The 576,716-nt window shown below is 36.3% G+C and overlaps 2 protein-coding genes and 2 pseudogenes across 2 annotated transcripts; 3 read left to right on the top strand and 1 right to left on the bottom strand.

The window, feature by feature from the left end:
• Positions 1–135,920: 135,920 nt before the first annotated feature.
• Positions 135,921–551,383, top strand: GUCY1A2 (guanylate cyclase 1 soluble subunit alpha 2). Its single transcript, XM_036861930.1, has 8 exons — positions 135,921–136,727; positions 170,703–170,764; positions 177,888–178,009; positions 225,577–226,295; positions 350,798–351,283; positions 417,525–417,668; positions 501,399–501,553; positions 550,413–551,383. Exons 1-8 carry the CDS (start codon positions 136,443–136,445, stop codon positions 550,618–550,620), a joined length of 2,181 nt encoding a protein of 726 aa, XP_036717825.1. The 5' UTR covers positions 135,921–136,442; the 3' UTR covers positions 550,621–551,383.
• On the bottom strand, positions 163,292–164,144 carry LOC118899908 (60S ribosomal protein L7-like 1). The gene is given in 2 exon segments (XM_036861932.1): positions 163,292–163,796; positions 163,799–164,144. Coding segments are annotated over 2 exon segments (741 nt in total). The 5' UTR covers positions 164,142–164,144; the 3' UTR covers positions 163,292–163,398.
• LOC118898964 lies at positions 198,381–199,367 on the top strand (annotated as a pseudogene).
• On the top strand, positions 531,254–532,298 carry LOC118898963 (annotated as a pseudogene).
• Positions 551,384–576,716: the final 25,333 nt, after the last annotated feature.

Raw genomic sequence — 576,716 nt, 5'->3', positions numbered from 1 at the left:
CTGTGTGGAAGGGCTTATATGCCTTCTTTTGGAGACAGATAAGATTGCACATTTCATTTCATTTTGTGCAGGCATCCCAGTGGGGCTAGAGTTCCAATTACTAGTTAGTGAAATGATTCTATAGGGCCTGATGGAACCTGATTTTAGAGAAAGGAAATTGCTTCTCTTCTATTAACAGTTTTTAATAATCTAGCAATTGGGAAGACCTGAATTTCTCAAGTGCCTGACTGTTATACATTGAAGAAATGCCAGTCTTCTGTTCTTTTGATGTGGTGGTGATTCTACACAAAATGAGAGTCAGCGAGATAACTTGGAGCATGCTTATCAAAATAGAACAGAAAGTCATGTTTACCAGTAAAATAACAGAGAAGAAAAATTCCAGTTGGTTTGGTGCCATATTCAAGAAGAAAACTGGCATTCTTCCAACTCTCCCTGGATAACATTTTTTTTAACTTGTAAGAAATGGTATGAAAAAGTAACTTATCACACACAGAGAAATAGAAAAGGCAAGTAAAATACCATTTAACAAAACAACATACTACATCGGCTTATGTTAACTTTACCTGGTTCACGTTGGCAGGAGCCATCAGCTACACTTCTGCCACCTGTTATTGCTGTTTGAATTCAAACCCTGGCTAGTGGTAACATTATAAAACGAACAATAGCCAGACAATCTGGTCAGTTATATTTTTTTGAATACACAGAGAATTGCACAATCACTTGGGCTTGCAGAGGTGCTACTCATACTTGAAGGGCTCCTTTTTGCTGATCTAAGCTCCATAGGAGGCAAGACTTTTAACATTTTGGCTTCAGCCAGAGCAGCTCTCATTTTTTGTCTGTTTTATATATTAAGATCCTATAAAATATTTGGTTTGAAGGAAAAGTTTCTGCTCTTAAAACAAACATGTATCCCACTGATTTAGGAATGAACATATATTTTAAAATAACATGTAAGTTAATTTGTTTTCTGAAAATCAAACACTTAAATTCTGAAAGGAAGCTCATTATTTCAAGATAACTTCTTTATTTTATTCTTCTGAGAAGCAGAATACTTTTAAAACCTTATGATGATTGTTAATTGTTTTCCCTGAAAATCCAGGTCTTTCTTTATATGTTAAATTTGCCTAAAGGAGAATATGTCTGTAAAGATGTAAAAGAGCAATCATATCCAGCTTTCTTCCCTCCCCCCCTATCTCCACCTTTGTCTACAGCTTTATGCCTTTGCTTTGCTTCATGTTTTTCTGCTTTTTTGAAATGCTGACCTGCCTCCTCTGTCTTTTCACACCCACCATTTCTGCAAGGTCCAGCTAGAAATCCACTTCTTAATTAATATCTGCCACAGATTCACAATTTGTTTTCTTCTTTTCTGTTATAGTATGTGTGCTTGAGCTCTTATTTGTGGCTTCTAGTATACTGTGTTGTTATTTATTACTCAACATCTACACCCACACAGAAAAGAGAGTGGAATTAGTTTCAGAGAGAAAGGAATTAGTCATCAGTGAGTACCTACTTAGCTCTCAGCAGTGTGTTTGATGCTTGCCTGTGTGTTATCTCATGGTGTAGTGGTTACATTCATGTACTCTGGAGTTAGAGGTTCTGAGTTTAAAACTAGCTCCTTGAAAACTATAATTCAAAAAGATACATGCACCCCAATGTTCATAGCAGCACTATTTACAATAACCAAGACATGGAAGCAACCTAAATGTCTATCAACAGATGAATGGAAAAAGAAATGTAATATATATATATATTCCGTTTATGGAATACACACACACACACACACACACAAACACACACACACACAATGGAATACTACTCAGCCATAAAAGGAATGAAATAATGCAATTTGCAGCAACATGGATGGATCTAGAGATCATCATACTCAGTGAAGTAAGTCATAAAGAGAAAGACATATATATCACTTATATGACAAAAATGAACTTATTTACAAAACAGAAACAGACTCACAGATATAGAAAACAAACTTATGGTTACCAAAGGGGAAAGAGGGTGGGAGAGGGATAAATTAGGAGTTCGGGATTAGCAAATACAAACTACTATGTATAAAATAGATTTTTAAAAAGGTCCTACTGTATAGCACAGGGAACTATATTCAATATCTTGTAATAAAACATAATAGAAAAGAATATGAAAATGAATATATATACAAATAACTGATTTGCTTTGCTGTGCAGCAGAAACTAACACAACATTGTAAATCAACCGTACTTCAATAAAAAAACTAGCTCATTTGCCTACCAGCTGTGTGGCTTTGGACAAGTTTCTCTATGTTTCAGTTATTATTTTATATGTAAATTGGAGCTAATAATAACCTTATTTTGTTGTTGTAAGGATTAAGTTAGATTATACATGTAGAAGACTTAGAGTACCTGGCCTATTTCGAGCCCTCAATATATGTTAAATATTATTATTAGCCCAAAGAATCACCCTATGATGTAGACATTCTCTCTATCTTGCTGGTGAAAAAACCTGAGTCTGATAGGTTACAGAGGCAAGGAATGTTGAATTATAAAAGGATAGTAGATCAGTGGTTTTCAAATATTTTTCTAATATTTTTAGTCATGTCCTTTTTTTGTCATATTAAAACTTTCCTATAAGTCCAACCAATAATAAAATAAGCCAAGGTGAAGTTTTTCTGGTTGGAGCTGGATGGAGGGATCACATTATCTCTGGGTTAGGTTACTTCCTTCATCCCTTGAGGCACCTCCTCAGGACCTTAGATGACTTCAAAATACAATCTTACTCGTTATTTTTTACTGTGAAGTAAATGGGGCTAGAGAGGTGAAGTTATTGGTCCAAGATCATAGGTACAAACTCAATAACTTTATTCTTTCCACTCTGCCATTCTGCTTCAAGGAGACATGTGGTCACCTCTTCTACTTTGCCTTGCCTAGATTCTTGTGACTATTTCTGACAATTGCCATAATGGAGAACAAAAGTTACCTCTCTCATATCCCAGTAAGAGAATACAAATGCAACCACACACATGTCAGAAGCTGAGTGCTTTGAATTGTTTGGAGGCAGTGAATTACCAATGTAAAAGTTTTCAAAGGAGACAAAGTTTTGAAAGTCTTTCATTTGAATGATTTTATGAAAAAAAAGAATAAAATGAATATTTGAATGAATTTTTTCCTTTTAAATGACATCATGCATTTCAAAATTTTAAGCTTAAGCTGACAGAAATAATAAGGAAGGTGACTGAAGAATCTCAGCTCTTTAGTGGTCTAATGCTAAGGATTTTACTTCACATCAATTGGCTCTCCTTGGTGTCACTACTGTAGAAATTTGAGGGAGACAATATTTTTTAAAAATATTTATTTATTTACTTGGTTGTGTCAGGCGGGCTCCTTAGTTGTGGTATGCATGTGGGATCTAGTTCCCTGAGCAGGGATCGAACCCAGGCCCCCTGCATTGAGAACCCAGAGTCTTCACCACTGTGCCACCAGGGAAGTCCCAGGAGACAATATTTTTAAGGGAAAATATAATATATGAAATAAAGCCCCAGGCTATAAAACACTAGAAAGCAATTTAAGACAATTCAATAAATTGGGATTCATTCAATGAGATCAAGAAATGAAGATTTCATGTCCTACAAGGTTAGTATGGGAAGTCATATAAATGCATAAAACCATAATGGCATATATTCAACAAACATATTAAAAAATCTACCAAGAGCCTAGCACTGTGGATTTAAAGATGAATAAAATAATGGTTCCTGTACCCAAAGAGCTCAGTCTCTGATAATACATGTGCTAATCCTCAACTTTTGTACACTGGATATTAGGTGTAGATGTGTGGCTTGAGCTGACACTAAGGAGGCAGGTGCATGTTTTGAAGAGAGTATGTTTGTGGACTTGCATGGTGTTGGTGGAGGAAAATGTGGAAATTTATGTGAGAAGAGCATAGGATCTTCAATCAGAGAACTGTGCTCCTCCCTTATTGATTGCCTGACTTTGGACAACATGCCTAGCACCTCTGAGCCTTAGTTTCCTTGCCTGTAAAATGGAACTAATGCTAATACCATTTTTATAAGTGACTGTGGATTCTAATTAGATTATGAATAAGAAAGTGCCTTATAAGCCATTTAAATCTAGACATCAGTTGAGACTTTTTCAACCTTGCTTCTCAATGGCTCTTCTAAGTGCTCCTCCAAGCAGTAGTAATCACTCAGATCTGTAATGAAATGTCTTTGTGAATTTCTCCCCAAAGAATTTACTAGCATCATCAATTCATATGGTCATGGGGAAGGGTCAGATCATGTCTTAATCAACCATTGTACTGTTTTTTTATCTCTCTGTCCTGGATTTCTTCCAGGACCTCCAACTCCTTTGCATTCTGTTATACAAATTAACTTTCCTCGTTTTGGGAAGCATTGGTGCCAAGCCAACACTAAGGTCCTGGAGGTTCAGCTTCCCTCCCAAGTGCTTTTCAGAATATTTTTTCCAACAATATATCTTTCTTCCTCAGATAAAGTCAGCCTGTAACACTATAAAGTATTAAAACAAATTTTAGTGTTTTAGGCTACTACCATTTTTATTGTGGTAAAAAACACATAGCATGAAATTTACCATCTTTACCCCTTTCAACAGTACAGATTATAGTAATATTGAGTATATTCCCATTATTGTGAAACAGATCTCTAGAACTTTTCATCTTGTAGAACTGAAAATCTATATCCATTATGCTACAACTCTCCTTTTCCACAGCCCTATTACAATGATTTAAAACAGAGGTCCCCAACCCCCAGGCCACAGACTGGTATTGGTCCGTGGCCTGTTAGGAACTGGGACACACAGCAGGAGGTGAGCAGTGGTCAAGCAAGGGAAGCTTCATCTGTATTTACAACCACTCCCCATCTCTTGCATTACTGCCTGAGCTCCACCTCCTGTCAGATCAGCGGCAGCGTTAGATTCTCATAGGTGAGCTAACCCTACTGTGAACTGCGCATGTGAGGGATCTAGATAACGCACTCCTTATGAGAATATAATGCCTGATGATCTGAGGTGGAGCTGAGGCGGTGACGTTAGCACTGGGGAGTGGCTGCAAATACAGATTATCATTAGCAGAGAGGTTTGACTGAACAGAGACCATAATAAATCAGTTCCTTGCAGACTCATATCGATACCCTATCAGTGAGTGGCAAGTGACAATTAAGCTGAATCTGGTGGCAGGCTTTATAGTGGCAAGTGAGTTGATATACTTCAGTTGTACAGCTGCATCTGGTGGCAGGCTTTAAGTCAGAATCTGACACTTATTTTAGTCCACGTGTGGCCCGCCCATTATTTTATTTACCACTTCCATCCACACCTCTTTCCTGCACTTGTCTCAGTCACAATTTTGGTAAGCCCACAAGCTAACCCTGGCCAAAATGAGTGAAAAGACAAATGTCGCTGGAGAGCTTCTTTGAGAAGGGGAAGAGACCAAATGATGAGGCAGCAGGAGGCTCTAAGACTGGCAACAAAAAGAAGCTGCATTTAAAAGAAAATACGAAGAGTCCTACTTAAATTACGGGTTCATTACAACAGGTGATTCACATTCTCCAGGCCCGCTTTGTATTATATGTGGCAACCTGCTATCCAACAAAGCCATGAAACCTTCAAAAGTGCTTTGCCACATGGGGACAAAGCACCCTGCATTAAAAGACAAGGCTTTGGTGTTTTTCAAAATAAAAAAACGTGAACACGAAGAACAGAAGCAATTATTGAAGACCACCACTTCATTAAAAGTGTCTGCACTGAGAACATCATTCTTAGTGGCTAATCACATTGCTAAAGCTAAGAAGCCCTTTACTATTGGTGAAGAATTGATCCTACCTGCTGCTAAGTACATTTGTCGTGAACTTTTAGGAGAGGCTACAGTTCAAAATGTGGCACGTGTTCCTCTTTTGGCTAGCACCATAGCTAGATGAATTGCTGAAATAGCAGAGGATACTGAGGCACAATTGTTAGAGAGGTTAATGAGTCACTGTGGTACACAACCAGGTTGATGAGTCTACTGATGTTGACAACAAGGCAACAACGCTTGTTTTTGTGTGATATATTTTTCAGGAGGATGTGCATGAGGATATGTTATGTGCACTTTTGTTGCCAACCAACGCCACATCTGCAGAACTATTCAAGTCTTTGAATGATTACATATCAGGAAAACTGAATTGGTCATTTTGTGTTGGTATATGCATGGATGGAGTGGCTACCATGACTGGACTGCTTTCTGGTTTCACTACTTGGGTCAAAGAAGTCTTTTCTGAATGTGAGTCTACGCACTGTGTCATCCATAGAGAAATGCTAGCTAGCCGAAAAATGTCACCTGAACTTAACAACGTTTTGCAGGATGTGATTAAAATTATCAACAACAATAGAGTACATGCCCTTAACTCACATCTGTTCACACAGCTCTGTGAGGAGATGGATGCAGAGCACACACGTCTTCTCTTATACACAGAAGTGAGATGGCCTTCTAAAGGTAGATCACTGGCCAGAGTTTTTGAGTTACTAGAGCTGCTCCAGATTTCTTTTAGAAAAACTGTCACCACTGGCAGCACATTTCAGTGACACAGAATAGGTCACAAAACTTGCTTACTTGTGTGACATATTCAACCTGCTCAACGAACTCAATCTCTCACTTCAGGGGAGAACAACTGTGTCTCAGACAGCAGATAAGGTGGCTGCATTCAAAGTCAAACTGGAATATGGGGGCGATGAGTGAACATTGGGATTTTCAACATGTTTCAAACTTTAGCAGAGATTTTGAAAGAGATTGAGCCAGGGACTTTTTTCTCCCAGCTGGTGCATGATCACTTATCTAAGCTTTCAAAAGAGTTTGAGCATTACTTCCCAACCACAAAAGACCCCGAACTGGGAAGGAATAGATCCAATACCTATTTGTGAATAAGCCAGCTGAATTGACTTTGTCTGTGCTAGAAGAGGATCAACTGCTTGAGATGGCAAATGACTGTGACCTTAAAAGTGTTTTTGAGACAACTTCAAATCTCCATACGTTGTGGATTAAAGTCAGGTGGAATATCCTGAGATTTCCGCAAAAGCACTGAAAAGCCTGCTTCCATTTCCAACATCCTATCTTTGTGAAGGAGGCTTTTCTGCAGTGACAGCAACCAAAACAAGATTACAGAGTAGATGGGACATACGTAACACACTTCGGGTGTCACTCTCTCCCATCACCCCCACATAGGACCATCTAGTGCAGGAAAACAAGCTCATTATGGTGAGTTGTATAATTGTTTCATTATATATTACAATGTAATAATAATAGAAATAAAGTGCACAATAAAGGTAATATGCTTGAATCATCCTGAAACCATCATTTTAGAAGGTGATGATAATGATTTTATTATTACCTATAAATTTGAGATTTTTACTTCAAATATAAAGGGGCAAGTTTCTTTTTTTGTCCATGATTATATTTTTTCCATAATTTTATTAAAAAAAATTTTTAGGGGCTTCCCTGGTGGCGCAGTGGTTGAGAATCTGCCTGCCAATGCAGGGGACATGGGTTCGAGCCCTGGTCTGACAAGATCCCACATGCCACGGAGCAACTAGGCCCGTGAGCCACAACTACTGAGCCTGCGCGTCTGGAGCCTGTGCTCCGCAACAAGAGAGGCCGCGATAGTGAGAGGCCCGCGCACCACGATGAAGAGTGGCCCCCGCTTGCCACAACTAGAGAAAGCCCTCGCACAGAAACGAAGACCCAACCACAGCCAAAAATAAATTAATTAATTAAAATTTTTTTTTTTTACTGGTGTATGGTTGATTTACAATGTTGTGTTAGTTTCTGCTGTACAGCAAAGTGAATCAGTTATACATATTTCCACTCTTTTTAAAATTCTTTCCCCATATAGATCATTTTTAAAAATTAATTTTTATTGTAGTATAGATGATTTGCAATGTTGGGTTAGTTTCTACTGTAAAGCAAAGGGAATCAGTTACACATATACATATTTCCACTCTTTTTTAGATTCTTTTCCCATATAGGTGATTACAGTATTGACTAGACTTCCTTGTGCTATACAGTAAGTCCTCATTAGTTACCTATATTATGTATTGTAGTGTGTATATACAATCAAAATCTTCCAATTTATCCCTCCCTCCCCTTTCCCACTGGTAACCATAGGTTTATTTTCTACATCTGTGACTCTATTTCTGTTTTGTAAATAACTTCATTTGTACGATTGTTTTTAGATTCCACATATAAGCAATATCATAGAAAATTTGTGTTTCTCCATCTGACTTACTTCACTCAGTATGACAATCTCTAGATCCATCCATGTTGCTGCAAATGGCATTATTTCATTCTTTTTATGGTTGAGTAATATACCATTTTATACATATACCACAGCTTTTTTATCCACTACTCTGTCAATGGACATTTATGTTCCTTCCATTTCCTGGCTATTGTAAATAGTGCTGCTATGAACATTGGGGGTGCATGTATCTTTTTGAATTATGGTTTTCTCTGGATATATACCCAGCATTGGGATTGCTTGTTCATATGGTAGTTCTATTTTTAGTTTTCTAAGGAATCTCCATAGTGTTCTCCATAGTGGCTGTACCAATTTACATTCCTATCAACAGTGTAGGAGGGTTCCCTTTTCTCCACACCCTCTCCAACATTTATTATTTGTAGAATTTTTGATGGTGGCCATTCTGACTGGTGAGGTGATATGTCATTGTAGTTTTGATTTGCATTTCTCTAATAATTAGTGATGTTGAGCATCTTTTCATGTGCTTTTTGGCTATCTGTATGTCTTCTTTGGAGAAATGTCTACTTAGATCTTCTGCCCATTTTTTCATTGGGTTGTTTGTTCTTTTATATTGAGCTGCATGAGCTGTTTGTACATTGTGGAGATGAATCCCTTGTTGGTTGCTTCATTTGCAAATATTTTCACCCATTCTGTGGGTTGCCTTTTCATTTTGCTTATGGTTTCTTTTGCTGTGCAGAAGATTTTAAGTTTAATTAGGTTCCATTTGTTTATTTTTGTTTTCATTTCCATGACTTTAGGAAGTGGATCAAATAAGATTTTGCTGCTATTTATGTCAAAGCATGTTCTGCCCATGTTTTCCTCTAAGAGTTTTATAATATCTGACCTTATATTTAGGTCTTTAATCCTTTTTGATTTTCTTTTTGTATATGGTGTTAGGGAGTGTTCTAATTTTGTTCTTTTACATGTAGCTGTCCAGTCTTCCCAGCATCACTTATTGAAGAGGCTGTCTTTTCTCCACTGTATATTCTTGCTTCCTTTGTCAAAGATAAGGTGACCATATGTGCATGGGTTTATCTCTGGACTTTCTATCCTTTTCCATTGATCTTTATTTCTATGTTTGTGCCAGTACCATACTGTTTTGATGATTGTAGCTTTGTAGTATAGTATGAAGTCAGAGAGCCTGATACCTCTAGCTCCGTTATTTGGGGTCTTTTGTCTCTCTATACAACTTGTAAAATTTTTTGTTCTAATTATGTGAAAAATGCTATTGGTAATTTGATAGGGATTTCATTGAATGTGTAGATTACTTTGGGTAGTATAGTCATTTTGACAATATTGATTCCTCCACTCCAAGGGCATGGTATATGTCTCCATCTGTTTGTGTCACCTGATTTTTTTCATCAGTATCTTATAGTTTTCTGAGTACAGGTCTTTTTCTTCCTTAGATAGCTGTATTCATATGTCTGTTATTATTTTTGTTGCAATGGTAAATGAGATTGTTTCCTTAATTTCTCTTTCCGATCTTTCATTGTTAGTGTGTAGGAATGCAAGAGATTTCTGTGTATTGATTTTGTATCCTGCAACTGTACCAAATTTACTAATGAGCTCTAGAAGTTTTCTGGTAGCATCTTAAGGATTTTCTATGTATTGTGTCATGTCATCTGCAAACTGTGACAGTTTTCCTTCTTCTTTTCCAATTTGGATTCGTTTAACTTCTTTTTCTTTTCTGATTGCTGTGGCTAGAACTTTCTAAACTTGTTGAACAAAAGTGGAGAGAGTGGACATCCCTGTCATGTTCCTGATCTTTGAGGAAATGTTTTGTTTTTCACTGTTGAGAATGATGTTTGCTGTGGTTTTGTCATATATGGCCTTTATTATGTTGAGTTAGGTTCCCTCTTTGCCCACTTTCTGGAGAGTTTTTATCAAAAATTAGTGTTGAGTTTTGTCAGACGGTTTTTCTGCATCTACTGAGATGATCACATGGCTTTTTATTCTTCAGTTGGTTAATGCAGTGTATCACATTGATTGATATGTGCATATTGAAGAATCCTTGCATCCCTGGGATAAATCACACTTGATCATGGTGTATGAGCCTTTTAATGTGTTGTTGGATTCTGTTTGCTAGTATTTTGTTGAGGATTTTTGTGTCTATGTTCATCAGTGATATTGACCTGCAATTTCCTTTTTTGTGGTATCTTTGTCTGGTTTTGATATCAGGGTGATGATGGCCTCATAGAATGAGCTTGGGAGTGTTGCTTACCCTGCAATATTTTAGAAGAGTTTGAGAAGGACAGGTGCTAGATCTTCTCTAAATGTTTGATAGAATTTGCCTGTGAAGCCATCTGCTCCTGGACTTTTGTTTGTTGGAAGATTTTTAATTACAGTTTCAAGTTCAGTACTCGTGATTTGTCTGTTCATATTTTATATATCTTCCTGGTTCATTCTTGGAAGGTTTTACCTTTCTAAGAATTTGTCCACTTCTTCCAGGTTTTCCATTTTATTGGCATATAGTTACTTTTAGTAGTCTCTTATGATCCTTTGTATTTCTGTTGTGTTAGTTGTAACATTTCCTTTTTCATTTCAAATTTTATTGAGTCCTCTTCTTTTTTTTCTTGATGAGTCTGGCTAAAAGTTTATCAATTTTGTTTATCTTCTCAAAGAACCAGCCTTTAGTTTCATTGATCTTTGCTTTTGTTTTTGTTTGTTTGTTTGTTTGTTTGTTGCCTCTATTTTATATATTTCTGCTCTGATCTTTATGATTTCTTTCCTTCTAGTTAGTGTTGGTTTTGTTTTTTCTTCTTTCTTTAGTTGATTTAGATGTAACATTAGATTGTTTATTTGAGATTTTTCTTGTTTATGAGGTAAGATTGTATTGTTATTAACTTCCCTCTTAGAACTGCTTTTGCTGTGTCCCATAGGTTTTGGATTGTTGTGCTTTCATTCTCATTTGTCTCTAGGTATTTTTTGATTTCCTCTTTGATTTCTTCAGTGATCCATTAGTCGTTTAGTAACATATTGTTTAGCCTCCATATGTTTGTGCTTTTTTTACAATTGTTTTCTTGTAATTGATTTCTAATCCAAGCACAATGCTAGCATTGTCAGAATAGATGCTTGATATGATTTCAATTTTCTTAAATTTACCGAGGCTTGATTTGTGGCCCAAGATATGATCAATCCTGGAGAATGTTCCATGTGCTCTTGAGAAGAAAGTGTATTCTGCTACTTTTGCATGGAATGTACTATAAATATCAAATAAGTCTATCTGGTCTAATGTGTCTTTTAAGGACTGTGCTATCTTATTGATATTCTTTCTGGATGATCTATCCGTTGGTGTAAGTGGGGTGTTAATGTCCTGACTATTGTTATGTTACTGTTGATTTCCCCTTTTATGGCTGTTAACATTTGCCCTGTATACTGAGATGTTCCTATGTTGGGTGCATGTAAATTTACAGTTGTTATATCTTCTTTTTGGATTGATCCCTTGATCATTATGTAGTGTCCTTCTTTGTCTTTTCTAACAGTCTTTATTTGTCTTATATGAGTATTGCTATTGCAGCTTTCTTTTGATTTTCATTTACATGGAATATCTTTTTCCATCCCCTCACTTTCATTCTGTATGTGGCCCCAGGTCTGAAGTGGGTCTCTTGTAGTCATCCTATATATGGGTCTTGTTTTTCTATCCATTCAGCCAGTCTGTGTCTTTTGGTTGGAGCATTTAATCCATTTATATTTAAGGTAGTTATCGATATATCTGTTCCTATTGCCATTTTCTTAATTGTTTTGGGTTTGTTTTTGTAGTTGTTTTTTTCTTCTTTTCCTCATTTGTTTTCATCTCTTGTGGTTTGATGACCATCTTAGTGTTGTGTTTGGGTTGCTCTTTCTTTTTTTATGTGCATCTATCATAGTTTTTTTGGTTTGCATTTCCATGAGGTTCTGGTATAGCAATCTATATCTGTACAATGTTGTTTTAAAGTGCTGGTTTCTTAATATCAAATGCAAGTCTCATTTGCTGCATTTGTGCTCTCCTCTTTTCACATTTGCTGGTTTTGATATTATATTTGTGTGTGAATGTTTTCCTACTTTTACTGTATGTTTGCCTTTACTGGTGAGCTTTCCAATTTATGATTTTCTTGTTTCTAGTTGTGGCCTCTTCCCACACACCCTCCCCCCTGCCCCCCACTTATTGAAGTTCCTTTAGCATTTATTTCAAAGCTGGTTTGGTGGTGTTGAATTCTCTTAGCTTTTGCTTGTCTGTAAAGCCTTTGATATCTCTATCTAATCTGAATGAGAGCCTTGCTTGGTAGAGTATTCTTGGTTGTAGGTTTTTCCCTTTCATCACTTTAAATATATTGTGCCACTCCCTTCTTTCCTGCAGAGTTTCTGCTGAAAAATTAGCTGATAACCTTATGGGGATTCCCTTGTATGTTATTTATTGCTGTTCCCTTTTAGTTTTTAATATATATTATTTGTATTTAATTATTGTTGGTTTGATTAATATGTGTCTTGTTGTATCCCACCTCGGGTTTGTCCTGCATTGGACTCTCTGTGCTTCTTGGACTTGATTAACTATTTCTTTTCCCATGTTAGGAAGTTTTCAACTATAATCTCGTCAAATATTTCCTCAGGTGCTTTCTCTGTCTTTTCTTCTTCTGGGACCCCTATAATGTGCATGCCATGTTTAGTGCTGTCCCAGAAGTCTCTGAGACTGTCCTCATTTCTTTTCATTCTTTTTTCTTTATTCTGTCTGTGGCACTGATTTCCACAACTCTGTTTTCCAGCTCACTTATTTGTTCTTCTGCCTTAGTTATTGTGCTATTGATTCCTTCTAGTGTATTTTTCATTTCAGTTATTTTGTTTTTCATCTCTTTGTTTGTTCTTTAAATCTTCTATCTCTTTGTTAAACATTTCTTTTATCTTCTCGATCTGTGCCTCCATTCTTTTTCTGATATTTTGGATCATCTTTGCTCTCATTACTATGAATTCTTTTCCATGTAGATTGCCTGCCTCCTCTTCATTTAGCTGGTCTTATAGGTTTTAATCTTGCTCCTTTGTCTGCAACATATTTTTTATCATCTTATTTTGTCAGACTTACTGTGTTTGCAGTTTCCTTTCCACAGGCTGCAGGATCATAGTTCCTCTTGCTTCTGGTGTCTGTCCCCTGGTGTGTGAGTTTGGTCCAGGGGCTTATGCAGGCTTCCTTGTGGGAGGGAACAGTGCCTGCCCTATGTTGGGTGGAGCTGAGTCTTGTCCCTCTGGGGGGCAGGTCCATGTCAAGGGGTGCATTTTGGGGTGGCTGTGAACTTAGTAAGACTTTAGGCAGCCTGTCTGTTGATGGGTGTTGCTGTGTTCCTGTCTTGCTTCTTGTTTGGCCTGAGGAATTCAGGCACTGGAGCCTCAGGCTCTTGGGAGGGGATGGGTCTTGTTGCCAAAATGGAGACATCCAGGAGCGCTCACACCTATTAATTTTCCCTGGGGTCTCTGCTACTTGTGTCCTTGCCCCCACATTTAGCTACAGCCAACCCCTGCCTCCCCAGGAGACACTCCAAGAACCTATATAGGTCCAGCCCAGGTTCCTATGGAAGTACTGCTTTGTGCTTTTGTCCCAGTGCATGTGAGACCTTGTGTGCAACCAGCAAGAGTGCAGTCTGTTTCCTTCAGCCCTGTGACTGAAGGAAACAGACTGCACTCTTGCTGGTTGCACACAAGATTGAACTCAAACCCACTGGCCTTCAAGGTTAAATGCCCTGGGGGTTCTTCCTCCTGATTCCAGACCCTCAGACTGCCTTGGGGTGCTATTTTATGTGAGAATGCCCATTTGTAGCCTGCATGAGTTTAATATATATTATTTTTTGGTGCAACGGCTATTTTTAATATGGATGACTGCCACCTCTTTCCTCAGTGTATGTTGGCCATTATCTCCTTGATAGTGGGTTTGACTGGTGTTGTGGTGACAAGATCCTGCCCTGGATATTGAGCAGGGCCTCTCCTTTGCTCCATGGTTATCACTGCCCTGTCAGGGGCAGGGTCTGCTCCCTAGTTGTTGGAGTAGAGTTCCCCAGATCTATTTCTTAGCTGTGTTTCTGATCTTCCATGAGATGTAGGTGGTATTGGAGAACTTCCACTGGGAAAGAACCCACTGAGTATTCCTCCTCTGTAGCTGTTCACCTGTGAGTCTACTCTGTTGTGTCACCTTTCCCCTGTTGTCTGAGTTCACAAAGTACACTGCTGTTGGCGCTGCTCTCTGTCCCACCTGAACAGTGGGTATGCCAACAATTGGCCCTGCTGACTCTTAGGAGTTGTTTTCACCAGGCCACCAGCACAGATCCACTGAAGTCAGGTCCCCAGACTGCAGAAGTCATGCACCTGGACTCACTGTGGAATGAGTGCTATGGATGCAGCCCAGACTCTGGTCTGACCCAGTCCCTGTGTGTATGTGCCCATGAAACCCACCGCTGCTAAACCCAGACCTGTTTTAGATGCAGGAGCACTCGTTGTCCATTTGGATGCTCCTCAGGCACTGAATTTATGAAGCCATCAGCAGAAGTGTAAATCCGTGGTTCGTGCAGCCATGAGGAGAGATTTCAGCTCTTTTGCCTTACTCACATGCCCCTTGGGGCTCAGCTGTGATTTCTGCCCCACCTATGTGTGTGGGCCACCCACTGGCAGCTGCTCTTGAGGCTGCTGGAACATGTGAGCCCACCCAGGTAGGAGGCGGCCATGGAGGTGATCAGGCCAAGAAGCCCACCCAGGCAGGATGATGCTGGTGAGTCAATTGGGTTGTGCAAGCCCATCAGGTGGGAGGAGGTCGGGGTGGCGATCAGGGAGAGTGGGCTGCCCAGGAAGGTAGGGGGGTGAGGAGCCAGCGGTCAAGGGCATGTGAGCCTGCTCTGGTGGGAGCCCTCCCTACACCCATGGAGGCAGGGGCCAGCACGAGTAGAGAAGCTGCAATGGTGGCCCCATCCTTTGCATGTCACTCAACAATGGCGCTTCACTTTTATGGAGGTCTGGGCTTCCTCCATTAACATTCCTGGTTGCAGAGCTCCTCACTCCTATCCCCTTAGGGCTGTCTCCTCGCAGTTAATAGCATTCCCCTCCCTGGGTCTGCTTTCCAAAGCCCACATTCTAGCACCCAGCCCCCGTCCACAACAGTGGACAAACGTCTTGGGCTGGGGCACACAGGGCTGTGGAAAGAACCAACTGTGTAGTTCTCACTCTGTCCTGCCTGCCACAGACTGATTGCTGGGCTCTCCTCCAAGTCCCTGAAGCTCCCCTTCTGTCCCAGCTGATCTCCCCACCAGAGAGTGGGCTTCCCGGATGTGGGAACCTCTCCTCTCCTTCAGCTCCCACACATGGGCACAGGTCTCATCCCGTTTCCTCTTCTTTTCCTTTTCCCTTCTTCTTTGTTTCATACTACCTGGTTATGTGGGGATTTTTCTTGTCCTTTTAGGTGTCTGAGGTCCTCTACTAGTGTTCAGCAGGTACTCTGTGAGAATTGTTCCATTTGTAGATGTATTCTTGATGTGTTTGGGGGAGAAATGAACTCCACATCCTCCTACCCCTCCACCAGCTTGACCTTGGCAATGTTTCTTTGAATTGGGACTCTCTGGTTTCATAGTGCCTATCTCAAAAGAGGTTTTAGTATGGCATATTATCTCTTAAGTCATCTGCACTAATGAGAGAGATATTATAGATTTGTTTTTCGCTCTAGCCACATCCTGAAAAACTTTCTAAAATATCCCCTAAGTCCTCCCAACCAGGCCCAGGGTGACTTGAGGTCCAGTAATTGTTACCCCTCACACCTGCCCCAAATCCAGTTACTTGGACAGTGGGAGCTTCAGCAGATGTGTTAAATTGGCCCAGGTTAGGTTTTCACCTCTGTGCTTATTGATTGTGCTTTGTATTGTCAGGCCTGACTCTGATAACTAAATTCAGCTCTACAGTTCCTTCTGTTCCAGAGGGCCCATTAAAAATTCAAGATTGGTCACCTGAGGAACCAATTAATTAAATTTGGAGCTCCAAGTTTCTCAGGCTATTTACATGCAGTTTCATCTAAAGCAGAGTGGTTGTGAGCTTCTTCCAGCTGCCCGGATACAGACCTGGGAAAATAAGCTTTGGTAGAAAGGATGACAGGACATTGTGTATATTTGTAATGGTGAGTGGAAGAATATATTCATTGGGTATAATCAGGCACAATCACAAAGATAACATGTACAGAGATTTTCACTGAGATATTGCTTTTAACAGTCAAAGATTGGAAACAATTTAAATTTCCAATGATAGAGTATTGGTTAAGTAAATTATGGTAGTATTCATGCAACAAAATCATTAAAATACTTAAGTAAAAATTTAAAATGAAGGAGTAGATATATGTTTAAATACATATCAATATAAAATATATAATTTAGTTATCGATCATTCATTAACATAAATTGTTAATAAGAGGACATGTATAATACAACTTCATTTTTATAAAAATAAATGGGTTACAGAGATCTTCAAGATAGTGGAGGAGTAAGACGTGGAGATCACCTTACTCCACACAACTACATCAAAAATACATCTACATGTGGGACAACTCTTACAGAACACCTACTGAGTGCTGGCAGAAGACCTCAGACTTCCCAAAAGGCAAGAAACTCCCCATGTACCTGGGTAGGGAAAAAGAAAAAAGAAAAAACAGAGACAAAAGAATAGAGACGGGACCTGCACCATTGGGAGGGAGATGTGAAGGAGGAAAGGTTTCCACAGACTAGGAAGCCCCTTCACTGGTGGAGATGGGGGGTGGCAGGGGGGAAGATTTGGAGCCACAAAGGAGAGCACAGCAACAGGGGTGCAGACGGCAAAGTGGAGAGATTCCTGCAGAGAGGATCAGTGCCAACCAGCGCTCACCAGCCTGAGAGGCTTCTCTGCTAACCCGCTGGGGCAGGCGGGGGCTGGGAGCTGAGGATCCAGCTTCGGAGGTCAGCTTCCAGGGAGAGGACAGGGGTTGGTTGTGTGAACACAGCCTGAAGAGGGCTAGTGCACCACAGCTAGCCGGGAGGGAGTCCAGGAAAAAGTCTGGAACTGCCTAAGAGGCAAGAGACCATTGTTTTGGGGTGTGCAAGGAGAGGGGATTCAGAGCACCACCTAAACAAGTTCCAGAGATGGGCGTGAGCTGGGGCTATCAGCGCAGACCCTAGAGACGGGTGTGAAATGCTAAGGTTGCTGCTGCAGTCACCAAGAAGCCTGTTTGCAAGCAGTATACACACCTCCCTTCGCGGGAACCTGTGCAGCCCGCCACTGCCTGGGTCCCGTGATCCAGGGACAACTTCCCTGGGAGAACACATGGTGTGCCTCAGGCTGTTGCAACATCACGCTAGCCTCTGCCGCTGCAGGCTGGCCCCACATTCCGTACCCCTCCCTCCCCCCAGCCTGAGTGAGCCAGAGCCCCCTAATCAGCTGCTACTTTAACCCTGTCCTGTCTGAGCGAAGAACAGACACCCTCAGGTGACCTACACGCAGAGCCGGGGCCGAATCCAAAGCTGAACCCCAAGACCTATGTGAACAAAGAAGAGAAAGGGAAATCTCACCTAGCAGCCTCAGGAGCAGCGTATTAAATCTCCACAATCAACTTGATGTATCCTGCATCTGGATAGACAATGACTCATCCCAAATGGAGGTAGTGGACTTTGGGAGCAAAGGTAGACTTGGGGTTTGCTTTCTGCATCTAATGTGTTTCTGGTTTTATGTTTATCTTAGTTTAGTATTTAGAGTCTATTATCACTGGTAGATTTGTTTATTGATTTGGTTGCTCCCTTCCTTTTTTTTAATATATAGATACATATATTTTTTTCCTTTTTCTCTTTTTGTGAGTGTGTATGTGTATGCTTCTTTGTGTGATTTTGTCTGTATAGCTTTGCTTTTACAATTTGTCCTGGGGTTCTCTGTGTCCTTTTTTTTTTTAGTATAGTTTTTAGCGCTTGTTATCATTGGTGGATTTGCTTTTTGGTTTGATTGCTCTCTTCTTTCTTTCTTTTTTTCCCTTTTTCTTTTACTTTTTAATTTTTTAAAATTTATAAAAATTTAAAAAATATTTTAATAACTTTATTTTATTTTATTTTTTCTATCTTTCCTTCTTTTTTTCTCCCATTTCTTCTGAGCCATGTATCTGACATGGTCTTGGTGCTCTGGCCAGGTGTCAGGCTTGTGCCTCTGAGGTGGGAGAGCAGAGTTCAGGACATTGGTCCACCAGAGACATCCTGGCTTCACGTACTATCAAACAGCAAAACCTCTCCCAGAGATCTCCAGCTCCACTCAGCAACCAGCAAGCTACAGTGCTGGAAACCCTATGCCAAACAACTAGCAAGGGAGGAACACAAACCCACCCATTAGCAGAGAGGCTGCCTAAAATCATAATAATGTCACAGAAACCCCAAAACACACCACTGGATGTGGTTCTGTCCACCAGAAAGGAAAGATCCAGCCTCATTCACCAGAAAACAAACACCAGTTCCCTCCACCAGGAAGCCTACACAACCCACTGAACCAACATTAGCCTCTGGGGGCAGACACCAAAAACAATGGGAACTATGAACCTGCAGCCTGTGAAAAGGAGACCCCAAACACAGTAAGGTAAGCAAAGTGAGAAGACAGAAAAACACACAGATGAAGGAGCAAGGCAAAAACCCACCAGACCAAACAAATAAAGAGGAAATAGGCAGTCTACCTGAAAAAGGAGTCACAATAATGATAGTAAAAATGATCCAAAATCTCAAAAATAGAATGAAGAAAATACAAGAAAGGTTTAACAAGGACCTAGAAGACCTAAAGAGCAAACAAATAATGATGAACAACAGAATAAGTGAAATTAAAAATTCTCTAGAAGGAATCAATAGCAGAATAACTGAGGCAAAAGAAGAGATAAGTGACCTGGAAGGTAAACTAGTGGAAATAACTACCACAGTATAGAATAAAGAAAAAGAAAGAAAAGAGTTGAGGACAGTCTCAGAGACCTTTGAGACAACATTAAAGGCACCAACATTTGAATTACATGGGTATCAGAAGAAAAAGAGAAAAAGACAGGGACTGAGAAAATATTTGAAGAGATTATAGTTGAAAACTTCCTTAATATGGGAAAGGAAATAGTCAATCCAATCCAGGAAGCACAGAGAGTCCCATACATGTAAATCCAAGGAGAAACACACTAAGACACTTATTAATGAAACTATCAAAAATTAAATACAAAGAAAAAATATTAAAAGCAGCAAGGGAAAAACAACAAATAACATGCAAGGGAATCTCCATAAGGTTGACAGCTGACCTTTCAGCAGAAAGTCTGCAAGCCAGAAGGGAGTGGCAGGGCATATTTAAAGTGATGAAAAGGAAGAACCTACAACCAAGATTACTCTACTCAGCAAGGATCTCATTCAGATTTGACAGAGAAATTAAAACCTTTACAGACAAGCAAAAGCTAAGAGAATTCAGCACCACCAAACCAGCTATACAACAAATGTTAAAGGAACTTCTCTAGGCAGGAAACACAAGAGAAGGAAAAGACCTAAATTAACAAACCAAAAACAATTAAGAAAATCGTAATTGGAACATACATATTGATAACTAACTTAAATGTAAATGGATTAAATGTTCCAACCAAAAGACATAGACTGGCTGAATGGATACAGAAGTAAGGCCCTTATATGCTGTCTACAAGAGACCCACTTCAGACCTAGGGACACATACAGACTGAAAGTGAGGGGATGGAAAAGATATTCCATGAAAATGGAAGTCAAAAGAAAGCTGGAGTGGCAATTCTCATATCAGAAAAAATAGACTTTAAAATAAAGACTATTACAAGAGACAAAGAAGGACACCACATAATGATCAAGGGATCAATCCAAGAAGAAGATATAACAATTGTAAATATTTATGCACCCAACACAGTAGCACATCAATACATAAGGCAAATGCTAACGGCCAAAAAAGGGGAAATCAACAGTAACACAATCATAGTAGGAGACTTTAACACCCCACTTTCACCAATGGACAGATCATCCAAAATGAAAATAAATAAGGAAACACAAACTTTAAATGATACATTAAACAAGATGGACTTAATTGATATATATAGTATATTCCATACAAAAACAACATAATACACTTTCCTCTCAAGTGCTCATGGAATGTTCTCCAGGATAGATCATATCTTGGTTCACAAATCAAGCCTTGGTAAATTTCAGAAAATTTAAATCGTATCAAGTATCTTTTCTCACCACAACACTATGAAACTAGATATCAATTACAGGAAAAAAAACTGTAAAAAATACAAACACATGGGGGCTAAACAATACACTGCTAAATAACCAAGAGATCACTGAGGAAATCAAAGAGGAAAGCAAAGAATACCTAGAAACAAATAACAATGGAAATACGACAACCCCAAACCTGTGGGATGCAGCAAAAGCAGTTTTAAGAGGGAAGTTTATAGCAATAAAATCCTACCTCAAGAAACAAGAAACATCTCAAATAAACAACCTAAACTTACAACTAAAGCAATTAGAAAAAGAAGAACAAAAAAACCCCAAAGTTAGCAGAAGGAAAGAAATCATAAAGATCAGATCAAAAATAAATGAAAAATAAATGAAGGAAACAAAAGCAAAGATCAATAAAACTAAAAGCTGGTTCTTTGAGAAGATTAACAAAATTGATAAACCATTAGACAGACTCATCAGCAAAGAAAGGGGAGAAGACCCAAATCAATAGAATTAGAAAAGAAAAACGAGCAGTAACAACTGACATTGCAGAAATACAAAGTATCATGGGATATTACTACAAGCAACTATATGCCAAAAAAAATGGACAACCTGGAAGAAATGGACAAAGTCTTAGAAAAGCACACCCTTCCAAGAATGAACCAGGAAGAAATAGAAAATATAAACAGACTAATCACAAGCACTGAAATGGAGACTGTGATTAAAAATCTTCCAACAAACAAAAGCACAGGACCACGTGGCTTCACAGGCGAATTCTATCAAACATTTAGAGAAGAGCTAACACCTAGCCTTCTCAAACCTTCCCAAATATAGCAGAGGGAGGAATACTCTCAAACTCATTCTAAGAGGCCACCATCACCCTGATACCAAAACCAGACAAAGATGTCACATAGAAAGAAAACTATAGGCCAATATCACTGATGAACATAGATGCAAAACTCCTCAACAAAACACTAGAAAACAGAATCCAACAGCACATTAAAAGGATCATACCTGATGATCAAGTGGGGTTTATCCCAGGAATGCAAGCTTTCTTCAATATACATAAATCACCATATTACAAATTGAAGGAGAAAAACCATATGATCATCTCAATAGATGAAGTAGAGAAAGCTTTTGACTAAATTCAACTCCCATTTATGATAATAGCCCTACAGAAAGTGGGCATAGAGCGAACTTACCTCAACATAATAAAGGACATATATGATAAACCCACAGCCAACATCGTTCTCAAGGGTGAAAAACCGAAACCATTTCCGAAACCATTTCCTCTAAGATCAGGAATAAGACAAGGTTATCCACTCTCACCACTATTATTCAACATAGTTTTCGAAGTTTTAGCCACAGTAATCAGAGAAGAAAACGGAATGAAAGGAATCCAAATTGGAAAAGAAGAAGTAATGCTGTCACTGTTTGCAGATGACATGATACTATACATAGAGAATGTTAAAGATGCTACCAGTAAACTACTAGAACTAATCAATGAATTTGGTAAAGTAACAGGATACAAAATTTATGCACAAAAATCTCTTGGATTCCTATACACTAATGATGAAAAATCCGAAAGAGAAATGAAGGAAGCACTCCCATTTACCATTGCAACAAAAAGAATAAGATACCTAGGAATAAACCTACCTAAAGAGACAAAAGACCTGTATGCAGAAAACTATGACACTGATGAAAGGAATTAAAGATGATACAAGCAGATGGAGAGATATACCATGTTCTTGGATTGGAAGAATCAACATGGTGAAAATGACTATACTACCCAATGCAATCTACAGATTTAATGCAATCCCTATCAAACTACCAATGGAATTTTTCCAGAACTAGAACAAAAAATTTCACAATTTGTATGGAAACACAGAAGACCCTGAATAGCCAAAACAATCTTGAGAAAGAAAAACAGAGCTGGAGGAATCAGGCTCCCTGACTTCAGACTATAATACAAAGCTACAGTAATCAAGACAGTGTGATACTGGCACAAAAACAGAAATATAAATCAATGGAACAGGATAGAAAACCCAGAGATAAACCCACACACATATGGTCACCTTATTTTTGATAACGGAGGCAAGAATATACAATGGAGAAAAGACAGCCTCTTCAATAAGTGGTACTGTGAAAACGGGACAGCTACATGTAAAAGAATGAAATTAGAATACTGCCTAACACCATACACAAAAATAAACTCAAAATGGATTAAAGACCTAAATGTAAATCCAGACACTATAAAACAGAGGAAAACTTAGGCTGAACACTCTATGGCATAAATCACAGCAAGATCCTTTTTGACCCATCTCCTAGAGAAATGGAAATAAAAACAAAAATAAACAATGGGACCTAATGAAACTTAAAAGCTTTTGCACAGTAAAGGAAACCATAAACAAGACAAAAAGAGAACCCTCACGATGGGAGAAAATATTTGCAAATGAAACAACTGACACTGGATTAATCTTCAAAATTTACAAGCATCTCAATATCAAAATAACAAACAGCCCAATCCAAAAATGGGCAGAAGATCTAAATAGACATTTCTCCAAAGAAGACATACAGATTGCCAACAAACACATGAAAGGATGCTCAACATCATTAATCATTAGAGAAATGCAAATGAAAACTACAATGAGGTATCACCTCACACCAGTAAGAATGGTCATCATCAAAAATCTACAAACATTAAATGCCGGAGAGGGTGTGGAGAAAAGGGAACACTCTTGCACTGTTGGTGGGAATGTAAATTGATACAGCAGCTATGGAATAGAGTATGGAGGTTTGTTAAAAAACTAAAAATAGAATTACCATTCGACCCATCAATCCCACTACTTGGCATATACCCTGAGAAAACCATAATTCAAAAAGAGTCATGTACCAAAATGTTCATTGCAGCTCTATTAACAATAGCCAGGACATGGAAGCAACCTAAGTGTCCATCATCGGATGAATGGATAAAGAAGATGTGGCACATATATACTATGGAATATTACTCAGCCATAAAAAGAAATGAAATGGAGTTATTTATAGTGAGGTGGATGGACCTAGAGTCTGTCATACAGAGTGAAGTAAGTCAGAAAGAGAAAAGCAAATACCGTATGTTAACACATATATATGGAATCTAAAAAAAAAAAAAAAAGTTTCTGTAGAACCTAGGGGCAGGACAGGAATAAAACTGCAGACATATAAAATGAACTTGAGGACACGGGGAGGGCGAAGGGTAAGCCGGGATGAAGTGAGAGTGGCATGGACATATATACAGTACCAAAAATAAAATAGATAGCTAGTGGGAAGAAGCCACATAGTACAGGGAGATCAGCTCGGTTCTTTGTGACCACCTAGCAGGGTGGGATAGTGAGGTTGGGAGGTAGACGTAAGAGGGAGGATTTATGGGGATATAGGTATATGTATAGCTGATTCCCTTTGTTATACAGCAGAAACTAACACACCATTGTAAAGCAATTATACTCCAATAAAGACGTTAAAAAATTTTAAGTAAATAAATTGCTTTATTTGCATAAGTTGTTAAAGGTAAGAGGTGAGAATTTTGTACTGCTGTGATCGTTTTATGGTCAGAGATGCAGGGATGCCAAGTTTCTGCCATGTTGATTAGATGTGTGTTTCTCAGGTATTGCCAACCAAGAAAGTGATACTCAAGCAACAATAGGAGATTTTATTGTTTGTTAACAACTGGATAAGCATCTAGTTCACCCTGGGAACTCTAGGTTAAAAGTTCATTGGAGAACATACTTAAATCCAGGGATGTTTAAGTGAGGCCTTCTGGATCAAAGATGACTAGGTCTGTAGTCCCTGTCCCAGCTTCTATTTAGTTATAGATACAAAGTAGATGGGACACACACACACACACACAGACACAAGACATTTGCAGTCTTTGGTTTTCTTGTTACAGAGTCATAGAAAGAAGTGAATAGAGGGAGAGAGCTTGGGTCTTTAAGGCATAGTAATAAATTGGTCCATTGGTTAAATATGGTTCTGTGGCCATTCTGAACTCTGGCTAATCAAATGACAAATTGTCCCTTCCTAGGAGATGTTTGAGTGGAGATATGTGTGGAGTTAGTAAGATGAAAAGAAGTGTAGATGTATTTTTATACCAGAACACTCATGTATAGAAGAAAGGCTGGAAGAATTTACACTAAAATGTCATAGTGCTTTTGTTCTGGGCAGAACAAAACTAATTAAGATTTTTATAAATTAATGATTGCTTTTACTTCCTGGATTACATAGATTTCTTGTGTAATAAAAAGTCATACATGAAACTTCTGCTTTAATGTCATTTTAAATAAACACCCCTAGCTCTTCCAAACACTCATGTTCTAATCAGCAGGACATTTGGCTTCTAATCATCTAGGCATTTTGAAGAAATAAGCTTTTTTCTTTTTCAGCCTTAGGTTGCTCATTAGCTGGCCCATTTTTCAGATAAGGCATAAGTGAATTCTCACGAGATCTGATCAGAAACTTCACTGAATGTCCATAGCATTAGAAGACCTGAAAGTGCCTGAGATGTAAGCACATGCAAGAAAGATTAAAATTTGACTGGAAACTTCATGGAAGGACATTGGAGGTCTGAAAACCAATAATAATAAATGTGGTAATATAAATTACCACTGAAGTAGGGTTTGCTGTGTACCAGGGATTGCTAAAGCTTTACTTAACAAATTTGATCCCTACAACTTCATTAATTAGAAATTATTGTAATTTTCATTTTACAAATAAAGCCTCAAGGGGTCAAATGATTTGCCAAAGCTCACCCATATAATGACTGGCAGAGCTGGCATCTAAACCTAAGTAGTCTAGCACCAGGGTCCAGATATCAACCACTCTGCAGTATGTTTGTGGCTACAGGTGGCTTACCCTATTCCATGGCAAATTACTATTTGTTCGTCAGGCTAACTATGATCCCATTGATTCAGCTAGACATTTCCCAAATTTTATTCACCATGTCTGAAGCACTTGTCACACTAAATTCTAAAATTTTTTTTATAGTCTATTCCCGGTCTTAGACTGTGAGATCCTCAAAGATAGGGGTTATATCTTCTGGTTGTCTCCCTGTCAATTACTATATTGCCTGACTCATAGAAAGTGCTCAATTGATATTATGTGAATATTTAATTGGCTAGGTATGGTGGACACATCAGTTCCACAAATTGCAAAGTTCCATTTTCTCATAAGTAGGAGCTAAAAATATACCCAACAGATAGACTAGTTTCTTTCACTGTATAGGCAAAGTGTCCTCCTCAAGAACTGGCTCAGTAAGTTACCCATATGCATGGTCCTGAGCTTAGTTAGATGGAGAAATAATTAGGTATAACCTCTATTTTTAAAGGACTTATAGTCTAGGGAGCCAGATGTGAAAATTACCATCATATATTGTCTATAGAGGAAAGAACAGTTTTGTTCTGGGTTGAATATCATGCTTGGCATTTCTTGAGGACTAAAGAAAGAAATAAAAGAACATAGCTACAACGTTAAAAAAATTAATTAAAAAATTATGCATCCATTGTTTTGCTTTTTTCTTTTAAGTTCACTGAATTTTACAAAAATAATTTTGTGATTACAACAATACTGATTATAGTTAGCATTTTTTGTCATTTTATTAATTTATTTTGTTCATTTTATTTAAGTGCATTATATATCTTGACTTTGTCTTCACAATAACACTCTGAAGCAGATATTATTATTATCCCCATGTTACAGATGTGACTCTAGATTTTTCCAAAGAACACAATTCAACTTATTTATTTTAATCATTTTAACTAACAAAATAATAAAATTTATTTCAGAATTTGGTGCAAAATATAGGATAAAATACCTCTGTTTCAAACACAACATAGTAACATACTACTACCAAGTAATTTACTCAGTTTTGTTTTTTAGAGCCAAACAGTGTGATTTTGTTGCTAAGAACATGAGGAGTTCAGAAGGGGACATTTCTTGGAGTAGATGATTTCAAGTTAATCCTTGAAAGATTGAAAAAAAGACAAGTTTAATATTTCTTAAAAGACATTTGATTTTCAACTTTAAAAAGTCTATAATTTGTACTTAGTTGTTCCTCATCACTGACTAGTTTGCAGATGGGCAGAGGATTCTGTGTAAAATGGCTGATTTCTGCATAAGCTGTAACATTTATTATTTCCCAGAGGTTGTCCTCCATCACTGAGAATCAGGATGTCAATTTCATATATAGGGGTCTCTCTCATGAATCTTCCCTAATTCTTGGTATTACATATCTAAACTTAAAGGCAAAACAGGTAGGAAATTTGTATGTAGTGACTGTCAGTAAGAGGAAGTTAAAAATGTGGAAACATATCAATGCTATTACAAGTGATTACCGGAAATTCTGAGGCAATGTGGTGGAATGTTCTCTTCTCAAGATTTCCCTTTAAAAATCCTTGAAGATATGCAAATATCTTTTGACAGCATTTGAAATGACTGATGAGTATTGTAGGCCAGCATTTGAGGTAAGTTTCAACTAAATTAAAAATTTATCAGATTCAATTGAGAAGTTCTTCCCTAGATTATGCATGCTGACCCTTTTCATGAGAAGGTTTTCACTCATTTTCTCTAACTCAGGAACAAAAGGGGTATACACTAATCAGGCAGGTCATCCTCATATTGCACAGGAAATATTTTCTGAAACAGTAAAGGTCTTATACCATTGCCCCAGTATTCCACCTCCTACTCGAACCCAAACAAATAAATAATCACTTTCTACATCAATTTTATACTACAGCTTCCAGAACACAACATCAGGGGAGAGGAAGATGTGCATTAATTCCTTGCATCCTGGGATATATATTTTATTACTTAACACTGAGAGTTCAACAACAAAGGAGAATATTGCAGTAGAGCTGCAAGGGATAAACCCTTGTTATACACCGTAAATTGGATTAGGGATATACTTGTTATTATGTTTCTAAGTTTAGATCTGAGGTAAGTCACCTAAAGCCACAAATGCCCAATGAAAGGATGCTTGAGGACATACAGTTTACTATGTCTGTCAGCAACATTAGAGTTGGACACACCCCAACTCAGTCAACTATGAGTATAAATAAATAAAGGAAAGCAAAAGAATTAGGTCTACGAAATATTCTACAACACTAAGAAAAAGTGATGTTAACTTGAGGGCTCAAAGGGAGAGTACACCTCTAAAAATTATAATAAAAAAATAGAAGAACATCTAGATAATCTACTTAGTGTTCTCAATGAAAGTTTTGAAGGTATGACCTTTATGAAGCATGAGTAACTAACAATAGAAAGAAAATCGTCCGGGATATAGAACAACACGAAATGAAAGGTAGTTGTTATGAGGAAAAGAATGCAAGGATTTTCAATACATATGAGTAGAACCAAATTATCTGTTAGAAACAGAATTGACATTCTAGAAAATTTAATCACTGAGGTGAAGAAAAACTTTCAAACTTCATAGACTAAAGTAGAAAAAGAAATATAAAGAGATAGAAAACAAAGCAATAACAAAAGTTGATAAATGGAGAGTACACATTTCAAGTGATCCTAACTAAGATCAAGATATATAGATCACCAGTATTAATATACACTAAAATAGATATAGAGTTTCCAGTTGTCTATAAAGCATATGAGGTTACTGTTTTCTAGGTAATATTAATGGTAATACATCTATAACTAGCAATCATAGAAGATATTTTAAATTTCAAGAGCAATGAAAAAACTCCATGACTATCAAGGTGGAAAATAAAATCCAGTTTTTGTTCAAAAGAATATGAAGTAGGTTGACTTTATACATTCAAAATACTACATGTCATTTAAAAAAATGAGGCAATGTAAACAAAGTGCCCAGTAGAGCTGCAATTCATGATCATATATTAAGGTAAGAGACAGATTTTTTTTTTTAATGCAGTCAAAGCTTTAGAAAATGCCAGTTCTGTAAAGTGCATGAAAAATAATTACTCAAAGGCATTCTTTGATTGAGAGGTTCTTTTAATTGAGAGATGAGCTATTCAAACCAAAAATTTTTTAAATCAAAAAGTGATTAGGTGAATCTGAAACAGTAAAATATAGAGGTCAGAATAAAAAATATTTTGAGTGATGAAATAAAATCCAAATGTTTAAAAATTCTTAAGAAGAATAATTATAGGAATAAACAATATTATAATACTATCATGAAATTTGAACATCTGATTGCAGGCATTTTTGGTTCCAGTCACAATGAAGTGGCTGGTAGTAGATTTAACCTCCTGTACTAAGAACTATCAACTCAAAAATACATACGAAACATCATCTTCAGGCATTACACAGTAGACAGCATGGAGCTACAATCTTTGACAGAAAGGAAGTGATAAGGTAAGATCTACCTTTACTCGTGTTTTTTCTCAGGGAGTATTTTCCAAAATGTAGCAGTGAAGTAGAGCCCAAGCAAAGAACATTAGCCTCTCTGGGCAGAGGGATCAGACACTGGAGTCTGTGGTTTCTAAAGAAGGTTAATTCAAAGGACAGTGTACCAGAAAGGAAAAAGCTGCAAAAGAGAATATTCAGAAATTTTTGTCGGGGTTTATCTTGGGTTCTTGCCAAATGCTAAGTGGCTAATAGCCAAGACAAGACTATGCAGGGCTAGCAGAGAACAGCTGCTGGGGCAGAAGAGAACTCATACAGTGCTGAGGAGATATTGGTGATCTGATGCAGTCAGAGTATAGAGATCTTGGAGTACCTCCTGACCATATTTAAAAACTCAGAAGGGTCCTGCTTTAGGAGTAGATTTCACATTCTAGGAATAAGGGCTATTTTAGTTTTGAACTTAGTCCTAGATATCTAGGACTAAGTTAAAAAGTAAAATAGACCAACACTGACAAAAATTAAATATCTATAGTAATTTATAAATTTATATAAGTATCACCAGTAATTTATTGTCAGCCAGACAAAATATAGCCTTTATTGAAGGCAAATAACACACCCAAGAGTCTCTATAGTGTTTTATTCATAATGTCCATCATACAAATAAAAAATCACTAGATATGCAAAAAGAAGGAAACTGTGGCCCATAAACAAGTGAAAAATCAGACAGTATAAGAAAGTCCAGAGATGACTGAGATGTTGAAATTTGCAAACACTTTAAAATTACCATTATAGAAACATGATTTATATAAATATAATTTAGAAGAAATAATACATATAGTTGAAAAGATGTGGCATTTTAGCAGGGAAATGGAGACTCTAAAAATAATTAAATGGAAACTTTAGAACTAAAAAGTATAATATCTAGAGCAAGCACAAAACACAAAACAAAGTATCTGGGACATGTTTCACAATATCAAATGGTTTAATATATGTGTATTTAGAACCACATTAGGAGAGAAATGAGAGGATGTGGAAGAATAAGTGGATACAATTTTTCTGAAAGACCTCAACCCCCAAATGTATATTCAAAGCAGGATAAATACAAAGAAGGCCATACCCATCGTATTCTAGATAAACTGCTAAAAACCAAAGATAAAGAGAAATTATAAAAGCAGCCAGAAGAATAAAAGACACATTGTATTTAATAAGACAAGTAACTTCTCATTAAAAAACAAAAAGGAAGCTAGAAGAGCAACATGTGATTTTTATAATCTTAAGAGAAAAAAATACCACCTGGAATTCTACATTAAGTAAAAATGTCCATTAAAAGTGAAGATAAAATGCTTTAAAATTTCAGATAAACAAAAAACTGGGACAACTTGTTGCTATCAGAAACAAACCATAAGAAATAGGAAGGAAATTTTTTAGGCTGGAGAGAAATGATCCCAGAGGAAAGTAGAGCTCTAGATATGGTAAATATGTGCCTTAAAATGTCCATTAAAAGATTATTGATTATTTAAAGTAGAAATAATGAAAATGTATGGTAAGATTTATACTATGTTTGGAGGTAAAATATGTATGGCAAAAATGACACAAAGGGCAAGGAAAGCAAAAATGAATGTTATTATTAGAAGTTCTTATATTTTATGTGAAGTGGAATGACATTAATTCAATGTAGACTGTGATTGTGAAAGGTTAACAATTCATATTATAATCTTTAGAGCAATTATCAAGGAAATCACAAAGAAGTATAGATAAAAGGCCAATAAAATAGTAGCATACTAAAAGTACTCAATCAACCTACCAATAACAGTAATTACTTTAAATGTATCTGCACTAACACTCTAATTAAAAGACAGATATTGTCAGATTGTATATTAATAAAACAAATATAACTATATTCTGTTTATAAGAGATACCATCTTAAATAAAAGGACTCAGATAAAATGAACATGAAAAAATGAAAACTATGTATCATACAGATAATTTTAAGATAGGTAATGTGCCTTTATTATTTTCAGAAAAACAGATTTCAAGACAAAAATTATTATCAGACATAATGAGGGATTTTTCATAATAGTAATATATTGAGTTTTGTCTAAAATATATAAAATTTCAAACATCTGACTTTAAAAATGTAGCTTCAAAATTCATGAAGCATAAAATGACAGAACTAAAAGAATAGACAAATAAACAAAAATCATTGGATATTTAAAAACTCCTCTCCATAATTATCTGAACAAGCAGACAAAGAAAATTCTTAAGAACATAAATTTGGATACTATGAACCACCTTGACTTAATTGACCATTATGGAATATTATACAGTAGTCTCCCCTTATCTGCAATTTTGCTTTCTGTGGTTTCAGCTACATATGGTCAACCATGGTCTGAAAATATTAAATAGAAAATTTCAGAAGTAAACAATTTATAAGTTTTAGATTGCACACTGGTTTGAATAGTGTGATGAAATCTCAAGCCATCCCACCCTGTCCTGCCAAGGACGTGAATCCTCCCTTTGTCCAGTGTGTACTGCCCATTAGTCACTTAGTAAACTTTCTGGTTATCAGATCGACTGTCACAGTGTCACCACAGTGCTTGTGTTCAAGACATTCTTGTTATTATTCTTAATAATTGTTCCAAAGCACAAGACAGGCTGGCAATTCAGATATGCTAAAGAGAAGCAATAAAGTACTTCTTTTAATTGAGAAGGTAAAAGTTCTCGATTTAATAAGGAAATAACCAAAACTGTATGCCAAGTTGCTAAGATCTACAATAAGGACAAATCTTCTATCCATGAAGTTGTGAAGAAGGAAAAAGAAATTCATGATAGTTTTGCTGTGACCTCTCAAAATACAAAAGTTACAGCCACAGTGCATGATAAGGGCTTAGTTAAGACGGAAAAGGCATTAAATATGTAAGTGGAAGACATGAACAGAAATTAGGGTTTGGTATTATCCAGTTTCAGGTATCCACTGGGGAGTCTTGGAATAGATACCCTTGAGCTGTATACCCAATAATTATACATTATACATTTTTTCCAGTACACATAGAATATTCACCAAAATATGGTTCATATGCTGGGGCATAAATAAACCTTAACAAATGTCAAAGGATGAAAATTATACTGTGTATGTTCACTAACAACAATGGTATTTTCTAGAAATCAATATTTTTTAAGGTGACTAGAAAACCTTCAAATATTTGGAAATTTAGCAACATACTTCTAAATGACCCATGAAAAGTAGAAAATATTTTGACTCTAAACAATAATGTGGGTACATTTCTAATTTTGTGGGATGTAGCTAAATCTCTATCAGAAGGGAAATTTAGAGCTTTAATTGAACATATTACAAAGGAAAGAAAGATTTAAAATCAGTGGTGTAAGCTTTTACTTCAAGAAATTAGGAAAAAATAGCAATTAAATAGAAAGAGAAGAACGAATCAAAAGAAAGGGCAGAAATCAAACAATAGGGAAAATTAACAAAGCCCAAAATTTCATTTTTAAAAAGACTTATAAAATTAAAAGAGAAAGAGAGGAAATACAAATCAGTAATGAAAACAAACATTGTTACAGATTCTACAGCCTTTATAAGGATACAAGTATTCTATGAACAACTTTCAAGCCAATAATTTCAACACTTTAAGAAATAGACACATTTCATAAAAGACACAGTTTTCCAAAAGTGACACAACTACAAATATAAATTATGAACACTTATAAATCTGTTAAGGAAATTGAATTTCTAATTAAAAACCTTCTCTAATCCCAGATTACGTTACTGGTGAATTCTACCAAATATTTAATAAAAGTGTAATACCAATCACACAAAATCTTTCAAAGTAAAGAATGTGAATGAATGCTTCCCAATTCATTATATGGGATCAACACAATATTGCTTCAATAATCTGACAAGAAACCAAATTACAAAACCACTATCCTTTATGAATACAAATGCAAACACCTTTACAAAACGTATATATATGTACATTTATACTTATACTATTGATTCTCATTATGCATGATAATTATGTTCTATAAAGTCACTTCAAGCACTGAACTAGCTAAAATTCTGAGTTATTGCTCCCAGTGGACATACAGGTTTAGGTTGCTGTAGGTCACTGGTCACATTATTTTTATCAACCAATAAATACATAACTTTCTTTTATATGTTTTCTCGTTAAAAACACACAAATAGTGTTTATATACACACAAATGGTGTTTTTAAAGAGAAGCACATGTATATCTGCACATAAATATATATACACAAATATATGTATATACATATACATACATTCATTAAAATTGAACTCAGAGCCAACAGCATTATAACTCATGCTTGAACAAAGCTTATCTAACAATTGTATTTCCTTTATAAGGCACATCACAGCCTTCTTAGCTATGAGTTTGTCATAAATGACCTTAATCATGTTGAGGCGTGTTCCCTCTATACCCATTTTGTTGAGAGTTTTTACCATAAATGGATGTTGAATTTTTGTCAAAAGCTTTTTCTGCATCTATTGAGAATATCATATGATTTTTATTCTTCACTTTGTTAGTATGATGTATCATGTTAATTGATTTGTAGCTATTGAATCATCCTTGCATTCCTGGGATAAATCCCACTTGATCATGATGTATGATCCTTTTAATGTTTTGTTGGATTTGGTTTTCTTATATTTTGTTGAGGATTTTTGCATTTATGTTTATCAGGGATATTGGCCTGTAATTTGGTATCAGATTAATGTTGGCCTTATAGAATGAGTCTGGAAGCATTCCTTCTTCTTCAATATTTTGGAAGAGTTTGAGATGGATAGTTGTTAACTCTCCTTTAAATGCTTGGTAGAATTTGCCTCTGAAACTGTCTGGTCTTGGACTTTTGTTTCTTTGGAGTTTTTTGATTACTAATTCAATTTTATTACTATTAATTGATCTGTTAAGATTTTCTGTTTCTTCCTGATTCAGTATTGGGAGATTGTACCTTTTTAGGGATTTATCCATTTCTTCTAGGTTTTCCAGTTTGTAGGTGTATAATTGTTCATAGTATTCTCTTATAATCCTTTCTATTCCTGTAGTGTCAGTTTTAACTTCTCCTTTTTCATTTCTACTTTTCTTGATTTGGGTTCTTTCCCTTTTTTTCTTGATGAATCTGGTTAAAGGTTGATCAATTTTGTTTATCTTTTCAAAGAACCAGCTCTTAGTTTCATTGATCTTTTCTATTTTTTTGGTCTGTATTTCATTTATTTCAACACTGATCTTTATTGTTTCCTTTTTCTACTAACTTTGGATTGTCTGTTCTCCTTTTTCTAGTTCTTTTAGGTGTAAAGTTAGATATTTATTTGAGATTTTTCTTGTTTCCTGAGGTAGGCCTGTATCATCTTAAACTTCCCTGTTAGAACTGCTTTTGCTGTCTCCTATAGATTTCAGAACATTTTGTTTCTATTTTCATTTGTCTTAAGGTATTTTTTATTTCCTATTGATTTCTTCAATAACCCATTTTTTGTTTAGTAGCATGTTGTTTAGAGTCTATCTGTGTTTTTCCCAGAATTTTTTGTAGTTGATTTCTAGTCTCATATTGTGGTCAGAAAGGATGCTTGATATGATTTCAAGCTTCTTAAATTTATTTAGACTCATGTGTGGCCTAACATGTGATCTACCCTAGAGAATGTTCCATATGTACTTGCAAAGAATGAAAAAGGATAGGTACATGTATATGTATAACTGAACCACTTTGCTGTACATCTGAAACTAAAAACATTGTTAATCAACTATACTCCAATATAAAATAAAAAGTTAAAAAAAATTTTAAATGTGGATGAAATGTTCTTTATATATCTATTAAGTCTATCTAATCTAAGATGTAATTTAAGGCCAGTGTTTCCCTATTGATTTTTTTCTGGTTCATATATTTATTATTGTAAGTGGGATGTTAAAGTCTTCTACTATTATTGTATTACTGTCAGTTTCTCCCTTTATGTCTTTTACTATTTTATACATGTATTTAGGTCCTTTTATGTTGGGTGCATATGTATTTACAATTGTTATATCTTCTTGTTGATTCGATCCCTTTATCATTATCTAATATAATGTTCATCTTTGTTTCTTGTTATAATTTTTGTTTTAAGGTCTAGTTTGTCTGATAAGTATTGCTACCCTGTCTTTTTTCTGTTGTTTGTTTCCATTTGCATGAAATATCTCTTTCTATCCCCTAACTTTTAGGCTGTGTGTGTCTTTAACTCTGAAGTGAGTCTCTTATAGGCAGCATATAAATTGGTCTCTCTCTTTTTTTTTTTTTGAGCACTTAGTTCTTTTACATTTAATATAATTGTTGATAAGTATCTACTTATTGCCATTTTGTTAATTGTCTTCTGATTGCTTTTGTATTTCTTTGTTCCTTTCTTCTTCTCTTGCTCTCTTGTCTTCTGATTTTATTACTGTCTTCAGTGTAATGTTTGGATTCCTTTCCCTTTATTTTTTGTGTAATCTTTTATATAGTTTTTGATCTGTAGTTACTATGAAGTTCATATATAAAACATATATATATATATATATATATATATATATATATATATAAAGTTGGTAATCTCTTAAGGTAGAATGCATCCTAAAAGCCCTATATTTTTTACTTCTACATCCCATATTTTATGTTTTTGACATCATATATTACATCTTTTTATTTTGTGTATCTCTTAACTGCTTACTGTACATATAGATGATTTTACCACTTTTGTCTTTTACTAGTTTTATAAGTGGTTGATCAAATACCTTTACTATAAGTTTGCCTTTACCAGTGAATTTTTAAAAATAATTTTAATATTTAGTTGTGGGCTTTTCTTTCCTACTTATAGAAGTTCCTGTAACATTTTTGTAAGGCTGGTTTAGTGCTGATGAACTCTTCATTTTGCTTGTCTGTAAATCTCTTTATCTCTTCTTCAATTCTGATGAGAACCTTGCTTGGTATTGTAATCTTGGTTGTGGGTTTTTTCAGCACTTTGAATATATTGTGCCACTCCCTTCTGACCTGCAAAGTTTCACTGAAAAGTCAGTTGATGGTCTTATGGGAATTCCCTTTACCTAACTAGGGGCTTTTCTCTTGCTGCTTTTAAGATTCACTCTTTATCATTAATTTTTGACATTTTAATTATATTATGTCTTGTTGTGAACTTCTTTGAGTTCATCTTGTTTGGATCTCTGTGCTTCCTGAACCTGATGTCTATTTCTTCCCGCAGGTTAGGGAAGTTTTCAGGTATTATTTCTTCAGATAAGTTCTCTGCCCCTTTCTCTGTCTCTTCTCCTTCTTGGACCCCTAGAATGCAAAAGTTAGTATGACTGATGTTGCTCCAGAAGTCCCATAAACTAACCTCATTTAAAAAAATCCTTTTTCTCCTTTTCCTTTCCAGCTTGGGTATTTTCCACTACTCTTTGTCTTTCAAGTTGCTGATCTGTTCTTCTGTATAATGTAATCTAGCACAAATTCCTCCAGTATGTTTTTCATTTCAATTATTGTATTTTTCTGCTCTCTTTCATTCTTTTCTGTATTTTCTAACTCTTTGTTGAAGTTCTAACTGTGTTCATCCATTCTTCTTCAAATTTCAGTGAGCATCTTTATGATCACTACCTTGAACTCTTTTGGGGGTGACTGCTTATCTCCATTTCATTTATTTCTTTTCCTGAGGTTTTGTCTTATTCCTTCATTTGGAGCATATTCCTCAGTTTCCTCATTTTGCTTAATTCTCTGTGTTTATTTCTATGTATTTTGTCAGTCCCTTATGTGACCTTATATAAGAGGTGTACTATAGGTCCAAGAGCATGCTCCCCTATAGACACCAATGCTAGATGCTACAGAAGTGTCCACCTTTATGTTGTGGCAGGGACCACTATTATAGGTGTGCTGGTAGGTTGGGTTGGCCCCCACCCCTGCTGGGTGCAAGACAATGCCTTGTATGGAGCTGTGGCTTCTCTGATATGTGAGGCAGCCCCCTAGCATGGCTGTTTTCAAGACTATATAGTACATTTTAAAAGGATTGCCCCAAAATTACACAAACACAAAGAATAATATGTCACAGACAGCATGTGACCCAGAAAGTTTACAGTGTTTATTACTTTGTCTTTTATTTTTAAAAAGGGTACATCTTCCTGCTATAAACAATTGAAACCAACCAAAACACGCTTTTAACAAAAGTCCCTTACTGAGGAAAGCACTCAGAAGTTAGAATCCAAACTGAGCTGAAGAACAATAGGAACAAAAACAAAAGAAGGTCTAGACAAGATTAAAGGAGGAAAACAGAGCCTGCAGGTCTTTGAAAATGTAAATACATATTTATTTTTCAACACTTTTGAAAAACAGCAAAGAGGAGAGATCTGGAACCAAGAATCTAATAAATTTATTCTGGCCTACTCTCTCACATTAAGAATGTAGGAAATTTATCACACTTAAATATGAGATTAAGAAGTAGTACTTTTGTTACTATTTAAAAGCATAAAATTATTACAAGTAAAAAATGAAAGTGAGGAGCATAATAAAATTCTTAGAGACAGTGCTCATAAAAATAAATGAAAATTTGTTATTTAATGTTTCAAAATAAGCTTCTTAAGAAACAATGAAAACTAAAAAGAGCAATAAGAACAAAATGATAATTAATAAAACTCAAGAATGAAATTGTTGGAGAAAGAAAAGATATGAAAATAGAGATGATACAACCAGAAAAGACCTAGAAATAAAAGTTTTTAAAAATTCCAAAACTAAGACTAATTAGAAGAAACAAAGGGTAAATATACACAATGCATAATGTCTAAAAAGCAATATAAGGTTAAAAAGGGGAATTTTTAAATAAATTAGAAATAAAGAAAGAGATTAAATGTGTTTGAGATGAAGTAATATATACAGAAGACAGGCAAAGATGATCCAACATAACTATAATCAAAACCCTCAGGCTTCCCTGGTGGCACAGTGGTTGAGAATCTGCCTGCCAATGCAAGGGACATGGTTTCGAGCCCTGGTCTGGGAGGATCCCGCATGCCGCGGAGCAACTAGGCCCATGAGCCACAACTACTGAGCCTGTGTGACTGGAGCCTGTGCTCCCCAACAAGAGAGGTTGCGATAGTGAGAGGCCCGTGCACCGTGATGAAGAGTGGCCCCTGCTCGCCTCAACTAGAGAAAGCCCTTGCACAGAAACAAAGACCCAACACAGCCAAAAATAAATAAATAAAAATTTTTTAAAAAGTAGATATGAAAGTTTATTTAAAAAAAAAAACAACCCAAGAAAACAGCCAAAGGAATGAAACAGAAAGAAAAATGTGTGTGTCCATGTATGTATGATTATAATAATAATTCAATAAAATTTTTCTTAAATAAAAGATTTTAAAAATTGGCAAAAGAAAGAAGGGGAAAGCACACATACTCAAAATTAGAAATAGAACAAAATTAGAAACAAGAGTAAATTACAACCATTAGTAGGTGAAATTACAAAAACAATGAGACTATCTCATGTAAGTAAACTAAAAACAGAGAAATTGATACTTTTCTAAAAATATACAGCTGAACAAAATTAACCGTACTTGAGGTTAGTACATGAAATAAGCTAATTATCCTATAAGAAAATGATATAGTATTAACTTACTACACACACAAATATACCAGGCCAAATATTTTCACAGAGAAATTCTAACAATCTTTAAAGAGCAAATAATCCCAATGCTTCATTAACTCTACCATAACATGGAAGATGAAGGAAATATTCCAAATTCATATACAAAGCAGGTATAATATTAATTCCCAAACCTGTCAGAGATTGTACCAAAAGACAACCAAGTACAGACCAATCTCACTTTTGAAAATCAATGCAAATATCTTGAATAAATATTAGCAAAGAGAATCAAAAGCATATTAAAAGATACTACACCATGGTCAAGTGGATTTTTCCAGGAATGCAAGGTTGATTCAATATTAAGAAATCCGTTAATTATAATCCATAATATAAATGAAGCTCAGCAAAAAAGTCATAGATTATTGCTATAGATACAGAAAAGCCATCTAAGCAAAATAGGAAATGTTCCTTCCTTAACATGGTAAAATATATACCTTAACTCAAAAGCCTGAATTGCATTGGGGGAAATATTAGAGGGTTCCTTGATAAACTCAAAAGCAAGACAATAATATCCATTATCTACTACTTTACTTTTAACATTTTGTTGGAGTTATAATGCAAATAGATAAGAGAAAGTAATTAGAAATGCAAGAACAGGAAAGAAGTGATAAAAATTATCTTCTTATACGTACACAATATGATATGTGATTGGACAGCTAAGAAGGATCAAAATAAAAATTACTCTAAACAATAGAAGACCCTTAAAAGCAGCAGGTTATACAATTAACATAGAAAAACCCATAGCTTTCATAAATATAGAGTTACTGAGGAAATATAAGGGAAGAGAAAACATCAAAGAAAATACAATACTTAGGCATAAACAAGATGGCCAAAATTTATTTGTGAGAACTATAAACACTACTGGAAGACAAGAAAAGCAGACTTGAACAAATTTAAAGACATACCATTTTCCTGGATAAAGCAATACAATGTCATAAAGTGGTCAACTCTCCCTAAATTTATTTAGAAATTTAATGTAATGTTTATAAAAATGATATCAGAGTTTTTAGTTTCTTACCTGGCAAATTGATTATGACATACACTTGGAAGAACAAACAAGTGAGAATATTCAGGAAATTAGTGAAAAAAAGAGGAGCAATTTGTGGACATAACCCTATTAAGTATTAATGCCTTCATAAATGAGACAGAATGTTATAGGTGTATTAATAGACAGGCTAATAGAACAGAATAGAAAAATCCAGAAATAGACTTAATTACATGCAAAACCATATGATAAAGCTGACACTTCAAATAATAGGGAATTATGGACATTGCAATGAATAGTGATATGATAACTGAATTGTCACATAGAGAAATATAAAATTTGATCTATTCCTCAGATTATAACCAGGATAACTTTTAAATTCCAGTGGATCAGGGATTTAAATGTAATACCTAAAACCATATAAGAATAACACGTGAATTCTTCTATTAGCTAGAAGTAAGGAAAATATTCCTAAATAAGACATAAAATCCAGATGCAATGTGAAAAAATTGATAAATTTGAAACCAAAGAAGTAATTTTTAAATCCAAGCATGAAAAAAAATACCATAAGCAAAATTTTTAACAGCCAATAAATTGGAGGATATATTTGCAAGTATGTAAAAACTAAGGATTAATATCCATAATGTATAAAAATGTCCTACAGTTAGAGAAGAAAATGGTGAACAGTCATATGGAAAATTGAGCTAGAATAAAGAACAAACAGTTCATAGAAGAAGAAATGCAAATGGTTCTTACTCATGAAAATATGATCAAATTGATCATAATAAGAAAAATGCAAACTAAGTTTCTCTGTGATTGCATTTCTCAACTATTAGATTGGAAAAATTCAGAAGTTTGACAACTTATTCTGATAGTGGGGCTTTGGGGAAATAGGTATTGTATAAATTGCTGGTGGTAATGTAAAACAGTAGAACCATTATGGAGTAAAGTTGATGATACCTAGTAACATTATGTATGAATTTACCTTTGACCCAGCAATTCTACTTAAGATTCTATTCAAAGGGTCACATACAAAGTTATATACAAAGGTATATAAACAAAGCTATCCATTGCAGGTGCTATTTATAATAGATAAAGTTTGGAAAGAACTGAAATATTTATCATAAGGTACAGTAAACTATAAAACATTCATATAATGGAACACTAAGCACCTAAAAAAGGGAAAGAGGAATTTCTTTATTTACTACTATGGAATGATATTTAGAATCATTTAAATAAAACAGAGGCTGAAAATATGTGTTGTGTCTGATCTAAGAAAGGTGACAAATACACACAAATACAGGGGCTTAAATTAAAAAATGGAAAGACAAACTGTAAAGTTTTAATGAATAGTTATGAATGAGAGAAGGCAGATTTGGGGGATGGAACCTAGATTTCTTTGATGAGAACATTTTTTAAGATCTCAGTTGAGGCCATGTAAGTGTTTTCTACAGTTAAAAAACAGTTAAATTTAAAAAGCAACTTTAATAATAAAAACAAAATGAAATAGAACTTAACTTTGTACTTCATTGGTGGCATAACGAAACAGAAAGGAGCTATCAAGTGTCTTTAGAACCCAGTAATTTGTACATTCTTAGAGGAATGTACTTCAACATAAAGAGAAATAAAAATGTCTAAATTTTTGTCAATAACTGTATTGATAACACAGGTTGTGTGTGGCTTGTATGACAAAGCAAATGGACAATTATGTTAGCATTGTGGTGAGCCAAGATTTCTGCTACTGTTGAAAATACGTGCAGATTAATTGTTGATACAGTGAAGTAAAAACCTTGTTACTCTGTAATGAATTAGAAATGGAAGTGTAAATTTTGTATTATGATGTATTTTATCTTAAAAATATGTACCTTCTAGATTTTTCCAATATCAACAAGCTCACCAGCACCTGGGTTATTTTTTTTTTAACATCTTTATTGGAATATAATTGCTTTACAATGGTGTGTTAGTTTCTGCTTTATAACAAACTGAGTCAGTTATACATATACATATGATCTCATATCTCTTCCCTCTTGCATCTCCCTCCCTCCCACCCTCCCTATCCCACACCTCTAGGTGGTCACAAAGCACCGAGCTGATCTCCCTGTGCTATGCGGCTGCTTCCCACTAGCTATCTATTTTACGTTTCGTAGTGTATATTTGTCCATGACACTCTCTCACTTTGTCACAGCTTACCCTTCCCCCTCCCCATATCCTCAAGTCCATTCTCTACTAGGTCTGTGTCTTTATTTCTGTCTTGCCACTAGGTTCTTCGTGACCTTTTTTTTTTCCCATTAGATTCCATATATGTGTGTTAGCATACTGTATTTCTCTTTCTCTTTCTGACTTACTTCACTCTGTATGACACACTCTAACTCCATCCATCTCACAACAAATAACTCAATTTCGTTTCTTTTTATGGCTGAGTAATATTCCATTGTATATATGTGCCACATCTTCTTTATCCATTCATCCGATGATGGACACTTAGGTTGCTTCCATGTCCTGGCTATTGTAAATAGAACTGCAATGAACATTTTGGCACATGATTCTTTATGAATTATGGTTTTCTCAGGGTATATACCCAGTAGTGGGATTGCTGGGTCGTATGGTAGTTCTATTTTTAGTGTTTTTTTTTTAAACATCTTTATTGAAGTATAATTGCCTTACAATGGTGTGTTAGCTTCTGCTTTATAACAAAGTGAATCAGTTATACATATACAATATGTTCCCATTTCTCTTCCCTCTTGCATCTCCCTCCCTCCCACCCTCCCCATCCCACCCCTCTAGGTGGTCACAAAGCACTGAGCTGATCTTCCTGTGCTATGCGGCTGCTTCCCACTAGCTATCTATTTTACATTTGGTAGTGTATATATGTCCATGACACTCTCTTACCCTGTCACATCTCACCCCACCCCCTCCCCATATCCTCAAGTCCATTCTCTAGTAGGTCTGTGTCTTTATTCCCGTCTTGCCACTAGGTTCTTCATGGCCTTTTTTTTTTTTTTTTCCACAGATTCCGTATATATGTGTTAGCATACTGTATTTGTTTTTCTCTTTCTGACTTACTTCACTCTGTATGACAGACTCTAACTCCATCCACCTCATTACAAATACCTCCATTTCATTTCTTTTTATGGCTGAGTAATATTCCATTGTATATATGTGCCACATCTTCTTTATCCATTCATCTGTCGATGGACATTTAGGTTGCTTCCATGTCCTGGCTATTGTAAATAGAGCTGCAATGAACATTGTGGTACATGACACTTTTTGACCTATGTTTTTCTCAGGGTATATGCCCAGTAGTGGGATTGCTGGGGCGTATGGTAGTTCTCTTTTTAGTTTTTTAAGGAACCTCCATACTGTTCTCCATAGTGGCTGTATCAATTTACATTCCCACCAACAGTGCAAGAGGGTTCCCTTTTCTCCACACCCTCTCCAGCATTTATTGCTTCTAGATTTTTTGATGATGGCCATTCTGACCGGTGTGAGATGATATCTCATTGTAGTTTTGATTTGCATTTCTCTAATGATTAATGATGTTGAGCATTCTTTCATGTGTTTGTTGGCAATCTATATATCTTCTTTGGAGAAATGTCTATTTAGGTCTTCTGCCCATTTTTGGATTGGGTTGTTCGTTTTATTGTTATTGAGCTGCATGAGCTGCTTGTAAATTTTGGAGATTAATCCTTTGTCAGTGGCTTCATTTGCAAATATTTTCTCCCATTCTGAGGCTTGTCTTTTGGTCTTGTTTATGGTTTCCTTTGCTGTGCAAAAGATTTCAAGTTTCATTAGGTCCCATTTGTTTATTTGTGTTTTTATTTCCATTTCTCTAGGAGCTGGGTCAAAAAGGATCTTGCTGTGATTTATGTCATAGAGTGTTCTGCCTATGTTTTCCTCTAAGAGTTTGATAGTGTCTGGCCTTACATTTAGGTCTTTAAACCATTTTGAGTTTATCTTTGTGTATGGTGTTAGGGAGTGTTCTAATTTCATACTTTTACATGTACCTGTCCAGTTTTCCCAGCACGACTTATTGAAGAGGCTGTCTTTTCTCCACTGTATATTCTTGCCTCCTTTATCAAAGATAAGGTGACCATATGTGCATGGGTTTATCTCTGGGCTTTCTATCCTGTTCCATTGATCTATATTTCTGTTTTTGTGCTAGTACCATACTGTCTTGATTACCGTAGCTTTGTAGTATAGTCTGAAGTCAGGGAGCCTGATTCCTCCATTTCCATTTTTCATTCTCAAGATTGCTTTGGCTGTTCGGGGTCTTTTGTGTTTCCATACAAATTGTGAAATTTTTTGTTCTACTTCTATGAAAAATGCCAGTGGTAGTTTGATAGTGATTGTATTGAATCTGTAGATTGCTTTGGGTAGTAGGGTCATTTTGAAATTGTTTATTCTTCCAATCCAAGAACATGGTATATCTCTCCATCTATTTGTATCATCTTTAATTTCTTTCATCAGTGTCTTATAATTTTCTGCATACAGGTCTTTTGTCTCCTTAGGTAGGTTTATTCCTAGATATTCTATTCTTTTTGTTGCAATGGTAAACGGGAGTGTTTTCTTAATTTCACTTTCAGATTTTTCATCATTAGTGTATAAGAATGCAAGAGATTTCTGTGCATTAATTTTGTATCCTGCTACTTTACCAAATTCATTGATTAGCTCTAGTAGTTTTCTGGTAGCATCTTTAGGATTCTCTATGTATAGTAGCATGTCATCTGCAAACAGTGACAGCTTTACTTCTTCTTTTCTGATTTGGATTCCTTTATTTCTTTTTCTTCTCTGATTGCTGTGGCTAAAACTTCCAAAACTATGTTGAATGATAGTGGTGGGAGTGGGCAACCTTGTCTTGTTCCTGATCTTAGTGGAAATGGTTTCAGTTTTTCACCATTGAGGACGATGTTGGCTGTGGGTTTGTCATATATGGCCTTTATTATGTTGAGGAAAGTTCCCTCTATGCCTACTTTCTGTAGGGCTTTTATCATAAATGGGTGTTGAATTTCGTCGAAAGCTTTCTCTGCATCTATTGAGATGATCATATGGTTTTTCTCCTTCAATTTGTTAATTTGGTGTATCACGTTGATTGATTTGTGTATATTGAAGAATCCTTGCATTCCTGGGATAAACCCCACTTGATCATGGTGTATGATCCTTTTAATGTGCTGTTGGATTCTGTTTGCTAGTATTCTGTTGAAGATTTTTGCATCTATGTTCATCAGTGATATTGGCCTGTAGTTTTCTTTCTTTGTGACATCTTTGTCTGGTTTTGGTATCAGGGTGATGGTGGCCTCGTAGAATGAGCTCGGGAGTGTTCCTCCCTCTGCAATATTTTGGAAGAGTTTGAGAAGGATAGGTGTTAGCTCTTCTTTAAATGTTTGATAGGATTCACCTGTGAAGCCATCTGGTCCTGGGCTTTTGTTTGTTGGAAGATTTTTAATCACAGTTTCAATTTCAGTGCTTGTGATTGGTCTGTTCATATTTTCTATTTCTTCCTGGTTCCGTCTTGGCAGGTTGTGCATTTCTAAGACTTTGTCCATTTCTTCCAGGTTTTCCATTTTATTGGCATAGAGTTGCTTGTAGTAATCTCTCGCGATCATTTGTATTTCTGCAGTGGCAGTTGTTACTTCTCCTTTTTCATTTCTAATTCTATTGATTTGAATCTTCTCCATTTTTTTCTTGATTAGTCTGGCTAATGGTTTATCAATTTTGTTTATCTTCTCAAAGAACTAGCTTTTAGTTTTATTGACCTTTCCTATCGTTTCCTTCATTTCTTTTTCATTTATTTCTGATCTGATCTTTATGATTTCTTTCCTTCTGCTAACTTTGGGGTTATTTTGTTCTTCTTTCTCTAATTGCTTTAGGTGCAAGGTTAGGTTGTTTATTTGAGATGTTTCCTGTTTCTTAAGGTAGGATTGTATTGCTATAAACTTCCCTCTTAGAACTGCTTTTGCTGCATCCCATAGGTTTTGGGTCGTCGTGTTTCCGTTGTCATTTTTTTCTAGGTATTTTTTGATTTCCTCTTTGATTTCTCCAGTGATCTCTTGGTTATTAAGAAGGGTATTGTTTAGCCTCCATGTGTTTGTATTTTTTACAGATTTTTTCCTGTAATTGATATCTAGTCTCATAGGGTTGTTGTTGGAAAAGTTACTTGATACGATTTCAATTTTCTTAAATTTACCAAGGCTTGATTTGTGACCCAAGATATGATCTCTCCTGGAGAATGCTCCATGAGCACTTGAGAAGAATGTGTATTCTGTTGTTTTTGGATGGAATGTCCTATAAATAACAATTAAGGCCAACTTGTTTAATGTATCCTTTAAACCTTGTGTTTCCTTATTTATTTTCATTTTGGATGATCTGTCCATTGGTGAAAGTGGGGTGTTAAAGTCCCCTACTATGATTTTGTTACTGTCGATTTCCCCTTTTAGGGCTGTTTGTATTTGCCTTATGTATTGAGGTGCCCCTATGTTGGGTGCATAAATATTTACAATTGTTATATCTTCTTCTTGGATCGATCCCTTGAGCATTATGTAGTGTCTTTCGTTGTCTCTTGTAATAGTCTTTATTTTAAAGTTTATTTTGTCTGATATGAGAATTGCTCCTCCAGCTTTCTTTTGATTTCCATTTGCATGGAATATCTTTTTCCATCCCCTCACTTTCAGTCTGTATGTGTCACTAGGTCTGGAATGGGTCTCTTGTAGAGGGCATATATATGGGTCTTGTTTTTGTATCCATTCAGCCAGTCTATGGTTTTTGGTTGGAGCATGTAATCCATTTACTTTTACGGTAATTATCAATATGTATGTTCCTATTACTATTTTCTTAATTGTTTTGGGTTTGTTATTGTAGGTCTTTCCCTTTTCTTGTGTTTCTTGCCTAGAGAAGTTCCTTTAGCATTTGTTGTAAAGCTGGTTTGGTGGTGCTGAACTCTTTCAGCTTTTGCTTGTCTGTAAAGGTTTTAATTTCTCCATCACATCTGAATGAGATCCTTGCTGGGTAGAGTAACCTTGGTTGTAGGTTTTTCTCCTTCATGACTTTAAGTATATCCTGCCACTCCCTTCTGGCTTGCAGAGTTTCTGCTGCAAGATCAGCTGTTAACCTTATGGGGATTCCCTTGTGTGTTATTTGTTGTTTTTCCCTTGCTGCTTTTAATATGTTTTCTTTATATTTAATTTTTGATAGTTTGATTAATATGTGTCTTGGCGTGTTTCTCCTTGGATTTATCCTGTATGGGACTCTCTGTGCTTCCAGGACTTGATTAACTATTTCCTTTCCCATATTAGGGAAATTTTCAACTATAATCTCTTCAAATATTTTCTCAGTCCCTTTCTTTTTCTCTTCTTCTTCTGGGACCCTTATAATTCGAATGTTGGTGTGTTTAATGTTGTCCCAGAGGTCTCTGAGACTGTCCTCAATTTTTTCCATTCTTTTTTCTTTATTCTGCTGTGCAGTAGTTATTTCCACTAGTTTATCTTCCAGGTCACTTATCCGTTCTTCTGCCTCAGTTATTCTGCTATTGATCCTGTCTAGAGTATTTTTAATTTCATTTATTGTGTTGTTCATCATTGCTTGTCTACTCTTTATTTCTTCTAGGTCCTTGTTAAATGTTTCTTGCATTTTGTCTATTCTATTTCCAAGATTTTGGATCATCTTTACTATCATTATTCTGAACTCTTTTTCAGGTAGACTGCCTATTTCCTCTTCATTTGTTAGGTCTGGTGTGTTTTGACCTTGCTCCTTCATCTGCTGTGTGTTTTTCTGTCTTCTCATTTTGCTTACCTTACTGTATTTGGGGTCTCCTTTTCACAGGCTGCAGGTTCGTAGTTCCCGTTGTTTTTGGTGTCTGTCCCCAGTGGCTAAGGTTGGTTCAGTGGGTTGTGTAGGCTTCCTGGTGGAGGGGACTAGTGCCTGTGTTCTGGTGGATGAGGCTGGATCTTGTCTTTCTGGCGGGCAGGTCCACGTCTGGTGGTGTGTTTTGGGGTGTCTGTGGCCTTATTATGATTTTAGGCAGCCTCTCTGCTAATGGATGGGGCTGTGTTCCTGTCTTGCTAGTTGTTTGGCATAGGGTGTCCAGCACTGTAGCTTGCTGGTCTTTGAGTGAAGCTGGGTCTTGGTGTTGAGATGGAGATCTCTGGGAGATTTTCATCGTTTGGTATTACATGTAGCTGGGAGGTCTCTTGTGGACCAGTGTCCTGAAGTTGGCTCTCCCACGTCAGAGGCATAGCACTGACTCCTGGCTGGAGCACCAATAGTCTTTCATCCACACGGAGCAGAATAAAAGGGAGAAAAAAATAGAAGGAAAGAAAGAAAGAAGATAAAATAAAATAAAGTAAAATAAAATAAAGTTATTAAAATTAAAAAGTAAAAATAATTATTAAGAAAAAAAGTTTTTTAAGTGAAAAAAAAAACCCAAAAATGGACATGCAGAAACCCTAGGACAAATGGTAAAAGCAAAGCTATACAGACAGAATCACACACAGAAGCATACACATACACACTCATGAAAGGAGAAAAAGGGGGAAAAAATATATATCTTTGCTCCCAAAGTCCACCTCCTCAATTTGGGATGATTCGTTGTCTATTCAGGTATTCCACAGATGCAGGGTACATCAGGTTGATTGTGGAGATTTAATCCACTGCTCCTGAGGCTGCTGGGTGAAATTTCCCTTTCTCTTCTTTGTTCACACAGCTCCTGGGGTTCAGCTTTGGATTTGGACCCGCCTCTGCACGTAGGTTGCCTGAAGCCATCTGTTTTTCTCTCAGACAGGACGGAGTTAAAGGAGCCGCTGATTCTGGGGCTGTAGCTCACTCAGGCCGGGGGGAAGGGAGGGGTACGGATGCGGGGCAAGCCTGCAGCAGCAGAGACCAGTGTGACATTGCAGCAGCCTGAGGAGTGCCGTGCGTTCTCCTGGGGAAGTTGTCCCTGGATCACGGGACCCTGGCAGTGGTGGGCTGCACAGGCTCCCGGGAGGGGAGGTATGGATAGTGACCTGTGCTTGCACACAGGCTTCTTGGTGGCTGCAGCAGCAGCCTCAGCATTTCACGCCCGTCTCTGGGATCCGCCCTGATAGCCGCAGCTCGCGCCCGTCTCTGGAGCTCCTTTAAGCGGCGCTCTTAATCCCCTCTCCTCACGCACCGGGAAACAAAGAGGGAAGAAAAAGTCTCTTGCCTCTTTGGCAGGTCCAGACTTTTTCCCGGACTCCCTCCCGGCTAGCTGTGGCACACTAGCCCCATCAGGCTGTGTTCACGCAGCCAACCCCAGTCCTCTCCCTGCGATCCGACCAAAGCCCGAGCCTTAGCCCCCAGACCCCGCCCGCCCTGGCGGGTGAGCAGACAAGCCTCTCGGGCTGGTGAGTGCTGGTCAGCACTGTTCTCTGTGCGGGAATCTCTCTGCTTTGCCCTCCGCACCCCCGTTGCTGTGCTCTCCTCTGTGGCTCCGAAGCTTCCCCCCTCCGCCACCCCCAGTCTCCGCCCATGAAGGGGCTTCCTAGTGTGTGGAAATCTTTCCTCCTTCACAGCTCCCTCCCACTGGTGCAGGTCCCATCCCTATTCTTTTGTCTCTGTTTTTTTCTTTTTTCTTTTGACCTACCCAGGTACGTGGGGAGTTTCTTGCCTTTTGGGAGGTCTGAGGTCTTCTGCCAGCATTCAGTAGGTGTTCTGTAGGAGTTGTTCCACATATAGATGTATTTCTGATGTATTTGTGGGGAGGAAGGTGATCTCCATGTCTTAGTCTTCTGCCATCTTGAAGCTTCTCTCCCTAAGGTAATTATTGATACATATGTGTTTATTGCCACTTCAAACCTTGATTTCCAATTGATTCTTTGTTTCTTTCTTTTTCTTTTTCTTTTTGTGGTTTGATGATTTACTTTTATTTTAAGCTTTTATTCTCTTCTTTTAGCTTTTTGTGAATCTATTGTATGTTTTTGATTTGTGGTTGCCCTCTTTTTCAAGTATGTTAGCCCTTCCTATATCTGCTTGCTTTAGAGTGATAGTCATATAAGGTCAAACACATTCTAAAAAAGAGAAAGCATCTGCATTTTCTTATGCTCCTTTCCAGCTTTTATTATTTTGATGTCCCTTTTTACATCTTCATGTTTATTCTTTTCTGTTCCTTGTGTTTATCATTGCTTTCACAAATAGTTTTGTTTTGTTCTGTTTTGTTTTGATCTGTATACTGGCTAATTTAAGTGATTTACTTTCCAATTATGATTTCCTCCTTCCTGTTTCTTCTTTCTTCTTTTCTATCTAAAGATGACCTTTCAATATTTCTTTTAGGATAGGTTTAGTATTACTGTATTCTTTTAGTTTTTGCTTGTCTGAGAAATCATTTCTCTTATTCTAAATGATCATCTTTCTGGGTAGAGTATTCTAGGTTTCAGATTTTTCTCTTTCAAGACTTTGAATATATTTTGCCACTCTCTTCTTGCCTGCAGTGTTTCTGTATAGAAATCAGCTGATATCCTTATGGGGGCTCCCTTGTAAAGAGTTTTTTGGTTTATTCTTGCTGCCTTTAGGATTCTCTCTTTAACTTTTGCTACATTGATTATGTCTTGGTGTAGGTCTGTTTGGGTTCAACTTGTTTGGGACCCTCTGTGCTTCCTTTATCTGTATATCTGTTTCCTTCTTTATGTTTCAGAAAATTTCAGCCATAATTTCTTCAAATACATTTTCAATCCTCTTTTCCTTCTTCTTCTGGAATCCCTTTTATGCACAGATTGGCTCACTTTATGTTATCCCATAGGTCTCTTATATTGCTTTCATTTTTTTTAATTTGGCTTTCTGTCTGCTTTTCTGATTGGGTGATATACATTATTCTCTCTTCCAGATCACTTATTCATTCTTCTGCATTATTCATTCTACTACTCATTGCCTTGAGCTCAGCTTTCATCTCAGCAAATGAATTTTCTACTTTTTCTTGGATCCTCCTTATAGTTTCTCTTTACAGTAATCTGTATTTCTGTCAATAGCCTTTCTTAATTCTTTCAGTTTTTTCTTTACTTCCTTTTTGAACTTGGTGTCTATTAGACTGAAGAGGTCTGTTTCATTGTTTGTTCCTTCAGGGGAATTTTCTTGGTGTTTTAACTGAAAACGGGTCCTCTGTTTCTTCATTTTGCTTGTATTTCTCTTAGTCTGTGAGTTTAGGAGATACAATTATCTACTATAATCTTGGAGAGTTATTTATATGTGGGAGGGTCCCTATGTAGTTTATGTGGGTTTAATATTTTTTGGCATAAGGGCTGTTTTTGGTTTGGATGCTTGCCATCTCTTTCCTTAGCATGTGCTGGCAGTTATCCCCTTGATAGGGAGTGTGCAGTTGCACAGGTGCATGGCTTGCACAGACTCTCAGGAAGGTGGGGACAGCGGTTGGCTCCAGGCCTTGGTCCCTCTGCAGTGGCTGCAGCAGTTCATGCACCCATAGGGAGGTGGGGGCAGTGGTTTGCACGGGTTCACAGGGCCCTTGGCAGCAGCAGGGGGCTGAGCATGCTCCTGGGATAGTTGATCACAGGGCCCTCATTGGTGGTGGGCTATGTCAGAGGGTCCTGGAAAGGTGGGGGCAGGGACCTGCACCCACTCACAGGATCCTCAGTGGCAGCAGCGGTAGCAGTCAGCACCCACCTCTGGAGTCTAAGATGGCAGTCATGGAACATGCTGCCTCTGGAACTCTTGTAGGCAGTGCCCTGCCACCTGTGAGCATCTGGAGAAAGATGCTCCTATGGCGGGCCCACCCCTCTCCTCATGTGACCCCCAACAATGTTGCCTTGCCTCTCTGGTGTGCCCAGGTTTCTTTCTGGACTCCCTCAGTTGTGACACACTACACCCTAGCCTCCTCGAACTGTCTTCGTTCAGCCAACCCCAGTCCTCTCCCCAAGGTTTGACCTTGGAAGCCCTAGCCCTACTACCGAGCCCTGGCTCACCCCAGTGGGTGAGCAGACAAGTGTCTCAGGCTCAGGAGTGCCAGTCAGCACTGACCTTCTGTGCAGGTCTCTCTGTATAGCCCTCCACACACCTGTTGCTGTTATCCAAAACTCCCCCTCTGTCCCTGCCAGTGAGTAGAGTTTCCAGTGTGTGAAACATTTCCTCTTTCACAGCTCCCTCCCAGAGGTGCAGGTCCTGTCCCAATTCCTTTCTCTCTTTTTATTCTCTTTTCTTTTGCCCTACACAATTATGTGGAGATTTTCTTGCCCTTTTGGAAGTCTGAGATCTTCTGCAGCTTTCAGTAGATGTTCTGTGAGAGTTGTTCCACATGTAGATGTATTTTTGATGTATCTGTGGGGAGAAGATGAGCTCCACTTCCTACGCCTCTGCCATCTTGACCTGATCCCCTGGTTTTTTTCTTCTTTGATGTCTTCTGATTAAGAAGAATTTTCAGTTGGGCCCACCTGAACTCCTTTCTAGCTAACCTGCAATTGCCTTGACCCCTAGACTAGACGTTGCTTAACTGGATGGTATGTCATTTAAAATGTTTTGCTTACTCTCTTGCAAATTATTTGAAAATAAAACCAATTAAGCAAACAAACCTATGACCCCCTGCTATTGCTATTAGAAAATACAACTGCTAAAGGAAGCACATGGGTTCCCAGATATACCATTTGCACAGTTGCATTAAACAGTGTATTTCACTGCTGTAGCTGGGACAAGTCAGGCATGAGGAAGCTTGACTGTCAGGGATTCAGAGGTTATAGGCTGGCTGAGAAGCAGAAAAATGCTCCGCATACCAGGAGACTGTATGCAGCTGTAGTTAACACATGCCAGATAAGATATCACACTTTCAGAATCATTGGAGAGACATTTAACTCAGACCAAATGTCTGCTGTGTGAACTAGCTTTCCCCAATCTATGTGTCTGTGGTGAGAGCTGAATTTATAAAATGCCACAGTGGGGCTGGCAGGTTGAAAGCCATTGGGAATTGGAAAGAGAAGATGATATTGTCTGTGATAGTGAGAACTGAAACTTTCCTTCTCTTGAGTGTACAGGAAACCAGAACTTCAGTTGTTGGTATAGTCTGATTCCCATTCTAGCCTTTATATTAGAATTTGATGAATACTTTAGATACATTTTTTGTTAGACATCCAGATGACCAGAAGATATATGATGGTAATGTTTCACCACTATATATCATAAAACAGAAGTAGCTGGTAAGCAGAATAAAATTTTTAAAAAAGGAACAAGTGAGCCCAAGGGGATGGAAATTGTTATCAGTCAGTCCTGAATTCTTCAGGTTTCACTCTTATTTTGAACTAGCCAGAGAGGGTAGAGTGCAGAGAACTGGCTCTGCTTTGAAAAGTCTGGCTGAGTACCTGTGGCAGGAAGAGATGTGATCCTCTCTGGGCCTATGGGCTTCTGTCGTGACAAAATATATGACGAGATCCCGTTTCTAGAGTCAAGAAGATATACAAGAGGCTCCAGGGTAGGTGGAGGGATGCTCATTCTTTTTGTCCATGTGGGTTGTGGTAGCAAGGTGGTAGATGATGGTAGGGAGTGGTAATGATTGATCAGACTGTGCTTGTGTTGCTCTCTTAGTTCTCAGAATCAGATCACATCTCATTTTGTAAATTAAAACCACGATGACTGAATATGGAATGAGTCCAATCAACCAACTGGAATGTTCACAATCTCATTGAGAGTTAATTTTTTTTCCCTCAGCCAACTACTTTCAAATTATTAGGCTCCATTTCTGTACCTTGTTTTGCCTCCTATATTAGTTAAATTCCCAAAGACTTCTGGGACCATCTCTATTTCATTTGAAGCCTATATTATGATAAACATACTGTTTATTGAATGTTCAGCATATACTGAGTGTTGTGCTAGGTGTTTTCATTCATCCTCTAACTTAAGTCTTGTAAAGAACATATTGCCCTTCTAGAGATAAAGAAACTAAGGCTCAGAGAAGTTAAGAAAGTTGTCTGAAGGTCTACCCAGCCAATGAGGGGCAGAGCCAAGATTTTAACCCCAGATTCTCTGAATCCAAAGCCATTCTTTGACTTTTGCCATTTTCAGTATTGGAGGAGTTGTAATTGCTGGGGTCTTCCATGACCCCAATGTGATTTAGACAAATATTTGCCAATGTTGAAAAGGATGAGAATAAATTTTATGAAAGATTATGTAACCCTCAGAGGATTCAGAGAGTGGGCAATGGCTTGAATTTTGCATCTTTGGCAGGGGAGACTCAGGGTAGCACTGGTTTAGTCCTCCTAGAAGTTTGGCCTCGGAGGACAATAGGGCAGTGACCATGGCCTACCTGGAGTACATTCTTTGACTTGAGTTCTGAAGCTATTTGGGGAAACTTACTGCCAAACCTCCAACTCCTATATGCTCTGGAAGACATTTTATTCTCCTCCAAAACTTTTTAAAAACATGAGGTGAGTGGTCCTAAAGAGGGAGGTGCAACAATCATTTTTTTGAAAGGAATGAAGGTTTTTAACATCCACTGACAAAAATTTGCTCCACTAAGCAGCTGAAATAAATAAAACTCTCAGCTGATTTCTTTATAAATTGTCCAAGACAGTGCTGCCAACCTGTTCCTCCTCATCTAAAGGTCCAGACAAGCAGCTATGGTTCATTTCCTTAGCTCCTAGTTCTTCCTGGGAGAGATTATCAGACTTGGTCATGAAGGAGACAAGAGAAAGAGTCCTACTATCCCAAACCCTGTTTATAAAGTTCAGGTTTAGCCCTATACTCTCTGTCTTTTCTGCTACTTTGAGAATAAATTATCCTGCTGGCAATGTCTGATATGCTTTTTCCATTCATACAAGTGGTCACAGGGCTTTGTTCCTGGTAAAGGTCCAGTTTCCTCCAATGATTAATCTCTCACACTTTTCTACTGCTATTTATCTAAATGCTTCCAAACACACTATTTCATTAAATCTTCACATTAACTCTATGGGTAGATATTATTATACTTAGATGATGAAATGAAGGCTCAAAGTCATAGAACTTGTAAGACACAGAGCTGGAATGCATACTCAGGGTGGTCTGACCCCAAAACCTATGCTTTTTTTTAAAAAAAATTTAAAATGTGTTTTAGTATAGTTGAGTTACAATAGTATCTTAGTTTTAGGGGTACAACATAGTGATTTGATATTTTTATGGATTACACACCATAAAAGTTATAAAATATTGACTATATTCCATGTGCTGTATATTACATCCTGGGGCTTATTTTATTTAATAATTACTAGTGTGTACCTTTTAATCTCCTTTACCTATTGTACGTCTCCCTCCATCCCTCTTCCCTCTGGTAACCACTAGTTTGTTCTCTGTATCTGTGAGTCTGTTTCTGTTTTGTTATATTTGTTCATTTGTTTTGTTTTATAGCTTCCACATAAAAATGAAAACATACAGTATTTGTCTTTCTCTAGCTAACTTAATACTATGTTTCTTAACCATTACACGACACTGCCTTTACAGATATGGAAATGAGGGCTTGGAAAGGTGAGGCAGCCTGCTTGACACAGAACCAGTAATGGGACAAATATTTTATCATTACAACTCATTGCTTTTGGATCTTAAAAAAGTGGCATCATTTATTTATTTATTTATTTATTCATTCTTTTTAAAAATAAACTTTACTTCTTAGAAAAAAGTTTTAGATATACAGAAAAATGTTGGAGATGGTATGGAGTGTTCCCATATACTTCTTACGCAGTTTCCCCCATTATTAACATTTTACATTAGTAAGGCACATTTGTTATGATTGATGAACAAATATTCATGCATTATTAACTAATGTCTATGTTTTATTCAGATTTCCTTAGTTTTTATGTAATGTCCTTTTTTTCTAGTCTATGATTCCCATCCAAAATGCCACATTACCTTCAGTTGTCGTGTCTCTGTCTCTGTAGACTCTTCTTGGCTGTGGCAATTTCTCAGACTCTCCTTGGTTTTGATGACCTTGACAGTTTCAAGGAACCCTGGTGCCATTTTTATCATATCATATCAAAGACACATACTATTAAAATAAATTACTGCTGTTGATATTGACTTTGATCACTTGGTTGAGGTAGTTTATGTCAGGTTTCTCCACAGTAAAGTAATTCTTTTTTCTCTCCTTTAATATTGTACTCTTTGGAAGGAAGTCACTGCTAAGCCCATGTTTAAGGAATGAGGAGTTAAGCTCTATTTCTTCAAGGGCAGAATATCTACATAAATAATTTGGATTTTTCTGCACAGGAGATTTTTCTCTTCTTCCCATTTATTTATTTATTCATTCATTTACTTATACAAGGATACATTTGTGGATATTTATTTATTTTTTACATTAAAGATTATTTAATCTACTACAGCAATAAGAAAGTAGGTTAGCAGTGCCCCATCTTGTTCTAGTTACGTAGTAACATTTTCTGTTTATTCTGACGAGGTAGTGGTATATCTAAAGGGCATAGTCTCTCTGTGGGCTATTTATTGACTCATGTTGGTACTGGGAAATATCACTGTTCTCATTTACTATACTGATGAGGAAATATAGTGCAGCTATTATGACACCACTGGCCCAGTTCATTTCTCACTTGCTCCATCCCTCCTTATTGCCTGCACCTGGCCAAGTACCAAGGGAGCCCAGTAACTTCTCTATGACTTAGAGAACTGTGTTCATTCTTGACCTGAATAAGACAAACAGCTTACACCTCATGGTGCCCAACCTCAACTAGGTTGCTCTCATCCTTGCAACACAGTGAGTACCAGCAAGCCACACTCTTTCCTTTTAAGGCACAGAGGGAAGGGCCAAGTAATCTTTAATGCCCTGAAGCTCCTTCAAGAATGAGAAGGATATAGTATTTTTGTTTTTCCTTAAGCACCTATTATGTTGTGTATGACCCATTTTGGCAAGAAGAGCCAAATATATCTGAGAAGGAAACTTCAGTGTCATTTGTGCAGATTTTCAAAACGAAATGATTAAACCATAGGATTTGCAGTAGTCCAGCATGGGAGAAACCAATTAGTAAACCTTGGAAGCAAGAATGAAATCTTATCCACCATTATGTTGTCCATAATAATGATCTGTGTCACATAGTGTCCTGAATGAAGTTCTCCTCAGCCTGCCATGACACTTGCCAGTGCAGGATGGAGTGTAACCTTACTTTCCCTCCTTTCCATGGCTCTGGTAAAGAAAAATAGCTTACATGAAGAAACAGAGATCTGCTGCCTCTCATTTGGAAAAATTCTCATACACATCTAATTCTTATAAGGATAGTCTTGGCTTTCAAGTATTATCATTTGGGTAAGATCACCCTGCTGATTTGGAACCTCCCCAAGATCTCAAGGTTACCACCATTTTTCCTTTCTTGTCTGGTGCTGCTCCAAGATTGAAATTGTTTTGTATCTCTATTTCAATGATGTAATCTACCTTTCTGAGACATATAAAGTGTAATCTAGTTTAGTGATACAGACAGTCTTGCAGATGCAGAAAGCTGCCAAATACTACTTGAGCTGTTGGTGAAAGGCTGACCTTCAAAGAGTGATATGGGGTTACCTCAGTCAACCTGCACATGGGAAGCAGAGGATTCTATCTGACAATACTGTCAGGCAATGTAGACTAATGGGGGGTGGAAACAATGACATAGAAATAAGAGAAATTTGAGGTGTAATCCTGCTCTATCCCCTATTAACCAAGTGACCTTGGGCAGTTACTTAACCTCTATGAATCTCTTTTTTGAAATACCAACTCTTATGTGATTTCTATAAGGATTAAATGAGACAAGATATATAAAGAGATTGGAGCATAAGAGGGGATCCATAAAAATAGTGCTTATCATTCTCATCATCAAAATGTTGATGTTATATTCTTTATTATTACAACTCCAAGATTCTGAAATCCACATGGTACATACCAACTTCTCTCACTTTGGGCTTGGCTCCAATAAGAATTACTGCCCTTCACAAAGGAAAATGTTTCTTCTGACCCACCATCTCTACAGTATCACTTTGAGTTATTTTCCATTGTAGGTTAATTTGTTCAGAAGCACTATCTCTCTTTCTCTCCTGATTTTATGTTCAGGCCCTGGATGTGGTGTACTCTACGTACTCACAGTGGGTATCGTTACACAGAGATTGAAACCAGGATTGTGAACTCATAACTTTAAGCAGAGCTAAGTTATCACAGCAGATCTTGGCACGTTCTGGCAGAATGTCTCTGAGTCTTCAGGTGGCTCACTTGCTCTCAATATTTTGGGGTGGTTCCTTTTCCTCTGTCACCCCATAGGCAAAAAAATACACCCTTATTGATGTATAATCTCTGTTGGACAGAGATTAAAACTGCTTTCAGTTGTTACCTGATACATAACCACTGACACTCAAGGCTGGAGGAAACCTCACTAGTCTTTCAGTCTTCAAGGCTGGAGGAGACCTCACTAGTCTTTCAGTCTTAACAACCCTTATAAAAATTTGAGAACCACTTGTGGCACCTGGGGTATGTTTTTACTTTTCTGTTGGGTTGGACTAAAGGAATATAAGCGTCCACTTGCTGTTAAAATGTTTTTGACTTTCACCTAACACAACATTTCTTAGCAACCTCTCCATGTTCCTGGCTGGGCTTTCATGTTATTACACTATTTATACCTTTACTTTGACCTCCAGACTTCTCAAGAGAGTAGACACTCTGCTTGTTCACTCAATATTTCATTTACACTCTGCCTCTTGTCTCCACCACAATTCTGAAACTGCTCCTTGGAGGGCCACATTCTTGGTAGTCTCACAGTGGTCTATCAAATTACCTTTCTTCAATCCCATCTTCTTTCCTTCCTTCCTTCCTGTCTGACACTCTGCATCATCCATCACCCTTCTTTTTCTGCAACTGCTTCCGTGACTTTTAATATTTTATACTACTTGGATTCTCCTGCTACTTGTCAGATTATTCATCGATTAAGCTGATTTTTCTTTCTTCACCCACCTTAGAAATGTAGGCATTCCCGAATCCTATTCTTATCTGTATTCTTTCATCTTCCTGCCAACTCATTTTCTCACTCATCTCATCCATTCCATGGCTTCAAATACCACCTTCTTACCAATGGCTCCCAAATCTTTATCCAGATCTGTGGATTGGATCTCTCCCAATCTCTGTTCTCCCCATTCAGTTGCTTGCTGGACCTTTTCACCTGTGGATTTGTTGGTACATCAAAAACAATATATTTAAGTCTCAATTTATAATTCATCTCAAGTGTTTTCAAATTGTGGTTTCCAGATCCCTATGGCTCATGAAAAATCCTCAGATGCTAATTAGGGATGGGGTTAGTAGCTGTGAGAATGAGGGCCCCAGCCCTCCAATTCAGTTAACAGGAGCACCTTTGTTTTTGTTTTATATGTGGGACCTCCAAGTAAGGTTTCATTTTTTCAATGATTGTGATGCTAAAAAAATATTTGGAATTTACTGAGTCACCCAAATTTGTTCAGAACTAGTTCCATCTACTCTTGACTTTTTAATTTCAGTTTTCATTATAGGAATTACAAATTCAAATACCTGCAGGGCTAAAATAGGAAATGTAAATCAGTGAAATTCCCTGAATCTAAGATAGAAGAGAGTAGTGGCAATTGTGGTATACTGACGATAACATACCACCTCTAACGGCCTTCAAATAAAAAAAATTAACTCAGTATGTGAGTCATAAATCCATATCTGTAAGCTTAATCTTCTCAAGAGTTATAAATTTGCAATCTTTGGGTAGGAATATTATCCTAATTACCCAGGCTGGACACCTTGGAGTGATTTCTGTCCTTCCTTTTTCTTCTCTGATTAGTTTTCTTCCTTGTCATTTCAATCATGATTAAGTATAAGGCTTCTACCGTCTCATTTGTTCCCTCATGTCTCCTTTTTACCCGATTCTTATTGATCCTGGTTTAGACTCCTTGTCAGCTTGTTCATGGACTTTTTCTTTGCCCCTCCCTCTGAGCTCTTCTGCACACTTTATTCAAAATTTGTTCACATTGTCTATGATGAGAAAACAATGATCTCAGCTTGATTTTCAAGGCTATTCAACTTTCTGCCTTATTTTTGCATTTCCACAGAACCTAATTATAATCACCCTCTGATATTTACTACATTCTATATGTTCTACCTTCTGTATCTTCTATCTTATAGTTATTTGTATACGTCTCATTCATCCTACTAGACTGTGAACTTCTACTGTTTCATGTAATGTAGTTATGCATTTTTTAGTAACTATCATGTCAAACAAGTACTGTTTTAGGTGCTCTGGACATAATCTTTATCCTCAAATAGGTCACAGGTGGACCATGAAGACAGTCATTCAAACAAATAATCAAAACATTAAATAATGAAGACTTATACTAAAGATGTATACAAAATGCTATGGGAATACAGAAAGGGAAGTAATTAATTCTGAATAGGTTGGAGGGTGGATGAAGGATGAAGGAAGGTGACACATGCTGGACCTTGAAAGAGGTCCCCTTGGTATAGGATTTCACCAGGATGTAACAAAAAGAAGGAAAAGTAATTGTAGGAATTCCAGATAGTTGAAATGGGATCTTAGAAATAATGTTTTATAGGCAAATGTGGAAGGTATTGGGGCTGTTTGTCTGAAGAACAGATAGTGTATTTGAAGAGGAAATGGATTCTTCCCTAGGTAATAATAGGACTAAAATATAGAATTTGCAGAGGGAAATTTTGGTTTCAGGATGTTAAAGATCTTTTTGCCTAACTAAAAACTCTGTTCTTGGGCATGGATTTGCCCAGTAGTGAACTCTCTTTCAGGAGGACACTGAATGAGCATCAGAAACTATAAACAGTGGATTTCAAAATGGAAAATTTAACCATAAAATACTTTAAGCATAATTTTTAAGGGTGTTTCTGTATCAGCCACTGCGATTATTTTAGCCAAATTGATTAGAGCATTATTAGATTAATTAAATGTGTTGGTTTTATCTATACTGTTTAGCACAGAAAAGGTTCTCTGTAATTGTGGAATGGAATCCAAGTGGATGAATAAACTGTCTGTGATCATTAGACTGGTTTCTAAATAGAAGCTTTGTACAATATTTTCAATTACTTTGAAAAACTCTGCAGGGAATTGAGAAATGGGTACTTTTATCTCCTGCTGGTGGGAGTATAAATTGGTGCAACTTTTGTGAAGTGAGATTTGGCTTTATATAAAGCTTCAGCATACTTATATCTTTTGACTTTGTAATTCTATGTGCAGTAACTTCTCCTGAGGCAATTATTATAGACTGTCAAAATTTTATTTATAAAGATACTCATCACAGAAGTGCTAATATGAAAAATTGGAAACAATCTAAATGTCCATCAGTATGTAACTGACTAAATAAATTATGGTACATCTGTACAATGAAATATTTTTCAGTCACTAAAAATAACATTACACAGAACACTTAATGTGGGCAACATGTTCACAACCTATTGTTAACTTTGAAAAGCAAATTTCTCAAGTACTATAATTCTACTTTTATCCTATATATGCATTGATTTCTAAGTCATGTAATTAAGGAAGATTTAAATTTTCTCCTTTTACTTATTTGTAGTAAATGCTTGTCTACAATAAACATATAATACCTTGTAATAATTTTAAAGACTATTTTAAAAAACTTGTCTGCGTTGCTGTTCCTGCTTCCTTGGAGTTAGAGCCACTACATCTACCATATGGAAGCTACAAAAGTGTGCAACCCAGAAACCAGGCTAAGCTGGAAGGGACAGAGAGGTCCTAAAGGTGAGTTCATATTCTTTGGTCAGGAGTACATCCTCTCTCTTTGGCAAAAGGGCTGTCTTCCTCTTTTGCACTCTATTGACCATGGATTCATATTAGGAATTTTCCTTTCTTTTTAATTTCCCCCCAAATGACCTCTCATTTGCACTTCCTAAAGCCTTTCTGTGGTTTTCCTCTTCTACCTTCTCCCCTTCATTCAAGTTCTGATTCTCTCACTGCATCCAGCGAACTAGTGCTAGATGATACCTGTGGATGCACAGACCTTTAGGGTAGGTGCTTTCATGGAGTGAACGTAGAGAATAATTCATATACTTCCTTGGGTGGGGACTTGTACTTCTGCTGCTAAGTTCTTTTCTCCTTATTAGAAACAGCAGTCATACTCAATATAAACCACTCTATTTTAACATTAACTTAACACTATATTTAAGGAGAAGCATTTCTTTGTATTTGCCCTACCCAAAGAGAGAAACTCTCAGTTGTGGGATCAAATTCATTTTATTTTATTTTTTTAAAATTTATTTTAAGTATGAACCACAAAATGGACAGTAGTACTATGCTGGGGCAGCAGCAAAGAACCTTGGAGCTTACAGGAAATGAGCTATATAGCAGAGCTATATAGCAACTTTTCCTATGTTTATTCAATAAAAACTTATGCAAGCACTTTTGGGCCATGGGCACAAGAAGATAGAGTAATAATGCATGTCCTTAATTAGAGCAAATAGACTTTTCCAGATAATTCAAGATCATTACCGTCTATGTTAAGTGCAATGGCAGAGGAACGCACATAGGTTGGAGGAGTGTAAGGAGGGACTCCTTGGGTTCTGGTGCTGGGAGTGAGGATATTGTCTGGGGATTAAGTAAAACCTAAACTGAGTCTTAAAGGATGAAACGTGGTAGGAAAAGAAAAGGGAATGGGAGAGAAGATGTTCCAGACAAAAAGACAACATGAACAAAGGCATGAGGTATGAAAGTGCATGATATGTTCAGGAGATTAGAATGTGATGTCATACATGCTTAGGTAAGGAGATGAGGATGCAGAATTGGGCATAACCAGGCCTTGGAGGACCTTGTGTGTTTTATAAGCAAGTTTGGATTATCCTGTAGGCAGTGGGGAGCCATAATGGAGTTTTAAGCAGGAAAGCTACGTAAAGTCGTATTTGAGCTTGAGAAAGGTCATTAGGTTGAAATGGACTTGAATGGAAGGAAACTGGATTGAGGAGTCGGTTAAGAAGTAGTTGTTATAGCCAAAAGAAGGGATGCTAAATAAAAGCTTCAATGAAGACAAAGATGGTTAGCAGCTTGGAGAAATATTTAAGAGATAAAATTAACAGGATATATGTGTGTGAAAGCACTAAATTGGGAATCAAAGAAAAGATCCGGATTTCAGGGAATCTGAGTTGTGCATAACGAAAGTCATTTTTCTCTGGGTTCCAGTTTTCTGTGAGCAGTCGTTCCATTGTCAGATTTGTGGGTTTGGTCTATTTGACTCAGCATTAGGATAGATTAATTGAAGGTGTTTTCTTATTAAAAGAATGCAAAGTAAACATTTTTCATTTGAATTTTTTTTCTTTTGTTTTCAAAAATGAGGGTTGGTGGAAATTTTTAAAAAGAAAAAGAATTTTTTTTATGAAAAGAGATATATTTCTCTTAATTGAATTAATGGCCTCTTTGGTATCAAAGCATTAGGGATTAATGAGCCAAATCAGTATTAACTTTGGATGTCAAGATTTAAATGTTGACAAGCAATCTGTCTGTTATTCACAGTGTAATTTGAATGCCTAAATAGGTAATACCAAGATAGTTAATTAGGCTAAGTGCTGCTGGAAAAAGCTTTTCTTTGGAGTAATGCCAGGAAGGATGATTAGGATTTAGAAAAATTAATTTTGTATCCAGGAAAGGTGAAAGACATCCAACAATTCATTCAGTTGCTGTTAAAGACGTTTTGGCATCTGAGCTATAAAACAAAATGCTGTCTTTGTGTGACTTATGTTTTCCAAATGTTCCCTGGTGGATACTGCTAGACCCAGGGCTTGCCTGTCTTTCCACATGTTCTTTCAGTGGGAGGGAGGAGGGAATGTTGGGGAGAAGATTATGGATAAATGAGAAAAGATTGAGGAAGCTGTACTTATTTTAGAGACCTTTTAAAAGGGGGCACCCCTTAAATCGTAATGGTGCTCTACATCAGAGTATAATCATGTTCCTAAAATATATTCATCTTTCTCCTTTTTCCTTTTTCCTTTCTCTCATCTCATCTCTCCTCTCTCTTCCTTCTTCTTAAACCTCTTTCCCCTCTCTTTTCATAAATCCAAATACTGTCTAATGAACTCAAGATGTCAAGCAGTGCAAAAATCAATTTATTGTACAATTATGCATAGTAAAGGGGCACAATCAACCATTTTTGGCTCAAGAGCCCAGTGTTCTTAGCTATGAGCCTTTCAGCAAGGCATTTATTTTTTTCCTTTTAATCCAGGAAATACTGACAACAGTCTTTCACTATTAAACCCAAATGTCTGTGTGATTATGTTTGTTATATATTAACTTTAAAAAGATATTGAAAAGTACACTAGGGAGTGTACTCACACATAGCTTCTCTTCTAACTGTGAAAGTAGACAACATTTACCTATTCATGTTCTCAGGATTTCAGATTCTCTAAGCAAATGCAATTAGAAAATGATACATCATTTTGTCAACAGGACCATATGTCTTTGACTTTAAAAAAAACCTGCAGCAGCATGATGGTGTCAGTGTTCAGTTTAAAAACATGTCTCCTATGGCTCTAAATGCCAATTAGTATGAGGTAGAAATAGGGGTCTAAATGTCAGCATCATTAATTGTCTCTAGCTGTTAATTAGAAAGTAGCTGCATCACAAGAAAAACTCAGAATGTCCTAAGTCTGTTAATGAATATTAAATAAACTTTCATGTCCCCATTTTGATTCAGCAATGGAACTGTCAGTAAAAAGACACAATAGTACCTATGAACAGATTTGATTATTATGTTCTCTTTGGATACAATTGGATATTTTTTTTCTGGATTCATTTTTATTCATTTATTTAAAACTTTTCTGCCTTTTTTTATTGAAGCATAGTTGATTTACATTATATTGGTTTCAGGTGTACAACATAGTGATTTAGTATTTTTATTTTTTTTATATTATTATATTCCATTTAAAGTTATTATAAAATAATAGCTATATTTCCCTGTGTTGTACAATAGATCCTTGAAGTTTATTTATTTTATAGATAGTAGTTTGTAACTCTTAATAACCTATCCCTAATTTTCCCCTCCCCCCTTCCTTCTCCACTAGATTGTTCTCTGTATCTGTGGGTCTGTTTCTATTTTCTTATATTCACTTATATTCTTATATTCACTAGTTTGTTTTATATTTTAGGTTCCTCATATAAGTGGTAACATATAGTATTTGTCTTTCTCTGACTTATTTTACTAAGTGTAATATCCTCCAGGTCCCTCCATGTTGTTGCAAATGGCAGAATTTCATTCTTTTTGATGGCTGAATAATATTCCATTATATATCATATCTTCTTATCCATTTATCTGTTGACAGACACTACCATATTTTGGCTATTGCAGATAATGCTGCTGTGAACATTGTGGTGCATGTATCTTTTCAAATTAGTGTTTTCATTTTCTTTGGATATATACCCAGAAGTGGAATTGGGGATCATATCATAGTTCTATGTTTAGTTTTTTGAGGAACCTCCATACTGTTCTCAATAGTGGCTGCAAAATTTACATTCCCACCAACAGTGGAGGAGGGTTCTCTTTTTCCCATAACCTCAACAACATTTGTTATTTGAGAGCCATTCTGATGGGTGTGAAATAATATCTCAATGTGGTTTTGATTTGCATTTCTCTGATGATTAACGATGTTGAGCATCTTTTCATATGCTTGTTGGCCGTCTACATGTCTTTTTTGGAAAAATGTCTATTCAGGTCTTCTACCCATTTTTAATGGGTTGTTTGGTTTTTTGATATTGAGTTGTATAAGCTGTTTATATATGTTGGATATTAACCATCATTGGTCATATAATTTGCAAATATTTTCTCACATTTTGTGGGTTTTATTTTGTGGATGGTTTCCTTTACTGTACAAATGCTTTTAGTTTAATTAGGTCCCATATTTTAATTTTTGCTTTTGTTTCCTTTGCCTTAGGAGACAGATACAAAACAATATGGCTATGATTTATGTCAAAAAGTGCTCTGCCTATGTTTTCTTCTAAGAATTTTATGGTTTCTGTTCTTACATTTGTGTCTTTAAACTATGTTGAGTTTATTTTTGTATATGGTGTGAAAAATGTTCTAATTTCATTATTTTACATATATCTGTCCAATATTTCTCAGCATCACTTATTTTTTTATGACAATTTTTTTAATTTTATTTTTTATTGATGTATAGTTGAATTACAGTGTTGTGTTAATTACTGCTGTACAGGAAAGTGACTCAGTTATACATTTATATACGTTTTTTTCCATATTCTTTTCCATTACGGCTTATCACAGGATATTGAATATAGTTCCCTGTGCTATACTGTAGGACCTTTTTGGTTTTTTTAAAATACATCCACTTTTTAAAAAATAAATGTATTTATTTATTTTTTTATTTTTGGCTGCGTTGGGTCTTCTTTGCTGCACGTGGGCTTTCTCTAGTTGTGGTGAGGGGGGGCTGTTCTTTGTGGTGCGTGGGCTTCTCATGGTTGTGGCTTCTCTTGTTGCAGAGCACGGGCTCTAAGTGCATGGACTTCAGTAGTTGTGGCATCGAGCTTAGTTGCTCTGTGGCATGTGGGATCTTCCCGGACCAGAGCTCGAACCCGTGTCTCCTGCATTGGCAGGCATATTCTTAACCACTGCGCCACCAGGGAAGTCCCATGTAGGACCTTTTTGTTTAACCATCCTGTATATACACCAGTTTTCATCTGCTAATCCCAAACTCCCAATCCAACCTTCTCCCACCCTCTCCCCCTTGGCAACCACCAGTCTATGTCCCTGGTTCTGTTTATGTTCACAGATAGGCAGAACCCAGGCTCTTAATTAGTTTGTTATCCTGTTTCCTTGTTAAGAGAGGAAGGGTTTAAGGAAGGCACCGAGAGAGAAGCCAGTGAGCACTAGAAGTGCAAAAGAATGGGGCTATCAGAAAGCACACCTGTCTCCTTCCCCCGTTGTGAGCCGAATTTTTAAACGGCAGAGTATGTAAGAGTATGTGATGACACATCTCTGGATTAAATTATGTCTCCCTGGTAAAACATGCACAGATACGTCTTTAGTTCAACCAGACTGAAAGGTGAGATCAGAGAAAAGCTGGAGTGTCAGATTTCTTCTAGAAGGTCCTGCCTGATTGTTACTAAGAGGGCTACTACAGTACTAGTTAGTTCATTAGTCATGGATTGAGTGTTAGAGGAGTGAAACAATGAGCAAGATGTAGCGTTGGCCCTTTAACAGTGGAGTGAGAGGGGAAGACACACAGCAGATGTCTCATCCTGCACGTGACATGCTATGACGGGCATATTCAGGGCGTTTAGTCAGTGTTTGTGGAAGAAGAGGGGGAGCTGTGGGGCAAAGAAGAGTCATCTAAAGAGGCAATCCCTAAGCTAAGTCTTAAAGGACTCGTGAAAAACTGGTGAGTCAGCCAGTGAAGGGCAATGATACTCAAGGCAGAGAGGACAGCGCAAGTCCAGAGCCATGAGTGTGAGAGGGGTGTGTTACAGAGCCACAGGCACAGGCTCTGGAGAATTAGTGCAGTGTCACCAGGCAGTGGCAAGTGCCCCTGAGGGAGGCAGAGAGGAGGAGGAAAGGAGGTCTTAACCATCCATGTGCGTGGAGCTGGTTTCCTCAGAAAATAGCTAAGAATGGAAAGGGCAAGTTCAGGTGGCATTTTAGACCACTGACGTCAGTATGGATGAGGAATTTTAAGAAGCCTGGAGATAATTATGCCCCACTCTTCTGAGGAGCAGTGTTTTTTATTTTCAAGTGGGACTTTCACGCTGCCACCTCCTCTCCTGTCCCTACTGAAAGGATTATAGGCAGGCAGAAGGGAGAACCTGGCTTAAGTAAAGTTAATCGGGTTTCTTTACTGTACAGCTTCTCAGGGCTGCTGTAGGCTAATGTTCATTCTGGATCTTCACAGCAGGCGTATGGTACACAGCCATCCTCCAATCTATTTGACTGGAGTCCTTTCTTAATAGAAGTGTCTAACAACTGGTTTGACCAAACAGCAATTTGGTAACTTCTAGACCAGGTAATAGCAAGAAGAAAGGGGTCTGAAATAAGGTATAGATGAAGGGAGGAAATAAGTTCTAATTTTATTTAGGAAATTACAAGCAAGACTTGATCTTGGGAAGTAAGGAAGAAGTAGGTGGCGGAGGCTGAACCCCCATCTGCGTGACTAAGATTGGTGGTGGTATCATTGAGTTTGGAAATAGGGGATAAAGAACTGAATTGGGGAAAAGACTTTAGTTCTGGACATGTTGAATTTTAAAGCACCTGTAGAATTCAGGAGACAAACTGGTAGATAACTGGACATGCATGTGAAGACATGGAAAGATAAAAATTAGAATGTCATCAACACATATCAGCAGCCATTAAAATCATGAAAATGGATGAGATTTCAGAGAATTGTGAGTACTGACAACGTTTAAGTAATAAGCAGAGAAAGAATTCTGGGAAGGAGAGAGGTGATAGAGTTTCAAGAAGGAGGAAGTAGATGACAGTGTCATCCTTCGGAGAATGTAAGTGTCCATTGGATTTGGGCAGTTAGGTCCCCAGTGACCTTTGAGCAGTTCAGTGAAGTGGTGGACAAGAAAGCCAGATTGCAATAAATTGAGGGTCTAGGGCTGCCTGTGTGGGCCAGGAGGGGCTAGTGAAGACAGTGGGAATAGGCTACTCTGAAGGAGTTTGGATGAAAAGAGAAAATAATTAGTGAAAGAGAATTTTTTAGAGTGAGAAGGACTTATATTTTATATGTTGAAATAAAGGAACCTATAAAGGAGATCCTGAAGATGTAGATAATAATTTAGAGAATTGGGGAAACATGGATATATGAATAAGTAAAAAACCTTGCACAGTATATAAAAATCACTTGTATCCTTCGAGCTAGATGGATACTGGTAAGTTTAGGAGGAAATAAATGTAAGAAGAGATAAAAGTTACATGAGTTTATACTGATAGCCTCAGTTTTCTTTTTTTTATTGCCTTTTTTGTTTTTGTTGTAAATGGATGACCACAACAAAAGCAACAATCATTGCAATTACCAAACACGAAACACACTCATACTATGTCATAATATTGACATTCAGTCCAGTAATCCTCCACTGTAACAGGTCCTTCACTTTGCAGTGAAAATTGATTAGTATATTTTTTGACTCTGAGTCCTTGTGGGATTTTTTTTTTATTCAAACAGAAAGTCAAAAAATTTTAATCATCCTCATCAGTTCACTCAGTCCCATGTAATTAATTTTTTTTATCTTGATCTTTTCTTAACACTTTTATGAATTCATCAGTTTTCCACTAGAGTTCTGAAAACGCTTATTCATTCAGTTCAGCGGTATAGTCATTTACCAGAAACCTGTACTTGTCAGAGTCTTTTCCATGAATTCCTTGAAGATGAAATGCTTTTATAGGAACATTTTTGCAAAAGCATCAGAGTACACACAGAACTGTCTGTAAATGACAAAAGACTTAAAAATGACCACGTTTAAAGATTTGATGAAAGTTCATAATAATGCAATTGACAAGAAAATTTAGTTATTTCTGAGATATACATTTTAAAGTAATAACTAGAATTATGAAATAACATTATACCAGGACATATAAGATTTTTAGAAATTTCATGTAATGTCTGAAACATTTATATTAACATATTTCCATATAAATAACCCAAAGAAAGTTTAGTATTAGTTTTTTTTTTTATACTGCAGGTTCTTATTAGTCATCAATTTTATACACATCAGTGTATACATGTCAATCCCAATCGCCCGTTTCAGCACACCACCATACCCACCCCACCGCGGTTTTCCACCCTTGGAGTCCATACGTTTGTTCTCTACCTCTGTGTCTCAACTTCTGTTCTGCAAACCGGTTCATCTGTACCATTTTTCTAGGTTCCACATACATGCGTTAATATACGATATTTGTTTTTCTCTTTCTGACATACTTCACTCTGTATGACAGTCTCTAAGTCCATCCACGTCTCAACAAATGAATAAATTTCACTCCTTTTTATGGCTAATATTCCATTGTATATATGTACCACAACTTCTTTATCCATTCGTCTGTCGATGGACATTTAGGTTGTTTCCATGACGTGGCTATTGTAAATAGTGCTGCAATGAACATTGGGGTGCATGTGTCTTTTTGAATTATGGTTTTCTCTGGGTATATGCCCAGTAGTGGGATTGCTGGATCATATGGTAATTCTATTTTTAGTTTTTAAGGAACCTCCATAGTGGCTATATCAATTTACATTCCCACCAACAGTGCAAGAGGGTTCCCTTTTCTCCACACCCTCTCCAGCATTTGCTGTTTGTAGATTTTCTGATGATGCCCATTCTAGCTGGTGTGAGGTGATAGCTCATTGTAGTTTTGACTTCCATTTCTCTAATAATTAGTGATGTTGAGCAACTTTTCATGTGCTTCTTGGCCATCTGTATGTCTTCTTTGGAGAAATGTCTACTTAGGTCTTCTGCCCATTTTTGGATTGGGTTGTTTCTTTCTTTAATATTGAGCTGCATGAGCTGCTTATATATTTGGAGATTAATCCTTTGTCCATTGACTCGTTTGCAAATATTTTCTCCCATTCTGAGGGTTGTCTTTTCGTCTTGTTTATGGTTTCCCTTGCTGTACAAAAGCTTTGAAGTTTCATTAGGTCCCATTTGTTTATTTTTGTTTTTATTTCCATTACTCTAGGAGGTGGATCAAAAAAGATCTTGCTGTGATTTATGTCAAATAGTGTTCTTCCTATGTTTTCCTCTAAGAGTTTTATAGTGTCTGGTCTTACATTTAGGGATCTAATCCATTTTGAGTTTATTTTTGTGTATGGTGTTAGGGAGTATTCTAATTTTATTCTTTGACATGTAGCTGTCCAGTTTTCCCAGCACCACTTATTGAAGAGACTTTCATTTCTCCATTGTATATCTTTGCCTCCTTTGTCATAGATTAGTTGACCATTGGTGCGTGGGTTTACTTTGGGGCTTTCTATCTTGTTCCATTGGTCTATGTTTCTGTTTTTGTGCAAGTACCATATTGTCTTGATTACTGTAGCTTTGTAGTATAGTCTGAAGTCAGGGAGTCTGATTCCTCCAGCTCCCTTTTTTTCCCTCAAGACTGCTTTGGCTATTTGGGGTCTTTTGTGTCTCCATACAAATTTTAAGATGATTTGTTCTAGTTCCGTAAAAAATGCCATTGGTAACTTGATAGGGATTGCATTGAATCTGTAGATTGCTTTGGGTAGTATAGTCATTTTCACAATGTTGATTCTTCCAATCCAAGAACATGGTATATCTCTCCATCTGTTGGTATCATCTTTAATTACTTTCATCAGTGTCTTATAGTTTTCTGCATACAGGTCTTTTGTCTCCCTAGGTAGGTTTATTCCTAGGTATTTTTTTCTTTTTGTCGCAATGGTAAATGGGAGTGTTTCCATAATTTCTCTTTCAGATTTTTCATCATTATTTTATAGGAATGCAAGAGATTTCTGTGCATTACTTTTGTAGCCTGCTACTTTACCAAATTCACTGATTAGCTCTAGTAGTTTTCTGGTGGCAGTTTTAGGATTCTCTATGTATAGTATCATGTCATCTGCAAACAGTGACAGTTTTACTTCTTCTTTTCCAAATTGTATTCCTTTTATTTCTTTTTCTTCTCTGATTGCCATGGCTAGGACATCCAAAACTATGTTGAATAATAGTGGTGAGAGTGGGCATCCTTGTCTCGTTCCTGACCTTAGTGGAAATGGTTTCAGTTTTTCACCATTCAGAGTGATGTTTGCTGTGGGTTTGTCGTATATGGCCTTTATTATGTTGAGGTTGATTCCCTCTATGCCCACTTTCTAGAGAGTTTTTATCATAAATGGGTGCTGAATTTTGTCAAAAGCTTTTCCTGCATCTATTGAGATGATCATATGGTTTTTATTCTTCAATTTGTTAATATGGTGTATCACATTGATTGACATCAGTCTTTCACTACTAAAACCAAATGTCTGTATGATTATGTTTGGGAGCAAAGATATATTATTTTTTCCCTTTTTCTCTTTTTCTCAGTGTGTATGTGTATGCTTCTGTGTGTGATTTTGTCTGTATAGCTTTGCTTTCACTATTTGTCCTAGGGTTCTGTCCGTCCTTATTTTTAATTAAAAATATATATTTTCCTTAATAATTATTTTTTAATTTTTACTTTAATAACTTTAATTTATTTTATTTTACTATAATTTATTTTATGCTCTTTCTTTCTTTCTATTTCTATTTTTTTCTCCCTTTTATTCTGAGCCATGTGGATGAAAGGCTCTTGGTGCTCCAGCCAGGAGTCAGTGCTGTGCCTCTGAGGTGGGAGAGCCAAGTTCAGGACACTGGTCCACAAGAGACCTCCCAGCTACATGTAATACCAAACGATGAAAATCTCCCAGAGATCTCCATCTCAACACCAAGACCAAGCTTCACTCAAAGACCAGCAAGCTACAGTGCTGGACACCCTATGCCAAACAACTAGCAAGACAGGAACACAGCCCCATCCATTAGCAGAGAGGCTGCCTAAAATCATAATAAGGTCACAGACACACCAAAACACACCAACAGACGTGGACTTGCCCACCAGAAAGACAAGATCCAGCCTCATCCACCAGAACACAGGCACTAGTCCCCACCACTGGGAAGCCTACACAACCCACTGAACCAACCTTAGCCACTGGAGACAGACACCAAAAACAATGGGAACCATGAACCTGCAGTCTGTGAAAAGGAGACCCCAAAAAAAGAAAGTTAATCAAAACGAGAAGACAGAGAAACACACAGCAGATAAAGGAGCAAGGTAAAAATGCACCAGAACAAACAAATGAAGAGGAAATAGGCAGTCTACCTGAAAAAGAATTCAGAATAATGATAGTAAAGATGATCCAAAATCTTGGAAATAGAATGCAAAAATTAACAGAAACGTTTAACATGGAACTAGAAGAACTAAGGAGCAAACAAACAATGATGAACAATGCAATAAATAAAACCAAAAATTCTCTAGAAGGAATCAATAGCAGAATAACTGAGGCAGAAGAAGGGATAAGTGACCTGGAAGATAAAATAGTGAAAATAACTACTGCAGAGGAGAATAAAGAAAAAAGAATGAAAAGAATTGAGGATGGTCTCAGAGACCTCTGGGACAAAAATAAATGCACCAATATTCAAATTATAGCGGTCCGAGAAGAAGAAGAGAAAAAGAAAGGGACTGAGAAAATATTTGAAGAGATTATAGTTGAAAACTTCCCTAATATGGGAAAGGAAATAGTTAATCAAGTCCTGGAAGCACAGAGAGTCCCATACAGGATAAATCCAAGGAGAAACACTCCAAGACACATATTAATCAAACTATCGAAAATTAAATATAAAGAAAACATATTAAAAGCAGCAAGAGAAAAACAGCAAATAACACACAAGGGAATCCCCATAAGGTTAACAGCTGATCTTTCAGCAGAAAATCTGCAAGCGAGAAGGGAGTGGCGGGACATATTTAAAGTGATGAAGGAGAAAAACCTACAACCAAGATTACTCTACCCAGCAAGGATCTCATTCAGATTTGATGGAGAAATTAAAACCTTACAAACAAGCAAAAGGTAAGAGAATTCAGCACCACCAAACCAGCTTTACAACAAATGCTAAAGGAACTTCTCTAGGCAGGAAACAAAAGAGAAGGAAAAGACCTATAATAGCAAACCCAAAACAATTAAGAAAATGGGAATAGGAACATACATATCGATAATTATCTTAAATGTAAATGGAATAAATGCACCAATCGAAAGACATAGACTGGCTGAATGGATACAAAAAACAAGACCCATACATATGCTGTTTACAAGAGACCCACTTCAGATCTAGGGACACATACAAACTGAAAGTGAGGAGATGGAAAAAGATATTCCATGCAAATGGAAATTAAAAGAAAGCTGGTGTAGCAATTCTTATATCAGAAAATATAGACTTTAAAACAAAGACTATTATAAGAGACAAAGAAGGACACTACATAATGATCAAGGAATCAATCCAAGAAGATATAACAATTGTAAATATCTATGCACCCAACATAGGAGCACCTCAATACATAAGGCAAATGCTAACAGCCATAAAAGGGGATATCAACAATGACAAAATCATAGTAGGGGAATTTAACAACCCACTTTCGCCAATGGACAGATCATCCAAAATAAAAATAAATAAGGAAACACAAGCTTTACATGATACATTAAACAAGGTGGTCTTAATTGATATTTATAAGACATTCCATCCAAAAACAACAGAAAACACCTCCTTCTCAAGTGATCATGGAACACTCTCTAGGATAAATCATATCTTGGGTCACAAATCAAACCATGGTAAATATACGAAAATTGAAATTTTATCAAGTATCTTTTCCGACCACAACACTATGAGACTGGATACCAATTACAGGAAAAAATCTGTAAAAAATACAAACACATTGAGGCTAAACAATACACGACTTAATAACCAAGAGTTCACTGAAGAAATCAAAGAGTAAATGAAAAAATTACCTAGAAACAAATGACAATAAAAACTTGATGACCCAAAACCTATGGGATGGAGCAAAAGCAGTTCTAAGAGGGAAGTTTATACCAATACAATCCTACCTTAAGAAACAGGAAATATCTCAAATAAACAACCTAACCTTACACCTAAAGCAATTAGAGAAAGAAGAACACAAAACCCTAAAGTTAGCAGAAGGAAAGAAATCATAAAGATCAGATCAGAAATAAGTGAAAAAGAAATGAAGGAAATGATAGCAAAGATCAATAAAACTAAAAGCTGTTTCTTTGAGAAGATAAACAAAATTGATAAACCATTAGCCAGACTCATCAAGAGAAAAAGGGAGAAGACTCAAATCAATAGAATTAGAAATGAAAAAGGAGAAGTAACAACTGACACTGCAGAAATACAAACGATCATGAGAGGTTACTACAAGCAACTCTATGCCAATAAAATAGACAACCTGGAAGAAATGGACACATTCTTAGAAATGCACAACCATCTGAGACTGAACCAGGAAGAAATAGAAAATACGAACAGACCAATCACAAGCACTGAAACTGAAACTGTGATTAAAAATTTTCCAAGAGGGGCTTCCCTGGTGGCGCAGCGGTTGAGAATCTGCCTGCCAGTGCAGGGGACACGGGTTCGAGCCCTGGTCTGGGAAGATCCCACATGCCACGGAGCGGCTGGGCCCATGAGCCACAACTACTGAGCCTGCGCGTCTGGAGCCTGTGTTCCACAACAAGAGAGGCCGCAATGGTGAGAGGCCCGTGCACAGCGATGAAGAGTGGCCCCCGCTTGCTGCAACTAGAGAAAGCCCTCACACAGAAACGAAGACCCAACACAGCCATAAATAAATAAAATAAATAAATTTAAAAAATTAAAAAAAAATTTTTCCAAGAAACAAAAGCCCTGGACCGGATGGCTTTACAGGCGAATTCTATCAAACATTTAGAGAAGAGATAACACTTATGCTTCTCAAACTCTTCCAAAATATTACAGAGGGAGGAACACTCCCCAACCCATTCTACGAGGCCACCAACACCCTGATACCAAAATCAGACAAAGATGTCACAAAGAAAGAAAACTACAGGCCAATATCACTGATGAACATAGATGCAAAAATCCTCAACAAAATACTAGCAAACAGAATCCACAGCACATTAAAAGGATCATACACCATGATCGAGTGGGGTTTATTCCAGGATTACAAGGATTCTTCAATATACGCAAATCAATCACCGTGATACACCATATTAACAAATTGAAGGAGAAAAACCATATGATCATCTCAATAGATGCAGAGAAAGCTTTCAACAAAATTCAACACCCATTTATGATAAAAGCCCTGCAGAAAGTAGACAGAGAGGGAAGTTTCCTCAACAAAATAAAGGCCATATATGACAAACCCACAGCCAACATCGTCCTCAATGGTGAAAAACTGAAACCATTTCCACTAAGATCAGGAACAAGACAAGGTTGCCCACTCTCACCACTGTTATTCAACATAGTTTTGGAAGTTTTAGCCACAGCAATCAGAGAAGAAAAAGAAATAAAAGGAATCCAAATCGGAAAAGAAGAAGTAAAGCTGTCACTGTTTGCAGATGACATGATATGATACATAGAGAATCCTAAAGATGCTACCAGAAAATTATTAGAGCTAATCAATGAATTTGGTAAAGTAGCAGGATACAAAATTAATGCACAGAAATCTCTTGCATTCCTATACACTAATGATGAAAAATCTGAAAGTGAAATTAAGAAAACACTCCCGTTTACCATTGCAACAAAAAGAATAAAATATCTAGGAATAAACTTACCTAAGGAGACAAAAGACCTGTATGCAGAAAATTATAAGACACTGATGAAAGAAATTAAAGATGATACAAATAGATGGAGAGATATACCATGTTCTTGGACTGGAAGAATCAACATTGTGAAAATGACTCTACTACCCAAAACAATCTACAGATTCAATGCAATCCGTATCAAGCTACCACTGGCATTTTTTCCCAGAACTAGAACAAAAAATTTCACAATTTGTATGGAGACACAAAAGACCCCGAACAGCCAAAGCAATCTTGAGAATGAAAAATGGAGCTGGAGGAATCAGGCTCCTGGACTTCAGACTATACTACAAAGCTACAGTAATCAAGACAGTATGGTACTGGCACAAAAACAGAAACATAGATCAATGGAACAGGATAGAAAGCCCAGAGATAAAGCCATGCACATATGGTCACCTTATCTTTGATAAAGGAGGCAAGCATATACAGTGGAGAAAAGACAGCCTCTTCAATAAGTGGTGTTTGGAAAACTGGACAAGTACATGTAAAAGTATGAAATTAGAACACTCCCTAACACCATACACAAAGATAAACTCAAAATGGTTTAAAGACCTAAATGTAAGGCCAGACACTATCAAACTCTTAGAGGAAAACATAGGCAGAACACTCTATGACATAAATCACAGCAAGATCCTTTTTGACCCAGCTCCTAGAGAAATGGAAATATAAACAAAAATAAACAAATGGGACCTAATGAAACTTGAAATCTTTTGCACAGCAAAGGAAACCATAAACAAGACCAAAAGACAAGCCTCAGAATGGGAGAAAATATTTGCAAATGAAGCCACTGACAAAGGATTAATCTCCAAAATTTACAAGCAGCTCATGCAGCTCAATAACAATAAAACGAACAACCCAATCCAAAAATGGGCAGAAGACCTAAATAGACATTTCTCCAAAGAAGATATATAGATTGCCAACAAACCTATGAAAGAATGCTCAACATCATTAATCATTAGAGAAATGCAAGTCAGAACTACAATGAGATATCATCTCACACCTATCAGAATGGCCAACATCAAAAAATCTAGAAACAATAAATGCTGGAGAGGCTGTGGAGAAAAGGGAACCCTCTTGCACTGTTGGTGGGAATGTAAATTGATACAGCCACTATGGAGAACAGTATGGAGGTTCCTTAAAAAACTACAAATAGAACTACCATATGACCCAGCAATCCCACTACTGGGCATATACCCTGAGAAAACCATAATTCAAAAAGAGTCATGTACCAAAATGTTCATTGCAGCTCTATTTACAATAGCCAGGACATGGAAGCAACCTAAGTGTCCACCATTGGATGACTGGATAAAGAAGATTGGCACATATATACTATGGAATATTACTCAGCCATAAAAAGAAACGAAATGGAGTTATTTGTAGTGAGGTGGATGGACCTAGAGTCTGTCATACAGAGTGAAGTAAGTCAGAAAGAGGAAAACAAATACAGTATGCTAACACATATATATGGAATCTAAGGAAAAAAAAAAAAGGTCATGAAGAACCTAGTGGCAAGACGGGAATAAAGACACAGACTTACTAGAGAATGGACTTGAGGATATGGGGAGGGGGAAGGGTAAGCTGTGACAAAGTGAGAGAGTGGCATGGACATATATACACTAGCAAATGTAAAATAGATAGCTAGTGGGAAGCAACCACATAGCACAGGGAGATCAGCTCGGTGCTTTGTGACCACCTAGAGTGGTGAGATAGGGAGGGTGGGAGGGAGGGAGATGCAAGAGGGAAGAGATATGGGAACATATGTATATGTATAACTCATTTACTTTGTTATAAAGCAGAAACTAACACACCATTGTAAAGCAATTATACTCCAATAAAGATGTTAAAAAAATGAAATAATAGAAAATTAAAAATAATTTTGGCAACATTTTAGGTAGGAAAATGTAGGAAAACTTTTTCATGTTAATTCCTATGGTTCTAATCCGTATTATTCTAACAACATGGGTGTGTATATCTGTGTGTGATGGAGGATATGGCCTGTGGGTCGGTGGTATTTGTTAGGAACAGAATATACTTGTTACCATCCCTTATCCGAAATATCTCATAATACACTAATTAATATTTAAGAATTCATATGCTCCCCTGGGGGTAAAATTTTTTTAGTTATTCACAGCATACTTGCTTGGAGTGAGTAATTTGCCTAGCTGGAAGATGTGTGTGTTTGTGTGTGTGTGTGTGTGTGTGTGTGTGTGTGTGTGTGTTAGAACAGATATCGAAGCTTGCGTTCAGATCTTAAAACACTTCAGTGAGAGCAAATCTGGATGGAGCCCTAGAAAAGAGGTCTTGAAAATCATCATGAGATTAGCTGGTGGTGTTGGGGAATGCTGGTGAAGGGAGGTTCTAGCGTTTTGGATGTGGAGTAGAAGAAATGAAATTGAGATGTTTAATAAATATTTGTTGAAAAAATAGTTTTTGTCAATAAATGAATGAGTACTTGGAGGTTCTCTGAGTCCAGAGGGTGATACTAAAAATTATCTGACACATTCTGCAGGATGTCTATGGGCACATATTTCAGAGACCACTGGTAATCAAAGTGTCTCTTTTGGGGAATAAGCAGAGCATTTTTAAAAGAAGCAGTTTTACCTCCTTTTTTACCCTCAGATCTACAGACACCATTTTACCTGTCCTCATGTCTTTTCCCTTAAGAGAATTTCTCTTTAATGTATTAAACCTTTTCTTCCTTCTTAACTTGTAAGTCAAAGAGACCAGAAGACCTAGACCTAGTAATTTTAATTTGACTTCCTTGCAGGCAGTAGAGAAGAAAGTAAGATGACTTTAAAACCACCTTTCTCCCGGTTTTGAAAAGTTGTTTCTTGTCTTTACTAAAGGCAATTTGGTGTTCTGAGGCTATAATACAGAAAAAAACTTTAATATTCATTCCTTTCTTGATGTGGAAATGAAAAAAAGATACTTCTAATTAATATTTATCAACATAGACATTATTGTTGTTTTGTTCTCTTTCTCACCATGTATATATAATTTTTTTATCCTTTGTTCTTACATTAGTTTAGGTTGAAGGGATAAATTCTTAGGGTTTATGCCTGAAGTAAGCAAAAGCTAGGGCTTAGTTAAACCTGAGGTTTATCTTAGAATATTGATGAGGTTGCATCTGGTTATGACACTTTATTTGAAATAATTTGCAGATTCTGCTATGGGTAAAAATGAAGTAGAAGACTTGAACTTGAATAGAACTCTGTAAAATTCTGAAAAGTCTACCATCGTTCTATTCAGAGCTGAATATTTATGCATCCAGAATTTTATTGATTCCAGAATTGTGGCATTTTATTTCAGTCTTAGTAACTAACACAACTGCTTCTTACATGAGGCAGGTTTCAGTTAAGTTTGAGGAAGTTTAAATGTGTTTTAAAAAGCATCTTGAAGAAACGGTGTGTTAGTTAGGGTTCTCCAGAGAAATAGGATGTGTATAGTATATTTACATATATAAAGAGATTTATTATAAGAATTAGCTCATGCAATTATGGAAACTGACATGTCCCAAATTCTGCAGTTGGCAAGCTGAAGGCTCAAGAGAGCTGAAGTGGGCAGGTTCGAGACACAGGAAGAGCTGATGTTTCATTTCAAGTCCAAAGTCGTGGAAAAACAGTTTCCCAGCTCAAAGACGGTCACGCAGGAGGAATTCCCTTTTATTTGGGAGATGGTCAGCCTTTTGTTCTATTCAGGCCTTCACGTGATTGGATGAGGCCCACATTAAGGAGGGCAATATGCTTTACTTAGTCCACCAATTTAAATGTTAAACTCATCCAAAAACATCCTCACAGAAATACTCAGAAGAATGTTTAACCAAATATCTAGGCACCCCATGGCCTCAGCCAAGTTGACACATAACATTAACCACCACAAGTCCACTCCTTGTCAACTTGTCACCCATACACATCTCCTTAAACTGTACTTAATCTCCAAATGAAGATGATAGCAAGGTCATGATTCTGCTTAACATGATACAACAATCCTGTGCCTGGGTGGAATGTTATGGACTGAATTCTTTGTCCCCCCCAAATTCATATGTTGAAGCCCTGATTCTCAGTGTGGCTGTATTTGGAGATGGGACTTCTAAGGAAGTAATTAAGGTTAAATGAGATTGTAAGAGTGGGGCCCTGAACTGATAAGATTAGTGTCCCTATAAGAGACATTTGAGCATTATCTTGAGCTTTCTCTTGGCTTACATGAACCAAAAAAATGTCATGTGAGCACATAGTGAGAAGGCAGCCATCCACAAGCCAGGAAGGGGCCCTCACCAGAAATTCAAGAGGCCAGAACATTGATTTTGGATTTCTGGCCTCCAGAACTATGAGAAAATAAATTTCCTTTGTTTAAGCCACTCAGTCTATGGTATTTTGTTCTGGCAGCCTAAGCAGACTAAGACAAAGGGAAACCAGTGGAAAGAGAAAATCTAATCTTCAGGCTTCTTGGTATCAAAAATATTTTTAAGAACACATTCATTGCAGGTTTCAAGACACATCATTAAATAATAATAGTCATTAAAGAATAGCAAAGAGGAATAGAGAAATCTTTTTTGAGCAAGTGTTCTTATCTGCACGTTGAACAAAATAGTAAATTATAAACATTCTTGTATAAATAAGTGAATCTTTTAAAATGAATATTGAGCATTTATAAAGAAAATAATTCACAGAAAAATTTTAAAAGTTGTATTCACATATATATTTCTCACATCAGTCAAAATAAGAATACAATGGAAACAACCTTGATTATCTATCAGAAAAGGGGAGTTATATAATTTATGCTTCATCTATCCATGGAATCTTATATGATAATCAGATATGATAGTTATGAATGCCAATTAGAAAAATGTTTATCATATATTTTATATGAAAAATATAAAATACATTCTGCTATAATTATACTCACATAAAATTGTACATGCATATCAAGACCACTCTATTTGTTTTGCAGTAATTTTATATTAGTAAGTGCTTTTACAATAATGCTTAAAAGAATTAATGTTTATTTAATAACAAAAGGTGCCTATATCTATCATGCTGTGCAGCCTGAACTTTATCATCTTCACATGGGTTATGGATTCCTTTGCCTTGATGAGCCAGATGGCATGCATACATCAGAGAGATCTAAGCTTGATATCTATTTGAGTCACATTAAATGTATGTTTGGTTAAATATTTTTCAACTTTCTGTAAATCATTCTTATTTAGTATTTTCTCTAAAGAGCACAGCTTTCATTTTTTCCTCTGCAGAAGCACAATTTATATAGAAGGGAAAGGAATGAGGATTAAAATGGTTAAAGTATCCAGGTGGGAGAAAACTTTGAAAACTTAAACTATATTTGGAATCATAAACCTTGTTGTTAAAGGGACAATAGTCAACTTCAGCATTAGATTCATGGCAAAAAATTCTCCCACACTATTTTTGCACACTCATGCACAGATTTTTAAGTGCTTCTAAATGGCTCAATATATTCTTGGAGTTTATAGAAGTTTATAATATTTAAATGGGCATTAAATTTCTTTTATGGCCATTCTAGTTTCTTCTTACATGCCATTTATGATTGCTTGGAGCCTGGCATAGGCATCAGGTCATCAGTGTCACAGAGATCTTTAAGATGAAGAATAGGGATATGTGTTCTGGTCTGACTGGACATGGTGCTTGGGTTGGAGGGTTATGGAGGACATGACTAGACAGGTAGTGCAAATCCAGATAGTGAATATGCAAAGTACACATTAATTTTACAGTCTTTACTATCTGTTTAGGTACCAAAAATATTCTGTATCTCTAAAAAGAAAGCCAGGAAGTCCCTGAAGGAAAAGGATGAGAATTTTTGTCCTTACTGCCAAGAATTTTCATATTCATATAACCTATTTTTCATTTTCATAGGTTTTTAACCTAACTATTTCTTTAGCAAAATTTCCTCTTCAGGTACATTTCTTTTTAGATATTCTGACTTTTTTCTATCAGAAATTAAGGGGTTAGGGAAGGAAACTCCTTGATATCGTGCCTCCTGGACTTTTCAGGCATCATTCTAGGCCTTTGGCACATCCATTCAATCGATCATTCAGAGCATTCAACAAAATCCTTTACTACCCAGTTGCTAGGCAGTAATCTAGGACTGGAGAGAATAGACAAAAATCCCCCTTTGTGGAGTGTACGTTTTCATGGATTATGTAGGTTATTTTATTTAATCCTCATAATAGGCCTATGAAGTCATTATTATTATTATTATCTACTTTTAATAAAGGGAAACCAAGGCTATGAGGGATTAAGTAACTTCCAGCAAGGCCATGTAGTTGGAAAAGCCAGGATTCAATTCCCACTCTGCCTGATTCAGTGGTTAGAGGTCTTTTCTGTTCTTGGCTTGCACAAGTGTTTTCAGTGACTAAAAATGGTGAAGATCTGTATGGATGACTCCTCCAAAAGCAGGTTGTAGTGTAAAAAAAAATCAATGAGCTCATGCATTAATTCAACCAGTATTTAGTAAATTTCTATTATGTTTCAGACACTGTTCTAGAGCTGGGGACACAGTGCTGGGCATGACAGATAAGATCAGATTGAAGGGGGAATGCAAACAATAAACAAATAAACACATATGTTTTGATATAGTATGACAAAATTATGTGATCTAATTTCAGGTACTGATGAAGGCTATAAAACTTAAGCAAGGTGTGGACAAAGGTTGTCACCTGCCGTATCAGTGAACAAAGGATGTTGTGGCCATTAAGCCATCAGTCAGTGCAGAAGTGCATTCTGAGGGGATTCAGGATGGAGAAAAGAGGATATTGGCCCTAGATAGTTAAGGTGCATATTAAAGGAATGATTTCAATGAGTCCAGACTCTTGCATCTTCCCATACATAGAAAAGTGCTAAATTCATTAACTTGAGATGTCTGTTTTTTCTTGAATTAACAATAATCTTTTGATGTTCTGACTACCTGGTTTTTGTTTATTTGTTTTGTTTTGTTTGCAAAAACTCCTTTATATCCTGGCTCTTTCCTTACCTCTTTGGAAAAATCTCTCAGAGCTACCTGAGAGGCTGTCTCTTGGGTTTGAGTTCTCATTATGTCTGCCAAATGAAAAATAACTCTCAACTTTAAAGTTGTGTGTTTTTTTTTTTTTAGTCAACAAAGGTAAAGAGATGTTCACTGAGACAAGGATGGGATTACTTTTATGTATAGCGAAGTCAGAAGGCTTCTCTAAAAAGGACATATTTGGACGGAGACCTAGATGAATATGAAGTCAGCCTATAAAAATTCCTCAGGGAAAAGTGCACCAGGTAGAGGGATGAGGATCTGAGGTATGAACAAACTTTCAAATTTTAAGAACTAGCAAGGAGGTCAGAGTTGTTTGAGTGGAGTGAATGGGGATGCAGGGAGGACAGTAGAGGATAAAGTTAGAGAAGAAGGCAGGTAACACTTGTGTGACCTATGGATTAGGAGCTTGGGTTTATTCCAAGGGTAATGGGAAAACAAGATAGGGTTTTAAGCAGAAGAATTATGTTATTTTATTTATGGTTTTCAAAAGAAGTCTCTAACAAAGGAATTTTTCATCATGAAACTCTGACCAGCCCTGACTGGATCCTTGCTAGATAATTGAAACTGCTGAACCCTTTCCCAAACTGCTTCCTAAAATAATTTGGGGGTATGAAATCTGAAAAGATTTTTTGAGAGTTTAGAAGAAAGAAACAAGGCTAAAAGATTGAATAATAAGGCCTAAGAAGAAAGTTTAAAGACATAGATTTTTTAATCTAGCTTTACGGAGATATAATTGAGATATGACATTAGTGAGGTGGATGGAGTTAGAGTCTGTCATACAGAATGAAGTAAGTCAGAAAGAGAAAAACAATACAGTATGCTAACACATATATATGGAATCTAAGGAAAAAAAAAAGGTCATGAAGAATCTAGTGGCAAGACGGGAATAAAGACACAGACCTACTAGAGAATGGACTTGAGGATATGGGGAGGAGGAAGGGTAAGATGTGACAAAGTGAGAGAGTGGCATGGACATATATACACTACCAAACGTAAAATAGATAGCCAGTGGGAAGCAACCGCATAGCACAGGGAGATCAGCTTTGTGATTTGTGACCACCTGGTGGGGGGATAGGGATGGTGGGAGGGAGGGAGATGCAAGAGGGAAGAGATATGGGAACATATGTATATGTATAACTGATTCACTTTGTTATAAAGCAGAAACTAACACACCATTGTAAAGCAATTATACTCCAATAAAGATGTTAAAAATAAAAAAAGAGATATGGCATTGTGTAAGTTTAAGGTGTACATATTGATTTGATACACTTACATATTGCAAAATGATTACCACCTTACTGTTTGCTAACACATCACATAATTACCTTTTTTGTGTGTGATGGGAACATTTAAAATCTACTCTCATAGCACCTTTCAAGTATGTGAGTATTGTTAAACTATAATCACCATACTGCATATTAGATCCCCAGGACTTATTCATCTTATAACTAGAAGTTTATACCCTTTGACAAACATCTCCCCATTTCCCCCACCTCCTAACAGCTGTAACCACCATTCTACTCTGTTTCTCTGAGTTTGACTTTTAGATTCAATATATAAATGATATTCATATAGAATTTGTTTTTCTCTGTCTGACTTATATCACTTAGTATAACACCCTCAAGTTTCATCCATGTTGTTGCAAATGGCAGAATCTCTTCTTTCTTGTGGCCGAATAATATTACAATGTGTGTGTATATATGTGTGTATATATATATGTATATATCACATCTTCTTTATACATTCATCCATTGATAGACACTTAGATTGTTTCCATAAATGTCCATGAATAATGCTGCAAAGACATTAGATTTTTATTTCCTAATAAAAATGGAAGGAGGTTTCTATAGGAGCATCTGGAGATAGGCATGGTAGGGCAGCCAGAGTGGAATCTATTTCTTTGCCTGCTATGCTTGGCCCCATGGTCAGACTATGGTGAGAAAACTCCATGCAGATGCTATAGAAGCTCGTTTAGCAAAGGAATCTGTGAAACATGGGGATATAAGCTGTACTTCAGCCAGATGGGCAGTGTTAGTGCCTAGCTCTAGAGAACTTAATGAACACAGGTGTGAACACCTTGAGGGCACTTTCCAGAGGGCTAAGGTATTGCCAGAGTCAGTAGCGGCAACAGATGCCAGACTTTTCAATAATAATTTATTGATGTGCTTTCATCTGAAGGCAGACAGGTGGCTGAGACCTGGAAACAATTAAGAATAAGTCAGATGTTTCTTCAATTCTACTTTGCTGTCAGCTGTAAGATGTGCCTCTTACTGAAAAACAACTCCTTAGCAGGGTTGAGGGAGGGGCAAGGTAACACAGCTACAATAGATGTCCATATTAATTTTAAGAAACATCCTGATTCCAGAAACTTTAAAATGTTGGGGAAAATGTTTCTTAGAACCAAGGATATAAGGTATATAATATAGCATATATTATATGGTATACCAAATATAATGGTATATTTCACTAGTATCAACTCAACTGTATTACTTTTCAGAAAAAGCTTGGATGTCAAAGAGGCCTGGGTTTGTATTTTGGTTCTTTAACTGTTGTAAATTACTTAAAGCTTTATTTAGTTTACCTGCTCCTCATTTATTAAATGAGCATCATAAGAGATGATTTTTGTAAAGCACTTAGCATACTGAATGGCACAAGTAAGGGCTCTAAGATATTATGATTTATAATAAGAAATATGTATTTGTTTCTTTTTCCCATTTCTGGCATAGAGATCCTAAAGCCCTTAGAATTTCCTAAATGAAAAAATCAATAAAGGAAAATGGCTGAAGAGTAAGACATGGAGATCACCTTCCGCCCCACAAATAAATCAGAAATACATCTACATGTGGAACAACTCCTAAAGAACACCTACTGAAAGCTGGCAGAAGAACTCAGACCTCCCAAAAGCCATGTGGATGACACGGTCTTGGTGCTCCAGCAGGACGTCAGGCCTGTGCCTCTGAGGTGGGAGAGCCAAGTTCAGGAGACTTGTCCACCAGACACCTCCCAGCTACACATAATATCAAACGGGGAAAATCTCCCAGAGATCTCCATCTAAATCTCGAGACCCAGCTCCACCGAACTACCAGCAAGCTACAGTGCTGGACACCCTATGCCAACAACTAGCAAGACAGGAATACAACCCCATCCATTAGCAGAAAGGCTGCCTAAAATCATAATAAGGTCACAGACACCCCAAACACACCAACAGATGTGGACCTGCCCACCAGAAAGACAAGATCCAGCCTCATTCACCAGAACACAGGCACTAGTCCCCACCACCGGGAAGCCTACACAACCCACTGAACCAACCTTAGCCACTGGAGACAGACACCAAAAACAATGGGAACCATGAACCTGCAGTCTGTGAAAAGGAGACCCCAAAAAAAGAAAGTTAATCAAAACGAGAAGACAGAGAAACACACAGCAGATAAAGGAGCAAGGTAAAAATGCACCAGAACAAACAAATGAAGAGGAAATAGGCAGTCTACCTGAAAAAGAATTCAGAATAATGATAGTAAAGATGATCCAAAATCTTGGAAATAGAATGCAGAAATTAACAGAAATGTTTAACATGGACCTAGAAGAACTAAGGAGCAAACAAACAATGATGAACAATACAATAAATAAAACCAAAAATTCTCTAGAAAGAATCAATAGCAGAATAACTGAGGCAGAAGAAGGGATAAGTGACCTGGAAGATAAAATAGTGAAAATAACTACTGCAGAGGAGAATAAAGAAAAAAGAATGAAAAGAATTGAGGATGGTCTCAGAGACCTCTGGGACAAAAATAAATGCACCAATATTCAAATTATAGCGGTCCGAGAAGAAGAAGAGAAAAAGAAAGGGACTGAGAAAATATTTGAAGAGATTATAGTTGAAAACTTCCCTAATATGGGAAAGGAAATAGTTAATCAAGTCCTGGAAGCACAGAGAGTCCCATACAGGATAAATCCAAGGAGAAACACGCCAAGACACATATTAATCAAACTATCAAAAATTAAATATAAAGAAAACATATTAAAAGCAGCAAGAGAAAAACAGCAAATAACACACAAGGGAATCCCCATAAGGTTAACAGCTGATCTTTCAGCAGAAAATCTGCAAGCGAGAAGGGAGTGGCGGGACATATTTAAAGTGATGGAGAAAAACTTACAACCAAGATTACTCTACCCAGCAAGGATCTCATTCAGATTTGATGGAGAAATTAAAACCTTTACAGACAAGCAAAAGGTAAGAGAATTCAGCACCACCAAACCAGCTTTACAACAAATGCTAAAGGAACTTCTCTAGGCAGGAAACAAAAGAGAAGGAAAAGACCTACAATAGCAAACCCAAAACAATTAAGAAAATGGGAATAGGAACATACATATTGATAATTATCTTAAATGTAAATGGAATAAATGAACCAACCAAAAGACATAGACTGGCTGAATGGATACAAAAACAAGACCCATACATATGCTGTCTACAAGAGACCCACTTCAGACCTAGGGACACATACAAACTGAAAGTGAGGAGATGGAAAAAGATATTCCACGCAAATGGAAATTAAAAGAAAGCTGGTGTAGCAAGTCTTATATCAGAAAATATAGAGAGAGGTAGGGACAAGATGGCGGAAGAGTAAGACGCAGAGATCACCTTCCTTCCCACAGATACAGTAGAAATACATCTACACGTGGAACTGCTCCTACAGATCACCCACTGAACGCTGGCAGAAGACGTCAGACCTCCCAAAAGGCAAGAAAATCCCCACGTACTTGGGTAGGGTAAAACAAAAAAGAAATAACAGAGACAAAAGAATAGGGACGGGACCTGCACCAGTGGGAGGGAGCCGTGAAGGAGGAAAGGTTTCCAGGCATTAGGAAGCCCCTTCGCAGTCAGAGACTGTGGGTGGCAGAGGGGGGAGCTTCGGAGCCATGGAGGAGAGCGCAGCCACAGCGGTGCGGAGGGCAAAGTGGAGAGATTCCTGCACGGAGGATCGGTGCTGAGTAGCACTCGCCAGCCCGAGAGGCTTGTCTGCTCAGCCGCTGGGGCGGGGGGGCGCTGGGAGCTGAGGCTCGGGCTTCGGTGCTAGCCGGGAGGGAGTCTGGGAAAAAGTCTGCAGCTGCCGAAGAGGCAAGAGACTTCTTCTTGCCTCTTTGTTTCACGGCGGGCAAGGAGAGGGGATTCTGAGCACTGCCTAAACGAACTCCAGAGACGGGCGCGAGCCGTGGCTATCAGCGCGGATCCCGCAGCAACAGGGACGCAGAGGGAAAAACGGAGAGATTCCCACACAGAGGCTCAGCGCCGAGCAACACTCACCAGCCCGAGAGGCTTGTCTGCTCACCCGCCGGGGCGGGCGGGGGCTGGGAGCCGAGGCGTGGGCTTCAGTCGGATCGCAGGGAGAGGACTGGGGCTGGTGGCGTGAACACAGCCTGAAGGGGTTGGCGCACCGGGTAGCCGGGAGGGAACCTGAGAGGAGGTCTGCAGCCACCGAAGAGGCAAGAGACTTTTTCTTGCCTCTTTGTTTTGCGGCGCGCAAGGAGAGGGGATTCAGAGCGCCGCCTAGACGAACTCCAGAAACGGGCGCAAGCCACAGCTATCAGTGCGGACCCCAGAGGCGGGCGCGAGCCGCAGCTAACAGCACGGACCCAAGAGACAGGCGCGAGCCGCGGTTATCAGCGCGGACCCCAGAGACAGGCAGGAGACGCTAAGGCTGCTGCTGCCGTCAACAAGAAGCCTGTGTGCGAGCACAGGTCACTCTCCACACCGCCCCTCCCGGGAGCCGGTGCAGCTCGCCACTGCCAGGCTCCCATGATCCGGGGACAACTTCCCTGGGAGAACGCGTGGCACGCCTCAGGCTGCTGCAACGTCACGCTGGCCTCTGCCGCCGCAGGCAGGCTCGTCCCGCATACGTACCCCTCCCTCCCCCCGGCCTGAGTGAGCAAGACCCCCCGACGCAGCTGCTCCTTTAACTCCGTTCTGTCTGGGCGGGGAACGGGCGCCCTCAAGCGACCGACATGCAGAGGCGGGTCCAAATCCAAAGCTGAACCCCGGGAGCTGTACGAACAAAGAAGAGAAAGGGAAATCTCTCCCAGCAGCCTCAGAAGCAGCGGATTAAAGCTCCACAAACAACTTGATGTGCCTGCATCTGTTGAATACCTGAATAGACAACGAATCATCCCAAATTCAAGAGGTGGACTTTGGGAGCAGGATATATTAATTTTTCCCGTTTTCCTTTTTTTGTGAGTGTATATGTGTATGCTTCTGGGTGAGATTTTGTCTGTATAGCTTTGCTTTCACCATTAGTACTAGGGTTAGGTCCGTCCGTTTTTTTGTTTGTTTGTTTTTTTACTTAAAAAAATTATTTTTCCTAATATATGTTTTCTTAATAATTTTTTCCTTATTTTCTATTTTTAGAAATTAAAAACATTTTTAATAAGTTTTTTCATATTTTTTATTTTAAAAAATTAAAAACTTTTTTTCTTAATAAATTTTTTCTTAATAATTTTTTTCTTATTTTTTACTATAAAAAATTAATCTATTTTTAAAAATAAAAAAAAATTTTTTCTGAATACATTTACTCTTAATAATTTTTTTCTTATTTTTTATAATAATAACTTTATTTTATTTTCTTTTATCCTCTTTCTTTCTTTCTTTCTATTTTTTTCTCCCTTATATTCTGAGCTGTGTGGATGAAAGACTCTTGGTGCTCCAGCCAGGCATCAGGGCTGTGCCTCTGAGGTGGGAGAGCCAACTTCAGGACACTGGTCCACAAGAGACCTCCCAGCTCCACGTAATACCAAATGGCGAAAATCCCTCAGAGAGCTCCATCTCAACATCAAGACCCAGCTTCACTCAACGACCAGCAAGCTACAGTGCTGGACACCCTATGCCAAACAACTAGTAAGGCAGGAACACAGCCCCATCCATTAGCAGAAAGGCTGCCTAAAATCATAAGGCCACAGACACCTCAAAACACACCACCAGACGTGGACGTGCCCACCAGAAAGACAAGATCCAATCTCATCCACCAGAACACAGGCAATAGTCCCCTCCACAAGGAAGCCTACACAAACCACTGAACCAACCTTACCCACTGGGGACAGATACCAAAAACAATGGGAACTACGAACCTGCAGCCTGTGAAAAGGAGACCCCAAACACAGTAAGATAAGCAAAATGAGAAGACAAAAAAACACACAGCAGGTAAAGGAGCAGGGTCAAAACACACCAGACCTAACAAATGAAGAGGAAATAGGCAGTCTACCTGAAAAAGAATTCAGAATAATGAGAGTAAGGATGATCCAAAATCTTGGAAATAGAATAGACAAAATGCAAGAAATATTTAACAAGGATGTAGAAGAACTAAAGAGGAACCAAGCAATGATGAAAAACACAATAAATGAAATTAAAAATATTCTAGACGGGATAAATAGCAGAATAACTGAGGCAGAAGAACGGATAAGTGACCTGGAAGATAAAATAGTGGAAATAACTACTGCAGAGCAGAATAAAGAAAAAAGAATGAAAAGAACTGAGGACAGTCTCAGAGACATCTGGGACAACATTAAATGCACCAACATTCAAATTATAGGGGTCCCAGAAGAAGAGAAAAAGAAAGGGACTGAGAAAATATTTGAAGAGATTATAGTTGAAAACTTCCCTAATATGGGAAAGGAAATAGTTAATCAAGTCCTGGAAGCACAGAGAGTCCCATACAGGATAAATCCAAGGAGAAACACGCCAAGACACATATTAATCAAACTATCAAAAATTAAATATAAAGAAAACATATTAAAAGCAGCAAGGGAAAAACAACAAATAACACACAAGGGAATCCCCATAAGGTTAACAGCTGATCTTGCAGCAGAAACTCTGCAAGCCAGAAGGGAGTGGCAGGATATACTTAAAGTCATGAAGGAGAAAAACCTACAACCAAGGTTACTCTACCCAGCAAGGATCTCATTCAGATTTGATGGAGAAATTGAAACCTTTACAGACAAGCAAAAGCTGAGAGAGTTCAGTATCACCAAACCAGCTTTACAACGAATGCTAAAGGAACTTCTCTAGGCAAGAAACACAAGAGAAGGAAAACACCTACAATAACAAACCCAAAACATTTAAGAAAATGGGAATAGGAACATACATATCAATAATTACCTTAAATGTAAATGGATTAAATGCTCCCACCAAAAGACACAGACTGGCTGAATGGATACAAAAACAAGACCCATATATATGATGTCTAGAAGAGACCCACTTCAGACCTAGAGACACATACAGACTGAAAGTGAGGGGATGGAAAAAGATATTCCATGCAAATGGAAATCAAAAGAAAGCTGGAGTAGCAATTCTCATATCAGGCAAAATAGACTTTAAAATAAAGACTATTACAAGAGACAAAGAAGGACACTATATAATGATCAAGGGATCGATCCAAGAGGAAGGTATAGCAATTGTAAATATTTATGCACCCAACATAGGAACACCTCAATACATAAGGCAAATACTAACAGGTATAAAAGGGGAAATCGACAGTAACACATTCATAGTAGGGGACTTTAATACCCCACTTTCACCAATGGACAGATCATCCAAAATGAAAATAAATAAGGAAACACAAGCTTTAAATGATACATTAAACAAGATGGATTTAATTGATATTTATAGGACAGTCCACCCAAAAACAACAGAATACACATTTTTCTCAAGTGCTCATGGAACATTCTCCAGGATAAATCATATCTTGGGTCACAAATGAAGCCTTGCTAAATTTAAGAAAATTGAAATCGTATCAAGTATCTTTTCCGACCACAACGCTATGACACTAGATATAAATTACAGAAAAAGATATGTAAAAAATACAAACACATGGAGGCTACACAATACACTACTTAATAACAAAGTGATCACTGAAGAAATCAAAGGGGAAATCAAAAAATACCTAGAAACAAATGACAATGGAGACACGACGACCCAAAACCTATGGGATGCAGCAAAGGCAGTGCTAAGAGGGAAGTTTATAGCAATACAAGCCTACATCAAGAAACAGGAAACATCTCGAATAAACAACCTAACCTTGCACCTAAAGAAATTAGAGAAAGAAGAGCAAAAAAACCCCAAAGCTAGCAGAAGGAAAGAAATCATAACGATCAGATAAGAAATAAATGAAAAAGAAATGAAGGAAACAATAGCAAAAATCAATGAAACTAAAAGCTGGTTCTTAGAGAAGATAAACAAAATTGATAAACCATTAGCCAGACTCATCAAGAGAAAAAGGGAGAAGACTCAAATCAATAGAATTAGAAATGAAAAAGGAGAAGTAACCACTGACACTGCAGAAATACATACGATCATGAGAGATTACTACAAGCAACTCTATGTCAATAAAATGGACAACTTGGAAGAAATGGACAGATTCTTAGAAATGCACAACCTACCGAGACTGAACCAGGAAGAAATAGAAAATATGAACAGACCAATCACAAGCACTGAAATTGAAACTGTGATTAAAAATATTCCAACAAACAAAAGCCCAGGAGCAGATGGCTTCACTGGCTAATTCTATCAAACATTTAGAGAAGAGCTAACACCTATCCTTCTCAAACTCTTCCAAAATATTGCAGAGGGAGGAACACTCCCCAACTCATTCTACGAGGCCAGCATCACCCTGATACCAAAACCAGACAAAGATGTCACAAAGAAAGAAAACTACAGGCCAATATCACTGATGAACATAGATGCAAAAATCCTCAACAAAATACTAGCAAACAGAATCCAACAGCACAATAAAAGGATTATACACCACGATCAAGTGGGGTTTACTCCAGGAATGCAAGGATTCTTCAATATATGCAAATCAATCAACGTGATACACCATATTAACAAATTGAAGGAGAAAAACCATATGGTCATCTCAATAGATGCAGAGAAAGCTTGCGACAAAATTCAACACGCATTTATGATAAAAGCCCTGCAGAAAGTAGTCATAGAGGGAACTTTCCTCAACATAATAAAGGCCATATATGACAAACCCACAGCCAACATCATCCTCAATGGTGAAAAACTGAAACCATTTCCACTTAGATCAGGAACAAGACAAGGTTGCCCGCTCTCACCACTATTATTCAACATAGTTTTGGAAGTGTTAGCCACAGCAATCAGAGAAGAAAAAGAAATAAAAGGAATCCAAATCAGAAAAGAAGAAGTAAAGCTGTCACTGTTTGCAGATGACATGATACTATACATAGAGAATCCTAAAACTGCCACTAGAAAACTAGTAGAGCTAATGAATGAATTTGGTAAAGTAGCACTATACAAAATTAATGCACAGAAATCTCTTGCCTTCCTATATACTAATGATGAAAAATCTGAAAGTGAAATTAAGAAAACACTCCCGTTTCCATTGCAACAAAAAGAATAAAATATCTAGGAATAAACCTACCTGAGGAGACAAAAGACCTGTATGCAGAAAATTATAGGACACTGATGAAAGAAATTAAAGATGATACAAATAGATGGAGAGATATACCATGTTCTTGGATTGGAAGAATCAACATTGTGAAAATGACTCTAATACCCAAAGCAATCTACAGATTCAATGCAATCCCTATCAAACTACCACTGGCATTTTTCACAGAACTACAACAAAAAATTTCACAATTTGTATGGAAACACAAAAGACCCCGAATAGCCAAAGCAATCTTGAGAACGAAAAATGGAACTGGAGGAATCAGACTCCCTGACTTCAGACTATATTACAAAGCTACAGTAATCAAGACAGTTTGGTACTGGCACAAAAACAGAAATATAGATCAATGGAACAGGATAGAAAGCCCAGAGATAAACCCATGCACATATGATCACCTTATCTTTGATAAAGGAAGCAAGCATATACAGTGGAGAAAAGACAGTTTCTTCAATAAGTGGTGCTGGGAAAATTGGACAGGTACATGTAAAAGTATGAAATTAGAACACTCCCTGACACCATACACAAAAATAAACTCAAAATGGATTAAAGACCTAAGTGTAAAGCCAGACACTATCAAACTCTTAGAGGAAAACATAGGCAGAACACTCTATGACATAAATCACAGCAAGATCCTTTTTGACCCAGCTCCTAGAGAAATGGAAATAAGAACACAAATAAACAAATGGGACCTAATGAAACTTCAAAGCTTTTGCACAGCAAAGGAAACCATAAACAAGACCAGAAGACAACCCTCAGAATGGGAGAAAATATTTGCAAATGAAGCAACTGACAAAGGATTAATCTCCAAGATTTACAAGCAGCTCATGCAACTCAATAACAAAAAAACAAACAACCCAATCCAAAAATGGGCAGAAGACCTAAATAAACATTTCTCCAAAGAAGATATACAGATGGCCAACAGACACATGAAAGAATGCTCAACATCCTTAATCATTAGAGAAATGCAAATCAAAACTACACTGAGGTATCATCTCACACCAGTCAGAATGGCCATCATCAAAAAATCTAGAAGCAATAAATGCTGGAGAGGGTGTGGAGAAAAGGGAACCCTCTTGCACTGTTGGTGGGAATGTAAATTGATACAGCCACTATGGAGAACAGTATGGAGGTTCCTTAAAAAACTAAAAATAGAACTACCATACGACCCAGCAATCCCACTACTGGGCATATACCCTGAGAAAACCATAATTCAAAAAGAGTCATGTACCAAAATATTCATTGCAGCTCTATTTACAATAGCCAGGACATGGAAGCAACCAAAGTGTCCATCATCGGATGAATGGATAAAGAAGATGTGGCACACATATACAATGTAATATTACTCAGCCATAAAAAGAAATGAAATGGAGGTATTTGTAATGAGGTGGATGGAGTTAGAGTCTGTCATACAGAGTGAAGTAAGTCAGAGAGAGAAAAACAAATACAGTATGCTAACACATATATATGGAATCTAAGGAAATAAAAAAAAAAGTCATGAAGAACCTAGTGGCAAGATGGGAATAAAGACACAGACCTACTAAAGAATGGACTTGAGGATATGGGGAGGGGGAGTGGTGAGATGTGACAGGGTGAGAGAGTGTCATGGACATATATACACTACCAAATATAAAATAGATAGCTAGTGGGAAGCAGCCGCATAGCACAGGGAGATCAGCTCGGTGCTTTGTGACCACCTAGAGGGGTGGGATGGGGAGTGTGGGAGGGAGGGAGATGCAAGAGGGAAGAGATATGGGAACATATGTATATGTATAACTGATTCACTTTGTTTTAAAGCAGAAACTAACACACCATTGTAAAGCAATTATACTTCAATAAAGATGTAAAAAAAAAAAAGAAAATATAGACTTTAAAACAAAGACTATTATAAGAGACAAAGAAGGACACTACATAATGATCAAGGGATCAATCCAAGAAGATATAACAATTGTAAATATTTATGCACCCAACATAGGAGCACCTCAATACATAAGGCAAATGCTAACAGTCATAAAAGGGGATATTGACAATAACAAAATCATAGTAGGGGAATTTAACAACCCACTTTCACCAATGGACAGATCATCCAAAATAAAAATAAATAAGGAAACACAAGCTTTACATGATACATTAAACAAGATGGTCTTAATTGATATTTATAAGACATTCCATCCAAAAACAACAGAATACACCTCCTTCTCAAGTGCTCATGGAACATTCTCTAGGATAAATCATATCTTGGGTCACAAATCAAACCTTGGTAGATTTACAAAAATTAAAATTGTATCAAGTATCTTTTCCGACCACAACACTATGAGACTGGATATCAATTACAGGAAAAAATCTGTAAAAAATACAAACACATGGAGGCTAAACAATACACTACTTAATAACCAAGAGTTCACTGAAGAAATCAAAGAGTAAATGAAAAAATTACCTAGAAACAAATGACAATAAAAACACGACGACCCAAAACCTATGGGATGGAGCAAAAGCAGTTCTAAGAGGGAAGTTTATAGCAATACAATCCTACCTTAAGAAACTAGAAACATCTCAAATAAACAACCTAACCTTACACCTAAAGCAATTAGAGAAAGAAGAACAACAAACCCAAAAGATACCTGAAAGAAAGAAATCATAAAGGTCAGATTAGAAATAAATGAAAAAGAAATGAAGGAAACAATATCAGAGATTAAAAAAACTAAAAGATGATTCTTTGAGAAGATAAACAAAATTGATAAACCGTTAGCCAGACTCATCAAGAAAAAAAGGGAAAAGACTCAAATCAATAGAATTAGAAATGAAAAAGGAGAAGTAACAACTAACATTGCAGAAATACAAAGGATCATTAGAGATTATTACAAGCAATTATATGCCAATAAAATGGACAACCTGGAAGAAATGGACAAATTCTTAGAAATGCACAACCATCTGAGACTGAACCAGGAAGAAATAGAAAATAAAAACAGACCAATCATGAGCACTGAAATTGAAACTGTGATTAAAAATCTTCCAACAAACAAAGGCCCAGGACCAGATGGCTTCACAGGCGAATTCTGTCAAACATTTAGAGAAGAGCTAACACCTATCCTTCTCAAACTCTTCCAAAATATAGCAGAGGAAGGAGCACTCCCAAACTCATTCTACGAGGCCACCATCACCCTGATACCAAAACCAGACAAAGATGTCACAAAGAAGAAAAGCTACAGGCTAATATCACTGATGAACATAGATGCAAAAATCCTCAACAAATTTCTAGCCAACAGAATCCAACAGCACATTAAAAGGATCATACACCATGATCAAGTGGGATTTATTTCAGGAATGCAAGGATTCTTCAAAATACACAAATCAATAAATGTGACACACCATATTAACAAATTGAAGAAGAAAAACCATATGATCATCTCAATAGATGCAGAAAAAGCTTTAGACAAAATTCGACACTCATTTATGATAATAACCCTCTAGAAAGTAGGCATAGAGGTAACTTTCCTCAACATAATAAAGGCCATATATGGCAAACCCACAGCCAACATTGTCCTCAATGGTGAAAAACTGAAACCATTTCCACTAAGATCAGGAACAAGACAAGATTGCCCACTCTCACCACTATTATTCAACATAGTTTTGGAAGTGTTAGTCACAGCAATCAGAGAAGAAAAAGAAATAAAAAGAATCCAAATTGGAAAAGAAGAAGTAAAGCTGTCACTGTTTGCAGATGACATGATACTACACCTAGGGAATCCTAAAGATGCTACCAGAATGCTACTAGAGCTAATCAATGAATTTGGTAAAGTAGCAGGATACAAAATTAATGCACAGAAATCTCTGCATTCCTATACACTAATGATGAAAAATCTGAAAAAGAAATAGGAAACACTCCCATTTACCATTGCAACAAAAAGAATAAAGTACTTAGGAATAAACCTACCTAAGGAGACAAAGGCCTGTATGCAGAAAACTATAAGACACCAATGAAAGAAATTAAAGATGATGCAAACAGGTGGAGAGATATACAATGTTCTTGGATTGGAAGAATCAAAATTGTGAAAATGATTATATTACACAAAGCAATCTACAGATTCAATGAAATCCCTATCAAACTACCACTGGCATTTTTCGCAGAACTATAACAAAAAATTTCACAATTTGTATGGAAACACAAAAGACCCTGAATAGCCAAAGCAATCTCGAGAAACAAAAATGGAACTGGAGGAATCAGACTCCCTGACTTCATACTAAACTACAAAGCTACCGTAATCAAGACAGTATGGTACTGGCACAAAAACAGAAATATAGATCAATGGAACAGGATAGAAAGCCCAGAGATAAACCCAAGCACATATGATCACCTTATTTTTGACAAAGGAGGCAAGAGTATACAGTGGAGAAAAGACAGCCTCTTCAATAAGTGGTGCTGGGAAAACTGGACAGGTACATGTAAAAGTATGAAATTAGAACACTCCCTAACACCATACACAAAAATAAACTCAAAATGGATTAAAGACCTGAATGTAAGGCCAGACACTATCAAACTCTTAGAGGAAAACATAGGCAGAACACTCTATGACATAAATCACAGCAAGATCATTTTTCACCCTCCGAGAGAACTGGAAATATGAACAAAAATATACAAATGGGATCTAATGAAACTTAAAAGTTTTTGCACAGCAAAGGAAACCATAAACAAGATGAAAAGACAACCCTCATAATGGGAGAAAATGTTTGCCAATGAAGCAACTGAGAAAGGATTAATCTCCAAAATTTACAAGTCACTCATGCAGCTCAATCTCAAAAAAACAAACAACCCAATCCAAAAATGGGCAGAAACCTTAAACAGACATTTCTCCAAAGAAGATATACAGATTGCCAACAAACACATGAAAGGATGCTCATCATCACTAATCATTAGAGAAATGCAACTCAAAACTACAAGGAGGTATCACCTCACACCATTCAGAATGGTCATCATCAAAAAGTCTGCAAACAATAAATGCTGGAGAGGGTGCAGAGAAAAGGGAACACTCTTGCACTGTTGGTGGGAATGTAAATTGATACAGCCACTATGGAGAATACTATGGAGATTCCTTAAAAAACTAAAAGTAGAACTAAGAACTACCATAAGACCCAGCAATCCCACTACTGGGCATATACCCTGAGAAAATGATAATTCAAAAGGAGACATGTACCACAATGTTCATTGCAGCTCTATTTACAATAGCCAAGACATGGAAGCAACCTAAGTGTCCATCGACAGATGAATGGATAAAGAAGATGTGGTACATATATACAATGGAATATTACTCAGCCATAAAAAGAAATGAAATGGATTTATTTGTAGTGAGGTGGGTGGACATAGAGTCTGTCATACAGAGTGAAGTTAGTCAGAAAGAGAAAAACAAATACCATATGCTAACACATATGTATGGAATCTTAAAAAAAAAAAAACAAAGATTCTGAAGAATGTAGGAGCAGGACAGCAATAAAGATGAAGACCTAGAGAATGGACTTGAGGACATGGGGAGGGGGAAGGGTAAGCAGGGACGAAGTGAGAGAGTGGCCTGGACTTGTAAATACTACCAAATGTAAAATAGATAGCTAGTGGGAAGCAGGCACATAGCACAGGGAGATCAGTTGGGTGCTTTTTGACCACCTAGAGGGGTTCGATAGGGAGTATGTGAGGGAGACGTAAGAGGGAGGAGATATGAAGATATATGTATACGTATAGCTGATTCACTTTGTTATAAAGCAGAAACTTACACACCATTGTAAAGCATTTATACTCCATAAAGATATTTTAAAAAATTAATTCATGTGGAACAATTCTTATATAAAACTAAATGGAGCAAACAAAAGCTGCAAGAAAGATTTTCACATAACCCAGTAGAATGGGAAACAAAAAGCATAGAATCAGGACCTCCACCCCTGCGAAGGATCTGAAAGGAAGAGAAGATCCACACAGTTTGACCCTTGCCCTGGGGAGTAAGCAGGTCAAGCCACAGTATAGCTGTCCTCATCCTATGTTCCTACACAGAGGAGATAAGCCCCCTTGACTGCTGGGAGAAATGTTGGGACACATAGACGGGTTTAGTAGCCTAGACTCTACTCATGAAGAGTGCATAGGTACTGGTTTGCCAACAAAGAGTGGAAAGAGCTCTGCATTGGCAGTTGCCACTTTGCCATGCTCCCTGATAAAAGCAGGGCAAACACCTCAGCTCTGTTCATTCCACACCACAGCTTGGTTCAGGATCTGGACCAGCAAGGCCCTGGGAAACGACTTGGTCTAGCTACACAAAGACAGTGTGGGTGCCTGGGCTGTGGTCCAGGTGGGGCAGCAGTGGCCATTGTCAGTGTTTACTGAAGCCATGCCATTGGTACCATCCTGATCAATGTGCCTTGTCCCAGCTCTCAGCGAACACTCAGGCCCCACCCACTCCACACCACAACTTGACACTTGATTTGGGGCAGACAGGTCCTGGAGGAAGACTCAATCTGGGGATGCAGAGGAGGCTTAGTGCCCTGGAGTGTGGTCCAGTTGGGGCAGTGGCAGTCAGTGTTAGTTATGGGGTATATGAATATGTAGAGCTGATTCACTTTGTTATAAAGCAGAAACTAACACACCATTGTAAAGCAATTATACTCAATAAAGATGTTTTTTAAAAATCAATAAATGTGTCCTTTGTTATGTTAATGAGATGACTTTGGGGCCCCACGTAAGGAAGAGGGGTGGTTGCCAGGAGAACCAACTCTGTGATTAAAGGGCTGGAATTTTCAGTCCCACCCCTCTGACCTTGGGGGAGGGGAGAAGGGGTGGAGATTGAATCAACTGCCAATGGCCAATGATTTCATCAATCATGCCTAAATAATGAGGTCTCCATAAAACCCCAAAAGGACAGGGTTTGGAAAGCCTCCAGGTTGGAGGTGCTGAGATGGTGAAATGCTTGGAAAGAGTATGGAAGCTCTGCACCCTTTCCCAATACCTTGTCCTGTGCATCTCTTTCATCTGGCTGTTCCTGAATTATATCGTTTTGCAATAAACTGGTAATCTAGTAAGTAAAATATTGCTCTGAGTTCTGTGAGTTGCTCTAGCAAATTAATTGAACCCAAGGAAGGGGTCATTGGAACCTCTGATGTATAGCCAGTCAATCAGAAATATAGGTAACAACCTGAGCATGCGACTGGCATCTGAATTTAATCTTGTAGTGTTGAATCCCTGACCTCTGGAGTCTAATGCTATCTCTGGGTAGATAATGTCAGAATTGAGTTGAATTCTCAGGCACTCTGCTGATGTCCAAGAATTGTTTGTTGATGTGGTGGGAATTGGGTCCAGGAACCAAAAAGAGGGTCAAATTGATAGTTGTTATTATTATTTTGTTTTTGTGCAGTTGAAAATAAAATTTTACTAAATACCAAATCAAAATTTAAAAGGAACATTAACAATTAGGAGAAAGATATCCAGGTTGAGGAAGGATCAGTTAACCAAATTGTACAATTAATTGCTGGAAAAATGGGAATAATTTGCTGTGAACAAAGCAGGAAGCAGACTGGTAAAGAAAAAAAGCATACTTATTAGCTGGAAAGGTGAAGTTCTGTCATGTATATAAAATAGGGAATAGATTTATTGTGTGAAAACCTAGATTTTTAGAAGATAATCATTCTCATGCATTGATGACCAGAAATTTTAAAATGTGCAAAACTTTCTACTTTCATACTCAGACCAAGCTCTGTTGACCTAGATCTGCTCACTATTTTGGGTTTTTGTTTGTTTGTTTGTTTTTTACCACGCATACTGCTTCTCATTGCTGTTGCTCATTTTCAACTTTGATCTCATGGACTTCCTTAGGTCAGTGCCTTAGAAATTTGAAACAGTCAAAAGGTTAGTATGATTTGGTTCCTTGGTCATTTTAGTGGCTTTTTAAAAGCTTTTATTTTGTGTCTTTTATATAGTGATGGTATGGGAAGAGGCTGGGATGAAAAATTTGAACGGTGGCTGAGGCAGCCTTAGTTCTTATCCTGGTAATTACCATCAGCCTCTAGTACTACAAGCTCCTTATCTTAAGAAAGAAATGAATAAAGACAGTTGTTGTAACCTCACGTAAAAGGGCTGTTTTCATCTATGTTTTATCAGTTTGACTTCATGCTTGAATGGGTGACAGTGAAAGAACAAGATCTAGAGTTCATAGTATGAGTATCTTGATGCCAAGATTACTGATGCATTTACTATGGCTCTCAAAGTAGTATTATCACTTGTGGTTGACTATGAACACTGAATCTTATTCTTCAAATGTAAACCATGGGCCTGGCAGAGCCTATAGATGCTCTATGCCAGAGTTCTTATTTAGTGTGTCTGCTTAATAAACCTGACCCAAATGTGACATTAATAAAGTGCTCCATGTGAACTGACAGAAGAGTACTTAGTTTCCTAATAATCGTGTGTGATTGATTAACTAGTAAGTTGGTATGTAGGTGTTACATTCTTGGGAAGGGAACAGGTGGAAGTTTAAGGGTCTTCCAGAAAAAAAGGCAAGCACAAAAGCAAAGAAGATTTACCAACCTCATGCCTGGGACTGGGAAGCTTCATTGTAATCTGCTGCACTGCTCCTGTGTTTTCTGTCAAGCGAGTTTCATTGCTGTAGGCAAGTAGCTAGATCAATCTATTGGTGATGTTTGTTTCACTGTTTATCTGTCACATCTGCAAGAGTGTAAGGATGTATAATGTGGACAAGGAGCTGAGGGTAATTTTGTATGTGCCAGATGGGAGGGTGTGATATGGTCGCCCCTGACTTTGGCAGCAACTAGCTTAGAATGTTGTTCAGCTACAAAAGCATCTCTTCACTACTGTATACAATTAATTACATGACATCAGCTTACGGTTTGCTATAAATAGCCACTGATTTGTCTTCATTTACATTTTTGAGAACCTTTTTTTGGATATATACTCAGGAGTGGAATTGCTGGATCATAATGGTAGTTCTGTTTTTAGTTTTTTAAGGAACCTCTATACTGTTTTCCAAACTGCTCCACCAATTTACATTCCAACCAAAGTGTAGGAGTCTTCCCTTTTCTCCACACTTTCTCCAGCATTTATTATTTGTAGACTTTTTGATGATAGCCATTCTGGCTGGTGTGAGGTGTGGTTTTGATTGAATTTATCTGATGTAAGCAATGTAGAGCATTTTTTCATGTGCTGTTAGCCAACTATAGTCTTCTTCAGAAAAATATCTATTCAGGTCTTTTGCCCCTTTTTTGATTGGGTTGTTTGGTTACTTGGTATTGAGTTATATGAGTTATTTGGATATTTTGTATATTAACCCCTTGTCAGTTGCAGCATTTGTAAATATTTTCTCGCATCTATAGGTTGTCTTTTTGTTTTGTCGATGTTTTCCTTGGCTGTGCAAAAGCTTTTAAATTTGAATAGGTCCCATTTGTTTATTTTTGCTTTTATTTATTTTGCCTTAGAAAACTGATCTAAAAAAATATTTCTACAATTTATGTCAAAGAGTGTTGTGCCTATGTTCTCTTCTAGGATATTTATGGTGTCACGTCTTAAATTTATATCTTTAAACCATTTTCAGTTTATTTTTGTATATGGTATGAGGAAATGTTCTGATTTTATTGTTTCACATGAAGCTGTCCAGCTTTCCCAGCACCACTTCTTGAAGGGACTGTCTTTTATCCATGATATATGCTTGCTTCCTTTGTTGTAGATTAATTGGCCATAGGTATGTGGGTTTATTTCTGGGCTCTGTATTCCATTCCATCGATTTATGTGTCTGTTTTTTGTGCTAATACCACCCTGTTTTGATTACTGTAGCTTGGTAGTATAGTCTGAAGTGCGGGAGGGTTGCTTCCAGCTTTGTTCTTTTTTCTCAGGATTGCTTTGGCAATTTGGGGTTCCATATAAATTTCAGGATTATTTGTTCTAGTTCTGTGAAAATTGTTCTGGGTATTTTGATAGGGATTGAATTAAATCTACAAATTGCTTTGTGTAGTTTGCCTATTTTAATAATATTGATTCTTCCAATCTAATCCAAGGGCATGGGATATCTTTCCATTTCTTTGAATCATCTTCAGTTTTCTTTATCAATGCTTTATAGTTTTCAGCATACAGGTCTTTCACCTCCTTGGTTAAGTTTATTCCTAGGTATTTTTTTTCTGAGAAGGATAGGTATATATTCTTCTATATATGTTTGGAAGAATTCCTCTGTGAAGCTGTGTGGTCCTGAAATTTTGTTTGCAGGGAGTTTTTTAAATTACGGATTCAATTTCACTTTTAGTAATCAATCTGTTCAGATTGTCTGTTCCTCTTGACTCAGTTTTGGCAGACTGCATGTTAGTAGAAATTTGTCCATTTCTTATAAGTTGCCCTATTTGTTGGCATAGGACTGTTCATTGTATTCTCTTATAATTTTTTGTATATCTGTGGTATTAGTTGTTATTTCTCCTCTTTTGTTTCTATTTTGTTTGTTTGGGTCCTCTCTCATTTCTTCTTGGTGAGCCTGGCCAGATGTTTGTCAATTTTGCTTATCTTTTCAAAAAACCAACTCTTGGTTTCATTGATCTTTTCTATTTTTAAAAATCTCTACTTTATTTCCTCTCTGATATTTATTATTTCTTTCCTTCTGCTGACTTTGGGCTTTGTTTGTTCTTCTTCAAATTCTTTTAGGTGGTAGGTTAGGTTGTTTGAGTTTTTCTTGTTTCTTGAGGAAGGCCTGTATTGCTATGAACTTCCCTCTTAGAACTCCTTTTTCTACATCCCATAGATTTTGTAAAGTAGTGTTTTCATTGATTTTTTTTGAGATATTTTCTGATTTCCTCTGATTTCAACATTGGCCCAATGATTTTTTAGTAGCATGTTGTCTAATCTCCATGTGTTTGTTCTTTTCCCTTTTTTCTTTCTGTACAGTTTCATACAGTTGTGGTCAGGAACAATGCTTGATATATTTTCTACCCTCTTAAATTGTTGAGGCTTGCTTTGTGAGCTAGTATGTGGTCTATCCTGGAGAACATCCCATGCACACTTGAATAGAATGTGTATTCTGCTTTTTTTGGATGTAGTGTCTTGCAGATATCAAGTAAGTCCAACTGGTCTATTGTGTCATTGGCTCTTGTGAATCTATTTTATGTTTTTGATTTGTGGTTACCATGTTGTTCATGCATGTTGGTCCATAATGATACTTGCTTTAAACTGATAGTCATTTAAATTCAAACACATTCTAAAAGATCTACTTTTTCTACTCCCCTCCCCCACTTTTTGCATTTTTGATGTCATATTTTACAACTTCGGACTTATCCCTTTTCTGTTTAGTGTAATGATCTTTGCTTTTACAACTTTTTTTTTTTAATCTATGTACTTGCTTATTTAAGTGATCTTCAATCTTTACTATATATTTGTCTTTCCTAGTGGGATTTTCCCTTTTCTATAGATTCTTATTTATTTTACATTTAGAGAAGACCTTTCAATATTTCTTTTAGGGTAAGATTAGTATTGGTGAATTCTTTTAGTTTTTCTTGTCTGATAAATTCTCACCTTTTCTATTCTAAATGATAATATTGCTGGGTAGAGTATCCTAGGTTGTAGATTTTTCCCTTTCAGTACTTTGAATATATCATGCCACTTCCTTCTGGATTGCAAAGTTTCCACAGAGAAATCTTCTGCTAGCCTTAGGGAGGATCTTAGTATATGACTCTTTGTTTTTCTCTTGCTGTCTTTAGAATTCTCTATCTTTAATTTTTTTTTTTTTTTAATAATTTCCTCCTCCTTTTAGCTACTTTATTTTTATTTATTTATTTATTTTTGGTTGTGCTGGGTCTTCGGTTCGTGCGAGGGCTTTCTCTAGTTGCGGCAAGTGGGGGCCACTCTTCATCGCGGTGCGGGGACCGCTCTTCATCGCGGTGCGCGGGCCTTTCACTATCGCGGCCCCTCCCGTTGCGGGGCACAGGCTCCAGACGCGCAGGCTCAGTAGTTGTGGCTCACGGGCCCAGCCGCTCTGTGGCATGTGGGATCTTCCCAGACCAGGGCTCGAACCCGTGTCCCCTGCATTAGCAGGCAGATTCTCAACCACTGCGCCACCAGGGAAGCCCTCTATCTTTAATTTTTGTTATTTTAATTATGATGTGTTTTGTTGTAGGTCTGTTTGGATTCATCTTATTTGAGACCTTCTGTTCTTCCTGTACCTAGATACAATAAGTCCCCTACATATGAACTTTCAAATTGTGAACTTTCAAAGAGGCCAACATGTGTTCCATCAATGTCAGGTGTAAGTGAAATTGCAGCTTGCCCTCCATTTTCTATTGCTGATGATCCTTCACCTCTACCATCTCCCACCTCCTCTCTCTCCTCCAATCAGTAACTCTTCTTGCCTGTTCACTTGATGCCAACCCCTGAATACCAGCTGTTGTACTGTACTAATGTACTTTTCAAGGTACTGTACTGTAAGATTAAAAATGTTTTTTTTTATTTTTTGTGTTTGTTTTTTATGTATTATTTGTGTGAAAAGTATTGTAAACTTATTACAGTACATTACTATATAGGCGATTGTGTTAGTTGGGTACCCAGGCTAACTTTGTTGGACTTATGAACAAGTTGGACTTACGAATGTGCTCTCAGAATGGAACTCGTTTGTATGTAGGGGGCTTATTGTATCTGTTTCTTTCTTTAGGTTTAGGAAGTTTTCTTCAAATACATTTTAGATCCCTCCTCTCTCTTTTCTCATTCTGGAACACTTATTATGCCTAAGTTGGCACGTTTTATAGTATCCCATAGATCTCACATGTTGCCTTCATTTATTTTTTCATTTGTCTTTCTGGCTGCTGTTCTAATTGAGTGATTTCCATTATTCTATCTTCCAGATCACTTATTCCTTCTTCTGTCATTTAGTCTGCTATTTATTGGTTCTAGATTGGTTTATGTTTCAGCAATTGAATTGTCTATTTTTGGTCAGTTCATCTTTATAGTTTCTAGTTCATTGTTACAGTGATCTGCTTTTCTATCAATAACTTTTCTTGATTAAGTTAGTGTTTTTATTACCACCTTTTTGAACTCAGGGTCTGGTAGATTGGTGAGCTCTACTTCATTATTTGTTTTTTTAAGGGATATTTCTTGTTCTTTAAATTAGGAGTAGTCTCTCTGCCTTTTCATTTTACTTAATTTCTCTGTCTCTATGAATTTAGAAGAAACAGTTATCTTCTATGGTCTTGAAGGAGTGTTTTATGTCAGAGCATCCCTGTGTAGACTCTGGGTGTCCAATGTCTTTGGTATGAGAATGGTTTTGATGTGATGTCCAGTCAAATCTTTCCTCAGGGTGTGCTGGGAGCTGTCACCTTGATAGGGGGTGTTGGAGGATCTAAACGTTGTGCAGGATGTGAGGCAGGACTTCTTTTCTGCTCAGTATCTGTTACCACACAATATCAGAAGCAGGATCTTCTCCCTAGTTGTTGGAGCAGAAGGCTTGAGGGTCAAGCTCAAGCAGGCTCTGTTCCTCTTGAGTGTGTGCCCTGCCCCAAAGTAGGAAAGTGCTGCAGAAAGTGAGGGGGTCTTATCTTCCCGCTTAAGGTGGGAAATGAGCTGCAGACTGGAGTGGTGAGCAGCCTTGCTGAGCGTCAGAAGAGTGACCTAATAGAGCCAATCTGCAAGGACTGGAAAGTGAATTACAACAGGAGAAAATCAGACTTCTATGCAGTGGATGCTTGATGCATTTTTAGAAGCCCAAGGCTTGGAAAAATACAATTATATATTCCACTAAAGATACCATTTGCAGAGGAGCTTCAAGATGTTGGAAGAGTAAGACATGAAGATCAACTTCCTTCCCACAAATACATCAGAAATACATCTACATGTGAAACAACTCCTACAGAACACCTACTGAACGCTGGCAGAAGAACTCAAACCTCCCAAAAAGCAAGAAACTCCACACGTACCTGGGTAGGGCAAAAGAAAAAAGAAAAAACAGAGACAAAAGAATAGGGATGGGACCTGTACCATTGGGAGGGAGCTGTGAAGGAGGAAAGGTTTCCACACACTAGGAAGCCCCTTCGCAGACGGAGAATGCGGGTGGTGGAGGGGGAAACTTTGGAGCCATGGAGGAGAGCACAGCAACAGGGGTGCAGAGTGCAAAGTGGAGAGATTCCCACACAGAGGATCGGTGCCGACCAGCATTCACCAGCCCGAGAGGCTTGTCTGCTCACTTGCTGGGGTGGGCGGGGGCTGGGAGCTGAGGTTTGGGCTTCAGAGGTCAGACCCCAGGGAGAGGACTGGGGTTGGCTGTGTGAACACAGCCAGAAGGGGCTAGTGTGCCACAGCTAGCCGGGAGGCAGTCCGAGAAAAAGTCTGGAGCTTTTACCAAATGTAAAATAGCTACTGGGAAGCAGCTGCATAGCACAGGGAGATCGGCTCGGTGCTTTGTGACACCCTAGAGGGGTGGGATAGGGAGGGTGGAGGGAGGGAGACTCAAGAGGGAGGAGATATGGGGACATATGTATATGTATAACTGATTCACTTTGTTATAAAGCAGAAAATAACACACCATTGTAAAGCAATTATACTCCAATAAAGATGTTAAAAAGAAAAAAGGAAAAAAAAAAAAACAAAGCAAGGCCCATGCACTCACAAAGGTCTGATGCACCACCTCTGTAGACGTCTGTGGCTCTGCTCAGATGCAGACCAAGGTTGCATCACCTTCTTTGCTGTGGTCCTCCCAGATCTAGTGCAAGGCTGTGGCATGTAGTGCGTGGAGCTGGAGTGCTTGCTAGACTGTGCAGGCATAGTGGCTGCAGGATCTAAAGTGGCCATGCTGCCACCAGAGATCTGGGCTGCCCCTGTGGCACTGATTAAGCTAGTGCTGACACTGGCTGTGACTGCCCCAACTGGACCACACCCCAGTCCACTAAGCCTCCTCTGCATCCTCAGGTTGAGTCTTCCTCCAGGACCTGTCTGCCCCAAATCAAGTGTCAAGTTGTGGTGTGGAGTGGGTGGGGCCTGAGTGTTCGCTGAGAGCTGGGACAAGGCACACTGATCAGGATGGTACCAATGGCATGGCTTCAGTAAACACTGACAATGGCCACTGCTGCCTCACCTGGACCACAACCCAGGCACCCACACTGTCTTTGTGTAGCTAGACCAAGTCGTTTCCCAGGGCCTTGCTGGTCCAGATCCTGAACCAAGCTGTGGTGTGGAATGAACAGAGCTGAGGTGTTTGCCCTGCTTTTATCAGGGAGCATGGCAAAGTGGCAACTGCCAATGCAGAGCTCTTTCCACTCTTTGTTGGCAAACCAGTACCTATGCACTCTTCATGAGTAGAGTCTAGGCTACTAAACCCGTCTATGTGTCCCAACATTTCTCCCAGCAGTCACGGGGGCTTATCTCCTCTGTGTAGGAACATAGGATGAGGACAGCTATACTGTGGCTTGACCTGCTTACTCCCCAGGGCAAGGGTCAAACTGTGTGGATCTTCTCTTCCTTTCAGATCCTTCGCAGGGGTGGAGGTCCTGATTCTATGCTTTTTGTTTCCCATTCTACTGGGTTATGTGAAAATCTTTCTTGCAGCTTTTGTTTGCTCCATTTAGTTTTATATGAGAATTGTTCCACATGAATTTATTTTTTTAAACATCTTTATGGAGTATAATTGCTTTAAAATGGTGTGTAGTTACTGCTTTATCACAAAGTGAATCAGCTTTACATATACATATATCTTCATATCTCCTCCCTCTTGCGTCTCCCTCACATCCTCCCTATTCCACCCCTCTAGGTGGTCACAAAGCACCAAGGTGATCTCCCTGTGCTATGTGGCTGCTTCCCACTCATTATCTGTTTTACATTTGGTTAGTGTATATATGTCCATGCCACTCTCTCACTTTGTCCTGGCTTACCCTTCCCCCTCCCCATGTCCTCAAGTCCATTTGCTATGTCTGCGTCTTTATTCCTGTCCTGCCCATAGGTTTTTCAGAACCTTTTTTTTTTTTTAGATTACATATATATGTGTTAGCATACAGTATTTGTTTTTCTCTTTCTCACTTACTTCACTCTGCATGACAGACTCAAGATCGATCCACCTCACTACAAATAACTCAATTTCGTTTCTTTTTATGGCTGAGTAATATTCCATTGTATATATGTGCCACATCTTCTATATCCATTCATCTGTTGATGGACACTTCAGTTACTTCCATGTCTTGGCTAGTGTAAATAGAGCTGCAATGAATATTGTGGTACATGACTCCTTTAGAATTATGGTTTTCTCAGGCTATATGCCCAGTAGTGGGATTGCTGGGTTGTATGGTAGTTCTATTTTTCAGATTTTTAAGGAACTTCCATACTGTTCTCCCTAGTGGCTGTATCAATTTACATTCCCACCAACAGTGCAAGAGGGTTCCCTCTTCTCCACACCCTCTCCAGCATTTACTGTTTGTAGATTTTTTGATGATGGCCATTCTGACCGGTGTGAGGTGATACCTCATTGTAGTTTTGAGTTGCATTTCTCTAATGACGAGTGATGATCAGCATCCTTTCATGTGTTCGTTGACAAGCTGTATATCTTCTTTGGAGAAATGTCTGTTTAGGTCTTCTGCTCATTTTTGGATTGGGTTGTTTGTGTTTTTTGATATTGAGCTGCATGAGCGGCTTGTAAATTTTGGAGATTAACCCTTTGTCAGCTGCTTCATTTGCAAATATTTTCTCCCATTCTGAGGGTTGTCATTTCGTCTTGTTTATGGTTTCCTTTGCTGTGTAAAAGCTTTGTAGTTTCATTAGGTCCCATTTGTTTATTTTTGTTTTTATTTCCATTTCTCTAGGAGCTGGGTCAAAAAGGATCTTGCTGTGATTTATGTCATAGAGTGTTCTGCCTATGCTTTCTTCTAAGAGTTTGATAGTGCCTGGTCGTACATTTAGGTCTTTAATCCATTTTGAGTTTATTTTTGTGTATGGTGTCAGGGAGTGTTCTAATTTCATACTTTTACATGTAACTCTCCACTTTTCCTAGCACCACTTATTGAAGAGGCTGTCTTTTCTCCACTGTATATTCTTGCCTCCTTTATCAAAGATAAAGTGACCATATGTGTGTGGGTTTATCTCTGGGCTTTCTATCCTGTTCCATTGATCTGTGTTTCTGTTTTTGTGCCAGTACCATACTGTCTTGATTGCTGTAGCTTTGTAGTATAGTCTGAAGTCCAGGAGCCTGATTCCTCCAGCTCCATTTTTCGTTCTCAAGATTGCTTTGGCTATTCAGGGTCTTTTGTGTCTCCATACAAATTGTGAAATCTTTTGTTCTAGTTCTGTGAAAAATGCCAGTGGTAGTTTGATAGGGATTGCATTGAATCTGTAGATTGCTTTGGGTAGTAGAGTCATTTTCACAATGTTGATTCTTCCAATCCAAGAACATGGTATATCTCTCCATCTATTTGTAACATCTTTAATTTCTTTCATCAGTGTCCTATAATTTTCTGCATACAGGTCTTTTGTCTCCTTAGGTAGGTTTATTCCTAGATATTTTATTCTTTTTGTTGCAATGGTAAATGGGAGTGTTTTCTTAATTTCACTTTCAGATTTTCCATCGTTAGTGTATAGGAATGCCAGAGATTTCAAAAAGTGTCATGTACCAAAATGTTCATTGCAACTCTATTTACAATAGCCAGGACATGGAAGCAACCTAAGTGTCCATCAACAGATGAATAGATAAAGAAGATGTGACACATATATACAATGGAATATTACTCAGCCATAAAAAGAAAAGAAATTGAGTTATTTGTAGTGTGGTGGATGGACCTAGAGTCTGTCATACAGAATGAAGTAAGTCAGAAAGAGAAAAACAAATACCGTATGGTAACACATATAAGTGGAATCTAAGAAAAAAAAAAAAGGTCATGAAGAACCTAGGGGTAAGAAGGGTATAAAGACACAGACCTACTAGAGAATGGACTTGAGGATATGGGGAGGGGGAAGGGTAAGCTGTGACAAAGTGAGAGAGTGGCATGGACATATATACACTACCAAACGTAAAATAGATAGCTAGTGGGAAGCAGCCGCATAGCACAGGGAGATCAGCTCAGTGGTTTGTGACCACCTAGAGGGCTGGGATAAGGAGGGTGACTCAAGAGGGAAGAGATATGGGAATATATGTATATATATATATAGCTGATTCACTTTGTTATAAAGTAGAAACTAACACACCATTGTAAAGCAATTATACTCCAATAAAGATGTTAAAATAATAAGAAAAGAAGAAGGATCTTGCTCTGATTTATGTCAAAGAGTGTTCTGCCTATGTTTCCCTCTAAGAGTTTGATAGTGTCTGGCCTTATATTTAGCTCTATAATCCATTTTGAGTTTATTTTTGTGTATGGTGTTATGCAGTGTTCTAATTTCATTCTTTTACATGATGCTGTCCAGTTTTCCCAACACCACTTATTGAAGAGGCTGTCTTTTCTTCACTGTATATGCTTGCCTCCTTTATCAAACATACGGTGACCATATGTGCGTGGGTTTATCTCTGGGCTTTCTATCCTGTTCCATTGATCTATATTTCTGTTTTTGTGCCACTACCATACTGCCTTGATTACTGTAGCTTTGCAGTATAGTCTGAAGTCAGGGAGCCTGATTGCTCCAGCTCCTTTTTTCTTTCTCCATATTGCTTTGGCTATTTGAGGTATTTTGTGTTTCCATCCAAATTGTGAAATTTTTTGCTCCAACTCTGTGAAAAATGCCAGTGGTAGTTTGATAGGGATTGCATTGAATCTGTAGATTGCTTTGGGTAGTATAGTCAGTTTCACAGTGTCGATACTTCCAATCCAAGAACATGGTATATCTCTCCATCTATTTGTATCATCTTTAATTTCTTTCCTCAGTGTCTTATAATTTTCTGCATACAGGTCTTTTGTCTCTTTAGGTAGGTTTATTCTTAGGTATTTTATTCTTTTTGTTGCAATGGTAAACGGGAGTGTTTTCTTAATTTCACTTTCAGATTTTTCATCATTAGTGTATAGGAATGCCAGATATTTCTGTGCGTTAATTTTGTATCCTGCTACTTTACCAAATTCATTAATTAGCTCTAGTAGTTTTCTGGTAGCATCTTTAGGATTCTCTATGTATCGTATCATGTCATCTGCAAACAGTGACAGCTTTACTCCTTCTTTTCCGATTTGGATTCCTTTTCTTTCTTTTTCTTCTCTGATTGCTGTGGCTAAAACTTCCAAAACACTGTTGAATAAGAGTGGTGAGAGTGGACAGCCTTGTCTTGTTCCTGATCGTAGACGAAATGGTTTCAGTTTTTCACCATTGAGAATGAACTTGGCTGTGGGTTTGTCACATATAACTTTTATTATATTGAGGTAAGTTCCCTCTATGCCTACTTTCTGGAGGGTTTTTATCATAAGTGGGTGTTGAAGTTTGTCAAAAACTTTTTCTGCATACATTGAGGTGATCACATGGTTTTTCTTCTTCAATTTGTTAATATGGTTTATCACATTGATTGATTTGCATATATTGAAGAATCCTTGCATTCATGGGATAAACTCCACTTGATCATGGAGTATGATCCTTTTAATGTGCTGTTGGATTCTGTTTGCTAGTAGTCTGTTGAGGATTTTTGCATCTATGTTCATCAGTGATATTGGCCTGTAGCTTTCTTTCTTTGTGCCATCTTTGTCTGGTTTTGGTATCAGGGTGATGGTGGCCTCGTAGAATGAGTTTGCGACTGTTCCTCCCTCTGCTATATTTTGAAAGAGTTTGAGAAGGATAAGTGTTAGCTCTTCTCTCTATGTTTTTTATAGAATTCGCCTGTGAAGCCATTTGGTCCTGGGCTTTTGTTTTTTGGAAAATATTTAATCACGCTCTTAATTTCAGTACTTGTGATTGGTCTGTTTATATTTTCTATTTCTTCATGCTTCAGTCTTGGAAGGTTGTGCTTTTCTAAGAATTTGTCCATTTCTTCCAGGTTGTCCATTATATTGGCATATAGTTGCTTGTTGTAATCTCTCATGATGCTTTGTGTTTCTGCAATGTCAGTTGTTACTTTTCCTTTTTCATTTCTAATTGTATTGATTTGAGTCTTCTCCCCTTTTTTCTTGATGAGTGTGGCTCATGGTTTATCAAATTTTTTATCTTCCCAAAGAACCATCTTTTAGTTTTATTGATCTTTGTTATCATTTCCTTCATTTCTTTTTCATTTATTTCTGGTCTGATCTTTATGATTTCTTGCCTTCAGCTAACTTTGGGGTTTTTTGTTCTTTTTTCTCTAATTGCTTTAGGTGTAAGATTAGGTTGTTTATTTGAGATGTTTCTTGTTTCTTGAGGTAGCATTTTATTGGTATAAAATTCCCTCTTAGAGCTGCTTTTTCTGCATCCCATAGGTGTTGGGTGGTCGTGTTTTCATTGTCATTTGTTTCTAGGTATTTTTTGATTTCCTCTTTTATTTCTTTAGTGATCCCTTGGTTATTTAGTAGTGTATTGTTTAACCTCCATATGTTTGTATTTTTATCCTATAATTGATATCTAGTCTCATAGCATTGTGGTCGGAAAAGATACTTGATATGATTTCAATTTTCTTAAATTTTCAAAAACTTGATTTCTGACCCAAGATATGATCTATACTGAACAATGTTCCATGAGCACTTGAGAAGAAAGTGTATTCTGTTTTTTTGGATGGAATGTCCTATAAATATCAATTAAGTCTATGTTATTTAATGTGCCATGTAAAGCTTGTGTTTCCTTATTTAATTTCATTTTGGATGATATGTCCATTGGTGAAAGTGGGGTGTTAAAGTCCCCTACTATGATTGTGTTACTGTCAATTTCCCCTCTTACGGTTGTTAGCATTTGCCTTATGTATTGAGTTGATCCTATGTTGGGTGCATAAATATTTACAATTGTTATATCTTCTTCTTGGATTGATTCCTTGATCATTATGTAGTGTCCTTCTTTGTCTCTTGTAATAGTCTTTGTTTTAATGTCTATTTTTTCTGATATGAGAATTGTACTCCAGCTTTCCTTAGATTTCCATTTGCAAGGAACATCTTTTTCCAACCCCTCACTTTCAGTCTGTGTGTGTCCTTAGGTCTGAAGTGGGTGTCTTGTAGACATCATATATATGGGTCTTGTTTTTGTATCCATTCAGCCAGTCTATGTATTTTTGTTGGACCATTTAATCCATTTACATTTAAGGTAGTTATCGATATGTATGTTCCTATTACCATTTTTTTTATTGTTTTGAGTTTGTTATTGTAGGTCTTTTCCTTCTCTTGTCTTTCCTGCTTAGAGAAGTTCCTTTAGCGTTTGTTGTATAGCTGGTTTGGTGGTGTTGAATTCTGAGCTTTTCCTTGTCTGTAAAGGTTTTAATTTCTCCATCTAATTTGAATGAGATCCTTGCTGAGTAGAGTAATCTTGGTTGTAGGTTTTTCCCTTTCATCACTTTAAATATGTCCTGCCACTCCCTTCTGGCTTGAAGAGTTTCTGCTGAAAGATCAGCTCTTAACCTTATGGGAATTCCCTTGTATGTTATTTGTTGTTTTTCCCTTGCTGTTTTTAATATTTTTTCTTTGTATTTAATTTTTGATAAGATTAATTTTATGTCTTCCTGTGTTTCTCTTTGTATTTTTCCTGTATGGGACTCTATGTGCTTCTTGGACTTGATTGACTCTTTCCTTTCCCATATTAGGGAAGTTGTCAACTATAGTCTCTTCAAATATTTTCTCAGTCAGTTTCTTTTTCTCTTCTTCTTTTGGGACCCCTATAATTCGAATGTTGTTGCATTTAATGTTGTCCCAGAGGTCTCTGAGACTCTGCTCAATTGTTTTCATTCTTTTTTCTTTATTCTGCTCTTTGGAAGTTATTTCCACTATTTTATCTCCCATGACACTTATCCATTCTTCTGCCTCAGTTTTTCTGCTATTGATTCCTTCTAGAGAATTTTAAATTTCATTTATTGTGTTGTTCATCATTGTTTGTTCGCTCTTTAGTTCTTCCAAGTCTTTGTTAAACGTTTATTGTATATTTTCCATTCTATTTCCAAGATTTTGGATCGTATTTACTACCATTACTCTGAATTCTTTTTCAAGTAGACTGCCTATTTCCTCTTCATTTGTTTGATCTGGTGGGTTTTTGCCTTCCTCCTTCATCTGCTGAGTATTTCTCTGTCTTCTCATTTTGCTTAATTCTCTGTGTTTTGGGTCTCCTTTTTGCAGGCTGCAGGTTCATAGTTCCTGTTGTTTTTGGTGTCTGCCCCCAGTGGCTAAGGTTGGTTTAGTGGGTTTGTAGGTTTCCTGGAGGAGGGGACTGGTGCCTGTTTTCTGGTGGATGAGGCTGGCTCTTGTCTTTCTGGTGGGCAGGATCGTGTCTGGTGCTGGGGTTTGGGTGTCTGTGACCTTATTATGATTTTAGGCAGCCTCTCTGCTAATGAGTGTGGTTGTGCTCCTGTCTTGCTAGTTGTTTGGCAAATGGTGTCCTGCATTGCAACTTGCTGGTTGTTGAGTGGAGCTGGGTCTTAGAGTTGAGATGGAGATGTCTCAGAGAGCCTTCACCATTTGATAGTACGTGGAGCTGGGAGGTCTCTGATGGACCAACGTCCTGAACTCAGCTCTCCCACCTCTGAGGCACAGGCCTGACAACTGGCTGGAAGACGGAGACCCTGTCAGCCACACGGCTCAGAAGAAAAGGAAGGAAAAAGAAAGAAAGAAAGAAAAAAATAAAATAATGTTATTAAATTAAAAATAAATTATTAAGGATAAAAAAAATTTTAATTAAAAAAAAAAGAAAGAAAGAAGAGAGCAACCAACCCAAAAAACAATTCCTCCAATGATAACAAGCACTAAAACTATACAAGAAAAAAAAAAACGGACACACAAAACCCTAGGACAAATGGTAAGAGCAAAGTTATGCAGAGAAATTCACACAAAGAAGCATACACATAGACACTCACAAAAAGAGAAAAAGGAAAAAAATATATATCTATATATATATAAAAAAGGAAGAGAGCAACGAAATCATTAAAGAAAACTACCAATGATAATAAACTCTAAATACTAAACTAAGATAAACATAAGACCAGAAACAAATTAGGTGCAGAAAGCAAACACCAAAGTCCACCACTTCAATTTTGGGATGATTTGTTGTCATTCAGGTATCCCAGAGATGCAGGGTACATCTTTGGATTTAGCCCCGCTTCTGCATGTAGGTCCCCTGAAGGTGTCTGGTTTTCACTCAGACAGGACAGGGTTAAAGTAACAGCTGATTAGGGTGCCCTGGCTCACACAGGCCGGGGGGAGGGAGGGGTATGGAATGCAGGGTGACCCTGCAGCGGCAGAGACCGGCGTGAAGTTGCAACAGCATGAGGCACAATGTGTGTTCTCTCGGGGAAGTTGTGCCTGGATCATGGTACACTGGCAGTGGCGGGCTGTACAGGCTCCCAGGAGGAGAGGTGTGGTAGTCACCTGTGCTTGCACACAGGGTTCCTGCTGGCTGCAGCAGCAACCTTAGCATTTCATGTCCATCTCAGGTGTCTGCGCTGATAGCCACAGCTCATGCCAGGCTCTGGAGCTCATTTAGGAGATGCTGTGAATCCCCTCTCCTCGTGCACCCCGAAACAATGCTCTCTTGCCTCTTAGGCAGTTCCAGACTTTCCTCCGGACTCCCTTCCGGCTAGCTGTGTTGCACTGGCCCCTTTCAGGCTGTGTTCACACAGCCAACCCCAGTCCTCTCCCTGGGATTCAACTTCCGAAGCTGGATCCTCAGCCCCCAGCCCCCACCTGCCCTGGCGAGTGAGCAGACAAGCCTCTCAGGATGGTGAGTGCTGGTTGGCACTGATCTTCTGTGTGGGAATCTCTACTCTTTGCCCTCTGCACCCGTATTGCTGCGCTCTCCTCCATGGCTCCAAAGCTTCTCCCCCACCACCCCCCTCTCTCTGCCAGTGAAGTGGCTTCCTAGTGTTTGGAAACTTTTCCTCCTTCACAGCTCCCTCCCACTGGTGCAGGTCCTGTCCCTATTCTTTGTCTGTGTTTTTCTTTTGCCCTCCCCAGGTACGTGGGGAGTTCCTTGCCTTTTGGGAAGTCTGAGGTCTTCTGCCTGTGTTCAGTATGTGTTCTGTAAGAGCTGTTCCACGTGTACATGTATTTCTGATGTATTTGTGGGGAGGAAGGTGATCTCCACGTCTTACTCCTCTGCCACCTTGAAGGTCTCTCCCGCATGTATTTTTAATGTGCTTTTGTGAGGAGGTGAGCGCCATATCCGCCTACTGCATCATCATGTTCTGATCTCTGGACACTTCTTAAAATATGGATATCTTAGTACATTTATATGGGAACTTACTATCAGTTAGGAATAAAAATAAAATATCTGTGAAAATGTATGACTAAATATACTTTTATCTCAATGTGAAATTATTTCCCAACCTACAAAGGAATTGGATATGATATTTTAAGAGCTTCTTATATCACATCAAGGGAGCGTATGTCTCCTTCTCCCAAGTTTTTTCATTTATATTAGTTACATATCCTTCCTTTTAAAGTTAATTGGTAACATATGAAAGGGATTCTTGGACTGTTAGATATTATATCATCAATGCAGTAAATCAAGTACTGGGCAATATTACTTGAAGTGTGTTCATAATTCACATTTATCTTCAAAATTAAATTTGCAGGCCACCTGACAGAGTCCAAATAAAATTTTTTTGTGAATTACTAAGTATATAATTCAATCAAGTTCAGTTATGTGTCTAAGTAATTTTCATTTTGATAATTATATATGAGTAATCATTATATTCAGAATGATGCTATGGTTAACTATCTAAATTAGAAAGAAATTCTATTTTGGATTGCATAGAACAAGTTTCATTTAGCATTGAAAGATCAGGCTAAAGACACTTCTAAATGGCACTTCCAAAAACTACAGTGCTTTTATTGCCAAAAGACAGTAAAAATTTGCATTTTTCCACATAATTTTGAAGGTAAAAAATGGAAATCAAAGAAGTGAATTCCAACTTCATCTTTTAGCTGAATGTCACTGATCAGCATGAATCTTTGCTAAAACGCATTCCATAATAGCTTTGTAAACTCTCATTTGTTCCAAAATTATAATGTTTGTAGAGCTGGTAGAACAACATTATTCTGTTCTTTTTGAAGGGCTTAACTTTCCCTATCTAGTTCCCCAAAATGCCTTTTGAGCTTCTTTGCTTTTGGTTTGCTGACCCAGAAGTTACATGAAGATTTCCTTTATTTAGCACAGGTCTTCTATGAAAACCGTATACTGACAGAAGTGGGGTTTTTTTTCTTGGAATCTAAAGAAGTTCACAAACACCTTTGAATGTCTTTATTGGTATAGCTAAGAAGTAGGAAACCGTTCACTCATTGGCCACATCTTTCCCTTAGCCCATTTTCCTTTGACCTAAACATTACTAGGGATAGTATCATTTATGCCTATAGTTTCAAAAACACAATAATAAGACGTTGAGAGACTTTAGACACAGTTTCCTAGACTACCACAAGATGGGGCTAAGTTATAGTAGACAGTTAACTTTGTGGCCTATCAGAGTAACTAGTTACCTAATTTTATTTTTGCTGTTGTTGCTGCTGTTATGAGAGGGGAAATGAGTTTGTAACAATGTAAAACTTACAGACTTTAACTAGCAACAGAAATATTTTTAAAACAACTGTTGGAGAAGTATTTTTATTCCCAAATAATCTTAATTTCAATGGATGTATATAATTTTTTCTTGCCAAATAGTGAGTCTGAGTTTTTGCATTTACTACATAGGTATTCTGAATTATTATACTGATTGATTATGCATCTGCATGTATAACATAAAATGATACTTTTAAAGAAACTTTCTATAGCATTTCTTAGGATAAAATACCTCTTCCTAGCCTTTGGTTTTTTCCCCATCCCTTCTCCTCCTTCTTCTCCTTCCCCCTCCTCCTCCTTCTTTTTCTGTCTCCTTTTCCATCTGTCACACATTTTCACCAGATGACTAACATGCTAAGTATGTTTTTACACTTCCTATACCTCCTCCCAACACTGTGAATGGTAAGGCTGGGATAGAGTTGAGATAGAAACAATCTCAGATGCAACTGAAGGAATTTGCTGGGTTGGAAGGAGTGTATATCCAAATGATTTGGGATCTCATCTTATGTGCCAAATATTGATGAAAGTCAAAATATTTTGACAATGATTCATTAATCAACTATTCACTGAGCACTGACTATGACCTAGGTATTATACTCTATATTAAAATATTATCTATTAAGTATCATGTATAAATCAATTATAGGTATTAAGCATATATAAGTTAACAAGACAAACATGAGTTCTTTCCTAATCAAGTTTTTATAAATGCACAGATAATTTTTAGTTTGACAAGTTCTGACAAATATAATTAAGTATGTACCTAATATCCAAGTCAAGATATAAGTTATTTTAATCACCCTAGAGAGTCGCCTCTCGCCCCTTTAGTCCAAGTCAATTTGCCTGAGCACCCCCTATCTCCATTCTGATTTCTATCACTATAGATTAGTTTTGCCTCTTCTTGAACATCATATAAATAGAATGTGCTTTCATGTATGTCTTGTTTCACTCAGCATAGCATTTTTGAAGTTTATCCATGTTGTTGAGTGTATCAATACTAAGATTTTTTATTGTGAGTAATATTTTATTGTATAAATATACCACAAATTGCTCTTCCATTCTACGATTGATGATCACTTCAGTTGCTAACAGTATTTTATTATCATGAATAAAGATGTTATGAACATTCTTGTATACATTATTTGCAGACATAAGCCTTCGTTTCTTTTGGATATATACCTAAAAATAGAATTGTTGAATTCTAGTGAAGGTGTATTTTTAACTTTACAAGAAATTACCAAATAGTTTTCCAAAGTAGTTATACCATTTTATAATCTCAACGATAATATAGGAAGTTTCCAGTTGCTCCACATACTGGACAACATTTGGTATAGCCAGTCTTAATTTTAGCCATGCTAGTGGATATAAATGCTAGTACTTCATTGTGAAGATGTGCACCTAACTCAATTATTAACAACACTACCAATACCTTAGAGAGCATGGTGGGAAAATTTGGGAGGTCAAGAGTGAAAAGAGAAATCCTGGAGAGGAAAAACAAAGTAGCATCTGCATGAGACTGTGTGGTGAGAGTGAGGGTGATCGGAGACTTTCATTTTGAGCAGTTAAGAAAGAGAGGTGCAAGTTATTAAAAGTGTAGGTAGGAGCAAGGTGAGACCTCAGGTATGTGATGCATTTAGCTGTGTGAAGTCTAATTAATAGTTAGCTTAAACTTTACAAAATATTTACATGGTGGTGGAATGTTTGAACTATCATAGCCCAGAACCTCTTCTTGGCCTCATTCTTATGGTATCTTAAAATGATGGTCATGCTCTGTTAGAGTAATCAAATCTATGTATAGAAGACATTTCAACCTGAAGTGTACCCTTATATTAAAAATACCCTTCATGCTTTGCCCTTACCCAGAATCACTTATAAATGAGATATTCCAGTTTGAAACCTCTTTTTAATTATAGCTGGATAAGGGGGCTTTCTCTAGATCTTCTCATAGTAGTATGAAAAAAATCCCTACTAAAAGGAGAACATAGATTTTATTGTTACCATAGATCATTAAAACATTTTAGTACACTTTTATTGGTCATAGATATGATGCATATTTAGATCTTGGCATTTAAAAAATCACTCATCACTGTGGTTACATTTAATGATCTCAAATGTTAAATTCTGCATTTTAAAACTTGCCAACTAAGTTTTATTAAAAATGAACATTTTATTTTGGAATAATTTTAGATTTACAGAAAAGTTATGAAGATAATACAAAGATCCCATATACCCATCACCCAGATTCTCTTAATGTTAACAAGTTAATTACCATGGTGTATTTGTTAAAACTAAGAAATTAACATTGGTATGTTACTACCAACTAAACTTCAGATTTTATTTGTATTTCACCAGTTTTTCCACTAATGTGTTTTTCTATTCCAGGAGCCAGTCCATGATACCACACTGCATTTAGTTTTCATGTATCCTTAGTTTCCCGAGGTCTGTGTCAATTTCTTAGTCTTTTCTTGTTTTTCATGATCTTGATAGTATTGAAGATTCCTGGTCACATATTTTGTAGAACATCCCTCAATTTGGGTTGTCTGATGCTTTTCACATGATTAGACCGGCGTTATGGTTTTGGGGGACAGACACCACATAGGTAAAGTGCCCTTCTCTTCACATGATGTCAGAGATACATGATATCTACATGACATCACTGGTGATATTTGTATCTGTCAGATTTCTCCGTGTTGAGGTAACTATTTTTCCCTATTCATATTCCATTCTTTGGAACTGTGTCATTAAGTTCAGTCCATACTCAACACATGTGTGCCTGTGGTGGGGGTGGAGAAAGGATGGAAGTTAAAGATGGAGGGGGGAATATCTGCATACATTATTTGGAATTTTTTTGTAAGAAAGACATATCTTTTATTTATTTATTTATTTATTCAATAATTTATATCAGTATGAACTCATGAATATTTATTTTATACTTTGGGTTGTAGTTTAACAATACATTATTTATTCTTCAAATTCTTCCAGCTCTGACCATTGGAAACTCTTTTAGGTTGGCTCCAGTGTTCTTTTGACATACATACCCCTATTTGTTTATTTACTTTTCTTTTTAGTGCTTCTTTACTTCCTGGTACTAGAAGATCCTCTAAACTCATCTTGTATTTTCCCTGAACTAGCTCTAGAATTAACCATTTCTATAAGGATCTCTAGTTCCTTTATTGGAAACTTATATTTAGAATATCAAGATCTGAGTACTGGGTGTGCTTATTGCTAGTGGGATGTCATTGCCTCTATGCTTTCTCTGAGGACAGAGCTAGGACATGTGTATTTACACTAAAAATATATAAACACTTATCTATCTATCTATCTATCTATCTATCTATCTATCTATCTATCTATCTATCTATCTATCATCTCTCCTAAACATGAATTCATACAGATGTCTCTAAACAAGTACCACAGTGTTTACCCTAGACTTCTCCCTTGCTTATTTGTAATTAATTTCTCTGATAGTAAGAAACCTAGATCCAATTTACTTAGCATTTACTCTCTTATTTTTCAATCCTAGTAAACATAAAGTAGCTTCAGAGTTGTTAACTGGTACTCCTATAAGAACTAAATTTACTAACTAGCATACTGTGCTTACGTACAATTTTTTGGGGTTTTTTTTTGTCTTTAGTCAAAGCACCATTTTCCTAAGTGACTTAAGGAAACTCCTTTTTTTCTCCTACCATTTTCAGTGAGGTTATGTCACACATTTATATTACAAATAAATTCATTATGCCAATCATCTTTTGTTTAAAAATACTTATTTTTTCTCTCTGTTGCTATGTGTTGTAAGTTGTAATGATATATTGGGACACTTTATATTTTCAAGAGATTTTCATAGCCAAAATACAGTTTTCATGAATAGAGTAGTGAGACATAAATTTGAGGACTGACTCATATTTTAAATTCTCTATGAAATTTAAGTTATATTATGGAACTTTTTTTCAAGGAGTAGAATGTTTTACAACGGCTTGGAAAATACCTTGGCATGAAATACAGAAGGAAATACTAACATTATGGAAGTCAAAAGATGTGATAGAAAATGTGCACCCTGTGCCAGATATTCCTCCTATAGTGCTTCTTCTGGTAGATGTGGGTGCTAGGGGCTTGACAAATCATTGACAGAGCATCAGACTAATTTTTCAAGTGGCTGAATTATATATTGATGTTTATTTTTTCAAAACAAAATTCACTACTTTTAATCTCTCTTCCTCCTCCTTCAAGATTTTAATCTGAAAACTGTCTTTGTCACAGTTACTCTCTTAGTATTTTTTCCACTAATTCTTCAGGCTATTCCTATGATTATTTGCTATCTCTTTTTTAAGCTTCCATATTTGACTATTTTTTCTTTGCTTAATAAATCCTGATACTCCCATCACTTAAAAAAACCCAGAGAATAAAGCTATAAACAAAATCTTACATATATATACCCAAAGCTATTTTCCACTTTCCTTCAACTATCAATCTAGCTAGTTAAACCAGACTATGGTCCCCTGATCTTGCTCCAGTACTTTTTGCTTTACTCCAGTGATGTTTACTACTATTAATATTTTCAAGGCATTTATCTCTTTCCTCATTCTCTTTCATGGTTAAGTTTGGGTATCTGAAGGTGTTACTCTTTACCAAATTTTTGTTGTTGTTGCAGTTGTCTTAATGTCTCTTTCTATGCACCTGTCTATACTGCAGGGCTTTGTTATTTTTTTTTCCTCTTCTACAGATTCTTATTCTGCACATGTTCAAACTCTGCTGCTATTCTATAGTATTTGACTGGATACCCAGGAACTTTATTTTTTATTATCACAATTGATATTTATATTCTATATTTATATTATCTCCATATAAAATAGAGGTAAAATGTAAAATAATCAGTACTTAATATCTCCATTTCCTCCTTTTCATTTTGCTCAATTCATTGAAAACTAGTTTCTAAGTCTTTGCTGAAATTGCTCTAAGCTTTCCAAAGACTTCTTATTGCTAAATCCAGTGAATATTGTCCATTTAAAATAGTTTTTAGTAGACTATTCTGCCATGATTACCTATTTAGTCCTCCATTATTAAAATTCTTTGACATAAAAGTCTCCTACTTCTTCCTAGTCCTTGTCTGCCCTTTCTCTTTCTCCTCTGAGAGCTGTCCTTAGAATTTGGTGTCACTCAAGTATTTTTGCCTGTTTTCATTTTCACTATATTTTCTCTGTGCATTGGTTTCCTATTGCTGATATAATAAATTACCACAAACTTAGTGGCTTAAAACAACACAAATTTATTCTCTTACAGTTCTGGAGGTCAGAGTTCAAAATCAGTTTCACTGGAGTAAAGTCAAAGTGCCACAAGGGCTGGTTCCTTCTGGAGATTCTGAGAATACATTTCTTATCTTTTCCAGCTTCTAGTGGCAACCTGTATTCTTTGGCTTGTGGCCTCTTTATCCATCTTCAGAGTACATCACTCAAATCTATGATTCTGTTATCACTTCACCTCTTTCTCTAACTCTGGTTCCTCCTGCATTCTTCTTTTAAGGACCCTGTGATTACATTGGGTCTACCCAGATAATCCAAGATAATCTCCCCATCTCAAATTCCTTATCTTATTCACATCTACAAATTATTTTTTACCATATATGGTAACATATAAATTTCAGGGATTAAGGTGTAGAGATCTTTGGTGTGTGTGGGGGGTCATTGTTCAGCGTCATTATACTCTTGTTCTTCTCCTTTATTCTTATGGTTTTGATGAATACCTAAATGCTGATGATTTCCACATCTGCATCTCTTACCTAGCTTTCTCTCCTGTATTCAAGATCCATATATCTAACTTCTTGCTAGATATTTTCATCTGGATCTATTTCAGTTTCAATTATAAGAAATAGACCTTATCATTTTCACCTGACCATTTCCTCTTCTTGTGTTCTCAATATCAGTTGATAGTCTCCAAAACTGAAACATGGGGCCATTCTTAAATCTCACTCCTCTCTCAGTTCCCATATTAAATCCATTACCAAGCCCTGCTAACGTAACTTGTATATACTTGTCTGAAGTGTCCCCTCTAATTAATCTTTATTCCAGCTATCAGTTTCCTCATTTGCAAAATGGGATGATATTTTATAATTCTTGTAAGCATTATTATGCCAGCTTTACAGATAAAGAAATTGAAGCATAGGGCGATCAGGGCCTTGTGCAAAGTTACATAGAAGAGTTGGGATTTACACACAGCATCCAGCTGCTTCTACAGCTCTAGTTAAATCTCTCATACCTATTTTTGGGTTACTCAAACAGCCTCCTAACTGTTTTCCTCTTTTAAGAGTTTTGACTCTTCAAGTTTGTTCTTTACATAGTCACGTGATCTTTCTAATATGCAAACATGACTCCTCCATGAAATATCTCTGTGATCTGGGACCTGTCTTGCTTTATTCTGCTGAGCCTTGCTTTAACTCCACACTTTAGGAATTCTGAACTCCTCGTGTTTCTTGGTGCATATCTGTTGTTTCTCAATTTTGTGCCTTTACTCTAGCTAATCTGCTGCCTAGAATACCTTGTCCTTAACTCCTCTGTCTTCAAAGTTCTATTTATTTTTAAAACTCAGCTTAGGCATCTTTACCTCCAAGAAGACATTTTAAAGCTTCCTTTTTTCTAAGTTTGTATTTGGTGTCTCTCTGTACCCCATGTGTATCTCTATTATTAAACTTACCATTTAAAAATCTATATCAGTTTCTGTGTTTGTTTCTCCCAAGGTATTTTTTTAAACTCTATTGCTGGTCCTTGAAGAAAAAGACTATGTTTTATGCTCCTTTCTCTTCACAATACCTATTACTGTGCTTGCACAAAATACTACTGAATAAATGCTTTTTGGTTGAAGGAATGATTAATGTATATATGTTTGTTCTAATATTTTTCTTAATAAAACCGGACATTCTTTTTGTTTTTGGCATGAAGACATTATCTCTAAGTCTTTAGACAATAATCATAGCAGAGGTAATTACCATGTTGAAGAAAAGCAAACTAATTCCATCTGTGATATGGATTCTTGTTTTAATAAGCAATTGCTTTACACAAAATAACAAAAATAAAATAAATCATCAAATAATGTCTAATAGAAAGAAGAATGCTTTCATTACCCTTAAGAAAGCATTTTCTATTTTTTCCTCTTCAGTATAAATAAATGAAGGGATAAAGAAGAGAAAATGTAAAAAACCTTTATCTATACAATTTAAATGTCTCATAACTAATGATAGATGTGAAATCTTTCCTTGTTTGTATATGCATTCATTCAAGTTTGAAAGTACCAATAACTGGTTCCAAATTGTCAATTTACTCAACAGAAATATATCTATTTTGTATCTTAGGAACCAGGTACCAATAACTTGGGGGAAAAGATTTTTTTTTATTTGTGAAAAGAATGTATAGCTTTGTTTTAGAACATTGGAACTTGCCACAAGTTGATAGATTATCAATTTGGTATTGATTGCTGTATTCCAATGAATTTGAGTGACAGTCAAGTTTTGGCAATGTTCATGTTTACTTAATTCCCAAGTATATGAAAGATATCATAATCTATTTTATACATTTACCCTATTTTTTAGTGATTAATATTGGTCTTTAAAAAATCTAGTCAGATTGCCCAGAAATTATATTATGTCATTTGAATAATAGTAATAAGGTATTGGGTTTTTTGCTTATGGAAAACTGCCATCAAAAAGCAAACAGCAAAAAGCAGAGGTGTGCATTTTTGAAATAGGACATCAAAGAGAGCATGGAACAGCTGAGGAAAAAATTCTGTTAAAATAATTGGAAATCAAGAACACTGATAATCTATGACCTCATCAGCCTGCAGACAATTAATTTTATTATGGTTTGTTAAATAATCTCCTGAAAATACAAGCATCATGCAAACCAAGAGAAATGAAGGAGCAAATGAGAAGAACTATGGATTGAGAATAAGTTGAGTATTTTCCTTTGGTGACTTTAATGCTACTTTGATTTCAAAATAGTTTAGTTATCTTTTTAAAAAACATATTAGAACTATTTAATTGTTATATTTGAATGGGGCATTTGTATTTACATTCTTATCAAATTATTTGAAGTGTTTTTTGAGGTACTCTTAAAGTTGAAAATTGTGGCCACTACCTCATAAAAATGTACAGTGAGTATGAAAAATTTTGGAGATGATGATTTCAAAACCACTTTTCATTTGTTTTCTCATACACAATTAGTAAGCACTTTCAGTTGTGCTATCTCTAAACAAAGATCCCATTCGTTAAAATTTTCATTCTTCATGTTGTGTTCAGTTGGCAAACTTGTCTTGTATGCTTCAGTATCATTCCAACCTGTCCATTTCAAATACTGCATCCTCATTCCTGTTGAGCAGTCTTTGTTTTAGTATTGTATATATTTCTGACCACATGATATCTCCCCTGAATATCCTACAGCCATCTCTCTCTCTTTTTCTAATCTCCTCCTTGGCCTTAATATCTCCTGGACCTGGCTGACAATGTTTTCAAAGCGTATATTTGCTTTGGTCCACTAACTAACAAGAAGTTCCTGAAGGCCAATCTTCTCAATTTTCATGGATGAACTTTCTCTTTCAGTTGTTGGAAGCAAAGGTAGCAAATTAAAATATTTCTCTGGTAGAAAAAGGAAATGTATTAGATTGAATGTAAGAGCACAATATATTTGGTATGAGTCAGGGTGGGATGATTTTTCTTGACCAATCTGTTTTAGAATCTTCTTCACTGAGTCAACAAAGTGACTGTCTTAGGACACCAAATGAAGAATTTAGGGGTCTGTTTGTTAAGTACAAGACACACCACTGGTCCAAACACAGAGTGGCATTTATTGAATCTATTGGGAGTTCAATTTTAAAAAGTTTCTATAGAAGATATCTTTCTTCCTATCGGTTTAATGACTAATATGCTTTGAAAATTGGCCATTTTAGACAATAGGAAGCTGAAATAGGGAGGTGATATATTTTACTGACTTGGATTATATTCTTGGAAAACATCATAAGCATATAATATATAGCAAGTGTGCCCCCAATTTGAATGATAGAGAAAATGGTTGTGTGTGTGTCTGTGTGTGTGTGTAGAGGAGGAAATCATGAAGAGGCCATATACCTTAGTTTTAATGGTATGGAACAGATTTCTTGGACAACTGAGGCAGTCTGTACTGCTGGTTTATGTTCTTGGGAATAATAGACTGTATAGATGAATTTTATCTAGGTAGATTTTCTTGACCTATATAACACTCTCTTCAAGTCACTTTCCAGGTCAAAAAGTTAAAATAATTTTTTTTCAATGCCTGCCAGAGAAAGTCCATTGTAAGGCCTTGTCCAATCTGGTCTTTATTTTCTTATTCTACGTCTCATGATTCCTCCGTATTTGTTCTCTGATCCAGTTTGTATGCCATAAACAGTATTTCCAAACACAAGTTACTCTCTCTCTCCTCCATGTCCAATTCATTCATATTCATCTATTCAAATTTTACCCATTCTTCAAAGGCCAATTCAAGTCCCATTCCCTTCATAAGAAATAGAGTTCACCTTTATTTTTCTTTTAAAATATTATAACTTGTTTTCCATATGGCATCTAATCTGTTTCTATATTGTATGGCCATTTAATTTTTGATGTTATTTAACTTTTCCTTAGGCTTATTAGAGTGTAAATTTTCCAAAAGTAGGAATAATACCTTTATAATATCTGCTGTGCTTGGTTTAATACTAAACTTTTAGTTACTCAAATATGTGTTGTAATGAATGGATATGGATGAATTAACTTAGCCATGGTGGTCATGTGTAATTGGATTAATGCAAATCTATTCTTACTACCCGAGAAAACAACTCAAATGATATTCTTTATGAATAATGAGCTAGACATTTTTTTTTCCCTCCCAAAGGATTGTCATTTTTAGGTACTGTCTTCTACAGTAGAACTATGGAATGAGATTTTGCCATGCTAGGAGCTCTACTTGTAATTAACTACGTGCCACTGGACCATGGACAGTTCCCTTAATCTTGGATGCCTTTGTTTCTCCATCAGCAAAATGCAATGAAGTGCCTTCTTTCCTTTGCTATACAGTAGAAGTTATAGGGAATAATGAACCTTACCTTTGTCTTTCCTGTTCTTTTCAAACAAAGAATAGTTATCAAGATTTCGGGGTCAGATTTTGTTTGTTTGTTTTTGGTTTTGGTTTTATTGGCCTCACCGTGCGGCTTGCGGGATCTTAGTTCCCCGAACAGAGATTGAACCTGTGGCCCCTGCAGTGGAAGCACCGAGTCCTAACCACTAGACCACCAGGGAATTCCCCAAGGTCAGTTTTTAAAAGAAACAAATATTTTAAAATCTTTAAAAATTTTGCATGAAATAATATTGATTTCTATACTCTCAGCAAATACAACTCTTGGTAAAAAGATTATATGTATAAGAAATATCAAAAGCAAATATTTTATGTGTCTTTTCAAATTATTTTGTTTCTTATTATGTATTCAAAGCTTAGTTGATAGATGATTAATGAGTTAAAACATTATACAGATTTAAATTATAGAATAACGTACTACACATAAATTACACTTTAGGTAGTATTCTGTACACAAATTTATTATAACAGAAAATGACATTAAAATGCATAATTTTCATTTTACATTTGCAAGCTCTTATTGTCTATTTACTCAGAGTCTCTAATAAAGATAAAAGACTTGAGAACTTTTCAATAGCTGAACAACCAAGTTGTAGTTTCCAAACTGTGCACTAAGACTGTGCCTGGGACAATGTAATGAATGCACAGGAGTGAAGAGGTATATTTTAAAATTTTGAGGGAAACAAAGCAAAATTTAACATCTTTTGAAAACTGAGAAAACTGTTAGCTTGAGGTAGTTTATGCTTTAACAGTTGATTGTGCTACATTGTTTCAGTCAATTCATACACTTGCAAAGCTAGGTTTATTGAAGTTCCTGTTCAGTGTGGAACAGGAAATGAGGTGGCAATGTTCAATCTCATCTCAAGGTTTGAGAAGCTGTATAGTGCCCAACTGCAAAATAATTAATTAAATAACTACAATTATTTAAGAATGAAATTTTAAAATTCACTTTATAGATAGATGTATTTTTAAATGCTACTAAGTTGTTAGGACATAAATCCTTATTAAATTGTTTGGGTACAACTACCTTATACACTGAATTGTTAAGTATTTCTTTTGGTTTAGGGTGCTGTTAAAAATTACTTAGAAAACCTAAAAACCAAGAAAATTTGGATATTCTCTGAGATAGAAGTGCCAAGACCTTATTGGATTGGGCAAAAATAGGTCCAGCTTATGTCTACATAACCTGGAGGGAAACATAGAGTCACTTGTGGGGTCTTGGTGCAGAGGCTTTGGAATGACTGTCTATGCCGTTACATGCTGTTTATCTGGAAACAAGGATTCCTCTACTTAGGTGACCATAATAAGGCCCCAAGTGAATTAGAAAAATGGAACATTTTTATTTTAGTTCACTGTGGTGGTACAGATGTCTGTTCATTTTTGTATACCAAAAGAAGAATTAATGCTCATATTGTTCATTAAAAGGAGAATTGTCAGAAATGAGTAAACATGTTTTATTTTAAAATTTCATGTTTGGTGGAGAAATATTTTAGAATTATTTTAACACTAACTTTTTTTTTAGGCTTGAACTAATCTATTAATTAGTGAGGTCAGTCATTTCAATATCCACTCTGAAATGCTTTCCAGAAATGATTGTCACATAAGTGAGTGTAAATTGTGATTTGTTTCTTAATTTTAAACAGAAAATTTTTTCCTATTAATTACTTTAAGGAATCTAAGTACTTGCCACTTAATCATTATCAGTAACATTTTACTAATGTTTATTTCATATCTAGTGACAAGGGCATAACATTTCATTCTTAATGCTAATGCTTTTAAGAATTCTAGTATTTATATTAAAATTGGATTAAAATAGATTCATTAATTTAAAATAATGATTACATAACAGATTGCATACTCATGACAAATTGAACATATTTAAGTAAATGTCTGTTAACATTAACCAGATTCTATAAAGACACTCATTGATAATTCATACTAATTATTGTTAGCTGTCAAGCTTAATAAGTTGCAGACAGGAAGATATGATTCCTTTCTATAATATAATAAAGCAGACAGAAGAATTAGGTTATGAAAAGACAGAGAGATGGTGAATATCTAACCAAATAAAATTGAGTTGAAATTTTTCTTTTTTATCCATTTAATTCTGTGGACCATGTTCATGGCAGTTTCATATAAGAAGAAGATCTTAGACAGTTAAAGAAGGTATTTGCAGAGCAATTGCATTCTCAGAAAGGATGTGATAGGGAGGGAAAAGAGGAACTGACCTTATAATATGTGAAGGGAAATTTTTCTAGGCACAAGACATATCTGGAAAGAAAATGAGTAACTCCACAAATAGAAAAAAAATTATAAAAACTTGGGGATTGATGATACTCTGAAGATTTTACTCAACCCTTTTAATTTAGAGATGAGGGGTCTGTAACCCAGAGTGGTTAAGCAACTTCCTTTTGGGTCATTTGGCTAGTTATTAGCAGGACAGCTACTAGAAAGTAGAGCTTCTGCACAGATCAGTGCTTTTCCATGACATTGTGTTCCAGGGAATAATTCCAATGTGTAATATTTATTTGTTATGCAATAAACCACTTACATTGTGATTTTAATTCATCAGATTTGTTTTTCTCTGTGTTTTTAGGACATTTGAGGTCAATTACAAGAGGAAAGCAGGAAACAGGGTTCAATGGAAATATATGGGCTTATGAGTCAGGACTGGAATTCTGACTAATATTTATCAGTTCCATGACCTTGAGGAAAATATTTAAACTCTGTGCAAAATTTTCATATTTGTAAAACTGGGAAAATACTTCTTATTGTGACATTGTAAAAATTAAATGAAGCAACAAGTAAAAAGACCCTGGTCCATAGCAGGTTCTCAACAAATGTTAATTCATCTTTACTTAAATAGATTTGGAAGGCAAAGGTTTGGAAATAATTTGAAAGGCAAAAGGTTTGGGTACAATGTGGAAAGAAGTATTTAGGAAAATTATTAAAAGCTACACAGAGGACCACAGTTGAAACACTTAGCACAAAATATTGCTCTTATTAGATATGTAAGGACAATTCTGTGATTTCTAAAAATATGTAGAGAAAGACACAATAATCTTCCAATATAGTTTGCACTTAGTACCTGAAAAAGAATCCCAACTTAAATAAAGGATGTAGAGAGCTAATGATTCTGAAGACAAAATGGCTGGAGATTGTAGGAGACATTGACTTATAGGGTCTCTCCTCAGAGGAGGATAGATTTCTGCAGTGCATGATTGAGAGTGCAAAGCCATTTAAAGCCACTTAAGGAGGAGAGTGTTGTCTGTCTGAGGCACCAATAGACAATGATTACTTTCCCTTTTTCTTTCTTTCTTGGATATAGTGGCATCACAATGAGGCAGCCATCCCACTTATAACTCATAAGTATCTTTTTGGTACAAATCTACTAAGTGTTGCATTGACTTTATTTCCTCCCTTCCACACTTCTTCTTGTTTTGAGCAAGAAGTACTTCTTGATGGTGTTATGATGAAATACAACCATAGGATGGTGGGTTGCACTGTCTTCCATGTATCTCTTTATATATGAACAAAGCAGATGGTTCTTCTCATTTTGATATTTTCCTTAATATTTAGTTTTACTTATAAAATTATGCAAGAATATGACACATGATATCTCTGCTCTTATTTGTTCACAATCTTTCACTGAGAAAGTATGTTTTGACCTCTTATAAAAAAGAGATTATGAGAAAGTGGAAGAGGTAGACAGATCTCATTCAGGGAACATGTACATAGATAGGGTTAACCTGCAGGTGTGGAGTGTATGTGTGTATGTAATTTTCTAAGTTAGGGATACAGAAAAATTGTCCTAGTTAAGAATTCACCAGCTACTATATTTCTTTGAAGAACTTGCTTTAATATTACATGTACAGTTCCTGTGAGTTACCAGATTTATGTAAAGATTGACTACAGGGAGTGAGTTCCTCTGTCTTCTGATATCAAGCAAGAACTCTGTTCCATGGAACACTTATGCAGATAGATGTTGCAGGTTTTCTTGCCCAAGACTTAGATGGATGAAAAGAAATTAGGAAAGCGTTTGAAGTTCTGAAGTGCAAAGAATTTGGGGAGTAAGGACTGATGGCAGTTCTTTTTTGAACTTGACAGAGGTAATTTTTCTTTACTTCTCTGGACAGAGTGAAAATCAAATTAAATGAGACAATGTAAGTGAAAGGAGTTTATAAAATAGCAAAGCTGTATATGAAGGTAAGATATACACAACAAATTTTTTATGATTAAAGGGGAAATAGTCACCATCTAAATTAAGATGAGGAATTTTCTTTCTTAAAGAGTCCTTCCCAATGCTTGATCAATCTGAAGGGAGTCCTCAAGTGCTCTCACTGACTTCACAAACAAAGGAAGTACATTCCTGCATTTTCCTTTTCCAATAGGAGACTGCACTTTAAGGAATTTATTGAAACACAATGTATCCAGCAGGACCAAATTTGTGGGCATGAGACTATGCAAGTTTTTTTTCCTAAAATCAGAGCACAAATCTTTCATTTTCAGTGGACTACTCTTTTCCTAGAGTATCTGGATTCCTTTTACTAGCTCTAAGGTTTTAAATTTTTTGTTTCATGGAGCATAGGTTATGCTCTCTTCTAAAGATGTTAATTCAAACATAGAACACAGCATTCTTTGTACTGAGAACTTTTGAACCTTGCTCCTGTACAGAAATACAAAGGAAACCCTTTAAAGTAATGCAGATGATATACTGTCTATATCTGGGCCTCCATTTACTTATAGTTTAAAAATCAGTGGGAAAATCATGATCAACTTATACAGAAAATTGTAAGACCACTTCATCTGGCTAGATCCTATAAAGAGTTTGATTCAAATCATTCATACAAAGCAAAAATGTCCCATAGGTTCAGAATTCTTTCTGGCAATAAACTGCCAGTGTAAACAGGAAGATCACTGGGCCTCTTGTAAATTTTGGAAACCAATGATACTCATTGCTTTGCACTCAGTCATTTTGATTTTGAGACAAGAGTTTGAATGATTAGTAAACATTTTGGTTTTAAGTTCAATGCAAAGGTTATTTGCCATTACCAAAAAAGAACTTTTGTGTTGAGTGTGTGCCGCGGTAGTTATTAAAAGAATGCAAAGGGCATAGGCTATTTAGTATCCTTAATAGAAGCTCTAAAATTGTATGACTCTAAAGAACTTGACAGTTATATCATTATTACTAAAGAAGAGAACTAAAAATTCCAATTTATTATGCTATGATTGATACTGCACAAAAAGAATATTAAACAGTTTTCCCAATGTTGGAATAATGTAATTTGCAAAAAAAAAATTTAGGAAAAAAAAAAGGCCAGTGAAACCTTTTAGCAGAATTGATGACTATCCTTTTTGATAAAAAATATAATTTGTGTCTAATTTCCAGTGGAAACACATGTGTATAAAATTAAGTGAAGTAATGGGGAAATCAACAGTAGATACACCACAAAATCAAAATAATAACAACTACAAATATTAACTATTATTATTATTTTTAAAAAGAGGCCTGAATTTCCTCTGCTGAGAGGAGAAACTATGCAGTTAGCAATTTACGCAGCGGGCTGAGAAAGAATATATATGTGTATTTGAAGGGGTGTATGTGAGCGATAATATACACTTTTCATATCTTTAACACCTATTTCAAATCTGAGATTAAGGCATATCTCTGAAGCAATTTGAGTGCATTTTCCCAAAATGTAAATGGAATCTTCAAACAGCATTTATATTTATTTGGGTCCTCATAAACAATTGGGAAGATTTAGAGTTAAAAGCAAGTTGGGGTTGTGGTACAGCAAACGTTTTTTGCTTTGTCTGTTAAATTTAAAATAAATACAATCCAGAAACCTATCTCCCTTTACCTTAGAAGAACCTTTAAAAGAAAAACTGATTTTGCTTCTGTATCTCTGAGGAGCTAAAGCTCTGAACTTTTCTTTCCGGAGAAGGGGTGGGGAGCCTTCTCATCTGCTTTGCTGCAGGGGTATCACAGCCAGGGACCCTTATTTGCCTCCATCTCAATGTCAGAACAAATCCGAGGCTTTCCTGGAGCTAAAGCAAGCGCGGTGGGGACAGGCGCTAAGAGCGGCTGTTGGTTTGCCAAGAGGCAAGCTTTGGAATGAAGCAGTTCCACCGCAAACTTGCGAGGCTGTTCTAGGGCTTTGAAAAGCCTTTCTTCCACTCCCCTTAGCTTTCCGAGCAGCGTTTGTAGCCTAGTGCAAACAGATCGTATATTTGGCGCAAAGAGCCGGGAGAATGAAGGACAGGGGATCACTCCCCGGGTCCTAGGTAGTGGAGTCTGCAGAGGAACTGTCTCTGGGTCTGCAACGCCTGCAAACGCGGCTGCAGGTGGCAAACGGAGCTGTCCAGCACCAGTGCAGAGGCGGCGGGAGCCAGGACCCCGGCGCGCCCAGCCCGGCTGATGTTCAGCAACAGGGCTCTCCCCTGAAGAGACGCTGTCCTCATTCACTGCCTTCAGTCTCTGGGCTCGCTACGAGCCCACGCAGCCTCGACCGAGGCGGAGAACACTCGTCCTCACAAGCTGCTCCAGAAGGACGGGTGCCAACATGTTGACCCTTCCTTTCCCTTGTAAGCGACTCCTCCGGAATGGGCGGACTGGAATGCTCGGCCTTTCCCCTTGGCCTCAGAAATTCCTAAATAAACTCGGAGGGAAAGGTCAATTATGGACCCTAAACCCCCACTTCAACGCTCTGAGGCTTCCCCGAGGTGGCTCCAGAGGGAGGTCTTCCGTCCCCAGCCCCGCGCCCCTCTCCCTTCCAGCGCCCACCAGGGCCAGTCTGCGCCTCAGCTGCCTCTTCCGCGGACGAGGGGTAGGGCATTTGGGTCTGGGGCCCTTTGGTCTGATCCATGTCAACGTGCGATCCTCGGAGGAGGAGGGGACGGTGGGAGCTGGGGTGGCGCTCAGAGGACGGCGACGAAGTGTCCTTGCTGCTCCTGAAACGTGGCGACAAGCCAGGCAGACTCCCAATGAGTATGATGGCGACACATGATGCCGGCAGAGAGAGAGACCACGGAGGAGGGGGTGCTTAAAGGGAGAAGGAAGTAGGCGGGCAGCAATGGGAGAGAGGCGGGAGGAGAACGGCGGGAGGAGCTAGGGGAAGGGGGGCGAGATAGGCGCGCAGGCGGCAGAAGCCTTTGCCTCCGCGACTGTGCGGGCCGCAGCTTCCCCGCCCTGCCGCCCCCGGTCACACACTCGCAGCCTCCCCGCGAGCGGCAGACCGGCCACAGCGATGCGCCGAGGCGGGCGCTGAGGTGGCGTCGCGCTAGCAGCAGCAGAGGCGGCAGCCACCGCCAAACGCGGGCCTCAGGGTGCCGCGGCGCCCCAAGTTCCCGCCATGAGCAGTCGGCTCTGGAGGCTCCGCGGCTCCGGGGACTCACTCCCAGCCGAGCACGGCAGCAGCGCCCAGGGGCCCCAACGCTCCTAACGCCGCCGCCGCCGCCAGCCGCGTTCCCCCCGCCGCCGCTTCGGCCGCCGCAGAGCCGCCAGCAGCATGTCTCGAAGGAAGATTTCGTCGGAGTCCTTCAGCTCCCTGGGCTCCGACTACCTGGAGACCAGCCCCGAGGAGGAGGGGGAGTGCCCCTTGTCTAGGCTCTGCTGGAACGGCAGCCGGAGCCCGCCCGGGCCGCCCGAGCCCAGCGCGGCGGCCGCCGCCGCCCCGACCCCGGCAGCCGCCGGCGCCACCGCTGCCACGGCTGGGGCCAGGAGAGCGCAGCGCCGGAGGCGGGTCAACCTGGACTCTCTGGGCGAGAGCATCAGCCGCCTGACGGCGCCCTCGGTGAGCGGGGAGAGGAAGGAGGGCCGCTGCGCAGGAGAGAGGAAGGGGATCGGGCAAGTTGGCGCCACGCTAGCCCGGGCGTGTGCGAAGAGCCCCACCGCTGGGGGGCGGCCGGGCCTTGCTCCGCCCGGCCTACGGTTCCCAAAGGCCGGGGCAAGACCCGCACCTTGGGCTCTGGTGAAGGGGGCACTGGAGTACGGGAAAGGAGGAAGACTTCATTCCTCCGGGGTCTCCTGATTCAGAGGTCTGTCTGCCCACCTCCAGCCTTGAACCCTCCTTCGTCGCGGTCACCCTGACGGCCCTAGGTCCTCCTTCATGCCCACCTGTTTTCCTTCCCCCAAACTTTCCCAGGCACTGTGTTCCGCAGTTCCCATTTCCATGTTTTTCATCTCTGGTCTCCAGTATCCCAAAGGAACTCCTACTCCCTTCCAGGAAACTCTTCCTCTCTTTTCCCACACTCTCTTGCTCTTAGCATGACCTTCTCTGACATCTTTGAATTCTGCAGGCTAACTGCATTCTATGTTGCATTCCTTTCTTCAGATCTTTGGGAACTGGTTGTCAGATACTTTTTTGAGTTGTCTTCTGATGAAGAAACCTCTTATCTCTTGTTTTCTCACTACCTCATATACTTTTTTTCTTAGTCACTAGGCATTTATTGGCTCAACCTTCTTCTGTGAGTAACCCTAGTGTCTGGTTTTCTAAATCTCTCTGATATTTCTTGCACCCCTACCTCATCCTTCACTCTCTTTTCCCTGGATTCTTTAGTGCTTTCTCCCTCACTTTTTCATGGTTTCCTTTTATTAGGCCCTTCATAAATATCTGTTGAATGAATAAATGCCTTCCTAGCTCTCTCTAAACTTGTGCTCATTCAGGGGTGTCTGTTTCAGCACTTCCAGGTGTACTCTAGACTACCCCTGGTTCTAGGCATCTTTCCAGAGCACTTCTGCCTCATTCCTGCTCAGGCATTTCAGCTACTCTTGACTTTTACTCTTTGCAGTAATGCCAGACCTCTGTTTCGGTCTTTGACTGTATAAGCTCTGTTTTGAAGGAATTCACTCCATTGCACACAGAATCCTAGAGAGACTCAGTGTCAAACCACCATCCACCTTTTATTCTCACCTTGATTGGTTACAAAGACTTCAACTACTGACAGCACTTTTACCTATCCATCTCTGAGACTTTTACTTCTTTAAAGTTTCCAAAATGAATCGGAACATTGATCTTGTTTGCCTACTCTTGAGTCTCCCTTTTGAAAGTACTCTTATAGTTTATGGTAGGACGGACCTGAGAAAGAATGGGATCCAGAGAGACTGGGAATTTGTACCAGGCAATCCTACAAATATCCTGTGGCCATTGCATTAATGGAGTATGACCTTTTAGCAATGAAACTACTCTTCTGTCATCTTCCTTTTTTTGTGCATTTCCCCTTCAATTTACCTTTAGCCACTTCTTTCATTGATAACCTAGGAAACAAAACTCAGAATGGGTTAGCTACTGTTTGCTATTCTTTTTTTTTTTTTTTAATTTTATTTATTCATTTATTTATTTATGGCTGTGTTGGGTCTTCGTTTCTGTGCGAGGGCTTTCTCCAGTTGCAGCAAGCGGGGGCCACTCTTCATCGCGGTGCGCGGGCCTCTCACTATCGCGGCCTCTCTTGTTGCGGAGCACAGGCTCCAGATGCGCAGGCTCAGTAATTGTGGCTCACGGGCTTAGTTGCTCCGCGGCATGTGGGATCTTCCCAGACCAGGGCTCGAACCCGTGTCCCCTGCATTGGCAGGCAGATTCTCAACCACTGCGCCACCAGGGAAGCCCTGTTTGCTATTCTTAATGCAAATATTTACCAGGAAGCATAATCTTAGGAACTATTTGATGTTGCAAATTGTTGAACATAAGCCTTTATAAAAGGAGTCCAGTAATCCTGTGCATCTGTAGTTTTATGTCAGTACCCAAAGCAACGTTTGTACAATATACTAATTCTTCAGTATAACAGATTCATATCTAATATGATGATTTTACTAAAGATAATTATTAGTTTTTTGTGGGAATTGTTTTTATAATCCTGGAGTTTTCTTTTTGCCTAAGAATCAGAATTTACAAATTTCTAAAAAGTTGTGACACTGCCTCTAGCAATGCCACTTTAACATAAGACTATTCTCAGCAACTTATGTGAGGAGTAGATAAAATAAACTGAACTCAAGTATTTACTGCCAAAATAAGAGGTAGGAAATAGTTTCTGATTTTTACCTTTTATAAAGGTAAACTTTGAATGACTCTGACTCTTTGCTGGATAAAAAGCATGTAATCAGATAATGGTGTTCAGGATAAGAAGTTTGAAATTGAAAATAATTGCAATAATCAAAAATATGCAACAGCTGTATGTACTTTCCATGCTATAATTCTTTTCTATTTTGTTTCTTTTTTTAAATTTTATTTATTTATTTGGTTGCGCCAGGTCTTAGTTGCAGCAGGCAGCCTCCTTAGTTGCGGCTCGCCGGCTCCTTAGTTGTGGCATGCAAACTCTCAGTTGTGGCATGAATGTGGGATCTAGTTCCCTGACCAGGGATTGAACCCAGGCCCCCTACATTGGGAACGTGGAGTCTCATCCACTGCACCACCAGGGAAATCTTCTTTTCTATTTTGAAAAAGGTCTTTCAGCTGTTATGCTGAAAACATACATGTGAATATAGTGTAAACAATTCCAACTTCATAAGGCATGTATAAACAAATTCTCATTGGCTAACCATCATGTCACCAGTAGAACTGGTAACACAAAGAAAACAGAGAGTATGTTTCAAAGCAGCGGCTTATTTCTGTGTTCTCCACCCCCATTTTCTTTTGTTTGGCAAGCTAGAACACTGCTTCAAAAAGTTCCAGTAGATTCGTTCTGCTACATTGTCAGCATTCTAAACTTCTCTGAAAACACTTATGTGCTATCTAATGTCCTTTCATTAGAGCTAAACAACTTAAAACAAACAAACAAAACCCCAAAAACCTCTGAGAACAGCCATTAACAGAGCATTCTTAGATGGAAATTTCTAGTTGTTTTGAGTGTTGCAAACCTACTTGCATTGCTGTGGAAGCTCCTGTGTTCTTAGTGGTCTCATCGTGGAATATTGTCTCAATCATTGGAGATTTATTTGTTTTTTATTCAGGATAAGTTGCAAGTAGGGAAATGGAAGTGAATTTAATAAATACTAGGATATTGCCAAGTAATTCAGCTAGTAATTTGATCAATGGAATATTCAAACTCCGTTTTTTGATATTTTAAGAGTTACTTTTAGGTGCATTGATGTTGGCTATAAAGATTATAATACTTTCATACTATTTTAATAATAAAAGTAAATTGAATTCATAAAATTGAAAAAATTCTGGAATTCAGGGTACCACGTTCTCATTCATTGTGCCTTGGACAACTAAATACTTGTATATCACTGCGTATATTACTTTTACTGTCTAAGATCCTACTCATCTGTAAGTTATTATATTTAGGGTCCTTTCCTGTTCTGACAGTCTATGAAGACATATTGTATTGTCAAGCTTTCAATAAACTGTCACAATGGCATATGAAATAAAAAGCAAGGACATATTACTATGAGTTTTAAAACTGAGGAAAGTAAATTACTTTCTTAAGTAGGGGCATCAAAGTACTATTTATATTCCACCTAGTTGTTAAAAAATATTTGAGGATCTGCATTGTGGCAAGTATTGTGCAAAGCACTGGTGATACAAATGCCAAACAAAAATTTCCCGTTTTTTGACCTCATGGAACTTCTTTAATTATAGACTTTATTCTAAGGAAACTGTATTGAGGTAAAATATAAGAACTCCAATTGTTGAAGAGATGTCTAGGGGAAGTTTTATTTATCATCCACTTTGGTTAGTTTTGTTCACTATGAATCTCTGGGGTGCAACCGTAAAAATAAAAATAATCCTAAAAACCTGGCTGAAGATGCGTATATCACTTATTACGTTATTTATTTTGAAATAATTTACTTGGGAACACATATGGAAAAACAGTTGGAGATTTTACATCAAGGGTGAATTTAGGGTCTCATTTATTTCCATTTTATGTCTATAAATGAGAGTTGCTTAGACTCCTCTCATTTTGACATTGGTTTTGGGTTTGCTAATGTCAGCCTGTCAGTGGAGATATTCTAGGACACCAACCCAGGGGCAAGGCTTTCCTAGGTTTCTTGTCAGAGAACTACTAGCTGTTACAACATTACAGATGGCTTTGAAGACCTCAGAAGCTATAGAGAGCAGAATGGCAGGAAGAAAAGTAACAGAACTGGAAGGATGGCATATAAAGGGAGGAAAGCTACTTACATAGGGAATAGTCCAAGAAACAAAGAACAGTGAGGAAAGAAAAAGGAAGGGAAGCTTGAATTCAAGTAGCAAAAATCCAAAAACTGTTTCATTATTTTTGGAAAAGAAATTGTATTGATACATGCCTATGAAAAAGTGAAAGGACATAAAAAATACATATTTAGCCTCTCCTAGTATTAAATAAAATGAACTTTCTGATGTGTAAAGCCTTAAATAAAACCTTAGAAATTGTGAGTGTAACTAACATGTAAATAATGAAAAATATATAAAATATAGTTTTGAGGTTAGATATTTGTTAAATTTATGTGTTTTAATTGAAGTTTTAAAAATTTGGGGCTCAATATGGGTAATAAAGTTCTTAGCAATAGATTCATTAAAATTAAAAATCAAACAAAATGTATTCTAGTAGTTCAGTGTTTTCACTTTTGTAGAAATTAGATACTATAATCTGAAATCAGAATTTAATGGCCATCTATTGCTTTTTTCTAACTCATCCCTAGTCATCAGAAACAACACAGCAGAACTGAAAGAACAAAGATTTGAAGTTTGACAGAAAAATTGAATAACTCCCTGCTGAGCCCCTTGATATATGTAAGGCCCTGGGAAAGCCAACTCCTTCCTCCTCAGAGCCTTAGTTTTCTATTTTGTGAAGTAGGAATAATGACTACCTTATAATTTGTAGTGAAAGAGGAGCAATATTCCTTGTAAAATTTCTTGAACTCAGTAAATGATAGTTTCAAGTTGAGATCCATTAACTTCAATCAAATTTGAATGCCTCCAAATGATCGAAAATATTTCATTTTTTCTCAATAATTTACTTGCTAGTAACCTTATTAAAAGAGTTCATAGGTTAACTGATGTCATGTACCTAAAAAAAATTGATAAGGAGTTAATTTTGTTGGCATCGTCCAGTCAATCCATTAAAAAAATTAAAACTGGACTCCCTTTTTGGCTCCCTGGCTATGCCTCATGTGTGTACACAAGTATACGTAATCATTGTAGATTCAAACATTTCTATCAAACTGCTGACTATTATGTGGCAGTATGAGTACCACAACTATAAATTCTATAAAGATACTAGAACATATATATTTGGTAGAATATGGGTATTTCACAACAAATTACTTTTAAATTAGGAAAAAAATTAGGTGAAAGAGAAACTGCTTATTTCACTTGCCTGAGAATTTCAAGAGCTCCCCATCCATTGTGTTCAAACTAATCTGTACAAGTGTTCAAAGGTTTATGCTGTGAGATGCAAGAATTATCCAGCTAATGACTTCTGCATTTTGTGTATTGCACTCTATTCTTGCTTGGCTACAAGCTCAATTGTTAGCCCTTCATTTTAAAGATAAATTTTGACTATGGGAAATGACATCAGTGATTATTAGTCTGTAGGTAGAGGTGATGTGATTATATATTCCTTTTTAGTATATAATTTATCTACCTTGAAGTTTTCTGAGATGTGTGGGAAGAGTACCTGAGTGCTATTATGTGTTTTTCCCTTCTATATCATCATTGCTGTTTTCATTCACTTTTGTTTTATCTTGTTGCCTCTATCATAGGGAGCTGAAGGTAAAAGTTTACAAACTTACATGTTTTATTGAATATGATAGTAAAATAAGTGGGTGATCTCTAGATATAGACATTGGTAACTGTGAATTTCACACACATCTAGGAAGAAAAAAAATTAAGTGGCATAAGTAGGGAGAATGTTTACAAGGGCTGACTAGGTTTTCTTTTGCAGGCCCTTATTTGATGCATGAACCAGTGATTAGGTCAAAATTCAAAGTTCCTCTGTTTAATTTCTTACTCTAATCTTGATACTCTTATGTTTATCTTGTATTTAGCATGGTACCTGATAGTGGATTTTCAATAAAATGCTCAGAATAAATGAATGGATGTTCTTATTTAATTATCCAATTATATTATTTCTTTTTTTGTTTGATTTTTTTTCTGTGTTATATTTGGTTCAAATAAAATATTTAGATTTCGTACCCAGCCTGTAAGAGATACTTTCAAGTATGCAAACCTGTTTGAATTTTACTTACACCTGCCATCTGAAGCAAAACTTCAGAATGAAGTTGTGTTAAAAAGAGAGCAGATGGAAAAGTATTCTTCTACTGGAACTCCTTGAGTGGCCTATTTATATTTTAAGAGGTTAGGTAAATGTAACAACTCTCCTCCCATCTCCAGTATAAGTCTGCTTATATTTTCTGTCCAGTTCTCTCTCAGGTGAGAAATGTTTGTCTGCAAGTGGGCTACTGTCACCAAAAATGCACTGCTGGGTGATGGAATGAAAAAATCTTGCTCCTCAAATATCACTTCAGGACAGGATCTGAATATCTAGAATTATGAGCATCTCATAAAGTTGAAAATTCCAGCTTAGAGTAATTTAGGAAGTAGGGGAGCTGGAAGTCTCTTTGAAGGCTGGAGATTTGTTGCGGCTGTTGTGGGGAACTGAGAAAGAGTGAACATTCTTATAAATAGAACAGTGAGAAATCACTTCCTGTACAGGCTTTATTTGAGGCATATTAAACAGTTCTTCATCTGAGCTAGTGGTTATCAAACTTCAGTGAACATAAGAAATACCTAAAGGAAATCATTAGAATGTAGGTTCCTAGCATAGTTCACTGTGCTATACAGTAGGACCTTGTTATTTATCCATTCTATATATACTAGTTTGCATCTGCTAACCCCAAACTCCCCCTCCATCCCTCCCTCTCCCTCCCTCCTCCTTGGTAACCACATGTCTGTTCTCTATGTCTGTGAGTCAGCTTCTGTTTTGTAGATAAGTTCCTTTGTGTCATATTTTAGATTCCACATATAAGTGATATCATATGGTATTTGTCTTTCTCTTTCTGACTTACTTCACTTAGTATGATAATCTCTAGGTCCATCCATGTTGCTGCAAATGACACTATTTCATTCCTTTTTATGGCTGAGTAGTATTTCATTGTATATATGTACCACATCTTCTTTATCTGTTCATCTGCTGATGGACAGTTAGATTGTTTCCATGTCCTGGCTATTGTGAATAGTGCTGCTGTGAACATAAGGGTGCATGTATCTTTTTGAATTATAGTTGTTTTTTTTTTAATTATAGTTTTGTCTGGATATATGCCTGGGAGTGGGAATGATGGATCATATGGCAACTCTATTTTTAGTTTTTTGAAGAAACTCCATAGTGTTTTCCATAGTGGCTGCACCAACTTACATTCCTACCAACAGTGTAGGAAGGTTGCCTTTTCTCCACACCCTCTCCAGCATTTGTTATTTGTAGACATTTTTAATGATGGCCATTCTGACTGGTGTGAGGTGTTATCTCATTGGAGTTCTGATTTGCATTTCTCTAATAAATAGCGATGTTGAGCATCTTTTCATGTGCCTGTTGGTCATCTGTATGTCTTCTTTGGAGAAATGACTGTTTAGGTCTTCTGCCCATTTTTTGATTGGGTTATTTGTTTTTTTAATTGTTGAGTTGTATGAGCTGTTTGTATATTATGGAAATTAATCCCTTGTTGGTTGCATCTTTTGTGAATATTTTCTCCCATTCTGTAGATTGTCTTTTTGTTTTGTTTATGGTTTCCTTTGCTGTGCAAAAGCTTGTAAGTTTGATTAGGTCCCATTTGGGTTTTTTTTGCTTTTATTTCTATTGCCTTGGGAGACTCACCTAAGAAAACATTGGTACTATTTATGTCAGAAAATGTTTTGCCTATGTTGTCTTCTAGGAGTTGTATGGTGTCATGTCTTATTTTAAGTCTTTAAGCCATTTTGAGTTTATTTTTGTATATGGTGTGAGGGTGTGTTCTAACTTCATTTATTTACATGAAGCTAACTTTCCCAACACCACTTGCCGAAGAGACTGTCTTTTTCCCAGTGTATATTCTTGCCTCCTTTGTTGAAGATTAATTTACCATAGGTGTGTGGGTTTATTTCTGGGCTCTCTATTCGCTTGCATTGATCCATATGTCTGTTTTTGTGCCAATAATACACTGTTTTGATTCCTGTAGCTTAGTAGTACTGTCTGAAGTCTGGGAGGGTTATGCCTCCAGCTTTGTTTTTTTTTCCTCAGGATTGCTTTGACAATGATGGGTCTTTTATGGTTCCATACAAATTTTAGGATTATTTGTTCTAGTTCTGTACAGAATGTCATGGGTAATTTGATAAGGATCACATTAAATCTGTAGATTGCTTTGGATAGTATGACCATTTTAATAATAGTAATTCTTCTAATCCAAGAGCATCCAAGAGCATATCTTTCCATTTCTTCGAATCATCTTCAGTTTCCTTTATTAATGTTTTATAGTTCTCAGCAAGTCTTTCACCTCCTTGATCAGGTTTATTCCTAAGTATTTGATTTTTTGCATGCAAGTCTTAAAAAATATACATTTTTTTACATTCTTTTTCCAATATTTCATTGTTAGTGTAAAGGAATGCAGCCGATTTCTGTATGTTAATCTTGTATCCTGCTACCTTGCTGAATTCATTTGTCAGTTCTAGTAGTGTTTGTGTGGCGTCTTTATGGTTTTCTATATAGCGTATCATGTCATCTGCATATAATGACAATTTTACCTCTTCCCTTCAAATTTGGATACATTTTATTCCTTTTCCCTGTCTGATTGCTCTGTCTAGGACTTCCACTATGTTGAATAGAAGTGGTGAGAGTGTCATCCTTGTTTTGTTCCAGAATTTAGCAGGAAGGCTTCCAGCTTTTCAATGTTGAGTATTATTTTAGCTGTGGGTTTGTCATATGTGGTTTTATTATGCTGAGATATGTTCCCTCTGTACCCACTTTGGTGAGAGTTTTTATCATGAATAGATGTTGAATTTTATCAAATGCTTTTTCTGTATCTATTGAGATGGTCATGTGGTTTTTGTATTTTCTTTTGCTGATGTGGTATATCACATTAACTGATTTGTGTATGTTGAACCAACCTTGTGAAACTGGGATGAATCCAACTTGGTCGTGGTGTATGGTCGTTTATATGTCGTTTGATTTGGGTTGCTAATATTTTTTGAGAATTTTTTCATCTATACTCATCAAAGATATTGGCCTGTAATTTTCTTTTTTGGTAGTGTCTTTGTCTGGTTTTGGTATCAGGGTGATGGTGGCTTCATAGAATGTCTTTGGAGTGTTCCCTCCTCTTCAATGTTTTGGAAGAGTTTGAGAAGGATTGGTATAAGTTCTTCTTTGTGTGTTTCATAGAATTCACCTGTGAAGCCATCTGGTCCTGAACTTTTGTTTATAGGGAGTTTTTTAAATTATTATTATTACAGATTCTATTTCACGTCTAGTGATTGGTCTGTTCAAATTATCTATTTCTTCTTGATTCAATTTTGTTGGGCTGTATATTTCTAGAAACTTTTCCATTTCTTCTAGGTGTTCAAATTTGTTGGCATATAATTGTTCATAGTATTCTCTTATGGTTTTTTGTATTTCTGTGGTATTGGTTGTTATTTCTCCTTTTTCATTTCTTATTTTGTTTATTTGGGTCCTCTCTCTTTTCTTCTTGGTCAGTCTGGCCAGAGGTTTGTCATTTTTGTTTATACTTTCAAAGAACCAGGTCTTGGTTTTATTGATTTTTTTCTATTGTTTTTTTAATCTCCATTTTATTTATTTCCTCTCTGATCTTTATTATTTCCTTTCTTCTGCTGACTTTAGGCTTTGTTTGTTCTTTTTTTTTGAATTTTTTTAGGTGGTAAGTTATGTTGTTTATTTGAGATTTTTCTTGTTTTTTGAGGAAGGACTGTATTGCTATGAACTTCCCTGTAAGAATTACTTTTGCTGCATCCCATAGATTTTTGTATGGTTGTGTTCAGAGGGTCTAGTTTAATAACTCTAGGAAGAGGCCTGGACTCTGTATTTTAAACAAAAATCCAAGTGATTGCTAGGCCCACCAAAGTTGTGCTTAAAGGTTACTGAATTCCATACCTCCAGGATCATTGATCTAGGCTCAGTGAGCGCTGTAGACTCATTTTTTGGGTAGAATGATCCTGGAAGTGGCTCCTTTGGAATGATTGTATCCCAGGCAATTATTGTCTTAACAGGAACAGAATAGAGGAGGTGTCTTGGAGACACACTTTATTGCTGTATCCTTCGTGTTCAAAATAATTTTGTTAGCTCTGTGTTGGAAAATATTTGAGGTTTAACCATTTGTAGTTTTAATTATTTGTGGACTCTTCCCATTTTTCCTGAGGATTCTCCCCTAAGTTTATGTTTAGTAGGTCACAAGTCATTGCTGTATGTTTCCTGTGGCCTCTTTACTCAAAATAAAGAAACAGCTATTCAAAAATGTTGGGTCTGATAGAGAAGGGAGAAGAAGGGCTGTTGTGATGGTCAATCTGACATTATTATCCATATCTGTGTTTTTTAGAGCAAGATTGACATGACATTTCACAAATGTACCATCAAGTGGTTCATTTTGAAGCAATGACTTGTTCACGTGCCAATGAATTTTTTTTAAAAAGGTGAAGAGAGAAAGAAACATCTAGATGGAGAATTTTTTTGCTTACAAAGGAAGCAATAGGAGGTTCAGATATCAGATTATAGAACCACCTCTCAAACCCTACCAAAATATGACAAATATAACAATGGTTGCTAAACTCTACATCCTTAGCCAATTAGTCTTTCTCTCATTCAGTGGCTAAGGTGGGTACAGGTCTAGTTGAAGTCTCCAAATAAATGGTGATCCAACATTAGAAGAAATTTGAATTTGCAGAGAACTCTAGAACCAACCTATTATGAGAGGAGGCTGTCTGTGTGGAAGTCCTGAGGTAGGTTACCTTAGTTGCAAGTCCTTGAATCCACTTGACTCCTTTTCCATTCACCGTACTATATTTGTGACGTGTGAGTCTGCTGTGCCCAGTGGAGAAACTTAAAATGTTCTAAAAAAATGCTTCCATTCCTTGCTGCTTTATACCTCTGCTTCTTCATGCATGGACCCTTCAACTTAATATTGGGAGAGCATGGCTTTTCTGATTAGTTTTGTGCACACACAAACACAGACACACACATATCCAGACACATCTGTCCTGTTTTCTGTTGCTGCATATCTTCTCTATAGAATACTAAGTTATTGCTCAGACCTGAATAATGGGACTTACTGTGTTGACAGGTGATTTTGGTTTATTCTGCCTCCTTAAGACAGAGATCTATGTATGCCCATGCCTAGCAGAAAGTCTGATTTATAAAGGCACTCAATAAATGTTTGTTAAGATAATGAATAAATGATTGCATAAATTCTTGTGTAGATTATGGTGTATCTGGTAATGCTCTGCAGGCTACAGTGATTTTGTGCTGTCATATTTTAGTTGATTATTGTAACTGTTTTGTTTGTAGATATTTTTCAGACACAAATAAGTATAAAGACAGTTAAAGCATTTGTTTTAGAATGCTTTAAGATTAAAAAAAAAACTCCCTTATTGGGTATTTTATTGGAGCTTCACAATAATCGTTAGATTTTTTGCCAGTTATCTTTAACTTTGGTTATTATGATTATCAGATCATGCCCATAGACATAGTATCTATTTGGGGGAGCATATGTGCTGCCACTTATAAATGTTTTTATACTATGCAGAGACAGTATCTCTACCATGCTTTTCTGTTCATTATTATTTCAGTGTATAAGAAACCTTGTGTTACCAAACATTGTATTAAAAATCTCTACAAACCAGCACATCCACATATCTATCCTTCAGATATCATTATAGACATAATGATGTTACGGGAGGGTTAGAGTCCTTGAGAAAAGTGGTAAAGTTAGAAATTATTGATTTAAGGAATGGGGGAGAAAACTGAACAGGAACAGGTTAATGTATTATTGGGTATTTTTTGAGGGTCCAGCTGAGGGTGACAATAATGAATTTGTAGTCTAAACTGAGAGGATTAGTATGACTTGGAACATATTACTGGCTGTTTTTTGAGGGCCCAGCTGAGGTTGGAGATGATGAATTTGTAGCCTAAACTGAGAGGATGAGTATGACTTGGAGAGGTATAAAATGGTGAAAGTATTTATTGTATATTAAAAGGCCTATATGTCAGATCGAGTTTGAGCTGTTAGGGGGCAATTTAATGGAGGAGGGTTAGGGTTATGTCTTGGGAAATAATGAGAGTGAATGTCAAATGGGGGCAGATTGTAATACTCAAAGGCATTTCTAGCCTTCCTGTATTGGACAGAGATCTGATGTTAAGCTTATTTAATATATATCTGCGTCCTGTTCTTTCACTATTCTTTCTCATAGAATAGATGATTGGTACCGCAGGTCCCCATCTACCAGACTGATGACTGGTAACTAGTTGGTCTTTGAGAAACTCAGATCTAGCTTCTTGATTACTATATACATTATGTTTTAAAAGTTAGAACTAATACTTGAAAAATAAGAACATTCAGTTACATCATTCAATGCATTATTTATGGGCCCTAGTTGTTACACAATAAAGTTTCCATGGCTCAGACTTGGTACATTGCTTCTTGAGTATGAGAGCCTATGGGATTTAGAGTAATGGGTGGCTACCAAAACATTTCCTAATGTATTGGAGAACATAGCAGATTGTTTTTTTTATCTGAAAAGGTAAAAATTAGTTCCAGTGAATCAGTCTAAATAAACAGTCTAAATAAAACATATGCAGTATCAATTTGTGAGTAGGTGAAGTTCAATAAAGTACCCTTAAGAGTTAAACAATTTTCATTTTGTTAATCAGTCTTTGATAGTCCCAAAGACTCTCCTGTGTGTTTCAGTGCCTCAGTGCCATCATTATGAGTCAGTTATCACTGTGCTATAGATGTGTGGACATCCTGGTAACTGGAGTGATTGATTGATTGATTTTTTCATTATTTTTTCCTCCAGTTTTTTTGAGATATAATGGACATACAGCACTGTATAAGTTTAAGGTGTACAGCATAATGATTTAACTTATATACATCATGAAATTATTACCACAATAAGTTTAGTGAATATCCATCATCTCATATGGATACAAAATTAAAGAAATAGAAAAAAAATAATTTTTCCTTGCGATGAGAACTCTTAGGATTTACTCTCTTAACAACTTTCATATGTAACACACAGCAGTGCTAATTATATTTATCACGTTGTACATTACATCCCTAGTACTTGTTTCATAGTGATTCGATATTTCTATACATTTCAAAATGATCATCATGATAAGGCTAGTTACCATGTAAGTGGAGTGTTTTAGATAATCAAATGCTTTACAATATGAAATTTCCTCTACATAGGAGCACTAAGGAACTAAATGGTCCTTGCAGTCTGAAAGAGTTAATATGCGTGCTCAGTTTCTCCTCTTCCACCAGGGAGTCTCAGGCAATGGGAGGCAAATTAGGCATGATTTGAAAAAAAAGGTTTTTTTGTTTTTTTTTTTTAATACATTTGTTTATTTATTTATTTATTTTTGGCTGCGTTGGGTCTTCGTTTCTGTGCGAGGGCTTTCTCTAGTTGTGGCGAGCGGGGGCCACTCTTCATCGCGGTGCGCGGGCTTTTCACTATCGTGGCCCCTCCCGTTGCGGGGCACAGGCTCCAGACGCGCAGGCTCAGCAGTTGTGGCTCACGGGCCCAGTTGCTCCGCGGCATGTGGGATCTTCCCAGACCAGGGCTCGAACCCGTGTCCCCTGCATTGGCAGGCAGACTCTCAACCACTGCGCCACCAGGGAAGCCCAGTTTTGTTTTTTTTTAACTTTTAGAGTTCTGTGTATAATTTGGTTAATGTGCTTGTCTTGTTTTTTCTTGAAAAATGCCTGTTAGTGTATGTGTGTGTGCAGAATGGGTGGGGAGAAGGGCACTGGTGGACAGAGGCTACAACGTAATTAATGCTACCTTCTGTTTTTTGTTTTAATTTTACTTTGGGGAAATAACTCTTCTGGCTCTGTTTCCCATCTCTGAAATCATATGTAATAATACTAATTTCTCACCCAAGGGTAAATATGTAGTAAAATGTGAATAGTGAACTGAAGACAATGTGTCTGTTATTAATTGCTTCGTCATGCTGCTATGCTGATTGCTTGAGGACTAAGGCATTGGTTCAGATTCCTTCACTCTCTACATTCTGGGAAAAGAACAAGTTTTAGAGTCAGACACTAACCCTGGTCATTATATTGTGAATTCTTGGATAATCCTCTATAAGGCTCATTTTCTTATTTATAAAATGAAGGTAATAATTTATAGGATTATGAAGATTAAAAGTATAATGCGTACACAGTAATTGGAATACAGTAAATGATCAATTAATTTTGGTGGCTTTCATTAACTGCTTCTTATCAGCATCTTACTGACCTGCATATTGTAAATCACATCTCCTGGTAACTTGAGTTACCTCCAGCCACATCTTTTCTAAAACCTGTAGAAATTTCCTTCTTTATGGTTGTTGCTCAGCATTCTCCTGCTTTTTATGGGAAATATTTTTTAACTATCTTGGGTGCACATTTCAGAGTTATGAAATCTCCCAGAAATTCCCTCCCAGAAATCTTAAAAATAAATGTATTCTTACTGGTCACTTGTTTATTCACTCATTCCCTTACCCCTCACATTCATTCATTCAGACAGCATTTATTTAGCAAATGAGTACTTATTGATTCATTTAGAATGCACTCAATATGCATTAAACACACACAAGAAGTGGGGCATTCAGACAGAAATTTGATATGATCCATTTGGATTTAAAAAATGTAAAACTGGGCTTCCCTGGTGGCACAGTGGTTGAGAGTCTGCCTGGCAATGCAGGGCACACGGGTTTGAGCCCTGGTCTGGGAAGATCCCACATGCCGCGGAGCGGCTAGGCCTGTGAGCCGCAATTACTGAGCCTGCGCATCTGGAGCCTGTGCTCCGCAGCAAGAGAGGCCGCGATAGTGAGAGGCCCGCGCACCGCGATGAAGAGTGGCCCCCACTTGCCGCAACTAGAGAAAGCCCTCGAACAGAAACGAGACCCAACAAAGCCATAAATAAATAAATAAAATTTTTTAAAAAAATGTAAAACTGCTCTTTAAAAATTACCAAATAATGTGCATGACAGCTATTTCTGCCCCTCTTTTTCATCCTATCCCAACCTTTCCTTATTTGGCATATGGACATATGGAGGACATATGGACAAAGGAAGGGTCTGTATGTAAAAGATCAGTTGAAACTGTAATGAAGATGATGATACTAGTAATAATAACTGATGATTCACATTGTGCTGGGCACTGTACTAAATGCTCTACACATTTTATTCTATTTTCATACTCACAACGGTAATGCAGGAGTGATGCCTTACTATGGTCTACAAGTACCAAGAGACTACCTCTCTGACCTCACCTCATGAACTGTAATCTACACTTACGGTTCTATAGTACACTCCTTGAACATTCCAGGAAAGTATTATCTTGCCTCAGGACTTGTATTCTATACCCCTGTGTCAGAAATAACCCCTCAGTCCAGTTCTCCACATGATTGACCTTTTCTTGGCTTTCAGATTTCAGCTCAGTGTCACCTCATCAGACAGTAGCTCTCCCCCACCAACCATTCTCTTTAACATCATTGTTTATTTTGACCAGCACTCACTATCAGAAGTTATCTTTTTATTTACTTACTCACTTATGTATTGTCTTCCCTCACTGTAATTTAAGCTGTGCAAGGGCAGGAACCTTGTCTGAGTTGTTCGTAGTGGTCTTTGTAGTGCCTAGAATAGTCCTGGCTAAAGGCAGGTTCTCAGTACCTCTTTATTGACTGAATAAACGTCATTTTGATAGAAGTCTTAGTACCTAGAAAAGAAAGAGCATAGTTAAAAAAAAAACCTTACAGGGTAGAAGAAGAATTAACATGTGTTAGGCAACTACTGGGGATCCAGCATTAAGTGTTTTCATAATATGTATCATTGAATTTTCAAAATAATCTTATGAGAGATTGAGAGAAGTTGAGTGACTTGCCTGTGATCACAGTTAATTACTTACTGATGGAGAATAAGAGTAGAATCTTGGTCTGTTTAGCTCCAAACTCTATTTCTTCCACCATATTTGTATATTTCAACCCTCTGAGTGTGGTGGACATTGTGATGTACTGCCTAGATGCCCCTACTTTAGTAATGATGGACTTACTTCCCTAGATGCTAGGAGTGCTGCTGACAGTGACCCTCAGCTGTCAGTCTCCTATATGTATTGCCTGGACTGAAAAGAGATGCTTTGCCCAATGTCATTCCCCATTCCAGTGACTAATCAGCATATGGATATGAAGACTTGCCCCTTTTGACCTAATTCAGCCAACTTTGAAGGTAGAACTCCACGTAGGGTCAGCGGTGGTCTCCACTGCGACAGCATCACAGTCCAACTTCTTCCTCTTTCATGGGTATTGATCCCCAGAGTACCCCTTAATAAGCTTTCTGCATTCTAATCTTCTCAGAGTCTGCTTCCCAGGGAACCCTGCCTACAATAGTGTGTTTGAGAATTGTGATGACATTAATAAAAGTGCAAAAGTCAGCAATGGGAACGTGATATTTGGAAGGAATATAATGATAACCTTGGATTTGGATTTTTTGAATTTAGGTGCAAATGGTTGGCTCTGGACTGTGAGTTCTTTGTGAGCTTGGTGTTATTGGATCACCAGCCTCAGCACAGTGCCTGTCACATTGTAGGCAGAAGACTCAATAAATAGACTATTAAAGATTTAGCATTGGAGTTTGGGTGACAGTTCATGGAGGTAATAGCAAATATCTTGAAAATTGACAAGCTGTCTTATTGAAAGAGGAAAAATAAGAAGAGTAGAGAATTGAAAAGCAGTATAGAAAAGGGAAGCAGAAGAATGTAGGTGCTAGGATGCTTTTTTGTTTGTGTGGTGGGAGGTGACTGGAGAGCAGCTGGAAGCAAGTGTTGTAATGGTTGATATTTGAAAAATGATGTGAATTTAAGACTGGTACTTTCAAACCCAGTATGAATGAGGTTTCTGGTGGCCTTCAGAAGTGATGTCAGTCGTGCAACTGAGAAGGAAACCTGTTTAATGAGATTTAAAGAGAGAATATATGATGAGTAAACAAAGGATATCATGGGCATAAATTTGTCTTCCAAGACATTTGGCAATACAAGTAAAGAGAGGTAGTTGGCAGGACCTGTGAGGCCAAATCAAAGTTTATTAAAGAAATGGAAATTCATGTTTGAAGGTAACAAAGTAGTCAAAAAAGCTGTAGATGGATGAGATAAATAGGCTTTGGGAAAGGATAGCATTGATTTAGAGCCATTCTGTAGCTCCTTTGCCAAAAGTAAGGATACTTATTTCTCTGTACCCAAGGGGAATACAATATGGCATAGTAGGAGTACAGTGCAAAGACAGCTATCAGATTTTGGTTTTATTTACGCCTAATTTATCACAATCTTATCTTGATTTTATCACTATAACTCATTGGTCAGTAATTTTGTCAAATTTAAATTGCAGTTCTCTAGGTATACCTTAGCTGTGGCAGCTACACTGACCATGGGATGTCAAATGAGGTCTGAAATGTTAGTAATTCATTCTTCAGAAATTTTGTATTTAAACCATGAAGTGTACATTTTTGGGTATATTCCATTGTAAATCACTTTTTGAAAACTTCAGATTTACTCTTATTCTTCTAAAGATAAGACTTTGTAAATTGATTTATGCTTGTACTAGCTTGTTCTCTTTTAGTTTTAAAGGTAATTTGAGATACATATTTTATGTATAGAACCCATATTCTTACCATCTCTGTGTCTGATATGACTTTGTTTAGCATTGGACCTCTTTTTGACATTGATGAAAAGGTCACTAAAGGAAGGAATCTTGAAGTATTAGGAGCCAAATGAATAGGACTCTATTTTGTTATACTGAATATATTTTACACAGTTGAAAGGTGATGTGGAAGGCAAAATAAGGCCAAACAAGACGTACGCAATCAAACGGCGCTTCTTGGCCCTCTCCCTTTTCTTTTCTGGGGGAATTTTACTCAATTTCAGCAAGCAAGGATTTTTGTCTATTTTTATATACTTCCAAATCCCAAGTCTACTAGTGCCTGGCATGTGGTAGCTGATTAGTAAGTATTTGTTAAATGATTAAATTTAGAGTGAATATAAAGATATTTATTCTAACTATACTATACAACTATACTAACTATACTACACAAATAAGAAAGAAGTAGGGTGATAAATACAAATGCATTTTAGAAAAATAAAATCAGTAACAGGAACAACAAAATAGACAAAACATATACAAATGTAAATAATTATTATATCCTATTATCCTTTATTCCTTCATCATATATTTACTATATACCCTCTATACATGCTTGACTTTATTGTGTCCTGAGCCAAAATATAAGATCTATGGAGCACAAAATGGCTCTAGTCATCTGCAGGGTTAAAAAATAAAAAGTATTTTATTGGATTTTTATCCAGTATTTTACTGGATTTTCCTTAAATACTCTTGTAATATGCTACGCGAGTCAACTTACATTATATATTAGGAAGTAAGAATAAATTTTTTCTACATGATCTAAATATATATATTTTTAAAAATTAACATTAGTTTATTAAACAGATATTTGTTGTTGGCCTTTTCTGTGCCAGGAATTTGAGATGTCTCAATTATAGAAAATACTTATAATCTGTGCTCCCCACTGCCCCCGTCTCCTCCCTTACCATTTTTTCTTGTGATTCTGTTGCAAACATTTCAGGGATAAAATTTAAGAAAGATTTTATCTTTCTTCCAACCTCTTTTTTGTATAAAGTTTTCCCAAGGGAAAGCAAGAACTTTTGGAAGAAAAATTCATATTACACCAACAGCAAATTTAGGGAGTACCTGTTGCTGCACTAGTGAGAAGCCTGTCATCTCAATTTAGTAAGTTTCTGTAGATCTCAACAAAAGAAAAATATATCTCTTTTAATGCCTGTTGACCAAATTCTCAGTGCAGGGTTACTCTGAGCTTGTCTTCCAATTTCATTTTTTCCTTGTGTGATTGGTTTAATTTGCATATGGGAGATAATTTGATTTTTGAATGTTGTCTTACAAATATTTGGTTTCTAACTTAAGGAATTTATTTGTTTTCAGAAAGGAAAGAATGCAGAGACCCTTACAAATTGTATTTTTATCATATATTTACAGATATAACCCTGAGTTTACTTTAATAGCATTTTTGAAATCTATATGTTTATCTATCTATCGATCGATCTATCTCTCTATTATTGATTATATAGGTCAGAAAAGAAATGACTCTGTCTGATTCTGAATTTAAAAATTTAATTCAGTAGAAATCTGGAGTAGGTATACTTACTCTCATTGTGTCATTTTAAAAAAATTGCCACAGTAATGAAAATGTCTTTTGCCTCCTTAACAAAGAATCTGCCTCCAAAGGCATTTATTGTAAGCAGTGATAATGATGAGATGATTATGTTGTAATGGAACAGACTGAGGGAAAGAATACATTTTAGCTACATATTACTGTAATTCCATTTGAAACTTCAGGCAGATATGAGGAAGTTTCTAGTGTGGTTGCTGGTGAAGAATGATTTATTGTTTCCTCCTGATATAAAGATCAATAAACACTTTGTAGACATGACATCATTTGCAAGCTATAAAGCCTCCCTTTTTTTTTCCCTCTTATGTTAACTCATTGCCATTATAAACACATTTCAAAGAAAACCAATCTTTCCTTTTGTTCTGAATTAAGTTCTTTCTCCAAAAGCGTGCTTGCAAAGTACAAACCTAACTTTCCTGCTGAAAGAGAATGGGTGAGATTCTTCCACAGCTTGCAAGGGGCTAACTGTGAGAATTGTGGTGTGTGAGGCTGCTGCCTGCTGGTTCTTTAAGCACTTAGGCAGTTGTCTCCTTATTCAGCTGCATTCTTGGGATGGGAGTGGGGGAGGATGGAGGAAATAAAATACTACTTTAAGTTGTAACTGTAATTTTCCACCATTAACTTAGCATTCTTGACTACTGAGAAATATCTCAGTCTCAAATACATAGTTAACATAGATACCCAGTTATTTTGATTATAGCAATGGGATATATTAATCAATGGCATTAATGATGACTGTAATGAAATTAACAATTCCATTGGATATGTAGTTGGAAAAAGCATTTTACTACAAGTTACCCCAAGAGACATAATTTTTCAAAGAATACACTTTCATTTTTCAAAGAATACACTTGCAAATACAGGTCAATGAAAATGTTACAGTTATAAAACTATAAAATATGAATCTAAAAGTAAGATCAGAACAACAATTTTTAGCCATTAGATAAGGTATTCAGACACTTTATGTGATCTATAAGTCAAATCAAGATATGCCTGTCTAGAAACATCTTAAAAACCTAAAGTAACAAAGTTTATTATTTTGCTCTTCCAGAGTAACTAGTAGAAACAAAAGCAAAGTCATATCAATGTCAAGCATATCACAGTTTCTGCCTTGGCATTTTATACTCGTGTAAACTCTGATATATTATGAATTAAGTTTGAGAAAAAATTGTAAATTATTTACTTTTGGTAGTCCTTATTCTCAATCTCTCTCTCCCCCCTCCCCATCTCTATCTCTATCTCTATCTCTATCTCTTTCTCTATCTCTATCTCTATCTCTCTTGATTCCTATAGCAAAACCCCTTGCCACAAAAATCTGCTATGAGTCTCTCCCACCAGACAAATTGGACTATGTGCATTTTACATACCTTATGTTAAATTATTAATTGAAAAGTACTTCTTTTTATTTTAAGCGCCTTTGCAGGAGTGAAAAGTAAGTTTTGGAGAGAGCCTTGAGGGGATGGATAAGATGGGGATAGCTCTCTTGGTGCTCCTAAAATCAAATTTGGTGTCTGGCTCCACAATGCTCTGATATATATTGACGACTATATGGAAATGTGTATGTCTGGGCACTTCTTACACAGCTGTATGAAGATCTCTGTAGACACAGTAAATTATTTAATATTTTTGGTCTGTATGAATGATGTAGATATATTGGTGGACAAAAACAAAATAATAATATATAGCACCTTTGATTATGTGGCATTATACTTATTAATTTTATATCATAAACTATTTTCTGTTACTTTTAAGAACTATTACTGCTACTTCAGGGTTCATTTAAAAGAAGACCCATAGGACTAAATTGGGCTTATGTTGTCCTTATATTTTATAATGCCTAGAGATTCCAGAGACTTGTTACTTAAATGAATAATTTATGGATTAATATGTATTATGCCAATTATTGATGCCCCTGCACTAAATTTGCCTTGGAAATTCCAATTAAGAGCCCTTATGCATGCAAGGAAATTAAAATGATTTTTTAAGACTGAAAAATAGTGAATGATGTCTAATTAGTACCTTGTTCCTAAGCATCATATCATTAAAACTCTCTGTTGTTTGGTGTGAATATGTGTACATGATTTGTGTGGGTCAACATTTGATATTTGTATAGCTGAATGCCAGAGCAAGATATTTAAAACTCTTGTAGTATTCTAGAAAGAATTTGAGAAAAAAAATACTGTGCCAGAAACATTTCCCCTCTTCTGTAGGCAACTGTTCTTACATCATTTTACTCTCTGCCCCTTTTCCCCTAATCTTCTGTTAGGTAGTTAAGACAAACAAATGGCTAAGAAATACTACATAGATAAAAATTTGGTTCTAATGTGAGCAAGTTTAATGTTCTTTGCTGGAGGTCTTCTACAATGACCTCTATATCAATTCACATTATTATAACCAATTTTGTGATAAATGGCTTATTTTGATTAATTGGTTTTTAGTGTGAGCAGATTTGAAGAGAATTTTGAAAAACCAGGAGCTTTCACCAGATATATTTTTTAACATCTAAAAACACGAAACATTAGTGACATCATTTTTTTCTTCTTGATTTTCCTCACTTCAGGACTATGAGAGAATGATGTGCTAACCTATACTTTCCATACAGAAAAACCACAAGAAATAAGTGATATCTATTTAAAGCTTACAAAGCATGTTTTATAATACTCATTTTGTCACCGTAATTCACTCAGGAAATGTATGAAGTAAGGAGGTCCAATTTAAGGATGGGGAAACCGAAGCTCAGAGGGGAACAGTAACTTGCCTAAAGTCAAGAAGCTTGTAACCACCTATTTTAGTGCCTGGTTTTCCTGTTTCAGGTCCTAAGCTCTTTTCACCATGATGTGACTTTCAACATGTCCATGAATTGTTCAATAAAGCAATTTAGCAATATACAATATTGTTCACATAGATTCCTTATTTCCTATTTTGCTTCCCATATGTTTCATGTTTGTGACTTGCAAGTGGTGGCTGATAGCAATTTCCTGCTGGTTTTCTTGAACCTTACCTCCTGTCACCAACTGCTTAGTTCCTGACTGTGCTGTAAGTTCATATAATATAGACCTGTGTTAGAAATGACAAAGGGTTCTTTCTTCATCAGGGCTCTGTCTCTAGGCTGACCTAGTTTGCCTGTCCACTGTCATGTTTGTATGCTCCAGGCTCCCATGGGTGAGGCAGCTATGAACGGAGTGACAAAAGCTACCCTCACTGCCAACAGCTTAACTTATGCTGCAGAGTCTGGGGACAGCAAAGACATTACTAGTCATATGATTTCCGAATATGAAGGAAGTCATGCTTATCATAGAAATAGTTATGTTCGTAAGGGTATACATTTCTCTTCACAGATCATATATAATTATGCTGTAATTAAATAATTTACTAGAAGGAATGAGGAAGCAATACAATAGATATTATACAATGGAGTGATACATAGGTTAAAAAATGTGCTCAGGTAGAGTTAAATGAAAAAAAAATAAGACTTTTGATGTCATGAAGTATTAGTATTCTTTGACTTGCATATTTTTTCTGGAAAGAAGTGTGATTATTCTGTACCTCTAGCTTAGGAATGTAGTTCATCATAAACATTGATGACATGGCAGTCATTATCTGCCAAACATCTGCCTAGTAAGCAGATTTCATATCTGTTTGGATCATCAGATTATAGTCAACACTAGATCTGATTATATTTAGACCCTTGTTGAGTTTTATCTTCCAGGAGAGGTTGAAGCAGTAGAGCTGAGCAGGACAATCCCTGGGTAGTATTTTGATGGTTTCGGCATATTTCAGCGTCTGAAACTTTTAAACTCCAAGGACTTGGGCTTGTCTGAGTCCTGAAATCAGACTCTTAGCCATTGACTGGCTAAACAAAATGCCCATGGCACTTTGGTTGGCGTCTGAATGACAGTTTACTTTTTTAAAGTGAGCAATAACTGTGAAATGAAGCTTAGTACTGAAAGTCTGCATGGTCAGCACTTTTCTTACCTATTCAGGCTACATGAGGAGCCAAGTCATAACCAAAAGTTTGCTTTAATCCATGGAGAGCCAGAGCAAAATGAATTTCATGCCAAATTCTTTAATCCAGTTTAAGGGTCTATCTGGTTGTAGGGAAGGCCTTGACAATGAGACCTGATGATCCATATTCATTCATGAGACTCTCATTTTAGTTAAGATGGTTGAAGAATTTTCCTTACCTTAAGAATAATTTATCTCAATGTGATAGAGGACCAGTATGCCCTTGAACAGTATTAGAGGTAATGTTTCATAAACTATTCTCCTCCCTTCTCTTTCGTATGGGTTGCCCTCTCTAACTTCACCCACTTTCTATTGCTCAGTAGCCTACTTTGTCTGGAGCTATACCATGGCTGGTATTTGAAGGTAATTCCCATTCACCCATTTACAAACTATTGTTTAAGCTGGTGCATTTAGGGTTAACAAAACATTTCCCTGTTTTATGAGTTAGTTTTATAACTTAACTGTCAAACAGAAATATCACTTCCCTCATTTCCAGGCTCTTGTTGGGAAACACCTCACTGTAACTTCCAGGTACTGGAAACAATAGGGAATTCTTTGGAAATGCTCAAGTGGAGGCTGCAAAGATATTTTAAAAGGCTAGAAATTATTTCCTGACATGAAGGTCATTGCTAAACCTGAGTTGAAATGGCACTAATTAGCTTGGCAGCATATAATTGGCATCTTTGGGCTATGAGGCATGCCTGGCAACAGTCCTAGGCATTAGACATAGTCAGTTTAGTTCAATTTAATAATTTTTTGACTAGTTCCTCATCAACAGATTTTTGCATAGAATTAACATATAACACATATTTGTATACTACTTCATAGTTTTATTTCATTTGGTGCTTACACCAACCCTGAGAAACAGTTATGCTAGGAATTCCCCTATTTTATAATATAGGTAATAGAGGTTCAGAAAAATAAATGCTGTGTCCAAAATTATACAGTCTAGGGCTTCCCTGGTGGCGCAGTGGTTGAGAGTCTGCCTGCCAATGCAGGGGACACGGGTTCGAGCCCTGGTCTGGGAAGATCCCACATGCCACGGAGCAACTAAGCCCATGAGCCACAACTACTGAGCCTGCGCGTCTGGAGCCTGTGCTCCGCAACGGGAGAGGCCGCGACAGTGAGAGGCCTGCGCACTGCAGTGAAGAGTGGCCCCTGCTCGCCGCAACTGGAGAAGGCCCTCGCACAGAAACGAAGACCCAACACAGCCAAAAATAAATAAATAAATAAATAACAAAATTATACAGTCTAGCTAAGACTTAATTATCCCTTTCAACTGTAACCTTTTCTGCCTTGGTAAATATAGAACATTGTATTTCAGTTTAGAGGAGCAGATTAAAAGCTTGGCTTTTGGAGGCAGTCAGATATAGATCAGACACTTAATAGACTTAGATACTACCTAAGTGACTTCGGGCAAGTTTTTTTTTAACTTCTCAGGGTTCAATTTTCACATTTATAAAATTGGGGTAAGACTTCTTCTTCTCTTACAGGATTTTTGTGAGGATTAAATGAGTTGGGGCATGTAACGTGTTGGACCAATTGTTTGACACTTAGCACTCAACTTCTATTACAGTGTTGAATCCAGAAAGCTTACTCTTATTTCACTTTGTAGACTGAGTCAGCCCTGTGCCATCTGTGAGGTCCTGTTTGGTTTAAGGGTTTAGGGCTGAAGTCATGTTTCTCCAAAGGTCTGCAATAAAGCAATATCAATTTTCCTGAGATGTCTAGAAGCGGTACCATCTTGTCTCATAGTCAGGATTTTTATTCAGACAGCCAAGTTGGCCAAGATGGTGACCAGGAAAGCATGTTTCTCCTGAAGTTTCCCTATTAAGAAGTTAATGATCCTACCAGAACTATTTAAATAACAACATTTTCAAATTTGGGGAAACAATTTTCAACATCGTTTTCATATCTATTACAGAAAAAAATAAAAGGAAATAAGGGATTTCAGTTAGGTACATGGAATAACTTACTAATGGTCACCAAAGTGAGATAAATTAGCAATGGAGGCAGCAGCTTGTGGAAGAAATAGCATAGGAGACCTAAGTTCTTGTCTAGTTGATATCTCTTTCCAGCATGTAGCTGAGGCAAAACACTTTAACCTCTCTGAATCTCAGCATTTTCATCTGTAAAATGTGGATAATTATATCTGAGACTTACAAGGTTGTTGTGAATATATAATGAGATGAAGGAAAGAAAGTGATTTGTAAACTGTGAAGTGTTATACAAACTGAAGGTGGTGTTATTATTTTCTGGTGTTCGTTGAAAACAGAAATTCTTGGATTACTTAAATGTGCTCTTGCCTGAGGTGGAGAAGAACTAATAAATAGCCCTTTGAATCTGTTTCAGTTCAAAGAATATATGTTTTCAGATTAAATCAGTATTGATGGTGTTAGGTCTTGTCAAATTGAAATTCAATGGCTCATTTGGAAGGGCATTAAAAAATAACAAAGGGGAAGATATTTGTAAAGCAAAGATATTTTGTATAGAAAGACTTCATTATCACATTGAGTATATGTTAAATATATTCAGTTTAAAATCAATAATTAAATGGTAATGAACACTGTGCTCTGCTAATTAGTACTTTTTTTTTTTTTTTTCACAGCAGACAACCGAGCATTGCTTTTGTGCACTTCTTTCTAATTGTATTTCAAGTTCTTTCCAAAACAAGGCCCTTAGATACCCCAGGTTCAATATGCCCCTGGGCCTGGTCCTCTGCTGTCTTGTATTCATGTGTGGGTATTCGTTTGTTCACCAACATTAAATCCCAGGATAGGTGTGATAAAACAGGACTCCCTCCTCCATGGCTCAAGTCCTTTGCTGGTTTCAGAGGTGGATGGCGGTCTTTGCAGAAAACACACAGGAACTTTTTCTTGGAACTGAAGTGGGATGAAAAGTGCCTGCCCTGAACATCACCATCTTTTCCCTGACCCTTCCCCTCCAGTTTCTGCAGATACAGCAGAAAATAATCTGGCTTGAAGATACTGGGTAACAATTCCATAAAACAAAAACACATGATTCCAATGCACTGTGCTTTCCGATATGCTGGGTTTAGTTCAGCTGCCGGATGAGCTGATTGATGCGTTCACCTCGATAGCCAGGTGAGCCCACTTCCTTGAGGAAGCCCACTCTATTCTTGGTAGCGTGATGGGCCACTGAGAATTGGAAAGGGCGCAAGAACCCTGAGATCACCTGAAAATTCTTCCCCGGGAAGGCAATTTCGTCAATGAGGTCTTCCAAGCAAATGACACCAAACTTCCCCAGGTGCTCCTCAATCACTGTGTTGTCTGTCAAAGGGATGATTTTATTCTTGACCTTGGCTTGTCCACGTTTCAAGATGAGTTCCCGAACTGACTTCAAATTTGGAAATCCCCAGGTCACATCAGTTTCCACTATACGAAGCGTTTTTATGGTTTAAGGAGTTACTTGCATAAAGACACCACTGAAATCTTATTCAGGCGAAGTCTTGCAATGGTCCTCTGCACCAGTAAACTCACCCCATTAATCCTTTCGATGCATAAAACAAAGGCCAAGGAATGTTTATCCGGCACTTCCAAGCCGTGAGGTTTCACTTCTAGTCGTCTGAGTCGCACCCTGTCACGTAGTTGCCGCCAGGAATCATGTAGGAACCATTCTAGTCGCTTAAACTTGATCTCTTTTCCTTTCCTCTGCTCCTTCCTTTGCAAAAGCGCCTGCTTTGCCTGGGTGGCTTTCAGAGCTTGATAAGCCTTCCTCTTTTTCAGGAGATTTTCTGGAACCAAAGGAATCTTTTTTCTTGGCTCTTCCTCTGCCATCTTTCCAACTCTAGAATTTACTTCTAATAAGGCCAAGGTTATCAGTTTGAATCCCGTTGTGGGTCAATTAGCATAATGTCAGCCTTCACCCTAAGCTTTCATGAGGTCACTCAAATGTGTACCCATGTTCACAAGAAGAATAAAAGTGGAGATTGGACGAAATCATGCAGATTTTCAACCAGTATGTATAGAACTATATATTATAATGTATCTCCAACTTTTTTTTTTTCTTTTCGCATACTTATCATTTTTGTTTTTTGTAGTTAATTGTCTGGACTACCAATTTTGTTTAGGAAATTACTGGTGTAGTTCATAGATGATATTCCAAGTTTCCTGAAAGGTGGTTTAATCTCTGGTACATTCTAACCCTCTGTTTACAAGTGCTAACTTTGCAATGCTTTACTTCAAATGACCCTGAGAACTATGAACTTCTTATACGTGTTTTTTAGATGGGAAAATGGAGGCATTTTTTTTCCCAAGGATTTTTACTCCCAGGTGAAGAGATTTTGGCTAATTTTATAAAAAGGTCAGTAGCACAGCTGGGCTTGAAATACAGAGGTCCTGACTCAAAGTTCTATATTTAATTTGCAGTGTTTTTTTTCCTTTTTGGCTTATATATAGTAAGTTTAGTCAAAGGCTGGGAAAATTCATATTATGCCTGGATCTTTAGCAAGACTGACAATTACTACAATTACATGTCTTTCAGAAGTACCTATGTTGGTTATTTGATGTGACTTAATTTGATCCATTGGTGTCTACAGGCCTACCCATAAAGATAAGGTATCTAACATTATAATTTTGATCACTTTAAGTGAAGAAATTTGGCATATCATATCCTTATAAGCAAAATGCTCTTATGTTATGAAGAAAGTAGAGATCTTTGGATTGTGATTTGGAGGATGATGAAAAGGTTCCTTGCTCCCTAATTTATCTCTCACTCCTATTTACCAAAATACCACCTTTAGTGGTTCAGACCATCTTATATAAAGTAGGAAAGCCCAGTTATACCATCATTTACCTTAGTAAGGATTGAGGATCAAGTTTTTTAAGTAGGATTCCTCCTGAGTACCATCTGGGGTCAGGGTACTAAGAGGATTCCAAATTTTGATGAAGGAAGGAAAGAGAATATGCAATGATGATTTTTGGAGACCTATTCTGGGAGTTTAGATGATGGTGGTGGGGATTTGTCCTATCAGATGCAATGTAACTAAACTGGACTCTCAGAGGGTAGGGAAGAGGGTGAGGGAAAGCTAAGCATGGGAAAGTGAAAGTGTATCTAAGACAAGATATTCATGATTTTTACTTATGGTATTGTTTGTGTACATATGTTTAAAGAACATTAAGTGTGTTGTCAAGAACCAAACAATTAATTTGAATCCATGTGATTCTTCATTTTTATGCTGACATTAAAAAAATGCTTTCTTATTATGGAAGTTTCCTAGGGGAAAATACGCTCTTTTTGTAAAGGAGGGCTTCTAATCTCTCTAACTTTGATTCTTTTTTAGTCAAATGGTGATAATATCAATCTAACTATTTCATTGGATTGGTGCAAAGATCGATTGGGATAATATGCATTAAAAACATGAAATGTAAAGTGCTCAACCAAATACAGGGTGTTAAAAATTATGTGCAGTACAGGTTGGAGATTAAGTGCTTGGATTCTGGAACAGACTACCTGAGTTTCAACCCTGGCTTTGTCTCTTTTTACCTGTTTGACATAGGACAACTTAAACTTTCTGTGTCTCAGTTTTCTAATCTGTAAAATAATAACCTACCTCATAATGTTAATGTGAAGATCAAAGGAGTTAAGATACGTAATGGGCTTAAAGCAGTGCCTTGCATAGATTAAATGCAACATTCGTATTAACTGTTGCATTGTTATGTATGTGTCAGTACAAAATTGAATACTGACATAAGTGCATGGGAGTGAACTACTTGGAAATGCTTCAAGAATATAGTTCTCTGTTTACCTAACAAATCATACTTAACTATGAGCTATTAGTGGAACTGTGTTGATTTAGCAGTTATGTGTGAACATCTTTCAGAAGCTTGCTTCTTTTGATATTTGAGTAAAGAAACTACTCTCATTAATGCTGACTTATTCAGGTAACTTTTATAGAGTATTGGTCTTGATCATCATGTTTATATCTTACATGAAAGGTTTTCAACCCTGACTAACATTAGAAGCAAATGGGTCCCCCAGTTGTATTGGAAAGTTTGGGGGTGGCACTCAGGCATTGGTATTTTTTTAAAAGCTCCCCAGGGGATTTTAATTTGTAGGTAGAGTTGAAAATCACTGGCCTAGAGCAATAGTAATTAAATATATATCCATATCATTTAGTTTCTGACATTGAAATATAATTTTTTCATACTTAAATAAATAAAATGACATGGCTATTTATGGATGTTTCTTTAAAGGCAGACCTATTGTTTCCATTAATTCTGTAGCTTATGGTTTTGTGTTATAAAGCAGAAATGAGAAATGAGAAGTTTATTTTTAAATTATCTGTGGATTTTTGTTTGTTTGTTTTTGGCATGATGAAGGCTGTATACATTTAAAAAATATATAGGATCACAGAATAGTAAAGGTGAGAGGGACCCTCAAAGCATCTAGTAGAAAGATTGCACACTTTGAAGCCAGTCCTGGCTTGCAGTGACTGATTCACTTACGAGCTATATGATCTTGGGCTACTTACTTAATCAATCTGAGCCACGACTTCACCTCTGTAGAATTGAGATGTATGTGTACTTTGTACGATGACAACTGCATTTCATGTGATACACACACACACACACACACACACGCACACACACATCTTGACTCCTGACTCCTGCCTGAGCCCCATACCGTCTGGTGCAGATATCTAGAGCAGGGACTGTGTGGGAGCCTCTGCAGGGCTGTCTGAGCTTGAAGGGCAAGTTGCTGAGAACTGCTTCCTCCCACTACTCAGGGATCCTTTCTCTGGCTCTTTTTGGATTATTTCATGGCTGGCTGTTTGGATCCCATGACTTTTCATGAGCATAACATTTAGTCTGTGGGGGTCAGTCACTGCTAAGTAGAGTGAAGCTGTTAATGAGACTAGAGATGAAGATGGCTTCTTGTTGCCACATGATGGAAGCTTTGGGTACTTCCTCTTTGAGCCCTAGACAATACATGTTTGGGACACAGATGACTGCTTTCTCTTTCCAGCTGTCTTCCTGTCCATTGCTTCTTTGTGTTGAGTAGAGACAGTAGGAAGCCACTATCTCTTAGTTTGGGGGAAGGAGAGAAAAAATTAGACTTCTTTGATTTTCTTTTGTATGATAGGGACAGTGGATTTTGTCTCCTTCCCAACCCTTGTCTTTCAGATCCTGTAGCATATGGCTATAAACATATTAGATCATCCAGCTCTCCTGTTGCACATTCTTTATGTCATAAGAAGGAGGTTCATGGGTTGTTTCTAATTAGTTATAAAGCATAATGCCTGAAGTCTTCATCTTAGCTATGGTGCATCAATGTCCTTCCCACGTATAGGCCTGGATTTAGGTCTATTCTCAATCTTACTTCTGAGAATTCTGCTTTTGTCACCATCTCTCTGGAATGATCTGAAGGTTTCATTGGAAATATTTATAAATTCAGCTACCATTTTCCTATTTTTCCCTCAGCTGGAATAGGCACCATCTTCTCATTAGTATTAGTGGTAAGTCTATTGATTTTTTTTAGCTGATGAGGATCTTGAAACATTACACTTGTGGGGTGGGTGTTCTAACATAAACTTTGTACTCCTCCACTAGATTTTGAGACTCTTGAGGGTAGGAACCCACTGAACATAGTCATACTATCATTTATTATGCACCTACTATGTACTAGTGACTTTGATTTAATTATTTCAATTAATTCCCATAAAAATAATGTACACATAAGGAATCATTTCAGATAGCTTAAGTAAACTGCCCAAGGTCGTCTAGTTCGTGAGTAAGAGTTGGATTTTGAACTCAGTTTGATCTTAAATCCTCTGTTCTAAATCATCTTTCCAAACTCCTTCTTAAAGAAAAGGATAGATACAGATAAGAGGAATGGGATTTTGGCCTGCTGAAGGTTGGATGGAACTGGTATGGAGTTGCATTCTTAAAGAAAAGGAGAGAAGATTTGCAGATCTTCAGAGCCCTTGCTTTTCCCACTACTCTACACTGACTTGCATCACTGGCATACATGGACATTTAGTAAACGGACCCTACAACCCTCAAGGCAGAAGTCACCCCTTCAGAAGGCTTTGGCCCACGTGCAGGTGTCTTCACTTTGTGCTTTTTATTCATGTCAGAGAGGCTCAGATTATGTGAAGATGTCTCAGAATCAGGCAAACTCTGAAGAAGATTGGAGTGAATCCGTGGTGATAGTCCATGGTGAGGAGTCAGGTCTGTATTGAAGTCAGCCTTGGCTTTCTGAAGATCAGGGGATACTCTGCAGTCAGCCTCTATGCTTACAGTTCAGACCACCAGAATGTGCCCACTGGATCTGGCAAGCAGTAGGAAGTATATAAATCTTTATGAAGTTGAAGCTTTGTTGAATGTGCCCAGAGAACATTTTCCATTTAATGTATTTGGAAACTATAAATATCATTCCTGCTGGGGAGTAAAAGTAATTGCTTCAGAAAAGAAAAAAGTCAGTTCTTTAAATGGCTTAACTCCTTTCACAAACATTTGCTTTTTTTAATGACTGGGAAATTCCTGGTACAGGAAAATACAATGTCCTTTGGTACAAATGAGTTCATTCTGGTCTTAACTGACCCTATGCACTCTAGTTCCTGCTTTCTGTTCCATATTTTGTCACCAGAGGTTATTGGAAGGATAATCCCTCTGTGGATTTTCACTGCTTTTAGGGCATGTTGCCAAAGAGAAAGTTATCTTGGCTCAGAAACTGCCAAACCAGTTCAGAAGGCTCAGATCCCAGGGGTACTGAGCCAGTGACTGATAATGACTTGATTTAGGTTGGCCATGGGTTGGGTTTTTAAAGCACACTTTTCATGTGTGCTAGGTTTGCTGTGTCTGCTTCACCCTCTTCAGATTTTTCAACAGACTCATTGCTTCTTGGGTCAGGAATGATTTTCCTTTCCTAGGCATGCTATTCTACTTTGATTCTATTCTTATGAACAGAAACATCTGTACCAGTTTGGGACCTCATGTTCATCTTTTTAACCCAGTATAAAGGAAAAACAGCTGTTGAAAGAAGTTGCCCTGTATCTCTTTCTTTGAACACTTGGAGGCTGATTTCTCCTAAAATTAATTTCTGAAATGGCTTGTCTAAAGTGAAGAATATATCTGAGCTCTTAGATTTGCTCAGTGAAGATGTTCTCCTAAATGGTAGTGTAGAATTGTTCTCAGTGGATGCTCTTGATTTAATTGAAGCTCAGTTTCCTCAAGCTTTAAAATAGCCATTTCCTACCAAGGAGGATGTTGAAACTATTAGGTAGGGAGATTTTTACATCTATCCTGGACATTTTTCATAGAGAGGTATACATGGAAGAGGTTCAAGTGAACCCTGACAACAATCTCTGTAGTCTCCTTTAAATTACATATCTTTAAGACAATATTTTTGAAGGATTAGGGATGGGAAATAAACTGATATTTATTAACTGCTTCTTAGGTAGCAGCATTGTGCTAGATGCTTTCTGCAGATTACCTTTTTAGATTTATCTAGGTTTGTGTGGTTAATTAGTGGCAGCCCACAAGATTACCAAACTACCATGCTGCTCTTACATCTTGAAGGGTCTGTGTCAGAGTCATTATAACCCCCCAAAATTCATCCATGGCTATAATAGATCAATGTTTTGATAAGCTTTTTTTTTTCCTGCTTGATTAGAAGTTGTTATTATTTAAAAAATTCACACCCTTGCCACTGAAAATTTGGTTCTTATTATAATTTGTTAATAAAATCTGTGTTTTAAATCTTTGAGTCACTTTCATGCCTCCCTAAGTCTGAGACTCCAAGATGAGGCTCTGTTGCCTAAATAAGTCTAGAATAATTCTTGCTCTGGGATTAAGAAACTCTGTCTCTAGCTGTCATGGAGAGGAGAGGATTATAAAATTCAGTCATGAGCTGCTTAGGTATTTTCCGAAGATCCCATTTCTTTCCCCAAACACTGTGGCCCCTCTTGGACACTCTAGAACCCTTGCTTGAAATCTCTTGAGGAAGTCAGGCTTGACCTGGGCATTACTCATATTATTTAGTACACCCCTCTCCACTGCCCCCAGTGTCTAGGTTTATTGTAGGCAGCCAATGAGTATTTTGTTGAACTTAATAGCTAGTACAAAAGCATTGGGGAAAATATGGCTAGGAAATGCTATCATATTTGAAATTGGGAAATTCTGGGTAATTGCTGAGTGCCTCATATTATTAGTTCCTGTGGGGAAAATACATGGCAGAATTCATGATGGGTTTATATTGTAAAATGAAAACTCTTATGAGATGAATCAGAAGCTACATATCTGCTTATGATACTCAGAATGGGAATGACACTGATTTGCTGATAATGTATTATTATTATTATTATTATTATTATTATTATTATTATTATTCTGTAGCCCCAGATGATACAGCAAACTCTCAAGAGGACATTGCAGTATTATGAACACCAATTTACTGGGTAAGTAAAAATTGATTTTGGCTATTATTGGGGACAAATTAAAGATAATTACTACATAGAGAACAGACCTGTGGTTGCCAAGTGGCAGGGGATAGGGTTGGGGGAGGGATGGAGTGGGAGGTTGGGGTTAGCAGATGTAAGCTATTATATATAGAATGGATAAACAACAAGGTCCTACTGTATAGCACAGGGAACTATAGTCAATATCCTATGATAAACTATAATGGAAAAGAATATATATAAAAAGAATGTAGATATGTATAACTGAATCACTTTGCTGTACAGCAGAAATTAACACAACATTGTAAATCAACTATACTCCAATTTTAAAAAAGGAGTTACTCAAACATAGCTGTTGAACATGTAGGCAACCAAGTCAACATTATTGCATAGTGATTATGATCTCAGTGTGAAGTGGGAGCTCATAGGAGCCCCATGGAGTGATTTCCTTTAGTTTATTTATGTTGAATCCTTTTAAGTAAAATCCCTTTTGCTAGTGCTTTCCTTTTTCTTCCTTCTTGTGCTCCCACCCTCTCATTCTCATCCACTGAATCTCATATTTTGCCTTAGTAATATTATAAGATTTATTGGTACCAACCAAGAGGCTTTAAATGGGATTTTAGGATCCTTCAGTAAAGTTTAATCAAATTCACTACAAGCTTAACACAGTTCAGTGAGAAGTATTTGTTTAGTTAGAGTCACATGCTACATATTTCCTTTATTTATTCCCCATTTCCTGAAATGGTTGTGGTATGATGTAAAATAAGAAGATTTGAGGTCAAAAGACAGGCATTCAAGACCTCACCAGGACATAGAACTTTAAAGTAACTTTATCCCTTTTAAAGGGTGATGATGATGGTAACAACTAAATCAAGGATTATATGTCATTATTAAATGAGGTAATTTTAATGAAAGTATTTTGTAAACAGGAAGCTCCAAATAAGTGTAAGGTATATCCTTGATTGGCTACGGCAGAAAGCAGTTGGCAAATACAAAAGCCTAAATTCACTTTCTGATGCAGTCTAGCTATTTAAATTAAATGTACAATGTACTACAGCTATTTATCTTTGTAGAAGTTTAAGAAATTCTGAGGAGTCAAGTTTCAAACCCTGGTACCTCTTGAAATGTTCTGGGGAATCATTTAACATTTATGGGTAATAGTCATTACCATGGAGATCAAGAACATATTTTTGGCTATTAGGATGTAGTGTGATTTTTTTTTTTTTTATAAAACAAAAGGGAAGAAAACTTAGTGGAAAAATAATCTCAGTACCGAGTAGAATGCCATATACTTTAAGTGCTTGATGATTATGTTAACTGTCATTTCAAAAGGAATTGCTCTGAAACTTTGTCATATCAATCCTCAAGAGTACAGTACTAGAAAAAACATATTATTTAAACTCATGAGATGGTTTTTAATTTGAGGCTATTTGTAGTTTTAAATGGTTTATTTTAAGGGAGATAAATAATGTCAAGTTAATCTCTTCCCACATACTCTAAAATAAAACTTAATCACTCTCATTGGACTTGCTGCTTTCAAATATGGTGTTTGGATTAAACTAGTCAATGTATTTAGAACAATTCCTGGTATGTGGTAAGCACCACATGCTTGTTTACTCATATTTATTATCATCATTATTTTTAAGATTTTAATGACAATACCAGTAATGAAATGCAAATTATTTCTGGAATTATGAATGCCCTCTCCGTTTTGAAATCAAATAATGACTGATGAAATAGTCTTATTTGTGAACTAAATTATGTCTTCATGGCAAGTCAGAGTGGGAATCTTATAAATATGATCAAAATAGATAACTAAACTGTATTACTATAATCAGCAGAAAATTATTTTTTCCATTAGTAGGATGGAGTTCTCTTTCATCTAAATAACTGCCTCAACTCTCCTCTCAATCTCTGTAGACATAGCCTGTGGTATTTCTTTGTTCATTGCCTAAATAGTCTTTCCCTAGTTCTGTTTATTGCAGACACAGTATTAAAAAAACAGACAGGGTATAGGACTTTCATATAAAGAGATGTCTTCATGTCCTACTGGTTCTAAGACCTAGTAGCATATTTTTGCTTGGGTGTCGGCTACCTTCTGAGGACTTGAAGTACCTTTGCTCACTGTCTTTTTCTGTGCTCATGCTGATGAAGATAAAAAGGGCCATGGTTTCCCTGTCCAGTGTCCTCTTTGCCTTTTGGAGTCCATCTTTCTGCTTTCAATTTCTTTTTTCAATACTGAAAAAGGAGAGCATCTATGATCACTAACACTTGGATTAAAATGTATTCACTCATATGTGTTGTTCCTCTTAAGAAAACACAATTTTATCTCTAACTGTGAAAAGGAATGTGTTTCTTACAGTTAAAGGGATTTCAGGCAATTGTGAGCAAGTGCTGGAAAGTTTATTTTACATGTTTCTGGGGAGGTGAGGGTGGGAAAGAGGTGCTTTTCCTAATCCCTGAAATTGACCTTTGCCTAAAGCTTGTCTTGAAGTAATTCAGCTTTTAGGTGTCTTGGGTTGGATGATGAATCAGAATGGGTAACAGAGAGTAGGAGCTAGCCTTTTTCTTTTTAATTTCCTAATTCAGTCTCCAACAGCTAACCTTCCCATCTTCCCTTTCCTCTGTTTTCATACTCTGCCTTTGGATCTGCATTATTTATCAGAGCTCCAGGATTGTATAGTCTTGCTCCTTAATTAATTTTTATACCGGTAGCCCATAGAAACTCTCTGAGGCTTTTTTTAGTCTCCAAGACCTAGCCTTGAATGAAGTGAGCAGCTGTTCAAAGGATCAGACAGATGGAGGATTGGGAGGGAGTAGCCGATGGATCCTCTTGTTAGGAAGTAAGATAGCCTCTCTGTACTTCAGCAACTTTATCTTTAAACATTTATTCTGTTCCTTAACTTATCCATTCACTTGTTCATTTATTTATTCATAGAGATCATTCAAGTTGGGAAAATAAGTGCTTAAATAATTTATTCATGCGGTATGATAAATCTTCATCTCTTCATCTCCACTGTCACCATGATCTCTCAGATAGAGATTCCTATCTAGTTTTCTGGCTTCTACTCCTGTAGTTTCTGATAATGTATGTCTGGGTGAGGCTCAAGAATTGGCATTTCTAAGGAGTTCCCAGATACCGCTGATTCTACTGGTCCAGGGATCATGCTTTGAAATCCCTGTTTAAAACCATATAATAACTTACTGTGATAGAATAAAATCTGAGCTATTCCTGTGATCTGGCCTCTGCTTACCTCTCTGATTTCATCCTATTCCACTCCCCACTTTTCACTCCACTCCAGGCACTCCAGCCTTCTGTTGGTTTCTCAACTATACCAAAGCTTGCTTAGCCTCAAGGCTTTTGCACATACTATTTCATATACCTGGAATGCTCTGTCCCCAGATGTTTGCATGGATTATTCTTTTATACAGTTAAGTCTTTGTTTAAATGTCATATCCTCAGGAAGGTATGACACCACCTAAAGTAATCCTCAATCCCCTACCTTAATTTCCAACCGCAGTGATTTTCTACTACATTAGTCTCTATTATCTCTCTTCATAGTACTTATCATTAGCTTATATTATCTTGTTTATTTTCTTATTTGGTTATTTATCTTATTTACTCTTATATTATTGTGTCTTTGTAAATGCTTGGTACATAGGAGGAACTAACAGTTTTTTGTGGGGAGGGAGGAGTGTGAATAAATGAATACATTGTACCCTAGAGGTATGTACACAGAGGTATGTATATAGTGGATAAAAGAGTAAATTATGCCTCGGAAAGGGGTGTAAAATGAGTAATCTCTAGGGTCCATTATAGTTCTAAAATCTACAGTTCTAGTATCCAAAATCCTTCTTTTTATTGCATAGTTTTCCATTTATGCTTAATGTTCTGCTACAGTGTGTCAGATTGACTTTGTGGTAAATTTTGATTGCTGTGTAAACTCTGCATATGCAGTCTTCTTCCCTCAATCTAAAATGAGAAAAGAGGGCCCTGACTGTTCATCTTTATGTTAGCCTTTCTTTAACTCAAGCTTCTAGGGAATGGGCTAGCGTTGGGGGCAGTGTGGGGTGGGAAGAATAGTGAGAAGCAAAAGTGGTAAGTAGGAGACAGGCAGTGTTTACCTTAGGAATCAAAAGGAACTCAGGATTGAGGAAAATCTGGTTTATGGTGACAATTTTTTTCTGATGACATTCTTGTCATTATCTTGTGCCCTTCTGTCTGTGCAGCTTTATTGTGTAGTATAGAGCAAGGGACTGCGAAAATATGCTTTGGAAGTAGACATACCAGATTTACTAGATTTAAAGTCAGGTTGTGCCTTTGAATGATCATGGGCAGATTACTTAACCTCCCTGAGTCTCAATTTTCTCATTTTTAAACATGGGAATAATAGCACAGTAGGGGTGATGTTTAAATGAAATATTAATGATAATAATGTGGTAAGTCATATAATCAGCTTGGTATACATAGGTAATCAGTATGTTTGTTGAATTATAATTACCACTATTGTATCTGACTCTTTTGCACCTTAATTTTTGTTGATTGTCTTTCCCTTTATCCTCTTGCTGTATCCTTTACCTGTCCTCCTTGAGCCTTTAAAACTCTGCAATCATTTGTTTAGCATCAGGAGTTAAATATGCCCAGTTCATGTTCTAGCTACAGCTTTCTTCTTACAGAGAATTTGGATTTTTTAAAATCTAAATTTCTTCCTCCAGAGTGCCTAATCTAACTGCTCTCACTCATGTTTATACTACACCACTCCTACTGGTCTTTAGCTCACAAAAATGGATTGCTATGGTAGGGAAGATAAAGCAGAGATTTCTTTAAAACTATGATTGGAAAATAACATGATCATCTTTCTGAGATGTAATTTTAATTCATTATATATTTTAAACATCAAAGTATAGAAAAATATGTATTCAGTATCATGCCATTCATTTTATACTTTTTGCCAGAATGAGCATCGTTGTGCTAATATCACAGGTAGGACTGCTGCCAACCTCATATTGGTCTGGGACACCATTTCCTATAGTCATCTAAAGGTATATTATTACTCCATTTATCACTCTGGGCTCTATGTTTGTTTTATACAGCCAACCTCTGTTCTCTTTTTATTTTGACAGTTGAATAAGGATTAAGCTAGAATAATTTCAATAGGACGTTAGAAGTGAAATTAGGAGTGGGTTAACCCTGCTTATTCTGGGAAACAAGCTTCAATGATATTACTTATGTTGTCATGGTCAGATTTAGTGGCTGTAAATGATTTTATCTAAAAAATGATGTAGCTTTTTTTGGATATATTTACATATAATATCTATCTTACTGAATAAAAACAAGTTAGATAAAATCTAATATCTATTGATTGCTCTCTGTTTTTGAGGTAATATACTGGGTACTTCATATCTGTTATTTTATTTAATACTAACAATCTATTTCATAGGATCACTGTAGCACTGTTTTCCAAGTACTTTCAGGGAGTATAAAGTCCACTCTAGACCAATTCAAATCTTCAATCTCATATCCAATCTTATTCTCTGTCCCTCTCTGCCTGGGTTAGACCTTGGCCTGAGGAACTTGGAATGCAATGTAGAGGTGATATCATGTATTATTGACTCCTCTGCTTTAGGCCAATCCTTTCTGGTTCCTTTCTCTTCTGATGTGTTATATCAGGCATGAATAAAATGAGAAATAGTAGAAGCCTCATTTACTTCACTGGTGGTTGTAATAATCCTCTCTTGGCTGTGATGCCCTCAGCAAGGTGCATGTACAGGCTCTGCCTTTACTGCTTCAGATGCCTCAGCTCCTGGCTCTGTGGATTTCACTCCACAGTCTTGCTAGTGTAATCCCTGCTCCTGGCTGCAGCCTCTAGGTCGGGAAAGCAATAGGATGGGACACCCCCAGCTCACCTTTCTTTAGTGATATCTCCATATCACTAAATATGAATTTTCCCAGTGGAAACCCATAGTTTTTGCCTTGCCAAATGGTAGGACTGTAGGCCAGTTCCAATTTGGCTCTATTTATTTTCCCTGTTAATAACACTCCCTGGAATCTTCTTCCATTCAGTCAGGTATAGAGGGATGATCAGGAATTCCACCACCTCAGCAGATATTCACTGAGGAATGAGATACCTAAACCTCAGTCTCTATCAGAGTAGATCCCTCTTTCACCAACTGGTCCTCTGTAGGGAATATTCCCTTTCTCTCTTTTACTTGTGTTTGTGTGTGTGTGGATGGGGGGAGAGAACAACAGTACTCTCCTCCTAGGCCAATAGCTCATTCTTCTGATTATTTTCTTTCATATTTTTCCTATTCCTTGGCTTATGTATGCTGGTGGTGATGTGACAGTGGCAGTGACTATTTAGTCACTTCTTAAGTTCTGAAGGTGATGTCTGGTCTTCTTGGCTACTCTTTTGAAACATGGGAGCGTTTGACCCCTATTTTCTGCAGCTTTGGTGCCTTAGCTCTAATTCAGAGGAAACTGGAAAAGTTTCAGTCAACACAGGCATTTTATCAACACAGGCATTTTATCTTTAAGTCCTTGTAAGAACTCTAGGAGGTATCTCCATTTCATGAGGGAGGAAAGTTAGACTAACAGAGATTAGATTACTTGCCCAAAGTCTCACAGATAGAAAAAGGTAAGACCATGATTCAAATTCTGTCAGACACCAATTGCTTTATTTGCTTATTTGTTATCCATGCTAATTTCTTGACTGTAATAGAAGTTAAGATGTGTTTACTTTCAACACAGTTAGTGCCAACGCACCAAATTAGCACTGTTAATTATTCTTTTTCTAGGTAAATTCATTATAGAAACAAATTACCAGTAGTTATGAAGCACTCAAATAAAGAAACATTAGCTATACAAACTGATGTATTTTCTGGTTCTCATCATTTATTTTTTTCACACATTGCTTTCTTGTTAATGATTGCTTCCAGTTCCAGGTCCACATTGCTTATTCTGATGTTAGTGATGGGTTATGCCAGAAATTATGTCTTAAAGCTTCAGTTGTTTGAAAATGTCATTATGCTAAGAGCATAAACACATGCTTTTGTGTATGTATATGAGTGCATTTGCAGAGTCTTTTAAAAATTTCTCCATATACTAATTTTGTTTTCTTCTTAGTTATAGGGATGTAGAAAAGAATTTCTACAATATTTCTAACAGATGCTCCTATGCAGACCATTCCAACAAAGAAGACATTGAAGATGTCTCAGGAATTCTTCAGTGTACTGCTAATGTACTCGGTATAGTAACTATATATTTATAAGGTTGAGAGAGAATGAGTAAGGGGAAGGGGGAAAAGTAAAAAAGAGTAAATGTTTCATTTTCTATGAAAGAGAGATTTGGAGACTATGGTGAATTGAGACCAAGACCTTGTCTTCAAGTGACTTAGTTTCAATACTTCTGATGATATTTAAATGGAAATTACATGCATGCCATTTACTTGGAGACTGGAAAACATTACATTCCAGGCAAACTTTTCTAAATATTCATATCTGAGTATTATTAGCCTCCTGTAATCCATATTTCTCTGGCTCTTATTGTCAGTTAAAATTAGGGATCTTCCTCTTTTCTCAAAGTCCATGCTTTATTATTATTATTATTATTATTATTATTATTATTATCATCATTATTATTTATTCTACCATTTCTGGAATGCCTGGTTGGGGCTGGAGGGTGGCTCACATGTACTCAGAGTGGACTCTACAACTCAAAGGCAGTGAGGTAGGTCATCTATGGAAGTCTCTGCGCCCTGTTTATAGGGGGGCATCTACCTTGAAAATACTAGTATTTCTGACAAAGGGCTGTTTTTAGATATTCCCAACATGGTAAGGGATACTGTTATAAACTGCACTGAATCATGCAGCTATAAAGTACCATAAATGAGATGTCCTATCTTATGATCTGAAGTTCTTGGTGTGTGAGAGGTACATTGTATTATACACAAAGTCGATACCATAGCAGGAATATTTTTGCTCTAATGTCTTACATAGTTTTTTGGGAAAGATACCTCTTTCAATTTTTTTGGAATCTTCTTTTTGCCTTAGAACTCAGACAGAAATCCATGGAGTTCTGGGGAGTGGTGGGGGGGACAAGCAAATCTTAGTGACTGACTCCATACAAAACTCAGAATCACCTCTCTCAGAATCAGATTTTGGAGACTAGGAAAAACTTGTTTCCCTTTCTTTCCCTTTAGGGTAAGTACTTTCCCTGGAGACATCTGAGTCCCTCCTACAAACAGATTCCAGGTGACCTCAATGCATGAGTTTACCAGATTTTTCTAAACATATCTGACTCCCAGAGGCAGACCTGGCTTTAACACTCAAGCTGGGACTCCAGCTAGACATTGACTACATTTTCTTCCTAGGTAACTTTTGTAAGCATAAAATATTATAATAAGAACATGGACCTTTTGTGAGGGGAGGCATATAGATGTAAGTGGTTTGTCCAAGAAAATAATGGGCAGTGAAAAGATGTACTTACCTCAATCTCAGTACAACTCCATGGACGTCATACTACACAAGTCAACATTATTATTGGAGAAGATAAGGGGTGAGAGTAAAGGTGGGGTGGGGTTGGGCATTACCCAAGAACTGTTTATAGTTTTCTGATTTTGTATTTCTCAGGACTCTCTCATAAGTGATATCTATTTCTTTTGACACATTGTGATTTTTGAAAGGGTGAGGTGAGATGATGTTCCACTAAGAGGGATGTATCAGGATCTTGGCCAAGGGATTTTTAATATATTGAAAAACTTCTCTTTAATTACTAATTTTCTAAATGATTCCCTGCCCTTCCTTTCCTTTCCTTTCCTTATGCTGCCTACTTTGAGAATCGCTGAGTTAGAGGGAGTAAGAGGTGTACAAGATGATGAATATATAAGAAGTACTAAAGACTTTTTCTGAACTGTGACTTGGAAATAAGTGTACACAATTCCTACAAGAAACTCTAGGTCAGACAATTTGATATAGTAAACACCAGGTGATACTGTTGGCCCAGCATAGCTTAGTTGATAGATTAAGTTAGTGAGTGAAAAGAACAGCAGGCAGTATGCTACCTGATGGTATTAGGGAAAGAGTAGTTTTTAAATAAGTACTTATAATTTAGAAGAGGACTGTATAACAGGGTTTAGATTTCCATAAATATTAAATTTTTCTGGAAAACAGACATTAGGTCTAATATTTTTCCCTGTAAGTAATGATGGGTTGTTCTCAAAATGTAAAAAGCACAATCTTGTAAATGACTGCCTCCTGTTCACAAGACGCTGGCATGTATCCAACAGGTGATTATGTGCCTAAGACGTAGCTGTTCTCTTAACTTATGTCCTATCATAATTCTTGAAATATAGACTGAGGACAAAGATGACAGCTTTACTAGTCATATTCAATGTAAGCTTTATTTTTATTTTTAACAAGTCACGGAAGTATGATTAATCTTGGTTTGCTTAGCTCTCACCTTTTACAAAGAATTACATTTAAAGTCTTCTGTGCAATCATTTATGCAAATGCAAAAATTGATTAACTCACTGAAAAGAAAAACACCATAAAGAAAGAGGACCTGTTCTGAGTTGGGGAGTTTAGCATGGAGAAATAGAGTTTCAACGAGTTTAAGAAAAATGTTGATGCCTGGAAGCCCTCTCTGTGGATGCCAGAGGGCAGTTTTCCAACTCTATGATTTATATTTACCAGCTTTGGGTGGTGTGGTTAGAATACTAGTGGATTGGATTTGAGGGATACATATTTCTCTCACCTTCTTAACATATTACAAGGTTATAGTAAAGACTAGAATTGTGTTTGTTCACTCATCTGAATGTTATTTATATTTCACCTATCATCAAAAAACATTTAAAGCCATAGGTCAGAAAATATGATCAGAGTAACAAATTTTTCTCCTTTCAAAATGACCATCTCTATCTACTTAGTATAAACTCTAGGTAGTTTGATCATTTACCGGCTCTTCAGGTTGAAGTTTAAGTGGTTGGCATGGAATAAAAAGAGAAACCTGAAGAGAAGGAGAAAGCTTGTTGCAGAAGACCAGTCATGCTTCTGTCATGCATTTGTTCCATTGCCTCTTCCCTAGGACTCCCTGGAAACATGCACATTACAGAGTGGTTTATGCCCTCTGTAGTAATGGTAAAGTACTATTTCTAGACATCAACATTTTTGTCATTGATTTTCTTTTGTTGGCTTAGAAACCAGTTGTTATATTGTCTCATTATTTACAAATTAGGGATATTAAGTGCAGACTATTCCTTATTTTGGTGCTCTGGCATTCACTGTGATAATGCAGTACAGTACTCTAAGGAGGTTTTTAAACTCTGGAAAAAAGAATATACAAAGAGAGATAGTTGTGAACAATGCCCTCCCTACTGGAGGCTTTTAGTGTTAAACGTACTGCTTTATTTAGTACATCTTTTGCATACCAAAATGATCTTCTAATTTTAGTTGTTTGAAAAATGTAAGCCTTTTCCAGGCATAATCTGCAAAGCTCACTTTTAGCTCCAATTAAGTAAAAAAATGTGTTTATAGTCTTATGAGGTACAGCATTGAGTATTTTCTTGGAAATTGTAACAGTTGATTGGTACAATGAAGCATCTATGCTAAAGCATTAAAGGGTGTATACTGTGTTTTCTGCTGAAGTGTTGCCACCTGATCCTGTATCTTGGATTTAGGTAATGTTGGGGAAAGGAAGACAGAATTGAATAGGGAGACTTAAGGGAGAAGGATGATATATTGCTTAGCTCCCTTTGCGTAATACAATTTAAAATAAATGAGGATTATGAGGATTTCAGTTTTAACAGGTTTTGATACTGTTAAAGGGGTTGTGGGTGTTTCATCAAGAGCCATAAGATATAGATGGTGTAGGATAAAGTCATTCCACAGTAGGACAGAAATCATATAGAAATGAGAGATCTAAGGTAATTCCTCTACTGATGAATTATAGCAAACAGAGGTTTACTATTTTAATAAGCGTCAGTTATTTACTAAGTATTAACAAAGCATAGTTTTACACTGCCTTGGCTAAAGTGCATTTTCTCTCAAAATAATTGGTGAAGGACATGAATTGTGAAAGAATATTCATTAAAGTTTTTTTCTGTTTTAAAGGTCTTCTGTTAAAGTGGGGCTTTATTGTCTCCAAAAAGTCAGCATGTAAAGTCAGTGTCAGAGTAATGTTTTCATGAGATTATTTGTTGGGAAAATGCTAGTGAGGAGAATGGAGTGGATGAACTTTGGTGCATATACCTCACAATAATTTTGTGGTAGACGCTGAAATACTGTGAAACCTGAGCTCCCTATAAAGTGCCACTGATTCCAGAATCATTAGCTGGTATGGAACTTTCTGTTGCCACTTGTTTTTATATAAGCAATAGTTTATTGCTTACATGTTGACTTGTATGTACTTTTCTGGTTTTATTGTGATTTTGAATGTGCACTTGACAACGTTTTAATTGGCCATAAAACTGTGAAGAGTTAGTTAGCCTTATTTTAGGGTTAAGATTACATGACGGTTTCCTTAGGATAACTCTAAAACGTGTAATTGTTTAGTGAATTAGAATATATTTAACATATTTAGAATATTGGAGAACTAGTTGGTGCAAAAATCACTTATCATTTTTATAGATGAATTAATATTGATAGCAATAAATAAATTCTGCCAATATAGTTCTTTTTTGGGGGGACAAATGGTGTTTTATTTATTTTTTTATTGAAGTATAGTTGAGTTACAATGTTGTGTTCATTACTGCTGTGCAGCAAAGTGATTCAGTTATACATATACATATATTCTTTTTTTAATATTCTTTTCCATTATGGTTTTTTTTTTTAAACATCTTTATTGGAGTATAATTGCTTTACAATGGTGTGTTAGTTTCTGCTTTATAACAAAGTGAATCAGTGATACATATGTTCCCATATCTCTTCCCTCTTGCGTCTCCCTCCCTCCCACCATCCCTATCCCACCCCTCTAGGTGGTCACAAAGCACAGAGCTGATTTCCCTGTGCTATGTGATTGCTTCCCACTAGCTATCTATTTTACGTTTCGTAGTGTATATTTGTCCATGACACTCTCTCACTTTGTCACATCTTACCCTTCCCCCTCCCCATATCCTCAAGTCCATCTCTAGCAGGTCTGTGTCTTTATTCCCATCTTGCCACTAGGTTTTTCATGACCTTTTTTTTTTCCCCCTTGGATTCCATATATATGTGTTAGCATACTGTATTTGTTTTTCACTTTCTGACTTACTTCACTCTGTATGACAGACTCTAACTCCATCCTCCTCACTACAAATAACTCCATTTCACTTCTTTTTAAGGCTGAGTAATATTCCATTGTATATATGTGCCACATCTTCTTTATCCATTCATCCAATGATGGACACTTAGGTTGCTTCCATGTCCTGGCTATTGTAAATAGAACTGCAATGAACATTTTGGTACATGACTCTTTTTGAATTATGGTTTTCTCAGGGTATATGCCCAGTAGTGGGATTACTGGATCATATGGTAGTTCTATTTTTAGTTTTTTAAGGAAGCTCCATACTATTCTCCATAGTGGCTGTATCAATTTACATTCCCACCAACAGTGGAAGAGTGTTCCCTTTTCTCCACACCCTCTCCAGCATTTATTGTTTCTAGATTTTTTGATGATGGCCATTCTGACCAGTGTGAGATGATATCTCATTGTAGTTTTGATTTGCATTTCTCTAATGATTAAGGATGTTGAGCATTCTTTCATGTGTCTGTTGGCAATCTGTATATCTTCTTTGGAGAAATGTTTATTTAGGTCTTCTACCCATTTTTGGATTGGGTTTTTTGTTTTTTTGTTATTGAGCTGCATGAGCTGCTTGTAAATTTTGGAGATTAATCATTTTTCAGGGGCTTCATTTGCAAATATTTTCTCCCATTCTGAGGGTTGTCATTTTGTCTTGTTTATGGTTTCCTTTGCTGTGTAAAAGCTTTGTAGTTTCATTAGGTCCCATTTGTTTATTTTTGTTTTTATTTCCATTTCTCTAGGAGCTGGGTCAAAGAGGATCTTGCTGTGATTTATGTCATAGAGTGTTCTGCCTATGTTTTCCTCTAAGAGTTTGATAGTGTCTGGCCTTACATTTAGGTCTTTAATCCATTTTGAGTTTATTTTTGTGTATGGTGTTAGGGAGTGTTCTAATTTCATACTTTTACATGTACCTGTCCAGTTTTCCCAGCACCACTTATTGAAGAGGCTGTCTTTTCTCCACTGTATATGCTTGCCTCCTTTATCAAAGATAAGGTGACCATATGTACATGGGTTTATCTCTGGGCTTTCTATCTTGTTCCATTGATCTATGTTTCTGTTTTTGTGCCAGTACCATACTGTCTTGATTACTGTAGCTTTGTAGTATAGTCTGAAGTCAGGGAGCCTGATTCCTCTGCTTCATTTTTCGTTCTCAAGATTGCTTTGGCTTTTCAGGGTCTTTTGTGTTTCCATACAAATTGTGAAATCTTTTGTTCTAGTTCTGTGAAAAATGCCAGTGGTAGTTTGATAGGGATTGCATTGAATCTGTAGATTGCTTTGGGTAGTACAGTCATTTTCACAGTGTTGATTCTTCCAATCCAAGAACATGGTATATCTCTCCATCTACTTGTATCATCTTTAATTTCTTTCATCAGTGTCTTATAATTTTCTGCATACAGGTCTTTTGTCTACTTAGGTAGGTTTATTCCTAGATATTTTATTCTTTTTGTTGCAATGGTAAATAGGAGTGTTTTCTTAATTTCACTTTCAGATTTTTCATCATTAGTGTATAGAAATGCAAGAGATTTCTGTGCATTAATTTTGTATCCTGCTACTTTACCAAATTCATTGATTAGTTCTAGTAGTTTTCTGGTAGCATCTTTAGGATTCTCTGTGTATCGTATAATGTCATCTGCAAACAGTGACAGCTTTACTTCTTCTTTTCTGATTTGGATTCCTTTTATTTCTTTTTCTCCTCTGATTGCTGTGGCTAAAACTTCCAAAATTATGTTGAATAATAGTGGTGAGAATGGGCAACCTTGTCTTGTTCCTGATCTTAATGGAAATGGTTTCAGTTTTTCACAATTGAGGATGATGTTGGCTGTGGGTTTGTCATATATGGCCTTTATTATGTTGAGGAAAGTTCCCTCTATGACTACTTTCTGCAGGGCTTTTATCATAAATCGGTTTTGAATTTTGTTGAAAGCTTTCTCTGCATCTATTGAGATGATCATATGGTTTTTCTCCTTCAATTTGTTAATATGGTGTATCACATTGATTGATTTGCGTATATTGAAGAATCCTTGTATTTCTGGAATAAACCCCACTTGATCATGGTGTATGATCCTTTTAATGTGCTGTTGGATTCTGTTTGCTAGTATTTTGTTGAGGATTTTTGCATCTATGTTCATCAGTGATATTGGCCTGTAGTTTTCTTTCTTTGTGACATCTTTGTCTGGTTTTGGTATCAGGGTGATGGTGGCCTCGTAGAATGAGTTGGGGAGTGTTCCTCCCTCTGCAATATTTTGGAAGAGTTTGAGAAGGATAGGTGTTAGCTCTTCTCTAAATGTTTGATAGAATTCACCTGTGAAGCCATCTGGTCCTGAGCTTTTGTTTATTGGAAGATTTTTAATCACTGTTTCAATTTCAGTGCTTGTGATTGGTGTATTCATATTTTCTATTTCTTCCTGGTTCAGTCTCGGCAGTTTGTGCATTTCTAAGAATGTGTCCATTTCTTCCAGGTTGTCCATTTTATTGGCATAGAGTTGCTTGTAGTAATCTCTCATGATCCTTTGTATTTCTGCAGTGTCAGTTGTTACTTCTCCTTTTTCATTTCTAATTCTATTGATTATGGTCTTCTCCCTTTTTTTCTTGATAAGTCTGGCTAATGGTTTATTGATTTTGTTTATCTTCTCAAAGAACCAGCTTTTAGTTTTATTGATCTTTCCTATCGTTTCCTTCATTTCTTTTTCATTTATTTCTGATCTTATCTTTATGATTTCTTTCCTTCTGCTAACTTTGGGGGTTTTTTTGTTCTTCTTTCTCTAATTGCTTTATGTGCAAGGCTAGGTTGTTTATTCGAGGTGTTTCCTGTTTCTTGAGGTAGGCTTGTATTGCTATAAACTTCCCTCTTAGAACTGCTTTTGCTGCATCCCATTGGTTTTGGGTCGTCGTGTCTCCATTGTCATTTGTTTCTAGGTATTTTTTTATTTCCCCTTTGATTTCTTCAGTGATCACTTTGTTATTAAGTAGTGTATTGTGTAGCCTCCATGTGTTTGTAGTTTTTACAGATCTTTTCCTGTAATTGATATCTAGTCTCATAGCGTTGTTGTCGGAAAAGATACTTGATACGATTTCAATTTTCTTAAATTTACCAAGGCTTGATTTGTGACCCAAGATATGATTTATCCTGGAGAATGTTCCATGAGCACTTGAGAAAAATGTGTATTCTGTTGTTTTTGGATTGAATGTCCTATAAATATCGATTAAGTCCATCTTGTTTAATGTATCATTTAAAGCTTGTGTTTCCTTATTTATTTTCATTTTGGATGATCTGTCCATTGGTGAAAGTGGGGTATTAAAGTCCCCTACTATGAATGTGTTACTGTCGATTTCCCCTTTTATGGCTGTTAGTATTTGCCTTATGTATTGAGGTGCTCCTATGTTGGGTGCATAAATATTTACAATTGTTATACCTTCCTCTTGGATCGATCCCTTGATCATTATATAGTGTCCTTCTTTGTCTCTTGTAATAGTCTTTATTTTAAAGTCTATTTTGTCTGATATAAGAATTGCTACTCTAGTGTTTTTTCATTTCCATTTGCATGGAATATCTTTTTCCATCCCCTCACTTTCAGTCTGTATGTGTCCCTAGGTCTGAAGTGGGTCTCTTGTAGACAGCATATATACGGGTCTTGTTTTGGTATCCATTCAGCCAGTCTGTGTCTTGTGGTGGGAGTATTTAATCCATTTACATTTAAGGTAATTATTGATATGTATGTTTCTATTCCCATTTTCTTAAATATTTTGGGTTTGTTATTGTAGATGTTTTCCTTCTCCTGAGTTTCTTGCCTAGAGAAGTTCCTTTAGCATTTGTTGTAGAGCTGGTTTGGTGGTGCTGAACTCTCTCAGCTTTTGCTTGTCTGTCAAGGTGTTTATTTCTCCATCAAATCTGAATGAGATCCTTGCTGGGTAGAGTAATCTTGGTTGTAGGTTTTTCTCCCTCATCACTTTAAATAGGTCCTGCCACTCCCTTCTGGCTTGCAGAGTTTCTGCTGAAAGATCAGCTGTTAACCTTATGGGGATTCTCTTGTGTGTTATTTGTTTTTTTTCCCTTGCTGCTTTTAATATGTTTTCTTTGTATTTAATTTTTGATAGTTTGATTAATATGTGTCTTGGCGTGTTTCTCCTTGGATTTATCCTGTATGGGACTCTGTTCTTCCAGGACTTGATTAACTATTTCCTTTGCCATATTAGGGAAGTTTTCAACTATAATCTCTTCAAATATTTTCTCAGTCCCTTTCTTTTTCTCTTCTTCTGGGACCCCTATAATTCGAATGTTGGTGCATTTAATGTTGTCCCAGAGGTCTCTGAGACTGTCCTCAGTTCTTTTCATTCTTTTTTCTTTATTCTGCTCTGCAGTAGTTATTTCCACTATTTTATCTTCCAGGTCACTTATCCGTTCTTCTGCCTCAGTTATTCTGCTATTGATCCCGTCTAGAGTATTTTTACTTTTATTTATTGTGTTTTTCATTGTTGCTTGGTTCCTCTTTTTAGTTCTTCTAGGTCCTTGTTAAATGTTTCTTGCACTTTGTGTATTCTCTTTCCAAGATTTTGTATCATCTTTACTATCATTATTCTGAATTCTTTTTCAGGTAGACTGCCTATGTCCTCTTCATTTGTTAGGTCTGGTGTGTTTTTACCTTGCTCCTTCATTTGCTGTGTGTTTTTCTATCTTCTCATTTTGCTTATCTTACTGTGTTTGGGGTCTCCTTTTCACAGGTTGCAGGTTCGTAATTCCTGTTGTTTTTGGTATCTGTCCCCAGTGGCCAAGGTTGGTTCAGTGGGTTGTGTAGACTTCCTAGTGGAGGGGACTAGTACCTGTGTTCTGGTGGATGAGGCTGGATCTTATCTTTCTGGTGGGCAGGTCCACATCTGGTGGTGTGTTTTGGGGTGTCTGTGGCCTTATTATGATTTTAAGCAGCCTCTCTGCTAATGGATGGGGCTGTGTTCCTGTCCTGCTAGTTGTTTGACATAGGGTGTCCAGCACTATAGTTTGTTGGTCGTTGAGTGAAGCTGGGTCTTGGTGTTGAGATAGAGATCTCTGGGAGATTTTCATCGTTTGGTATTACATGTAGCTGGGAGGTCTCTTGTGGACCAGTGTCCTGAAGTTGGCTCTCCCACCTCAGAGGCACAGCCCTGATGCCTGTCTGGAGCACCAAGAGTCTTTCATCCACATGGCTCAGAATAAAATGGAGAAAAAATAGAAAGAGGATAAAATAAAATAAAGTAAGATAAAATAAAATAAAGTTATTAAAATAAAAAATAATTATTGAGAAAAAAATGTTTAAAGTAAAAAAAAAAACAAAAACGGACGGACAGAACCCTAGGACAAATGGTGAAAGCAAAGTTATATAGACAAAATCTCACACAGAAGAATACACATACACACTCACAAAAAGAGGAAAAGGGGAATAAATAATATATCTTGCTCCCAAAGTCCACCTCCTCAATTTGGGATGATTTGTTGTCTATTCAGGTATTCCACAGATGCAGGTACATCAAGTTGTTTGTGGAGTTTTAATCCCCTGCTTCTGAGGCTGCTGGGAGAAATTTCCCTTTCTCTTCTTTCTTTGCACAGCTCCCGGTTTTAGCTTTGGATTTGGCCCCTCCTTTCCATGTAGGTTGCCTGAGGGCGTTTGTTCCTGCCCAGACAGGACAGGGTTAAAGTAGCAGCTGATTTGGGGGCTCTGGCTCACTCAGGCCTGGGGGGAGGGAGGAGTACAGAATGCGTGGTGAGCCTGTGGTGGTGGAGGCTGGCGTGACGTTGCACCAGCCTGAGGCGCGCTGTGTGTCCTCCCGGGGAACTTGTCCCTGCATCACGGGACCCTGGCAGTGGGGGGCTGCACATGCTTCCAGGAGGGGAGGTGTGGATAGTGACCTGTGCTTGCACACAGGCTTCTTGGTGCCGGCAGCAGCAGCCTTAGCGTTTCATGCCGGTCTCGGGTCCACGCTCATAGCCGCAGCTCACTCCGGTCTCTGGATCTTGTTTAGGCGGCGCTCTGAATCCCCTCTCCTCGCGCACCAGGAAACAAAGAGGCACGAAAAAGTCTCTTGCCTGCTGGGCAGCTCCAGACCTTTTCCCGGACTCCCTCCCACTCGCTGCGGTGCGCTAACCCCTTCAGGCTGTGTTCACGCCGCCAACCCCAGTCCTCTCCCTGCGATCCGACTGAAGCCGTAGCCTCAGCTCCCAGCGCCCTCCCACCCAGGCGTGTGAGCAGACAAGCCTCTTGGGCTGGTGAGTGCTGGTCGGCACTGATCCTCTGTGCGGGAATCTCTCCGCTTTGCCCTCCGCACCCCTGTTGCTGCGCTCTCCTCCGTGGCTCCGAAGCGTCCCCCCTCCGCCACCCGCAGTCTCCGCCCACGAACGGGCTTCCTAGTGTGTGGAAACCTTTCCTCCTTCACAGCTCCCTCCCACTGGTGCAGGTCCCATCCCTATTCTTTTGTCTCTGTTGTTTCTTTTTTTCTTTTGCCCTACCCAGGTACGTGGGGGAGTTTCTTGCCTTTTGGGAGGTCTGACGTCTTCTGCCAGCGTTCAGTGGGTGTTCTATAGGGGCAGTTCCACGTGTAGATGTATTTCTGATGTATGTGTGGGGAGGAAGGTGATCTCTGTATCTTACTTTTCCTCCATCTTCTCCTCTCTCCTCCATTATGGTTTATCATAGGATATTGAACAGAGTTTTATATAGTTATTACTGTAACTTGGTAACTGATCAGTTTTCTCTTTCATTAAAAGTAAATTAAAAGTAAATAAAAAGTAAAAAGTGTCAGTATTTTAATGAGATGAATTGGAGTTAGGGTGGCTGGAAGGGAACTGCTTTATTAACTGATTTAATAATGATATTATAATGTAGTAATTTAGAGCAAAGACTAGAGCCAGATTACTTAGTTATGAAAACATACTTACTCGCTGTATGAACTGGAATAAGTTACTTAATCTTTCCATACTAAATATTTCTCATTGTAAAATGGGGATAATATAATTACATACCTCCTAGAGTTGTTAGGAAGATTAAATAAGTTAATTTATATACAGTACTTATAGCAGCCTGATAAATAACAAATGCCGAAGTGTTTGCTCGTATTATTGAATATTCACAAAATAATGTTTGCATCAGAACTGGGAGGTCAATATTCTCCCTTTTATAGTTGAGGAAACATATTTTGAGACGTTAACTTGTTGCTAAGTTCCTTTGTCAGTGCTGACAAGCCACAAAAGCAGGATTTAAACCCAGGTCAGTCTGATTCCAAACCTTTTCCTGCTTCATGCTGCCTTCAAGGGTCATTGGACTAAGATTGACTTTACATCACACCTCCAATGCTAATTACACAAGTCTTTCTAGTTCTCTGAATTATGAAAGTTGTCATTGTATTGCATTTTACTTAGTTCATTACTACTTGAAAGTGTACTAGGGATACTTGCTTGCATAAGGATAGTATCAAAAAAGTTTGGTTATTTATCATTAGTATTAAGGAGAATGCAGTTTCCTTGTAATTTGAATCATTTACAGGTTAGATTTTTTTTTAGATTTCAGGTGTTGACAGTGCAAATTAAGGGTGACAGTGTTTGGCTCATGACACAAACATGGTTTCATAGTGATGCTGTAGTAAACCCTATGCCAGTTCTGTTGGCCACAAGATTTCAAGCTGATTTGGTGACTTAATTTAATATGTTAGATGTCATTGGCCTAGCACAAACCTTGCAAAAGGCTGTATTTACAATGCCATTGATTTTTTTTTTAATGGTTAAGCTTAGGAATATTGTTAGAGTATCTCATTTAGGAATTTAATAATTTAGGCATTATTAAATTTAGGAATTTAATAATTATAAAATTATTAAAATTATTAAATTTAGGAATTTAATAATTCCTAGTAGAGAATTGAGTAGTGATTCTATGTAAATTAAAGATAACTTCTGTTTTCTGCTCTTTGCTTGAATACTTTTTTCTGAAATGATTAGATGTAGTAGGTAGGCCTGAAAAGGAATGAGATCGCTGAGTGTGAACACTGCCTCCAATATGTGTAAAATTATAAAACATTTAAATAAAAGCTGATCCTTAAATTATGCAGACCAGTTTTAGAAGATACAAGTATATTGAGAAGAAATGTAGAGAGCTTTCTTTACTCCCCTAGATATTTTTTTCTCTTGGGAGCATTTTCTTCTGAATCTTATGACAAGCCTTTTCCCAATTATCCTGCTAAATTTCTCCGCACTAAGCTTCTCTTCTTTACTGAAAAAACATGACAGTCATTTTTCTTTCTTATTTTTTAGATCTTCTTTGTTTATATCTAATGTGTTATTGCCTTATCACTAGCAGCTTTCTGTCTTGGACCTCTTCCTTATGTGGGAGAGCAACCTCTCACATCCTAAATTCTTCAGATTGTCTGTTGTTCTCTTTTCTGAATTTTTTAGTAGGTAGGTTTTTACTTTTCTTTTCCCTTTAAGTTTTTAAGAAATAAACTTTTAATTTTAGTATAGTTTCAGATTTACAGAAATGGTGTGAAGATAGTATAGAAGGTTCTCATACATTCCACACCTATTTCCCCTATTATTGACAGCTTACATTAATATGGTACTTTGGTCCCAATTAATGAACCAGTATTGTTACATTACTATTAAGTAAATTTCAAGCTTTATTTAGATATCTTTAGTTGTTACCTGTCCTTTTTCTGTTCCAGTATCCCACTCAGGATATATTACATTTAGTCGTTAGGTCTCCTTAGACTCCTCTTGGCTGTGACAGTTTTTCAGACTTTCCTTGTATTTGATGACCTTGATGGTTTTGAAGAGTACTAGTCAGCTTGCTTTCAGTTGTCTGCTGTGTACTTTGACGTACGTCCATCATTATTGTGTGTGTGTGTGTGTGTTTTGAGCACTTCCCTGCTATCTTGTATTATAAGATGCTCCAGACCCATTTTGTATATTTTCTGCCTCAGTCATTTCTCAAAGTCATTTCTTAAAGGAGTCTCAAAGGAGTCCTGACTCCTTTTGTTGGAGAATGGTGTTGGAAACCAAAATCTGGGTACTTGGTGTACTTCTTGCTATTGGGGTGTTGCTGCTTCTAGGCTCTCTCAGTTGACAGAGCAAGGAAATATATATGTGTATATTAACTGCTATATATATATATATGCCTGTCTATAAATATTTCTGTATTTCTATATTATGCTAAATATGAGTTAATACTGATGTCTTCAACTCTAACCCATTATCATGTGGATCATTCTAACCTTTCCCCCTTGCTTACTATAACCTCCTACTCCAGCAGTGAGAAACTTTGTTCTGTTTAGCCATTGGTCTACATAATTGTTCAATTGCACTGTAGGAGTATAGTTGTTTCAGAATTGTTATTACATGCTCCTATGGGAAATGATTTTATCAACTAGAGCACAGTGTTTGTGTGCAATTTCAGAGTATGGATTTACGTATGAAGTTTTACAGACTCCACTCATTTCCAAGGTTATTTAGGTCAGCACCTTTCTACTCTACTACCTTCAGTGAAGTTTTTTTTTGCACTTGTAATAAAGTTTGTAATACAGTTATATTCTTTGTGTGACTTGATAGCTAATTCCTTTTTTCATTCCATTCTGGGATCTTACGTTCCACTTCTGGGATATACATATGTATATATATATATACAAATATATATAAAAAATTTTTTTTTCTATATACATATTTAAAATTTGCATACTGTAAAGTTCACTTTTTGTGCTGTAAAACTCTATGGGCTTGATAAATGCATCGTGTCATGTATCCACCATTATAATATCCTATGAAATACTTTTACTGCCTTAAAATTCCTCTGTACTTCACCTTTTTAACCCTACCTCTTTCCCCCCAACAAATCCCTAGAAAATACTAATCTGTTTGCCACTCTATAGTTTTGCCTTTTCCAGAATGTTATATAAATGGAATTATAATAGCATGTAGCTTTTTCACATTTTTTCTGGTTTTTTTTGTTTGTTTGTTTTTTTGCTTAGCAGTGTGCATTTAGGTTTAGTACATATCTTTGTGCGGCTTGATAGCTCATTCCTTTTTTCTCTCTGAATAGTATTCCATCATAATAATGTACTACAGTTTGCTTATCCATTCACCTATTGAAAGACAGCTGGTTGCTTCTGTTTTTGGTGATTATGGATAAAACTGCTATAAACATACACCTGCAGGTTTTTATGTAGACATGTTTTTGAATCAGTTAGGTAAGCACCTAGGAGTGTGATTGCTGCACTTTGTTTAGCTTTGTAAGAAACTACCAAAGTGTCTTCCAAAATGGCTGTTATCACTTATTCCTCATCCTCTCCAGAAACTGGTTTGTCAGATTGTTTTGATTTTAGCCATTCTAATAGATGTGCCTTTTCCCTTGAAGTTTTAATAAACAAAAACAGCACCTGCTATCTCCTTATAATTTCAACATATACAAACTATAGTTAAGAATTTTGTTTTTCTGTTTTGTCATTATGAGTGCTTTTCCAAGATTTTATGACTGATTTAGAAACTGTTTAAAAAATTATTTCTGGTATGATTAAAAATCATACCAGAAATTATCCATGGTGCTAACAGGCAGAATCTTTCTCTTTGATTTGGTAAAAATAAGCCCCTGGAATGGAGTCAGCCACTGTTATATAGTAGAAAATGAAATATTTTATGTATTTAGGTGTAACTTCTAAGTGATATGACTTGTCATCCTATTTATTGAAGATGTTCAAAATATCAGTCTTTGCTAATATGCTTACGCTCCCCTCATCTTCAGGTTAATGTAGTTTGAATTCCTTTCAACACTATCAGTGGCTAGTGAGTCAAACTTGCTTAACGAAACCTTCTTTTACTCAGTTCATTTTCATAAGCAGGTTTTGTAAGCCTCTTAAACAATCTCCCACTGCTCTTTTCTCAGGAAATAGTATAATTTCCACTTAATATCTGCAAAATTCCTAACATGGAAAAATTACCTGTGACTTAGAAGAAATGAAAGCACACTTAGGTCAGCCTTTTTGCATGGGCTTGTGGGGAAGGCAGGAAGACTATGAGGCTGTGATGTAAGAGTCTGCTGCAATACTTATTGACCTCTCTACTGCTTCTATTACAAAAGAGTAAGTTTTAGTTTTTCTCTCAGTTAGCAAGAAGTTTATTCTTTCCTTACTATGGGAGAAAGATGATTGTGGGCCCATACCACTTCCTATGTGAAACTCATAGGTCATTTTTTTTACCATCTCTTGGAACAAATTCATAGTGATTTGGCATATGTACTTTTAAAATTTAAATACCATATGTTTGTGTTCACTCCTTTTGATTCTTTTAACTCAAATGAACACACCACCTTCTCTCTTCCCCTCTCTTTTCCCTTTTTATTTTATGCCTTTTATTCATTAAATTAATTATTTTTATCTTAGGTCTACTTTTTCTTTGTTTTTTGGCCCTTTATATTCTCTGATTTTATTGCTCTTTGCTACAAATCTCTAACTTTGACTGGGCTATAAATTTTAATAACTAGTTAATTATCTTGAAAATTAATGAAAATTTTAAGTAAGATTAGAGTTAAATTCAAATATCCTAGGTTCTATGCTAGATGAGTTTTCATTCTTATTAACCTTGAGTTTAGATGTTCAGTCAATTTTAAGTGTTTTGGCAGCATTTCTATCACCATTTATTTAAATTAATTTGATGAATGGAACTTTATGAGTCAGAATAAAGATGCTACTCAAATTAAGACTTGTTATATGATGTATTCCCTTTATTATCTCACAGTCAGTCTATTTTCAAAAACAAAAATATGAATCTTTTTATTTGCTTTTTATGATCCTGTTCTGTTAAAGATTCTCATATGTTTTATTTTCCATTTGGGGAGCTATGATTATGTATTGTGGATGATTTTTATAGGTGTTTTGGAGTTCTCTTTCCCTATTTCTGTTACCCATAATAGTAGGTAGTTAAAGTGAGATAAGAGATTCATTTCAAATGTAGTATGATTGAGCCCAAACTTCCAATTCCTGGCCTATCCTGCTTTTCCACCAAGTCTGATCTTAACTTTACAATAAGAAATGGTAATTTTCCTTTGTGAAGAAAGGAGATGTAGATTTGGAAATATTAGTCAGAATTTTTCCCTGTGATACATGTGAATTTTATTGTAGCATTTGTGGACAACTTCTATATTCTTATTCACCATTGTTGTGGTCCAGACTTGGTTGGAGTTGATCGTTGGGAGATAGAGAATGGTTGGAGATATGAAGGATTGAGCTTCACTTCCCATGTAGAAAAGAGGAGTCAGAAGAACCAGCTGTGAGTCCCCACAGAAGAGATGAATCATTGATGGTATGAGGTAGAATGTTACTTGATGTAAGGGGAGTGTTGTTGATAGATGTGAAAAGAAACCAATGGAGCACATATAGCATCCAGTTGAAGAGAAAAACACGTGTGATATTCATAAGCAAGGATGCTGAAATAATTCCTGGCTCGTACATACTGGTCAGGATTGAACATTTTCCAGAGCTAGATGAGGAAAAAAGGAAGAAAATCCAACTCTGAATATATGTATATTTATTTTAACATTTATGAATTTATGCTTTTGCCCTTCCTAGAGAGATATTTTTTGCATTATTACTTTGAATTCTAATCTCAGAAGTAATTGTCTCTACTCCAGACTCTAGAAGAGTAGATTCCACTAGTGATTGTACAGTAGGCTCATCAGGAGAAATTTTAAAAAAGAGGCTTGTAGACACTATATCCAAATATTCTGATTCATCATATCTAGAATGGGGACTGAAAACTTGTATGTTAAAGATAAGTTCCCCAGGGGGAATGACCGAGATCCTGAGCTCTCCTCCTTCCATGGGCATACCAAAATTACAACCACTTAATGAGACTATTGATAAGAAAGACCAGAAGACTAGTAGAAAAGATCTTCTACAATTAAAGATGTAAAGAAGGAACCACAACATGATGGGCAGGAGGGGCTGAGATGCAGTATAGACAAGACCCATACCCCCTGGTGGGTGACCCACAAGTGGGAGGATAATTACAGTTGTAAAGTTTCTTCCCAAAGACTGAGGGGGTCCTGTACCAGGAAGACAAGTCCCAGAATGTTTGGCTTTGAAGGCCAGCTGGGCTTACTTTCAGGAGACACACAAGGCTGTGGGAAATAGAGACTCCACTCTTAAATGGTGCACACAAAATCTCACATGCTCTGCGACCCAGGGCAGAAGCAGTTATTTGAAAGGAGCCTGGGTCAGACACACCTGCTGATCTTGGGGAACCTCCTGAAGAGGTAAGAGGAAACTGGAGCTCACCCTGGGGACATATTGACGTCAGCCATTTTGGAGAGCTTATTCTACCATGAGGACACTGGTGCTGGCAAGTGCCATTTTGGAATCCTTCCTGTAGATTATTAGCACTGGGAACTGGCCTTGCCCACTAGCCTGTCAGTGCCAGTACTGGGACCCTCAAGTTAAGTAACTACCTTGACAGGAACTCAGCCCCAGACTCCCTGCACCCACAGCCACCCTGGGACCTGGCCCTGTCCACTAAAGGGCCCAAGACCTGCCCCTGCATACCAGTGCACTGACACTAACCCTAAAGTAATCAATCACCAGTGGGCGGACACCAGCTTTGGGCTCCATGGACCCTACAGTCAGCTGTGTCAGGAATCAGCCCCACCCATCAGCAGGCTGACACTATATCTTGGAACCCTGTCCCCATAACCACCCTTGCCAGATGTGGCTCAGCCCACCAATTGACCAGCACCAGCCCTGGGACCACCTGGGGCTCTGTGGCCAGTCACCTTATGACCCAGCCTCACCTGCCAGTGGCCAGCAGCCTCTGTACAAGACAGGGCCTGGAGAACAACCCAACTGGGGGCTAGCCATGCCTACCAGACTTGCCCATAGTAGTCAGCCTGCTACAACAGAAGGACCTATGCAGCCAACATAGGGGATACCCTAGAACCTATAGCTCTGGTGACCAGGAAGGAGTGCACTGCTGGAATGCGTAGGACTTCTCCTGCAAAAGGTCACTTCTTCAAGGTCAGGAAATGTAACAACCTACCAAATACACAGAAATAAGAACAGCAAGTTAGGCAAAATAAGGCAATAGAGGAGTATGTTCCAAATGAAAGAATAAGATAAAACCTCAGAAGAGGAACTAAGTGAAGTGAAGTAAGCAATCTACCTGATAAAGATTTCAAGGTAATGATTGTAAAGATGCTCAAAGAATTCTGGAGAAGATTGGATGAACAGAATGAGAAGTTAGAAGTTTATAACAAAGTTAGAAAATATAAAGAACCAAGCAGAGCTGCAGAATACAATAACTGAAATAAAAAATACACTAGAAGGAATCAAGAATAGATTAGATGATACAGAGGAACAGATCAGCAAGCTGGAAGACAGAGTAGTAGAAATCACCGAAGCTGAACAGAAAAAAGAAAAAAAGAATACAAAGAAATGAGGAAGTTTGAGAGATTTCTGGGACTACATCAGTAGTACTATTTGCATTATAGGGGTCCCATAAAGAGAAGAGAGAGGGAAAGGGTCAGAGAACATATTTGAAGACACAATGGCTGAAAACTTCCCTAACCTGAGAAAGGAAAGATCCAGGCCCAGGAAGCACAGAGTGTCCCAAACTGGATCAACCCAAAAAGGGTTACAGCAAGTTAGGCAAAAAGAACATTTTAATTACAATGTGTCTTGGTGTGTTCCAAAAAGGAACACACCAAGACACGTAATTAAAATGGCAAAAATTAAAGATAATGAGAGAATATTAAAAGCATCAAGGGAAAACCAAAATGTTAGGTGTAAGGGAACTCTCATAAGGAAATCAACTGACTTTTCAACAGAAACTCTGCAGGCCAGAAAGGAGTAACTTGATATATTCAAAGGAATGAAAGAGAAACACCTCCAACCAAGAATACTCTACCTGTCAAGGCTTTCATTCAGATTTGATGGAGAGATCAAATGTTTTACAGATAAGCAAAAGCTAACATAATTCAGCACCATCAAATCAGCCTTACAAGAAATATTAAAGGGACTTCTCTACAATAAAAAAGAAAAGGCCAGCTCTCCAGGCTGGGCTCTGGCTCTCATGTGCGCTCGGTGGCAGCCTCCCTCTCACTAGCCCGTGGGACCCAGCTGAGCGGAGCTGTGGGCGGCTCTGGCCCGAACATGAGCACTGCTGTACAATGTGTCCCTGCCTCCGCTGCTACAGTTGATGTTGCCGCTGCCGCAGGCCTGGAGGAGTCAAGGTGCCAGGCGACCCCACCTGGGCCTCGCATTCTATCACATGGGACAGTATGCACCTTAAGATCCTGAAGAAAAGGCACAAAATGTTCAAGAAATGTTTAGAAATAAATTGTGAGGGAAACCATGCCATCATCAGGACACTGGCTCTGGGATGTCAGACATCATCCTCTCCTGACTGAAAATGACAACTACGACTTTTCATACTCCTCTAGTTCATCCGTGACAGCAGCGGCATGACATGCACCATCATGATGTGGCTTCTGATCATATATTTGGACTTCATGGTGATGTTAGTTTTGCTGCTGCCTTCCAGAGACTTCTGGTACTCTGTGGTCAATAGGGTCGTTTTTATCTGCCTGGTGATGCTTGCCCTGTCGTCTTACCTGAGGACCATGCTCACCAGCCCTGGGGCGTACCCAAAGGAAATGCTATTAAAGAATACATGGAGAGTTTGCAGCTGAAGCCTGCAAACTGAAGAGTTTGCAGAAGAAGTGATCTACGAGTACCCCAAGTGCTGCTGTATCAAGACTGAGCACACCCACAACTGCAATGTTTGCAAAAGATGTATTTGGAAAATGGATCTCCTTGCCATGGCTGAACAATTGTGTTGGAGAAAAGAATCAGATTTTTTTGTGCTCTTCACTATGTACTTCGCACTGGCGTTCATGCACACACTTGTCCTCTGAGGGCTGCAGTTCATCCCCTGCATCCAAGGGCAGTGGACTGAATGCAGTGATTGTTCATCTCTAGTCACTGTAATTCTGTTGATCTTCCTGTGCCTTGAGGGTCTGCTGTTTTTCGTTTCACTGCAGTGATGTTTGGCACTCAGATCCACTCCATATGCAATGATGAAATGGAGGTTGAGAGGCTGAAGAGTAAGAAGCCTGTGGGAGCAGAGGCTGCAGTGGGAAGAGATGAAGTCAGTCTTTGGGAGGCCCCCCCTTGCTGATCTGGATGAACCCCTTCGTTGGCTTCCGATTCAGGCAACTGCAGATAATATCCAGAAAAAGGGGCCCAAGTTCTCTACATGAGGCCCTCTCATCATGCTGCAACTTGTTAATGGACTTTATTTATTTGGGGTCAGAAATGGTATCAACAGCTCATTTGTGACCAATAGGGCAAATGGAACCTACACAAACCAGGTGTTACAGCAAGCAGAATTTATATATTTATTGTTACAGATGGGGATTTCCCACACTAGTAACTGGGTGGCACTCTGACCAGTGTCACCGTCCAGTAACGAAGGGATGTGGCCATATGAAGAAGCCAAACGTTATTATCTTCCTGTACAGTTAGGAGTTTTGTTAACATACTTGGCATTTTCTAAGAAGTTGTGTGGGGTATTACAAGGGTTATTAAAATTCTGTGTGCCAAAAAAAAAACAAAAAACAAACAAACAAACAAACAAACAAACAAAAATTCTGTGTGCCAGAAAAAACAAACAGTCAAACAAACAAAAAAAAAGGAAAAGAAAAGGCCACAACTAGAAACATGAATATTACAAAAGGACAAATCTAATTGGTAAAGGCAAATATACATAAAAGTAGTAAATCAACCATGTATAAAGCTAGTAGGAAGCTTAAAAGACAAAAGGAGTAAAATAATCTATATCCACAATAAGTGGTTAAGGGATAAACAAAATGAAATGATGTAAAATATGCTGTCCAAAACAGTAAATGTGGTAGTGGAGGGTAAAAATGCAGGGTTGTTAAAATAGACTTAAGAGATCAACAAAATAGAATTATCTATCTATCTATCATCTATCTATCTATCTATCTATCTATCTATCTATCTATCTATCTATCTATCTATCTATCTATCTATCATCTATCTATCTGTCTTATCTGTCTATCTATCTACCTATCATCTATCCCTATCTATCTATCTGTCTGTCTATCTATCTATCTATCTATCTATCTATCTATCTATCTATCTATCTATCATCTATCTATCTATATGTCTGTCTTTCTGTTTGTCTATCTATCTATCTCATGGTAACCACAAGCCAAAAATCTATAATAAATACACACAAAAAGGAGAAAGGAATCCAAACATAATATTAAAGATAGTCATCAAATCACAAGGGAAGTGAACAAAAGAAGAGGAAAGAAAGGAAAAATAACTATAAAAACAACCCCAAAACAATTAACCAAATGCAGTAACTACATACCTATCAATACTATTTCAAATGTAAATGGACTAAATGCTACAATTAAAAGAAAGAGTGGCTGAATGGATAAAAAACAAGACCCATCAATATGCTGCCTATAAGAGACTCATTTCAGAGCTAAAGAACACACTGAATGCAAGGGTATAGCAAAAGGTATTCCATGCAAATGAAAACAAATAATTAAAAATTTTGCATAGCAACACAAAAGACCCAGAATAGCCAAAACAAACTTGAGAAAGAAGAACAAAGCTACAGGTATCATACCCCCTGATTTCAAACTATACTACAAAGCTACAGTCATCAAAACAGTATGGTACTTGCACAAAACAGATACATAGATCAATGGAACATAATAGACAGCCCAGAAATGCACCCACACTTACATGAGCAATCAATTTATGACAAAGGAGGCAAAAATATACAATGAGAAAAAGACAGCCTCTTCAATAAATGGTGTTGGGAAAACTGGACAACTATGTTAAAAAAAATCAAACTGGACTACTCCCTCATACTGTGCACAAAAGTCAACTCATAATGGAATAAAGACTAAAATTTAAGGCTTAAAAACATAAAACTTCTAGAAGAAAACATAGGCAGTATGTGCTTTGACATCAGTCTTAATATTTTTTTGGATATGTCTCCTCAGGCAAGCGAAACAAAAGCATAAATAAATAAATGGGGCTACATCAAACAAAAAGCATTTTCACAGCAAAGGAAACTGTCAACAAAACAAAAAAACCACGTACTGAATGGGAAAAGATCTTTGCAAATGATATATCTGATAAGGGGTTAAAATCCAAAATATGCAAGGAACTTATACAATTCAACATCAAACAAACAGACAAACTTATTAAAAATGGGCAGAGGATATATATAGGCATTTTTCCAAAGAAGACATATAGATGGTCAACTGGCACATGAAAAGAGGCTCAACATCACTATCATCAGGGAAATGCAAATCCAAACAGCAATGAGATATCACCTCACACCTGTCAAAATGGCTATTTTCAAATAGACAACAAATAACAATTGTTGGTGAGGATGTGGAGGAAAGGGAACCCTTGTTCTCTATTGGTAGGAATGTAAACTCTTGTGGCCACTATGGAAAACAGTATGGAGAGTCCTCAAAAAATTAAAAACAGAACTACCATATGATCCAGCAATTCTACTCCTGGGAATATATCCAAAGAAAAAAAAACAAACAGTACTTAAAAATATATATGCACCCCTATATTTATTGAAGTATTCTCCACGATAGCCAAGATATGGAAGCAACCTTAGTGTCCATCAATAGATGAATAAAGATGCAAGATACACACATACACACACACACACACAAACACACAGTGGAATATTACTCAGCCATAAAGAAGAATGAAATCTTGCCATTTCCAATAACACGGATGGACCTAGGGGTATTATGCTAAGTGAAATGAGTCCGACAGAGAAAGATAAATAATGTATGATATCACTTATATGTGGAATCTGAAAAACAAAACAAACAAACATAAAATAAAAACAGAGTTATAGATACAGAGAACTAACAGATGGTTGCCAGAGATGGTGTGGGGAGGAAAGAAATAGATGAGGGAGATTGAGAGGTACAAATTTCTAGTTACAAAATAGATGTGTCATAGGTATGAAATATACAGTATGGGAAATATAGTTAATAACTATGTAATTCCTATGTATGGTGACATATCATAGCTAGATTTATTGCAGTGATCATTTTGAAATGTATAGAAATATTGAATCACTATCTTGCATAACAGAAACTAACATAGTGTTGTAGGTCAATTATATTTCTAAATCAAACAAACTCATAGGAAAAAAAGATCAGATTTGTGGATCAGACCAGAGGCGGGGGTTTGTAGGAGAGTGAGTTGGATGAAGATGGTAAAAAAGTACAAATTTCTAGTTATAAGATAAATAAGTACTAGGGATGTAATGTACAACATGATCATTGTAATTAACACTGCTATATGTTATACATGAAAGAATTCTCATCACAAGGAAAAATTTCTTTTCTCTGTATCTTTACTTTTGTATCTATGTGAGATAATGGATGTTCACTAAACTTATTGTGATAATCATTTCATGATGTATGTAAGTCAAATTATTATGCTGTACACCTTAAGCTTATACAGTGCTGTGTGTCAATTATATCTCAATAAAACTGGAAGAAAAAAAAGCTCCCCTGATAGTTCTGAACAATTGTGTTGGAGAAAAGAATCAGATTTTTTTATGCTCTTCACTATGTACTTCGCTGCAGCCATTACTTGACACCTTAACTCCAAGGCTAACCCTGCTCTTCGGCAAGGATGCCTAGTAAGCTCTAGTTTAATTCTTAAAGAATTTAGTACCAAGTTATACTTTCTGGTACTAGAGGTTCTAGAATCTGGGTTTATCTCTCGGTCTTATTTCTGAGAGGGGGTTGCTTCCTTGTACACCACTCAGTTCTTTTCACTTATTCTGTTTCTTTTCAGGACTTTTAGTTCTGCTTCTGATCTCTAAACAGGAACTGGAGCCCTGCTTCCACTCATTGCCCTTTGTCTTCTGGCTGCAGTTTTAATGCCTCCTGCTAGATGCCATGTGCTCTAGTGATGCCTTCCCCCCCCCCCACCGCCCCCCATCTCTTTATCTCTTTGCCAAGTCTCCTTAATGCTGAGGACTGCTGGCTTAGACTGCCACAGTCTGTGCCACACATTTATGATATCATATTTTTTTCTGATTTTCTCCTGTCTTTGCATAAGTGGGCATACTAGTTCTGGGTCAGTCCCTCACTTTCTTCATCCTATGTCATTAACTTTGCACAGATGTATGGTAGGTTGTTCTTCAGCAAATGTCAGAAAGAGTGGGTCACACATAGTTTTAGTAAAATGCTGGCTTTAGTAACATTTTTCTCTCCACCACTACTTGGACCAGAAATCCCATTAATCACCAGAGGACAAATTTAGCCTAGGTGGGGAAATATAAATAGAGTGGGCAATAGAGTGAGTTTGCAGCTGCTCTGGGAAAGGGAAGTTTTTACTTGTCTGTGAGCTTTAATAAAACAAAGTCATTTTAGGGTCTTTCAAAGGAGAGATCAAGAGGGATTTCAGCCAGACATCAAGCATAGCGGTGACAAATGAGCCTAATTTTTGTGAGTTACTCCACTGAGTGATTAGAGCACAAAAAAATTTTAACTGAAAATGCCTCTGATTGCTATCTTTTTTCTACTTTTTGTTCTGTTTTTCCTGATTCTTTGTACTTCCTACAACATTCTGACACCTCTTTCTCCTCTTCATTCACTTTTAGTATTTAGGACTGTTTTTCATTTACCTCTGTTTTTGTTTTCATACCCTTTCTTTTTCATTATTTGGATACTCAATCCTTCATATTAATAAAAAGGAAGATGCAAATCTGCCAAGCATTTAGAAGTTTGCTTCCTTTAATTTGTCATTAGTTTTCTGCTTTTGTGCTATATTTAAGCTTAATTTTTTAGATGGCAAAATTAGTAATCAAGAGACTCTACCTTGTTGCAAATCTATAAACTTCCTTAGTTTGTTTTAAATGATCACCAGGGCTTTAGCTGAGCTAAAGTTTATTGTTGTACTAACTACAGGAAAAGGTTTATTAATCCAGTGATATGTGTATATAATAATATAGAAAATGTTTACCTCATTAAAGAAGCAATTTTCAAGTACTTTGTTCCATCAATACAAATATTTATTGAGTAGCTACTTTTTTCAGTTATTGTTCTAGGTGCCGGTGACTAGCAGGGAGAAAAACAGAAAGTGGAGAGGCAGACAACAACAAAAAAACCCCACAAATAACAAAAATGATAACTTCAGAGTGATGTGCTATGAAGAAAATTAAGGCAATGGAATGTAAAAGAGAGTGGGGAAGGGCTTAAATAATTAATATGTTAATGATAATCATTCTTAATTCATTTACACAATTCTAATAGGATTTATACATGACTGTAGTGTTTATGCTGATTCAGAGTTCCAGGAATGAACTTTTTCTTTTTAAACACCATTTATCCTAATATGGAGGAGGTTGATGTAAGTTCTGGTTTCCCTGCTGTTGTCTGAGTAGCAACTACCTCTAGAAGGAGCCAGTGATGCTGTGTCATAGTATTTTGGGCTGGAAAATGTCTCAGCTGGTGTTCACCATTCCACAAATATTTGTTGGGTACCCTCTGTGTACCCAGGACTGTGTTGGTTCTAGAGACTTGACAGTGAGTAAGGGAAAGGGATAATCCCAGGCATGATCTCTGCCCTCTTAACACTGTCAGTTTAGAAGCTCATGGAAAGGCCACGTGACAGGAAGAATAGAACTTCTGTACTTAGTGGACAGAATGGAATGCTGCTTGTATGTGGCCACTGGAAGACAGCCATCCCAAGAGAAGTGGGAGGCCCACGCTCAAACTGAGAAATTTGGGATTCAGTACTCTTCTAAGTGGTGAGAGGGAGGACCCTGTCAGGAAAAAAATTCAAATCAAATACATCTTTAAGCTTTCTCTCACTGTCATTCTCTCTCTGTCTGTTCTCACGTGCACGTACATACACACATCCACCTATATACATCACTACATCTGTAGACGCACATATATATGTGTACATGCATATATACATGTATATATATATTACACAGTGCTTTACTTTTTATGAAAAAATTTCACATATGTTCTTTTGTTACTCGTTAAAGTCTATAGTTAACTATTGTTATCTGATTTTACAGATGAAATAATTAAGGCCCAGATTTTAAGTGACTTTCCTAAGATCACTTAGCTAATAAATGATTGAGGTTAGATTTGAATATAGCTTCTCCAACTTCAGAAAGGGAGCACAGTTCTTTTCACCATGTCCAATTTTTCTCTATTTCTGAAAATAAATGGAAATTGTAACACATCTTCCATTTAGAAGAAACATGCCTGTTTCTTAAAAAAAAGAAAAAACCACCCCCCTCCCCCACAAACCTCTGTGTGTGCATGTTTGTGTATGTATACGATTTTACTGCATACTGTTGTATAGTACTCTATATTACTTCAGATAACTCCTTGAATTAAAAGTTATTTTATAAATAACTTTTACCAATGATGATTCTGACTATAGAATTATTTTCCTGTTCCCAAATGGGAGATAGGAAAAAGATAAAGCAATGGTTTTGAGCTGATAAAAATGGGGAGACTCCAGCTTATACTTTCAAGATGTGCTTCCTATTGGTCTATATATCTTTCTCTTCGACTTGACTGTAGGTACCATGTGGTTAGGTGCCGTGTTCAATCTTTTGTAACCACACCAACAAGGAAAAGTGGCTGGAAGGGTAGGTATCTGAGAAATATTGTTTGAAAGACAAAGAAAGACTGAGGAATTGTTCTAGAGGAGGGAAAACGAAAGACACAAGACAAACAAATGCAATATTTGTTGATCCTTTATTGGATCAACAAATAGTGATCCTTTATTGGATCCTGGACTAGAAAAAAAAAGTAGCTGTAAAGAATATTATTGGGACAGTAAGGAAAACTTGAATTTGGACTGTGTTTTAGGTAATAGTATTGTACCAGTGTTAAATTTCCTCATCTTTATGATTTTACTGTGTTTTTGTAAGGGAGCATTCTTGTTCTAAGGAAATACACACTGAAGTATTTAGTAGTAAAGGGGCATGATGTCTGCTACTTACTCTTAAATGGTGTGTGTGTGTGTGTGCCCATGAGAGAGAGAGAGAGCGCATAATAAAGCAAATGGGGTAAATTTTTAACAAATTGGTGAATCTTGGTAAAAGAATATGGAAGCTTTTGAACTAATCTTGCAACTTTCCTCTAAGTTTAAAATTATATCAAAATAAAACATTTCTAAAAACTATTGAATAAAATTATACTTAAAATAGATCATTGATCCAAAGGGACCTTCTATTTCTATTTGGTTTTAGCACCAATTTAAAAAAATCCAAAACTAAACTAAAATAACAAACATAAATGAGTTGAAGAGCTTTTGTAGTCTATTTTTATACTTAAGTATATTTTGCTGTTCCTAATATCATCAATGAAAACATCAAATTCTATGTAATCAGTGTCCAAATTGGAGACCATCTATGGATATTATATTCCTCAAGTCTTGTGGCCTTATAACCTGACTTAGTGATAAAACTGCTGACTACTTCTACTGCTCAAGTTATCTATTTTATTTTTTGATACTACAGTGAGTGGCATCTATACTAGGACCTGTTCCTTTCTGCTTGTGATCCTCTTAATGTTATGACATTTTTGTCATAACAAAGATGTTATGACATCGTTGACATAATCTTTTCTATAGACTCTGATTTTCTTTTTTATTGCTTCCCTGACATTTTAAGTACCCAGAGTAAATTATTATTCACAGTCTGTCATCAGTCATTAGATAATATTGCAATGTTCTATAAAAGTGTTTCTATATTTAATAACAGTGCTTTCTGCATCTCTATATAACTGTTTGTACAATTAGTTAAATAGAATCTTCATCTGAAGCAAGATTTCACACCAAGTAGCTGTTTAGTTTTTTAAAGTGAGCTAATAGGAGTTTAAAGCAAACTATTTAGAAGATGATGGAAAACCCTGTGACTACAACTATATATGGTTAAAATTACTACCACGGCCCAGATTTTAAAATTAATAACAGGTCAGAGCATCCAGCACATACTAGATATTCACTTCCCCTCTTGTTGGAATAGGCAAAGTATTTTTTTAATGGTGTTCATTTTTGATACATATCTATTTGATTCTTTAAAACCTTAATTGTTATATAGAAATAATGGGATTTAAGTGAATTATACTCAAATTTCAAACTTATTGTGACCATAAGCAAACATATGAGGCACGTAGATGTCATCTCAGGTCTTACTTATGTCTAAGGTCTCCTTAACTTCCCTCCCCCCACCCCCTCAAGCCCTACACTCACTCACATACACACTTTCATGCTGTTATGAACCTCACAATCTTGATTTTGTGGTGACAAAATTTTTAATTAAATGATGGGATGAATCTAATTGCCAGTGGGAGGCAAACATCAAGTAACACTAGTATTCACAAACCAATGTCCCTGCTTTCACCTTAGTAGAAATGTTAGGCAAATCGGAGGGATTTGTGAGATAGAGCAAATCTTAGTATTGCCACATGGGAACTTGACTTCATGTGTCTTCATTCTTAGCTCATTTATATAAGTCCTTGGGTAGTTCTGATTTGTGAAACAGGGATATTAGTAGTAAGAGTTACTGTAGTATAGGTTCTGCAGACAGTGGAGTTTAAATTTGGCTCACTGTTTAAAAAGAAGATTGCCTACATCATAAGATGTGCACTTAGAGCAAGGTTAACATAGTCGCAAGGCTAAAAAAATCTCAAATGTGTATTTACCTTCTAGGTCACCAGGCCAACCATTTCACTGTTAGTTGGATAGACAAAACAAACTATGTTGACCTTTGACATTCTTCTGGAAGCTAGAAAGGAAATAGCAGCAATATTCTGGCAAGGCTTGGGAATGGCCTAAGAAGAGAAAAGTCAGCATGTTTTTTGACTTTTAATTTTGACTCTTTTCTGCAGTGTACTAAAGAAGTGCTTTGAAAAGAGTGTGGTGTTTATCACTGAGTGTGAATTCAAGATCTTACAACTTTGTAATATCTTTTTCCTGTCAAGTGCTGGATGTGGTTGACCTTTTGGATAATGTGTTTTTGTTTGCTTTCAGATGTTAAGAAAGATCTCCCATATAACCTTTGTTTTCTTTAGGACTTAAAGAGCGGTGGGGAAGTGATAAAAGTTTATGGGAAAAAGAAAAGCTCTAAATTCAGACATTTTTGTTTTATATCTCTTTTGGGTAAGTTAGCCCCAGGCTTACCTATTAATATCTCTATAAAAATAAACTAAGCCTTTGGTGCTTTCTCCTAATTCTGTTTTTTAGTATTCTTTGCCTCTACTGTGATGTACTTTTTCCTCCCTCTCCTTCCTAAGAAGTGGATTCCTCTCCTCTTTGTCCCCTTGTTTATGCCTGTCCAGTGAGGGATGCTCTCTTTTGGGGATTCCGGGAGAGGCACTGTGAGTGACAGGACACATGTTGGAATGAGCAAGGTGTACTCATGAATAATTGAAGAGACAGCCTGATTTGAGAAATGATTCTTGTTGAGGCATTTTAAGAGACAAGAACTGGGGATAAATCTTATGATATGTCTATAGGATTGCCAGTGCATCTCACGAGATATACCATGCCCTCGTTCCTCATCTACCCCAAATTTAAAATGTGAATTTCCATTAATATCTTCCAGTCTCTGACACTTCTTTCCATGAACTTGTGGCATGTGTCCTGGTGCAATAACAAACTTTGCTTACTGTTTTCTGGTTGACTCTGAGTACCTTTACTAGTTATAACTGTATTTTATTCCTCCTTAACTCTTCCATCTTAGTCCCTCTGCTAGCTTCTGCATACCACATATGCTATTACTGTTACCAACACCATCACTTTTGCTTTGGAATGGGAACAATTTAAGAACTTAAAGCTAAGGGCTTCTCAGTATCCTGTCCATATTTTCTACATTACATACATTTTCTACATTTCTACATTAATGAGCTTTCTTGAATTTCAATTAAAACTTAAAGCAACCTGAATATTTATTTATTCATTCATACATACATGTATTCAACAAATATTTATTGTATACTGGGTGCTAGCATTGTGTAGATTCAGATTTACTCAGCCAAGTATGGTATAATTAGCTGCAGAAGTTAATTATAGACCATTCTGTTCTCTTTTTCTCTTTGGGCCTCTCAAGCATCCTATTCTGAGTCTTGGGTTAAAGAAACAATAATATATAAAATAATCTGTCCCAATTCCTTAGTATTCTGGTGTTATATTTTGCTATTGGACTTATGTTTGCAATGCTATGATCTATAAATCCTTAATATCGATAGACTGACAACCTTCATATCTTTATCTTAATAATAGCCCATACTTCAGATTTTTTAAAGAAATAGTTTAAAACAACAAGAAGAAATGTCAAAAATGGCTTGATCCTGTTCTCTGAATGCTCTTTATACTGACAAAATATTGGCAACAACCAATAGTCCAACTATAAGGAAATGGTCCATTAAAATGTGATAATCTGCTTACAAGAACATTAAACAGCTGTTTCATTGAGAACTATGTGGAAAGATTATGCTACAGCATGGGAAAATGTTTATAATGTTATCATAGCTCTGTTTCCCCAGGAAACAGGCTCTGAGGTAGAGATCTGTTCTCAGGAATGCTACTGGATAGTGCTCTCAGGATCAATGACCCAACCAGGCAAACCACAGTAGGTTCCAAGGCCTGAGAATAGTCCTTTGTGGTTAATAGCTCCACTGTCTGAGTCATTCTTTTTCATGAAAGAAAGCCCGTGTTTGCAGCTTAGAAGTTTTATCAGACTATTGCCCTGTAAGGATGTGAAGAAAGTAGAATTAGAGAGAAGTTGAACTGCTATGCCTAGGTGCAGTCACAACAAATGTCTCAGCTGATCTCTCCAGAATTGCCCCCCACTGAGGCAAGGACGCCTTGCCTTTGTATTACAGCTCACCACCTCCCAAACTAACCTTTGGATTCAGGCTGCCCTGGGGCCTGAATCCTGCCATTGGGCCAGGCAGCTCTCTTCAGCTAAAAGCAGTTACCAGAGCAAGACTCAGCCTAGAGCTGATAGCTTCACACACTCCCAGCATCCACTAGAGATGAAATATTACACAAAAAGAAAAAAATCACAAATGTTTTGTGTACATTATTATATTATGAATTCAACTGTAATATATGTGTCGGTATGTACAAAAATTGGGAAGGGACAGAAAAATGAACTGTATTACAAAATGCTGTATTAGAAAAGTGAAAGAGGCAGTCCAGTGGTTAGGACTCCGCACTTTCACTGTGGGGGGCATGGGTTCCATCCTGGTCGGGGAACTAAAATCCTGCATGCCATGCAGCGTGGCCAAAAAAAAAAGTGAAAGAATTCATAAGAACATAACTTTTTATCAGATAAGCCATGAAACCAAAAATACTGTAGTTTCCATTACAATATTGGAAGAACTCAGGTGTATGTTGTCTCCTCTCCCAATTTTAAAAGATTACCATTTTTGTTAATTATTGCATATCTCAGGCTTTCCCTTGTGTTCTATTTGTGAAATATCTTCAGGTGTGGTATGACAAGCATAGCTCAGTGTTCCTGTCAGATTCACTTTAAGATAGTAACACATGAACCGTTGCTCTGCTTCGGGTGCTAGCTTCAACCATTCCTAGGGTGACCTCACCTATGAGGCAAAAGAAGCAGTGGTTAGGGGTTCAGTCCCTATGTATGCCATTGATACTTTTTTTCACAGCTTTAAATTACTTTCTTACTCAGCCCAATATCTTATATGTGTGATCAAAAGGGAATTGGTTATGAAAAATGTGATTGGAGCGGGACAAATAAACCAAATATGATATTAAAAACCAGTTTGAAGTTGTAAAAAAAATTCAGATTCCCATCAATTTTATTTATTTACAACAACACAACTTTTATTCCAAAAGTTAATCCTCTCTGTACAAATTGGATAGAGGCATAGCTTCCAAAACTGGGTTGGAGCGGTTGAGGAGGGTGGATCACAATTTAGTGATTGTAAAAAGCATAACAATTAAAGAGGCATTAGCAGTGATTAACAGCTCTGAGTAACCCTCTGAGGAGCCTTCCTTCTGGAAATTATGCTCTTCTTCTGCCACTTTTGTGGCCTCTGATTTAAACTGGGCCAGTTATCATCAGCAGAAACAGGAATCCATGCATTTGCATAGTAATTCTCTTCCTTAAATTCTTAACCAACATGTAAAAGACTGCTAAAAAGTGCAGGCATGAGAAATGATGAGAGTACATCTCTGTAGGGAGATTCCGAAGCCTGTGAGACATTGACACATTTTCATAATGTGGCAGATTGCATTTCAGAAGCAGGGGCCAAGTGTGGGTACAAGGCTGAGGCAGGTGCTCCTGCAGTTCCTCTTTTTAATTAGCTCATCTTTGTGCGTTCTTTGAATGTACCACACTGCTGTGGGGCTCTTGGCTTAGTGTCTTACACAGCAACATGTCAGGGTGCTGGGGAAGGAAGACTGGGAAATGGGATGAGCCCTTAGTCACCTGACAGGTGGGCAGCTTCTGATAGCAAGCATAGCACAGAGCCCTGATAGAACTGCCTGATTATACATGTGCTGCCCTGAGTCTGTCCATTTCTTAGTTCTCACCTGTGGCTATTTGTTGGCAAAGGAACAAGAATTTGTCAAATAGTAAGCATTCACACCTATTAAATTAGCCTTTTAGCATAACTAGCCCACTTGTGTAAAAAGACCTGCCAGTGAATATTGAAGGGCATGAAAAACAGCAATGGAAAAACTATACATATGCACCCATACAAGCATCTATTGATATATCCAGTGTAAGTATTATATAATATATACATTGTATATGATATATATATATTATACAGACATGTGGTCAGTCATACACAGCCATATTTATTTGTTCATTCATTAATTGATTGATTCTTTTATCTATCCATTCAAAAAATTTACTACAAACAGGCACTGTGCCAGGGATTAGGATTACAATAGTGGTCTTCATTTAGTTTCTCAAAAGCTTCATTTTAGTTTCTCTTCCAGGACTTTCGCATACATGTTCCTTTGGTCTGGAATGGCCTTTCTTTCCTCCTTCTTGGCTGCCTAGTTGACTTTTACTTATCTTTCATATGTAGATGAAAGATAAGTAAATAAGTAATAAAAAGTGATACATATCACTTTTTAAAGGAAGCTTTCTTTGACCCAGTAGATTACATTAGGTCCTTGTTATATGCTCTCATATCATTATACAATTTATCATTCTAGCACCTATCATCATATGGTTTCTATGTACAGTTGTTGGATTATGTGTACAACTACTGGATTAGGCTATCTTTCACATAGCTCAATAAGGGTAAAACCCACATCTATTCTGATCACGATAGTTTCCCTAGTGCTCAGCACTGAGACTGATACAGAGCAGGTATTCTCATTTTTAAAAAATAATAATTAAATGAATTGTGAAGATGATATAACCTTTGTTTTCAAAGAGATTAAGTCTGATTGAGGGGGTGGACAAGCCAGCAACTGTTGTGTGATAAATGCTAAGATGGGGGTATTCACAAAGTGCTTTGGAAACTGAAGAAGTAGAAGCATCCATCTTAGTCTTTGAGTGTCAAGGAATGTATTCTGGAGGAATTTAGGTGTAAGGATCTGCAAGATGAGTGTAAGCAGATAACTACCTAAGTGGGGTAGGCAGAAGAACAGAATTCTATTAAAACACAAAACAGAACAAAACAAAGCACAAAAGTAGCATGGACAGAAACCTGTCAGAGAGACATTGTTGAGCATGTTCAGGAAACTTCAAGTGGGTCATAATGGCTTATACAGAGATGTGAAGTGAGGAAATTGGGAGAGATGAGGTTGGGTCTGTAAGTAAGGGCTGGATCAAGCCCTGTTGAGTTTGGACTTTATTCTGAGGGCAAAAGATAATCATTGGAGGGCTTTAAATAGAGAAATTATATGATAAGATTTATGATATTGAAAAGACGCATATAGAATGGATTGCAGAGAGATTAGAAACCAGAGTAATTAGGAAGCTGTTGAAATAATTCTAGGTGGTTGATAATGGTGGTCTGAAACAAATTAGTTGTATTTAAGATAGAGAGGCTAGCAGAATGTCAGGGGAGACGCACCACACACACACTCACACACACACACATGCACACACACATACTTATATTTTACTAAAATAAAATTGTATTCTATATATTATTCTGACAGTTTTAGCTTAGCTTTTTATCATACAAAATCAAATATGTCTTTATGTCTTTTTGTATGTTTGTTTGCCAGTTTTGGTTAAGGCATACATAAAGTCCCCTAGATTTTCTTCTAAAATATTTATTGTTTTTTCTCTTACATTTTAAACTTTTAATTGATCTTGAATTTGATTTGTGTGTGTGTGTGTTGTGAGATGGGATTTAATTTTATTGTTTTCCAGATGGCTAGTGCCATGTATTAAATAAACCATTCTTTCCCCATTGAATAAAAATACTATTTTGTGGTACGTTAAAATTTATATACACAGATTTGATTCTGAATTCTCTATTCTGACCTAATAATCTCTTCGTTTGTTTCTATAGAAAACATTTTAATTACAGTGCATTTCATTTATTACAATATCTGGTTCTTCCTCAGTAGTCTTCTTATTCATGAATTTTTGGGCTATTCTAAGAATTTATTCTTCCATATGAATCTTAAAATTACAGTATTAATAAGAAAACATGTTGAGACTATAATTAGAAATGCATTAAACTCATTAATTTGGGAAGAATTGATATTTTTATAATGTAAGGTCTTTGCATCTTGAAATTTGGAACATTTTTCCATTTGTTCAGTTTCTGTTTTCTGTGTTAAGATTTAATAGTTTTCTTAATATAAGTTCTATGCCTTTCTTATTAGTGTATTCCTATGATTTTATAATTTTCATTGCTACTTTGAGTAGAATATTTCCCCATTTCTACTTCTTGATCCTTACTGCTAATATAGAGAAAAGCTATTGATTCTTTCTATGTTTATTTTATATTCAGTTATTTACAATGTTTTCTTATTAATTCTAGTAGGTATTTTTTTTCTGTAAAATAATGTTGTGTTTTGTGCACCAAAAAAAAAGCAAGAAAGAGCCTTGAAGTTAAAAGACTTTCTAGGTTTTCTAAGTGTACAGTCTTCATTAGCAAAAAGAGATAATTTTATTGTTCCTTATATCTCATACCATCAGCTAGAACCTCCAAGATAATATTGAATAACAATGGTGATAACAAGCTTATTTGCCTAATTTCTGATCTTAGTTGAAATGTTCTTAGTATTTTACCATTTAGAATAAGCTTTGCTTCTGGTTTTTGAAGAGCAAAATTTATTATGTTTGAGCAGCTTCTCTATATCCCTGTTTTGCTTAAAATTTTTATTAAAACTGTTCAATTTCAGACTTTTCAGAATCTACTGATAAAACAATATTATTTTCTCATTTAATTTTGTAAACGTCATACTTTGATAGATTTTCTACTATTGAACTACTTTTTCTTTTCTGACATAAACAGTACTTGGTCATGAAGTATTACTCTTTTATAAATTGCTAGACTCCATTTGCTACTATTTTAGCAAATACTCATAAGAGAAAATGGTCTTAGTATACTGTATCAAGTTTTGGCATTAAAGTTATGTGGGCTTAATACGAAGAATTGAGTAGTTTTAATTGTTTTCTATGGCCTGGAAATATTTAAATCACTTTGGAATTATCAATTTTCTTAAAGGCTATCCAAAACCCATTTCTTCTTGGGTCAATTTTTGTCATTTATGTTTTGATGAAAAATTATCCATTTATATTACATTTACACATTTGTTGGCAGAACGTTGTATGGTCCTATTTTGATTCCTCTATTTCTCTTTAATATATACTATATCTTCTTTCTCACTCCTAATTTAGTTCTAATCTACTAATTTCAGCTTTTATAGTTTAATTTTAAACTTAATTTTCCTAATTGAAAGTTTTTATTTACTTATTTTTTTGTTGCTGAAAGTACTTATGACATATATTTTTGTTTGAGTACAGTTTTTGTTGTGCCTCATAGGATTTTGAATGAATTAGTTTCCTTTTCATTGATTTCTAGAAGTTATAATTTCAATTTTTTCTTTTTAATACAAGGAAGGGTACTGTTTAACTTCCAAATAGATACAATTTTTGGTTACCTTTTTCTCACATATGTGTTTATTATTATTATTTTTTAACATCTTTATTGGAGTATAATTGCTTTACAATGGTGTGTTAGTTTTTGCTTTATAAAAAAGTGAATCAGCTATACATATACATATAACCCCATATCTCCTCCCTCTTGTGTCTCCCTCCCAACCTCCCTATCCCACCCCTCTAGGTGGTCACAAAGCACTGAGCTGATCTCCCTGTGCTATGCGATTGCTTTCCACTAGCTATCGATTTTACATTTGGTAGTATATATAAGTCCATGCCACCCTCTCACTTCATCTCAGCTTACCCTTCTCCCTCCCCGTGTCCTCAAGTCCATTCTCTACGCCTGCGTCTTTATTCCTGTCCTGCCCCTAGGTTCTTCAGAACCTTTTTTTTTTCAGACTCCATATATATGTGTTAGCATACGGTATTTGTTTTTCTCTTTCTGACTTACTTCACTCTGTATGACAGACTCTAGTTTCATCCACCTCACTACAAATAACTCAATTTCGTTTATTTTTATGGCTAATATTCCATTGTACATATGTGCCACATCTTCTTTATCCATTCATCTGCCGATGGACATTTAGGTTGCTTCCATGTCCTGGCTATTGTAAATAGAGCTGCAGTGAACATTGTGGTACATGACTCTTTTTGAATTATGGTTTTCTCAGAGTATATGTCCAGGAGTGGGATTGCTGGGTCATATGGTATTTTTATTTTTAGCTTTTTAAGGAACCTCCATACTGTTCTCCATAGTGGCTGTATCAATTTACATTCCCACCAACAGTGCAAGAGGGTTCCCTTTTCTCCACAGCCTCTCCAGCATTTATTGTTTGTAGGTCTTTTGATGATGGCCATTCTGACTGGTGTGAGGAGATACCTAATTGTGGTTTTGATTTGCATTTCTCTAATGATTAGTGATGTTGAGCATCCTTTCATGTCTTTGTTGGATACCTGTATATCTTCTTTGGAGAAATGTCTATTTAGGTCTTCTGCCCATTTTTGGACTGGGTTGTTTTTTGATATTGAGCTGCATGAGCTGCTTGTAAATTTTGGAGACTAATCCTTTGTCAGTGGCTTCATTTGCAAATATTTTCTCCCATTCTGAGGGTTATCTTTTCGTCTTGTTTATGGTTTCCTTTTCTGTGCAAAAGCTTTTAAGTTTCATTAGGTCCCATTTGTTTATTTTTGTTTTTATTTCCATTTCTCTAGGAGGTGGGTCAGAAAGGATCTTGCTGTGATTTATGTCATAGAGTGTTCTGCCTATGTTTTCCTCTAAGAGTTTTATTGTGTCTGGCTTTACATTTAGGTCTTTAATCCATTTTGAGTTTATTTTTGTGTATGGTGTTAGGGAGTGTTCTAATTTCATTCTTTTACATGTAGCTGTACTGTTATTATTATTTGTATTATTATTAGAAAATGTGATCTGCAAAATCTTTCCTTGAAAACATATTATGGGGCTTCCCTGGTGGTGCAGTGGTTGAGAATCTGCCTGCCAATGCAGGGGACACGGGTTTGAGCCCTGTTCTGGGAAGATCCCACATGCCGCAGAGCAGCTAGGCCCGTGAGCCACAATTACTGAGCCTGTGCACCTGCAGCCTGTGCTCTGCAACAAGAGAGGCCGTGATAGTGAGAGGCCCGTGCACTGCGATGCAGAGCGGCCCCCACTTGCCGCAACTAGAGAAAGCCCTCTCACAGAAACGAAGACCCAACACAGCCATAAGTAAATAAATAAATAAATAAATAATTTGAAAAAAACCAAAAAAATGAAAAAAAAACATATTATGGAAATTTTGTGGCGAGGTACTTAAGCAATTTTTGTAATATCTTCATATACTATAAACATGCATGCATGTGTATATACATACACACATGTGTACATTTATTGCTTTTGTTATTAAATTTTATTTAAATTTCATTTTTCCTCTGAATTTTTTATTTTTATTGTTGTTGAGATTTATTTAATTTATGACTTTGCTTTTTTAATCTTTGATCTTTTGATTCTGAAAAAGGCACATTAAAATTTACTAATGACATTTTATTTTTATTACATTTTTCTTTTGTTGATTGTTTTGTTGTATTTATTTTTATTTAATTTCTCTATGACTTTGCTTTTTTTGTCTGTCAGATCCATCTGATTCTGAGAGAGATATATTAAAGTTTCTCACTATAATCCTACTATAGTTTCCTCTATAATTGTCTAGAGTTTTTTCATTAGAGTAAAATTAGATTTTTTATTAGCTTTTAAAATGTGTAACGGGTATATTGAAACATAATTCACATACCATACAATCACCCATTTAAAGTGCATACCTCAGTGTGTTTTTAGAATACTCGTAAAGTTGTGCAACTATCACTATGATCAATTTTAGAACATTTTTTATCACTCCATAAAGAAATCCCTTGCTTATTAGCCATCAATTTCTAATTACTAATACTTTGTATATTTAGTTACAATGTTGCAGTTTCATGTCTCTTAGGTCTTCTTTGTAAATTGTGATTTTTTTTGTATAATGTCTCTCTTTATCCTGATTAGTGCTTTTAACCTTAATTCCATCTTGTTTGATATTAATACTACTCCTTCCTTGCTTTTTTTCTTCTTGTAGTTTCCTGGAAATTTTTGCCTAACATTTATTTTCAAACTTTTTTTAAAAATCACCTTTTATAAGTTGTTTTATAGATATGCAATTCTTATATATGGGGTGAGAATTTCTGACATTTGATGGTATTTATTTGTTTACACTTAAGGAAATGCATAATTTACTGACTTTCTTTCCTCCATCTTGATTTATGATAATTATTCATTTTACATTGTTTTTTCTTTTTCTTATTTTTGCTATTTTGATCATGGTGAATATAAAATTTTTTTAACCTTTGTAGTTTGAAAGTTATCTTCCGCTTTCCCATTTCATTATTGGTTAGCTTCCCTTTCTTGTTACTAAAATTAGATCCATGTGTTTTTTCATTATTTTAAAACAAAATGTCACTTATTTCCTTACTAAGAATGTATTTTTTTCTCTAATTACCATATCCCATTTGGAAGAGACCTTTAGAGTGCTGTTAGAACATTTTCTCCTTTCCCCCTCCCCACTGTTTCTCCCTAGCCTCCTAACTCTTGGGTTTTGCTGAGATTGTTTAGTTCCAGATTTTCAATAAAATTTACCTTGCAGTTGTCAATAGTTTCCCTTTCTCTCTATTTCAGTAATTTTAATTTACATTTATATTACAAATTTGCAAAAGAAATCTGTGATTGACACATACACACACACACACACACCTGTGTGTGTGTGTGTGTGTTGCAAGGTTCATTTCTCCTTGATGTTTTTACTTTTCCCATTTTCTCTTACCAGGACTCCTCTGTTTCATTTGTTGTTTGGTTAAAGTGTTTTCTCAATTATTTTCCTCAGGTGTTTCACTGAGTCATATTGTTTCTGAATCTGCCAGATATCTTGGCTGGGTAATGAATTCTTAGATTTAAATTCTCTCAGTATTCCACATATATTATTCCACCATCATCTAGCTTACAGAATTGCAAATAAGAAGAACATTTTATTTTAAGTTTTTTGAAAATTATTTGTTCTTTCCTGCAACTTAAAAGATTTTATCTCTTGTATTTCAGGAATTTAACCAGATGTGCTTAGGTTTTTGTATGTGTGTATGTGTGTGTGTTTTCTTACCAGTCTTGGCTGGAACTTGTGCCTTTTCTATCAGTTGATTCAAGATTTTCTACAGTTCAGGGAAATTTCTATTATTGTTTTAGTTATAGTCCTTCCTCCATTGGTTTCTTTTTCTCTTTCTAGATCACACTGTTTCTAGAGATCATACATTTCATGAGTTGTCCTACTAAATCTATTTATGGTCAACAGAAGGATCATAGACAAATATTTATAATACAAGGGGATATCTGGTATTTTATAAGAAAGGCATAAAGATGTGCTTTGCTATTTGAAAGCAAGGAGTACCAACTGATACTGTTGGAGTGTACTTTTATGATGCTCTGTTTTTTAGATATAGTTTCTGGGTGAAAAAGTACTCCCAGTACTCAGGGTTTGGCATCATCTCCATTATGCCATGTTTCTAACTTAAAATTTTTGCCCTATGTTTACTTTATTATTTTATTTTATTTATTTTTTTGTCCTGTGTATATTTTAAAGCATACCTTAGCATAGTCTCAAAATTACAAACTGTAAACTTAACCATCACAAATATTTTTGTGCCTGAAGCACTTACTACACTTACAATAATAAATATTCCTTTGGGTATTCAAGAATTAATCTTAAATATGTTAGAGGGTTTCCTCTAATGCTATGCTTAGCAAATTCTTTGTTAGCTCAAAGATGTTAAAACCCTGTTTTTAAAATCTGAATATGTGTCCTGCTATTTTTAATTATATAATAACATTTTTAAAATATTAAGGAAAATTTAATTTAGTTCACCTACACTTAAAAATAAATATATGACTTATGCTGTGTTCTTTTTTGGAGAGGGACAGGATGCCACAAATGCAATAAAAGGAGGAGAATTAAATGCCTCTAAAATGGTAGAAAATTGTAGTTTAACCCTTCATAGATTAAGAGCAAAATTGATAAGAATCTTTCTTTTTACTATTATCCCAACAGTTTTACATATTTAACTAAAGTACTCTAACGACAAACATTTCATCTCACCTCACCAAGATTCAAATGAGACTATATTGATAGCTCAGATTCAAAACAATTTCCCTTAAAATTACGATTTGGGCAGTGGGATTTCTTTCCAGCCTTTCTTCTTTGTTATTATTTAGACATATGTAATATTTACCCTTAAATCTCTGGAGGCAGAGACTAACTTTATTTATTTGTAGATTGGCATGGCACTAGAATTATATTCTTATAAAAGTGTCATCTGGGTTTCAAACATAGTTGAGAAACATCTTATGGTCTTGCTAGTTAAAATAATTTTTTCTTGACAAATACTGTATGCTGTCACTTATATGTGGAATCTGAAACAGCCAAACTCATAGAGAGTAGAATGGTGGTTACCTGGGGCTGGGGGAAATAGGGAAATGTTCTAACTTCCAGTTAGAAGATGACTAAGTTCTGGAGATCTAATGCACTGCCTTGTGATTATAGTTAACAATTGTGCATTATACTTTGAAAGTTAAGAGCAGATTTTGAATGTTCTCACCACAAAAAAAGAAATGGTAATTATGTGAAGTGATGGAGGTGTAAACTAATGGTACGATGCTAATCATTTTGCAATATTTAAGTGTATCAAATTAACACATTGTGTTCCTTAAACTTACACCATGTTATATCTCAATAAAGCTGGAAAAATAATTGTTTGTCTAAAAGGATAATTATTTACTTAAAATGTTGAAATCTTTTGAACTTGAGATACTGTTGTGATTGAGTTATATTACTTAGATATTAGGTTGATGAAACCTAAGTAATTAATCAAAAAATAATTATGGAGGTCCACAGTTCACAGAAGTGATAAGTTGGTAGGTATTCAGCTCCTTGGTTGAAGTTTAAGCAACTTGAAGAAATGCCTTCCGCTTTGGTATTTTCCCATGTTAGTGGAGACTGATACATTTGCTGGATGATAAGGATGGCCTCTGGACCTAGGAAGACACAAATTTCCCTCTTTTATTAATAAATCTTCCCCCAGAGGATCCAGGACCCCAGTCAGTGCTATATCTTTCATGTCATACCTTTCTCTATTCACTCAGTTCTCAATGAAGGCAACATTTCCCTTTCCAAGCATGGAGGCCAGATTTTTTTAAAAACAATTTTATAAAATAAGTAATTTTAGCCTTCCAATAATATTATTGATACAGCTGAAAATTAATATTCTGTTTCTTCATTTGTCCCACCCTCCTCAACACATTATACTCAGTCTTTTGCCTCCACCTCCCCACTGAAATTGCTCTGTCAAAGGTCCCCGAAGTTCTGACCAATCCAATTTAAAGTTTTCTTCCTTGACCTCTGTGGCATTTGATAGCCATTGACTGCTCCTTGTAGCTCCTTTCTATTGACTTCAATTATGCCTTAACTCACCCGACATCCAGCTATTATTTATTGAGCGCCCATAAATGTCAGGCAGAATGCTAGGCATTGATGATATTTCAATGGGCAAGACATGCATTTTTCACTCATGCAGATGTTTTACTCATTTAATACTGTGCACATTATCACACAGTATTTATTACACAAGATCTAGTTTTAGACAGACTTCACTTTGAGACCTGGCTCTGCTACCTACAATTGGGTGAACATGGGCAAATTTCTTAACATTCCTCACCTTTAAAATGGGTGCAATTAAAAATATCCACTTGATAGGAATTTTTAAAATGTTAAAGTAATATACGAAAATGTTTGACACACTGCTTGGCACTGATTTCTCCATTCTTACTGGAACTACCTAATTCAATCAATATAACCTTATAGAGACACTGCAGCATCTCTTTGGCTGTTATCTTTGACTCTGGTCTTGTCACACTTAAGTCCAACTTCTACATTGCTGATTGATTAGCAGCTCATCCCACCACCCCTGCTCCACAGCCATTATACACATTATACATTATACACTTACTACTTGCTCTTCTACTCTGCACTTACTACTCTGCTGGGCTCTTTCACCTCCCTGCTTTATTCATATTTCATTACTGTCCATCTGTTAGAGTGCTCCTTCCTTCCTTGTTGGCTTTTTGAATGCCTACTTTTTCTTCAAATTATCTTTCAAACTTTATCTCCCTGAGGAGAAAGTCAGACATTCTTTTTCCCATACTGTCATAGCTCCTGTATGCCTCTGTTATAGCCCAATCATTTGTAATTTAATTATCTGTGGGAGCCCATGAGAGAAAAGGATGTGTCTAGTTGTCTTGGTATCCTTTGATGTGACACAACTGTAGCTTTAAAAGCTTGATTCTAGATGAATGTTTAGTTTCTATGAATGAATACTTAGTCTCCATGTGCCAGGCATTATGCTAGTGATAGGTATGCAGACATATATGCCCTCAAGAGGTGCACAGTGTGAAGTTGGATAAGGGACAAAAGATTCATGTCATGAATGAACACACTATTTCATTTTCAGTTAAAGGATGAACTGAATGTCATGGATGTTAAAGGATGTCAGCTATTCATTTTTTTGAAGGGATGAATTAATAGTAATTTAAAATTCTTTTAATTTACCTGCTAATGAAAGCGGTTTTATTGTAAGTTTTGCCTCTTTAAGAAATGTATTTTTATATACCCAAATGTCAAGCTTCTTGTGATAAGAGCAGATGAGCATTGTTTCTATGTTTCAAGTGATTTACTGGAAGTAGGGGGTTTGCATCAATTATAAGTGGAACCTTGGGAGTGAGACTGAGCTAAACTACTTTCTCTGTGCTTTCTAAATTTTGAGATGTTTAAAGTGGAAGTCTTGGGTACTGATTCATAGCATATTTGCAAAAGTTGTAGTGATCATTCCCTAGTTCTAATTTTTCAAGCTCTAAGAATTTTTTCTTTTCTCAGCTTGCACAGTTTAACAATTGTGAGACCAAAAATATTTATTAGTTAATTGAATACTGTGGTGTATATAGAATTGCCATGTATAGTATTTGCATATAATATTAAAAATAATTTAGTTTTTCTTTATTGATACAAGTCACTTTAGCACCCTGGTAGGCTTTAGCATTAGCATTTGAGACTTAATAACCATTGTATCTTAGGTCCAGCAGTGCTTTTTAAAGCAGCAAGGATTTCTAGTTGATAGACTGCTGTACTCACAAGTAGTTTTAATTTTGTTGCCTCTGGTGAATTTACTTACTTGTTATTTTCTGGATGATTCTTTGGGATTATGACATTTGGAAATAGGACATAAGCTTACTGTATTATATCTGTGCTCTTAATAACTGTGAAGGCATTTTTAATGTTATGAAAAATGCGAGTTAGAAGAAATTCTCTTTTTCTCATCTGTGCATAAAGACCCTAAGTCCCTTAAGATACAACTCTTCAAAGTATAGAAGCAATCCATGGAATATTTTCAGTGGCACGTGGAATTTTGTTGTTCAGCAAATATAGTCAGATTATAGGAATTTTTATTTATTCTGAATTTAGTTTTTAATAAGAATTTCATAATTAAAAATTAATAGCCATAAAGAATATTGCCATTGAAGGGGCATAAGTTTAATTTGTATGTATTAGAAATTTTTAGTTACAGTATAGTGATGGCAATGTAAGGATTTTGTATAGGAAGAACTTTTAGTGAAGGGCTTTTCAGACAGCTAGTAATTAAACCAGGAGAGAATCGTTTATAATCCAAGAGAATAGCAATTTAGGAGGAAGAGTTGATGAACACTATCAAACTAAAGGAAAAAGAAAACAAGTTAAGTAATAAAATGACAAAACAGGATATATTGGTTTAAATAATTACAAAAGCAGTTTTAATGGAGCAGTTGGAACAGGAGCCAAATTGCAGTGGATATCATCTATCTTGTTTTCTCTCTTTCACACCAGGGAACTAGTTAGAAAACTGCTATTATAATCAATTCTGGCTGGCATTATTGTTAGTGAATGCAACATATGTTGAAGTTCAATCTTGTAACATTACAATGTGAGATGAGTAGTGATGTTTTTATCCTAGTAGGTGACTTTCTCAGCTTCTCTTGAACATCAGATCTATGAAACTAAAATTAATGTGAAATGCTTCTTAATAAAGGGACTGATTTTCACTTAAATTTTCTACTTCTCATTTCACATGGATTTTAAGAACTTCTTTGTCAAACTAACTTCTTAACTTGGCTTCCACAATATTTAGACTCTATGGTAAGCTCTCAAAAAATATTTGATGTGTTTGGACTCTATTTTAAAACAATATTATTGACTCTGTTTTATCCCCTCACTTCTGGATGGGGAGAACTCATAGGGAATAATAAAGTAGGAACAAACAACAAACAAATAGGCAGCCTAGACTACTTTGCATTCTAACAGGACACTAACAAAGTGACCTGTCTTTTCCTGTCTGATTTTCAGGACCTCCTTATAAGATGAGATAGATAATGAAATAAAATGTGAATATGTAAACTACATGTACTGATTTCAGCCAAAGTCAAAGGAGAAGCACTAGGGTGACTCTACATAGAAGCTTTCTTTAGGATACAGACTCAACTCTTTTATCTGTGCTGTATTCTTCCTCAAGGGTGGATCTAACTAGATTACGTGTGATCCTGCTTCTAATTACTATATAATGCATTGTGTGTGTTTGTTTATTTATTTATTTATTATTATAACCATTATTATAAGGTAGATTTCCTTTTGCCATGGCATCTGGGAATAAGTATGAACCGAGAAAACTTATAGACTTTTAACTCTGTCTGGTCAGATTCCTACTCTACTTTTGTCTGCTCTCATTTTTGTGAGTGAAAGAATGAATGCAAATCATTCCACAGTTTTAATTCCTTGTTTTGTCTCTCACTTTCTGGGGTCTAGCTGACCTGCATGATTTTCTCAGAGATTACTAATTTAAGCACTTCTGTTTATGCAAGATAACCTGATGCCTTTCTCTGCTCATGTACCATAGATTCCCTCTCTGGTTATATTTCCTACTTAACAAGTGAATTGTGATAAGTAAAATAGTAATATTGAATGGACGTAATAAACAACTTTATAATAGCCTCTTAAAATTCTTTAACGATGAGGGAAATTGTTAAGGAAAATATATTATTCATGATAATTACAGCAAATGGAGTATAGTATTGAAAAGAAAACAGAACAGCTAGATTAGCAGAATTTAAAAACTTCATGCTCCAGTGTTTGAGGGGAGGGAGGAATGAATAGGTGGCACACAGAGGATTTTTAGGGCAGCAAAACTACTCTGTATGATACTATAATGGTGGGCACATGTTACTATACATTTGTCAAAACTCAAGTATATACAACACCAAGAGTGAACCCTAATGTAAACTATGAACTTTGGGTGATAATGTTATGTCGGTGTAGGTTCATTGATTGTAACAAATGTACCACTGTAGTGCACAATATCAGTAGTTGCCAGGGGGGAGGGGGTTGTGTGTGTGGGGGGGCAGGGGGTACTTGGAAAATATCTTTATATTCTGCTCAGTTTTGCTATGAATCTAAAATTGTACTAATAAAGTCTATTTAAAAACAACAACAAAAAATTTATGCTCATTAACATCTTAGAAGTATCCAGGAAATGAACTGAAATTTACTTTCTTTAACTCAAAATGAATGACTTAACCTATTTGGGAAATTTGTGTACCCAAGGGAAATACCTCTCTTGCTTCTCTCACTAGTTGCCTATTCTGGTAAGCATTAAAAAAGCTGTGAATTCAATTATTTGTATTATACTTTATTAACATTTGCTTCCATTTACCTCTAGGTTTGAAGTTTGAGGAAATTCAAGAAAGATTTGGTGAGGAGTTCTTTAATATATGCTTTGATGAGAATGAGAGAGTCCTTCGAGCTGTAGGTGGCACGTTGCAGGACTTTTTTAATGGCTTTGATGCTTTGTTGGAACACATTAGAACTTCTTTTGGAAAACAGGCCACTCTGGAGTCACCATCATTCCTATGCAAAGAGCTCCCTGAAGGTAATCTTATGCTCCACTACTTCCACCCTCACCACATCGTGGGGTTTGCAATGCTTGGAATGATTAAGGCTGCAGGAAAGAAAATCTATCAGCTGGATGTAGAAGTGGACCAGGTTGCAAGTGAGAAACTGTGCTCTGATGGTTCAAACCCAGGCAATTGTAGTGGTCTTACTTTCCTTATCAAACAATGTGAAAATACTAATATCATGAAGAACCTTCCACAGGGAACCTCCCAAGTTCCTGCGGACCTCAGAATTAGCATCAACACCTTCTGCAGAGCCTTCCCTTTCCATTTGATGTTTGACCCCCACATGACAGTCCTTCAGCTGGGGGAAGGCCTAAGGAAGCAGCTCAGATGTGACACTCACAAAGTGCTCAGGTTTGAGGACTGCTTCGAGATTGTTTCTCCAAAGGTTAATGCCACCTTCGAAAGGGTTCTGCTGCGACTGTCCACGCCATTTGTGATTAGGACCAAGCCTGAGGCTTCTGGCACTGAGAATAAAGACAAGGTAAGTGGTTATGGACTTGATATGGGTGATGGAAACTAGGAGATTACATAATTATTTTAGTAAATTACATGATGGCAGTACTTGTCATTATTTAGGCAAGAGAGCCTAGAGTGTCATTTAGAAAATTACTGGTCCCTGGATATATGTAAAAAGATTTGGCCTTATTCCCAGCTATTTTGCATAGTGTCTGCCTCTTTCGTGAATTTATTTCATCATATAAAAAGAAGACATTTCTTAATACTAGCTATAGTAATTACAAAACTGGTAAAACTCACTAAAAACCAGATACTGTAAACCCATGACTATTTCCACTGTTTGAAGTCAAACTATGAGAGAAATAGTAAGACTGATTTCAACATTGTGGGGATTGCTTGCCTTATTCTTAAATATTGCATAAATATAGGTAAAAAGCTAGCTACATTCTGAATATGTTATGTTCTAAATTTCTTAATCTAGGAACATCTGGTTTACATCCTATTATTTTCTTAATATGCAGAATAATGTATCAAGTGACTATCTCAAGACTTCTCTTCTAATTAAATTTTAGTGTTGAAAAAGAGACATTTCTTTAGAACATGTTCACTTCTTGAGAGAAGACACTGGAATTATTCTATCTTTTAAATTTAGGGAATATTAAAGCTATTGGTTTTGATTAATAGAAGTACAATGTTTGGCTAGGAGTGTTTGAAGCATTTTTGGCCTTAGAATTGAAGTTAATATTATTGAAAATGTGGCTGAAGTAGAATATATTATTACCAATGTTGATTGCTTTATATATTTTGTAGATTTGACAACAATTAATTCAATTTAAAGTTACTGCTTCAGATTTTCCCCCCTATATTTCCTCTTGTATGTCTATTTAATTTGTATACCACAGTAAGAAATAGACATAGTGAAATGATGACTCAGATGTCAAGGCCCCCTGCCAGTTCCAATAATAAGGAACTGTGCTCATTGAGAAGATGCAATTATAATTTAAACATGTTAGTGGCAGTTTAAAAATAAAACAATAGGCAGAATTTTTAGTTAGAATAGGGATGACAATCCTCTCATTCTCTGTGCATTTCTGCTTATTCACCTGGGTTTGCCAGAATGGGACATTTGGGAGGCTACAGTTAGCCCAAATAAAGTTATAGTCAATAAAGTTATGGCATGGAATCTTAACCAGATGAGTAATATTTTTGAATTATTATGTTCCAAATTCCAAATTTATTGTTTCCTAAAACATGGAAAGAAGAAAATCAGGGTTAAAAATTATGATCCTGTTGATAAATTTGGCCTTGATATTCATTATTTTTCCCATAATTGCTGGTCTTGTTAATAACTCCATGTGTTATCTGAAGTTTCTAATTTTGTATTGGGCTTTGATAAGAAAGTTCTAATTTTCAATAATGTAAGATATTTATTCTTTAGTCTACAGTGAAGGCTTTCATCATAATTTAACTATTTTAGCTCTGCACTTAATACCAATGGACTACCACCCCTGCCATCAAAAAGAAAAACAACAAAAACAAGAGCTAATCATACAGCTGAATGATGGTAAATCATTCGCAGAGTGAACTGTAATGCTTTTGCTAAACCATGATCTTTGTCATTTTGTGTTGTCAATTAGTGTTAATTATACAACTAGAGGTAGAACACTCTTGTAAGCAATTTGGTGAGGTAGCCATCATCCTAGTTTCAAAGAATTTACATCTCGATTCTGCAGTAATGAGTTATAAAGACATAAGGGTTTGTTACCAGAAGCAAAAATATCAGTGAGAGGCATCTGATGCATTTTCAAAGAGAGGCAAAGGGGATCTGATTTTTCAACCATGAAAAGCTCATCCTATTATCAAGACTAAGTTAGAATAATTCTCTGACAAATTAGGCTGCCTACCTCGGAAAGTTATTTGTGAAGATAAAATGACACAATCCATGTAAAATTCTTATTATATCTTTGGCTTCAGTGTTAAGTGTTGAATAAATGTTCGTTATTGTTACTTCTACCACTATTATTATTATTATTGTTCCTTTCCCCTTGTAACATTCCTCCTATCCATTCTCCTCTCTTCTTGCCTTATGGAAGTTAGTACTGGAAATCAGTAGGTTGAATAATTTTAGAGAAATATCAACTCTACTTAACATCTTCACAAAATACGACTTGGGTTTGTCTTCTTAATAATGACTAGAAGACCATTTGTCACAAATCCTGTAGGGGTTTTGTTTGAATCTGCTTTTTTATTTATAGGCTATCATTGTTTTAAAACCGCTAGTCTCCTTTTCAGATTCACTAAAGTTTGGAATCAAGTTTTTATTACCTGTGCCTATTAATATATTTTATGTTCACTTGTTACAGCACTTTGTTGTGTCAGTGGCTTCCAAAATAAAATGGACTGGTTAGCTTAGGCAAAACCTGAAACAGCAATGGATTTGAGAATCAATAAATAATATGAGTTCCTTTAATATTTTTTTTTCCTTAGTAACAATGCTTCAAAGAACATTGTGGAAGGAGTCCAGCATTTGAAATACATCATCCCTACGATACAGCAATGACATGCTATTCATCTTCACTTTTGTTCTCAAGGTTAGAACTTAGGAAAGGCATAATAACAACAACACATTTCTTTTTCAATCCCCAGAAATATCATCACATTTGCCTTATTAATTAGAAGCTGCAAAACAAATATCAGGAGGTAATTTTAAAAGACTAAAGGAAGAATTAACCTCTGATTTTCTGTGGTCAAATCAGTTTCCACAATGCTCCTTTATCTTTTCTAGACATGTGCCCATCATTTTTCTGACATGGTGATTGAAAAGTTTAAAATATATTTATTAATCTTACCAATCCATGATGACGCTGTTGAGAGAAATTTCATCCAGTTGTTAAGAATACATTATTTGACTTCAACTTAAAATTAATTTGGGAAAATATGAGCATTCCTTCTCTGTTCAGATCATAATATTCTATTAGAGAATTTCAAATGTTGAACAATATTTTAGTGATGGACAAAATGACACTAGGACTTTTTCTATAAATGAGCACTATAGAACATAGATGTACAATAACTTCGATCAAAATTATCTGGAGTTTTCTTTGCTCTTATAATTATAAATGAGATATTTAACTTTAATTTTTATGTTTATTTTTCTCTAGAATTTCTCCCTGACCATAAACTACCTTTTAAAGTAGGTTAGACAAATTGAGATTTTTTTTTTTAATGGAAGTATAGTTGATTTACAGTATTATGTTGGTTTTAGGTGTACAGCATCGTGATTCAGTATTTTTACGATTATATGCCATTAAAAGTTATTACAAGATAATGGCTATAATTCCCTGTGCTATAAAATATATCCTTGGTGCTTATCTATTTTATACATAGTAGTTTTTATCTCTTAATCCTGTACCCCTAATTTGCCCCTCCCCTTTCCCTCTCCCATTTGGTAACCACTAGTTTCTTTTCCTTCTGTGTGAGTCTATTTTCATTTGCATATACATTTGTTTGTAGTATATTTAAGACTCCACATATAAGAGATATATAGTATTTGTCTTTCTTTGTCTGACTTATTTCACTAAGCATAATATTCTCTAGGTCCATCCACATTGCTGCAAATGGCAGAATTTTATTTTATTTTTAAATGGCTGAGTAATATTCCACTGTATATATCTTCTTTATCCATTCTTCTATTCATGGACACTTGAGCTGCTTCCATATCTTAGCTATTGTAAATTGTGCTGCTATGGACATTGGGGTGCATGTATCTGTTCAAATTAGTGTTTTCATTTTTATATACCCAGGAGTGGAATTGTGGATCATATGGTAATTCTATTTTTAGTTTTTTGAGCAACCGCCAGACTGTTTTCCATAGTGGTTGCACCAATTTACATTACCACCAATGGTTTACAATGGTTCCTTTTTCTCCACATCCTCTCCAAAATTTGTTATTTGTAGACTTTTTGATGATAGCCATTCTGATAGGTGTGAGGTGATATCTTGCTGTCATTTTAATTTGCATTTCTCTAATAAGTAGTGACGTTGAGAATCTTTTCATGTCCCGTTGGCCATCTGTATGTCTTCTCAGAAAAACATGTCTTTTCAGGTTTTCTGCCTATTTTTTCATTGGGCTGCTTGTTTTTTAGATACTGAGATGTATGAGCTGTCTATATATTTTAGATATTAACCCCTTGTTGGTCATATAATTTGCAAATATTTCCTCTAATTCCGTAGGTCGTATTTTCATTTTGTTGATGGTTTCCTTTGCTGTGCAAAAAATTTTAAGTTTTATTAGGTCCCATTTGTTTATTTTTGCTTTTATTTCTTTGGTCTTAGGGAACACATCCAGAAAAATATTGCTCGATTTATGTCAGTGTTCTGCCTATGTTTTCTTCTAGGAGTTTTATCGTTTCCAGTCTCACATTTAGGTCTTTAATTCATTTTTGGAGTTTATTTTTGTATATGGTATGAGGAAATGTTCTAATGTCATTGTTTTACATGTTTTTTCAACACCAACTTGTTGAAGAGTCTGTCTTTTCTCCATTGTATATTCTTACCTCCTTTGTCATGGATTAATTGACTGTCATAGTGTGGGTTTATTTCTGGGCTCTCTATTCTATTCAGTTGATCTATGTGTCTGTTTTTGTGCTAGTAGTATGCTGTTTTGACTACTGTAGCTTTGTAGTATAATCTGAAGTCTGGGAGGGTGATATCTCCAGGTCTGTTCTTTATTTCTCAAGATTGCCTTGGCAATTTGGAGTCTTTTTTGGTTCCACATGAATTTTAGAATCATTTGTTCTAATTCTGTGAAAATATCATAGGTATTTTGATAGGGATTATGTTAAATCTGTAGATTGCTTTGGGTAGTATGGCCATTTTAACAATATTAATTCTTCTAATCCAAGAGCATGGGATATCGTTGCACTTCTTTGTATCATCTTTAGTTTCCTTCATTAATGTTTTATAGTTTTCAGACTATAAGTTGTTCAGCTCCTTGGTTAAGTTTATTCCTAGCTATTTTATTCTTTTTGCTGCAATTTTAAGTGGGATTTTTTTTTTTTTTAACTTTCTCTTTCTGATCTTTCCTTGTTAGTGTATATAATGCAACAGATTTCAGTATGTTGCTCTTGTATCCTGTAACTTTGCTGAGTTTATTAGTTCTAATTGTTTTTAGGTGGAGTCTTAAGGGTGTTCTATGTAAAGAATCATATCATATGCAAATAGGGACAGTTTTAATTTTTTACCTTCTAATTTGCATTCCTTTTATTTCTTTTCCTTGTCTGATTGTGTCACTAGGACTTCTGATACTGTGTTAAATAGAAGTGGTCAGAGTGAGCCTCCTTGTCTTTTTCCTGAATTGTTCCCATAGGTTTTGAAGTGTTGTGTTTCCATTGTCCTTTGTCTTGAGCTATCTTTTTACTTCCTCTTAGATTTCTTCATTGACCTAGTAGCTTTTTAGTTACATGTTGTTTAATCTCTACATGTTTGTGTTTTTCCCATGTTTCTTCCTGTAGTTGATTTCTAGTTTCATACCTTTATGGTCAGAAAAAATTACTTGATATAATTTCTATTCTTAAATTTTTTGAGACTGGTTTTGTGGCCTAGCTTGTGATCTATCCTGGAGAACATTCCATGTTCACTTGAAAAGAGTGTGTATTCTGCTGTTTTTGGATGTAATGTCCTGTAGTTATCAAGTCCAAATGGTCTAGTGTGTCATTTAAGAACACTTTTTCCTTATTGATTTTCCATCTGGATGATCTGTCTATTGATATCAGTGGGGTGTTAAAGTCCCCTACTCTTATTGTATTATTGTCAATTTCTCCTTTTTATGCCTGTTAGTATTTGCTTTCTATATTTAGGTGTTCCTGTATTGGGTGCATATATGTTAATGAGTGTAATATCCTCTTTTTGCATCAATCCCATTATCATTATATAATGCACTTCTTTGTCTTTTATTATAGCCCTTGTTTTAAGTCTATTTTGTCTGCTATGAGTATTGCCATCCCTGCTGCCTTGTCATTTCCATTTACATGAAATAACTTTTTCCATCCTTTCACTTTCAGTTCAGTGTGTGTCTTTCACCCTGAAGTGTCTATTGTAGGCAGTATATTGAAGGGTCTTGTTTTCAATCCAGTCAGCCACCCTGTGTCTTTTGAATGGAGGTTTTAGTCCATTGATACATAAAGTAATTATTGATAGTATGTAATTATGGCTATTTTATTACTTGTTTTTTGGTTGTTTTTCTTCCTTGTTCATTTCTTCTGTTTGTTTCTTCCCTTGTGGTTTGATGATTTTTTTTAGCAACATGCTTGTGTTTCTTTTTGATTTTGGTGTATGTAACTGTAGGTTTTTAATTTGTTGTTATCATGGGATTCACGTATATTGACCAATAATTATATTTACTTGTTTTAAACTGGTAGTCATTTAAGCTCAAACACATTTTTAAAAATCTACATTTTTTTATTCCCTTCCCCCAATTTTGTGTTTTTGATGTCACATTTTACACCTTCATGCTTATCCCTTAACTGCTTATTGTAGTTATAGTTGCTTTCACAATTTTTTGTCTTTTAATCTAAATACTGGCTTATTTAAGTGGTTGATCTTCAATTTGTACAGTATATTTGTCTTTCCTAGTGGGATTTTCCCTTTCCTATAGATTCTTTCTTTTCCATTTAAGGAATACCCTTCAACTTTTTTTTAGGGTAAGTTTAGTATTGATGAATTCTTTTAGTTTTTGCTTTTATATGAAGTGGTTTTTTTTTTTTTTTTTTTTTTTTTCAATTTCTCCTATTCTAAATGATAATCTTGCTGGGTAGAGTATCCCAGGTTGCAGATTTTTCCCTTTCAGGACTTCAAATATATCCTGCTACACCTTATGGTCTGTAAAATTTCTGCAGAGAAATTAGCTGATACTTATGAGGGTTTCATTGTATATAATTCTTTGTTTTTCTCTTGCTGTGTTTGGAATTCTCTATCTTTAACTTTTGCTATTTTAATTATGATATGTCTTGGTGTAGGTCTCTTTGGGTTGAGCATGTTTGGAACTCTCTGTGATTCCTGTATCTAGATATCTGTTTCCTTCTTTAGATTTGGGAAGTTTTCAGCCATAATTTCTTCAAATACATTTTCAATCCCCTTCTCCCTCTTTTCCTTTTCTGGACACCTGTAATGTAAACTTTGGAATGCTTAGTGTTATTTTAAAGATCTCTTAAATTGATTTTTTTCCTTTTTGATTAGTTTTTCTCTCTGCTGTTCTCATTGGGTGATTTCTATTATTCTATTTTTCAGATCACTTATGTGTTCTTCTGTATCAATTAGTCTGCTATTCATTCTTGCAGTGTGTTTTTTATTTCAGCTATTGAATTATTCATTTCTGATTGGGTCTTTTTATATTTCCTAGTTCCTTGTTTAGAAAATTTCTTCTCCTTAATACAGTTAACATTTTTATTACCAATGTTTTGAATTTCTTATCGGTGAATTGTTTATTTCTGTTTCATTATTTATTTTTTCAATGGTTTTCTCTTGCTCTTTCAATTGAGAGTAGTTCTTCTGCCTTTTCATTTTAGTTAACTTTCTCTACTGCTATGAATTTAGTTGAAACAGTTACCTATTTCAGTCTTGAAGGGATTTTCTTATGTGGAATCATCTCTATGCAGACTATGTGTACCCAAGGCCTTTGATGGGAGGGCTGGACTTGACATGGACAACAATTACGTCTTTCCTCAGTGTGTGCTGGTGGCTATCACCTTGACAGTGGATGGCAATCCAAGTAGAGGGGCTAGAGCCAGCACTGGGCATGAGGTGGGACTTCTTCTCTGTTCAGTGGCCATCACTGCCCTGTCAGAGGTGGGGGTCTGGTCTCAAGTTCCTGCAGCAGAAGCCCTGAGGGTTGACCTTGAGCTGCCTCTGTTCCTTTTAAGTGTGTATTTTTTCCTTCTCTCTGCCCAGGGACTTCTGCCTCAGAGGAGCTGAAGTAGTAGGGTCCGGGGCCAGAGGTCTGATGCGCAGCATGTGTAGGTGTCTACAGCAGTACTGAGATGCAGCCTCTGCTGCAAGCCCCCTTTGTCACTCACAGGTGGTCATTGTCCTCTGCTTCCACCACCCCCATCCTGTGTGAAGCTTCTCTCCTGGGCTGATGGGTTCCTGGGTAGATTCCTGGTGTGTGTTGGAAGGTTAGCTGTGGTTGAGTGGAGGCCATCAGATACCTGGCCTTCTTATGAGGTGCTGCTTGAGTAAGTGCCAAAATGGCCACCTCTGCCCCACCTGAGCTCCCCCTGGGACTGGGTTGCCTCTATGTCCCATGGTCAAGTCTTCTCTGGTCCTTCCCACCCTAGATGCAGTGCCATGCCATGGCATGGAGTAAGTGGGGCTGGGTGTTCACTTGACTCATGCTGGGGCATGCTGAGAGGCAGTTGCAGGATCCCCAGCAGCTGCCAGAGCAGACCTGTCTCTGACCTGCCTCTGGGGCTAGCCAGCATATGTTCACTTTTCAGGAGCAGAGTCCAGTCTTTTCCCTACCCTTCTATTTGTTGCAGTGGACCTCCAACTATACAAGGGGGTGTGTCTTCTCCACATAGGCCCCAGGACTGGAACGCCCAGTCTGTGGCTCTGCCTGCTCACTCCCCAGGGTACTCACCTGAGTGTCTGTTCAAGTAATTGCATTTTCCTCTGAGTCCCCTCTCAAGGGCACAGGTCCCAACCCAATTGCTATTCTTCCCTTCCTACCCAATTACATATTTCTTGCTTACAGTCTTGGTTGAACAGGAGTCTTTCTGCTAGTTTCCAGTTAGTTTTCAGTGAGAATTGGTCCACATATATATTTACTTTTGATGTGTTTGTGGGGAGAAATGAACTCCACATCCTCTTACTCTGTCATCTTGATCTCACTGCTTCCAAATTGAGATTCTGATGCAGATATTACTGAGGTTCATGCTGGCTTTCTTTCTTGATTTTTTTAATGCCTGTAATATTAAAATTACTGTAGAGTAAGTGTTATGTTACTATACAGTTACTGTATTCTGTATATTTAAAGGACAGGGTAGATGATTACATGGTCAATAATATATTCCTTACAGTAATCCTCATGTTTAAAGTGTACATTTTGCCATGTTTTTATTTTTGTTAGCAGGAAAGACTGCACCTCTGAACTTACAAAAGAAAGTGACCCTACTGTAGATCAGACATTATTTAGTTCTAGTGTAGGTTCTGATGAGTGGGAAATTAGCCCCTTTCGTTAAAACTTGTTCAGAATCTTTCTTTAATTGTTCCTTTTGTATTTAACTTAGAATCATTTTGTTTTAGCTGGTAGCTTTCAGATTCAGTAAATTAAAATCTGAAGAGCTATTTTGAGTGTGTTGTCTACCTCCCAATTTTTAATGGTGCTCTCTTTATTTATATTAACATTTTTATAAGTAAACAGTGCAATTATTTTTAGTAAATGTATATAATTGTGCAACTATCACAACAATTCAGTTTTAGAACACTTTATCACCCCAAAGTATCCTGTACCCATTTGCAGTCAATCCCTGCTCTAACTCCCAACCACAGGCAACCACTGGTCTACTTTCATCTCTATAAGATATCATTTGGAATAAATGTAATCATACAAATATGTAGTCTTTTTTTGTCTGGCATAATGTTTTTGAGGTTTATTCATGTCGTAGCATGTATGAGCAATTTGTTCCTCTTTGGTACTGAACAGTGTTCCATTGCATAGATATACAACACTTTGTTTACCCACTTATTAGTTGACGGACACTGGATTGTTTTCACATTTTGGCTATTATGAACACTGTTGCAATGCATGCAAAAGTTTTTGTTCCATACATTTACATTCTCTTGGGACAATTCCTAGGAGAGTAATTACTATGTCATATGATAAGTATATGTTTAACTTTTTAAAGAAATTGCTACACTGTTTAACAAAGAGGCTGTGCCATTTCACATTTGAACAGCAATGTGTGGGGGTTTAAGTTTCTTCAAATCCTCACCAACTCTTCATATTGTCACTCTTTTTTTTTTTTTTTTTTTAATTTATTTATTTATGGCTGTGTTGGGTCTTCGTTTCTGTGCGAGGGCTTTCTCTAGTTGCGGCAAGTGGGGGCCACTCTTCATCGCGGTGCGCGGGCCTCTCACTATCGCGGCCTCTCTTGTTGCGGAGCACAGGCTCCAGACGTGCAGGCTCAGCAATTGTGGCTCACGGGCCTAGTTGCTCCGCGGCATGTGGGATCTTCCCAGACCAGGGCTCGAACCCGTGTCCCCTGCATTGGCAGGCAGATTCTCAACCACTGCGCCACCAGGGAAGCCCTGTCACTCTTTTTGATCATACCCATCCTAGTGGGTGCTGAGTGATGGGCATTTAATGTACATTTCCCCAATGACTAATGATGTTAAGCATCTTTTCTTGTGCTTATTAGCTAGTGGTATATTTTTTTTGTTGTTGTATGTCTAGTCAAATATTTTGTTCATTTTTAATTGTGGTTTTCGTCTCCCTATTATTGAATTGTAGTTTTTTTTTTGAGAGTGTACAATTTTATTTTATTTTATTTATTTTTTTGACATCTTTATTGGAGTATAACTGCGTTACATTGTTGTGTTAGTTGCTGCTGTATAACAAAATGAACCAGCTATACGTATACATATATACCCATATCCCCTCCCTCTGGCGTCTCCCTCCCACCCTCCCTATCCCACCCCTCTAGGTGGTCACAAAGCACTGAGCTGATCTCCCTGTGCTATGCGGCTGCTTCCCACTAGCTATCTATTTTATATTTGGTAGTGTATATATGTCAGTGCCACACTCTCACTTCATCTCAGCTTACCCTTCCCCCTCGCCATGTCCTCAAGTCCATTCTCTACATCTGCATCTTTATTCCTGTCCTGCCCCTAGGTTCATCAGAACCTGTTTTTTTTTTTTTAGATTCCATATATATGTGTTAGCATATGTATTTATTTTTCACTTTCTGACTTACTTCACTCTGTATGACCTACTCTAGGTCCATCCCTCACTACAAATAACTCAATTTCATTTCTTTTTATGGCTAAGTAATATTCCATTGTATATATGTCTTCTTTATCTATTCATCTGTCGATGAACACTTAGGTTGCTTCCATGACCTAACTATTGTAAATAGTGCTACAATGAACATTGTTGTACATGACTCTTTTTGAATTATGGTTTTCTCAGGTTATATGCCCAGTAGTGAGATTACTGGGTTGTGTGGTAGTTCTATTTTTCATTGTTTAAGGAACCTCCATAGTGTTCTCCATAGTGGCTGTATCAATTTACATTCCCACTAACAGTGCAAGAGGGTTCCATTTTCTCCACACCCTCTCCAGCATTTATTGTTTGCAGATTTTTTGATGATGGCCGTTCTGACTGGTGTGAGGTGATACCTCATTGTAGTTTGATTTGCATTTCTCTGATGATTAGTGATGTTGAACTTCCTTAATGTGTCTGTTGGCAATCTGTATATCTTCTTTGGAGAAATGTCTATTTAGGTCTGCCCATTTTTGTATTGGCTTTTTTTTTTTTTGATATTGAGCTTCATGAGTTGCTTGTAAATTTTGGAGATGAATCTTTTGTCAGTTGCTTCATTTGCAAATATTTTCTCCCATTCTGAGGGTTGTCTTTTCGTCTTGTTTATGGTTTCCTTTGCTGTGCAAAAGTTTTGGGTTTCATTAGGTCTCATTCGTTTATTTTTGTTTTTATTTCCATTTCTCTAGGAGGTGGGTCAAAAAGGATCTTGCGGTGATTTATGTGAAACAGTGTTCTGCCTATGTTTTCCTCTGAGAGTCTGATAGTGTCTAGCCTTACATTTAGGTCTATAATCCATTTTGAGTTTATTTTTGTGTATGGTGTTAGGGAGTGTCCCAATTTCATTCTTTTGCATGTAGCCATCCAGTTTTCACTGCACCACTTATTGAAGAGGCTGTCTTTTCTCCACTGTATATGCTTGCCTCCTTTATCAAATATAAGGTGACCATATGTGCATGTGTTTAACTCTGGGCTTTCTATCCTGTTCAATTGATCTGTATTTTCTGTTTTTGTGCCAGTACCATACTGTCTTCATTATTGTAGCTTTGTAGTATAGTCCGAAGTCAGGGAGCCTGATTCCTCCAACTCCATTTTTCTTTCTCAACATTGGTTTGACTATTCAGGGTCTTTTGTGTTTCCATACAAATTATGAAATTTTTTATTCTAGTTCTGTGAATAATACCATTGGTAGTTTGATAGGGACTGCATTGAATCTGTAGATTGCTTTGGGTAGTATAGTCATTTTCACAATGTTGATTTTTGCAATCCAAGAACATGGTATATCTCTCTGTCTGTATCATCTTTAATTTCTTTCGTCAGTGTTTTATAGTTTTCTGCATACAGGTCTTTTGTCTCTTTAGGTAGTTTTATCCCTGGGTATTATATTCTTTTTGTTGCAATGGTAAATGGGAGTGTTTCCTTATTTTCTCTTTCAGATTTTTCATCATTAAAGTATAAAAATGCAAGAGATTTCTGTGCATTAATTTTGTATCCTGCTACTTTTCCAAGTTCATTGATTAGCTCTAGTAGTTTTCTGGTAGCCTCTTTAGGATTCTGTATGTAAAGTATCATGTTATCTGCAAAGAGTGACAGTTATACTTCTTCTTTTCTGATTTGGTTTCCTTTTTTTTTCTGTTTATTCTCTGATTGCCATGGCTAAAACGTCCAAAACTATGTTGAATAATAGTGGTGAGAGTGGGCAATCTTGTCTTGTTCCTGACCTTAGTGGAAATGTTTTCAGTTTTTCACCATTGAGAACCATGTTGGCTGTGGGTTTGTCATATATGGCCTTTATAATGTTGAGGTAAGTTCCCTCTATGCCTACTTTCTGGAGGGTTTTTATCATAAATGGGTGTTTAATTTTGTCAAAAGCTTTTTCTTCATCTATTGAGCTTATAGTATGTTTTTTATCCTTCAATTTGTTAATATGGTGTATCCCATTGATTGATTTGCGTATATTGAAGAATCCTTGCATTCCTGGGATAAACCCCACTTGATCATTGTGTATGATCCTTTTAATGTGCTGTTGGATTCTGTTTGCTAGTATTCTGTTGAGGATTTTTGCCTCTAGGTTCATCAGTGATATTGTCCTGTAGTTTTCTCTTTTTTGTGACATCTTTGTCTGGTTTTGGTATCAGGGTGACGGTGGCCTCATAGGATAAGTTTGGGAGTGTTCCTCCTTGTGCTATATTTTGGAAGAGTTTGAGAAGGATAGGTGTTCAATCTTCTCTAAATGTTGATAGAATTCGCCTGTGAAGCCATCTGGTCCTGGGCTTTTGTTTGTTGGAAGATTTTTAATCACAGTCTCAATTTCAGTGCTTGTGATTGGTCTTTTTATATTTTCTACTTCTTCCTGATTCACTCTCGGAAGGTTGTGCTTTTCTAAGAATTTGTCCATTTCTTCCAGGTTGTCAATTTTATTGGCATATAGTTGCTTGCAGTAATCTCTCACAACCCTTTGTATTTCTGCAGTGTAAGTTGTTACTTCTCCCTTTTCATTTCTACTACTGTTGATTTGAGTCTTTTCCCTTTTTTTCTTGATGAGTCTGGCAAATGGTTTATGAATTTTGTTTATCTTCTCAAAGAACAAGCTTTTAGTTTTATTGATCTTCGCTATTGTTTCCTTCATTTCTTTTTCATTTATTTCTGACCTGATCTTTATGATTTCTTTCCTTCTTCTAACTTTGGGTTTTTTTGTTGTTCTTTCTCTAATGGCTTTACGTGTAAGGTTAGGTTGTTTATTTGAGATGTTTTCTATTTCTAAAGGTAGGATTGTATTGCCATTAACTTCCCTCTTAGAACTGCTTTTGCTCCATCCCATAGGTTTTAGGTTGTCGTGTTTTCACTGTCATTTCTTTCTAGGTATTTTTTCATTTAGTCTTTGATTTCTTCAGTGATCTCTTGGTTATTTCATAGCATATTGTTTAGGCTCCAGTGTTTGTATTTTTTACAGATTTTTTTCCTGTAATTGATATATAGTGTCATAGCGTTGTGGTCGGAAAAGATACTTGATACGATTTCAAGTTTCTTAAATTTACCAGGACATGATTTGTGATCCAAGATATGATTTATCCTGGAGAACGTTGCATGAGCACTTTAGAAGAAAGTGTATTCTGTTGTTTTTGGTTGGAATATCCTGTAAATATCAATTAAGTCCATTTTGTTTAATGTGTCATTTAAAGGTTGTGTTTTTGTATTTAGTTTCATTTTGGATGATCTGTCCATTGCTGAAAGTGGGTTGTTAAATTCTCCTACTATGATTGTGTTACTGTCGATTTCCCCTTTATGGTTGTTAGCATTTGTCTTATGTATTGAGGGGCTCCTATGTTGGGTGCATAAGTATTTACAATTGTTATATCTTCTTCCTGCATTGATCCCTTGTTCATTATGTAGTGTCCTTCTTTGTCTCTTTTAATAGTCATTATTTTAAAGTCTATTTTGTCTGATATGAGAATTACTACTCCAGCTTTCTTTTGATTTCCATTTGCATGGACTATCTTTTTCCATCCCCCCACTTTCAATCTGTATGTGTCCCTAGGTCTGAATTGGGTCTCTTGTAGAAAGCATATATATGGGTCTTGTTTTTGTATCCATTCAGCCAGTCTATGTTTTTTGGTTGGAGCATTTAACCATTTACATTAAGGTAATTATCAATATGTATGTTCCTATTACCATTTTCTTAATTGTTCTGAGTTTTTTATTGTAGGTCTTTTCCTTCTCTTGTGTTTCCGGTGTAGAGAAGTTCCTTTAGTATTTGTTTTAAAGCTGGTTTGGTGGTGCTGAATTCCCTTAGCTTTTGCTTGTCTGTAAAGGTTTTAATTTCTCCGTCGAATCTGAATGAGATCCTTGCTGGGTAGAGTAATCTTGGTTGTAAATTTTTCCCTTTCTTCACTTTAACTATGTCTTGCCACTCCCTTCTGGCTTGCAGAGTTTCTGCTGAAAGATCAGCTGTTAACCTTATGGGGATTCCCTTGTATGTTATTTGTTGCTTTTCCCTTGCTGCTTTTAATATTTTTTCTTTGTACTTAATTTTTGATTGTTTGATTAATATGTGTCTTGGCGTGTTTCTCCTTGGGTCTATCCCATCTGGGACTCTCTGTGTTTCCTGGACTTGACTATTTCCTTTCCCATATTAGGGAAGTTTTCAACTGTAATCTCTTCAAATATTTTCTCAGCCCCTTTCTTTTTCTCTTCTTCTTCTGTGACCCCTATAATTAGAATGTTGGTGCATTTAATGTTGTCCCAGAGGTCTCTGAGATTGTCCTCATTTCTTTTCATTCTTTTTTCTTTATTCTGCTCTGTGGTAGTTATTTCCACTATTTTGTCTTCCAGATCATTTATCCATTCTTCTTCCTCAGTTTTCTGCCATTGATTCCTTCTAGAGAATTTTAAATTTCGTATATTGTGTTGTTTGTCATTGTTTATTTGCTCTTTAGTTCTTCTCGGTCATTGTTAAACATTTCTTGTATTTTCTTCATTCTATTTTTGAGATTTTGGATCATCTTTACTATCATTACTGTGAATTCTTTTTCAGGTAGACTGCCTATTTCCTCTTCATTTGTTTGGTCTCATGGGTTTTTACTTTGCTCCTTCATCTGCTGTGTATATCTCTGTCTTCTCATTTTGCTTCACTTACTGTGTTTGGGGTCTCCTTTTCACAGGCTGCAGGTTCGCAGTTTCCATTGTTTTTGGTGTCTGCCCCCAGTGGGTATGGTTGGTTCAGTGGGTTGTGTGGGCTTCCTGGGGGAGGAGAGTGGTGCCTGTGTTCTGGTGGATGAGGCTGCATCTTGTCTTTGTGTCTGGCAGGACCATGTCCAGTGGTGTGTTTTGGGGTGTCTGTGAACTTATTATGATTTTTAGACAGCCTCTCTGCTAATGGGTGTGGTTGAGTTCCTGTCTTGCTGGTTGTTTGGCATGGGATGTCCAACACTGGGAGCTTGTTTGTCATTGAGTGAAGATGGGTCTTAATGTTGAGATGGAGATCTCTGGGAGAGCTCTCACCAATTGATGTTATGTGGGGCAGGTAGGTCTCTGGTGGTCCAAGGTGCTGAACTCGGCTCTCCCACCTCAGATGCTCTGGCCTGACACCGGCCGGAGCACCAAGACCATGTCAGCCACACGGCTTACATGTAAATGAGTTAAATTCTCCAATCCAAAGGCACAAGGTGGCCAGCCTTCTGCACTCTGCTCAGTCCTCCTGCCGGGCATTGTCCTCCAGTCCTGGTTGATATGGAGAGACTGCTTTGGATCCAGGTCCAGCTGCATTTCCTAGCATCTAGAAGTAGCAGCTGTTGCCCCCATCCTCCCCTTTCCTGCCACAACTCGTCAGGATCCTGGAGTGTCCGAGATTCCGCCCCTCATGCTGCTCGCAGTGCTGATCCCGTCTGTATTGATTTTTATCATAAGAATTCACCGTAATTTATTTAATCATTCTCTTATTGATGGAGTTGAAGATATTTCCATTTTTATTATTTTTCTGGTGAATAACTTTTATACATGGATCCGTGCCTACCTTTCTGTTTATTATCTTAGTAAACTTGGTGACTCAAGGGTATGGATATATTTAAGGTTCTTAATACATATTATTAATTTTATTTCAAAGAAGTCTTACCAATATACCTTCCCAATATCAGTAATAATTGTGCCAGATGACCCAGCATTTGCACTCTTGCATATTATCCCAGAGAAACAAAGAATTATCCTCATACAAACACATATACAGGAATTTTAATAGAAAATTTATTCATCGTAGCGAAAAACTGGAAATAAGCTAGGTGTCCTTTAATGGGCAAAAGTTTAAACAACCTGTGGTCTATCCATATCATGGAATAAAAAGGATGACACTGGTTATAAGTGCAAAACTTGGATGAATCGTCAAAGGATTATGCTGAGTGAAAATGACAACCCCAAAAGATAAAATGCTGCATGATTCCATTTATATGAATTTTTGAAGTGAGAAAAAAAAATGAATAGGTTAGTAGTTGCCTTGGTTTAAGGATAAGGGAGGGGCAAGCAGCGCCAAATATGGTTATAAAGGGGCCACACAAGGAATCCTTGTGAGGATGGAACTATTCTGCATCTTGACTGGTGGTGGATACACAAACCTATACATGTGATAAAATTGCATAGAACTAAATACACACATTGAATGCAAGTGTGGAGATCTTTAGTGCAAGATTGGTGGTGGATTGTATCAATGTCAGTATTTATTTTGTGATATTGTACTGTAATTTTGCAAGATGTTATCACTGGGGAAACTGCGTAAAGGACATTTGAGATCTCTATTATTTTTTAAAACTGAATATTAATCTACAATCATCTCAAAATAAAAAGTTTTATTAAAAATAATAATGTATGAAATTTATCATGTAGCTTTAGTACTTTTTATATAATAAAAGTTCTGTTCTTTGATGACTTTTCTAGAATGTAATTAGGAAATTGTCCCTTTCTTTCTACTATTACTAGCCAATAGTTATTCATTCAGTATACAGCTGAAACATTTCCTTGTTTCCCTGCCCCCGTATTCTTCTTTTATGTTTTAGTAATTTTTGCAGTGTAATATGTATAGCAATTACAAAAATATTTCTTTATCCTCTAGCCATTTTGTTTGGACATGATCAGACATCTTTCACTGATGTACCTCTATGGTACCTCTGACCTAAGCCTGATTTTTAAATTTTTGTTTTTGTTTTCTTCAAATATAGTGTAATTACCAAAGGACTTCTAGTTTAGCACTGGTTGTCTTAGTGCATAATGAACTGATTTATATGCTGGAGGTCAATAAGAAATACTGTTAAAAGTGTTCTCTTATCAAAAAAGATACTGATTTTACTTTTTTTTAAAATTATGGATGATTTTAATTTTCATCTTTATTGACATTTATTTATTTTTTAACATCTTTATTGGAGTATAATTGCTTTACAATGGTGTGTTACTTTCTGCTTTATAACAAAGTTAATCAGCTATACATATAAATATATACCCATATCTATTCCCTCTTGTGCTCCCTCCCTCCCACCCTCCCTATCCCACCCCTCTAGGTGGTCACAAAGCACTGAGCTGATCTCCCTGTGCTATGCGGCTACTTCCCACTAGCTATCTATTTTACAACTGGTAGTACATATAAGTCCATGCCACTCTCTCAGTTCTTCCCAGTTTACCCTTCCCCCTCCCCGTGTCCACAAGTCCATTCTCTAGTAGGTCTGCATCTTTATTCCCATCCTGCCCCTAGGTTCTTCATAAGCTTTTTCTTTTTTTTTTTTTTTTGATTCCATATATATGTGTTAGCATACTTTATTTGTTTTTCCCTTTAGGACTTACTTCACTCTGCATGACAGACTCTAGGTCCATCCACCTCACTACAAATAACTCAATTTCATTTCTTTTTATGGCTAATATTCCATTGCATATATGTGCCACATCTTCTTTACCCATTCATCTGTAGATGGACACTTAGGTTGCTTCCATGTCCTGGCTATTGTAAACAGCTGCAGTGAACATTGTGGTACATGACACTTTTTGAATTATGGTTTTCTCAGTGTATATGCCCAGTAGTGGGATTGCTGGGTCGTATGGTAGTTCTATTTTTACTTGTATAAGCAGCCTCCATACTGTTCTCCGTAATGGCTGTATCAATTTACATTACCACCAACAGTGCAAGAGGGTTCCCTCTTCTCCACACCCTCTCCAGCATTTATTGTTTGTAGATTTTAAAATTCTGACTGGTGTGAGGTGATACCTCATTGTAGTTTTGATTTGCATTTCTCTAATAATTAGTAATGTTGAACTTCCTTTCATGTGTTTGTTGGCAATCTGTATACCTTCTTTGGAGAAATGTCTGTTTAGGTCTTCTGCCCATTTTTGGATTGGGTTGTTTGTTTTTTTGATATTGAGCTGTATGAGCTGCTTGTAAATTTTGGAGATTAATCCTTTGTCAGTTGCTTAATTTGCAAATATTTTCTCCCATTCTGAGGGTTGTCTTTTCGTCTTGTTTATGGTTTCCTTTGCTGTGCAAAAGCTTTTAAGTTTCATTAGGTCCCATTTGTTTATTTTTGTTTTTATTTCCATTTCTCTAGGAGCTGGGTCAAAAAGGATCTTGCTGTGATTTATGCCATAGAGTGTTCTGCCTATGTTTTCCTCTAAGGGTTTGATAGTGTCTGGCCTTACATTTAGGTCTTTAATCCATTTTGACTTTATTTTTATGTATGGTATTAGGGAGTGTTCTAATTTCATTCTTTTACATGTAGGTGTCCCGTTTTCCCAGCACCACTTATTGAAGAGGCTGTCTTTTCTGCATTGTATATTCTTGCCTCCTTTATCAAAAATAAGGGGACCATATGTGCATGGGTTTCTCTCTGGGCTTTCTATCCTGTTCCATTGATCTATATTTCTTTTTCTGTGCCAGTACCATACTGTCTTGATTACTGTAGCCTTGTAGTTTAGTCTGAAGTCAGGAAGCCTGATTCCTCCAGCTTCATTTTTCTTTCTCAAGATTGCTTTGGCTATTCAGGGTCTTTTGTGTTTCCATACAAATTTTGAAATTTTTTGTTCTAGTTCTGTGATAAATGCCAGTAGTAGTTTGATAGGGATTTTATTCAATCTGTAGATTGCTTTAGGTAGTATAGTCTTTTTCACAGTGTTGATTCTTCCAATCCAAGAACATGGTATATCTGTCCAACTGTTTGTATCATCTTTAATTTCTTTCATCAGTGTCTTACAGTTTTCTGCATACAGGTCTTTTGTCTCCTTAGGTAGGTTTATTCCTAGGTATTTTATACTTTTTCTTGCAAGGGTAAATGGGAGTTTTTCCTTAACTTCTCTTTCAGATTTTTCATCATTAGTGTATAGGAATGCAAGAGATTTCTGTGCATTAATTTTACATCCTGCTACATTACCATATTCATTGATTACCTCTAGTATTTTTCTTGTACCATGTTTAGGATTCTCTGTGTATAATATCATGTCATCTGCAAACAGTGACAGCTTTGCTTCTTCTTTTCTGATTTGGATTCCTTTTATTTCCTTTTCTTCTCTGATTGCTGCGGCTAAAACTTCCAAAACAATGTTAAATAATAGTGGTGAGAGTGGGCAACCTTGCCTTCTTCCTCATCTTAGTGGAAATGGTTTCAGTGTTTCCCCATTGAGAATGATGTTGGCTGTGGGTTTGCCATATATGGCCTTTATTATGTTGATGTAAGTTCCCTCTATGCCTATTTCTGGAGGGTTTTTATCATGAATTGGTGTTGAATTTTGTTGAAAGCTTTTTCTGCATGTATTGAGATGATCATATGGTGTTTTGTTTTGGGTTTTTTTTTGAGTTTTATTTTATTTATTTTTTTATACAGCAGGTTCTTATTAGTCATCAATTTTTTACACATCAGTGTATACATGTCAATCCCAATCTCCCAACTCATCACACCCCCATCCCCACTCCCCCGCCACTTTCCCCCCTTGGTGTCCATATGTTTGTTCTCTACATCTGTGTCTCAATTTCTGCCCTGCACACTGGTTCATCTGTATGATTTTTCTAGGTTCCACATATATGCATTAATATACGATATTTGTTTTTCTTTTTCTGACTTACGTCACTCTGTTTGACAGACTCTAGATCCATTCACGTCTCAACAAATGACCCAATTTCGTTCCTTTTTATGGCTTAGTAATATTCCATTGTATAGATCATATGGTTTTTATTCTTCAATTTGTTAATATGGTGTATCACATTGATTGGTTTGCATATTTTGAAGAATCCTTGCATTCCTGGCATAAACCCCACTTGATTGTGGTTTATGATCCTTAATGTGCTTTTGGACTCTGCTTGCTAGTATTTTGTTGAGGATTTTTGCATCTATGTTCATCAGTGATATTGGCCTGTAGTTTTCTTTTTTTGTGAGAACTTTGTCTGGTTTTGGTGTCAGGGTGATGGTGGCCTCGTAGAATGAGTTTGGGAGTGTTCCTTCCTCTGCTACATTTTGGAAGAGTTTGAGAAGGCTAGGTGTTACCTCTTCTCTAAATATTTGATAGAATTTGCCTGTGGAGCCATCTGGTCCTGGGCTTTTGTTTGTTGGAAAGTTATAATCACAGTTTCAATTTCAGTGCTCTTGACTGGTCTGTTTATATTTTCTATTTCTTCCTGGTTCAGTCTCAGAAGGTTGTGCTTTTCTACTAATTTGTCCATTTCTTCCAGTTTGTCCATTTTATGGCATATAGTTTCTTGTAGCAATGTCTCATGATGCCTTGTATGTCAGCAGTGTCAGTTGTTACTTCTCATTTTTCATTTCTAATTGTATTGATTTGAGTCTTCTCCCTTTTTTTCTTGATGAGTCTGGCTAATGGTTTATCAATTTTGTTTATCTTCTCAAGGAACCAGCTTTTAGTTTTATTGATCTTTGCTATTGTTTCCTTCATTTCTTTTTCATTTATTTCTGATCGGATCTTTATGATTTCTTTCCTTCTGCTAACTTTGGGTTTTTTTATGTTCTTCTTTCTCTAATGCTTTAGGTGTAAGATAAGGTTGTTTATTTGAGATTTTTCTTGCTTCTTGAGGTAGGATTTTATTGCTATAAACTTCCCTCTTTGAATTGCTTTTGCTGCATCTCATAGGTTTTGGGTCATCGTTTTTTTTTGTTTTTTTTTTTAACATCTTTATTGGAGTATAATTGCTTTACAGTGGTGTGTTAGTTTCTGCTTTATAACAAAGTGAATCAGTTATACATATATATATGTTCCCATATCTCTTCCCTCTTGCATCTCCCTCCCTCCCACCATCCCTATCCCACCCCTCTAGGTGGTCACAAAGCACAGAGCTGATCTCCCTGTGCTATGCGGTTGCTTCACACTAGCTATCTATTTTACGTTTGGTAGTGTATATATGTCCATGCCACTCTCTCACTTTGTCACATCTTACCCTTCCCCCTCCCCATATCCTCAAGTCCATTCTCTAGTAGGTCTGTCTTTATTCCCGTCTTACCATTATGTTCTTCATGACCGTTTTTTTTCCCCTTAGATTCCATATATATGCGTTAGCATACTGTATTTGTTTTTCTCTTTCTGACTTACTTCACTCTGTATGACAGACTCTAACTCCGTCCACCTCACTACAAATAACTCCATTTCGTTTCTTTTAATGGCTGAGTAATATTCCATTGTATATATGTGCCACATCTTCTTTATCCATTCATCTGATGAGGAACACTTAGGTTGCTTCCATGTCCTGGTTATTGTAAATAGAGCTGCAATGAACATTTTGGTACATGACTCTTTTTGAATTATGGTTTTTTCAGGGTATATGCCCAGTAGTGGGATTGCTTTGTCATATGGTAGTTCTATTTGTAGTTTTTTAAGGAACTTCCATACTGTTCTCCATAGTGGCTGTATCAATTTACATTCCCACCAACAGTGCAAGAGGGTTCCCTTTTCTCCACACCCTCTCCAGCATTTATTCTTTCTAGAGTTCTTGATGATGGCCATTCTGACCAGTGTGAGATGATATCTCATTGTAGTTTTGATTTGCATTTCTCTAATGATTAATGATGTTGAGCATTCTTTCATGTGTTTGTTGGCAATCTATATATCTTCTTTGGAGAAATGTCTATTTCAGTCTTCTGCCCAGTTTTGGATTGGGTTGTTTGTTTTTTTGATATTGAGCTGCATGAGCTGCTTGTAAATTTTGGAGATGAATCCTTTGTCAGTGGCTTCATTTGCAAATATTTTCTCCCATTCTGAGGGTTGTCTTTTCGTCTTGTTTATGGTTTCCTTTGCTGTGCAAAAGCTTTTAAGTTTCATTAGGTCCCATTTGTTTATTTTTGTTTTTATTTCCATTTCTCTAGGTGCTGGGTCAAAAAGGATCCTGCTGTGATTTATGTCATAGAGTGTTCTACCTATGTTTTCCTCTAAGAGCTCAATAATGTCTGGCCTTACATTTAGGTCTTTAATCCATTTTGAGTTTATTTTTGTGTATGGTGTTAGGGAGTGTTCTAATTTCATACTTTTACATGTAGCTGTCCAGTTTTCCCAGCACCACTTATTGAAGAGGCTGTCTTTTCTCCACTGTATATGCTTGCCTCCTTTATCAAAGTTAAGGTGACCATATGTGTGTGGGTTTATCTCTGGGCTTTCTGTCCTGTTCCATTGATCTATATTTCTGTTTTTGTGTCAGTACCATACTGTCTTGATTACTGTAGCTTTGTAGTATAGTCTGAAGTCAGGGAGCCTGATTCCTCCAGCTCCATTTTTCGTTCTCAAGATTGCTTTGGCTATTCGGGGTCTTTTCCTTTTGTGGTTTTAACTGAGCATTTTATATGGGATTCCATTACTCTTTCTTTCTTAGTGTATCATTTATATTTATTTTAAAACTTTTTTAGTGGTTGCTCTAGCGTCTACAATATGCTTTTACAACAAACCTAAGTCCACTTTCAAATAACAGTATATTGCTTCAAGGTAGTATGAATACCTTATAATAACAAAGTATTCCTAATTCCTAATATTTTCCTCTCATCCCTTGTGTCATTGCTATTATTTATTTCACCTATACATAAGTATACAAAATTGGATACATTTTTGCTGTTATTATTTTGAACAAAGTGTTGTCTGATAGATAAATTAAGAATAAGAAACTTAAAGTTTCTATTTTCCCTTTACTTATTCCTTCTCCAAAGTTTGTGACCTATATTATTTGCCTTCTCTCTAAAGGATTTCTTTTAACGCTTCTTACAGGGCAGATCTACTAGCTACAAGTTCCCTCAGTTTTTGTCTGAGAGAAAGTCTCTATTTTTCCTTCACTTTTGAAGGATAATTTTGCAGGGCACGGAATCCTAGCTTAGTGGATTTTTTTCCTCTCAATGTTTTAAATATTTTTTTCTACTTTCTTCTTCCTTGCATGGTTTCTGAGAGAAGTCAGATATAATTTTTATCTTTGCTTCTTTATAGATAAAAAGTTTTTGCTCCACTGGCCTCTTTCAGGATTTTTTCTTTAATCTTTGTTTTTCTATAGTTTGAATATGATATGCCTAGGTGGTTTTTTGTTTTTTTTTTTGGCATTTATCCTTTTGGTGTTTTCTAAGCTTACTGCATCTGTGGCTTGATATAAATTCTCAGTCATTATTGTTTCAATATTTCTTCTGTTCCTTTCTCTCTTTCTTCCCCTTCTGGTATTCCAATTTCATGTATTTTACATTGTTTGTAGTTCCCCCTCAGATCTTGGATAAAGCTGGACAAAGCTATTAATAAGGCCAGCAAAGGCATTCTTTATTTATGTCACAGTGTTGTTGATCTAGCACTTCTTTTTCATTCTTCCTTGGAATTTCTATCTCTTCTTACATTGACCATCTGGTCTTGCATGACATCTACTTTATCCATTAGCACTCTTAGCATATTTATCATAGTTTTCTAAAATTCTTTGCTTGATGATTCCAAAATCCCTGCCATATCTGAATCTGGTTCTAATTCTTGCTTTGCATCTTCAAACCATGCTTTTTGCCTTTTAGCATGCCTTGTAATTTTTTCTTGAAAGCCAGACATGATATAGTGGGTAAAAGGAACCACTGTAAATAGACCTTAATAATGTGATGGCAAGGTATATGAGAGAGGAAGCATTCTATCTTCTTATGATTATGTCTGTCTTTTAGTGAGCCTGTGCCTCTGGATTGTAAACTTCACAAGTCTCAGTTTCTGTCTCCCACACGTTCCCCTTAGTGGGGACAGGATAGTTCAAGTGCACCGGAATTGAATATTCTCTTTTTCCACCTTGAAGGATAGAGCTGTCGCAAGTTGGGTATTTTCCTTCCCCTCAGGTCAGTTAGGCTGTGATAAAACCTTAGCTGGCTAGGCTAAGGTAAAACAATTTCTCCTGTGGGTCAGCCTTGTTAAGAAGAACAGAATGTTCTTGTGTATTTCAGAATGGTTCCTTTTCATCTTCCCAACTGAAAGCACCAGGGAATTTTCCCTTGATATTCACTGTGAGAACCTAGTAGAGCTTCAGGATGTAAAACTCACAAAGGTGTGCCCCCTGCCCATGACTGGATCAGCCCTCCCCCCCCCGCCATAGTTCTTAATCTCTCAGACTTGAATGCATTGAGTCTCTAGCAATTTGTCAAGTACAGTTCAGATTTTCCTACCCTGGCACTGGTTATTGTGGAGGTTTCTATCTATGAGTTTCTGCTCTGGTTTGTTGTCATTCTGTTGTATTTAGCTGTCTCTGGAATTTTGGTAACAGCAATTTGGCCCTGTGATGTCATGTCTCTTATGGATCTAAGAAGAGTTGTTGATTTTTCATTTTGTTCAGCATTTTGCTTGTTGTCAGGGAAGAGTGGCAACTTCCAAGTACCTTATATTCTGCACCAGAAACATTAAGTCACCACCATATATTTTTAAAGTATATATCTCATGTTGTAATTTACAATTTTGTATTTCAGTATAGATGTCACTTACATTTGGCTTAGAGCTTAGGGATATTATGTGATACAAATAATAAAACAAAGAGAATTTGTTGGAATCTTCCCCCAGATATTGAAGAAGGTTTGTGTTTTTTTTTTAAACACCAAACACTTTGTTTTTTATTCTGTGAGACTTTGTAAATTTTGAGTTCAGCCAAAAGGCTTTTAGCCAACATACGTATGTCATATGTGTGATGCTAGTTCCCTGGCTCTACAGAGAACATCAGCAATGATCTTTAAAGATTATGTATTTGGTTTTGGTTTGTATACTTGAGATTCCAAAAAGAAAAAAATCACCTTAAAGCTCCCCTTAAATATTTTTCCTGGTATTTTCTGGAAAGAAGCATTTGATAAGTGAGTATGCTTGGGAAAGCCCAATTCAAAAAAATTAAAAAAGAAAAAAAGATTCTGTAATTTCAGTATTTAGTTGGCAATTCTGAAAGCAAGAAATGATTATAAAAGTTTAATTTAATGTAGCTAGGATGCTGACTGCAAATATATTAACAGCCCAGAGAGATAGAATTAGTATTGGGAAAATATCCCTAAATTTTTAGTTGTTATTTATTGTGTCACCATGGACAAGTCTATATGTTACCAGCAAACCATTGAAAAGTGAAAATAAATAACAATAAATAAGTAGGTGCCAGTCTCCTCAAATTGATCTATAGGTTCAATGCATCCCAATCAAAATCCAGCTACTTTTTGTAGAAGATGATTCTAAAATTTTGTGAAAATGCAGAATGCCTGGAATAGCCAAGAGTGAAGAAAAAGAGCAAAGTTGGAGAACATGCCAGACTCAAGACATTATAAAGTGGCAGTAGTTTGTACAATCTGGCAAAGGCATTATAAATAAATAGATAAATAGGTCAATGAAACAGAATTTAGAGTTCAGAAATAGCCCCAAAAATATATTGGATTCCTGATAAAGACACCAGAGCAATTTAATAAGTAGAAGAACTTTAAATAAAATGGTATTGCAGTGACTGGATATTTATGTGGGAAAAAAATGAATCTTGACATTCATCTCATATATAAACAAAAATTCAAGGTGGATCATAAACATAAATATAAAAGCTAAAATTGTAAAACTTCTAGAACAAATCACAAAACATCTTTATAATGTTAAGGAAGGTAAAATTTTCTTAAATAGGGAACAGTAAGCACTAACAATAACAAAAATCAATTTAAATTGAATTCCATTAAAATTAAAATCTTTTCTCATCAAAGGGCAGAAAGTAAAAAGGACATCCATAGACAGGGAATAAATACATCTGACAAAGAACTTATATATAAAGAATTCATGTATCTCAGTAAAAAAAACAACTCAAAATATGGACAGAAGTCCTGCTGAAACATTTTTGCAAATGGACAAAAAGTATAGGAAAAAATACTTAGCATTGTCATCAGGGAAATGTAAATTAAAACCACAATGGCATACCAAGAATGAATCTTATTAGAAAGACTAACAATACTGAATGTCAGCAAGGATGAGGAGCAAACAGAACTGTCATACCTTGCTGGTGGAAATGTATTTGGTACAACAACTTTGCAAAATTGTTTGGCGATCACTAATAACGTTAAACGTACCTCTATCATATGACCTAACAATTTCATTACTGGGAATATACCCAAAGGAAATGAGTGCAAAGTTCATAAAAACATTTGCACAGGAATGTTTCTAGTAGCTTTGTTAGTAACTGCCCAAACCTGGAAACCACCCAAATGTTCTTTAATATATACAGTGGTAGATTTAATGGCAATGGAGGTCAGGTGACAATTTATTATTACTTAATCGGGATGATTACAAATAGAAGAGGCAGTCTGGGGCAGGTGAAATTAATGAATTAGGTGACAATGTGTAGAGTATACTATACAATGGAAACAATAGTGGCACACAATTGGAGATGTATCCAATAGCAGTGAGAGTCTAAGAGATTAAGAGATTTTTATTTATGTAAGATATGCTTTTAGTATGAAAGTTTCTGCAAGCTTGTATTTTTTGGTAACTGCTTTTCTACTGGAAATTTTAAAATCTTCATTAAAGAACCTCTGAAGATAATAAATTGCATAATGGCAAAAATTAATATTCTTTGTCACACTGAAGAAACTTTCGTTGTAATACAGCCTTCTGTTTCTTTTGATGCTTTTCAGCAAATATGTAAAATCACATGTACAAGATGTCATTTACTGATACTGTGAAGTGACTGGAATTTTATTGGACAGCAGGAGCCAAGAAGTAACAATAGGTTTGCAGACATGTGAAGAGATTACAATTTTTTTTTAAGTATTAGCACTTGCGTAAAATAAAATCATATGTTTCATCTTTGGTCTAAAATTTCTTCAGGTTTCAAAGGTCCTGTAATAAATGTGTTAGTACTGGATTTTTCCTTGTTGCAGAAGTGGGCTGTGAGACAGTAGAAATAGATTTTGAAATGCTTGAGACTTGAGAAGTTGGAGTTTGCCATATGGGTTGGATTTAGGCAGATCCAAGACTAGGAAGCCAAGATTCTATCTATACCTCTTTAGAAGTTTATGAGAATCTGTTATAACTAAGTAATTTATTTTCTGTCATTTGACTTTCTGACTGACTTGTCCTTCTTTTGGGGCCTTCTCATCTCTCTGGGTCTTTTTGAACACATGGAAACTCATCCTGGAGAAAACAAAAAATAAAGATACTAAAAATACTGTGTCTAACTGTCCATGAAATGTATAATGTAATTACCTTCTGAGAGGCAGGAGTTAAATTACATTTTATCCTGGGAATATTGTTAAATGACTTTAAATTATCGAAAAGAATGAGACAGAAAATGCAAACCCAGAAGTATGGCAATAAAAAGACATTCATGAAATACAGTTTTCATTTAATTTATATGTATTATGTGAAGAAGAGATACAGCGCATTGCACATAATTTCTTTTTATCTGATGGAAAGTTTTGGAGATTGTTTTAAAAATAGAGTACTGGATTAAAGTATAACCTTATAACTTGTACCTTTGAAGACAGCTTTTCTTACTGTTTTGAATAGCCATTTTGTACTATCTATAGCTTACCCTGTCCTTGATAAATCTTAAAGCATTGGTTGTTCTAAAGTAGGGAATGGGCCAGAGTTGGAGGATATATCATGATGCCAAATTGGAAAGGAAATCAATTGCTTTTCCAATGATCAATGAGAATATAACACCAAGGAAATGAACTTTCCTAACTATTCTTATGGGACAAGCAAGCAATTGCTGTAACCATTCTATCCAGCAACCAGAAATGATTAGATAATTACTAAATCATTATACTGATTGTGCTAAAAACACCTGTTGGCTATAGAAAAAGGTACAGCCCTTAAAAGAAATCAAAAGGCAAAGGAAATAAAAACAATTGTGCTACTTTGCTGACAGCATGTGATGATGAATTTCTCATTGAAAGCCTGTGAAAGAAAATAGGTTGCTCATTCAGAATCAGTTTTAGTTCTCAGCATCTTTAAAAGACTTTTTCAGACAACTTATGCTCAGGACACACTAGCTAGGGACAGGTGATTATTTATTTATTCATTTATCCCTTCAAAGAGAGGTCTTCTCAGGCAACTTTTAAAGTGATTTATCCAGAATCACTGTGGTAATAATCTTCAGAGACTGATAAAGAACTAGGTAGGACTCTGGCCCTACTGGACAAAGATAAAGATGACATTATGAATTGCAGCAGTTGACAATCTTTAGTGGAATAATTGTAATATAAGGCTGGAATTACTCCTGACTTGAGAGATCTAATTCTATGACTTTTACTCAATGTAGCTATCTTAGAATATCTTAGAGAGGAGAAATGTCCTACTTTAGTTTTGATACTTGCTACTTAACCTAAAAGTCCATATCTCTGTCACAGGCTACCTTTTCTTCTCCCCGTAACACCCAGCATTGTAAACAAATACTTAATTTGAACCAGGTGTAGTGGTTGGGTAGCTGTGACACAACATATAGATGAGAATAATGAGGGAATTAATAGTGCAAATGAGAGTAATTGAAAAGATTGTCATGAGGTCCAAGCTGGATAAGAAAGGAAGAGAAGCAGGTGGGAAGTTGGTAGCTGGAGAAAAGCATGAAGTCAAGGGACTGGACACTTAAGTGTAGGTTTAGTGGTTGAGAGTCACTTGGTGAAATTTTATGGATAAGTAAGACAGCTTTCAGATTTTGAGATTTAAAATATCTTTGTCTCTGGATGATACTGTCTAAATTGATACCATGTAAGTGGAGAGAGGAAGGTCAATGAAATAAATGAAGTCAAGGAACTATGACAACAGGGTGCTCGATGAGTCATCTAGTTGAACTGTAGGTAATGCAGACTCCCAATAATTAATTGGTTAATCAATTACTGAATATCTGTACAGTGCATTAAGGATGAAAGAAATTAGAAAATATACTATCTATGTTCTCTAGGACTGTGGGTAACAGATTTTTAAACATTACAATATACTTGATGGTTATAATAGAGATATATGGTGCCTGCTACTCAGTAGATACTTAGTTTTTTGTTGAAAGAATAAATGCATGCACCAAGTCCTAAGGGAGCATAAAGGAACTAACTCAGCAAGAGCAACAGGAGAATGAATGTGGAAGGGTGTCAAGGAAGGAAGGACACCCAAAAGATATAAGATATAAGCTTACTTTGGAGGATAGTTAGCCATCAGCAGAGCACATTTGAGGGGCTGGGGTGAGGCATTTCAAGTAGAAGAGAAAGATCCCTATCTGTGCAAAGGTAGAGAGACAAGGTGAGGCTGGAGTACAGGATACGTGTGGGAGAGGACTAAAGGAACTCTCTTAGGAAGGACCTGTATGTCTGGCTGTTATTTGGGCTTTATCTTGAAGGAAATAGCCATCGGAGGATTTTAAGATGGGATGTCATAAGATCAGATTTAGAACTAGAATTTCTAATGACTATTTTATTGGCAATGTAGAGATTATATTGGAGAGGGTAATACTGTAGGCCTTTTGGGGCATTCCACGTTTGAAGTGTCTGTTCTACTAAAACGTTAAATAGTCACAGTCTTTTGTTTTTGTTTTACATCAAATTAAGTGTGTATAAATGTATGTGTACATATATGTATAAATATTTGTATATATACATATGTGTGTTTATAAGTAGTTGTACATATAAATATAGATAACATCCCACACCATATATATATGTGTGTGTATATAGATAGATAGATAGATAGATAGATAGATAGATAGATAGATAGATAGATAGATAGATAGATAGATAGTCTGCAGATAAGATGAAGTTTGTCTTTGAGTAACGGAAGACTAAAAATAACAAAAGTTTATTTCTCCTTCATGTGAAATAAAGAGGTAGGCAGTCCAGAGTTGGCATTTGTGTGTGAGGAATTCAGACACCTTTTTTTTGTTTGTTTCATCTCCCCCAGCATCTAGGCTCTTCTTCATAGCCCAGGATTCTGCTTGAGTCCCAGCATCATATACACATGCCAACTAACAGGAAGGAGGAAAGGGGTGGAAGAAATAGATATCCTTTACTTTAAGAACGCTTTTACTCTAAGGATACATTCAACATGATATTTCAACTTACATCCCATTGACCACTATTTAGCTTAAGAGCCACACTTGGTTGTAGGAGAGGCTATAAAATATCTCTTCTGAATGGCATTATGCCCAGTTAACAAGAATGGCTTTTTCTTATGAGGGAGAAAGGGAAGAAGGATTACAGCATGAGAACTAGCAGGCCCTGCCACATAAAAGTGGTTAGTATTTTTCCCCCTCTAGTAATTCTGTCTAGAGAATAGGTGAGTGTATGTATATGAAGTTGACATGCTCTTAGAAGTTCTTCTATTTGAAGAAACATACAATCAGCACACAATATATGGGCAATAATATTTTATAAGTATTACCATTTTTCAAAATGTGTTTATGTAGTTGGCTCAGTGTATACTACATGTGATGATTGTAATAAGTTGCATTTGTATAGAGATTTACAATTTTTTACAAAGTACCTCCACTTTATATAATCTACATAGCATTTCTAATGTAAATAGGATGATGGTACTTCCCCATTTTGTTACTGGAAAAATGGAATTATGTGGTTTGATGTTGAAACAGGGACTAGTGTTTATTGACTCCTACTGTAGAGCTATTGATAGAAGGTAATAATGGCATGGATTTCTGAGAACAGAGGATAATTTGAAAATAATTGAAATTTTAGTTTAAATGAGTGTATAGTATTGGAAATGATAGTTCTGCCACTTGAAAACTTAGTGTTCAAGAATCAACTTTTTCCTTTCACTTACCTAAACAGTAATATCATGGCCATGGTCAGAGCATCCCATTTTCCCATAGGTGTGACTGTTTCCATCTCCCAACAGAACACATCAATTATTTGGTGTTGCTTAGTTAGCAAAGTATGATAGATAAATTTACTTATTCCTCTGCAACTGCAGAATACAAACTTTGCCTACACATTAATTGCTTTCTGACATGTTCACTGTATAAAAATGTCAGAGAATTCAGCTATCTTTGTTTTATTACAATATTACTTTGTAAAAAACAGTACCCTTGTAAATATTATCACCATAATTGCAAAATGAAGTAAACATTTTGAACAACTGACTCAAATCATGGTGTTTTGAGCTGATGCCATATATTGCTCAGAAGGACATAGTTTAATTTCTTCTCCAGGGGTCCTTCCAATTAATACAAAGTATTTTAATCTATTATCTGTGGCGTAACCTTTCTGAAGATATCTTTGTCTTAAAAATAACAAAGGAAAAAGAAAGCAGTTGAGTCACTGACTGAGCCAGGATTTGAGTCACCTCTTTTGAAAAGACTGAATTTCTAGTTAAAAACCCGATGACATTGTTTAAATTTTAAACCCTCATTTGGTACGAACCAACTGAGTACTAATCAAGGGCTAAGACAATATAATCTGTCATGAATTTCTTTATTTCTTTTTAATAAGGTTATATATAGTCGTAACTAGCATTATAATTTTTCACCAACACTAATAATCTCCATGGACATTTTTCAGTCTTCGTCACACTTCTCTGTTTGGTAACATTAACTATTAAAAACTCTCTGTGCCTTGAGACATTTTCTTCCTTTGGTTTTTGTTACTATTTTGTCTTCTCTTTCCAGAGATGTTCCTGCTCCTTCTTAGTTTGCTTTGCATGCTTATCTCTGTCCACCTAGACATTGGATGTGACTTGTTCCTAGCATTTCCTCCCCTCCCCAACTCCCTTTCTTTTCTCTTCTGTTTATCAGAGCAATTGTATATGCTATTCTCTCTGCTTGAAATATTCTCTCAAATCTTCACCTGGTTAGCTCCCATTAGTCTTTTAGTTCTAAATTTAATAATCATGTGTTCAGGAAAGACTTCCTTGAACTTTGATTAGTAAAATTGCCTATTATAGCTGTCATAGTATCATTAAGCTCTTCTAAACACATAACAGTAAAATGTCCATGGAGACAGAACTCATGTTGTTTTACTCACAACTTAATCCCCAGGGTCTAGTACAATCTTTGTGATATACTAGGTGCACAATAAATATTTGTGAATGAATGAATAAGTGCATTTTCATGGATATACATAACACATTATGAAAATATCCTTAGTATAAATTATACATGTGGAAGTAAATGAAGTTGCCTTACTTGTTGGCTGAGATGAGACTGAAAGATAGTCAAAAAGTGAAAGGTGAGAGAGATTGGCTAAGATGGCAGAGTAAAAAAACCCTGAGCTCACCTCCGCTCACAGGCACACCAAAATCAGAATTATTTGCAGAACAACCATAAGTGAAAAAGACTGGAACCCACCAGAAAAGATTTTCTACAACTAAAGATATACAGAAGGAACCACAACAAGATGGGTAGGTGGGGCAGAGTTGAGATATAGTCAAGTCCCATACCCTCGGGCAGCAACCCACAAACTGGAGAATAATTTCAATTCAGAGGTTCTCCCACAAGAGTGAGAGGTCCAAGCCCCACATCAGACTCCCCAGCCTGGGGGTCCTGCCCTGGGAAGATGAGCCCCCAGAGCATTTGGCTTTGAAGGCCAGCAGGTCTTACTTTCAGGAGTCCCAGAAGGCTGTAGGGAATAGAGACTTCACTCCTAAAAGGTGCACAGAAAATCTCACATGCTCTGGGACCCGAGGCAGAAACAGTAATTTGAAAGGATTCTGGGTCAGACCTAACTGCTGATCTTGGAGAGTCTCCTGGAGAGACAAGAGGCAACTGCAGCTCACCCTGGGAACATAGACACTGGTGGCAGCCAATTTTTGGGAGCTTGTTCTACTACATGGACACTGGTGCTAGCAAGCACCATTTTGGAATCCTCCCTCTACCATATTAGCCCCGTAACTAGCCCTGCCTTGGCTCAACAGCCTGTAGGCATCAGTGCTAGGACGCTTCATGCCAAGCAACTAACTGGGCATGGACACAGCTCCACCAACCAGCAGATAGGCTGCCTTAGGACCCCTGATCCCACAGCCACCCCTGGACACAGCCTTGCCCACCAGAAGGCCCAGGACCTGGCCCCAAACACCAGTGCACAAGCACTAGACCCAGGACCCCAAGGGCTCTCCAGCCAGAAACCCAGGGACTCAGCTTCACCCATGAGTTGGCAGGCACCAGCCCCAGAATCCTCTGGGCTCTGGCCCTGCCCGCAGGGAGCCTGTTCTAGCCTCAGGACTAGCCTACCCACCAGGGGGCAGACACCAGTGATAAGAACACAGCCCTGCAGCCCGTGGACCCAGCCCACCTACTAGCAAACAAGATCCTGCCCTTGGACCAGCTGGGCCCAGGCCCCTCCCCCTAGCAGGTCAACACAAGCTTGAGAACATCCCAAACCCCACAACCAGCTGTGTCCAGAATCAGACACCAGCTCTGCAAGCAGACCCCAGGACCTGGGTCTGGCCACCAGTAGGCTGGCACTCACTCCAGAACCTGGTTTCAACTACCAGTGGGTGGGCAGCAGCCCTGGTGTCTCCTGGACGCTGACTGCCCACCAGTGAGCCAGCACTAGCTCTGAGGTTCCCCAGGGTTCAATAGTAAGTTGTCTTGTGACTCAGTCCTGCCAACCAAATTTCCAAGTTGGAAAGGAAGAAGTAGAACTGTCATTGCTTGTAGATGTTATGATACTATGCATAGAAAATCCTAAAGACGGCTCCAAAATCACTTGTAGAGCTCATTGATGAATTTGGTAAAGTTGCAGGGTACAAAATTAATACACAGAAATCTGTTGCATTTATATACACTAACAATGAACTATCAGAAAGAAAAAGTAAAAAAAAAAAAAAAATCCCATTTACAATTGCATTAAAAAGAATAAAATACCTGAAAATAAACCTACCTAAGGAGGTAAAAGACCTGTACTCTGAAAACTATAAGACACTGATGAAAGAAATAGAAGACACAACAGATGGAAAGATATTCCATGTTCATGGACTGGAAGAATTAATATTGTTAAAATGACCATACTATCCAAGGCAATCTACAGATTCAGTGCAATTCCTATCAAAACACCAAGGGCATTTTCACAAAATTAGAACAAATAATTTTAAAATTTGTATGGAAACACAGGAGACCCTGAATAGCCAAAACAATCTTGGGAAAAAAGAACAGAGCTGGAAGAAACATGCTTCCTGACCACACTGTACTGCAAAGCTACAGTAATCAAAATAGTATGGTACTGGCACAGAAACAGACACATAGACCAATGGAACAGAATAGAGAGCCTGGAAATAAACCCACATACTTATGGTCAATTAATCTAAAATAAGGAAGACAAGAATATACAATGGGTAAAAGACAATCTCTTCAATAAGTAGTACTGGGAAAACTGGACAGCCACATGTAAAAGAATGAAATTAAAATATTTTCTAATACCATATACAAAAATAAACTCAGAATGTACTGAAGACCTAAATGTAAGAAATCATAAAACCTCTAGATGAAAACATAGTCAGGGGACTCTTTGACATAAATTGTAGCAATATTTTTTTGGATCAGTCTCCTAAAGCAAAGAAAACAAATGGGACCTAATTAAACTTAAAAGCTTTTGCACAGCAAAGAAAACCATTGACAAAATGAAAAGACAACCCACTGAATTGGAGAAAATATTTGCAAATGATATGATTGATAAGGGGTTAATATCCAAAATATATAAGCAGCCCATACAGCTCAACAACAAAAAGACAAAAAGCCTGATTAAAAAATGGGCAGAATAACTGAATAGATATTTTTTCCAAAGAAGGCATAAAGATGGCCAACACACACGTGGAAAGCTGCTCAACACTGCTTATCATCAGAGAAATGCAAATCAAAACTACAATGACATATGCCCTCACACCTGCCAGAATGGCTAGTATCAAAAAGAACACAAATAACAGATGTTGACAAGGATGTGGAGAAAAGGGAACCCTTATACACAGTTGGTGGAAGGTAAATTGGTGCAGCCTCTGTGGAAAACACTATGAAGGTTGCTCAAAAAACTAAAAATAGAACTACCATATGACCCAGCAATTCCATTCCTGGGTGTATAGCTGAAAAAAAAAAAAAGAAACACTAATTCAAAAAGATTCATGTACCCAATGTTCATAGCAGCATTTTTTACAATTGCCAAGATATAGAAGCAACCTAAGTGTTTATCACCAGGTGAATGTATAAAGATGATGGGTTATATATAGACAATGGTATATTAATCAGCTATAAAAAAGAATGAATTTTGCCATTTGCAACAAAATATATGGACTTGGAGGGTATTATGCTAAGTGAAATAAGTCAGGCAGAGAAAGACAAATGCTGTATGATATCACTTATGTGTGGAATTTAAAAAAAAATAACACAAACTAGTGAATATAGCAAAAAAGAAACACACTCACAGGTACAGAGAACAAACTAGTGGTTACCAGTGAGGAGAGGGAAGGAGGAGGGACAAATAAGGATAGGGGATTAAGAGGTAAAAACTACTATGTATAAAATAAATAAGCTACAAGGACATACTATCAACAAGGGAATATAGCCAATTTTTTACAATAACTATAAATGGAGTATAACTTTTAAAAATTGTGAATTACTATGTTGTACGCCTGAAACATATAGTATTTTACATCAACTTACCTGAGTTTAAAAAACGAATGATGAGTGTCAAATCATCAGGTTTCCAGGATGAAATGCGGGCTTTGTTCTAAGTGTTGTGGGACTTAAAAGATGCTATCGCTGGCACAGAACAGAACAAATATAAATGGTTAGATACTGTCACTTTAATCCATTTCAGTAATAATATGCTTTCTCTGGGTAACAAAAATATTTAATATCAAAGGCAAATATCATTTTTCTTTATCCAAACAGGCTTGTATACACAGAAAAGATGACGTAGAGATATTGAAAAGTCTGCCACTTAACTAAATGATGACCCTCAAATATTCAGAATTCATATGTTTCTCTGATGAGAATCTGAATAACAATGCTGAACTGTGGGACTTATAGCATGGATCAGTTGTATAGCTTGGGAGTCAGAAGTGATAAAATCTTAGTGCCGCATCACTAGTCATCATGTAAGTCGATTGCATTCTTATGTTCTTTCATTAACAATCATATGGCGTTTTTTTCTCTACAGACAAAATTTATTCCTTTGGAGGTAAATCACAATGCATATTTTTGACACGTATAATTTTCTGTGAAATAATAGTGGGAAAATTGCAGATACTGTTAAATGAGAGTGAACATCCATGCTCAGCCCTACGTCCAGATAGTTTCCTTTGTAGATTAGATTTATAAAGTCCTGGGGGAATACTTTGTGTCTGTTTTTACTAGTTATTTTAAATCTTATAACACATATTTTATTTTAACCTAGACATTGGGAAACAGTAATTTAGTGATTGTTCAAACACTTTTTTTTCTTTCTCCCCCCACCCCCAACCTGTTTTAAGTTTCTTGTTATAAATCATGTCTTTGTTAAATTCTTACAAGAGCATTTTGGAAACTAGAGCTATTAGGGAAAAGTCAAGTCACAGCTGGCAATCATCTGACTAAATTTATTCATGTAAAATTCCATTTTAAACAATGCAAGTTCTATCTCACTCACTATGTCTTCCTTTTTGCATCTCCACAAATTATGTAATAACCTTGAATAAATGCTTTGGCTACTTAGATTATGGTAATGCATCTATAAACGTCCCACCTCCAGGTATTATGTACTGAAATGGAGTGTGAAAAGCTGAGTTAATTTTTATTTTCTTTTAGCCAAAGGAAAAAAAAAAGAAAAATGATGAAATAAGAATGAAAGAAAGGAAGCAAGACAGGAAGAGAGGGAAGGAAGGAGGAAAGGAGGGGAAAAGAGTCAGAGAGAGAGAGAGACTGGCAAATTGTGCCTGGCAAAAATTTCCAGAAGGGAGAAAGTGACTTGTGCTAGAGGCCTTGCCATTGATAGATCTATGCAAAGTCTGGGATGTTATGCAGGAGCTTCTGACAGATGCCCTTCTAGTATGTTGTGATGATGTTTGTATCATTCCTTACTCATTTCCACATAAATTATATAACAATATATAACACACCCCCTTATTAGTGATTAGCATTTCAGAAATCCTGTAAAACAAAACATGTGTTTATGTAGAGAATATTTAAATCAATAGAATTGATATGTTTGAAATTATTCTGGAAAATTCTGTAGAATTGGTTGCAATTGCATTTACTTTAGAGCTTTCCTTGTTTATTTCTTTGTCTTATTTACTGTTGAAAAGTACTGTGGATTACCCCTGAGAAAAAGAAGAAGAATGTAGTCTGAGAGAGGAGACCTAAGGGGCTTCAGCCATATTGGCAACATTTTATTTCTTTAGATGAGAGATGGATTAAATGGTTATATGTAGTCTTATTCCTCTTTAGATGTAATGCATTTTAATAAGAATACTACATTATAAGGCAGACTGAATAGTCCTTAGTTTTGTGAATTTGAGCAACAAATTGTATATTCATTCTGGATCTTAATGGACTTTAAGTGAAAAAACAAAAACAGTAAGTATTGTAATTTGTGAAGTCAGAAACTGACTAAGGTATGGCCATCTTTTGTGGACTCCTCCAGTTTTATGACCAAATAATTAGATCATTTGTAATTCACTTATCCTTTGAATGTTTATGAAGTGTGTAATGCTTACATGCAGTTAACCCCATATGTAACTGTGCCTTACATGTATGTAAAGTTATTATGAGACTTCCAACATTTAAACAGGAGGTGCTTTTTATAGGATCAAGTGTAATTGGAAGTGAAAAGTATTAGTTGTCCATTGTCTGAACACGATACAAACCACTGTACAACTAGATTCATTTAAGGAAAATAGAATCATAGAAGCTTAAAGCTGGAAGAAACCTCAGAGGTGATCTAATTTGCCCCTTCAGTTATAAATGGGGAAATGATTACAGTCCACATAAGCTTTAGTCACACAGCTGCTTAATGGAAGAGCTAGTACTAAAACTAAGATTTCAAAGCTTCCCTTACTATTTCCTTTCCATTGTATTGGCATTTCCCAAACTGTCATTTCCAGAATTGTTCATATGAGTTTAATCAAAACATACAAAACTAACAAACTAACAAACAACAATAATAAAACCAGGATCTTGTGGTAAAGCAACTTTTTGAAATTTTGCATGCTTACAATCCCCATGTGAATGCACTTTAGTGTAGCAAAGGCTCTGGGAGGTCCTACAGTAAAGGAATTTATAATTGTTTAATCTACTCTTTCCAAAATTTTTTGACAATTAAACCCCTATTGTATGAAACATTTAGTACATTTTGAGGAAGAATGTTTGAATAATGCTACACAATTTGTCTAATCTCTTTTTATCACCATGCAGTCTAATTGAACAATAGATCAATTTTATTTTTTTATTTTTGTTTTGTTTTGTTTTGTTTTGTTTGTTTGTTTTTTTATACTGCAGTTTCTTATTAGGCATCAATTTTACACACATCAGTGTATACATGTCAATCCCAATCGCCCAATTCAGCACACCACCATCCCCACCCCACCACAGTTTTCCCCCCTTGGTGTCCATATGTCCGTTCTCTACATCTGTGTTTCAACTTCTGCCCTGCAAACCAGCTCATCTGTACCATTTTTCTAGGTTCCACATACATGCGTTAATATACGATATTTGTTTTTCTCTTTCTGACTTACTTCACTCTGTATGACAGTCTCTAGATCCATCCACGTCTCAACAAATGACTCAATTTCGTTCCTTTTTATGGCTGAGTAATATTCCATTGTATATATGTACCACATCTTCTTTATCCATGCATCTGTCGATGGGCATTTAGGTTGCTTCCATGACTTGGCTATTGTAAATGGTGCTGCAATGAACATGGGGGTGCATGTGTCTTTTTGAATTATGGTTTACTCTAAGTATATGCCCAGTAGTGGGATTGCTGGATTATATGGTAATTCTATTTTTAGTTTTTTAAGGAACCTCCATATTGTTCTCCATAGTGGCTGTATCAATTTACATTCCCACCAACAGTGCAAGAGGGTTCCCTTTTCTCCACACCCTCTCCAGCATTTGTTGTTTGTAGATTTTCTGATGATGCCCATTCTAACTGGTGTGAGGTGATACCTCATTGCAGTTTTGATTTGCATTTCTCTAATAATTAGTGATGTTGAGCACCTTTTCATGTGCTTCGTGGCCATCTGTATGTCTTCTTTGGAGAAATGTCTATTTAGGTCTTCTGCCCATTTTTGGATTGGGGTGTTTGTTTCTTTAATATTGAGCTGAATGAGCTGTTTATATATTTTGGAGATTAAGCCCTTGTCCATTGATTCGTTTGCAAATATTTTCTCCCATTCTGAGGGTTGTCTTTTCGTCTTGTTGATGGTTTCCTTTGCTGTGCAAAAGCTTTGAAGTTTCATTAGGTCCCATTTGTTTATTTTTGTTTTTATTTCCATTACCCTAGGAGGTGGATCAAAAAAGATCTTGCTGTGATTTATGTCAAAGAGTGTTCTTCCTATGTTTTCCTCTAAGAGTTTATAGTGTCCAGTCTTACATTTAGGTCTCTAATCCATTTTGAGTTTATTTTTGTGTATGGTGTTAGGGAGTATTCTAATTTCATTCTTTTACATGTAGCTGTCCAGTTTTCCCAGCACCACTTATTGAAGAGACTGTCTTTTCTCCATTGTATCTCTTTGCCTCCTTTGTCATAGATTAGTTGGCCATAGGTGTGTGGGTTTATCTCTGGGCTTTCTATCCTGTTCCATTGATCTATATTTCTGTTTTTGTGCCAGTACCATATTGTCTTGATTGCTGTAGCTTTGTTGTATAGTCTGAAGTCAGGGAGTCTGATTCCTCCAGCTCCGTTTTTTCCCCTCAAGACTGCTTTGGCTATTCGGGATCTTTTGTGTCTCCATACAAATTTTAAGATGATTTGTTCTAGCTCCGTAAAAAATGCCATTGGTAATTTGATAGGGATTGCATTGAATCTGTAGATTGCTTTGGGTAGTAGAGTCATTTTCACAATGTTGATTCTTCCAATCCAAGAACATGGTATATATCTCCATCTGTTGGTATCATCTTTAATATCTTTCATCAGTGTCTTACAGTTTTCTGCATACAGGTCTTTTGTCTACCTAGGTAGGTTTATTCCTAGGTATTTTATTCTTTTTGTTGCAATGGTAAATGGGAGTGTTTCCATAATTTCTCTTTCAGATTTTTCATCATTAGTGTATAGGAATGCAAGAGATTTCTGTGCATTAATTTTGTATCTTGCAACTTTACCATATTCATTAATTAGCTCTAGCAGTTTTCTGGTGGCAGTTTTAGGATTCTCTATGTATATTATCATGTCATCTGCAAACAGTGACAGTTTTACTTCTTCTTTTCCAATTTGTATTCCTTTTATTTCTTTTTCTTCTCTGATTGCCATGGCTAGGACTTCCAGAACTATGTTGAGTAATAGTGGTGAGAGTGGACATCCTTGTCTTGTTCCTGATCTTAGAGGAAATGCTTTCAGTTTTTCACCATTGAGAATGATGTTTGCTGTGGGTTTGTCATATATGGCCTTTATTATGTTGAGGTAGGTTCCCTCTATGCCCACTTTCTGGAGAGTTTTTATCAGAAATGGGTGTTGAATTTTGTCAAAAGCTTTTTCTGAATCTATTGAGATGATCATACGGTTTTTCTTCTTCAATTTGTTAATATGGTGTATCACATTGATTGATTTGCGTATATTGAAGAATCCTTGCATCCTGGGATAAATCCCACTTGATCGTGGTGTATGATCCTTTTAATGTGTTGTTGGATTCTGTTTGCTAGTATTTTGTTGAGGATTTTTGCATCTATATTCATCAGTGGTATTAGTCTGTAATTTTCTTTTTTTGTAGTGTCTTTGTCTGGTTTTGGTATCAGGGTGATGGTGGCCTCATAGAATGAGTTTGGGAGTGTTCCTTCCTCTGCAATTTTTTGGAAGAGTTTGAGAAGGATAGGTGTTAGCTCTTCTCTAAATGTTTGATAGAATTCACCTGTGAAGCCATCTGGTCCTGGACTTTTGTTTGTTGGAAGATTTTTAATCACAGTTTCAATTTCATTACTTGTGATTGGTCTGTTCATATTTTCTGCTTCTTCCTGGTTCAGTCTTGGAAGGTTATACCTTTCTAAGAATTTGTCCATTTCTTCCAGGTTGTCCATTTTATTGGCATAAAGTTGCTTGTAGTAGTCTCTTAGGATGCTTTGTATTTCTGTGGTGTCTGTTGTAACTTCTCCTTTTTCATTTCTGATTTTATTGATTTGAATCCTCTCCCTCTTTTTCTGGATGAGTCTGGCTAATGGCTTATCAATTTTGTTTATCTTCTCAAAGAACCAGCTTTTAGTTTTATTGATCTTTGTTATTGTTTTCTTTGTTTCTATTTCATTTATTTCTGCTCTGATCTTTATGCTTTCTTTCCTTCTACTAACTTTGGGTTTTGTTTGTTCTTCTTTCTCTAGTTTCTTTAGGTGTAAGGTTAGATTGTTTACTTGAGATTTTTCTTGTTTCTTGAGGTAGGCTTGTATAGCTATAAACTTCCCTCTTAGAACTGCTTTTGCTGCATCCCATAGGTTTGGGTCGTCGTGTTTTCATTGTCATTTGTCTCTAGGTATTTTTTGATTTCCTCTTTGATTTCTTCAGTGATCTCTTGGTTATTTAGTAACATATTGTTTAGCCTCCATGTGTTTGTCTTTTTTACGTTTTTTTCCCTGTAATTCATTTCTAATCTCATAGCGTTGTGGTCAGAAAAGATGCTTGATATGATTTCAATTTTCTTAAATTTACTGAGGCTTGACTTGTGACCCAAGATGTGATCTATCCTGGAGAATGTTCCATGTCCACTTGAGAAGAACGTGTAATCTGCTGTTTTTGGATGGAATGTCCTATAAATATCAATTAAATCTATCTGGTCTATTGTGTCATTTAAAGCTTCTGTTTCCTTATTTATTTTCATTTTGGATGATCTGTCCATTGGTGTAAGTGAGGTGTTAAAGTCCCCCACTATTATTGTGTTACTGTCGATTTCCTCTTTTATAGCTGTTAGCAGTTGCCTTATGTATTGTGGTGCTACTATGTTGGGTGCATATATGTGTATAATTGTTATATCTTCTTCTTGGATTGATCCCTTGATCATTATGTAGTGTCCTTCCTTGTCTCTTGTAACATTCTTTATTTTAAAGTCTATTTTATCTGATATGAGTATAGCTACTCCAGCTTTCTTTTGATTTCCATTTGCATGGAATATCTTTTTCCATCCCCTCACTTTCAGTCTGTATGTTTCCCTAGGTCTGAAGTGGGTCTCTTGTAGACAGCATATATATGGGTCTTTTCTTTGTATCCATTCAGCAAGCTTGTGTCTTTTTGTTGGAGCATTTAATCTATTCACGTTTAAGGTAATTATCGATATGTATGTTCCTATGACCATTTTCTTACTTGTTTTGGGTTTGTTTTTGTAGGTCCTTTTCTTCTCTTGTGTTTCCCACTTAGAGAAGTTCCTTTAGCATTTGGTGTAGAGCTGGTTTGGTGGCTGAATTCTCTTAGCTTTTGTTTGTCTGTAAAGCTTTTGATTTCTCCATCAAATCTAAATGAGAGCCTTGCCGGGTAGAGTAATCTTGGTTGTAGGTTCTTCCCTTTCATCACTTTAAGTATATCATGCCACTCCCTTCTGGCTTGTAGAGATTCTGCTGAGAAATCAGCTGTTAACCTTATGGGAGTTCCCTTGTATGTTATTTGTCATTTTTCCCTTGCTGCTTTCAATAATTTTTCTTTTTCTTTAATTTTTGCCACTTTGATTACTATGTGTCTTGGCGTGTTTCTTGCCCCAGACCGGCTGCAGAAAGCTAAAAATTCCTGGCGGTGAGGGGTAAGGAACTGAAAAGCACCAGTATGGGGTCAGAAGGGCCAAGACAACTGATGGTTGCAAGGCAAGTTTATTCAAAGAGCATGAATGTATATATAGGTTTAGTACGGAACGAATATTAGGCAATAAATCAGTAAACCTTGTATTTCCACATAATTCTGTCACCACTATCTATGCGCCACTATCTATGCGCCACTATCTATGCGTCAGCATGCCTTATGGGCCATTCTTTGGAGATACAGACTTCCCCCTCAGGGCAGCACGTCCTTCTTCTGGGGAACAACCAGGGGCTCTTAGATCCAGAGCAGGCACCTGGAACGAAACTGGCCGCAAGCCATTTTCCTTTTTTACGCTCAATACCGCAGCGTCAGGGGTGCATACCAAGAAAGAGACAAGCAGTTCTCCGGAAAGCAGAAAGATGAATAAGCTTACAGCTTGGGGGCCACCACATTTCCCCCTTTTTTATTATTTTTTAAAGCTTGATAATGTAGTTTTAAGCCATGAACATCCTGACGCAAGACAGCGAAGTGCCCCATTACAAATCTAACAACACAAGGTAATAAACCAATCACCAATAAAAGTAGTACACCAATTGATATCAGGCCTGAGAGCCCTCCATGAATCCATTGTATCGGATTTAGCCCTTGTAGTTGATCTAATAATCCTTGAATCAAATTCTGGGGTCCATCTTCGTCCAGGTGGGCCTCTTGAATAGCTTGTATTTCGGCATTTAACTTCTGAATATCAAGGCTAATGTGTCCATCAGTCCATACACTTAATACATGCATTTTTACTTTTTCCCAATCCCATTGTGAATCATTATATAAATGTTGAGTTACACAAATCCAGGTATATTTGGCATGACAAATCAAATGCATTTTTAATTTTAAAGCCATAACTTGATCCCCTATTCTTATTAGAACATTTTTTAATTCATCTACTTCCGTTTTTAGTTGGGTATCAATATGACTTTGTAGGGCTAATGCTACACTAGTATTTTTAGATAACTGATTAACATAATGAGCCTGGTGAATAGTTTGTGAAAGAGCAATCCCAGCAGTGGCCGCAGTAGCAGTTAAAGCTGCTAAGGCTAGGATTGCACATATTAGAACACCTATAAATCTCTTTGGTCGTTTTAATGCTTCAGTCAATTCCAGCCAGGCTTGCATGCCAGTGTTATGATACCATGGTTCAGACAAATTAACAGGTAACATTATATAAGAAGGTTGCTTCATAATCATAACAGATGTAGATCCTTTAACGGGCAAAACACAACTACTAAAGATACAATTAACACAAGTAATATTATAACCTGTAGGATTCATAGTGTTTTCTACAATTAAATCTCCAATCAATAAAGCATAAGGAGGAGTGACACAAGTAATCACCGGTCTATAAGAAAAGGATAAGGCAAGTTTCCAGAATTCCCATTGCTTGTAAAAAACAAGGCTGTTATTATTAACGGGGACAGAAGAAACTAGTATGGTGCCATTATCATAATCTAAAGTACACCAGACAGAGGCTTTAGTCCATGTATCATTACAAACAGGAAAATCAAACTGCAGGAATTCAGAAGCCATAAAAGCAGGAAATTGTAGTCCTGTGACAGTCTTTACGACCGTAATTTGATGTCCAGCTAATAACGTCCCTTGATTACCTATGGTAGTTTCAATACACAAATAATGTCCAGTATCTTCAATCCTCAAGCGATATATGCATAGAGAATGATCCAACGAAGTATTAGAAGCAAGCTTAGTTACTCTAGCATTCATGTGAATGGGAACGTTATCCTTATACCAAAATACAAAGGTGGATAAATCTTCTCGTCTAGAAACAGTTTGTTTGCAAGGAAGACAAATATTAGATCCCATAGCTTTATAATTTTTACGTAAATGAGTAAAAAATTGAGAATTTACAGTGGTTTGGTAAGAAATAGCATGTTCTAAAGCAACAGCCTTAACACAACCAGAATTGGTACTCATAGGACTTAAACAAACAGGGAGAGTATTAAACCAATTAGAGTAATTAACAGAAGTATTAGTAATAGGCAAATTTCCTAGCACTCTTCCAAAAGTAGAATCATTATAGAAAATTGGAAGGTCAGCTTCAGACCATGTAACAGGTTGTAATAAAGGAGGATCGGGTACATAAGCCCAATAAGATTTAGCCTCTATAGGTGGGGCTGCCAATACAGCTATCATGGCTAAAAAAAAGGTAAGAGGAGAGCGAGGATGAGCACTCTCCTCCATAATCCTACGTGCTTGAAATACTAAACATTGCAATTGATACCAAGTAATTTGATTTCGATCTCCCCTCGCCTCCCTGACAAGTTGTCTCCTACTCCGTCGCCGCATTCTTCTCGTCCGCTGGGGGAACCGGTTGGGGTGTGCTGTGGTCGATTGTGAGAGCCTCAGGCGACGCATTCTTCGAGTCAGGGTGTTTATTGGTGATGGCATGATAATGTCGAACCAAGCGCTCCGGGAGCCACCGCGGAGAGTCTGCCTCCCTAGGGAAAACACAAACATGGCCTCGGCCCCATACTAAAACAGGGTCTGGTCCATGCCAAAGGTTAGTCATGGGATCTTTCCATTTAACAAGCGCTTTTTCAGGAGGGGTTCCAGAAAGACCTGTAAACAATCGTTCATAAGGCGTGTGACTAGATGCATCTAAAGTTAAAAAATTTAAAATAAATAAAGCATGATTAAGCATAATCTGAGGAGATCTATCATATTCCCCGTTTTTTATTTTTTGTAATGTAATTTTTAATTGTTGGTTGGCACGTTCTACAATACCTTGACCCTGAGGATTGTAGGGAATGCCTGTTTTATGTGAAATATGGAAAGTTGCACAAAAATTGGCAAAAGCTTTACTCGTATATCCTGGAGCATTATCTGTTTTTAAAGCTTTAGGAATTCCCATAGATGCAAAACAATGAAATAAATGAGCAATTACATATTTAGTAGATTCCCCAGCCAAAGGCGTAGCACATATAAAATTAGAGTAAGTATCAACAGTTACATGAACAAATTGTAATTTACCAAAAAAGGGAATATGAGTAACATCCATTTGCCAAAGATGATGAGGGAGTAAACCCCGAGGATTGACTCCAAATTGTGGAACAGGAAGGTGGGGTAAACATTTAGAGCAGGACTCAACAATGTATCGGGCTGTTTCTCTAGAAATAGAGAATTGTTTTTGAAGCGTAGCAGCAGATTGATGATGTAAATTATGTGATTGAGTAGCAAGATCCTGAGGTTGAGATAAACTTAAGGCTATAATCTTTGTATTTTCGTCAGCCAATTGATTTCCCAAAGACAATGGGCCAGGGAGACCTGAATGGGCTCGAATATGTAATATGGCTACAGGAAAGTCATGCTGATGAATAATCTTTTGTAGTTGAAAGAAAGTCTGAAACAATTGAGAATCAACAGTATTGCCAATTATAGCAGTTTCTATGTTACGCAAAATAGTAACCAAATAATGGCTATCCGTATAGAGATTAAAAGAACAATGTGAAAAGATTTGAAAAGCCAAGGAAATCGCATGTAATTCAACTCGTTGGGCAGAGGTATGATCTGTTTGTTCTTTATGAAGTAAGTCATCAGAAATAACAACAGCGATGCCATTGGCAGAACCATCAGTAAAAACATTTGGGGCATTGAGAATAGGAGTTGAACAGATAGTTTTTGGAAAAATAAATAGATGTTGAGTAGCAAAATGAAGGAGCTTATTAGAAGGATAATGATTATCAATAATTCCTGAATATCCAGCAAAAGCAAGAGCCCAAAAATCAGAGACAAATAATAGCCAAGAATATTGATAAGTAGTATAAGGTATAATAATAGAATTTGGTTCATATCCTACCAACTGAATATTTCTTCTACGACCCAATTGAACAAGGGTTGCTATTAACTCATAATAAGGTGTAATGACTTTATTAGGCCTATTTTTCATATGAATCCATTCAAGAATTCCTGTTTCTTGCCATAATAAGGCGGTAGGGGTATGTGACGTAGCACAGATTATTAATAGTATAGGTAAAGAAGGCTCAATTCTAGTTAGCTGAGCAGATTGTATTGCTTTGTTTACAAGCTTGAGTGCTTGTTGAGCTTCAGAAGTTAAAATACGAGGGGAAGAAGGATCAGGACTTCCCTTTAGGATATTAAAAAGAGGCTGTAACTGACCCGTAGTTAATTTTAAAGAAGGTCGCAGCCAATTAATATCTCCTAATAACTTTCGAAAATCATTTAAAGTTTTAAGAATGTCAGTCCGTATCTCTATCTTCTGAGGTGTAATATTATAATTTGTGATATACTTACCAAGGTATGAGAAAGGTGGGTTCATCTGTACTTTGTCAGCAGCAATGACTAGTCCTGATCGTGACAAATGACTTTGAAGGGAATTATAAGCCTTAAGTAAAATATGTTTATCAGAATAAGCAAGTAATAAGTCATCCATATAATGAATAAAATATATCTGAGGGAACTGTTTACGAACAGGGGCAATAACTTGAGCTACAAACTGTTGACATAAAGTAGGACTATTAGCCATACCCTGAGGCAGCATTTTCCATTGATAACGTTGCATAGGTTCTATAAAATTTAAAGAGGGTAAGCTAAAAGTAAATCGCAACTTATCAGCCGGAAATAGAGGAATAGTAAAAAAGCAATCCTTAAGATCAATAATAATAATCATATAATTTTTAAGTATGGCTGCAGGAGAAGGCAAACCTGGTTGCAGAGCTCCCATAATTACCATAGTTTGATTAACAGCACGTAAATCTTGCAATAAACGATATTTTCCCGATTTTTTCTTTATAACAAATATAGGAGTATTCCAAGGGCTATTAGACTTTTCTAGTCTGCCCAAAGCAAGCTGTTCATTAATTATATTATGGGCCGCCATTAATTTCTCCTTAGAAAGGGGCCATTGGTCCACCCAGACAGGATTATCAGAAATCCAAGTTATAGGGTCAGCATGTGGTGGAGGAGAATCCAAGGCCCCTAGAAAAAACCCAAGCCTGTTTTATCCCGTTTATTATCAGTCTGTAAGGGTAATTTATTTTCCTGTTGATTTTTTCCCAAACCATTCCTAGGATCATACCCTTGATTTAACAATATATTAGTTACAGTAGGGTTGGGACTAAGCAATAGGATTCCCATTTGTTGTAATATATCTCTTCCCCAAAGGTTAACTGGCAATCCGGGCAATACGTAGGGTTTGAATATTCCTTGATTACCTTCAGCATCCTGCCAATGTAGGTATTGCGAACTTTGTTGTGGAGAATTAGATTGGCCAATACCTTGCAACTGTGTAATGGTTTGGTGCACGGGCCAATTTTTTGGCCAATGTATAAACGAAATAACAGAAACATCAGCACCAGTATCTAATAACCCAGAAAAAGGCCTTCCATTTATTTTTAATACCAATTGTGGTCTTTCCCTACCAATTTGTTGAATCCAATAAACTGCATCAGAGGAACCGAAAGCCCCAGTTCCTCTTTTGTTATGTTGTAAAATTTTTCCTTCTGGTATATATGGAATTAATAGAATCTGAGCTATTCGCATACCGGGCGTGATAAGAAAAGATCCTTTTGATGTTTGAACCATAACCTTTAATTCCCCTTCATAATCAGCATCAAACACCCCAGGAATAATAGTTAAGCCTTTCATAGACATACTACTTCTTCCAAGGATTATACCAACCGTTCCCTGGGGTAAAGGCCCAAAAGTTCCCGTAGGAAGGGCTTGGGGTCCCATATCCGAGGTTAATAAGAATTGGGTGGAGGCACAGAGGTCCAGTCCTGCACTATTTGGCGTGGCCCTTTGAAGGGAGGAGATTCCATTCCCTGAGGAACAAAGGTCTGAGCTGGAGGCGGTGGGGCAGGTTGTGGGGGGATTATTGACATTGCTCCAATTGTTTGATGGGGCCGGAGCAGGCCCCTCTGGAAGTTTCCCGACAAGGGAGTTCCATTTTTATGAGTCACTGATCGACATTCTTTAGCCCAATGCCGTCCTCTTTGGCATCGGGGGCAAATTGTGGGAGGAGGAGATTTACCTTGAGGCACAGAATTTACGATAGGCATATTAGGAGTATCAACAGTACAATTTTTTGCAAAATGACCTGGCTTCCCACATTTAAAACAGTTTTTACTTTTAGCATTTGGCCCAAATCCTGCCTTAGTTAGGGCTGCAGCTATAGCTGCTCCCTGTAAGTAAGATGATCCAATATCAGAACAAACTCGAATATAATCCTCTAAATTTCCTTTCCTTTTCCATGGACGTATAGCTGCTTGACAAATATTATTAGCATTTTCGAAAGCCAATTGTTTGACGATAATTGCTCCAGAAGGACCATCAGAAACAATTCTATGAACAGCCTGTAATAATCTAGCCACAAAATCAGCATAAGGTTCATCTGCCCCTTGCCTTATTTTAGCAAGGTCTTCAGTCCTAGTGGAGGCAGGTAAATGTTTCCATGCATGTAGAGCTATATGATTGATCTGAGCATAAGCCACAAAAGGGAAAGCTAATTGATCCTGTAATAACTGATGTTGTCCTTCCCCAATCAACATCTCATAATTTACTAGCACATTATGTGCAGTATTTCTTTCAGCTTCTTCAGCAGCCTTTTCATAATATTCTGATTTCCAAAGTAAATTGTCGCCACCAGTGAGACAAGCACGAGCAATAGATTTCCAGTCTGCTGGAGGCAATGCTTCTGTTGCAATAGTATCCAACATAGTAATAGTGAAAGGGGCAATAGGCCCATATTGTGCACAGGCTGCTTTTAAATCTTTCAAAACCTTAAAGGAGAGAGGCTGATATTCCCGATTATTTTGTTGTGGATTTTGAGGATTGGGTCGTTCCACCACCGGGCAGCAGAATAAAGGATCCTCCCCTCTATTAAGAGCTCCCCGTACTGCTTGTTGTAAAGGACTAAGCTTAGGAGGGATAGGGACAGAGACATGTAATTGCTGTAACTGCGGAAGAATATTTTCATCAGGATATTTTTCAGCCTCATATTTGGCTTCTTCACCCGCTAAATCAAAAGAAAAGTCATCATCATCAAGTGAATTAACACTCTTTATCCTCGGTGGCAACGGAGGAGCAGTAGCTACTGCAGCAATATGTTCTACAGATTTAGCTGTTAATTTTGGAACTGAATCATAAATTGGATTAAAACAATCTCTTATTAAATTCCACAAGCTAAAAATGGAAACTGAAACAGAAGATAGTCCATGAGCTTCATGATATTTAGATAATTCATCTCCTACACGAGTCCAAATTGCTAAGTCCACTGATCCTCCTTCAGGGAACCAAGGACAAGCATCATATACTAATTGCAAAAATTCCAGAAGTTGTGAGGTAGTTACCTTAGTTCCACGGGCTTTTAACATTGAAAGCAAAACCTGAGCAAATAAATTACGCTCCTTAGAGCCCTTTTGTCCCATATTATTTTACTTCTGACTCTTTCTCGAGTTACCGTCCTAAAAACGAAATTATTTCTTGTGGCCACACTATCTCACTCGAGAGTTCTACTTACCTGAAATCTTCCGAAATGCCTCACGCACTCAGGTCCCTGTGCGGGCGCCACTTGCTGCAGACCGGCTGCAGAAAGCTAAAAGTTCCTGGCGGTGAGGGGTAAGGAACTGAAAAGCACCAGTATGGGGTCAGAAGGGCCAAGACAACTGATGGTTGCAAGGCAAGTTTATTCAAAGAGCATGAATGTATATATAGGTTTAGTACGGAACGAGTATTAGGCAATAAATCAGTAAACCTTGTATTTCCACATAATTCTGTCACCACTATCTATGCGCCACTATCTATGCGCCACTATCTATGCGTCAGCATGCCTTATGGGCCATTCTTTGGAGATACAGACTTCCCCCTCAGGGCAGCACGTCCTTCTTCTGGGGAACAACCAGGGGCTCTTAGATCCAGAGCAGGCACCTGGAACGAAACTGGCCGCAAGCCATTTTCCTTTTTTACGCTCAATACCGCAGCGTCAGGGGTGCATACCAAGAAAGAGACAAGCAGTTCTCCGGAAAGCAGAAAGCTGAATAAGCTTACAGCTTGGGGGCCACCACAGTTTCTCCTTGGGTTTATCCTGTATGGGACTCTCTGCGCTTCCTGGAATTGGGTGGCTATTTCCTTTCCCATGTTAGGGAAGTTTTTGACTATAATCTCTTCAAATATTTTCTCTGGTCCTTTCTCTCTCTCTTCTCCTTCTGGGACCCCTATAATGCAAATGTTGTTGCGTTTAATGTTGTCCCAGAGGTCTCTTAGGCTGTCTTCATTTCTTTTCATTCTTTTTTCTTTATTCTGTTCTGCAGCAGTGAATTCCACCATACTGTCTTCCAGGTCACTTATCCGTTCTTCTGTCTCAGTTATTCTGCTATTGATTCCTTCTAGTGTAGTTTTCATTTCAGTTATTGTATTGGTCATCTCTGTTTGTTTGTTCTTTAATTCTTCTAGGTCTTTGTTAATCATTTCTTGCATCTTCTCGATCTTTGCCTCCATTCTTATTCCGAGGTCCTGGATCATCTTCACTATCATTATTCTGAATTCTTTTTCTGGAAGGTTGCCTATCTCCACTTCATTTAGTTGTTTTTCTGGTGTTTTTTCTTGTTCCTTCATCTGGTATATAGCCCTCTGCCTTTTCATCTTGTCTATCTTTCTGTAACTGTGGTTTTTGATCCACAGGCTGCAAGATTGTAGTTTTTCTTGCTTCTGCTGTCTGCCCTCTGGTAGTTGAGGCTATCTAAGAGGCTTAATGGGAGGCTCTGGTGGTGGGTAGAGCTGACTGTTGCTGTGGTGGTCAGAGCTCCGTAAAACCTTAATCCACTTGACTGTTGATGGGTGGGGCTGGGTTCCCTCCCTGTTGGTTGTTTTGCCTGAGGCAACCCAACACTGGAGCCTACCTGGGCTCTTTGGTGGGGTTAATGGCAGACTCTGGGAGGGCTCACGCCAAGGAGCACTTCCCAGAACCTCTGCTGCCAGTGTCCTTGTCCCCACGGTGAAACAGAGCCACCCCCTGCCTCTGCAGGAGACCCCCCAACACCAGCAGGTAGGTCTGGTTCAGTCTCCCCCAGGGTCACTGCTCCTTCCCATGGGTCCCGATGCGCACACTACTTTGTGTGTGCCCTCCAAGAGTGGGGTCTCTGTTTCCCCCAGTCCTGTAGAAGTCCTGCAATCAATTCCCACTAGGCTTCAAAGTCTGATTCTCTAGGAATTCCTCCTCCCATTGCCGGACCCCCAGGTTGGGAAGCCTGATGTGGGGCTCAGAACCTTCACTCCAGTGGGTGGACTTCTGTGGTATAAGTGTTTGCCAGTCTGTGAGTCTCCCACCCAGCAGTTATGGGATTTGATTTTACTCTGATTGCGCCCCTCCTACTGTCTCACTGTGGCTTCTCCTCTGTCCTTGGACGTGGGGTATCCTCCTTGGTGAAGTCCAGTGTCTTCCTGTCGATGATTGTCCAGCAGCCAGTTGTGATTCTGGTGCTCTCGCAAGAGGGAGTGAGAGCACGTCCTTCTACTCCGCCATCTTGGTTAATCCCAGCTCTAGATCAATTTTTAAAATTAGGTTAATTGATATGACAGCATACAGATCCACCTTAAAGACACAGTATCTTAATAAGGAGGTCAGTATTCCATGAGTGCTTTTAAAACTTTTCATTCATCAGTATCTTACATTTTTCTGAGCACAAGTCTTTTGCCTCCTTAGGTAGGTTTATTCCTAAGTATTTTATTCTTTTTGATGTGACGGTAAATGGGATTATCTCCTTAATTCCTCTTCCTAACTTTTTGTTGTTAGTTTATAGGAATGCAAGAGATTTCTGTATATTAACTTTGTATCCTGCAACTTTACCAAATTCATTGATGAGCTCTAGTAGTCTTCTGGTAGCATCTTTAGTATTTTCTATGTATAATATCATGTCATCTGCAAATACTGACAGTTGGAAGCAACCTAAATGTCCATCAATAGAGGAATGGATAAAGAAGATGTGGTACATATATACAATGGAATATTATTCGGCCATAAAAAAGAACAAAGTAATGCTATTTGCAGCAACATGGATGGACTTAGAGACTGTCATACTAAGTGAAGTAAGTCAGACAGAGAAAGACAAATATCATATGATATCACTTTTGTGTGGAATCTAAAAAAAAATTGTACAATTGAACTTATTTACACAACAGAAACAGAGTAACAGATGTAGAAAACAAACTTATGGTTACTAAAGGGGAAAGGTGTGGAGGGAGGAATAAGTTAGGAGGTTGGAATTAACATATACCCACTACTATATATATAAAATAGTTAATCAACAAAAACCTACTGTATAGCTCAGGGAATTCTCAATACTCTGTAATGACCTATGTGGGAAAAGAATCTAAAAAAGAGAGGACATATGTATATGTATAACTGATACACTTTGCTGTACAGCAGAAACTAGTGCAACATTGTAAATCAACTATACTCTAATAAAAATTTTAAAAATAAAAATAGTGTAATTTTGAAATAAAATTAAACTTTTCATTCATGGCTCAGTGAAGGGACTGAGGTGAGGGAATAATATTATCTCTAATAAAACAAACAAGGGAACAAGCTAATGAAAATGGTAGTTAGTAATGTTAATGTAAATATAGGCGTTAGGCTGTGGCAATGGAAAGAGAGAGAATAAAAAGAGAGAGAGAAGACGAATCATCAAACCAAATAAAAGTACCAAAAAGAGTCATAAGGAAGATGATTTTTGTAAGGGAAGTAGAGGGAAGGAAGGACATTAAACATAGGCATGCTAAAGATAAGCAGGGCAGTATATCTCCATGAAATTATTTTTGAATCCCCCGACAAAATTAAATCTTCCATGTCTAAATTCCTAAAACTTTTCATTCTCAACTCTGTAATTTTACTTAGCTTGCTCTGGATTTTCCTTTAGTTAGCCAAGTATATGTTTTACCACTCCCAAGATGTTGTTCTAGAGGAAAAGGACGGTAGTTGTTCTTCTAAATTCCACAGGTACTGGCAGATTACTTTGTATGAATCATACTCTCAGTGAATGTTTCCTGAATAAATACAAATATGACAAAACCATCAAGCATGCATTATACTCATTACTGCAGTTGAGTATGTGAAGCATTAGCTCTGATAGTCCCTTCTCTTAAGAGGTTTAGAGTTTATTCAAGATAACACACTAAAAAAGAAATGATACACTTATATTAAACCCTTGATATAGGACATATCCATAACAAGGAAAGGTCAGAGAAGGCTTTGTAGAGAAAATAATATTGAAAATTATTATTTATTGAAGGTGGTATTGGAAGGTATATTGTTTCTGACTGCTATTTGTAACAAATTATCACAAACAGTGTCTTAAAACAACACAAAGTATTATCTTACATTTCTGGAGGTAATACGTCTGAGATGAGTCTTACAGAGCTAAAATTAAGGTATTTGCCTGGCTGCATTCCCTCTGTAGGGTTCAGGATAGAATCTGTTTTCTTGACTTTTCTAGCTCCTAGAGATTGCTTGTATTCCTTGGCTTGTGTCCTTTTACTGAATCTTCAATGTGTATCACTACAACCTCTGCTTCCACCTTGGAACACTCTTGACTGCTTCATATAAGGAGTCTTCAATTATATTGGACCCAATTGGATAATCCAGATAACCTCCCCATTTTAAGATCCTTAACTTAATTATATCTGCAAAGTCCCTTTTGCCATGTAAGGTAACATGTTGAGAGGTTCTGGGGATTGGGACATGAAAAACTTTGTGGAGCCATTATTCTTTCTACTGTAGTGGGAAACCAGCATGAGCAAAGTTCTGGAAGAACCATAGATATAAGCATGGAGTGTATGGCTGAACAATAAAAAGATGAAAACAAAATGCAGAGTACATGTTAAGGAGTGTGGTGAATCAAATGGCTGGTAGGCAAGTATAAGTTACAAAGGGCATTAAAATTTAAGAGAGGAGATTTAGGGTTTTTAAAAAATTTTTATTTAATATTGGAATATAGTTGATTTACAATGTAGTGTTAGTTTCAGGTGTACAATGAAGTGATTTAGTTATACATATACATATATCTATTCTTCTTCAGATTCTTTTCCCATATAGGTTATTACAGAGTATTGAGTAGAGTTGCCTGTGCTATACAGTAGGTCCTTGCTGATTAACTATTTTATATATAGTAGTGTGTATATGTTAACTCCAACCTTCTAATTTATTCCTCCCTCCCCACTTTACCCTTTGATAACCATAGGTTTGTTTTCTATCTCTGAGCCTGTTTCTGTTTTGTAAATAAGTTCCTTTGTGTCGTATTTTAGATTCCACATATAAGTGATATCATATGGCATTTGTCTTTCTCTTTCTGACTTACTTCACTTAGTTTGAGAATCTCTAGGTCCATCCACGTTGCTGCAGATGGCATTATTTCATTATTTTTTATGGCTGAGTAGGATTCCGTTGTATATATCTACAGCATCTTCTTTATCCATGCCTCTGTCAATGAACATTTAGGTTGCTTCCATGTCTTGGCTGTTGTAAATAATGCTGCAATGAACATAGGGTGGTTTTCTCTGGATATATGCACAGGAGTGGGATTGCTGGATCATATGTTAGCTCTATTTTTAGTTTTTTAAGGAACCTCCATACTGTTCTCCATAGTGGCTGTATCAATTTACATTCCCACCAACAGTGTATGAGGTTTCCATTTCTCCACACCCTCTCCAGCATTTATTGTTTGTAGACTTTTTGAAGATGGCCATTCTGACTAGTGTGAGGTGATACCTCATTGTATTTTTGCTTTGCATTCTCTAATAATTAGCAATGTTGAGCATCTTTTCATGTGCTTTTTGGCCATCTGTATGTCTTCTTTGAAGAAATGTCTATGTAGATCTTTTGCTCATTTTTGATTGGGTTGTTTGTTTTTTTGATATTGAGTTGCATGAGCTGTTTGTATATTTTGGAGAATAATCCTTGTCAGTCACATTGCTGGCAAATTTTTTCTCCTATTCTGTAGGTTGACTGCTCATTTTGTTTATGGTTTCCTTTGCAGTGCAAAAGCTTTTAAATTTAATTAGGTTCCATTTGTTTTTGTTTTTGTGTTTTTTTTGCTTTTGTTTTTTGGTTGTTTTTAGGCTTCAGGACCCAACGTGGCTTTTTAAAAAATTAATTATTATTGGAGTATAGTTGCTTTACTATATTGTGTTAGTTTCTACTGTACAGCAAAATGAATCAGCCATGCATATATATGTATCCCCTCCCTTTTGGACTTCCAGGTCACCACAGTGCGTTTATATTCATTACTGTAGGAGGTGGATCAAAAAAGATCTTGCTGCAATTTTTGTCAAAGGGTGTTCTGCCTATGATTTCCACTAAAAGTTTTATAGTATCCAGTCTTACATTAAGACCTTTAATCCATTTTGAGCTTGTTTTTGTGTATGGTGTTAGAAAATGTTCTAATTTCATTCTTTTACATGTGGCTGTCCAGTTTTCCCAACACTGTTTATTGAAGAGACAGTCTTTTCTCCATTAATTTACCATAGGTGTATGGGTTTATTTCTGGGCTTTCTATCCTGTTCCATTCATCTAGAAGTCTGTCTTTGTGCCAGTGTCATACTGTTTTGATTACTGTAGCTTTATAGTATAGTCTGAAATCAGGAAGAATGTTTCCTCCAGCTTTGTTTTACTTTCTCAATATTACTTGGGCTATTTGGTGTCTTTGTGTTTCTACACAAACTTTAGAATTTTTTGTTGTTGTTGTTCTAGATCTGCAAAAAATGCCATTGGTAATTTGATAGTGATTACATTGAATTTGTAGATTACCTTGGGTAGTATAGTCATTTTGACAATATTGATTCTTCCAATCCAAGAACATGATATGTCTTTCCATTTGTTTGTGTCATCTTTGATTTCTTTCATCAGCATGTGGTAGTTTTCAGAGTACAGGTCTTTTGCCTCCTTACGTAGGTTTATTCCTAGGTATTTTCCTTTTGATGTGATGGTAAATGGGATTGTTTCCTTAACTTCTTTTTCTGCTCTTTCATTGTTAGTGTATAGGAATGCAACAGATTTCTGTATATTAACTTTGTATCCTGTAAATTTACTGAATTCATTGTTGAGCTCTAGTAGTTTTCTGGTAACACTTTTAGGGTTTTCTATGTATAGTATCATGTTATCTGCAAACAGTGGCAGTTTTACTTCTTCTTTTCCAATTTGCATTCCTTTTATTTCTTTTTCTTCTGTGATTGTTGTGGGTAGGACTTCCAAAACTATGTTGAATAAAAGTGGCAAGAGTGGACATACTTGTCTTGTTCTTGATCTTAGAGGAAATGCTTTCAGCTTTTCACCATTGAATATGTTGTTAGTTGTTGGTTTTTCATATATGGCCTTTATTATGTTGAGGTATGTTCCCTCTCTGCACACTTTCTGGAGAGTTTTTATCATAAATTGGTGTTGGATTTTGTCAAAAGCTTTTTCTGCATCTATTGAGGTGATCATATGATTTTTATTCTTCAGTTTGTTGATGTGGTGTCTCACAATGATTGATTTGCTGATATTGAAAAAGGCTTGCATTCTTGGGATAATTCCTACTTGATTATGGTGTATGATCCTTTTTATGTATTGTTGGATTTGGCTTGCTAGTATTTTGTTGAGAATTTTTTGTCTATATTCATCAGTGATATTAGCCTATACTTTTCTTGGGGTATCTTTGTCTGGTTTTGGTATCAGGGTGATGGTGGCTCCATAGAATGAGTTTGAGTGTGTTGCTTCCTCTACAAGTTTTTGGAAAAGCTTCAGAAGGATAGGTGTTAATGCTTATCTAAATGTTTGAAGAACTCACCTGTGAAGCCATCTGGTCCTCGACTTTTGTTTTTGGGGAGTTTTTAAATCACAGTTTCAATTTCAGTGCTTGTGATTGGTCTGTTCATATTTTCTATTTCTTCCTATTTCAGTTTTAGGAAACTGTACCTTTCTAAGAATTTGTCCATTTCTTCCAGATTGTTCATTTTATTGGCATATAGTTGCTTGTAGTAGTTTTTTTTTTTATTATCCTTTGTATTTCTGTGGTGTCAGTTGTAACTTCTTTTTTATTTCTAATTTTATTGATTTAAGCTGTCTCCATTTTTTTCTTGTTGAGTTTGGCTAAGGTTTATCAATTTCGTTTATCTTTTCAGAGAACCAGCTTTTAATTTCATTGATCTTCTCTATTGTTTTCTTCATCTCTATTTCATTTATTTCTGCTCTGATCTTTATGATTTCTTTCCTTCTATTAAGTTTAGGTTTTGTTTGTTCTTTCTCTAGTTGCTCTAGGTGTAAGGTTAGATTGTTTATTTGTGATTTTTCTTGTTTCCTGAGATAAGATTGTTTTGCTATAAACTTCCCTCTTAGAACGGCTTTTGCTGTGTACCAGAGGTTTTGGATCACCGTACTTTCTTTTCATTTTCCTCTAGCTATTTTTTGATTTCTTCAGTGATCCATTGGTTGCTTAGTAGCATATTTAGCCTCCACATGTTTTTGCTTTTACATTTTTTTGTAGTTGATTTCCAGTCTCATAGCACTGTGGTTGGAAAAGATACTTCATATGATTTCAGTTTTCTTAAATTTACCAAGGCTTGCATTGTGGCCCAGCATGTGATCAATCCTGGAGAATGTTCCATGTGCACTACAGAAGGATGTGTATTTCTGCTGCTTTTGGATGGAAGGCTCTATAAATATACATTAAGTTCATCTGGTCTAATGTGTCATTTAAGGCCTGTGTTTCCTGGTTGACTTTCTGTCTGGATGATCTGTTCATTGACGAAAGTGGTGTGTTAAAACCTCCTACTGTTATTGTGTTACTGTCAATTTCTCCTTGTATGGCTGTTAGTATTTGCCTTATATATTGAGATGCTCCTATGTTCGGTGCATATATATTTACAATTATTACATTTTTTTCTTTGATTGATCCCTTGATCATTACTTAGTGTCCTTCCAGTCTCTTGTAACTGTCTTCATTTTAAAGTCTATTTTGTCTGATATGTTTATTGCTACTCTAGCTTTCTTTTGATTTCCATTTTCCATCCCCTTACTTTCAGTCTGTATGTGTCTCTAGATCTGAAGTGGTTTCTTGTAGATAGCATATATACAGGTGTTGTTTTTGTATCCAGTCAGCCAATCTATATCTTTTGGTTGGAACATTTAATCTGTTTATGTTTAAGGTAACTATTGATATGTTTCTTTTACTGCCATCTTTTTAATTGTTTTGTTTTGGTTTTTCTGTAGGTCTTTTTTCTTCCCTTCCCCTTTTGTTCTCTTCTCTTGCGATTTGACAACTAACTTTAGTCTTGTGTTTGCATTCCTTTTCCTTTTTTATGTATCTATTATAGATTTTCAGTTTTTGGTTACCATGAGGTTTTGATATAGCAGTCTGTATAGAAACACGATTGTTTTATGTTGCTGGTCTTAATTTACAATGCGTTTCCAATATCCTGAATTTGTACTCTCCTCTTCTCATGATTGCTAGGTTTGATATCATATTTGTATGCATATGATTTCCTACCTTTACTGTATCTTTGCCTTTACTAGTGAGCTTTCCCATTCATAATTTTCTTGTTTCTAGTTGTGGCCTTTTCTTTTCATCCTAGAGAAATTGCTTTAGTATTTGTTGGAAAGCTGGTCTGGTGGAGCTGAATTCTTTTAGCTTTTGCTTGTCTGTAAAGCTTTTGATTTCTCTATCAAATCTGAATGAGAGCCTTGCTGGGTAGAGTATTCTTGTAGGTTCTTCCCTTTCATCACTTTAAATATATCATGGCACTCCCTTCTGGCCTGCAGATTTTGGGCTGAAAACTCCACTGATTATCTTATGGGGATTCCCTTATATCTTATTTGTTGCCTTTTCCTGTTGCTTTTAATATTTTTTTTGGCTTTAATTTTTGTCAATTTGATTAATGTGTGTCTTGGCATGTTTCTCCTTGGGTTTATCCTGTATGGGACTCTTTGCATTTCCTGGACTTGGGTGACTGTTTCCTTTTCCATGTTAGGGAAATTTTCAGCTATCTCTCTTCAAATATTCTCTTCAAATATTTTCTCAGGCCCTTTCTCATGTCTCCTTCTGGGACCCCTATAATGTGAATGTTGGTGTGTTTAGTGTAGTCCCAGAAGTCTCTTAAACGTTCCTCATTTGTTTTCGTTCTTTTTTCTCTATTCTGTTCCACAGCTTTGATTTCCACCATTCTGTCTTCCAGCTCTCTTATCCGTTCTTCTGTTTCATTTATTTTGCTCTTGATTCCTTCTAGTGAATTTTTCATTTCAGTTACCATATTGTTCAACTCTGTCTGTTCTTTATATCATCTTGCTCTTTGTTAAACATTTCTTATATCCTCTTGGTCTATACCTCCATTCCTTTTCTGAGATCTTGGATCATCTTTACCTTCATTACTCTGAATTCCTTTTCAGGTCGATTGCCTATCTCCACTTCACTTAGTTGTTCTTCTGGGGTTTTATCTTGTTCCTTCATCTGGAACATATTCATCTGCCATCTCATTTGTCTAACTTTTTGCGTTTGTGGTCCCACTCTCTGCCAGATTGTAGTTTCTTTTGCTTCTGGAGTCTGCCCCATGGTGGATGAGGCTGGTCTAAGAGGCTTATGTAGGCTTCCTGATAGCAGGGACTGGTGTCTGCCCACTGGTGTGTGGAGCTGGGTTATGTCTCTTTTGTGGGCAGGGCCATGTCAAGGAGTATGTTTATAGGTGGTTGTGAGCTCAGGAAGACTTTAAGCAGCCTGTCTCCTGATGGGTGGATCCGTGTTCCCTCCCTCTTGGTTGTTTGGCCTGAGACACCCCAGCATGGGAGCCTACAGGCTATTTTGTTGGACCAGGTCTTGGTGTCAAAATGGTGGCCTCTAGGACAGTTTATGCCAACGAGTACTCCCCAGTACCTCCACCACCATGTCCTTGTCCCCACAGTGAACCACAGCCACCCCCTGCCTCCCCAGGAGACCCTCCAAGACAAGCAGGTAGGTCTGGCCCAGGTTTCTATGAAGTCAATGCTTTTCCTCCTGCATCCCGGTGCACAAGAGACCTTGTGTGCACCCTTCAAGAGTGGAGTTTCTGTTTTCTGCAGTCCTGTGGAGTTCCTGCAATCAAACCCCACTGACCTTCAAAGCCAAGTACTCTGGGGGCTCCTCCTCACAATGTCAGGCCCCCAGACTGGGGAGACTGACTTGGGGCTCAGAACTCCACCAGGAGATTTAGGTTTAATGCAGTTAATGTCAGAAAACCATAACAAGTTATTGAGAAGTGGGTAGTGTTGTGAAAATGGTATTTATAAGAAATAAGTTGGGTAGGGTTTGTAGGAGAGCCTGGTGGAGAGAATATTTGAGAGCATTGAGACTGGCAAATGCATGATTCGATTTGTTACATTGCATAGTTCTTTACATATATAGACACTTATACTTCCAAGATTATTTGTTTGATTAAAACCTTGAATTAGAGTGGCAATTATTAAATTTTTCACAAATCGGTAATTTTACATCTTATTTATATTTGACCATGTCATGTTTATCTTTCATGGATTGTGGTAGTCTCTGAAGCAAGGCTTTAACTCAGTTGTCAGTACATGTTTTTTCCTTGCTTGCTCATCATCTTTCAATCTGTATTAAACTTATATTCCAGTGGCTGTTCTGAAGGGGCTCTACTTTTTCTCCATTGGAGAAATTTTCCTTTTTCCTGTGAAAATAACTTTATCTAAGGAATGATAAACTACCTTTTTGACATTGTTATAAATATTCCCTGTTAATTCTTATCTTTGTGATATTAATGAATTCTTCCTAGGTGGAAGGTACTCACTCATATCAGACTGACTATTGACTTTAAATGCATGTTAACTGGAGTTTTTTATTACTTTTACCTGGAAAGGGTCAATAGTTAATTGGATAAGAAAGAGTCACATTTCTATTTGTAATAGAATGTCTTCTGTGATTCTTTTTATTTTTTTGGATTGTCACAAGGCCATAGAGCCCTATTTTATTTATTTATTTATTTATTTATTTATTTATTTATTTATTTATTTATAATTGAAGTATAGTTGTGTTACAGTGTTTCAGGTGTACAGCAAAGTGATTCAGTTATAGATATATTAGTTGGATCTTCCCTCCCTTTGCCTATCCCTATGCAGTATATGACTATTCAAAACTACCCTGCTGTGAGGTTTTTGACAATAATAGGGATAGACAAAGGGAGGGAAGATCCAAACATTTTATTTTTGCATAGATAGTTAGACTACTATTTAATTAATGTCAGGCCTCTGTATGTTTGCTGATTTTATTTATTATTTATTTATTTATTTTTAAATTTTTTATTTTTGGCTGAGTTTGGTCTTCATTGCTGCTCACGGGCTTTCTCTAGTTGTGGAAAGTGGGGACTTCTCTTGCTGTGGAGCATGGGTTCTAAGTGCACGGGTTTCAGTAGTTGTGGCTCGTGGGTTCTAGAGCGCAGGCTCAGTAGTTCTGGCACACAGGCTTAGTCGCTCCGCAGCATGTGGGATCTTCCCAGACCAGGGGTCGAACCCATGTCCCCTGCATTGGCAGGCGGATTCTTAACCACTGTGCCACCAGGGAAGCCCCTGTTTGCTGATTTTATTCCTCAACACTTTCACATACTATGTCTGTAGTAATTATTCCTGGACTACTCGGTTTCTGTATTCAATCGTATTTTATATACAAAAACTACATTCTATTGGATTTAAAAAATCCCTTAAAGATTTTCCAACACAGCATTCTACTCAGTAGGGGAAAGTACTCTACAAAATTTATTCAGCAAATATTTTTTATTACCTGTTAATTAGCAGACATTGTGCTCGACATCATGGATAGATAAGATCAAGACATCCCTTCCCTCTCCCTGGAAGCCCACAATCTAATGGGAGGGAAAGAAAAGTGAAGTGAACAGACTACTACAGTACCCTGTAATAAAGGATAAAATAGGTGTATACGTTCAAGATATAAGAACCCTAGAGTAGGATACTTAACACGTAGTGGAAGGTGGAAAAGTCATTTTGAGAAATAAAATTTGAGCCATGCTTTGAACATGAACAGTGAAGAGCATGCCAAGTAGAGGAGGCAATATGCAAAGACACAGACATGGAGAGATCACAGACAATTTAGAGAATTACGAATAGTTTGACATGATATGAAATTTCACCATCAGTAAAGACTGTACCAAGAAAGGCTTTTTTTATGTGTGTGTGCCATTCTGAGGAGTTGAGGCTTAAACTGGTCATTCAGACAGCATGATCACATCCAGAGTTCACACAGCAGCCATTACACTTTTGAATAGTACTTATTGTCAGATATTTTTACCTATATATTTTGTTGAGATCTGCCTCTGATTTTTATACACTGGTCATTTTTTCAACTGCATTACTTTAAATTTAGTCTTATTACTCTTTTATTTGACCATCTTTCAGATATTTAAAGGTGTCACCTCCTTACTTAAGCTTTATTCTCTAAACTTAAAATTCCAGTCATTTCACCTATTCATCATATTCTCCTTGGAACATTTCAACCTCAAAATGTGGCTAATGCAATTAATAAGTAGCCTAACCTGTGTGTAGCTATGTTCTTACCTTTTTCTGGATTCTGTAAATAGGTCCATTAGTGCCACTTATGATTGTATTAGTATTTCTGAATTTTTGCCACTGTTAATTACATTACATTACTGGTGTATATAAACTTTAAAACCCATAGATTTACTACTGTTTTGAGTCTGCCCTATCTTGTGATTGTGCAAGTGACTTTTTGAACCTATGAAGATTTTACATATACCCTTGTTCAATCCAATTAATTTAAATTTAATTTTGTCTAGCATAATCATCTGTAGAGGTGCTTAAATCTTCATTCTTATTTTCTACATTATGAACCCCTTATGTTTTTGAATCTTGTGCAAGTTAGATAAATACACTTTAATATAAAGTTTTGATAAGAATATAGAATTTCAGGGCATGTATTACAGCATTCTGCAGGAAAGCACTGTAGATCACCCCATCAAAGTTGATAATATACAAAATTGTTGGGATTTATTTGGCTAATCAGTTCTGAATTCACCTAAACCAACTAATATCTCCCTATCTATTTGTTTAATTCATAATTACTATGTTAAATGCCTTTTAAAATCAGAGTATATTATGTCTTTGACGTTATCCGGACTGAAGCAAATGGAAATACTGTTAGTTTGCCATCCCTTTTTCTTAATGAACATTTGTTGAGTCCCAGAAATTTCAGTTTCATTTTCCATGTGAACATGACCTTATTTAGAAATAGGGTCTTTGCAGATGTAATCAAGTTAAAATGAGGTCATTAGGATGAGCCCCAGTCCAATATGACTGGTATCCTTATAAGAAGAGAAGAGGAGGGAAGGGCAAGATGGTGGCCCAGAAAGACCCTGAGTTCACCTCATCCCATGGACACACTGAATCTACACCTACATGTAGAGCAGTTCCACCTGAAAGATAACCCAGGGCTGATTGAACAGCTACAGCACATAGAAGGACCACATAGAAACAAGTAGAAAAGATGGAGACATGATATCCATGGGAATCACCCCCCTGCTCCGGTGCTGTGACCTGCAGTAGGCAGGGATATAACTGAGGGGCCCAAGCACAGACCCACCCAACCTGGGACACAGAAGAAAAAACAGCAGTTTACAGGGTACATAGACTGTATGGAAAAAAATTCATTTACTAACCCTAGAGCTTCTGCCAAATGAGCCGAAAAGTGCTGGAGCACTCTCTGGGGTCAGAGGTGCCAGCAAGCCTCTTTATTTGAGTCCTCCCAGGCCTCCTCCCAGACCATGCTGCTCCAGCTCCAGCCCCAGGCATCTTTCCAAGGCAGGTTTGAGTGCAACACTCACCAGGGACTGCCCTGAGCCTGGCCTGATCCAGCTTCAGCCACCCTGCCAAGACTGCCTTGAGCACAGTGCTCCCCAGGGACTCCCTTGGCCTGGAATGCTCCAACTTCATCCCTCCAAGGAGGTCTCAGGCACATTTCTCCCAGGAACTTTCCCCAGCCCATGCCCGATTCAACCCCAACTTCCCTCCAAGGCAGCCTCAGGTGAGCACTCCCCAGGGACTGCCCCAGTCCTGGACCGAATTCAGTTTTAGTTACTCCACCAAGGCAGCCTCAGGCACAGTGCTCCCCAGGGATCATCCCTTGCCCAGACCACTCCAGCTTCAGCTGGCCTGCCGAAGCCAACAGGCATAAGCATTCTACACAGGGAATTTTTCCACAGAAGGCCACTCCTTTAGACCAGGAGAGGTGGCTGTTTCACCCAAGTCATAGAATCAAAAACCTAAAGTAGAGGAAAATGAGGAAAAGGGGGAATATGTTCAAAATGAAAGAACAAATTAAAACCCCAGAAAAAAATCATAATGAAAGAGAGGAAAGTAATTTACCTGATGAAGAGTCCAAAGAAATGGTCATAAAGATGCTCACCAAACTCGGGAAGTACACACCACGGACTGTGTATTTTAATTGACTAATTTGGCTCTTCACCTTACAAATGACAAAGACTAGGAGCTAGATGGGTGCTTAGGCTTTAGCAAACAAAGAGAGAAATTTCATTATTTCCACACGCCAAATAAAAGAAAAGGTACAGATGTGGTAACTCAACATAGCAAGACCAACTTGCAGAATAACATTGGGAATTGGTAATTTTCAGTAGTTCATCCACATTCTCTTGCACCTAACTAGGCATAGAAAATTTAATTCTTTCTCTAAATCCTTTTAAATTTATCAAAATTTATCTTTAGAAATTAAACAGTAACGGTGACTTCCACATTCTCTGAATCCCTGTATTGAAGTCATTAAATGACAAATGCACTTCCTTGGAAATTTTCTGTGATTGATTGAATTTTCTCTGATAGAAGCACCCATTCTCCCTTCCCTTCCTTCCTTCTTTTCTTCCTTCCTTCCTTCCTTCCTTCCTTCCTCCTTCCCTCCCTCCCTCCTTCCTCTGTCTCTCCTTCTCTCTTTCATTTTAGAGCTTGAGGTTGAATTAGAGATAATCCAATTCAACTTTTTAATTTGAGACAATTAAGGCCCAGATAGGTTTAACAGTGCCAGAGCCAGAACTAGATTTTCCTGATCCAGGTCTTTTTGCACCACACATATTACTTCCTTATAATATAATAAACAAATATTATAAGCCTTAACACATATGTACTGAGCATTTACTGTGTGTAAGGTACTTTAATCAATATTGTGGAGGAAACCAAGGTGAATGAGACAAAGGTTATTTCCTCAAGTATTTTGCATTCTACCAAGGGAAATAAGTTACATATATGTGATAATCGACTTAAGAGCTTAAAAAAAAGTCCTGGGTAAAAAGGATTTAAGTCTAAGGTCATCTTTCACTTTCCCCCTGCTTTCATCTTATTACAGATCTCTTTAATTACAATTTTATCTTTGAGGCCCAGGCAGGGAGAGACTCTATCTTTGGATATAGTCAGGGTCAGACACATTCCCCTCAGTACCTGATTAGATGATCCACAAATGCCTCAAATTGGAAAATCCCTCTTCTCCTTAGTTTACAAAGTATAGCATTTTTCAAAAGAAGTCTTCTATAGGAATCTAAATAAAAGAGAGAAAATATAAAAGCATGAAAACAAAGAAATATTTATCCTGCCCAGGTTTCTTGTCCTGATATATCTTAAAGTTCAGCCAGAGATCTGTTTTATCAGGACAGTTTACAGAGCCCCTTCCATGCCTCCCTCCTCTTAAATCCAAACGCTCAGAAAAGAACCCAGAGAATTTCCTACCTTAATTCCCTCCTTATGGCCAAGGAAAGAATTGGAACCGAGTCTCTAGTCACTCTAGCAAAACTGTATAATAAAGCATTAACTGTGTAAGGGAAGAAGCAATTATCTTTCTCTGTGTATTCTCTAAAATGCAAACAAAAGTCTTAAGACATTTCTTCACTCTTTGAGTAAGGTACTGCTTCCTTCAGTTTTCACAATAGGGAAAACTATTTTTTCATAGAGTTACACAAAATTCAAGAGCTTTTCAAAAGAAAGTGAGATGCTTCTGGCTAGGATGAAGAGGATGGCTAAATAAGGATAATAATTGCAATAACAGTAATTACAATAATAATAATATCAGCTACCATTTAATGTCCTTGCTTGTACCAGAAACGAATCTATTGTCTTTATTTCCTATATCTTATTTAATCCTCATAACAATTACATGAAAGTAGTAGTATTTTACAGATGAGATGCTAATTAACTCGTCTGAGGTCAGTAAGTAATAGGTCTTTGATTTAAACACAGATCTTCTCTGACCTCAAAGCCCATACATACATACTCTTTCTACTGTTAACCATACCTCCCTTGAAAAAAGGCAGCATTCTAAATCTGTTGATGGGATGGATGGTGCAACTGATGCTCTGCTTGCTTTTTCAGTGCACTTAACAGCTCTCTGTGTACATTATTACAATAATTCATTTCCTTTTAGGAGGAAGAAAGGGGCCAACTACATAATTTCTCACTTTTGGTATTGTGTTTTTAAGATAAACTTTTCTACAGTGCTTAATGAAGAGGGAAACCAAAAAACATACGAACACTTGTTTTTAGAAATTTTCCTCTTTTCACTATTAGGTTGTCAGAGTTTTATTTTACAGAAAATTTGATATTAAAAATGCTTTACACTACAAATGATGATTTTTACTATATGCAAATTATACTTCAATTTTTAAAAGTGGAATAAAAGCTAATTTTTGATAATGATAAGCATTGTTATGGGAATAAAACAGGTGAATGAGACAGAGCAAAGAAAACTTTCTTTTTAACTTGAGTGAGTTCCCCATATTTGATTTTGAACAGTTCATTTTTAAATAGCTTTTTTTCAAGAAACAATTTTCAATTACCATATTTTAAGTGTGAACATACAATATATGAAAGAAAATCCCAATTTTATTTATTTATTTTTTTAGATTTTTTTTTTAATATAAATTTATTTATTTATTTATTTTTATTTTTGGCTGTGTTGGGTCTTCATTTCTGTGCGAGGGCTTTCTCTAATTGCGGCGAGCGGGGGCCACTTTTCATCGCGGTGTGCGGGCCTCTCACTATCACAGCCTCTCTTGTCACGGAGCACAGGCTCCAGACGCGCAGGCTCAGTAGTTGTGGCTCACGGGCCCAGTTGCTCCGCGGCATGTGGGATCTTCCCAGACCAGGGCTCTAACCCATGTCCCCTGCATTGGCAGGCAGATTCTCAACCACTGCACCACCAGGGAAGCCCCGGAAATCCCAATTTTAAATGCTGTTCTTTCACGCACATCTCTGTCTTCAGAATTAGGTATGTGTTATCTTAAAACTGTGCTTACAACTTGCTGTGACAACTGGATGATGTAGCCCAAACTTGTTTCTGAAGTTTGGTGCTTTTGGCAGGGTAAATGTTTCAGGATTGAGAGCTGATGGGGATGGGGATATGGCTGACAAATGGCAAGTGTATGGGTAAGCAGGAAGTCCTACCAACAAAGAGAAACCTATCCACATCAATATGAAGGGGGGAGGGGAAGGTCACTAATTTATTATTGTATAAATACAACAGAGTACATGGATACAGTAATCCAGAAAAACCAGGAAGTCATGGTAACATTTCACACAAGTTAAACAGGAAAGTAGAAAAAATACAATAATAGATAGGCTTCTAGATTAATTCTGGAGGTATATGTTTATGATTCAAGGAGTGATGAAGCCTGCAACCTTGGTGACATCTTTGCATAGTAAAACCAGAGACAGGGCTTGTCTAGTTCCTGGAGAGATCCATTTTCATTCCAATATGTTAGAGCAAATTCTTATTCTTCATTCTCCTTCTTTTCCTCCTTTCAGCCTCTTCTTTCTCCTCTCCCTCCTACCCTTCTACTTTCTCTTCCTCCTACCCCTATACTTCTTCTTCCCTTCATCACCCCCTTATTCTCCTCTTCCTCTTTCTCCTCCTATTTCTAAGTTTGTGTTTACAGTAGTAATGGCGGAGCCTTCCTTTTTTTATCTGTGACTCATTCCTTGGACTAGAGTCAAGCTGAAATAAGGATTAGCACGGGCATTTTAAAGCCGTTTTTGATGGAATTGTGCATCCAGTGTCATCCTTTTAATTTCGGGAGTTAATTCAACCATTAAAACAGTAAGTGAAAGTATAGATATTAACACCTTCTTAAATGGAGTTGCAATATTTAACAACCTCGAGTTTTCTGAATTCAGCTAAGTATGACAGAGGGCAAAAAGCTCTGAGAAGCCAAAATATAGGCCACGAAATGCATATCTCCCTTGCACTTTATAGAGTCCATCAAGCTCTCTTTATACAGTCTCTTTATACCTAATTCAATATATTTTTTGTCTGGTTTCTCAATCCACAACAGATTAGATATAATATGCTAAAATGTACTATGGTGGGGAGAGTTGTTTCTAATAATAACTGTGACAGTAGAAAGCCTGAGGTGAAAGGAGCTATAAAGAGAAAAAAAAAAAAAAAACCTTACAATTTGAAAGACAGGAACTCTAATGGTATGGACATAACATACGTATTTTATTTAGATAAAGTACTTCATGTATAAAGTGTTAGGTAAATAGTAGATACTTAATTCATGTTAGTTCTTTTTTTTTTCACTGAAACAATCACTGTATTGCATTTTAGCACACAATTCAGTGTTCATAATATTACCCTGAGTTTTGAGAAAAGTTTTATGATCAAGGCAGTGTGTATAAAATAGCAGAACAGTCTATGTGTAAATAATAAGCTCATTTTAACCCAAAATGTTAAAATTGAAATATATTTTGGTATTTAAAGATATAAACTTAAATAAGTCATAGAATTCAGACATGTTGAATAGTAACAATAGCTACTTTTATTAAAAGATATTTACAGCCCTTTGCATGTATTACCACATGTTATTTAGTTATTTATGCTGAATCAGATGAAACTCTTATTTTCTCATCAGAGCTGGATTATATCACTCTCTACCTATTTTTATTATTAATATCATTATTTTTCATGCTATTTTTCATGATATTTCATATCAATCTTATTTCACTTTTCAAAATGCAGGTCATTGAGGACAGGAATCTGATTAATAGCTGAATTTTTTGATCATGTCTCTTGTAAAATAAATGCTTAGCAAACTTTATGGAATTAATAACTCATTAAATCCATTCTAAAATTTTACTGGCACTATGTCCTTTCTTGTAATTTATTTCTTAACAGGTTAGGGATAATATATGTATGAGATTCAGTAAAACAGATACATAAATTAAGCATGATGACCAGCTCAAGTTAAATGTGAGACGATATCTATTATTATCTGTTGGTTATAAATTACTATTCTTTAGGGAAGTTTAAAAATTCATTCCCCCAAAAAGCCTTAAAATAAGACAATTCAGATTTTAAGCTATCAATTCAGAATAACTTTGGTTCACAATTAGGTGTATGACAATCTAATTTTAGATGTAAGCACATTCACAATTACTGCATTCTTACCTTTCATTTTAATATGAATTTGGTTAAATTTACCTAATTTCAGTATTAGATCAAGTTATAATAACAGTAAACTACATTCCCTAAAAAATGGTGATGAGGCCACAGTTCATTTTACTTTAGATTTTTTAGATTTTATAACTTACTAATGTTTATATGTTGTCCAGGAATCCTCAACTATTAAGTAGTTGTTGTTCTAATAGATCATTTTTAAAATCAGCTTTATAGGGGGCTTCTCTGGTGGTGCAGTGGTTAGGAATCCGCCTGCCAATGCAGGGGACACGGGTTCGAGCCCTGGTCCATGAAGATCCCACATGCCGCAGAGCAACTAAGCCCATGAACCACAACTACTGAGCCTGCCCTCTACAGCCCATAAGCCACAACTAGTGAGCCCACGTGCCACAGCTGCTGAAGCCCGCATGCCTAAAGCCCATGCTCTGCAACGAGAGAGGCCACTACAATAATCCCACGCACCGCAACGAAGAGTAGCCCCCGCTCACCGCAGCCAGCATGCAGCAACGAAGACCCAACGCAGCCCAAAAATATATAAATAAAATAAATAAATAAATATTAAAATCAGCTTTTTGCAATTTAGATAGCAATTGCCTACTCAGATGACATGATAACTTGTTAAGTCCCTAAGTTACTTTAAAAAGCCTATTATCCACATAAGTTGGGCTGGGATTGTACCTATCTAAAAATTTGACCTCAAGAAATATGTGTGGGGGGTAGGGGCAGCATAATGATTTTGCTAGCTGTTTGATGCCAATGAAGCTTGTGTGAGGAATGGTACCATCTATCTGCATTTCATCTTTATCTATCTTATAAGTCCTAGTACTTTTGGTCTTTAGCGTTTAGGTGACCAGTCATCCTAGAAGTTTAGAACTCTGATTCTGAGTTCAGAAAGACCTCAGTTTAAATCCTGACTCTACCTCTTGTTGATATGCCCTTAGACAAGTTTCTTTATCTCCCTTAGTCTCAATTTTCTCATGTATAAAATAAAGATAACAGTGACAACTGTTTCATAGGATTGCCAAGAGGATTAAATGGAATAACTCACTTGGAAATGTGCCTAGAACATACTAAATATCTGATAATTGTTACTATTATGGTACCCTAAGTCCTTTGCTATTGTATCCTGCCAAATCTTTTCAACTCTACAAATTGCTTCTCATTCAAAATGAGTTTTATCTATTTTTTGTTTCTTGCCAAATAAAATTATTCATTTCTTTAATATAAATGATAGAATTCAAGTAGCTCTTGGAAGGAAAGAAATTTAACTGTATTAAATTTTACTGAGGTGTGAGTCACTGGTAGCCATAACCCTTCAATAATTTGTATTTTAAGAAGAGTTTTCTTATTTTCCTCAATCTAATTTCTAATGGTTGACGATGTAGACAAGGAGACACATTGAAGTAAAGGCTATAGACAATATAGGGAAAATGTGCTTTTGTGGCACAGTGCCATTCAGGTTGATTGGCATTGCTTATCTTGGCTTCAGCAACCAGAAATTTAGCCTTTCTGTCATAGATTTTTTTCTTTCTTCTTCTTCTTAAAGCATGCATTCTCCAGAAACTATGAACTCTTTGGAAGAGACAATGAGACCTAAAATAGACGAAGGGCTAGGGAAAGGATGAGGTGGGTTGGAGGTTAGGAGAGTAGGATATGAGAAGAAGTGGTGGCTGATTTTATGTAGTTATGTGTAAATAGGGAACTAACTTTATTCTTAACGTTAGAGAAATCAATACATTAGTTCAGTTACTGCTAGGTTTAGACATATAGGTAGATATGTAAGACAGATAGGTGCTAATTTAGGTAATTCTCTAGGTGGAAAATAGTCCATTTCAGGAGAAACACACCAGTTATTTGGAGATTGACTTTGTTTTCTTAACAGTGAAAGGGACTATGGGAATTAGTCTTCCCCATTCAGTTTAAGTGAAAAGAACGTCGAAGAGACAGATGATTTTCTCATAAAGATAATCCAGTTGGCAAGTAGGGATATTGGCAGAGCTCTGACTTTTACTTTTGGCAGTATATAGTTTAGAAGAAAGAATAATAGGAAATAAAAGGAGCTGGTAACACATTGCCACGGGTACTAATTTCAGGACAGTGTACACTGCATATGCCATGATACTTGCCCCAGGCACATAGATTAAAGTGACAGGCTTGCTTTTCAGACAATTAATGGAAATTTTATCTGTCTGCAGATAGAATTTTCCATAGTAGAGGCAAAAAATAATAAACATAATAATATATAGTGGAATGGCATCTTCTGGCTACAGAAAGCTTTTACACCCATCATTTCACTTAATCTTCAAAATAATCCTTACAAATAGATAGAACAGATGGTTTTACCTCTAAATTACAGACTTGGAGAATGATAATTTCAAAAGTCATATAGCTTCTTAATAGTAGAATCAAGAAAAAATGATGTCATTTCTGTGGTTCTTTCTATCATCATATTAGTTTTATAAAAAGACAGTAAAACAAAGCAATGCCCAGACTTCACTGAAGACTTCTATCAAACATTTAAAGAAAAATTAATACAAAACCTCACAAGCTATTCTGAAAAAAATGGAAGAGGGGAGGAAATTTCTGAAATGTTCTATGTTGTTATTGCCTTGATACCAAAACCAGACAAAGACAACACAAGAAAATAAAACCATAGACCAATATTCCTAATGAATATAGAGGCAGAATCCTTAACAAAATACTAGTAAATGGAATGTATCAGCATATAAAAATAGATATACACCATGACCAAGTAAAATTCATCTCAGGAATGCAAGGTTTGTTTAACATTTGAAACTCAGTCAATGTAATACACCTTATTAATGGAGTAAAAGACAAAAACCTCATGATCATTTTTGTAAATGCAGAAAAAGCACTTGACAAGCCAACATCCATTCATGATAAAAATATTCAGTAAACTAGCAAGAGAAAGGCGATTTCTTCAACCTGCTAAAAGAAATCTTGCAACAACCCACAGCTAACATTATAACTAATGGTGAAAGATTGACATGCTTTCCCCCTAATTTCAGGAACAAGACAAGCATGTCTGCTCTAGCTTTAGTTCAACATTGTACTGGAAGTACAGGACAATTATCTAAAAGAAAGATTCAAAAGGCATTTATATTAGAAAAGAAGAATCACTGCAGCACTATTTACAATAGCCAGGTCATGGAAGCAACCTAAATGCCCATCGACAGATGAATAGATAAAGAAGATGTGGTACATATATACAATGGAATATTACTCAGCCATAAAAAGGAATGAAATTGGGTCATTTGTGTAGCCATGGATAGACCTAGAGACTGTCATACAGAGTGAAGTAAGTCAGAAAGGGAAGACCAAATATCATATATTAATGCATATATGTGGAACCTAGAAAAATGGTACAGATGAACCAGTTTGCAGGGCAGAAATAGAGACACAGATGTAGAGAACAAACGTATGGGCACCAAGGGGGGAAAGTGGCGGGGGGGTGGTTAAGTGGTGGTGGGATGAACTGGGAGATTGGGATTGACATATATATACTAATATGTATAAAATAGATAACTAATAAGAACCTGCTGTATACAAAATCAATAAAACAAAATTCAAAAAAGGAAAAAAGAAAAGAAGAAGTATAACTACCTCTATCCTTGGATGATATGATTTTCTCTATAGAAAAATTCTAAGGGATCCACAAAAATATTTTATCTAATAAACAACTTTATCGAGGTTGCAAGATATAATATTACCATAGAAAAATCAATTCCATTTCTATACATTATCAATGAACAATCAAAAAACGAAATTTGGAAAATAATTCCACTTACAATAGCATCAAAATAAGTAAAATACTTAGGAAAAAATATAACCAAAGAAGTGGAAGATTTGCACACAGAAAACTATAAAATATTGTTGACAGAAATTAAAGACTTAAATAATGAAAAGATGCCCACCTTCATAGATTGCAACACTTAATATTGTTAGATGGCAATACTATCCAAAATAATCTACAAATTCAAGACAATCCCTATCAAGATTTCAGCTGCTTTTTTTTTTTTGAAGAAATAGACAAGTTGATCTTAAAATTCATATGAAAATGCAAGGGACCCAAAGGGCCAAAACACTCTTGAAACGTGAAGGATTCACACTTCCTGATTTCAAAACTTATTACAAAGCTACAATAATCAGGACAGTATGCTTCTGGCATAAGGATAGACATATAGACCAATGAAATAAAATTTAGTCCAGAAATAATGCTTATATTTATCATCAATTGATTTTTTTCAAAGATACCAAGATAATTCAAGGGAAAGAATAGTCTTCAACATATAGTCCAAATATTATTGGAACAGCTGGACAACTGCATACAAGAGATTGAGTTTGGTCCCCCATCTCACACCATGTATACAAATTAACTCAAAATGGATCTTGGACCTAAATGTAAGAGCCAAAACAATAAAACTCTTGAAGAAAACATGGTATTTTATTCCATGTATATGAAATATCCAGAAGAGGCAAATCTATGGAGACAAGAAGTCATTGCTGAGGGTTGAGGAGGAAGAGGGAGAGAGGGATAGGGGTTGACTGCTAATGAGTACGAGGGTTTTCTGAAGGATAATGAAATGTTCTAAAATTAGTTTGTGGTGATGATTTATACAACTTTTTGAAATCCATTGTAAAATTGAATGAATTGTACACTTTACATGGGTGAATATCTCAATAAAACTGTTAAAAATAAAGACAATGGAGATGACCAAGATGACTGAGTAGAAAGACCTTGAGCTCACCTCCTACCATAGGCATACCAAAATTGCAACTATTTACAAAACACCTATCTATGAGAATGACCTGTAGACTAGCAGAAAAGATTTTCCCCAACTAAATGATACAAAGAAGAAACCACAATGACAGGTAGGAGGGACAGAGATGCAGTATAGTCAAGATGCACCCTCCCCAGTGAAGTGGCCCACAAAAGGGAGGATAATAACTATTGCAGAGGAGCAAATGGTCTGAGCCCCACATCAGTCTCCCAAGCCTGGTGTCCTCTACCAGGAACACAAGCCCCAGAACAGCTTGCTTTGAAGGCCAGCGAGGCTTATGGACAGGAGAGCTGGAGGACTGTAGGAGACAGACTCTGCTCTTAAAGGGTGCATGAAAAATCTCACATGCTCTAAGACCCAATGCAGAGGCATTAATTTGAAAGGAGCCTGTGCCAGAACATTAGGTTATCTTGGAGAGGCAACTGGGACATAGACACTGGTGTCAGATATTTTAGGGAGCTCTTTTTACCACAAGGACACTGGTGCTGGAAAGTGACATTTTGGAGTCTTCACTCCACCCTATTATCTCCAGGACCTGGCCACCCCCATTACTCCCGAGTAAACAGTCCCATAGGGCCAAGTAGCCAGTCCTGTGAGACATAGCCCCAACCACTTACAGGCCAGCACCAGCCCTGGGACTCTCTTGACTATGGAGCCAGCCACGGCAGGATCTGTCTATGCCCTCCAGGGGCCAGAAGCCTCCATACGAGGCAGGACCTGGCAACCAGCTGAGCCAGGGACCAGCCCTATGTACCAGCATACCCGCAGTCAGCAGCCCCACCACAACAGAAGAGCCCACTCAGCCCACATAAGGGGCACTCTTAGATCATATAGCTCTGGTGACTAGAGGGGAGTGTGCTTCTGGGCTCCATAGGATGTCTCCTACATAAGGCAACTCTGCTAAAATCTAAACATAATCAAGCAACCTAATATATACAAATAAGCAGAGAGAATTAGGCAAAACGAGGTGATAAAGGGATATATTCTAAATGAAGGAACAAGATAAAACCCAGAAAAAGAACTAACTGAAGTGGAGATAAGCAATCTGCCTGATAAAGAGTTCAGGGTAATGATCATAAATATGCTCAATGAACTCAGCAGAAAAATGGGTGAAAACTGTGAAAAGTTTAGTAAAGATTTAGAAAATATAAAGAAGAACCAGAGTTGCAAAATACAATACCTGAAATAAAAAAATACGCTAAACGGAATCAAAGATAGATTAGATTATACAGAGAAACAGATAAGCAAACTGGAAGACAGAGTAGTAGAAATCACCCAAGCTGAAAGAAAAAATATGAATTTTAAAACATTAAGACAGCTTGAGACCTCTGGGAAAACATAAAGTGTATAATATTTGCATTATAAGTGTTCCAGAGGGAAAAGAGAAAATGACAGAACACATATCCTGAAAAAGAAAACAGAAATCCAAGTGCAGAAGTCACAGAGAGTCCCAAATAAAATCATGCAAAAGAGATCCACACCAAGAGACATTGTAATTAAAATGGCAAATATTAAAGATAAAGACAGAATATTAAAAGCAGCAAGGAAAAAGCTACAAATTATGTACAAGAGAACTCTCATAAGAAACTTTACAGACCAGAAGGAAATGGAATGATATATTTATAGGGATGAAAGCAAAATACCTACAGTCAAGCATACTCTACTTAGTAAGGCTATCATTCAGATTTGAAGGAGAGATAAAGAGTTTTACAGACAAGCAAAAGCTAAAAGTGCTCAGCAAAACTAAGCTGGCTTTACAAGAAATGTTAAAGGGACTTCTCTAAGTAGAAAAGAAAAGACAATAACTTAAAGTATGAAAATTACAAAAGGAAGTCTCATTGGAAAAGGCAAATGTATACTAAAAGTAGCAAATCAACTACAAATCAAGCTAGTAGGAAGGTTAAAAGCCAAAAGTAGTAAAATCATTTCTATCCAAGATAAGTAGTTAAGGGATACACAAAACAAAAAGAAGTAAAATATGATGTCCAAAACAGTAAATTTAGGGGTTAGGGGAGTAAATATGCAGGGCTGGTAAAATGTGTTAGAACTCAAGAGATCAGTAAGGGTGGGGGGGACTTTCCAGAGGTCTCTCTTTCTCTCTATATAGCTACTTATAAGCCTCATGGTAGCCACAAACCAAAAATCTATGATAGAACCACTCACAGAATATAAAAGGAATACAAACATAAAACTAAAGGTAGTTATCAAATCACAAGGGAGGAGAGCAAATGAAAAAGGAAGGAACATAAAAGAACTACAAAAACAAGCCATAAACAATAAAAAGTGGCAATAAGTTTATACCTGTTAATAATTACCTTAAATGTAAATGGACTAAGTGCTACAATCAAAAGACACAGAGTGGTTCAATGTATAAAGAAAACAACACTTATCTATATGCTGCCAAGAGGAGACTCACTTCAGATTTAAAGACACACAGAGCCTGAAAGTGAGGGTATGAAGAAAGGTATTCCATGCAAATGGAAATGAAAAGAATGCCAAGTTAGCAATACCTATATCAGAAAAAAAAATGACTTTAAACAAGAGACAAGAAGGAAATTTCATAATCATCAAGGATCAATCCAAGAAGAAGACATAAACATTATAAATATATATGTGGACCCAACATAGCAGTACTTAAATACATAAAGCAAATATTAATAGACATAAAGAAACTGATAGTAACATAAAAGTAAAAGGGAACTTTAATAAGCCAAATACATCAATGGACAGATCATCCAGAAAGAAAATCAACAAGGAAACACCGGCCTTAAATTACATTTTAGGTCAGATGAACTTAACAGACATATATGGAACATTCCATCAAAAGCAGCAGAATATACATTCTTTTTAAATGCACATGGAACATACTCCAGGGTACATCACATGCTAGGCCACAAAACAAGCCTCAACGAATTTATGGAGATTGAAATCAGACCAAGATTCTTTTCCAAATATAACGTTGTGAGATTGGAAGTCAACACAAGAAAAAAACCACAAACATGTGGAAGGTAAGCAATATACCGCTGAACAACTTATTAATCACTGAAGAAATCAGAAGAAATCAATACCTTGAGACAAATGAAAATGGAAACACAGTGTTTTGAAATGTTCAGGACCCAGCAAAAGTAGTTCTCAGAAGAGGTTTATAACAATACAAACCTACCTTATGAAACAAAACAAAAAATTGTGAAATGAACTATCTAACTTTATGTTTAAAGGATCTAGAAAAGAACAAACAAAACTAAAAGTTAGTAGTAGGAAAAAAATTATGAAAATCACAGGTGTAATAAATGAAATAGAGTCTGAAAACCAGTAAAACATACCAATAAAACTAAGACCTGGATTTTTGAAAAGATAAAAATTTTAAACTTTTAGCCAGACTCATCAAATAAAAAGGAGAGAGAAAGGGCCAAAATAAGTAAAATTATAAATGAAAGAGAAGAAGTTACAACCGACACCACAGAAATACAAAGTATCATAACAGATTACTACAAACTATATGCTAATAAAATGAACAACCTAGAAGAAATGGACAAATTCTTAGAGAAGTACAATCTCCCAAGACTGAAACAGTAAGAAATAGATAATATGAAAAGGCCAATTACAAGTAATGAAATTTAATCAAACCTTAAAAAAAAAAATCTCCCAACAAACAAAAGTTCAGGACCAGATGGCCTCACAGGTAAATTCTATAAAATATTTAAAGAAGAATCAAAAATTATCAAAGAATTCAAAAACTGAAGAATAAGGAACACATCTGAACTCATTCTATGAGGCAAATATCACCCTGATACCAAAACCAGAGAAAGACACCACAAAAAATAGAAAATTACAGACCAATATCGCTGCTGAAAATTGATGCAAAAATTGTCAACAAAATATCAGCAAGTCAAATGAAACAAAATATTAAAATGATCATACACCGTGAACAAGTGAGATACAAGGGTGGTTCAGAATCCAAAAATCAACCAATGTAATACACCACATTAACACAACAAAGGAGAAAAATTACATGGTCATCTCAATAGTTGTAGAAAAAGCTTTTGACAAAATTCAACATCAAAACTCTCAACAAAGTTGTATGGATGGAACATATCTCAACATAGTAAAGGCCATATATGACATACCTACACCCAATGTCATACTCACGGGTAAAATGTTGAAAACATTTTCTCTAAGATCAGGAAGAAGACAAGGATGAATGCTCTCACCACTTTTATTCAACTCTGTATTGGCAGTTTAGCCACAGCAATCAGACAAGAAAAATAAAAGAAATTCAAATTTGAAAGCAAAATGTAAAACTGTCACTGTTTGCAGATATGATACTGTATATACAAAATCTTGAAGATGTCACCAAAAAGCTATTAGACCAATAAATGAATTCAGTCAAGTTGCAGGATACAAAATTAATATGCAGAACTCGGTTGCATTTCTAAACACTGACAATATCAAAAGGGATAAAATACCTACGAATAAATCTAGCCAAGGAGGTAAAAGACTTGTACTCAGAAAACTATCAGACATTGATGAAAGAAACTGAGGAACACACAAACAAATGGAAATATATACCATGCTCAGCACTGGAAAAATTAGTATTTTTAAAATAACCATACTACCCAAAACAATCTACAGATTCAATACAATCTCTATCAAAATTCCAATGACATTTTTCATAGAAGTACAACTAATAATTTTAAAATTTGTTTGAACCCACAGAAGACCCCAATTAATCAAAACACATTCTTGAGAAAGAATAACAAACCTAGAGGTGTCATACTCCCTGATTTCAAACAATACTACAAGGCTATAGTCATCAAAACAATATGGTACTGCCACAGAAACAAGTGCATAGGTTAGTGGGACAGAATAGATTAATGCCCAGACATAAACCCACACTTATATGATCAATTAATCTATAACAAACGAGGGAAGAATATACAATGGGGAAAACCAGCCTCTTCAATAAATAGTGTTGGGAATTTGGACAACTACATGCAAAAAAATCAAACTGAACTACTCTCGCACACAATATACAAAAATAAACTAAAAATGGATTAAAGACTCAAATGTTGAAACTGGCAACATCAAACTCCTATAAGAAAACATAGGAAGTGCACTGTTTGTCATCAGTCTTAGCAAAAAATTTTTTTGGATCTGTCTCCTAAGGCAAGAGAAACAAGCAAAAGTAAACAAATGGGACTACATCAAACCTTTTTTTTTTTTATTCAAACAGAAAGTCACAAAAATTATAATCATCTGCATCAGTTCACTCAGTCCCATGTAATTAATTTTTCTTCATCTTGATCTTTTGTTAGCACTTTTATGAATTCATCAGTTTTCCATTAGAGTTCTGAAAATGCTTATTCATTCAGTTCAGCAGTATAGTCAGTTACCAGAAACCTGTACTTGTCAGAGTCTTTTCCATGAATTCCTTGAAGATGAAACCCTTTTATAGGAACATTTTTGTAAAAGCATCAGAGTACACCCAGAACTGTCTGTAAATGACAAAAGACTTAAAAATGACCACGGTTAAAGACTTTACATCAAACCTTTTTAATTTTTAGTTTTGCACAGCAAAGGAAACTATCCACAAAACAAAAGACAGTTCACTGAATAGGGCAAGAATACTGGCAAACCATATATCTGATAAGGAGTTAAGATCCAAAATATGTAAGAACTCATGTAATTTAATATTTTAAAAAGTGATTAAAAAATGGGAGGAAGACCTGAATATATATTTTTCCAGGAAGACATACAGATAGCCAACAGGCACATGAAAAGATGTTCAACATTAATACTCATAAAGGAAGTGTGAATCAAAATGACAATGAGATATTACCTCATACCTGTTAGAATGGCAGGGATGTGGAGAAAAAGGAAACTTCATGCCTTGTTGGTGGGAATGCCAGTTGTCATAGCTGCTATGGAAAGCAGAATGGGGTTCTTCGAAAATTAAAAACAGAATAACCATACAATCCAGCAATTCCAATTTTGGATATTTTCCAAGGTAAACAAAAACAGTAATTCAAAAATATATATGCACCTCTACATTCATTGCAGCATTCTTTATGATAACCGACATACAGAAGCAACCTAAGTGTTCATCAACAGATGAATGAATAAAGATCTGGTATATCTATATATCTCTATTTATCTATCTATCATCTATCTATCTATCTATCTATCTAAATTACCCAGCCATAAAAAAGAATGAAATCTTGCCATTTACAACAACATGGGTTGACCTAGAGGGTATCATGCTAAGTGAAATAAATCAGAAAGAGGAGGACAAATACTGAATGATTTCACTCATATGTGGAGTCTAAAAAACAAAATGAATGAACAAACATAACAAAACAGGAACAGACCCATGGATACAGAGACCAAACTGTTGCCTTGGAGATAGGGTGGGAGGACAGACAAAATGAGCAAAGGGGATTAAGAGGTACAAACTTCCAGTTATAAAATGAATGAGTTATAGGGATGTAATGTGCAGCATAGGAAGCTTAGTCAATAATATTATAATAATTTTGTATGCTAACAGATAATAACAAGACTTATTGTAGTGATTATTATTTAGTCTATAAAAATATTGAATAACTATGTTGTACAACTGAAACTATTATAATACTGTAAGTCAATTATACTTCTATAAAAATAAAAATAAAATAAAAACTATAGTCTCCTCATCTGTAGACCAAGTCTTCCTGCTTATGACTTTTTCCTAAATTTTCTCCAATATTATGGCTACTTTAAGTTGATTACTAGTTCCGCCTTTACTGACATTGTCTATAGATTTGGTTTACATCAGGTTTCTCCAATGAGAGTCATTAATTGGGGACACCTTTTCCTTTAATAAAAAAGAAAAAGTTATTCTAAACATAGCTGTACACATTTGATCAAAGATTTAAACTGGGAGGAGATTAGTTCAAGATGGCAGAGTAGAAGGATGTGAGCTCACCCCTTCTTATGTAAATATCAAAATCACAACAACTGCTGAAAAAAATCAACAAAAAAAGCTGGAACCGACCAAAAAAGATACCCTACATCCAAAGGAAAATAGGAAGCCACAAAGAGATAGTAGGAGGGGGGCAATTGTGATAAAATCAAATCCCATATCCACCAGGTGGGAGACACACAAACTGGAAACAAATTATATCACAGAAGTTCTGCCACAGGAGGGAAATTCCTGAGACCCATGTTATACTTCCAGGCCTGGGGATCTGGAACTGGGAGAAGGAGCCCCCAGAGAATTTGAAAGCCAGCGGGGTTTGATTGCAGGAATTCTACAGAACTGGGGGAAGCAGAAACTCCAATCCTGGAGAGTGCACACAATGTCACAAGTGCACCAGGGGGGACCCAGGGGACAAAAAGCATGGACCTCATAAAAGACTGGGACAGATATACCTACTAGTATTAGAAGATCTCCTACAGAGGCAGGGGGAGGCTGTGTCTCATGGTGGTGAAAAAACCACTGGAAGCAGCAGATTTGGGGAGTACTCATTAGCATCACCCCGCCCAGAGGCCACAATTAACCCCACACTACAGCCTGTAGGTTCCAGTGCTGGGATGCCTCAGACCAAGCAACTAACAGCATGGGAACACAGCCCCACCCATCAGCAGACAAGCTGCAAAAAGTCTTCCTGAGCACAGCCTTGCCCATCAGAAGAACAAGAACCAGCTCCACCCATCAGTAGTCTGGAACCAGCCCCTCCCATCAGAAGACCTGTACAAGCCTCTAAGACAGCCTTATCCACCAGAAGGCAGACAGCAGAAACAAGAAGAACTATAATCTTGCAGCCTGTGGAACAGAAACCACAATCACAGAAATTTACACAAAATGAGATGACAGAGGAATATGTCTCAGATGAAGGAACAAGATAAAACCCCAGAAAAACAACTAAGTGAAGCGGAGATAGGCAACCTATTGGAAAAAGAATTCAGAATAATGTTAGTGAAGATGATCCAAGACCTCAGTTAAAGAATGGAGGCAAGGATCTAGAAGATGCAAGAAATGTTTAACAAAGACCTAGAAGAACTAAAGAACAAACAAACAGAGATGAACAACACAATAACTGAAATGAAAAATACATAAGGAGAAATTGATAGCAGAATAACTGAGGCAGAAGAACAGATAAGTGACCTGAAAGACAGAATGGTGGAAATCACTGCCATGGAACAGAATAAAAAAAATATACTGGAACGAAATCAAGACATTCTAATAGACCTCTGGGACAACATTAAACGCATCAACATTCACAATGTAGGGGTCCCAGAAGGAAAAGAGAGGAGAAAAGACCTGAGAAAATATTTGAAGTGATAATATATGAAAACTTCCCTAACATGTGAAAGGAAACAGCCACCCAAGTCCAGGAAGCATAGAGAATCCCATGCAGGATAAATCCAATTAGAATATGCCAAGACACATATTAATCAAATTGGAAAAATTAAAGACAAAGAAAAAATACGAAAAGCAACAAGGGAAAAGCAACAAGTAACATACAAAGGAACTCCCATAAGGTTATCAACTGGTTTCTCAGCAGGAACTCTGCAGGCCTAACGGGAGTGGCACAATGTATATAAAGTGATGAAAGGGAAGAACCTACACCCAAGACTATTCTAGCCAGCAAGGCACTCATTCAGATTTGATGGAGAAATCAAAGGCTTTACAGACAAGCAAAAGCTAAGAGATTTCAGCACCACCAGAACAGCTTTGTAACAAATGTTAAAGGAACTTCTCTGAGTGGAAAAGAAAAGGCCACAACTAGAAACAGGAAAATTACAAATGGAAAAGCTCACTGGTAAAGGAAAACATACAGTAAAGGTAGGAAACCATCCACACACAAATATGATATCAAAACCAGCAACTGTAAGAAGAGACCACAAATGCAGGATATTGGAAATGCATTGGAAATTAAAAGACCAGCAACTAAAAACATTCCTGTTTATATATACAGACTGCTATATCAAAACCTCATGGTAACTGCAAACTGAAAATCAACAATAGATACACACACAAAACAGAAAAAGGAATCCAAACACAACACTAACGTTAGTGACCAACTCACAGGAGAAGAGAACAAAAGAGGATGGGAAAAAAAAACCAACAAAAACAAATCTAAAACAATTAACCAAATGGCAATGAAAACATACATATTGATAATTGCCTTAAACGTCAATGGATTAATGCTCCAACCAAAAGACATAGACTGCCTGAATGGACATAAAAATAAGACCTGTGTATATAGTGTCTACAAGAGACACACTTCAGATCTACAGACACATACAGACTGAAAGTGAGGGGATGGAAAAAGCTATTCCATGCAAATGGAAATCAAAAGAAAGCTAGAATAGCAATATTCATGTCAGAAAAAAATAGACTTTAATATAAAGACTACTATAAGAAACAAGGAAGGACACAAGGGATCAATCCAAGAAGATAATATAACAATTGTAAATATATATATGCACCCAACATAGGAGCACCCCAATATATAAGGCAAATACTAACAGCCATACAAGGAGAAGTCGACAGTAACACAGTAATAGTGGGGAACGTTAACACGCCACTTTCATCAGTGGACAGATCATCCAGACAGAAGATGAACAAGGAAACACAGGCCTTAAATGACACATTAGACCAGATGGACTTAATTAATATTTATAGGGCATTCCATCCAAAAGCAGCAGAATACAGATTCTTCTGAAGTGCACATGAAATATTCTCCAGGATTGACCACATGCTGGGCCACAAAATGAGCCCCAGTAAATTTAAGAAAATTGAAATCATATCAAGCATCTTTTCCTATCACAACACTATGAGATTAGAAATCAACTACAAGAAAAAAACTAAAAAACACAAACACATGGAGGCTAAACAGTATGCTACTAAACAAACAATGTATCACAGAGAGACAAATGAAAATGAAAGCATGATGATCCAAAACCTATGGGACTCAGCAAAAGCAGTTCTAAGAGGGAATTTTATAGCAATACAATCTTACCTCAGGAAACAAGAAAAATCACAAATTAACAACCTAACCTTACACCTAAAGCAACTAGAGAAAGAATAAACAAAACCCGAAGTTAGCAGAAGGAAAGAAATAATAAAATCAGAGCAGAAATAAATGAAGTAGATATGAAGAAAATAATAGAAAACATCAATGAAATTAAAATCTGGTTCTTTGAAGAGGTAAACAAAATGGACAAACCTTTAGCCAGACTCAACAAGAAAAAAAGGGAGAGGGTTCAAATCAATAAAATTAGAAATGAAAAAGGAGAAGTTACAATGGACACCACAGAAATACAAAGGCTCATATGAGACTACTACAAGCAACTATATGCTAAGAAAAAATGGAAACCCTGGAAGAAATGGACAAATTCTTAGAAAGGTACAATCTCTCAAAACTGAACCAGGAGGAAATAGAAAATATGAACAGACCAATAACAAGTACTGAAATTGAAACTGTGATTTAAAAACTCCCAACAAACAAAAGTCCAGGACCAGATGGCTTCACATGAGAATTCTATCAAACATTCAGAGAAGAGTTACCACCTGTCCTTCTCAAACTATTCCAAAAACTTGCAGAAGAAGGAATACTCCCAAACTCATTCTTTGAGGCCACCATCACCCTGATACCAAAACCAGATAAAGATACCACAGGAAAAGTATAGGCTAATATCACTGATGAACATAGACAGAAAAATCCTCCACAAGATACTAGCAATCTGAATCCAACAATACATTAAAAGGATCATACACCATGATCAAGTGGTATTTATCCCAGGGATGAAAGGATTTCACAATATCTGCAAATTAATCAGTTTGATACATCAAATCAACAAATTGAAGATTAAAAACCATATGATCATTTCAATAGGTGAAGAAAAAAGCTTTTGACAAAATTCAACTCCCATTTATGATAAAAACTCTCCAGAAAGTGGGCATAGAGGGAACCTACCTCAACACAATAAAGGCCATATATGACAAACCCACAGCCAACATCATTCTCGATGGTGAAAAACTGAAAGTATTTCCTCTAAGATCAAGAAGACAGGTAGGTCCACTCTCACCACTTTTATTCAACTTGGTCTTGGAAGTCCTAGCCACTACAATCATAGAAGAAAAAGAAATAAAAGGAATCCAAATTGGAAAAGAAGTATAACTGTCATTGTTTGCAGATAACATGACACTATACATAGAAAATCCTAAAGATGCTACCAGAAAACTAGTAGAGTTCATCAATGAATTTGATAAAGTTGTAGGATACAAAGATAATACACAGAAATCTATTGCATTTCTATACACTAACAATGAAAGATGAGAAACAGAAATTTAAGAAACAATCTCATTAACATCACATCAACAATTATAAAATACCTAGGAATGTAGCTACCTAAGGAGATAAAAGACCTGTACTCTGAAAACTATAAGATGCTAATGAAAGAAATCGAAGATGACAGAAAGAATTGGAAAGATATACCATGTTCTTGAATTGAATCAATATTGTCAAAATGACTATATTATCCAAGGCAATCTACAGATTAAATGCAATCCCTATCAAATTACTAATGACATTTTTCATAGAACTAGAAGAAAAAATCTTAAAACTTGTATGGAGACACAAAATACCCCAATTAGCCAAAGCAATCTTGAGAAAGAAAAATAGAGTGGGAGGATTCAGGCTCCCTGTCTTCCAATTATACTACAAAGCTACAGTCATCAAAGCAGTATGGTATGGGCACAAAAACAGAAATAGAGATCAATGGAACAGAATAGAAAGCCCAGAAATAAACCCACGCACCTATGGGCAATTAATCTACAACAAACGAGGCAAGACTTTAAAATGGAGGAAAAATACCCTCTTCAATAAATGGTGTTGGGAAAACTGGACAGCTTCATTAAAAAAAAAATGAAATTAGAACATTCCTTAACACTGCACACAAAAATAAACTCAAAATGGATTAAAGACCTAAATGTAAGACCAGATACTATAAAACTCTTAGAGGAAAATATAGGCAGAATACTCTTTGACATAAATTGAGGCAATATCTTTTTTGATCCATCTCCCAGAATAATGGAAGTAAAAACTAAAATAAACAAATGAGACCTAATTAAATTCAAATGCACAACAAAGGAAACCATAAACAAAATGAAAAGACAATGCACAGAATGGGAGAAAATATTTGCAAATGATGTGACCAACAACAGATTAGTTTCCAAAATTTTCAAGTTGTTCATGTTGCTCCATATCAAAAAAAAAACAACAACAGAGTCAAAAAAAAGTGGGCAGAAGACCTAAAGAGACATTTTTCTAAAGAAGACCTGCAGATGTCCAAGAGGCATATGAAAAAATGCTCACCATTGCTAATTATTAGAGAAATACAAATCAAAACTACGAGATACCACCTCACAGCAGTCAGAATGGCCATCATCAAAAAATCTGCAAACAATAAATACTGGAGAGAGAAAAGGGAACCCTCCTACACTGTTTGTGGGAATGTAAATTGGTACAGACACTATGGAGAACATTATGGAGGTTCCTTAAGAAAACTAAAAATAGAGCTACCATATGTTCCAGTAATCCCAATCCTGAACATATATTCAGGGAAAACCATAATTCAAAAGGATACATGCACCCCAATGTTCATTGCAGCACTATTTACAATAGCCAAGACATGGAAGCAACCTAAATGTCCATCAACAGATGAATGGATAAAGAAGATGGGGCACATATATACAATGGAATATTAGCCATTAAAAAGAATGAAATAATGCCATTTGCAGCAACATGGATGGACCTGGAGATATCATACTAAGTGAAGTAAGTCAGACAGGGAAAGATAAATGTTGTATGATATCACTCACATGTGGAATCTAAAAAAAGAAAAAAGATACACATGAACTTATTTACAAAACAGAAACAGACTCAGAGACAGAGAATGAACTTATGGTTACCAGGGGGAAGTGTTGGGGGGGGCGGAATAGATTGGGAGTTTGAGGTTTACATTCACACACTGCTATATTTAAAATAAAATGCCTTTCCATGAAAATAAGAAAAAGCTTTGAACTGCACTTTTGGAGCTGGGGAGAGGTATTACTTACATTCTGTGACCCATGTTTTTCTACTTTATTCCTCAGAATACACCCAGTTTAATTACCATAATAGCTATTTACTAACTTGCAAATGCAACAACTAAAACTATGAACCATTAATTGCTAACTCCTCTGAAACTCTGTAAAGGTCCTTTTTCTAGAGTTTATTTTTCAGTTAGCATATGTTGGTTTGTATAGACTGAACTATACATTTGTATATTTACATATTATATATATAATATATATTTAATGTATATATGTACATATATATCCTTTATATTCAACTAAATTTGTAAGTTACAAGTCTCTACAAAAGGGAACTTTTTAAAGTTTCTTGAAGGCTTAACACAATACCCTACATATATGAGCTAACTAAAAAGTGTTTTAGCTGGATAGTTTATGTGCCAGCCTCTATGCCTGGGAAGAGGAGGCCTTGTGAGTGGCCTTTATTTATAATTCAGAAAATTATAGAAAGTTTTAAGATTAGGGATTCTCTGTACCTTCTTATAAGTCTCATCTTTTAGTAGCACGTTTTTGTCCAGGAAATGGTAGTTCTTTGTAAAATACAATTGGCCTAGAAGACTTTGACTTCTTGGAATTCTAACTAGCTCAAAATATAATTTTCCTTCCATAAAATTTTATACTTTTTCCTTCCATAAAAACAAATGCAATAGATAATTTATATTGTACATGTGTCCCATTTAAGCAGGGTGTATTATAGCAATAAGGTAGGATTTTCAATAAATGACCAAACATTCAAATAAGCATATTTTCATAGGAATTCCTTGGTAGACAACACACCTTTTTTCCTCTAATGGTGATATGAAGGCATTTCCTAGGTTAGGGAAGTTTTCAGCTATTATGTCTTCAAATATGTTTTCTGCCCCTTTCTCTCTTCTCCTTCTGGGACCGCTATAATGTGAATGTTAGTACATTTGGTATTGTCTTAGAGGTTTCTTAAACTGTCCTCATTTTTAAAAATTCTTTTTTTCATTTTTCTATTTAACTTCAGTTATTTCTGTTACTCTTTTCTAGCTCACTGATCTGTTCCTCAGTATCATCTAATCTACTGTTGTTTTCTTCTAGTTTTTTTTTTTTTTTAATTTCAATTATTGTATTCTTCATCTTTGGTTTTTCCTTACATTTTCTAACTTTTTGTTAAAAGTTTTCTCACTCAGTTATTCAATCTTCTCCTGAGTTCTTTGAAAATCTTTATGTTTGTTACCTTAAACTCTTTATAGGATAAGTCACTTATCTGTACTTCCGTTAGTTCTTCTTCTGGGGTTTTATCTTGTTCCCTCATTTGGAACATATTTATCTGTTACCTCATTTTGACTAATTTGCTGTTTCATATCTATGTATTTGATAAGGTGGTTAAATTTCCCAATCTTGGAGAAGTGGCCTTTTGTATATTTTCTATGCATTCTAGCAGCACAGTCTCCTCTAGTCACCAGGGCTATATGCTTTAGGAGTTCCCCTCTGTAGGCTACATGGGTCCTTCTGTTGTGGCAGGCTGACTACTGTGGGTGGTCTTGTAGGTGTTGCTGGCCTCTGCTCTGGTTGGTTGCCAGCTCCTGCCTTGTGCGGAGGGTGCCAGACACTGGTAGGAGGGGTCAGGTTACAAGGTGGCTGGCTGCATATCCCTGAGTGGTCCTGGGAACTGGGCTGGCCAATGGTGGCTGAACCCAATTCTGAGGTGGGTGGTTGTGGGGCCTGGGATCCCAAATCTATTATCAGACTGCTGGTGGGCATTTTGGTTCCTGACACAGGTTGCTGCAGGTTCTGGGTTGTCCCAAAGCTCATTGGTGAGTGGGGCTGAATCTTGAAGCCACTAGCTGAAACGTCCAAGGTGTCTCAGATCTGGTGTTGGCCTGCTGGTGGACTAGGCCATGGCCTGGAATGGGAGATGTATTCTAGAGCTGTTGTTGGCCTGCTTGTCAACAGGGCTAAGACCCAAGTGGTCCTGGGTGTAGTGCCAACTCACTAGTTTGTGGATCCATGTTTCTTGCTTTCTGGCTATAGGGCCCTGGGAGTGGCAGAGCTGGTGTCAGCTCACTTGTGGGTGGGGCTGGTTCATGATACAGCTGGCTGCTGGTTCTGTGGTTTCCTGAAGCTTGTGTCAGCCCACTGGTGTGTGAGGCTAGATCCCTGGGTGGCTGCCTGAGCTTTTCAAGATGTCCCGGACTTGGTATTGGTCTGCTAGTTGGTGGGGTCATGGCCCAAGTGTTCTCATGGCTGGTGCTAGTCTGCTGGTGGGTGGGCTGGAGCTCAGGGGATACTGGGCTGGTGCCAGCCCACTAGTGGATGAGGCCATGTTCTTAGGCTAGTGCTGGCTCCCTGGTGGAGGTAACTAGTCCTGCGGGTCTCTTGCTGCAGGGTCCTGGGTATCCTGGAGTTGGTGTGTTGGCCTGCTGTTGGGTAGGACCAGGGCCCTCAGGGTTCTTGGGCTGGTGCCTACCCACTGGTGTGAGGGCTCTCTGTCTGCAGGGCCCTGGTGTCCCAGACGTATTCCCAGTGCACTGGTGTGCAGGGGCTGTGTCCTGGGTCCTCTGGTGGACAGGGCTGTGTCTCGAGAAAACTGTGGGCTCAGGGGGTCTTAACATAACTGGCCTGCTGTTCAGTGGTGTTGTTTCCCCATCAGCTAGTTGCTTGGCCTGAGGTGTCCCAGTACTGCAGCAGACATGCTGATGGGCAGCTGGACTCCAGGGACAATAAGCTAGAGGTTTGATTCCAAAATGGTGCTTGCCAGCACCAGAGACTTTATGGTAAACAAGGTCCCAAAACTGGCTTCTGCCAGTGTCTGTGTGCCCAGGGTGAGCTCCAGTTGCCTCCTGACTCTCTGGGACACTCTCTAACCCTCAGCAAGTGGATCTGATCCAGGCTTCTGTCAAATTACTGCTTCTACCCTAGGTCCCAGTGTGTGTAAGATTTTGTGTGTGCCCTTTAAGAGTGGAGCTTCTATTTCCCATGGTCCTCTGGCTCTCCTGAAAGTAGGTGCCACTCACCTTCAAAGCCAAACTTTCTGGGGACTTATCTTCCCAGTGTGAGACTCCTGTCCTGGGGAGCCCATTGTGGGACTCAGAAACCTTGCTCCTTATGTAGAACCTAAGCATTTGTAATTATCCTCACATTTGTGGGTTGCCTACCTCCCACTTGTGGGTCAGGAAGAAGACAAAGAGGCCCACTCTTGCCACTTCTATTTAACATAGTATTGGGATTTCTAGCCACAGCAATCACACATGCAAAAGAAATATAAGGTATCCAAATTGAAAGGGAAGAGGTAAAACTGTCACTATTTCAGATGATACGATACTTTATATAAAAGGCCTAAAGTCTCTACCCCAAAATTGTTAGAACTAATAAATAAATTCCACAAACTTGGAGGATACAAGATTAATGTACAGAAATCTGTTGATTTCTATACACTAATAATAATGATGTCAGAAAGAGAAAGTAAAAAAAAAAATAATCCTGTTTAAAATCACATAAAAAGACTTAGAAATAAACTTAACTAAGGAGGTGAAAAACCTACACTCTGAGAACTATGAACTATGATGAAAGAAACTGAAGATGGTACCCCAAACTGGAAAATGGGGTGTTAAAGTCCCCTACTATTATTGTGTTAGTGTCAATTTCTCCTTTTAGTCTATTAATGTTTACCTTATATATTTATGTGCGGCATTTGGGTGCATTTATATTTACAATTGTTATATCTTCTTCTTGTATTGGTTCCCTTTTTTTTTTAAAATACATCTTTATTGGAGTATAACTGCTTTACAATATTATGTTAGTTTCTGCTGTACAACAAAATGAATCAGCTATATGTATACATATATCCCCTCCAGCTTGAACCTCCCTCCCACCCTCCATATCCCACCCCTCTAGGTCATCACAAATCACTGAGCTGATCTCCCTGTTCTATGCAGCAGCTTCCCACTAGCTATCTATTTTACATTTGGTAGTGTATATATGTCAATGCTACTCAAACTACGTCCCAGCCTCGCCTTCCCCACCCCCGTGTCCTCAAGTCTGTTCTCTATGTCTGCATCTTTATACCTGCCCTACCACTAGGTTCATCAGTACTATTTTTCTAGATTCCACATATATGCATTAGCATACAATATTTGTTTTTCTTTTTCTGACTTACTTCACTCTGTATGACAGACTCTAGATCCATCCACCTCACTACAAAAAACTCAATTTCATTCCTTTTTAAGGCTAAGTAATATTCCATTGTATATATGTACCACATCTTCTTTATTCATTCATCTGTCAATGGACATTTAGGTTGCTTCCATGTCCTGGCTATTATAAATAGTGCTGCAATGAACACTGTGGTACATGTGTCTTTTTGAATTGTGGTTTTCTCTGGGTATATGCCCAGTATTGGGATTGCTGGGTCATATGATAGTTCTATTTTTAGTTTCTTAAGGAATCTACATACTGTTCTCCACAGTGGTTGTATCAATTTACATTCCCACCAACAGTGCAGGAGGATTCCCTTTACTCCACACCCTCTCCAGCATTTATTGTTCCTAGATTTTTTGAAGATAGCCATTCTGACCAAGTGTGAGGTGATACCTCATTGTGGTTTTGATTTGCATTTCTCTAATGATTAGTGATGTTGAGCATTGTTTCATGTGTTTGTTGGAAATCTGTATATCTTCTTTGGAGAAATGTCTATTTCGGTCTTCTGACTATTTTTGGATTGGGTTGTTTGTTTTTTGATATTGAGCTGCATGAGCAGCTTGTATATTTTGGAGATTAATCCTTTGTCAGTTGCTTCATTTGCAAATATTTTCTCCCATTCTGAGGATCATCTTTTCATCTTGTTTATGGTTTCCTTTGCTTTGCAAAAGCTTTTAAGTTTTATTAGGTCCCATTTGTTTATTTTTGTTTTTATTTCCATTCCTCTAGGAGGTGGGTCGAAAAGGATCTTGCTGTGATTTATGTCAAAGAGTGTTCTGCCTATGTTTTCCTCTAAGAGTTTTATAGTGCCTGGCTTTACATTTAAGTTTTTAATCCATTTCAATTTTATTTTTGTGTATGGTGTAAGATAGTATTCTAATTTCATTCTTTTACATGTAGCTGTCCATTTTTCCCAGCACCATTTATTGAAGAGACTGTCTTTTCTCCATTGTATATTCTTGAATCCTTTGTCATAAATTAGGTGACCATAAGTGCATGGGTTTATCTCTAGGCTTTCTATTCTGTTCCACTGATCTATATTTCTGTGTTTGTGCCAGTACCATACTGTCTTAATTACTGTAGGTTTGTAGTATAGTCTGAAGTCAGGGAGCCTGATTCCTTCAGCTCCTTTTTTCTTTCTCAAGATTGCTTTGGTTATTCGGGGTCTTTTGTGTTTCCATACAAATTTTAAATTTTTTGCTCTAATTCTGTGAAAAGTGCCATTGGTAATTTGATAGGGATTGCATTGATTCTGTAGATTGCTTTGGGTAGTATAGTCATTTTCAAAATGTTGATTATTCCAATCCAAGAACATGGTATATCTCTCCATCTGTTTGTATTGTCTTTGCTTTCTTTCATCAGTGTCTTATACTTTTCTGCATACAGTTCTTTTTTTAGGTAGGTTTATTCCTAGGTATTTTATTCTTTATGTTGCAATGGTAAATGAGAATGTTTCCTTTATTTCTCTTTCTGACTTTTGTTGTTAGTGTATAGGAATGCAAGAGATTTCTGTGCATTAATTTTGTATCCTACCACTTTACCAAATTCATTGATGAGCTCTAGTAGTTTTCTGGTGGCATCTTTAGGATTTTCTATGTATAGTATCATGTCATCTGCAAAAAGTGACAGTATTACTTCTTTTCCAATTTGGATTCTTTTTATTTCTTTTTCTTCTCTGTTTGCCGTGGCTAAAACTTCCAAGACTATATTGAGTAACAGTGGTGAGAGTGGGCACCCTTGTCTTTTTCCTGATCTTAGAGAAAATGGTTTCAGTTTTTCACCATTGAGAATGATGTTGGCTGTGGGTTTGTCATATATGGCCTTTATTGTGTTGAGGTATATTCCCCCTTTGCCCACTTTCTGGAGAGTGTTTATCATAAATGTGTGTTGAATTTTGTCAAAAGCTTGTTCTGCATCTATTGAGATTATCATATGGTTTTTATCCTTCAATTTGTTAAAATGGTGTATCACATTGATTGATTTGCGTGTATTGAAGAATCCTTGCATTCCTAGGATAAACCTCACTTGATCATGGTGTATGATCCTTTTAATGTGCCATTGGATTCTGTTTGCTAGTATTTTATTGAGGGCTTTTGTATCTATGTTCATCAGTGATATTGGCCTGTAGTTTTCTTTTTTTATTACATCATTGTCTGGTTTTGGTGTCAGGGTGATGGTGGCCTCGTAGAATGAGTTTGGGAGTGTTCCTCCCTCTGCTATATTTTTGAAGAGTTTGAGAAGAATAGGTGTTAGCTCTTCTCTAAATATTTCATAGAATTTGCCTGTGAAGCCATCTGGTCCTGGGCTTTTGTTTGTTGGAAGGTTTTAATCACAGTTTCAATTTCAGTGCTCTTGACTGGTCTGTTTATATTTTCTATTTCTTCCTGGTTCAGTCTCAGAAGGTTGTGCTTTTCTAAGAATCTGTCCATTTCTTCCAGGTTGTCCATTTTATTGTCATATGGTTGCTTGTAGTAATGTCTCATGATCCTTTGTATTTCTGCAGTGTCAGTTGTTACTTCTCCTTTTTCATTTCCAATTCTGTTGATTTTAGTCTTCTCCCTTTTTTTCCTGATGAGTCTGGCTAATGGTTTATCCATTTGTTTATCTTCTCAAAAAACCAGCTTTTTCTTTTATTGATCTTTACTATTGTTTCCTTCATTTCTGTTTCATTTATTTCTGATCTGATCTTTATGATTTCTTCCCTTCTGCTGACTTTGGGCTTTTTTGTTCTTCTTTCTTTAATTGCTTTAGGTGTAAGTTTAGGTTGTTTATTTGAGATTTTTCTTGTTTCTTGAGGTAGGATTGATTGCTATTAACTTCCCTTTTAGAATTACTTTTGCTGAATCCCATAGGTTTTGGGTCGTCATGTTTTCATTGTCATTCGTTTCTAGGTATTTTTTGATTTCCTCTTTAATTTCTTCAGTGATCTCTTGGTTATTTAGTAGTGTATTGTTTAACCTCCATATGTTTGTATTTTTTACAGTTTTTTTCCCTGTAATTGATATCTAATCTCATACCGTTGTGGTCGGAAAGGAAGCTTGATACAATTTCAGTTTTCTGAATTTTACCAAAGCTTGATTTGTGATCCAAGATGTGATCTATCCTGGAGAATGTTCCTTGAGCACTTGAGAAAAAAAGTGTATTCTGTTGTTTTAGGATGGAATGTCCTATAAATATCAATTAAGTCCATCTGGTCTAATGTATCACTTAAAGCTTGTGTTCCCTTATTTATTTTCTGTTTGGATGATTTGTCCATTGGTGTAAGTAGGGTGTTAAAGTTGCCTAATATTATTGTGTTACTGTCAATTTCCCCTTTTATGGCTGTTAGCATTAGCCTTATGTATTGAGGTGCTCCTAAGTTGGGTGAATAAATATTTACAAATGTTATACTTTTTTTGGATGATCCCTTGATCATTATATAGTGTCCTTCATTGTCTTTTGTAATAGTCTTTATTTTAAAGTTTTTTTTTGTCTGATATACGTATTGCTACTTTGGCTTTCATTGGTTTCAATTTGCATGGAATGCCTTTTTCCACCCTCTCCCTTTCAGTCTGTATGTGTCCCTAGATCTGAAGTGACTCCCTTCTAGGCAGCATATATGCAGGTCTTTTTTTTTTTTTTGTATCCATTCAGCCATTCTCTGTCTTTTGGTTGGAGCATTTAGTTGACTTACATTTAAGTTAACTATCAATATGTATGTTTTTATTGTCATTTTATTCATAGTTTTGGATTTGTTTTTGTAGGGTTTTTTTTTTCCCCTTCTTTTGTTATATCCTCTTCTGATTTGATGACTGCCTTTACTGTCAAGTTTGGGTTCCTTTTTCTTTTTTGTGTGTATATGTATTCTACATTTTTGGTTTGCAGTTACAATGAGGTCTTTGTGTAGCAGTCTATATATAAACATGATTGTTTTAATTTGCTTTCTCTTAACTTCAAATGCACTTTAAAAACCTTGCATTTTTACTGTCCTCCCCTCACAATTACTGTTTTTGATGACTTTGATGATTTAGGTGATTTTGAATTAGACTTTACAGATAATTGTTTTCTGTATCCCTTAACTACTTATTGTGGATATAAATGATTTTACTACTTTTTTCTTTTGCCCTTTCTACTAGTTTTACGTGGGGTGATTTCCTGTCTTTACTGTATATTTGCCTTTACCAGTGAGCTTTTTTCATCTCATCATTTTCTTCCTTCTATTTGTGGACTTTTCTTTTTCGCCTAGAAAATTTTGTTTTTCATTTGTTGTAAATGTGGTTTGCTGGTGCTGAACTCTTTCAATTTTTACTTGTCTGTAAAGTTATTGATTTCTCATCAAATCTGAATAAGAGCCTTGCTTGATAAAGTCTTCCTGGTTGTCGGTTTTTCCCTTTCCTCAGTTTAAATATATTATGTCACTCCCTTCTGGCCTGCCAAGTTTTTGCTGAAAAATCAGCTGATGGCATTATGGGAGTACCTTTTTATATTACTTATTTCTTTTACCTTGCTGATTTTAATATTCTCTTTCTTTATTTTTTATTATTTTAATTACAATTCGTGTTGGTGTCTTATTTGGATTCATCCTCTGTGAGACTCTTTGCACTTCCTGGACTTGGGTGACTGTTTCCTTTCCCAGGTTTTGGAAGTTTTCAGCTATTGTTTCTCAAATATGTTCTCAGTCCCTTTCTCTCTCTCTCCTCCTTCTGGGAGCCCTATAATGCCATGTTAGTGTGCTTGATGTTGTCCTAGAGGTCTTTTAAACTGTTCTCATTTCTTTTCATACTTTTTTTGTTTTTCTGTTCAGTGGCAGTGATTTTCACTACTTTTTCTTCCAGCTCACTGTTCTCTTCCTCTGTGTCATTTAGCCTAATTTTGATTCCTTCTAGTGTATTTTTCATTTCAGTTATCATAATCTTCACCTTTGTTTGGGTCTTCTTTATATTTTCTAACTCTTTGTTAAAATCTTCTAACTTCTCACTCTGTGCATTGATTCTTCTCCCAAGTTCTTTGATCATCTTTATGATCATTACTCTGAACTCTTTCTCAGGTAGATTGCCTATCTCCATTTTACTTAGTTGTTCTTCTGGGGTTTTATCTTGTTCCTTCATCTGAAACATGCTCCTCTGCTGCCTCACTTTTTTTCTAAGTTACTATTTGTATTTTTATGTATGTGATAGGTTAGTTGCCTTTCCCAACCTTGTAAACATGGCCTTCTGTAGAAGATGTCCTATATGTCTCAACAGTGCACTCTCCTGTTTTCACTAAGCTATATGCTCTAGGGATTTCCCTTAAGAGGGCTTTGTGGGTCTTTCTGTTGTGGTGGGCTATGTGGGGGGTCTGGTACTTTTGGTTGGCCCTCTAGCCTGGTTGTTTGCCAGGTCCTGGATTGTGTGTATGCTGCTGGATGCTGTTTAATGGGGTCTGGTCATGAGGTGGCTCACTGCAGAACCGTATGGGGTCCTAGGGCTGGTGCTAACTTCCTGGTGGGCTGAGTCAGGGTCCTGAAGATTCTGTGGTTGTTGCTTGCCCACTAGTAGGTGAAGCCAAGTCCTGGGGCTAGTGTCAGATTACTGGCAGGCAGAGCCAGTTCCTGGAGTCAGGGATCACAGAGCTCATTTAGATCACTGGTGCTGGTGGGTGATGGTTCCTGACATAGTTTAGTATTGGGTCCAGGGTGTCCCAAAACTTACATTGACCTGTTAGTGCACTGGTCCCAGGGGAGTGTCTGGTCTGCTATGAGTGGGCTGGTTTCACAGGCTGTGGGATCATAGTTTTCTTGCATCTGGTGTCTGCCCCCTGGTGGGTGAGACTGGTCTAGTGGCTAGTACAAGCTTCCTGGAAGGAAGTGCCAGTGCTTGCCCACTAGTGCGTGGAGATGTGTCTTGATCCTCTGGTGGGCAGCACCATATCTAGGGGCATGTCTAGAGGCAGCTATGGGCTCAGGAAATCTTTAGGAGCCTTTCTGCTGATGAGTGGGGCTGTGTCCCTGCCCAGTTAGTTGTTTGGGCTGAGGTGTCCCAGCAGTGTTGCCAACAGGGTTTTGGGTGGGGCCAGGTCTTGGCATTAATGAGCCACATGGCACCCACCAGCAGTAGTGTTCATGTGGTAAAATGTTCCCAAATATGGCTGCCACAGTGTCTATGTCCCTCAGGTGAGCCACAGCCTCCCCCCCACTTCTCTGGGAGACTTGCCAAGACCAGAAGGTATATGTGGCCCAGGCTCTGATTAAATTATTGCTTTTGCCCAGAGTTCTGGTGTGCATGAGATTTTTTTTTTTTTTTTGAACTCAGTGATCTTTTATTTTATAAATTAGGCATTTATGAATACTATAGAGTTTCAAGAAAAATAGGAGCAGATTTAGCTGCTTAGATGAAGTTAGTGTAAAATAGAGTTCAGTTGTCAAGGGGTCAGCTGAGTCAGCAGCATTGAAAACATGTAGGGGGTGGTTCTTGAATTCCTGCTTAATTTGGGGATGTGTGATAAACTCACACATCACAAAAAGAACAATTTGAGGCAATTGAGAAAAAACAGTGTTATGAAGAAAGAAATGCTTATATAATATTCATTTTAAAGATACTCTTAAGAAATGTTGTTTACATTAGATTAGTTTAGGAAATCCAGAACATTTTGAGGCCAGCACAACATGTTTTAGTGTAGATTGACATTTCTTCAGATACAAAGCACATGTTGTAGAATTAGTAAGGTTTAAATAATTTAAATAATTTCTATTAGCATATCTGATTATCATGATGAACAAATTTTCTGAAAAAAGTGTTGCTGCTTATTATGGAGTTTTTTTTTTTTTTCCACACACACACACTGTATTTTATTTTTACAAGAGATAAATAGACTGACACCAAGCATTGTACATGGATGACCACAACAAAAGCAACAATGATTGCAATTACCAAACATGAAACACACTCATACTATGTCATAATATTGACATTCAGTCCAGTAATCCTCCATTGTAACAGCTCCTTTACTTTGCAGTGAAAATTGATTTGTATATTCTTTGCCTCTGAGTCCTTGTGGGATTTTTTTTTTTTTTAATTCAGACAGAAAGTCACAAAAATTATACTCATCCTCATCAGTTCACTCAGTCCCATGTAATTAATTTTTTTTTCATCTTGATCTTTTGTTAACACTTTTATGAGTTCATCAGTTTTTCATTAGAGTTCTGAAAATGCTTATTCATTCAGTTCAGCAGTACAGTCAGTTACCAGAAACCTGTACTTGTCAGAGTCTTTTCCATGAATTTCTTGAAGATGAAACCCTTTTATAGGAACATATTTGCAAAATCATCAGAGTACACCCAGAACTGTCTGTAAATGAAAAAAGACTTAAAAATGACCACGGTTAAAGATTTGATGAAAGTTCATAATAATGCAGTTGACAAGAAAATTAGTTATTTCTGAGATATACATTTTAAAGTAATAACTAGGATTATTACTTATAACATTATACCAGAACATATAAGATTTTTAGAAATTTCATGTAATGTCTGAAACATCTATATTAACATATTTCCATACATATTTTCATACAAATACAAATATAAGATTTTTAGAAATTTCATGTAATGTCTGAAACATTTATATTAACATATTTCCATACATATGTCCATACAAATACAAATATAGGATTTTTAGAAATTTCATGTAATGTCTGAAAGATTTATATTAACATATTTCCATACAAATAACCCAATGAAAGTTTAGTATTAGTTGTTTTGTTTGTTTTTTTATACTGCAGGTTCTTATTAGGCATCAATTTTATACACTTCATTGTATACATGTCTCAACTTCTGCCCTGCAAACTGGCTCATCTGTACCATTTTTCTAGGTTCCACACACATGCATTAATATACGATATTTGTTTTTCTCTTTCTGACTTACTTCACTCTGTATGACAGTCTCTAGATCCATCCACGTCTCAACAAATGACTCAATCTCGTTCCTTTTTATGGCTGAGTAATATTCCATTGTATATATGTACCACAACTTCTTTATCCATTCGTCTGTTGATGGGCATTTAGGTTGCTTCCATGACCTGGCTATTGTAAATAGTGCTGCAATGAACATTCGGGTGCATGTGTCTTTTTGAATTATTGTTTTCTCAGGGTATATGCCCAGTAGTGGGATTGCTGGGTCATATGGTAATTCTATTTTTAGTTTTTTAAGGAACCTCCATATTGTTCTCCATAGTGGCTGTATCAATTTACATTCCCACCAACAGTGCAAGAGGTTTCCCTTTTCTCCACACCCTCTCCAGCATTTGTTGTTTGTAGATTTTCTGATGAAGCCCATTCTAACAGGAGTGAGGTGATACCTCATTGTAGTTTTGATTTGCATTTCTCTAATAATTAGTGATGTTGAGCATCTTTTCATGTGCTTCGTGGCCGTCTGTATGTCTTCTTTGGAGAAATGTCTATTTAGGTCTTCTGCCCATTTTTGGATTGGGGTGTTTGTTTCTTTGATATTGAGCTGAATGAGCTGTTTATATATTTTGGAGATTAATCCTTTGTCCGTTGATTCATTTGCAAATATTTTCTCCCATTCTGCGGGTTGTCTTTTCGTCTTGTTTATGGTTTCCTTTGCTGTGCAAAAGCTTTGAAGTTTCATTAGGTCCAATTTGTTTATTTTTGTTTTTATTTCCATTACTCTAGGAGGTGGATCAAAAAAGATCTTGCTGTGATTTATGTCAAAGAGTTTTCTTCCTATGTTTTCCTCTAAGAGTTTTATAGTGTAAAGTCTTATATTTAGGTCTCTAATCCATTTTGAGTTTATTTTTGTGTATGGTGTTAGGGAGTATTCTAATTTCATTCTTTTACATGTAGCTGTCCAGTTTTCCCAGCACCACTTATTGAAGAGACTGTCTTTTCTCCATTGTATATCTTTGCCTCCTTTGTCATAGATTAGTTGACCATAGGTGCGTGGCTTAATCTCTGGGCTTTCTATCTTGTTCCATTGATCTATGTTTCTGTTTTTGTGCCAGTACCATATTGTCTTCATTACTGTAGCTTTGTAGTAGAGTCTGAAGTCAGGGAGTCTGATTCCTCCAGCTCCATTTTTTTGCCTCAAGACTGCTTTGGCTTTTCGGGGTCTTTTGTGTCTCCATACAAATTTTAAGATGATTTGTTCGGGTTCCGTAAAAAATGCCATTGGTAATTTGATAGGGATTGCATTGAATCTGTAGATTGCTTTGGGTAGTATACTCATTTTCACAATGTTGATTCTTCCAATGCAAGAACATGGTATATCTCTCCATCTGTTGGTATCATCTTTAATTTCTTTCATCAGTGTCTTATAGTTTTCTGCATACAGGTCTTTTGTCTCCCTAGTTAGGTTTATTCCTAGGTATTTTATTCTTTTTGTTGCAACGGTAAATGGGAGTGTTTCCATAATTTCTCTTTCAGATTTTTCATCATTAGTGTATAGGAATGCAAGAGACTTCTTTGCATTAATTTTGTATCCTGCAACTTTACCATATTCATTAATTAGCTCTAGCAGTTTTCTGGTGGCAGTTTTAGGATTCTCTATGTATAGTATCATGTCATCCGCAAACAGTGACAGTTTTACTTCTTCTTTTCCAATTTGTATTCCTTTTATTTCTTTTTCTTCTCTGATTGCCGTGGCTAGGACTTCCAGAACTATGTTGAATAATAGTGGTGAGAGTGGACATCCTTGTCTCGTTCCTGATCTTAGAGGAAATGCTTTCAGTTTTTCACCATTGAGAATGATGTTTGCTGTGGGTTTGTCATATATGGCCTTTATTATGTTGAGGTAGGTTCCCTCTATGCCCACTTTCTGGAGAGTTTTTATCAGAAATGGGTGTTGAATATTGTCAAAAGCTTTTTCTGCATCTATTGAGATGATCATATGGTTTTTATTCTTCAATTTGTTAATATGGTGTATCACATTGATTGATTTGTGTACATTGAAGAATCCTTGCATCCCTGGGATAAATCCCACTTGATCGTGGTGTATGATCCTTTTAATGTGTTGTTGGATTCTGTTTGCTAGTATTTTGTTGAGGATTTTTGCATCTATATTCATCAGTGATATTGGTCTGTAATTTTCTTTTTTTGTAGTGTCTTTGTCTGGTTTTGGTATCAGGGTGATGGTGGCCTCATAGAATGAGTTTGGGAGTGTTCCTTCCTCTGCAATTTTTTGGAAGAGTTTGAGAAGGATGGGTGTTAGCTCTTCTCTAAATGTTTGATAGAATTCACCTGTGAAGCCATCTGGTCCTGGACTTTTGTTTGTTGGAAGATTATTAATCACAGTTTCAATTTCATTACTTGTGATTGGTCTCTTCATATTTTCTGTTTCTTCCTGGTTCAGTCTTGGAAGGTTATACCTTTCTAAGAATTTGTCCATTTCTTCCAGGTTGTCCATTTTATTGGCATAAAGTTGCTTGTAGTAGTCTCTTTGGATGCTTTGTATTTCTGCAGTGTCTGTTGTAACTTCTCCTTTTTCATTTCTGATTTTATTGATTTGAGTCCTCTCCCTCGTTTTCTTGATGAGTCTGGCTAATGGCTTATCAATTTTGTTTATCTTCTCAAAGAACCAACTTTTAGTTTTATTGATCTTTGCTATTGTTTTCTTTGTTTCTATTTCATTTATTTCTGCTCTGATCTTTATGATTTCTTTCCTTCTGCTAACTTTGGGTTTTGTTTGTTCTTCTTTCTCTAGTTTCTTTAGGTGTAAGGTTAGATTGTTTACTTGAGATTTTTCTTGTTTCTTTAGGTAGGCTTGTATAGCTATAAACTTCCCTCTTAGAACCGCTTTTGCTGCATCCCATAGGTTTTGGGTCGTCGTGTTTTCATTGTCATTTGTCTCTAGGTATTTTTTGATTTCCTCTTTGATTTCTTCAGTGATCTCTTGGTTATTTAGTAACGTATTGTTTAGCCTCCATGTGTTTGTCTTTTTTACGTTTTTTGCCCTGTAATTGATTTCTAATCTCATAGCGTTGTGGTCAGAAAAGATGCTTGATATGATTTCAATTTTCTTAAATTTACTGAGGCTTGATTTGTGACCCAAGATGTGATCTATCCTGGAGAATGTTCCGTGCGCACTTCAGAATAACGTGTAATCTGCTGTTTTTGGATGGAATGTCCTATATATATCAATTAAATCTATCTGGTCTATTGTGTCATTTAAAGCTTCTGTTTCCTTATTTATTTTCATTTTGGATGATCTGTCCATTGGTGTAAGTGAGGTGTTCAAGTCCCCCACTATTATTGTGTTACTGTCGATTTCCTCTTTTATACCTGGTAGCAGTTGCCTTATGTATTGAGGTGCTCCTATGTTGGGTGCATATATATTTATAATTGTTATATCTTCTTCTTGGATTGATCCCTTGATCATTATGTAGTGTCCTTCCTTGTCTCTTGTAACATTTTTTATTTTAAAGTCTATTTTATCTGATATGAGTATAGCTACTCCAGCTTTCTTTTGATTTCCATTCGCATGGAATATCTTTTTCCATCCCCTCTCTTTCAGTCTGTATGTGTCCCTAGGTCTAAAGTGGGTCTCTTGTAGACAGCATATATATGGGTCTTGTTTTTGTATCCATTCAGCCAGTCTATGTCTTTTTGTTGGGGCATTTAATCCATTCACGTTTAAGGTAATTATTGATATGTATGTTCCTATGACCATTTTCTTAATTGTTTTGGGTTTGTTTTTGTAGGTCCTTTTCTTCTCTTGTGTTTCCCACTTAGAGAAGTTCCTTTAGCATTTGTTGTAGAGCTGGTTTGGTGGTGCTGAATTCTCTTAGCTTTTGCTTGTCTGTAAAGCTTTTGATTTCTCCATCAAATCTAAATGAGATCCTTGCCGGGTAGAGTAATCTTGGTTGTAGGTTCTTCCCTTTCATCACTTTAAGTATATCATGCCACTCCCTTCTGGCTTGCAGAGTTTCTGCTGAGAAATCAGCTGTTAACCTTATGGGAGTTCCCTTGTATGTTATTTGTCTTTTTTCCCTTGCTGCTTTCAATAATTTTTCTTTGTCTTTAATTTTTGCCAATTTGATTATTATGTGTCTCGGCGTGTTTCTCCTTGGGTTTATTCTGTATGGGACTCTCTGCGCTTCCTGGACTTGGGTGGCTATTTCCTTTCCCATGTTAGGGAAGTTTTCGACTATAATCTCTTCAAATATTTTCTCGGGTCCTTTCTCTCTCTCTTCTCCTTCTGGGACCCTTATAATGCGAATGTTGTTGCGTTTAATGTTGTCCCAGAGGTCTCTTAGGCTGTCTTCATTTCTTTTCATTCTTTTTTCTTTAGTCTGTTCCGCAGCAGTGAATTCCACCATTCTGTCTTCCAGGTCACTTATCCGTTCTTCTGCCTCAGTTATTCTGCTATTGATTCCTTCTAGTGTAGTTTTCATTTCAGTTATTGTATTGGTCATCTCTGTTTGTTTGTTCTTTAATTCTTCTAGGTCTTTTTAATCATTTCTTGCATCTTCTCAATCTTTGACTCCATTCTTATTCCGAGGTCCTGGATCATCTTCACTATCATTATTCTGAATTCTTTTTCTGGAAGGTTGCCTATCTCCACTTCATTGAGTTGTTTTTCTGGGTTTTTTTCTTGTTCCTTCATCTGGTACATAGCCCTCTGCCTTTTCATCTTGTCTATCTTTCTGTAACTGTGGTTTTTGTTCCACAGGCTGCAGGATTGTAGTTTTTCTTGCTTCTGTTGTCTGCCCTCTGGTGGTTGAGGCTATCTAAGAGGCTTGATCTGTGCATGAGATTTTGATTGTTCCCTTTGAGAGTGAAGTCTCTATTTCCTTTGGGACTCTCAAAATTAAGCCCCATTGGGATTCAAACCCAAATGCTCTGGGGCATCATCTTCCTGGTGCAAGACCCCTTGTCTGGGGGGCCTGATGTGCGGCTCAGAACTCTCACTCCTGTGGGAGCACCTGTACAATATAATCATTCTCCAAGTTGTGGGTCGCCCACTTTGGGGTATAGGATTTGATTATATCTCAAGTTGACCCCTCCTACTCATCTCATTATGGTTCCTCCTTTATGTCTTTAGTTGTAGAAGATCTTTTCTGGCAGGTTGCAGTCTTTTTAATCGATGGTCATTCTGCAGATAGTAGTAATTTTGGTGTGCTCGTGAGAGGAGGTGTGCTCAGGGTCTTTCTACTCCACCGTCTCAGACGCCTTCTGACTGGTGTCCTTATAAAGTTTGAAAATTTGGACACAGAGACTGACATGTACACAGGGAGAACACCATGTGAATATTATGCTGCCACAAGCCAGAAGCTAGGAGAGAGGTATCCATGGCCCCACCAAAACTTTGATCTTGGGCTTCTAGTTTCCAGAACTAAGGCAATAAATTTCTGTTGTTCGAAGCACTCATTCTGCATTAATTTATTACAATAGCCCTAGAAAACTAATACAGCCTGTAATTCATTGTAATTAAAGCTTAATTGTCTGTAGGGCAATAGTAGATGATAAGCTAAAGAGTTCTAAAACTACTTACAGCAACCACAAGCCAAGAAGTTTTATTTAACATACACATGTTTATTATTTACCATTGACTATTCTGAGTACTTTGTAAATATTAATCAATAGGTATCCAAATAGCAATACTATTAGGTAGGTTTATTTATTATTTCCATTTTAAAGGTGTAGAGTCACAGTTTGGTCATGCCATCTAATTCCCAAGAGTAGGAAAACATTCAAGCAAACATTACATGACAGTGCAGAGCTTCTTGGGCCTGATATATAAGAATTTCCTAAGGGTTTCCCATAACACATGTACACATGTGCAGTTTTTAGAAGTCCCTTTTTGGTAAGAGTGAAAGATGTAGGAAAAGGACATACCTAAGGTGAGACCACCCATGTTCTAGTCCCATCTCTATGTTTCCTTAGCCATAGACCTGGGACATATCACTTAACTTTTTTCAGTCTCCGTTCTCACACTTGCTCAAACTAACTGGGTTACTGTAAAATTAAATCAGAGGATATATTTAAAATTGAAAATAAACATCAAAAAAGGAATGAAGTCTTAATGCATAATTTGCCCTGAAGACTTTCAGTTTTTGAAGGAATATTCCCTCAATAACCCCAAATAAATGTATTAATTTCTATACTGTTTGTGAACATTTACATATAAGAAACCATTTAAATTATTTACAGTATACTTAAAAGGCTTTGACAACATCTTACTGGAATACAAGATACACATGCAATCTAGTTTCAGTAGGATAAAAAATTGATGTGAAGTTCTAATTCATGATGATTCATGTTAGATAAGCATAAAACCAACCAGTTCTTTAAGCAAAACGTTAGATTCACACTTATAGATTAAACTCTGTATTAATCTCAGGACTCTTCTTTAATTCACTGATAGCATAGAACTTTAAATGGGAATGATATTAATTAGAATGATAGTGAATATAATCGGGTTGGATAAGAAAGAATCATGGTTGATTCTTTTCACCTAAGTCCTAGCATGAAGTAATAAGCCTAGAGCACATCTCAAGTGTGTGAAAAGAGATGGCTGAAAGTGATCTTTTACAGGATCTGGTATATTAGTCAAGGTTAATAATGCTAGCTGCTATAATAATCTTCAAATCCCAGTCCATTAACTATGTAAAAATTTATTTCTTGCTCACATCATAGATCTGGGGCAGGTTAGGTGTCTTCTGAGCAGCCCCGTTGCAAAAGAGACTTTGGAACCCAGGCTCCTTCTGATTTCATCATCTTTGACACATGGCCTTCATAGTAGTAGACGAAAGAGTAGAGAGAGGACTGGAGAATCACAAGGGCTAGGTTCACATTCCAATGATCATAACTCAGTTGTGTGGCCTTGACCTGACTAGACCCTGGTCATTCCCCTTTCGTTCTCTGTTGTAATCATACTGGACCTTCTTAAGTGCCCCAAATGTGTTATGCCCTTCTTTCTCTCTGGGGCTTTAAGCTTTTCCTTCACTCATCTTGGAATACTTCCCTTGCCATATTCCAAGAACTATTACATTTTTCACTATAATAGACAGCCTGCAGGACATGTTGCTTCAGCTGAATGCTATTATCTTGACAAGGAATTCCTACACATTGTTCAGTTCATGGGAAAGTTTACAAAGACAAATTCTGATAATGTGTGTCTGAGACATTTTGCCAATTCAAAGTCAACCTTCACTGTGATATTTTAATTATTGTAGCATTTTGTATGGTTTGTGAAACTTTTTTCTTAACTGACAGAACATACATCATTTAAGTAAATCTATTTGTAGACATGAAACTATAGATATGTTTATAGTGTTTCACTGTCACTGAAAATAATCCATAATCTATGCCTATGTAATATAACTTCATAAAACGTAATTTTTATTAATTTTCATTGGAGTATAGTTGCTTTACAAGTTGTGTTATTTTCTACTGTACAGCAAAGTGAATCAGCTATATATGTATATATCCCCTCTTTTTTCGATTTCCTTCCCATTTAGGTCACCACAGAGCATTGAGCATACAATGTATTATAATTATAATTTCTTCAACATAATTATATTATCATTTCCTATTTGTAATATCTCTCTAGCACCAGCCAAATCATCATTATCTTTTTTTTTCTTTTTTTTTTTTTTTTTTTCCAGAAGACACCCATTCTTGGTCTCTCAGTGTTTTGTTTTGTTTGTTTGGTTGTTTGGTTGTTTTTTAAATTTATTTTTATTTATTTATTTTTGGCTGTATTGGGTCTTCGTTTCTGTGTGAGGGCTTTCTCTAGTTGCGGCAAGCGGGGGCCACTCTTCATCGCGGTGCATGGGCCTCTCACTGTCGTGGCCTCTCTTGTTGTGGAGCACAGGCTCCAGACGCGCAGGCTCAGTAGTTGTGGCTCACGGGCCCAGTTGCTCCGTGGCATGTGGGGTCTTCCCAGACCAGGGCTCGAACCCATGTCACCTGCATTAGCAGGCAGATTCTCAACCACTGTGCCACCAGGGAAGCCCCCAATCATCATTATCTTATTCATAATGATTAATAACAACAGTAACAATAATAATAGAGAGAAATTATTGAATGAATGCATATGCGAGTATTAGGCTAGACTTTTTATATGTATTATCTCATTTAAACTTTGTCCTAATGCTATTCTATTAAAATTGTTGTTATTCCAATATTACGGAGGATGTTGCTAGAGCCCTGAGAGTACATGTGACCTGCCTGTGGTGACTCAGCCAACAAGTGGTGAAACTAGGCTTTAAACTCAGATCATTTTTAGTTTCAAAACTAAACTGTGCAACTAAACTAGCAACTCACTCAACCCTCCCTGGTCTTAGCTTTCTCAATTACAGTAACTTTGACTGTGTGCATCTTACAATGTCAAGAAGACAAAATGCAGCAATGTGTGTGGAAACATTTTGAAAATTCTACATGATGTATAAACTAAGTGATAATTAAGAGATATTATTGAGTCACAAAGAGGATTTTTCAAGAAGACCTTTGGCAAACATTTCTGGGATATACCCAGAAACTCAAATACTCAAATTGGATAACAAAATAAACATAATTCCTCTCATAAAATGCAGTACTGTGCCAATGAAAATATGTAAGGGACCCCTTTATATCTTTAATGTTTCCACAGGTATGAAGGAAAGTCATTTATAAAGTTGTTAAAACAAAACTGTCTATAGCATTTGTTGAAACAGTTTTGTGATTCACCTTTGATTAATATATTTATAGGCAACTTGGTGGTCTTGTTCATGTCTTAGCTTTAAGTCATCACTGAACTTCACATTTCACTCTTTTTTTTTTTATTCAGAATATACTTTCTGACAGTGAACCATCTAAAATGTGGCTGTATATATCAAGAGGTCTGTTTCAAGTCCTTGCCCTTTACCAACTTGTTTTGTGTTTCCATGCAATTTGTCTTTCCTTTCCATCCCTCATTTTCTTTACTTACACTTCATTTACACTTAGATTGTACAAGATGATATTTGAGACAATAATTCCTAAGTCTAGTGAATTTTCAGAATCACATGTAGTCCTTGTAAAAAAAAAAATCAATTTCTGAGCCCAACAACAAGGGGTTCTGATTTAGGAGATTTTAGGTAGTTTCAGAATCCACAGTGAAGTCAACTAACAGTTATTGAAGGCTAATTTGTGCCAGATATTGTACTCAACATGGTATACAGACCTGTATGTATTTATTTCATTACAAGTGTTTGAGGTAAATACTATTATCATTTACATTATGATCTATTCTTAGTTTTTAACTGCCTGCTCCTTCCTTATAGTCTCTTGGTGCTTGTCTTTCTCTATAATTATATCCTTACTTGTAAATATGTAGCTGCTCTATATTCTGAACCTGACAATCCTATTACTCAGAGTTTTCTGTCATCTAAATCTTGTGTTCATTGTTTGTTTGCTTTTGTCTGTTGCTCAAGCTTAATCATATTGAGAGTCTTGTGAGCCTACGATGAGGAAGTTTTAGATGTCTGACTGAGGACCACTCTAGTCTTCTCTGAGGATGGAGCTTCAGGTCAAGAATCTGACTAGGCTCCCTAATCTTACAAATGTCCCAAGTCTCATAATCCCAATAGCAGTGTGCTCTCCACATGGCTCTCAGTACAGCCTGGCTTCTCTCTGCCCCTCTCAGGGGTCCAGATCAAGGTTTCACTTTTTGTTTGTTTGCTTTGTTTTGATTTGGTTGTTCCTTTTTCTAGTGTGTATATGTGTGGGTGTACTTGGAAACCTCTCCTACCTCTTAAGAGATGGCTCATAAGTATGTTTTTTTTTTTTTTTAATCAGGATCTATTTGTTCTGCAGCCATAGGGTCCCTCAGCCCTCCATAACCATATCATTTCTTTTTTTAATATATATATATCATCTCCTCTGTTAGAATATAAGCTCCATGGGGACAGAGACCATAACTGTCTTAAGCTCAACTCTATCTTTAGTGCTGAATAAAGTTCCTACACATAATATTTTCTTAAACCTTCTATGTAACATTGTTAAAAGAAAAAACATCTGTGTGACCCAAATATTAAGTTGTTTCTTACCCCTAACAAATTAGAGATAATACCTTGACCAAGTGATGGATTGAATATGGGACCCACAACTTTTACTTCAGAGCTATGCTGTCCAGTAGATTAGCTGGTAGCCATGTGTGGCGATATACATTTTAATTTAAATTAATGAAAATCAAATCAGCCCACTAACCATATTTTCCGTCATTACAGAAAGATCTATTGGAAATAATCCGCTATATAAAAATTTCAATCCTCTATATAAAAACTAGATTCTGCAGCTCTTCATATTTCTTTAACCATGGTATGTGCCCTAGACTAAACAAATATCCTATTATTCCATTAGAAAGTTCCTTCTGTACTCTAATATCCTTAATTCTGCTTATCCAACAGCCAGGATTCTCAGTATTGAACAGGGTTTTGTCAACTTGGGTCTAAGCACAAACTCCAGTTATTTCTTTTAAATATTTAACACAATCCGGTCAAAATGCAAAAACCTTATTTTTGTTACTAAACAATATATCAAATATCCACTCCTGATCTCCCATCATCCCCCTGATTATGTATGGGAGAACAGTTATTTTAATATAAGTGCACACACAACACATACATATAAATGGATAATTATATAACACATATATAATTGAATAATTGAAAGTTAGGTTTTTTTTTCTTCTTTAAGACCTTATCAGAATATTCTCATGTTAAATTGGCTGGGCCAGAAAGGCCAATATTTTTTACACATCTAAATGGCTCTCTATTATAATACTATGAGGAGGCTTCACTAACCCTCATGTAATAATGTGTTAGTACTTTGTGCAGAATCATTTCTGTAATATTTCTTTAAAGAGAGAGTAGAATTTCCTGTTTTTGCAGAATATTTTAGTGGTAGTTCAAAAATTTATTATAGCTTTTTGAAGTGTATTTTTATAAACTGGATATATAGAAATATAGCCAAAATCGTCCATGCGATGTGTGAGTGGCAGTGTGGTGACAAGGCACCCCAGAGTCTATTCCTTTAATGTGTGTGATTTACTGATTGTGTGAATGTGATTTAAAAAATGAAATCATTTGCACCCTTTGGGAAAAAAGACAGTCTATGTAGGTAAGGTATTAAAAACGTCATATCAATTTAATATTCCCCACATAGTGTGAAATTTAGTGCTTGTTAAATACCAAAAGAATGAGAACTCTAAAAGCAAAACATAAGAATTTCTCAACAGAATGACAAAAAATTTGAAGATATAACTTCTTTCAACTACAAAGCATAACCTATATCCTTTCAATATTATATGAATCCTGCCATGATTTAAAAAGAAAAATGACATCTAATCTTAGAATATTAAACCAACTTTGTCATGTGCTTTACTGGCTTATCTATCAAAACAGAATTCAAATCCATTTTTAGAATGAATTTCTAAGTTGTAAAGAATAACAATGAAACTAAATACAAATGCATGGGAAATAAAATGAGCACAGAAAGATTAAAATGTCTGAATGGTTATTTTTATTTATATATTTATTTTTGCAAAGAAAAACACCAGCAATGTTTTCAGCAATAAACAGTATGACTTTTATTGTATCTCATCTCAACAAAGGAAACATTTCAATCTATAAATAATTAGCCTCAGATGTTAATATCCCTCCAGATACATACACACTTTACTATTGAATTTACTGTTCAATTTAGTAAAAAAGCAAAGATGCTCTGCCTAACTTATTGCATATTTAAAGAGCTTAGCACAATACTGGTAGGTCATGGATATTAAATAAATATTTGTGGAATAGGTGAATAAATAAATAAATGTTTTAAATTTCTTTTTAATTATATTTAGTGTACTTGACTTAAGAATTTTAAAATTGTTTCTCTAAATAAGAATATTTAATGAAGGATACATGTCAAAGAAAATAAATCATTTCAAAACTTTTTAAAGGTTGTAACTACTATAAATACAGATTTTTTAGGTTGAAATTTTTAAAAATCAGCAGCCCTCTGGGTGAAATTGCTTTTGTTACTAAATACCTTATTTCTTTGATAAATATATTCTAAAAATCAAAACACAAACAACAATTGAATGATAAAAATAAATAAGCAAGCAAGGAAAACAAAAACTCTTCTACTTTAGTAACTGAGCAATTTTTCTTTTTTTCTTTTTTTCTGTTAATTGCCTCCTTTCTTTTATTTATTTATTTATTTATTTATTTACTTACTTTTTTAATTTTCTGCAATATATTCCAATTTTTCTTTTTTACACTACAGTTTTCTGTTTTTTCGTATTTTTTTTCACACACACACACTGCATTTTATTTTTACAAGAGATAAATAAACTGACACCAAGCATTGTAAATGGATGACCACAACAAAAGCAACAATGATTGCAATTACCAAGCACGAAACACACTCATACTATGTCATAATATTGACATTCAGTCCACTAATCCTCCACTGTAACAGCTCCTTTACTTTGCAGTGAAAATTGATTTGTATATTTTTTGCCTCTGAGTCCTTGTGGGGTTTTTTTTTTTTTATTCAAACAGAAAGTCACGAAAACTATAATCATCCTCATCAGTTCACTCAGTCCCATGTAATTAATTTTTTTTTATCTTGATCTTTTGTTAGCACTTTTATGAATTCATCAGTTTTCCATTAGAGTTCTGAAAATGCTTATTCATTCAGTTCAGTAGTATAGTCAGTTACCAGAAACCTGTACTTGTCAGAGTCTTTTCCATGAATTCCTTGAAGATGAAATGCTTTTATAGGAACATTTTTGCAAAAGCATCAAAGTACACCCAGAACTGTCTGTAAATGACAAAAGACTTAAAAATGACCACGGTTAAAGATTTAATGAAAGTTCATAACAATGCAATTGACAAGGAAGTTTAGTTATTTCTGAGATATACATTTTAAAGTAATAACTAGAATTATGACTTATAACATTATACCAGAACATATAAGATTTTCAGAAATTTCATGTTACGTCTGAAACATTTATATTAACATATTTCCATACAAATAACCCAAAGAAAGCTTTAGTTGTTTTTTTTGTTTGTTTGTTTCTTTTTTTTACTGCAGGTTCTTATTAGTCATCAATTTTACATATATCAGTGTATACATGTCAATCCCAATCGCCCAATTCACCACACCACCATCCCCACCCCACCGTGGCTTTCCCCCCTCGGTGTACATACGTTTGTTCTCTACATCTGTGTCTCAACTTCTGCCCTGCAAACCGGTTCATCTATACCATTTTTCTAGGTTCCACATACGTGTGTTGATATATGATATTTGTTTTCCTCTTTCTGACTGACTTCACTCTGTATGACAGACTCTAAGTCCATCCACGTCTCAACAAATGACTCAATTTCGTTCCTTTTTATGGCTAAGTAATGTTCCATTGTATATATGTACCACATCTTCTTTATCCATTCATCTGTCAGTGGACATTTAGGTTGCTTCCATGACCTGGCTATTGTAAATAGTGCTGCAATGAACATTGGGGTGCATGTGTCTTTTTGAATTATTGTTTTCTCAGGGTATATGCCCAGTAGTGGGATTGCTGGATCATATGGTAATTCTATTTTTAGTTTTTTAAGGAACCTCCATACTGTTTTCCATAGTGGCTGTATCAATTTACATTACCACCAACAGTGCAAGAGGGTTCCCTTTTCTCCACACCCTCTCCAGCATTTGTTGTTTGTAGATTTTCTGATGAAGCCCATACTAATTGGTGTGAGGTGATACCTCATAGTAGTTTTGATTTGCATTTCTCTAAAAATTAGTGATGTTGAGCAGCTTTTCATGTGCTTCTTGGCCATCTGTATGTCTTCTTTGGAGAAATGTCTAGATCTTCTGCCCATTTTTGGATTGGGTTGTTTGTTTCTTTAATATTGAGCTGCATGAGCTGTTTATATATTTTGGAGATTAATCCTTTGTCTGTTGATTCGTTTGCAAATATTTTCCCCCATTCTGAGGGTTTTCTTTCCGTCTTGTTGATGGTTTCCTTTGCTGTGCAAAATCTTTGAAGTTTCATTAGGTCCCATTTGTTTATTTTTGTTTTTATTTCCATTACTCTAGGAGGTGGATCAAAAAAGATCTTGCTGTGATTTATGTCAAAGAGTGTTCGTCCTATGTTTTCCTCTAAGACTTTTATAGTGTCCGGTCTTACATTTAGGTCTCGAAACCATTTTGAATTTATTTTTGTGTATTGTGCTAGGGAGTGTTCTAATTTCATTCTTTTATATGTAGCTGTCCAATTTTCCCAGCACCACTTATTGAAGAGACTGTCTATTCTTCATTGTATATCTTCGCCTCCTTTGTCATAGATTAGTTGACCATAGGTGCATGGGTTTATCTCTGTGCTATCTATCTTGTTCCATTGATCTATGTTTCAGTTTTTGTGCCAGTACGATATTGTCTTGATTACTGTAGCTCTGTAGTATAGTCTGAAGTCAGGAAGTCTGATTCCTCAAGCTCTGTTTTTTTTCCCACAAGACTGCTTTGGCTATTTGGGGCCTTTTGCGTCTCCATACAAATTTTAAGATGATTTGTTCTACTTCCATAAAAAATGCTATTGGTAATTTGATAGGGATTATCAGGGATTGAATCTGTAGATTGCTTTAGGTAGTATGGTAATTTTCACAGTATTGATTCTTCCAATCCAAGAACATGGTATATCTCTCCACCTGCTGGTATCATCTTTAATTTCTTTCATCAGTGTCTTATAGTTTTCTGCATACAGGTCTTTTGTCTCCCTAGGTAGGTTTATTCCTAGGTATTTTATTCTTTTTGTTGCAGTGGTAAATGGGAGTGTTTCCATAATTTCTCTTTCAGATTTTTCATCATTATTGTATAGGAATGCAAGAGATTTCTGTACATTAATTTTGTATCCTGCAACTTAACAAATTCATTGATTGGCTCTAGTAATTTTCTGGTGGCATCTTTAGGATTCTCTATGTATAGTATCATGTCATCTGCAAACGGTGACAGTTTTACTTCTTCTTTCCCATTCTGTATTCCTTTTATTTCTTTTTCTTCTCTGATTGCCGTAGCTAGGACTTCCAAAACTATGTTGAATAATAATGGGGAGACTGGACATCCTTGTCTCGTTCCTGATCTTAGAGGAAATGCTTCCAGTTTTTCACTGTTGAGAATGGTGTTTGCTGTGGGTTTGTCATATATGGCCTTTATTATGTTGAGGTAGGTTCCCTCTATGCCCACTTTCTGGAGAGTTTTTATCATAAATGGGTGTTGAATTTTGTCAAAAGCTTTTTCTGCATCTATTGAGATGATCATATGGTTTTTATTGTTCAATTTGTTAATATGGTATATCACATTGATTGATTTGCATATATTGAAGAATCCTTGCATCCCTGGCATAAATCCCATTTGATCATGGTTTATGATCCTTTTAATGTGTTGTTGGATTCTGTTTGCTAGTATTTGGTTGAGGGTTTTTGCATCTATATTCATCAGTGATATTGGTCTGTAATTTTCTTTTTTTGTAGTATCTTTGTCTGGTTTTGGTATCAGGGTGATGGTGGCCTCATAGAATGAGTTTGGGAGAGTTCCTTCCTCTGTAATTTTTTGGAAGAGTTTGAGAAGGATGGGTGTTAGCTCTTCTCTAAATGTTTGGTACAATTCACCTGTGAAGCCATCTGGTCCTGGACTTTTATTTGTTGGAAAATTTTTAATCACAGTTTCAATTTCGTTATTTGTGATTGGTCTGTTCATATTTTCTGTTTCTTCCTGGTTCAGTCTTGGAACATTATACCTTTCTAAGAATTTGCCCATTTCTTCCAGATTGTCCATTTTATTGGCATAGAGTTGCTTGTAGTAGTCTCTTTGGATGCTTTGTATTTCTGTGGTGTCTGTTGTAACTTCTCCTTTTTCATTTCTAATTTTATTGATTTGAGCCTCTCCCTCTTTTTCTTGATGAGTCTGGCTAATGGTTTATCAATTTTGTTTATCTTCTCAAAGAACCAGCTTTTAGTTTTATTGATCTCTGCTATTGTTTTCTTTGTTTCTATTTCATTTATTTCTGCTCTGATCTTTATGATTTCTTTCCTTCTGCTACCTTTGGATTTTGTTTGTTCTTCTTTCTCTAGTTCCTTTAGGTGTAAGGTTAGATTGTTTAGTTGAGATTTTTCTTGTTTCTTTAGGTAGGCTTTTATAGCTATAAACTTCCCTCTTAGAACTGCTTTTGCTGCATTCCATAGGTTTTCGATCATCGTGTTTTCATTGTCGTTTTTCTCTAGGTATTTTTTGATTTCCTCCTTGATTTCTTCAGTGATCTCTCGGTTTTTTAGTAACGTATTGTTTAGCCTCCATGTGTTTGTGTTTTTTACGGGTTTTTTTCCCTGTAATTCATTTCTAATCTCATAGCGTTGTGGTCAGAAAAGATGCTTGATATGATTTCAATTTTCTTAAATTGACTGAGGCTTGATTTGTGACCCAAGATGTGATCTATCCTGGAGAATGTTCCATGCGCACTTGAGAAGAAAATGTAATCTACTGTTTTTGGATGGAATGTCCTATAAATTTCAATTAAATCTATCTGGTCTATTGTGTCATTTAAAGCTTCTGTTTCCTTATTTATTTTCATTTTGGATGATCTATCCATTGGTGTAAGTGAGGTGTTAAAGTCCCCCACTATTACTGTGTTACTGTTGATTTCCTCTGTTATAGATGTTAGCAGTTGCCTTATGTATTGAGATGCTCCTATGCTGGTTGCATAAATATTTATAATTTTTATATCTTCTTCTTGGATTGATCCCTTGATCATTATGTAGTGTCCTTCCTTGTCTCTTGTAACATTCTTTATTTTAAAGTCTATTTTATCTGATATGAGTATAGCTACTCCAGCTTTCTTTTGATTTCCCTTTGCATGGAATATCTTTTTCCATCCGCTCACTTTCAGTCTGTATGTTTCCCTAGGTCTGAAGTGGGTCTCTTGTAGACAGCATATATACGGGTCTTTTTTTTTTTTGTATACATTCAGCGAGCTAGTGCTGTCGCTTGGAGCATTTAATCCATTCACGTTTAAGGTAATTATTGATATGTATGTTCCTATGACCATTTTCTTAATTGTTTTGGGTTTGTTTTTGTAGAACCTTTTCTTCTCTTGTGTTTCACAGTTAGAAAAGTTCCTTTAGCATTTGTTGTAGAGCTGGTTTGGTGGTGCTGAATTCTCTTAGCTTTTGCTTGTCTGTAAAGCTTTTATTTATTCCATCGAATCTGAATGAGATCCTTGCCGTGTAGCGTAATCTTGGTTGTAGGTTCTTCCCTTTCATCACTTTAAGTATATCATGCCACTCCCTTGTGGCTTGTAGTGTTTCTGCTGAGAAATCAGCTCTTAACCTTATAGGAGTTCCCTTGTATGTTATTTGTCATTTTTCCCTTGCTGCTTTCAATAATTTTTCTTTTTCTTTACTTTTTGCCAATTTGATTACTATGTGTCTCGACGTGTTTCTCCTTGGGTTTATCCTGTATGGGACTCGCTGTGCTTCCTGGACTTGGGTGGCTATTTCCTTTCTCATGTTAGGAAAGTTTTCAACTATAATCTCTGCAAATATTTTCTCTGGTCCTTTCTCTCTCTCTTCTCCTTCTGGGACCCCTATAATGCGAATGTTGTTGCATTTAATGTTGTCCCAGAGGTCTCTTAGGCTGTCTTCATTTCTTTTCATTCTTTTTTCTTTATTCTGTTCCACAGCAGTGAATTCCACCATTCTGTCTTCCAGGTCACTTATCCGTTCTTCTGCCTCCGTTATTCTGCTATTGATTCCTTCTAGTGTAGTTTTCATTTCTGTTATTGCATTGTTCATCTCTGTTTGTTTGTTCTTTAATTCTTCTAGGTCTTTGTTAAACATTTCTTTCATCTTCTTGATCTTTTCCTCCATTCTTTTTCCGAGGTCCTGGATCATCTTCACTCTCATTATTCTGAATTCTTTTTCTGGAAGGTTGCCTATCTGCACTTCATTTAGTTGTTTTTCTGGGGTTTTATCTTGTTCCTTCACCTGGTATGTAGCCCTCTGCCTTTTCATCTTGTCTATCTTTCTGTGAATGTGGTTTTTGTTCCACATGCTGCAGGATTGTAGTTCTTCTTGCTTCTGCTATGTGCCCTCTGGTGGATGAGGCTATCTAAGAGGCTTGTGTAAGTTTCCTGATGGGAGGGACTGGTGGTGGGTAGAGTTGACTGTTGCTCTGGTGGGCAGAGCTCAGTAAAACTTTAATCCACTTGACTGTTGATGGGTGGGGCTGGGTTCCCTCACTGTTGGTTGTTTTGCCTGAGGCAACCCAACACTGGAGCTTACCTGCCTCTTTGGTGAGGCTAATGACAGACTCTGGGAGGGCTCACGCCAAGGAGTACTTCCCAGAACTTCTGCTGCCAGTGTCCATGTCCCCACGGTGAGCCACAGCCACCCCCCACCTCTGCAGGAGACCCTCCAGCACTAGCAGGTATGTCTGGTTCAATATCCCCTGCAGTCACTGCTCCTTCCCCTGGGTCCCTCTGCACACACTACTTTGTGTGTGCCCTCCAAGAGTGGAGTCTCTGTTTCTCCCACTCCTGTCAAAGTCCTGCAGTCAATTCCCACTAGGGTTCAAAGTCTGATTCTCTAGGAATTCCTCCTCCCATTGCCGGACCCCCAGGTTGTGAAGCCTGACGTGGGGCTCAGAACCTTCACTCCAGTGGGTGGACTTCTGTGGTACAAGTGTTTTCCAGTCTGTGCGTCACCCACCCAGCAGTTATGGGATTTGATTTTTCTGTAATTGTGCCCCTCCTAGCATCTCATTGTGGCTTCTCCTTTGTCTCTGGATGTGGGGTATCTTTTTGGGTGAGTTCCAGTGTCTTCCTGTCGATGATTGTCCAGCAGCTAGTTTTGATTCTGGTGTTCTCGCAAGAGAGTGTGAGAGCACGTCTTTCTGCTCTGCCATCTTGGTTCCTCCCCCAGCAATTTTTCATTTAGCATAATTCCCTACAAGTTTATCTATTATTTTGCCTATATCAATGTACAATTTCTTTATATTGCTGAATAGTAACTCATGTTTGGTTTAACCATTCACCCACTGAAATACGCCTGGATTGTTTCCAATATTTGGCTATTATGGATATGTCTTTATTTCTAGTTTTATTCCTTGTGGTCAGAGAACATATTCCATATAATTTGAATTTCAAAAATTCGTTGTGTTTTTTTTTCATGGCCTACAATATGGTCAGTCTTAGTGTATGTTACACAGGTTCTTTGAAAAATATGTATTCTTCTGCTGTTGGGTGGATCACCCTACATCTGTCAATTAGATCTTATTTGTTGATTTTGTTGTTCTGATCTGTATCAGTTTCCTGTGGCTACTGTAACAAATAACCACAAACTGGGTAGTGTAAAACAACAGACATTTATTCTTTCACAGCCCTAGAGGTCAGAATCTAAAATCAAAGTGTGGATAGCTCCTTGCTCTTTCCACATGATCTGGAGGAGAATAGGTTTCTTGACCCTTCTAGCTTCTGGTGGCTACTGGCATGCCTTGGTATTTCTTGGTTTGTGATTGCGTCACTCCAATCTTTGTTTCTGTTTTCACACTGTCTTCGTGTGTGTGTGTAATCTGCCTCTGCTTTTCTCTTATAAGGAGGACACTTGTAATGAGAATCGTTAGTGTTATAATTTTTGTTGCAATCATCACATGTGATTTAGACAGCTTATGAGGAGAAGGATAATCTATTGTATTTACCAGTATTTTTAGTCTTTCCATTCTTGTTTCCCTTCCTGATGCTCCTTAGAACATTATTTCTCTTATTTCATTCAATTTTAAGATCTTTCTTTAGCTGTTCTGTTAGGACAAAGACTTTTAGCTTTCCTTCATTTGCAGATGTCTTTATTCCTCCTTCATTCTTGAAGAGTAGTTTCCCCACACATAGAATTCGCAATTGACACTTCTTTTCTTTCAATATCTAAAAAAATGTACTACTTTCTTCTGACCTCCATAGTTTCAGATGAGAAATCAACTGCCATTCAAGTTAGTGTTCCCTATAAGTAATGCATCTTTTCTCTGTGACTATTTTCAAGATATTTTCTTTGAATTTAGTTTTCAAAATTTATAATGTGTCTTGAAATGGATTTCTTTGGTTTTATCCTACTAGAGATTCACATAGCTTGTTGATTCTGAGTGTTTATATCTTCAATCAGATTTGTGACACTTTCAGCCATTATTACTTCAAGTGCTTCTAGGACTCCCATGATATGAATGTTGGATTTTTTGTTATTGTGCTACAGGTCCCTGAAGCTCTGTTTATTTTTTTCAGTCTATTTTCCTTGTTCAGATTGAGTAAATTCTATGGAACTATCCTCACTGATCCTATCCTCTGTCAGCTCCATTCTATTTTTTAGCCCATTCCCCTCTATTATGCTTACCAATTTATGAAATCTGATAGATTTAAAGACATTTTATTTTCATTCTGCCTTATGCTATTTTATTAAAACTTTAATATAATTTAGAATGCAATAAAACCTTAAGGGGATGTTTTAATTTAATGTAGTTTTCCACAAATTTGTCTCCTCTACATAAAAATACGTAGTTCCTATAATAGTTGTGCATATTGCTAAATCAATAAATGCAATCATGGTGAATATCTGAATTTATAATTATAATAAAGCAAAAACAATTCAAGAGAAATAATTTATATTATTTTCCAATTAGGCTAAACCTGCATTTATGACAGAGACAAAATGCTCCAGTGATATTTGTCCAATTATAAATAAGGAAAAAATTCACTGATGAAAAATATTCTAAAATTAAGTTATTTACTGTGTGTATTGTGGTTTCTCTTTCATGAATTTTTTTTTCTGTAATGTAAGAAGTAAGCAATTATTTTATTCTCTCAGGCTCTGCTGATTCAGAGACTTCAAAAAATGAACTAATGCCATATATAAATCAAGACTATATTTATGTTTTGTTTTTTTGAGGTGGAGTATAACATATTGCATCCAGCTTCTTTGTAAGTTAAAGAAAAACACTCTTTTTTATTACACATAGCAAATAATGTATAATATTGTTTATGCCTGTATACATATACTGATTTCATATTTAAAATAAAAAAGGAGGTGAAAGTAAATGTGGAGAAGAAAAAAGTCGATTTGTGATGGTAAATGTGGAGATTAATACATAGGGAAAAAAGAGAAAGAAAAAGAAAAAGGAAGCACCAGTGAGGAAGATGAAGGAAACCAGTGATGAGAAAGAAAGCCAGGCAAGCAGGAGAGATAAAGACTGAATGAAGATAGCATATTGGAAAAAAAAAAAAAGAGTAAGTCCAAAGAACAAAGAGGAGAAGGGAGAAGAAAATAAGATGTAGAAGAAAAAGAAAATAATTAAAAAGAAATCTGAGAAAAAAAAGGGAAAGACCAGAGGGAGGTCTAAATCTATGAATATCAGAGGTTTGCTTTTACCTTAAATCATAAGAAAAAAAAATTAAAGTACTAATTTTTAAACTATGAGGTTGTACATTATGTGTATCTTCTTTATTACACCTTTAATATTCTAACAAGTATATATCATTAACAAACCCCTCCCCCCAAAAAGCATATCAGGCATATATGTAATAATCTGGAAATACTTTTCAGGACAATTACTTTCTTTGTATTCAAACTGTAGCCTGCCATCTTTTGAGAGCCCACCTCAAATTGGGAATTGAAGGGCCTTCTTCATTCTATTCTATGGGCTATATAGATTTGGCTCTCCCTTCCATACTGTGATAACTTTGAAAAGAGGAACCTTGTTTTATCTTTTTATGCTTATCATCCAGAGCTGTACTAGTAAATAGCAAACACTCAATAACACTTCAATGAATAAATGAGAGTATTATGTAAAAAATGCTGAAATACTGAACACTAGCAGAATCTTTACATAAAAAAGTGAACATTTCATTTCATTAAAAATATGACATGAAACAAGGATTCAATTTTATTTCCTTATGTAGACTAGATCTTGGTAAATGGTGCAGGGGGAACAAAGTAAAACATTTGCAGGCTTACAAATCCAAATCTCTTTAGTTTTACCCCATATTTGTTCTATGCCTCCAATTTCATCAACTAGCCTAACTACTTCATGCTATGAAGAACAAAAGAAAATAAATGTATTGAATACATTCCATGTAGTTGGGGAAAGTAACATAGATACAACTGATACACAGTCTCAGGTGGTCTACTTATAGGCTGTTCTCTCCAGGTAATTACAGCTAGCTTCCTCTCCAGATGTGCTGAAATATCTTATCCTTACCCAAATAACTATATTTGCATAACCATATCCTAAGTCTTCCTTCCTTCCCTACTGGTGCTTATCCCCTCTGAGTGTTCCTTGGGGAACCAAGCTAAAATAGCATAAACCAGTGTTCATGAAGTTTTTCATTAAACATCAGTTCTCAAATTCTCCAGTCAAATAGTACAGAAAGGAGGGATAGATTTAAATTACTACATCTTCAGATTCTTTATCTTATTAACTGAATTCCTTTAATACTGTCCCAATCTGGAGGGCTATTTTTAGCTTATATTGAACATGCTAGTTGATTGTTATTTTCTGGTAATACTGGCTTAATGACATCTAGTTTAATTTTTTATTTTTAAGAACAAATGAATTGTCAACTAATCTAGTCAGTGCAAAATCTAATATATTTTCATAGGACTACAGCTGGTGAAAAATGACTTACATAAGGCTAAACAATTATTTGTATTCATTGAGTCTCCTGGACTTATTGTCTGAGTATTATTTTAATGACAGTTAAAGGCAGTTATATTGACAGATGGATTTATCCTAATTCTACTATTACTAAGCAGGTTGAAAGTTTTTGAACTGGCTCATGAACCAGTTTCATGATGTACCTGGGTGCAATTTCATTTTGAATGAAAATGTTTTCCTGTTTCCTTTCTCATTGATCTTCCTTCCTTTCCATTTGATCATTGTGTTAAGAAAGTGACCAAGTGGGAAACAATAACAAATGCTTCTGTTTAGAATCATAACTTATATTGGCCATAAATCACATTTAAATTTGCCTATATGAATGCAGAAATTCAATAGAGCTTATTTCTTGTTCTTCCTCTCCATCAGACAATAAATTAATTTTTGTGAACCTACTATGTGAATAGTGCTGATCAAAATTCTGTGTTAATTTTGCAGGTGATGGAAGTTAAAGGACAAATGATCCATGTCTCAGAATCAAATTCTATTTTATTCTTGGGTTCTCCATGTGTGGACAAGTTGGATGAACTCATGGGACGAGGGCTGCATCTCTCGGACATCCCTATCCATGATGCTACCCGAGATGTAATTTTGGTTGGGGAGCAGGCAAAGGCCCAAGATGGCTTGAAGAAGAGGATGGATAAATTAAAAGCAACTTTAGAAAGAACTCACCAGGCCCTGGAAGAAGAGAAAAAAAAAACAGTGGATCTTCTATATTCTATTTTCCCTGGTGATGTAGCCCAGCAATTGTGGCAAGGGCAGCAAGTGCAAGCCAGAAAGTTTGATGATGTCACCATGCTCTTTTCAGACATTGTTGGCTTCACAGCCATATGTGCCCAGTGTACCCCCATGCAAGTAATCAGCATGCTGAATGAACTGTACACAAGATTTGACCACCAATGTGGATTTTTGGATATTTATAAGGTAAAGGGGTTTAGTTACTTATATATAAATACTTTTTAGTAGTAAATTGTCATCTTAATTAAATTACAAGCATACAATCTATTTCTCTTTTTAAACTTGATAGTAAATGGTGGATAATTTTAATTTAGAAATATCAATATTTATACAGAATACAAGCATTTCTGCTCTATGAGTAAGCTTTCATTATGAGTTGATTTATACTATTGACATAGCTAACTGTGAATCATGATATTGCTCAGTAAGGAAAAATTCTATAGAACTAGTACTCTAAATTCATTATTATCAAAAATAAATAAATAAACTTGCTGAAATCTAGGCAACTTTTAACCATATAATTAGTTTTTCCTAAAGAGTAGGATTACGATATAAAGTAAAAGTTTTATATTGACAGTTAAAAGGAAACAGCAATTTATGTTAAAACATGCATTGCATTGTGAGTTAGGTCATGGTTAATCGGTAGTTTGCTCTTCACAGTCAATTAATTGAGGTCCCTGTAATTCTGAAAGAATACATGTAAATATTCTAGCTATTGTCCAAATAACCAATGGTTTTTAGTGTAAGCACCTTAATTTTCCAAGCTACTTAATGGAAGAGTTTTGAAAATGTATACAAGTCACCATTTGTTAGTCTAATTTGGCAAACCCCTTATTAATTTCTTATTAAAATTATAGCAATATTTTGAGTGATTCAGCTTCATGTCTACGTAATGAATAACTGTAACTTTACATAAAATTTCTCATGGATTGCAAAATGTCAGGGTGCATGGCTTTTTTTTTTTTAATATGGAGGACAGCAATTACTTTTAGTACAAACAAACTAGTGAATTTTAGATTTTTTTTTCTTCTTTACTAATCATCTAGACTTCTACTTCTTTCGTAGTATGATCTGCACATAAGCAGATTCAGAAAGAATCTGTTTCACATTTTAGTTTCATATTATGATCCAGAGGGTGTTTTCATTAAGGTGTCTCTCCTTTATGGAAAGATATTCACTAGTTCCATTATGTATGATATACAACCAATGTTAAATATTTTAGAAAGCCTCTTCTGAGTGGTAAACACTCAGTGTGACATATGTATGAGGGATTTGCTTTGTTATACAAAATAAGAGTTTTTATAAATTATATTTAACTTCCTTATAGTTTATTTTTATGTAATTTATGGCAGAGGCAGCCAAATGTCTGATCCTAAACCAGAGACATGATGAGTCTATCACTGTCAATTCCAGAAGAGAGAGCAGATTGTCCTAAATTTCCAGCACTCTTTTTCCTTCAGATTTTGGGCACTATTTTTTTTTGGCCACCCTGCTTGAGGGATCATAGTTCCCTGACCAGGGATTGAACATGCATGACAGTGACAGCATGGTGTCTTAACCACTGGACCACCAGGGAATTCTCCAGAGTTTGGGCACTATTGCACCAAGCTCTGCAACCACAATTGCTTCCTTCTAAATCATTGATTTGCAGTGTTAGTTTCCTTCAGCTAAAGTAGTCATATGTTTTTGTGGCTCTAAGGCTGTGCAACTAAATGAGCATGAAAAATAGATTCTTTTCTGGTAAAACATGGAAATCCCTGATTTAAATATAAGTATCAGTTTGGTATTGAGAAAAGAAGAAATGTGATATCTTCTGAGGGTACAAAAACAATTTCAAGTTTTAAAAATACAGTTCATTTCACAGACATCAAGTCTTCCTTTCCTGGAGATAAGCTAGGACACCTCACAGAAAAAGAAAATCTGTGGAAATATACTGAATAACTTCAAATTTTCCTATATTTTATTAAACTGGTAAGGTTCATATAATTATAAATAATTATCAGCAAGTTTTAAATTACAGAATGGATCTACTCATTCTCAGGTACTCAAGACTCTGCTTTCCATCTTTCATATATATATTGAAAAGTAAACAAAACTGTTTGGTTCACAGATTCTCTTAAACTGAACTTTCTTATGAAATTTTAGCAATAAATTATAAGGTAAAATGATACCAGAGCCAGGTGGTTTTTTTTTTTAATTTGTTTTTTTAATTGAATGTATGATTCTTTAAATCCTATAGTGCTTTACAGTTTTCAAAAGTTTCATACATATGATTTTATACAGTACCACAGTAACCCCTTTTTTATCCCATCCTTATTTTGCCCCTTGTCCATTCACTCTCCCCATTGGTAACCACTAGTTTGTTCTCTATATCTATGATGTCTGCTTCTTTTTTGTTTTATTCACTAGTTTGTTGTATTTTTTAGATTCCATATGTAAGTGATATCATACAGTATTTGTCTTTCTCTGTCTGACTTATTTCACTTAGCATAATGCTCTCTAAGTCCATCCATGTTGCTACAAATGGCAAAATTTCATTCTTTTTATGGCTGAGTAGTATCTATTGTCTACATATACCACATCTTTATCCATTCGTCTGTTGATGGACGCTTAGGTTGCTTCCATTCCTTGGCAATTGTAAATAATGTTGCTAGCAACTTTGGGGTGCAAGAATCTTTTTGAATTACTCTTTTTGTTTCTTTCTGATATATACCCAAGAGTGGAATTGCTGGATCATTTGGTAGTTCTGTATTTTGTTTTTTGAGCAACCTCAAAATTGGTTACTGCTGCACCAATTTACCTGCACAGTGGCTGTACCAATTTACCTTCCCATCAACAGTGTAAGAGGGTTCCCTTTTCTCCACATCCTTGCTAACATTTGTTATTTGTTTTCTTTTTGATGATAGCCATTCTGACCTGTGTGAGGTGATATCTTGTTGTGGTTTTGATTTGCATTTCTCTTATGATTAACAATATTGAGCATCTCTTCATGTGCCTGTTGGTCATCTGCATTTCCTCTTTGGAAAAATGTCTATTCAGTTCTTCTGCCCATTTTTAATCAGGTTGTTTGTGTTTTTGATGTTGAGTTTTATAAGCTGTTTATATGTGTTGGATTTTAACCCCTTATTGGTCATATCGTTTGCAAATATCTTCTGTGTTCAGTAGATTGGCATGGAGGGAACATACCTTAACATGAAAAAGGCCATATATGAAAACCCAACAGCTAACATCATACATCATACATCATACTCAATGGTGAAAAGATGAAAGCATTTCCTCTAAGATCAGGAGCAATACAAAGATGTCCACTCTCACCACTTTTATTCAACAAAGTTTTGGAAGTCCTAGCCATGACTATCATAAGAAGAAAAGAAAATAAAAGGAATCCAAATTGGAAAAGAAGAAGTAAAACTGTTACTGTTTGCAGATGTCATGATACTATAAATAAAAAACCTAAAGATGTCACCAGAAAACTACTAGAGCTCACCAATGAATTTGGTAAAGTTACAGAATACAAAGTTAATATACAGAAATCTGTAGAGAAATTAAAGAAACAGTTCCATTTACCGTCACATCAAAAAGAATAAAATACTTAGGAATAAACCTACCTAAGGAGGTAAAAGGCCTGTACTCAGAAAACTATAAGACATGGATGAAAGAAATTGAAGATGACACAAACAGATGGAAAGATATACTGTGTTCTTGGATTGGAAGAATCAATATTGTTAAAAGGACCATACTACATCAGGCAATCTATAGATTTAATGCAATCCCTATCAAAACACCAATGACATTTTTTACAGAACTAGGACAAATAATTTTAAAATTTATGTGGAAACACAAAAGACCCCAAAGAGCCAAAACAATCTTGAGAAAGAAAAATGGAGCTGGAGGAAACAACTCCATAACTGACTTCAGACTGTACTACAAAGCTACAGTCATCAGAACCATATGGTACTGGCACAAAAACAGACACATAGATCAGTGGAACATAATAGAGGGCCCCGAAGTAAATTCACACAGTTTTAGTCAATTAATCTGTGACAGAGGAAGCAAGGATATACAATGGAGAAAATACATTCTCTTCAATAAGTGGTGCTGGGAAAAATGGACAACTACTTGTAAAAGAATGAAATTAGAACATTCTCTAACACCATATACAAAAATTAACTCAAAATGGATTAAGGACCTAAATGTAACGCTGGATACTATAAAACTCCTAGAGGAAAACATAGGCAGAACATTCTTTGACAGAAATTTCAGCAATATTTTTGGGGATTTATCTCCTAGAGTAATTTTAACAAAAGCAAAAAATAAACAAATGGGATCTGATTAAACTTAAAATATTTTACACAGCAAAGGAAACCATCAACAGAGCCAGGTATTTTTAATGCATCTCCAATACTAGTGTGTATATGTATCTGGTATGATAGGTGTATACGGTGGCTTTGATGTTTACTCAGGCTTATGGAGGTTGAATCTGGGGGATCCAGACCAGGAAACACAATATGTGCTGAAGCCAGAGTAATGATATGGCCAGAGAGAGGGAAGGACAAAAAAAGAGAATATTACCCTTGTTTAGGATAAAATGAAGTATCAATACATTATGAGAACTCCATTAGGAGGTATATAATTTAGAAATTCTCAATCTGACTGGCCTAATTTAAGGTTTTTAATTATTGTAATCTTTCCAGATTATTTTCTAGAACATTTACACAGTGCAATTTTATACCAAGAACTATTTGCTAAAATTTTAATTGCTATTGAAAAAAATCCCAAAGGTGACAGAAATTTTTTAAGGATTATAAATCTGCTGATTTTATAAAATTTAAAAGTATTTTGTTGGATTTAAAGTATGTGTAGAATTTTTGGTGGAATAATTATACCACAGAGATAAATAAGGTATGGCTCACTTTTGTTTTATGTTAGAAAAGTGAAGGGAAACCAAGTAAAGCTGAATGTTAAGAAAAAAGAACTAGAGAACTAGAGAGAGTGCCTCACAGAAGGCATTCAAAGTCTGTTACATGCAGTAAGAATCCAGTCTCTAAATTTATTCGTTGCCCCTCTCTTGATCATCTTATTATCTTATTATGTTTTCCTATCATAAGGGAGATGATGCAGTGATGAATTATAATGCCAGAATTTAACTAAATTAGGCCATAATAAGAAGGTTCTGCTAAAATAATCAAGCTTCCTATAAAGTAGGAGGTTAAGGAAGATGGTGTATATTTTACTGTGCATATTGCAAGCATTGAGAAAATTAGTCATTAAAAATGCTTGACTGCCAAGATGTTACAGGTGTATGAATGCTAAATAAGAACAAAGTAAATTGAAGGAAGCATGGATTATAATTTTGATCTCATAATTAGAAAAGCAAATATTCAGCAAATAATCAACATAATATATTATATAATATTTTGCTCCTCAGGTTTTATAAGGGGTAGAGAATAAACAAAATAAAGAACAAGTAACTCTAACTTTTTAAGCCAATTGTATATAGATAATAATAAATAATAACTAAATGTAGTGATAATAGTATTGGATGTTGAAGCAATATAATGTGAGTTTTGCCTCATTTTATATTTTTGTCTTTGCCAAGACCTTTAGTTTGAAATAAAGGAGAAGTAAAGAGGAGGATGAATCTTTCTCCATGCTCCTCTTATTGCACTCAGCCAAGGCTGCAGTTTCCCAGTGCTATCTTAAATACACTCCTTACAGCTCTCACCTTTTCACCTTTAACACTTTCTTAACTTCCCTCCAGTTTTATAAACTGTAAAGTTAAGATTAGCACCTGGTGTATAGTAGTAAATGGATGTGTTAGTTGTCATTATTATTTCTCAGATAGGTACATTTGGACATATGGGAGTGGGTATGTATTATGTGATTATTTTGTATGCTTTTGTGTATACATAACTAAAGTGTACTCAGTGCTTATTAGAAAAGAATAAAATATGATCTCATTTAATACCCCATGACTAACATGTGGACTTGTTACATTATCTCCATTTTCAGGTAAATAAACTAAATTTCAGAGAAGTTAAATAATCCAGATAATATTGCTATTGAATCAGAATTTGAACCGACACTTGTCTGATTCTAAAACCTACAATTTTCCCACAAGTTTAGGCTGTGGAAAAAGATCTAGACAAAGATCAAATAATTGCAAAAGTGAAAACTGTTTCAAAACTATTTTACGTGATCAGTAACTATAGTTGTACTGTCAAATGATAAGGAAAACACTATGACAACATAACCCAATTCCACTCCCATCTCTTGAGTCACAAATAGTTCAGAGTTCTGAGAAGCTGCATCTTTAAAAGTTAGGGACTCTCCCATTTGCCATACTCCCTTTTTGTCAGAAACTAGCTAGCATCTTCTCCCTTAATTTCTCTTATGGAGAAGTAGTATACCAAGGAAACAGTGGGATCAGTGATCCCAAGTGCAGGCAATAAGGGGTATAATTTTAAAAGAATGAAACTCAATAAAAGTTGATATTTTTTAAAATCACCTTGGCCAGGCAACTCTAAAGCATGTTAGTAATAAAATACTTTCCTCTCTTGGGGTGGGAGTAGAGAGGCATTCCCATCACAAACTCCAAACCTGGTTTACAAATGTTTGTAGAGTTAAACGCTGAGTATCAGTGTCAGGCTTGGGTTGGGAAGAAAGAGTAGAAAGACAGGATGGGGCAACCAGGACATGCCTGGACCAGAATTTTGTTAGATCAGGGAATCTGACGTTGAGATCTAAAAACCAACAACACAAAGTTCACATTGGCAAGGGAATACAAGTATTGTAAATCCAGGTGGAAGAGCTGAGTCCAGCAAAGTAGGAAGGAACAGAAATCCAGGCTCACTCTTAGGGAATACAAGACCTTGGGACTGGACACAAAGATTATGGGAACTGGATACCAGGTAACAAGTATGAAGATAGGCATCAGGACAAACTTTGATGGGAACTAACATCTTTTCCCTGGGCAGGAAAGACTTGGAGCCAGAGGATTCATACAACCTCCACTATAGAGTCAAAGGGAAACCAAATATGGCAACCTCAAAGGAATATAGAGATGTCTACTGAGCTTTTAAATTCTAAAACAGAAATTAAACCTACAGAGAAGCCAGAGTTATCAGGTTCATTCTATACACTCTTGAAAATAAATTGACTGTATTTGGGGGCACTCTTGGCATGAATAAAATTTGAAAATTGTTGAACACCTTGAGTTCTGAAAATCTCAAAGACCAATGGAAGCACTTTGCTGACTTTATAAGCTCAAAACCTCCATAAATACAATATCAATAAAGGGCTAGAAAAGCCATTAAGATCATGTATCCACTTAATTTATATAAGTAGATGGTAAATATCCATGATGGAAAGGTTTATGTATAAGGTAATCAGAGTTCAGTTTTGAGTGAACTTGTTAATATCGCAGGGAAATTGAGAATCAGACAAACTCTTTGGATTCAGACATCTTGGTGAAGACCACTTGGGCTTTGCACAACTGATATGCTAGCATTTTGTAAATTTGATAAGGACCTCTTTCAGACTTGAATCTCCATCTTTAACCTCCCTGACAAGAGCTGAAAGCAGATGTTTCTCATATAAAGTTACAAGGCTACAGAACACTATGCCTCAAGAAGTTTGATTTGTCTTGACATTTGATTAGTATGGAGTTACTAAAACCACTGTTCCTTGGACTTCAGCCAGGCTTCAGAAAACGAAGTAGAATGTCAAGAATATCCTTTCAGTGTGAATTGGGGATTTTGCAGAAAAAACCAAAATGAAATGCTTCCTTTCCCCCTCATTTTGCCTTATGATAAAATAGCACTTTAAAGTACTTAGGTATTTAGGTTATTCTTAGAATTTTATAAATATGTATATATTTTACTCCATTTTCCAGCAATAAATACCAGTTCCACTTAGTAAAGAGTGACTGGTTCATTTTCCCCTAAGATTTACATATTTTCTGTTTCATTGATCAGTGCACATTTTTGAAATTGAAAACTACTAAAGATTTATACTAGTTCTTTTCAGTGGCTTCCATCAATGTCAATGCCATTTACTTTTGCAGCTATGTTATTGGAAATAAGGTAACAGTGTCTTCTAGTAAGTCTAGAAAAGAGGAACTTCTGAAGTAAGATAATCAATTCATTTATTCACTCATTAAATAAACATTTTTGACTCACTCATTTGACAACAGGGCATGACTCTCATAGAAGCCTACAGAATGTTTTGGAATTAGTAATATATATATATATTATAAAATATATATTATATCAGTAATATATATATAGGGGTATAGTTGCTTTACACTGTTGTGTTAGTTTCTGCTGTATATGTATACATATATCCCCTCCCTCTTGGACCTCCCTCCCACCGCATCCCCATCCCACCCATCTAGGTCCCCACAGAGCACCGAGCTGAGCTCCCTGTTTTATACAGCAGGTTCCCACTAGCTATCTATTTTACATGTAATAGTGCATATATGTCAATCCCAATCTCCCAGTTCATCCCACCCCCCTCCCCCCCGTGTCCACACGTCCATTCTCTAAGTCTGCATCTCTATTCCTGCCTTGCAAATAGGTTCCTTAAAAAACTAAAAATAGAACTACCATATGACCCAGAAATCCCACTACTGGGCATATACCCTGAGAAAGCCATAATTCAAAAATTTACATGCACCCCAATGTTCATTGCAGCATTATTTACAATAACCAGGGCATGGAAGCAACCTAAATGTCCATCAACAGAGGAATGGATAAAGAAAATGTGGTACATGTATACAATGGAATATTACTCAGCCATTAAAAGGAAAAAAATTGGGTCATTTGTACAAACGTGGATGGAAGTAACAAGTATCATACTTTAATGCAAGAGAAAAACAAATATTGTATATTAATGCATAAATGTGGAATCTAGAAAAATGGTACAGATGAACCTATTTGCAGAGCAGGAATTGTATTTTTTTAGCACAATTTTAATGACTAGAAAACTAATTTATATTCTTTAGAAGGAAGGTGAAAGTCAAAGATAAGTGTTTTGTTCTGATAACTTTTCTACTGGCTGGATTATATTGTCAGTTTCAAAATACATAATGCCCTAAAAATAACTGACAATGGTTTTGTCTCATTTGTAGTTTTTCTTTTGTCAAGTGCTTAGGCTGGAGATAAGAGAGAAAAAGAGAGGAGACTGTATTCTTCTCCACATCACTCTCATTCCATTTAGTTAAAATTGTGGAATCCCAGTGCTATCTTAAGTACACTATTTGGAGTTCTCATCTTTCTACCTTTAACCACTTATTTTATCTCTGTGCTTCAGTTGCACCACCTGTAAATAAAGAAAAAAATATCTATGTTCATAGTATTTTTTTAAAGTTTTTAAATTAAATGAATGTAAAAATGCTTATGACAGTGTCTAGTCCATTGTAGTAAATATAAATGTTAATTACTCTTTCTCAAATAGCTGATCTGAGCATATATGGTGAGTGGTTGTGTATTTCATATGTATATGCTTATATGTCCATGTATTTGTATGTACATAAATATGGTATAGCCAGTGCTTATTAGAAATAGATAAAATGCTTATTTCCTTAGGTTCATTTTTCCAGGTTATTAGAATTACATCTTATGCCAGAGAAATCTGTGAAGGCAGAGTAGGGAGAAAGGTAAAAAGAGGAGGCAAAAAAGATAGCTCCCTGAAATGCATTATTTATGTCATCTTCACTGGGTCCTCATGGATCCTCATTCTTGAAGATGGATCCATATTTTGCCTTCATAGATCATTTTAATCTGAATAACCTGAGTTACAATATACAATTTATGAAGATAACAGTGTTTCTTAAAGTAATATTGGATTGTGCAAGATCTATGACCAACACTGTGAAGCTAAAGTTAAAATGTTTATTTTTTTACACTCTAATATGACATCCTTCTCTATTCAGAGAACATTTTCTTTTAGTGTTGTGGCAAATTCTGAAGATAGTTAGAAGGCTAAAGCAATTTGGATTGCCAAGCAGAAATCAAAATTGATGAATTTCTTGCTGAAATTAACAAAGTGTTTTGGGATGTTGTTTTTCATCTGTATTGATTTTCAATTTTCTTTCTTTTATTTATAGGGCTTCTATTAAATATTTTACATAGTGGTTAATAATACCCAGTGTTTCAATTTTGAAATGAAGCTTGGTATAAAGTTTTTTAACCTTGACATTTCTGCATCATTTTATATTATTTTCTTTATAAATTTTTTTTTTTACTTTTTTTCTTTTTTTTAAGTTGAGGTATAGTTAATTTACAATATTATATAAGTTTCAAGTGTGCAACAGTGACATAATTTTTAAAGGTTATGCTCCATTTATAGTTATTCTAAAATATATTCCCTGTGCTGTACAATATATCCTTGTAGCTTATTTATTTTAAACATAGCAGTTTGTACCTCTCAATTCCCTATCCCTATCTTGTCCCTCCATCATTTCCTCTCCCCACTGGCAACCACTAGTTTGTTCTCTATATCTGTGAGTCTGCTTCTTTTTTTGTGATATTCAATAGTTTTTTGAACTTTTTAGATTCCACCTATAAGTAATTTCATACAGCATATGCCTTTCTCTGACTGACTTATTTCACTAAGCATAATACCCTCCAAGTTTATCCATGTTGCTGCAAGTGGCAAAGTTTCATTCTTTTTTGTCCCTGAGTAGTAAGTAGTCCATTGTGATATATATATATATATAACACGTATATATAATATATATAATCAATATCCATTCATTATCAATATCCATTCATCTGATTGTACACACTTAGGTTGCTGCTATGTATTGGTTATTGTAAATAGTGGTGCCATGAACATTAGGGTGCATATATATTTTCAAATTAATTTTTTTTTTTGCTTTCTTTGGCTATATACCTAGGAGTGGAATTACTGGATTATGTGGTAGTTCTACTTTTAGTTTTTTGAGGAACTTCCATACTGTTTTCCACAGTGGCTGCAGCAATTTACATTCTTGCCAACAGTGTACCAGGTTTCCCTTTTCTCCAAAACCTCACCGACATTTGTTATTTGTGGTCTTTTTGATGATAGCCATTCTGGCAGGTGTGAGGTGATAACCTCATCGTGGTTTTTATTTGCCTTTCTTTGATGATTAGCAACGTTGAGCATCTTTTCATGTCCCTGTTGACGATTTGTATGTCTCCTTTGGAAAAATGTCTATTTGGGTCTTCTGACCATTTTTTAGTCGTTTTCTGTTTGTTTGTTTGTTTTGTCTTATTTTCTGCTGTTGAGTTGTATGAGCTGTTTATATATTTTGGATATTAACCCCTTATCATTATTTGCAGATATTTTCTCCCATTCCGTAGGTTGTCTTTTCATTTTGTCAGTGGTTTCCTTTGCTGTGCAAAAGCTTTTTTTTCCTTTTTTTTTTTGCATGGGTTTACTCCTTTATTTTCTGAATATGAAGAATTACATTGATTGATTTTTGTAGTAGCTTTTTAAAGATATAATTCATGTACCACACAGTTCACCCATTAAAGTGTAGAATTCAAGGGCTATTAGGGTATCCACAGATGTCCAAAAAACAACACAATCAATTTTAGAATAATTTTCATCTCCCCAAGAAACGCACCCCTTAGGTATTGCCTCCCAATGCCCATCTGATCTGCCCCCCTGACCCAGGCAAACACTAATATACTTTCTGGATGAAAAATCTATGGATTTGCCAATTCTGGACATTTCGTATAAATGGAATCACAGAATATGTGGTCCTTTGTATTTGGATTCTCTCATTTACCATAAAGCTTTTTTTTAGTTGTAGTAACATACACATAACATAAAATTTATCATTTTTACAATTTATAATGCACTTAGTGCATTGATATTGTTGTACAATCATTACCATTATCTTTAGAACTTTTTCATCATCCCAGACAGAAGCTCTGTACCCATTAAACAATAGTTCCCCATTACTTCCTCAAGCCCATGGTAACCACTATTCTACTTTCTCTCTATGAATTTACCTATTCTAGGTACATCATATAAGTAGAATCGTATAATTGTTGTCCTTCTGTCTGGCTTATTTCAATTACCATAATGTTTTCAAAGTTTATCTATGTTGTAGCATGTATCAGAATTTCTTTTTAAGACTGAGTAATATTCCATTGTATGTATATGCCACATTTTGTTTATCCATTCATTGGTTGATGGACACTTGGGTTGCTGCCACCTTTCAGTTATTGTGAATAATGCCACTATGAACATGGGTGTACAAATACCTGTTTAAGTCCCTGCTTTCAATTGTTTTGAGTATATATCTAGGAATGGAACTGCTGAATCATAAGTGATTCTATAAGTTTTGGGGGAACTGCCATAACATTTTGCATAGCAGCTGCACCATTTTACACTCCCACAAGCAATGCACAAGCATTCCAGTTTCTCCACATTCTTGCCAACATTTGTTATTTTCTGTTTCATTGATAACAACCATCCTAATGGGTATGAAATGATATCTCATTGTAGTTTTGGTTTGAATTTCCCTAATGATAAATGATGTTGAGCATCTTTTCATATGCTTATACAAACCATTTCTTTGTTAGATACATATTTTGCAAATATTTTCACCAATCTATGGCTTGCCTTTTCATTTTTGAATTATGTCTTTTTTTGAGAAGTAGTTTTAAGTCTATATTTTTTCTTTTAGTCTTGTCTATGGTTTTTATTTTATATTTTTTAATAGATATTTATTGGAGTATAATTGTGTCACAATACTGTGTTAGTTTCTGTTGTAAAACAAAGTGAATCAGCCATATGCATATATATGTCACCATTCCCCTCCCTCCCTTCCTCCCTATCCCACCCCTCTAGGTCATCGCGAAGCACTGAGCTGATCTCCCTGTGCTACACTGCTGCTCCCCACTAGCTAACTGTTTTACATTTGGTAGTGTATAAATGTTGATGCTACTCTTACTTCGCCCCAGTTTCCCCCTCCCACCCTGTGTCCTCAAGTCCATTCTCTATGTCTACATCTTTATTCCTAACCTGCAACTAGGTTCATCAGTACCTTTTTTTTTTTTTTTTTTTACATTCCACATATATACATTAGCATATGGTATTTGTTTTTCTCTTTCTGACTTATTTCACTCAGTATGACAGACTCTAGGTCCATCCACCTCAATACAAACAACTCAATTTCGTTTCTTTTTGTGGCTGAGTAATATTCCATTGTATATATGCGCCACATCTTCTTTGTCCATTCACCTGTCGATGGACATTTAGGTTGGTTCCATGTCCTGGCTATTGTAAATAGTGCTGCAATGAACACTGTGGTACACGTCTCTTTTTGAATTATGGTTTTCTAAGTGTATATGCCCAGTAGTGGGACTGCTGGGTCATATGGTAGTTCTATTTTTAGTTTTTTAAGAAACCTCCATACTGTTTTCCATAGCGGTTGTATCAATTTACATTCCCACCCACAGTGCAGGAGGGTTCCTTTTTCACTACACCCTTTCCAGCATTTATTGTTTCTAGATTTTTTTGATAATGGTCATTCTGACCTGTGTGAGGAGATACCTCACTGTGGTTTTGATTTGCATTTCTCTAATGATTAGTGATGTTGAGCATCTTTTCATGTGCCTCCTGGCCATCTGTGTGTCTTCTTTGGTGAAATGGCTACTTAGGCCTTCTGTCCATTTTTTACTGGATAGTTTGTTTTTTTGATATTATGCTCCATGAGCTGTTTGTATATTTTGGAGATTAATTCTTTGTCTGTTGTTTCATTGGAAAATATTTTCTCCCTTTCTGAGGGTTGTCTTTTTGTCTTGTTTATGGTTTCCTTTGCTGTGCAAAAGCTTTTAAGTTTAATTAAGTCCCATTTGTTTATTTTTGTTTTTATTTCCATTACTCTAGGGAGTGGATCAAAAAAGATCTTGCTTGTTTTATGTCAAAGAGTGTTTTTCCTATGTTTTCCTCTAAGAGTTTTATAGTGTCTGGTCTTATATTTAAGTCTTTAATCCATTTGGAGTTTATTTTTGTGTATGGTGTTAGGGAGTGTTCTAATTTCATTCTTTAACATGTAGCTGTCCAGTTTTCCCAGCACCATGTATTGAAGAGGCTGTCTTTTCTCCATTGTATGTTCTTGCCTCCTTTGTCATAAATTAGATGCCCATATGTGTGTGGCGTTTTCTCTGTGCTTTCTATCCTGTACCACTGATATATATTCCTGTTTTTGTGCCAGTGCCATATTGTCTTGATTGCTGTAGCTTTGTGGTATAGTTTCATGTCAGGGAGCCTGATTCCTTCCAACTCCGTATTTCTTTATCAAGATTGCTTTGGCTATTTGGGGTTTTATGTGTTTCCATACAAACTGTGAAATTTTTTGTTCTAGTTCTGTGAAAAATGCCATTGGTCATTTGATAGGGATTGCATTGAATCTGTAGATTGCTTTGGGTAGTATAGTCATTTTCACAATATTGATTCTTCCAATCCAAGAACATGGTATATTTTTCCATCTTCTGTTTATGTCATCTTTATTTTCTTTCATCAGTGTTTTATAGTTTTCTGAGTACAAGTCTTTCACCTCCTTCGGCAGGTTTATTCTTAGGTATTTTATTCTTTATGTTGCTATGGTAAATGGGAGTGTTTCCTTAATTTCCCTTTCTGATTTTTCATTGTTGGTGTATAGGAATGCCAGAGATTTCTGTGCATTAATTTTGTATCCTGCAACCTTACCAAATTCTTTGATTAGTTCAAGCAGTTTTCCGGTGGCATCTTTAAGATTTTTCTATGTATAGTACCATGTCATCTGCAAACAGTGAGTGTTTTACTTCTACTTCTCCAATTTGGATTCCTTTTATTTCTTTTTCTTCTCTGAATGCCATGGCTAGGGCATCCAAAACTATGTTGAATATGAGTGGTGGGAGTGGACATCCTTGTCTTGTTCCTGATTTTAGTGGAAATGCTTTCAATTTTTCACCATTGAGTATGATGCTTGCTTTGGGTTTGTCGTATATGGCCTTTATTATGAGTTAGGCTCCCTCTATGCCCATTTTCTGGAGAGTTTTTATCATAAGTGGGTGTTGAATTTTGTCAAAAGGTTTTTCTGCATCTATTGAGATGATCATATGGTTTTTATTCCTTAATTTGTTAATGTGGTGTATCACATTGATTGGTTTGTGTATATTGAAGAATCCTTGCATCCCTGGGATAAATTCCACTTGTTCATGGTGTATGATCCTTTTAATGTGTTGTTGGATTCTGTTTGCCAGTATTTTGTTCAGGATTTTTGCATCTATGTTTATCAGTGATATTGGTCTATAATTTTCTTTTCTTCTGATTTCTTTTTCTGGTTTTGGTATCAAGGTGATCATGGCTTTGTAGAATGAATTTGGGAGTGTTTCTTACTCTGCAATTTTTGGAGGAGTTTGAGAAGGATCAGTGTTAGCTCTGCTCTAAATGTTTGATAAAATTCTCCTGTGAAGCCATCTGGTCCTGGACTCTTTTTCGTTGGAATATTTTTGATTACAGTTTCAATTTCATTACTTGTGATAGGTCTGTTTATGTTTTCTAATTCTTCCTTGTTCAGTCTTGGAAAATTTTACCTTTCCAAGAATTTGTCCATTTCTTCCAGGTTGTCCATTTTATTGGCATATAGTTGTTTGTAGTAGTCTCTTAAATCCTTTGTATTTCTGTGGTGGCAGTTGTGATTTCTCCTTTTTCATGCCTAATTTTATTGAATTGTGTCCTCTCCCTTTTTTTCTTGATGAGTCTGGCTAATGGTTTATCAATTTTGTTTATGTTCTCAAAGAACCAGCTTTTAGTTTTATTGATTTTTGCTATTATTTTCTTCATTTCTATTTCTGCTCTGATCTTTATGATTTCTTTCTTTCTACTGACTTTGGGTTTTCTTTGTTCTTCTTTCTCTAGTTGTTTTAAGTGTAGGGTTAGATTGTTTATTTGAGATTTTTCTTGCTTCTTGAGGTGCGATTGAATTGCTACAAACTTCCCTCTTAGAACTTCTTTTGCTGTGTCCCATAGGTTTAGGGTCATAGTGTTTTCGTTGTCATTTGTCTATGTATTTTTTAATTTCTTCTTTGATTTCTTCAGGGGTCTCTTGGTTATTTAATAGCGCACTGTTTAGCCTCCATGTATTTGTGTTTTTTCAGTTTTTTTCCCCTGTAATTGATTTCCAATATCATAGTGTTTTGGTCAGAAATGATGCTAGTTACTATTTTAATTCTCTTAAATTTTCTGAGGCTTGATCTGTGACCCAAGATGTGATCTATCCTGGAGAATGTTCCACGTACACTTGAGAAGAAAGTATATTCCGCCACTTTTGGGTGGAATGTTCTATAAATATCAATTAAATCTATCTGGTCTATTGTGTCATATAAAGCTTGTGTTTCCTAATTTATTTTCTGTTTGGATGATCTGTCCATTGGTGAAAGTGAGGTGTTAATGTCCCCTACTATTATTGTGTTACTGTCAATTTCTCCTTTCATGGTTGTTAGCATTTGCCTTATGTATTGAGGTGCTCCTGTGTTGGGTGCATAAACATTTATAATTGTTATATCTTCTTCTTGGATTGATCCTTTGATCATTATGTAGTGTACCTCCTTATCTCTAGTAACAGTCTTTATTTTAAAGTCTATTTTATCTAATATGAGTATTGCTACTCCAGCTTTCTTTTTATTTCCATTTGCATGGAATTTCTTTTTCCATCCCTTCACTTTCAGTTTGCATGTGTCCCTAGGTCTGAAGTGGGTCTCTTGTAGACAGCATATATATGGGTCTTGTTTTTGTATCCATTCAGCCAGTCTGTGTCTTTTGGTTGAGGCATTTAATACATTTATGTTCAAGGTTATTATTGATATGCATGTTTCTATTACTATTTTCTTAATTGTTTGGCTTTGTTTTTGTGGGTCTTTTTCTTCTTTTGTGTTTCCCTCCTGGAGAAGTTTCTTTAGCATTTGTTGTAAAGCTGGTTTGGTGGTGCTGAATTCTCTTAGCTTTTGCTGGTCTGAAAAGCTTTTGATTTCTCCATCAAAGCTGAATGAGATCCTTGCTGGGTAGAGTAATCTTGGTTGTAGATTTTCCTCTTTCATCACTTTAAGTATATCCTGCCACTCTCTTCTGGCCTGCAGGGTTTCTGCTGAAAAATCAGTTGATAACCTTATGGGGATTCCCTTGTATGCTATTTTTTGTTTTTCCCTTGTTGCTTTTAATATTTTTTCTTTAAATTTAATTTTTGTTAGTTTGATTAATATATGTCTTGGTATGTTTTTCCTAGGGTTTATCCTGTATGGGACTCCCTTTATTTCCTGTACTTGGGTGACTATTTCCTTTCCCACGTTAGTGAAGTTTTCGACTATAATGTCTTCAAATATTTTCTCAGACTCTTTCTTTTTCTCTTCTTCTTCTGGGACCCGTATAATTCAAATGTTGGTGCATTTTGTGTTGTCCCAGAGGTCTCTGAGATTGTCTTCAATTCTTTTCATTCTTTTTTCTTTATTCTGATCCTCGGCAGTTATTTCCACCATTTTGTCTCCAGCTCACTTATTCTTTCTTCTGCCTCAGTTATTCTGCTATTGATTCCTTCTAGTGTATTTTTCATTTCATTTATTGTGTTGTTCACCTCTGTTTGTTTGTTCTTTAGTTCTTCTAGATCTTTGTTAAACATATCTTGTATTTTCTCAATCTGTGCCTGCATTCTATTTCCGAGATTCTGGATCATCTTTACTATCATCACTCTAAATTCATTTTCAGGTAGATTGCTTATTTCCTCTTCATCTATTTGGTCTTGTAGGTTTTCACCTTGCTCCTTCACCTGTGACATATTTTTTTGTCATCTCATTTTTTTTTTTAAGAGTGGGATTGTGTTCCTGTCTTACTGGTTGTTTGGCCAGAGGCTTCCAACATTTTAGTTTGTTGGCTGTTGGGTAGAGCTGAGTCTTGGTGCTGAGATGAGGACCTCCATGAGACCTCATTTCAATGAATATTCCCTGGGGTCTGAGGTTCTCTGTTAGTCCAGTGGTTCGGATTCAGAGCTCCCACCACAGGAGCTTCAGCCCAACCCCTGGCTCATGAACCAAGATCCTGCAAGCCACATGGGGTGACAAAAAAGGAAAAAAAAATGAACAATAACAAAGTAAAAAATAAAAATAGACTAGGAAACTAACAGATATTGTAGAAAGAATATAAAAATAAAAATATAGATTAATCAACAACTGGAAGGTACATCAGTACTTTTTTACCATTAAAAAAAAGGAGGAGATGGGAAAAGAAAAAAAAAAGAAAGAAAGAAAGGAAAAGGGAGGAAAAGGCCTTGGCTGTGGAGGGTGGGGCCTAAACAAGGGCGAGGTTTGGGCAGTGGTGGGGCCTGTGCTTAGGACCCACAGACTGGAAAATGCCCTGGGGGCTGTGGGAGGTGTGGCTTAGACTCAAGGAACAGAAGGGGCCCAGATGTGCCCCCCACCTCTGGTCTCAGAGGGCAGGGTACCTCACCTGGGAGCCCAGCAGGCTTCCTGGCTCGAATGGGTGGGGCAAACGCCCTCCTCTCCTCTCCTGCTCCTCCTGTCCCCGAGGGCGCCTCCTGATCTCCCCACCCTCCCTCCTATGCCCCCAGGACCAATGCAGTGGAGCTTGTGTATGGTTTTTAAATAAAAGGTTTTTAATTTGGAAGAATCTTATTTCTTGGTATTTTATTTTATGATCTTTTTATTCTTAAGAACTCCTTCATATCACAAGGCTATAATCAGAGTCTCTTACATTTTGTTCAAAAACATTCATAACTTTGTTTTTAATATCTGGTATCTCAAATCCTTCTAGAATCTGTTTTTTGTGATGGTTTGTGGTGAGAATGTAAACATTTTCCCCCATGCACAGAGCCAATGATCTCAACCATCATCCCTCTATATTCTCCATTCTTATTTTCCCCCTTCTATGAATTCATCCCTAGTTTGTTTCCATAGTTCCAGTGACCAACAATCATTGATGAGTCATATATTTTATCCTAGACTTAAAATTTTCAATAATTACAGAGTGGCATGAATTCTTTTTCCATTGTTCTTCCAAGCCCAAGGACCTGGATGCCAAGCCCATCTTCTCTGGGTGAAGTGTGAATGTGGTAGAATGTCTGGCCTAAGTCTAATATAAAGAAAAAGATACAGAAGAGATATTCAAACATTTTTTAAAACACTAGAATTGTAAAGTGTGCTTTGCACACAGCAGGGATGATCTGGCTTACAGTGACGTCAGATGTTGAGGAGAAGCATGGTGGGAAGAAGCAAGGATCAGTCACCCTGTCTTTCCCTCCAGGACTTCAGAAATAAGCACATGAAGTCATGAAATGTAGCTACTTATGTATCCTATTTGCTGGGTCCCAGAAAACTTTGAAAAGTTAACTCTGACTCCACCTGTTGCCACTCATACAAGTCAGTCCTTCCACAGATTAGTCAAAGAAGGAAGACATGTGGGCACTGATGAATTGATATGAAGAAAGCTTTATATATTTAATCTTTAAGAGGAGTGAGAGTCCCTCCAGTTCTCAGAGCCTCTGGGCATCATTCTCAAAGCTGTTTAGTTTAACTAGGTCCCATTTATTTATTTTTGCTTTTGTTTCCTTTGCCTTAGGAGACATATCCAAAAAAATATTGCTATGATTTACTTCAAAGAGTGTTATGCCAATGTTTTCTTCTAGTTTTATGGTTTCAGGTCTCACATTCAGGTCTTTAGTGAATTTTGAGTTTATTTTGTATATCATATACAATTAGAAACTATTCTAATTTCATTGTTTTATGTGTACTTGTCCAATTTTCCCAGCAGAACTTTTTGAAGAGGCTGTCTTTTCTCCATTGTATATTCTTGTCTCTTTTGTCATAGATTAGTTGACCATAAGTGCATGGGCTTATTTCTGGACTCTTTCTTGAGATTTTTCTTATTTCTTGAGGTAAGCTTGTATCACTATAAACTTCCATCTTACAACTGCTTTTGCTGCATCCCATAAATTTTGGATCATTGTGTTTTCGTTTTCATTTACCTCCAGGTGTTTTTTTATTTCCTCTTTGATTTCTTCAGTGATCCATTGGTTGTTCAGTAGTATGTTGTTTAGTCTCTATGTGTTTGTGTTTTTTGCTTTTTTTTTATTGTAGTTGATTTCTAATCTCATAGTGTTGTGGTTAGAAATGAGGCTTAATATGAGTTCACTTTTCTTAAATTTACCAAGGCTTGTTTTATGTCCTAGCATGTGTTCTATCCTGGAGAATTTTCCATGTGCACTTTAAAAGAACGTGTATTCTACTGCTTTTGGATGGAACGTTCTATATATATTTATTAAAGCCATCTGCTCTAGTGTGTCATTTTAGGTCAGTGTTTCCTTACTGATTTTCTGTCTGGATGATTTGTCCATTGACATAAGTGGGATGTTGAAGTCCCCTACATTTATTGTGTAACTGTCTATTTCTTTCTTTATCTCTGTTAATATTTGCTTTATGTATTTGGGTGCTTCTACGTTGGGTGCATATATATTTACAATTGTTATATCTTCTTCTTGGATTGATCCTTTGATCACTATGTAATGTCCTTCTTTATCTCTTGTAACAGTCTTTGTTTTAAAGTCTATTTTGTTTGACATAAGTATTGCTATTCTGGCTTTCATTTCATTCCATTTGCAAAAAATATCTTTTTCCATCTCCTCACTTTTAGTCTGTGTGTGTCAGATCAGAATTGAGTCCCTTGTAGGCAGCATATATACAAGTCTTGTTTTTGTATCCATTCAGCCAGTTTCTGTCTTCTGATTGGAGCATTTAAATCATTTACATTTAAAGTAATTATTTATACGTATATTCTTATTGCCATTTTGTTAATTGTTTTGAAGTTGTTTTGTAGTTCTTTTTTGTTCCTTCTTCTTTTGTAATTTCCTCTGGCGATTTAATGACTATCTTTAGTGTTGTGTTTGGATTTTTTTTCTTTCTTGTGTATATCTCTTTTATAGATTTTTAGTTTGTGGTTACCATGCAGTATATATGTATATTTATGATTGTTTTAAGTTGCTGATCTCTTAATTTCAAGTGTCTTATGGCAACCTTGCAATTGTACTCTCCTCCCCTCATGATTACTGTTTTTGACATCATATTTTACACCTGACTATTTTCTGTATTTGTTAACTGCCTATTGTGGGTATAGATGATTTTACTAGTTTTGTCTAGTAGCTTTCCTACAAGCTTTGTGCTCAGATGATTTACTACGTTTACTGTGTGTTTGCCTTTACCAATGAGATTTTTCCTTTCACTGTTTTTATTTTTCTAGTGTGGCCTTTTCTTTTTTGCTTAGAGAAGTCCCTTTAACATTTCTTGTAAAGGTGGCTTAAAGATGCTGAACTTTTTTAGCTTTTGCTAGTCTATACAACTTTTTGATCTCTCCATCATATCTGAACAAGAGCCTTACCAGAGAGAGTGTTCTTGGTTGTAGATTTTCCCCTTTCATCACTTTAAATATAACATTACTTTAAATATATAACAATACATATATATAACATCCCTTCTGACCTGCAGAGTTTCTGCTGAAAAGTCAGCTTATAGCTTTATGGGAGTTCCCTTGTATGTAACTTGTTGCTTTTCTATTGCTGCTTTTTTTTTTTTAATAAATTTATTTATTTAATTTATTTTTTTGGCTGTGTTGGGTCTTCATTGCTGCACTCGGGCTTTCTCTAGTTGCATCGAGTGGGAGCTACTCTTTGTTGTGGTGTGCAGGCTTCTCATTGTGGTGGCTTCTCTTGTTGTGGATCACAGGCTCTAGGCATGCGGGCTTCAGTAGTTGTGGTGCACGGGCTTAGTTGCTCTGTGGCATGTGGGATCTTCCCAGACCAGTGTACAAACCTGTGTCCCCTGCATTGGCAGGTGGATTCTTAACCACTGCACCACCAGGGAAACCCCTCCATTACTGCTTTTAATATTCCTGTTTGGAACTCTCTGTGCTTCCTGGACTTAGATGTCTGTTTTCCTTCCAAGGTTAAGGAAGTTTTCAAGTGCTTATTTCTTCAAATATGTTCTCAGCATCTTTCTTGGTCTCTTCTCCTTCTGGTACATCTATAATGCAAATATTAGGGTTTGTGATGTTGTCCCAGAGGTCTCTTAAATGGTCCTTATTTCTTTTCATGATTTTTTTCTTTTTTCTGTTCAGTGTCAGTGATTTCCACTACTCTGTCTTCCAGCTCACTGATCCATTCCTCTGTATCATTTAGTCTACTTTTGATTCCTTCTAGTGTATATTTGTTTTAGTTATTGTGTTCTTCATCTCTGTTTGGTTCTTCTTTATATTTTCTGACTCTTTGTTTAAAACTTCTAACTTCTCACTCTGTGCCTCCATTCTTCTCAAGTGTTCTTTGATCATCTTTAAAATCATTACAGTGAAGTCTTTCTTGGATAGATTGCCTATCTCCACTTCAATTAGTTCTTCTTCTGGGGTTTTATCTTGTTCCATCTTTTGGAAATATTCCTCTGCTTCCTCATTTTGCCTAAATTGCTGCTTTTATTTCTTTCTATCTGGTAGGTTGGTTATGTTTCCCAACCTTGGAGAAATGGCCTTTTGTAGAAGATGTCCTGGCAGTGCCCTCCCCTCTCGTCACTAGGGCTACATGCTCTAGGGTTGTCCACTAGGATGGTTTTCTGTGGTGGTGTGCTGACTACTATGTGGGGTCTTGTAGACTTGGTTGACCCCCCATGGGGTTGGTTGCCCAGCCCTGCCTTGTGAGGGCCTTCTGGTTGCTGTTTGATGAGGCTGTGTCATGAGGCAGCTGGCTACAGAACCCTGGGGCCCCTGGGGCTAGAACTGGCTCACTGATGATGGGAGTTGGGGTCCAGGAGTCCCCAGGGCTGATGTATGCCCACTGGTGGGTAAAGCCAGGTTCTGGGGCTAGTGCCAGCCAACTGGTGGGCAGAGCTGGGTCCTGAGGTCTGGCTATAAGCCCCAGAGGTCCCAGATCTGGAGTTGGACTGATAGTGAGTGGTGCCAGTTCCTGATACAGCTGACTTTGTGATCTGGAGTGTTTGGGGTGTCCTGAAGCTTGTGTTGGCCTGCTAGTGTGCAGGGCCAGTGTCCAGCTAGTCCCAGGGCAGGTGCTGTTCTGCTGGTGTGGGGGCTGGGTCCACCAGCTGTGAGGCCATGGTTGTCCTGTGGCTGGTGTCTGCCTGCTGGTGGGTGAGGCTGGTTGCCTAGGCTGAAGCTGGGTAGCTAGTGGGTGGGGCTGGGATTCTGGGGCTGGTCCTTCCAAGTGGTGGGTGGAGCTGTGTCCTGGGTTCTCTGGCTAGAGGACACTGGGGGTGTCAAATCTCATACCTGTCCCCCGAGTCTAGGTCCTGGGACTTCTGGGGGGAAAGGCTGTGTCAAGTGGTGGCTGTGGGTTCAGGGTAAGGCAGCCTTTCTGCTAGTGGGTGGGGCTCTCTCCCTGCCCAGTAGTTGCTTGGCCTAAGGCATCCTAGTATTGGTGCATACAGGCCATAGGGTGGAGGTGAAGCTGGGGTTATGAGGCTAATAAGAGAGGGGAGGATTCCAAAATGGCAATTGCCAGCACCAGCATCCATGTGGTAGAACAAGGTCCCCAAAATGACTGCTGCCAGTGTTTATATTCCCAGGGTAAGCTACATTTACCTTCTGCCTCTCCAGGAGATTCTCCAGATCAGCAGGTAGGTCTTATCCAGACTCCTTTAAAGTTACTGCCTCTGCCCTGGTTCCTGGAGTGCAGTAGATATTGCGAGCATCCTTTAAGAGTGAAGTCTCTATTTCCCACAGCCCCCTGGGACTCCCCAAAGCAAGCTCCTGGCCTTCAAAGCCAAATGTTCTGGGGTTTGTCTTCCTGGTTCAGGACCCCTAGGCTGGAGAGCCCAACATGGGTTTCAGACTCCTCACTCCTTTGAGAGAACCTCTGAATAGAAATTTTTCTCCTGTTTCTAGTTCACCCATCCAGCAGTATGAGACTTGCTTATATCGTGACTCTGCCCCTTCTACATATCTCATTGTGGTTCTTTCTTTATAACTTTAGTTGTAGAAAATATTTTATGTTGGTTCTGATCTTTTTCATCAATGGTTGTTCTGTTGTAAATTTAGTGGGCTTGTGAGATGAGGTCTTTCAGGGTCTTTCTACTCTGCCATCTTAGCCCCTGTCCTGATTTCAATTTTCTAAAGAGTGATGGCAACTGCTAAGAGATTGATGTTTTTGATTTTTATAGTAACTAATTTTACGGACTGAGTGTGTTCTCTCAAAATTCATTTTTGAAGCCCTAACCCCCAGTACAATGGTATTTGGAGGTGAGGTCTTTGGAAGGGTAATTATATTTAAATAAGATTATGAGGAAGGAACCCCATGGTGAGATCCGTGTCCATATAAAAGGAGAAAGTGACCAGAATTTGCTCTCTTTCTGCCATGTGAGAACACAGGGATAAGGTGGTCATATGCGAGCCAGGAAGGGAACCTTCACCAGTGAACCAAATTAGCCAGCACTTTGATCTTGGGTTTCCCAGCCTCCACAATTGTGAGAAAGAAATTTCTGTTTTTTAAGTCACCCAGTCTATGGTATTTTGTTACAGCAGGCTGAATGGAATAAGACACCAAGGAATGTATATCAATTCTAAAAACAGTCTGGAAATTTACAAGTCTCTTGCAAGTTTTCTTTGGCCCATGTTGCTAGAGTTTCCTATATTTATAAAGATAAATGTTACTTCATGATTCAAGTGAAAATTTTTTCACTGGCTTTATGGAGTGTGTGTCATTACACACTGTCTTTCTTTTACATATCTGTTGATACGTAAAATAATTATTTTAAATAAACGATTTGGAATTCTTATCTTTCTACTTTTAACCACTTGTTTTACTTCTGCTTCAGTTTCACCATCTGTAAACAAATAAAGTAATTTTATCTACCTCATAGTTATATTTTTTGAGCCTTTAAATGAAATATATGTAAAAATGCTTATTACAATGTCTTGTCCATAGTAGTAAGTGTAAATGTTAACCATTATTTCTCAAATAGTTGTTACTGGGCATATAGTGAATTAAGTTCTTAGCTCAGACTGCATGTTTGTGCTTATTGTCTCTAAGACCTTTAACAGAACAGTACAAGAAACTAGTTTTTCATTTGGGTACATTGTGCAATTTTAGGTTTTACTATCTCATTAATTAGTTACTCCAATATGTTCATTTTTTAAAAATCATTTACGAATATCAACTTTCTTTATAAAGAATTATTGTCATTAAATAGTCACTTCTGTTACCCTGAGGTCATTTACCAGAGGATTTCTGGCAAACTCTAGAATGTGAATATGTCAGTTATGTTTCCATCAAGGTTTATAATACTTGGGTTTTCAATGAGTTTACTAAAATGGAAATCGATCTTCTAAACAGGACAGTTACATCTCACTTAACAGATGGGATAGTCTCAATGCAATCTGCGAATTGGATTATTTCTATTACCTTTTCCACCAAACCTTTAATTAATGCTGTTATTTAGCAGAAATCCTATACATAATTATCCCAGTAGTCACCACTTAACAACAGTGATTTTAAAAGTACAAATTTCTTAAAGCAAAATAGAACTGAAGGAACTGAATTCACATTTACTAAATACAAACTGTTTTCCAAACACAGTGCTGGATACCTTAATTGTGACATCTTATTTATTTTCCAGAACAAATTTGTGGGATAGGTGTTATTATGTCCCTTATGAATATGAGTTTATAAGTGACAGAGATGTTATTTGAATTTACTTCTGATTCAACTAAAAGCTCATAATGTAGAAAACAATGGCTGAAATCATTCATGTATCAGATAGCTAGTATTCTTAACTAATTAGATGCAGATCTATGACCAAAGATTGCTCTAGCATTTATATATATTTATATATATATATATTTCATAAATCAGTATTCTGTATTCAATAACTTTGACAATCACCAGGAAAATTTCTACAAAATGAGAGTAATGGTATATCACAATTCTGTTCAGAGGATGTAAAGAGCTAGTAGCCAAAGACCTTTATTATGAACATGAGGTCCTTGATATAATAGTTCGAGGATCAGTTTGAATTTTTAAGTTGCAATTTGAATTTTAGCCTAGAGTTAAGAATATAACTATCATTACTTTTACAAAGCATTCGAAAGGTCTGCACTATTTTTTAATTTGTGTTAAACTTCATAAAGTCTTGTCCTTTTTGGCTCCAGGAGGGTAAAGAGGATCTGTATGCAGAAGTTAAAAAAAAATAATTTTAGCACAGCAGAAGATCCTTATGAAAGTCAGTGTTTCCAACAATAAAATAGATTGTCTGAAGCCATATGCTCCGGTCACTGGAGTAATTCAAACACAAGCTACAATCTTTTGATAGGACAGGTAAAATAAATTCTCAAAGTTCACTTCATTCTAAGTTTACAGGATTCTAATATTCTAAATACTCAATTTTGGAATTATATGTAGTTGGCTAGGAAAATGTTCCCAAAGTGCAAACCAGCTCTAATGACACCCTATTAGTAGGTTATTCATATATGGTGAGTTTAAAATAATGTGGGTTTATTTATATTTGTAAACATATTTAATGTGGGAAAATGAAAATTTAACTTTGTTTTCTTAAATTCAAGTATTTGATTGTAACTGTGTGTACAGTTTGATTCATTTTTCAAGTTTTAAAATAGTTAATATGGCTTTGAATAAGCTGGAAAACTGCAGGAAATTAACTGAAGCAAAATTCTTATTAAACTGTTGATCCAGCTGTGTGTGTGTGTGTGTGTGTGTGTGTGTGTATGTGTGTGTGTGTGTGTGTGTGTGCGCCTGTATTGTAGTATATGAAAGCCGCCTGTTAAGATAATGTTGTTCTTAAGATAGTTCAAAGCAATATGTTTTAATTTCATATTTTCCTTTGATATTGTATAGATTTTTTTCTGCTGTCATCAAAGGAAAATATTGTGTCTCTCCTTTTCCACTTATCAAATTCCATTACTAGTGTCACTGCCTCATAAACAATAGGGACTATTTCAGCCCTCTGATAAAGGAGGTCCTTTGACCATAAGGGAGAGGCCAGAGAGAGCTGTTGAAGTCCTTGTGCATGACACTGCAGTGATAGCTAAGTGTAGGGGAAAGAATATTGGATATCAAGCTTGAAAATCTTATTTTCTGTCCTCATCACTAAAGTCACAAAAACCTATCTGAGCCCTCTTCTGCTTCTATAAAATGGGAACAATGGCATTGGTCTTATATTTTTGTTACAGTTACACATAAAATGTGCTTAGCAAATTATTGTTGGGAAATTTTGCTATTCATAATTCAAAATAATAACAATATCTGTGGGAAATAGCAGTGAATTAAGGAACAGTACAAGCAGTTGGCTCCATCTAGATTCATTCATATGAAAGAAGACAAAGGACAGAGAGTGTCTTGGGAATTTGCTGTGAGAGGAAGGAAGATGAGTGTCTTAGTCCATTCAGTCTCCTATAATAAAAATACCATAGACTAGGTGGCTTATAAACAACAAAAATTTATTTCTCACAGTTCTGGAAGCCTGGGAAATCCAACATCAATGCATAAGCAGATTTAGCATCTGGTGAAGGACCACTTCCTGGTTCATAGATGGCTGTCTTTTTGCTGTGTCCTCACATGGTAGAAGGGGCAAGGGAGCTCTCTGGGGTCTCCTTTATAAGGACACTAATCTATTCATGAAGGCTCTGTTCTCATCATTTAATCATCTCCCGAAGGTCCCACATCCAAATACCATCACACTGGGGATTAAGTTTCTACATATAAATTTTAGGAAGGGGGGCACAAAAATTGAGCTTATATTAGGGACTGATATTTGTTGAATGTAAAATATGTGTGAGTGTAATGCTAAATTCTATGTATATATTTATTGATTTATCTTCAACAAATAATTATTTGTCACCTACTGTGTTCTAAGTACTAGGCTAGGCATTGGGGCATAATGATAAATAAGAGTATCTGGGAGAAAGAAATATTCCTCTACCCTTGTAGGTCCTTCTGGCTGGTTTAAAATTAAACTGGCATGAGACAGATTAACAAGAAAAAAATCAAACAAAAGTTTAATAACATGTATACATGGGAGAGACCCTGGAAAACTGAGTAACGTGCCAAAATGGCTGAAATCTTTAAATACAATTTCAGCTAAAGAAAAAAAAGGATTTGGGGGCAGTCGTTTGAGACTTCAAGGGGGAGGAAGGCAATTGACATGGAGATGGAAAAGAAAATGTTTGGTAAACAAATGTTTGCCAGGCCATGCAGAGACAATGGGACACAGAGAGGTGTCCCTTTGCTAGGTTCCTCCATTTCTACCACACCTAGCTCATACCATAGTTATCTATAGTGATAACTGCCTTCCTGGAACAGATTCTTTATCTAGTTTCTTTAGGCAGTTAGAGGGAAGGTGAAACTTTCTTCCTGAGCCTTTTGGGCCTTGATTGTTCACAGCTCAAAACAATCCAAATGCCAAAAAGACATTTTGGGGTGACACATTTTGCTCTCCTACAGTTCTGCTTTTGAAACCTCCTTTAAGAAGTTTCAGAATTCAGAAATGGAGTTGATAGACTGCTTTATAACTCACTGAGCCAATCTCTTGGTCCTGACAATAGGTCAGTTCAGTTGCTCATTTCAGGAGACAGTGATTCACATGGGGTCTCAAAGTTTGGCCGATACAGTGCAAGCAGTCAGGTATTTAATAAAGACCATTTCTATGGATACAAAAGAAAAACAAAGGATAATAGTTCGAGAAAATTATTAACCCAGTGTCTGAGTCCTGAGAGCTACCAGTGGAGAAGATTTTTAGATGTAAGGCTCAAAGTATCTTTTACAGTTTAAAATGTCCCTGATGATGTCATCCAGCGTTCAGTTTTTCTGAGTGGCTTATACAATAACAAAGAGATTGTCTAAACATGGGCTATTGTGGTGATCTCTCTTAAGTTTATACCAAGTTGTTCAGCTTCAGTTTGCCGGGCTTCAGGAAGAGGGCAGTTTTAGCTTGCAATGATTTCAAGTCAAAAATGAGAGAAAAACTGGAAACATTAGATTGAATAGTTGTAGCCAAATATTTGAGGAAACTAGAAGAATTCAGGATACACTTCAGTTTATATTTGGAAAAACAAAACCTCAAAGACAATTAACAGAACTATAATCTAATATTCATAACTGTGTATTATAGTTTCTGCTGAAACACAATTTTTTCTCTCTAAAATCACCCACATTTCTACCAAAGAAAACTAAATTAAGACTAATTTGTTTTCAAAATAAGTTTAGTTTCATTAAAATTGGCCTATTTACATAAGTCCAAAAAGAATATAAATGAATCATATAGGTTCAGTTAAATCTGCTTTGCTGGAACTTTTCATAAGGAATCTCCAGATTGAACGTTTCAATGCCTCTTGAATCCAGGAAGCCATGCCCAGGACTTGTCATCACATTCACCTGTAATACCTGTAGATTTGGGTGAATTCTTCTCTTCTTGAAGTCCCCCAAATACCCAGAGGTTTTTGCACGCGCCAGGAAGTGACCTTCCTTATTCACCTGGTAAAGCTGCTAGGAGCCCTGTAAGAAAGGTACCAAGCTGTTTTTCCTCGGGACTTTATGGCTCCATGAAGTCAATCTATCTTAGTTCCTTAAAGAACTAAGATTGGTCTGGTCATGTCTGAGTCTATGCATGTCTCTCTCAAATATGACATTCCAGTCAAAGCCTTGGTAATATAACCAAAGTTTCCAATTGTGTTCTGTTACAAGGGGAACAGATTCTTAGTGAACTTATGTAAATAACCATATTGCCATAAAAATAAAAAGAGTTCCCAAATTTGGAGGGATCAGGTAGGGAGAAAAAAGATAAATGTTTCAATTCTCTTTACAAAGGTATAATTTACCAAATTGCTGTAAGTCATAGCATAAGAGGAAATGTTTCTTTATATCTGAAAACCAAATATTAAAAAGCCAGTAATATTTCATAGAAAATGTCATAAAATTATAATCATAGACATCACTTCATTCAGTCTATAAATAATTCTTATTGATTTTGATTTTTGTTAGCAGCTTTATGAAGGCATCAGGTTTTTCATTAGAACTCTGTACATTCTAATGCAGTTCACTGGTATATGAAAATTATCAGAAACTCATATTTGTCAAAAAGTCTTTTTAATGAATTTTTTTTTAATTTTTTTGTTTTCTTTCTTTTTTCTTGAAATATAGTTGACATAGAATACTGTGTTAATTTCAGATGTACAGCAAAGTGATTCATTTATACATTTATACATACACATATATATATTCTTTTTCAGATTCTTTTCTATTATAGGTTATTACAAGATATTTAATGTAGTTCCCTGTGCTATACAGTAAGCCCTTATTGTTTATCTATTTTACATATAGTAGTGTATATATGTTAATCCCATACTCCTAATTTATCTCACTCCCCCTTTCCTCTTTGGTAACCATAAGTTTGTTTTCTATGTCTGTGAGTCAATTTCTGTTTTGTAAATAAGTTCATTTCTATTATTATTTTAGATTCCACATATAAGTGATATCATATAGCATTTGTCTTTCTCTATCTGACTTACTTCTCTCAGTAAGACAATATCTAGGTCCATCCATGTTGTTGTAGATGGTAGTATTTCATTCTTCTTTATGGCTGATTAATATTCCATTGTGTATATATACCACATTTTCTTTACCCATTCATCTGTTGATGGGCACTTAGGTAGCTTGCGTGTCTTGGCTATTGGGGTGCATGTGTCTTTTCGAATTAGAGTTTTTATCTTTTCTGGGCATATGTCCAGGAGTGGGATTGCTTGATCATATGATAACTCTATTTTTAGTTATTGAAGGAAACTCCAGACTTTTTGCATAGTGGCTGCACTAATTTCCACTCCCACCAACAGTGTAAGAGGGTTCTCTTTTTCCACACCCTATCCAGCATTTATTATTTGTAGACTTTTTGATGAGGTGCATTCTACCTGGTGTGAGGTGATAACATCATTGTAGTTTTGATTTGCATTTCTCTAATAAGTAGCGATGTTGAAGCCATCTGTATGTCTTCTTTGGAGAAAAATCTATTTAGGTCTTCTGTCTATTGTTTGATAGGGTTGTTTGTTTTTTTGATATTTAGCTATATGAGCTATATATGTATTTGGAAATTAAGCCCTAGTCAGTCACATCATTTGCAAATATTTTCTCCCAGTCTGTAAGCTATATTTTTGTTTTGTTTATGGTTTCCTTTGCTGTGCAAAAGCTTATAAATTTGATTAGGTTCCATTTGTTAATTTTTTGCTTCTATTTCTTTTGTCTTGGAAGACTGATCTAAGAAAATATTGCTATGATTTATGTCAGAGAATGTTTTCCCTATGTTCTCTCCTAGAAGTTTTATGGTGTCATGTCTTATATTTAAGTTTTTAAGCTATTTTGAGTTTATTTTTGTGTATGGTATGAGGGAATGTTCTAACTTCATTGATTTACATGCAGCTGTCCAGCTTTTCCAACACCACATGTTGAAGAGACTGTTTTCTCCATTGTATTTTCTTGAATCTGTAAAAGATTAATTGAGTGGGTTTATTTCTGGGCTCTCTATTCTGTTCCATTGATCCATATGTCTGTTTTTGGATACCAATACCACACTGTTTTGATGACTGTAGCTTTGTAGTATTGTCCGAAGTCTGGGAGGGTTATGCATCCAGCTTTGTTCTTTTTCCTCAGAATTGTTTTGGCAATACTGGTTCTTTTATGGTTCCATATAAATTTTAGGATTATTTGTTCTAGTTCTGTGAAAAATCTCATGGGTAATTTGGTAAGGATCACACTAAATCTGTAGATTTCTTTGGGTAGGATGGCCATTTTAAAAATATTAATTCTTCCAATCCAAGATCATAGGATATCTTTCCACTTCTTTGAATCATCTTCAGTTTCCTTTATCAGTGTTTTATAGTTCTCAGTATATCAGTCTCTCATCTCCTTGGTCAGGTTTATTCCTAGGTATTTTACTTTATTTTTCTGACCTTATTTTAAACAGGATTTCTTTTTTTCTTTTTTTTTACTTTCTCTTTCTGATATTTCATTGTAGTGTAAACAAATGCAACAACTTTCTGTATGTTAACCTTGTATCCTGCTACCTTGATGAATTCATTTATCAGTTCTAATAATCTTTGTGTGGAGTCTTTAGTGTTTTCTCTGTAGAGGGTCATGTCATCTGCATATAAGGACAATTTTACCTCTTCCCTTCCAATTTGGATACATTTTATTTCTTTTCCCTCTCTGATTTCTCTGGCTAGGACTTCCACTACTATGTTGAATGGAAGTGGTGAGAGTGTCATCCTTTTTTTGTTCCAGAATTTAGCAGGAAGGCTTCCAGCTTTTCAATATTGAGTATTATTTTGGCTGTGGGTTTGTCATATGTGGCTTTTATTATGCTGAGATATGTTCCCTTTATACACACTTTGGTGAGAGTTTTTATCATGAACTGTTGTTGAATTTTATCAAATGCTTTTTCTGCATCTATTGAGATGATCATGTGGTTTTTGTCTTTTCTTGATGTGGTGTATCACATTGATTGATTTGCATATTTTTAGCCACCTTTGTGATTCTGCAATGAATCCACTTGATTATGGTATATAATCCTTTTTATATGTTACTATCTTTGGTTTGCTAATATTTTGTTGAGGACTTTTTCATCTATATTCATCAAATATATTGGCCTGTAATTTTATTTTTTAGTACTGTCTTTGTCTGATTTTGGTATAAGGGAGATGGTTGCTTCATAGAATGACTGGGTCATTTTTTATTCCATTTTCTCTTTCATCTCCTTCTAGGATACCTATTATGTGTAGATTGGCAAGCTTTGTATTACCTATAGGTCTTGTATGTTGCTTTCATTTTTTTCACTTGTCCTTCTGTCTGCTGTTCTGATTGGGTGATTTCTGTTATTCTATCTTCCAGATCACTTTTCTGTTTGTTTGTTTTAGATTTTCTTTATTTTATTTTAATTTTTATTGGAGTATAGTTGCTTTATAATGTTGTGTTAATTTCTGCTGTACAGCAAAGTGAATCAGTTATACATATACATATATCCACTTTTTTTAGGTTTCCTTCCCATTTAGGTCACCACAGAGCACTGAGTAGAGTTCCCTGTGCTACACAGTAGGTTATTAGTTATCTATTTTATACATAGTAGTGTACATATTTCAATCCCAATCTCCCAATTCATCCCATCCCTCCCTTCCCCTCTTGGTATCCATAAGTTTGTCATCTACATCCGTGTCTATATTTCTGCTTTGCAAATAAGTACATCTGTACCATTTTTCTAGATTCCACATATATGCAATATTATACTATATTTGCTTTTTCTGACTTACTTCACTCTGAATAACAGTCTCTAAGTCCATTCACGTCTGTGCAAATGGCACTATTTCATCCCCTTTTATGGCTGAGTAATATTCCATTGTATATATGTACCACATCTTCTTTATCCATTCCTCTGTTGATGGACATTTAGGTTGCTTCCATGTCCTGGCTATTGTAAATAGTGCAGCAATGAACATTGGGGTGTATATATCTTTTTGAATTATGGTTTTCTCTGGGTATATGCCAAGGAATGGGATTGCTGAATCATATGGTAGCTCTATTTTAAGTTTTCTGAGGAACCTCCATACTGGCTGTACCAAGTTACGCTCCCACCAACAGTGCAAGAGGGTTCCCTTTTCTCCACAGTCTTCCCAGCATTTATTGTTTGTAGATTTTTTGATGGTGGCCATTCTGAGCTGTGTGAGGTGATACCTGATTGCAGTTTTGATTTGCATTCTCTAATAATTAGTGATGTTGAGCATCTTTTCACGTGTCTGTTGGCCATCTGTATGTCTTCTTTGGAGAAATGTCTATTTAGGTCTTCCACCCATTTTTTGATTGGGTTGTTTGTTTTTTTGATATTGAGCTGTATGAGCTGTTTGTATATTTTGGAGATTAATCCCTTGTCAGTGGCTTCATTTGCAAATATTTTCTCCCATTCTGAGTGTTGCCTTTTCATTTTGTTTATGGTTTCCTTTGCTGTGCAAAAGCTTTTAAGTTTAATTAGGTCCCATTTGATTATTTTTGTTTTTATTTTCATTACTCTAGGAGGTGGGTCAAAAAAGATCTTGCAGCAATTTATGTCAAAGAGCATTCTGCCAATGTTTTCCTCTAAGAGTTTTATAGTGTCTGGCCTTATATTTAGGTCTTTAACCCATTTTTGAGTTTATTTTTGTGTATTTCTGTTATTCTATATTCCAGATCCCTTTTTAATTGATTTTTTTCTGTTTTATCTCTATTTTATTTATTTCCTCACTGGACTTTATTATTTCCTTCCTTCTGCTGAATTTACATGTTGTTTGTTCTTCTCATAATCCTTTAGGTGGTAGGTCAGGTTGTTTTATGAGGAAGTTCTGTATTGCTATGAACTTCCCTCTTAGGATTGATTTGATGTATTACATAGATTTTGTATGGTTGTGTTTTCATTTTCATTTGTCTTGAGGCAGTTTCTGATCTCCTCTTTGATCTCATTGTTGACCCACTGATATATTAGTAGCCTGTTGTTTAGTCTCCATATGTATTCCACTGTGTATTCCTCCCTAGGAGCTGTCCACTGGTACAGTAAGTCCCCTACATATGAACCTTCAAGTTGAGAACTTTCAAAGATGCGAACACGCATTCGCAGGTCCAATCACTTAAGTTAGTTCACGTGTCTGGCATACGTTGTCATGTGTATGCATCCTCTACACATGGTTGTACTTTTGTGTACTTTACTGTACAGTACTGTATAGAGTACAGTAGTACAGTATCTTTATTTCAAACCCAGGATGTCCAGAAGCAAGCATAAAAGCAGTGGTGATGTAGCTGGTACTGCTAAGAAGCACCAAGTTATAACGATGGAAATAATTGAGAGAGTGGAGCGAGGCAAAAAGACAGTAGATGTCGCTCATTCTTATAATATGAATCATTGAACCATTGGCATGATTCAAAAGAACAAGGACAAGATCATGGAACATGTGAAGTCTGCTGTGCCAATGATGTTGACAATTATATTGAAGAAGTGTGGAAAAGTAATGGACGAGATGGAGAAACTTCTCAGTGTGTGCATGCAGGATCAGTATTAGTGTCAAGTCCCACTCAGCTTAATGCTGATTCAAGAGAAAGCTAAAAGGCTTTATGAAAACTTGAAGAAGAAACACGAAGAAGAATCAGAAGGTGCATCTTTTAATGCCAGCCATGGCTGATTTCATCATTCAAGACTAGAGCCAATCTTCACAATGTAAAAGTAAGTGGTGAGACAGTGACTACAGATACAGTAACTGCCTGGGAAATTTCCTGAAAGATTTCGGGAAATTATTGATGAAGGCACATATTTACCCGAGCACATTTTACATATGGATAAGACAGGACTGTACTGGAAAAGGATGCCAGACTGAAGTTACATCAGTAAGGAGGAAAAGTTAATGCCAGCAAAGCATACGTTAACTCTTGTTTGGTGGCAATGCTTGCAGCAATATGAAGCTGAAGCCTCTTTTAGTTTATCATTTAGAGAACCCAAAAGCCCATAAAAACATAGCCAAAGGCTCTCTTCCTGTTGTGTGGACGAGTAACCCTAAAGCCTGGGTTACACAGGTTACATTTTCCAGGACTGGCTTTTCCACCACTTTATCCCGGAGGTAGAGAAATATTGCTTAGAGAAGGATGTCCTGTTCAACATTTTTTTTGCCACTCGACAATGCTCTGGGCCACCCTGCATTCATGGACGACTTTCATCCCAATGTCAGTGTAGTGCATCTGCCACCTAACACTGCATTGCTCATCCAACTTCTGGACCAGGGAGTTATAGCGACTTTCAAGAAATATTATTTACATCACTCTTTTCGTCAGGCAATAAAGGCAAGTGATGAATCAGAAACAATCTTGTGACAGTTTTGGAAGGACTATAATATCTACAAGGCCATAAAAAACATGGACTTTGCTTAGCATGAGGTTACTGCCGTCACCATGAATGGAACTTGGAAGAACCTATGCCCCAGTTTGTTCACGATTTTCATAGATTTGAGAAGGTGTATGAGGACTCCAAAGAGGTCTTCAGCAACTTAGTGACCCTCATCAAGAAGCTGGAGCTAGAGCTGCAAGAGGACGACTTCATTGAACTCCTTGCTGTGCAACACAAGGAGCTTACTAATGAAGACCTGATGGAATTGGAGGCCCAGAGAAAGGACGAAGATAGACAAGAGGAAAAAGAAGTAACTGAAGAACCGAAGAGATTCACGAAGCAGGAAGTGGCAAGGGGATTTTCTTTATTTGAGGAGACACTGTTAGTTTTTGAGGCACAGAACCCAAATGTAGAATGGCACACGAAGATTGCAGCAGCTGTTCAGAATGCAATCCAGCGCTGTGTCATCTATGATGAGAAAAAAAGAGCTACTACCCAGACATCAGTGTATCATTTTTTCAAGTGAGTAGATAGAATTGAATCCAGCAAGGAACCAGAACCTGTGCCAGGCATGAGTGAATTGCAGCTTGCCCTCCATCTCCTATTGCTGACGATCCTCCAGCTCTACCATTTCCCACCACCTTTCCCTCCTCCAGTCAGTAACTCTTCTCGCCTGTTCATTCGATGCCAGCCCCTGAATGCCAGCTGTTGTACAGTACTACTGTACTTTTCAAGGTACTATACTGTAAGATTTAAAATGTTTTCTTTATTTCTTGTGTTTGTTTTTTATGTACTATTTGTGTGAAAGTATTATGAACTTATTACAGTACAGTACTATACAGCCAGTTGTGTTAGTTGGGTACCTAGGCTACCTTTGTTGAACTTACAAACAAATTGGACTTAGGGATGCACTCTCAGGATGTAACTCATTCATACATAGGTGACATACTATACATGCTACTCTCTGATGCCACCTGCCACCTGGTGTGCACACCCACAAAGTACACAAAGTACACATTTGTTGGCACTGCCCTCGACCCACCTTCACTGTGGGAGCACCGGTAATCAACTCAGATGTCCCCCAGGCACTAGTCTGACAAAGCTGCTGGTGGGAAAACCTGTCAAACACGCACTTCCACATCTGCTGTAGGAACACTGGTAAATTGGCTCAGACTTGAGCCCCGAATCCATGTGTGTGCAACCCACAGGTGCTTGCAGGCTCCCAAAGCTCACAGTGGCTGGATGCTGCGAGCATGCTAGCAATGAGAATGCTATGGTGTGCCAATGCCCCTCCTTTCATGCAATGATAAAGGGGCTCTTATGGCAGATCTCCATCCTGTAGGCCAGGGGTCCCAAACCCCCAGGCCACGGACTGGTACTGGTCCACGGCCTGTTAAGAACCGGGCTGCACAGCAGGAGGTGAGTGGCGGGCAAGTGAGCAAAGCTTCATCTGCCACTCCCCATCACTCCCCATCGCTTGCATTACTGCCTGAACCATCGCTCACATTACCGGCTGAACCACCCCCGCCTCCTCGTCCCTGGAAAGATTGTCTTCCACGAAACCAGTCCCTGGTGCCAAAAAGGTTGGGGACCACTGCTGTAGGCAATCCCAGTTGTAACCCAGACCATACTTCAGGCCCTTCATGCTGTGTCTATGCAGCCAAACTGAGTCCTCTCCTTGAGTCTCTCTGCTGAAGCCTGTTCCAGCACCAAGCCTCTGTGCACACCAGCAGGCACACATCTTGGGCTGGGAAGTGAAGCAACAAGGACCATCTGTGCCAGTCTCTCTCTACCCTGACTGCCACAAGCCAGCTCCTGCACTCTCCTCTTGAGCCTCTGAAGCTCCCTATCTGTCCTGGCACACCTCCCAGCTGGTGAAGGAAGTTTCCATGGTGAGGAAATTTTTCCTCTTTACCAGCTCTCTCCCAGGGGCACAGGTCCTGTCCCGATTCCTTCTTTTTTTTTTCTTTCATCCTATCCTGCAATGTGGGGATCTTTCTTGCAGCTTTGGTTGTATGCGATCTTTTGCCAACTTTCAGTAGGTATTCTGTGAGAATTGTTCCACATGTAGATATATTTTTGATGCATTTGTGGGAGGAAGTGAACTCCACATCTTTCTACTCCACCATCTTGATCTCTTCCTAAGAATCTTCTTGATGTTGAAGGATTTTAATAAAAATATCAGAGTAAAACAATAATTGTCTATAAATAAAAAAGACTTAAAATAGCATTGTTAAAGACCTGATTACAGTGCAATTGACAAAATATTTGGTTATTTTTGTGACATACAATATTTTAAGAATTTCATCAAATTTTTAGAACATGTACATTAATAACATTTACCCATACAATATAACCTAAGAAGGTTTGTCATCACTCATTTGACAATGCTTCCCATATAATTTAACATATCAAATAAGCCTAATTAGTTTACTATCTCTCTCTGAGATATTTCAAAGGCCCTCTTAAATAAAGTTAGCTAGAGTTCAAAAGGACTTCATTTAGAATTTTATTTGGGGAAATTTGTCACAGATACAAAAAGGTTATTAAAACTTGGTCAAATAAGATCATAGGAAACTATACCTTTTTACTTAACCAGCGTGGCAATCAAAGCTTTCAAAGGCAAATAGCAAAATTTACAACAGATTACTTAAAAGGTAAAGAAACTTTATAATCTGTTATCAAAATCAGGTCAATATTCCAAGAAAATTTTGTCCTCTTAGTGAGAAAACTAAATTCTAGTTTTGTACAAGCTTATTTTTAATATTAAAATTAATTTACTCAATTAAATTTGTTCTAATCTGAACCAGTCCTAACAACACACAAAATTCTTTTATTAGCGTTCCTTTTCCACAAACGTTCTACAACTTCTTTTATTACATTTAGATTTTTGTCCTAGCCCCCCACCACTCCTTTTTAAACCTCTCTTTATGACAAAATTATTTTCTTTTTTACTTATCAAAATATATTTCCATTCCTTATATCTCTTTTTAAAATTTCCTTGCATACAACGATGTTTTTCTTATTAATTTTAGTAGTTTTAATTACATATATTAATTAGGTTTTTTTTTAACCCTTAGAAACTTTAATTTCTAGTGAAAGCTAAGGAATAAGCAATTGTGAACTGTTTGGTATCCAGTCTTTCTTGACTGGCAAACTTATGAATACATTTTATAATTTCTAGAAGCATACATTCATTTCCTTATAGCGTAATTCCTTTTTTTTAAAATGTGGTACAAGACATGTTTGTAATAAACCCAAACATATTTAGTTTTCTGTAATAAGACAAAAGTAGGTAAACAGACTTGTTTAATAATTAATGTTCTATTATTTTACTTTCTTGGGAAATGACCTAGACATTCAATGAATTCCCAACATTTAACTTAGCACAACTTGAATGTTTCAAGTTAACAAAAATATTTGGAGAAACAATATTAATTAGACATACCATAAAACATAATCATTTTTAAAAACTTCACTACCATATGATCCAGCAATCCCAATCCCAGGCATATATCCAGAGAAAACCATAATTTGAAAAGATATATGCACCCCAGTGTTCACTGCAGCACTATTTACAATAGCCAGGACATGGAAGCAACCTAAATGTCCATCAACAGAGGAATGAATAGGGAAGATGTGGTATATATATAACATGGAATATTACTCAACCATTAAAAAGAATGAAATAATGCCATTTGCAGCAACATGTATGGACCTAGAGATTGTCATACTGAGTGATGTTAAGTCAGACAGAGAAAGACACACATCATATGATATTGCTTATATGTGGAATATAAGAAAAGGGTATAAATGAACTTATCTACAAAACAGAAATAGAGTTACATATGTAGAAAACAAACTTATTGTTACCAGGGGTAAGGGAGGGGGAGGAATAAGTTGGGAGATTGGGATCAACATATACACACTACTATATATAAAATAGATAACTAATAAGGACCTACAGTATAACACAGGGAACTCTACTCAATACTCTGTAATGGCCTATATGGGAAAAGAACCTAAAAAAGAGTGGATATATGTATATATATAAAATTGATTCACGTTGCTGTACACCTGAAACTAACACAACATTGTAAATCAACTATACACCAATGAAAATTTAAAACAAAAGAGTTCATCTAAAAAGTCTTACCCCATTTATATCTATCTAAATCACTTGTTCCCAAAAATTTTGTTTAGATTACCCATGGAAACTTCATGATACATTAGACAAAGTCAGCCTTCATCTCAAGCTATTTTTCTTGCTGACGAATTTTGTAACAGAGATAACATGAACTTATTTGACTTATAGTAAACCTAAGTGGAAGAAAAGTTTTAAATTTAATGCTGATAACTGTAAAGATATGCCTATTTTAAGTAAAACAATAACTTTAAATTTGCTTTTAATGCTAGATCACGTGAATTTGAAAAACATTAGGGTTAGTTTACATTATACTTTTAAGATTTAGAAATATTTAATTCATAAGTGCTTACTTTTAAGCCAATTTAAATAGAACTCTTTTATGAATTAATTTTGGTAATAATATCCAAAAGTAGAAAATACCATATATTTTGTGTATGTACTTATATACAGATAGATATAACTAGAGATTTCATAGCTTTCATTTTAAAACTTTAATTATGAATCAGGTATAACAATATAAACCTCACTAGTTTATAAGTAACAGTTGGAATAAGTTAAGTGTATTAGCTCAGATGGCTAAGGCTTTTTACTATTTGTGGAAAAGACTTTTAAGATTTGTATTTGTCCTTGACAAATAATCTTAATTATGTCAGAGTATGAATTAGATTTTGGGTGAGGGAGCTTTTCCAGCAGTTTGTACTTTTAAAAAGGCCTCTTTCCCTCTTCTTCCCCCCACCCCCTTTTCTTTTGTGGGGTTGGGAATGACAGAGGTCCTATTATGCAAATTACCACACATTGCTGATCAGGAAGTTTAAGATTGTTCACATTCCTGGGAGAGATTGAAACTGCAATTAATTCTTGGTTTGCTGTTATGGGGGCAAATGACTCCATTTGGGGCTTGTTATTTCTTTTAAACAAGTTAAAGAGCTTGTTTAAGGTCACAAAGCTAATAAATAGGTGGTAAATTTAGCATTGTTCAGGGTTTTCCATTCCAGAAGGCTGCTCTGGATGGTGTCAAGACTGCATGATCTTAAGGAAGTCCACATTTGACCAACCACTTTCACCTATTTATATTTTTAAAAAATGTTTCCTGAGCACTTACCATATGTCAGGCACCACACCAAGTTGTGAGCAAAGTACAAATGACACCTGCATTCATGGAGTTTATAGTCTAATGAGGAAGACAGTGATTGATTAATGAACACTCACAAAATCTGTAATTATAAACTGCAATAAGAATGACTACAAAAATTTACATGGTGTTATGAGAGCATATAATAGAGACACCTGATATAGATTAGGAGTTGGAAGGCACCCCAAGGAGATGATTTTAAATTGATACCTAAATATGAGTTAACCAGGTAGAAAGAATAATTAGAGGAGAGGATTCTAAGCAGTAGAGTTAGGATATGTAAAGGCTCTGAGTCAGAAAGGAATATGATGAAATTTGAACAACTAAAATGAAGATCAGTTTGGTGAAACTTAAGGAATGGAGAAGAGTAAGACAAGCTAAATGTACAGACGTAGGTAGGAGGTAGAATCTATAAGTGGTTTAGCTATTTCAGTGATTTTGTTCTTAATCATAAAAGCAAGGTGAAGACATTGAAAAATTTTGAATACAAGAGAGACACAAGTAGATTTGCTTTATAAAAATCACTTCAAGAGTAGTGTGGGGTTTAGATTTGGGAGGGGTGGGTGGAAAAAAGTAGAACATAAGGATATTAATGCCATAATTCTGTTGAGGAATGGTGGTAGCATTACCTGGGCTGGCAAGACATGTACAGGAGTCAATGTTGGCACCCTGAAGTAAGTGGTCAATTTTGTCAACTTAATAATGGAAGTATTTCTATTTCATCATCCATGCAAATCACCTGGTCACCTGAATATGTTCTTATTCTGGAATTATGTAGGCTTGAACTGAATTGATTGAATGTTTTGGAGGCCTGTAACAATGACTATGATCTGGAAAGTTAATTCACACATTGTTTATATTGACCTAACTCTTCCTAGAGATGTTTATAATACAACTTGACTCAGTCATAATTCTCTATATGTCTACTGTGCTAGCAAGGCGCTAGCACCTGCTGGATTTAAAACGATAACTAAGGCATTGTTCTTGCCTTCAAAGTTAAATGACTTAACAATCTAGACAGGATGATATTAGAGAAAGTATGAACATGAATGACAACAGTATAAGAGATGTGGAAAACAAGCTTTAATGGGGTCCTAAAAGAGGCAAAGTTGACATCCTACTGAAGGATTGGGGACACTTTCAGAAAAGATATGGCATGAAGATGGACTTGGAAGCATGTGACAAGTTTGACTCATGGAAGAGAGGTTAGGGGAAATCTGTTTTCTAAAACCATACTTAATCTGGGGAGACAAAAGCTAGTATTTACATAGATAATCTGAGGCAGTAGGATTTATAGAGGTTAGGTTATCTTTAAAAAACAAATTCTTAATGACGTATTTCCATTTGATTTGCTAATTGGACCACACTATTCACTTAAAAAAGAAAAAAGACTTTAATTTTTAGTTTTAACTTTACAATAAAATTGAGAGGAATGTACAGAGATTTCCCATATACCACTGCCGTACACATGCATAAACTTCTACATTATCAGCACCACTCACTAGAATGATGAGTGACCAAGGATGAACCTACATTGACATATAATCAGCAGGTCCATAGTTTACCTTAGACTCACTTTTGGTATTGTACATTATATGGATTTGGGCAAATGTATAATGACATATATCCATCATTATAGTATCATACAGAATATTTTCACTGCCCTAATAATCCTCTGTGCTCCACCTATTCATCTCACCCAACTCCCAGCAACTGCTGATATTTTTATTTTCTCCATAGTTTTGCCTTTTCCAGAATGTCATCTATTTAGATCATATAGTATGTAGCCTTTTCAGATTGGCTCGTTTCACTTAGTAACGTATCTAAGAGTCCTCCATGTCTTGTCATGGTTTGATAAGTCATTTCTTTAATAATATTCCATTGTCTGAATATACCCGTCAGTTTATTCATTCACTTACTGAAAGACATCTCGCTTGCTTCCATGTGTAAATTTTTGCATGGATATAAGTTTTCAACTCCTTTGGGTAACTACCAAGCAAGTGTGATTGCTGAATAGGTTGTACTGTACGAGTTTGTTTAGTTGTGTAAGAAACAGCCAAACTGTCTTCCAAAGAGGGTGTACCATTTTTATTTCCACCAGCAATGACTGAGAGCTGCTGTTGCTCCACATCCTCACCAGCAACACCGTCAGTGTTCTGGATTTTCACCATTCTAATTGGATTGTAGTGGTACCTCACTGTGTTTTAATTTGCATTTCCCTGATGACATATAATGTGGACCATCTTTTCATATGTTTATTTTCAATCTGTATATCTTCTTTGTGAGGTATATATTAAGGTCTTATGCTAATTTTTAAATTGGATTGTTAGTTTCCTTATTGTTGAGTTACTTAAATATTGTAGATAATGGTCCTTTATCAGATATATTTTTGCAAATATTTTCTCCCAGCCTGTGACTTGTCTTCTACTTCTCTTGACAATATCTTTCTCAGAACAGAAATTTTTAATTTTAATAAAGTCCAGTTTATCAGTTGTTTCTTTCATAGATTGTGTCTTTGGTGGTGTTATAAAAAAAAAAAAAAAGCATCACCATACCCAAGTTCATCTAGGTTTTCTCTTATGTTATCTTTCAGGAGTTTTATAGTTTTCTATTTTACATTTAGGTATACACTCCATTTTGAGTTAATTTTTGTGACAGTATAAGAGCTGTATCTAGATTCATTTTTTTGTATGTGGATGTTCAAACACAATTTGTTAAAAAGACTATTTTTGCTCCATTGTATTGCCTTTGCCCCTTTGTCAAAGATCAGTCGACTATATTTATGGGGTCTATTTCTGGGCGATTTATTCTGTTTAGCTGATTTATTTGTCTATTCTTTTACTGATACCACACTGTCCTGATTACTGTAGCTTTATAGTAAGTCTTGAAGCTATTCACTTTTGTGACATCAACTAACATGATTCAGCACTTATTATGTGTGTACTGAAAATACAGCAGACATTCACCATTCTCTGGGGACATATTTAAAGTTCTGGTAAATCAGGAATCTGGAAAACTTTTCTTAAAAAAATAGAATCTTAATAATTATTTCATAAACAGTGAATGGTTGGATTCCAGATAGAGAAATAACTTTAAGTATAAATAAGATGGTGGCAGGTACAGAAAGTATGCAAAGAACATTGAGTTATTCATTTTGATTGAAGCATGGAATAAGTTAGGATGATAGTGGTGGATAAAGGTAGGGTATTAGAATCATATTACTGAAGTTCTTACAGGACAGTCTACTCTATAGCAGAAAGAAATTTTCAGTTGCCACATCTACCCTGAGGATTTACAGCAAAATTGTGACCAGAAAAAATATATATATATTTATGCACATATATATTATTTGCTAACATATCTTAATATTTAATAACCCTTCTGATAAACAACCTAAGGGCTGGCAATATTGTTTTCCACATGACTGAGATCTTGAGCAGTAACTGGAATTTGCATTAATAGATCTACTGAGAGTTTTATCAGAAGAAGAGCTTTCTTTATTAGGCAGTCATTTGGAATCTATTTCCCCTCATTTGGGAGTAGTTCCCAAGCTAAATAACTGTGCTATTTATATCCATGACCTCTTTTCAATGTGCCTTATCAGCTGAGCACTGTAGAGACATCCTTGAAAGAAGTATTATTATTATTTGGGTCAGAAATATCAATCAAAATGAGTGTAATTAGATTTTTTTAAAAGAATGAGAGATTTTTTGAAGTAGCTTTATCAGTAAGTCCTTAGTTAAACTTGTTTCCATTTGAATTGCTAAGCCACTATACACAATAATACAATTGGACGTATTTTCTTTGTTTAATGTAAAACTTTATTTTTATTTTCTTTTATTTAATATCCTTATTGGAGTATAATTAATTTACTGTGTTGTGTTAGTTTCTGCTGTATAACAAAGAGAATCAACTATATGTATACATATATCACCATATCTCTGCCCTCTTGCATCTCCCTCCCACCCTCCCAATCCCACCCCTCTAGGTTGTCACAAAGCATCGAGATGATCTCCCTGTGCTATGCAGCTTCTTCCCACTAACTATCTATTTTACATTTGGTAGTGTATATATGTCAATGCATACTATCTCACTTTTTCCAAGCTTTCCCTTCCTCCTGCCCATGTCCTCAAGTCCATTCTCTACATCTGTGTCTTTATTCCTGTTCTGTCCCTAGGTTCATCAGAACCTTTTTTTTTTTTTTTTTTTAGAGTCTATATATATGTGTTAGCATATGGTATTTGTTTTTCTCTTTCTGACTTACTTCACTCCATATGACAGACTAGGTCCATCCACCTCATTACAAATAATTCAATTTCATATACTTTTATGGCTGAGTAATATTCCACTGTATATATGTGCCACATCTTCTTTATCCATTCATCTGTTGATGAACACTTTGGTTGCTTCCACGTCCTGGCTATCGTAAATAGTACTGAAATAATTCATTTTGAATTATGGTTTTCTCAGTGTTTATGCCCAGTAGTGGGTTTGTTGGGTCATATGGTAGTTCTATTTTTAGTTTTCTAAGGAACCTCCATACTGTTCTCCATAGAGGCTGTATCAATTTCCATTCCCACCAACAGTGCAAGAGGGTTCCCTTTTCTCCACACCCTCTCCAGCATTTATTGTTTGTAGATTTTTTGATGATGGCCATTCTGAACGGTGTGAGATGATACCTCATTGCAGTTTTCATTTGCATTTCTCTAATGATTAGTGATGTTGAGCATCCTTTCATATATTCGTTGGCAATCTGTATATCTTCTTTGGAGAAATGTCTATTTAGGTCTTCTGCCCATTTTTAATTGGGTTGTTTGTTTTTTGATATTGAGCTGCTTGTAAATTTTGGAGATTAATCCTTTGTCAGTTGCTTCATTTGTAAATATTTTCTCCCATTCTGAGGGTTGTCTTTTCGTCTTGTTTATGGTTTCCTTTGTCATGCAAAAGCTTTTAAGTGTCATTAGGTCCCATTTGTTTGTGTTTTTATTTCCATTTCTCTAGGAGTTGGGTCAAAAAGGATCTTGCTGTGATATATGTCAAAGAGTGTTCTTCAGATGTTATCCTCTAAGAGTTTTATAGTGTCTGGCCTTGCATTTAGGTCTTTAATCTGTTTTGAGTTAGGTGTTAGGAAGTGTTCTAATTTCATTGTTTACATGTAGATGTCCAGTTTTCCCAGCACCACTTATTGAAGAGGCTGTCTTTTCTCCATTGTACATTCTTGACTCCTTTATCAAAGATAAGGTGACCATATGTGCATGGGTTTATCTCTGGGCTTTCTATCCTGTTCCATTGATCTATATTTCTGTTTCTGTGCCAGTACCATACTGTCTTGATTACTGTAGCTTTGTAGTATAGTCTGAAGTGACGGAGCCTGGTTCATCCATTTTTCTTTCTCAAGATTGCTTTGGCTATTCAGGGTCTTTTGTGTTTCCATACAAATTGCGAAATTTTTTGTTCTAGTTCTGTGAAAAATGCCATTGGTAGTTTGATAGCGATTGTATTAATCTGTAGATTGCTTTGGGTACTATAGTCATTTTCACAATGTTAATTCTTCCAATCCAAGAACATGGTATATCTCTCCATCTCTTTGTATTGTCTTTGATTTCTTTCATCAGTGTCTTATAGCTTTCTGCATTCAATACTTTTGCCTCCTTAGGTAGGTTTATTCCTAGGTATTTTATTCTTTTTGTTGCAATGGTAAATGGGAGTGTTTCCTTAATTTCTCTTTCAGATTTTTCCTCATTACTGTATAGGAAGGCAAGAGATCTCTTTGCATTAATTTTGTATCCTGCTACATTACCAAATGCATTGATTAGCTCTAGTAGTTTTCTGGTAGCATCTTTAGGATTCTCTATATGTAGTATCATGTCATCAGCAAACACTGGCAGTTTTACTTCTTCTTTTCCGATTTGGATTCCTTTTATTTCTTTTTCTTCTCTGATGGCTGTGGCTAAAACTTCCAACACTATGTTGAATATTAGTGGTGAGAGTGGGCAACCTTGTCTTGTTCCTGATCTTAGAGGAAATGCATTCAGTTTTTCACCATTGAGAATGATGTTGGCTGTGGGATTGTCATATATGACCCTTATTATGTTGAGGTAAGTTCCTTCTATGCCTACTTTCTGGAGAGTTTTTATCATAAACAGTGCTGAATTTTATCAAAAGTTTTTTCTGCATCTCTTGGGATTATTATATGGTTTTTCTTCTTCAATTTGTTAATATAGCATACCACATTGATTGATTTGTGTATATTGAAGAATCCCTGCATTCCTGGGGTAAACCCCACTTGATCATGGTGTATGATCCTTTTAATGTGCTGTTGGATTCTGTTTGCTAGTATTTTGTTGAGGGTTTTTGCATCTATGTTCATCAGTGATATTGGCCTCTAGTTTTCTTTTTTTGTGACATCTTTGTCTGGTTTTGGTATCAGGGTGATGGTGGCCTCATAGAATGAGATTGGGAGTGTTCCTCCCTCTGCTATATTTTGGAAGCATTTGAGAATGATAGGTGTAAGCTCTTCTCTAAATGTTTGATAGAATTTGCCTGTGAAGCCATCTGGTCCTGGGGTTTTGTTTGTGGGAAGATTTTAAATCACCGTTTCAATTTCACTGTTTGCAATTGTTCTGTTTATTTTTTCTGTTTCTTATTGCTACAGTCTCAGAAGGATTTACTTTTCTAAAAATTTGTCCATTTCTTTCAGGTTTTCCATTTTATTGGCATATAGTTGCTTGTAGTAATCTCTCATGATCCTTTGTATTTCTGCAGTTTCAATTCTTACCTCTTTTTCATTTCTAATTCTGTTGATTTGAGTCTTCCTCCTTTTTTTCTTGATAAGTCTCGCTAATGGTTTATCAATTTTGTTAATCTTCTCAAAGAACCATCTTTTAGTTTTATTGATCTTTGTTATTGTTTCCTTCATTTCTTTTTCATTTATTTCTGATCTGTTCATTATGAATTCTTTCCTTCTGCTAACTTTGGGTTTCTTTTGTTCTTCTTTTTCTAATTGCTTTAGGTATAAGATTAGGTTGTTTATTCAAGATTTTTCTTGTTTCTTGAGGTAGGATTGTATTCCTATAAACTTCCCTCTCAGAACTGCTTTGGCTTCATCCCCTATGTCTTGGGTCATCGTGTTTACATTGTCATTTATTTCTAGGTATTTTTTGATTTCCTCTTTGATTTCTTCAGTGATCTCTTGGTTATTTAGTAATGTATTGTTTAGCCTCCATGTGTATGTATTTTTTACAGTTTTTTCCTGTAATTCATATCTAGTCTCATAGCATTGTGGTCGGAAAAGATACTTGAGGCATATTCAGTTTTCTTAATTTTACTGAGGCTTGATTTGTGACCCAAGATATGATCTATCCTGTAGAATGTTCCATAAGCACTTGAGAAGAAAGTGTATTCTGTTGTTTTTTGATAGAATGTCCTATAAATATCAATTAAGTCCATCTTGCTTAATATGTCATTTTAAGCTTCTGTTTCCTTATTTATTTTCATTTGGGATGATTTGTCCATTGGAGAAAGTCCCATACTATGATTGTGTTACTGTTGATTTCCCCTTCTATGGCTGTTGGCAGTTGCTTATGTATTGAGGTGCTCCTATGTTGGGTGCATAAGTATTTACAATTGTTATATCTTCTTGGATTGATCCCTTGATCATTATGTAGTGTCCTTCTTTGTCTCTTGTAATAGTCTTTGTTTTAAAGTCTATTTTGTCTGATATGAGAATTGCTACTCCAGCTTTCTTTTGATTTCCATTTGCATGGAATATCTTTTTCCATCCCCTCACTTTCAGTTTACATGTGTCCCTAGGTCTGAAGTGGGTCTCTTGTAGACAGCATATATACGGGTCTTGTTTTTGTATCCATTCAGCCAGTCTATGTCTTTTGGTTGGAGCATTTACTCCATTTACATTTAAGGTAATTATTGATATGTATGTTCCTATTCCCATTTTCTTAATTGTTTTGGGTTTGTTTTTGTAGATCTTTTCCTTCTCTATGTTTCCTGCCTAGAGAAGTTCCTTTAGCATTTGTTGTAAAGCTGGTTTGATGATGCTGAATTCTCTTAACTTTTACTTGTCTGTAAAGGTTTTAATGTCTCCATCAAATCTGAATGAGAGCCTCGCTCAGTAGAGTAATCTTGCTTGTAGGTTTTTTCCTTTCATCCCTTTAAATATGTCCTGCCACTCCCTTCTGGCTTGTGAGTTTCTGCTGAATGATCAGCTGTTAACCTTCTGAGGATTCCCCTGTATGTTATTTGTTGCTTTTCCCTTGTTGCTTTTAGAATTTTTTTTGTGTGTTTAATTTTTTATAGTTTGATTAATATGTATCTTGGCGTGTTTCTCCTTGGATTTATCCTGTATGAGACTCTCTGCACTTCCTGGACTTGACTATTTCCTTTCCCACGTTAGTGAAGTTTTCAACTATAGTCTCTTCAAATAATTTCTCAGTCCCTTTCTTTTTCTCTTCTTCTTCTGGGGCCCCTATAAGTCGAATGTTTGTGCATTTAATGTTGTCCCAGAGGTCTCTGAGACTGTCCTCAATTCTTTTCATTCTTTTTTCTTTACTCTGCTCTGCGGTAGTTATTTCCACTATTTTATCTTCCAGTTCACTTATTCATTCTTCTGCCTCAGTTATTCTGCTATTGATTCTTTCTAGAGAATTTTTAACTTCATTTAATGTGTTGTTCATCATTGTTTGCTCTTTAGTTCTTCTAGGTCCTTTTTAAATATTTCTTGTATTTTCTCCATTCCATTTTCCAAGATTTTGTATCATCTTTACTATCATTACTCTGAATTCTTTTTCCGGTAGACTGAGTATTTCCTCTTCATTTGTTTGGTTTGGTGGGTTTTTACCTTGCTCCTTCATCTGCTGCATATTTCTCTGTCTTCTCATTTTGCTTAACTTATTGTGTTTGGGCTCCTTTTCTCAGGCTGCAGGTTCATAGTTCCCATTGTTTTGGTATCTTCCCCCAGTGGGTAAGATTGGTTCAGTGGCTTGTGTAGGCTTCTTGGTGGAGGGGACTTGCGCCTGTGTTCTGATGGATGGGGCTGGATCTTGTCTTTCTTATCAGCAGGACCACGTCAAATGGTGTGTTTTGGGGTGTCTGTGAACTTACTATGATTTGGGGCAGCCTCTTTGCTAATGGGTGGGGTTTTGTTCCTGTCTTGCTAGTTGTTTGCCATTGGGCATCCAGCACTGGAGCTTGCTGACCCTTGGGTGGAGCTCGGTCTTACTGTTGAGACAAAGATCTCTGGGTGAGCTCTTGCCAATTGATGTTACTTGGGGCCAGGAGGTCTCAGGTGGTCCAATGTCCTGAACTCGGCTCTCCCACCTCAGAGGCTCAGGCCTGACACCAGGACAGGGAACCAAGACACTGTCAGCCACACAGCTCAGAAAAAAATGGAGAAAATAAATAAATTAATTAATTAATATAGAATTATTAAAAGAAAAAAGTTGTTAAAATAAAGAAGTAATAATAATTTTAAAAAGAGAGCAATGACACCAATAAAGAAATCCACCAATGATAACAAGCGCTAAAAACTATACTATGATAAACGTAAAAATCAGTAAAAAGTCAGTCACACACAGCAAACCCCAAGTCTACAGTTGCTCCCAAAGTACACCACCTCAATTTTGGCTTGATTATTTGTATATTCAGGTATTCCACAGATTCAGGGTATGTCAAGTTGATTGTGGGGATTTAATCTGCTGCTCCTGAGACTTGGAGAAATTTCCTTTTCTCTTCTTTGTTCACACAGCTCTTGCTGTTCAGGTTTCATTTTGGCCCCACCTCTGTTTGTAGGTCACCCTCAGACGTCTGTTCACCGCCCAGACAGGAGGGGGTTAAATCAGCAGCTGATTAGGGGGCTCTGGCTCACTCATGCCAGGGGGAGGGAAGGGTACAGTAGTTATAATTAGAATGCGGGGTGAGCCTGCAGTCCAGAGCCCCATGTGAAGTTGCAACAGCCTGAGGTGCACAGTGTGTTCTCCCAGAGAAGTTGTCCCTGGATTACAGGACCCTGGCAGTGGTGGGCTGCACAGGCTTCCAGGGCAGGGTTGTGGATAGTGACCTGTGCTTGCACACAGGATTCTTGGTGGCTGCAGCAGCAGCATTAGCATTTCACGTCCATCTCTGGAGACTGAGCTGATAGCCACGGCTTGCTTCCATCTCTGGAGCTCGTTTAGCCGGTGCTCTGCCTTCTGTGGGTTGACAGAGAAGGAATCCCCTCTCCTCACACACCCCAAAATCATGGTCTCTTGCCTCTTATGCAGGTCCAGACTTTTTCCCAGACTCCCTCCAGGTTAACTGTGGTGCCCTAGCCCCCTTCAGGCTGTGTTCACGCTGCCAACCCCAGTCCTTTCCCTGGGATCTGACCTCTGAAGCCTGAGCCTCAGCTCCCAGCACCCCCCTCCCGCCACGGCAGGTGAGCAGACAAGCCTCTCAGGCTGGTGAGTGCTGGTCAGCACCAATCCTCTGTGTGGGAATCTCTCCACTTTGCCCTCTGCACCACTGTTGCTGCGCTCTCCTCCGTGGCTCCAAAGCTTTCCCCCCACCCACCCCTGTCTCTGCCAGTGAAGGAGCTTCCTAGTGTGTGAAAACTTTCCCTCCTTCACAGCTCCCTCCCAGAGGTGCAGGTCCCGTCCCTATTCTTTTGTCTCTGTTTTTTCTTTTTTCTTTTGCCCTACCCAGGTAGTGTGGATTTTGCCTTTTGGGAAATCTGAGGTCTTCTGCCAGCATTCAGTAGGTATTCTGTAGGAGGTGTTCCACATGTAGATGCATTTTTGATGTATTTGTAGGGAAGAAGGTGATCTCCACATCTTACTCCTCCACCATCTTGAAGGTCCCCCACTTGGATGTATTTAATTGTACTCAACAAACTTTGGATCATTGAATACCTCTTGTGTCATATGATTCTCAGCATTTGGTGGGTGTGTGCAGGGATGGAGAGACGGTGACTGACTGGAAGTTTTAATATAAAGTTCTGATAATTATGGATATGTCCGGAGAAGTTTATTGCTCCCACAATTAAGGCAAAACTCAGAGAAAAATTTATATGGCAATGGCTGGAGCTCAGGGTAGTGCTGCTTTTCTCCATTCTGAAGGCTTATTAGCACTTTAAAAAAAAATGTGACTATCTGGGTGGATTTTGTATATTTTTAATTCACATCATACATCAGAAGTCTTCAAACTTTGAGAATCATAAAATTTACCTGGAAGCATGTGAGAATGCAGATAGCTTGGTCTTACACTTAGATTTTCTTTTAATAGATCTAGGTGGGGCCTAGAGATCTAATTTTTAATAAGTACTGTCTAGGTGATTCTTATGCGGGTGGTCCTGAATTTTGCATTCCAAAAGCTTGCTTAGCAGACAATTCCCACTCCAATGTAGAAACTGGACAAATTTAAAGCATTTAATAAAACTCTACTGGGCATCCTGATACTGTGCTAGGATTCAGGGATATAAAGTTAAATATAGCTAGTAGAGGGAGAGTATAAACACATACATGCACAAATGCACACACACCCCATACATACTGTAATATAGAATTATGTTCATCAAATATGTGTGTAAGAAAGTCACAGACCCAGAAGTAGGGAAAGTAAACTTGAAAAAACGTGAGGGCTAAGTCTTGAGATAAACTTTGCCTGGTTTTCAGTTTTGTTTGACACGTGCACTAAAGGAGCTGTGTACTCAGTGAGGTGGGAAAAGTTTTTCTTCTTCTATTTTTGAGACTTCTTTCAAAATAATGAGTGCATCCATGAGGTCTTCAGGGACTTTAAAAGTAATAAATAAACCTAGTTTCAATCCATTCTCTGAACTAGGGTCTCTGAGAATGAGCCAGCTGTGAATTTAAAGCTACATTGGGGAAAATAGCTAACCACATGTAAAGATAAGCGTGGGCTTTAGGGGCAAATGACCTTTTGTTTTCAGAGGCTCTTCTCTCTGAATTTTCAGTCTAGGTTAATGACAGTGCCAATCAAGGACTTTCAGTTCCTTGAATGGTGAGGGGTAACACCCATAGAAAGTTATAAATATTATGAGGTTATTTTATGACTCATCACAACTTAGTTCTTATTACTCATAACTTCACAAGAAGGACAAATACAGAGCTCGATCCTTTGCAATATTAATCTTAATATTTTTAAATTATTTCCAGAATATCAACCTTTAGCATCATGAAATAGGACTCTATAATGGAGACGCTATTATAATATTGAAGGACTGCAGGATTATTTACAAAGCCTAAAAAGAACAGGTTAATAATAATTTTGCTTTTAATAATAACATTTTATAGGTGGGGAATAAAAATGTTAAGGCAGATTCCCGATATAGTGTCTGACAAAAATGAATATTCATATGCCAGCTTCAAAGGCAGTAGAGGTTGCTTCTTGTTCCCCTGTGGAAGGTAGAGCCTCTTCTTGCTCAGTTTTGGTTACTGTTCAGTCTAGTCTCAGCAAATGAGACTAGGGATGCAAGTTTCTTTGTAGTTGGGGTGGAAAGGATGTAGTAATATCCAGGCTGCCCCATCCTCCCAGCCATCGTCTGTGATGCCTCAATTTTCTCTGGCACTTTTGGTACCAGTGAGCAACCTCTTTCAGGAAGGAGTCCTCCCACCACACACTATTCATGTTGGCAGGAATACCCTATAGAGTTCTGGCTCACCGTGGGGTAGAAGTCTCACAAAATACGCTGGTGTGGGGGGTTGGCTAAAATGGTGGCAACTGAAGAGGGTGCCATATTCTCAACGACATCAGAAGAGATGAGGAAAGTAAAGAAATTCATGGATGAAAAGCAGGTAGAGAGATGAGAATATTGGAGAAGGAAAAAGTGAAGGAAGTAGAGGAGGAGATGAAGTATCCATGGAGAGAGGAGAGAAGGTGGTGAAGGAAAATTAAGTGGTAGAGATGAAGGAGGGGACAAGGACCCGGCCCCTGAATGTGATATCTTCAGAGACTTTCTTGAGTCTGGATTTAGGGACAGTGAATGTTCAGGCTGACAGCGTCTTCCTTCAATTGGAGCCCAAGTTTGGGCAAATGCAGTGGTACGTGGGTGAGGGTACAAGGTTCATCAACCAAAAATATGGATGTGGACATTTGGAACAATCCACATCCAACAGTCATGCTTAAGGGCCACAATGTAGATTTGCTGAGGTTCATATTAATTAGGAATAAAGGAGTTCAGATAACCCAGGACAATCTACAACTTCAAGGTAATCTTTTGAGCAAACTCCTACTGCAGAAACAAGGTGATTATTAAAGAATATGAGATCAGAGCTTCTGGACAAGTGACATTTTTTTCCATTCCAAACATATGGTCAGGAGTCCTTCATCTGCAGGAGCAGGGCATCACCTGTAACTTTTTCACCTGGTTCTCAGACCATAGCCTCTCAGGATCTGACAAGATTGTTCTTATTAAAGGAAAAATGTGGCCCAACTCCTACAATACCACCTGCTATGTGAAGGGAAATCAGATTACTTTCAGAGGGCAGCCCAGGGACACACTCAAGCCTATTTGGGTACTAGTGTGGTTAACTCCTACTTCTGGAAATTATCCCTGCTCCAGGGTATTTTTAATTACCTTCCACTTATTGTTACACCTGTGCTTGGCCAACAGTGATGTTTACATGCTGGCGTTTCTGCACCTTGGCTCCTCTGGACTGCCAGTGCTCTCAACTTCAATAATGTAGCTTTTATGGCCATAGCCATCACTTTGTTTAAGCCAAGAAAATGATGCTAAAGACTGCACTGCTTTCATCTACATTGCTTGAGCATTTGTTTTTGTCAGGGCCTTCCTACTTGCTTTTGATATATGTACTCATGAGTCATATTTGAAGAGAGCAAGTTTATCTTCAAGAAACACAACCTCAACAACAATAAAAACCTGGGTTCATGCTTGCTGTCTGTGGCAAACTGTTCATCTTCAAGTAGGTCCAGTGGATGTTCCATAGCCCTATCATCTCTGCTTGGCCACTGCCATCTGGATTTTCATATTTGACCAGGAGCCTATTTCACCGACCCAGCTGCCGAGTACCTGGAAAAACAGGAATATAAACAGCAGAGATCTGCTGAGTATGTATGAAATAAAGGGGGAAATGTAAAAGGTCTCTAAATTTACCCAAGTATACAGTTTTTCCTGGTCTTCTGCTACTTACAAGTTTTCATGAAGGCCTGTGCCATGCTCTACCTTTTTCTGGCCAGCCTTTTGGATAATCTATGTCCATACCACCAACAATCCTCTTGTCTGGTTTCTAGTCATCAAGTACCTCCAGAACTGTTTTGTGGACTCAGGGTGCCTGCCAATCATTAGAAAACTCCTCTACTATACCCCTCTCCTTGTCACTCAGGAATTGAACCTAATATAAGACAGGTGATTGGGCTGGCAGGTGTGACCCAATCCTCACAGCAAGCACAAATATGGTATCCTTTCTGAAAATTAAGTGTTCTTATCCACAATGACCTCATCATGCCCAGGTGACCAGGTGCTCTGTGAAATGCTAGAAGGGTAAAAGAAGACATTTTTCATTTTTAGGCTTACATCATATTCCAACACCTCTCTTCTCTCTCCTTCCCACCTCCATTTCTTTTTTAAAGACTCTAGAGGCCAAAACCAGAAAGCAGAACAAGTAGAAAAGCAGACTTTTTTTTTTGATAAACCAACGCATTTAATATAAAATGGGCTCATAAAAATATAAAAGATGAGTAAATGTAAAGCATAATTTAGGAATTATTTGTAAGTATGGTATAAAAATCCAGAATCCATAAAGGAAAAAAGTGGTACATTTGTCAGTAAACATTCTAAAATATGTGTGTAACAAAAGTATCATTACAAAGTCAAAAGACCAACAAAACAAGACAAAAAAAATGCAAATCTCATGACAGAAAAAGGCCTTAGTATACAAATAATTCTTACAAATCTCTTAGAAAAATGACAATCAAAAAATTTGGAAAGTTGGTTCAAAACTAGAATTATAAATGAACAACAAAAAAGGAAGACCCTCAAACTCAAAACTAAGAAAATTAAAATGGGAAACCATTTTTAGCTGATCCATTTGGCAAAGATTTGTTTTTTTGTTTGTTTTTGTATTCTTGAATTTTATTTTATTTATTTATTTTTTATACAGCAGTTTCTTATTAGTTATCTATTTTATACATATTAGTGTATCTATGTCAATCTCAATCTCCCAATTCGTCCCACCACCACCTCCACCACCCCTGCTTTCCCCCCTTGGTGTCCATATGCTTCTTCTCTGCATCTGTGTCTCTATTTCTACCTTGCAAACCAGTTCGTGTGTACCATTTTTCTAGATTCCACATAAATGTGTTAATATACGATATTTGTTTTTCTCTTTCTGACTTACTTCACTCTGTATGACAGTCTCTAGGTCCATCCATATCTCTGCAAATGACCCAATTTCGTTCTTTTTATGGCTGAATAATATTCCATTGTATATATGTACCACATCTTCTTTATTCATTCATTTGTCAATGGACATTTAGGTTGCTTCCATGACCTAGCTATTGTAAATAGTGCTGCAAAGAACATTGGGATGCATCTGTCCTTTTGAATTATGGTTTTCTCTGGGTACATGCACAGTAGTGGGATTGCTGGGTCATATGGCAATTCTATTTTTAGTTTTTTAAGGAACCTCCATATTGTTCTCCATAGTGGCTGTATCAGTTTACATTCCCACCAACAGTGCAAGAGTGTTCCCTTTTCTCCACACTCTCTCCAGCATTTCTTGTTTTTAGATTTTTTGACGATGTCCATTCTAACTGGTTGGATGTGATACCTCATTGTAATTTTGATTTGCCTTTCTCTAATAATTAGCCTTCTTGATCACCTTTTCACGTGCCTGTTGACCATCTGTATGTCTTCTTTGGAGAAACGTCTACTTAGGTCTTCTGCCCATTTTTTGATTGGGTTGTTTGTTTTTTGATATTGAGCTGCATGAGCTGCTTGTAAATTTTGGAGATTAATCCTTTGTCAGTTGCTTCATTTGCAAATATTTTCTCCCTTTCTGAAGGTTGTCTTTTTGTCTTGTTTATGGTTTCCTTTGCTGTGCAAAAGTTTTAAGTTTCATTAGTTCCCATTTGTTTATTTTTGTTTATATTTTCATTATTCTAGGAGGAGGATCAAAAAAGATCTTGCTGTGATTTATGTCATAGAGTGTTCTTCCTATGTTTTCCTCTAAGGGTTTTGTAGTGTCCAGTTTTACATTTAGGTCTTTAATCCATTTTGAGTTTGTTTTTGTGTATGGTGTTAGGGAATGTTCAGATTTCATTCTTTTACATGTAGCTGTACAGTTTTCCTAACACCAATTATTGAAGAGACTGTCTTTTCTCCATTGTATATTTTTGCATCCTTTGTCATAGACTAGTTGACCATATGTGCGTGGGTTTATCTCTGGGCTTTCTATCCTTTTCCATTGATCTATATTTCTGTTTTTGTGACAGTACCATATTGTCTTGATTTGTAGCTAGTATAAAGGTACTATACTAGCTTTGTAGTATAATCTGAAGTCAGGGATTCCTCCAGCTCCGTTTTATTCCCTCAAGATTGCTTTGGCTATTTGGGGTCTTTTATGTATCCATACAAATTTAAAATTTTTTATTTCTAGTTCCGTAAACAATGCCATTGGTTATTTGATAGGGATTGCATTGAATCTGTAGATTGCTTTGGGTAGTATGGTCATTTTCACAATATTCATTCTTCCAGTCCAAGAACATGGTATGTCACTTCATTTGTTGGTATCATCTTTGATTTCTTTCGTCAATGTCTTATAGTTTTCTGCATACAGGTCTTTTACCTCCTTAGATAGATTTATTCCTACGTATTTTATTCTTTTTGTTTCAATGGTAAATGGGAGTGTTTCCTTAATTTCTCTTTCATATTTTTCATCATTAATGTATAGGAATGCAAGAGATTTCTGTGCATTAATTTTCTATCCTGCAACTTTACCAAATTCATTGATTAGCTCTTGTAGTTTTCTGGTGGCATCTTTAGGATTTTCTACGTATAGTATCATGTCATCTGCAAACAGTGACAGTTTTACTTCTTCTTTTCCAATTTGTGTTCCTTTTATTTCTTTTTCTTCTCTGATTGCCATAGCTAGGACTTCCAAAACTTTGTTGAATGATAGTGGTGAGAGTGGACATCCTTGTCTTGTTCCTGATCCTAGAGGAAATGTTTTCAGTTTTTCACCATTGAGAACAATGTTGGCTGTGGATTTGTCATATAATGCCTTTATTATATTGAGGTAGGTTCCCTCTATGCCCACTTTCTGGAGAGTTTTTATCATAAATAGGTGATGAATTTTGTCAAAAGCTTTTTAGGCATCTATTGAGATGATCATATGGTTTTTATTCTTCAATTTGTTAAAATGGTGTATCACATTGATTGGTTTGCATATATTGAAGAATCCTTGCATCCCTGAGATAAATCCCACTTGATCATGGTGTATGATCCTTTTAATGTGTTGTTGGATTTTGTTTGCTACTAGTTTTTTGAGGATTTTTGCATCTATATTCATCAGTGATATTGGTCTGTAATTTTCTTTTTTTGCAGTATCTTTTTCCGGTTTTGGTATCAGGGTGTTGGTGGCCTCATACAATGAGTTTGGGAGTGTTCCTTCCTCTGAAATTTTTGGAAGAGTTTGAGAAGGATGGGTGTTAACTCTTCTCTAAATGTTTGATAGAATTCGCCTGTGAAGCCATCTGGTCCTGGACTTTTGTTTGTTGGTAGATTTTAAATCACAGTTTCAATTTCAGTGCTTGCAATTGTTCTGCTCATATTTTCTATTTCTTCCTGGTTCAATCTTGGAAGGTTATGCTTTTCTAAGATCTTTTCCATTTCTTCCAGGTTGTCCATTTTATTTGCATATAGTTGCTTGTAGTAGTCTCTCATGATCCTTTTCATTTCTGCAGTGTCAGTTGTTACTTATCCTTTTTCATTTCTAATTCTGTTGATTTGAGTCTTCTCCCTTGTTTTCCTCATGAGTCTGGCTAATGGTTTATCGATTCCGTTTATCTTCTCAAAGAACCTTCTTTTAGTTTTATTGATATTTCCTATTTTTTCCTTTATTTCTTTTTCATTTATTTCTGATCTGATCTTTATGATTTCTTTCCTTCTGCTTACTTTGTGTATTTTTTTTCTTCTTTCTCTAACTGCTTTAGGTGTAAGGTTAAGTTGTGTATTTGAGATTTTTCTTGTTTCTTGAGGTAGGATTGTATTGCTATAAACTTTCCTCTTGGAAATGCTTTTGCTGCATCCCATAGGTTTTGGATTGTCATGTTTTTGTTGTCATTTGTCTCTAGGTATTTTTGGATTTCCTCTTTGATTTCTTCAGTGATCTCTTGGTTATTTAGTAATGTATTGTTTAGCCTCCATGTGTTTGTGTTTTTTACATTTTTTTCATTGTAATTTATTTCTAATCTCATAGCATTGTGGTCAGAAAAAATGCTTGATATGATTTCAGTTTTCTTAAATTTACTGAGTCTTGATTTGTGACCCAAGATGTGATCTATCCTGGAGAATGTTTTGTGTGCACTTGAGAAGAAAGAGTAATCTGCTCTTTTCAGGTGGAATGTCCTATAAATATCAATTAAGTCCTTCTGGTATAACGTGTTATTTAAAGCTTGTGTTTCCTTATTTATTTTCATTTTGGATGATCTGTCCATTGGTATAAGTGAGGTGTTAAAGTCCCCCACGATTATTGTATTACTATCGATTTCCTCTTTTATAGCTGTTAGCATTTGCCTTATGTATTGAGGTGCTCCTATGCTGGGTGCATATATATTTATAACTGTTATATATTCTTCTTGGATTGACCCCTTGATCATGTAGTGTCCTTCCTTGTCTCTTGGAACATACTTTATTTTATAGTCTATTTCATCTGATATGAGTATTGCTACTCCAGCTTTCTTTTGATTGCCATTTGCATGGAATATCTTTTTCCATCCCCTCACTTTTGGTCTCTTTGTGTTCCTAGGTCTGAAGGGGGTCTCTTGTAGACAGCATATACACAGGTCTTTTTTTTTTTGTATCCATTCAGCGAGCTAGTGTTTTTTGGTTGGAGCATTTAATCCATTTACATTTAAGGTAATTATCAATATGTATGTTCCTATTACCATTTTCTTAATTGTTTTGGGTTTGTTTTTGTAGGTCCTTTTCTCCTCTTGTGTTTCCCACTTAGAGAAGTTCCTTTAGCATTTGCTGTAGAACTGGTTTTGTGGTTCTGAATCTTCTTAGTTTTTGCTTGTCTGTAAAGCTTTTGATTTCTCCATCAAATCTGAATGAGATCCTTGCTGGGTAATCTTGGTTTTCTGTTCTCCCTTTCATCACTTTAAATATATTGTGCCACACCCTTCTGGTTTGTAGAGTTTCTGCTGAGAAATCAGCTGTTAACCTTATGGGAGTTCCCTTGTATGTTATTTATCAGTTTTACCTTGCTGCTTTTAATAATTTTCCTTTGTCTTTAATTTTTGTCAGTTTGATTCCTATGTGTCTTGGCATGGTTCTCCTTGGGTTTATCCTGCCTGAGACTCTCTGTGCTTCCTGGCCTTGGGTGGCTATTTCCTTTCCCATGTTATGGAATTTTTCCACTATAGTCTCTTCAAATATTTTCTCAGGTCCCTTCTCTCTCTCTTCTCCTTCTTGGACCCCTATAATGCGAATGTGGTGTGTTTAATATTGTTCCAGAGGTCTTTTAGTCTGTCTTCATTTCTTTTCATTCTTTTTTATTTATTCTGTTCCACAGCAGTGATTTTCACCATTCTGTGTTCCAGGTCACTTATCTGGTCTTCTGCCTCAGTTATTCTGCTATTGAGTCCTTTTAGTGTATTTTTCATTTCAGTTATTGTACTGTTCATCTTTGTTTGTTTGTTCTTTGATTCTTCTAGGTCTTTGTTAAACATTCCTTGCATCTTCTTGATCTTTGCTTCCATTCTTTTTCTGAGGTCCTACATCATCTTCACTATCATTACTCTGAATATTTTTTCTGGAAAGTTGCCTATCTCCACTTCATTTAGTTGTTTTTCTGGGGTTTTATCTTGTTCCTTCATTTGGTACCTAGTCCTCTGCCTTTTCATTTTGTCTATCTTTCTTTGAATGTGGTTTTCATTCCACAGGCTGCTGGATTGTTGTTCTTCTTGCTCCTGTTGTCTGCCCTCTGCTGGATGAGGCTATCTAAGAGGCTAGTGCAAGCCTCCTGATGGTAGGAACTGGTGGTAGGTATAGCTTGGTGTTTCTGTGGTGGATAGAACTCAGTAAAACTTTAATCCACTTGTCTGCTGATGGATGGGACTGAGTTCCCTTCCTGCTGGTTGTTTGGCCTGAGGCAACCCAGTACTGGAGGCTACAGGATCTTTGGTGGGGCTAATGGTGGACTACGGGTGGTCTCATGCCAAGAAGTACTTCCCAGAACTTCTGCTGCCTGTGTCCTTGTCCCTGTGGTGAGCCACAGCTGCTCCTCACCTCTGCAGGAGACCCTCCTACACTAGCAGGTAGGTTTGGTTCAGTCTCCTATGGCATCACTGCTCCTTCCCCCTGGATGCTGATGTGCACACTACTTTGTGTGTGCCCTCCAAGAATGGAGTGTCTGTTTCCTGCAGTCCTCTTGAAGTCCTGCAATAAAATCCCGCTAGCCTTCAGAGTTTGATTCTCTGGGAATTCCTCCTCCCATTGCCCAATGCCCAGGTTGGGAAGCCTGATGTGGGGCTCAGATCCTTCACTCCAGTGGGTGGACTTCTGTGGTATAATTGTTCTCCAGTTTGTGAGTCACCCACCCAGCGGTTATGGGATATGATTTTGTTTTGATTGCACCCCTCCTACCATCTCATTGTGGCTTCTCCTTTGTCTTTCGACGTGGGGTACCTTTTTTGGTGAGTTCCAGTGTCTTACTGTCAATGATTGTTGAGCACTTAGCTGTGATTCCAGTGTTCTCGCAAGAAGGCATGAGCACAAGTCCTTCTACTCTACCATCTTGAACCAATCTAGAAAAGCAGACTTTCTAATTTGTTTCTCCTCTTGATTGTGTCCAGATGAAGAGAGGGAGGCTGTCCAGTAAGGTAGACTGTCAGAGTTCTCTGACTCTTTACTATTATGCCCTCTCCCCAAACTCCCTTGCACAAGTTCTACAAAGTTCAAAGGAAGATAATCCCAGGACTATGGGATGGAAGGACTGAGGTGGTCATGAGTTTCATGGGGCAGAGATTATTTATTGCCCAGTTGTGTGCAGTGTTCTTGTAGGGTAATCCTAGCCCCAGTACCACCCTCACCCTTATTTACAACACACACATTCTTTCTTCCCCACTGTGCCCAAATTTCCAAGAAATTTCCCAGATAATTCTTGAACACTAATCTGGAGGGGAGGGAGAAGAAAACATGAGGATGAGCTTCTATTAGAAAGTATAAATAAATTATTTTAAATAATTAATCTAAAGCTAAAGTAAAGTAAATAAAAAGGGTGAATGCATAACTCTAAGAAGTTTATTTATACCACCTTTATTTCTTGAATAATGTAGGGAGTTTGATTATAAAGTGTTGAGAAGATATACTGAGATAGATGAATTCTTTAAAGTTTGATAAAAGCAGGTATAATAATATGTGGGACAACAGTTGTTACATAATATTTTTAGTATTTAAGCCTCCTCTTTTATGTTCAGAGAAGGATGTAAGGTTTTTCTGACATTTGCATAAGCTCTATCTTCTCCATCTGCAAGTTTAGTTTAGTCATCTTTATTTTTATCTAATGTCATTTAAGAACAGGTTGGAGATACTGAAAATAAATGAGATGCACTATTTTAGATGGTGTCTATTAAAAAAACACTGAGACAATTATAAAGGAATTCAGATCATAGTCAACTTTTTGGACAGTTTTTTGGTAATATGTTTATAATGTCTACTTGTTTAACTTTGTTTTAACTCAAGGAAACAGCCTCAAAAGAAATTTAACTGATATATAATGCTTTCACATTCCCTGCTCCTTTTGAAGCAAAGTTGACATAATTTTGAAGGGAATCCAGTAAAATTTCCACATGTATTCAATTCTGCTAAATTCGTATAGACCTGACTTAGATGAAGGGAGAAGAGAAAAGAATAGAACTTTAATGGAAAGCTGCATTACTAAGGTGTTTCATCCAAGATTTTCAGGTTAAGATACTGAATATATCTACAAGGAAAGAAAAACATCTCAAGGATGTATTACTTGCACTTTACAGACATCTAGTTATTTGAAAATTTCTAAGCGATCACATATTCATTCATGTTCTCATTTGTACTATTCACCAGATATTTCCAACCCTTCTCTGAGCACAAGGTTGGTTGCATTTTCCCATCTCCTTTATGTCAAACATGGTCACGTGACTTGCTTTGACGAATGAATCATGAGAAAAAGCCATATACGTCATTTCTGGGAGGAAGCTTTAAGAGAGCTCTTAAGCTCGTGTATAATCAGAACCTCTTTTCTTCTGACATGGCAACGAGCTTCAGATGAGGAGATTCTATTAGCATTGTCCCTGGAGTGAAGAGATGTGGCACAATGTTTCTCTCCTCTACCCCAATCCCCTAACCCCCATGAATATGCAACATGAATCAGAAAAAAACCTTTGCTATTTCAGAGCATTACGATTTGCAGGTTGTATTGTTACTGCAGCATAATCTAGCCTGCCATGATGACAACAACATCTTTTCGAATTTTTTTTTTTATGTTGGATGTTTAAGAATAATTGTGAAAATTCCACATCTTAATCTATGGGTTTTTTGCTGTCTATTTCTTACCTAGCTCTTGATCCTATTATTTCTGATAGCTAGTCTGGATTTAAATATTTGGAAACTAAATGTTATGTAATCTTACATGAATGGATTTTAATGTGAATTTCTTATATTTATGTTGTGTACTTAATTTGATTTTTTTTTTTGGTCATTTGTTAACATATTGGTCCATCTTCTCCATACTATTACATTATATATACCTAAGGAGAAAGTACAACATATAACTAACTAATCTTTATATATGCCTATGGTACAAATTCTAGAAATACACATTTAGTGGTATTCAATAAATTTTTACTGAAATGATAGTGGAGATAATACTGATGAGAAGTTTGATGATGATAGAGACTCCAAGAAAAGATCATGCTCCAGGAACATGCATGTTCAGAGTGACTGGAGAGCAGTTCAATTTATACAAATAATTTACTGCTTATGTGTTCTAATATTTGAAAATCAGAAGTTAGTTTCAAATTATATAACTAACAGCATTCTAGATGTTTTAATTGTATAGAAATACAAAAGTATGAGATAAATCTGAGGTTTAGCAAAAGACATTGTGTTTTTAGGGGGAAATGGTAAATGACCACATTTCAGACGTTTGCTATTTGCTGGTTTTCTTCCTCAATGAGAGTTTTTGGTGGAAGTATATTTTAGTATTTAGAATAAAACTTTTGCTAACTCACATTGCATCATCTTTCTGTTCTTACCATACAATTTTAATTTCCATTTTCTGGCCTCAGAAAACAGATCCTGAAGTGAAGATGTGGAACTTCATGATAGGTCTGAGTGTATTTGAATCATTTTTGATGCATATTTCCTGATAAGATTCAGATAATCATTGATAATTTTGGCATCTCTAGTTTCATGAGATTCATAAGCGCTGTCATCACATTCCCTAGATTTGTGCTCACAGAATTTAATGCAGAGAAGCTTTTTAATATTAAAGTGTTAGGATTCATTCACATGAAATGTAATTATTGCTGTTAAATCTTAACTAATAGAATATTTTGTAATTCTTGTTATATTTATGATAGAAGCATCTCCAGTAATTTAGAGGCAAATTTTTCCTACCCAGATCTACATGGCACACAGGTCTACATGGTGCTCATAAAATAAATGGGGCAAATGAGCAACTGATTAGAATAACTGTTATTGTAATCATAGTTAAATATGGTTGATTATTTATTCATTTGATACTTATTTATTAAATAGCTATATTTAAGACACTATCGTGAGCACTATGAGTACAGACATTAAAAGGACATGATCCCATTCTTAAAGAGCTCACTTTGTAGCTGTGGATACATATTGATTATATATTGATACATATTGATTATAACCTATGATGAAAGCTATAATATAGAGGTGTGGTGTTGAAACAGAGTAGAAGAAAGGATTAGTTTTCCTACTAAGAACTAATGAAGGGACCATGGAGTGATTCACAGAAAAAGTGATATTGGAATTGGACATTTAATGCAATATTTCATCACTTTTCTCTAATTAAAATATTAGAGCCGTTGAACATAATCACCATATCTACCTTGGATAATTAGAAAACTTTCCTCTAGAAATGAGTTGTGCCTAACTTTTATACCATGTTCTATACTTTGGAATTTTGGAAGTTTTAACCCTGGGTAAATATTGAAAATATTTAACAATCACAATAGCCATTCAAAATGGTTGCTGACATGGTCTGGAAAGACTCTTGACAGTGCTTGTTAACTCTTTAATTGTAAGATTATGGATGGGTTTCTGTGCATGAATTTCTCATCTCTCAAATATAACCAATACTAGTTTCTTCCATTTAGGATATTTGTGAGGATTTAATGAGATAATGCATGTAAAGCAGTTGATGCAATTAATGGTAGAGAGTATGAATTCAAGAAGTGTTATGTGTTATAATTATTAAGAGTAAATAAGAATAGACTAGACAACAAATTACAGATATATCAAAAAGTGTGACACCTGAAACTAACACAACATTGTAAATCAGCTATACTTCAATTAAAAAAATAAAAATAAACACTAAAAAGTGTGGAGTAATTGGGAAAAACTGCAAAAAACTTACTTTCCAGTGAAGGTCTACTTGAAGGTTTGAAGGAGATGAGAGAGTGTCTTTGTAAAAAGTCATTATTTGGAAAATATCCAGGCAAAACAGTGACAATTCTATTTTTGTGAGGGATAATTATTTTATATTCTAGTTGTTTCTGATTTCAATGATCATCTATGGTGTTAATGTTGATGAACAAACAGCTCTGGAGTGACATGTTAGTATTTGACTCTGGCTGTTTGCAAACTCTTTTATGATTATACTCTGTTGTCTAATTACTTGATTTATTGGTGTTTTGATGATATGTTTTCCAGCAACATTTGTGATTGCAGATAACTATTTCTACTTTGGCTCATTATCATACATTTGCATTTGATTTGTCTGGCTGCTGCAGGTGGAAACAATAGGTGATGCATACTGTGTTGCTGCAGGGCTCCACAGAAAAAGCCTCTGCCATGCTAAACCCATTGCTCTGATGGCCCTGAAGATGATGGAACTTTCTGAAGAGGTGCTGACACCTGATGGAAGACCAATTCAGGTAAGCTTCTCAACAGTTTTGTTTGAGTAGTAATGCACCTTTAACTGAAGAAGGCAAGAAATTCCCTTATGAATTCTACATACTATAATTTACAGATCTAGATAAGCCAGTTGCTCAAGAAGGAGGGAATACTAGAGATAACTCATAAACCCAGGAAATGAACAAATGGAATATGACCCAAAATAGGAAAAGTTTTGTGGAAGACAAATTACTATGGGGACAAAAAAAAAAGAGCTAAAGGATTAAACCAAGGAAGGAACCTGCTGTCAGTGACCAATTCACCAACACCAAGCAACAGTGATGGTGAGAGTCAGTTCTGAGAGATAATCCAAAGAGCAAGAAATAAGAAGCAAGAAATTGGAGGACCTGAACAACTTCCTGTGGATAGTGTACAGGTATTCTTATGAAGCCTTAGGCCTCAGGGTTACTTCTGAAATATTTTTTTTATGTGTCACAGCTCGAAGGTTGGAGCCCAAGACTGAGGAAACATCAGAAACTGTAGAAAATGTAGCTTCTCGTGTATTGTACTCTTTTTGGTACTGATAGCTGTCTGAAATCTAGGATCTACCTCTGAGAATGGATGAGGTCACCTAGCTATATTTCTGCAAGCACCTGATAGATCCCAGAAATGTTTTTACTATGAATCCTTATAAGCCAAAAATCTTGTATTTGGCAAAGTAACCTTAAATTCAAAGCAGCCTTTTTATAACAGTTCATCAACCATGGGTTAAAAAATACAGAAAAAAGCCTCAAAATGTGAATATATTCCTAGTTTGGCACTATGGCAAAGTAGATACTCTGAGTGACCCTTCTGATTAAAATGTAGTGTTAAATAGTTTACAAATAGTAGCTTTTTGAAAGTTACTAAGCATATCACTGAACTCAGGAAAGAGAGAAATGTGTCAATCACATTATATATATAGATAGAACAAAATTTAAGTGGTGAATTTAAGTGCTCTGTCATTAACAGTGATAATAGGAAACACTATCCTTCCATGAAGAAAGTCAACTTCAATTCCCTCTTCAAAGAATTTCCACAGATAAAGTTCTCTGAAAAATGACTGCCTAATACTAAAAATAAAACAAAGGAAAAAAAATCACACACTCACACAGGAAAACAAAGTACTATGGGTTAAGAAGCAGTAGAAACAGGAGATGAGAAAAACAGATCTGGAGTTGTCAAATATCAAAATTATTGGACACAGAATCAAAATGACAATGCTTAAAATAATTAAAGAAATAAAAGAGAAGCTTCACTACCATGTGTAGAATAGACATCTAGTGGGAACCTGCTGTATAGCACAGGGAGCTCAGCTTGGTGTGTTGTGATGACCTAGATGGGTGGGATGGGGCGGGTGGGGGGGTGGGAGGGAGGTCCAAGAGGGAGGGGATATACGTATAAATATAGCTGATTCACTTTGTTGTACAGCAGAAACTAACACAACATTGTAAAGCAATTATACCCTAATTAAAAAAAAAAAAAAAAAACAAGGCTGGAACAACTAGGTTTGAAAATGAACCAGAGAATTTCTAAGCAATCAACAGAATACCAAAACAAACAAACAAACAAACAAAAACCAAAAATCGAGCAAACTAAAACAAAAAATCTCTCAGTGGATGAGTTTAGAAGCAAATTAGATACAGCTGAAGAAAGTTCCCATAAGTAAGTCCAGAGAATTAAAAATGGGGAAATATGAATAAAAGAATGTAAAATATGTAGGAGACATTATACATTCAGTTGGAATTATCTCCACATGAAGATAATAGAGGGAATGCAAAAAAAAAGCATTTTTTTTCTGGAGTTATTAAAAGACACTAATCAGTTCTCAGACACAGTAATCCTAAAGAATTCTACAAGAGAGAAATCATAAGAATCCAAAAGTATCTCTTTTTTTTTACATTAAGTACATTAAAGTCTTTTTTATTTTTTAAATAATTCCATTTTAATTTATTTTTTGTGTTTCACTTCATTTGTATTTAATTCCATAATACACCTGTGATTTATATAATGGTACATATATATATATATATGTGAGGTATAGTTGATTTACAATATTATATTAATTTCAAGTGTATGACATGGTGATTCAAAATTTTTATAGATTATACTCAATTTATAGTTATTATAAGATATTGGCTATATGCCCTGTGCTGTAAAATATATCCTTATAGCTTATTTATTTTATACATAGTAATTTGTACTTCTTAATCCCCTACCCCTATCTTGCCCCTCCCTTCTTCCTTCTCCCCACTGGTAACCAGTAGTTTGTTTTCTATATCTGTGAGTCTGTTTCTTTTTTGTTATATTCCTTAGTTTGTTTTATTTTTTTAGATTCCACATATAAGTGATAACATACAGTATTTGTCTTTGTCTGACTAATATCATTAAGTATAATACCCTCCAGGTCCATCCATGTTGTAGCAAATGGCAAATTTCATTCATTTTTATGTCTGAGTAGTATTCTGTAGTATATATATATATATCACATCTTCTTTATCCATTCATCTGTTGATGGACACTTAGAATGCTTCCATATCTTGGCAATTGTAAGTAATGCTGCCATGAACATTGGGATGCATGTATCTTTTCAAATAAGGGTTTTTGTTTTCTTCAGCTATATACCCAGGAGTGGAATTGCTGGATCATGTGTTAGTTCTATTTTTAGTTTTTGGAGGACACTCCAAACTGTTTTGCACTGTAACTACACAAATTCACATTTCTGTCAACACTGTACAAGAGTTCCCTTTTCTCCACATCCTCTCCAACATTTGTTATTGTGGTCTTTTTGATGATAGACATTCTGGCAGGTGTGAAGTAATGTCTCATTGCAGTTTTAACTTGCATTTTTCTCATGTCTAGGGATGTTGGGCATCTTTTCATGTGCCTGTTGGTCATCTGTATATCTTCTTTGGAAAAATATCTGTTCAGGTCTTTTGCACATTTTTTAATTAGGTTGCTTATTTTTTTGACATTGAGTTGTATGAGCTGTTTATATATTTTGTTTATATATTTTATATATTAACTGCTTATCAATCATATTACTTGCAAATATTTTCTCCCATTCAGTGGTTGTCTTTTCATTTTGTCCATGGTTTCCTTTGCTGTGCAAAAGTTTTTAACAAAACTAAACATATCTTAATGAGACTGCAGTACTTGAGAGAAAAAGAGAACTTGATAAATGACAGAGGTGACATTCCTCAATGGGGAAATAATGGGCTATTCAATAAATGTTTGGGGGCCAATTGGTTATCCATGTAAAGAAAATATATAACTGCACTTCATGTGTCTGCACATAAGTCAGTTCCACGTGGGTAAATATTATAGGCTACAGAATATAATTATAAATTTATAATTAGGAATTTTAAAAAACACCTCACTGTTCTTTATTTATTGATTTTTTTGAAATACAATTGACATACAATATGTTAGTTTCAGGTGTACTACATAATGATTTGACATTTGCATGCAATATGATATAATTAGAAATTTGACTTAGAGTAGGGAAGAATTTTTTGGAGACTAGGCAGGTCAAAAACTTTCAAACCATAAAGGAAAATGTGGATAACTTTTACTACATTAAAATTAAAACTTTTCTGTTGTCAAAGAACACCTAAAGAGAATAAAAAGTCAACCACAAACTAGGAGAATATTTTGCAATACATATAACCAATAAAAATATTGTTGGTTAACCTCATCAGTATTCAGATTAGATATATTAATAACACTATGATAAAGTTTTCCCACCTACTAGTTTGGCACAACTTTGAAAGTCTGACAGTGACACTGTTGCTGAGGAGTTAGAGTAGCAAGAAATCTCACACAGAGTTGGTGGGAGTATAAATGGTACAATTTACTTGGCATTAACTAGTAAAATTTAACTTGTGCCTTTCTTACAACCCAGTAAGCCCTCTCCTAAATGTTTGCTTCAGGGAAGTAGTTGTGCATGTGTAGCAGAAGTCACACACAAGATTATTCACAGAAATACTTTCATAATAGCCTCAAACTGGAGATAACTTAAATATCCATTTAATAATAGAATGTATAAACTGTGATACATTTATACCTCAGTATACCATACAGCTGGGAAAATGAATGACTTCAGGAACTGAACATCAAATGGATGGATGTCAAAAACAATATAGTACAAAAGAAGCAAGTCATGGAGCAATTCTATAGAATTATTCCATTTAATTAAATTTCAAAACTAGAAAAATTGAAAAAAATAATGCTATTTTGAAATACCTACCTTGAAGGAGAAAGTGGAAAGTAAGGAATGATTAATACAAAATTCAAGATGTTGCTTTCTGTAAGAGAAAGTAAAACAATGATGGGATGAGGGAGCATGCAATAGGGAAGGTGGACATAGGGATTATAGTGAAAAATTATTAATTTTATTACTATTCTTTAATGTGCACATATATGTATACATTTGAAAATTTGAAAACATGGAGAGAGAGTTTTCAAGCCAATCCCACCAGTGGTGAAAACATGAAAGCAAGGAACAGTAAAAATTTTTTAAAATCTAAGTTTGAGTTCCCTAGGACATAATTATTGAATTACTCAAGTGTGTGAATGACACTCCTACAACTGCCAGGGAAAACAAACAAAAGGAATGCTGTCTCAAATCTGAAGCAAACTGCAAAAATACACATTCCAGATGGAATTCATATCACTTCTTAAATTTTCAAGGCTACCAGCTGAGCAGACTTATCATTTGGGATTGTTTTTCTATGTTGGATTTTCTTTTATAGGAGATATAATGTTTACATTGAGTCAGCATTGTCAAAGCAAACTTAAAATACCATAAAACCAAACCAGGGAATTGTTGTTTTACAATGTGCTCATCCATATTTTCATTTGTGGAATATAACGTTAGCTCTGTCTTATTAATTAGTTTTATCAAATCAGAAGAGGAAGTGTCAATAAAGATTTAATAAGAATGCAGAAAGAGAATTCAAAATAATAAAATCACCTTAATAATTTTAGCTTCATTACTAATTTATATTATTTGTAAAGTTTGGAATTTTTTTTAGTATCTTAATTTGGTTTTCAGTTGGCTTCTAACTTGTTACCATGGGAATGTTTCTAAACTTATTGAAAGAATCTTTCATTAAACATGCTTGGTTGTTACAGTAGAGTTGATATGTGATCAGTTGATTGTTTACTTCAAACTAAGTTTTTAGGCTTTTTAATATTTAACTTATTTGACTTGCAATAATTTCTGAAAACAAAGGAAAACTCCCCCAAACCTCTGAAATTTTGAAAAATAAATTACTAATTTTATATGGTTTTATAAACCTATGAGGCACCTCTCATGATGGGAAATAGGAACCTGAATTATCAATTATACTTCCATGCAAATGGTCGATAATGTCCTTGAATCATTAACTGTAAAATTGACGAGGTTAAATTTTTTAATTTTAAAAATTACTAGAGTACTTCACTGGTGGCACAATGGTTATGAATCCACCTGCCAGGACTTACCTGGTGGCACAGTGGTTGGGAATCTGCTTGCCAATGCAGGGGACATGTGTTCAAGCCCTGGTCCGGGAAGATCCCACATGCCATGGAGCAACTAAGCCCATGCGCCACAACTACTGAGCCTGCGCTCTAGAGCCCGTGAGCCACAACTACTGAGCCCACGTGCCACAGCTACTGAAGCCCGCACACCTAGAGCCCGTGCTCCACAACAAGAGAAGCCACTGCAATGAGAAGCCTGTGCACTGCAGTGAAGAGTAGCCCCCGCTCTCCGCAACTAGAGAAAGCCCACGCACAACAACGAAGACCTAACGTAGCCAAAAATGAGTAAATAAAAAATAAATTTATTAAAAAAAGAAAGAATCTGCCTGCCAATGCAGGGGACATGGGTTTGATCGCTGGTCCAGGAAGATCCCACATGCCGTGGAGCAAATAAGCCCGTGTGCCACAACTACTGAGCCTGTGCTCTAGAGCCTGTGAGCCACAACTACTAAGCCCACGTGCTACAGTTACTGACGCCTGTGCTTCTAGGGCCTGTGATCCACAACAAGAGAAGCCACCGCAATGAGAAGCCTGCGCACTGCAACAAATAGTAGCCCCCACTCACCGCAACTAGAGAAAGCCTGCGCTCAACAACAAAGACCCAACACAGCCAAAATAAATAAATATACAAACAAATAAATAAATAAAATTAATAATAAAATAAATAAAAATTACCAGAGAATATAGCATTTTACTTATTCAGTTTAAAATACTCAAGCAAATTATTTTTCTATAAGTACTCTAATAAAACTCAGAGGCTAGTTCTAGACTGGTTCTATCTAAAAAGTTCTATCTAACTAGTTCGATTAAAAAGCATACAGAAATATGGTCTATTTATACAATAAATTTTGAAAAATCAGCCCAAAGAGGCTTTAATTAAGACTGTTTTTAAAAATAGTGACTAGATTTTAAATATTTTATCAATACAATGTTGATTCTACTGGCTGAGTATATGGAAATGCCAAGATGCCTATTTTTTCCCCTCCCTATAGGATACCTGATTTTCATATACCTTAAACAATTGACAATTCAAGAAAAGTAATATCAGATTTATATTATCTCCTTTTTGTTTGAGGTACTTATATTGTGATTTCACTAGAAAATTGTGTAATTTTCTGCTGTTCTTTAATTTTGTGAACCTAATCTTACCAAAGTATTTTGAATAGTTTTTAGTGCTGAAAGTCTTAACTTTTAATAATAGTTTAAATACTCTTTGAGTAAAATAACAAAATGTTTATTACTGCCTGTGCTTTATGCTTTAAAAAGTAGTGTTGCTAAAGAAAGAGAAGCTGGGTTGAGGACTGACTAGAGAATGTGATTAAACATATATTAGAAAGACAAGTAGCATTTTCATGATTTAAGGGTTTTGAAGATGTTTGAGTTAATGTGTCCAAATATCTAAGTTTTACTTTTGGACCTCAGTTTAAAAAAATATTTTGTTGAGTATCATTAATAGGCATACAAATTCAAATTCCCTTTATTTGTTCAAAGAATAGTGCATTTTATATAAAGAGGCAATTATAGAGTGATTGTAAAATAGAGTTAAAAACAATGTGTAATCATGTTTTAATACTAATGTGGTTAGCAATCTCAATTGCAAATCAGGGAAATGCTATGAATTTCTTCTAACTGCCTAGCCCAAAGGCAGGAATATTAATTTACAATTTATGTGTACTGTAATACATTAAATTCTAGCTTCTCAAGCTTCAATTTAGCCTTCCAATGAGCTTATAGGTTTTTTTGAGGTGATGAAATAATTATTCCGCAATTAATTTTTAAATAGTTGTTATTTACAAAGAAAACCTGATATTGTTATTTTAATATTTGGAAGGATTTGCTCTTTGCAAATATTGCAATAGTTAACCCCATGAGATTACAGCCCAAGATTGTATTTAGAAAAAAGAAAATCTAATTATTTGATAACCTGATTAATTCTCTATGATTCTCTGATAGTTGTTTGTTTATACAATTATAATTAGTACTTTTCATCTTGAAGTGTGTATACTCATTTGAAATGTTCTACCTCTAGAATTTATATCTAAGGAGAAAAACCTATGGGGTCAGAAAGAACTACATAGGCATTATATGAGCTCACAATTAAGATACTGAACTCAGTTACCCTCATTTCTCATGTTTATCCAATAGACACATTTGAATTTACTTTTCATATCCTAGATAATGCATATAGTGGCAGTTTTAGTAAACCATTGTTTTATTGTAGCAATAATACGCAAAAATACTCCACAATACTACTAGTAAAATTTATGGCCAAATATGTTTTTAATAGATCTATACTGTATAGTGAATTTATTTGGTACTAGAAATGTGTTTGTGTTTTTAAAAAAGAATGTGTTTAAAGTATTTTTTCACTAAGAGTTTACCAGTAGATAAGATTGTAACGGATTCTCTTCTGTAGTTTGCCTCTGTTTAATTATCAGAGCTTGAGTCTTATATACTCTCTTCAGATCTATCTTCTAACTCACTAATACCTCAGCTGGTTATGAAAATCATTTGTTAAACCCATCCACTTAATACTAAATGTTGATTATAGCAGATTATAGCTTTTTTAAAATATAAATTTATTTATTTATTTATTTTTAGCTGTGTTGGGTCTTCATTGCTGCACGTGGGCTTTCTCTAGTTGCAGTGAGTGGGGACTACTCTTTGTTGCAGTGAGCGGGCTTCTCATTGCGGTGGTGTCTCTTGTTGTGGACCACAGGCTCTAGACACGTGGGCTTCAGTAGTTGTGGTACATGGGCTCTGTAGTTGTGGCTCATGGGCTCTAGAGCACAGGCTCAGTAGTTGTGGCACATGGGCTCAGTTGCTCCGCAGCATGTGGGATCTTCCCAGACTAGGGCTCAAACCCATGTCCTCTGCCCTGGCAGACAGATTCCTAACCACTGTGCCACCAGGGAAGTCTTATAGCTTTTTTTAAAATTTCCATTTATCTGACAAAATTTTTATATTGTTTTTATTTATATCCTTGAATATATCAGCCATAATTAATTTAAACTATTTGCTTGATAAATTCATTCTCTAGACCTTCTGTGGTCTATTACACTGTCTGTTCTTTCAGTTAATATTTAGTGATGTTACTTGTCTCCTGTGTGTCTATTTATTATTATTTTTTTATTTGGGTTCTGGAGATTGTATATAAAAAATTATAGAAATAACTTTAGACCTAGAATGATGTTACCCTCCTGTAGGGAAATTTTATGTGTGCTTCTGGTGGGAATGATTGCTAGGAGCTCTAGCAATCAGGAATCAGATGATTTAACACTGAGTTTAAGTCTCTCTGAGGGACAATTTACTTCTGATTCACCTGATGTTTTTGGAATTACTTATACCTGTAGTGTTGCTGGTCACAGTCTCGTCTCAAAGTATAGAGGTTTTTATTAAGGCCTTCCCCTTGGCAATCCTTGGGCTCTAATTTTTTTCCCCATTGTCAAAAGCACTGCTCAGTTTCTCAACCTCTCAGTCACTTCTGAGGTCAGAAGATGCCATAATGGAAAAGCACTATCAAATTTACTGCTCACCTCCCCTCAGGTTCATCTCCCCCAATCTTTTTTTTATTGTCTTGTGAGCTGACCTACAGAGGGCTTTGTTCAAATTATACAATATTCTCTTACTAAAACCAAGCAGAGCCCTATGTAACAAAGCAGGACCCTATGAGGCCTTCTGGGGACAGACCCCTCCCCCATATCCTCTGCTTTAGTTCCTCTCTGAAGTACCTAGATAACAATATCTTATGCACATCTCCTGAGTTGTTTTACAGATGATAAAATCCCCACTAGATGGCAGATATTAACTATTTGGTGACCAGGAGTACATAGCCCCCAGGCTTACTGGAGCTTAAGGATTGATAATTTAAACCCTGTAGAACTGCCCTGTTACCTCACAATCAATCAGAGAATTGTGTGTGAGCTGATCACATACCCTGTGACTCCTCTCCCTCACCTGCCCTTTAAAAGTGTTTCCCTGAAACCCATCTGCGAGTTCAGGTGTTGTGAGAACTAGCTGCTCTGGACTACTTGCTTGGTGCCCTGCAATAAAGCTGCACTTTCCTTCACCACAGCCCGGTGTCAGTAGATTGACTTTACTGCATGCAGGCAAGGGGACCCAAGTTTGGTTTGGCAACACCTGCAGGACCTTCCCAGGGACAGACCTCCACACACACACCCTGCCTCTTGTTTATAGAAAAGCTTTAGTCTCCTAGGCTTTCCCTGAATTCTAAAGAGCAAATTTAGTCAGAGAAGTGAAAAAATGCAGAAACAAAGGAAAACAATCAGGCAAGACAAAATAATAATAGTTTAGCCATCAAATAAAGTCAAGGACCTTTAGTTCCTCTTCAAGGGCTATTGATAATATCTTGAGACATATTCTTGAGTTGTTTTGCAGATACTAAAACCCCCACCTGGTGGAAGAAGTTAAGTGCACGCATACCACCAGTATGTAGACCCCAGACCTGTTAGAGCCAGAAAACTGATAATTGAGATTCCTGAAATATCACCCTATTACCTCAACATCAACCAATCAGAGAATTGTGCGCAAGCTGATCACATACCCCAGGACCCTCACAATGTCTTTTAAAACCCTGCCCCAGAGGTCATTGAGGAGTTTGTGTCTTTTGAGCATTAGCTGCATGCTCTCCTTGCTTGGCACCTTACAATAAAAGCTGTACTTTCCTTCACCACAACCTAGTGTCGATAGATTGGCTTTGCTGCACATTGGGCAAATGGACCCAAGTTTGGTTTGGTAACATTACTAGAAATGCAATTTCAAAGTGATGTATATTTTTTATGAGTTTTATCTTACTAAGTAGATTCATTCTCACTAATCTACATTTATGCCTATTTTCAACCCAAGTCACAGATGAAATTATCTTTAAACAGAAAAGACAAAAACATCTTAACTGCATTGAAACTAGCTACTGCAGAATATTGATTGATAACATCATATGAAGCACTTAACCATATGCCAGGCAGTCACTGTACCAAGTGCTTTCCATGTAATAACTCTTTTAAATTTCACAATAATTCTATGAAGGAAGTATTGCTATTATTTTCATTTTAACAAGTGAAGAAATGAAGAATTAAACCAAACCTGAGAGTTCCTAATAAGTACACTCTATATAGACTTATTAAATAAATACAGGTTAAATCTTATATTATCAAATTTTTCCTATTGCTTTGAATATTCCATTATTTAATAAGTTAGACTTCTCATGGCTTTAGTCTTCAAGAAAATTTAAATTTATATTAGATGTCCTCTTTAAGAGAATGGAAGTAAGTAATCTATTTTAAAAATATTCCATTCAAAATGATTAATTTTTTAAATTAGAAAGACAGAGAGATATATTCAATTATGTGTGTGTCGGAGGGGAATGAATGTTATTCCATCGTTACTTTGAAAATTGCAATCACCAGCTAGACTGAGTGGGAGCATATATTAGCCATCTTACCCCATTGTTTTTTCTCCCTTTATTTTCCTCTGTTTATTGTTTATTGTGGATTGTAATGCAGAAGGTACATATTTTTAAATGTCATATTTACATTTTGTCATAGGATAGTCTTTGAATTTAAAGATTGTGTCTTATATTCTAACTAATTATTTTTAGGTATTGAACAATACATGCTTTAATAGGCAGAGCACCCTTAATGCCTTTCCACCACTCTCTAAGATATAGGTATAATGATTTAATAGACAATGTTACATATGCAATGTGTATGTCAATGAATTTCATTGCTAGTTTATTTTATCTTTATCATGACTGTTTCCAATACAATATAGTCACTTATATTACCACTTATATAATATGTAAGTCTAAATTTAGACTTTTAATCATATTTTTAGTCTATGAAAAAATAGTTTATCAGACACACATTTCTAAAAGTCTTGCTGAAGAGTTTTTTATGATATTTGCCAAACAGATTTTCCAAGCAGATCTTTTGTAAAGGTATTTGCATATTTTTACTACATGAAAAAATAAGTAATAATAAGAAAGTGAAGGAAAAACAGACCAAGCAATGGGGAAAAAAAGATAAACTGATTTGCAAGAAACTGTGTATGTAAAATACAAAATTGCTCAGTTTGATTTTATGCAGCAGTCCTCTCACTTCCACATTTTCAGAAGAGAAATGCATTCTTTAGTGGGGACATGTTTAAATATTTTATAAAGTTATTGCTTTAAATAATATCACCATGGTGTAAATACTCCTAAAGATGTTATAATCTATTTCATTTATTTTAATCTGTCTCCAGGAGGGTCCCTCCCAAGAATACTGGTGCAACATCCTAAGAAGAGGCTAAAAAATTATATTAGTAAAGACATTAATTTTTGTTTGACTTTTGTGTGATGTCAACTGAAAAAAAAATGCACAACCTAAAAGTTGAAAAGTATGTTTTATTTGGTAGATTTCCTGGGGACTCAAGCCTGGGAGGCAGCCTCTTAGATAGCTCTGAGGGAATGCTTTGAAGAGGTAAGGGAGGAGCCAGGATATATAGGAGTTTTGCAACAAAACCAGGTAGTAGGAACATCAAAAGATCATGGTTAAAGAAAATCAGACTTCTCAAATTAATTAACTTAGCACTTTTCTATGTATGGGAAGATGCAAGAGTCTGGGCTTATTGAAGTCATTCCTTTGATATGTATCTTAACTGTCTAGGACCAGTATCAGGTTCTTTCTCATCCTGAGTCCCCTCGGGGTGCACTGTTGGGCACCGCTGCAGTGGCTGAGAGCTTGGTGGTGGGTAGCCTGTTTCCATCCTGACTTCCATCAGGGCTCCCCATGGGATGGGGATGGAGGAGGGGGGAGTAAGACGGGCAGCTCTGGCTTGATGGTCACAACATCCTCTGTTTTCTGATATGGCAGGTAGCATTCTTGGTCCACATGAGCTTGCAGAAATGTGAAGCCTCCAAGCAGTTAAGTAGCTCAGGTTTTTATTATCTGAGTTTTATGTAAAGAATAAGAATCTTTGTCTGCCAATTCTTGCTCCTAAAAAGATATTAAGATGTTATTTCACCAACTGATTTTGGGAGGTAACTTAGCCCATTATCTTTTATCTTTTATAGTATCTGTGTCTGACATTATTGAACAAGAAAACTTTTATTTTTTACTGCCAGCTTAACAATCTCTTTTAAGGCTAAATGTGCATATGCCAACATTAGCAGCCTTAATCTTGCAATACCTAAAAAGATATGAAAATAGCAAGATAGAATAATAGGTAAGACAGTAATGTGCTATCTATATGCTAACTATACCGCTAGGTTTTATGTCTTTGGTTTGTTATTCTGTCTCAAAATTTCATATCTAACTCCAAACAAAAGTTTAAAAATTATTTCGAAGTAACTTTCTTAGTTTTCTGAAATTACAAAAAATAAAATGACCACTGAAAACTAGCACACAGTAGATAGTCAGAACCATCTATAATTTATCAACAAACCACAACCATGTTTTACATTACGTTGTATATTCTTAAAGGCTTTTTTTTTCTATACAAACAGAAATAGAATATACAGACTTGAAAAGCAGATTCTTTTAAAAATTGAATAAATATTCAGTTAAGTGAAGTTATGAGACACTGTGTACCAAAGATGTACATGCATCCTAAACATGCAGGAGAGACTTGATAAGCCCTAGGAAGAATTTTTCTTTGTTAGTACCTCACTTTGTATTTTCTTATTCCTAAAATTAAATGTATGAGTCATTGTAAGGCAACTCTTTAATAACCTGAGTTGCAAATGTGGCAGAAACAATTCAGTATCACAAGCACTTTTAAAAATCTGTTAAGCTTTGTATTGATGTCAAGTCAAGCATATTGTAATTGTCTGGGCCACCAGTATAATATTCCTTATTTGGAATGAGGTTTCAGCCTTATCCTAATGGCTGAATTGATTTCTGCACATTTGTAGTGCTTCCTACTTCATCAGAAATTGTCACTTTGTGTGCAAATGTTAGAAGATCAAATTTACATGTGGATTCAATTCTAACAGTCATTCTGCTTTATCATGTGCCTTTAATTTGTTCGCTCAAAGGTTAAACCAATCATTAAAAAATTTAGTAAAACCTCATTAATTCAGACCTCACTCTTCAGGGAAACATGGTAATTTTGACAACAATGTCTGAAATACATGCAAATAATTCCTAGTGGGAGACCTGTTGATGTTGAAGAAACATCAGGTTGATAGAAACATAGGCCCTGACTGTGCACTGAATGTCCCAGAGGACAAAAGACTTTTTACTTTGGAGGTGGTTTGCTGTTTCAACTCGGATGAAGCCTGATTCTGCACAATCCTGGCTGGAAACTTGCTAGGAGTGACTTTTATTCATTTGTTCAACAAATGATTTTTGAATATTTACTTTTTTCTGAACAAATAATTAAGTACTGGGAATGTAATGGCAAGTAAACAGAATATAGCCCTGACTCTCCCAGAAATTACATTCTATGGAAGCAACACCTATAAATAAATGACTGACTTGGTTAGCAGATAGAAGTAGATACTTGAATTTCCCTCAAAACTGTCTTAATATTAAAAGATTTTTGTTAGTTTTTGTAAAGATTTGGCAAAGACTTTAAATTCTTCTTAGAATATTCAGGATACTTTGGGTGTACATTCAGACCTACATTATTTTGGTATCTTCATAGATTTTGTATATATCTAGGAAAGTGGAGTTGAAAAATACTGAAAACCAACTATGTGCTAGTGGTTGGCTTGATAGCTTATATATCATCTCATTTAATCTACACAACAATCCCATGAAGGGCACATGTGCAGATTTTAAATATTTTAAAGATCAAGAGGTAAGAAATCTAAGAGTTAAAGAACATGTATGAGATCTTGAAAAAATAATATATAGAACACCTTCTATATGTCAGACTTGTGCCTGGTATTTTATACACTTAATCTCTTTTAATCCTCCCATCCCCCAAAACCCTGCATAGTAAGTTTCATTAATCTTATTTTACATTTAAATAATTTGAGACTCAGAAGTTTACATAATTTGACCAAGATTATGCAGGTAGTCAATTGAAGAACTAAACTTCAACATAAATATATCTGCTTGAAAAAAAGGCTTTAGTATTTTCTTATACCAAACTGGCCAATAACTCACCAGAATGGCCAGAGTAGAATTCTGTTACCTGAATACTTGATAAGAGTTGCCTTTAACCAAGTGATTACTATGTGCCAGGCATTATGCTAAGCACAATGCTAATATATGCTAAATTATGCTAATATATATAAAATATAGATCTATATGTAAATATATACACACCCATATGCACACATATATGTGTATAGTTAATCTATTTACATTTATATATGTGTGTTTTAAGCACATTTTCATGTTTGTGAAATACATACGTATTGCATATTATTATGCAAGTCTTACAACATTATGGACCATGACTTAAATGTTATTATCCTATTTACTAATGAGAAAACCAAGACTCAGAGAGGTTAAGGGACATATTGTCAAATAAGAGTAAATAAGTAAATAAGACTAATTAAGAATAGATTCAGAATTGGAATTCAAATGTTTGACTTCAAAGTCCTTGCTCCTAACCATTACCCGACACTGCCTCCCACAATATAATTATAGCATATGATTTCTAATCTTATGACTAAGCTAATAATTTTAATCTTCCCTGAAAAAGTTATTACTCTTCTCTCTCCCTTAAGAAAGAAATGTCCAACAAATGGCCAACAGATACATGAAAAGACGCTCAACATCACTAATCATCAGGGAAAGATGCAAATCAATACCACCTCACATCTGAGAGAAAGGCTATCATCAAAAAAGACAACAAATAAGGAGTGTTAAATAAGAAGTGTGGAGAAAGGGGAACCCTTGTGCACTCTTGGTGGGATTGTAAGTCCATGTAGCCACTATGGAAAACAGTATGGAAGTTCCTCAAAAAATTAAAACTAGAACTACCATATGGTCTAGCAATTTCACTTCTGGGTATTTACCCAAAGCAAACAAAAACACTAATTTGAAAAGATACGTGCACACCAATGTTCATTGCAGCATTATTTACAATAGTCAAAATATGGAAGCAACCTGTGTCCTTTGATAGATGAATCAATAGAGAATATGTGTATATGTGTATACACACAGACACACACACACACACAATGGAACACTACTCAGCCATAAACAAAGTGATATCTTGCCATTTGTGACAACATAGATGGATCTAGAAGGTATTATGCTAAGTGAAATAAGTAAGACAGAGAAAGACAAATACTGTATGATCTCTCTTTTATGTGGAATCTAAAAATCTAAATAAACAAACAAAGCAAAATGAAAACAGACTCATAGACACAGAGAACAAATGCATTGTTGCCAGAGGGAGGAGGGGGGCAAAGTAGGTGAAAGGGATTAATGGGTGAAAACCTCCAGTTATAAAATAAATAAGCTATGGGGATGTAATATACAGCATAGGGAATATGTAATAACTTTGTATGGGGACACATGGTTACTAGACTTATTGTGGTGATCATTTCATAATATATGCAAATATCAAATCACTATGTAGTATACCTGAAACTAACACAATACATCTCAACTATACATCATTTAAAACAAATATGAAAGAAGGTAATGTTCAGATGTAATAGCAGTGCAATGACTTGAAGGCATTCTCATTTGAGGCAAACTGTATTGACCATTAACTATACATGGAGATGTTGAAATAATGAGGGTAACTATGTCTGCATTTAATATTAGAAACCAAAATTGTTAGTCCTATAAAATTTTAAAATATCTGAAGAAAAAGTTAAGTTGGGAATAATATTGAAATATAAACTTTTGTAATATGAACTTCTTTTTAAGAAACAGATGATATGATCTGCTTTTTGGGGCAATATAATAATGTAAAACTAGGAAAACAGAGATTTAAAACCATAACAAATAATCCAAAAGATATACTGCTCTTTAGAACATATTATTTTCCAGATGCTATCAGTTGATCCTTTTGTATATTAACTTATCCATAATCTTTTGTATATTTACAATAACCAAAGCACTGATTGGAAGTGAACATGTAGTAAAATGATTTGATCACTCAGCCAGCAAGAATTTATTGAATTTTGAATTTCTCGCATGTGCAAAACTACATAATTAAGTTGCAGACTGAACTGCAGGAGTGCCAAACAATCTGCTTTTTTTTTTTTTTTTTTGGTCTGTCATTGAGTAAAAATACTGAAACATCTGGTCACTTTAACCCATTCAGTCAGAAATTCAATCGGCCACCCAGATTTTCAGACTCCAGGATGCCATTCAACTTGTTTGCTTTAATTGTTAGTTTATTTGAAAACTATGTCAAGTAGTCAGTAGCCTGTGTTTAGTTATTTTAATATGCTTAGCAGGTATCTTCCCTAAGAAAACGTAGAGACACAGAAAAGCAAAAACATGAGGCTCATTACTCAGGAGGCTTCAGTCAAGTATTTCCACAGACATATGTTGTTCTCTGCCTCCTATTCTGCTTGCCTTCCTTTCTGAGTTGGTTTCCCCCATCTCTGCCCCTCCCCACCTCCCGCAGGCCTCCTCAGGCTTCTTTTTCTCTCAGTCTCATAAAAGTGCTTGTCATTTTTCCATGGGCTACCTAAGAATTACACAAAATAATATTGGTATGAATTAATGCACATAAAACTGTTGATAATGGTTAACTTAGGAGAAGGGACTTTTTCTGCTTTTAATCTTGAAGTTTTACGTTTGTTTAAATTTTCCAAATATGTGCATGAATTACTTTATGTATTCGTTTTTAGGATCAATAGGAATTATGCAGGTGGTGTCATCATGGACTGTTTTTCTTCCTTCTATCTATAATTTTAAAAACGTATGTAGTTTAAAAATTAGGGAAACACAAGCTTTCACCTATGTATTCAATTCATAAGGAATAATCAACAAACAAAACCTCAAACTGGACAGGATAAACGTTTTATTGGCTAAAAATTGATGGGAGCATCAAATCTTTTTGACACAATTGTGCTGTAAAGCATTTGGCCAGGACAATTAGGATTGGTAGAAACAATGGTCATAAAAGAAAAACTATACTGGCAGAAATTAATATGAGCAAATATCTGATTAATGAATCACAAATCCTGACTGTAAAATTTAAATAGGAAAGAATTGATGCCAATTGAAATATTTTCAGAGGAACACAACTGGAAAAGTAAAATATTAGAATTAGTTTATCTGCATTATGTAGAAAATAGATCAAGGAATTTAGTTTACTTAAATTCTGGCATTTAGTTCAGAAAAATAATATCTTCATGATAATTCTTCAGCATTGGTAAATTTCTGCATTCAAGTCCAAATGTCTCAAACTGTAACTGTTTTATTCGTCAGAGGAATTATTTGATGTTCTAGACATGCATTCACAGTAAACCGAATTAAATTTTACCAAATGGTAGAAGAAAGTAGATAATTTTGTTTGCTATGTCATTGATATCTACTATATCTTTGTTTGCATGTATATAATTTCTTCTCTGTGATCCTTTGCTGTACAAGTCAATATTCTTATATTTGCAAATTTTTTTGCCATGTCATCTACCTGGTATACAAGTAGGTACATTAACTTCTGGTGTTTGTATAAATTTATAGTAGTCGCCATTCCTTTTCACTTATTTTATTTTCTCATGTTCTTTTTTCCCCAAATTTGCATATTTTGAATCATGTCCTTTTGGAAAATACTGAACGTATCCCATGCTCCTATTTCAACTTTACCACTCAAGATAGAAATGAGTAATTTTGCTACCAAAATGCAATGAAATAAAGAGGACCTGCTTCATTATTCCAGTATTGAGAATATATATTATAAGGTTATGATATAGTGTGATGTCTTACTCTATGCAAGAGAGCATCCTGTGCTATACTGAAATCACTTTCTACTATTTAGCTATGTTATTATAGTAAGCTATACCCAAACATTATTGTCTATAATTTTTTTTTCCTTTTTTGTCAATTCTAATTTGTGAAAATGCTCATGATTAAAAAGACATGCCCAGGGAAGCAAGAGTCATACCATATTTTTTAAAATATACACTCTATCAGAAGTCTAAGCATACTATTATATCAGTCATAAACAATCATGGCAAAGCTTCCCTTTTAAGGTTGGTGCTTCAAGGGTTGTTTATGTCTTCAAATATTTGCTCCAAAATGACTAATCCTTATTTTAAGTTGGAAAAGTTATTAGTGTGTTCAAGTAGATTAGTATTTTGATTTGAAAAATTATATTAGACAAGCATGCTTCTATGCAGTTTTATGACACAGTTTGGATGGCCAATTAATGCCAGATTCTAAAGCCAACTGTATTTGTCTTAAGATTCTAGATGTTTTCTGATTTGCTGCTGCTGTCTGGTAAAGCAATACAGCTATGACGATAAATTGATTTTATTGGCTTTATTGAACAGGGGCTAAAATATTCTTTTTTTTTCTTATAGTCTAGTTTAGCCAGAACTTACCGGAGATAATTTACAAAAGGATAATTGTATGGGAGCTTAGGAAATTCAGTTGTGAATAGCAATTGGTAATTGGAAGATTTTAAGTTAAAAAATTTGGGGGACAACTCTGTTATTCTACATGCCATAAAACAAGTATAAAAATTATGTAACTATGTAATTAACAATGGAATTTCAACATTTGAAATTTACTAAGGAAGCTAATGAAGCAGTTAAGGCCAACTAGAAAACAGAAAGAATTTTGAAGTTTTTGGTTTTTCCATTGTGATAGAAGAATATCATTTAGAAAGGGTGCTTTTCAAGTTATTCTACAAAACAAGTAGAAAACTTTGCACATATCTGTGGCAGAAGGTCCAATTATTTTGATCTCTTGAGTGTCGTGTCTCTACTAACAGAGTAATTCCATTTTTACTATTTCATTTTACTTCTTTTAAAAACTCTTAATTATTTTCTCCTTGTCCTGAGTCTTCCTTCTGCTAGTGTCTCTCATTATGACTTGGGAGTATCTTATAGAATTTGGTCAAAGTTAACAAGATTTCTTCTTTTAACCTTCAACATTTTCTATGATTATGCTGGATCAGTTGTTAGCTTATAAAAGGGAAAACACAAATAAATGGGTACTCTTTTGAATCTCCATGCCTCTTTCATCTCATCTCTAACAACATTTTTTTTTGAAAATAGTAGAGTGTAGTGATGTGTCTTCAGATATGAACAATTTTTCATTATTTTTTATATTTGCTTCCTCTTCAAATATGTCAAAGAAATTAGAGTAAGATTATTTTTATATTCTTTGCCCCAATACCAAGTTATAAATACTGTTAACTTATTAAGAAGCTATTCTAAGGAAAAATTATGACCATTATAAAAATTGATGCTCACATAAATGATAGTTCTATGTTGTTAGCATGTTATTACAACCCACTTCAGAAATTCACACAGAGTTATGCCTCAGAACTCATCATAGCTTAGAACTGTTCCAACTCTGGGATCTCAACTCTAAATATCCTTCCTTAATCCACAACCTCTTGTTCTTCTGTCATTTCCTATTCTATCATTCCCTCTGATCACTGTGACCTCCAAGTTTACCTATTTTTAGGTTTTCAGTCCATTATTTATTTTTTGACTAGGTTTGCCTTCTGTATTAGTATGCCACCATAGCAAACTACCACAAACTGGGTGGCTTAAGACAGCAGAAATTTGTCTCACAGTTCTGGAAGCTAGAAATATGAGATCAAGGCATTGGAAAGGCCATGAAGTCCCTCTAAAGGCACTAGGGAAGGATCTCTTCCAGATCCCTCTCCTAACTTCTGGTAGTTCCTTGACTTGTAGCAGCACAACTCCAACCTTCACATGGTATTCTCACTGTGTGCATGCTATCTCTGCTTCCAAAGTTCTCCTTTTATTAGGATACCCTACTCCAGTATGACCTCATCTTAACTTAATAAATTTCATTTGCAATGACCGCATTTCCAAATAAGGTTACATTCTGGGGTACTGGAGATTAGGATTTCAACATCTAAATTTGGGGGTGGGGGTGGGGGGGACACAATCTAATCCATAACGCCTTATCTAGCCTGGATCCCATTGTCTCTGTCTCACTCATTGCTCCTAATAGCCCTCTAGTTTTACTCTTCTTTATTTCCATCATACTGGACTACCGAAGTAGAAAATTATTGGTCTGAGATTAATGAGCATTACTGGAGAAAATGGCATAATTATAGGAATTAGATATTTATTGAAAGTGCATACCTTTTAAACTCAACTGGTCCCTAAAATCTTCAGGGATGTCATTTTACTATCCCTCGCTGTGACTATTGCAAATATTTTTCACTGTCTTTAAATTTGTCTCTTAACCTTGCTACTTTTATTTTCAATAGACATTTACTTTCCTAATTAAATGAAATGATAGAAGACATCAATATGAAAGATCTCAACTTTTCTTCAACTCCCCTCTTCGACATGGTTCTTTCTTCAAATGTTTTCTCCTTTGCTTCCTGTTTTCATATGAGTAGTATTAAAATTTTTTGAAACCTATCATTTTAAAGAACATGAATAAGTTGACTATGTTTAATGAAAACATTTAAATTCCCTTAGGCAAGATTAACTCAAGGTGTAAATGAACTAAATGAATGCCTATAATATGCTGACTGAGGGATATAAGCAGTATTTCCTCAGGAAGTTAACTCCTCAATCAGTGGCCAAGGCACCATTCTCTTTCCACTTACTTTAAAGTTTCACCATCAGTACTTGTTTTTTCGGTTTTATTGTGATATAATTGACATATTGTGTAAGTTTAAGGTGTACAACATATTGATTTGATACAGTTATAAAGTGCAAAATTATTACCACCATAGTATTAGCTACCACCTCCATCCCATCACATAGATACCATTTCCTCTTTTGTGATAAGAACATTTAAGATCTACAAGTCACCCTTGGTACCCATGGATTCAACCAACCATGGATGAAAAATATTTGAAAAAACAATCCAGAAAGTTTCAAAAAGCAAAACTTGAATTTGCTGTACACCAGCAAAAATTAAATAGCATTTGTAATGTATTTACAATTATGTACATAGCATTTACATTGTATTATGTAATGTAAGTAATCTAGGGATGATTTAATGTATATAGGAGGATGTGCAGAGTGTATATGCAGACAGTACACCATTTTAAGAAGGGACTTGAGCATTTGTGGATTTTGTATTCAAAGAGGGTCCTGGAACCAATCCCCTGCAGATACCGAGGGATGACTGTACTCTCTTAGCAACATTCAACTATATGATATAGCATTACCTATGTAATGCTATATCCATTATTAGACACAAAATTGTCATTTTTTTCCAAAGCTTTCCCCTAGAACTATGCCATATTCTGCTTTTCTGTTTATGACCAAAACAACAACAAAGCCATTCTGTTGGCTCTCCATTGTCTATAAAATAAGGACTAAATCCTAATCAGCACCTTAACTCTTTCCCCAAGATACATTTTCAAACCTATATCCAATTAAATGAATAACATTCCACCACAATATTATGGCATTAAGCATACCAGAATCATGGCTATTCTGTACATTGCTGCCTCCTTAGCCATGCTGTTATTGTTTTGTTTTGTTTGTTACATTTGTTTTGTCTGTTATATTTGTTTTGTCTATTATATTTGTCTTGCATTTGTGTGTTTTCCTATATTATCCATCCTTCTTGGCCCAGCTCAACCCCTATGAAGTCAATCCCAATACTCACATTCTCTTTAATAAAAATTATTTGCTTCTTCCTTAGGAAATTTATAACTTTAGTCACACTTAACTGTTGATATTTAACATATGACATCTTTCAAATAAATAGTTTATGTATATTCCTGTGTATTTTGAACTAGACTGTAAGAACATTCATGTCTGGGTCCATGGTTTGTTCATCTTTGTACACTATAGTACAAGCAATTTATTAATATTTTTGAATTAAATTATAACTGATACACTAATGCAGGATATTCATTCTGACGAATAGGGAAAATTATATCCTAATGTATACTTATTCATTTCTTGTTCACTTTTTCATACATTGCTTTTCCATCTAAAATGTTTATCAAGGCACTACTATGTGCCTGATACCAGATACCCAATAGATGTGGAAAACTGCAACTTATTGTATAATTTTATTCTATAAATAAGCCCATTATGATAGCATTTGGGGAACATAATATTGACTTTATATTTTAAATTAAAAAGAAAGAAGTTTGTTTTTTAAAATAAATCAGAAAATTATCGTGAGTGTCTGCATTAATAACCATAGCTCAGGATCCTGGGTTGTAACATAGTACTATTCATGTCAGTAGCCAGACAGATTGGAAACCAGGTCTGTGTCAAATCCCAGGAAGGGAATCCCTAAGGGAATAGAAAAGTGATTTAATCGAATGACTAGGTGAATGAGACTAACCAAAGGAGAATAAAACCTCAGAAAAAAATCTTTATAAACTGGGTTTAATTAAAGTGAACATGTCCAGTTCTACTGTACATTCTTTAATGCCTAAGCTGACAAGGCTCTAGAAAGGGAGCAGATTTTTCTTTTTGATATGTGTACATTTAAATATCTTGAATCTAGAAACTACTTCCAAAACTCGCTGGAGTTACCAAAGATTGAATAATTAGCCCTTTCTGTCATTAACTATTTTTAGAATGATCACTGTCAACCTTTTTCAGTGAAAGTATAAAATGTACCAATAGCTAGTCCATTCAAATATTTCACATAGCAATGTTATCCTATCTTTAAGATAGTATCCTTAAAGAGGAAACATTAATTACCATGCAATGGCACATAAACAAAATTAACCAAGCGTCATAGTTTAATTTTAAGAAACAGTCATTTGTTCAAATTTCAGAGCTAAATTTATCCTTACAAGTTAAATTTTAGCAGAATAACTTATTTTATTTTATAGCTGTTAACTTGATTGACAAGTAGGACGACCCATCAAGTATGTTTCTGTTCTTGTAATTCACCAACACCTTGAAAATATTTCCCAAGAGAAAAGAAAGAAATACATGGAGAAAAAAAAAACGAAACTGCCTTTCTGATTGAGTATTTTTAAGATAAAATATAGAAATTTTTCTCCATCCACTGTTCGACTGGAAAATGCCTTGGTTTTGGAGTGATTGGCATAAATCAAATATTTCATTAATGTTTAACAACCATTTATAGTGTTGCATGATTCATTTCATTTCTAGTAGTGTCATTCTATATTTGTATGCAATTTGAATTGGTACTATATTTTCTAATTGCAACAAGGTCTTATTTTTCCCATATAGGAATTTAAAATTTTATCTTTTTAATAACATTGAAGTATTCAATATTTTATTATATTGTTATTACTGGGACATTTATTGCTAGATGTTTACACGTGGCTACGCTATATTGGATATCATCTGAGTCATGTGAGTGAATGTGGTTTTCATCACCCACTTTCACAGTAAGACTGACATACAGACAGAACTGCATATTTGGGGTCTGTGTTCCATGGGGTATCTTACAGTTTCACATCCTTCTGTTATGGTATAAGAAAGACTGGAACTTTGCTACCATATTTTTAAAAGTGATATTGAATTAACATACCATAAAATTCACCTTTTTAAAGTGTACAATACAGTGGTTTTTAAGATAATTAATTAGTATATTCAAAGCTGCTTAACTTTCACTACTATCTAATCCCAGAACATTTTTATCACTTCAAAAAAAAAAAAAAACACTGTACTCATTAACAGTCACTTCCCATTCCCTTTCTCTCCTTAGCCTCTTACAACTATAATATTTCTCTCTCAGTGGATTTGTCTCCTCTGGATATTTCATATAAATGGAATGAATATAGTATGTGGCCTTTGTGACTGGCTTCTTTCACTTAGCCTAATGTTTTCGAGGTTCATTCATGTTATAGTATGTACCAGTACTCCATTCATTTTTATAGCTAATAATATTCCATTTTGTTTATTCATTCAATTTATTGACTTCTCGCTTTCCATTTTTTTGGCTACTATAAATACTGCTGCTAGGTACATTCACATACAAGCTTTTGTGTGAATACATATTTTCAGTTCTCTTGGGTACACACCTAGGAATACAATTGCTGGCTCATATGGTAACTCTATGTTTAACTTTTTGAAGAACTGCTAAATGTTTTCCAAAGCAGCTGCACTGTTTTACCTTCTGACCAGCAATGTTTGAGGCTTCCAATATTTATACATCTTCACCAACACTTGTTATTATTGTCTATCTTAAATACCATATTTTTAAGTAAATATTTCATTTATGGTTTGCATGACTTTTTTGCATATGGATTTTGAGGAGTTCCTAACTTTATGTAGCATAAATACCTTTTAGAGAATTCATTTGACTGGTAGGTATTTTGTCAATCCTTTTGGAATACAATGTCACTTAAAAACAATGTGATGGTATTGTCTATAAAAATTTTTGAAGAAAGGCATATTGTGTATTATTTAAGATCAATATCTTGAAGGTTCTATTGAGTTACAGGTGAAACTAATGAGTACATTTCACTACATCACAGATATTAGACTTTTCCCACCTGCTGTGTTAAAATGGGCAATCAGCTCTATAACTTCAATGTCCTTATCTTTACTCTTCTGAAGTTATAAAAATGTGTTGAAGGAAACACATCATTTGCAAACAAACAGACAAAATAGAAATCTTCAGGCCTCCTTTATTTTTTTCTTAGTCCTACTTACTATTGGCAGTTAGAGGTAAAGTTTCCTAGAATATTCCCACAAAAATTAAGCTACATGATAAATACTTAATGAATACTGTACATGGTCCTTTCAGAATTTTTAGAAATATTTATTGCTAAATATCAGTACAACTGTTAGAAGTATGTATATTAATTGGAAATACAGTTATTCCAAAGGTAAATAGAAGACTCATTGTCAGAAAAGTTAATGAAAGTTGGATGATAGGAACAGATGACTTCTAAGGAATCTCCAAAACTTAATATCTGATAATTCTAAGTCTAAATGTAAATATTATGGCATGAGTTCCTTGAAAGAAAAGTCTGAGATGAGGTCTTGGGTATAGGTAGTTTCTTTGAAAGTGATACCAGGGGTCAGGAGTGAGAATGGAGAGTGAGACAAAGAGGAAAGGACAATGTAAAGTTACATTTTCAAGGTCACATCCTGTGAGCAATGCGGACTTGCTGCTGTGATTTCTCATAGGAGACATAAAGAATACCTCTTAACGTCTTTGTCCAGGAGAAGGCAGGCAAGAATATTTTTCCACTTGTTCTGACCTAAAGTGTTGAATATTGCCCTAAGGGCATTAACTCCCTCTCACTAACTCACCCCAGTGGACTCCACAGGATTAGAAAAACTCCAGGGTAAAAAAGTGAAAACAACAACAACAAAAACATTAATGTGCTTGAGGCAAAAACTTATCAATACAGAGTGAGTCTAAGAGCTTCTAGAACTGTCCACCACAACTATGGCTGAACTCACAGGCTCAGGAGCTGCAAAGTGGAACAGCCAAAGGATTTGACAGGCATGGGACATATAACATGATTGATTTCACAGCACAAATGAAAACTTGACACCCAAATATCACCTAAAACATTAGACTTCAAATATTTTTTCTTATGAACAATAGTAAGAAAAAATTATATCATGATTCTACTAGGCATACAGAGACAAAAATTTATGAAACAATATTTACCCTTGCTGTGTACAAACCAATCTGATATTTTCTATTCTATACTATGCTGTGTTATTCTGCTTTGTTCTTTTTAATTAAAAAAATTATGTTCATAACTCCCTAAATTAATTTCAAAACTCATGGCTTGGAACACTGGCTGAAAAGATAAACTAATTTACTGAGAAGTTAAAATATAGCATATTAATATAATTAAAATCACATGATCTGCAGCCATATACAGTGAAATTTTTAAAAATAAAGGTTATAATATCAAGGTCAATTAAAAGAGAGTAGACGGAATTGTTTAAAAAATTAGAAAATAGGGTTACTTGGGTTCATGTTCCATGGTTCTGAATTTCATCTGTCAGTGTTTCAGAATCTATAAATGGGTAAAGAACATCTAGCTCCCTAAGAGATCAAGCAGGGTGGAGACACAGAAGGGCTGAATAATGAGGTGCTGTGTCTCCTCTTTTTCCCTCAGCTTCTTTGTTTCCTGCTGTCCCAATTCATGTATGTACAGTCAGGAGACTTAGTGTATACATTCTGCATATGTACATGCATATATACACAGCCAGCTGTGTATTGCTCTATAGAGCTGACTAGTGTTGTTATCTCAGGATCCTTTTGCATTTTATGTTTGTTTCAGGTTTATTGTTTTGACAGTTGTCATTTTTAGGTATATTTTCTCCTTTCATAGGAAAAGGGCTTTAGTCTCCTAATAGCAGAGCTCTATTATCATAATTACCTTTTAAAAAAGAGAAAGTTGCCTCCAATTTTTATACTCTGAAGTTTTAACATAATAATTTAACCACCCACCTTACCATCAAAATCAAAAAAAAAATTTAACTACTTTAATATTTTTTATTTCTTCATTTTCTTTGGAGGAAATGAGAGTTTAAGAATCTGGGAAATTCTACCAAGCCTCTCTAAGCTTTGGTTGACTCTCCTACCATCAGCTATTGTGTTTAAGGATATCACTGCCACAAGAATCCACAGCGCTGCTGTTTTAATTCTAATATTCTAATAAGAGAATATTAGAATATTAACATTCTAATAAAAGGGTACTGTTAAAGTTTAAGGGTAAGTGAACAAGTAAGGGGATGCTGGTGTATGCAGCCCTTCCTGGGAACCACCACCCCAACCCTAGCACTTTTGTAAACTTTACTCATGGGAAAGAAAACACACGTGCACACACACACACACACACACACACCACTAAATCTACAGGTCACCTATCAGTATTAAGATCTCACAAAATCCCAGTTCTAATTTATTATTTTCCGATTGCTGGAGGAAAAAAACAAAACCAATCAAACAAACAAACACAAACAAACAAACAAAAAAAGGGTTTGGTAGCAGGGGTGTTACGAAACTCAAGTCCTGCTGCTTGCCACTGGAAAATCAACACCCGAGAAAGGCAAATGTTGATAGAGGAAAGTTGCTTTTAATCAGAATGCCAAAATCTGGGGTGATGGTGGATTCAGTGTCCCCCAAAACCATCTCTGAAGATTCTGCTTGGCCATGAAAGTTTTTAAAGGGAAAAAGGGGAGTAATCTCCATTAATCACTGAGATAGGGGGTCATAGTTGTCACCACCCCCCACTGCGTGCAGGCTTCTGGATTTATAGTCATCTTTATTTAGATGCTATCTTGTTCACACAGTTTGTTCACACAGTTTTTTCATGAGAGTACTGAAGGGGAAGCTAGGGAAGAGATCTGGTCATTTGTTATTTACTTATTCTTCATTTCTACTTCTTTGATCTACAGAAAAAAACAAACATGTTAAGCAAGATATTGTGTGATCAAAAGATCTGAAAGGTGTGCTAAGGCCAGAGATCAGTAGAGCATGGGGGTACTGGATTTAAAAGTTAGTTATGTCGACTGAAAACAAATGCGCAATATGGGATTTGTGAGTTAAGCGTTATTTGGGGCAAAATGAGGATTACAGCCCAGGAGACAGCATTTCAGATAGCTCTGAGAAACTGCTCCGTAGACGTAGGGGGGAAGGTCAGTATATATGTGATTTTGGTAAAGGGGGAGTACATGCAATCAAGCACACATTTTTTGCAGAAGGTTGCTGCTAGGCTCGTGGAGGTTACTGCTATTCACAAAGAGAAGACGTCACCATGAAAGATTTTAGTGCTTTTCTAGAGAGGAGATACAAGAATTGGGCTCATAAAGTCTTCTCCTGAAAATATCTAACTATCTGAAGGCCTATTCTGCCAGTTTCCCCAGAGCACAGAGTACCTTATTCCTGATCTCTACCCTGAACTCCTTTCAGGGGGTGTTGAAGGTCAGCAGTTGCCAACAGTTCATAATGTAATCCTTGTAGAGGTAGATGGCAAGTGCAAATTTGTAGTCGGCAGTTACAATGTAGCTTTGCTTAAACTGACAAGAAAAGGAATTTCCTGCTGAGTGTGGTTCCCTGCAAAGAGCTACTTACAGGGGAAAAAAAAAAACAAAAACGAAGTCATAGCCTTTCCTTTTGCCATATATTGCTGTATGTCTTCTACAACTGGATTCACAGCTGTTTCTAATAAGCACCTTTAGTGTTAATCCTTTGGTAGCTGTTGGCTTCTCCACATTACAATGGATCTTGTAGGATAGCAGTCTTAAAACTTATCTCATGTGATGTTACATGGGTGTCATATGAAATGAAATTTTGGTGATAAAGTAACTTTGGGAAGTGCCTACTACATGAGGATTTGCAAAGCACTTTAAAGATTCTGAAAAGTCTCAAGGTTAAGAAATTCATTCAACTTTTTAACCCACTATTTCCCAGTATATTATATCATAAAACTTTTTTTGGTATTTGAAAGACAGTGATTATTTATTTGCACAACTCAGTTTGAAAAGAGGTTTCTAACTAGAGTGCCATTTAGTTACTTCCTAGGTGCCCAAACATTCTTTCTTTCTATGATGCTTTCTTTTCCTTCTAAGTTCCCTTGGAAAACTCTCTCATCTCTTCAGACAACAAACCTTCCTTTTCTGGATAATTTTGTAATAGGGAATAACAAATCTGGCTTTGATGTGTTTCTTTTACTTTATCCTTTGTATTCTATTGCTTCTGCTACAAGTTAATCACTAAAGGGATGTTGCCTATAGCTTAAAGTATACATAATGGCCTATCTCCTGGAACCCTGCCCCCCATGCCTGACTGTTAAACTAAAACCTTTGTTTAGTCACAGGAAACATCCTGACCCAGCCCACCTGGCTGCAGGAAAGAGGAAATTAACACATCCCCTCCCAGAGTCTGGCTGAAACCAGGAAATATTTGCAACAAGTTATGGCCTTTTTACTTTACCTCCTCACCTCTTTTTTCTGTAAAAGAAACTAGCATTCAGAGCCTGGCAAGATGGTTCTCTGGGACATTAATCTGCCATCTTCTTGGACTCTCTGCTCTCCGAATAAAGTTGTTATCCCTTGTCTCCCAATTCATTGGCCTGTTGTGAGGTAAGAAGTATGAACTTGGACTCAGTAACAATTTCTTCATTCCACCACCAACCTTAATTTCAGTGATGTTAGCTATAAACCACATAATAATAGCTGTTTGTATATGCAAATATTAAAATGTCACAGTATTGATTCTTGAGTCTTGTCTTTTATTTACTTTGACGTGTCTAGTCAAGTTCCAGAGAGATGAACTTCCTCTCTTCTTTCTGTTACCGAAATATCGGTTTCCCTGTGCACTGATGCCAAGCAGAAATACGGAGACAGAGATTTTGGAGGAAGAGAGAGATGGGTTTATTTTTCTGCCAGGCAGAAGGGAAGACACAGCAAGCTAGTGCCTCAAGAACTGTGCCCCTCTCCTTCGGGAATAGGAGAAGATTTTATATGTGGGGCTCACAGTCCTAGGGTATATGATAAGGATCAAAGTAGTGAAGGTCTTGCATTCTTCTTCCTGAATTATTTCAAGACAGTCATATTGGCCTGTGACCTTTTTTCTGAAATGCAAATGCTACAAAGGGTGATTTGCTACAAGGGAGGGCAGGATGTAATTCATATAGTGTTAAAGAGTAATCAGTTAGCTTTGTGAAGTACAAATCTAGTTACAGACACTACAGATTAGTAACAGTTAAAAAAAAAAAAAAAACTAGGAGTGATTAACTCTTTCAGGCCAGGTTATGTTTCTTCTCTAGCCTGTTAACTGTTCCCTTTATTCTCCTTGTTCTCAGGAGAGGGAAAACTTCACTCCTATTTTTGCTGCAAAAAATTCCCCACTGCTAGTTCATTCCCTCCATATCAATGGAGGAAGGGAAACGGGAGTCATTCTTGTCTGGCTGAGGACAAAACTTCAGTTTTGCTCCAATTGACAGACACCAGCTGTCTGGCCCAGTGGCCCATCTATCTCCTATTTCATTTCCCACCTCCATCCAGCAGTGTTTGGATAGGTGTTACAGCCGAATGGAGTTGGGTACTGGAAGAGTGAGGAGTTTCACTTAGAAGGAGAAAATATAGAGATACATTTTGGTTATTACCTTACTTCCCTGATAATAAGCTTCATTCATTCATTAAAACATCATCATCATCACTTTATTAGTAGAAGTGCTAGCCGTTTGTTGAGTGTCTACTCCATTCCAAGCATTATGTTAGAGCATATGTCAATGTTAACTATTTTAGTTCTCACAGCAACCCCCAAAAATATGCCTTGCTTTCCTCACTTTATAAATAAAATAGGCTCAGTTAAAGGAAGTGATTTGCCCCAGTCACAGGGTAATACATGACAAAGCCAGAAATCGAACCTAGGTCATTTTAGCACAAAGCTTTTTCCCCCCCATTATGACCTGCTGCTCTCAATACTGATCATCTTTGAGGAGCAAGGTGCTCCCAGATTTCAGTGGCTTTCACTCATGGCTTCTACTTTATCAGTTCTGTGCCTGAACCTTTAGCCAGAGAGAAATTACTTTTATTCATGAATCTTAATACTGTGGCTATAGATGGAAACTCACCATGTGTTTCTCTAACAGATATTGATAATGACTGTCAAAATAATTGAAAATATACAATCTTGAAAACAAAGTCCTAATAAAAATGGTATAAATTGAAGTTACATTAGATAGTAAACATATTTGCTGGCCCCAAAATATACCCTTATGGCTGTAATTAGTGCAGAACCACGGTAGGATTTAAGGAATGCTTGAAGAATTTATTGGCAAGAGACAGAATGTGTTATCCAGGTGCAAGATGTCACAATGGCCATGAAGGGCCATAGTTGCAAATATAGTTTATTCTGAGAACAGCTGTGTTGCATATTAGGACAGTAATTATGTATGGTTAGTAATTATTTATTGGGTATCTATTGTGTACAGATGGATGAGTAGTTAAGAAGGAAGTATCCATTAGCTTTTGTTGCTATGGAATAAACACTGATTAATGTTCATGCCATATCATAAAAATAATTTTAATATTAAAATCTCAATGCACTGAAATAGTGATATGTAGCAACAAATGCTAATTACAATAAATATTTGATAGGATTTTATTGTTTAAAAATGAGATGCAATATAATGAGGGATGTGTGTATTAAATACACACATTTTAATACAGTGTATTAAAATGGCTAATAAATTACTGTTTTTTAGAAGGTGAAAAGCAATTATACAAAACACTTCTCACTTCTTTTTAAGAGAGGGAAAGAGCATATTTGTGTGTGTGTGTGTATGTGCGTGTGTGTGTGTGTGTATACATTTCCCAAGAATTGTTGTGGTGTTTAGTAAGAGTCTTTTAAGTACAGGTGTCATTAAATAAAAATACAAGAGCTAAATAATTTTCAATATGAATATTGTATTCTAGTAACTTCTGGTCACACTTACTGTGAGCTATTTAAAAGGGGTAAAGCTATGCCAAATAATTCAATCCTTCCTTCCCTTTTTAATATATTCTATTAACTCAGGGTGAATTTGACTCGTTTTTCTCTCTCCTAAATCTAGTAATTTTTTATTCTTTTCCTTAATTTTTAACAGTGTTTTATTAGCATTTTAAATAATTTCATGCAAAGCAATTTACATTCAGGAGCTTAAAAAAAAAACAAAATTTAGACAACATTTTTGGAAATGTTAAAGTGGAAGCATGATTTAAAATATAGCAGTTTAAGGACAAAGAGAAATCATTCATTATCCACTTTTGACAATATAAGTGCCTATTGAAATATGGTTTTTGATGAAGTATATAGTTAGCTGCTTTTCCATGGACATAAAATGAGTTCTGCCCCTATGCCCCACCTCATCATTCTGTGATGGCAAATTACAATTTTCAAATGTTAGGGAAGTCCTAGTAGCCTCTCTTTTCACTCATTCATATGGGTTCTCAGTTTCTCTTCAAACATCTCCTAAAACAAGCTCATTGTATGACATGACAAAGAAATCTTCCTGCTCATTACCTTTCATAAGCATGTCTTTCAAAAAAGCCTAAGAAAATGTAAGATCAAAGGATAAGTATGGGGAAAGTGTACAAGATAAGGTTAAATTGTTCAAGTCAACAGTTCTGATAATTAAAAAAAAAAAAAAACATTTATTTTCATGAGCACACAGGAACATATTTGTTAAACGGAAATTTCCAAGGGGTCTCACACACTCCTCAACTTCCTTGTTTCCAGTACCCTTTTCAATTCTGAGTGATAACAAACTGTATTTCTTTCACTTAATGCAGTAATGGATGGAAGATAGATATACCCATAATTTAATAATGATGTATATTGTACATCCATGGTTTTCTTGTTAGTTTATTTCTAACCTAGTTTCTAAATTAGAACATGATTGGGGTGGATTCTTAAACTAGAGACTTACAAACTAGGTAAGATTTTATTTTCAGAATGGTATGTTAAACTCTGGATTTTTATATCTGACTCTGCTCACGTTCATAAATTTGATTCATTTCGACAAACGTTTGCAGAATGCCTAAAATAGTGAAGTACACTCTTCTAGGAATTAGGTTCTCCATTCAAGATTCTGGAATATGCTATATTATGTGAAGAACTAAAGATAAAAATATAATAGTAATGACTATCCCTGACCTCAATGGCTCACAAACTAGTGGGAGAAACAGACATACAAACACATGATTATATGTAAGTGTTGACTGAAAAAAAATGCACAACCTAAAAGTTGAGAATTGTGTTTTACTTGGCAGACTTTCTGAGGACTTCAAGTCCAGGAGGCAGCCTCTCAGAATATTTCTGAGGGACTGCTCCAAAGAGAGAAGGGAAGAGCCAGGATATATCAGAGTTTTTGCATCAAAGACCAGGTAGTTGGAATATCAAAAGATGTTTTAAGTTTTTAAAAATCTCAAGTTAAGAAATTTAGCATTTTTCTGTGTATGGGAAGATGCAAGGGTCTGGGCTCATTGAAATCATTCCTTTGATATGCACCTTAGCACCCTAGATGGGCCAGTATCCTGTTCTGTCCTGTTCTGAGTCCCCTCAGGGTGCATCATTGAGGGTAGCTGCAGTGGCTGAGGACTGGGCAGCTGGCAGCCCATTTGTCTCCATCCTCCATCTCCATTCCCTCAGGGCTCACCATCAGGGTGGGTGTGGTGGCTTGATACCTACAACATGCTTTGTTTACTGATATGGCAGTCCACATTTTTCATTCACATAAGTGAAAAATAAGTATATTGAGAACATATGAAAGATTGAGGAGGACCCAACACAACAAGTAATCATGAAAAACACCAGCTTATTATTAATACAGAGTAAATGGAGGGTAATTAAGGACACAAAGTGAGACAGAAACCACATCGGAACACTTTGTGGTCAGGTTAAAGGATATGACTTTTTTCAACCAGGGAAAGGACTACTCTGGTAGATTTGTGGCTTATGAATTTGAAGGGACAAGCTCAGGAACAGAAAGATCAATTTGGAGGTTATTGTGGGGAGTCCTGTAAGAGATGATGCTAGCCTGAACTAAGGGAGCAGTATTAGGGGAGTTGGAGAAGGGTTCAAAAATACATATGAATCTGAATTGACAGAAATTATTATTTGATTAGATGAGGTACACGAAGGAACAAAAGACTGCTTCCAGGATCCTAGCTTGGGTGGGAGCAAGTGAGCAGTGTGATACTGTGACATTAACATGAACCTTTCAAAGATCAAAAGAACATATGTGTACTTTTATTTACTTTTTCTTATTATTAAAACCTAAGGAAAACTGTTAGGTTAACAGACAAATAGCAAACAAAACCAAAATTGGATCTTCATGAAAAGAGCACTCTGAAGTTCAGACTAGCTTAAATATCTCTTTACCTATTAAGAATTCATCCATTTGAAATTCTGTATGCCTGTTTTTTTCTGCATTTATTATTTGATTTTGTTGAATGTATTTCAGTAACAATATGAACTGTGATGAAGTAACACAAATGACACTCAGTGAAAGACAGTAAATGCTAAGTAAGTAATACTAAGTAGATATAGTAGAGTCATTCCTTTTAATCAAATAATAAATCTATTAGTCTGAGAGAAGAAAAATGAGCAGCCTTGTTACACATTCAAGTGTCATAATTTGATTCACACTTGTTGACTTAGCTGTATGCACTATGTACAAATGAATATTATTCAAATTCATGAAACAGTTGTCTAGATTATGACCTAAAAGGATTCAGTGCACTTGATTGTGACATTTTATTTAATGGTAAAATCTATCATGTTTGTGGTAATTGCTTGTGTCTGTAAAATGAGGAGAGGTTACATGTATGTGTTGTCATTATCACCATCGTAAATTTTTTTTCTAACTATCTATATGTAGGTGGTGCTAGGAGTACCACTGTTTTGTTAAAAGCACTATATTTCTTTCCTTCAGAGTAATTTGACAAGGGTACAAAACTGATCACCTTTAATTTTGGTTCCTCAAATCCTCCTATTTCCAATACTTTCTCTGTTTTTACTAACAGAACACCATATCTGAGTCTTTGAAGCTCAATTTCTATAAATATTTTCCATTTTTCTTTTCTTCTCCCACTATAAACAATGCCTTGCCAATCTTTTTATTGCACTGCCTTTTCATTCAAAAAAATTATGAGTTCTCCCCCCTTATGTTCAAGCTCCTGAGCTGCACTGTTCTATATGGTAGCACCAGGCCACATGTTGCGAATGAGCACTTTAGATATGGCTATTCCAAACTGAGATGTGCTGTAAATGAAAAATACACACCAGATTTCAAAACACTTTCTATGAAATAAGACATATTAAAATCTCAATAGACAATTTTGCTGAACCAAGATGGTGGAGTAGAAGGACATGTTCTCACTGCCTCTTGTGAGAACACCAGAATCACAAGTAGCTGCTGGACAATCATCAACAGGAAGACACTGGAACTCACCAAAAAAGATACCCCACATCCAAAGACAAAGGAGAAGCCACAATGAGACAGGAGGAGGGGCACAATCACAGCAAAATCTAATCCCATAACTTCTGGGTGGGTGACACACAGACTGGAGAACACTTATACTACAGAAGTTCACCCACTGCAGTGAAAGTTCTGAGCCCCACGTCAGGCTTCCCAACCTGGGGGTCTGGCAATGGGAGGAGGAATTCCTAGAGAATCAGACTTTGAAGGCTAGTAGGAATTGATTGCAGGACTTCCACAGGACTGGGGGAAACAGAGACTCCACTCTTGGAGGGCACACACAAAGTAGTGTGTGCAGTGGGACCCAGGGGAAGGAGCAGTGACCCCAGGGGAGACTGAACCAGACCTACCTGCTAGTGTTGGAGGGTCTCCTGCAGAGGCAGGGGGTGGCTGTGGCTCACCATGGGGACAAGGTCACTGGCAGCAGAAGTCCTGGGAAGTACTCCTTGGTGTGATCCCTCCCAGAGTCTGCCATTAGCACCAACAAAGAGCCCAGGTACGCTCCAGTGTTGGGTTGCCTCAGGCCAAACAACCAACAGGGAGGTAACCCAGCCCCACTCATCAGCAGTCAAGCAGATTAAAGTTTTACTGAGCTCTGCCCACCAGAGCAACAGTCAGCTCTACCCACCACCAGTCCCTCCTATCAGGAAAGCAGCACAAGCCTCTTAGATAGCCTCATCCACCAGAGGGCAGACAGCAGAAGCAAGAAGAACTACAATCCTGCAGCCTGTTGAACAAAAAGCAGATTCACAGAAAGATAGGCAAGATGAAAAGGCAGAGGGCTATGTACCAGATGAAGGAACAAAATAAAACCCCAGAAAAACAACTAAATGAAGTGGAGATCAGCAACCTTCCAGAAAAAGAATTTAGAATAATGATAGTGAAGATAATCCAGGACCCGGAAAAAAGAATGGAGGCAAAGATCTAGAAGATGCAAGAAATGTTTAACAAAGAACTAGAAGAATTAAAGAAAAAACAAGCAAAGATGAACAATACAATAAGTGAAATGAAAACTACACTAGAAGGAATCAATAGCAGAATAACTGAGGCAGAAGAACGGATAAGTGACCTGGAAGACAGAATGGTGGAATTCACTGCTGCGGAACAGAATAAAAAAAAAAGAATGAAAAAAAATGAAGGCAGCCAAAGAGACCTCGGGGACAACATTAAACGCAACAACATTCACATTATAGGGGTCCCAGAAGGAGAAGAGAGAGAGAAAGGACCAGAGAAAATATTTGCAGAGATTATAGTCGAAAACTTTCCTAACATGGGAAAGGAAATAGCCACCCAAGTCCAGGAAGCGCAGCAAGTTCCATACAGGATAAACCCAAGGAGAAACACACCGAGACACATAGTAATCAAATTGGCAAAAATTAAAGACAAAGAAAAATTATTGAAAGCAGCAAGTGAAGAACGAAAAATAACATACAAGGGAACTCCCATAAGGTTAACAGCTAATTTCTCAGCAGAAACTCTACAAGACAGAAGGGAGTGGCATGATATACTTAAAGTAATGAAAGGGAAGAACCTACCACCGAGATTACTCTACCCGGCTAGGATCTCATTCAGATTCGATGGAATAAATAAAAGCTTTACAGACAAGCAAAAGCTAAGAGAATTCAGCACCACCAAACCAGCTCTACAACAAATGCTAAAGGAACTTCTTTAAGTGGTAAACACAAGAAAAGAAAAGGACCTACAAAAACAAACCCAAAACAATTAAGAAAATGGTCATAGGAACATACATATCGATAATTACCTTAAACATGAATAGATTAAATGCTCCAACCAAAAGACACAGACTTGCTGAATGGATACAAAAACAAGACACACAAATATGCTGTCTACAAGAGACCCACTTCAGACCTAGGGACACATACAGACTGAAAGTGAGGGGATGGAAAAAGATATTCCATGCAAATGGAAATCAAAAGAAAGCTGGAGTAGCTATACTCATATCAGATAAAATAGACTTTAAAATAAAGAATGTTACAAGAGACAAGGAAGGACACTATATAATGATCAAGGGATCAATCCAAGAAGAAGATATACCAATTATAAATATATATGCACCCAACATAGGAGCACCTCAATACATAAGGCAACTGCTAACAGCTATAAAAGAAGAAATAGACGGTAACACAATAATAGTGGGGGACTTTAACACCTCACTTACACCAATGGACAGATCATCCAAACAGAAAATTAATAAGGAAACACAAGCTTTAAATGACACAATAGACCAGATAGATTTAATTGATAGTTATAGGACATGCCATCTGGAGGCAGCAGATTACACTTTCTTCTCAAGTGCTAATGGAATATTGTCCAGGATAGATCACATCTTGGGTCACAAATCAAGACTCAGTAAATTTAAGAAAATTAAAATCATATCCAGCAACTTTTCTGACCACAATGCTATGAGATTAGAAATCAATTACATGGGAAAAACAAAAATACATGGAGGGTAAACAATACATTACTAAATAACGAAGAGATCACTGAAGAAATCAAAGAGGAAATCAAAAAATACCTAGAGACCAATGACAATGAACACACGATGATCCAAAACCTATGCGATGCAGCAAAAGCAGTTCTAAGAGGGAAGTTTATAGCTATACAAGCCTATCTCAAGAAACAAGAAAAATCTCAAATAAACAATCTAACCTTACACCAAAAGGAACTAGAGAGAGAATAAACAAAACCCAAAGGTAGCAGAAGGAAAAAAATTATAGCGATCAGAGCAGAAATATATGAAATAGAAACAAAGAAAACAGTAGCAGAGATCAATAAAACTAAAAGCTGGTTCTTTGAGAAGATAAACAAAATTGATAAACCATTAGCAAGACTTATCTAGAAAAAGAGAGAGAGGACTCAAATCAATTAAATTGGAAATGAAAAAGGAGAAGTTACAACAGACACCGCAGAAATACAAAACATCCTAAGAGACTACTACAAGCAACTCTATGCCAATAAAATGGACAACCTGGAAGAAATGGACAAATTCTTAGAAAGGTATAACCTTTCAAGACTGAACCAGGAAGAAATAGAACATATGAACAGACCAATTACAAGTAATGAAATTGAAACTGAGATTAAAAATCTTCCAACAAACAAATATCCAGGACCAGATGGCTTCACAGGTGAATTCTATCAAACATTTAGAGAAGAGCTCACACCCATTCTTCTCAAACTCTTCCAAAAATTTGCAGAGGAAGGGACACTCCCAAACTCATTCTATGAGGCCACCATCACCCTGATACCAAAACCAGACAAAGATACCACAAAAAAAGAAAATTTCAGACCTATATCACTGATGAATATAGATGCAAAAATCCTCAACAAAATACTGGCAAACAGAATCCAACAACATATTAAAAGGATCATACACCATGATCAAATGGGATTTATCCCAGGGATGCAAGGATTCTTCAATATATGCAAATCAATCAATGTGATACACTATGTTAGCAAACTGAAGGATAAAAACCATATGATTATCTCAATAGATGCAGGAAAAGCTTTTGACAAAATTCAACACCCATTTATGAAAAAAACTCTCCAAAAAGGGGGCATAGAGGGAACCTACCTCAACATAATAAAGGCCATATATGACAAACCCACAGCAAACATCATTCTCAATGGTGAAAACCTGAAAATATTTCCTCTAAGATCAGGAACGATACAAGGATGTCCACTTTCCCCGCAATTATTCAACATAGTTGTGGAAGTCCTAGCCACGGCAATCAGAGAAGAAGAAGAAATAAAAGAAATACAAATTGGAAAAGAAGAAGTAAAACTGTCACTCTTTGCAGATGACATGATACTATACATAACAGAATCCCAAAGATGCCACCAGAAAGGTACTAGAGCTAATCAATGAATTTGGTAAAGTTGCAGGATACAAAAGTAATGCACAGAAATCTCTTGCATTCCTATACACTAATGATGAAAAATCTGAAAGAGAAATTAAGGAAACACTCTCATTTACCATTGAAACAGAAAGAATAAAATACCTAGGAATAAACCTTCCTAGGGAGACAAAAGACATGTATGCAGAAAACTATAAGACACTAATGAAAGAAATTAAAGATGGTACCAACAGATGGAGAGATATACCATGTTCTTGGATTGGAAGAATCAATATTGTGAAAACAACTATACTACCCAAAGCAATCTACAGATTCAATGCAATCCCTACCAAATTTCCAATGGCATTTTTTACCGAACTAGAACAAAAAATCTTAAAATTTGTATGGAGACACAAAAGACACCAAATAGCCAAAGCAGTCTTGAGGGAAAAAAATGGAGCTGGAGGAATCAGACTCCCTGACTTCAGACTATACTACAAAGCTATAGTAATCAAGACAATATGGTACTGGCACAAAAACAGAAACATAGATCAATGGAACAAGATAGAAAGCCCAGAGGTAAACCCACGCACCAATGGTCAACTAATCTATGACAAAGGAGGCAAGGATTTATAAGGGAGAAAAGGCAGTCTCTTCAATAAATGGTGCTGGGAAAACTGCACAGCTACATGTAAAAGAATGAAGTTAGAACACTCCCTAACACCACACACAAAAATAAACTCAAAATGGATTAGAGACTAAATGTAAGACTGGACACTATAAAACTCTTAGAGGAAAACATAGGAAGAACACTCTTTGACATAAATTACAGCAAGATCTTTTTGATCCACCTCCTAGAGTAATGGAAATAAAAACAAAAATAAACAAATGGGACCTATTGAAACTTAAAAGCTTTTGCACAGCAAAGGAAACCATAAACAAGATGAAAAGACAACCCTCAGAATGATAGAAAATATTTGCAAATGAATCAACAGACAAGGGATTAATCTCCAAAATATATAAACGGCTCATGCAGCTCAATATTAAAAAAAAAAAAACAACCCAATCCAAAAATGGGCAGAAGACCTAAATAGACATTTCTCCAAAGAAGACATACAGATGGCCAAGAAGCACATGAAAAGATGCTCAACATCACTAATTATTAGAGAAATGCAAATCAAAACTACAATGAGATATCACCTTACACTAGTTAGAATGGGCTTCATCAGAAAATCTACAAACAACAAATGCTGGAGAGGGTGTGGAGAAAAGGGAACCCTCTTGCACTGTTGGTTGGAATGTATACTGATACAGCCACTATGGAGAACAGTATGGAGGTTCCTTAAAAAACTAAAAATAGAATTACCATATGATCCAGCAATCCCACTACTGGGCATATACCCAGAGAAAACCACAATTCAAAAAGACACATGCACACCAATGTTCATTACAGCACTATTTACAATAGCTAGGCCATGGAAGCAACCTAAATGCCCATCGATAGACGAATGGATAAAGAAGTTGTGGTACATATATACAATGGAATATTACTCAACCATAAAAAGGAACGAAACTGGGTCATTTGTTGAGACGTGGATGGATCTAAAGACTGTCATACAGAGTGAAGTAAGTCAGAAAGAGAAAAACAAATGTCATATATTAAGGCATATATGTGGAACCTAGAAAAATGGTACAGAAGAACCAGTTTGCAGGGCAGAAATTGAGACACAGATGTAGAGAACAAACGTATGGACACCAAGGGGGGAAAGCCGTGGGGGTGGTGGGGGTGATGGTGTGATGAATTGGGAAATTACGATTGACATGTATACACTGATGTGTATAAAACTGATGACTAGTAAGAACCTGCTGTATAAAAACATAAATAAAATAAAATTTAAAAATTTAAAAAATTATCAATAATTTTACGTTAGATTACTGTTTGAGATAACAATATTTTGGATATAGTAGATTAAATATAATATATAATTAAATTATTTTCACCTGTTTCTTCTTATTTTTAATATGGCTACTAGAAATTTTTAAATTTTACATGTGGCTCACATTTGTGGCTATATAATATGTCTGTTAGACAGCACTTCAATAAAGGACCCTAGAGTTAAAGAAGACATGCTTTCTTCTCTAAGGATATCCAACTAGACAGGAAGATAACTATAATATCATAATATGATGATAAAATCCACTGAAGGGTGTAAAGAGAACACTGAGTTATCGTTTTTGACAGAGCATCTGAGGAAGGATCCATGAAAGAAGCGAATTTGGACTATAATAGGAGGACGGGAATATTAACATTTGAAGTAGAGAAAACAACATAAGTAAAGGCCTGGAAACAAGAAAGCGTATCACTTCCCTGTGGCTAATCTAAAATCTATCAAGAAAATATTTCATCCCCTCACCAATTCTCCTTAACAGCATCTGTTTCTACTTCCATGCCTACTTTCATCAAGGAAAGCCCCTCTCAGTGAGGATGTAGACATAATGCTGCTTTATGACAGCTGGAGAGATTGCTACTTCAGTTATGCTGATAAGGAACTCTGAGGAGCTAGCCTTTGGTGTCACTAATGAAATGGAAAGGTAAGATATAAATCACCTGACACCTGGGGTAACTCCAAAAGGGAAATGGACAACGAAGAATAGAATTCCTAATAGTTTTTCTCCTGAGAATTAGAATATCTTATTGTTCGCCATAAAGTATTTGATGAGTGAGGAAAACTGAACAAAATAAAAAGAGGGAGAAAGAAATGAAGGAATTCGGGGGAGGGGAAGGAGGATCAGTTTCCAAAAGAAATATTGTATAGATAGAAAATAGCACATAAGGAAATTAAGAGAGAAGTGAGGGCTATAGATGAAACAGTGAAATGTCTTGCAGGGGTTTGAATTAAGACTCTGGCATGTGCTGCCTTCTCTGTCCAAGCTCCTCCTCCTTTCCCAATTAGTGCCCATTGCTCGTCCCCCCATCATTCAACTACTTGGCTCCCTCATTAGGGAGACATGGTATGTATGCTCTGTATCTCTTATTCACTCAAAGCCAGTCTTTCTGTGGTTCAGTTTACTAAATAGTTAATATCATAAACTGGACTTAAAATTCATCTTATTTTAATAAAAAAAATTACTTTAAAATGATCCTGAAGCCAACTTTTTATAGTCTTAAAGAAGCATTAATGGAAATTGGGAGATATTGCACAAAGGGTAGAGACTTCCAGTTATAAAATTAACGTTTGGGGATCTAATGTATAGCATGGTGGATTTAGCTAATAATACTATATTATATACTTAAATGTTCCTAAGAGAGTACAGTCATTCCTGGGTACCTGCAGTGGAGTGGTTCCTGGACCCACTTTGAATACAAAATCCGTGGATGTTCAAGTCCCTTATTGAAATGACATATTATTTGCATATAACCTATGCACGTCTTCTAATATACTTTAAATCATCTCTAGATTATTTATATTACCTAATACAATGTATATGCTATTTAAATTTTGGCTGGCACACAGCAAATTCAAGTTTCACTTTTTGAAACTTTTTGAAAATTTTTTTCCAAATATTTTTCATCCATGGTTGTTGATTGATCCGTGAATATCAAGGGCAAATTGCAGATCTTAAATGTTCTTATCACAATAAAAGAAATTGTAACTATGTGGTGGGATGGAGGTGGTAGCTAATATTATGGTGGTAATAATTTTGCATTTATAAATGTATCAAATCAACACATTGTACACCTTAAACTTACACAATGTGTCAATCATATCTCAATAAAACTGAAAAAAACAGTACTAATGGTGAGACTTTAAGGTAAGGTGGAAAGAGAATGGTGCCTTGGCAACTGTTCAAGGAGTTAACTTCCTGAGAAAATATTGCTTATATCCCTCAGTCAACGTTATAGGAATTCATTTAGTTCATTTATACCTTGAGTTAATCTTGCCCAAGGGCATTGAAACGTTTCCAATAAACATAGTCAACTTACTCATGTTCCCTAACATGATAGCTTTCAAATTTTTTTAACAACTCATTTATGCATTTGACACAGAGCACACATTTATGTTTATTTGTATATGTAATGTACACAAAATTAAAACAAAAGATTAATAAAGCAATGCTAAATCTTACAACTCACTGAAAGATTATGACCAGCAGTTTAAAAAACACTGATTTAGAAAATAAGTCCTTTTGACAAGCTTGATCACAAATGTGTTTGGTAGCCTATAAATTACTTTGCTGGAAGATATGTATTTCAGACAGCATTACAGTGTTAAAAGAAAGTGTAGCACATAATCTTAGACTGTAATTGTCCGTGATTACTTCCAAATCTGAATTTTCCATTTCTATGTTATTTTTCTCTCAGGGATCAAATTTCTACACATGATTTTGTAGCAGAGTCAGAGAAAGTAAGGATAATATTATTAAAAAATCTAGTCCATATTTTCTTCCAGTCTTTTTTCCACTATCTTTTTATCAAATCTCAGACTTCCTTATCACTTAGGTTTGGTTAAAAATTGTTTCTCTATCCATTTGCCTTGTTCACAAATAAGCCAATTGTCTCTCGTTTCTTACTTTCTCTAGTGAGACAAGTTGTTAATCCTAAGTACAGAGCTTAAAGAATTTCCTGCTCCCAATATTGTTTTTTCACTAAGTCTACTCCCATTAAGTATTTCATTGTTACAGATAACATATTTTGGTTTTCCTTCAAGGAAATGCTTCATCATCATTATTATCATCATCATCATTGCCTAAGTATATTGTTGGCAGTATGGAAAGGTAATTATAATATTTGATATTTAAATATCTTATAATAGATTAAACATTTATTAAACATTCTGTTTCATCATAGTGAACAAGTTCAATAAAGATGGATAAGGGCCTCATGAAGCTAATTTTATCTACATAAAATTGAAGAATGTGAATATAAAAATATATAATCTTAATTAAAGAAAGTTGTTTAGCCATTTAAGAATTGACTTTTTAAAAAAAATCATTTTACAATCTGAAAGAGAAATTAAGGAAACACTCCCATGTACCATTGCAACAAAAAGAATAAAGTACCTAGGAATAAACCTACCTAGGGAGACAAAAGACCTGTATGCAGAAAGCTATAAGATACTATTGAAAGAAATTAAAGATGATACGAACAGATGGAGAGATATACCATGTTCTTGGATTGGAAGAATCAATATTGTGAAAATGACTATACTACCCAAAGCAATCTACAGATTCAATGCAATCCCTATCAAATTACCAAAGGCATTTTTACGGAACTAGAACAAAAAATCTTAAAATTTGTATGGAGACAAAAAAGACCCCGAATAGCCAAAGCAATCTTGAGGGAAAAAAAACGGAGCTGGAGGAATTAGACTCCCTGACTTCAGACTATACTACAAAGCTACAGTAATCAAGACAATATGGTACTGGCACAAAAACAGAAACATAGATCAATGGAACAGGATAGAAATCCCAGAGTTAAACCCATGTACCAATGGTCAACTAATCTATGACAAAGGAGGCAAGGATATACAATGGAGAAAAGGCAGTCTCTTCAATAAGTGGTGCTTGGAAAACTGGACAGCTACATGTAAAAGAATGAAATTAGAACACTCCCTAACACCATACACAAAAATAAACTCAAAATGTATTCGAGACCTAAATGTAAGACTGGACACTAAAAAACTCTTAGTGGAAAACATAGGAAGAACACTCTTTGACATAAATCACAGCAAGATCTTTTTTGACCCACCTCCTAGAGTAATGGAAATAAAAACAAAAATAAACAAATGGGACCTAATGAAACTTAAAAGCTTCTGCACAGCAAATGAAACCATAAACAAGATGAAAAGACAACCATCAGAATGGGAGAAAATATTGCAAACAAATCAGTGGACAGAGGATTAATCTCCCAAATATATAAACAGCACGTGCAAGTCAATATTGAAAAAACAGACAACTCAATCCAAAAATGGGCAGAAGACCTAAATAGACATTTCTCCAAAGAAGATATACAAATGGCCAAGAAGCACATGAAAAGATGCTCAACATCACTAATTATTAGAGAAATGCAAGTCAAAACTACAATGAGATATCACCTCACACCAGTTAGAATGGGCATCATCAGAAACTCTACAAACAACAAATGCTGGAGAGGGTGTGGAGAAAAGAGAACCCTCTTGCACTGTTGGTGGGAATGTAAATTGTTACAGCCACTATGGAGAACAGTATGGAGGTTCCTTAAAAAACTACAAATAGAAATACCATACAATCCAGCAATCCCACTACTGGGTGTATACCCAGAGGAATCCATAATTCAAAAAGACACATGCACCCCAATGTTCATTGCAGCACTATTTACAATAGCCAGGTCATGGAAGCAATCTAAATGCCCATCAACAGACGAATGGATAAAGAAGATGTGGCACACATATACAATGGAATATTACTTAGCCGTAAAAAGGAATGAAATTGGGTCATTTGTTGAGACGTGGATAGATCTAGAGACTGTCATACAGAGTGAAGTAAGTCAGAAAAAGAAAAACAAATATTGTATATTAACGCATATATGTGGAACCTAGAAAAATGGTACAGAAGAACCAGGTTGCAGGACAGAAATTGAGACACAGATGTAGAGAACAAACGTATGGACACCAAGGGGGGAAAGCCATGGGGGGAGGGTGAGTGTGGTGGTGTGCTGAATTGGGCGATTGCGATTGACATGTATACAGTGATGTGTATAAAATTGATGACTGATTAAAAAAAAAAATAGGTTCCCTAAGCTAGATCTTGAAGGACATGTAAAGAGGAAATTATTCAGAAGGAGAGAATAGTTGTGAGAAACTATCAAGATATTTTCAATCTTCCTAGCATGCCATAATTAATTGTGACAACTCTAGCAGGTATGACATTTTCTAAATTTATAAAAAGAGATATTTTGTCATTGAAGGAGTCATTTTTTCCCTACTGATTTTACAGTAGTAGGCTGACTTGTGTCATTGCAAAAAATGGTCTCTGATTAAATTTTACTGACTTCTACAGAGTAGTTTTCACTATATCGCTATATATCTTTTCCCTTCAGTTTTCTCAGCTAAGATGTGGTCTCTATTACAAAAGTAAGACCTTTTAAAATATACCTCTCAGTTTCCTGGCAAAGTTGATCATTGAAAAAGTTACACCTCCAGTCCACAGAAATGAAAAATTATTTTAGTTATTCATTTGGCAATGCCTTTTATACAAATAGGTTAGGAAAACTACAAGGATTTGAAAAATCTTCAAAATCTGAAATTACAAAGCTCAAATTTCGTATTGTGTAGTGGCAACAATAAAGGGCAGGACATACCAGTTCTTCCTTGCTGACTTCAGCCCCCATATCTAAATCAGTCCCAGGTTTAAAAAAGAACAAAGAGGCATTTAAAAAAATATAAGTATGTGGTAGTATGGGATTTTTATTTTTTTGCTTATTGTGTGTCTCCATAAGAATGAAAACACCATAAAAGCAGAGTACTCATCTATCGTATATATTCCTGTATCCTCAAAACATAGAACAATGTGTAGCATATATTAAGAAATCAACAAATATTTGGTGACTGAATGAATAAATAAATAAAATATTTCAATATTGAATGAAGTAAATCTTTTTCTCTAGCATTCATACATTTTTAAAATAGGAAGATGTTACACTGTCATTCTTCTCAAAAGCAGGGGAAAAAGGGAATGAACAGTTTTTGATTGTTTAGACATTGCAATTGAATTTCAGGTATATGGTTCATTCATTTAACTTTATTGAAAATCTACTATTTCTCGCAGAAAAATAAATAGACATAGTCCCTCCCAGCATGCAATGTAGATTTAGATGAGGTGGGAAATACATAAACAAGGAAGTGCTATAATATTGGTCCTTGGTATTCATAAAACTTGCACTCACAGTCTCAACTATTCACAAGTGACCTCAGAGTTTTTATACAGAGTAAAATATGTTTTCACCAAGAGATGCATTTAAATCACCCATGCTGCAATGTAGGGAGCTAGTCAGTGAGCTTAGATTGCTGTTTACCATCTACACATCCACGTAGGCTGCATTCTGTCCCATTCTTAGATAAACATTTTGGGGACAAATTTTCTGATGCTTTGGTATAGTGAATTTAGGGGTTTCCAAAGATTTGTTTGGATTTCCAAAGATATATCCTTTTCATCTCTCCAGTAGAATTTCAGGAGTCTATTATTACATGCTAAAATAAAGAAATATACAGGATACCAAGATAGCAGAGAAGATTGGGATGATAAACTGTGGCTTGTGAAGTGTGGGAGGCAGAAGGGCAAAACGTCAGGGAAATCCTTATTAAGAGGGAATATGAAGTGAATATTGAAGATTAATAGATTGAGTAGGAATTTGTCAAGTATTTAAGGTAAGGAGGACAGTACAAACAGAAGAAATAACGTATGCAAAAGCCCAGAAGTGTGAAATTATTCAGTGAATTTAGAAAACAACAGGCATCTGGTATTTTAAGAGCAAAAGATTATAAAGGGTGGAGGAGTGTCAGATGAAGTGGGACATTGGCAAAGAGACAGACTATTAGGAATTATGAATTTTTTACAAAGAGACCTGGATATTATTCAGTAGGAAGTTAAGAGTCATTGAGAGATTCTAATTGGGGAAAACCTTATTGAGGTGAATATCTTAAAATGTTTTAAAAAGTACCATCTGGCAGCTACATATTGCAAGATTGAAGAAGAACTAGGCTAGAGACACATAGACAAGTTAGGAAATTAGTGTGATAGTCCAAGTAATAGAGTGAGATCCCCAGCTAAGGTTGGAACAGTAGGAATGGAGAAGAGAAGCCAATTAGAAGGAGATTCAGGAGGTGGAATTGATGGGTTATTTCCTAAGAGATTGCAGTGTTCAAAGTCCAGTCTCTGAAAATAACTTGTTTTATTTTATGGATTTTTTTTCCTTGTGTTGAATTCTGTTGAAATGAATTGGGCAAAGGGGCAATACAAAAATGTGACCTTAATACTGTGTTTAGTAGATTGAAAATTCTTCAGAGGCTTAAGACATTAAGAATGTCTGTGGTTTCCTTCCAAGTTCAAGAAACTAAGGTCATCTAACTTAGTTTAGATAGCCATGCCATCCATTGCATGTTCTCATCTTGCTGATGTGGAAAAATATCAGTGGCTAGATTATGTTTGCAGGACTCAGTGAGCCTGATTCAGGGCACCCTGAGCAGAGAAACTCTCAAGATGGCTGCTTTCCCACCACCAGAGCCTCCCATCAAGCCTATTAGATAGCCTCAACCAACAGAGGGCAGACAGCAGAAGCAAGAAAAACTATAATCCTGCAGCCTGTGGAACAAAAACCACATTCACAGAAAGATAGACAAGATGAAAAGGCAGAGGGCTATATACCAGATGAAGGAACAAGATGAAACCCCAGAAAAACAACTAAATGAAGTGGAGATAGGCAACCATCCAGAAAAAGAATTCAGAATAATGATAGTGAAGATGATCCAGGACCTTGGAATAAGAATGGAGGCAAAGATCGAGAAGATGCAAGAAATGTTTAACAAAGACCTAGAAGAATTAAAGAACAAACAAACAGAGATGAACAATACAATAACTGAAATGAAAACTACAGTAGAAGGAATCAATAGCAGAATAACTGAGGCAGAAGAATGGATAAGTGACCTGGAAGACAGGATGGTGGAATTCACTGCTGCGTAACAGACTAAAGAAAAAAGAATGAAAAGAAATGAAGACAGCCAAAGAGACCTCTGGGACAACATTAAATGCAACAACATTCGCATTATAGGGGTCCCAGAGGAGAAGAGAGAGAGAAAGGACCAGAGAAAATATTTGAAGAGATTATAATCGAAAACTTACTTATCATGAGAAAGGAAATAGCCACCCAAGTCCAGGAAGCGCAGCGAGTCCCATACAGGATAAACCCAAGGAGAAACACGCCGAGACACATAATAATCAAATTGGCAAAAATTAAAGACAAAGAAAAATTATTGAAAGCAGCAAGGGAAAAAAGACAAATAACATACAAGGGAACTCCCATAAGGTTAACAGCTAATTTCTCAGCAGAAACTCTACAAGACAGAAGGGAGTGGCATGATATACTTAAAGTGATGAAAGGGAAGAACCTACAACCAAGATTACTCTACCCGGCAAGGATCTCATTCAGATTTGATGGAGAAATCAAAAGCTTTACAGACAAGCAAAAACTAAGAGAATTCAGCACCACCAAACCAGCTCTACAACAAATGCTAAAGGAACTTCTTTAAGTGGGAAACACAAGAGAAGAAAAGGACCTACAAAAACAAACCCAAAACAATTAAGAAAATGGTCATAGGAACATACATATCGATAATTACCTTAAACGTGAATAGATTAAATGCTCCAACCAAAAGACACAGGCTTGCTGAATGGATACAAAGACAAGACCCATATATATGCTGTCTACAAGAGACCCACTTCAGACCTACGGAAACATACAGACTGAAAGTGAGGGGATGGAAAAAGATATTCCATGCAAATGGAAATCAAAAGAAAGCTGGAGTAGCTATACTCATATCAGATAAAATAGACTTTAAAATAAAGAATGTTAAAGAGACAAGGAAGGACACTACATAATGATCAAGGGATCAATCCAAGAAGAAGATATAACAATTATACACATATATGCACCCAACATAGTAGCACCACAATACATAAGGCAACTGCTAACAGCTATAAAAGAGGAAATCGACAGTAACACAATAATAGTGGGGGACTTGAACACCTCACTTACACCAATGGACAGATCATCCAAACAGAAAATTAATAAGGAAACAGAAGCTTTAAATGACACAATAGACCAGATAGATTTAATTGATATTTATAGGACATTCCATCCAGAGGCAGCAGATTACACTTTCTTCTCAAGTGCGAACGGAATATTCTCCAGGATAGATCACATCTTGGGTCACAAATCAAGCCTCAGTAAATTTAAGAAAATCAAAATCATATCAAGCATCTTTTCTGACCACAATGCTATGAGATTAGAAATCAATTATGTGGGAAAAACAAAAATACATGGAGGGTAAACAGTACATTACTAAATAACGAAGAGATCACTGAAGAAATCAAAGAGGAAATCAAAAAATACCTAGAGATCAATGACAATGAACACACGACAGTCCAAAACCTATGCGATGCAGCAAAAGCAGTTCTAAGAGGGAAGTTTATAGCTATACAAGCCTACCTCAAGAAACAAGAAAAATCTCAAGTAAACAACCTAACCTTACACCTAAAGGAACTAGAGCAAGAAGAACAAACAAAACCCAAAGTTAGCATAAGGAAAGAAATCATAAAGATCAGAGTGGAAATAAATGAAATAGAAACAAAGAAAACAATAACAAAGATCAATAAAACTAAAAGCTGATTCTTTGAGAAGATAAACAAAATTGATAAGCCATTAGCCAGACTCATCAAGAAAAAGAGGGAGAGGACTCAAATCAATAAAATTAGAAATGAAAAAGGAGAAGTTACAACAGACACCGCAGAAATACAAAGCATCCTAAGAGACTACTACAAGCAACTCTATGCCAATAAAATGGACAACCTGGAAGAAATGGACAAATTCTTAGAAAGGTATAACCTTTCAAGACTGAACCAGGAAGAAACAGAAAATATGAAGAGACCAATCACGAGTAATGAAATTGAAACTGTGATTAAAAATCTTCCAACAAACAAAAGTCCAGGACCAGATGGCTTCACAGGTGAATTCTATCAAACATTTAGAGAAGAGCTAACACCCATCCTTCTCAAACTCTTCCAAAATATTGCAGAGGAAGGAACACTCCCAAACTCATTCTATGAGGCCACCATCACCCTAATACCAAAACCAGACAAAGATACTACAAAAAAAGAAAATTTCAGACCAATATCACTGATGAATATAGATGCAAAAATCCTCAACAAAATACTGGCAAACAGAATCCAACAACACATTAAAAGGATCATACACCACGATCAGGTGGGATTTATCCCAGGGATGCAAGGATTCTTCAATATACGCAAATCAATCAATGTGATACACCATATTAACAAATTGAAGAATAAAAACCATATGATCATCTCAATAGATGCAGAAAGAGCTTTTGACAAAATTCAACACCCATTTCTGATAAAAACTCTCCAGAAAGTGGGCATAGAGGGAACTTTCCTCAACATAATAAAGGCCATATACGACAAACCCACAGCAAACATCATTCTCAATGGTGAAAAACTGGAAGCATTTACTCTAAGATCAGGAACGAGACAAGGATGTCCACTCTCCCCACTATTATTCAACATAATTTTGGAAGTCCTAGCCACGGCAATCAGAGAAGAAAAAGAAATAAAAGGAATACAAATTGGAAAAGAAGTGAAACTGTCACTGTTTGCAGATGACATGATACTATACATAGAGAATCCTAAAACTGCCACCAGAAAACTACTAGAGCTAATCAATGAATTTGGTAAAGTTGCAAGATACAAAATTAATGCACAGAAATCTCTTGTATTCCTATACACCAATGATGAAAAATCTGAAAGAGAAATTATGGAAACACTCCCATTTACCATTGCAACAAAAAGAATAAAATATCTAGGTATAAACCTACCTAAGGAGACAAAAGACCTGTATGCAGAAAACTATAAGACACTGATGAAAGAAATTAAAGATGATACCAGCAGGTGGAGAGATATACCATGTTCTTGGATTGGAAGAATCAATATTGTGAAAATTACTATGCTACCCAAAGCAATCTACAGATTCAATGCAATCCCTATCAAATTACCAATGGCATTTTTTACGGAACTAGAACAAATCATCTTAAAACTTGTATGGAGACACAAAAGACCCGAATAGCCAAAGCAGTCTTGAGGGAAAAAAACGGAGCTGGAGGAATCAGACTCCCTGACTTCAGAGTATACTACAAAGCTATAGTAATCAAGACAATATGGTACTGGCACAAAAACAGAAACATAGATCAATGGAACAGGATAGAAAGCCCAGAGATAAACCCACGCACCTATGGTCAACTAATCTATGACAAAGGAGGCAAAGATATACAATGGAGAAAAGACAGTCTGTTCAATAAGTGGTGCATGGAAAACTGGACAGCTACATGTAAAAGAATGAAATTAGAACACTCCCTAACACCATACACAAAAATAAACTCAAAATGGATTAGAGACCTAAATGTAAGACCGGACATTATAAAACTCTTAGTGGAAAACATAGGAAGAACACTCTTTGACATCAATCACAGCAAGTTATTTTTTGATCCACCTCCTAGAGTAATGGAAATAAAAACAAAATTAAACAAATGGGACCTAAGGAAACTTAAAAGCTTTTGCACAGCAAAGGAAACCATAAACAAGACGAAAAGACAACCCTCAGAATTGGAGAAAATATTTACAAACGAATCAACGGACAAAGGATTAATCTCCAAAATATATAAACAGCTCATTCAGCTCAATATTAAAGAAACAAACAACCCAATCCAAAAATGGGCAGAAAACCTAAGTAGACATTTCTCCAAAGAAGACATACAGATGTCCAAGAAGCACATGAAAAGATGCTCAACATCACTAATTATTAGAGAAATTTAAATCAAAACTACAATGAGGTATCATCTCACACCAGTTAGAATGGGCATCATCAGAAAATCTACAAACAACAAATGCTGGAGAGGGTGTGGAGAAAAGAGAACCCTCTTGCACTGTTGGTGGGAATGTAAATTGATACAGCCACTATGGAGAACAGTATGGAGGTTCCTTAAAAAACTACAAATAGATTTACCATATGATCCCGCAATCCCACTACTGGGCGTATACCCAGAGAAAACCATAATTCAAAAAGACACATGCACCCCAATGTTCATTGCACCACTATTTACAATAGCCAGGTCATGGAAGCAACCTAAATGCCCGTAGAGAGACGAATGGATAAAGAAGTTGTGGTACATATATACAATGGAATATTACTCAGCCATAAAAAGGAACGAAATTGAGTCATTTGCTGAGACATGGATAGATCTAGAGACTGTCATACAGAGTGAAGTAAGTCAGAAAGAGAAAAACATATATCGTATATTAACACATGTATGTGGAACCTAGAAAAATGGTACAGATGAGCCATTTTGCAGGGCAGAAGTTGAGACATAGATGTAGAGAACAGACATATGGACACCAAAGGGGGAAAACTGTGGTGGGGTGGGGATGGTGGTGTGCTGAATTGGGCGATTGGGATTGACATGTATACACTGATGTGTATAAGATTGATGACTAACAAGAACCTGCAGTATAAAAACAAACAAACAAACAAAACAACTAATACTAAACTTTCATTGGGTTATTTGTATGGAAATATGTTAATATAAATGTTTCAGACATTACATGGAATTTCTAAAAATCTTATATGTTCTGGTATAATGTTATAAGTCATAATTCTAGTTATTACTTTAAAATGTATATGTCAGAAATTAAAATAAAAAAGATGGGCTGCTTCTTTCAGGACATCTCTTGAATTTGTTCTCCCATTGTTAGGAGAGGCCCCTGACTTTGCTCACCACAACATGCACATCCTTCTACTTGCTTTCTTCTTTCTCCAGATCCTTAAGTTCTGCTAAGGGACTGACTGTTGTCCTAACAGGTTTGCTTTACTATTAAGGTCTCATTTGTTGTCTCAAACTTCCTAACTTGACTTCTTATGCACCTCCTATTTGGTCCCTCTATTTTGCTCTCACCTACAACACCTACCTGTCTGCTCTAAAATTTCGGACTCTTGACCTGGCTTCAGATCCTTGGTTTTACTTTGATTGTGAATCTTTTAAATATTCATATTATTCAAAATTATTCACCCAGCTATTTTTCTCCCCATGTTACACACTCTGATAAGTCTGACACAGCTATGGTTTCTAGAACCACTTCAAAGCTGATATCTCCCAACTCAAATTTAACTCACTTTTAACTCTCCCATCCAAAATTAACTCACAATATCCTACCATCTTAGTCCCAACCAAAAGGACTTTCTCCTTTAGCCCTTATTTCAATCCATAACACTCAACACATTAATCCAGGGTTTGGGGCATCCTCCTTTATAAATCTCTATTTCTTTTAATTTGTTACATCCAGTCAGTCACCAAGTCCTATCAATTTGCCACCTACATTTCTAACAAGTCTCCTCCTTTCCATCAACATTACCACTCAAATTCAACCAAGAAGCTGTTTAGTCTATAGTCTTTCTCACTCAGTCATAACTCTAAAGTCATTCTTCACCCTGTAGCCCATATTAATATTCTAACTCAGAAATATAATATGCCAGTGTACTACTTAAGTTTTGCTACTTTATCTAACACATGTATATTTATTGATCACCTATTTCCATTCCAGGCACTGTGAAAAGATACAGGGTTATCACAAAAAACAAAATAGACATGATCAAGTCTCATACTCTTGATAGCTTTCAGAATCACATCCAAAGTCCTTATAATTCTAGAAATCCATAGTCTGCCTTTGCCTACCTATTGAAAAAATGGGAATCTTACTGGGTAAGATTTGCTTTTATTTGGGTTTTCCTCCTGAGAGTACTCCACACTCCATGCATGACTCTGTAAAAGGTGGACTGAAATGATCTGGTGTAAGAAGTTAGGGTCCACTGCTGCCATCATAATAGTCACTGGAGGGTCAGGCACTTAGTTAAACATGCAAATGTCTGTCTCCAACTATCTTTTAATCTCATAAAATAAATTAATATCTTACCACTTTCAATATTTGGTTGAAAATACTCAAATATTTCTAACTCCTTTCAATGAGAACATACTCTTTATTAATATTGTGGCAGAAAGTAATTGCATATTGAAATGTTTTACTTTATACTAAAAAAATGATATTCTACCATGGCTTGATTTTTATTTTAATAATACACTTACCTAACTGAAGTAACTTTTAAAATTGAAGTATTTGGTATAATTTTGGTAATTTTAGGCTATGCATGTCCTCCTACATACCTATTCACATAGATATCATAATATTTTAATGGATAGTGTCAGTAAGAAGGTAGCTATTTTGCTGTGTCCTGGCTCCTGGTACACAGCTCTCCCAGGCAACACTTAGATGTTCCCACAGGGCAGGTGCAGTTGCTCAGACATACTCATTTAACCTGACTTAGCTTGTTTTGTTTGTTTATGTGGTTGTTTTTAATGTGACAGAAAAAGTAGTGTGAAAGGGAAAGGAAGAATACCTTAGGCAAGTTTCTGGCAAATTATTATTTGCTTAAATTTATTTTTTAGGATATCCCTTTTATGGAAAGGAACAGTTAAAGAAAATGAAGTACACTTCAAACATCTAATTCAAAAGCCATATTAATTTATATTCTGAGGTTTTAAAAGAAGTGGTTAAATTTATTTTTTACTTCAATATTTATTGAGACACTGCTACATGTAGGAAGATTCTGGTAGGTGCTGGGGATATAACAGTAAGACATGGATCCTTGTTCTCCCAGAGTTTCGCATCATGCAACAGAGACAGATAATGGAAAAATAAAATAAAATAAAGCATAGTAGCTATTGGGAAAGGGTAAATGCAGTGAATAAAATTCATACCAGGGATAGCTAACTTCCTGATGGAAGGCTTCCTGATGAAGTGACTTCTAAACTGTGGTCTGAAATGTGAAAAGCCATCCAGATGGTCAGGAATTGAAGAAAATGCCTACACTGTTGGTGGGAATGTCAATTGTTGTAGCCACGATGGAAAACAGAATGGAGGTTTCTTAAAAAACTAAAAATAGAGCTACCATATGATCTAGCAATTCCACTCATGAGCATATATCCAGAAAACACAGAAACTCTCATTCAAAAAGATACATACACCTCAATTTTCATAGCAGCACTATTTACAACAGTCAAGACATGGAAACAACCCAAGTGCCCATCAACAGACAATTGGCTTAAGAAGATGTGATCTATCTATCTATCTATCTATCTATCTATCTATCTATCTATCTATAAATATTACTCAGCCATAAAAAAGAATGAAATCTTGCCATTTGGAGCAACATGGATGGGCCTAAAGAATATTACGCTTAGTTAAGTAAGTAAGACAGACAAAGATAAATGATATCACTTATATGTGGAATCTGAGAAATAATACAAATGAATCTATATACAAAACAGACATAGAAAACAAACTTATGGTTACCAAAGGGGAAAGGGAAGTGGGGAGGTAAATTAGGAGTATGGGATTAACAGATACAAACTACTCTACATAAAATAGATAAGCAACAAGGATTTACTGTATATCACAGGGAACTATATCCAGTATCTTGTAATAACCTATAATGGAAAATAATCTGAAAAAAATATATCTATATAACTGAATCACTTTGCTGTACACCTGAAACTAACATAGTACTATAAATCAACTATACTTCAATTTTATTTTTTATTTTTTTGACTTTATTCAGTCAAGCTTCAGTTTTCAAATATAATCTGAAATATATAATGTATAAAAGGTGGTTCTTTGAAACTTCAGAGAAAGAACAAATTCTGATGGCAGTTGTTACCATCCTTGCCTCAATCACCATCTCATTGGCCCAGAGAAGAGAGTAAAAACATGGCATTCAGGTTAATCTAAAATGGTCAGCATTATTATACACATCATGATCTTTCATGAGCTTCCTCCACATTTGGGGCCCAGAGCCACACTCTTCAGGGAAATGTCATATAAATGGGTACCCTAATTCTAAGCTAGAAATTACTGCTCACCCAGATGATACCCCAGCAATGCTACAAGGTAACTATGTGATATTAGACAAATCACCCTATATTCCAGGTCACTCTTTATGCAGCCATGAAATGAAGATCCTTAATATTCCTGGATTCTAAACAAATCTTTTCCAATGGAATTAGGAAAATTAGTCAAAAATTTTTTTAACATAACATAGTTTTTATAATCAACTTGATCAATATCTGAATATCCAGGTTTTAGAATACTAATGGCCTTTGTTGCTGGTATTATTTCTAGTTTTTTAAATAATTGTATATTTTCCTGACACTAAGGGAAAAGGGGTTAAAATATGAAACACACCATTCCACTCTTAATAACAGAACTCCTAAAATGTTTAGTATGGGGGAAATTTGAAGCTAAATACACTAAAATGAGGTTTGGGGATTTAGTATTCCACTTATCCTTATCTTTACCTTGTATATCTGAGGATCTTTCAAATTTAAAAAAAATTATTATTTAATTTTACTGCATTATAGTTGATTTACAGTATTAGTTTCAGGTGTACAACATAGTGATCCAAAGTTTTTATAGATTATACTCTATTTAAACTTGTTATAAAATATTGACTATATTCCCTGTGCTGTACAGCATATCCTTATAGCTTTTTTTTTAAGTATAGTTGATTTACAATGTTGTATTAGTTTCAGATATACAGCAAAGTTAGTCAGTTATACATGTATCTATACATTTTTTTCAGATTCTTTGCCCATATAAGTTATTATAAAATACTGAGTATAGTTCCTTGTGCTACATAGTAGGTCCTGGTTTGTTGTCTATTTTATATATGGTAGTGTGTATAGGCTAAACCAAAACTCCTAACATATCCCTCCCCTCGCTCTCACCCTTTTGGTAACCATAAGTTTGTTTTCTATGTCTGTGGGTCTAATTCTGTATTATATCAATAAATTGGTACAACTACTATGGAGAACAGTATGGAGGTTCCTTAAAAAACTGAAAATAGAGCTACCATATGATCCAGCAATCCCACTCCTAGGCATATATCTGGAGAAAACCATAACTTGAAAAAATACATGCACCCCAATGTTCATTGAAGCACTATTTACAATAGCCAAAACATGGAAGCAACCTAAATGCCCACTGACAGATGAATGGATAAAGAGGATGTGGTATACTTATACAATGAAACATTACTCAACCATAAAAAAGAATAAAATAATAATTTGCAGCAACATGGATGGACCTAGAGATTATCATACTAAATGAAGTAAGCCAGAGAAATACAAATATAATATAGCTTATATGTGGAATATAAAAAATGATATAAATGAACTTATATATTTACATTCCCACCAACAGTGTAGGAGGGTTCCCTTGTGTTTGTAGACTTTTTGATGATGGCCATTCTGACCAGTGTGAGGTAATACCTCATTATAGTTTTGATTTGCATTTCTCTAATAATTAGCAATGTTGAGAATCTTTTCATGTGCTTTTTGGCCATCTGTATATCTTCTTTGCAGAAATGTGTGTTTAGAAGTTTTGCCCATTTTTGGATTGGGTGGTTCTGATAAGTGAAATAGAGACTAAGAAAACAATAGAAAAGATCAATGAAACAAAGAACTGGTTCTTTGAAAAGATCAAGTTGATAAACCTTTAGCCAGACTCATCAAGAAAAAGAGGGATAGGACTCAAATCAATAAAATTAGAAATGAAAAATGAGACATTACAGCCAACACTACAGAAATACAAAGGACCAAAGAGACTACTACAAGCAACTATATGCCAAAAAGTGGACAAACTTGAAGAAATGAACAAATTCTTAGAAAGGTACAATCTCCCAAAACTGAAACAGGAAGAAATAGAAACTATGAACACACAAATTACAAGTATAGAAATTGAACCTGTGATTAACAAACTTCAAACAAATAAAAGTCTAGGACCAGATGGCTTCACAGGTGAATTCTACCAAACATTTAGAAAAGATTTAACACCTATTCTTCTGAAACTGTTCCACAAAATTGCAGATGAAGCAACACTTCCAACTCATTCTATGAGGCCAGCATTACCCAGATACCAAAACCAGACACATTTACCACAAAAAATGAAAATTACAAGGCAATATTACTGATGAACATAGATGCAAAAATCCTCAACAAAATACTAGCAAACCAATCCAAAACTACATTAAAAGGATCATACACCATGATCAAGTGAGATACATCCCAGGGCTGCAAGGATTTTTCAGTATATGCAAATCAATCATTGTGACATTAACAAGTTGAAGAATAAATATCATATGATCATCTCAGTAGGTGCATCAAAAGCTTTTGACAAAATTCAACACCCATTTATGATAAAAACTCTCCAGAAAATGGGCATAGAGGGACCATACCTCAACCTAATAAAAGTCTTATATGACAAATCCACAGCTAACATCTTACTCAATGGTTAAAAGCTGAAAGCATTTCCTCTAAGATCAGGAACAAGACAAAGATGTTCACTCTCATCCATTTTATTCAACATAGTTTGGAAGTCCTAGCCACAACACTGAGAGAAGAAAAAGAAATAAAAGGAATCTGAATTGGAAAAGAAGAAGTAAAACTGTCACTGTTTGCAGATGTCATGATACTATACGTAGAAAATCCTAAAGATGCTGCCAAAAATTATTAGAGCTCATCAATGAATTTGGTAAAGTCACAGGATACAAAATTAATACACAGAAATCTGTTGCATACACTAACAACAAAAGATCATAAAGAGAAATTAAAGAAACAGTCCCATTTACTGTCTCATCAAGAAGAATAAGATTTCTAGGAATAAATATAACTAAGGGGCAAAAGACCTGTATCCCAAAAACTATAAAATGCTGAAACAAGCAGATGGAAAAATACACCATGTTCTTGGATTGGAAGAATCAATGTTGTCAAAATAACCATGCTACACAAGGAAATCTACAGATTCTATGCAAGTCCTATCAAATTACCAATGGCATTTTTCACAGAACTATAACAAATTTTATTTTCAATTTGTATGGAAATGCAAAAGTCCCTGAATAGCCAAAGCAATCTTGAGAAAGAAAAACAGAGTAGGAGGAGTCAGGCTCCTTTACTACAGACTATACTATAAAGCTACAATAATTAAAGCAGTATGGTACTGGCACAAAAACAGAAATACAGATCAATGGAACAGGATAGAAATCCCAGAAATGAACCCATTTCTGGTCATTAATGACCATTAATGAATGGTCAATTAATCTATAACAAAGGAGGCAAGAATATACAATGGAGAAAAGACAGTGTCTTCAATAAGTGGTGCTGGGAAAACTGGACAGCTACATGTAAAAGGATGAAATTAGAACATTCTTTAACACCATATACTAAAATAAACTCAAAATTGATTAAAGACCTAAATATAAGACCAGAGACTATAAAACTCTTAGCAGAAAACATAGGCAGAACACTCTTTGACATAAATCACAGCAATATTGTTTTGGATCCATCTTCTAGAGTAATGGAAATAAAAACAGAAATAAACAAATGCGACCTAAATAAACTTAAAAGCTTTTGCATACAAAGGAAACCATAATCAAAATGAAAATACAACTTACAGAATGGGAGAAAATATTTGCAAATTATGCAGCCAACAAGGGATTAATCTCCAAAATATACAAAGAGCTCATACAGCTCAATATCAAAAAACAAGCAACCCAAACAATAAATAATGGGCAGAAGATATACTTCAATTTATTGATAAAAAAAAATTGAAGAAAGCAGAGGGAAGAATTTATACACAGGCATGGAGCAGAGATGATGGCTAGGCTGTGAAGAAACTGGAAACCATTTCTATGGAAATAGAAAATAGAAAAAATTTCTATTAAGAAAATGGAAATTACCCCAGAGAAGTGGTACAAGGCAGTCTAAGCAGATAAGCAGCAACAATAAAGGCCCAGGGGAGTAAAGGAGCTTGATGTGTTTAGGAATCTGTGGGTGACTTTGTACCATAATAAAATATATCAAAACAACTGCATATCTTGTAAAGTCATATGTTAATAAAAACAAAGTAATAATCAGAAATTCATTTTTTATTAAAGAGATTGGTTTGGTTAAACTAAAGGTTTCTTATTCTGAATTTCATGTGTCAGAGGGAATGGGGTCAAAACAAAAATAGTACACACTTAACTGTTTTAGGAGTTAATGTGTGAAGAGATTCCTTAAAACTGACTTTGTGTGCACACGCCACATACACAGAATTTGTCTTTGATGACTACTTTGTGTAGGTTCTTCATTTACCAAGTTCAATTTTGAAAATAAAAGTTTCCTACTCTTTCTTTTGTTTGCTTGGATGAGATCAATTGCATACTAATTACAAATAAGTAATACAAAGCTTTTTATTTCAAAGTTTAGAGCTTTTTTCTCAAAGTCCAGGTTAAAAGTAGAGCTAATTCAGGGGACTTATTCTAGTCCATGAACTTACTGATTAGTGAGAATCTATTATTCTTTTATTTTGTACTAAAGGCTGCCATCAAAACAAAAAGTGACAGCTGGATTAAAGCAGCACTAAAAGAACAGTTTTGAGGTTTGAGTGATTTTAGCCTCATTTGCTAAGCTTTTTATATTCTTTTTGCAGCCATTAACTAGTTTCTTCTCATTTTTAGCCAGATTTCAGAGGATCTAAAGATACAATTTCATAAGTTTTGGGATGACATTACTTTATCAATTATTGGACTAATGTGACAAACAGAAGTAGAATTGGGTATAAAACATTAATTCAAGGTCCCTTGTTTAAAAGTTGCTTTTCAATCTTAGTGTACAAATATTGATGATGGATACAAAGATGAATGAGTATCCAAAGATGACTTGAATATCAAAGATGACTCGAGGGATAAAAATATAGTGCTGCAAGTATTTAGAGGAAGGAAAATGTGACATTTGTGCCCAACATAGAATTTTCTTTCTTTTATCCTGCTGATCAATTTACTTGCTCCTTCATTCAACAAAATTTTTAAGGTTCTGCACTAAATGCAAAATTTAGTGGTAGGTGTTAAAGATACAGAAATAATTCGAAACTGAAAAAAACATTAAATTAATGATTCTCTAATACTGGGGAATCCACGGACTCTTTTAAAAGCTGATAAACACTACAGATGCAACATACATGCACAACTTCAGGAGATCTATGGATGCCTTGAAGTCTACCATTGGACCCTTTGGGATTTATGAATCTTGCTTAATGATTTCTTAATTTTCAGTTTTGTTCATTGCTTGAATTTTTCACCCAACCCAACGTATATTTAAACCTTATTATGGGGTTAACTTTGTTTTCACAATTTACCCCTAAAATTAATATTGGGCCAGATCTTCCAGACATATCTCCAGTTGAAAGAACTATTGCTGATATTAAGGAGCCAACCTGCTCAGGAAAATGAACATGAGTACCATGGAATGCCAAAATGGAATACATGTTGGTGACAAAAGTAATGTACATCAGGATTAGGGTATGTATAAAGGATTTAGGGTTGTTATTGCCTTTTGGTTGGTTAGTTGGTTGATTGATTGATTTCTTCTAAGATTTGTAAATGATTATTTTTCACATTGCATTACATTTTACATCTTTTTACATTATTGCATTCAATACTTTTATTCTATATCCTTGAGTTAGCTGTTACTGTCTGAATTTTAAAATAAACATTTTTAAAGATAAACATTTGAGAATGTGTTTTTTTATTGGTGGAGGAATATGATTTACATTTTTAAAAGAAACTTTTTATTTTATAACAGTTTTATATTTTCAGAATAATTGTGAAGTTAGTACAGAGAGTCCCAGAATACCCCATTTTCAGTTCTCCCCAAATAAGAGTATGGTACTACTGTTATAATTAATGAACCAATATAGGTACATTATTATTAACTAAAGTCTATATTCAGATTTCCTCAATTTTCCCCTGATTTCCTTTTTCTGTTCCGATAGCCTACCTAGGATACCATATTACATTTAGTAGTCATGTCTCTTTAGGTTTGGCTAAGACAGTTTGATTTACATTTGATGCTGTGTGTATTTGAATTTTATTGTAGCTTTCTGTTATTTTTCAAAATCTTTTTAAAAATTTTTCAGAAAACACTTTCCCTTGTTCTGGTCATTTGGGTAATGCTATATAACCATTTAAACAGATTTTATGGAGGTTTGCATAAACATAAATTATCATCATGAATCTTTCATCTTCAATAATGAAAAAAGGGGATTAAAAAAGAAAACTGCCAAGATGTTATCACAGATGAATTCAGTAGAAGCCATAAGAATAATGTCTCCATTTAGACTTTAGTCCTCACTGGTTGTGTTCGGTAGCAGGCCATTTATTCTTTGTCTTTCAGTTTCCACATCTGTGGAATAAGGTGTATGAACTAGAAAAGTGTCTAGTGCTTATACTATAAGAAGATAAATAAAATTGACCACTATTTTTCCAGTTAAAGTTAATAATCATAATGTTTTATATTGGATATGAGTAAATGCTTATTATGTACTAGCCTAAGCTGGTACACATTATTATTCTCTCTGCATTATAGATTATGAGTTTTAGAGAAGTAATTTGCCCAGGATCATACAACAGATAATTGATAGGTCATATTCCAAAGCATATGACCCATTTTAGCATTCATAAGCCTAAAATGCCTTTCATCCCAACTGCCACATTTTTGCCAGGGCTAATCTATAGACGAACATTTCAAGGTGAAGAAGTTTCTCTATGTATTCCCAGTGCCCCTAGTCATGTGAGACTATATAAAATGCTATAAATGAGACTGGGTTTCTACTCACCCCAAAACAGATGTGCTGAAGTCTCAAGGAGGAGTATTCACAATTCTATCACATTTGGTAATATTATAATTATACATATCTTTTTTTTTTAAAGTCTTCAAGAGATATTTAGGAATATTGTGTCTTCTGGGAGCAGGGTGGAATATTGTGTTTCCTTTCCCAAGTTGAAAGGCAATATATGTCTCTGTATACATTGTGGAAGAATTTACACAATGCTGGCTAAAACCATTTGCTAGGAAAGAGTACCGCTATGTAAACTACTTGGCTCCTGTAGTTTTAGTAATTTGTAAATACATCTGTGAAACTTAAACAATGTTCTAAACTTGTGGTTCTCAACTTTGGATGCACATTAGAAACCCTGGAGAGAGTTAAAAATCCCAATGCCCAAACCTCATTCCAGACTTGTTAAATAAAAATCTCTGGAAGGGAGACCAAAACAGTAATTTTAAAGTTCTCCAGTTCATTGGAACATGTAGCCAAGAGTTCTACATTATAACTCCGGAGTTTAATTTTGTTAATGTACTATTATTCTAGAGGGTAAAGTTGTCTATGCTATTTAGTCTTATAATATGAACAAAAAAGTTATGGCTTACAAAAGAGGATAATAATTATTAATGTTTAATAATCAAACTCTTTTTTTTTTTTGGAGTATAATTGCTTTACAATGTTGTGTTAGTTTCTGCGGTACAATGAAGTGAATCAGCTATATGTATACATATGTCCCCTCCCTCTTGGACCTCCCTCCTCCGCCCCAACCCCATCCATCTAGGTCATCACAGAGCACCGAGCTGAGTTCCCTGTGCTATACAGCAGGTTCCCACTAGCTATCTATTTTACACATGGTAGTGTATTTATGTCAAACCTAATCTCCCAATTCATCCCACCCTCCCTTTCTCCCCCTGTGTCCACACGCCCATTCTCTACATCTGCGTTCCTATTCCTACCCTGCAAATAGGTTCATCTGTACCATTTTTCTAGATTCCACATATATGTGTTAATATACTATGTTTGTTTTTTCTCTTTCTGACTTACTTCACTCTGTATGAGACTCTAGGTCCATTCACATCTCTACAAATGACCCAGTTTCATTTCTTTTTATGGCTGAGTAATCTTCCATTATATACATGTACCACATCTTCTTTATCCATTCATCTGTTGATGGACATTTAGGTTGTTTTCAAGTCCTGGCAATTGTAAATAAAACTGCCATGAACATTGGGGTATATGTGTCTTTTTGAACTATTGTTTTCTAAGGGTATATGTCCAGTAATGGGATGGCTGGATAATATAGGAGTCCTATTTTGAGTTTTTTAAGGAACCTCCATACTGTTCTACACAGTGACTGTATCAATTTACATTCCCACCAACAGTGCAAGAGGGTTCCCTTTTCTCCGCACCTTCTCTGGCATTTGTTGTTTGTAGATTTTTTGATGATGGCCACTCTGACCAGTGTGAAGTGATACGTCACAGTAGTTTTGACTTGTATTGTTCTATTAATTAGTGATGTTGAGCAGCTTTTCACATGTCTCTTGGCCATCTGTATGTCTTCTTTGGTGAAATGTCTATTTAGGTCTTCCACCTATTTTTTAATTGGGTTTTTTTTTATATTGAGCTGTATGAGCTGTTTGTATATTTTGGAGATTAATCCCTTGTATGTTGCTTCATTTGCAAATATTTTCTCCCATTGTGAGTGTTGTCTTTTTGCCTTGTTTATTGTTTCCTTTGCTGTGCAAAAGCTTTTACGTTTAACTAGGTCCCATTTGTTTATTTTTGTTTTTATTTTCATTACTCTAGGAGGTGGGTCAAAAAAGATCTTGCTGTGTTTTATGTCAGAGTGTTCTTTCTATGTTTTCCTCTAAGAGTTTTATAGTATCCAGTCTTACATTTAAGTCTTTAATCCATTTTGAGTTGATTTTTGTGTATGGTGTTAGGTAGTGTTCTAATTTCATTCTTTTACATGTAGCTGTCCAGTTTTTCCACCACCACTTATTGAAGAGGCTGCTGTTCTCCAGTGTATGTTCTTGCCTCCTTTGTCATAAATTAGGTGAACATATTTGTGTGCTTTTATCTCTGAGCTGTCTATCCTGTACCATTGATCTATAGTTCTGTTTTTGTGCCAGTACCCTACTGTCTTGATTACTGTAGGTTTGTAGTATAGTTTGAAGTTGGGGACCCTGATTCCTCCAGCTCCATTTTTCTTTCTCAACATCGCTTTGGCTATTCAGGGTCTTTTGTGTTTCCATACAAATTATAAATTTTTTTCTTCTAATTCTGTGACGAATGCCATTGGTAATTTGATAGGCATTGCATTTAACCTGTAGATTGCTTTGGATGTTGTAGTCATTTTCCCAATATTGATTCTTCCAATCCAAGAACATGGTATATCTCTCCATCTGCTTGTGTTATCTTTGATTTCTTTCATCTGTGTTTTATAGTTTTCTAAGTACAGGTCTTTTGCCTCCTTAGGTAGGTTGATTCCTAGGCATTTATTCTTTTTGTTGTGATGGATTGTTTCCTTAATTTCTGTTTCTGATTTTTCAGTGTTAGTGTATAAGAATGCAAGAGATTTCTGTGCATTAACTTTGTATCCTACAACCTTACCAAATTCACTGATTCGTTCTAGTAGTTTTCTGGTGGCATCTTTAGGATTTTCTATGTATAATATCATGTCACCTGCAAACAGTGAGTTTTACTTCTTCTTTTCCAATTTGCATTTCTTTTATTTCTTTTTCTTCTCTGATTGCCATGGCTAGGACTTCCAAAACTATGTTGCATAAAAGTGGTGAGAGTGGACATCTTTTTCTTGTTCCTGATCTTATTGGAAATGCTTTCAATTTTTCACCATTGAGAATGATGTTTGCTGTGGGTTTGTCATATATGGCCTTTATTATTTTGAGGTAGGTTCCCTCTATGCCTATTTTCTGGAGAGTTTTTGTCATAAATGGGTATTGAATTTTGACAAAAGCTTTTTCTGCATCTGTTGAGATGATCAAACAGTTTTTATTCCATAATTTGTTAATGTGGTGTATCATATTGATTAATTTGCATATATTGAAAAATCCTTGCATCCCTGAGGTAAATCCCACTTGTTCATGGTGTATGATCCTTTTAATGTGTTGTTGGATTCTGTTTGCTAGTACTTTGTTGAGAATTTTTCTATATTCATCAGTGATATTGGTCTGTGACTCTCCTTTTTTGTAGTATGTTTTTCTGGTTTTGGTATCAGGATGATGGTGGCCTCGCAGAATGTATATGGGAGTGTTCTTTCCTTTGCAGTTTCTTGGAAGAGTTTGATAAGTTTAGGTGTTAGCTTTTCACTAAATGTGTGATAGAATTTGCCTGTGAAGCCATCTGGTCCTGGACTTTTCTTTGTTGGAAGATTTTAAATTACAGTTTCAATTTCATTACTTGTAATAGGTCTGTTTATATTTTCTAATTCTTCCTGGTTCAGTCTTGGAAAATTGTACCTTTCTAAGAATTTGTCTATTTCTTCAGGTTGTCCATTTTATTGGCATATAGTTTTTTGTAGTAGTCTCTTATGATCCTTTGTATTTCTGTGGTGTCAGTTGTGATTTCTCCTTTTTCATTTCTAATTTTATTGATTTGCATCATCTCCCTTTTCTTCTTGATGAGTCTGGCTAAAGATTTATCAATTTTGCTTATGTCCTCAAAGAACCAACTTATAGTTTTATTGATCTTGGCTTTGGTTTTCTTTATTTGTATTTCATTTATTTCTGCTCTGATATTTCTCATTTCTTTCCTTCTACTGACTTTGGGTTGTCTTTGTTCTTTTTTCTATAGTTGCTTTAGGTGTAACGTTAGATTGTTGCTTTAGGTGTAACTTTAGATTGTTTATTTGTGCTTTTTCTTTTTTCTTTTTTTTTTGAGGTGAGATTTAATTGCTATAAACTTCCCTCTTAGAACTGCTTTTGCTGCATCTCATAGGTTTTGGGTCATCGTGTTTTCATTGTCATCTGTTTCTAAGTATTTTTTAATTTCCACTTTGATTTCTTCAGTTATCTCTTCTTTAATTAGTAGCACACTGATTAGGCTACATGTATTTGTGTTTTTTACAGCTTTTTTAACCTGTAATTGATTTTTAATCTCATAGCATTGTGGTCGAAAAAGATGCTTAATATAATTTCAATTTTATTAAATTTTCCGAGGCTTCTTTGTGATCCAAGATATGATCCATCCTGGAGAATGTTCTGTGTGCACTTGAGAATAAAGTGTATTCTGCCACTTTCTCATGGAATGTCCTATAAATATCAATTAAATTTATCTGGTCTATGATGTCCTTTAAAGTTGTGTCTCATTATTTATTTTCTATTTGGATGATCTGTCCATTGGTGTAAGTGGGGTGTTAAAGTCCCCTACTATTATTGTGTTATTGTTTATTTCCTCTTTTAAGGTTGTTAGCATTTGCCTTATGTATTGACGTGTTCCTATGTTGGGTGCATAAATATTTTTAATTGTTATATCTTCTTCTTTGATTGATCCCTTGATCATTTTTTAGTGCCCTTCCTTGTCTGTTGTAACATTCTTTATTTTAAAATCTATTTTATCTGATATGAGTATTGCTACTCCAGCTTTCTTTTGATTTCCATTTGCATGGAATATCTTTTTCCATCCCTTCACTTTCAGTCTGTATGTGTCCCTAGGTCTGAACTGGGTCTCCTTTAGACAGCATATATATGGATCTCGTTTTTGTATCCATTCAGCCAGTCTGTGTCTTTTGTTTGGAGCATTTAATCCATTTACATTCAAGGTAATTATCAATATGTATGTTCCTCTTACCATTTTTAAAATTGTTTTGGGTTTGTTTTTCTGGGTCTTTTTCTTCTCTTGTGTTTCCCACCTAGAGAAGCTCTTTTAGAATTTGTTGTAAAGCTGGTTTGGTGATGCTGAATTCTCTTAGCTTTTGCTTGTCTGTAAAGCTTTTGATTTCTCTGTTGAGTGTGAATGAGATCCTTGCTGGGTAGAGTAATCTTCATTGTAGGTTTTTCCGTTTCATCTCTTTAAGTATATCCAGCCACTCCTTTCTGGCCTGCAGAGTTCCTGTTGAAAAATCAGCTGATTACCTTATGGGGATTCCCTTGTATGTTATTTTTTGCTTTTCCCTTGTTGCTTTTGTTTTTTCTTTGAATTTACTTTTTGTTAGTTAGATTAATATGTGTATTGGTGTGTTCCTCCTAGGGTTTGTTGTGCACTGGGCTCTGTGTACTTCCTGGATTTGGGTGACTATTTCCTTTCCCACGTTAGGGAAGTTTTTGACTATAATCTCTTCAAATATTTTCTCAGACCCTTTCTTTTTCCCTTCTTTTGGGACCCTTATAATTTGAATATTGGTGCAATTAATGTTGTCTCAGAGGTCTCTGAGACTGTCCTCAGTTCTTTTCATTCTTTTTCCTTTATTCTGCTCATTGGCAGTTATTTCCACCATTCTATCTTCCAGCTCACTTATTCATTCTTCTGCCTCAGTTATTCTACTTTTGATTCCTTCTAGTATATTTTTCATTTCAATTTTTGTTGTTCATCAATGTTTGTTTGTTCTTTAGTTGTTCTAGGTCTTTGTTAAACATTTCTTGTATTTTCTCAATCCGTGCCTCCATTCTATTTCAGAGATTTTGGGTCTTTAAATTCTTTTGCAGATACGTTGCCTCTTTCCTCCTCTTTTATTTCATGTTTTAGGGTTTTACCTTGCTCCTTCATCTGTACCATATTTTTTTGTCATCTCACTTTTTTTATTTTGATGTGTGAGGCTGTATTCCTGTCTTACTGGTTGTTTGGCCTGAGGTGCCCAGCACTGGAGTTTATAATCAGTTGTGTAGAGTCGGGTCTCGGTGCTGAGATGAGGACCTCTGGAAGATTTCACTCCAATTAATATTCCCTGGGGTCTGACGTACTCTGTAGTCCAGCAGTTAGGACTCAGAGCTCCCAACACAGGAACTCAGGCCCAACCCTCAGCCTGGGAACCAAGACCTTGCAAGCTGTGTGGCACAGCAAAGAAAAGAAAAAAAAAAAAGAAGCAGTACAATAACAAAAAATTTAAAAAGTTAGAAAAATTTAAAATATCTTAGGAAAAATAAAAATATAAGTGCAACAACTGCAACTGGGTAAAACAGAACCATAAAAGAAAAAGGAAAAAAAGGGGGTGGGGACACAGCAAAAGGAGCAGAACAATAAGAAACTCTAAAGAATAAAATAAAATTAGAAGAATAAAAAAATTATTAGAAAAAATAAAAATGTAAATGAATCAACAACAATGAGGTAAAACAGAACCACAACCTAAAACAAAAAAGGCCAGAAAAGGCCTTGCTGTAGGTGGCGGAGCTTAGGCATGTGTGGTGTTTAAACCAGGGTGGGGCCTAAGCTCAGGACCCACTCAGCTGCGAAAGGTCTGGGAGGGGAGCCTCAGAGTGTGGAGTTTGGAGGAAAGACCCTAGTTGGGGGTGTTCAAGTGGGGTTTAGGCCCAGCACGGTTGGAGGGGGTCAGAGAGGGTTTTGGAGTGTGGTGTGTAGAGGTAAGGCCCTGGGTGGGGGTGTGGGCTTAGCCTCAGCATGGCTGGAGGGAGCCTTGGAATGTGGAGGATTAGGCCCAGGATCTCAGCAGGCTCCCCGGAGCCCAAGTGGGCAGGAGAAAGGCTGACCATTGTCCCTTCTGATCCTCCACTCTCCTGAGGTTCTCCCCAATCCCTGTTGATCCCCTAATTGTGGGTGGGCCCCTCCAGGTGTGGGAACCCCTCCCCTCCCCCAGCCGCCTATCAGGGGTGCTGGTCCTGTCAGGCTGGCTTTTACCTTCTCCCCCTCCCTCCCACTCCCTCAGGACCCACACAGCTGGAGGGTGCCTTGGTGGGCAGAGGATCAGTCCTGGGACCTCAGCAGGCTCCCCAGGGCCCAAATGGGCAGGGTAAACACTAACCATGTTTCCTTCTGATCCTCAGCTCTCCCAAGGGTCTCCTCCATCCTTGTTGATCACCTAACCATGGGTGGGTCCCTCCAGGTGTGGGAGCCCCTCCCCTCTCCCAGCCGCCCCTCAGGGGTGCCCGTCCTGGTCCCACTTCCACTTCTCCTCCTCCCTACCACCCCCCCGCCATGTCCTACCTGGTTGCTCGGGAGTTCCTCCCATCCCCTCAGGTGTCCATGTTCCCCCACCAGTGCCTGGTAGGTGCCCTAGTTGTGCAGAGACACGAACTCCACATCTCCCTAGTCCGCTATCTTGACTCCCATCGTCTCAAACTCATTTTTAAAATCTTTTTTTCTTATACTTCTATCAATTGCATTGTTTTCTCTCTGAGATAAATTTCAGATTTAGTGTATAGGTCTTAACATTAATACTCTTACAAGTTGGGTCAAATTTAAAACTCTTATCACGTATCAAAAGTACTTAAATAATCACATACACATTAAATAGTTCCTTGTAAGGAGGTAGTGGTGAAGTTGATACATATTGCTGTGTCTCCCAGCAGTCTCTAATATTGTTTTCAGTGCCATCCACCATAGAATTCCAGGCATGCTCTCCTAATCATCTTCTTTAGGATAATATCCTCCTCATTAAAAAAAAAATCTGAAATTGTATGTTGCCATACCAGTGATAAGAACCATTTTTTGTCAAATATTTTCTATAAAGTGAAATTTATCTATGACTGGTACCTTGGTAATAATCAAAATAAACACAGTAAGACATTTTGCCCTAACTGCTATTTGTCCAGGCATATTACTTGAGAACGTGATGTTTTGATACCATTAGACTGGAGGCTGAGGCCCCTGATAAAATAAAAAATGTCACATATCCACAGAGTTTCCCCATTTTCTTGAACATCAGAGAAACAAGAAAAAATTGTAAAAGCTATAGATTATGTGAGTTGATCTTATTCTTCCTAAGAATCCTGAGCTCTTGAAATTAGAACTTAAAACATTAATCGATTGTTTCTTGTCAGGGAAATATTAGTTATGAATAAAAGGACAAGACAAAACAATGTAAAAAGAAATTTTATTAATCTGATTTTATTGGTGAAAGGAGAATTTTATGATAAAACCTTATATAAATATTAATTAATACTGGTATAAGGATGAAGTATTTGTTTTCCTCAACCTTGCATAACAATGTGAATAATCATTTTAATCTCCCTACTATTATAACCATTAAAGACTTTTCAATAGCTTGAAATTTCCCCCCCAAGTTTATTTAGACATAGTTGACATACAACACTGATAAGTTTAAGGGGTACAGAACAAAGATTTGACTTACATACCTCATGAAATGAGTCCCACAATAAGTTTAGTGAACATCTCATATACACAAAATTGTAAAAATAGAAAAACAGATTTCCTTGTGATGGGAACAGTTAGGACTTATTCTCTTAACAACTTTCATAACATACAGCAGCGTTAATTATATTGATCATGCTGTACATTACACCTCTAGTACTTACTTGTCTTATAACTAGAAGTTTGTACTCTTTGGCCCCCTTCATCCAATTTTCCCTACCCCAACTCCCACCTCTGGTAAACACAAAAAATGATCTAAGTTTCTGAGGGTTTTTTTTTTTTTTTATTAAGTATAATTGATCTACAACACTATTCCAATTCCTGTTACACAACATAGTGATTCGATATTTCTATACATTTCAAAATGACTACCACAGTACTTCTAATAATGAATGATTACCACAATAATGCTATCTTTGTATGTCACCATACAAAGATATTACATAGTTACTATATTCCCCACAGTGTGTCTGTATATATATATATATATATACATGTATTTTAACATCTTTATTGGAGTATAATTGCTTTATAATTGTGTGTTAGTTTCTGCTGTAAAACAAAGTGAATCAGCTCTATGCATACATATACCCCCATATCCCCTCCCTCTTGTGTCTCCCTTCCACCCTCTCTATCCCACACCTCTAGGTGGTCTCAAAACACCGAGCTGATCTCCCTGTGCTAGACAGCTGCTTCCCACTAGCTATCTATTTTACATTTGGTAATGTATATATGTCAATGCTACTCTCGCACTTCATTCCAGCTTCCCCCTCCCCATGTCTTCAAGTCCATTCTCTACATCTGTTAATTTATTCCTGTCCTGTCCCTAGGTTCATCAGAAACTTTTTTTTTTTTTTTTAGATTCCAAATATATGGTTAGCATATGGTATTTATTTTCCTCTTTCTGACTTACTTCACTCTGAATGACAGTCTCTAGGTCTATCCACATCTCTGCAAATGGCACTATTTCATTCCCTTTTATGGTTGAGTAATATTCCATTGTATATATGTACCACACCTTCTTTATCCATTCGTCTGTTAATGGACATTTAGTTTGCTTCCATGACCTGGCTATTGGAAATAGTGCTGCAATGAACATTGGGGTGCATATATCTTTTTGAATGATGGTTTTCTCTGGGTATATGCCCAGGAGTGGGATTGCTGTGTCATATGGCAGTTCTATTTTAAGTTTTTTGAGGATCCTCCATACTGTTCTCCATATTGGCTGTACCAATTTACATTCCCACCAACAGTGCAAGAGGGTTCTCTTTTCTCCACACCCTCTCCAGCATTTATTGTTTGTAGATTTTTTGATGATGGCCATTCTGACCAATGTGGGGTGTTACCTCATTGTAGTTTTGATTTGCATTTCTCTAATGATTAGTGATATTGAGCATCCTTTCATGTGTTTGTTGGCAATCTGTATATCTTCTTTGGAGAAATCTCTATTTAGGTCTTCTGCCCATTTTTGATTTAGGTTGTTTGTTTTTTTGATATTGAGCTGCATGGGTTGCTTGTAGTTTTGGAGATTAAGCCTTTGTCAGTTGCTTCATTTGCAAATATTTTCTCCCATTCTGAGGGTTGTCTTTTCGTCTTGTTTATGGTTTCCTTTGTTGTGCAAAAGCTTTTAAGTTTCATTAAGTCCCATTTGTTTATTTTTGTTTTTATTTCCATTTCTCTATGTGGTGGTTCAAAAAGGATCTTGCTGTGATTTATGTCATAGAGTGTTCTGCCTATGTTTTCTTCTAAGAGTTTGATAGTGTCTGGCCTTACATTTAGGTCTTTAATACATTTGGAGTTTATTTTGTGTATGGTGTTAGGAAGTGTTCTAATTTCATTCTTTTACATGTAGCTGTCCAGTTTTCCCAACACCACTTATTGAAGAGGCTGATTTTTCTCCATAGTGTAGTCTTGCCTCCTTTATCAAAGATAAGGTGACCATATGTGCATGGATTTATCTCTGGGCTTTCTATTCTGTTCCATTGATCTAAGTTTGTGGTTTTTTGCCAGTACCATACTGTCTTGATTACTATAGCTTTAGCCACAGCAATCAGAGAAGAAAAAGAAATAGAAGGAATTCAAATTGGAATACAAGAAGTAAAATTGTCACTCTTTGCAGATGACATGATACTATACACAGAGAATCCTAAAGATGCTACCAGAAAACTACCAGAGCTAATCAATGAATTTGGTAGAGTAGCAGGATACAAATTTAATGCACAGAAATCTCTTGCATCCCTATACACTAATGATGAAATATCTGAAAGAGAAATTAAGGAAAAAAATCTCATTTATCCTTGCAACAAAAAGAATAAAATACTTAGGAACATACCTACCAAAGGAGGCAAAAGACCTGTGTGCAGAAAACTATGAGACACTGATGAAAGAAATTAAAGATGATACAAACAGATGGAGAGATATACCATGCTCTTGGAGTGGAAGAATCAGCATTGTGAAAATGACTATACTACCCAAAGCAATCTACAGATTCAATGCAATCCCTATGAAACTATGAATGGCGTTTTTCACTGAACTAGAACAAAAAATTGCACAATTTGTATGGAAACAACAGACCTCAAATAGCCAAAGCAATCTTGAGAAAGAAAAACGGAGCTGGAGCAATCAGGCCCACACTGTATATTTATACTGTGACTCGTTTGTATTGCAACTGGAAGTTTATACCTCTTAACCCCCCCCCCCCCACCTATTTCTTACCTCTCCCCACAACACTCCTCTCTGTATCTATAACTTTTTTTCTGTTTTCTGTTTGTTCATATATTTTGTTCTTTAGATTCCACATATAGTGAAATCATACAGTGTTTGTCTTTCTCAGTTGGTCTTATTTCACTTAGCATAATACCCTCTAGGTCCATCCATGTTGTCACACATGGTGAAATTTCATTCTTTTTTATGGCTGAGTAATATTCCATATTATTTATTTATTATATATTTATTTTATTTATATATAAATATATAATATTGTATAATATATAATATATATAATATAAATACATATAAATATATATGTGTGTTTATATTATAAGTAAATGTATAATATACTCATTATATATTTATTTTATATATATGTGTGTGTATTTATATATATATCTCATAGCTTCTTTATCTATCATCTGGTGATTAATGCTTAGGTTGCTCCATATCTTAGCTATTGTAAATAATGTTGCAATTAATATTTGGGATACATATATCTTTTCTAATTTATGTTTTAATTTTCTTTAGATAAATAGTCAGGAGTGGAATTTCTGAATCATGTGATAGTTCTATTTTAAAATTTTTGTGAAATATCCATACTGTTTTCTGTAGTGACTGCACCATTTTACATTCTCACCAACAGTGCACAAGTGTTCCCTTTTCTCCACATTCATTCCAACAATTGTTACTTGCTGTCTTTTTGATAAAAGCCATTTGGACAGGTATGAGGTGATATATTATTGTGGTTTTTATTTGCACTTCCCTGATGATTAGCATCTTTTTCGTGTGCCTGTTGGCCATCTGTGTGTCTTCCTTGGAAAATATCTATTCAGATCATCTGCCTATTTTTTTAATTGGGTTGTCGTTTTGATGTTGAGTTTTATGAGTTCTTTGTGTATTTTGGATATTAACTCCTTACTAGATATATCACTTGCAAATAGCTTCTCCCATTGAGTAAGTGTTCTTTTCCTTTTGTTGATCTTTTCCTTCTCTGTGCAAATCTTTTTCGTTTGATGTAGTACTGTTTGTCTATTCATGCTTTTGCTTCCCTTGCCTGAGGAGACATATTCAAAAAGTAATTACTAAGACATGTCAAAGAACCTACTGCCATGTTTTCTTCTAGAAATTTTATGGCTTTTGTTCTTAAATTCAGTCTTCAATCCATTTTGAGTTGATTTTTCTACATGGTTGAGAGAGTTGTCCAGTCTGATTCTTTTTCATGTAGCACCATTTATTGTAGAGGCTGTCTTTTCATCATTGCATATTCTTGCATGAAAATAAGAGTGGGTTTCTGGGCTCCCTACTCTGTTCCATTGATCTATGTGTCTCTTTTCTGCCAGTATTGTACTGTTTTGACTACTGTTCAAATCAGTTCAAAATCAGGAATATGATACCCTCAGCTTTGTTCTTCTTTCTCAAGATTATTTTGGATATTCAGAGTCTTTGGTGTTTCCACAAATGCCATTGATATTTTGATAGGAATTCCATTGATCTGTAGATTGCCTTGAGTAGTATGATCATTTTAACAATATTCAATCTTCCAATCCATGAAAATGGTATATCTTTCCATCTGTTTGTGTCTTCCTCAATTTCTTTTATCAGAGTCTTTTAGTTTTCTGAGTATGGGTCTTTTACCTCCTTGGTTAGATTTATGCCTAGGTATTTTATTCTTTTTAATGCAATTATAAATGGGAGTGTTTTCTTAATTTCTCTGATACTTTGTTGTTAGAGTATAGAAATGCAACAAATTTCTGTATTTTAATTTTGTCTCCTGCAAGTTGACTGAATCCATTGATGAGTTATATATATAGGTTTTGGTGGCATCTTTAGGATTTTCTATGTATAGTATCATGTCATCTGCAAACAGTGACAGTTTCACTTCTTCCTTTCCAATTTGGAATCCTTTATTTCTTTTTCTTGTATGATTGCTGTGGCTAGGGCTTCTAATAGTATGTTGAATAAAAGTGTCACAAGTAGGCATCCTTGTCTTGTTCCTAATCTTAGAGGAAATACTTTCAGCTTTTCACTGTTGAGTGTAATGTTGGCCATGGGTTTGTCACATATGGCCCTTATTATGTTGGAGTATGTTTGCTCAATAACCACTCTGTTGAAAGTTTTTTTATCAAAAATGTTTGTTGAATTTTGTCAAAAACTTTTTCTGCATCTCCTGAGATGATCATATGATTTTTTTTTGAATTTTATTTTATTTTTTTATACAGCAGGTTCTTATTAGTTATCCATTTTATACATATTAGTGTATGTATGTCAGTCCCAATCTCCCAATTCATCACACCACTTCTTGTTTGTTAATATGGTGTATCACATTGATTGGTTCTCAGATATTGAGCCATCTTTGCAGGCCTGTGGTAAATCCCACTTGATCATGGTGTATCATTTTTTTGAATTCTGTTTGCTAATATTTTGTTGATTGTTTTTTGCATCTATGTTCATCAGTGATATTGGTTAGTAATTTTCTTTTTTTATCAGGTAGATTGCTTATCTCAACTTCTCTTAGTTCTTCTGGGGTTTTATCTTGTGCCTTTCTTTGATTCATAATCTTCTACTGCCTCATTTTGCCTAATTTGCTGTTTTTATTTCTATGTATTTAGTAGGTTGGTTACATTTCCCCACCTTGGAGAAGTAGCCTTGTGTAGGAGATTTTCTATGTTCTATGTTTCTATGTTCCTAGCAGTGCACTCTGCAGATCTCTATGCTCTAGGGGTGCCCCCAATGTGGGCTATGTAAGTCATTGTATTGTGGCTGGCTGACTGCTGTATGTGATCTGGTAGGCATGACAGGTCTTGGTCTTGTCAGTTTACAGGCTACCAGCCACTGGCAGGCAGGGTAAAGTCACAAAGTGGCTAGCTGCAGGGCTCTGGGGGACCCCAGGGCTACTGCCAGCCCACTGGAGGGTGGAGCTTGATTCCAAGATTGGTAGTTGTGGAATTGGGGGTTCCAGATCTAGTGTCAGCCTGCTGATGGGCAGGGCTGATTCCTGACACAGTTGGTTGCAGCTGAGGTGTCCCAAAGCTTGTGTCAGTCTGCTAGTGGGTGGGGCTGGATCCTGGGGGTTATGGGGCCCAAGATTGTCCCAGAGCTGGTTTTGCCCTGCTGGTGGGTGAGGCTGGGGCCCAAGGGGTCCTTGAGTTGGTGCAGCCTGCTGGTGGGTGGGCTGGGTCCTGACGAGCAAGCTGTGAGACTGTGGTAGTCCTGATGCTGGTGTCTGTTCACTGGTAGGCAGAGGTAAGGCCTGGTCCCAGGAGAATTTTGAAGCTGATGTTAGCCTACTGGTGGGCAGAGCTCAGTCTAGGGTGGTCTCTGGCTGCAGGGCCCTGGTGGTCTTGGAATAGTTGTCTGCCAGTTGGAGGCAGGACTGGGTCCCAGGGTGTCTGTGGGCACAGGTGGTCTTAAGGCAGCTGGACTGCTGGTGGGTAGGCCTGTGTCCCTGCCCAGCTAGCTGCTTGGCCTGAGGTGTCCTACTCTTGGTGCAGACAGGCTAGTGGGCAGGGCTGGGTCCTATTGCTAATAAGCTAGATGGAGGATTCCAAAATGCTGCTTGCCAGCACCATCATCCTTCTCATACAAAGAGTTCCCCAAAAGTGCTGCCACCAGTGTTTATGCCCCCAGGGTAAGCTCCAGTTGCCTCCTGCCTCTCTGGATGGTCTCCAAAATCAGTAGGTGGATCTGACCCAGGCTCCTTTCAAATTACTGCTTCTGCTCTGGGTCCCAGAGTGTGAGATTTTGTGTGTGCCCTGTAAGAGTGGAGACTATATTTTCTATAGCCCTCTGGCTTTCCCAAAAGTAAGCCTTAGTCTGATGGGCCTTGCAGAAACAAACTGAGGACCTTTTTAATTTGGGTGTCTTTTTTAGTTTACTGAACCCAGAGCCAACTGACCTATGGCCTACAGCTGGCCCAAACACTAATTTGCTCTTTTCATTGTGCTCCTCTTGACTTCAGTTTATTTGTAAAATGAGGGAGCTGGACTAAACTAAATCAGACGAGTTTTGACTAGCTGAGGTTGAACTATATAAGCCTTCTATTTTTAAGAGCTGCAGGAGGCATGTTATCTAGAAAGGCAGTTGTTTATGTGCCTTGGCAAATAAATAATCAGTAGAGTATTATGAGAATAACTGAACCCGTTGATTACTGGGGATTTTGATATGTCCCAGAGTTTTGCATTATTTCATACATTTCATATAGGTATGGGAGATTGAGTAATAGATATCCTAACCTCAAGATAAATCCTAAAGTTATTGTGTTTTTCAATAAATTCCTAGGACAAACACAATTTTTTCATGAACTTTCTCTAAAAAGTGAAGTCTAATGTTATTTACCAAAGCACTGATCTTATTAAAGCATTTATTTGTGTGTGTGTGTGTGTGTGTGTGTGTGTGTGTGTTGCTCTGCTAAGTGTTTATAAGTTGCCAGAGGTCTGTTTAATGCAGGTTTCTCAACCTCAGCACTATTGATATTTTGAACTGGAAAATTCTTTCACGTGGGGAAGGTGTCCTAGGAATCTCTAGCTCTACTGAATAGATGCCAATAATAGTTCTCCATCCCAGCTGTAAAAATAAAAAATGTCTCAAGACATTGTCAAATGTCCACTGAGGGGCACAGATGGCCCCAGCTGACAACCACTGGTTTAGTGCAAAGCAATCCTCTTTAGCTAGAGTATACTGACCAGATGGATGCAAACGTTACTACTTGGTTAACCAATTAAATAAATTTTAATCTTGCCAAAATGAATCTAAATCTCTCATTGACAGTTAAAAGTAGCTCTCTAAAGATGTGGCACAGGGCTTCCCTGGTGGCGCAGTGGTTGAGAATCTGCCTGCCAATGCAGGGGACACGGGTTCGAGCCCTGGTCTGGGAAGATCCCACATGCCGCAGAGCAACTAAGCCCGTGAGCCACAACTACTGAGCCTGCGCATCTGGAGCCTGTGCTCTGCATCAAGAGAGGCCGCGACAGTGAGAGGCCCGCGCACCGCGATGAAGAGTGGTCCCCGCTCGCGGCAACTAGAGAAAACCCTCGCACAGAAATGAAGACCCAACACATCCAAAAAAAAAAAAAAAAACAAAGATGTGGCACATATATACAATGGAATATTGGCCATAAAAAGAAACAAAATTGAGTTATTTGTAGTGAGGTGGATGGACCTAGTGTCTGTCATACAGAGTGAAGTAAGTCAGAGAGAGAAAAACAAATACCGTATGCTAAAACATATATATGGAATCTAAAAAAAAAAAAGGTTCTGAAGAACCTAGGGGCAGGACAGCAATAAAGATGCAGACTTAGAGAATGGACTTGAGGACACGGGGAGCGGGAAGGGTAAGCTGGGACGAAGTGAGAGAGTGGCATGGACATATATCCACTACCAAATGTAAAATAGATAGCTAGTGGAAAGCAGCTGCATAGCACAGGGAGATCAACTCGGTGCTTTGTGACCACCTAGAGAGGTGGGGTAGGGAGGGTGGGAGGGAGACACAAGAGGGAGGAGATATGGGGATATATGTATATGTATAGCTGATTCACTTTGTTATAAAGCAGAAACTAACACACCATTTTAAAACAATTATACTCCAATAAGGATGTTAAAAAAAAGAAAAAAAAAGTAGTTCTCTACTTTGTCTAACTGCTAGATGCAAGAGGCAGATTCTGAATGTGGCAATCAGTGACTTCCTTATAAGGTAACAACTCCTGGGAAGTCTCAAGAAGTTGTTGAAAGAAATGTAAAAGAAAACAGAGTCTGATGATTCAGCTTGTAAGTTCTCAATGGTATCTCCTTATATCCAAAAGTAAATACTTTTTTCTGAGTCCTGTTCCATTATAGTGACAGTAACAGCGAATCTGTGCTATTTTTGTGTTTGTTGATATTCTTGTGTATGTTTTAAGGTAGTCTTCTAAGAGATAAGGGTTTTTTAAATAACCATTTCTCCATCCGCCTTCTCAAGAATACCAGGGTTTTTATCTTCAGGCTTTTTAGGTTATAATAATTCTTATTATGACAATTTAGTTTAAAAAAAAAGAACAGCCTCAGGTCTTTTGAAAAGAGGCAGGGGTGGAACCATATAAGCCTTCAGTATAGTTGGTGGGGTATGGAGTATTCTTCTCAGACTAAAAGCACAGAATATAGTGGCTGTAAAATGTGTCGGTTTGATACTCATTTCTGCTCTTTTACTGCTTAAAAAGATCACAGGTCTAACATGACAATCTTAGTATTTAAGGTCTGGGTGTTTTTAGACAATCTTATATTGCACAAGGTAATTTAATATAAATAGACCTTCTGAAAGCAAAGAAATATAATAAAATTTTTCAAAATGCTTTGCTAATTTTAGAGAAAAGTGCGTTATGTTTGTTTATAAGAAATACTACCATTCATTATGTAACTGAGCGGGACCCTATGGGGCCTTCCTGAAACAGGCCTTCCCCATATCCTCTGCCATAGCTCCTCTCTGAAGTACCTAGATAACAGTATTTGATGCACATTCCCTTAGTTGTTTTACAGATGTGAAAAGTCCCCACCAAATGGAAGAAGTTAACTACTTCATGACCATGAGCACATAGCCCCAGGCCTCTTGGAGACTAAGGACTGATAATGTTAACCCTTGTGACACCTCCCTGTTACCTCACAATCATCCAATCAGAGAATTGTGCATGAGCTGATCACATACCCTGCAAACCCCCTCCCTCACCTGGCTTTTAAAAATGCTCTGCCAAAACCCTTCAGGAACCTCAGGGTTTTCTTAGAGCATGAGCCACCTGTATCCTTGCATCACTCTGCAATAAACCTTTCTCTACCCCCAACTCCAATGTTTTGGTTCTTTTGGCCTCACTGTGCATCAGGCATAGGAACTTGCAATAACAATTACATTTTTTTTTGTCTTTAAATCCAAACAGGCAATCTCTCATCAGAAATAGGCCTAATTTTTAAGATAGTTTGTGTTCTTTAAAAAAAGTACATCTCATTTCTTCTCCCAGCCAATATGAAAGAACAGGCTGGGTTTACACTCCCAGCCTCAACAATTAAAAATCTGGACAAAATGTACAAAAGGACAGTTTCGGGCTTCCCTGGTGGCGCAGTGGTTGGGAGTCTGCCTGCCAATGCAGGGGACACGGGTTCGAGCCCTGGTATGGGAAGATCCCATGTGCCGCGGAGCAGCTGGGCCCGTGAGCCACTACTACTGAGCCTGCGCGTCTGGAGCCTGTGCTCTGCAACAACAGAGGCCGCGACAGTGAGAGGCCCGTGCACCGCGATGAAGAGTGGCCCCCGCTTGCCACAACTAGAGAAAGCCCTTGCACAGAAACGAAGACCCAACACAGCCATAAATAAATAAATAAATACTTTAAAAAAAAAGGACAGTTTCATGACATTGGACATTAGGCAATGGAAGACAGTGATGCCTGAGAGACAGGGAACAAAATGAAACATATGATTTCCCTGGCGTATTTCTTTGGGGTACATTCAAGCTGCAGTGCAGGGAAGGACAAATCAGGAGGAACCCAACAAACTCCCCAAGTTGAAGAGATGAAGCTGAGAGTCTATGGAGAGCAAAAAAACTAGAATTCACAGACAGAGTACCACTAAGGATAGGGGAGCAAAAAGACCACCAGAGATCTTCCAAGGAGCCTCCTATATGTTTCTTAACTTACTGATTGTTGTTTATATGTGAGAAAACTACCTGAGCCCAACAGGGAAAAATACCTGAAAGGATTAGAGAAAAAGTTCCTTGAACTCACACAAGACTTAGAAAAATGCCAGAACCCATCAGGAGAACTGGAAAACCTCATAAATCATAGGCATTGGGTATAGTACTCAGAGGGTTCTTGCCTCACTAGTGGGGAATAATTAGCCCTACATGAAACACAGCTCAAGACTTGCCTAACAAATTTTAAAAAGCAAGACTTGAAAGGAAAAAAGAAAAAACTTTCCAAGTACCTTGACTGCATCCCAGGACAAAGCTCAAGAATATTTATAAGAATATAAAACATATCCAGCACTCAACAAAGTCAATTCATGATACCTAACATCCAACCAAAATTTACTAGACATTCAGAAAAGCTGAAAAATATGACCCATAATAATGAGAAAAATCAGTCAATCAAAATTGATACAGAACTGGAGCATATGTTAGAATTAGCAGACAAAAATATTAAAACGGTTATTTTAATTGTATTCCATATATTCAAAAGTTAATTTAATACCTGAAAGATTAAAAAAAAAAAGTTCGAATTGAACTTTGAGAAAGGAAAATCACAATATCTAAGAAGAAAAATACACTGGATGTGATTAGCAAAAGATAAGGCATTACAAAAGAAAAGATCAGTAAATGTGGAAATAGAAGTGATCTGAAATAAACAGAGAGAAAACTATTTTAAATGAACAGATAAACAGAAATATAAATATTTAATTTACAATTGTGTTTAATGCTATGAAGGAAAAAATAGGGTTTTATGTTAGAATAACTGGAGGGAGAATAATACATTTTCCATTTATTAGAGCATACTAGATACAAATAAAACCTGATTTAAATTGTAACACAACTGGATTTATTGTGTTACAATAGAAAATTAAATGTAGTTTTTTTTCTTATAATTAATCCATTTGTTCATTTATTCCACACCATCCATGTTCATTGATACTACTGATATAATAGTCCAGATATTTGGCTCACAAAAATGACCAAGACCCCAGTCCCTATCTTTGAGGAGCTAGGAGTTTAATGGTTCAGCAGTACCTCTTATTAAAATAATAGCATACCAAATGAAAACATAAATATATCCTTTTCCTTTTCTTTTTTAGATGAGAATAGGCATTCACTCAGGCTCTGTGCTGGCTGGAGTTGTTGGGGTAAGAATGCCACGATATTGCCTGTTTGGAAATAATGTCACTCTGGCAAGCAAATTCGAATCGGGAAGTCACCCTCGACGCATCAATGTCAGCCCAACCACTTACCAGTAAGTGTTCTTTGGCCTTCTCCCCCTGTCTTTGGCATTGCGTTATACTAATAGCCTGTCACTTGTGAGACTCTATTTTTTTCTTGATCCTGTTATTGTCTAAGATAATATGAGTAGATCCATCCAGTCTGAAAGATAGCAATTATGACACAAAATGTAATTTGTACCCTAAGAAAGTACACGGAAAACCTGACTTGACTGAGAGGTAAATGCAGGTTTATCATTTCCCACAGTCTCTGTCCTCCTTAGGTATTCCTGTTTAAAATACAGGAGAGCAGTGTTTTCCCTGGTGGCACAGTGGTTAAGAATCCACCTGCCAGTGCAGGGGACATGGGTTCGAGCCCTGGTCCAGGAAGATCCCACATGCCGTGGAGCAACTAAGCCCATGTGCCACAACTACTGAGCCCACGTGCCACAACTACTGAAGCCCGCACGCCTAGAGTGCATGCTGTGCAACAAGAGAAGCCACCACAATGAGAAGCCTGTACACTTGAATGAAGAGTAACCCCCGCTCGCCACAACTAGAGAAAGCCTGCGCACAGCAACAAAGACCCAATGCAGCCAAAAATCAAAAAAAAAGAAAAAAATACAGGAGAGTAAATGTTAAGGGTCTGCAACACACTAGAAATCCTAACATTTTCAAAATGTTTCTCAATGTTTATAAAAATCAAAGGAATAAGATAGAAAAGATAATTGTCTGTTTTTATTCTTCTAAATAATGAATATAAATAGGGACTCTCTAAAGTTAAATATATACTGGGTACAGAGTAAAACTTCAAACTCTATTTATCTTAAAGGTCATATTTGACAACTCTACACATTTTGACAGTTGAAGTCATCTTTGCTTTGTGCCTGGTAGATGTCAAGCTCCAGGCACTAGCTATTAAGTGCCATATGGGCAGAGACCAGGTCTTCTTGGCTCATCATTATACCTCCAGAACTTACAAAAAAATGTTTAGCACATAATAAGCACTCTATAAATACTTATCAAATTAATGAATAAATGTACTGATAAGATAAATATCTCTATACTAAGAAAATAGTATGAATATCTCCTACTTGGTAGACTTTGGCCTAATGCTAAGCTTTGGTGTACAAGCTATTTCATTAGTTCCATGATTTAAATGACTTAGAAATCACATTGTAAAACAGTAAAGTAGAAATGGCGACCATGGATATTTTTATTAGCATGACAACCATGTTAACCCAGGCTAACAAAAAAACCCCAGAAGCAGAAACTTTAAATACATAGATAATAAATGTTGATTTATAATAACAAACAAAATGGTGACACTTTGAAGCTTTGGATACCACATCTTTACAGAGGGAAGTTAAGGTTTCTTAGATAAAAGACAAGTATTTCCAGATTCCTGAGGAGCACATGAGAAAGGGGAAGAAATTACAAATATAAAATCAAGATAAAGTTGTTTAAGAACTACATGTCATTTTTAGGGTATTTATATAAGGGTTTTGCTTCTTTTAAATTTCTCCCAATTTTTCTAACACAATTCTGGGCATAATACATATGATCTGACAATGATTTCCATATTAAATGGAATTAAGAAGCTTCTCTAGATCAGTGCTCTAGATCACTGCACTTTGTTCTCTAGACCATGGGGTAAGGAAAAGTTCCTGAAGATCAACCACCTCACCTATATACTCCTACCATGGTTATGATTTTTCCCATCATGGAGCTAATACATATGTTTCCTGTTTGTATAAGTTAGGGTAGATTTATAGAAACTCCATTTTAAAAAAATGATGTGTAAAGAATGGATCAACCATGTGAGGAGTTATACCCTGAGCTTAAATATCATTGCTATAGCTGGCTTTGTTTACATGTGACCAATAAAGGAAACCCCACAAGCCACACAGACTCTGTGCATTTGGGTGTTGTCTTTGAGTTTTAATAATCTTTTTCACATTGGTGGGAGTTTGTAATTATCCTTGGTGATCAATAAAGTCTGAAGAATTGAATCATTTAAAACATTGTGAGCATTGAAATATTTTGTTCTGTTATGATCTTTCCCCCCTCCTCTCCCCCACCAAAATACAAATGGAGACATAGATGAACAAATTGAGATGTCGTCTGGGTAGATTATAAAAGATACTTTCTCTTACTGGTCTCAAATCTTATAATTTCTAATAATACTTTATAAAAATATTTTTATGTTTGGTCTATCCTCAAAATTAACACTTTTCCTCCATCTGTTTCTGTGTTCCTCCCTCCTTCCCTTCTTTCAACAAGTACTTGTAGAGTACCTACTATATTCCAAGCACTATGATAGTCACTAATGTTACAACAATAAACAGCATAAATATGATCTTTGCCATGGAGGAGACTACAGACCAGATGGTAGATGTATACAAATAAACAGTTTATTACAATAGACTAGTACTGAGGTCAAAAGGACCTGATGAGAGTATTAGAGCAACAGGAGGAGTGGACTAAAATGAGGATGAAGAGATAGACTGAAGTCAGAACAACTGAAGCTGTAATTCATGTTAAGGGATTTCAACTTAACCCTAAGAGCAAAGAAAGACATTGAAGAGTTTTAAGCAGAGGAGTGACTTGACCAGATTTGTACTTTAAAAAGATCTCCAAGGTTGTAGAGAGAACAGATTAGGAGTTGAGAAGGGCAGCAATCCAGTGCTTGAAATCAGGTAATTTTATTCCCATTTCCTTGATGGAAATGTAGCTAATTACTGAGACCCTGGAATCCAAACCATTTGCTGTTTCAACTTGTCTTCCATGCTTCAGAAGAGTGATTGGACTCAATGCCCTTTGACATCCATTTTTATCTGGGATACCATTAAAAACAATGTACTTTGGTTCCTGGTAAGTTTCTAGAAAACTAAATTTAGGTATATGATCTCAGTGTGACTTGGTTTTCAGATTCTGGATGTGTTTCTGCCCAAGTGCTTTCTGTTGGTTTTATATATACCAATCTATACACTTCAGCTATGTATAATTGTTCTATTCCACATAGCACAAGTGATTTATGAATCCACAAGTGTAGAGTATACTTCCCTTTCCCAGGATACTCAAAGTGAAATGCCAGGTGGATGTTTCATGGACATTCTCTAAGAGGAGATAAAATTGAACTTTCTTAGAGCAAATAGGAATTTGTGAAGTTAAACTGAGTATTAAGATCATAAGAGCTTGAAATTTCCAATTTTCTTTCCTGAATTAAATGCTGAAAAATGTTCTATATTGTCTGGTTATTTTGAAATCTTCAGACAGGTTTCTAAAAATTTTTTTTTAATATTTTAATTTCTTTGGAGTATAGTTGATTTACAATGTTGTGTTATTTCAGTTGTACAGCAAAGTGATTCAGCTATACATATAAATATAATCATTCTTTTTTAGATTCTTTTCTCATATAGGTTATCACAGAATATTGAATACAGTTTCCTGTGCTATACAGTAGGTCTTTTTTGGTTATCCATCTTATATATAGCAGTGTGCAGGTATTCATCCCAAGCTCCTGATTTATCCCACCGGTGCCACGTCTCCCCTTTGTTAACCATAAGTTTGTTTTCAATATCTATAAGTCTGCTTCTGTTTTGTAAATGAGTTCACTTTTATCTTTTTTTTTTCACATCTTTATTGGAGTATACTTGCTTTACAATGTTGTATTAGTTTCTGCTGTATAACAAAGTGAATCAGCTATATGTATATGTATATCCCCATATCCACTCCCTCTGGCCTCTCCCTCCCACCCTCCCTATCCCACTCCTCTAGGTGGTCACAAAGCACCAAGCTGATCTCCCTGTGCTATGCAGCTGTATCTTTTTTAAAATTAGGTTCCACATACAAGTGATACCATATAATATTTTTCTTTCTCTGTCTGACTTACTTCACCTAGTATGAGAATCTCTAGGTCCATCCATGTTGCTGCAAATGGCATTATTTCATTCTTCTTCATGGCTGAATAATATTCCATTGTATATATATACCACATCATCTTTATCCATTCCTCTGTCAATGGACATTTAGCTTGCTTCCATGACTTGGCAATTGTAAATATGCTGCAATGACCATTAGGGTGCTTGTATCCTTTTGGATTATGGTTTTCTCTGGATATATGCCCAGGAGTGAGATTGCTGGGTCATATGGTAGTTCTATTTTAAGTTTTTTAAGGAATCCCCATGCTGTTCTCCATAGTAGTTGTACCAATTTACATTCCCACCAACAGTGTAGAAGGGTTCCCTTTTCTCCACACCCACTCCAGCATTTATTGTTTGTAGACTTTTTGATGATGGCCATTCGACTGCTGGGAGATGATACTTCATTGTAGTTTCGATTTGCATTTCTCTGATAATTAATGATGTTGAGCATCTTTTCATATGCTCCTTGGCCATCTGTATGTCTTCTTTGGAGAGCTATCTGTTTAGGTATTCTGCCCACTTTCTGATTGGGTTGCTTGTTTTTTTTGACCTAGAGCTGCATGAGCTGTTTGCATATTTTGGAGACTAATCCCTTCTCGATCACATCATTTGCAAATATTTTCTCCCTCTTTGGGTTGTCTTTTTGTATTGTTGATGGTTTCCTTTACTGTGCAGAAGCATTTAAGTTTCCTTAGGTCTCATTTGTTTATTTTTGTTTTTATTTCCCTTACTCTAGGAGATGGGTCAAAAAAGATCTTGCTGTGATTCATGCCAAAGAGTGTTATGCTTATGTTTTCCTCTAAGAGTTTTATAGTATTTAGCCTTATATTTAAGTTTTTAATCCATTTTGAGTTTATTTTTGTATTTGGTGTTAGGGAGTGTCCTAATTTAATTCTTTTATATGTAGCTTTCCAGCTTTCCCAGTGCCACTTATTGAAGAGACTGTCTTTTTCTCCATTGTATATTCTAGCCTCCCTTGTTGTAGATTAATTGACAATAGGTGTGTGAGTTTATTTCTGAGTTTTCTATCCTATTCCATTCATTGATATTTCTGTTTTTGTGCCAGTACCTTATTGTTTTGATTACTGTTGCTTTGTAGTATAGTATGAAGTCAGGGGGTCTGATTCCTACAGCTCTGCTTTTCTTTCTCAAGATTGATTTGACTATTCAGGGTCTTTTGTGTTTCAATACAAATTTAAAAAATTTTTTGCTCTCCTTCTATGAAAAATGCCATTGGTAATTTGATAGGAATTGCATTGAATCTGTAGATTGCCTTGAGTACTAAGTCCTTTTGACAGTATTGATTCTTCCAATCCAAGAACAACTGTTTGTGTCATCTCTGATTTCTTTCATCAGCATCTTATACTTTTCAGAGTAGAGGTCTTTTGTCTCCTTAGATGGCTTTATTCCTAGGTATTTTATTCTTTTTTATGGAATGATAAATGGGATTGTTTCTTTAATTTCTCTTTCTGATCTTTTGTTGTTAGTGTATAGGGATGCAAGTGATTTCTGTGCATTAATTTTGTATTCTGCAACTTTACCAAATGCATTGATCAGCTCTAGTAGTTTTCTGATAAAATATTTAGGATTTTCTATATATAATATCATGTCATCTGCAAACAATGACAGTTTTACATCTTCTTTTCCAATTTGGTTTTCTTTTATTTCTTTTTCTTCTCTGATTGCTGTGGCTAGGACTTCCAAAATATGTTGAATAAAAGTGGTGACACTGGGCATCCTTGCCTTGTTCTTAATCTAAGAGGAAATGTTTTCAGCTTTTCATTGATGAGAATGATGTTGGCTGTGGGTTTGTCTTGCATGGCCTTTATTCATTGAGGTAAGTTCCCTCTATTCCCACTTTCTGGGGAACTTTTATCATAAGTCAGTGTTGAATTTTGTCAAAACCTTTTTCTGCATCCATTGAGATGATCATATGGTTTTTATTCTTCAGTTTGTTAATGTGGTGTATCACACTGATTGATTTGTGCATGCTGAAGAATCCTTGCATCACTGGAATAAATCCCACTTGATCATTGTATATGATCCTTTTAATGTACAATTGGATTCAGCTTGCTAGTATTTTGTTGAGAATTTTTGCGCCTATGTTCATCAGTGATATTGACCTGTAATTTTTTTTTTTTTTGTGGTATCTTTGTCTGGTTTTGGTTATCAGGGTTATGGTGACCTACTAGAATGAGCTTGGGAGTGTTCTTCCCTCTGCAGTTTTTTGGAAGAGTTTCAGATGGATAGATGTTAACTGGTCTCTAAATGTTTGATAGAATTCACCTGTGAAGCCATCTGGTCCTGGACTTTTGTTTGTTGGAAGATTTTTGTTGTTGTTGTTGGAAGATTTTTAATCATAGTTTCAATTTTAGTACTTGTGATTGGTATGTTCATTTTTTCTATTTCTTCCTGGTTCAGTCTTGGAAGGTCGTATTTTCTAAAAATTTGTCCATTTCTTCTAGGTTGTCCATTTTATTGGCATATAGTTGCTTTTAGTAGTCTCTTATGATCCTTTGTATTTCTGTGGTGTCAGTTGTAACTTCTCCTTTTTCATTACTAATTTTATTGATTTGAGTCCTCTCCCTCTTTTCCTTGATGAGTCTGGCTAAAGGTTTATCAATTTTGTTTATCTTCTCAAAGAACCAGCTTTTAGTTTCATTGATCTTTGCTATTGTTTTCTTCATCTCTATTCATTTATTTCTGCTGTGATCTTTATGACTTCTTTCCTTCTACTAACTATGGGTTTTTTTTGTCTTCTTTCTACAGTTGCTTTAGATGTTAGGTTAGGTTGTTTATTTAAGAATTCTTTTGTTTCTTGAGGTAAGATTTTATTGCTATAAACTTACCTCTTAGAACTGCTTTTGCTGCATCTCTTATGTTTTGGATCATCATGTTTTCGTTTTCATTTATCTCTAGGTATATTTTAATTTCTTCTTCTTTAGTGATCCATTGGTTATTTAGTAGCATATTGTTTAGCTTCCATGTGTTTGTGTTTTTTAGTGTTTTTTCTGTGCAATTAATTTCTAATCCCATAGCGTTATGGTCAGAAAAGATGCTTGGTATGACTTCAGTTTTCTTAAACTTTCCAAGCCTTGACTTGTGGTCCAAGATGTGATCTATCCTAGAGAATACTCCATGTGCACTTGAGAAGAAAGTGTATTCAGCTACTTTCAGATTGAATGTTCTGTAAATATCAATTAAGTTCATCTGGTCTAATGTCTCATTTAAATCCTGTGTTTCCTTATTCATTTTCTATCTGGATGACCTGTCCATTGATAAGACTGTGGTATTAATGTCCCCCACTACTGTCATATTACTGTCCATTCCTCCTTTATGGTTGTTAATGTTTGCCTTATATATTGAAGTGCTCCTATGTTGGGTGCATATGTATTTACAATTGCTATATCTTCTTCTTAGTTTGATCCCTTGATCTTTATGTAGTGTCCTTCTTTGTCTATTGTAACATTCTTTATTTCAAAGTCTGTTTTTTCTGATATGAGTATTGCTACTCCAGCTTTCTTTTGATTTCCATTTGCATAGAATACCTTTCTCCATCCCCTCAATTTCAGTCTGTATGTGTCCCTAAGATCTGAAGTGAGTCTCTTGTAGACAGCATATATACAGGTCTTGTTTTTTATCCATTCAGCCAGTCTATGTCTTTTGGTAGCAGCACTTAATCCATTTACATTTAAGATAATTATCAGTATGAATGTTCTTACTGCCATTTTGTTAATTGTTTTGGATTCTTTTTTGAAGGTCTTTTTTCTTCCCTTCATCTTTTGTTCTCTCCTCTTGTGATTTGATGTCTATCATTCGTGATGTGTTTGGATTGCTTTTTCTTTTTTGCGTGTGTTTATCTATTGTAGATTTTTAGTTGGTAGTTCCCATGAGGTTTTGATATAGTAATCTGTATATATACCAGATTGTTTTAGGTTGCTGGTCTCTTAGTTTCCATTGCATTTCCAATATCCTGCATTTGTACTCTCCTCTTCTCATAATTGCTGGTTTTGTTATCATATTTGTGTGGGGATGAATTCCTACCTTTACTTTATGCTTGTCTCTACCGGTAAGTTTCCCCATTTGTAATTTTTTTGACTCTATATGTGCCCTTTTCTTTTCTGCCTAGAGAAGTTTCTTTAGGATTTGTTGTAATGCTGGTTTTGTGTGTGGGGGGTGGTGCTGAATTCTCTTAGCTTTTGCTTGTCTGTAAAAGTTTTGATTTCTCTTTTGAATCTGAACAAGAGCCTTGCTGGTTAGAGTATTCTTGATTGTAGGTTTTTCTCTTTTATCACCTTAAATATATCATGCCACTCTCTTCTGGCCTGCCGAGTTTCTGCTGAAAAATCAGCAGATAACCTTATGGGGCTCCCCTTGTATGTTATTTGTTGCTTTTCCTTGTTGCTTTTACTATTTTTTCTCTGTCTTTAATTTTTGTCAGTTTGATTAATATGTCTCTGCATTTTCCTCCTTGGATTTATCTTGTATGGGACTCTTTGCACTTCCTGGTCTTGAGTGAGTGTTCCCTTTCCCATGTCAGGGAAGTTTTTGGTTATAATCTCTTCAAATATTTTCTCCAGTTCTTTCTCTCTCTTTTCTTCTTCTGAGGCCCTTATAATATGAATGTTGGTGTGTTTAATGTTGTCCCAGAGGTCTCTGAGACTGTCCTCATTTCTTTTCATGCTTTTTTCTTTACTCTGTTCCATGGCAGTGATTTCCTCCATTCTGTCTCCCAGCTGACTTATTCATTCTTCTGCCTCAGTTATTCTGCTATTGATTCCTTCTAGTGTATTTTTCATTCCAGTTATTGAGTTGTTCATCTGTTTGTTTGTTCTTTAAATCTCCTATCTCTTTGTTAAACATCTCTTGTAACTTCTCAGTCTGTGCCTCCATTCGTTTTCCAAGATCTTGGATCATTTTTACTATCGTTAGTCCAAATTCTTTTCTGGTAGATGCCTATTTCCACTTCACTTAGTTGTTCTTGTGGTTTTTTATCTTGTTCTTTCATCTGAAAAATATTTCACTGCCATTTCATTTTCTCTAACTTTCTGTGTTTGTCATCTCCTTTCTGCTAGCTGGCAGGTCATAGTTTCTCCTGCTTCTCATGTCTGCCCTCTGGTGGGTGAGTTTGGTTCTGAGGCTTGTGCAGGCTTCCTGTTGAGAGGGGTTTGTGCCTGCCCTCAGGTTGGTGGATCTGGGTCTTCTCCCTCTGGTGGGCAGGACTGTGTCAAGGAAGCCTGTTTACAGGTGGCTGTGAGCTCAGTATGGCTTCAGGCATCCTGTCTGCTGATGGGTGGGTCTGTGTTCCTATCCTGCTGGTTGTTTGGCCCTGGAGTCTGTAGGTTGTTGGGTAGGGCTGAGTCTTGATGCCAGAGTGGCAACCTCCTGGGGAGCTCACGATGACCACTATTCTCTGGGGTTTCTGTCCCCAGTGTCCTTGCACCCCAAATTACACACAGCCAACCCCCATCTCTCCAGGAGACCCTCCAAGACTCATAGGTAGATTCAGCCCTGGATCCTATGAAGTTACTGTTTTGTGCTGGATTCCAGTGTACGTGAAAACTTTTGTTCACCCTCCAATAGTGGAGTCTCTGTTTCCCCCAGTCCTGTGGTGCTCCTGTACTCCACCTCCACTGGTCTTCAAAGCCAAATGCTTTGGGGATTCCTCCTCCTACTCCCACACCCTCATGCTGGGGAACTTGATGTGGGGCTCAGGACTCTCATTTTTGTGGGAGAACCTCTGTGATATGATTTTTTTCCAGTTCATGGGTCTCCCACCCAGTGGGTATGGGATTTGATTATGTTGTGAAAGTGCTCCTCCTGCCGTCTCGTTGTGGCTTCTTCTTTGTCTTTGAATGTAAAATATCTTTTTTGGTTGGTTCCAGTTATTTTCATTGATGGTTATTCAGCAGTTAGTTTTGATTTTGGTGTTTTCATGAGTGGAGATGAGCTTAGGTCCTTCTACTCCACCCTCTTTTCCAGAATCGAGGGGCTGCTCCTAGTTTGGTTGTTTGCTGCCTTTTTCCTCAGCATGTGGTGGCTGTTATTCCCTTGATATGGAATGTGCAGGTACAGCAGCTCTTGCCTGCTTTGGACAGTGGGGGCAGGTCCTGGCGCCTGCTCATGAATTTCCTAGGGGAAGATGCTATCCACTTACTCCTGGGACAGCAGGGGCAGGTCCTGGCTCCTGCTCATAGATTTCTTAGTGGTGGGAGCTATCCATACCCTTCTGCGACAGCTGGGACAGGTCCTGGTGACTGCAGGTAGATTTTCTAGTGGCAGAAGCTATATGCACCCTCCTGGGACAACAAGGGCAGGGCCTGGCATCAGCTCACGGGTCTGGTAGAGGTGGCTAGTGCCTGCCTCTGGAGCCCAAGATGGTGGCAGTGACTCACACCTGCCCCTGGAGCTCCTGTAGGTGGTGTCCTATTGCCTGGGAGTGCTCACAGGGAAAGAAGCTCTTATGGTGGTCCTACCCCTCTCTTCGTGTGACTCCTAATAATGGCGACTTGCCTCTCTGACAGGCCCAGCCTTCTTCAGAGTAAACCCTCAGTTGCCAACAGCCTGGCCTCTTCAAGCTGTTTCTGCACATCTCACCCTGGTCCTCTCCCTGGATCTGACCTCTGGATCCTGAGCTTCAGCATTTAACCCCCACCTGCACTGACAGAGGAGTGTCTCAGTTTGGGGAGTGCAGGGCTCTCCATTTTGCCTTCCACAAACTTGTTGCTGCTCTCTCCTCTTAGGCTCTGAAACTCCCCTTCCATCCAGGCTGATATCCCCACCAGTAGAGAGATTTTCCAGGGTGCAGGAACCTTTCCTCCTTCACAGCTCCCTCCCTGGGGCACAGACCCTGTCCCCATTCTTTCTTTTTCTTTTTCCTTTTGTCCTACCCAATTACATGGAGGTTTTCTTGTCTTTTTGGATGCCTGAGGTCTTCTGTCAGCATTCAGTAGCTGTTCTCTGTAAATCTGTTCCATTTGTAGATGTATTTTCAATGTTTTTGTGGGAGAATGTGAATTCCACATCCTACTCCTCTGCCATCTTGATCCCCCTGCCTTCTTCAGAGAAGTTTATATTCAATTTATTTTTAGCAAGACTATATAATTATCATAAACTGTAAGAGAGTGGATTATTTGGATATAATGAGAAATTGAAATAATTTTCTGAATAATTCATTCCAAATAATTTTACCTGAAATATTTAAATAGTTGATTGAAAAAACAACACTTTTATAAATACTTTGAAGTACTAAAGTTTAAAAGGAATAATATAATACCCATGATCCCACCACTTGTTTAAGACTTTATATGTGCTTCAGATCTTGTTTAATAAAAATAAATAAGACTTTTCCTTTGGAATTTTTCCTTCCTTTCATTGTGACAAATACCCTAATGAATTTGTTGTGTTTCAAAGTCTAGTGTTTTATACATTAACTTTCCCATGTGTATCCATAAACAATAGATTTCATTTATTTTAATTTGCATAAGTGATATTTCACTGTATAAACATTTCTCTAACTTTTAAAAAATTTTATGTTTTAAGATCTATCCTTGTTGAGACATAGATAGCTCTAGCCCATCATTTTAATTACTATTCAACATTTCAGCATATAGCTATACTATATTTTAATGTTCACTCATCTATTCCTCTATTGGTGAACACAGGTTTTGTTTTTCTAATTTTTAATTATTACAAAGTATGTTCCTATGAACATGACATTACATAAATTAAGCTACTTTACATTTCATACGATATAAATAATTGAGTTTCATAAAGGTTACTAGAATTGGAATGATCAGATGTTGTTTACCTCAATATTCATTTGGACATAATGAATAAAGATTTCTAAACCAAGTCCATAACTTTTATATAATAGTATTTATTTTTTTAGACTTATTGTGAGTCATCTTGTTGCATGCAGTAATGCCCAAGGACCATTTCCTCTTCACCTAGGGCACTTTATTACTAGTTTCATTTCTGGAAAAAAAGAAATGTTTATTGAATTTTGAATTTTTCATGTTTGACGTTTTCATTTTTCTCTGAATAAATGTTATGTTTACAATCATCATTGTTCCCACTCATCCAAATTTTAAAATAATGCACATTACAAACAATGGTCTCTTAACATCATTCTGCTGATCTGTGGAACTGAAATAATTGCGTATACTGAGGACATTTTCAGCAAATTTTGAAATGGCATGAATAGTCAAATTATTTGCCTGAGCAGAATCAATCGTATTTCCTTGCTAAGTGCAAACTAAAAATGTAGAAAAACTCTTTAACTACTTTGATATAAAATTTTCCTTAACCTTTAAGCATTTTTTTTTCTCATTTTACAATTGATCTACTTCTAGACTTTTCAGAATGCCTATTTTTCATTCACTGTGAGAGGCTCCTTCTTCATTTCAAACCAAGTTACCTTCTAACCAATGCTGTATAAACAGCTCATCATAACAGAGGATGTACAATGGATCAGGATACGGTAGTGGTCAAGTGAACCAGAATCAGAGTGCTTAGGTTGAAATCCAGAGTCTGAAACTTATTGTCTGAAATTTAGGAACTCAATTTCTTTGGGCCCATTGTCCTCATATTTAAATTGGTATCTATTTCAGATTATTGTTAGGATTAAATATGATATTTATAAAGCTCTTATACTTGGAACACAGTAGACATTCATTTATTATTTCAACCTGTTTTTTCCATGAAGGCATAGACTATCTTATTCTGCACTTGATTCTCATATTTTATGTTTAGCCACGTTGAGTGATGTGTGATAGTTGGATTACAGACCTCATCTGGCAGTTCCAAAGAAACAGTGGGTTTGGTAATGTGACCAAAGGCATTTTGAGCTATGACTCAGAACTGAGCTAGTAATCAGCTTATTCCTACAAGTTTTTATTAGCAAAGGCATTTTGCTGATGACTAAGTCTTAGTCATGTGATAAACACTGACTCTTTTTATGGCAAATTGCCTAATTTAAGCAGAGGTACTGTTAGGGATAGAGACATTTTCCTCTATCCTTCTAGGTTCTTCTGGTTGCTCTAAGAATTAAATTGAAATGAGGCAGATTAACAGGAGAAAATCAGACAGAAGTTTAATAACATGGGAGAAACCCAGGAAAAATAAGTAACTCTCCAAATGATCCAAGCCCTCATCTTAAATATTATCTTCAGCTAAAGACAAAAAAGGATATTGGGGGTAGTGGTTTGAGAACTCAGAGGGGAGGAGGACGATTCACATGGAGACAGAAAAGCAAATGTTTGGTAAAGAAATGTTTGCTAGGCCATACAGAGACAATGGGACACGGAAAGGAATTTTAAGGAATAGATTTTGCTAGGTTCCTCCTTGTCTACCACACCTAGTTCATACTATAGTTATCTATGGTGATAGCTCCTTTCCTGGAATAGTCCTTCTATTCTTTTAGGAAGTTAGAGGGAAGCTAAAAGTTTCTTCCTGAGTCTTTGAGGCCTTGATTGTTTCCAGCTAAAAATTATCTACACACCAAGGAGACATTTTGGGGTGGTGAATTTTGCTCCCCTACAGTATGTAATAACATATATATTAATTAAATTACAACAAAGTTTGTGGCTTAAATGACACATTTATTGTGTTTTATTATCTAACAGTTCTATAGAATAGAAGTCTGTTATGGGTCTCCCTGATCTAAAATCAAGGTATCATCAGAGCTGCATTCTTCTCTGGAAGGTCTAGGAGATAACCTGTTTTCTTGTCTTTTCCAGCTTCTAGAGTCCACCTGCATTCCTTGGTTTGTGGCTTCCTTCCTCCATCATATAGCCAGTAATATTGCATCTCTCTGACACTGTTTCCACTGTCACATCTCTTTTTCTGACTCTTTTCTTCTTCCTTCCTCTTCTACTTTTAAGGACCCTTGTGACTACATTGAGTCCATTGGATAATCCAGGATAATTTCCCTATTTTAATGTCAGGTGATTAGCAACCTTAATTCCATCTGCAATCTTAATTCACTTTTGCCCCGTAACCTAACATATTCACAGGTTCTAGGGATTAGGACATGGACTTTTTTTTTTTTAAAAGAACCCTACTTCCTGTCCTCCTTTTGGACAGGAGGTAGGGTTGTTATTCTGCCTAAAACAAGGGGAAAAAATCTAAAGGCTAAAAATCTGCCTAGAACTGTAGCCTCAATTCTATTTACACGTCCTTGTCTTTGAGAACTTTTTAAAAAACATATCAATTATGTAAAAAAAAATCTAGGAAAGAAAAGGACTTTGCAAGATGAGTTATTTAACTTTTAAAGAATTTCTACTAGAAATATAGAAATATATTTCTCATGCTGTAGAGGCTGGAAGTCAGAAATCATGGTACCAGCATGGTCAGGTTCTTGTGAGGGCTCTCTTGTAGCTTGCAGATGGCTGACTTCTCTTTTTATCCTCACATAATGGCAAGAGAGAGAGGAAGCAAGCTCTCATGACACTTATAAGGGCACTAATCCTATTCCATTCCATGAGCTCCACCTTCATGACTTCATCTAATTTTAACTAATTCCCAGAAGGCCCCACCTCCTATCATCACATTCAGGTGTAGGGTTTCAACAAATTAATTTTGGGAGGACACAAGCATTACATCCACAACAAGGACTGAATTTTATTTCTATATTTAAGAAGCAGTAGGATGTTTGGCTTGAGGAGGAAATTAAGGAGTAGTACATGGAATTTTTATAAGATGACTGCAGTATCCTTACTTCACAATCTGCCCACAGATATAGCTAGCCCTATATAATCTCTAAAAAAGCTGGGTACTCAGAAAGTTGTAATACTTAACTTATGGGTATCTTTAGACCACTAGCATCATGTTTAAAACTCCATAAACTACGTTTTTTAGACTAGAGTTTGGTATAATAGATTTCTAGCCTAGGAATCTGGAGAACTGAAGTCTCATCTTGGTTAAGATATTAACTTTTGTGTAATATTTGGCCAACCTGATAATGTTTCTGGGCTTGGTCCCTTCATCTCTACAATGAAGGAGATTACCTAGATGATTACTAAAATAACTTTTAGCTCTAAAATGTTATGATAGCAGTAACAAAGTTACATTGAATTACTTTTTCTCTGTAAGCATTTTTATTCACATTACCCCATTTAATATTCATAGCAAGCCTGTGAGTTAAGCACTGTTATTATCTTTATTTTTCAGATGAAAAGAAATTACGTCTTTGAAAGGTTAAATAAATCACCAAGAACACACAGCTAAAAACACACAATGTAGGAGTCAGAATTCAAATTCATAGCTGCCTTATCCTAGAGCCTGAGTTCTTATCCATGGGCAAACTATCTCTGTGGGTCAATAACTGTTGATAAGGAGCAATAATTTCTGAAGATGACTTGCCTTGATGGGAGGATTTCCTCTGCAAAAGAGTGATAAAAGCATCAATAGGGAGCAAGCTGGAATCAGAGCAAGGGAGATTCTGTTCCTTTCTTATTTCTGCACATATGAATATATCCAGGTTACACTTTTGCTATCCCAGAGTTCTTTTCATCCTCAAGGTAATAAAAAAGAAGAATGTTTGTCCTAAAATATTTGCTTAACATCTCCGTATTTCTAACCATATCTGTATATCTAGCTCTGGATCTGAACATCAGCTGTGGCAAATAGAGGCCTCCGGGTTAAACAGAAAACCATCTTCTGCGTCTGTTATGCTAAAACATTTTGTGTCTAACGCATATAATAAAAATCACAGTGAATATAGGCATATTATTCAGAATTTTACTTTATAGACAATTTAGAGGAATGCATCTTTCTAGTATATTGAGATATGCATGGAATAATTGAAGAAAGATTAACTTACTTGGGTATATTTTTCTTTGCATGTAAAAGTTAATAGTTACTAACTTAGTTAAAACACTAGGTAGAAAATCTGCTTCTATTTCTTTGTCAATATTATTATTATACAAGAGTGAGATATACTGTAAATATTTACTCTTCTTACTATAGATACTTAAAATGGGGAAAGACATCCAAAGAAATCCTGTCTAGTAGTTGACCTATAACTTCCTGTTTTTAAAAAATCAAAATGCTTATCTGCACTAGTGACTATATTTTTAAAAAATATTTGGACTGGTATTTTCCTGTCCTGTCAGTCTTCTAAGTGACTTTATTGATCATCCTATTCTTTATAGAAGCACCAAAAATAGTAAACACTATATTTTACAAAATAAAAAAAATAATAATAAAGACAAATGACTTAATAGTGTTTCCAAAAGGATAAATTAAGTTGTGCCTCAAGAATTATATTTCTATTTTTTAATTACAAAGAATAACATCCATGTTATCCTTTTAAAAGTGTCAACAAAAGTCACATATAGCAAAATTGAATGAGATAGTCTACTTAGACATTTTTATTTAACTCTTTCTTCCTTTGTCTCTCTGCTGTACCAAATAGCATTTTCCCCAGAAAATATAATTCTGAGGATTGGAAATCATAAGCTTTCCTAATTTTTAAAAATAAATCTGGTCTATTTTTTTGACTTTAGAATATTCCACCTCAATCATTCCGTATATTTACCAGCATTATGAGGTCATAATAGTGAAGTCTTTGAGGATCAGAATATAATGTTGCAGTTATTTTTATAGTAAAAGTCATATATATATTTACCTAATAGCTTACTTTTATAAGTTTAATTGCTTATAGTTGTCAGAATCAATACATAAATATATAAATAAGTACTGTGTAATAATGGTTAGTTATTATTTCATTGTTATGAAATGAAAAAGTGGGTCTGGCAATTTTGACGTTTTTGGTAGTTTGACTACTTGGCATAGGTTTGGTCTATATGTTAAGGCTCTAGATTGAATGTAGAAATATTGCTGGTCCTATATTAGGGCACATTCCTTACTCTAGATGAAGGGTGTTTCTCTTTTCCCATGACAGTAATGATAAAATGTTAATTACCTAGCTTAGGGTGCAGAATTTAAAGACATGAATCTGGTTCATGTCAATAGTTCTAATATGGCAGACATCTATTAATTTCATACAAAAGAGGAATTTCTATGAGGTACAAAAAACAGCTATTTTATTGGCCATAAATAATATCTTTACAAATAACACCAAGTTTAACTAAATTCTTTACATTATCTAGATCACTATAAAGTGAAAATTAGTTACTAAGATATTTGAGCATAATCTAAAGCAAGAGGGAAATCCAATGCACATCCTCCATTTTCTTTCTCCACTAAAAATGGCACCAATGCAAGTGACTGGGTTGTCAATGTTTATTTTGCAATTAATAATGGATAAAGGATACTTTCTGAATATTTTTAGATGTTCACATTTTAGCTAAAAGGGCCAAGTAGAAAAGTAATTTTTAAACATTTGTTGGCTATGAAACCAATTTAAGTAAACTCTGATTTAAAAATCCAAACTAGAACATAGTTAAATGTAGTGTTGTTAAGGTATTGGGAGATAGTATAGCATTTAAGGAAATCTTAAGTTTGGTGTGTTTATGAGTTTCCTGACATATTTTCAATGCATACTCACGTGTGTACTTTTCTGGAAAGATGTTTTTTCTAATACATTAGATTTCCAAAGTGACCCATAGTTTGGAAAATTTTTTAAATTGCTTCTGGCTGATTAAATAAATGAATGACCAAATAAAACATATCAGGAGACCCAAGTTCACATTAATGTTCTGACACTAATTAGTTTATGACCCTAGATAACTCACATGAGTAATCTTATCTTCTGTTTCCTCATGAATTAGAAAAAAAACAATTAGGTCTGTATCATTTCCAAAAATTTTACACTAAATCCTGGAAAAGAAAAAAGACATTAGTGGAAAAGTAGTGAAATCTAAATAAAGTCTTTAGTTTAGTTAATAACATACTATTATTAATCTCTTAGTTATGACAAATGTACCAGGGTTATGTAGAATGTTAACATTAGGGGAAACTGAGTAAAGAGTATAGAGGAACTCGTACTATCTTTGCAACATTTCTGTAAATGAGAATGTAAGAACTACAAACAAAATTTCTATTAAATTAAGTTTTGTGTCTAAAAAAGAATTAAATTATTCTAAAATAAAATATTTATTTAAAAAAAGTATCATAGTTTTAACATCTAGTGAGGCTGAGAATTTATTTTCAACTTAGAAAATAGTGGATCTTATATGTTATTAGAGACCCATTGCATGTTTTTGAGCCTGTAAACCACATGATCAAAGGAAAATTTATTTGGAGGTAATGTTCCACACGGAGGGAATAAGGAAAACTGGAGGAAATATGAGTATTGAAAGGTAACATTATTGTTCTAAACTTGAGCTAGGACTGAGGTTGTGAGAATGGAAGGAAAGCAATATGAAAGTATAAAGGTATAAATATCTTTAAAGAAATAATTAACAGGGCTGACTAGGCAAAATCACATAGCCATTATATGTATTGTGTGGTCAACACTGGGCCTTGGAAGTGGAAAGTCATGTTTACTGACTTTTAAAAATAATAATGCCTTATGAACTTATCTTTTTATTTCAAAATTCAAGATTTAGCATGTAATCAAACTTTTTCTAAATAAATCAATTTCTCTTTATCCCTTTTTCTCATTTATAAGCATTTTTCTTTAAAGGAATTGGAAAATTTTATATTTTATTACATTGGGTTGTTATATTAAGTAAATAGGTATGTTTCAATTCCACTCAAAACAAAGAAGTCTACCTCCAAAAAAATGATGATGATTTGTACTATGAGAACACATTTTAAAAGATAATAAAATAGGGCTTCCCTGATGGCGCAGTGGTTAAGAATCTGCCTGCCAATGCAGGGGACACGGGTTCGAGCCCTGCTCTGGGAAGATCCCACATGCCGCAGAGCAACTAGGCCCGTGAGCCACAACTACTGAGCCTGCGCGTCTGGAGCCTGTGCTCCGCAACAAGAGAGGCCGTGATAGTGAGAGGCCCGCGCACCGCGATGAAGAGTGGCCCCCACTTGCCGCAACTAGAGAAAGCCCTTGCACAGAAATGAAGACCCAACACAGCCAAAAATAAATAAATTAATTAATTAATTAAAAAGAAAAGAAAAGGTAATAAAAGAGAATATGTTGGGAAAGTCATTTTTTTTTAAAGATTTATTTTATTGATTGTTTTGATTGATTGATTGCTATGTTGGGTCTTTCGTTTCTGTGCTAGGGCTTTCCCTAGCTGCGGCAAGTGGGGGCCACTCTTCATCGCGGTGCGCGGGCCTCTCATTATCGCGGCCTCTCTTGTTGCGGAGCACAGGCTCCAGACGCGCAGGCTCAGCAGTTGTGGTTCACGGGCCCAGTTGCTCCACGGCATGTGGGATCCTCCCAGACCAGGGCTCGAACCCGTGTCCCCCGCATTAGCAGGCAGATTCTCAACCACTGCGCCACCAGGGAAGCCCGGGAAAGTCATTTTCAAACTAGAAAATTGCAATTGGTCTTAATTGGGACTTAGTCTTTTAGCAGTTAGTTCCTTTCACTGTTCTTTTGTGTGTAACACTTTGTGCACTCTGAGAAATCTCTGATCTAAATGCTATGCTCAAGAATTATTTTCATGGCTCTGATTAAACTGCAAAAATTCTCATACTTTAGTCACCCATTATTAAATCAAAATTGCTCTGTGATCAGCTTTTTTGATGTTGGCCAACACAGCAGTGTTTTCTCCGGAGATCTTACTTGAGACGTTTTCAGAATTGCAAGTCTAAAACTAACATGTTTGAACATGTTGTTTCACATGACCCTCTATAATTGGAGTAGTATATAAATTGTCAACCACCATTAGATGTTTGAGTCAGAAATAATCTTTGGAATAAATTAGATCAAAATCTTTCCTTTTCCACAAGGAAATTGAGAACCAGAGAATTATTTTTTTTCTGGAATTTTATTTTATTTTATTTTTTCACATCTTTATTGGAGTATAATTGCTATACAGTGTTGTGTTAGTTTCTGCTGTACAACAAAGTACAAGCTATATATATACATATAACCCCATATCCCCTCCCTCTTGAGCCTCCCTCCCACCCTCCCTATCCCATCCCTCTAAGTCGTCACACAGCATCGAGTTGATCTTCTTGTGCTATGCAACAGCTTCCTATTAGCCATCCATTTTACATTTGGTAGTGTATATATGTCAGTGCTACTCTCTCACTTCATCCCAGCTTCCCCTTCCTCCTCTGTGTCCTCAAGTCCGTTCTTTACATCTGGGTCTTTTTTCCTGCCCTGCCAATAGGTTCATCAGTACCGCTTTTTCAGATTCCATATATATGCATTAGCATATGGTATTTGTTTTTCTCTTTCTGACTTACTTCAGTCTGTATGACAGATTCTAGGTCCATCCACCTCATTACAAATAACTCAATTTCATTCCTTTTTATGGCTGAATAATATTCAATTGTATATATATGTCACATCTTCTTTATCCATTCATCTGTTGATGGACATTAGGTTGCTTCCATGTCCTGGCTACTGTAAATAGTGCTAAAATGAACATTGTGGTACATGTCTCTTTTTGAATTATAGTTTTCTCAGGATACATGCCAAGAAGTGGGTTTGCTGGGTCATATGGTAGTTCTATTTTTAGTATTTTAAGGAACCGCCATATTGTTCTCCTTAGTGGTTGTATCAATTTACATTCCCACTAACAGTGCACGAGGGTTCCCTTTTCTTTACACCCTCTCCAGAATTTATTGTTTCTAGACTTTTTGATGATGGCCATTCTGACTGGTGTAGATGATACCTCATTTTGGTTTTGATTTTCATTTCTCTAATGATTAGTGACGTTGAGCATCTTTTCATGTATTTGTTGACTATCTGTATGTTTTCTTTGGAGAAATGTCTATTTAGGTCTTCTGCCCATTTTTGGATTGGATTTTTTTTTTTTAATATTGAGCTGCATGAGCTGCTTGTATATTTGGAGATTAATCCTTTGTCTGTTGCTTCACTGGCAAATAGTTTCTCCCATTCAGAGAGTTGTCTTTTCGTCTTGTTTATGGTTTCCTTTGCTGTGCAAAAGCTTTTAAGTTTCATTAGGTCCCATTTGTTTATTTTTGTTTTTATTTCAATTTCTCTAGGAGGTAGGTCAAAAAGGATCTTGCTGTGATTTATGTCATAGAGTGTTCTGCCTATGTTTTCCTCTAAGAGTTTTATAGTGTCTGGTCTTACATTTAGGTCTTTAATATATTTTGAGTTTATTTTTGTGTATGGTGTTAGGGAGTGTTCTAAATTCATTCTTTTTCATGTAGCTGTCCAGTTTTCCCAGCACCACTTATTGAAGAGGCTGTCTTTTCTCCACTGTATATTCTTGCCTCTTTTATCAAAGATAAGGTGACCATATGTGCATGGGTTTATCTTGGGGATTTCCATCCTGTTCTATTGATCTATATTTCTTTTTTTGTGCCAGTACCATACTGTCTTGATTACTGTAGCTTAGTAGTATAGTTTGAAGTCAGGGAGCCTGCTTCCTCCAGCTCCGTTTTTCTTTCTTAAGATTGCTTTTGCTATTCAGGGTCTTTTGTGTTTCCATACAAATTGTAAAAGTTCTTGTTCTAGTTCTGTGAAAAATGCCATTGGTAATTTGAGTGGGATTGTGTTGAACCTGTAGATTGCTTTGGGTAGTATAGTCATTTTCACAATATTGATTCTTCCAGTCCAGGAGTATGGTATGTCTCTCCATCTGTTTATGTCATCTTTGATTTCTTTCATCAGTGTTTTATAGTTTTCTGAGTACAGGTCTTTTGCCTCCATAGGTCAGTTTATTCCTAGGTAGTTTACTCTTTTTCTTGCAGTGGTAAATGGGATTGTTTCCTTAATTTCTATTTCTGATCTTTCATTGTTAGAGTATAGGAATGCAAGAGATTTCTTTTTGTATCCCACATTAATTAATTTTGTATCCCACAACATCACCAAATTCATTGATTAGTTCTAGTAGTTTTCTGATAGCATCTTTAAGATTTCTATGTATAGTATCATGTCATTGTCAAACAGTGACAGTTTTCCTTCTTCTTTTCCAATTTGGAGCCCTTTTATTTCTTTTTCTTCTCTCAGTTCTGTGGCTAGGACTTCCAATACAATGTTCAATAATAGTGGGGAGAGTGGACATCCTTCTGTTGTTCCTGATCTTACAGGAGATGCTTTCAGATTTTCACCATGGATAATGATGTTTGCTGTGGATTTGTCAAATACGACTCGTGTTGAGGTAGGTTCCCTCTATGCCCACTTTCTGGAGAGTTTTTATCATAAATCAGTGTTGAATTTTGTCAGAAGCTTTTTCTGCATTTATCAAGATGATCATATGATTTTTATTCTTTAATTTGTTAATATGGTGTATCACATGGATTGTTTTGCATATATTGAAGAATCCTTGCATCTCTGGGATAAATTCCACTTGAACATGGTGTATGATCTTTTTAAATGCGCTGTTGGATTCTGCGTGCTAGTATTTTGTTGAGGATTTTTGTGTGTATGTTCATCAGTGATATTGGTCTATAATTTTCTTTTTTTGTGACATCTGTGTCTGGTTTTGGTATCAGGGTAATGGTGGCTTCATAGAAAGAGTTTGGGAGTGTTCCTCCCTGTGCAATTTCTTGGAAGAGTTTGAGAAGGATAGGTGTTAACTCTTCTCTAAATGTTTGATAGAATTCACCTGTGAAGCCCTTTGGTCCTGGACTTTTGTTTGTTGGAAGATGTTTAATTACAGTTTCAATTTCATTACCTGTGATTGGTCTGTTTATATTTTCTAATTCTTCCTGGTTCAATCTTGGAAAGTTGTACCTTTCCAAGAATTTGTCCATTTCTTCCAGGTTGTCCATTTTATTGGCATATAATTGCGTGTAGTAGTCTCTTAATGATCTTTTGTATTTCTGCAGTGTCTGTTGTAACTTCTCCTTTTTCATTTCTAAATTTATTGATTTGAGTCCGCTCCCTTTTTTTCTTGATGAGTCTGGCTAAAGGCTTATCAATTTTGTTTATCCTCTTAAAAAACCAGCTTTTAGTTTCATTGATCTTTGCTATTGATTTCTTTGTTTCTATTTCATTTATTTCTGCTCTGATCTTTATGATTTCCTTCCATCAACTAAATTTGGGTTTTCTTTATTCTTCTTTTTCTATTTGCTTTAGGCATAAGGTTAGATTGTTTATTTCAGATTTTTCTTGTTTCTTGAGATGAGCTTGAATTGCTATAAATTTCCCTCTTAGAACTGCTTTTGCTGTATCCCATAGGTTTTTTTTTTTTTTCAGAGATTGTTTTATTCCTTGAAACAGTTCAAATAAACATTCTTATTGAGGAGACACTGATTTGATTTTCACCTCCAGAAATGAATTGAAATTCAGAGATGTTTGATTGGATTTTAAAAATAAATTTCTATATACCATGCATTATAAGCACAAATTCTTTTAAATTTTCAATATGATAATGTGTATTAACTTGGCATTATCCTGCCTCAAGTGCCACAGTTTCTGATTTGAAATTCTAAACTTCTAAGAACTTATTTGCTATCTGCATCTAATCTTACCTGAAGTGATGAGATTCTTTGTTTTTTGTGTTGGATTTTTCTTCGTTTGTTTTTAGTTTTTACATCTTTTGAGAGTATAATTGCTTTACAATGCTGAGTTAGTTTCTGCTTTATAACAAATTGAATCAGTTATACATATACATAAGTCCCCATATCTCTTCCCTCTTGCATCTCCCTCCCTCTTGCCCTCACTATCCTGCCCCTCCAGGTGGTCACAAAGCACCGAGCTGATCTCCCTGTGCTATGTGGCTGTTTCCCACTAGCTATCTATTCTACGTTTGGAAGTGTATATATGTACATGCCAATCTCTGACTTTGTCCCAGCTTACACTGCCCCCTCTGCGTATCCTCAAGTCCATTCTCTAGTAGGTCTGCGTATTTCTTCCCGTTTTGTCCCTAGGTTCTTCATGATCTTTTTTTTTTTTTTTAGATTCTCTCTATATATATGTTAGCATATAGTATTTACTTTTCTGTTTCTGAGTTACTTCACTCTGTGTAACAGACTCTAGGTCCATCCACCTCACTACAAATAACTCAATTTCAATTCTTTTTATGGCTGAGTAATATTCCACTGTATATATGTGCCACATCTTCTTTACCATTCATCTGTTGATGGACACTTAGGTTGTTTCCGTGTCCTGACTATTGTAAATAGAGCTGCAATGAATATTTTGGTACATGACTCTTCATGAATTATGGCTTTCTCAGCATACATGCCCAGTAGTGGCATTGCTGGGTCGTATGGTAGTTCTATTTTCTGTTTTTAAAGGAACCTCCATACTGTTCTCCATAGTGGTTGTATCAATTTACATTCCCACCAACAGTGCAAGAGGGTTCTCTTTTCTCCACACCCTCTCCAGCATTTATTGTTTGTAGATTTTTTGATGATGGCCATTCTGACTGGTGTGAAGTGATACCTCGTTGTAGTTTTGATTTGCATTTCTCTAAAAATTAGCTCTCTTGAGCATCTTTTCATGTGCTTTTTGGCCAACTGTATGTCTTCTTTGGAGAAATGTCTATTTAGATCTTTTGCCCATTTTTGGATTGGGTTGTTTGTTTACTTGATATTGAGCTGCATGGGCTGCTTGTAAATTTTGGAGATTAATCCTTTGTCAGTTGCTTCATTTGCAAATATTTTCTCCCATTCTGAGGGTTGTCTTTTGGTCTTAGGGTTTCCTTTGCTGTGCAAAAGCATTTAAGCCTTCATTAGGTCCCATTTGTTTATTTTTGTTTTTATTTCAGTTTCTCTAGGAGGTGGCTCAAAAAGGATCTTGCTGTGATTTATGTCATAGAGTGTTCTGCCTATGTTTTCCTTTAAGAGTTTTATAGTGTCTGGCCTTACATTTAGGTCTTTAATACATTTGGAGTTTATTTTTGTGTATAGTGTTAGGGAGTGTTCTAAATTCATTCTTTTTCATGTAGCTGTCCAGTTTTTCCAGCACCACTTATTGAAGAGGCTGTCTATTCTCCACTGTATGTTCTTGCCTCTTTTATCAAATATAAGGTAATCATATTTGCGTGGGTTTATCTCTGGGCATTCTATCCTGTTCCATTGATCTATATATCTGTTTTTGTGCCAGTACCATAATGTCTTGTTTACTGTAACTTTGTAGTATAGTCTAAAGTCAGGGAGCCTGATTCCTCCAGCTCCATTTTTCTTTCTCAAGATTGCTTTGGCTATTCGGGGTCTTTTGTGTTTCCATAGAAATTGTGAAATTTTTTCTTCTAGTTCTGTGAAAAATGTCAATGGTAGTTTGATAGGGATTGCATTGAATCTGTAGATTGCTTTGGGTAGTAGAGTCATTTACATGATGTTGATTCTTCCAATCAAAGAACATGGTATATCTCTCCCTCTATTTGTATCATCTTTAATTTCTTTCATCACGTCTTTTAATGTTCTGCATACAGGTCTTTTGTCTCCTTACGTAGGTCTTTCCTAGATATTTTTTTCTTTTTGTTGCAGTGGTAAATGGGAGTGTTTTCTTAATTTCACTTTCAGATTTTTCATCTTTAGTGTATAGGAATGCAAGAGATCTCTGTGTATTAATTTTGTATCCTGTTACTTTACCAAATTCATTGATTAGCTCTAGTAGTTTTCTGGTGGCATCTTTAGGAATCTCTGTATAGTATCATGTCATCTGCAAACAGTGACAGCTTTACTTCATCTTTTCAGATTTGGATTCCTTTTATTTCTTTTTCTTCTCTGATTGTTGTGGCTAAAACTTCCAAAACTATGTTGAATAATAGTGGGAAGAGTGGACAACCTTGTCTTGTTCTTGATCTTAGTGGAAATGGTTTCATTTTTTCACCATTGAGGATGATGTTGGCTGTGGGTTTGTCATATATGGCCTTTATTATGTTGAAGAAAGTTCCCTCTGTGCCTACTTTCTACAGGGTTTTTATCATAAATGGGTGTTGAATTCTGTTGAAAGCTTTCTCTGCATCTGTTGAGATCATCATATGGTTTTTCTCCTTCAATTTGTTAATGTGTTGTATCATATTGATTGATTTGCATGTATTGAAGAATCCTTGCATTCCTGGGAAAAACCCCACTTGATTATGGTGTATGATCCTTTTAATGTGCTGTTGGATTCTGTTTGCTAGTATTTTGTTGAGGATTTTTGCATCTATGTTCATCAGTGATATTGGCCTGTAGTTTTGTTTGTTTGTCACATCTTTGTCTGGTTTTGGTATCAGTGTGATGGTGGCCTCGTAGAATGAGCTTGGGAGTTTTCCTCCCTCTGCTATATTTTAGAAGAGTTTAAGAAGGATCGGTGTTAGCTCTTCTATAAATGTTTGATAGAAGTTGCCTGTGAAGCCATCTGGTCCTTGATTTTGTTTGTTGGAAGATTTTAATCACAGTTTCAATTTCAGTGCTTGTGATTGGTCTGTTCATATTTTCAATTTCTTCCTTTTTCAGGCTCGGAACATTGTGCATTTCTAAGAATCTGTCCATTTCTTCCAGGTTGTCCATTTAATTGGCATATAGTTGCTTGTAGTAATCTCCCATGATCCTTTGTATTTCTGCAGTGTCAGTTTTTACTTCTCCTTTTTCATTTCTAATTCTATTGATTTGAGTCTTCTCCCTTTTTTTCTTAATGACTCTGGCTAATGGTTTATCAATTTTGTTTATCTTCTCAAAGAACCAGCTTTTAGTTTTATTGATCTTTGCTATCATTTCCTTCATTTCCTTTTCATTTATTTCTGATCTCATCTTTATGATTTCTTTCCTTCTGTTAACTTTTGGTTTTTTTTTTTTCTTCTTTCTATAATAGCTTAAGGTGTAAATTTAGGTTGTTTATCTGAGATGTTTCTTGTTTCTTAAGGTAGGAATGTATTGCTCTAAACGTCCCTCTTAGAACTGCTTTTGCTGCATCTCAGGTTTTGGGTCGTCGTGTTTTCACTGTCATTTTTTTCTAGGTATTTTTTGATTTCCTCTTTGATTTCTTCAGTGATCCCTTGGTTACTAAGTAGTGTTTTGTTTAGCCTTCATGTGTTTGTATTTCTTACAGATTTTTTTCTTGTAATTGATATCTAGTCTCATAGCATTGTGGTCGGAAAAGATACTTGATATGATTTCAATTTTCTTAAATTTACCAAGGCTTGATTTATGATCCAAGATATGATCTATCCTGGAGAATGTTCCATGAGCACTTGAGAAGAATGTGTATTCTGTTGTTTTTGGATGGAATGCCATATAAATATCAATTAGTCCCATCTTGTTTAAAGTATCATTTAAAGCTTGTGTTTCCTTATTTATTTTCATTTTGGATGAACTGTCCATTGGTGAAAGTGGGGTGTTAAAATCCCCTACTCTGATTGTGTTACTGTGGATTTCCCCTTTTATGGCTCTTAGTATTTGCCTTACGTACTGAGGTGCTCCTATGTTGGGTGCATAAATATTTACAATTGTTACATCTTCTTCTTGGATTGATCCCCTGATCATTATGTAGTGTCCTCTTTTGTCTCTTGTAATAGTCTTTCTTTTAAAGTCTATGTTGTCTGGTAGGAGAATTGCTACTCCAGGTTTGTTTTGATTTCCATTTGCATGGAATATCTTTTTCCATCCCCTCACTTTCAGTCTGTATGTGTCCCTAGGTCTGAAGTGGGTCTCCTGTAGACAGCATATATACAGTCTTGTTTTTGTATCCATTCAACCAGTCTATCTTTTGGTTGGAGCATTTAATCCATTTACATTTAAGGTAATTATCAATATCTATGTTCCTATTACCATTTTGTTAATTGTTTTGGGTTTGTTATTTTAGGTCTTTTCCTTCTCTTGTGTTTCCTGCCTAGAGAAGTTCCTTTAGCATTTGTTGTAAAACTGGTTTTGTGGTACTGAATTCTCTTAGCTTTTGCTTGTCTGTAAAGGTTTTAATTTCTCCATCAAATCTGAACGAGATCCTTGCTTGGTAATCTTGGTTGTAGGTTTTTCCCTTTCATTACTTTAAATATGTCCTGCCACTGCCTTCTGGCTTGCAGCGTTTCTGCTGAAAGATCAGCTGTTAACCTTATGGGGATTCCCTTTTATGTTATTTGTTGTTTTCCCTTGCTGCTTTTAATATTTTTTCTTTTTATTGAATTTTTGATAATTTGATTTTTACGTGTCTTGTCATGTTTCTCCTTGGATTTATCCTGTATGGACTCTCTGTGCTTCCAGGACTTGATTAACTATTTCCTTTCCCATATTAGGGAAGTTTTCAACTATTATCTCTTCAAATATTTTCTCAGTCCCGTTTTTTTCTCTTTTTCTTCTGGGACCCCTATAATTCGAATGTTGGTGTGTTTAATGTTGTCCCAGAGGTCTCTGAGACTGTCCTCAATTCTTTTCATTCTTTTTTCTTCATTCTGCTCTGCAGTAATTATTTCCACTATTTTATGTTCCAGGTCACTTATCTGTTCTTCTGCCTCAGTTATTCTGCTATTGATCCCTTCTAGAGAATTTTTAATTTCCTTTATTGTGTTCATTCACTGTTTGTTTGCTGCTTAGTTCTTCTGGTCCTTGTTAAACGTTTCTTGTATTTTCTCCATTCTATTTCCAAGATTTTAGATCATCTTTACTATCATTATTCTGAATTCTTTTTCAGGTAGACTGCCTATTTCCTCTTCATTTGTTAGGTCTGGTGGGTTTTTGCCTTGCTCCTTCATCTGCTGTGTGTTTCTCTGTCTTCTCATTTTGCTTAACTTACTGTGTTTGAGGTCTCCTTTTCACAGCCTGCAGGTTCTTAGCTCCCATTGTTTTTGGTGTCTGTCCCCAGTGGCTAAGGTTGGTTCAGTGGGTTGTGTAGGCTTCCTGATGGAGGGGACTAGTGCCTGTGTTCTGGTGGATGAGGCTGGATCTTGTCTTTCTGGTGGGCAGGTCCAAGTCTGGTGGTGTGTTTTGGGGTGTCTGTGGCCTTATTATGATTTTAGGTAGCCTCTCTGCTATTGGACGGGGTTGTGTTTCTGTCTTGCTAGTTGTTTGGCATAGGGTGTCCAGCACTGTATCTTGCTGGTCGTTGAGTGGAGCTGGGTCTTGGCGTTGAGATGGAAATCTCTGGGAGATTTTCACTGTTTGATATTACGTGGAGCTGGGAGGTCTCTTGTGGACCAGTGTCCTGAACTTGGCTTTCCCACCTCAGAGGAACAGCCCTGACATCTGGCTGGAGCACCAAGAGCCTGTAATCCACACAGCTCAGAATAAAAGGAGAAAAAAAGAAAGAAAGAAAGAAGATAAAAGAAAAGAAAAGAAAGTAAAATAAAATAAAATAAATTTATTAAAAAAAAAATAATTATTTAAAAAAATTAAAATTAAAAAGAAAGAAAGAAAGATAGAAGAGAGCAACCAAACCAAAATAACAAATCCACCAATGATAACAAGTGCTAAAAACTGTACTAAAAATAAAAATTTAAAAAAAAGAGGACAGACAGAACCCTAGGATAAATGGTAAAAGCAAAGCTATACAGACAAAATCACACGCTAGGTATACACATACACACTCACAAAAAGAGAAAAAGGGGAAAAAATATATATATCATTGCTCCCAAAGTCCACCTACTCAATTTGGGATAATTTGCTGTCTATTCAGGTATTCCACAGATGCAGGGTACATCAAGTTGATTGTGTAGATTTAATTCACTGCTCCTCAGCCTGCTGGGAGAAATTTCCCTTTCTCTTCTTTGTTCGCACAGCTCCTGGAGTTCAGCTTTGGATTTGGCCCCGCCTCTGCTTGTAGGTCGCCTGAGGGCGTCTCTTCTTTGCTCAGACAGGATGGGGTTAAAGGAGCAGCTGATTTGGGGGCTCTGGCTCATTCAGGCCGGGGGGAGGGAGGGATACAGAATGCAGGACGAGCCTGTGGTGGCAGAGGCCAGTGTGACGTTGAACCAGCATGAGGCACACCGTGTGTTCTCCCGGGGAAGTTGTCCCTGGATCACGGGACCCTGCAGTGGCAGGCTGCACAGGCTCCCAGGAGGGGCGGTGTGGATAGTTACCTGTGCTTGCACACAGGCTTCTTGGTGGCTGCAGCTGCAGCCTTAGTGTCTCATGCCCGTCTCTGGGGTCCGTGCTGATAGCCGTGGCTCACGCCCATATCTGGAGCTCCTTTAAGTGTCGCTCTTAATCCCCTCTCCTTGTTTACCAGGAAACAAAGAGGCAAAAAAAGTCTCTTTCCTCTTTGGCAGCTCCAGACTTTTTCTTGGACTCCCTCCCGGCTGGCTGTGGTGCACTAGCCCCTTCAGGCTGTGTTCACACAGCCAACCCCAGTCCTCTCCCTGCATCCCATAGGCTTAGGATCATCGTGTTTTCATTGTATTTTGTTTCTATGTATTTGTTTATTTCTTCTTTGATGTCTTCAGTGATCTCTTGGTTATTTAGCAGCACACTGTTCAGCCTCCATGTATTTGTGGTTTTTACAGTTTTTTCATGTAATTGATTTCTAATCTCATAGCATTGTGGTTGGAAAAGATGACTGATAAGATTTGAATTTTCTTAAATTTTCCAAGGCTTGATTTGTGATCCAAGATGTGATCTCTTCTGGAGAACAGAACCAGAGAATTTAAGTGACTTAAAGAAGTCCTGTAGTTCTCAAAAGAGTCTTCAATCACTGTCTACCTACACAGATGTTTCTCTTTCTTCATTTGATGAAGATCATGGATGTAAATTTATTTGAATAGCCAGAGGGGCACCATTTGTCCCCATTGGAATGGCAGGTTTTGTAGCAATCATTGTGTATGAATTATATAAATTGAAGAGAAGGGAAAATACTAAAATGTCCATTCACCTGATTCACATGTGCCTGGCAACCCAAGGCTTTGTTGCAGGAGCAATGACTCCTGGTATGGACTATTCTATGTATCAGGAATTCTGGCCAAAAGCTAAACCTTAGAAGAGATGCTGTCTTGGTCTGGTTGATAGTGCTTGCTTTAGTCAGACATCTCATATTGAGGTTTTTTTTTTGTTTTTTTTTTTAAAGAGACTAAGAGAGAACTAAAGTATTTCATACAAAACGACAGTATGTAAACTAAATGTATGCACTAATGAGGTTATATATTTATGTTGAAAATAAATTGTTGAGTGGGTGAGACAATAACATGTTAATTTGAAACTGGTTTCTTTTTTTGCACGTTTCATTTGCCTGGTCACGAAATTATTGGTGACTAGCTCATTAACTATGTCATTCAGAGGAGTCAAATTAGCACAAAAGAAACATGTCACTTTTACATGCACATGATAATGGTAAAATGTCCACCTTCTTAAGCTCTCCTCATGAAATTAGTTCTAAAGAAGAGAACAAGCCAATCGTAAAATACTCCTAGCTGTTACAAAATATCACAGGCTTTTGATGTTACATAGGAATCCTATTTGCTTTATGGTCTTCAGTTTTTAGGACTGGTTGGCTCTTGAAGAACCCTTTCAGAACAATGCATAGAATATAATATTATAATATAAGCCTCCCCACACTGACAAGTTGTGTACGTTTAAACCAAACATGAAAAGCTGATAACAGAGCTGCTTAGAAGTAGTATTTATTTCAGGATCATACTTGTAAATATGAGAATAACTTAATTATGGATCCTAGTTTTGCTCTTTTGTTATTGAAGAATTTTATTTGCTGCTGCTATTTTAGAATAATTTTTAAATGTCATCTTCAAGCAGAAATATGTATTTTAAGTGCTAATGAAAAGGTAAATGGAAAACACTTTTTAAAGTGTGTATAGTATGTTTATTTTCTAAGAATTTTAAATGTTAAACTAAATAAATTATCTATAATGGAAGTGATTAATGATTTTTGAGCAAGCTGATTTGGTCAGACATTTTATACAAACTTTGGTATACTACAGAATACGTTATTGCATTTGTGAAGTTCTCTCATCTAACCTGAATTTATATTCTGTGGTGATAACATGGGGAATGTAGTGTTACTAAAATGTGAACACTTTAAAAGAAAAAAATGGAAGAATGAGGAGGAGAAGGGTTAAACTCTTGAAGAAAAGAAAAAAGTTCACTTTTTATTTTCTAGCTCCTAAATATTTTCTTCAGGCTGATTTGCCTTCTTTGGGACTGAAGTCATTACAACTTTCTATGTTCTCCTTACAATGATCTAGGCTGATTCTACTTATGATTTGTTCAGGAATACATCAAATAGAGAACACAGAATTCTTTAAAATTGTTTCGCATCTAATATTTTAATAATGAAGTCAATGAAGTATTGTTCATTTTAAAAATGTGCATTTTTTTTCCTTCCACTCCACCCTTTGTCTTTTATACAGAAAGACTAGTGTGATATTGGACTTATTTTTTTAAAATAATTTTGATCAAAGGAATAAAAAATGTGAAGAAATTATTTAATTAATAAGAACTGATTACAGTTATCTTTTCTAATCTCTCATTTGCCACCTCTTTTTGAAATTTTGCCTGTAGACATGTAACTCTTCTTAGTGTTTTTAATTTTAACTCTCTTTGGTTTTTAGTCTGTTAAATGGAGGCTTTAGGCTATTAAAGCTGAAAATTGACAATGTCCACAGAAACCAATGTAGCAGAATTACCTTTAGCTATTCAGTATCCTAAAATTAAGAATTTTTTTTAATGTTTTTTTTAACATCTTTATTGAAGTATAATTGCCTTACAATGGTGTGTTAGCTTCTGCTTTATAACAAAGTGAATCAGTTATACATATACAATATATTCCCATATCTCTTCCCTCTTGCATCTCCCTCCCTCCCTCCCTCCCCATCCCACCCCTCTAGGTGGTCACAAAGCACCGAGCTGATCTCCCTGTGCTATGCGGCTGCTTCCCACTAGCTATCTATTTTACATTTGGTAGTGTATATATGTCCATGACACTCTCTCACCCTGTCACATCTCACCCCACCCCCTCCCCATATCCTCAAGTCCATTCTCTAGTAGGTCTGTGTCTTTATTCCTGTCTTGCCACTAGGTTCTTCATGGCCTTTTTTTTTTTTTTTTCCTTAGATTCCATATATATGTGTTAGCATACTGTATTTGTTTTTCTCTTTCTGACTTACTTCACTCTGTATGACAGACTCTAACTCCATCCACCTCATTACAAATACCTCCATTTCATTTCTTTTTATGGCTGAGTAATATTCCATTGTATAGATGTGCCACATCTTCTTTATCCATTCATCTGTCGATGGACATTTAGGTTGCTTCCATGTCCTGGCTATTGTAAATAGAGCTGCAATGAACATTGTGGTACATGACTCTTTTTGAACTATGGTTTTCTCAGGGTATATGCCCAGTAGTGGGATTGCTGGGTCGTATGGTAGTTCTATAAAATTAAGAATTGAAGAAGCGTTTGTTTTGCCATCCAAATAAGAAACACATACCAGAATGTGCACTCCCTAGCAAGCACCAGGCACACAGACTGTGGAATTTATAGTAAGCATACTTTGCTATCAATACTTAACACAAGGTGGTTGCAAAAAGAAATGAGCCAGGGTGTCACAGAGAGCCTCTATGGCTCTCTGCCTTATACTTCTCAGGGACATATAGGGAAACTGTCCCTTTTTGAAAACTTGTCCATTAACTTGAATTTTAAAACCCACAAACATGATTCTATAAAATTGCTACAAAATCTGTAACTTAAAATGTTTGTAACCTTAAAATGCATACAGATTTGGTGAGCTCCTTCTGTTTATTTCATAGTAAGCCAGATTCTTATTTTCCTTATTTGGACAGGTGTGTTATTTCCAAAGAATGAATCATTGAATTTTAAGGGATTTTAGGCTGTCTGACTCAATAACTATAGTTTTATTGGGCCTATCTTCAAACTGTATCAGATTTTGGAGCAGTGAAGCATAAAGCAGAAATACAGAGCAGAACTTATTTTATTCCACTCAGATGGAAAGAAGAAGGTGAATAGGAAAAATTGAGAACTACAGAACACTTAGAAAACCACAAAGAATTTTTACCTTTTTTTCATTTTCTTTTCTCAGAACTGTTATCCTTCTCCATCACTCAAAGACATAGTGTCTAATGCCATCATAACAGAGTCCAAATGCATTCCTTAGCAAAAAGATATTCAGGTAATTAGCAACAGTAGAAAATTCTAATTTAACGTTGCAGATTGAACACCTGGGTTTTCATTAATCTTTTCTGAAATAGTAGGAAAATGATAGTAAAAATATAAAACAAGTATAATCCTCTCTCAACATATACATACAAAGAAGGGAAAAGGAGTTAAAAATGGAAGAGAGCAAGATGAAAAGTGTGTACTTTAGTGGTATTTGGCTTAGTACAGAGGGGAACAATGACGTCTCAAGTCTTACAGAGGAAGGTACAGATAAGAAACAAGCTTATATACTCTAACTCTAAATATCAGCCTATTCAGAAAAAGAGAGAAACTAATTAGAGGATTAATTTACAAAGTCCAACACATAACTGAGAGAAATTTCAGAAAAAGTACAAGAAGTAGAAACAACCCCAGGTATTTTAAGACGGAAAAGATTTAATACAGTGAATGATATGCTTACAGAACCATGAAAGGGGGAAAAAGAGCAGATTCTAAACTGGGTATCTTGAAATGATGCCAGCAAATATAAAACTGGCTAGTTAAGCCTCTGATGTCACTACTGGAGTTATAATGTTCTAGGTCTGGAGCCATGGCCACAGCCATACTAAGCTTTGAATCTCAGGAAGCTGAAAAGTGGTTGCCTAAATGTTCATTCCAGCGATTCGGAGGTTGGGTGAAAAAGTCACCACTACTGGGCCATTTTCCTGATACTCAGGAAACTAGAAACTGGAGCCTTCTTCTGCAAAATTCTAATCTGATAGCCAGGGTTAATAGTCAGTTGCCAAAAGAAAATGGAATCAACTTAACTTCTGACATTTAAATCTTGAACGAGTGACTCTAATTGTAGGAACCTAATAATCACTCAGAAACTTAGTTGTGAGGAATTTGAAAAATGTAGTTTCTAGCTGGGTAGCCATGTGCTCATCTAAAACTCTATGATTTAGTAAGAATAAATTTGGAAGGGACAAATAACTCTAGAAGTATACAATAGTTTATTTTCCTTGAGATATTGAATGAAAATGGCTCTAAATTTGATCAGGTGAAACAGGGGGACTAAGTAACAGTCTATATACTGAACAGTGAGATTCCCAGCTCATTTCCTCCATTTAACTTCCAGAATGCTGGAAGCCACGTTTAATGCCACAGGCATGATTGGAACATTGTTACTTGGACAAATTAGCCCAAGGGAAGAATGCTAAATGTATTGATATTTGGGAGCCCTAATGAAATGCCCAAAAGAAACCCACAATTTTATAAAATCTTGCCACACATAAAGCTTCCAATCAGATTGTACTGCATCACAGTTAAGTAAAAGGGACTTCCAATGATATTAGTCATTTTTGAATGCCTTTAATATGAAAGAGAAAGACCAAAATAAGCACGCAAACAACAACAACCAAAAAAGAAAAAAATCCCAACAACAAGTAGTCAATAAGCATTTGGAGGAAATGGAGGCAATATAGAGAACAGAAGAAAATCAAAAAGGATGATTAATATTGTCATAGATTTAAGATTGTAAGTAAGAACAAAACACTTAAAAAAATGAAACAATCATATAACAAATACGAGCTCTTGGAAATTAAAAATATGATATCTGAAGTTTTAAAATTGTTTTAAAATCCTTGTGAGGATTACAAGATAATATTAGAGGAAATCATGCAGAAAGTAGAATAGAAAAATGAGCAAGTAAATCACAGAGAAAAGAAAACAAACTGGAGGATCAATTTACCAAGTCCAATATATAACTAAGCAGAAATCCAGAAAGAAAAATACAGAATAAATGTAAAAAATTATCAATGAAATACCAAAAAATTCTCAGAACTGAAAGATATAACTTTGTATATCAAAAGCTTCCACTAATGGTCATTTAATGAATAAAAAATGCATTGAGACACCATTATCATTAATTTGTATAAAACCAGAGACAGAAAGATGATGATGATGATAAAAGAGAGAGAGAAAGAGAGAAAGACTGACAGAAAGTTTATACCCACCAGAATAGGAAATGGAATGACACCTGACTTTTTAGCAGCAAAATATTGAGGAGAAAATAATTTCCAATCAAGAATTTAATGATGCATCAAACTAATCAAGTTGAGAAAAGAATGAAATAAAGACATTTCAGATATTCAGTCTTCAAAAAGTCACTATCCTCATATACTTTCTTGGCCTCAGCTCTGCAAAATGCCTCATATATTATTGTCTCTTGCCTTGGTCTTAATGAATTCTTTGGTGAGCAGTAGCATGGAAATGAATAGACAAGTTTGTGATTACTTTGGTAGATAGCATTCTGAGTTGTTGCTCTCTTATAACTTTGCATATTACACAGGTCTTTTTAGTTGTTGAAACAAAGAAAAGATTTTCCAATCTTGCATGATGATTTCAAACATGCAGATGTTAGAGGACTGCACATCTAGTTGATCACTATTAGAGACTGGAAATACATCTATTAATTTCAGCAAGGTTTGTTTTGTCTAGGGAGTTACCCCTGACATCAACTCAGCTAAAACAAACAAATAAACAAAAAACACTTTATGAAAAGACATTTTCAGCAAAAATAAAAGTTCCTTCTTTCCATCTCAGTCCTCTCCTGCCCCATAACTATTACAATCAAAACTAGCAATGCATTTTTTCAGCACCTAGCTCTTAGAAGGCATTTAGGAACTAACTGTTGACCAGCTAACTGCTGAACTCATTGGCCAGAAGACTGCATGAAGGTAAAGCCTGGTTTAAGAATTGTATTACTGGTTATCTTTCCTAATTCTACAGTCTTGGAGTAGTATGAGAAATGCACATAGCAACCAGCCCTAAAGGCCTCCCTAATTAACAATCAAATCAAAGTATAGATTTGGAGAAAAAGGAATTGAGTAATAAAAGATCAAATTCTAACCTAAGCCATTAGTTTAGAATAATAAGCCATTAGGTTAGAATAATATATAACCATCAACCTGTATATATGACAATTATACATATGTCATATATATGTATATATGACAACCTGTATATATGACAATGAAGTATGATCTGAAGAAGACAATAAATCCTAGAATAGGATGCCTGAAATGTCATGGTTACAACTTGATTACTTTTTTAAACTCTGGATCTTGTGTTAAAATGGAAATTACATTTAGGTCATTTGTACCTCAGTGTGATTTAGTTTCAGGTCCTTTTCCAAGACAGAATACAGGAGAGCACAATGCTTAGTGAAAACAAGGGGGAATGGGCAAGAGCTGAAGGAATCAGAGAACAGCTTCATTGCACAGCAGTGAGGGAGCAGCTTCATGGACCTCCATGGAGGTCCGTGGCATGCTTGAGGGCCATCCGATGATCTGTAGAAGCACTTAATTTTCATCTTGAAAATCAATTTGTAGAAAAAACTCTGTTGAGAAGAGGAAAGGTGACAGGCAGGTAAACTAGGATTTGTGTGGCTTCTGAACACTTGTTAAACATGTTGAAATTCCCAAGTTGTATATCAACCACTTAGGGATTAGAGCTGGAGATTAATTTAGATTTATGTAGAATTTAAGCTTCCATATCAGTCCTGAGTTGCTGAAGAAATGGACTGCTAGGCAAAGCTTTAGAGCCAGCCCAGGGACTTGGACTTAATAAAGCATATCAGAAGGGTCAGAAGTTCTGAGGTGATCAGTGTATAAATTCTTAATCCCTGTATACACATTTGATCATTTATTTATCACCATGACTCATCATGACCAGGTGTGCTGTGTGAAATGTTTCCCCCGACCTCCTGCACAGACCCGCCAGTAATTCATTCAGATTTTCCTATTGAAAATCATCTGAATATTGCACTTCAGTATTTATATATACAAAACTTGCTAAATACTGGGTATCATAGGAGCTTGGATCAATTTATCCTTATGTGCTCTCATTTTTATAATTAAAATTTAAAACTGTATTTAGTTTATTAATACCAAAACATATACTTATAAAAGAATAAAACTCCATAAAAGTTGATGCATTTGTATTTTAGCACAGTATATATGAGATGAATTTAAAATGTCAAGAAATTAATTCATTATTAAAAGTTTCCTCCCAGACAAAGTCCAGTGAATTATTTAAGTTGTGGCATCCAAAGCCACTACTACACCCTCTTTCAGTCATTTACAAGGGCTTTCATAGAAGTTTTCCCAATTTTATTATTCATTGTCATAAAAATCTCAATTATAGCAAAATACAAAGACCTTGGTAAGGCAAACAAACTGTAAAGATAGCAAAATTAGGGGGCTTAACATGTAGGAATAGAGAAATGTAGTTTATCTAGAATCCTGTTTGTTGATAATGGGCCTTTAAGGAAACTTGTTGGAAAGATTGAGCTTATGGCTCTATTTTATAATTGGTGGAAGTGAACTTTATTGCTCTGGTTCTAGAATTTTGTACTAAGATCCACAGTAATCATTTCTCCCTTTGCCCTACAGAATTTCCTCCTTTGGATTTTATCATATGTTGTACCATATGCTGGCTTGTATTCTTAATTTCTATCATCAGTATTTCTTGCCCTTTAAATTTTATATTAACATATTCTATGCATGTCCACTTACTCTCTTCCATTCAGAGGACTATTTCATCATGTCACAAGCACTCAACAAGTGTCTATTGATTGATTGGCATCATTGATACCCACATGTTGCACATTGATGACTGTTCTGAGCTAAGAAAAATTATTCTGGAATTCAATGCTAAATTAAACTATTGTTTAGGGAATCTTACATTTTTTTCTTCTGAAGTAACTGATTGTATATTATATGTAAAGACAATCAACATCTATAAAAACAAAAAGAAAGCAAACAGGACTAAAATGACTTCCATTCTGATTGTCATTAAGGCTTATCTACATCTCAGTTTAGTTATTTTGTGATGTAAAGCTATCTTAAAGAGAAGTGACCAAGATGGTAGAGTAAGAAGACCCTGAGCTCACCTCCTTCTATGGGCACACCAAAATTACAACTATTTACAGAGCAAGTATTGATGAGAACAACATGAAGACTAGCAGAGAATATTTTATACAATTAAAGCTATGAAAAATGAACCACAATGATATGGATAGAAGGGACAGAGATGCACTGTAATCAAGACCCATACCCCTAGGTAGGTGACCCAGAAAAGGGAGGATATTTACAATTGCAGAGTTTCTCCCCAAGGAGCAAGGGATCCAAGCCCAACATTGGGCTCCCAAACTCCATATGGGCTTCTCAGTCCAGGGGTCCTACACTTGGAAGACAAACCCCCAGAATGTTTGGCTTTGAAGAGCAATGGGGCTTACTTTTGGGAGAGACAGACGGCTGTAGAAATAGAGACACCATATTTAAAGGGTTCATGCAAAATCACATGCTCTGGGACCCAGGGCAAAAGCAGTAATTTGAAAGGACCCATTTGCTCTTCTTGGAGAGCTTCCAAGAGAAGTAGGAGACACCTGGGACTCTGTCTACTACGAGGACACTGGTGGTTCTGACCAGTACCATTTTGGAATATTCCCTCTAGCTTTTAACCACTGGGACTCAGCCAGTCAGCACCAGTTCTGGGAAGCCAAAGGCCAAACAGCTATCTGTGTGGGGATAAAATCTCACTCATCATCAAGTCGGCTGCTCTGAGCTCCAGCTGCCCCGGGACATGGTTCCACCCAACAGTAGGATGACACCAGCCTCAGGTCACCCTGGGCCCTGGCCCACCCAACAACAGGCAGATGCAAGCCCAGGACCACTGCAGCCTTACAACCACCTGTTTCAACCTGACCCACACACCAGCAGGTTGGCACCAGCACCAGACTCAAGATCTGCTGAACACTGTCCTGCCCATCAGTGGGTCAAAATTAGTTTCTGGACACTTTGGTGCCCTCAGCCAACTACCCTAAGATCTGGCCCCTCCCAGCAGCAGGTTGACACCAGCTATGGGGCCTTTAACCCTCCAGCCAGCCACCACAGGACATTGTCTCACCCACCAGTGGGCCGGCACTAGCCCCAGGAATACCCAGGGTTCTGTATCCAGCTGGTTCATAACCCAGCCCTGCCACCAGCAGACCAGTACTAGGAATGGAAGTTCCCAGTTGGTGCAGCCAGTCATGCCAGGACCCAGTCCTATCTACCAGTGGCCTACAGCTTTTACCCTAGTCAGAATCTGGCAACCAACTGGACCTGGGGCCAGCCATGTCTACCAGTACACCCACAGTAGTCAGTCCACCACAACAGAAGGGCCCATGTAGCCCACATAGAGAGCACCCCTAGAGCATATAGCTCTGGTAACCAAAGGGAAGTGTGCTGCTGGGCCCCATATGTCATCTCCTACATAAGACCACTTCTCCAAGATTGAGAAACATAACAAATCTACCAAATACGTAAAAATAAAAACGGAGAAATAGGCAAAACTAGGCAAAAGAGGAATATGTTCCAGAGGAAAGAGAAATATAAAAACCCAGAGGAACTAAATGAAGTTCAAGATAAGGAATTTACCTGAAAAAGAGTTCAAGGTAATGATCATAAAGATGTTCAAAGAACAGGGGAGAAAAATGAACGAAAAAAGTAAGAAGTTAGAAGTTTTCAACAAAGAGTTAGGAAATGTGAAGAAGAATGAAACAAACCTGAAGAATACAATAACTGAAATAAAAATACACAAGGAGAAATCAAGAGTAGATTAGATGATACAGACAAATGAGTCAGTGGACTGGAAGACAGAGTAGTGGAAATCACTCATGATGAACAGAAAAAGAATTTTTTAAAAAGAAGAGAGCTTAAGAGACCTCAGTGACAACATCAAGCATATTATTAACATTATATAATGTTATGTTCTTCTACTTCCAAGTAGAAGAAGAGAGAGAGAAACAGGCAGAGAATACATATGAAGAACTAATAACTGAAAACTTCCCTAACCTAGGGAAGTCAACAGACATCCAGGTCCAAGAAACACAGAAAGTCACAAACAAGATCAACACAAAGAGGACCAGACCAAGACACACTGTAATTAAAATAGCAAAAATTAAAGATAAAGAACATTAAAGCAGCAAGGGAAAAGCAACGTGTTATGTACAAGGGAATTCCCATAAGACTATCAGGTGACTCTGCAGGCCAGAAGGGAGTGGCATGATATATTTAAAGTGATGAAAGGAAAAAGCCTGCAACCAAGAATACTCTACCTGGCAAGCTCTTTTCAGATTTGATGGAGAAATCAAAAGGTTTACAGACAATAAAAAGCTAAAAAAGTTCAACACCAAAAACCAGTTTTACAAGAAATGCTAAAGGACCTTCTCTAAGCAGAAGAGAAGAGGTCAAAACTAGAAACATGAAAATTACAAAGAGAAAAATCTCATTGGAAAAGGCAAATATACCATAAAGGTAGTAAATCAACTATGTATAAAACAAGAAGGTTAAAAGACAAAAGTAGTAAAACCAAACTGTATGCATAATAATAAGTAGTTAAGGGATACACAAAAAAAATTGATGTAAAATATGTTTGAAACAGTGAATGTGGGGGAGAAAAATTCAGGGTTGGTAAGATGTGTTTGAACTTAGAGATCAATAATGTAATATAATCATGTATGTATATTTTGCTAAATATAAACCTCATGGTAATCACAAACCAAAGATCTATATAGATACATAAACACAAAAAAGAGAAAGGAATCCAAACATTAAAGATAATCATCAAATCACAAGGGAAGAAAGCAAAGAAGAAAAATGGAACAAAAAAGAACTACAAAAACTACCCCAAACCAATTAATGAAATGGTAATAAGTACAAACCTATCAATAATTACTACACATGTAAATGGACTATGTGCTCCAAAGAAAAGACATACAGTGGCTGAATGGATACATATATGTTGCCTTCAGGATACTCACTTCACATCTGAAGATACACACAGACCAAAAGTGAGGGGGTGGGAAAAGATATTCCATGCAAATTGAAATGAAAAAAAAAAAAAGCCAGGGTAGCAATACTTATATCAGACAAAATGACTTTAAAACAGAGACTTTAACAGGAGACAAATTAATATATCACTTAATGATCAAGAAGAAGATTTAAAGATTGTAAATATATATACCCAATGTAAGAGCATTTAAATATACATAAAGCAAATATTAACACACATAAAGGGAGAAATTGACAGGAACACAATAATAGTAGGGGACTTCAACACCTCACTTACATCAATGGGCAGATTATCCAGACAGAAAATCAATACGGAAACACTGGCCTTAAATGACACATTATGCTTGATAGGCTTAATGGATGTATATTGAACATTTCATCCGAAAGCAGCATAATACATATTCTTTTCAAGTGCACATGGAACATTCTCCAGGATAGATCACACGGGCTAGGCCACAAAACAAGTCTCAGTAAATTTAAGGAAAATGAAATCAGATTAAGGATGTTTTTTGTTTTGGTATAAGAAGGGAAGTCAACTATAAGAATAAAAACTGCAAAGGTCACAAACATGTGGAAGGTAAGCAATATGCTACTAAACAACTGATGGGTCACTCAAGATATCAATAAGAAAATCAAAAAATACCTTGAGACAAATGAAAATGGAAACATAACAGTTCAAAATCTATGGGATGGGGCAAAAAACAGTTCTTAAAGAGAATTTTATAGCAATACAAGCCTACTACAGGGAACAAGAAATATCTCAAATAAATAATCTAATCTCACACCTGAAGGAACTAGAAAAAGAAGTACAAATAAAACCCAAAATTAGTAGAAGGAAGGAAATCATATAGATCAGAGCAGAAATAAAGGAAATAGAGAATTTTTAAAAAACCAATAGATCAGTGAAAATGAGATATGAACTTTTGATAAGATAAACAACATTGATAAACATTTAGCCAAACTAAAAAAGATAGCCCAAATCAATGAAATCTGAAATGTAAAAGAGTAAGTTACAACCAACACCACAGAATTACAAAGGATCATAAGATATTACTGCAAACAATTATACATCAATTAAATGGACAACCTAGAAAAAATGGAAAAATTCCTAGAAATGTATAATTTTCCAAGACTGAACCAAGAAGAAATAGAAAATATGAACAGAACAATTACCAGGAATGAAGTTGAATCAGTAATTTTAAAACTCCCGTCAAATAAAAGTGCAGAATCAGATGGACTCAGAGTTGAATTCTACCAAATATTTAAAGAAGCATCAACACCTAATCTTCTCAAACTATTACCAAAAAGTTGAAGAGCAAGGAATACTTCTGAACTCATTCTATGAGGCCAGCATCAGCCTGTTACCAAAACCAAACAAAGACATCACAAAAAAGAGAACATTATAGGCCAGTATCAATGATGAACATGGATGTAAAAACCCTCAACAAAACATTAGCAAACTGAAGTCAACAATACCTTAAAAGGATCATATACCATGATCAAGTGGGATATATCTCAGGGAATCAGGAATGGTTCAATATTTGCAAATCAAACTATGTGATAAACCACATTAACAAACTGAAGAATAAAAATTATATGATCTTTTCAGTAAATGCAGAAAAAGCTTTTGGCAAAATTCAACATAGATTTGTGATAAAAGTTCTGAACAAAGTAGGTATAGAGGGGACATAGCTCAACATAATAAAGGTCTTATATGACAAATCCAAGCCAACATCATATTCAATAATGAAAAGCTGAAAGCATTTCTTCCTGAACAAGACAAGTAGGCCTACTCTCACCACTATTATACAGTACAGTATTTGAAGTCCTAGCCACAGAAATCAGACACACACACAAAAATTTTTTTAAAGAATCCAAGCTGGAAAAAAAGAAGAAAAATTGTCACCTTTGCAAATGACATGATATTATACATAGAAAATCCTAAAGATGCCACAAAAGAAAACTACTAGAACTTATCAATGAATTTGTTAATGTTGCAAGACACAAAATTAATATACAGAAATCAGTTGCATTTCTATACATTAAAAACAAACTGTCAGAAAGAGAAATTAATAAAACAAACCCATTTACAGTTGTATCAAAAAGAATAAAATAGTTAAGAATAAATCTAACTAAGGAGGAAAAAGACCCATACTCAGAAAACTATAAGACACTGAGAATAGAAATTGAAGATGACACAGATGGAAAGATATATAATGCTTATGGGTTGGAAGAACTGATATTGTTAAATGACAATGGTACTCAGGCAGTCTGCAGATTCAATGTAATTTCTATCAAAATACCAATGGCATTTTTCACAGAACTAGAACAAATAATTCTAAAATTTGTATGGAAATACAAAAGACCCAGAACAGCCAAAATAACTTTGAGAAAAAAGAACAAAGCTGGAGGTATCATGCTCCCTGATTTTAAACCATACTACAAAGCTACAGTAATTCAAAACAGTATGGTACTGGCAGAAAACAGACACAAAGGTCAATGGAACAGAATAAAGAGCCCAGAATTAAGCCCACAGTCATATGGTCAATTAATCTACAAAAAGAAGAATGAAAATACAATGTGGAAAAGATAAATGGTGTTGGGTAAACTGGACAGAAGAATCAAATTGGACTAATTTTTCACACCATATAAAAAGTAAAATCAAAATGGATTAAAGACTTAAATATAAGACGTGAAATTGTAAAACTTTTAGAAGAAGACTTAGCTAATATGCTTTTTGTCATTGGTTTTAGCAATACTTTTTTGGACATGTCTCCTTAGGCAAGGGAAACAAAAGCAAAAATAAACAAATGGGACTACATCAAACTAAAAAGTTTTGCACAACAAAGGAAACTATCAACAAAATTAAAAAGCTCTCTACTGAATGGGAGAAGATATTTGCAAACCACCTATCCAAAAAGGAGTTAATATCCAAAATATACAAAAACTCTTACAACGCAACATCAACAAAACAAAAACACAATTTAAAATCTGGGAGAGAACCTAGGTAGACATTTTTAAAGAAGACATACATATGGCCACCAGGCAAAGGAAAAGATGCTAATCATCAGGGAAATGCAAATAAAAATCACAATGAGATATCACCTCACACCTGTCAGAATGGCTATCATCTAAATATCAACAAATAACAAGTGCTTCCAAGAATGTGGAGAAAATGGAACCCTAAATCACTGTTGGAGGGAATGTAAATTGGTGCAGCCATTATGGAAAACAGTATGGAAATTCCTTAAAAAATTAAAAATAGAACTATCAAATGACCCAGAAATTCCACTCCTGGATGTTTATCTGAAGAAAACAAAAACACTAAAAAGAAAAGATTCATGCACCTCTGTGTTCACTGCAGTTTTATTACAATAGCCAAAATATGGAAGCAACCTCAGTGCCCATCAATAAATGAATGGATAAAGAAGATATGGCATATGCATACAATGGAATATTACTCAGCCATAAAAAAGAATGAAATCTGCCATTTGGGACAGCATGGATGGACCTAGAAGGTATCATGCTATATGAAATGTCAGAGAGAGAAAGACAAATACTGTATGATTTCACTTTTATGTGCAAGCTAAAAAGCAGAACAAATGACTGAATATAACAAAACAAGACCAGCATTATGTATACTGTGAACAAACAGGTGGTTGCCAGAGAGGAGATTGTTGGGGGAAGGAGAAATAGTTGAAGGAGATTAAGATGCACAAACTTCTAGTTACAGAATAAATGAGTTATGGTTATGAAATGTACAGTGTGGGCAATATTGTCAATAATTATGTAATATCTTTGTATGATGACATATGGTAACTAGGCTTATCATGGTGATTATTTTGAAATGTATAGCAATATCAAATCACTACTGGGTATGACAGGAACTAACATACTGTTTTAGGTCAACTATACTTCAAAAGTGAACAAACACAGAAAAAGAGAGCAGATTTGTGGTTACCAGAGGGGAGTGGGGGGAGCAGGAATTGGATGTAGTCAGAAGGTACAAACTAACAGTTACAAGGTAAATACGTACTGGGGATGTAATGTACAGCATGAAAAATGTAATTAGCACTGCTGTATGTTATATATGAAAGTTGTTAAGAGAATAAACCCTAAGAGTTCTCATCACAAGGAAAAAAATTTTTCTGTTTCGTTAATTTTGTATTTATATGAGATGTTCACTAAACTTATTGTGGTAATTATTTCATGGTGTAAATCCAACCACTATATTGTTCACCTTAAACTTATACAGTGCTGTATGTCAATTACATCTCAATAACACTGGAAGAAAAAAAAAACTATCTTAGTATAGCTTTATTATTTATCGTAGTGCTAGGTTTGACTAGGAGTTAACAGGTCTGGACTCTACTTTCAGAGCCAACACTGTCTTACTGCTCCCATTATCAAAGCACTCTATCTTACTCTGGACTCACTTTTACCCTCCATAAATTTGTCAGAGAAGAGCATGTTTAGACTTTGCATGGAGTTACATTATGTGGATAAGTGAGATAAGTTAATTGAAAGAATTTTGAAATGTTAGAATGAGACTCATTTACCTATATCCCAAGTTAATATAATCACTGTGTAATATTTTTAAAGGAATGGTCAATTGGAAGTTTTTAAAAAGGAAAAATTGCAATGAGATATCACCTCACACCTGTCATAATGGCTATTATCCAAATGTCAACAAATAACAAGTGCTTGCAATAATGTGGAGAAAATGGAACCCTCAGTCACTGTTGGTGGGAATGTGAATTGGTACAACCACTGTGGAGAACAGTATGGAGGTTCCTTAAATGACTAAAAATAGAACTACCATATAATCCAGCAATCCCACTCCTGGGCATATATCTGGAGAAAACCTTAGTTCAAAAAGATACATGCACCCTAATGTTCACTGAAGCATTATTTACAATAGTCAAGACACGGAAGCAACCTAATGTCCATCAACAGAGGAATGGATGAAGAAGATGTGGAGATGTGGTACATATATAAAATGGAATAGCCATAAAAAAAGAATTAAATAATGCCATATGTAGCAACATGGATGGACTTAGAGATTATCATACTAAGTGAAGTCAGTCAGATACAGAAAGACAAACATCATATGATATCACTTATATGTGGACTCTAAAAAGATGATACAAATGAACTTATCTACAAAACAGAAACAGACTCACAGACTTCTAAAACAAACTTCTGGTTACCAAAGGAGAAAGATGGGGCAAGGGGATAAATTAGGAGTTTGAGATTAACATATATACACTACTATATATAAAATATATAATCAGTGAGGACCTACTGTATAGCACAAGGAACTACTCAATATTCTATAATAACCAGTATGGGGAAAAGAATCTGAAAAAGAATGGATATATGTATATGTACAACTGAACTACTTTGCTGTACACCTGAAACTAACACAACATTGTAAATCAACTATACCCCAATATAAAATAAAAATTAAATTAAATAAATAAACTGAACAAGTAAGAATAAAATCTTTAAAAAATCTTTTACAAGGCAAAATACTACAACAGTCATTCATAAGTGTAAATATAGATTGCTCACATTATAAGAATTCTTAGTACTACCAACTGTTATTTTCAGATAATATTTTTATCCATTAAGAACTTTTGACAAGGAATGATTCTTTTTTTCTCTTTAGTGTAAAGATGATTATCATTGCTTGTGCAATGATCTTACATTTTTCAAACACTGTTTATTCTCCTTGCACTCACTGACTTTTTCACTTTGCCTTTTCTCTGTCATAATGGTTCCTTTCACCTCCAACCCATCTCTTATCCTGAATAACTTGGACCTGCTATTAACATTTACCTGTCTTAGGAAAATGAGTTGTTTTTAGGAAAAAAGTGATAGGTTTGGCTCCACTGTGCCTTCCAAATAAAGTCTAAACTTTTAGTTTTGGACTTCAAAAGTTTGTCTTAACCTACTGCTTCAGCCTTAACTCTCACTCTTACCTCATTCTATAATGGTATCCAATAGTTGGAAACATGTTGATCCTGATCATAATTCTCTTGTATCTAAACCTTTGATTATGTTGTTCTCCACATTCACTTATTGAAATTCTGCCCATCTTTAGTACCATCTCATCCATGAAGGTTTAGTGGTCATCCCACTGTAAACTTTTTCCCTCTCTGGACTTCAACACCTTTTTGGATTCACCTTTCTTATGGCATCTAGCCTATTGTTTTATATTACTTTTATATTACTGTGGCTTTTGTTTGCTTATTCAGTTTTTATTTTCTGTTTCTTTTATTCTCTGTGTCTATCTCTTTTGACAAAACTTTAAGCTTCTTAGCTTGTTGTGTTCTACTTATTATATTCACAACAGAATCTAGGAGATTTTTCTAGGGCAATAAGAAGCAGCCCATAAAAGTTGTTGAATTAAATTGAACTTCTGGACCACTTTTTTAGGTACGGCTATCAAACTGAACATTTCATGGAACTGGACAAGAATAAATCTCCAGTATTAGTGTACTAGAAAATTGTCTTTAACTATGACTGGATGGGAAGAGTCAAGCTGTTTGACAAATAAATGCTAGTGAGTTTAGAAAATATGTATTGCTAGAAATCAGTAACCAGATATCACAGAAACATGGAATTATGACTGCTGTTCTACAAAGCTAAAAACTTGATTTATGTGTATGACACATAGGATTTAAATCTTATTGAGAGTCTACAAAACATTAAAGGAGTGCTCCAGAATTAGGCAGATTTTTAAAACAGAAAGAGTAAATCCTGCATGTTTGAATAAAAACTTGTATTATGCAGTTTCTTTAGCCTTTTGTTTAGGAAAAAAATCAACTTTGAACAAATATTTTCCAGTAGCACCAAGAACAACTTTGCTTTTTTAAAATTATTATTATAGCGTGAAGGTATTTTCTCCTGAGAAATAATATTTCCTAGTATTTGGAATGTAATGAAGGCCACATCTCTACAAAGAATGAAGGCATTTAATATGAGCTCAGTCATTGATAGGCTTCCCGAGTCTTTAAAATTTGTGTCCATTTTTTCTCATCTCCCCTGCCCATATGATTCACATTATATATTTTCTTCTTAGATTATTAAAACGAGAAGAAAGTTTCACATTCATTCCTCGGTCCCGTGAAGAGCTTCCAGACAACTTTCCAAAGGAAATCTCTGGGGTCTGCTATTTCCTGGAGGTAAGAACTGGTCCTAAGCAGCCAAAGCCTTCTCTTTCTTCATCGAGAATAAAAAAGGTTTCCTACAACATTGGCACAATGTTCCTCCGGGAGACAAGCCTCTGAGACCTGCTACAGATCAAAGACTCCTCCAAAAAGCACAAGCCCAGAACATGGGTCATGACAGGAGAATGGAAAGATTGTTCATCTTTCACTGCTCTGTGGAGGACAAACAGTGGAATTTCTGTTATGTCAGGCAATAATCCTAGAAAAAGGAGGGTGATGACTATCAACAAAAAACTGGAGGGCAAAGTGGAAATAAGATGTATCCATTCTTATGAGTGTTTTTGGTCATATATATATTATGTATAATATATATATGTATTTTAATTAATTACAAGTGTGAGGCCCCTTTCAAAACTAACCAATAAATAGATTCCATGTTTTCTTGTTTGTCACACATACAGGTATCTTTCTCTATATATTTGTATCACTTTTGAGAGCCAGTTTTGATTATATATTCCTACATTTAGTGAGTGGGTATGAGAGGAATATTTTCTAATTTTGTTTTTCTGAACAGACATTTCATACATATATCATGGCAGTGTGGTAAACTTCCCAGCAGGAAAAACTGTAACTTGGCAAAATATTTTAGGGATATTACCTATTTTTATACATATCTCTTCTAGATAATTTCACACAGCATTATTAGATTTTCACAATCTGCTACTGTATAGTTGGTATATTATGTAATTCCAACATATTAATAGAATATAGTTTCACTTATTTAGAGAGATAAGTGCTTAGATTGAAAATACACATAACCTAGGATTTCAGATGCTGAGAAAGCATAGTATATCTGCTTAGTAAATATAGCTTTTAGATTTGATTAATGCAGCATAGAATCCAGAGGAAATGGCATTTCCTAATAGCAAATGTATGTTTCTGTAACCAAGATTAAAGAAAGGTCTTTTTGCTATCTTCTAAGAAATATCAGTGAAAATAAAATGATTTGCTACATTGGACCCTTTCAACTTAGCACTTCTAAATATAGGTAATTTTTACAATGTGCTAAATTCTAATAAACAGCATCCTACTAAATGACATGTAAGTCCACCCCCCTGCCCCTGTCACCTTCTTCAAAGGATGCTTCCTAAGGACTAACTGCCCCTCATGGGAACAAATCGCTAGATACTGGCATTAGTGAGAAAGAGGTGTAGGATATTTTGCCAAGAAGGTTGTTTATTCTTTCATAATAAAAACAAGGAAAAAAAACTGTATTTTATGGATTTGAGATTTTTTTTAATGTTCTTCTGCAGTTTATTTGATGTGGCTTTTAAATTCAGTGAATCACCTTCATTAATACTGAAGTATGTCTAACCTTCAGACCTAGTAATCACCAAAGTTACAGATAGGTTTCCATTGCTTGTTCTGCTAAATGAAAACCTGTTCCCATTAATTAACAGTGCATGAAAATATTATTACACACTCACCCTGAAATTAGGAGCACAGTGTGTCCAGAGTTTCTTATGTTGGATCAGATATAGAATCTAACTTTCTCTTGAGGTTAATGAGTTGGAAACATTTGTTTCCTTGAAACCTTGTGGTGGCCATTTTCTTACTCTGATAGGTATACTCATTGGTAGCTTATGTCTACTGAATACAATATATTTTTTCTGGTTAGGGATTTTGGCTGCATTAGAATTTAGTTATGAAATAACTCAGTTAAGGAACAGATTAACTAGTGTCCAATGTAGTCTGTGAGGATTAATTAGTGTTTTTAAGTTCTCTAAGTATACAGCTAGAAAATATTTTTAGATATGCAGATTATTTGTTATAATGGTGATCATTTTTATAATTGTTGAACTCTGTTCTCTCGCTGGGGCTTAAGAGGACACTAATGCAACACTTTGCATGTGGAAACAGGACCTAGATCTGAATCCTTGCCTGTCCCTCCCTTCCTCGGGTCTACGTTTCTGTTTTTAACCACATGTGGGCAAGAAGGCCAGGGTCTTTATAGGAGGCTGTGGAGGCTGAGGACAAGTTTCTCTCATGGGAATAATTACTCACAAAAGAATTTCTTTAGGGGGCTGAGAGATTAACTCACTTCTTTCACAGGGAATAGAGGGCAGGCTTACAGTCAGTGTGGAAAGAACAGGCTCTGGGGGCACTTCAATCCTCTTGCTGAGAATAGGAAATACCTCAGCTATGCTGATGGGCTTCTTATAGCACAGGAGCATGGGGAGAGAACCAAACTCACTGAACTCATTTATGCTTATTCTGCACAGTAACTTAAAGCTTATTGTGATATAGTAAATCATAAGTGTTTTAATCATAAACAATGTGTTTTGTAACCATAAGGCTGAAAGGGACTTCCAGGAATCATCCAATTAATTCTCTACTTTTTGTAAAGATTTGTCTAAGTAACTATTCTAAACATATGGTTATTCTCTCCATACTTAAAAATACCTGTGGGAAGCATATTTTAAAAGCATCCTTGACAATCCACTTCATTATCTAGTACTTGGTGATAGGGTTTAGGATAAGAATTGTATATACATTCAATTTGTCAGAAAAATAACAAGCTCTTTCTTAGTTTATATGATTTTACTTGGAGAAGAATAGCTATTTACATTGTCACAAATGTCACAATGAAGAATGTGCCAGAGATCTATTAAATATCACAAACAGGATGTAAACTACATTTTTCATAGCATATAATCTAAATTTATCTTTGAAGGTATAGTCTGAGGCAATGGTCTGATCTATTACCATTTTGCCAACCTAGTACAGTTGACTTATTATAGCTACACTATTCCTATATGTATTTGCAAAATACAGTGTAAAATGGCATTTCATTCTAGCTGCAGTCATAGAATTTAGAGGCTGTGAAAAAGCATTGCATTTTTATATGTCCTATAGAGTACAATACATGTATCCTCCATTAGGAATTGTGATTGTAATAATGGGTGGCTGTTGGTATTTCATTTGAATAATATCTATATGGTATTCTCATGTACAAACTATTAACATACATCATGCATTTTAGCATGGCAGATTAAATGGAATTTAAATGGATGTCCCTTTAGAAATCAAGCATTATTTAATTGGGGAAATGGCTCTAACCCACTCTAAAATGGATACTTTAAGATCCAATTTGGCACATATAGACCCTCTGTTTCAGTATTCTTTCCAGCAACTGATTTGAAGAAGTTACTTTATGACTAGCCATCAGTACCAAAGCTTCATGTTGGCATCAGTATCATTTTGATGGAATGTCATTGTTTACAAATAAATGAGTTATATAACGAAGTCAGAAACCCCCATATGTACCCAAAATATACTGCACAGTATGTGCTTTGTGAACCTTGATAAATAGGTAACAGCCATAATAAAAAGAATAATACTCAATGCCTGAAGAGCACATAGAGTTGGGGCTCTTGGCTGTGTAGTGCTGGGTGGAGAAGGGAAAGAAAAAACAGCTTCTAGTTAACAGTTTGGTCCAACTGTCTAAAATCTGCCTTGATATTCATCTCTTCTTTTATATTTCAAATAGTTTTGATTTCCCTTTTAATACTTGATTATGTGTGGAATCCAGTGAACTGTGTATGACCTATTGTGACTCTGAGACAGGCACTGATGCCTGAGACTTGAGAGTGAGTTTGTGGATTCAGTGCTTCAAATATGAACTCTTGGGGTTTCACACTGTTCTTATCCAGTGATAATAGTAACAGAAACATAGTGTTTTATTGTGAAAGTGCAAAATTGTGTGCCTTTCCAGGAAAAACAGAACAAAATAGGACAACAAATAAAGCAAAATCTCATTCACAAGCGCAGGAAGTCTTAATTTGGTGAATTCCTCCAAAGAGTTACAGCAATAAAGCAAAATTAAATTGATAGATACAAAAGGCAAAGTCACAGAGAATTTGGAAAACTGCCAGGCTGTGTTTTTCCTACAGAATCATATTGATACCAGTTGAAATGGTATATTTGAGGTTGTGAGGTATGAAGAGGGAGCTCAAGATTATCACCATTATTAAATATATTTTTTGAAGGCTCCCTGGGTTCCTGACTTGCTGAGGGCAAGTTTGTGGATCATCAGAGCAGACAGTAAAACTTCTACATGTAAGTTTCTGTCTTGTCATGCATTTTAAGCACAACTTAACCAATGCCCAGACCCTCTCCTACTCTATACTGTCACTGGAAACCATCTCACCAAGTCAAGTTTGGCTCCATCAAACACCATTCCCTTTGTATCACTGAACCTAACATGGCCATAGAAAGAGTTGTTGATGCCTGTTTCAGGCAGATTGCAAGACCCACACAACTCTAGGCCCAAGTAACAAAGCACTGCTGAAGTGAACTAACCATTCTCAGTTGTGCTAGGGCATTGCTTCCACCTGTAGCTTCTCTCTGCTTCCTTCAAAATACTATCTGACTCCAAGCATTTGGTACAACTTCCATAAATGTTCCTTCGGAATGAGTTACACATGGCTCTGAATAGGCTCTGGGGGGCACCAGATGTCTTTCAGCCAACAGTACCTAGAAACTCAAGTCCAAGAACCAAGCCCCATATTGTAGCCTGGGTATTTCTATTATTAAACTATAGATCTTCAGCTAAAAAAATTATGTCATTTCAGAGGCTTCTATAAGCATATCTTATTAGATATAACCTGAAAAACATGATGCACCAGAGGCTTAATTATTAAAGTTTAACATATTACAGTCTGAATGATGATTCTTTAAGCATAGTTCTTGATATGAATACGCTTAATTTACAACCAGCTGATTGAACATACACATAAATTGTGTTAACATGATTGAAAGAATTTTATTGTTAAATGGGTAAACTGACCCCAGCTGTGGACTCAATTTAAGGCTCCTCACAGTGGTGAATGAAGAACAGACACTGATATTATACACAGATTAACATAAATTTTGTCAGAGCATTTTGAGATAGTGTGCAAAATTCCTTCCTCACACTTGATTCAAACAGTTGAAGCCTAAGTATTATTTTCCTGTCATCTTTCTGTTTCCTTCCTTCCTTTGTTCCTTCTTTCCTTCCTTTTTCCTTTCATAAAAGTCATTGTTCCTTCTTTCCTTCCTTCTTCCTTTCATTAAAAAAAGTCATTGATACATTTATAAACAAGAAGAATCACAGCTAATCTTATGTTGTAGAATAGTTTTAGTTTTATAAAGTAATAAATATTCTGTGTGTGTGTGTGTGTTGAATGTAGATATTACATGATTAAAAGGAGTGACATTTTGGAAGGACTTGGGATGTAGAGAAGTAAAGTTTGTGTCTTTATTTATTTATTTTTCTTTTTTTTAATTTTGGCTGCACTAGGTCTTCGTTGTGGCACACGGGCTTCTCTTGTTGTGGTGTGCAGGCTCCAGAGTGCTCGGGCTCAGTAGTTTCAGTGCACAGCCTTCTCTCTAGTTGTGGCACATGGGCTTGGTTGTCCCGCAGCATGTGGGACCTTAGTTCCCTGACCAGGGATTGAACCCACATCCCCCGCATTGAAAGGTGGATTCTTAACCACTGGACCACCAGGGAAGTCCCTGTGTCTTATTTCTATTGTGTTGTGACCAGACCATAGCTTCAGCCATGTGCCTCATTGCCAATTCCATCCTTATTAAGAAATGATCCTGTTCAATGGTTCAACTCATCAGCTTGGCAGTACCTGACTACTTTAGGAAGCTTGGCAGTATCTGACTACCTTAGGGACACAAATTACTGGACTTTACCTTCAGAGACTTGGATTTGGTAGGTCTCAGGTGGAGGCCTAGGAATCTGTATTTAGAAAATCACTCTAGGTAATGCTAATATATAGCCAGACTTGGGAATCAATGAAGAATATTCAAATAATCCCAATTACTAGGAATAAATGCAAGTTGACTAAGATAGAAATATATTATTTCATTCATACTTATTTTGAAAAGCTAAATACTCCAGGCTTAATAGCATTATTTCTTTCACAAGTTTTTAATTTTAGCTTTGATTTCAAATTTATAGTCTGCTTTTTGAGCATAAGTCTTCAAGCTTCAAGTCAACACTGATAAGCATGAGGGATGAATATTGTTCACTATAGGGCTATTAGACATACTAGGTACAGTATAACTTTCTTAGTTACTGCCAGAGCTGTGCAGTACATCACAATATTTGTTGATCCTTACCAACAAGATATGAACTATGAACGTTTGGACAGAGAAGCAAATGTCAAAGTGACAGCCTTATTCCCAAATACTTTGATTTTTATGTTTGAAACATCACCAACTTGATACTTAGTCTCACTCTGTACTTTTCTCATTGAATTGTACATTCATCTAAAACTTATTTCCTAGCAATATCTTATAACAACCTTTCAAGCAATAATCTAAGCCATGATGATGATGCCATATGAAACTTGCACTTCTGTGCACTTCATAGAACCCTTAGGGAAACAGAGACATGTTTTATATAAGCAATAATATAGGTAGTGTGGACTTTTAAAAGATATTCACCATTCTACTACAGTAAAATGAGCAGCAAGTGATAGATAAAAATTATCTGAGCAGATAACATACTTAATTTCTCTCACAAGTCCTTCATTTGCACACATGCTATGAAGTAGTTAATATATTTTGATCAGATTGTTTCTGATGTATAATTATTGATACCTATCATAATATGATTTCTATTCCTCTCAAAAGATTGTATATGTATTGTTGCCCAGATTTTCAGATCTTTGTAATATATAGTAAATAGGAGTATTTAAGGATAGATAAATGAGCAAAAGTATAGTATGGGTTGGATAAGCTGATCGAGAGTAGGCTGGGCAAAAATACAGATGCATCTTAGGACAAGTTAATTAATTCTACTGTTGGTTTGATAAGGTCTGAGATGATGAAAGATTAAAGATAAAAATAATTATTATCACTGTTCTCTGCGATGGCAAATGTTTAGTAAGTACAATACTATTTTGGCTTTCAGAATGTGATTGGTTGAAATTCATCTGTAGTACAATTTTAAAATGTCTGAAAATCATTATGTAGTCATATTTAAAATAACCTGTCCTTCTCAGCCATTTTGATGATACCACTAAAGCTTGCAGGTTTTGAAATGAATAATTCATATTTTTACTTTCCTTAAAATATAACTTTAATCAAATGTGGCACAGTCAATAATAGTCCTTTAGTAGTTAAATTACTCCTCCATCATTTAGAATCATGAATTAGGATTACAGTTAAAACTAACTAGTAAATTTATGATACACTGAGGTACTTCTAATCATCTGATTATTATTTAGCAAAATCATAAAGCTTAGAATCCATTCCTAATCCTCTAAATAAGATTACAGTTCCTATTATTGCCTAGATGGTTAAACTCTCTTCTAATCTTGAATCTGAACACAATTGGAGTCGTGGGTGGGTTTGCTAACATTTTACCTTCCTATTACCAACAGCAAAACTTAACATCTTCCTACCCACGATTTATAAAATTCTCCTATAAAAATCAAACAGGGCTGTTGAGTCACTGAGAAAGTGTTTTTTTCCCACTGAGAAAGCATTTGACAGTCATCTTTTTGTATATCATTGGATGCTTAACCCTTAATAAGCATACTTTTGATAATAAATAATAAAAAATACTTAATTTGAATCCATTAAATTATAGTGAATCTATTTTCTCAGTTAATTCATCTAGTTGTTGATCAGACCACTCTTAATATTAGACTTAAGTACTATTGCTTATTATTTGAAAGCAGAAGAGACAAGAAAAACTAAATGGCAAGCCTAAGTAGTAGTTTGTTTCTAATTCTTTTGATACATATTTTTACGAATAAAGGAATTGGTTTATATTTAATCTTCCTCTGTGGCCTTTTGGCTAGTTGGAGATAAAGAAGGGATTCTACTAAATGAATTTTTACTGTAGGCTATTAAGTATAATTAAATATAAGTAGGACAGTAATGTATTAGTTGGGGTAAAATCAAAACTGTGCAAAATTTCTTCTTCACACCCCCGCACTCTTTAAAGACAATTCTTCCCATTTTGCTGCCTGGCAGTTACATGTCAGACTCAGAACATAGGGACAGATGGAGGGGGTGGGATGGGCAGGAACTTTAGATGAGACTGAGCAAAGAGATTTAACTTTTTTCTTTGTGAAAGTATATATACTCCTAAAAGGGAAACAGTTTTCATAATAGACACATGTAGTTTAGTGAAAGCCAAATGACTTATTTGCTCATTTTTATTTAACAAAGAAAAGAGAAAAAATCCCTCATGAGCTATTTTCAGTTTTCTTAGGAGGTAGCAGCAACCTCTCAGCAGGGGCACACATCAGTGAAACTGGGATTAGAAACTCACAAAGCTATATATAGAAACTCTCTGAAGGTGGCAGATAGAACTAGTCTTGGTTAGGGTGATGAAGGTAAATGAAAGTTTGAGAACATCTGGGCTTAAGGAACAAAGAAGGCCAAATACCAGCCCCTCTGTATGTCACAGAAAAGCCTGCTAAAATTAGCACAAAAGAACAGACTATAGGTGTTCAAGTGATATTAAAGCAAAACTTTTTTTTCCCCTTTTATAGCATGCTGGCTGAGCTAACATTCCGTGAGAAGAATACAATTTCATTTTATACATCATTTTTTTTGTTCTGACATTATAGAAATTATACCATTCCCTAGTTGGAAAATGTAGTCACAAAGAATGAGAAATATTCTGTATACTAACATCTGTAAAATGGCTTTGGGGGGCTATACTCTATTCCATATTCTTCTTCACATTGTTCTCAAATTGGGCTTCAGCTGCAAGCAAAACAAGTGCTCAACTTTAGAGTAAATAAAAGCCTTTATGACTCCAGACCTATCCATCTTATTCTGGGATGTTCCAGAGAAATGGAGCTGGGAAGAGAGTTACCCCACAGCATTTGATGGTATTCTGTGGGAGAGATGAAGATGTACTCCCAGTCTTTTAAAATTAAGTGGTTAAGTAGTCTCTAATCATCATTCAAAGATGTTTCACTTATATGTAGCTAGTTAATTCTAGCAGAGTTTGTTTAGAACAAAATTTTAAAAGGAAGAAAAAAACCTGAACAATTTTTAATCAGAATTATCAGTTAAGAAACTAATTTGGGACGAAGATTTGCTGTCTTGAAAATCAACTTACTTATATCTGAAATTCAGAATGCTAAAGACTTTTGAAAATTTTCTAAAGGTATCAAGTGCTTCAGCACTGAAAAGGAATAATAATTTTGTTGATGGATTCCTTAAGGCTTTACGTCCTGGAGATAACAAAGAATTATAAATTACATTTCAGTTATTTTTTCTCTATGTTTTCCAGTTGTTGCAGGAAAGATGTAGAAGATGTCATAAATAAGACAAAGTTACAAATTTTGGCATTGAGCCATGGTTTACAAATTTGGCAACATTCTTTTACTTAAAATAATAAAACTGTTTTTAGTAATATAAGGGTTAAGGATAAAAGACAAGTATACTGTGTTCACATTTGGCTATGAAAGGATCTAGAGCAAGAATCTCAACTTCTCAGAATAAAATCTAAGTGAAAACTTACCTTCATATCCTTTGAACAATAAATATAATATTCCTACATATTTTCTGACTAAAAAGAAGCTATGCATTTCCATACTTAATGAAACCTCAATTCCTAGAACAATTCTACCTTTATTGACTCCCAAGAAGCATGCCTTTATGGTCAATATCACTAACTTTCAAGGTTGGCAAGAGAGTATGGCTTTCTTCTGAGACTGGGATGATCTGTATAAATATATCTGTGTATAACCACTTAAAATTCCCCTGCCACTTATAAGCTTTTTTTAAAAAGTTCAATTCTCCATAGTTAAAGTGAAGCAAACTTCATGTTGGAGTGGCCAGATAGTTTATCAACAACAGGAAATCTCCCCTCCAAATTTTATTGGTATAAATTACCAGGTTAAAATCAGAGCCTAACCTTGGCTTGAAGCTTCAGATAAATTGCTTTTCTATTATTTGACTAGAAAGTATTATCAAGAAGAAGAAATTAATTCTTATGTTAGATCTCATTCTAGCCAAGCAGGTCTAGATAAACTAGATAACTTTATAATTATCTACAGTAATTCAGGAATTTTTAGAAAATTCTTTTTGTTCTTGTTGTACAAAGATAATTATTAGTGAATGGTAGCCAAAATTATTATTCTTATCTCTTAAGTTAGTTTCAGGTATGTTACCAGGCAATTATATAATCCATCCCTTTCATTTGTCATGTAACTCAATGACCTGAGAGAGTGAGTACTCATTGCTTTTTCTTCTAATCCTTAAAAACACTTTTTTTTTCTGTCTAAAGAAAAATTCTCCTACTAAAATGCAAATGAATACCTGACTGTAGGAAGTATCCCATTTTATAAGCATATATGAAATACTTCAGCTGGATTCAGCTGGACTGTAACCAAAAAAAAAAAAAAAAAAGACACCAAAAAAGATGACAAGAGACAGAAAAATCACACTTTGCCAACCCTGTTAACCTAGAAGAAAGCTGAAAATAGATGGTAAGGTTAACTGATTATAGATTTTTATAGCACAGTATTCATACATAATAGAATGTCATAAAATTCAGCATGTAAAAACTTTGTTAAAACAAACAAGAAACTTAAGAAATATGCTAATCAGAATAAAAAGATTTAAAGGGGCAAAAAATCTTGCATTATATATGCCCATCAGTGCAGAATTTGTTTTCTTTTGGGAAAATTTGGTACTATGTCTTTAATCAATATTTGCTTTATGATCTAATTTAGTATTAGCATAGTATAGGCCTTATGTGCAGTAAACTAATTAGTTCCTTAAGTTTGTCAGCATCCTCAGCTTCTCTTTTCCATCTCTCCCTCCCTCTTTTCCTCCCTTCTATCCTCCCTCCCTTCCTTCCCCCTTATTTCCTCCCTCCCTCCCTTTCTCCCTCCCTCCCTCCCTCCCTTCCTTCCTTCCCTCCTTCCTTCCTTCCTTCCTTCCTTCCTTCCTTCCTTCCTTCCTTCCTTCCTTCCTTCCTTCCTTCCTTCCTTCCTTTTTTTCCTTTCTTTTTCTTATGAAGTATGTGAAAAATAGTATATTATTATTATTCTGGCTTCATGATTGAAGAGTTTGTGGATTCATGAGGTAAGGAAAAGAAGGTGACTATTTAGATATAGATAATTTGTGTATAGAAATGACTGAGACAATTGAGACCTTGGCTTCTATAGAGGTTTCATCAGTTAAGAGAAACATAAGTTTTAAAAAATAACATGTTGTTCTTTTTTACTGAATTTAAACATGTTTTCAAGAAGTATCAGGGTCACCTTTTTGGACAATCTCCTATTTTTTGCCCCTACAAGCATCTTAATTTGGAAAAATCCTCTTATTTTCACATAGTAATTTTTTCCTTGGGTACCACACTGCTAAAGATTGAAATAGAAAAGAAGCTTCTTCTATCTGTAGAGAAATTGTTTTCTAGAAGCTACTTCCCAATAAGGCAAATACACCAACTACTACTTGATTTTACTGGCTCTTTAGCTATAGATGACCAATGCACTGTCTTGCATCCTGCATACCCTTCTGTAACTCAGTTTGGCATAGCATGGTGTTTTGGGTTCTTTTTTGAGGGTTTGAAAATGTTTCCTATCAATTTTATGTCTACTGTATTGAAAAAGCAATATACAGTGTATTCCAAATTTCTTAGCTCTATGCGTTTAGATTTTAACATATATTCAGATTGCTGTTTATAACCACAGTTTTGATTTTTTCACTAGAATTAACAAATTACCATGTTCCTAAGTACAAAAACACAAGTTGGATCATTTTATGGTAGCTATATTGAGGGATCAACCATTTACAAATCCCAATCCAAAACCTTTTTTTTTTTTTTCAGGGAAAATTCTATCATTTCTAGCAGAGTATATGATTCGTAATGGAAAATAAGTGAAATATCTTATTTAAAGGTGTAATAGTGAGGAAGACGGAAGAGTATGTTTTTCATTTTAGATACCCCTGGCACTACAATAATTTGAACAAGTCTTGAACAAGATTTAAACAATCTTTAATCTCTAAAACTGAAAATTTTATTATTTTCTTTTTTATGTTAGTGTATTAATATTACATTCAAACTATTTAATAAGTTGTCTACATGACATACATTGGTTTGCATTCATTAACAGAAAATTATGTAGAAATAATACAGCTTTCTTTTTTCTCTCTGTAAAGATTTGCTTCAGTAAGTCAAATACATTTGAATTTTGGTTCTTATTTCTCATTTGGACTTCTTTGTTATACATCTTAGGGATCTTCTACTATAACAAATCAGGTAGTCAGTCAAAGGAAGGGATATGAAAAATTCAGAAAAATTAAAACTTCAAAAGGGAAGACTTTCTATGTTGATCAACTTTTATTTATTCCACACTGACATTTATTTTGAAATTGTGAAAAAGTAGGCAGTTTCCATATAAATTGACACCTATGAAAATACAAATTACTTTCTTCCTGTGATTTTCAGTGTTAAGAAAACCTTTGCCTTGAAATGATAGAGAATCTTAATACTTGTTCATGAAGAAATATGACCTTCAATACCTTTACCATTTTTATTTGTTGAGGGAAATGTTTCCAATAATGAATGTAAAAATGGAAGAGATATGGTTGAGGAAAACAGAAGAAATTAAGAAGAATTAAGATAACATTTGAACAGCTGTGAGCCACAGTCCCATTTTCTCCCTCTATTTTGTTGCCTCTTACTAAACTGATATCTAAGGCTCAGATTGGCAAAAATAAAATCATTGTCTCCTTTAAGTATTTGGAGATAAGCAAAAATTATTCCAACTGTGTGGAAATTGAGTCACATAATAATGGCAGTTTATTATACTAAGGAAGTCAGGTTAGGTTCAAATGGAAAAATTGTCCATGGACAAAAAGGCTTTCTGATTTTCTTAGAGTTGAATTAACAGCTTTAAGAAAAAAAAAAATTCCCTGAAAAATTTGCCTTGGAAAACTATAAAATTTTATAACAGCTACTTGTAACTACATTATGACTTTGATAATCAAGTGACAAAGCTGTCTCGTTATGCTTTTAAAATGTACCAATTAAATGCATTCCAGAAATAATACATATCATTCCTCATTTCAAAATCAACCTACCAGAATTCTGACACTTCAGCTGTGAGTAGTCATTTTACAAAACCAAAAGTTCTCATTTCCCTAACAGTACTTTAGATTAAAACAAATACAAACAAAAACTTGCCTCCTGATTTCAATGTATACGGTAAATAGCCAAAGCATTTCCATCAAACATTCCATTACCATGTAATAGTAAATAGGTTTCCCAACCCAATTAATAAAAACACATGGTTATATCGTGCTAGGCCTTCATTCACTTCCTCTACATGGGGTAGGTTTTATTTAACCAGATACCTGAATTATTTTAATGTTTTGTCCAGTTCATTTGCTGTAATCTCATGGGTCTAAATTTTTGGTTTGGCTTGCAATGTAAACAATATTGGGCATTTGCTATTTTATTATCAGATTATGCTTTGTAAATCATTACTTTTAAAAATCTAGTTATTGCAAACTTAAATTACAATGTTATCAAATAACATCATGATATATAATAATATATCCATAAAGCATGGTTAAATTGCATATATTTTGAAATGTCAAGCTATTTTTTGTTTTTCAAAGATAACTGCATCTATTAAACCTGTACCATTAATTATAAAATTTTAATTCAGTGTTTCATATTATATTTTAAGATATTTTTCTTTACTCAATAGTATAAGTTTAGAGAACATTTTTGTGATTGAAAAGATAAAATATGCCTCATTTCACTAGAATTTTAAGAATACTAGTATGTGTAAAAGTATGTAAGCACTTATAGAATTATAAACATCCACTGTATGTACTTTACTTTTAATGTAACACCACTTTTAATTCATTGGATTGTGCTTATTTATAATTGTTCTAAATTACGCATGATGTATGTAAATAGCATGTTTCATTATGTAAAATGTTTTTGTATTTACAGACTGAAGAACAAGGAAAATTTGTATATGAAAAATGAGTGATTAACAACCTAGGATTCTTATAAAACAAAGTGGAATAACAGTTGTGTGTTATATTTACATAATTCATTACAAAACTCTCTGTTTAAGCCACAGATTTATTTACCTTATAAGTGGAAACTGTCACTTATAAAATATTTAAATCAATAAATGATACCAAAAAGGAGAAGTCTATATATTCTTATTCTTTTTTAACATTTTTATTGGAGTATAATTGCTTTACAATGTTGTGTTAGCTTCTGCTGTATAACAAAGTGAATCAGCTATATGTATACGTATATCCTCATATCCACTCCATCTTGCATCTCCCTCCCACCCTCCCTATCCTACCCCTCTAGGTGGTCACAAAGCACCGAGCTGATCTCCCTGTGCTATGTGGCTGCTTCCCACTAGCTATCTATTTTACATTTGGTAGTATATATGCCCATGCCACTCTCTCACTTCGTCCCAGCTTACCATTCCCCCTCCCAGTGTCCTCAAGTCCATTCTCTACATCTGCGTCTTTATTCCTGTTTTGCCCCTAGGTTCTTCAGAACCTTTTTTTTTTTTTTTTTTGATTCCACATATATGTGTTAGCATACGGTATTTGTTTTTCTCTTTCTGACTTACTTCACTCTGTATGACAGACTCTAGGTCCATCCACCTCACTACAAATACCTCCATTTCATTTCTTTTTATGGCTGAGTAATATTCCACTGTATATATGTGCCACACCTTCTTTACCCATTCATCTGTCGATGGACACTTAGGTTGCTTCCATGTCCTAGCAATTGTAAATAGTGCTGCAATGAACATTGTGGTACATGTCTCTTTTTGATTTATGGTTTTCTCAGTGTATATGCCCAGTGGTGGGATTGCTGGGTCAAATGGTAGTTCTTTTTTTTTTCTTTTTTTTTTAACATCTTTATTGGAGTACAATTGCTTTACAATGGTGTTAGTTTCTGCTTTATAACAAAGTGAATCAGTTATACATATACGTATGTTCCCGTATCTCTTCCCTCTTGCATCTCCCTCCCTCCCACCCTCCCTATCCCACCCCTCTAGGTGGTCACAAACCAACCACTGAGCTGATCTTCCTGTGCTATGCAGCTGCTTCCCACTAGCTATCTATTTTATGTTTGGTAGTGTATATATGTCCATGCCACTCTCTCACTTTGTCACAGCTTACCCTTCCCCCTTCCCATGTCCTCAAGTCCATTCTCTAGTAGGTCTGTGTCTTTATTCCCGTCTTACCCCTAGGTTCTTCATGACCTTTTTTTTTTTTTTTCCTTAGACTCCATATATATGTGTTAGCATACGGTATTTGTTTTTCTCTTTCTGATTTACTTCACTCTGTATGACAGACACTATGTCCATCCACCTCACTACAAATAACTCAGTTTCATTTCTTTTTATGGCTGAGTAATATTCCACTGTATATATCTGCCACATCTTCTTTATCCATTCATCTGTTGATGGACACTTAGGTTGCTTCCATGTCCTGGTTATTGTAAATAGAGCTGCAATGAACATTTTGGTACATGACTCTTTTTGAATTATGGTTTTCTCAGGGTATATGTCCAGTAGTGGGATTGCTGGGTCGTATGGTAGTTCTATTTTTAGTTTCTAAAGGAATCTCCATACTGTTCTCCATAGTGGCTGTATCAGTTTACATTTACACCAAGAGTGCAAGAGGGTTCCCTTTTCCCAAACCCTCTCCAGCATGTATTGTTTGTAGATTTTTTGATGATGGACATTCTGACAGGTGTGAGGTGATACCTCATTGTAGTTTTGATTTGCATTTCTCTAATGATTAGTGATGTTGAGTATCCTTTCATGTGTTTGTTGGCACTGTATATCTTATTTGGAGAAATGTCTGTTTAGGTCTTCTGCCCATTTTTGGATTGAGTTGTTTGTTTTTTGATATTGAGCTGCATGAGCTGCTTGTAAACTCTGGAGATTAATCCTTGGTCAGTTGCTTTGTATGCAAATATTTTCTCCCATTCTGAGGATTGCCTTTTCATCTTCTTTACGTTTTCCTTTGCTGTGCAAAAGCTTTTAAGTTTCATTAGTTCCATTTGTTTATTTTTGTTTTTATTTCCATTTCTCTAGGAGATGGGTCAAAAAGGATCTTGCTGTGATTTATGTCATAGAGTGTTCAGCCTATGTTTTCCTCTAAGAGTTTTATAATGTCTGGCCTTACATTTCAGTCTTTAATCCATTTGGAGTTTATTTTTGTGTGTGGTGTTAGAGAGTGTTCTAATTTCATTCTTTTCCATGTAGCAGTCCAGTTTTCCAAGCACCACTTATTGAAGAGGGTGTCTTTTCTCCATTGTATATTCTTGCCTCCTTCATCAAAAATAAGGTGACCATATGTGCCTGGATCAATCTCTGAGCTTTTGATCCTGTTCGATTGATCTACATTTCTGTTTTTGAGCCAGTACCATACTGTCTTGTTTACTGTAGCTTTGTAGCATAGTGAAGTCAGGGAGCCTGATTCCTCCAGCTGCATTTTTTTTTTCAAGATTTCTTTGGCTCTTCAGGGTCTTTTGTATTTCCATAAAAGTTGTGAATTTTTTTGTTCTAGCTCTGTGAAATATATCACTGGTAGTTTGATAGGCGTTGTATTGAATCTGTAGATTCCTTTGGGTAGTATAGTCATTTTCACAATGTTGATTCTTCCAATCCAAGAACATGGTATATCTCTCCATCTGTTTCTATCATCTTTAATTTCTTTCATCAGTGTCTCATAATTTTCTGCATACAAGTCTTTTGTCTCCTTAGGTAGGTTTATTCCTAGGTATTTTATTCTTTTTGTTACAATGGTAAATGAGAGTGCTTCCTTAATTTCTCTTCCAGATTTTTCATCATTAGTGTATTGGAATCCAGGAGATTTCTGTGCATTAAATTTGTATCCTGCTACTTTACCAAATTCATTCATTAGCTCTGGTAGTTTTCTGGTAGCATCTTTAGGATTCTCTATGTATAGTATCATGTCATCTGCAAACAGTAACAGCTTTACTTCATGTTTCCTCATTTGGATTCTTTTATTTCTTTTTCTTCTCTGATTGTTCTGGCTAAAACTTCTAAAACTATGTTGAATAATAGTGGTGAGAGTGGACAAATTTGTCTTGTTCCTGATGTTAGAGGAAATGGTTTCAGTTTTTCACAACTGAGAATGATGTTTGCTGTGTGTTTTTCATATATGGCCTTTATTGTTTCAAGGTAAGTTCATTCTAGGCCTACTTTCTGGAGGGTTTTTATAATAAAAGGGTGTTGAATTTTGTTGAATGCTTTGTCTGCATCTATTGAGATGATCATTTGGTTTTCTCCTTCAATTTGCTTTTATGGTTTACCACATTGATTGATTGGCATATATTGAAGAATCCTTGCATTCGTGGGATAAACCCCACTTGATCATGGTGTATGATCCTTTTAATGTGCTGTTGGATTCTGTTTGCTAGTATTTTGTTGAGGATTTTTGCATCTATGTTCATCAGTGATATTGGCCTGTAGTTTCTCTCTTTGTGACATATTTGTCTGGTTTTGGTATCAGGGTGATGGTGGCCTCGTAGAATGAGTTGGGGAGTGTTCCTCCCTCTGCAATATTTTGGAAGAGTTTGAGAAGGATAGGTGTTAGCTCTTCTCTAAATGTTTGATAGATTTCGCCTGTGAAGCCATCTGGTCCTGGGCTTTTGTTTGTTGGAAGATTTTTAATCACAGTTTCAATTTCAGTGCTTGTGATTGGTCTGTTCATATTTTCTATTTCTTCCTGGTTCAGTCTCAGCAGGTTGTGCATTTCTAAGAGTTTGTCCATTTCTTCCAGGTTGTCCATTTTATTGGCATAGAGTTGCTTGTAATAATCTCTCATGATCCTTTGTATTTCTGCAGTGTCAGTTTTTACTTCCCTTTTTTCATTTCAAACTCTATTGATTTGAGTCTTCTCCCTTTTTTTCTTGATGAGTCTGGATATTGGCTTATCAATTTCGTTTATCTTCTCAAAGAAACATCTTTTAGTTTTATTGATCTTTGCTATCGTCTCCTTCATTTCTTTTCCATTTATTTCTGATCTGATCTTTATGATTTCTTTCCTTCTGCTAACTTTGAGGTTTTTTTGTTCTTCTTTCTCTAATTGCTTTAAGTGTAAGTTTAGGTTGTTTATTTGAGATGTTCCTTGTTTCTGGAAGTAGGATTGTATTGCTATAAACTTCCCTCTTAGAACTGCTTTTGCTGCATGCCATAGGTTTTGGGTCATCATGTTCTCATTGTCATTTGTTTCTAGGTATTTTTAAATTTCCTCTTTGATTTCTTCAGTGATCTCTTGGTTATTTAGTAGTGTATGGTTTAGCCTCCGTGTGCTTGTATTTTTTTCCTGTGATTGATATCTAGTTCATAGCGTTCTGGTTGGAAAAGATATTTGATAGGATTTCATTTTTCTTGAACTTACCAAGGCTTGATTTGTGACCTAAGATATGCTCTATGCTGGAGTTTGTTCCATGAGCACTTGAGAAGAAAGTGTATTCTGTTGTTTTTGGATGGAATGTCCTATAAATATCAATTAAGTCCATCTTGTTTAATGTGTCATTTTAAGCTTGTGTTTCCTTATTTATTTTCATTTTGGATGATCTGTCCATTGGTGAACGTGGGGTGTTAAAGTCCCCTACTATTATTTTGTTATGTCAATTTCCCCTTTTATGGCTGTTAGCATTTGCCTTATGAATTGAGGTGCTCCTATGTTGGGTGTATAAATACTTACAATTATTATATCTTCTTGGATTGATCCCTTGATCATTATGTAGTGTGCTTCTTTGTCTCTTTTAATAATCTTTATTTTCAAATCTATTTTGTCTGCTATGAGAATTGCTACTCCAGCTTTCTTTTGATTTCCATTTGCATGGAATATCTTTTTCCATCCTCTCACTTTCAGTCTGTATGTGTCCCTAGGTCTGAAGTGGGTCTCTTGTAGACAGCATATATACGGGTCTTGTTTTGGTATCCATTCAGCCAGTCTGTGTCTTTTGGTGGGAGCATTTAATCCACTTACATTTAAGGTAATTATCGATATGTGTGTTCCTATTCCCATTTTCTTAAATGTTTTGGGTTTGTTTTTATAGGTGTTTTCCTTCTCTTGTGTTTCTTGACTAGAGAAGTTCCTTTAGCATTTGTTGTAAAGCTGGTTTGGTGGTGCTGAACTCTCTCAGCTTTTGCTTGTCTGAAAAGTTTTAATTTCTCCATGAAATCTGAACAATATCCTTGCTGGGTAGAGTAATCTTGGTTGTAGGTTTTTCTCCTTCATCACTTTAAATATGTCCTGCCACTGCCTTCTGGCTTGCAGAGTTTCTGCTGAAAGGTCAGCTGTTAACCTAATGGGGATCCCCTTGTGTGTTATTTGTTGTTTTTCCCTTGCTGCTTTTAATATGTTTTCTTTATATTTAATTTTTGATAGTTTGATTAATATGTATCTTGGCGTGTTTCTCCTTGGATTTATCCTGTATGAGACTCTCTGTGCTTCCAGGACTTGACTAACTATTTCCTTTGCCATATTAGGGAAGTTTTAAACTATAATCTCTTCAAATATTTTCTCAGTCCCTTTCTTTTTCTCTTCTTCTTCTGGGACCCCTATAATTCAAATGTTGGTGCATTTAATGTTGTCCCAGAGGTCTCTGAGACTGTCCTCAGTTCTTTTCATTCTTTTTTCTTTATTCTGCTCTACAGTAGTTATTTCCACTATTTTATCTTCCAGGTCACTTATCCGTTCTTCTGCCTCAGTTATTCTGCTATAGATCCCTTCTAGAGTATTTTTAATTTCATTTATTGTGTTTTTCATCATTGCTTGGTTCCTCTTTAGTTCTTCTAGGTCCTTGTTAAATGTTTCTTGCATTTTCTCTATTCTATTTCCAAGATTTTGGATCATGTTTACTATGATTATTCTGAATTCTTTTTCAGGTAGACTGCCTATTTCCTCTTCATTTGTTAGGTCTGGTGTGTTTTGACCCTGCTCCTTCATCTGCTGTGTGTTTTTCTGTCTTCTCATTTTGCTTATCTTACTGTGTTTGGGGTCTCCTTTTCACAGGCTGCAGGTTCATTGTTCCTGTTGTTTTTGGTATCTGTCCCCAGTGGCTAACGTTCGTTCAGTGGGTTGTGTAGGCTTCCTGGTGCAGGGGACTAGTGCCTGTGTTCTGGTGGATGAGGTTGGATCTTGTCTTTCTGGTAAGCAGGTCCATGTCTGGTGGTATGTTTTGGGGTGTCTGTGACCTTATTATGATTTTAGGCAGCCTCTCTGCTAATGGATGGGGCTGTGTTCCTGCCTTGCTAGTTGTTTGGCATAGGGTGTCCAGCACTGTATCTTGCTGGTCGTTGAGTGAAGCTGGGTGTTGGTGCTGAGATGGAGATCTCTGGGAGATTTTCGCCATTTGGTATTACGTGGAGCTGGGAGGTCTCTTGTGGACCAGTGTCCTGAAGTTGTCTCTCCCACCTCAGAGGCACAGCTCTGATGCCTGGCTGGAGCACCAAGAGCCTGTAATCCACAGAGCTCAGAATAAAAGGGAGAAAAAATAGAAAGAAATAAGAAAGAGGATAAAATAAAATAAAATAAAGTTATTAAAATAAAAAATTATTAATGAAAAAACAATTTTTTTAAGAAAAAAAAAAACAAGAAACGGACAGAGAGAACCCTAGGACAAATGGTGAAAGCAAAGCTATACAGACAAAATCTCACACAGAAGCATACACCTACACACTCACAAAAAGAGGAGAAGGGGAAAAAATAATATATCTTGCTCCCAAAGTCCACTTCCTCAATTTGGGATGATTCGTTGTCTATTCAGGTATTCCACAGATGCAGGTACATCAAGTTGTTTGTGGAGCTTTAATCTGCTGCTTCTGAAGCTGCTGGGAGAAATTTCCCTTTCTCTTCTTTGTTCACACAGCTCCTGGGGTTCAGCTTTGGATTTGGACACGCCTCTGCGTGTAGGTCGCCTGAGGGCGTCTGTTCTTTGCTCAGACAGGATGGGGTTAAAGGAGCAGCTGATTCGGGGGCTCTGGCTCACTCAGGCAGTGGGGAGGGAGGGTTACGGAGACGGGGTGAGCCTGCGGTGGCAGAACCCAGCATGACGTTGCAGCAGCCTGAGGCACACCGTGTGTTCTCCTGGAGAAGTTGTCCCTGGATCACGGGACGCTGGGAGTGGCAGGCTGCGCAGGCTCCCGGGAGGGGCGGTGTGGATAGTGACCTGTGCTCGCACATAGGCTTCTTGGTGGAGGCAGCAGCAGCAGCCTTAGCGTCTCATGCCCGTCTCTGGGGTCCGCGCTGATAGCCGCGCCCCGCACCCGTCTCTGGAGCTCATTTAGGCGGCGCTCTGAATCCCCTCTCCTCGCACACCAGGAAACAAAGAGGCAAGAAGAAGTCTCTTTCCTGTTCGGCAGCTCCAGACCTTTTCCCAGACTCCCTCCCGGCTAGCTGTGGTGCGCTAACCCCTTCAGGCTGTGCTCACGCAGCCAACCCCAGTCCTCTCCCTGTGATCCGACCGAAGCCTGAGACTCAGCTCCCAGCCCCCGCCCGCCCCGGCGGGTGAGCAGACAAGCCTCTTGGGCTGGTGAGTGCTGGTCGGCACCGATCCTCTGTGTGGGAATCTCTCCACTTTGCCCTCTGCACCCCTGTGGCTGCGCTCTCCTCCGTGGCTCCGAAGCTTCCCCCCTCCGCCACTTGCAGTGTCTGCCCAGGAAGGGGCTTCCTAGTGTGTGGAAACCTTTCCTCCTTCACAGCTCCCTCCCACTGGTGCAGGTCCCATCCCTATTCTTTTGTCTCTGTTATTTCTTTTTTCTTTTGCCCTACCCGGGTACGTGGGAAGTTTCTTGCCTTTTGGGAGGTCTGACTGCCAGCGTTCAGTGGGTGTTCTATAGGAGCAGTTCCACGTGTGGATGTATTTCTGATGTATTTGTGGGGAGGAAGGTGATCTCCGCATCTTACTCTTCCGCCATCTTCCGGGAGAGCCTCTGTAGCTCTTTTTAAGCTCAGCTAATAAATAAATTCTTGGGTATATTGATATTCTCTCCATTTTGCCTTCTGAAATAACTACAAAATCCCAGTCCTTGGATTGGGAGCAACGTCTCAAGTAATTAATGGAATGTGGCACTCCAGAACTGTGATCTATCAAATTAATCTCATTACTATCTGTTCTATTTATTGTTAAGAAGATGTGTGAGATACAAAACAGTGATGAAAGCCAAAGCCTAATGCTGATCTGATCAGCAGCCAGAGCAGATAACCAACAGATAACCTCACCTCAATTATTTTATAATCCACAATTCTAACATCAGTTCATTTTTTAGATTAAACCATAACAATTTTAGCCATGAAAAATTTAAATATCAGTAAGTGAAAAGAAGTTATTCTCAGTAATCTTCACCTCTGTATTAGTTTTCAAAATATTTCTTCCAGTGTTTGTTCTAAGGAGATTATTGTCCTACCTCATTGCTGACATGAGACAGCTTAAATTTTGTATATGCACACACATATATTTGTATTTATATTTTATTGAACCTATTCCATAGTCTTTAAATAGCATTAACATTTATCCTAAGTGGTTTATTGCAAGTATAGATATAATGGTTAAATTTTGCAAAAACTTGACTGGGTCACAGGGTGCCCATATGTTTGTTTAAACACTATTCTTGGTGTGTCTGTGAGAGTGTTTTTGGGTGAGATTAACCTCTGAATCGGTAGCTTGAGTAAATAGATTGCCCTTACCAATATATGTAGCACTCATCCAATCTGTTGAAGGCCTGAATAGAACAAAAGGCTAACAAGAAAGAATTTACTTTGTCTGCCTGATAGTCATGAGCTAGGACATAGATGTCCTCCTGTCTTCAGACCCAACCTCAAACGGATAATGTCAGTTCTCCTGATTCTCAGGTCTTAGTACTGTTGATCTTGGGACCTCTCAGCCACCATAGTCATGTGAGTAAATTGCATATAATATAAAATAATTTAATATAATATAATATAAATCTTTCTTCCTTTCTCTCCATAGATCGATCTATCTATCTATCCTTAACTCTATCTACCTATCTGTTATGGATCAACCTACATTATTTGTTCTGCTTTTCTGGAGAACCTTAATACAGTAGACAAACCTCAGGTCTTTATAAAACCCAGAAGTGCTGGCTGCACTTCTTGTTTGTACATGTGATTGGGCATGGGGAAGAGGGTATAGAGTCGACCACAGAAACTTACATAACTTTGAGCTCTTAAACATTCTTTTGATTAATATCTGTGACATTAAAGAAGACAATAGACTCAGAGTGAGATATTATTTTATATCACAACCATAGAATGTTGTGTTGTGTTTTAAAATGAATTAAAATTGATATTGAGGCACACAAATCCAAATGTAGCCACAGGTAGCATAAGGGATTTGGGCATGCTGTGTACTGATATGTTCCAGAGAACATGGAACATAAGGGAAACATGGGAGAATAAGGGAAATGATTGCTAGCAATAGCTGGCACATCACCTAAATATTATCTGGATATTTCCAGTGGACAGCAATTAGAGGCTAATGACCTAGAAAAGTTTGTTCCAGTGCCTAAGGGCAGGCGTAGATCTGAGAATCTGGGAGGGTTCAACTATCTTCACCCTGGGAAGAGGGAATGTGGGAATAACAAAAATATTTGTGTCCTTGTGAAAAATAATCATATGGTTTTTACATGCTAGTATGTTGTAAATAGAAGGCAGACTTATTTAGATGAATGTTCTGGATTCTACCTGAGGAACCAGTCAGCATGTAGAAAGTTTTGGAACTTCCACTGGAAACAATGACAGACTTCAAAGGAGCTGTTTAATCATGTATATATCTCATTTTACACTAGGGTTTCTCAACCTCAACCTAGGCACTCTTAACATTTGGGACTGAATGATTCTTCATTATGGAAGGGTTGTCCAGTGCATTGTAAGATGTTTAGTAGCATCCTTGGCCTCTACTCACTAGACACCAGTAGCACCCTGACCCCCAGCTGTGACAACAACAAAAATTTCTGTAGATATTGCTAAATATTCACTATGGGAGAAAAATTTTCCCAATTGTGAATCACTGTTCTACACAGGAAAGATTTCTTCCCCTGAATAAGTGAAATTTTTAAGATTTTTTTTCTGAATTGTCTTTTGATGAGAATTTTTTTGCATGTTGATGGCCTAAGACTTTTCTTATTTTTTCTAAAAAAGAGTTATATTTTTAAAAAATTGTTTTAAATTTTACATGTTTTTTAAAAGTTAGTTTGACAATGGATAAAACAAGTGTTAGCAAATTTTTTCTCTAAAAAGCCAGAATGAAATATTTTAAGCTTTCATGCAGTCTCTCTCGCAACTATTCAACTCTGCTGTTGTAACATAAAAGTAGCCATATTTGAGATAATATGTAAAAGAGTGGACATGGCTGTATTCCAATAAGATTTTATTTACAAAATAAGATGAGCCCTGTCAAATAGAGAAAATAAAACTTTTGAAGCATCATATTTGGTGGGTTAGTTTCTGTTACCACATTCACAATAGAGAACAAAGAGCAGAAGAGATTTAAATTAGACACAAAGAAGTGCTTTCTAATTGTGAAATACAGTATAGGAAGAAAGGGATTATTCATTGTCACTACTTCATGACATGCACTAATTGAATATTTTCACACAGATCTTCAGGTGTGTGTGGGTATTATTATCTTCAAATTATATATAAAACTATAGGCTCAGAGAATTTAAGCCACTTAAATAAAGTCGCACAACTAATACTTGACAGAACCCTGACTCAAACCCAGCTGTTCTGACCTAATTTTAGTGCCCTTTTCTTCCATGCTTCATTCTGTTTTATCTGAGAGACAATGGCAGTATGAAATCAAAGATGATAAAAAAAAATGCTGAAAATAATCTCCTCAGCCTGTATTATTGTGAGCCAGTAGTAGTGTCATAAGGAGAGAGTTTTATAGCAGATGTCAACAGTATTTATTATAAAATTTTATAGTCATTTCCTTAAAGTTATGTAAGGACACTGTGGGGGAGGGTACAACTTCCCATTCTACCCCTCTTGAGTTCTTGTGACTGGACTAATAATAAAATTGACACAAGACAGATTAACAGAAGAAAAAGAAAAATTTTAATAGTGAGCACAGAGGTCTCATAGAAATGGGACCTAAGAAGTGGCCAAAGCAGGTGGCTTTTATACTTTTTAGACAAAGAAAAAATAAATTTGTGAGGGATAACAGAACAAAGAAAGAAACAAATGTTGGGTACTCAATTAGTGAAAACTCTAAACAGAGTTTGGGCTTGGGTTAGTAAATTAAAGAAGTAACAATGTTTGCTTATACAGTTTTCTTGGCCCAAATTTCTTGTCTCTGGCAATAAGGGTGTCCTTCTACTTCTAGAGGCAGGGAGTGCACCTTTCACATCAGAGATTTATTTCCTGTTTTCAGGGAGACAGAAGGGAGGCTCAGAGTGTCCCTCTTGCACTGGCCATTTCTTAAGTAACTTTAATTCAAAATAATCAATATGCCATTGAGACACATCTTGGGGTGGTCTACCATGGGCTTCAACAACAGTGAGAAGTTTCAATGTAGGAGTTAAGGTAAGTATGTGAAACTTCCAGTTTACAATGGCTGACTGCACCTTTAATCAATATTTCTCTCAACAAATATTTATTAAGAATGTTCAATATGCATTGCCTTGTTCTAAGTATTGAGGGCATCGTGATGAAGAAACAGATGAGATCCCTGTTCTCACAGTTTTACATTTCAGAGCAAGAGACAGTCAAACAAATAAGCATATAAAATAAACAAAACCAAAGAACTAAACAAACCTAAGGATCATTTAAAATAGTAATCAATTCTAATAAGACTGTAATGGTGAGAGATAGTGTATATGTGGGGTTGGTAAAATTAAGTATTTTTGCCAGGAAAGTGATGGCTAAATATAGGACATTTTAAAGACCAGAAGAAACTAGGAGCAACAAGAACAAAGGTGTTGGGAAGAGTGGTCAAGATGGCAGAATAGGAGGACCTGAGGTTCACTTCTCCCCACATGTACATCAAGAATGCATCTACAAGTGGAACAGTTCTCACAGAGCACCTGCTAAACACTAGCAGAGGACCTTGGGCACCTAGAAGGACAAGAAGGGATCCTTGCATAACTGGGTAGGATAAACAAGAGAAAGGGAAGAAA

This window comes from Balaenoptera musculus, chromosome 8 (assembly GCF_009873245.2).
Source record: "Balaenoptera musculus isolate JJ_BM4_2016_0621 chromosome 8, mBalMus1.pri.v3, whole genome shotgun sequence".
Classification (NCBI taxonomy): Eukaryota; Metazoa; Chordata; class Mammalia; order Artiodactyla; family Balaenopteridae; genus Balaenoptera; species Balaenoptera musculus.
The sequence above is the reverse complement of the archived record's forward strand: the minus strand, read 5'-3'. Positions and strand labels throughout refer to the sequence as shown.

Bases quoted from the DNA above. Each gene is read 5' to 3' on its own strand.
- GUCY1A2 (XM_036861930.1), top strand. From the start codon at position 136,443: ATGTCTCGAAGGAAGATTTCGTCGGAGTCCTTCAGCTCCCTGGGCTCC. The intron at 136,728-170,702 runs GTGAGCGGGGAG...ATTATTCTGTAG, and splicing joins GCCGCCTGACGGCGCCCTCG to CCCCAGATGATACAGCAAAC. The intron at 226,296-350,797 runs GTAAGTGGTTAT...TTAATTTTGCAG, and splicing joins GCACTGAGAATAAAGACAAG to GTGATGGAAGTTAAAGGACA.